Genomic DNA, 576,716 nt, shown 5'->3' on the forward strand with positions numbered 1-576,716 from the left:
GTGTCTCTTTTTTTCCACAGCAATGGCTATCCTGCCTGGTTAGCAAATTAAGATGCGTCTTGAGACAAAAAAAAAAAATAATAATAAATAAATAAAATGTATGATTTGGAAAGACTATTATCATTAAAGAAAACTTCTTTAATGGTAAATTATTTTATTATTTCAGCAGAGGAAAGCTTATTTCTTACCACAATAGCCAAACACATTGCAATTTGTTTTATATTCAAGCTTCCTGGCTCTAAATCTAAAAGTGAACTCAAGTCAACCAGGGTGCAAATTTTCCGTGTGTGGCCTGCCTTCTCTCTTCCCCTAATTTTGTAGTTGGAAACACCTTAAAAGGGAAAATAACCCCCCTTTGGGCAAAGTGAAACAAAAATGTAAACCACATCTTATGCTATCTTGAAGAAATGTGTGTTTCCCATCATTACATTTCGTGGTCAGGAGTAGGCTCTTGAGAGAAAATGGGGGAAAGAAATAGAAAAAATATCAAAGCACATGCATAAAATCATAAAAATAGAAGAGACGGCTGTGTGAGAGCTTACTTTCAAAAACAGTAAACTGATTATTTAATGCTCATGCCAGCTGAATTTTTAGCATCTCTATGAATAGGTTGGTAAGAATAAAAGATGGGCTTTCTCCATCAAGCTTCCCAGTCTCTGCTGAATTCAGGTTGCTATTTACTCTCCATCTTTTTTGGACAATTGGTTCAACCCCTAATCTGGTCCTCCTATCTAGAGAATTTACTCCTTCAGCAAAAATTCCCTTTACTCACCACTGTATGATCCCCACTCAGCGCCCACCCCTCCCCCCACCCCTGAATCAAAGGAGATCTTCTGTCCCCACCCCCAACCCCATCTATCCCATTGCCTAGTCAATACTCTGGAAATTCCTGCAGAAGTGCCCATACATAGAAACTATGAACTTTAGAAGAGGTATAATTATGAATCAATGTGGGGTTACTAGTAGGCTTAGGAAGGAGCAGTAAGGAAGAATATTTCTGTGCAAATTATTAATGGGGACAAAGAGCTGTTTTTATGCTGTCTTCTGGAAAATGTCTCAGTTATGCCTTATTCTCAATTGCAGAGGGGAGTTTGGGGGTGAAGAAGTGAAAGAAAGCGTCTTTCTTAAGTAAGATTATACAATATGCATTTCATTGTCTCTCAAACAACTGGTCCTATAAGTTTATTGTTCAAGTTTTGTATTTTACAGCCATAATCTGTGACGTTACAACCTTTGAGCTATAGGCAAAGGCATAAGAACACATTATGGAAAGATACAAACCTCCCTCTTCCTGCTTTCAAAGACATCTGCAAAGAGGCAGGCAGCACAAAGAAAGACGTTGTTAAACAATGAAAGTCTAAGGGGCACGTAGTAAATTTTTCCGCAGAGCAAATAGTGCACGATCAGAAAATAGGGTAATGAATAAGATTGAAACTGGGCAAACCAATGCTGAAATCAAGAGCAGGAAGGAAAAAAGAGGTTGGCGGAAAGTTAGCAGGCATCGAATTCTTTATAAGCTGTGGGAATTTGGGGGAAAGTGTCAAACTATTATTGAGCCAGAGAGAAATTTGGCTATGCCTAAGAATGGTAATGACTGGAAGGTGGAACTGATAAGAAGGATGAGGCATGTAAGTTGAAGTTCAGATTCTTTTCTCTTTTTAAAAAAATTTTTTTAACGTTTTTTATTTATTTTTGAGACAGAGAGAGACAGAGCATGAACGGGGGAGGGGCAGAGAGAGGGAGACACAGAATCCGAAGCAGGCTCCAAGCCATCAGCCCAGAGCCTGACGCGGGGCTCGAACCCACGGACTGCGAGATTGTGACCTGAGTTGAAGTCGGACGCTTAACCGACTGAGCCACCCAGGCGCCCCTCTCCTTTTTTTTTTTTTTGAACAGCTTTATTGAGATATAATTTACATGCCAGAAAGTTCACTTGCTTAACGTGTATAATTTGATGGTTAATGTGCAATCATCACCATAATCTAATTTTAGAACATTTTTATCATCCTCCAAAGAAACCCCAGTATCCATTAGCAGTCACTTCTGTTCTCTCTTCCCCCCAGCCTCTGTCTCCATGGATTTTCCTATTCTAGAATTTCATATGAATGGAATCATACAATATATGGTCTTTTGTGACTGGCTTCTTTCACTAGGCTTCACATTTACAAAGTTTATTCATGCTGTAACATATGTAAATTCTTCATTTCTTTCATGGAGAAATAATATTCCATTGTATGGACGGACATACCACATCTTGTTTATAATGTTATTAGTTGATGCACATTTGGGTTTCCACTTTTTGCCTAGTAGGAATAATGCTGCTATGAGCAATCATGTACAAGTTTTTGTGTATACATATTTCTTCATTTCTTCAGGGTAGATACCCAGGAATGAAACTGCCAGGTCATTGGTATCTCTAGGTTTAACATTTTGGCGAACTGCCAAACTATTTTCCAAAGTGAGTGCTCTATTTTACATCTCCACCAGCATTGCGTGAAAGTTTCAATTCCTCCACATCTTTGTCATCACTTGTTATTGTCTGTCTTTTGATGTTAGTCATCTCAGTGCGTATGAAGTGGTACCTTATTGTGGTTACGATTGGCATTTCTATGACTAATGAAACTGAGCACTTTTTAGTGCATCATAAGCCATTCTTCCTGTCTCCCTTGCTACTACATGTTCATTTATTATCCCTCAATCTCCCGTCCTGTCCTTTCTCCGGAGATACGGCAAAAAACCTGGATACGCAGGACCTGTATTTTCTGTGCTGAAGCTATCTTTCAAGGAAACTCCAGGACAAGTTCATTACTATTGATTCTGGACAATTAAAATTACTAAATTTGGTTTACTTGAAGCCAGTAGACTTTTATTAAGTGCTTTGGTGGTATTTATGTTCAAACTACTGAATATTATGCGCTTAGTGACTATAACTCTTGAAAGTTTCTAGAACTGTAAGTCCATCAGTAAGTATAAAATAAGGAAGAATTAAGTAAATTCATAAGAAAACTACCAAAGTGTGCTATCTATGACTGAAATGAAAACCTTCCAATATACTTACCCTTGACTCAACCATCCACTACTAGAAATCTATCCCAGGGAAATGATTGTTATACTTCCACGAATGTTTGGGTATAGTGATGTTTGCCTGAGTGTTATTTCTAATTGTACAAAATCCAGTAGTTTGATAGGTAGGTAAATAGATTATGACATATCCACCCAGTAATTATGCATTTATTTAAAATGATTGGGGGGCCTGGGTGGCGCAGTCGGTTAAGCGTCTGACTTCAGCCAGGTCACGATCTCGCGGTCCGTGAGTTCGAGCCCCGCGTCGGGCTCTGGGCTGATGGCTCAGAGCCTGGAGCCTGTTTCCGATTCTGTGTCTCCCTCTCTCTCTGCCCCTTCCCCGTTCATGCTCTGTCTCTCTCTGTCCCAAAAATAAATAAACGTTGAAAAAAAAATTAAAAAAAAAATGATTTACAAATATGTTTGTTATATACCATGCAGAATGTATGGGAAGTCTCCAGGGACCGGAAAAAAAAAAAAAGGCAGAAAGGAAAACCAGAGCAGTAAAGAGGAAAGCTGGTCCTGCAGCAGACTTGGGGAGAAGGGGCTGGGGAGGGGCTATTAGATTTAGGTTCCTAGGGATTTGGGTTTTGATATTCACACGGGGACGGGAGGCAAGAGGTAGGGTACCTGACTGTGCAGCATAAGGCCAGACTCCTTGAAGGACTACAACCAGAGAAGGGGGGCGATTTGGGGAAACTCTCCTCTGCCGTAGAAGTCACATGGGATTCTGTCTGTCTTGGCTAGTCTCTGGGTAGAAAAAATAAATATATTTTGAAATTTTGTAATCATGAACCCGTAACTCATGTAGGATTGGGACCCAAATTTTACTGCCTAAGTTCAAGAGGATCCCAAGGTAGGAAATTTAAAAAAAAAAAATGTCTTCTATGCAGAGGCCCTAGGGTACCTGTCAGAAGACAAGAGAAATACACATGTCAGCAATGCAGATTGCACAGGTCACCAGCAGATCAAGTTCAAGGAAGAAAAAGCACATAACCCACAATTCAAGGTCAGTTTCTTCTACTTCACAGATTTTTTTTCCCCCTACAAGATTCCTCATTTTTCAAAAGTCTGAAAAGAAGATCCACACTAATTCCTATCACTCTCATCTTTAAATGTTCCTTCTCGTTTCTTTCCAGCAGCCTGGAAATTCTGCCTTGGTTAAAATGTAAAATCGTGACAAGCTAATGTCAGTGAGGATGATTTCTGAGTGGAACTGAATGGGATCTTTTAATTTGCTGAATAATTGCCTGCCAAAATTATCCATCAGATCAGAAAACAGTTTTCTGTTTTGCTTTTTAAATGTCCTCGCTTATGCTTTCTTCGTGGTTGGCATTTTGTGATTATGCCATTGTTTGCAATTGTAGGTATGGTATGCATATTTTGTATCAGCTTCTTTGAACTGTTGTCATCTACTTGATTCATTGCACTGCAGTTTGGTTTTGTATTGTAAATGCTCACCAGTGTATCTGCGATACTTTGCAACATTCACTCAACTTTGTCCCAGTTCCCTCTCTGCTCTCAGTTTCTCCTTGGTATTTACAACTGGTGCACGTTCTTCAGGTATCAGTGAACATCCTGCTTCAACTATCAGTATTCTTTTATTTTTATTTATTTATTTTTAATGTTTATTTTTGAGACAGAAAGAGACAGAGCATGGGGGGGGGGGATGCAGAGAGAGAGGGAGACACAGAATCTGAAGCAGAGCTGAGGCAGACACAGAATCTGAGCTGTCAGCACAGAGCCTGACGTGGGGCTCAAACTCACGAAATGTGAGATCATGACCTTAGTCGAAGCTGGACGCTTAACCGACTGAGCCACCCAGGCAACCCTACCATCAGTATTCTTTTAAAGGAGTTAGTGCTATTTACTTTCTGACTTGTAAAAGGTATTATTATTATTGTTACAACAATCCCACCACTACTCTGGAACATTCCACTCTAGGTTTCTGCTGACTCGTACTTCCTCAGTGACGGTGTAACATATTTGAACAGAAACTTTTTTTTTTTTTCTTGAAGACATGTTCATTGCTTTAGAAACGCATCTGGCTGGATATTCTTGTTTTTGCTCTTTCAGATGATTTTAAGTTTTAGTTTAAGCTTGCAGGCGGCGTCCTCATGCAAGTGGCCCTGTAGATTATAATGAGGACTGGGAGAAGCAGGGAAATGTCTTGTGAGGAGCTGCTTAAGCTTACAGAGATAATTCACCTAAACACAGAACACCCAGGAAAGTCATAAAACGGTCCCCAGATATTGGGATAATGGGGTCGAGGGAGGAATAATTCAGGAGGGAGCTGTAGTTTCACTATGCAGAGGAAAATGTTAACCAGAACTGGGCAACAACTAGATAGATGACATTGCAGATGAGTGGTTTTTGTTAGTGGGGTTTGAAGGATCAGGCATAAGCTTCAAGCCCGGACCCAGGGCTTCACTCCCTTTTAGGCTTACACAATACACATTCCATAGTAGGAAGAAAAAAATAATTGTGTGAATTATATACACAGTTCTCTTAAAATTTAATTGATTTAATTATGAGATGAAGCTTGGAAATGGGGTGTCATTATATTTTATACCCTTTTTTGTCTCTTACCTTCAGGGGAAGAGAATTTTGTGATGTCTCTAATATTCTTTTTATGATTTAAATGTCCTTCCCCTTGGGGCATTGTGTAGAAAAATAAGACAGCACTTTGGACAAGTAGCTTTTATTTTCTCTTTACTCTTTGGAATAGTCATTAAAGTATACAAGTTAAGAAATATGAAGGGTATTTTGTTCCTAAGAAATATAAAGTCACCTAGGGGCGCCTGGGTGGCTCAGTCGGTTGAGCATCTGACTTAGGCTCAGGTCATGATCTCGCGGTCTGTGAGTTCAAGCCCCGCGTCAGGCTCTGTGCTGACAGCTCAGAGCCTGGAGCCTGATTCGGATTCTGTGTCTCCCTCTCTCTCTGACCCTCCCCCGCACATGCTCTCGCTCTCTCTCTCTCTCTCTCTCTCGCTCTCGCTCTCTCTCGCTCTCTCTCAAAAATAAAATAGGGGCACCTGGGTGGCTCAGTCGGTTGAGCATCAGACTTCAGCTCAGGTCATGTACTCACGGTTTATGACTTTGAGCCCTGCATCAGGCTCTGTGCTGATGCCTCAGAGCCTGGAGCCTGCTTCGGATTCTGTGTCTTCCTCTCTCTCTGCCCCTCACCCACTCATGCTTTGTCTCTCTCTCTCTCTGTCAAAAATAAATAAACATTTAAACAAATTAAAAAGAAATACAAAGTCACCTAAACTACATATATTAATGTACTCATGGATATGATTGGCTCTTTGCTTTTTTCAACTCCTAAGGAAATTTAGTTATAGGTTCTAAACTAGAGAAAGTTCCTCTTTTAAAGAGAAATCCTTGTAAGAAAACAAAGCAGAAAGAAAAATGGCAAAACCCTGAGAAGTCAATTGTCCCATTGTTCCACAACGGGGCACTCTTGAGTTTTGCAAGTTGCCCTTTTAATGGACAGAAAGGGAACCGTGATACAAATGATCACTTACAAGGTAATGCTTTGGTTTCCTATGATGAGTTGTGTAATGTGTATTTTTCTTAAGTGAGGATTACAAGTCCTTACCAAAGAACTGAGTATATATTTGTATAATTTTCCTTGAAAAGTGCCACCATCTCCTGTTGAGTGGTATCATTTGGGTCTGAATTCTTTGAGGATGTGAACAAGTGTACGGATATTTTTAAATTTGCAAGTGATGTGCTAGATTGAACTTTTTCTTCTAGACTTTGCATTTGTGAGTAGGGAAAAAGTTATTTCAGTCATTAGACTATTTTTAGGTATTCCAAAGGCCCTAAATCCCCATTAACTTTTGGTCTTTTCAAAAATAAACCTTAATATTAGGTTGAGGTGGTGTGATATATAAATAACCTGTGAGTTTAATTCCTCGGTAGGTAAATCACTGAAATGACAGTCTGGTTATTTGGCATTGTATACATAGACCAAATAATTAATGTATTGGTTCTATTTTCGTTTAAAATTTTTCTTTTGTCATCATGAATGAATATAAGTAGGTATGTGTTTTTCTTACTAATGTTTTTGTTTCATTTTGGATAAAATGGCTTTTGTATAAAAGAACAATTTTGAAAAGAAAGGGAGGGGGGCGCCTGGGTGGCTCAGTCGGTTGAGCGTCTGACTTTGGCTCAGGTCATGATCTCGCGGTCTGTGAGTTCGAGCCCCGCGTCGGGCTCTGTGCTGACAGCTCAGAGCCTGGAGCCTGTTTCAGATTCTGTGTCTCCCTCTCACTCTGCCCCTCCCCTGCTCATGCTCTGTCTCTCTCTCTCTGTCAAAAATAAATAAACGTAAAAAAAAAAAAATGAAAAGGGGGAAAATGAATCTGTATATAAACCAAGTTTCATATCTCTGTATTACTTAGAGAGGAGAGACATGTACTCTGGTGGCATCTTGCTCTACTTACCTAAGCCTGTTGCTACAATTATTGGCTCAGTCCTGAACTCTTTGGAGAAATACATGGTACATTGAGGTAGGAGTAGAAAATTGATGGAAATCTGTTCTGAGAGATAGTATGTCTCACTTCCTCTCAGATGTCTCTTCTGACCCTCCCAGTCCTTGCTGCTCTTATAGAGGGGTGGTCAGGGGGATGGTATTTAAAGACGGGAGAAGTTTCAGAAGATACTCAATCCACACTTGCATCCAATGGGGTCTTAAGTATCCCAGAAAGAAAGACATTTGGCTTTTGCGTACTTACCTACATCCTGGGAAAGACAGCACTCTGCCTGCCAGGGCAATCTCTTCAAATGGTGAATTTGTAAAGGTCTTGTTCCTGTGGCTTTGAAAGGTTGTGTCATTGTTAAGTTATTTCAGATTTGCTGGCCTCTGAGTGCCCTCATAGTTGCAATAGTGCATACCATCTGTCTCTTTTCTGTTATGTGACCTCCTGTAAGAGAGGACAGCGCTGTAGTCATTGTCCTGTCCTTATCACAATGCCTGCAGAATTATAGCCATTGAAGAAATGTTGATTGCTGCATTAGTATTTCTGGGGCCTGGAATGGCTTATGACTCCAGCCTCTCCACCATTGTGTTATTAATCTTCTCACCTGAGCATCATGGAACTGGTCCTTAACACCTATCACGTGCATGTAACAACTAGAGCTAATTTAGTGGGTAGAAAGAGAGCCAGAAATCTTATGTTTGCTACTTCATTTTTTTTTTCTGATCACAAAAGTAAAGTTGGTTCATTGACAAATGTTTGTAAAATACAGAAGAGTACAGAGAACAAAAGAAACGATCTGTATTTGCATCCCTCAAAGGATTCCATTTTGCTTGTATGTATGCCTGTGTGGAAGTGTCTGTAAAGTGTGTGTGTGTGCGCGTGTGTGTGTAAATCCCGAGAACATGCCTTGCACCTCTTCTGGGATATGTGGACCTTTGTCTTTCTTTGGGGGACATAGAATGTGAGGCAACATAAAAAAGTCCCACTTAATGTTCTGTTTTCATATAAATATGTTATGATCTATACTTAATATAATGGAATGATAATTTGAAGCAATAATTGATTTATTTTTTCTCCCTGTACTTCCTGCTTCCCTTGTTACCTTTCCTCAGATGGGTCAGGTGACAGGAAGCCTCCTTTCAAGGGAAGCTGTGATGGTGGAACCAGATAACAAAGGCTATAATTTCTTTATTTTTAGTTTTGAAAACCATAATCCAGCTGTGAGACCAATGGATCAGGAAAAAATATGTGATCAACTGAACTCTCCTCGATACGTTTCCCCCCACTACAAATATGAGGAACTAAGACAAAGTTATGTTAGGAAGTATAAAAAAGGAAAGATGTTAATCCAGCTGTAAACAACAAAAAAAAATTGTAAAAAAAAATTAGCTTCAAAAGAAATGTACAGGACTAACATACAGAAAATTAATATAAAAATAGCTCTACTGAGGGGTACCTTGGTGGCTCAGTCGGTTGAGTGCCCAACTCTTGGTTTCAGCTCAGTTCATGTTCCTAGGGTCACGGGATCATGCCCCATATCAGGCTCTGTGCTGAGTGTAGAGCCTGCTTGGGATTCTCTCTCTCCCTCTCTTTCTGCCCCTCCTCCACTCATGCGCATGCGCTCTCTCTCTCTCTCTCAAATAAAAAAAAAAAGATAACTCTTCTGAAGGTCAGGAAAGAAAATAAGAGTAAATGTAGAGACATGTTTTGTTTTTGATGGACACACTTAATATTACAAAAATGTTAATTTTCCCAAAATTACTTTATAGATTCATACATTCCCAGTCAAAATCCCACCAGGATTATTTGTGGAATTGACAATATGATCCCAAAGATCAAATGGAAGAACAAACATGCAAGAATATTTGGGAAGTTCTGAGTTGGGAGGGATGAGAAAACGTTCTCCACCACAAATTAAAACGTATCATGGAGCGGTTAGAAATGTTTTAATTGTGCTCCTGATGGGGGAATAAAAAGTCAGATCAGTGGAGCAGAATGGAGATCTGAAATAGAGTCCAAAGTGTATGGGAGTTTTGTTTCCCCGAGTGTATTACAGTCATTTCCCAATTTTCCTTATTGCGGTCTTCCTACTTCTTTTATTAGCCTCTTTCTATCCTTTCTCCTCAGAACATCCAGAGTCACTACCTAAGAGCATAACCAAGTTATGTAAGCCCTGACTTAAAAGCTTTCAGTGGGTTTCCACGCAGTTGGAATCGAATCCGTATTCCTACCCTGAATCTCTTGATCCAACAGACCTGCTAACCTCATCTCGCAGCACACCTCTCCATGCTCAGCATGTCTCAGCCACACTGGCTGCTTTCTTACCTTTAAAGAGCCAAGATCTTTTTCCATGGAGCCCATGCACCCGCTGCTCCTTCCATAGGAGTCAGGGGTGCTTGTCCCCTGGCAATTTTCGGGGCTGACTTGATCTCATGCTTTGAGCTCTGGCTTGAATTCAACGGAACTTCCTTCAAGCAGTCTTTAAGAGGAAGGTGCCCTCAGCTCCACCCCATCATTCTCTCTCTGTACTGTGTTCGCTTCCTTCTCAGCACTTTGCAAGTTGTACTTACTCGTTGGCCTGCTTTTTATGGTCTCCTCCACCATACTGTATGCTGCAAAATATGGCGGTACATGGCAGGGACTGTGCTTTGCTTATCACCCTGCTTCCAGCATCTAGCACGGTAGACTTTCAATTGATATTTGCTGAGTGAGAAAAGGAATACATGCATAAATGAACAAAATCATTGGGCTATTGAAGAAAGGAAGTTTGGGCAACAGGATAGCCTTTTAGAACAACAACAACAGAAATAGCATGAACTCTTTATTTTCTTACATAAACATAAATTTAAGGTTGATCAAAGTTTTAAATTTAAATTGTAAAACCATAACATTTTATAAATAAAACATAACAATGTTTTCATGTATTTTGAGTTAATACGTAAGTATGATTCTTGGTGACTACATGAATGTGAGATATCCTGGTGATGTTTAAGAAATTGCTTTTGGGGTGCCTGGGTGGCTCAGTTGGTTAAGTGCCAGACTTCGTCTCAGGTCATGATCTCGGTCCGTGAGTTCAAGCTCTGCATCGAGCTCTGTGCTGACAGCTCAGAGCCTGGAGCCTGCCTCAGATTCTGTGTCTCCCTCTCTCTATTCCCCTCCCTTACTCGCATTCTGTCTCTCTTTCTCTTTCAAAAATAAATAAACATAAAAAAAAAGAAAAAAGAAATGCTTTTATCTTACATTAAAATTTTAACATTATTCTATCTTATGTTAAAGTATATTTTGCATTCATGTATCTAAACCTAGAAGCAACATCATTGTCCCTTGTCTTTCAGTGTAAGTTGTTGTAACAGAGACCCACCCCAAAGGCAATGGCTTAATCAAGATAGCAGCTTATTTTGCCCTTAAAGAAGTTACCGAGATAAGCAGTTCAAGGTTGGTGGGGTGACTCGATAGTCTCGACCTGCACCCCCATCTCCCAGCCAAAGGGAAGAAGGAAGGGTAAAAGGAAATACAGGTTATTTTATTCTATGGTCAACCTAGAAGTTAGTTACATGGACATGGGATGCATCTTTGGGTTCACATTCCACTTACTGGAACCTGGCCATGCATAGCTACCATGGAGACTGGAAAATGCAGTCTTTAGGTGGACAGCCTTCTTCCAAGCTCCGATTCAGAAGTTTCATTACTGAAAGACAGGGAGAATGATAATTGATGGATACCTAGGCGTTCTTGCCACAAGGAGGCACTTGACCTACAATACCACGAAACTGACTTTTTCCTTCTCGTGTTTTGCCTTATATTTGTTTTTACAGTTAGTTTTATCTGGATTTTCCCCTTTCTTAAACTCCAGCTTCTAAGTTTACAGACAGGGTTATGCTCTTCTGGCCATTGTCATTTCCCCCAGTCACTGCAAATTTTTCCACTCCATCTTATGTTAAGAACCCCATTGTCCTTGAAATATGGACTGATTCAGCAAGCCAAACTAGATATTTCAGCACATCTATGTTCAGCTATTTGTTTTCAAGATCCTTTTCCCTCTCCCCAAATCATGTCCATTAACCTGATTTTGAGGATCCAGAGTCAGCAAACATTTCCTGTAAAGGACCAGATAACAAATGTTTTAGGCTGTGTGGGTGACAAATACAGTCTCTGTGCATAAATTTTTGTTTGTTTTATAACTGTTTGAAATGTACAATTATTCTTAGCTTTCAGACTGTACAAAAACAGACGGTTGGGCTGCTTTTGGTACACATGCCATAGTTTGCTGACCCCTCTTGTACAACAGTGAATGACAATGGGTGTCTGTATGTCTCCCTTAAACAGTGAGGGAGTGGCAGTTAGTGTTCCTGCACTAGATGATATATATCAAGGAACTACAAGGAATATCTTGCTATGTCGGCAATGACTATAACTCTGACATAGGTATGTCTTCTGCTAAATAAACACTGGCCAAAAATTATGATATAGTCAGTATCATAAAGCTTTATGCTCTATTTATGTCATCACAAGGATGAAAGTCACAGTTTGTCATATATATCTCAGTGTCTTTTTAAATGTTACAAATGTCAACCCATCTATACATATCTTTGATAGAAAGATGCCGATGAGACCCTAATAGCTGACAATATATAGCTTAGAAACGATGTTCTAATTCCTAACTTAAAATGCTTACAGATTGCATTCTCTCTGAATGTACATTAAGCCATTCATAATACGATTAATCAACAAGTATTTCTCGAACCGCTATCATATAGTAGGCGCTGTACTAGACTCTGGGAATGCAACAGTGAACAGATAAAGTCCCTACTCTCCAGCAGGGGGAGCTCACATTCTAGAGACAGGCAACAAACAAATAAGCACATTCATTAAACATGCAGGATGCTGACAAGTGCTATGAAGAAATATAAAGTATGGAGGTAAGGATATAGATAATGTTTGAAGGAGCTATCTTAGAGTGGTCGGGAATCGCCAAAATGAGATGAGAGTTGAACTAAGTCAAGAATGCAGTTGGGAGCAAGTTATACAGGTTCCAAGGGACCAAGTGCAAAAGTGCTCATGAGTGCTCAGGACCAGGAAGGGGCCAGCTGTCTGGGGAGAGTGGAAGGCAGGGTGTTATATAGAAGGTCAGAGGGCTAATGAAGTCAGATAGCACAGGATGTCGTCCTGTGGGTTTTATTTTGAGTGAGATGGGAAGCCTTGGGAGGGTTTTGAGCAAAGAAGGGTTTTGATCAGACTTAGGTTTTAAAAGGACCACTCCAGCTGCTGTGTAGAGAACAGACAGAGGGCAAGAGTGGGAGCAGGGACACCAGGTGCGAGGTTATTGTGACTGTGCAGGTGAGAGAGGACAGTGGTTGGACAGGCTGAAGGTAGGAAATGTAACTGTTTTCATGTGGCTCAGCACACATGAAGTAGGTTTGCTTTAATTGTATTTCTAATCCTGGAGGAATCCAGTACCACCTAATTGTCTATCCCAGGATGGGCGTTGGTAGTCAAGGTCTCTTTCAATGGAAAATAGGCTAATTAAACGAGGATTTATTATGGTTTACTTATATCTCAAAATCTAGACAGTGCTATATTATGATCACTAATAAAGAGTCCTGGCTATAAATTAGGATGAGTTCATGAGGCAGTGCTTCCTTTAATATCGGAAGAGATGATGGAACGCTATTTAGAGCTAAGTTATGTAGAACACTAATCTTTCAGCGATGGCTTGATTTTCAGACCTCTATTTACATCATTGCTGCACTAAGGAATGAACACAAACAAATGTAACTCTACGCCTAACAATGCAAGGCACCAACTGCATATAAACAAAGCTAAGCTCACAGTGGATCCCCAGTTAATTGTTGTGAATGACAACTGAGTGATGCATTTTAGCATTTAAAAATTAGCACACTATGATGTGCTGAGGACATTATAATAAATGAGAGGACTATAAATGCCTTCCAAGTCAACATTTTTTTCTCATTTACTGCCAGGAAGTAGGTGCAGAGTAAATGAAGCCTTCCATTCTCTGCCATATTTTGAAGACGACTTCAGTGCTGAGTTCGGAATTTTTTTTTTTCTGTCCAGCACTCCCCAAACTCACTTAACTAGTTGATTTTGGGGTGGTAGCTTCTCTCAAAAGACAAAGAGAGAGTATGTTTTCAGTGCAAACAGGTCCTTTTGTTAAGACTGATCGATATTTTACTTTTTGGATAGTTGTGGCTTCTATAAAGGAAAGTGTACAGACTGAAATATACTATACAGCTTAACTGATTTTCACATATATGTATACACTCATGTAACTACTGCCCGGATCTACATGTAACATATTTACAGCATTTCAGATAACCTTTGCATTTCCTACCAGTCAATACTCCACCAATGGAAATCATATTCTAACCTCTGGGTCCATAGTTTTGCCTTTTTTTTTTTTGAACTTTGTACAAATGATATTATATAGTATGTATTCTTTTGTATCTGGTTTCTTTTACTCAATACTGCATGATATTCATCCAAGTTGTCACCTGTAGCAGAAGTTCAATTTTTTTTCATTGCTGTTTAGTATTCCATTGTGTAAATACACCACAATTTATCCATTGTACTGTTAATGGACTTTGGTAGTCTCAAGCTTTGGGTCAACATGAATGAAGTGCTATGAATACTCTCATACATGTCTGATAATGAACATACATACTTGTATATGTTGTCTCTATGCCTAGAATGCTGTGGCAGAGGGTCTATGCAATACTGACTTGCATCAAACAGTGTTTTATTTTTTGGACAAGAAAACAAATTAGTGCCAGAGAGACAACAGTGTTTGATTGTTGTATGAAAAGAATTTGATAGAGTGTTTAATTGGATTACTTGGAATTATTTGCTTGGTTATTTTTCTTTTCATAAAGATAAAAAGTGAGGAGTCACATTGATATATCACCCCACAACCATTAGGATGGTCACTATAAAAAACCCAATAGATACTACTGCAGGCAACTTTTCATTCACCTTTTTCTGCATAGAGGACAGAAATTGGGATGTGTGATTAAAATCATAATAAAATTTATTTCCAGTTATTTAAAAAAACAGTAAATAACAAGTGTTGGCAAGGATACGGGGAAATTGGAACCCTTGCACGCTGTTGGTGGAAATGTAAAACGGTGCAACCACCATGAAAAACAATATGGAGGTTCATCAGAAAATTAAAAATAGAATTATTGTGTGATCTAGCAATCCCCTTCTGGTTGTAGTCCCCAAAGAATTGAAAACAGGCTTTCAAAGAGATATTTACACACCATGTTCATTACAGCAGCATTCACAGTAGCCAAGAGGTGGAAACAATTAAAATGCCCATTGAAAGATACACGGATAAAGAAAATGTGGCATACATGGGGGCGCCTGAGTGGCTCAGTCGGTTGAGCATCCGACTTCGGCTCAGGTCATGATGTCATTGTCTGTGAGTTCCAGCCCCGCATCAGGCTCTGTGCTGACAGCTCAGAGCCTAGAGCCTGATTCAGATTCTGCGTCTCCCTCTCTCTCTGCCCCTCTCCCACTTGCCCTCTGTCTCTCTCTCAAAAAATAAATAATAAAGATTAAGAAAAAAAGAAAGAAAATGTGGCATACACACACACACACGCACGCACACACTGGATTATTACTCAGTCTTTAAAAAGAAAGAATCCGGGGCGCCTGGGTGGCGCAGTCGGTTAAGCGTCCGACTTCAGCCAGGTCACGATCTCGCGGTCCGTGAGTTCGAGCCCCGCGTCGGGCTCTGGGCTGATGGCTCAGAGCCTGGAGCCTGTTTCCGATTCTGTGTCTCCCTCTCTCTCTGCCCCTCCCCCGTTCATGCTCTGTCTCTCTCTCTGTCCCAAAAATAAATAAACGTTGAAAAAAAAAATAAATAAAAAGAAAGAATCCTACAACATGATTAAATCTTGAGGATATTATGCTAAGTGAAATAAGATGGTTACAGAAACACAAATAAAGCATGATTCCACTGATATGAGGTAGTTATGAATAGTCAAAATTACAGACACAGAAAGTAGAACACTAGTTACTGGCAGCTGAGGAGAGGAGGGCAAATGAGCTGTTGTTCAGTGCATATAGGGTCTCAGTTTTATGAGGTGAAAAAGTTCTAGAGACCTGATGAACAGTGAGCATATAGTTCACATGAGTGCCCTGGACATTTAACAACGTTTCAGGTGGGGAACAAAAAAGATGGGTATTATAAAGACCTTATAGCTTTGGCCGAAAAATATCCCTCTCTGCTTTCAAGCAAACATGTCATCGAGAAATGAGATGTTTGTAAGATGTTGTAGAACATAACTATATTTGTTCACATAGGCTTCTCTGCTCCCCTGTTGCCACATGGATAGTTTGGGAGGAAACAAGGTCCTTGATACTGAATAAAATTATAAAAGTAATTTTTTGCAAAGCAGTGAGGAGTTATTGCTGATTTACAGAGATTAATAATTTACAAGTACAAGATGGTTATTTTCTAGTTCTCTCTGATTAAATGAATCTATTTTTGTACTCGCGATCTTTGCATGAAACAAAAAACTCTGGAGTTACAGTGACTCATAAATAACCTTAGTGAAGCATTCAGTCCATTATCTAGCCAGTTGCAGGTTGTCGATAGACGTGATGGAGTATAAAGGCCTCTGGACAACAGCTGTGCTGGAGCTCAACGCCTACCCAGGCAGGACAGACAGACGCTGCCTCCTGGTGGGCACCAGGGTTTTAGAGCAAAGCTGAGGCTTTCACAAGACATCATAGCTTTCCCAAAAGGGTCATGAATTTAGGTAAGCCAGAGAGTATGGTAGGCACAAACTTGTTGATGAGGGCAGGCTTTCCAGTCAGTCAAGGATATTATTGTCCTAAACTCAGCTTTCTGAGTTGACCTTACTTGAAAATCAAATGGGCTATTCAGTTGCTCAGAAAAAATAACCATTTATTTTTATGGAATTTGTGAATATGTTTTTATCTCTATCGGGGCATGAGCCTTTGGCCATGGGGCCTTGGGCCTTGGGCCACATGCTGCCTGCCTTACCCTTGCCATAGGGCCCAGGATCTAATTTCAAAGTAAAAGATTGGAATGCTGCCTCCATGTTACTATTTCCTGAATAGACCCAGAAAATAACATTGTAATGGCTAAAATAAGCAGCATTATTTTTCTCACCAGGTACTGTAACTTTCCATATGGCAGATCATCTAAATTGTAGAACTATAATATTATACATTTTTCCCATGGGACTAAATAAAATTATTTTCATTTAGAATTTTTTAAGTATGGTAAGCATTTTACATTTTTCCCCCTGAATTTATTTTTCTCCTTTCCCCTTCCTTCCTTCCTCTCTGTCTCTGTCTCTATGTCTCTGTCTTTCCCTCTCATCGTTGTTTAGATACCAGTTGAGTCAGTTTGGAATAGAATTTGAGCCCCAGAATTCCAACAGGGATTTTCCTAGCAGCGTAAATCTTACCCCTCAAGCTATCTGTTTCCCCTCTTATAACATAAAGATAATAATAGTATATCCTTTAGGGTTACTCAGATGATCACATGAGACATTTTTGCCTGGCTTGGTAAATGTTAACTACTATATATTATTAATATATACTATATACTGTGTATACTACATAACTACTATATAATGTCAATCTGACCATATAGTATACGCAAAATCAAGAACACTGATCTGGAGTAACAAAACAAAAAGGAAAATCTCCTAAGAGCAGTCCAAAAGCTAAACTGATGGCAAAACTGATGAAGGAGATCTTGAAACTCTGCAAATTAGATACACAGAAACAAGAGAGAATTAGGAAAAATATATGCTTTTAGTCAATGAAATAGCAACAATAAGATTGTTGCATTAAATGAACAAAAATTAGTTCAGGCCATCAGCTAAGCAAGAAGTTTTTTTTTAATGTTTATTTTTGAGAGACAGAGAGGGAGAGACAGCAAGTGGGGGAGGGGCAGAGAGAGAGGGAGACACAGAATCCGAAGCAGGCTCCAGGCTCTGAGCTGTCAGCACAGAGCCCCACGTGGGGCTCGAACTCACAAGCTGTGAGATCATGACTTGAGCCAAAGTCAGACGCTTAATCGACTGAGCCACCCAGGCTCCCTGAGAATTTTCTTAATCATGATCAGCATTTATATTGATAAAACTGTTTTAGGGGGTGATATTTCTTTGAATTATAGTGGAGATGAAAATAACTTTGAGCTTACAGATCTCTCGGTCCAACTTGGTGATTTCATAGGGGAAGAGACCGGGGGTTCCAAGAGATTCAGCCCCTTGCCAAAGGTTACACATCTCCTCATGGCAGAGCCAGACCAGAACATGGGTCGGTCCCCTGATTGGAGTCCAGGGGGATATCCGACTGGAGCACACATCTTTTGAATTGTGACAAGATAAAAACAAACAAACAAACAAACAAAGTTCATGCTGGAGTGAGAACAACTTTACCTTCATATCAGGGATCATTTTTTGCACATGGAATTCAAAGCATTTTGAAGAGATCTCATTATACCTGTTTCTAAATGGAAAAATAGAAACAGAGATAGGCTCTTGGTTGACTGGCTTTGTAGCCCCGCCTCAGGCACCATAAATATATCCCTCATGCCCATGAATGCTGGTATGTTAACCTGCTATAGGTACCTGCCCCTGATGCTGGGACACCTTACACCTTGCTTTCTATTGCCTACTTTTATAGTCCTTTGTTGTAATCTCCTTTCTGCCAAATGTAAGCCTCCCAAAAGAGTATTTTTTCCATTGTTCGTAGATAAATCTCCAACTTCCTGAACAGTGCCCAGCATACATTTGACCATCAGTGAGAGTCATGACGTTTCTTGAATGAATGAACAAAGAATTGACAGTCTTGGTTTCTCTATCTAGACACTTGAATTGGCAGATGAATTTTGGGCCATATGTGTAGGCTCTTATTTTGCAACCTCTCCTATATTGCCCAGTTCCATACCCTGCAACCATGGGTCAAAGGAGCCTGCCCTTGGATCATACCCTAGATTCCGGGACACAGCATACTGAGCACATTCTGTGCTCCACTCAAGACGGACAGGAAACAAGACAAAAACAGGTATCCTCCAGAAGACTGGACTTCTATGTTTCGGAGGTATAAAAGGGAATCCTCCAAAACTTGTGCATGGTGACAACTTGAAGCCAGTGAAGCCACCCCTCTGGGAAAAAGGAATAAAACCAAACGCCATGTACGTAAGCCCAGTGAAGCCAAGCAAGGCCTCCCTCCAGTGGAATCAGCCAACCACCATTATGAAAGTTAACTCACCCTTCAGACTGGGTGTACAAGGTTTCCTTTAGCTTCGAGTTGTACTTGACTTTCATTTGAAGCATGCCTCACCAGCATAACCAGACTGCTTAATCACTGCTGTCAAAGACTTGGGCAGCAAAACAGCGTTAGGCTTTTGCTTTGTTTCTTTAAGCAAAGCAGCTTCAGTCTCTGTGGTGAAAGAGTCCTCTATCAATGACTTCCAGTGTAAACAGGAAAACCTCCACATACACTGCCTTTTTGCAGAACTGCTACATCTCCTGGCCACCAGATGTTGTCTACAGGGTCTTATAAAATCCCCCAAGGGGTCTGTTCTGGAGAAAAGGATAGGCGAGCCATCCAGTGGATCTTCAAGATGGGCAAGCACTTCTCAGCCTTGGGGTGTTTTCAATGTCCTCTGCGTCAGCCTTCTTTCCTCCAATTTTTATGCTGTCATGTGATTAACAATCAGATACAAGGTTTAGCAGGAAAGATGCTATTAAGTAAGTTGAAAAGAGAAAAAAACAGCATCCACAACACAACCACTCCATGCACATACCTGACCAGCTCTCCTGACAGACTCTGTTGCTGCACAGGTCACTGGGAACACCTAATTGGCAGACCCATCAACATACCTTGCCAGATCCTTGGAGGGGGAAAGGCCTTAATTTATGACCCCAAGACAAGATAATCATAAGGTTGGGAGAACCCTTCTCTTGTAAACTATCCTGGACCCTATGCAGCTCTAAAGACAGCTGGAATATGTGTGGACCACACTGAATTACAATAATACCTATTGATTGAAGAAAACTGTTTTGTGGCCTTAGAGTATTGGGACAATATTTGTGAGGGACGTGGTCATTATCAAAAAAGGAAGTTTTAAAACTCAAGGAAGCAGGAGTGACTTTTGTGGCTTTGGTGAGGTTCCATTTCATTCTGTACCTGTTTCCCTGGTGAATCATTCCAGTATGCACTGGTTCCTACACTTGCTGGGAAGCCACGGTCAGTGGGCCACCAATGAGTCTCTAAAGAGAAGACCAATATGACTCTCCCTTCTCTGCCTGGCCTCCCCTAACATGGCAAAAATTCAGATTATTCTACAGGTCATCAGGCCGTGTAGGCTTAAGCCAGGAAGTCTCAAGAATTGTTTTTGCAAATAGCTTATTATCAGAGGAAATGTCAGCTGAGCCAGGAGCATTATTCTTCCAACGGACCTGGGTGTTGAGGGATTTAATTGGGGTGAATAGTTGAGCAAGACAAAGATGGCTTTTCCTTGGGGACCTGTGTACTCTATAAAAGGGCTAAAATAGAAATGCTTACGCAATGACTTTCTTCCTAAAAATTCAGAACACTTCAGAAATGCCCATTAATTGTATTCTCGGCTCAACTCTGAAGGTTAGCCGAGATGATAAAATAGATGTTCTGGGAAGTTACATATATGCCCGTAACTCCTTGTTTTTTTCTTTTTTAATGTTTATTTATTTTTGAGAGAGAGAGAGCAGAGGAGAGCCAGAGAGAGAGAGAGAGGGAGACAGAGGGTATGAAGTGGGATCTGTGTTGACAGAAGACAGCCCAATGTGGGGCTGGAACTCACAAACCACAAGATCATGCCCTGAGCCGAAGTCGGACGCTCAAACAACTGAGCCACCCAGGCAGCTCTCCTTGTATGGCATTGTACACTCATCAGAAAAACGGACGATTGATTGAGCACCATCACGAAATATCATCAAGGAGTGCAAATTCCAACCGTGTGTGGAGAGAGGAGAGTTTGGAGGCATTTGGAGGGCTTACAGAATGATCAGCCCACCAAGTCTCCCTACAACTTATATTATTCAATTTCAATGCTTAAACCCTGGCTATTTTCACTTGTTTTATCTTGTGTGGAGAAATTTGATTCCAAAGTCTATTACAGGGGACTTGCGTCTTCCCATCATTTCTGCTTTGGGAGGGTACATGCTATGTTATTTGGTGCGTAGATGTTCATGATGACCACACCTTCACTGTGATTTGGAGTCTTTAACATAATAAAGCAGCAGGAGCCAGAAGAGTATTCAGTGATGTCCACTCGCTTTCTGTGGTATCCAATAGAACTTTTGTGACAATGGACGCGGTCTCTGCACTATTTAAATTGATTAGCTGAATAAAATTAAAAAAAATTCAGGTCTTCAGTCACATTACCCACATTTCAGATGTTCAGTAGCTATTGTTGCTAGCTGCAGCAGGATGGGCCAGCACAGTTATATAGTATCTTCTTTGTCTCGCTTACTACTTTTTAGCTTGAATTCCATCTTGCCTGTTATCAAAGCCTTGACCCCTGTTTTCTTTTTGTTTGCCTTTGACGGGCACAATTGGGCTAACATTTTCTTTTTAACCTTTCTGGATCACTTGGTTTTAGGCAAGTGTCTTGTACAGAGCACAGAGCTGGATTCTGCTTTTTAGCTTAGGTTAAGCCCATTTGCACTTATTGATATGACCTCTGTGTTTGATCTCCTGTCTTTCATTTTTTTGTACGTATTGTAAATGCTAGTAATGCCATCTCTTTTTAGTTCATGTGTCCTGGCTGCATGCTCTGAGCAAACTAAAATTAGCTCGCATCCTCCTCTTTCTTCTCTCATCTCTCGTCTGCTTTCCAATTTTAGTCAATAATATCTTCCTTAGTGTTTACCTTTGTAGTCCTAGGCTTCTACAATTCAGCTTGTCAGCATTAAATGATCTCCTGTCACTTCCTCCAACTGCTCATGATGCAATTAATATTCTACTTACCACATTCTCTCCCCTCCTTTTTCCTCCAATATTTTATTATGAAAATTTCCAAACCTACAGCAAAGCTGAAAGAATTTTCCCTTTGAGTACCCATACACCCACCGGCTAGATGCCATCATTAACATTTTACTATATTTGCTTTATCACTATGTGTCCATCCTTCCATCCATCTGTCCATCTCATTTCTTTTCAAAGAAAATTGAAATTCACTCCAAAGTAAATTGCAGACATTAGTACATTTACCCTTAAATACCTCGGCCTGCATATCACTAACTGGCGTTTAAATATTTTTTTTAAGGTGTTTTCCTTTAGTGTAAAATGTACATGTTGTAAAGCACCTCAATCTTACGTACACCTTTGCTAGTTTTGAAAATTGCATACATCTGTGTAACCTGACCCCCCGTAACAAGATATTGAACATTACCATTGCCCCCAGAACGTTCCCTGGCCTCGTTTCATGTTAATCCCCACACAACAACCAGAGGCAAACTTCTGATTCTTTGCCACCATAAATTCGTTTTACCTGTTTTAGAACTTCACAGAAATAGAATCAGGCAGTATGTGCTCTTTCGGGTAAGGTTTCTTTCACTCAGCATCATGCCTTTGAGGTTTGTTCAGGTGATTTAGTCCTATTTATAGCTCAGTGCTATTTTACTGTAAGAACATATGGCGTTTTATCATATATTCTCTTATTAATGCTTTGTTTCCATTTGGGGGCTACTATGAGTAAAGCTTCTATGAGCATTTTTGTACAAGTGTTTTTTATTAGCTTTTCCGATTTCTCTTTGGTTAATACCTACATGTAGAATTCCTGGGTATGACACAGGTGTAGGCTTAGTTCATGAGAAACTTTGAGACAGTTTCCCAGCCAGTTTGCATTCACGCCAACAGTGTGTGAGAGGGCTGTTTTCCCCACCTCCACACCAATATTTGCTGTTGTTAATCTTTTTAAATTTCAGCCATTCTGGCAGATGTGTACTGGTATCTTTTTGTGGTTTTAATTTGCATTTCCCTGATGACTAATGATGTCGAGCACTCTTCATTTGCTTACAGGCCACTTACGTATTTTCAAGGGCGTATTAAAATATTCTGCCCATCTTACAGTTGGGTTGTTTGTCTCTTTGTTATTGAGTTGTAGATTTATTTGTTTCAGTATGCTGGAATCCAGTTATTTGTCAGATGTATATTTTGTGAATATTTTCTTCTAGTCTGTGGCTTATTCATTTACATAACAGTATCTTTTGATAAGGACACATCTTTTAGTTTGACACACTTAACTTTTTATTTCAAAAATGTTATAGTTATTGCTTCCAGCATCCTGTCTAAGAAGCTTTTGTCTACTTCTCCTTCAGACTGCAATCTGGGTTCACTGGGGGTGGGATCTGCTTTAAGCTCACCTCATGGTTGTTGGCAGGAGTCAGTTCCTTGTAAGCTGTGGATCTGGTTCCTCAGTTCCTCAGAGGCTGCCCTCAGTTCTGTGACACGGGGGCCTCTTTGTAGGCCGGTGTGTTTCATCAAAGCAAGAAGAGAGTCTGCGACGAGATGGAAGTCACTTGCCTTTTATAACTGAATCATGGAAGCGACACCCCATCACCCTTGTTGTGTTCCATTGGTTAGAAGTGAGTCTCTAAGTCCGGCCCATACTCAAGGGAGGGAATTACAGAGGCCTGAACACTAGGACACGCCTTTGGGGGCCACCTCAGAAACTGCCTGATATCTCATAAATCCTCTGTAGGCTCTCCCCAAAGACAAAGTAAAAGGACAGGTGGATAACCAAGATGAGAAAGGGGTGTTTTCTAGACAGCACGAATCCGCTGTTTTCAGTTAGGATTTCAAAACTGGCAAGAGTGTGTAGGAGAGCTAAGGAATTCAAATCCTGCAAGACAAATGGCCAAAATTAACACAATGGACGATGCCAAGTGTTGGTGAGGCATGGAGTCACTGGAACTCTCATTCGTTGTGAATGAGGGGGTGCATTGGTACGAGAGCCTCAGAAATCTGCTTGGCTGTATCTGCGGAAGCTGAACCCAGGCCTCGCCTACCACCCACAATCTCCACTCAGGGCGTTTACGCGACGGAATGAGATGCACTGGGACAGTACACAAATGCTTCTTAGTACTGGGATGTTTTCTTACGCTATCTTCTAAATGCTTTATCGGTTTAGCTTAAAATTTTTTTTCTGATGTTTGTTTTTGAGAGAGAGAGGGAGACAAAGCACGAGCAGGGGAGGGGCAGAGAGAGGGAGACACAGAGTCGGAAGCAGGCTCCAGGCTCTGAGCTGTCAGCACAGAGCCCAATGCGGGGCTCGAACCCACAAACCGTGAGATCATGATCTGAGCTGAAGTCAGATGCTTAACTGACTGACCCACCCAGGCGCCCCTAATTTAGTCCTATTTCTAATGACTTTTATGCCCCCCACCCCCGCCATCCTGTTCCTTTCCTAGTTTTCCCCCAGTCACCCTGTGGTGGGTAAAGCTTGTCCTATAGTAAGTTTCTAAAGAAGGGTGCCTGGATCCAACAATCTCTGATTCTTAGACTCCATACACAAGGGACAGTCAGGATTGGTAAAACATCTTTGGTTCATACTTTCTTGCTTTGGTTAGTATTTTAAATATTAGTTGTTTTCCATTATTTATTATTTTCTATAGGCACAGGACGAGAAATCCACTTATTTTAGACTGTTTTCTTAAGATCTACATATAACCAATTTCACATCGACATTGTCTTCAGGGCCGTGTAGAGGGCTGCCTTGTGAATTTCTTTGTTACTGATGGTCAGTATGGATGTCTCCTTTGTAACGTGGGTTTTTGTGAGTTTTGAATTTGTGTGTACCTGGGAAAGTATATAGTAAATGTAAGGTACTAAGCAAATATATGCAACAATAATAATGCCACTCTTTCCTATTTTTGTAGCAAGGGGTTTATATCTAAGAAGGTAGAGGTTTTTCTGTTTTAGGACTAGAATTTTCAGCCTAGAAATACTGAAAATAATTTATGAGGTTGGTAACCCAAAGTTTAGATGATTTAGTTTCTTGTATAAACTTGGGACTCCAATGTCCATTCTATCCTAATTACTGACTCTTAGGAAAACTTTTGAGTTGGGTAACAAAGCTGAATTAATGAGGCGTATATTTTTTCCTCATTAAATCTTTCCATATTTGATCCTTCCTTACTTAGCAAGTCCATATAGGAGTATATGAGGAATAAGGAACCCATTATCTCAAAATACAAGAAAGGTTTTAAAAAATCTCTCGGGAAAATGCAAGCACAAGATACTAGCATCTGATCTAAGTGGGTCAAAGTGAGATAATCCATGAAATTCAATATCCTTCTCTATTTATGTAATATGAATATCACAATATGGTTTCCAAACACACATTACTCTGTTTTTATAAAAACAAGATTATGTAATAAGACAGAAGATGGTAAAAAATGAATATGTAATTTATAATATGCTGGAATTCTTAAACGTTTACTTGTGTAAAAAAGGTTCAATTCATACAGTGCCATGTTGGCAACTGATGAGTCAAGAAAGAATAAGGGATTTTTGTACCTTTCACATGAGGACAAGGCTTTTCACAAAGACAGTAAGTCCCTGCTCACGGGGACAAAAAATACTATAATCAAATCTTTGCCCTCCGTGGAAATTTAATTTCAAAATGAAAGTATTTTTTCTTATAAAAGAAATGCCTGCTTCTAAAATGTAAAAAATACAATTGCATATAAAATAGAAAGTGATGGGGGTCCCGGGTGGCTCAGCTGGTTAAGCGTCGGACTTTAGTTCAGGTCATGATCTTGTGCTTCCTGAGTTCGAGCCCTGCATTGGGCTCTCTGCTGTCGGCCTGGAGCCCGCTTCGAATCCTCTGTCCACTTCTCTTCCTGCCTCTTCCCTACTTGCATGTGCTCGCTCTCTCTCTCTCTGTCTCAAAATAAATAAACATTAAAAAAAAAAATAGAATGGTGAAAGCATTTTAACTACTTCCACGACTGTCCCTGTTAGTGATCTCATGCTACAGAGACATCATTAATATTGATAACTTAGCATTTCAGACATTATAATATATACTATATATTAAAATTTATAAATTGTATACTTTATAAATATACGTTTTTGCCTGAGTGTAATCTGTAATTTTATATTTTTTCATTCAATACCATATCTTGGATATGTTCCATATTAGTTCATATAGATCTACCTTATTTTATTTTTTATTTTATTTTATTTTTGTTATTTTATTTATTTATTTTTTGTTTATTTATTTTTGAGACAGAGAGAGACAGAGCATGAATGGGGGAGGGTCAGAGAGAGAGGGAGACACAGAATCGGAAGCAGGGTCCAGGCTCTGAGCTGTCAGCACAGAGCCCGACACGGGGCTCGAAGGCACGAGCTGCGAGATCATGACCTGAGCCGAAGTCGGACGCTTAACCGACTGAACCACCCAGGCACCCCATTTATTTTACTTTTTAAAGTTTTTTCATTTATTCTGAGAGAGAGAGAGAGAGAGAGAGAGAGAATCCCAGCAGGCTCCACGTTGTCAGCACAGAGCTGGATGCAAGGTTTGATCTCATGAACAGCATAGTTAGGTCATGATCTGAGCTGAAACTAAGAGTCGGACGCATAACCTACTGAGCCACACAGGCACCCCTGCCTTCTCCTTTTAAATGGATTTATCACAAATATATTGTATGAATGTGCCTTAACTGAGTTAATGAATTTTCCTGCTGTTGGATAAATAGTCAAGTTGTCCCCAGTTTTTTAATACGATAAACTGCACTGTGGTAAACATTCTTATACGTACGCTTAGCTATTAGGAGAATTTATTATATTTTTTAGAAGTGAAATTTTGAGATGAAAAGGAATGGTCATTTTCAATTTCGATATATAATACTAGATTATACTTTTGGTTTTTTATAGACCTCAGGACTTTGCTTGGCTTGTTAGATGACCAATAATAGAATAATAGAAATTTAAGATATAGAGGCCACATTAAAATTAATATCTATTATTTTTGTTATGAAATAGACAAGAGGATTGATGAGAGGATTCAAGATATTGACCAGTGGTTGTACAACATGCAGGGGTAATGCAGTGGAAGGGATACTCTTACTTTTTTATAAAATGGCAATAAAAGTACTTACCTCATAGGGCTAATGTAATGATTCAAGGAGATAATGGCTCTAAATCTCCTAGACTAATACTGTTACAAAGTAGGTGTTCAGTAAAAAATTACTGGTATTTTTATAAAGAGAAGTTCTCATAAAAGAGCCTTTTAGCTTTCATGATCACATTTTAAATAATTCCTGTTGGCTTCTGTTTTCATCAAGTATGAGACATTAGTAAATACTTAATATCCTATTTAGTATGAACAGGAAAAAATTGTGGAGTCTTTAAAAATGAGTGATCGAATTTTATACTACAAGATATGGGGTGTTGGGGCACCTGGGTGTCTCAGTCAGTTAAGCACCTGACTCTTGATCTCAGCTCAAGTCATGATCTCACGGTTTGTGAGTTTGAGCCCCGTGTCAGGCTCTGTGCCGACAGTGTGGAGTCTGCTTGGGGTTCTGTCTCTCACCCTCTCTGCCCCTTCCCTGTTTACTCACTCTATCTGCCCCTTCCCTGTTTACTCATTCTCTGTCTCTCTCTCTCAAAATAAATAAACTTAAAAAAAAAGTTATGGGATGTTAGGGGTTACTAGTCAAGGCAACACCTTGGGGCCAGGAATAGCCACCATATGCCCAGGGTCAGTGCCTGCAGGGTGAAAGGTAGCAATGTAAGCTCAGATGTCAGGAAGTGAAAGCAGGCCAAGAGTCAAAAAGCAAGATGATTCACAGGTAATAGGACACCCAAATGTTGGGAGTCATGAGAAGCTGGGGACCTGGCTCTATAACCACAGGAAGGCTCAAGCTCATAGCAGACTCAGGCCAATGCACAATCTGAAGTTTTAAAGTTCAAGGTAGCCAGCCAGGGGCCCAAGGGGACCAAGGCATACCTCCTTGCCAAGGAGACTTGGCTGATAGCTGTTTCTAGGTTCTTACAGACTTGTGTGGGTCGGAAGTCAACCACAGAAGACCTTGTCTAAGTTTTCTAGGACAAGTCCGTGAATCGGGCAGCAGAGAGTTAGATTACATATAGGAAGAAAGAGGCAATAAATAAATAGAAGCATTAGAAAAGCTACCCATGCTTGCATTAGCAAGCCACACATCTGCTATCATCCCTTGGGAAATGGAATGTTGCTATGTTCTTTCCTTTGTGTTTCTAAAACAATTAAATACGTAAAATTCTTACAGCTCTGCTAAGATTGAAGCAATTATGGCACTAAGCCCTCCATTATGTTCCGTCTGTGTGCTATCCTCACCTGTGTCTTCCTGGAAGAGGTCTGGGGTGATGTTGGAGGGAGACATTGCTATGTGCTAAGAAGTAGGTGGGGACGGGAGTAAGCCCACTATTTTAGAAGCCGCACTCCTATACTCAAACCATGCTGTACTGGGAACACTTTATTGGGAAGTGCAGTCCCATGAAGCAGGAGGCAGGCAAAGAAGGAAGGGGAGCAAATACCAAAGAGCAGGTTATGAAGCTGGCCACAGCTTGATTATAAGTGCTGTCGATTGCCTGTTCTCACATGATGTCTTCAGAGAGATGGTAGGAAGCTATTACATCTCTGTTCTGGGGAGTGTAAGGGAGAAGAATTATCCTCTGATTTCCATTTCCAACTGATCACAGTTTGCTCTCTGGGGCGTTACCGCCCCACACTTCCAGGTTGCACCACTTGGTCCCTCCATCAACAGCTGGGGAGGCTCAATCCAAGGGAGCAACTGTGGCATCTGCAGGATAAACCCCTTTCCTCAGGACAAGCCGTAGTGTAGGCAAGAGTCACTGGCATTTCCCACACCCCTGTCTGTAACACTCAGCCCCACAGGTTCAGCTGGATGGGTGCTCAGTGGGATCCGAAGCATCATTTAACTCAAAGCCCAAGGGCGAGAGGGAAGTCCAGGTAAGGCACTGGCTGGTCATGCCCACAAGTGATGCCCCAGCCACAAGAATGACACAGGCCACTGCTTCAGACTACCTTGACCAGAATGCAAAGCATGTGTCCAGATCTGGGGTGACTCATCAACTGAGTTCAGTAGTATTTCCATGTTTCTGGTCACACAATAACTAACACTATTGAGCACTTACTGCCCAAAGCACTTAATATATAATCGAATGTATGAGTCTCATTAATATACATTGTTTTATAATCTATTTTTTCCGTTTAATTTTCTGTAGTGAAGATTTCCTCATCTCATTCAATATTCTTCAAAGGCATTTTTTCGCTGGCAACAGCATATTTCATAATATGGCTATATAGCATTTTATTTCACTTTCCCATGTTATTGAACACATCAGTTGTTTGTAATTCTCTGCTTTCGTAAGTCATTCAATGTGTGCAAGCCAGATTTGTCTAGTCTATGTTGTTAAAACAAACAACTCTTAAATCTTGGTGGCTTAAAATACCAGAGGTTTATTTTTCACCCACGTCGGGGGTTAGCAAGGGATCTCTGCACATCATAGTCACGTACACACCAAGTCTAACAGAGAAGCATCATCTCGAATGTCATTGGTTACTGTGCCAGAAGGAAAAGAAAACTCTGGAGAGATTCATGTTGGCAATTAAATGCATCCTGAAAATGACACATGTCACTTCTGAACTCATAGGTCAAATCTGTTTGCAAGGCCCCACCCAATCACAGAGGGGCCAGAGGGGAAAAAGAACAAGATGAGGCAAGTATTACTCAGTGTGACACTATTACGAATGTACTTGTGCCTAAATTTTTTGTGTGTTTTGCTACTCATTGTTGCTACTTATAGTGTTTTGCTGCAAATTGTTGTAAGAGACAGAGTAAACATTTTTATGTTATCGATGCAGGCTCTGGAATTTTATGTTTTGACCTGTTCTTTTATATTCTCCTCTGCACCGGGGCCTAGGAGCCTGCAAACTACATTTCCCAGGTTCCTTTGCCAGCTGGGTAGAAGCCATTTTTTTTTGTTATTGTTGCTTCTGGCTCCATCAGCAGTCATGGAAGCCAACTGCAAGTGATTACAATCTCTAGCAGCAGCAAGTCCAGAAACAGCAATGGAATGTTGGCTTTCTGCTCAGGGTTGGTGGTGGTGCTTGTGGACTCTGGGTGGCACCCACCTTCTCCCTTTTGCTTCTTCAGATCATGAGTTAGCATTAGCTTCCTGCAATTCATTATTACCTGTAGGTACCATCATCTTCCCCCTTTGGTTCTTCCAACTGTGCTAACAATGTTCTAATCAACGCCTGTATTAGATATCCCCTGCCTAAAATGCCTAATGGGATACCTACTGATATAGTATATGTGCCAAATCGTCCCTAGAGATTTTGTGCCAATTTATACCTAGTCCCAAAGGGATACCTCTTCCCTTTAACCTTCACCATAAAAAAATGTTTTATATTTTCATTTAGAAATTACCTTTGGATTGTATAGGCACTGAATATTTTGTTGTTTTAATTTGTATTTCCTTGTTTGCTGTCGAGACTGAACTTTGTAATTTGTTACTTTCTTTCACAAATTGATCACTCATAATCTTTACCTATTTTAGGGACATGTCTACTTTTCATTGATTTGCAAAAGACCTTTATATGTTAAGGACTTTCATCTTTTCTCTCTCATGTTTCAGATACAATCCCAATTTGTCATTTGCTTTTTAGTTCTGTTTATGGTGTTTTATAACATGGAGAAATTAATTTAAAAGATTGAATCAGTTCTAATTGTTTCCTGTGTGGTTGTTGCCACAGGACTGGGTTTTAAAGACCTACTTGAGGTTTTAAAATTTCCTTTCTACAATGTAGTTTTAACCTCTTATCTATTAGGGTTTAACAGATAATAAAATCAGAGGTGTGTGGCTTCTTAAGATGGTTTTATTATTTCTCCTTCTACCTATCTCTTCTTATCCAGACAAAGAAAGGACTGCACGAAGGGCAGAGGGGATGCTTCAGAGCCACTGCAATGAAGTGAGATTCTCTCCACAGAGATTGTGGCAGCTCTGATCTCACTGGCCAATGAGCCCTGCCCACAATTCCAGTGTAAAGTGGTCTGTGAAACAGCTCTTCTGTGGATACAATTGTGACATGAGAAGTAATGGCCCGAAGCTCAGACCTCCAGTCCCAGCTGTCTGATCCTCCTCTTTTATCAGGACAACAACTTCTGTTATCTCTATGTTCCAGTTGCCTGTCTTGAAGAGTGGTTTTTGATTAGTGTGCAGAGATTTCTCGGGGCACTACTTTATACCCCAAATCATGCTCAACATTTTTAGCTAATACCCTCTCTGTTGGTCTTACAGGTGGTTTAAGGAGATGAAATTATGTGTTGGGTAGATATGTATCAATAATTTACGACAATTTCTATTCAATATTTCACTGAAGGATGTAATTTTTCCCCTCTGTTGGTTCCTGTCTTTGCTTTCATGCTTAGAAAACATTTTTACATCTCAAGATCAGAAAACCATTGATCTTTCTTTTCTGTTTATTTGGAGATAGTAGAGTACTTTACCCTGAACAGTAAATAGTGGTTGCGCCCTAGAAATATTTTACAGCAAAGAGCAGTAGCTGGTATGCAAAAAATAAAAATAAAAAAAAATAATAACATATTTGCTTTTTCTTTCTTTTCTAAAGATTTTTTTTTTTCATTATGAAAAGCATAATTTTCTAACAGTCTCTTTCACTTCATTTCTTTCCCAGGGACTGGTCTATGGGCTCAGGAAGAAAAGGGAGCATTGGAGATGATGCTCATGACTTCACACTTCTCTAGCAAATTCTGCCCCTTCCTCATAGCCTCACAGCCCTATCCCTCTAGTCCAGGAGTGGGCATACTTTACCTGGAAAAGGCAAATAGTGTATCTTTCAGGCTTTGCCAGTCTGTGGAAACGACTCCATTCTGCTCTTGTGGTGGGAAGCAGTCATTCACAATGTGTGAACTAATGAGCATGTTCTAGTTAAACCTCACAGAAACTGCAAAAGCTGTCAACGCCTAGCCTCCATGCTGTGGAAGAGGGTAACCGGGTAGGTGTGATTAACGAACCCTTCAATTTTTGCTACTTTGTGTTTGTCAGGAATGTCAACCAATTTGAATCTCACAAGTTTGTTTAGTTTGGATGTTGTTAATGCCATTAGATGAGACCGCTGTGACCGGTGTCATCTGGGCCTCCTTCCTCTTCCTTCTACAGAGTCAAGTTCACTGTCTTTCAGCTGCGTGGGTGGTTTCTGTGACCGTGAATTAACCACAGTACCATTTTGTCTTAGAGGAGATGTGGGGAGCAATCATGAGGCAGGTCAAAGGCCTAGCCTGAGAAGTGGCTGATTGCTTCAGCCCACACGAGTCTGTTCATTATCACGGGTGGAGGCTGTCAGACTTATACCATAATAAATGTGTCTGTGCCTCCTGATGTCCCTGTTCTTTGGGAAGGTACCGGCGATATCCTGACAGGCTACAGGAGCCAGCCCCCTGCCCCTCTTTTAAGTACTGTACCTTAGTATTCTACACTCACTATGTCATTTTTCACAAAAGCAATTGCTTAATTTTGCCCTGTGTGTCCATCCTTCAAAGCTCCTTCTGTGTTATTGACCATCTTTACTCTTCACATTTTTAATACACATTTACTCGGGAAGAGGAATACATGTAAGAATGCCAAGTTAAAAAAAATCATTTTAAAGCAACAGAATTGGAGTCAGAATCAGATAAATTAAGCTTAAATCTTATCACCTATTTATGGGTTTGGATATAGGCTAGCAGTATCTGTTACAGATACCTTCCTTGCTTGGCTTTAATAAAATCTCCCTGCAAGACACATGTGCATACTGAAGGATAACCCAGTCACTTGAGGTTTTAACTAAAGCTCTAGAAATTGTATATTCATGCACATTTAAGTACTTGCAAATACTGGTAGATGTCAGGCCATACCTGTCTCGCTCAACCCACCTCATCGGCAGAGGCCACGTGATTAAGGGCTGATTGAGATTTTGTGTACTCTGAAGCGTATATATAACTTGGTGGGCTCTGTATTTAAAAAAAAAAAAAAAAGACAAAATTAGCTATCAAAGCAAATATTTCTTTAAAAAAATTAAAAAAAAATTTTTAATTTTTTTTAAATTTATTTTTGAGACAGAGAGAGACAGAGCATAAGCAGGGGAGGGGTAGAGAGAGAGGGAGGCACAGAATCCGAAGCAGGCTCCAGGTTCTGAGCTGTCAGCAGAGCCCGACGTGGGGCTCAAACTCACAGAGTGTGAGATCATGACCTGAGCTGAAGTCGGACGCTCAACTGACTGAGCCACCCAGGCGCCCCTAAAAATTTTTTAATGTTTGTTTTTGAGAGACAGAGAGACAGAGCATGAATGGGGGAGGGGAGGAGAAAGGGAGACACAGATTCCAAAGCAGGCTCCATGCTCCGAGCTGTCTGCCAGCACAGAGCCGGACTCGAACTCACAGGCGGCGAAATCATGACCTGAGCTGAAGCTGGACGCTTAACCAATTGAGCCACCCAGGCGCCCCGCATATTTTTCTTTAGGATGAAAAAATTTTATAACAAATAATATATTTTCTAAAAAGGTGACAAATAGCACAAACATCATAAAACCCAGAAAAATAACACTTTAAAGAAATTAACTTTCTTTTTAATTTTTTTTTAAATGTTTATTTATTTTTGAGAGAGAGAGACAGAATGCAAGTGGGTTAGGGACAGAGAGAGGGAGACACAGAAGCAGAAGCAGGCTTCAGGCTCTGAGCTGTCAGCACAGAGCCCGACACGGGGCTCGAAGGCACGAGCTGCGAGATCATGACCTGAGCCGAAGTCGGACACTCAACCGACTGAGCCACCCAGGCGCCCCAGAGTAATTAACTTTCCAACACATCTCTATAATACCTTTCCCTTACATTTTGGCTGTTGCTCTTGAATTGCCTCCATCAGACTGCAATTTTGTAACACAATCATTTTTCATAAACGACAGAAAGAAGATTCAGTCTTTCCTCTGACATAGTCAAAATCTTCTTCATTATTGGTAGTTTAAAAAAGTTTCAGGTTCATGACTTGTAAGTAATACTGTCAGGTAAATGTGTTAGAGTATAGTCAAATTTAGAAAAGCTTTTCTCAAATTTCCTAAATGACTAAGATTTCAGGGCAATGCAAGTGTTTTGTGCAGCGATTAATCTTTAATATTGCATGAACTGGCAGCACTCGTTGCTTCTCCCAGGGTCTCGGGAGAGTCTTGTGCAGGTGAGGGTCCCTGAAGCTTAAGCTTCCTTGGCTTCATGGTAAATTCATTCTTGCACCAGATCTTACAGGAAGGTTCAGTATTTCCTCATTTTTTTAGACCAGTCATGACCCGGAGAGGCTGGCTAGTTGCCAGAAGACGACCCTAAACCTCATCCTATTTTTTTGCCTGGATGAGTCTCTAGGTATTGCCTGTTCCTGGATCCCTCATCGTTGTGCTTTGTTCAGTTGTGAGGTTAGAGGGCCCGCTGAACCTGATATAAGTTGCTATAGAATCCGTGTTCACTGTTTTGTGAACATTTTGCCCTGCCACTAATTTGAATGTAGCCTCAAGATCGGCTGTAGGGCCTGTCCCCCACCCCTGCCCAGGCTAATCCAGTTCCAGTGGCAGACTTAGCTGCATATGGGCCACCCTCCCAGTGTGTCCTTCCTGATAGTGTCCATGATCACTGGATATGACCATGAGACAATGGTAGGGGGGATCATAGGTGGCTTATTCATCCTTTAGGAGCAGGCTTGGGTTGGCCAGAAAAGACTACGTGGATGGGAGTTATAGATGTCTTTCTGAATGACCAGGAAAATATCGGAGTAGCTGGAGAAAATATTCATGTGTTCTAAACATATACATGGCTTGAGTCCAAGTCCCATGCAAAAGATGTGCAGCGTAGAGAAAGTTGATGGGAGAAAGTGAAGAGAATGAAAGAATGGAGGAATAAATGGTAAACTAGAAAGTGATTAAAATAATGGTAGATAAGGAAGGCTACAAATGGAATGGGAAAATTTGAAGGAATGGGGATAAAATAAGGTATGTCTGCAGGGACTTTGAGTAAGGAATGATATTTGAAAGCAGTAGCTGAGCCGAATGAATGAATACAAAGATTTAAAACTCATGTAACAGCATCTGGTGGCATACAGTACCTACCATTTATTTTATTTTTTTCAACGTTTATTTATTTTTGGGACAGAGAGAGACAGAGCATGAACGGGGGAGGGGCAGAGAGAGAGGGAGACACAGAATCAGAAACAGGCTCCAGGCTCTGAGCCATCAGCCCAGAGCCCGACGAGGGGCTCAAACTCACGGACCGCGAGATCGTGACCTGGCTGAAGTCGGACGCTTAACCGACTGCGCCACCCAGGCGCCCCACCTACCATTTATTTTAAAACCAGCTATTTTCAAATTCTCAGAATGAGCAATGTAACACAATTATCAAGCACGAGAAAGAACTTTCTGGCTTCAGAGAACTTCAAAGCCTAGTTAGAAGCTCTGAGGATATAAATGAAAATACTATTACTCAATGAAACCAATTACAAGTAAATTTTATTTTTCAAAAATAATTTGATGCATGTATAACCGTCATTATTTGCAAATAAAATATGTAGAAGAAGTTAGTAATTTGGTAATCCTTCTTTACTCTTCTGACACTTTTGGAAGATGGAAGTGCTATATTTCCTTATAATAGATCTTCCATTAAAGAGTTTAATTTCAAAGAACTAAGTATTGTTTATTTTATTAGACACTGGAAATGAATCTCTGCTCCAGGGTCATTTAAACATTTATTATTAAACACAGATAAGATCAATGCTTTCTTCAGGGAGTATTAAAAGCAAAGTCTAGCTTGTGTCACCCTTTGCCTATGGGCAACTATTTTAATGCCACTTTTATATATGGAACAAACTTAGAAACAAATCAGTCTTCAAAACAATTCATAGAACTTCCACTTTATAAATTATTCATAGGTAGGACACTGCCTATAATAGTAGAGGCTTATCGGTCTCTCCTTTGTTCTATGAAATCAATGCTATTTCTTGTCTATGCATTTTACTAGGAGAATGGGAGAGATATTTTCAGTTCTCTGTAAACTAAAATATTTCTTGGGTGCTAATGACAGAGGAAATGGTCTCTGTTGTCTCTTAAATTTTGGCTGTTTTTATTCCGTGAGGGAAAGATTACTGAATAAGGAAATGTAATCCTTTCAGGAGTCAGAGGCTTCAGGATCTTCTGACCTATTATTCCCACCCTCCTCCCCCCCCCCCCCACTTTTTTCCCCAGTATTTTCCATGGGTGTGTACAGAGGCATCCCTGTGTGGAGTGCTGGGAAGTTGAGGCTTGTGACAAAGCAAACTTGAATAATAAAAGTGAGAAAATGAATAATGTTTAAAAATTGGACCAATAAAAGTGAGGCTGTATTAACATTAAGCCAGCTATTTAGCAAAGGAGAAAGGGCACTTATGGGTCAAACACCAAAGCCCTAAATTTGTTTCTTAAATTTTTATTTAAATTCTAGTTAGTTAACAGCCAGTGCAATATTGGTTTCAGGAGTAGAATTCAGTGATTCAACACTTACATACAACACCCAGTGCTCATTACAAGTACCCTCCTTATTACCCATCACCCATCCAGCCCGTCCCCTGCCCAGCTCTCTCCATCAATCCTCAGTTTGTTCTCTATTGTTAAGAGTCTCTTACCCAAAGCCTAAGTTTTGGCATAGAATGATGTGCTGAACCATATCAAAGCATCTCACAGCAAAAGGTAACATTGTCTCTTTCACCTGAACTGCACTTTCAAATTTCCTTTATTCCATACAGCCAGTGTCTTTGATCCCCTGTGATTTCAAGTAGTGAACATCCTCCATCTATCACTCTTTTTATGATCTTTTATGGACCAGAGATTTGGTGGGTTTTCCCCTTGATCTGTGACCTACTGAAGCAACTGCATTTCATCTTTATGCAGACTTCACTTTTGGACGACTATTCATTAGAGGGTCCTCATCTATACTTTCATCATCTAGTACCTATTTCTACCTGGTATTGTCTTTATTTGGTGGTTTAAATGTAGATTAATTACTGCTATAAAGGCGACAGGTGATCTCAGTCAAGGTTGAGTCTGACTGCATTGGGGTAGCAAACTCCTTAAGCATTTCTATTTGCATGAGTTGATATCTACTGGGACATTGTTGTTAAAAGAAAATGAAGGGGCTTTGTGCATGGGCAAGGAGCGGGAACCAGCCAAGAGAGATGAGAACAGAGGGCTGGCATGGTGTCTATTTAAGGTGGTTACAGCTAACGTTGTTGAGTCAATGTATTGAATGGGTTGAATTCGATTATGTACAACAAGAAAAATATTTCCTTTCCCCTGATCTCAGCCTGTAAACATGCTCTGTCCAGTGTGTCCTCACCACTTCTGGCTAGCATGTTGGCCAGATTCCACAGCTTTTTAGTCACTTTGACAAATCAGAGCAGTCTGATTTTCAGGTATAAAAAGTCTGACTCCATGTAAATAACAATTTCCATTTTATACTCAGGTCCGAACTCTCCCCTCCACCCCTCATCAGCCTCCCTGCATAGGCCAACCTGGAAGCCAGCAGGGGAGTGGCTTTGGCTTGCTCTTTCGCTGCCTCCATCAAACCCCCTTCTTGCTCTGTATCCTCTCCTCTTCCTAGGCTGAGGTAGTTTCCTTCTGGGCTCATCAAACCCCCTCACGTTTTTTTATGGGACCCTTTCAAGTTGACTTGAGTCTAGCTACCTTCTGGCATGAACACTTGGTCCCCAGGGTAAAGTCATAACCCTTGCCCAAGAAATGGTGAGCTGCCCCTCTGCTGCCTTCTCTCTTGGCCCCAACAAGACAGGCAGCTCCTCTGTCCTCCTGGCTTCAGAATTCTCTAGGTAATAGGAAGCCCTACTTCTTAAGTTCACATATGCCCCTGAACTCAAAGGAACATACATTGGGTTCTTCTAAGAACTGCTCATAGTGGCCCATCCTGTGGCCATGAGGGTACTGGGGTCAAAGTCTTGCATCTCAGTATTCTATCTTGCTGGAGACAAAGACACTGGTCACCCTTCGTGCAAGCTCTGGCCACTCAAGCCCTCTCTCTTGGCTTGAGTCAGGGCACCCCAGCCCCTCTCTATCTGGCTGGCAGCTCTGTGTCTCAGTGATTCTAATCCCTCTTTATCATTTCTAGTCTCGTCTTTTGTAGATGGGTAATAGGGTACAGGGAAAGTTCTGGCTTTGTTCTTTATTAGTAAGTCACCCATTTAACATCTAATTACTGTTATTTCTAGGAAGGACCAATAGTCAAGGATGACAAGGAAGCCACAAGAAGGAACAGGATCATTATCTGTCCTGAGCTCAAGTGAGGTGCCCTGTGGGGACTCTCAGAAACCACTGGGATGACTTTGGGAGGTATGTTGGTTGTTGAGGGCTGCCATAACAAAATGCCATAGGCTGGGGGACTTACAACAGCAGAATTTTATTTCCTCACGGTTCTGGAGGCTAGAAGTCAAAGATCAAATTGTCAGCAGGTTTGGTTCCTTTTGAGGCTTCTCCCCTTGGCTTGCAGATGGCTGCCCACTTGCTGTGGGCATGGTCTTCTTGATATATGGATGTGCCCCAGGGGTCTCCTCCTCTTTTTATAAGGATCCATCAGGTTGGATCAGGGCCTCACCCTAATGGCGTCATTTTAACTTAATCACCTCTTTAAAGACCTTATCTCTAACTACAGTCAGATTCTGCAGTACTGGGAGTTAGAATGTCAACATAAGAATGTTGGGGGAGCCCTATTCAGCCCGTACTAGGAAGAGAAGGCTGAAGCTGCGATTTTCTGGCCCCGTGGGTAGATGGGTGCAACCTTGAGGGTGCTGGCCTTCCCCAGCACACACTCACCCAATGAGCTTCCAGGTGGCAGTGCCTGGAGTCCTGCAGGCTGACCAGAGGGGATGACCAAGCTCATTACATTTAGGCTAATTCAGTGCATTGGAACTCCCAGTTTGGTGAGACTTGAGGACTTTGAAGGTTTGTACACCTATCCAATCTTCCAAAGGGCAAATCTGACCTTAAGAGTTACAGTTACTTTCTACAACATTTAATTAAGTTAACCTTTCTTCTTTAAAAAGTAACAAGGAATTCCCAAGACAACTAGTCCTAACCATCTAATATCAGATTAGAAACACGCTTACTTCTGTGTCTACCCTAGTGAAGTCAAGTAGAAAATTGAGCAATTATGTGTGTGTTTGCTTAAATTATAGAAACAATTATCTTAACAGGCCACATTGTTTTGTCTTTGTAGATCCAACAAGTGGCTTATTTATTTAGATGCATAGCAGTTAGAATTTTTTTTTTTTCAACATTTATTTATTTTTGGGACAGAGAGAGACAGAGCATGAACGGGGGAGGGGCAGAGAGAGAGGGAGACACAGAATTGGAAACAGGCTCCAGGCTCTGAGCCATCAGCCCAGAGCCCGACGCGGGGCTCGAACTCACGGACCACGAGATCGTGACCTGGCTGAAGTCGGACGCTTAACCAACTGCACCACCCAGGAGCCCCTAGAATTTTTTTAATTAAGTTTTTCATTTTAATTCCAGTACAGTTACATACAGCATTATATTAGTTTCAACAATGAGCCAGTTCTAATATTTCAGTGCTCATCATGTTAAGTGTACTCTTCAATACTCATTACCTATTTAAACCATCCTCCCACCAACTTCCCCTCTGGTGACCACCAGTTTGTTCTCTATAGTTGAGTCTATTTCTTGGTTTGTCACTCTTTTTTCCTTTGTTCATCTGTTTTGTTCCTCAAATTACACATATAAGTGAAATCATATGGTATTTGTCTTTCTCTGACTGGATTATTTCACTTAGCATTATACTCTCAAGCTCCATCCATCTTGTTGCAAATGGGAAGATTTCATTATTTTTTTTATGGCTGAATAATATTCCTTTGTGTATATAGGCCACATTTTCTTTATCCATTCATCCATCGATGGACATTTGGGCTCTTTCCATACTTTGGCTATTGTTGATAGTGTTGCTATAAACATGGGGGTGCATATGTCCCTTTGTAACAGCACACCTGTATCCCTTGGATAAATACCTAGTAGTGCAATTGCTGGGTCATAGGGTAGTTTTATTTTTCATTTTTTGAGGAACCTCCATACTGTTTTCCAGAGTGGCTGCACCAGTTTGCATGAGGTGCATACCCACCAACAGTGCATGAGGGTTCATTTTTCTCCACATCCTTGCCAACAACTGTAGTTTCTTGTGTTTTTGACTTTAGCCATTCTGATAGGTGTGAGGTGATATTAGATACATAATATTTTGATGACAGTATTTAGATGCAGCAATATTGGCATAACTCTTTTGATGACAACATTTTGAGCACCCTTAAAAAAAACCCTGTTAAACTTACAGCTTTAAAAATTATAACATTGGGGTGCCTGGGTGGTTCAGTCGGTTAAACATCCAACTTTGGCTCAGGTCATGATTTCACAGTTCGTTGGTTTGAGCCACCCATCAGGCTCTGTGCTGACAGTTCAGAGCCTGGAGCCTGATTCAGATTCTGTGTCTCCCTCTCTCTCTGCCCCTCCCCTGCTCATGCTCTGTCTCAAAAATAAATAAAATAAACACTAAAAAAAATTAAAAAAAATAAAAATTATAATATCATGTGTAGAACAGACATTTAGTCTCACCCATCACAACCCCACTCACAATAAGATTTTCCTTCTCCAAAGAGAGCAAAAGAAATTTTAACACCTCTGGAAAGAAAACCATAGAGGGAGAAGAATGAAAAACAAGAACCTGAGAAAATACGACTCTAAAGAAGTAGGGTATTTCAATTTTAGCACTCATTCTTGTAACACCCTCATCTTTGGAAATTTTGGGGGATTCCTCTGGTTGATTTTGTGGAATATTGCTGGATGTTATGGTTCCCTTGTCCTAGCACTCTTGAGTCTATGGACAATTTGGGACAAATACCCCTAGAAGAAATTTGTATTAATAAGTATACTGGAAAATAGACTGTAATGCATATGGGCAACATTAAATGTGTAACCTGGAACAGGCAAAAAATAAAATCATTTACAGAACCAGTTTATCTCATCCAAATGTGACCCAAGCTTCCTGGGTTCGTTCTCTCTCTCTCTCTCTCTCTCTCTCTCTCTCTCCCTTTTTTAACTTTCCTGAATTGTTTATGTCTGTTTCTTTCTACAAACTGGTGGAGTCTCTTGAGGCCACCTGGTCTCCTGAATGCACCCTGTCAGTCTTCCATAGAGTCACCTTCTGACCATGTGTCATTGTGCTCAACAGAACTTTCTTAGTGTTATTATTATTATTATTATTATTATTATTATTATTTACTAATTTTTCTCCCAATTCATTAGGAAGTGGACTTTGTGTTGTGGAAGGTTGGCATCTTTTTCTCTTTTCTTCATCTTTTTTCCTGCATAGGCCAGAGAGATTTTCTGCCTCCACTGAATTTCTTCTCCTCCGAATGAGGCCCTCAGATTTACATCTTCAAATAACAGTCTATTTTATTAATCTTGCATTACTTGCTAGTGAATTTATATAATTATAGTATAAAATATAGCTTCCATCAAACAGTAAAGTAAAAGAGATAATCAACAAGTTAGCAATTTATCAATAATTACTATATACAGTGAATGAACTAGTTTTAAATGTCTGATTTGGATCCACTTTTAAGCAGATCAGATGTTAAGTAAACAAGGCACATCTGTATAGGGCAGTTCTAACAAGGAATTTAATAGAGCCACACCTTTTTAGAAAAAAAATCGTGGTTAAATATATATAACATGAACATTACCATTTTAAGAAATTTAAAATGTGCTGTGGCATTAAGTACATTCATGTGTGACTATCACTACCATCCATCTCCAGAATTTTTTATCATCCCCAAAGGAAACTCTGTACCCATGAAACACTAACTCCCCATTTCTCTCCCTACCCCCAGCCCCTGGCAACTCCATGCTACTTTCTGTCTCTATGATTTTGACTACTTAGGTACCTCATACAAGAGGAATCATACAGCATTTGTCTTTTTGTGTGTGACTTCACTTAGCATAATGTCTATAAGGTTCGCAACCCTTGGTTTGCAACCCTCTTTGGAGCTTCCCAGGTGTACTCTGAAATCAGCCTCCTAGGTGGAGGGCAGGGAAAGACCAAAGAAAGCAGCAGGCCACTCCAGGATGGTAGGTGACAGTTTTAATAAGCAAAAGGAACTTACATAGGAGGCTTGCCTTTGGTGACAGCAAGACAAATAGATCCCCACACCCACCTGCCAAATCTTCAAAAGTTTATTAAGAGGCCTAACTGGGTTCAGTCATGGTACACCCTGAAGGTGTTCTCAACACCACATACTATCTGAAGGCTCTGTCCTTGGAGTGCTTCTGGGAGCAGGAAAGGCAAGTGGAACCCACATTCCAAGGACAGGGGAGGGTGTGAGACTTCCAGTGCCTGGGTCCAACTCACGGGTCAAGTGGCGGTCATGTCTTTTCAATTACCTTCCCCAATACTGTTCCAAGTGCTTTTCAAATATTAATTCACATAATTATTCATCTTTGTATGTTCCCCAGGGTCTAGAAAGTGCTTTGCGTGTGTTAGACATGAAATATTTGTGGAATGAATTTTGGTAGGGCTTAAGCATTTCCAAGTGACTCTGCCTGCTCTTCTGGTTGGAAAGTTAACAAAAGGAGCTGGTTTCTCCTGGGTCATAATCTGACACTAGGTCACAAGTTTAAAGAAGCCCTTTATTTTAGCCACCACATTTAGGCTAGTTTCCCACTAGGGAAAGGTTAAGAGGGAAGTCATTCCTGAGTGATAGAAACTGTAGGAAGAGACTCAACGTTAATTAAAGGTTTCCTTTCTACGGGGACAGCGATCACCTCGGGGAAGCCTCAGGAAAAGGGAAGACCCCGAGGCCAGTTGGCTCTGACAGGTACCCCGGTGGCGGGACGGAGGAGGCGGGGCCCGAGGGGGGGCGGGACCTGCTGTGTGGGGCGGGGCCTCGGGCGGGGCCTGTGGGGCGAGGCCTGTGGGGCGGGGCGCGCGACTGCGCCGGGCGGCGATGGCGGCGGACGGGGACTGGCAGGATTTCTATGAGTTCCAGGAGCCGGCCCGGAGCCTCCAGGACCAAGAGAACTGTAACGCGAGCCCCGAAGCCGGGGCAGGGCCGGGCGGGGGAGGTGACGGCTTCCCGGCGCTGGCCTGCAGCTTGGAGGAGAAGCTGAGCCTGTGTTTCCGCCCCTCGGGTCCCGGCGCCGAGCCCCCGAGGGCGGCCGTGCGGCCCATCACAGAACGCAGCCTCCTGCAGGGGGACGAGTGAGTGCGGGCCCGGCCGGGAGCGGGCGGGAGCCCCCCCTGCCCCTCGAGCTGCCTTCGTCCAGCTCTCGTCTAGCCCTCGTCCTGCCCTCCGGCCCTCGGTCCGCAGCCTCGGCGGGACTCCGGCCACAGGCTCCTCCCCGCGCCCTCTTTCCGCCTCCACAGACTGGCGAGTCCCCGCCCTCCCAGCTCCCCCCGCTGGGCTCCCTGGGGCTTTTGGCCTCCGGGCGCTCAGCTATTTAAATCCCCGCTCCTCGGCCCTCCACGCTACTCTCTCTCCGCTACTGCCCTCCTGCTGCCTAGAAACCGACCCGGGTCTGTTTGGTTCAGAGAGGAACCTGCTTGCCCGGAGCCGGTAGTTAGAGACAGCACCTCTTCGGGCACGTGTGTAGCCACTCATTCATTCAACTAGCATTAATTTAAGCTCTCAGTGCCAGAGGCTGCTTCGCCCTGGGGATACCAAGGTGACTGAACATACCCCTGTCACATAGGGCACAATTTAGGCCGGGGGGTGGACTTGCAGACAAATATTTGTATGGGTGTGACATATTCTCCTGGACGTTAAGTGCAAAGTATAGAAGATTTTTTATATAGGACATGTGGGAGAGGCAGGAAAGGCTTCACGGGGAAAGAAATGTGAAAACTGGATCCTGATTGGGTGAGTGGGAGTTTGCCTGGCAGATGAAGAAAGGTCTAGCAATACAGCTCGCCGATATGGCACGTGCAAAAGTACCAGCGTTAAAGCAGCATTTATGCCACAGAATTTATTGGCTCCATCTGAGAGCCCAGGTGGAGTGCACATCACCACAGAGGCAAAAACGAAAGGAACGCAGTGGTTACTAACGGCAGGGATCTCTTAGTCTGGTGGGTAAACACGTACATTAACAGGTCATTAGGATAGAACCGTCTAAGAGCCATGATAGGAAATTCATAGGGATTTGTGAGAGCTGGTTAAGGGGGAGGCAGAGTTCCTGGGGGGCACTTCATTTAACTACTAGCCTAGCCTTAACTAGCCACTTAAAATTTGGCTAAGGGTTGTCGTTAGGTACCAGGGTTTCACCCCAAAAGACAGTAAAAGGGGTGGTGAGGGTGAGGGAGCTGAGCATATGGTATAGGTAGCTGGGGAGGAGCCCTGGAGAGGCTGAGGGTTCAAGTAGTGCAATAAACAGTGTGGACATGGGTGGGGTGGGTTTTTAGAGCCCTGATGGAGTGGAGAGATTAGAGGTTAGGGAAGGATTCTTGAGAGATGGAGAAGGATCCACAGGCACTGAAAGGGCCTTCCAGCCTGATTCCTCTGTGAATAAGGTAGGAAGCTTGAGAAGGATTTAGGAATGGGGGCCTTTAAACACTGCCTTGGCAGTGGTTTGGGCCCGGCTATGCTGGGGCCACATCATTTCATTGACCTGCCCGGTGCGGAGGGAAGAGTTTATGACGAATTTATACACGCACGTACATAGCTAGTAGCAAAAGATGACATTTTTGAAAGTCTGTTCCCAGAGAAGATAGTTTTATATATGTGTAGATTTATATATTCTGAATCACAAGGACTCAGAACATATTCTGGATTAAAAAAGTGATATTTTGGGTTTTGGGTTTGTCAAGAGTGACTTCTCAAAACAGATGAGTGGTTTGTACACACGTAGTTAAGGCTTCCTATTTTTGCTTCACCTGTACTGTCTAGAAAGTAGTTTATTTTAGGGGCACCTGCATGGCTCAGTCGGTTAAGCGTCCCACTCTTGATTTCGGCTCAGGTCGTGATTTCATGAACTGAGTTTGAGCCCTGCATTGGGCTTTGCACTGACAGCCTGGAGCCTGTTTGGGATTCTCTGCCTGCCTCTCTCTCTGCCCCTCCCTGGCTCATGCTCCATCTCTCTCTCTCTCTCAAAACAAACAAACTTAAAAAAAAAAACACTAGGGGCGCCTGGGTAGCTCAGTCGGTTAAGCCTCCGACTTTGGCTCAGGTCACGATCTCATGGTCCGTGAGTTCGAGCCCTGCGTCGGACTCTGGGCTGACGGCTCAGAGCCTGGAACCTGCTTCCGATTCTGTGTCTCCCTCTCTCTCTGCCCCTCCCCCGTTCATGCTCTGTCTCTCTCTGTCTCAAAAATAAATAAATGTTAAAAAAAATAAAAAAAAAACCAACACGAAAGTAGTTTATTTTAGTCTTTGCTTAAATCTTAGGTTGATGTAAAACTTAAAATAATTTTGTTACTCTCGATGATGGTTTTTAGTAGATGATATGTTGGTAGTAATGCATGATGCTTGATTTGGGAATGCAACAAACCTCTTTCTCTCTTTTCAGGGGCTGGGGCTGGTCATCACTCACCCCTTTCTATTGCATAAATTTCTCCATTTATGGAATCCAAAATGTCCATCCCTGCTCCTCAAACTAGAGAGAGTGGAGAATTCTTTCACTTAGATATTGCCTTGGCTTAGGGCACTCATTTAGCTTCTCTGAGCCCTACCTTTATTTTTGGCTACATATGGATTGTACTTACCTGCTAAGATTTTACTTTAGAAAGGGTATCATGTAGGATTCGATGTCACAGGATTTTGACCTCCTTTGACTTTGTCCTGCTGGTTGTTTATGACAGGTTGTAATACTTTATGATAAGGATTAATGCAATTCATGTCTTGACTGGAGAATTCTAGAAATCTTCCACTTAAGTCAGCCCTGTGTCCTTCCAACTACAACTGTTGTGACCTTGGTGGAGAGAGAGTACTGTTAATTGTCCTTCACTTTCTTGGAAGATCAAATTCACCCACAGTCTCTCCTAGTGGGTGAAGTATTGCACTCCACTTGCCCTCTTACTCCAGCCTCATTTAAAAAGAAGCAAACAAGGGGCGCCTGGGTGGCTCAGTCGGTTAAGTGGCCGACTTCAGCTCAGGTCACGATCTTGCGGTTCGTGAGTTCGAGCCCCGCGTTGGGCTCTGGGCTGATGGCTCAGAGCCTGGAGCCTGCTTCCAATTCTGTGTCTCCCTCTCTCTCTGCCCCTCCCCCGTTCATGCTCTGTCTCTCTCTGTCTCAAAAATAAATAAAACGTTAAAAAAAAAAATAAAAAGAAGCAAACAAGCAGTCCCCAAAACTCTGGACTGTCTTCACCTACGAGAATATCCTACTTGAGTTCCTAACCAGCGTTAGGTATATAGTCAGTTATTTGGTATCTGAAGTGCTTTTACCTAGGAAGGTGTGGGTCAAAAACTCAGCACGTTTAACAGTCCGCAACTGTTGCCTCTGATTTGAGCACTTTGGCATTGGAGAAGGTTATGATTCGAACAGAGAGGAGAATAGGAATGAACTATGCATTTGGGAGATGTGCAGGGTAAACGAGCCAGTTTCCTAGAGCTTTTTGGGTTCACGTTTTCATTGAAGCTGATGTGCATTCCAAAGCCAGACATCATTTTGGGATTTTATGTTTTTTTGGCATTTACCATCCCATTGCTTCTTCTGTTTAGCACCAAATCCCAAATTCATTAAATCAAGTATGTTCCTTCTTTATTTTTAAGCTTGCATTCTTATTTTCATGCCTCCAGTGGTCTTGTTTTTGTCTCTTTAGTGGCTTACACATTTGGAAAAAAAAACCCACTCAATTGTTTAATGGCTTATTCATGATTAGATATCTGCCATATATTTTAGTTTTTTTTCCCTTATGACATCTGTGTATCTCTGCCCACTAAGTCACTTATATATGTAATGTTTAACTTACCCAATTAAATTTCATCTCATTTATATCTCTAAAGTCATTCATATTTTTCATACAATGTCATGTTTGATTATGCTGATATTACTTTGGTACTGAAATCTGAATTTTGATCATGAAATTGGAGTTTGCTGTCCTTGTCTGGTGTGGCTTGGGACTTTCCTCAGCATGACTCATGTGAAATAATGCTTGGAGTAATAGAACTGGAAGGAATATCTGGTATTCTTGTCCAAGCTTCTCATTTTATAGAAGGGTTGCTCATACCTAGAGAGGTTAAGGGGCATAGCCAAAGACTCATTGTTTGAGAAAGAATGGAAACAAGAGTCTATGTTTTCTGAATTTTAGTCAAGCACCCTTTCATTTCACTCTGTTGCTTCCCCAAAATGCTGTCTGACAATAAGGAAGGGTAATTGCATTGGATATAACCTTTGTGCATTTTATTGTGAATTCCTGTTTCTTTCCCCCTTCATTTATCTTAGTCCTTAGCCTGTTATATTACAAAATAGATATTAAACCCTAGCCTCACACTGAGACTGAATCCTTTCTCTAAAAAGGATAAAAAATTTTGGTTAGAGAAAGATGACTCACCCTATGAAATGACCAGTATATTAGGAAGTTATTGAAGAAAAATAAATGTAAAACATAGTGTGTGTACTACTTGTGTGGCTCTGTAAACATTACATAAGCTGCCTGTGTTTTAGTTTCCTCATCTGCAAAATGGGGATAATTATGATTCTTCATAATATAGTTTGTGAGGATTAGATGAGTTCATATATGTAAATTGCTTAGGACTGTGCCTGGCACCTAGAACAGTGGGAATGTTAGCTGTCAACTTTGAAAGAGTTTTTAATCACTTGATCTTGTCAGCCTGATTAGCTGATTTTCATTTAGTGTTATTTAGGAGGCCCTTCTTTTTGGTGTTTTTCTGGAAAACAGGCCTTCTGCTGTTTTGCTTTGTTATTTTTTGTTGCATCTTTCACTATAGTATTGCATGTTTATTTAATAAAAGACATGTAGGATGTTAACCTTCATTGATTGTGGTTTTCTTCTTTTTAAGGATTTGGAATGCCCTGACCGATAATTACGGGAACGTCATGCCTGTAGACTGGAAGTCATCCCATACTAGGACCTTGCATTTGCTTACACTGAACCTCTCAGAAAAAGGGGTAAGTTAAGAATTGAGCTGATAGTTTCTGACTAACTGATCCTGAGGATGGAACTAAAAAGTAGCCTTTCTATTTCACGCATGTTCATTGGGTTGCCTCTTATTTCCAAGTTTCTAGCATTTGGAGTGGCCCACTGTTGCCATCTTGGCTCCACTACTGTCAGCTTGCTAGCACTTTCCTCCAGTTCTTCCCCTGCACACACTCACTTTTGTATGTTTAGCCAAATCTTCATTACCTGTGTATGAACACCAGTGATGAGCATTTTTCTCCTGAGCTTTAACTAGCATAACTTTAGTATGCTGAGAAAACTCAGTTATACATTGAGGGTACTGGAATATCAACATAGAGTTAACTTTCTGATGAATTTAAGGACTTGTTGGACATGACATGTTTTCGGAAGACTCTGTTTCTGTGAGTGTTGGGGAACCTAAAAGACATTACAGTTCAGGGCGCCTGGGTGGCTCAGTCAGTTAAGTGTCTGACTTCGGCTGTGGTCATAATCTCGCGGTTCCTGGGTTTGAGCCCCATGTCGGGCTCTGTGCTGACAGCTCAGAGCCTGGAGCCTGCTTCAGATTCTGTGTGTGTGTGTGTGTGTGTGTGTCTCTCTCTCTCTGCTGCACCCTGCTCACACTTTGTCTCAAAAAATAAATATACATTAAAAAAAAAGACATTACTGTTCTTGGCTAACTGAGGCTGCTTAGGATTCCTTGGTATTGTAATGTGAAGATGTCTTAAGTGTGATCACAATTGATAGGACATCTGGGGTGGGAGTGTAGAAAAGGGAAGATAATTTAATGTTTATTTATTTATTTTTGAGAGAGAGAGAGAGAATACGCAAGTGGGGAGGGGCAGAGAGAGGGAGACACAGAATCCGAAGCAGGCTTCAGGCTCTGAGCTGTCAGCACAGAGCCCGATGCGGGGCTCGAATTCACCAACCACGAGATCATGACCTGAGCCGAAGTTGGAAGCTTAACTGATTGAGCCACCCATGTGCCCCTAATTTTTTTTTTAATGCAGAGATTTTATTTTCTCTTTCCCTTCCCTTCCCTTCCCTTCCCTTCCCTTCCCTTCCCTTCCCTTCCCTTCCCTTCCCTCTTCTCTTCTCTTCTCTTCTCTTCTCTTCTCTTCTCTTCTCTTCTCTTTTCTCTTCTCTTTTCTCTTCTCTTTTCTTTTTAAGTTTATTTATTTTGAGAGAGAGAGTGCAAGCAGGAGAGAGTAGCAGAGGAAGACAGAGAATCTCAAGCAGGCTCCATGCTCGGCGTGGAGCCCATTGTGGGGCTCTGTTTCACGAACTGTGAGATCATGACCTAAGTTGAAATCAAGAATCAGATACTCAACTGACTGAGCCACCCAGGCGCCCCAGGAAGATAGTTGTTTTAAGTGGAAAATCACATTGTTGGTTTATCTAAAGGTGATGAGAAATGTAGCCAAATTATGTTAAGTTTCCGGGCCTGTTTGAAGTTCCTTATCATGTAACAGTGTAAACTCATGCCAGATTTTTTGGCACGCTCTGTATTTCATTAAGTATAGTTGTGTAATTGAGAGTATAGTGCAGTGGGGCTGTCAGTATTTTAAATAGTATTGCTAATGTTTTATGAAAACCGTTTTCTTAAATATATGATTCAGGAAAGCCTGCTGCTATTATTTTCTAGTAAAATACAGAATTTTGCTTCTATTTCCTAGTATTCTAGTAGATACAGAAATCTTACTGTATGTTCCAGTTATTAACCCCACAAAGCTATTTTGTTGACCAACCTGGCATATGTTTAGTGAAAAGGAATAAAACAGCATACCTTATGCTCTATCTTCTGTTTATTTAGACCCTAGCTATCATTTTGGGCTTAGTTCAAGTTTCCCTTCCTCTCTGAAGCTTCCTATTACTGTTTTAGCCTTTGCTGATCTCATGGAATTATACAATTTTAGAGTTGGAAGCGACTTTAAAGGACACTTAATCCACCCTCTCACTTGGGGGGAATCCCCATCTACAGCATCTCTGACAGATGGTCATTTAGCCATGGCCTAAATCCCTGTGTGGGAGGAAAATGCACCTCTCTCTGTGGGAATCGGTTACACTGGTGGGGTTGTGAAAATCTTCAAGGACTTATCTGTCCCACAGAGGTTAGCCCCGTTGTCTCCTGGGTACTAATCCTGACAGCACATTGTTCATGTTTCTAACCATTACTTTGTTCTCTTATTAATCATATGTTTCAGGGTCTGTCATTAGATTGTGACTTGCTGGCAGGTGTCTTTGTAATTGTGTTTTTAGTAGCTATCACTGTGCCTGGCACATAGTGAGTACTAGGACAAGTTATGTTGAGTGAACGAATGTATGATCTTGTCAATGAGACCATAAGGTCAGAGACCATGATGGAAAGTTCTTTTTTAAAAAGTAGCTATTTTTATATTATTTAACATAGTGCTAAATCCATGATAGCCAATTAATGAGTAATTTTTTGTTTGACATAATAAAATATAGCGTAGAAGAGAGCCTTTCATAGTTTCAAATGGAAGTACATTGCAGGATGAATGGGACACTCTAATTTAGTTTCATTGAATAAAATGTATGTCTTGTATAGTTCTTAGATTGCACTTTAGGAAGTCACTCCCTTTTTCTGCCTTTTGGTTGTTGTTTTTAATTCCAGAATAATGGTATGGCTGAGGGTAGTTGATTAGTAACCACTTGGAGTTTAGTACTAGTAACTAATCTTAATTATAAAAACCTTATCTGGAAACCTCATCAGATTAAAGTGGACAAGTGATCATCCATCTGTCATCTATCTGTCTGATGAATAGAACTGAAATTAGAAATTAGAACTCTGTTTCTCAGGAAGGAGTGGCACACATTAAGTTCCTTAAGAACAAGTGGGCAACGCGGAATTGTATAAGAAGCAACCATCTCATTCCATTAGATAGCATATCATTACATCTTTTTTAGCCTGAGTTATCTTGTTTAGCATTGCCACCTGTGCTCGATCCTTCCCGTAACTGAATCGTGTTAAATTGCCTTTTGGAAGCATTCCTTAGATTATTCCAATTGTAAAACAAGATCTATAGGAATTTTTTTTTTTTTCCTTGACGAAGGGAGAAGACATTTCTTTTGCATTAGGCTGAGGAAAACCTTTAGGAAAACCACCATTTGCCAGATTTCAGCTTTTGATTTTTCTTTCATTGAGGTTTAAGATGTTTAAGACGGCATACTTCTAAATTGGATGAGTCTTTTCTGGAGTAAGGCAACTAGTACGTTCCAAATTCTTACATGGGCACATTTTTTCCATCCGAAGCAGCTTCAGTTTCATACAGGGCAGTAGAACCACCGGCTGTGTGTCTAACCTGGCACAGGAAGGAGTGATGGGAACGCTTGGCAGAGAGAAGACACACTGATGCCGAATGGGAGAGTGAATAATGACACCCATGACAGCCAAGGTTAGCTTTCAAAGCCCGAAAGGGGTTCCAGCCCTTAACATATGCCATCTCTGTGGGGAATGGACTTGGCTCAGTCCCGGGAAAGATGATCTGGGATCATTATTTCTGTTGTTATGGAAATCTATTCTAATGGGTTACTGGTATCACTTGTGTATCTTGGCAATAGCTATGAAAACGATTCTAAATCCAGTGCCGGTTTTGAACATGCTTAGATGATAGAAGGCTTCGGAATCACATTGCTTTAGGAACCTCTCCTGTGCCATCTTCCTCCTCCTGCCATGAGCATTTTTTCAGGGACAGGGAACGTTGTTGTATGCACCTTTTCATCTTCAAGAGTAGAAGCAGGAAGAAGATGATCCTATCTTCCTTAGGGGTCACTTCAAAATTAACACTTTGTGAGGGGAAAAATAAATCTGTGGTCCTCAGATTATAATGAAGATTGATTTTGGGAAGTGTTAAAATTTAAGGACCTGTGGAGATAATTGTTAGGTCTCCTCTCCATCATCCGTACATCCTTACGACTACCGAGGCACATGTCATCCCCACTTCTATAATTTTGAAGTCAAACATTCTCCCATTTTAGTTGCTTTTTTTTTCTTTCCAACTTTAGACTTTATCCATTTACTTTACATCCAGAGGATGAGGGTTTAGGTCTTTCTCAGTCCTCTCTCCAACCCCCATCACCAAAACTTTTCCTTCCCTTGTCTTTCCAATATAGTTATATTAAGATATTTGATTAAGTTAATTTTAATCATTTACATTGACTGTTTAAATGTTCACAGTTGACCCATTTCCGTATATCATGAGAAATTTCCTCTTGTAATTTTTTTTCTTAGGGTAATAATAATTGCCTTGTGTTTTATTTAAGTTACCATTAGCTCACAGATTCAGCTTCAGCAGAACCCTGAAACTCACTTTAGTGACATACACCAGATAATCTGTTAGTGTCTGTCTCTCTTCCTCTTTGTGCTTTTCTTAACGTCCTGTGCAATAACCATTCTCATCTGACCTGGTCACTCTCTCGTTGAGCGTCACAGCCAACATTCTGGGATCTTTACTTCACTTTCATTACGAGAATGCCCTCACCTCTTTCTTGTATTAGATCCCTTGTCTGCTTCCTTTCTGGCTTTCCTCCTGGTTTTAATGCAGCATATTTTGCAGTAGCTGTCTGAGAAAGGGTGTATGAGGTCAAATACTTTGGGAACTTGAATACTTGAAAATGTCTTTATTCCAAGCCCCCATCTAATTGTTTGTTTAGCTGGAGATAGGATTCTAGGGTGGAATGTATTGAAACATGGAAATAACAGTAATTGTTTTCTGGCTTCTTTGGTTGCTGTTGAGAGTTCAAATGACATTTTTGATTCTTGATCCTTTTAATGTGTTTTTTTTTTTTACCTCTCTCTGGAAGCTTTTAGATTCTTTTTTTCATACACAGTCTGAAATTTCACAATGGTACGCTGAAGGCCACGTGCAGGCCTTTCCTAGGCCGATGGTCCGGGAAGAATAGAATGGGAGCCATGTCATCACCGTGGTGCAGCATGGAATTGCAATGTGTGGGGGGAGAGACCCTGGAGCACTGGCGTTGCTCCTCTCCCTGCCTGATGTTCTGAAAGGCAGCCCACCAGCGGTTCCTTGCACTTCTCACTGCGGGTTTCCTACTGGGTGGGTTGGATTCACCCTTACACTTCAGATGCTTCTGTATGAGGAACTAGGGAGGCAGTAGGGACTGCCCTGAAGTCAAGGGTGTGCTTTGATATAGGCCATAAACTTCAGCCTCCTGAGGCCCAGAGCAGAGAGGAAAATGGCAGTGAAGCAAACAGAAACTTCCAGCACAGTTAGGTTGAAAGATCTTCTTGGAACCTAGAGAGATTTTATTTTTGGAAGGAGAGATGTTCCACTGTAAGGCAAAGTATGACCCCCGTGGACAGTGCCAGGGAGTGATTCTTGATCTTTTACCCCAAATATTAGAAGTTAGTTTGCAAGTAATTAACTTTATGTCATCTGTGTAATTTTAACATCTACTACTCTTACTATTAGATTGTTAACTAAATAACATTCGCTGTTAAACCCGCCTGTTGCCTCCTTTGGGTGTCTCTATCATTCCCTACAACTTCCTAACAAATACTGTGTAAAACATTCTTCTCCATGGAAAAAGCAGCTACATGTGTGTCTGTATTGGGCAGTAGGGGTGCAGGCAGCATTCATGCAGGCAATTTCATGTTTCCTTTCCATTCCCCTCATTTGTGTTTGAGGTGAATACGTAAAGCACTTCGTACACTGCCTAGTGCACAGTGATTGGAGTCATTTCTCCCTTTCGAGGGAAGACTCTTTACCCAGACGCTGTGACTTTGTTGTGATCAGAATGTCCTGCTTTTAACAGTGGGTTATTTTGCTTTTAGATAAGTGACAGTTTGCTCTTTGATACATCAGACGATGAGGAGCTGAGAGAACAGCTGGATATGCATTCAATCATCGTCTCCTGCGTTAATGAAGAGCCCCTCTTCACTGCAGACCAGGTATTGTGGAGAAATTCATCGAGGAAAGGAAAAGAGAACCTCGAGCTGAAGGACAATTTCTAACTGTGGCAATAAGTGACGGGTTGTTGGAATCTACTGATTTTTCCCGCATTTTCTGTTTATGTAGGCTTATCAGTTAACTCCTCCACTGAGAAAAGAAGAAAGTATATGTAATCCGAAGCAGATGGGATTATGCTAGTTGGGAAGATTCTTCAAGATAGGCAGTTTTCCAGTATAGACCTTGTTAAATCAGTGCAGCGAGTTATTACTAAGGGAGGGTTATTGCTTAACCTGAAATGACAAAAAATATTGTGAGTTTGGTACTTTTTTTAGGGTTGGCAAGACATGGCCAACTCTGATGTATCTGTGTAGAAATTACCCAGTTCCTCTAAAAGCCTGTGTAAAAATCATTAGTACTTATTAGAAGTGTGTACTGTGAACCCGGAAAGAAGTGAGCTTTATTCCTGTGGCATGCTCTCATAATGTCAACGCTGTGTTCATGTAAACCGCTTGAATCAGCTTTCTCATTGTCTGAATACTCTTCCCACTGCTGTTGTGTTGTCAAAATGTGGTGTAAGAACTCCTTCCTGAAATAACATGCTCGTGGCTGCTCTGACTGTGAATGCTGCCACATTACATTTTTAGGCTGGAAAGATGAGGTCGGGAAAGAGATATGTTATGGCAAGGATGGGAGGAGTCCATTAAAATGTGCCATTTTGATGCTCCTTAGTCATATTTGTGGTTAGATTATTGTAGGCCTGGGAAGAGTGTGGTGCTTAAAATGCCAGATAATAGGTTAGAGGGCTGTGGGAGGTTGATCATGATATCTCAGGGAAATACGTGACCCTGTGAGTTCACGGTCTCCTCAGTAGTCTGCCTGAATGCCGTAAACTGTTCCTGCTTCTGAGACTTGGAGAAATAGATTCTGCAGCCTCCTCTGGCATTTCATTGTACTGTTTTGTAATGCCTATTTGAGAAAATCTTCTTACTAATTACCATAATCCCCACCTCCTTCAGATTTACTTTTCTTTGCCCTTAAGCTTACTGATTCATCCTGAATGTTTTCTTAATAGTTTCTTTTTTCCTTTTTTTTTTTTTTTTAACTCTTAGACCTATTTTTTCTAACTGTTGAGTAATTTTTGTGGTTTTACATTCTCACTGACTTCTGTATCCTTCTCAACTTTTAAAAAGTGGAGCAGGACAAGGTACTGTTGGAAGATTCGAGCAGCGTTGCACATGACAGTAGATCATTGTCTGAAAGATGGTTCTGAAATTTTTGTGTTTTTGTGCAGCTTCTTTTTTTCCCTTTAAGCTTCTACATGTCATGTAATTTTTGAATATCTCTTAATCTTTCATGGAATTAATATATGAAATTCCTTTTCTGCCATTAAAGGAAAATTTTACTGCTATAGAGGTAATTTCTTGCTTTATTTTTTATAAAATAAAAAATATATTTCAAAAATTTTATGTCAGTTTGATTAAATGGCTTTCAATTGATTACTTGCATGTGTCATATGGTGAATTTTCTGTCATTTGCTTTCTTTTGACTGTAACGATGTCTGGTTCTAGCATGTGTAAGGTAAATTGTACCTGTGTTTTGCACCATTTCTCAGACCTTCAAGATCTGATAGATCTACTGAATCATGATGGGCATATTAAATATTATTCTGTTTAATTTTGTGTTCAGCATATTGTAAATTTTATTTCCTTGATAAACCATGTTCACTCTTAACAGTCAAAATTGTGATTATTCAGAACACCAACTCCTGCACAGTGTTGGTTAGTGGATATTTCAGTGCCCTTTTCGGTTGCCTCATGAGCGCCATGTTGCAGAGAGATTGTTTTTCCCAAGTATATCTGATTAACAGTGGTGTGTGTATTTTGGAAGGTTATTGAAGAAATTGAAGAAATGATGCAGGAATCTCCAGACCCAGAAGATGACGAGACACCCACGCAGTCAGATCGGCTGTCGATGCTGTCCCAGGAAATCCAGACTCTTAAGAGGTCCAGTACTAGCAGTTATGAAGAGAGTAAGACACCCTCCTTCAATCCATGCTCTTTAGACTTCCTGTGCATCTCAAACCATCTCCAGAAAGCTTTCACCCCAAAGGCTAAGTTATGCACCCTTCTTCAGCCCTCTAGTAATACTCGGGCATATATCTTTATTATTGCTTAGGGACTTTGTCACATTCACCTTTGAATCCTGTACTAGTCAGCTTGGGCTGTGTAACGAAGTACCACATGCTGGGGGCTTAAACAACGGGAATTTATCCTCTCAGAGGTCTGGAGGCTAGAGGTTCAAGATGAAGGTGTTGGCAGGTTTGGTTTCTTCTGGGTCTCTCTCCTTGGCTTGTAGATGTCTCCTCTCTGTCCTCCCGTGGTCTTCTCTTTGCATGTATCTCTGTCCTAATCTTGTCATTTTATAAGGACACCACTCACACTGAATTAGAGCCCACCCTAACAACCTCATTTTAACTTAATTATCTTTGTAAAGACCCCATCTCCAAATACAGTCACACTCTGAGGTCCTGGGTGTTGGGACTTTAGTGACATCATAGCCTCACATGAGGAGAAGTGCTGAGAAAAATTTGAAGTGGGCTTTAGGGAGTAGGCCTTCCTTCTTTCTTCCCAATCTTCAAAAAAATTCACACATTGGGCCATATGTGATTAAATATGTATTTAGTTTAATTGTTTCAAATCGACTTCTGTCTTTTGAAGTGTGCTAGAACCCTGCTAAGTTGCTTGCAGTTTCTTGTCAGCAGGTAGTTTGGGTACTCTCCCTCAGCTTTTGTGTTTGTTCTGTTTCTTGTTCAAGCTTTTTTTAGTCTTGACTGGAGTGCTGTTGGTGGGATGATTGAGTTAGACAAGTAAAGAATGTTGTTACACTTCTCAGCCTCTTGAGAAGTAACTTTGCTGCCTACCTCTGCTCAGTCCTGCCCACCAGAAGTTTGAGGATTATGAGAAGATTGTGAACAGTTTCATTGCTTAGAGTATGGTGTCTGCTCTTTTGGCATGAAACCCCCTGTTGCGCTCGTCTCCCGAAACATTTTTGTCTTAGTATCTGCTGTGCTTTGCTTCTGGCCGCAGGAGTAAAAAGGCTCTCGGTATCTGAATTAAATGAGCTACTGGAAGAAATTGAGACTGCCATCAAGGAATACTCCGAGGAGCTGGTGCAGCAGCTGGCCCTGCGAGATGAACTGGAGTTCGAAAAGGAAGTGAAAAACAGCTTCATTTCTGTTCTCATTGAAGTGCAGAACAAACAGAAAGAGCACAAAGAAACAGCCAAAAAGAAAAAGAAACTCAAGAACGGCAGCTCTCAGAATGGGAAGAACGAGAGAAGTCATATGCCCGGCACAGTAAGTGGTGTTTTGCAGGAGTCCTTGAGCACTTGGAAGCTGCTTCCGTGGTGGTCCCAGCGCTCCAGGCCCCAGGCAGGCAGGCGGCGCCTACGCATGCGAGTGCTTCTCACCGCGGCGCCCACAGGTTCTGGTGGAGAATGCCACTGTGCTCAGCAGTTTCAGAAAGGGGTTCTCTGGGTGAGGACACAGTGGTTTTCTGGGTATGGTTAGGGGAGAAGTAAGTGGAAGGAAGGGGAGGAAGAAAGAAAGAGGGTGTCTTAAAGGTATCAAAGCATTAACGGTGATTATTTATGTTTGGCTGGTGGGCGTATGAATGGTATTATTTTCTTATTTTTGCTCATCTTGCAGGAGTCGTATAATAAACAATTAAAAGGGGGTGCCTCTAAGGGTTGCTGAACTGTGCTGAGCCTGAAAGCACAGACTGATTCGCAGTCAGATTCCTCCTGATTTATCAGCGAAGTTGGAACATGAAGGCATTGGAGGCAGTTATGTGACATCAGCCATTTGCCTGAGTGTTTGGCAGATTAGAATATTTCTGACCGGGGACAAGAAAGTTGAGAATATGTGCATCTTTGACTCTTCATGTAAAATTTCTTGTTTTCTGCTTTTTCAGTTTTCTTAAGTGGTCCTCTTAATTTCACGTGATTAAAATCCATCATAAACATTAATTTTATGAGATGCGTTTCTTTATTGGTCTTAGGGCCATTTCATTTTTTTTTTTGATCATTTGAGGCCTTATATGTTGCCACCTTCGTATTATTTGTGTGTGAAGAAATGTCAGTTTTGTTTTTTGGACTATAATGGTTGTCCAGAGAGATCCATTTTTCTAAGAGGAATGTCCCTTTTTCATTCTTGATACTGATAACCTGGTAATACGAATTATCACAAACTAGCTATTATGGTTTGTAATAATGTAAGTTCTGCCTTTAAGTCTTGATTTGTTTTTTTTCTAAAGAATACTTATATCAGAGAAGTAGTTCTCACTAACCAGCCTCTCATGGAATCCAGGAAAGAGAATGCAGTTCTGGGTTGCTGGGTCACCAATGAGCAGTTGATACAAACAAAGAGATCTCGCCGTTTAGCCCATTCATTGTCTGCTTGGGCCTGTGAGTAAATACATGGTCTTAGTGTGATGTCCACTTGTGTATAGAAAGGACATAGCTTCAAAACATTTGTTTGAATATACAGTTCTGGAAAGTGTGCTTTAAATTTCTGGAGCAAAATTTGGATGTCATATTTTTAAAAACATTGCACCTTTAACTTGCCCTATTATACAAGTGTGATTAAATGAAATGCTTAGTCAAAAAGTCATAGCGTGGTTGGTAATTTCTGTCTATCTGCTTTTAGGAATTACATGTAAACCCTCCATTTATTGGTGTTAACACTTGGCTGAGGAAAATAAATTTGTCCCTAGAGGGGTTTAAAGGCTTCTTTTTGTAACTCCTATATAAAAAAGGGTTAGAGTGGATTCACTGTGTAATTGTACATGGCATTTATATTGAGAAATGGATTTGGCAAGGCAAGATTTAGCTCTTACTTAAACCTTTATGAGTCATGAAATAGATTCATAGTAAAAGTCCATTTTTTCACAGTATTTGGACCTGCGAAGTTGCTTCTCGAGTCCTGATCTATTTGTAACAAAACCTTTAATCAGGTTACTGATGGCCTTGCTGAGCTCGTGGTACTGGTTCCCTCTAAGCTGGAGAAAGACCATCCCATCTGTGACTCAAGGAGCCTGAAACCTATGATTCTGAAAATAGGGGTGGGTGGCTCAAAAGAACCTTAAAGTGAAGTGGCCAATTGGATAAACAGATTGCAAAGGATAGTACCTTGTTAGACACTTTATAGAACACGTGGTTTGGGCAGAGCCTGATCTCTAAGAGTTAGTTATCAGTGACACAAATTTCTAAAAATTGGTGACCTTCTTACAGATACCATGTATTACCTGCTTTCTAACAACATTGGTCACGTTTTTCTTTTTGCCTTAGATATTTTTGTTTTATTAGCAGGACGTGGTTTTCTTTCCTTAAGCATGGGGTAGCCTTCCTTCCATTTTTCCTTAAACATGTTTCACTGAAACAAAACATCAGTTTGTAGTTGGTATAACCCTCTATCCATGTTTGCTAGCTGTTTGTTTTGGTCCAAAGATACTGTAATGAAATATCTGGGTGGGAATAGAGCAGAGTTAAACTATTTAGGTGTTAATTTTGGAGACATTTTGTTTCAAACATTTTCTGTAGGGAAAAAAAATTGGGGGCTGAGGGATGCTATTTAGATTGAGCACTAGACAGTTTTGGGGAGACAATTGGGGAGGGGCGTAGAAATACTATTAAATATAAAGTATTGAGTATCTTATACAAGTGAAATCTTATCTTGCTTTGTTTTAATTTTTAAAATCTGCATGTTGGATAAGACAAAGAAATATCCATTCATTCAGCAAATGAATGACTAGGAGTGTAAGAAAGAAAGACTAGACAGTGTAATTTCTGGTAGTAATAAATGCCACCAAGACAATAAAAGGCTGGGTAAGGCGGTCGGTAGCAAAGCTGCCGGAGAGCTGTTTTCTGTAGGGTGGTCACTATGTCACTGCTCCTCCTGATGGGCAAGGTCGGTTGTCCTGTCCTTTTCCAGGTCTCTGTTTGGAGAGGAGGTTAGAGGATGGTTCTTCTCTTTAGGAAATGAGACTTAAGAGAGCAGAAAACTGTATCTCCTATGTCCTGTTGTTCAGCATCAGGAGAAAGAGAGCGGTGGGAGTGGAGATTGGAATGGTTGATGGGTGCTGTCTGTTAATCACTATGATGACCTGTGTGCATTTCTTTGAACTGACTGTGCTCTTTGGGCCTTGGTGCTTTTATACGTGCCCTTTCCTTTTCTGGAGAGCCCCGCTTTTCCTGTTTCCCCCAGTCCACTTGGAGGACTTTTTTTTTTTTTTTTTTAAGTCGACCTTCAAGCATTGTCTTCCTTTCTTAGAGCCTTCCTTGGTGACTCTTCCTCCAATGCAGAATTGACTAGTCTCTCCTTTTGGGGTTAGTATTATTCCTTGTGACTGTTTCTTTTGTCACGGTCACACAGGACTGCAGGTTTTTTTGTTTTCATGTCTGTCTCTGTCAGGTTCCCTAAGGATAGGCAATGTAACTTTATCTTCTTTTATATCCTTAAGTGTAACATTAAGTACTCGTTTTTCTGCTGAATAAAATGTGTGAAAGAAAGATAAACTTGCAAATCTGTATTTCTACCTTGGAATTTTCTGTCAGGCGTCAAACCCATGGAGGCTGAGTAGCCTATTGATTAAGAACTTTGGGGGAAGAGCTGTGTTTGAATCCTGCTCCTGTCACTGAGTACATCTATCTCCCTTTGAGTTTTGGGAGGACTAAATGAAATAATGTGTGTTAAGACTAGCATATATCCTGAGTAAATGCTAGTTATTATATGTCCAACTGCCTACTAGCTAGTTGTCTCTGGAATTTATCAAACTAAAGTTAAACCATTTTCCTAAAGTTGAATGTAGTTCTTATATATTTTTCTTTTGGTTAGTGGAACAGTCTCCTCATTCACTGATATCCGTGGAATTTCTGAGTCAAAGGATATACAGTTTTGGAGCGTTTTCCACAACCAGTTTTTCAAATTGTTCTACAGAAATGAACCTAGTAATAGTGTGAGTGAGCGACCATTTCCCCACAGTTCCAGCCAAAAACGGATATTATTAGCCTTTCGATCTTTTGTTGATCTGAGAGGCAAATAATGGTTTGATCCGTTGACTTCTGTATTCTCTTGTGAGTTGCCTATTAAGTCACATAAGAGATGTTTTTCATATTTATGAGGTACACATACTTTTAATCTCATAGTATCATAATTTATCATCATCAGCCTTCCCAAAGGCTCATTCACATTGTTTCATTGTTCAGCATCTCACCTAATTTTTGCTACTTTGCACATCACGTAATGCCTGTTTGTTGAATTGAAATTTCACTATAAAGGAGATACAATCCCAGAGGATTTGGAGTTGTCATATTTGAATTATTGTTCTATCAGGTGGTCTTTTAAATTTTATTTTTTTTGCCAATCTTCTGTTTGTATTGAATAGAGTCACAGATTATTGAATTTCAGTGGCAGTTCCCATGAGTACAAGAACAAGTCCAAGTATACCAGTTACGTTTTATTTTTTAAATTTTATTTTTAAAAAGTATTTATTTATTTTGAGAGAAAGACTGAGTGGGAGAGAGAGACTGAGAGAGAGGGGGAGCGAGCGAACCCCAAGCCGGCTCCACACTGTCAGTGCAGAGCCCGATGTGGGGCTTGAGCTCATGAACTGTGAGATCATGACCGAGCTGAAATCAAGAGTCAGACACTCAACTGGCTGAGCCACCTAGGCGTCCCACTAGGTATGTTTTATTTTAGCAGTGGTTGTCACCTAGAGTTACCTGAAGTTGTAAAGATATTAATGGGTACTCGCTTGGCATCATACCTCGGCGTATGGATGAAATGGCCATATTTCCTCCTTTAGAATCCAGTAATGTTTTTAAATTAAAAGTCACATGTAAGGTTATGTATTCTAAGTCTAGGGTTGTGAAGATAGGAGTGAATAGTTTTCTGTTTGCCATAATCACATTGAACTTTCAAGAGCGAATTCTCATGTGTTGGACTTAGCACCAGCAAAAATGTATAATTGCTCCAGTATAACCCGAAGAAGTTTATTTTGAAAACTCGTGGGGTATTAGGAATCAGTAACTCTGTTGTGAAAAGAATCATATTGCCCTGGTCTATTGCTTTTGGGGGTCGGGCAGATAACTGCTTCAAGATGGGGGACGGCTACGGCTTGGATGATAGATACTCTTTCTTATATCTTTCTTTCACAGATGCATTGCTCTGTATTTATGACTCATTTAGCTCAGATTATGATGAATAGTCAAATCTATTTTGTTTCTCTTTTGCATGCAAAAATGCACCAGTAATAGTTTTCATTTAATCTTCACCAAAGCTGACTTTAAGGTAAGAGAAATTTATTTTCATTTAGATAGCTCCTATTAGATTGTTCTGAAGTTATTCCAAATTGTGCTAGCTCTTAGCTTAGGAGGATCTGTTCTGATACACCTACTTGAATTTGGGGCTTTTGTTTATCATAGGTACAACTAGTTTTTTTTTCTTCCCTTTTTCCTTCTTTCTAATTTGGAATTTTTAAATTTCACATTTGCTATGATGATACAGACTGAGCATTGACAAGGCAAACTACTGCCGGAAGGCCAAATTGGCCCTCTACCTGTTTTATAAATAAAGTTTTATTGGAATACAGCCATGTCCATTCATTTCCATATGGTCTATGGCTGCTTTGGTGTTATAAGGACAGAACAGGATAGTTGTGACAGAGACTGTGTGGACTGTAAACTTAAAATATTAACTCTCTGGCCCTTTATAGGAAAAGTTGGCCAACTCCTGATTTAGACTAAAATTGAGTAAAATTAAAAATTTGAAGAAAAAAAGATGCAAACTCCATTTAAGTGAGTTTGTATAAAAAGATCACTATACTATGACTAAAATTTATTATAAAATGTAATCTTATTTTATCTGTGTGTGTTGAGTTACTCCTTTCCTCAGAGCCCCATCCAACAGCCTGACTTGTGCCTACATGTGGTGATGCCTTGACCAGTCCATCTCCAAGCCACATGCCTAAGGCAACCTGCCTAGCAATAGACCTTTGTGTCAGATTCCCAGTAGCTAAGTGAAGAGAGCCAGCGGGTAGACCAGTTGTCCTCTAGATTTGGGGCCAAATGAAAAACTTAAAAATGTTGGCAGTCCTCTGGGTACATTGTATTTATAGACAGCAATAAATAGTAGTTTAAAGAAGATAGAAGAGAAATGGAAAAAGGACTGATTCCCTTCCCCCACTTTTTCTAAGTAGTGGTACTTGAGAAGATAAAGTCTACCCTATATATGTGAATGTAAATATTAATATATTTTTGGCAGTAATTTGTTGGTTATATTTGATAGCATTTCTCTGCAAATTTCTTGTTTCTTTTTTAAAGTGTAGTTGACACAAGGTTACATTAGTGGCAGGTGTATAGCATAGTGATTTGGCAACTCTATACATTATGCTATGCTCATCACAAGTGTAGCTCCCATCTGTCACCATACAATGCTATTACAAGAACACTGATTATATTCCCTATGATGTACCTTTCATCCCCGTAACTTATTCATTCCATAACTGGAGACCTGTACCTCCCACTCACCTTCACCCATTTGCACCCCCATTCCCCTGGCAACTACCAATTTGTTCTCTGTATTTATGGGTCTGTTTCTGGTGTTTGTTTATTGTTCATTTATTTTTTAGATTCCATATAGAAGTGAAATAATATGGTATTTGTGGGACTTACTCATGTAGCATAATACACTCTAGGGCCATCCATGCTGTTGCAAAGGGTAAGAACTCATTTTTTTTTTATGACTGAGTAATATTCCATCACGTGTGTATTGATGGACATATCTTGACTATTGTAAATAATTCTGCAGTAAATGTAGGTGGTGCATATATCTTTATGAATTGGTGTTTTTGTTTTCCTTGGGATCCAGTCAGTAGTGGATCATATGGTATTACTATTTTTAATTTTTTAAGGAGTCTCCATATTTTTTTTCATGGTGGTTGCACCAATTTACATTCCCATTAACAGTGCATGAGGGTTGTCTTTCCTCCACATTCTCGCCAACACTTGTTATTTCTTGACTTTTTTGATACCAGCCATTCTGACAGGCATGAGGTGATATTTCATTATGGTTTTGATTTGTGTTGTCTTGATGGTTAGTGATGTTTGAGCATCTTTTCATGTTTCTGTTGGCCTTCTATATGTCTTCTTTGGAAAAGTGTCTACTTAGGTCCTCTGCCCATTAAAATTTTTTTTTGTGTGTGTATGTTTGAGACAGAGAGCGTGAGCAGGGGAGGGGCAGAGAGAGAGGGAGACACAGAATCCAAAGTGGGCTCCAGGCTCTGAGCTGTCAGCACAGAGCCCGACACAGGGCTTGAACTCACAAACCCACAAGATCATGACCTGAGCTGAAGTCAGATGCTTAACTGACTGAGCCACCCAGGTGCCCCTAATTCTGGGCTTTCTAACTAGTTCTGTTGATCTGTATAACCATTTTTGTGCCAGTACCATACTATTTGATTATTAGTTTTGTAGTATATCTTGATATCTGGGATTGTGATACCTCCAGCTTTGTTCTTTTTCAAGATGGCTTTGACTATTCAGGTCTTTTGTGGTTCCATACACATTTTAGGATTATTTGTTCTAGTTCTGTAAAAAAATATTACTGGTATTTGGATAGGGATTGTGCTGAATCTGTGGATTGCTTTGTAGATTGTGGACATTTTAACAGTATTGATTCATCCAGTCCATGAGCATCTTTCTCATGGTATATCTTTCCATTTGTTTGTGTTGTCTTTAATTTCTTTCGTCAGTGTTTTATATACGTTCTCAGAGTACAGGTCTTTCATCTTCTTGGTTATGTTTATTCCTAGGTAATCTATTCTTTTTGATGCAGTTGAAAATTGGATTGTTTTATTTCTCTTCTGCTACTTTGTATTAGTGTATAAAAACACAACAGATTTCTGTGTATTAATTTTATATCCTGAAACTTTACCGAACCCATTTATTCTAGTATTCTGGTAGTCTTAAGAGTTTTGTAGATACACTAACATGCATTTGCAAATAGAGTTTAACTTCTTCCTTACCTATTTGGATACCTTTTATGTCTTGTCTGATTGCTGTGGCTAGCGTTTCCAGTATTGTGTTGAATAAAAGTGGCAAAAGAGGACCTTGTCATGTTCCTAAAGCTTTTCCTTAAGAGTATTGTGTTAGCTGTGGGTTTGTCATCTATGGCCTTTATTAGGTTGAGGTACATTCCTTCTTAAACCCACTCTATTGAGAGTTTTTATCATAAACACCTGTTGAGTTTTGTCAGATGCTTTTTCCTGCATCTGTTGAGATGATCATATGGTTTTTATCTTTCATGTTGTTAATGTGATACATCACTTTGATTGATTTGTGAATATTGAACCATCCTTGCATCCCTGCAATGAATCCCACTTAATCCCACTTAATTAAGGTGAGTGATTCTTTTAATGTATTGTGGAATTTGGTTTGCTAATATTGTGTTGGGGATTTTTGCATAAATGCTCATTAGGAATATTGGCTTGTAGTTTTCTTTTTTTTGGAGTGTCTTTGATTTTGGGGTAATGCTGGCCTCATAGAATGAATTTGGAAGCTTTCCCTCCTCTTTTTTTTTTTTTTTTTTTTAATAGTTTGAAGAGGATAGGTATCAACTCTAAATGTTTGGTAAGATTCACCTGTGAATCCATCTGGTTCTGGACTTTTTGTTTGTTGAGAGTTGCTGATTACTGATTAAGTTTTGTTATTAGTAATCAGCCTGTTCACACTTTCTATTCTTTCCTGATTTAGTTTTGGAAGATTGTATGTTTTTAGGGATTTATCCATCTCTTCTAAGTTGTCCAGTTTGTTAGCATATAATTTTTGATAGTTTCTTATAGTCTTTTGTATTTTTCCTTATTATAATAAGTATTCCTAAAAAATTAGCATTAGGGCCATAAAATGGAAGGTCAGTGTAGGATGGAGAGAAACTTGGATGTGTATTATTTATTGTTTTAATACTGCACACCTATGAATTATTAATTAGTTTAGATGTAGAACACATTTATTTTATGAGAAATAGTTCTGCCTAGACAAATGTATGTCACTACCAGTTTTTGTTAATCATTATCTACTATTGATTTTTTGCAACTGTCTTTTGGTGACTGGTAATAGTGAGCTTTCATGACACAGCAGTTAACTTAGTAAAAATCAGGAGTCTATTCTTGACTCCTTATGCCTTGGAGAGGTTTGCTAATTGTTAATATAACAGAAATTCACATAAAGCCTTGATATGGCAGGAAATTGTATTCTTTCTTTTTTCTTCCAAGATTTTGTTTAATTCCAGTTAGTTAACATATAGTGTAGTATTAGCTTCAGGAGAATTTAGTGATTCATCACTTACATATAACACCCAATGCTCATCACAAGTGCCTTCCTTAATGCCCATCACCCATTTAGTCCATTCCCCTACCAACCTCCTGTCCACCAACTGTCAGTTTGTTCTCTATAGTTAAGAGTCTCTTGGGGATCCTGGGTGACTCAGTCGGTTAAGCATCCAGCTCTTGATTTAGGCTCAGGTCATGATCTGACCGTTTGTGAGACTGAGCCGTGCATCGGTCTCTGTGCTGACAGTGCAGAGCCTGCTTGGGATTCTCTCTCTCTGTCTCTCTCTGACCCTCCTGCCTGTGGTCATGCCCTCTCTCAGTCTCTCTCTCTCTCTCTCTCTCAAAATAAATAAACTTAAAAAAAAGTATCTTATGGTTTGCCTTCCCTCTCTGTTTTTATCTTATTTTACTTTTCCTTCCCTTCCCCTATGTTTATCTGTTTTGTTTCTGAAATTCCACATGAGTGAAATCATATGGTATTTGTCTTTCTCTGATTGACTTATCTTGCTTAGCATAATACACTCTATTCTGTCTATGTCATTGCAAATGGCAAGATTTCATTCTTTTTGATCGCTGAGTAATATTCCATTGTGTATGTATATATACACACCACATTTTCTTTATTCATTCATCAGTCAGTGGACATTTGGCCTCTTTCCATGAATTGGCTATTGTTGACAGTGCTGCTATAAACATTGGGGTGCATGTGCGCCTTCGAATCAGTATTTTTATATCCTTTGGGTAAATACCTAGTAGTGCAGTTAATTCGACACCCAAAAAATTAATATTCCAGTTAAGAAATGGGCAGAATATATGAACAGATATTTCCCCCAAGAAGACATACAAATGGCTGACAGACACATGAAAAAATGCTCAGCATCACTCATCATCAGGGAGATACAAATCAAAACCACAATGAGATACCTGTCAGAATGGCTAACATTAACAACGCAGGAAACAATAGATGTTGATGTGGATTCAGAGAAAGGGGAACCCTCCCACACTGTTGGTAGGAGTGCAAACTGATGCAGCCACTCTGAAAACAGTGTGGAGGTTTCTCAGAAAGTTAAAGATAGAACTACCCTATGACCGCGCAATTGCACTACTAGTTATTTACCTTATTATATACTTAGGGTATTCGTAAGTATCAGGAAATAATGTGTAAAATTAGCAGGGTTAATTATTTTACCCTAGTTTCAGTAGCTTTGAAAATTTTTGCCAGCACTTAATTACCATATTAATATTAAATTACTTAAAAATTTAAAAAGATCTTCAAATAGAAAAAATTAAATTGATACTGTTCATTTAACTCCTAACTTAGAAAATCTTCATACCATACCTTTCTGTTCTGAGAGTGAAATTCCAAAATAATAGTGTAATATTTAAGACATTTTCAAATATTTATCTGCTTTGGTTTAGTTCATATTTTCTAATTTACTTGGATCTGCTTTTTCTCTACAGAAAGTTTTTCAGTATAATTTGCATTTATAACTTCTTTGTGATTCACATGAAAACTATTTGATTTGAGGGGCACCTGGGTGGCTCAGTCAGTTGAGTCTACAACTCTTGATTTCTGCTCAGGTCATTATCCTGGGGTTGTGGCATTGAGCCCTGTGTCAGGCTCTGCGCTGGGCATGGAGTCTGCTTGGGATTCTCTCTCTCCCTCTGCCCCTCTCCCCTGCTTGCACGCTTACTCTCTCTCAAAAAAAAAATTAAAGAAAATATTTGATTTGAAGAAGTGTGAACACAAGCAGACTAAATTTTTACACCTTAGGTAATACCTTAATTATTTGAATATCTGTGCTAATTTTTTTTGCATGTAACTACTGCTTTCAATTCTGTTTTTCTTTTTTTTTTTTTTCAAACTTTATTTTTTATTTTTTTAAATTTACATCCAAATTAGTTAGCATCTAGTGCAACAATGATTTCAGGAGTAGATTCCTTAGTGCCCGTTACCCCTTTAGCCCATCCCCCCTCCCACAACCCCTTCTGTAACCCTCAGTTTGTTCTCCATATTTATGAGTCTCTTCTGTTTTGTCCCCCTCCCTGTTTTTATATTATTTTTGTTTCCCTTCCCTTATGTTCATCTGTTTTGTCTCTTAAAGTCCTCATATGAATGAAGTCATATGATTTTTGTCTTTCTCTGACTAATTTCACTTAGCATAATACCCTCCAGTTCCAGCATGTAGTTGCAAATGGCAAGATTTCATTCTTTTTAATTGCCGAATAATACTCCATTGTGTGTGTGTGTGTGTGTGTGTGTGTGTGTGTGTGTGTGTATACACATACACATATATATACCACATCTTCTTTGTCCATTCATCCATCGATAGACATTTGGGCTCTTTCCATACTTTGGCTATTGTTGATAGTTCTGCTATAAACATGGGGGTGCATGTGTCCCTTCGAAACAGCACACCTGTATCCTTTGGATGAATGCCTAATAGCGCAATTGCTGGGTCATAGGGTAGTTCTGTTTTTAGTTTTTTGAGGAACCTCCATACTGTTTTCCAGAGTGGCTGTACCAGCTTGCATTCCCATCAATTCTGTTTTTCTTATGTTTTGTGTTTTGATTATTTTAAGAATGTGAAATTAAAACTATTGTTCTAGAAGTTAATATTTGAAAATTTTGTCATTTAAACTATTGCAAATGATATGATTTATAAGGAACAATAATTATGTTTGAATTTCACTTCCTTTTGAACCTCCTGAGTATTAAGAATATTAATGAAGTCAGAGTATAAGTTAGGATATGAGTCCGAAATAGATGAAAAGCATTTCTTAATTGCTTTTTCTAACCTTTTTTTCTGACACTGAGCTTTGAATTTGGGATTTTTAAAGATTTCCTGCTAGTTAGAGATCTGTGCCAGTGGGTGTCAGATGAGGCTTAGAGAAAAGTCTGATAGCAGGAATTAGTTTGAATTTCCTGGCCTCCTGGTTAGTTTCGCTCTTCCCTGTCTTGGATCCTGCTTTCTGTGAAATTAGTTAAACTGGTGAATGTGTGAAGAGAATGATTTGATATATTTAGGACTCCAGAGAAGGATTAACAGACCACATCGCTGTATCCGATTCTTGTTGCTTGTTGGTTTCCATAGTGTTTTCTAGCTCTTTACGTTTTTATTGTTCAGAAAGATCTTGAGTTACCCGCGAGTGTAACTTGCTTTCTGTTTAAGCTTTTTGGATGATATGTATATTTAGTCATAGACAGTAGTGTGTTTTCTTTGTGTTGTCTTAAGTCGTTTAAGCTAGAGACTATAATCAGGAGTGTTTTATTTCACAGTGGCCATTTTATTTATATGAGGAGAACTTAGACTGCTCATTACTTGTTCTGGAGAAAAGTAGAAAGGTGTGGTTACTTCTTTTTGGGAGCTGTGTCCCAAATGTTATTCTAGCCTTTTTAGAGGAATGTTTTGAATATTTGTTTGGATATCTGTATTTGCTGAACGCTTTGCTAAGTGATTCCCATGGACTCCTCACAACGACCCTATAGATTTTGTTCATATTTCTTTTGCTCATAGAACCCGTGTGCCCTGGCGTGATGATGTGCAAGTTATGCAGAGATGCGTGCAAGGGACCGTTGGCCCTGTGTTGCTGCTTCTGAGCTGTGCAGACATGCTGTCTGCGGGCTTGGGAATCTTGGCTCCTTTCTTCTTTCAGATTTTTATAATTTTTGTTTTTAATCTCCTATATCTTGTTTATACTTTGTTGCTCCTGGTGTTGTATGGGAAAAGATTCCAGAGAATGACTGATTTTGAGACTTAATACATACTCATGCCAGGGAAGGAAATGGTCATGAGGCAGTTGTGAGTGTTCTCATTGTAAATCATGTGAGTGGAGCCCCGTATTGAGTAAACTTCTTCCCCCGTCCTTACCAGGTTACTTTGGCACTTTGTCAGCAGTGAGGGAAACAATAAAGTAAATACTGTAATGCTTAATCATTTTCCTGCTTATAAATGGGCTCATATAAAAAATTCCATTCTGAGAAGCGCATTTTACAGAGCTATTAACTCCTTTGTAAAAAATACGGTGGAAACAGATGGATAGATTGCAAAATAACTTGAGATTCCCAGCATCTTCCCTAGCTCTTCACTTTGAATTTGAACATTTGGATCCTTCAAATTTGGAAATGGTAGATTAAGTGGAAATAGGATTGAGCTTTCTGACATAACTTAATATTGCAGTTGTTTATTTCAATTAAACAAAAGTAAGAAGTCTTTAATGTCCTTTATGTCCTTGAGCATTCCTAACCTTGAGGCTTCAGAAAGTGCTTTGACATGTCGGTAGTACTTTTGCCATGAGAAATGTTCAACAAAGAAATGCTTCTCTCCTTCTCTTCTTCCTCCCCCCACCCCCAATAAAATTTCAGCGTCAACAAAATCTTCCCTCTGGCGCAGTTTAGTACCAGAAGCACCTAATCACACCATGTCTGCTCTCAAGGTCATACATGTAGTGCTTCTAAATGAGGTGATGTTTACTAAAAAAGTAAATTTAATCTGTCTCTGAGGTTTTATCTTTTTAAAATTCATTTTGCCTTCCAGAAGAGTGTATTGTTTGGAATTTATAGGGCAATTGTAAAACCATCTATCGTGTGCTCTGTGGAGCTCGTTTCCTGTTTCTTCCTTGTCTCCTTGCCTGCTCTTTCTGTTCCTTGATCCTTCTAGTTCACTGATCTTCTCCTGGCTGCTCTTTTGTTATCCTAGGGGCTTTGTATTTCTTAGTCATCCCATTGTTTTACAAACCTTGTCAACAAGATTATTTATCTTACTTTATTAATTTCACTTTGACTTCCTAGACCAGGTTCTTCAGTGGACTTTTTCAGGGCTCCGTTGTTGACTTCTTTGGCAGAAAACTTTCTATCTTGTCACGTCATCTTTCTTCTGTTCACCTTCAGATTATTTTTGCCTCTTAGCTCTTTAAAAAATTTTTTTTTCCTCCTGCAAAAAGTCAAGAGAAAAAATTTGTCTCCTCATGATGTGGTTGTCACAGGCTCTAAGCTTCTTGGGCTGTGGTCTTAGAAGTGTTAAACTCTGGCGTAGCACACATCTATAAATGCCACTGCAGTAGATAACTCTGAATGTATCATCTGGGTGTGCAGTTCTGCCATTCTAGAGCACTTACAGCCTTATGTGACCTGTCAGTCCTGTGCTGTTGTGTGTGTATGTGTGTTTTTGATTTTTGTGTGCCCTCTTAAAGAAACCATAAAGAAACCATGTGGCAACTTGGTTGAGATAATTCATAGATTCATACAATTTACGGATAAGAGTGCTTTAAAATGATATCATTTCATCACCTATTTTACTGGTGAGGAAACAGACCTCAGTGAGTTCAGGGACCGCCCTCACGTCAGACGTTAGTGGGAAGCCTGGGAGAGAATACCCATCTCTGCTTTCTAGTCCAGCATTTTTCAATCCAAGTTGACTCTTGAAAAATTTTCTCATTTCAAATACTTTTGATTAAGGTGTGATTCCTAGTTTCATCCCCATGTCTGGAAGTACGTCACTGGCATAGGTAATCATTGCTAAAGAATTCTGTAATTTATGCCAGTGACTATCGATCAAGTGCCTCCTGCATGATGAGGATGCGTTTGTGCTTTGTTGGCATACAAAAGAAGTATCTGAGGTTGTTTCTGCCCTCGACAATTTTGAGAAGTTAGTTGAATTTATTAAAAATTAACCCAAACTTTCTTTTTTCTTTTTCTGCTGTTTCTTTATATCTTGTGCTTCACCCCCACCTTAAAACATATCTTGAATATCTACTCTTTTACTACAGTGAGACAAACATACATTGATCTCTAATTGTGTGTCAGGCATGAGTGTTTAGGATGCAGAGTCAATCCCAGCGTCCAGGAGCATGCTGCCTGTGGGCTGGGGATCCAGCTCACAAACCATGCAGTGCGCTTTATGCAGTGATTCTCAACCAGGCCAATTTTGCCTCCCTGTAAGGCATTAGGCAGTGTCCGAAAACATTTGTCCTTGTCACACTGGATGGGGTGGGGGCAGTGCTACTAGCGTTCTGAGTAGAGGCCAGTGATGCTGTTCAACATCCCACAGTGCATCAGACTGCCCCCCCCGCCCCCCGCCCAACCAACAACTACCTGACTCCAAATGTCAGTACTGTCAAGGTTGAGAAACCTAGGTATAGAGTGATCATTGCTATATCCAAAACAGCTATCATGTTCTTGATGTGTTTAGTGCCTGGCACTGTCTCATGATACAGGTGTGGATACATTACTAGTGCCCCTGGGTTGGTTTGGGTGTCTGGGAAGGCTGAGTTGAATCTGGAGGACAAGAAGAAAGGACAGGAAAGGTAAGCAGAGGGAGTGGTGTGGGCAGCCATCTAGAGGTGACAGGGCCATCTGGGGCCCTGTAGGTTGTTCATTATGGCTAGACGTTGAGAGAGAATGCTGAAAGCGAGAGAGAGAGAGAGAGAGGGAAGAGAGAGGGAGAGAGAGAGGGAAGAGAGAGGGAGAGAGAGAGGGGGGGGAGAGGGAGGGAGAGAGAGAGGGAACGAACCTCAAGAAGAGGGTGAGGAGGTAGCAAAGGAGAGCCTGGAAGTGGTAGCCTTGTATGTCATGCTAAGGCATTTGGGTCTTTATGTAAAGGCTGTAGGAAACCAAAAAGAGGTTTTAAGTGGATCATCACATGTTCAGATTTGTCTTTTGGAAGGGCAACTTCAGTGTTTCAAGGAGAACTAATTGGAAGGGAGCAACTAGCGATAAGAAATTGACTCAGAGGCTGTTGCACTCATTCAGGTAGGAAATGAGCCTAGAAGTTACAGTGGGGGTGGGAAAATGGTTGAATTTCAGAGATACAAGAGAGGTTGAATCTATTGATTGGGTACCAGGGAAGAGAGGATCAAGCGCCGGGTCACTGATCCCTGACTTGGGCAAGCGTAGCTGGAACACATGTACCCCTTCCCCAAAGGGAGATGTACAGGTCTGTCAACAGCAACCGCATCGGGCTTCAAGCCTGGCATCTTTGGGGAACGCCTGCCCTTCCTGTTGGCGCTGGATGTAACCCCTGTGATGCAGAGGTGAACCTGCTGTGTTAGCACATCCACCCACAAAGATGGAGTGAGAACAGGGCCGCTGCGATAAAAACTTATGCGAAGGTGGGGAGAGAAATGCTCAGTAGCTACTATTTCACATTCTGTTGGAGAAGCATAACAGGACCCCTGCGCACTGGCTACAGAGCCAACTCTTTGGTCGGCCAGTTGGGCTGCTTTTGGTTTTGTTCTCAGAGAGGAACTCTTTTGTCCATTGCCCTTTGTGGCTCATCTGGGAGGGTGTATAATTCATGTTTCAGCTCAGATGTCACCTCCTCAGCTTTTATTTGACTTCCCGATATAAAATAGGCAGCCAGTTTTTAATTGCCGCGTTGTAGCTATCAGCTGGACACACATTATCAGCAATGATCTAGTTCATTTACTTGTTTTACTTTTTGTGCCCCTTTTCTACTGGAATATCAGGTCTTGAACGGAGGAGGGGATTTGGTGGATGTGTTCATTTTGAGTCATTAATACCTGCAGTGCCTGGCTCACCATGTTTTTTTGAAAGGATGGACAAATGAATGAGAAAGATACAGAATGCCGAAAAAGGAACAGGACTTAAAGAGTGGTGTGTGTGTGTGTGTGTGTGTGTGTGTGTGTGTGTATGTTTTGTTTTTTTGTTTTTTTTTTTGTTTTTTTTTTTACTTTTGGTGGGAGAGAGGAAGAGGAGTTCAGTTTGGATGTAATGGATTTTAGCAGTATTCAGGTAGAGATGTCCAGGAGGCCGCTGAACACACAAGTGACGCTCAGGAAGGAAGTTGTAGTATAAAACTGGCTAATGTTTACTGAACCCCTTCCTCAGTGCCAGGCGCTGTTCTCAGCCCTTTCCTGATCTTAGGAAAGTGGAGCTGTGTGTACATTTGTGGAAGCAGAAGTCTAAAACGGTGGAATGGAAACATTTGGAGAGTGTGCATGAGAAAAACAATAGGGACAGAATCCCAGGGGACACGGGGCATATGAGAGCCGAGCAGAGAAAGAGGCACCTCTCCGAAGGAGCCACCAGAGGGGCAGGGGGAGCTCAGGGAGAGGATGGCATGTAGGAATCCAGGGGAGGGGGTGCAGGGTGGAGAGCTTCCCGTCTGTCTCACAGGGATCTGAAAAGTGTCCGTGGACCTCAGGATCAGAGAAGTAACCTGGGGAGAGCTGTTTGAGGAAACCCTGGGGAAAGCAAATAGGTTGAGGGAGAATTTAGTACATGTGCCGCTGAAGCGAGCCCAAGGGTTGGAGAACTTAAAAGTTGCCCCCGAGAATAAGCTGGTAGGAGGAAGAGTTTGAAAATGCAGCATGGGGAGGAGATGGCGACTCTGTGATTCTGAGGGTTCGGTGGAGGGGTGAGAATTGATGGCAGCCAGAGCAGTGGTGGAGGAACGTTCTCAGATATATCTGTTAGCTGGTTTCTTTGTATTTCCTGTGAAACTTTTGATTTTCCTGTTCTGTCATTTTCCCAGCAGAGCGGGAGGCAGTAGAAGCTTACCAGTTGCCACACTGCTTCCCTGTTTAGGGTGCGGTGGCAACTGGCCACAGCTTCCATCAGCCCAGGAGCACGGGTTCTAGGGAGAGTCCCTGTATTTCTTTTGCTGGGATCAGCCGTTAGTTTTGTGGTTTTCCTGGTTACTGTGGCTTCACATGATTACGCTTCCACTTATTTCTACCAGGCCTGAATTCTGGTTGCATGAAAGCTATCTTTCAGAAGCCGTCAGGCTACCAGTAGTTAAAATGGCTCAGCAAAGTCCACAGCGGCACACTTAGTAAGGAAACCTGAATTACATATGTAACTTGGGAATTTAAGAATGTACATCAATCTTTTTTTTTTTTTAAATTTTTGCAGTGACAGCCATTAGGTTTCCAACTGAGGAAGTAAAGCTAGTGTTTTTAGAATATGCTGTTCAAATATAAAATATACCTTAGTTTCTTGATGCATGGATGCTAAAACTATTCACCTTGCTTGATAATTTCTGAATCTATATTGAGATATAGATAATGGAGTCAGGGTATATAGAAAATTATTTTCTAAAATAGTATTTTAGAATAAATACTATTTATTTAAATTTAAAAATTTAATTTAGAATAGAAAAGTATTTTCCTCTTTGTTGCCTTTGAGAGAAAATACATTTGATAGAATTAAAACAAAAATGGCTCCGGACTCTGGAGCCTAAGAAGTTTGTCTCTTTTGAGAATCTGCTTAAAAATGTGAACAAATCACATGAGAGCATGTGAAAAATCTACAAATACAAAAATCTACAAAGTAGTTCTTTGTAGGTTTTCTTTTAAAACTAGCCTGCTCCATCAAGGGTAATAGTTATGCTGTCAGCAGAGTGAACTGTGTTCCATCAGGGTGTCTGGACCAGATGTTTGATTCTTGCCAGAACAAAATGGCCTCCGATCTGGGAAGGACCGGGTGGGGAAGGACCATTCAGGAGGAGAGGGCAGTTGTGCATGTTCTTCAGAGATGGTAAAATTTGGTACTCAGTTTTCAGTAGTACCATTGAGTACATGATGGATAAAGAGGCACTTCACTCCCTCAAAGAATAAACCTCTTGGTGTTACTCAGGTTTTTGTTGTTAGGGCTTCTTTATATTCTTAAAATTCTTTGAAGACCTCAAAGAGCTTTTTGTTTATATAGGCTATATTGATTGATATTTACTAGATTAGATAGTAGATTGATGTAGATTTTGATATTACATTGATATTTACTACATTGGTAAATGCACAAAATTTACCAATTCGTTTAAAAATACCAATAAGAAATTCATTAATGCTTACACAACTAGCATGTTTTTATGAAAAATAACTATAGTTTTAAAAATTTAGTGAGAAAGAATGGCATTGCTGTGCATTTTTGTCAGTCTTGTTATAATATCTCACTTAACCGAAGAGAGATTCTTAAATCTGCTTCTGCATTCAGCCTATCATTTGGGATATTTCACTATAAGTCATGAAAGAATGAACGTGAAGAAGGCAAATCATGTCTTAGTATTTCTGAGAAAGTAATGTTCAGCTCATGGACCCTAGAAGTGTTTCATGGACCCCCTGGGGGATCCCTGGGCCATGCTTTGAGAACCACTCGGCTAAACCATATGTTCTTGAAAGCAAAGACCATTGCCTTGGTTTCCTCTTCTATTCCTCGGGGTCTGGTAAATATTCGTTATATTGACTCCTCAAATGTGTTTACTGTTTCCACTTTCCTCTGTAAAAATCCAGAGGAAGGACCCAGCTGGTGAATCAGGATGCCTTCCTCCTTAATTAGTCACAGCGTAAGAATCCATCTCAGGCCTTTGACTCAGCAGCCAGAGAGGTGCCACTGGACTCTTTTCCCTGTGTCTGATGACATTGCAGACTGGTTACAAATCAAGATAAGTAGTTTAGGGAAAAAATATTCTCTTTATAGTACAGTGGGTTTTAGGAAGTCTTGGAGGTTGCTGGGGGAAAGAAGCTAGAATTGTTTCCTAGGAACAGTGGGAAAGTCTCTGCGGAAGTGTTAGGGGCCTGCTGGCGCATGGGATCCACTCTGCTGTCCAGAAAGCATATGTATGTACTCTTCCAGTTTGTAATTTCTGCACCAAGGCAGTGGCAGGTGGCCTGAAGAGCGAGTGGGAAGCAGTAATCAGCTCTCCAAGTAACAGCATTCTCATTTGCCAAATGTTATGTTAATGTTTCTCCAAACTTGTGGTAGAAATATGCAAACTTAGACTGAAAATATGCATACTGTTAGTATTAAGTTTTCAGACTTTTGATAAAATGTAGGTAAACAATATCAAAAGGTATCTTAAAAATTATGTAGTAAATTTTGCATAAAACAAATATGTGTACCACTTAGGATATTTACATTGGAGCCAATTTATTTATCAGCTACGTGAGGGAAAATCTTTATGAATACGGTAGCATAAAAGCAGTAGTTTTTGCATTTGACTTGCAAGAGATGGAAGCAGAAACATTTTAAAAACAGCATGATTTTGTTTGCTTTATGTGAATGAGTAGTGGCATTTTCTAACTGCTTGCCTCTTGGGCACATAAATCATCGTGGTGCGTTCTTACTAATAGTCTTTGAACTTCTTTCTCTGTCCTTTTCCTCTGGGCCGTATATTGCTGCCTTTAGCGCTTCAGCATGGAGGGGATCTCAAATGTCATTCAGAATGGCCTCCGCCACACCTTTGGAAATTCAGGTGGAGAGAAACAGGTGCTCGGTTATCCTTATTTTCCTCATTCTCTGCTTTTTCATTCCCTGTGTAAGTGAAGGTCCTGAAAGCTGGCACTTGTACTAATTTACTAAGACTGTTGCTTAAAAGGGAGAAGTGAAAGTTCATCATATCTCTAGTCCTGATGATACATAGGATTTCCCTTTAGGAAACAGCACTTTCAAATTGGGCAACAGACTCAATGCATTCTTAGTACATGTTTTAGAGCTCCATTTTCCACTGCCATTAAAGAAATTGCATTGATCTCATGAGCTGCATGTCTAGAATATATAACTAAACCAGAATATGCTACTGTAATTCTAAAAGTCTGAGAAACAAGATGTCATTTTAGGGGGAAGAAAGCTGATCTCGGTATCTTTCTGATTGGAGTTCTAGGTCAAACAGGTTGATAAGAGTATATCCTACCTCCTTTTCAATGAAATTCAGGTGCTTCTAAGGTGTATTGTGTAGTCAGCCAACTCAGTTGTCCACCGAGTGAGGCACGAGACGTGATTTATACAGAATTCTACATGGCTGTAAATACACCCGCAGTCAGATGTGTGGCTGTTTTGTATAATGACTTAGGGAGGATCATGAACACAGGAAACACATCTACATTAATGAGTGTGCTTAAAATTACTTTTCACAATTTGAAATTTTCACTTCAAAAAGGAAACCTCTCACATTAGCTCAAGCATTTGAGCCTAGGATTTTTACTAAAAGATAGTTTGTGTATTGCTCAAGAAGGGAAACAGTCGATATCAAATAATCCTTCACACTGACATTTACAGCTCCAGTGAGGGATGGTCGAAGTTTCGTTTTTCTTCTGGCCCCTCTCACCTGTCTCACATGCCCAGGATGGCAAAGTAACTTCCAAAGTGACCCACACGTGGGAAGCCTGAGAGCGTGGTCAGAGTGTGCTCGAGGGGGCGCAGCTCCCTGATGCTGTCAGAGTCCCGCTTCCCTGACACGCGCTGTTCGTGGAGCCCCATGGGGGCTGGCTTCCTGCTTTCTGTGTATTCACGAGGAAACATTCAGTTCCACAACGGGGTATCAGCTTGGAGAAGTCTACACCGAAAAGTTGGTGGGAATTGTTTCCTAAACACGGAATAATTCACTTTCCTACTTCCCTGTACGTAGGGAGCCAGTTCTTACTAAACCATTTTACCTTGTTTTTTGATTATAAGATCACTCAGGGGTGAAATCACTCAAGGAGGGTTAGGACTAGAGCTGAGATTTAGGACAAGAACTAAATAATGGGTGGGTCTGAAAAGATTCTAAGTGAGAACAGTGGCTCTCCAGATGAGCACAGGCAGACCACACTGAGGTAGATAGTTTTGGTAGAGTGGCCAGAATAGGGACATCTGGACAGTAAATTTTAGATTGTGCTTCCATGGGATGTAGCTACAGGCCATAACTGGTACTTGTGAGCCTTCACGGGAGTGAATGAGGCACTTTGTCTATGTATCAGACGTGAATTTGCATTATTCACCAGGCCATTCTCTCCTTTCACTTTTCTCTTTTCCTTTAACGCCTTTAAACTTTGAAACTACTTACAAGTAATTTGAAATAATAATAATAATAATACACCTCTAAAATTATTTGGGTACGTGTGTCTATGTCAGCTTCTGGAAGAAGCTGGTGTGTGTTTTTAAGTTGTCAAGTTATCCACGTGACCATTTTGTTCAACCAGAAAAAAATGGTCTGAAACAGAATTATTTGGCTGTTGGGAATTATTTGGTCATGCAGAACTGTTGCAACTATGTCTTCAGTTTTAAATTACTCTTTTCCAAGTATGTTGGAAATAATGCAAGGAGATTGTTAGATAAGGCTTTACTTTAAAGATGAACAAATTGTAAAGATCACCCTCAGGCCTACTTTTGTGAAATTTTCAATACTTGAAAGGTGAAAATATGTTTATGTTAATGTTGGGTTTGTGTGAAGCAGATGGAGGTAGGCAAAAAATACAGAGACAGCCGAGATAGTAAGATACCTGTGTTCCATACTAAAGAAGCTCATGTTTCATGTTACGAAATAGACCTGTAGTAACTGTATCGAAGTTTTACAGATAAGGTCATTCTGATTTAAGTGACATTTTTTTTTTTTTTTAACTTGGCAGTACTTGACGACAGTCATTCCTTACGAGAAAAAAAATGGACCACCATCTGTTGAAGATCTTCAGATATTAACAAAAAGTGAGCAGAGCCAAAATGAAACTGTTACTTTATTTACTTTTGCTGATTCTGAATACTGATTTTGGTTGGTTGATTGTTGCTATGTTTTGTTTTGTCAATTGGGGATAGTAAATGACAGATGTCATCATTTATTGAGAATGAGACCATAAATGCCTGTACCATCGAATGTGACACTGAATTCCGAGTTGATTTGTACTTTTTCTTACCTTTTGAAATACTTACAAGCTGAACTTTTGAGGAAAAAAGTGTAACTTGATTCTCCATCATCCCTTGTATGTTTAAGAACATATCATTTATCAATAGATAAGGTGCTTCATGGATCTTATGTAAATACAACTGTCAGTAAGTCAATAGGAAAGATTTAGAAAGTGGCCGAAAATATTCTCCTTTCTTAGGAACGTAGAACCCAAAGTAATAGTCATAAGCAGAATATAAATTGATAGTAATATTTTAAGAATATTCATTCAGCAAATATTAAAAAAGGCCTATTCTGTGCCAGGCTGTGTTCTGGGCATTGAGATACTTTAGTGAACAAAGCAGACAAAAATACTCCACCTTCAAGAGGCTCGCATTTTAAAATAATTTGTGAGACCTAAATATACATTCTACTGATTCTGTCTTACGATAGCCATAAATGAGCAATGAATTCTGGTTCTATCCCTGTTATTTACAATAACGTCCTTGGATGTTACTTATCCCTCTCTTGGTCACAATGAAAAACAAAGGTAAACATATTTGCTATGTTTCCCTCATAGTAAATAAATTAACATGTGTGTGATTTGGGGTAAGTCAATTACTGAGCTTTGTTTTCCTTGAAGGGACTGGATTTGCTGCTATGTTAACTGTTGATTAAAGAAGGAACCAAATAAGAGGGAATCACAGGAATGCCTCTTGTGATGATACCTATTTTGGAATTTAGGGATATGGAGGCGTGGTTGTCGTGAGCACAAGCTGCCTGCCTGTCTCCTTCTACCTGAAGTTGTTACTCTTCCCTTTGGTGAACGATACTTTCAAAACATTTTATACTAAGATCAGGTAAATCAAGTGATGCCAGCCAGTCTGAAATAGAAAATGAAGAAATTAACTGGGTGGCCTGCCCTCTGATTTTCCAGACCAACCCATGAAGTTATGAGTGTCCAAGATCACACAGGGGAATGCTTAATTACAGGGCTGGGTCTTTTAATTCCCAGTCCACTGTACTTTTTAAGAATGTTAGCCTATGGCACGTGATTTTATATAGAACTGAAAACGAATCTAAAACACGATGGGAAGCAGGAATACTGAACACAGTTGCCCTCTGAGAAAGGAACATAAATATTGCCTGGACGCCAGGAATTACTGAAAGACCTTGGATTCTCAGAGCATGGACAGACTTGGCCAAGCGAAAGACATCATAATTCCCACATCAGAATGTCTTCAGGCTGATCCTTAGATGATACCTTTGTAGATGGCACAATTTGGAATCTCTGAGTAGACATGTAGGGGGTGTGAAGGAATGCCCAAGTTAGTGTGCGTTTCCCTTCGAAGTAAAAGCAGTTAGCTCCTCAAAACTTGGGGGAGAACCGGAGCCTCTACCACTGCCGCCCGTCGATGTTCACGGCGGAAGCCCGGGGAGACGGTTGCAGCGTTTATGGTTGTTCAGCCTTCCTCATGAAAGCTCCTGGAAGTACAGTAGCAACAGTAATAAGAATCAGAATACCGTTAGTTGTGTTAATAATAATGGCTAATGCTTACACAGCATATATTCTGTGTTGGGCACTATTCTCAGTCCTTCACGTCTGCATTAGTAACTTGATAATCACAACCAGCCTTGGGGACTGGTCTGATGACTATGCTCATGTTACAGATGAGGAACTTGGTGCACCGACTGGTTAGGTAACTTGCTCAGAGCACCCACTGCAGGGAAGTGGTAGAGCCAGGGTTTAAGCCCAAGCAGACGCCATGTTGTTCCGTCGTATGTCTGGGGAAGCAGGGCAGCCTTCTCCCCCGGGTGCTCCGGGGACAGTTTGAGGTGGCAGCCGCTCTGAAAGTGTAGCATTTGCTCATGTGTTTCTGTACCTGCGTGGTCGAGATTTTTAAGCCCCCCAGCAGCTGATCTTGCTATTTGGCTTTGCTTGGAGATAAAATTGTCCAAGATGCCCCTTGAGGATGAGGTCGATTCACTGGGCTTCCTCTGTAGTACAGGGGCAGGCAGCGCAGCTGGGTGCTGCTTCAGTGAGGTGTGCTCTTTATTTTGGCCTTTGAAAGTTTCCAAGAAGGCTGACAGACATGCTCCTTGGAGAAGGTGGCTCACTAGTCATTTGAGAGTTTCTCCCGCTTGTGAGATGTCCAGAGTGAGGGTCTCCTGCTCCCCAGAGCTCACAGAAGTGCTCATGGTGGTACCTCGCTTTCCAGTATTTATTATACTTGAGGCTCTGGGTAAATAGCCCAATTCTTCTTTGCTGGTTCCACTGTCTGGATGTTTTATACCTGGGAGAAGTCTCCGGTAACAGGAATGTTCTCACTTGGATAAGGGCTTACTCAACGACAGTACATTCTTGAGCATTTGCAGTTGTTTAGTGTGCAGAAAGTAATCACTAATTTGTATGAATTGATTATGCCTGATAATTAATGAAGGCTACAGTGTAAATGAGATTTGCTCTCTGAGTTTGAAATTGTTGCCTTGTCTTTCTCTCCTTCATTTTGCAGTTCTTCGTGCCATGAAAGAGGACAGTGACAAGGTTCCGAGCTTGTTAACTGATTATATACTGAAAGGTGAGTTTTATAATGGTGTATGTGTGATGGTTGGGAAGTTCTGATTAGTCGATAAATGCATCATCGTCTTGTTAATAGATAAGAAAGTAACTTCCAAATGCACTTTTATCATTCTCATTTGTGCCGAGTGAGGATAGATGCCTGGCTTACTTATGCTACTCACATTATGAATTATAGTTATATAGAATGCAACTTTTATTTGGGATCTTAAGCTGGAAGTAATTTCCACAGCTCAGCTTTAGTAATCACGGAGACAGGCAATGGAGGAAGTATGGAGACGTTCCCACAATTATGTGTCTCAGGTATTGACTGACACAGGGTGGGGTTCAGGAGGGTGGTGTCTGCCATCGTGGGGACAGTAGAGAAGGACAGATCATGAGGATGGATGAAAGAGTGGACAGTGAAGTCAGAGAACAGTCCCTCAGGGATTTGTTGTAAGGGAAAGGAACGGGAGGGAGAGAAAGAATGGATTTTCATCAACTAGGACAGTGAAAAATGAACCGTAAATTTTAGTGAGATCAAGATCACAGGTTGGGAACAGTGATGAGGCAAAGGAAGGTCATTCGAGAAGTTAATGAGGTTACTAACTTTGCTGAGGAAGGAGCAAAATTTGGATAATAAAGAGGGAACTGATGAACTTATTTAATTACAGGCAAAACTAACACTTTTCAGTGAAATTATTTTTTATAAAGCAGCAGGTATTCAGGTGACATTTTCTAAGCATCATGAAATACATCCTATAGTATATGATCCAATATTGAGAGCAGTCCTCTTCTGGGAACATTTTTCTTTGGGTTCTCTCCGTCAGTGTTTCTGGCTGAACATAGGAAGGTTGGGATTTCTGAGATGTTAGGTAACTCAGATGGCACATTTCTTCAACCACAGCTTCATAAAGAGGGAACCTCAGTAGAATATACTGGGAGCTCAGAGTGAGTGACACATTAAGTGTCACCTGTGATTGAAGTGGAGCCAGTCATTAGTAGGTTAGGGGTGTGGAGGAGGGGGTTGAAAGAAGAGATTGAAATGTTTTAATAAGCCATGTTCTTCTGATGGAGGGCTTTTACTTCCTATTACATTCCAGTTTCTTTCTTTTTCTTTTTCTTTTTAATACCTGACATCTTTGTTTGCTTTTATGTTGTGCTAGCACTGGTATGAAAGCTGGATTGTTCTGAGGTTTGTTCTTGTAGATGTGACACAGGAATGAGATGAACATAAAGAACATGTCTCAGGTTTTAATTATAGCGGGTCCCTGGGGCACTACCGTGGGTGCCAAAGATAGAACGAGCTTCGGAAGCATTCTCTGGCTATTTTATCATTTGACCGGCATGGAAGAATTTTATGACCCAGAGAACAGAGTCGTCTGGGGGCAAATGATGTTTAAGTGCTTCCTCTGAAAACCCAGGCCTGTAACTGTGAACCTATACCGCGTGTCTTAGGGAAGCAGCACTTACCTAATTCTGTTCCTCAGGCTCAGGCCACAGGTTCCAGCCTGTGAGCCCAGCCCGTCTAGACTGTACCTGTTCTCCGGAGCTGCTTGTGTGCATGTGTTGTGGCTTTGCCTCGGCTCTACGAGGACTGGGTGGAAAAGAAGCGAGGGTGCAGACCACAGTGGTGACTCCGCACCCCGGACAAGTGAATGGGTGTGTGTAAGCTCAGAGGTGTTCAGTCGCGTGGGAAGGTGTGGATGGGGGGTGACGGAAAATGCTCTCTTCCACCCATCCTGGAAGTTCACAGCCGGTTAGCAATTGCCCTACCCCGAGGGCCACTAGAACACTGGCCTGGCAGTGGTTTCTGCTCAAGGGAGAACTTTCCTTCTGCTTCCTTGGTGGGACTTCCTCATAGTTGTTTTTACACTGAAGACTGTGGCTTGGCTGCTGAATATACCAGCTTAACTTAAACGCAAAGGTCTGAAACGAAAGAAGGTGCAAAAGTGGCCTCATTTGGCCTAAGAAGGATGGGAGGGATGCTGTGTGGGCTCCCGAGGCTTTTCCTCACTTGTGCTTCTTTACCCTGCCCTCCAGGCTCTGCCTGAGGCTGCAGTGTGGGCGTGGTTGCTGTTGTGCGCATGCGGAGACTTGAGCCCTTCTTTCACTTACGGGGAGCCTCTGCTGTGGTACAAGCCGGACGGTATAGGGCGAATGTTATGGGCTCTTCGCTCTACGTGATATCCTGAGAGACATGGCCTTTTGGTATCTCATTTCTGGGCAATTTTAATACATGTGTTGTGAGAGAACTCTTCTCTGTTGGGTGTAGCCTTCTAAAAAAAAAGTTGCTACTGTAGATCCTTGCATTAATATTGACTTCTCATTATTTGTGTATTTTTATATACATATAAGATGTATATAAAACATGTATGCATCTTGTGTAAATGTATGCAAAACCTGCATTTCTGTTTACAAGTTCTTCTTCTTCCTCTAGTTCTGTGTCCTACATAAGGCATCAGGCCAGGAGCGGCTTTCCCTTTCGTGGACCACAGGCTAGATTTCCTATGGCATTGTTCCGAAAGCTGGCTACCCTCCCCTTCCTGCTGTTGGAGACTCCACACACGCGAACTTGGGTTTGTGACTCAGTGTTACTTACTAGATAACGCTTTCACTAATTCTTTATATCACGAACCAAGAGAAGTATGGCACGGTTTTGAATTCTAAGGGTGTTTTTTTTTTTTTGTTAAATGCTAACGGTTAGGAGCTCTTCTCTCCTCCGACTTTGTAGAGGAAGGGGGAGCGGTATCTGCGCAGGTGCAGTCATATTTTTCCTGAGCTGACTGTAGGCCCAGCTGAGTTTTGCGGCTTTCTAGATCTGAACTGCACCGAAGAACTTGTTGAAAGCATGGAGAGAGTCCTACTGTGGCCGTTCTTCAGTGATGGCAAGAACCCACACTGATCTTTCTGAGGGAACTGTGAGGATCAATCTTACCTACCAGTATTGTCCAGGGAGACGGACGCTGAAGCGTGGGCTGTTCTGGGAAGATGCTGTGGCGAGCGTTGCCGGGCCCTGCTGGGGAGGACGGAGGCTGCTGCGCTTCACCACTGTCCCAGCTGTAACCATTAAGTGGCCATTCGCTTTCAGAATCTTGTGTTAAAGATACAAGACGCGTAAATGTTTTGCTTCACGTGTCTGTGAAGAAGTGTCCTTTCAAAGGAGGTTGTGTCCTTTACGGTGCTTACCTGTGTGCTGCAGCCTCGCCCCGCTCCCACTCCAGTTGTGTTTCACTCACGCCTGCTTGTCTTCCTGAAGTCCCAGTTCTGGAAGCAGCGCCTCACCCGTACATCACTGGTCACGAAACACTTTGGCCAGTTCCCACCAAGTCATTGCCATTTAATAAATGTTGGGAAAAAGGGTGATACGTGCTTGAGAGACTGAGTTTTTGTTGTATTTCTTACAAGTTTTCTTCCCTTGCAGGGCTAGATTCTTCCCTTTACCGTTCTACATATTGTCACTACAGTGTGTGAGCTGGCCAGACCCTGATTAGCTTCATGATGGTGAGGAGGGTTGAGGGCGACTTTTCCAGATTGTCCTGGGCTGCTGTGGAAGGACAGAAGTTCTGCTCATTCCCTGGGTCTGTGAGGCATTCCCAGCAGCTTCCTTCCTTAGACAGGTAGCTAAGGTAGCTTCCTTCCTTAGACAACATGAGTGTAGGAAGAGTTAGAGAGGCCCTGTCAGGGGTCTTTAGAATTCCACTTACACGTCTGTGAGCATATGGGCCCATCCATATTCCTCAGTCAACCCGGTAACTGGGACACCAGAGCTGCAAAGGCAGTAGCTCAGTTAGGACTTGGATGCCAACTCGGCATCTCAGCTGTTACCTAGGAATGTGCAGAACTCGACCTGGTTCCTTTTTTTTTTTTAAGGTTTTAAGTAATCTCTACGACCAACGTGGGGCTCGAACCTGGAAATTGAGTCACATGCTCTACTGACTGAGCCAGCCAGGTGCCCCGAAACGGTCTCTTGTTTTATTAATGCTTTATTTGATTATGTGAGACTTACTAGCTCCTTGCCCTTGAATTGAATTGCATACTTATAACCTAAATTGATCCAAATTTGTAAAAACTTTACCTGTACTAAGGAAATACCACTTTAGAGGGCATACTACAGAGTCAGAAGTCCTTGAGGATGTGTTTTTTGGGAAGAGATTCAACAATTGTCTTTTTATAGTTCATTCTTAAGCTGATCCTTCTGAAGTGTATGAAAAGATATTTTTTCAGCTCACAGTCCCCTTGTAAGAAGATTTCTCTGATTTTGCTTGATAAACTCTTTCTTCTTCAGTGGTAGACTCCCAGTGTTTCCCACCTCGACCCTTCTCACACCCATGATGAGATGATACCAGTGAGGAGATGAGCACATTTCTGATTTGTGACTGGCAACAGGTAGGTTTCTAAGTCTCCCTCAGAGCAAGTGTCATGGGCCATAAACCCCAAGGTGGGATTTCTTACAAAGATTCCCAGGGCAAGGCCGCCCTCTGAGGGCAGGCCGGCGGCTGCTTGGGACGCTGGAGAGTCAGCCGACTGACCACCTTACCACAAAAGGACGATTTGTCCTTTGGGTGATTTAGATTCAGAGTGTTTATCTGTTGCCAAGAACCAAGTCGCAAATAATTCCCTCACAGCTTTGGTTTTTGAAGAAAAAACAAACTGTAGAACCACAGTGCACTCCAAGTGCCATAGATCTATTTTATTTTTCAGGAAATTAGATTTGTTTTTCTTTTACAAGAGCACAACAGGAACCAAAGTAAAAGAGTAATAGATACAGCACTCAGGATAAATCATATCTTTAAAATAATAAAAAAATTTACACCTTGTCCTATATCCTGTTAGTATTTTCATAATATGGCCATGATTGAAAAAACAAAAAGCAAGCATTTACAATTTTTTTTGATAGAGATTTTTATGCCAGGAATGGATTAAAACTTTATACTAATCAGGCTGACGTAAATCTATTTTGGTAACATCGTATCATTAACAAATTTATTTTGGAAATAGATAAAAATATTGCCCCTTGATAATAAATCTTTTTTTTTCCTTTGATGCAAACAGCTAGAACACCTTTTTCTTTTCCTTTTGATATTCTAAGACAAAAAAAAAATGGTTAATCTTCAGATTAATAAATTAGGTCATTATAATAATAAATTAATTTTTTTTTAAAGTTCAGCAACCTCTGTCCAAGTATTTACAACAATACTTGAAAGTTCCTTTACAAAACAGAACACATTTTCTTTTCACATTAAGCATACTGGGTATCTGTGTCTTTCTCAACAAGCATTTTAAAAAGAAAAATCAATGCACAAATGGGTAATTAGTATAAAAGTGCTGAGAGCTGTTTGAAAAGTTAACACTATAGGATACAGTCAGTTATATTTGAGGCAAACTACAACAGACTTCCAGCTTATTATGGACAATATTCCAGTAGTTTCAAACAGTTGTTTGAAGAAAAAAAAAAAAAAATCCAGGAGCTGATTAGTGATGCAGATAACCTGCCGTCGATGTTTCTGGCCAGTGAGCAAATTGAAAACCAACAGAAAGCAGATCCAAATGAGGAAGAAGATTTTAATAAAGGAATACCTTCTCCATCGCAGGTGTGATGCTGACTGCACAAGGCATGTGCACACTCACACTCACACACACTCAACACACACATCTTTCTTCCCAGTTAAACTGCAGGTAGAATAAAATTTTGTGTTATTAAAAATTTGTAAGTGATCAAAAGCATTGATATGGAATGCCTGTTTGTCTTTGTTCTGGTTAAAATCTCATAAAAATACATTCAACAGGAAAACATAAATTGTATGTGTATAAATATATATGCATATATATATTATATACACACGCACACAAATACTTTCGTTTTTTTTTGAAGCATAAGATAGTTACATAAATATTCCTATAATTGCTAAAGTTTAAGGAGGCATATTTTTTTTCTGAGCTTCAACAAAGGTGCTTGAATAATATACAATTAAAATGAAGTAGTTTCTATTTTGTAGAATCAGTATAATAATAAGGAAAAAAAAAATCCCCAAACAGTCCTTTTTAAAAGTTTCTTCTTAAGCTAGAGCTTCAACAAAAACTATGAACAACCAACAACAGAACAAAGCAACAACAGACAGTGAAGTACAGCCCCTGCTGGAAAGACCTGGCGCCTTCGCCCTCACCCTCCTTCCCGCCGCGCCGTGGTGAGGGGCTCCGGTGCTCACGTCAAGAAACCGCTTCCGTCGTGTTCACTCGCTGACTCTGCTAGGAACTGGCTGATTGGCTTGGAAGAAAACAAAAGCAGCAAAAAGTCTAACTGTATCTATCCTTAATAACCCGCGTCAGAGAAATGCCACGACACATTTCTCTCGCCTCCTCCCCGCCTACTGTGGCTGTGACTGTATAGAAAAGAAACTCGTGGCTTTAGACCAGGGATGGCTATCAAAAGGTTCTGGTGTGCTGTCTGGCAGTCCTAAGGTGGCTACGGCAGCTGGATCACAAGGCCTTTGTCTCCCGCTCATTCGGGCCTGGGCTTTGCCGCAACCCGTGGCAGTCTTCGGAGCGAGACTTCGGAGCAAGCATCCTCTGGGCCGCTCAGCTGCTTTTATTACACTGGGTTTCTCCCCGAGCCAAGCTGACCAATTTGCCTTCCCAACACCACCCTCCCATCTCCCCAACCAAACTCGCTGTCCCCCACCCCCAAACACCTCTACAGCTAGATTACAAGCAAATACATCTTAGCAACTTGAAAAACTTTGGTTCTAAGAAAACACTTGGTCAGTGATCTTGAGGAGAGTGGGAATGTTTGTTTTGCACACTGCTGAAGACAGAGCCCGTCCCGGTAAGTTCTTAGCGCTGTATGTCAAGTCACAATCCAAAATGATCCACTAAGCAAGTGCACAAATTCTAGTTTACTTTTCAAAGCAGATTTAGTCGTCGTCTGTCTTTCAAAACCTCATCCGCATTGCCTTTCTTCACACTGTCTGGTAGAAATTATCTGCCTGGAGGTGGTTCTGTTTCTGCATGCTGTAGAAGCCACTGAACCTTGCATCTGGTTCGGCAATCCTTAGCATTCTCTGGGAACTGTCCGCTGGGACTCTGCTTCCTTTCTTGCAGTCCACAGACACCAGCTGATTATTTAAGGAAGAAGGCTAGTTGATGAGAGGAGGGGGAAAAAAAAAACCCACAAAGAATTAGCTATTTCACAGATCTTCCATTAACAAATTTCGTACCCGATTCAAGGGAGGTAACAGCTTCGCGGGACACTGACGGGCCCGCTGGCTGTGGGGTTTACGTCCTGTTCTAGTACCAATGGTAGTTTCGTGAGGGATACTGACAAACTGTGTTTAAAAGTGGAATAGTCAATAAATTACGTCAGGCCAGCGTCACAGGAACTGAGAGTCTGGTGAAGCGACGTAACTATTTTCAAATCTGTAAAGCGCAGACTCATGCTTAAAAGGGTTGAAGAAGTCGTCACTGGCCAGGCAGATTTTAAGATAAACACATGATTTTAAATCACTTGCTGGGTAGAAGCGTCATTACAGGCTGGGCCAGCCCCATTCTGCATCCAGCTGCTCTACACACATTATGAGCTAGTCTCTCTTCCCAGCTTTGTACATTGGGGACCGTATCCTGACCCCGCGTGTGCCCAGCAAAGGCTGCGCCCAACATGTACATGTTGAAAGAAAGGGGCAGAAGCATCTGATGGGAATTTCACATGGACGAGTTCTCTAGATGATCAACTGGATTAAAATAATTATTCAAGCTGTTTTTTCAATTCGTAAGGGTGTAGGAATTTTTTTTTCTTTTCTTTGGAAAAAAACTGAATGCAAAAAGTAGACTTAGGGTTGGAAAGAGTCCTTATTCTTCCTTTAATGAAAATGAATTTTCTCAGTCTTTGAGATAGGCTAATTTGACAAATATTCTTTCTCCCTCAATATGAAATGTGTCTCTCTCTGCCTGGTCTAGTTAGTAGTAGTTACAGTCTCTTCAGGATCTTCTGCTACCTTTCCCCTATGCGCTTGCCCTGGACATGTCTCCCTGTCCTTTGGAGTTCTGTATGCACTCATGACACTCTAGTTCCCCTGTCGCCCATGCCTGAGAGCTGTCATCCTCTCACCAGGACTTCTTTCCCAATTCTAAGTGGATAGACCACTGAGAAGAAACTCAAATTTTAATTTCTAATACAACAATAACTTAGGAATCAACCTAGAAGTATTTCTTTTTTAAAACACTTTAAATCCAGGAAATTGGATGTGTGGAAGGTCAGGATCCATTAACCAGTGGTTGATGGGTAATTCATCCAGTGACTGCTCCAGCCCGAGGCAAGTACTATGGCTACGGCTTACTGTGTGTTTGAGGCTACGAAGACCAGAGCAAAACTTTCGCTGGCTAATACAAAAGACATCAAGCAATTTAAGCAAATGTGAGCATGCAAGCTTTCCCAGTTCGGTCACTTAAGACAGACTTTTTCAGGACAGTACCTTAGTTGGTGTTCGATACCAGCAAAGCAGTGGTATCCACTGTTTCTTCTGGTTGAAGAAAAGGAATGCTATTATAATAGAGAGGCCAATTACTATGGGAACCACAACTGAGGCGATGGAGTCCAGTGAAGAATCTTCGCCTGGATGCGGCCTGTTGTTATCTCTGTAATCTACCTGAAGGTGACCCATGTCTAGAAGGGGGAAAAAAAAGTTACAAGCATTTATTACCTAAACCAGAATTTTTAAGTATTCTAATAGTTCCACTGCAAACAGAGCAACAACTTGGTTTCATTGCTTCCCAGTACTTTCAGGCTAAAACATGACTCAAGTCTAATGATCCGAAGAGCTCTGATGAGAGAGCAGAGCTCTCAGGGATGATGTGAGACAGGAAATATTAGGGTGAAGAGGTTAACAACTGGGCAGGAGGAAGCTGGTTCTAGCTAGCCAAGAAAACAAAATTATTATGTAGACGTTACAAAAGTGATTAAAACTAGATTACTAAAAATATTTTGATTAACCTGTATGGTCTAAGATTTTGAAGCAGAAACATTAGTTTAGCTCCCTGTTTACCAGCAAATAGGAGACTAGGACAAAGTATTTTTGACTCACTAGAGTAACAGTTAAGACTAATTGCTAGTGGAATAGTAAAAACTAAAGCCAGAATCAAGAGTTTGGTCTTTTGGTTTACTGAGCTCTAAGCAAAAATGCCTCCCTCGTCATAAACTTGTTGAAAACTCACTAGGCCTACTAGATCATTTTCCTGCCTTAGTTTTAATATACTGTATAGGAGACATTTAACTTCGTTTGAATGAAGGTCTTTCTATTCCTTTAAATCATCATGCTTGCCATGAATATTGCAGAGATAACAAGGTTAGTCACTATATACCAATCAGGAGAACTCCTTCGAAGTTTCTTTACTTTTATTTTCTTTCAAATAAACCACTGTGGGGGCGCTTGGGTGGCTCAGTCGGTTAAGCGTCCGACTTCAGCTCAGGGCTCGATCTCGCGGTTCGTGAGTTCGAGCCCCGTGTCGGGCTCTGTGTTGACAGCTTAGAGCCTGGAGCCTGTTTCGGATTCTGTGTCTCCCTCTCTCTCTGACCCTCCCCTGTTCATGCTCTGTCTCTCTCTGTCTCAAAAATAAGTAAACGTTAAAAAAAAACAAACCACTGTGGTCGGCCTGTCCAAATGCATCAACGACCAGGCTAGTGAAAGATGCAGGGGTTACATATTCAAAAGGAGCTGCTCTTAAATGATTCTGGAAACCTGTCTCATAGCAGCACAGTTCTGTGATATTAAGACAGTCTATGGTTTAAAAGATCAGATTTTTGTTAATATGCTGCTGCTTTTGTGTGTGGGAAGAAGAGAACCTTCCTAGTCATTCTATCCAGTGTACATAATACTTTATAGGAAGGTGGAAAAAATCCTACATTTATCAGCATCAACAAAAATGCCAAAGGTAAAAATAACATCTTACTGATGAATTCAGGTTTTAATGAATGAAGGAATGGATTTTTGCCTTACCATATTCCAAATGATATGGCAGATGGTTTTAGGAATATATGTCATACAAGGAAACTGAGAAGTTAATTAAGGAAAATCTTAATGAAAGGAAAATAACGCTTCAGTTGAGATCTGTTTATAAAATTCAGTCCTTAAGTTCCGTTTTGATGCAAAAATCAGGCCACAAAGTTTAGCTTTGGGCTTCTTAGCAGCCAAAGCAAAAATGGAAACAGGTATCATCAATAAGATTCACCATGTCTTCAAGATTAAAAATAATCAATTGCTTAGGAGAAGTGTAAATTTTCCTGCTATTGACACAGGAAATTTCTCCTCAGGTACTTTGTAACAGAGATACTGTGTAATGCATAGGTCTTCAATATACTACAGCAAGTAAGGCTGTCGTTATGGCCAAAGTCCACCATCTAGAACAGTGCGTGGCACAGAGTAGGCACCAGTATTTATTGATCGAATGCAAATGTAATGATAAAGCACAATTCAGTCACAGCAATTACACAAGGAGCCAAAACACTGGAGCCAGGAATTTGGCTCTCTGGTCAACCGGCTTGATCTAAATAAGCATAACACTCAGAATATCTAGGGTAACAACAGACCATTAATCTCTCAAGCAATGAATATTGCTTCCCCCAAAAGAAATAATATAAAAATTGTATAGCAGTGATTTTGAGAATGTCCTTGGAGTAGACGGGAGACAGTCCTGAGTCATGGCTAAGCACAGGTTTATACTCTTAATCAAGACATCTACTTTTATAGAGAAGGCAATACTGACAGGAACTCTGCCCGGCTTTATCTCTTAACTACTGAGAGAGGGAATAACAGGTCTATTATACACAACTGGAAGGACAGAGCTAGGGGAAAAACAAAACGAAACAAAAAACATGGAATATACCCGATGAGTGGAAAAATCAGCACATGTAATAAATTGAACTCTCATGGAGTGAAAACAGCCTGGAAGCAGAGGGTAACCTAATGCATAAATGCTTAGTCCAGAATCCACAGGGACTGAATAATTTATTATTATTCCACTTACATATGTACAAATATGAGTCCTGGCTTAGAAATTGCAGATACCAAGCTATTAGGACAAGGAACATATTTCTTTCCATCATCATGAAGTCTCTGAGCACATGGGGCCAGAAGGAGGCATGTTATCCAGTTACCTGCAGACTTATTTTTATCATTCTGGTTTAAATATGTTATAGCCAACAGGTCTCCCCTGGAGTAGTTATTTGAACTTACTTACCTGCCATTTAAAAAGGTACTCGAAGTTAAAATTTAAAAAAAAAATTAAAAAAATTTTAAAAAGGCAAACCATATACGTGAAGTCTACAGAGATCTCAGTCAACTTCGCACTTACCTCTGGGGAGATGGATAATGTCATTTTCACTGGGTGTGGGCCACAAGGGAACCTCCAGGTCAATCTCTCCACGATGGTTTGTTTTCTCAATGGGTATATTGGTTGGTTCTGGCACATACATTTCTAAAAGAAAGGGATATTTCTCATAAGAGATGATGGAGGGGCTGTTTACTGCTGACTTTGGTCTCTTCAACCCCAATGGATGGTGCGTTCAATTCGGTACAATACTGTCCTGGGGCACGAAAGGTCCAGTTTCTGCAACTGCATCATTACTACTAGAAAGTCACTGGCTTTGCAAGGGTGGGAGGCGTGTCATATAACCATATTCCCCCTCAACCCCCCCCCCCCCATGTAAAAGTAGTGGGGGAGAGTTTTCTCCACCAGGGTCAGAGGCTCTGCTTTTTCATGTCAGATGGTGTTGGCCCTGTAGTTCTGTGCAAACTGACAGGGACTGGCTGAAATGGAAGGATTTCTTTTATTTTCCATCAGCTGAATACTATATACCTTAATAAGCTGCTTCTCTTCAACCCATGAATGTTGAATCACTTCTATAAAATAGGTCCTAGGAAGTGAAAAAGTTAAAGCATCTTTCACTCTTATTTCTTTGTCAATTCCCCTAAATGGGAATAGACTGTAAGCAGACCTCCTGAGGTCCGGCCTGGCTTAAGCATCACATGTCTGTTTTATCACCAGTGGAACCATGTGGATTGGTAGATGATTTTCAGTAAATATGTTTCCATGATCTAACTTGATCATTTGGGCACTTGGATCAGTAAGATACTATAAATGAAACAAAACTAAGAAGAATAATATTCTTTATCCCAAATTTCTTTTTCTTTTTTAATATTTCTTTTTTGTTTTTAGAGAGAATGAGAGAGAGAGAGAGAGAGAGGAAACACAAGTGGGGGAGGGGCAGAGAGAGGGAGACAGAATCCGAAGCAGGCTCCAGGCTCTGAGCTGTCAGCACAGAGCCCAACGTGGGGCCTGAACTCACGAACCATGAGATCATGACCTGAGCCAAAGTCGAACGCTTAATCGACTGAGCCACCCAGGTGCCCCTTTTTTTCCCCGTTTTAAAGCTAAATTCTACAAGGGACCCGTGAAAACAGTTGAAAGTTTTTCTTGGCTACTACAAATATATTTATATATCCTTTCTTCATCTGGCTAACAACCAGCCCAACGTTTTTTTTTTTAAGTTACTATTCTTTATTTCAATAAGATTCCGTATAAAAGGTACAATCAAACGTTTCTATGTCACTTTATAACTGCTGGAAATGCTATACTTTTGAACTTTCCTGGGTTGTATATATAGACAGCTGAAAGCTCTAAGTCAGTATGTATCAGACAAACACACTGGACTATATACCCAGACACCTTTTAAATAGATGAGGCAACAGTAAGGATGTCTCAACATGCTCTAAAGAAGTAATTCTTGAGAACCCGTATTCTCAAAAGGCAACACAAAAATCTGCATCAACCATATATCTCCTTTTGGCCAGATCCTGCCGTATTATTAACCAATTTTTATAAGGTTACTCAACATTGGTCATACTAAATATTCACTAATAGCCTAATTTAGTCCAAAATAAGATACATAAAATGCAAGGTATAGAAGTTAAAATAGAACTAATATCCTCCCTGCTTACAGTGATTGGTGTCTACCCCATAGTCCCCTGGCTTTCAAGAAGAAAGCCTGGCTTTCAAGATGAATTATAGAGAGGAGAAAAGTGACAGGGAAGAGAGTATTTGCTCTGCTCATAACACCGTGTATTAACGGAGTACCCGGCAGGGAGGTAAAGTCAGGTTAAGTCAGCTACCCAAGATGACGCATCCAGGAACTGGCAGAGCTGGGATTCAAATCTGTTCTGTGATGCCATGGCCCAGGTCTTCCTGGTTGGTGCCCCCCAAGAATAAAGTTATTTTGGCTTTTTGTCCCTCAGTCTTGTGCTTTCTTACTTAAATACAGGTGACCTTTGAACAACAGGGGTTTGAACTGTGCAGGTCTACTTATACATGGATTTTTATCAGTACAGTGCTGGAACTGTATTTTCCTTATGGTTTTCTTAATATTCTCTTTTTTCTAGCTTCCTCTGTTGTAAGAATATAGCATGTAATATGTATAAAATACAAATACATGTTAATTGACTGTTTATGTTATCCGTAAGGCTTCTGGTTGACAGCAGGCTATTAGTAGTTAGGTTTTTGGGGAGTCCAAAGTTGTAGGGGGATCTTCGAGTGCACGGGGACTGGTACCTCAGACATGACCAGAGCTAGACATGTGAATACCTGAAAACTCTTGAATTAAAAAGAGAATTTACTGAAAATACTACTGAATTAAAAGGAGAATTTACTGAAAATACTATTTACAGAAGCAGGGGCCTGAGTACAACCAATGACTCAAACTTTTCTGTCCTATCTGAATCACCTGAAGAGCTTATAAAATGTGCTGCATCTCAGGGGTCCTGATTCGGCAGGTCCGCAGTGGGTGATTCTGGGATGGGTGTGTCAGACATGGGGTCTCATTCGCCCACTGACAAACCCTGATTGTGTGATATCAATTTCCTGGAGGAGTTTGAAAAGAAAAGTGACCTTGACACTTATGTGACATCTTTCTATGCCACAGCATGTCTGAGGGCCTCCCCTGTGGGTCTAGCACACAGCACTGAACCTTCCCATCATGCAGGGGCCACTCTACCGCTGGCACCTGAGACCTCAGTAGAGAAGGCCACTGTGGGCTCTATTCCCCCAAACCTGGGAATGTCAACAGCTAAGTAGCCAAACCGCCCCCCCCCACCCCCACCAGAGGTCCCCAGAGAGGGGATCGGTTCAGTTTCACATCAGGGTTTTCTGGGGGAGAGCACCAGGAAACAGTTTTGAAATCCTGTGCCTTCTAGCTGCATATGCGTAGATTTCAAGTGAAACCCCCACCACCACCAGACAGTTCAAACCCTCCTCCCACAGATGCTTCGAAAGGCTCTACTTGGCATCAGCGGGAAAGGGAGAAGGGTGTACCCTGGATGAGGGAGAATGTCTTACAGAGTGATTAATTCTATTACCACTGTCCACAAATACTTCCTGAGCACTTCAGTGGTCAAAGTTCTGGGAGACAGCCATGAGCAAGACCAGTCCTGCCCTCATGGGCGTCTCATGACAATGGGTGTTTCTCACTGCTGGGCAGCTCGCAGCCCGCCCTCGGTATGGGTTTGCTCCCTGAAACTCAGTACGGCTAGGATGAAAATCTACCTACACCTCCTTCCATCGTCACCAAATACTCAGCGCTCTAGTTCAGAGCCCTCATGTCCACGGGGAGAGGGTCATTTCCCTTTAACGTGAACTTACAAGGGAAGCAGTCTCTGAGCAGTTTTGCCAAAAAGGATAAATCTTTCAGCAAAAACCTACTTGGACAAACAAAAAGAAGTGTGGGAATTACTGCATTTCCATGCCTAGACCCAGGCCTTCCATGGCCAAGACCTGTGACTGACCCCAATTCTCACATACAGCCCTTCTGGCATTTACTAGAAGAGCCCTTGACAGCTGCTTGTACTGCAGACACAGAACTACATCAGGCTAGGCCATGTGGATCACAGGCACGTGGTCACAGTTAAGAATTACTCCCGTGGTCATATCTGATCTGAACTTCAGAGGAACCCAAGACCACTTACTATGGATATATTTTACTTTCAGAGGCACCTGGCCAGTTGTAAGACCCACGGTTCCATAAAATGTCCTTTTCTGGAGTATGGGGACAGGATGCCAGAGGCTCACAAGCTGATGTACCTTTTTTTTTTTTTTTTTTTTTTGGGAGATGGAACCTACAAGTCAATTGGGATCAGAACTCCCAGGTCAGCCAACTAGGTGCAGGACTGTGGATAATTCACTTAAGTTTCCTGAGCCTCAGTTTCTTCTGTAAAATGGGACAAGTACTAAGCAGCTACCCATCCCACGGGTTTTGTACTCATAAGATGGCAGAGGGGGACCATGCTTTGTAAAGGGTGAGGCTATCCAGAATGGGAGTCGGTATGGGCAGAGGGCAAAGCATGGTATCAGGAGTTATCTAGATGATAAATGGAAGCCTGGAACTTTAGTGAGGATTCCTGACCAAGATCACACAGTGAGCCAATGAGCGAACAGGACAGGAATCCAGCCTTAATCAAATGTAAAGTGGCAAAGCTCGGCTGATTGCCGTTTGCTTAGAAGATGGAGAAATGATTCATCAATAATACATCAGACGCAGAAAGAAGAGTTACAGAAATTAAATTTCCATCCAACAGTAAATCCTGAGAAGTCACTGGAGAAATCTTTCATAATGAACAAGGATGTTATTGGCAATATATGCACTCTCTCCTTTCTTAAACTCACAAGCCAAGGAGAGTACCTCTTTTTACTCTGTTCCTACCACCATCACCTGGATTTGGGGCCTTGCTGTCACCACCCGGGACATCTGCAATGTGAGTTACAGCTGTCCTGGCCTCTGGTCTCCCCTCGTTTTAGTCCCTACTGCACCCCACCCTGTTAATCCTCCCAAAGCACCTATGTGACCATGTCATTCACCTGCTCAAAAATGAGGCTCCCATTCCCTACAAAGGATGGTATCTACACTCTAAATTTGACAAGCGAGGCCCTGAATATCTGGGCCAAAGCTATCTTTTTTGTCCTTACCTCCTGCTACTAGAACTCTCTATTCTGGGGACACTGGGCCTTGACCTTTCCATCTCAGGGTCTTTGGTGAGATTACCCTCTTCCCTCCAATAGAGAGGGCCCACCTGTCCTGCAAGGCCACTCTACCTCACAGCAGAGTCTCACTTGTGGACCCTGTAGCAGGGCTGATAACCAGTATCGCCAGTCACCCTCCCCTTCTCTTTTGAGCCCCCCTCTAATTAGACTTAGCCTCCACCGCTGTACCAAAATGGCTGTGGTCAAGATGATTAGAATCATGCTAAACGCACAAGGATTAGTTTCCCCGTCTCTTCTGACTCCACCTAACGGCACACCTGCCCCTTCTCCATTTGTCTTCTGGGTCATGGCTCTTGGTTTCCTCCCGTGTGGCTGTGGCTCCTCCTCTGTTTCCTTTGCCAGTCCCCCTTGCCCTGCCCAGTCTCCAGAAGTTGGAGGGTCTCTGGGCTCAGTCCTGGCGCCTCTTCTCCATCATGCCCACTCCCTGGGGGATCTCCTCCAGTCCCAAGGCTTAAAAAGAGACTCTTAAAAACTGAGAATAAACTGAGGGTTGATTGGGGGGGGGGGTGGGAGGGCAGGGAGAGTGGGTGATGGGCATTGAGGAGGGCACCTGTTGGGATGAGCACTGGGTGTTGTATGGAAACCAATTTGACAATAAGTTTCATATTAAAACAAACAAAAAAGTGAAAACAAAACAAAACAAAAAACCACCTTGGTTTTTAAGCCGACAACTTTCAAATGTACAGACCCATTTCCGGTCTCTCCTGAACTGCAGATTACATGCTCACTGTTCACTCGCTCCACTTGGACGAACAGTGAAGATTTCAAAGAAAAACTGCCGCCAACCAAACTGCCTTTACCCCGTGGCTGCAAATTCGTGTTGTCATCTAAACACATGAGAGTCACTCACGGCTTCTCTTCCTCTCTTCTCACAAGCACTGTCTTCAAATCCTACCGATTCTCCCTCACAAAGAATCCTAGCCCGACCCCCTCTCCTGCCTCCAGAGCCACTGCCCCAGGCCAGGCCACCCCTGGGCTCTGGCCTGCATTGTTGGGAAAGCCTCCAGACTGTCTCTACTTCCACTCATCCTCTCCACATCCCCCAGTCTACGCCTCAACTCGGCACCAGGGACGTGTTGTGAAAGGGAAGGTCACCCAGCTTCCCTCCTTTGCTTAAGACCCTCTGAAGCCTCTTCCCCGCCCAACGAAGCCCTGCAACGATGCGGAGATTGCAGCTTCCGGCTCACGACAGCCTCTGTGCTCGCCTCAGCCTCCTGCTCACCGGGCCCATCCACCAAGGCCTCCTGGCTGTCCTTGAACATGCACAGCGTGTTTCCACCGCAGGGTTGTGCCCTGCCTGTACCCAGAGCGTCCCCCCACCCCCGAGTCCTCAATTCTTCTGGATCTCATTATAAATGTCACCTCATCAAAGTGACAGATCATCCTGCGTGAAACAACCCAGCCTGTCCCTTCTTCCCCTTTGCCCCCTGTCTGGCTTTGCTCTTCTCCACAGTCCTCAGCCTCACCCTGGGTGTGGTCTCTTTATCGCTTACTTGTTTCCTGCCTGTCCCTCCCACCGAAAATGTAAGCTCCCCAAGGACTGGGGGTGGGGGTGGGGCTTTGTTTGATTCACTGCTGTCCCCCAAGGGCCTAGAAACAGCGCAGGTGCATGGCAGGCACTGAGTGAGTCTCTGTTGAAGGAAGAAGGTCAAGTCTCACCATTTTGACCTCAGGAGCGTGTTACTGGGGAGATGGATGTGGAGCTCGTGAGGCACAGGTGGTGTGGAGCAGACAGACTGCCTCCCGGGGGAAACCCGCGGCTCCCCTTGTTCTCTGCATGGCCCTCAAGGACTTCATGTCCCCCGTGTGCAGATGGTGATAAGACGGCAGAGGGAACCTCTCACTCCCCATGTGCACCTCACACAAGGCCCGTGCGGCTAAGCTGGGAAGGGTATCCAACGGTAGGCTCTGAATAGGGTTCAGCCTCCTGACCTGGCGGGACGTCCCATCCATCACGTGGGATGAATGGACAGTTGTAGAAGTGCTCAATCGGGGCTCCGCTGCTGAACAGCCAAACAGACAATGAAACTGTTTGGGGGCCGACCATCCATCTCACGACCACACAGTACAGACGCACGGCTGGCAGGACTCCCAGCTCACCGTACTGCACGGCCAAGGTTCTCTGACATAACGCAGCAAGGAGACACGAGAGTCAAGGTGAAGGTGGAAAGGATCCTGACTCCTCCCCAGAGTGCGTGTTCTCTGCGGTATAGACTGAGGGGTCTGTTTAGGGCTGGAGGTCCGGAATGCTCCCCGGAGGCTGTTCTGCCGGGGGCTCAGGCCCTGCATTTCTGGGACGAGGGACAGAGGACGAGGGCACAAGACACAGACGTGGAAAGTAGGAGGCGGCCTGGGGGAGGATCTGGGCAGCTGTGGGGGACGGAGGCTTGCGACTCGGAGGTGGGTTTCCGAGCTGACACGGAGGGTGGGTGGGGGGAGAGGCGTGGGCGTGGGGCGCCACGGCAGCCAGCTGGGGCCTCCGTGGGAAGACACCAAGTTGGGCACACGGCTTGGGAGCAAGCCGCAGGGACAGCACGGGTGCTGTTGGGACTCGGGAACCAAACACAGACTGAAATGCATTCTTTAACCACAACTCCTCCATTCCGGTTCTGATATATATTCACGTCGCAATGGCTGTGAAGCGATCCCCTAGCGGGTCCCCTGGGCCCTCCTCACCAGGCCGGTCCAACGCCACACCAACACTGCGCGACCCGGCCAGGGCACGCGGCACTAAGAGCCTGTTCCGCCCGTCAGGCCGTGCCGCCACGAACACTTAGAGCACGCAGATGAGAAGAACCAGAGCGAGTCTAGCATGGGACCCAAATCAGGCCCTCACCCTGATGGCACTCTCTCCGGCCTCCCCCCACCCCCAGCCCCATCTTTGCGGCGGATGACCTGGGCTGGGCCCACGGCCTGCCCGGGCCCCGTGCACCAGCGGCCCGTTTCCCCCGCAATCACTGTGACGGCTCGGGAACCCTGGCTCAGATACCTGGACACATCGGGCAGCAACTTCCTTCCACGTTGATGGGCTCCACGCAGGGCAGCGGGGGGCAGCTGACGGTGGAGCAGAGGGTCTGGCCCTGCAGGCAGTAGCAGTGCGTGCAGCTGTCGATGTCCCAGCGCTCCTCGTCCGCGTAGGCCTTCCCACTGAAGTGGCACACCGCCTTCTTCGGAATTGCGTCCTCTAGCGAAAAGAACAGCACAGGGTGGGGTCGCTGGATGTGACAAAGCACCGCATCTTAAGACAACGGACACGTAAAAGGGCAACAGCCCTGTACGGTCACCACGTCCTTCCCACGCGGTGACTTTCCAGCATGTGGCGAAGCTTCCGCCTCCCCAGTTCCCTGCTGCCATTTTCCCTGGCACAGGAGAAGCTTCAGAGCACTTGTCTTGTGGCCTGAACCTGACCAAGGGCCACGGAGGCCAACACAGGGCAGTAACTACTACGGCCAGGTAGGAATGACACCCGCTGGGTAAGTGTCCCTGGGTCGTCACTGAAGAAAATACAGATTTAAGCACATTGGGTGGCTATTAAACGTACTACAGGAAAAAAAAAAAAAACACCCAAATTCAGATACAAATAGGTAGGGATGCATTCAGAGGTTTTATGTGGGAAGAGATAAAGTCCAGCTGAATACATTTATAGAGCCATTCACGAAACTCCTAATTTCAGTTAATCCTGCTGTAAGTGACGCAGGGGAGGGGTCAGGAAGGATGGCGGTGCGTCCTGGGGAACCCACAGCTCTCCTGTGCAGGCATCCGTGCTGACAGAACCACTTTCCTCATTCTTTGGCGATACTGCGGGGGGGGGGGGGGGGGCTTCCCTGTCATCAACAAAGGCATTCCTGCTTTCAAACCCACCTCATTTCATTTCAATCCATTTTTTCCCAGCAAAACTATGGTTTTTGATAATCATGTATTTTTAAGAGTTATTTTACGTGTAAGAATTTACAGCTGTTCTTCTCTTTCCTCCAGTCTCCCCTGCCATCCTCATTTCCTTCCTCCCCCAACTTTTTCCTAGAAAGTCCCTTTCTCTTGGGACTCATCGCCTCCTCCTGGTTCACCTGAACTCATTTACAAGTGGGCACATTTCAAAGCCAGTCTGTCTCCTGAGAGCTCAAGAACGGTGGCTCAGAGTGAGGTCCCAGTGACCAGCAGAGACAGGGCAGGTCAATGGGGACACGGGGGGGGGGGCAGCACTTCCTTGTCACTGGACAGGCCAATAACTGGGTGACTCCTACTAAGCTGGGGAGATCTTATGCTCAGATTCTAAAGGTGCCTCCACTTACCACTGGTCACCGATAACTGAAAAACTATAAAGGAATCTGGTAGGAAAGCAGTGATGTCAGGGGCTCAGGGTTCTTCCTGGAAGACATCTGGGAAGCTCCAACAGAGGCCCCGACACAGAGGATGGAACCCAGAATGCCCGAGGGAGCGATGAGAAATGTGTAGGCAACAGCAGCCATATTCCTTGAGCAACTCCCAAGGCAGCTTCTAGCTGCTCTCTGTGTAGACCCAGCACAATGCTTCCTGTCGGGCTTCTCTGGAGGAGGCTCACGCAACCGGTGTCCACATTCTCTTCTTGCCTAGACTAGGACGTGTTGTATGTCCATAGCTAGATCTCAGGCCATGGCAGAGGTTTACAAGAAAGCACAGGAAGGAGTCTGTGTCAGGTGCCAGAATGCACAATCTCCGTTTCTCAACATGTGTTCACAGCTTCTCTCACTATTTCTGCCTAAGGCTCAACAAGGGATGCAGAGGAATCACGGGAAACTTAGTTGTAAACAGAAATGTTTTCTCACTCTCTAATAAAATGCATTTCATTGTATTTGTGAACGTTCCATACAAAGTTTTCTGGTGTGCTGACTGTTAAGCTTAAAACCTTGTCTGGAGGCTTTCAAACCAAACCCACAGCAGAAGTTCGTGCTAGTCTGGAATCCTTAGGGGAGGCGACTTTATTAAGACATCTCAAATGCACATGTCAAATGGCTGAGTGGAATCATTTAATGAACCTGATTCGAGTTATATTCTGACCTCCAGCCAACTTTTCATTGAGGACATTAGATTTGCCATCAAATCTAGAGTCTATTATGCAGAGAACTCTTTATGAAAGGAAGCATCTCTTCATGAAGCAATACTGCTGATTCTATTTTACACAGACCTTGTAACAGCTCATCGGATGGACCAGTATCACTGCATAAAATGTGAATAATGAGTTATTGTGCTAGGAGCTTCGGAAAGAGAAGGTCAAGCTCCTTGCCCACCTCATCTAGCACATTCTCTGTGCTTTACCTCCTAAAGGCATCTTTGCCAGTTCCTCTCAGAGAAAAGGAGGGAATGAACTCAGGAAGGACTTGGTAAAAAAGAGATTCGAATCAAAGCCAAGCACAGGTTTGTTATTTTCTCAAGATCTAAGCAAAGGCACTTTTTAAGATATTTAATTAATTAATGCTACAAAGCTAAAATGGTCTGTTAAAAAATTACATTGAGGATGCCTGGGTGGCTTAGTTGGTTAAGCATCTGACTTTGGCTCAGGTCATGATCTCGTGGTTCGTGAGTTCGATCCCTGCATTGGGCTCTGTGCTGACAGCTCGGAGGGCACTTTCTGTCCCCCTTTCTGCCCTCCCTGGCTCATGCTATCTCTCTCTCTCTCTCTCTCTCTCTCTCAAAAAATAAACATCTAAAAAATAATAAAATAAAAATTACATTGACGTTAAAAAACATTACATAGTAAACATTATAAAGACTCACTGATTCTACACACTTTTCTCATGTGTGGGAACGAAGGCATGACCACGATGACCCTGACCCGGAGGACAGTAGAGAAGTAGTCGGACAGGCCTGGGGATGGGACTCCTCCCCACAGCACTGCAGCTGCTGCCTCCATGAATTTAACACGGAGCTGCACACCATGGAGGGCGAAGCGACCACCTGCCGGGGAACCGGGGAAGGCATCGCTCGGGACTTGCGGTTCGTGTTTTACTTGGAGGGAACAGCAGAAGGTGAAGAAGGTGAAGGAAGGGCACTGCGAGTGGCGGATGGCGTGTCCCAACAGTGAGAGTGTCAGGCTGCACAGAGTGTGCGTGTGCGTGTGTATTGGGGGGGCAGGGTGGAGAGTGTGCATGGGTGCCCGCACCGTGGCCGGAGATGAAGGTGGGCTCACACGGTAAGGGGTCTCGAGTAACAAGAGACCCACTGAGATTCCTTCCCGGAGAGGAGAGGAGGGGAGGGGCCGTACCAGCTGTGCTGGGAGGACGACTCTGGAAAAGGGCCGTACGGAGGGCTGGATGGGGAACGGAAGAGGAGGACACTGCTCACAGAAATGTGACGTGGGCCAGGTTAAGGCGGCACGGATGGACGCGGACAGACAGGCGAGGCTAGACTGGAGGTTTCTGAGAAACTGTCAAGATTTGGATGCTGGGGAGGAGGAGGGATGAAGGGCTGCCCAGCCTGCAAGGGGGGGAGGGGGCACGGAGAGGTAACTGCAGTAGGGGAATCATTTCCCTGCTGTAAGAAACAAACAGCTGGGGAGTTGGTCAGGGACCCGGTCAGGCCTCATCAGATCGCCCAGATACTCCAGGGGGCCAGTCAAGGCTGCAGGGATCGCTCCTCAAACGCTTAAGCCTCTCTGCGTGATCATGACCATGAAGCTGCTGCCAGGACAGAGCCAATCTGGGGCGCAACAAGGTAAAAGAGGACAAATTTCGGTCACTGGGAGCTTCAGGTAGGAAAACACCCTCTGCAGCGTGTGGGGTAACAGGCAAAACAGGCAGTACCCTTCATAGGACTTTACAGAGTTTATACCCCTTTGAGCCAATAATTCTTCCAAGTAATCCATCCCAAGGAAATAAGCAGAAAAGGCCTAAAGTAAGTGTTTTCTGGTGGATGTTCATCACAGTATTATTTATAACAGCAAGAAGTCAGGGGAAAAACCTGTGTCTGATGATAAGAGAATGTTTAAATGATTCATGATGCAATCGTGAGAGACAATACCGTGCAGCTATCAAAATGCACCATTTGGGTTTAAGCTCAATCTGTAAGGAGGAAAATTAAAAACTGTCTAGAAAGAAATGAAAATGTTAATAGTAATTGGTACAATCGGGTGAATTTTTTTCTTCACTTTTTTTTTTTTTTTACAATGAACATCAGTTACTTTTGATAAAGAGGCAGCAATATATGAAATGGAAATCTCAAACACACAGACACATAAGCATGCGTTATGCACGTGACCCCCTCCCCAAGACACACCCGAGAATACTGAGGGGGAAGAGCTGAATCTGAGCCTGGTTCTAAAGAACCTGGCCACGCGGTATGGTGCTTCCTGGATGCTACTGGCCCACTCTGGAGAATTTCAGCAGACTGTAAGAAAACCAAGCCATGGAGGAAATGCCAAAGATCAAATCCTGAGCTACAATATCAGGCAGGACAATGAAGGAGATCATTGTCCAAAAGAAAATTTATAAAACGGTATGAGAGCAGCTACTCTGAACGCCTTGGAGGTGATGGGTTGAACCAAGAACTCTGACTACATATTGGGTGAAACTGAAGTTCTTTGATTTTGTAACAACAATGTATCTTTTCCTAAATTCAATGAAGATTTAGAACTCAAAGTAGCAGTGTGATGACAGGGCAGGCAGTGAAATGCATCACACCTTCTGGCTCAGAGAAGGGTTCAGATGGGTCCAGCGTCTCGGGGCTTCAGAGGTCACAGCAAAGTGGTTCCCTTCAGGGAGGGGGCTGACTGCCATGGACTGAATTTTCAGGTATTTTCACCATTTTCCCTCTATTCCACTTAAGCTCTCCTCGTCACAGATTACCTCAGAAGTATCTCGTTTTTGAGGTCATTTTCAACTAAGTTAATTCCAATTTGAGATTACGAAGCTATTTTACTAAGTCTACAGGGCACCTGGGTGGTTCAGTCGGTTAAGCGTCAGATTTTGGCTCAGGTCATGATCTCCCGGTTCCTGAGTTTGAGCCCCACGTCCGGCTCTGTGCTGACAGCTTGGAGCCTGGAGCCTGCTTCGGATTCTGTGTCTCCCTCTCTCTGCCCCTCCCCCACTCATGCTCTTTCTCTCTCTCAGAAATAAATAAACGTTAAAATAATTTTAAAAGTAAGCTATCTTGGTAGGTTTAAAAAACTGGGGGTGCCATGTTCATGGCAGCATTATTTACAATAGCTAAGACATGGAAACAACCCATTCATTGATGGATGAATGGACAAAGAAGTTGTGTTTTATACACACATACACACACACAATGGAATATTATGCAGCCATAAAAAGTGAAAAAATCCTTCCACTTGTGACAACATGGATGGACCCTGAAGGTCTTATGCTAAGTGAAATAGACAAACACTACATGAACTCACTGAACTGTGAAATCTAAACTAACAAATGAAACACAAATTCACAGAAGAAGAGATCAGACTTGTGGTTACCAGAGGTGGGGGGTGGGGGCAGGGGGAAGTGGAGAAAGTGGTCAAAAGATACAAACTTCCTGTTGTAAGATGAATATGTGCCAGGGTTGTGACGGACGACACGACGACTACAGCTAACTAGACTGCTGTGTGGGAGACAGCAAAGTTGTTAAGAAATAAATTCTAAGAGTTCTCATCATGAGGAGAAAAAAATTTTTTTAACAGCATCCATGAGATGTTAACTAAATCTGTAGTGGTAATCATTTCGCAAGATACGTAACTCAAGCCATCATGCTGTATGCCTTAAACTTACACAGTGATCTACGCCAATTCTTTCTCAATAAAACTGGGAAAAAACCTGGGGGGGGGTGGTGGGTAGGATGGAGAGATAGATGCCAGTCGACTGGTAGCTGGTAGCCCCACCTCAAAGAAGGAGTCTCTCCTTGGGGGTGGCAGAGAGTTAAAAGGGGCCCAGTGCCTCAAAAAAGACCCTGAAAGGGACTTGGCCGCAGGACTGAGGGACCTCAAAGTCTGCTCAGAAGTCCAAGAGATCTAAGAACCGAGCGACCAGCACTCTCAGAGCTGACCTTCTTAAAGACTGAAGGTCAGAAGAGGCAGATGGCAGAGATAAGAGAAACACCGGATGGTTCTGAAAGAAGGATCTAGAAGCCAAATACCGAAGGACCCAAGAGCACCTGCCGAGCATCCATGGTGCTGAAGGGCTTCACGCCATCTGGGCTCGCGGAAACCCCGAGAGGTAGGGCAGTCTAGTCTACTCTTGGGGAAACGCAGATTTAGAGGGCGGAAGGGACCTGATGTAACCAAACCAGTAAGTGGTGGAGCCCACATACACCCTGACTCCATCCGACTGCAAGGCTCGAGTTCTTTACAACGAGGTCTACTTAATGGCTGGATCCTTTCCTTCTATTCCAGGAACACACAGAACCTTCTTCATGTGGTCTCCAATGTGCCCGGTCCTCTCTGGAAAGAAGACAATGCCTTCAGGGAAAGGCCATGCTGGTTCCAACGTGCTGCCTCGGGGTAAGCCACGGTTAGCTGTGCGTGCATCTTGCCAGGAGTGGCAAGCTTGAGGACAGGCACTTCAAGCCACGATTAGAGACCCATTTCAGAGACAGGAACGGGGAGACACTTCCCCTCCACTGCTTGCAAGGAGTGGGTTTCTATGGTATCTCCACATCTGACCAGTTTGAACCACAAAATCGATACATTTCGTCTGTTTCTTCAAACACATTTTAAAACGAAGTCACCTTTAAGACTACTGAATTTTCGGGTGAAATAAATGAAGGATTCTTGGTTTAGGAGGGCCCTGATTAATCGTTTCCAGGGTGGCTGCTATGTGGCCCAGATTAATCAACTAGAGTTTGGTTAATGAGGCTTTATACAAATATTTCTGCTTTTGACTACATGTCACCTGAAAGGCAAAGATCTAAACAGAGGCCTGAGAGCATGGAGTCATTTGTGCTGGCTGACGGATTCTGGAGCCTCCTGTTTCTTACAGGCCCTTTCTTTTCTGGGTTACTGGTTGTAACACCTCCTTCCACGGCACATCTGGGTGAATCTGAGAACGGTCAGAGAGTTTTAGAAACGAGTTGGTTTACAGGAAGACGTGGTGGCCGTTCTATGTAATTTGAGGTTCTAACTCATAAAGTCGCCATAGTCTTTTAGGGGAAAGAGCACAGTCTAGTTGGAAGTACACACAAAAGCATTTTAAGCACTTTGGCTGAAGAAGGATGTAGAAATGGAGACATGGGAACGTTCAACTAAAAGTGGTCTACACAGTTTATATTTGGCTATTGAGTGGGCCATGCCATTTGACTGTTCTATTTATCACTCCCACTGGTTTGTTTACACTGACAATGACATGATTTTTATTCTTTGATATCCAATAATAGTAATCCATTTGCTGAATGCCTACTATGTATGGGCCACTGTGCTGATTTATATGAGCCAGTTCCATTTTGATCTCCACAGCCCAAGGGGACAGGATATTACCCCCATTTCTCAGAGAAGTGAGGCAAGGGGAAGTTACATGACTTGCCCAAGACACATGGCAAGGAGGTGGCAAGGCCAGGACGGGAACATTGTAGGTGCAGCTGCATAGTCCCCACACCTTCTGCCCACCATGTACCCAGTAGGATAACCTCAGGGAGGGCTACCTCCTTGTGTCAGACACATGAACGTGGTTATTACTTACTACCTAGCAAATGGGCACTTTTCCTACCCCTTACATTTGTTGGGGCTTAAGGTTTTTGTCTCCAAAGGTAATTTACCTTTTAACTGACTGCCTCACGTATCTGGCACAGTCCTACGAAGGAACAGAGATAACGAAGTGGTTACTGAGGACCCATGGCCTTTCTCAGGCACATCTCTATTTAACATCTCTCTCGGAAGAAGAGGATTAGAGGAGAACGTTCCAAGAAAAACATGAGATATGACACTAATATAATCAGGTTATTTTTAGGACAAACACATCAGGAGTTATATATCCAAACAAATGTGCTCCTCTTCTAAGCAGTCACTGCAGAGGGCTATAAACGTATCCCAGCAATACTGCCCTTGCCTCACACAGCTCTGGAATTTTCCTTTGGCAGAGACGTCCACAGCCAAGTTTTGACCCATGCAATGAAGACAGTTACTATTTTATGGCCACTCCTTGGTTTAGAGCAGCTCTGGTATTTTGTTTCCTCGGCTCTGGCCTCTCTCATCCGTGAGACCAGGCTTGGAAGGACTTTGGGCCTCCTTCAGAAACAAAGTCTCTACTGTAGGAAGGAGACCTGGTGCTGGAGTCCTCACCAACGCCGTGTCAGGCACCCGGAGAACTCGTGTACGGCGGCTCCTTCTGTGGGGTCGTGTGACTCAGCGCACAGACACGGGTCTTGTCTCTTTTGGATTCAAATATAAGTAACATTATATTGCATCACGGACGACTACGATAAACGAATGCCATGTCTTTCCGTGGGGGCAGTTTGGAGAACTCCGCATTTTTGTTTTTCTTTCCAGTTTCCCTGATTCTGGTTCCTACAAAAGGGGAGGAAGAAGCAGCAAAGGCCTTGAAATGTTAACTCCTTTCAAGCTGACTTCTCCCACTGTTTAAACTTCGCCATCTCACTTCTTTTAAAGATAAGAAGTCTTAACAGGCTGTTAAAGTTGGGACTTTGCTTTTGCTCTCGAGCTATCTTCCCATTACACCATAAAGCTAATTAACAGGTGGGGAAACCCCAGAATGCACAGCTGTGTTGTTTGCTTCCCCTATAAAGGTCCATTCAGTGTTTCAGAAGCCCCCGATATGGGAGCTCAGGCCTTGCTCTGCCTCTGACCCTGACCATGATGAGGGATATACACTGGCCTCTGAAAAGGAAGCATCTCCTGGTTGTTTCCCCCACTTGCCTCTGGATGGATCTGAAAAGTAAGATGCCCTTGAAACTACGCTCTACTTGACTCTTCAACTGCTGCCAGGAGACAACTTTCCTGTGTAGACACTCGAGGTTCTAAATGCGGGTGTGGCAGTCATGAAGGCAGAGTGTCAGTGTGGGAGTCACTTCCTGGGAGGAAAGCAGGTGGCTTTACCAAAGGCATCAGCTCTCTCCAATCTCCAGGGTACTGTTTAGAGTCCTGAAAAGTAATTTGCTCTGGGATCCCAGGCCAAGAAACTAAATGCAGTTCTGACTCTCGGATTAAGTCCTACTGCAAAGTAATCCCTGGCAGTAGAGGAGAGGGGTGCTTTGTCCTTTTGCCACACTGCTGTGCACAGCACGGTGCTGAACGCTGGCATGCTGGAGACGCAGCGGTGCACAAGGCAGATGAGGTCTCCACCCTTGACGAGAGGCTCCTGGATCTGGTGGATCTCATCAGCTTCCCAGGTTCCCAGGTCCAGACCCACAGGCCAACTGCAGGCCATGCTAACAATGTTATACTTCTATCTGGTATCCTAAGTTTGCCGCCCAGGGACTTACAGAGAGCGTTAGTGTGATCATTTCGGCAGGTGTGAGAAGCCACGGGGCACCCTACAGGGAACAGGGGATTCAGACAAGGGAGTGGAAGAGGCGGTCAAGAACCACCAGGGACACAGCTGACCTGAGGAAGTGCCCGGGAAGTACTTTCAAACATTTTAGCTTATAAATTTAACACGGCACTGCAGCGACCTTTCTCTAACTGCCGTAGAGGAATAGAACGCTACTACTATATTTTATCTTCTTTTAGCCGGTAAAATACCCAAATCCCCGGCTTGTGATATCCCCTTCGTTTCCATATCCCAAAGGTGGGCACATGCTGGGCATGAACTCTCCCTTTGGAGAAGAGATCGATTGTGTGTGCCTCCTGTTTGAGAAACCAGCTTTACTTTTGTTTACGTAAAGAGGAAACAAACAAACTACAACGCTGAAGGAATCTGAGCAAATAATTCACAGGTCACTAAGCGACTCACGGAGGCTGGTGGGCACAGATGAGGGCGGAGTTTGAACGTGCTGGCCCGCTGGGCCTTACCTGACTGGAAAAAGAATGGAAAAGCAGAATGCAACTGATGTCTTGCTAAAATCAGATGCAGGTGGTCTAGATAATTTCAGAGAGGCAGAGATCTAATACATTGTAATCCTATCAGCACATGATTAAATGTTTTTGGATAAAAAATGCAAAAAATATTTATTGATTTGACTCAAAACCTAAGTACCTTATAACGTTTGGCTTCTAGTAAATAAAACATCTGCTCTTAACTCATTTTTGTAAAAAAAACAAAGACCAAAAAACCAAAACAAACAGAAACCAAAACCAGAGACAAATATTGCCATGTAGGCGAACACCTACCTCTCTGTATGTCTTAAAATACTTTGAAAGCAGACCTGACAACCATTTTAAGACCCTTCTTGGAAGTCCATTTGTGTTTTATTTTATTCTGTTTCTTGGGGTGGGAGTCTAGGTGCATTTATAAAACCCAAAGGGGCCTTTCAGGTTTCTTCAACATACTAGAGAAAACAGGAAATAAAGTTACTGGAAAAATTATAAACTTTCCTGAGTTCCACGAACAGAAACCTCCCCAAACTGGTAAACATGAGGACTTGTGGCTGATTCCCACAGCATGCAGAGGACAGAATTTTTCAGTAATGGGACTTAATCCATGCATTAAGTGCCTGCTATGGGTCGATTAAGCACTTCATGGATGGAAGTTCAAGGAAATATTCCATTTTCAACTTGAACTGAGGTCCCATCTCTTACAAGGCCTACAATCCTTCATGGAGACTATAAACAGAAACCATTTTGAAAACACATAATGTAGTCTAAAAGGCAGAAACAATGAAAGATGAAGATAAGGAAAACATAATACTTGCTTTATGACCTAAGGGAAGCTTTCCATGTAAAAGAGTACAGAATTCTCTTACGCAAACCTTGAGGAGGAAGCCACTGGACTTCCCAGAGCGGGTCCTGCCGTCACAGCCTAATGTCCAAACACCCCGCCAGCAGCCTCCAGAGGGTCTGCTGAGTGACTTCAGGTCTGAATACATTTCCTTATCAGAAATAACCTTCCATATCGGGGGAAAGGGGGGGGGGGTCTTTCCCCCAACCACTTGAGAGTCCAAAATCAGGGTTGGTCTCCTGGACAGAAACAAGAGGCGAAGACACCAGTGCCAGGCTCCTTTCTGTGCAACAGACCTCTTGAAAATAAGACTGTGCTGGTGCCCAGATAAGGACAATGCCACTCGGAGGTTTACCCAGCTGGAACCACTGGAATTTCTGTTTACACAGCTAAGGCCTAGGACACTGAGGTGCAAAGAGAAAGCTGCATATGGCATGAGCAGGATGAGGTGCTTCCCAGGGTGCAGGGTAGACCAACTGAAACCAGTCACTCTTTACTTCTGCTGTGGCAACTTGAGACCCCTTCCAAAGTCAGTACAGCACGTGACAACCAGAACGTCTGCAGCCGTTCACCCTCTAAACAGCATGCAGAAAAGCATCCGGCTCCCCTTCCCTTCTGTTTAATCACATCGGCACCTTCTGGGACCACCTGGGTTGCCATGTTGGGACCTCAGGAGCCCAGGGCTCTGAAGGATGTGCGGGAAGCAGACGGGGCTCTTCCTGACGGTGATATGCCCTGATGACAAATGCCATGGGCTCTGTTTCTGGACTCGCGGTGGATCGTGCACCGCAAGTTCACGGACTCCTCAAATGGGCCTGGCCTCTCAAAGTAAACAAAAACCAAAAGAGCTGCATTTTCTCTCCCCTGGCGCCATCCGGAAGCATGAAAGGGACTGGGAAGCTCTGAGGTGTGTGGGTGGCACACTGCCCCAAACAGCTGTGCTACGGGGCCTTAGAAAGCATGCTGTCTCTCCACACAGACCACAAATGGTGATGAGGCAGTGGTGGGCAATTAAGGTAAGAGTGCAGGACGAGGTACACCACCTCTTGCAGAAAGGCAGGTGCCATCTTTCAAGGGAGCGATCAGAATCGATTTGGCATGTGGCCCAGATCAGCTGCACTCTGTTAGAAGAGCTGTAACTGTACTGACCCAAGTGAGCGCTCACGCCGTGTCGCCTTAAGTACCCTCACCGGTGTGTGTGTGTGTGTGTGTGTGTGTGTGTGTGTGTGTGTGTGTATGTCTTAGAGATGAGGAATTAAGTATTTGCTATGTTTGATTCCTGGGCAGAGTTAAATACACAACGATCAACAGATGTTCCAAAGAGATACTATTGATATTTGTAATCTCTAAGGAGAGATAGCTAAACAAGTTAACATTATCATAAACAGAAAACTAAACAAAAATGAATGCTGTATAATAGACTGACTTGATAGAAACTATAGATAGCGCCTCTACTAAGGAGAAATATTATTCATCATCTTCTAATTGAAGATCACAATAGAGAGGAAATAGAATGATAACCATCGCAACCAGTGGAGTGTGCCAAGCCACCTTGATTCCACATAAAAGCTCTACCTCAAATATTTATATATAATAAATATAAAAATAGCTCATCTCTAATCAGTCTGCAGGAAAATCATTTTCACAGACTCTTAACGATACGGGATACTTAGCAACACTTAAAAGATACTAGACTTAAAGATATATAATCGGGGTATCTTAACTTTGTTCCCATCACACGTACACATTTTATAACTTGTATGTACACTTTCATAACATACAAATACACAATCTCATACCTCTCGTATATAAATACACACACAAATACACGCAAGCGACTAACCTTTGACAAAAACTGCTCAAGTGAAAAAGATGCACGGACTCACAGATTTCCAGCCAGCAAACAGGACTTTAAATATCTGACCTCAAATATTTTCTAAAGTAACACATGGTTACAAAGAAATAAATACATAGCTGCCAAATCCTAAGTTTCGAAACGATATTGTATGCACTAAGTAATAACAGGACTGGGCCAACACAGGGGCTGCCTACCCGAGAATGGTCCCGTTCATACTGGCTCGATCGAGGGGCACACCTGTGCATCTGAATGTCCAAAGTCAAGAGCAGGCGTGATGCTGCAACAATATAGGCTTGGAGACCCCACAAGCTGAATTAAGAAAAATCTTCATGATGAATGTAGCGCTCTTTATAGTATTTGCCCGGGAATGACTAAACCCCTGCACGTGGTTGAGGGTCCACTGGAATGCTGACGGTGCCCCGCACAGAACCTGTCTGGCCCTCAGCAAAAGCATCACCAACACGAACATCAGAGCAGAGCGAGGGGGATGCGGTCAGGGCATCACCCTCAGGGCAGGCATCTCCACAGGCACTGACTGTCATGGAGGAGGGATGGACTAAAGACCTCACTGGAATCCGTTTTGTTCTAGGAAGGGTCTGGAATGGCATGTAGGATACAGTCAGTGATAAGGCCACGTGTGTGTGGTGAAGTGTGTCACAGTGAGGGCATCTGCTGTTTATGAGAAACCACATATCAAATCTGCGATCACACATTACAATTCCCACCACACCTTTTATCTTCACCTGATTTATGCGCTCAGCTCATCTTTTGATTCTTGCTCCCCCCATCCTGTAAGCCATCGTAACAGTCAAAAAGCCTCTGAAAATAAAATCTAAATTCGTGTGTATTTGCGTAGGAAACTGGAATATAAAAAAATTAGGGAATCAGAAAATATTTCACTAAAATGATTGGGTAATTACTACTTAGTTTCTTTCTAGTATGAGGATGAATTCCCAAATGATGGGTATTATCAGTAATGAGACAAAGCTGTTCACTTCTCAAAATTAATCATCAATCCTATTAATTATGTCTGTATTACACATTCTATTAAATTAGCACACATAATATGAGGCCTTCACACACCAAAAGAGAAGCATTATCATTGCACATTAGTGACTTGATAATTTAGCTGAAAAGAACACAAATATTCATAATTATGCTACTTTCCGCAGGATCACCACTTTTCAATTCTCTTACGGTAAAAGAAAAGGATGCTTTGCAAGGTGAAGGAAGCATGCTTTTGGTTAGCGGTTTTATCACTACAAAAAAAGGTCAGATTAAAAGCAGGTTTGAGGTTATTGGAAATCTGTATTTGAGAGATCTAATTAGTTCACTCAGGGACCCACGGCCATGGTGAGGTCTGCACTGCAGGCTGGGTGGGGTGAGGCACACGTGGCCCCGGGAACAGATTATCTACGTTAAGAAGAGCTGGTTTCAAACCGAAAGAGAGCCCAAAGCAGGAGACTGTGCAAGCACTGGTCCTCTGTGCCTCCTGGACAAATAATGTGGTGCTTTAGGACATGCAAAATGATGGCCTGTCTTTTTCTTTGCTAGTGATCTCTGGATGGTGATGACAGCTTTGTCACTGAGGCACAGCCGGTAACTGCCTGCAGGGTGCTAGTGCTGCCGGGCTTGGAGCCCTTACAAGGGACCAGGCTGACGGGAAGCTGGTAAGAGAACAAGCCTGAAGAGGCCAAGGGAGCTAACTGGAGAGTCAGATAGGGAATCTCCATATCATAGTCAGGGACTGAACTTGACTTTGTATGCTTGGACGTAAGGGGGAGAAAGGATGAAGGCTAATCCAATAAGGCTACTTGCAAAATATGTATGATGTATACAGAAGGGGCTCAGTGACTATTTTAATAATAGAACAACATGTATGAAGCATTAAGATGAATGAATAAAAGTATACAGTATTACCCATCAAATCTTCAGTCTCCCCAATATGTTCTCCTGAAGATAAGCCTTAGATTTATATATAATACAATTACGCCTGCCACTGAAACACAATTTCACTTTATTATTATGAGCTTGTACGAACAAAAATGTAGTGAAAGTGCTTGCAAACTAACTTAAAATCAAAGTAAAAAATGTGGACCAAAGTGGCATTTAACTGTCCACACTAAAGAAGAATGTACAGTTTAAATCATGCAAGAATTGGAAGAGGAAATATGAAGGCCAAAGAAACAACCAAACAAACCAAACAAATCAAAAACAAAAGCAAACCCCAAAGCCCCACAAGTAACAAAAAAACAAAAAACAAAAAACAAAACCAAGAAAGACACAGACTACTCTTGCTTCTAGGTTTCTTTCCATGAGTTTAAATTTGTCACATTGGCTTTGAAAGAGAAGTGATTTCCTATTTATTATATGCAAACAAATGTACTAGTTCAGTAATTTACTAATTACAAATTTACCGGTTAAGCAGCAAAACACAAGAACTTTTTTTATCTGAACAAAATAATCTGAGAAGTTTCAACACACAAGAGACTCACTGTCAGATCTTTCCTCTGAAGGTAACATGGAATTCTCAGCCTCCTGGGCCCTGGTTTCTTTTCTAGGTATGATCCAAGTGCCCCTGGTGGATTCATAAAACCCCTGTACTGGAGTTTTGATATTTAAATATGGTAGTGGCAGTTGTAGTGGTTGTACATTTCTCCTTTCTGCTAATCCCCTAGCCTGAAATGGTGGCCTAGTTACGCCTTTTATTTATATCTCACCAAAGGCAGTGCCATTTTTTTGGTCTAAATTCCGGTCAGCTCTTTGAAAAAACAAGCAGCACCAAGTTGGATGTATGACTTGACACATTGTTTTTGGCTCCACTTGGGAGCTAGGAAGCTTATGGGTATTACAGAAGAACCCAACGTGTTGGTCACTAAAAGGTAGGGCAACCGTAGGTCCTGATCTGCTTCAGATACTCCTGGTCTAGAGCTGTTGTCCCATCATAATTAACAGCCCCTGTTTCTCTCTCAAAAGCATCATGGTTTGAAGAATAAATTACATAAGTGGTCACTCCATTAAAAAAAGGGAATCCAGCTTTCAAACATACATTTTAATACTCTATGGCCATTATACTGAGAAAAATCTAGCTGTAAAATTCCTGAGGGAAGAAATTGTGTTTTTAGAATCTCTGCATCTCTTATATACCAACACACAAAATAAGACTCAGAGGAAGTGGCCTCCTGTCTTGTGGCCAGAGGTCACACAGTCAAGGAGGGAGCTGTGGCTTGAGTTGTGGCCAACAGGTACCTGAGTGCCATTCATCGGTTCTCCTTTGGAAACTGCTACAAAGCGCTGTGGCCAGAAGATCTCCTATTCCTCAAGTATCATCCCAAATATACAGAATTACTTGTATCTAGAAAGCATGCAAGAATCTCCAACAGTAAATGCACAATACATGCAATTAATACGGCTTGCCTAATTTTTCACCTGCTACTCTGATTACATGTTCATTACTGGCTTGAGAGGCGTACATTGTCTTTCACTTGACTTCATGAGCTCTACTCAATACAAAAGCAATGAAAGAGAGTGAGAGCCTTGGGAGTGGGGACTGTGCTTTTATTAGAGTTGCCAGCTGTCTGAGCCTTGCCTTCTGGACTCCAGAACAGCATCTGGCTTATATCCATAGGACCGATTTCAGTATAGACGTCAGGGGCAAACATACATATGTCTCCTGCTGAAAAGCTGTATCCCCATGGGTCATAAGGAGAGGATTCTGTCAGTTTCTCAGGCCTCACTTTGTGTCCCGAAGGCCCTCAACATGGACAACTGCTTGGTTTAAATGGAATCAACTAAGTGTCAGCAGACAAAGAAATACTGGGGACACTAAATCAGTATTTGGTATTCAGTTGATCTCAAGGCAGCAGCAAGCTCTATGTGCTAAGTGTACCTTAATATGGGACATGGTGTTTGTCTGTGAACAGAAAGACCGCTGTAAATAACAGGGTGGAGAAAGGGAGCTGAATATTGAAAATCCTGGAACAGCAAAGGAGCCCAATAGAACATGACAGTGCTATAACATCATGGCATTCTGAGACAGCATTTCTTTATTCTTAATATGTTTTACCTTGCGAACACGTCTTCCCCATCACCCTCCTGAAACTAGCGCTTTGGCTCTGTGTGACATGTCAGAAACATTAACTGATCTAGGCAAATGGCTGTCAATGTAGATTTAGTGGCCAATGGTAGAAACCCAAGATTTTTTTTCGTGGTCTTACCTATGCAGTAGGGACAACACTGGCCTTTCCTCAAAACAGGTCTTTCACAGGATACTGAAGGGCAAGACTCAGAGTAACAGCTAATTACGCTATCCATGCATACACAGCTGGTACAAACGTCAGGCTTCCAGGACTCAGCTGCCAGGAATATATCCCCTTCATCATTTTTGCAGTAACTAGGCACGCTCTCATTATGGGATGAGGAAGGCTGAAGAGGTTCATCTGGAAAAACGAACATAAGGTCAGCAGAGAAAAGGAGATGCTATAGGCCACCTGTGCAACATAGCGAATTTCACCGTGTCTCATAAAAAGCACACTCAGTCACTGTGGTTCGGTGTGCCTCCTATAAAAGTGACTCAGGAATGAAATGGCAAGTCTGACTTGGGCAGGGTCTTGAATTTGGAACGCAAGACAATAAGGACCACAAAAGACCTGTTACCAAGATTCTGTTAGTTGTCTGTACAACATCCTCTCTACTCTTCCTCTGTAGCTTACCCAAATCCTGGTTTTGGGGGGTGGGGTGGGTGGTGGAGGGTTTGGATCACAACAGGTGTAAGTCAAACAAGACGATCCTGCTCCCTGCTTTTCCAGTCTCCCCTGCAACTAAGGGTGGCCCTGTCACCTGGTTGTGACTAATGGGACTTAATGGCTAATGGAGGGATTTCTGGGAAAGCTTCCGCTTTCCTAATAAAGCGCAGATGTGGTGCAACTCTCACGTTCCTCCCGCCTGGAATATGAGTGTGTTGTCTGTAGCTGTAATATCCTTATCGTACCTGTAGGAGACGGACCTCTACGTATCTAAGACAATGATCAATGCCGATAAACACCTGCCTCCGCACTTCTTGTAATGTATGTAAAAGAAACTTCTGTCTAAAAAATGTAGCTGGGTTTCTCCTCTTACGTGCAGCTATGTGCAGTCTTAACCAATCGATATCCAAACAGACTTTCACTGCACCTTCAAAACACCCATTTGTAACATCCCAATGTTCAGGCATTCACATTAATGGCTAAGAGATAATGGGAAATCTAAATTACTCAATAAGGAGGCACCCACATCATCTGCAAGTCATCTGTGCCTTTGTTAAAGACTTTGACCAGAGGGTTCTCAGGTCAAACTTGAAACAGAAAAGAATGTTACCAGAAAACCCAGTTATCTCTTTGGGTCTTGGCATCCATTGAAATCACAAGAAAAGCTGTAACCTCAAGCAGAAACCTGACTGGGGTAGAACAAAGAAAAACAGGATAGTGAGGTTCCTAGTTCAGAAATGTGACAATGCTGCTAAGAGAAAGCACTTGCAACCACCTTCACCAGTCAAGAGCTTGGAAAAAGCCATGATGTCCTACCCAGCAAACCTCTACATTTTCTCAGTGGCCACATGGTCAAAAGAACGATCATATCCTCCTCTTGGAATCAGTCTCACGAAGTCTGCTATTTTCAGTCACAAAACAGAACTAACTAAGATAAGCAGTTATCACAGTGATGTAGAAGCTCTAAATGTCACATTCTCCTACCATCCATCTCAAGAATACGTCCTACAGCCAACACATTCTCCTTCCATCCACCTCACGAATACGTCCTACAGTCAACAAGTTTGATTTGACAAGAGCCTCTCTGAGGAGCAAGGCAGTTGCTTTGTTTTGGGCAACAAAACAAAACAAAACAAAACAAAAAATGGAATGGGTGCCATGCCCTCTCCTGGAAGTGATGGAACCATATCTCCTACTGCCAGTCCCAAAGGTATTCCCAAGTGAAAAAGAGACATTGGTTCCACTGCTCCAAATGTGCTCTCGGTCCAACTTTAGGGCTGGTTCCATAGATGAATTCCATATGGGTTAAAAATGGGGGGTTTGAGGGGCGCCTGGGTGGCGCAGTCGGTTGGGCGTCCGACTTCAGCCAGGTCACGATCTCGCGGTCCGTGAGTTCGAGCCCCGCGTCGGGCTCTGGGCTGATGGCTCAGAGCCTGGAGCCTGTTTCCGATTCTGTGTCTCCCTCTCTCTCTGCCCCTCCCCCGTTCATGCTCTGTCTCTCTCTGTCCCAAAAATAAATAAACGTTAAAAAAAAAAAAAAAAAATAAAAAAATAAATAAATAAATAAAAAAAAAAAAAATGGGGGGTTTGGGATTCCCTTCTCAGTGACCTTTTCAGGGTTATCCATTTCCAGGGATAATTTTGCCCTGAGGGTCCTCTGGGTTATGACAGCTTAGCTCTTGCAAGCAGTATCCACCCTCATGTCTGAAAATTTAGAAGAGGACAGGGACAGCAGTGATGGAGCTAAGAAGTACCAAGTGAAATGAATACTCTAGAGTCTGGAGGCCTCTTGTTGAGGCCTAGAGAAGACCCTGGGGGACACTGGTAGCTGCTGTCAGTGCTGGAACAGGAGCCAGGGCGGAGATGCAGATTCTGGGGGCTCCTTCCCCCGGGCAGGAGACCCCTAACCAAACCCTAGCTGACCAGGTCATCTGGGAATCTTGCCCATGGTATCTTCCTTCTTTGGGCCTCTCTTCCTATTTTCCTCCCACTCCAGAGACCCCATCTTTATACTTCTGATTCCAAATACTGACTCCTAAACTTCGTTTTTACCAATTCCTTGGTTGGCGCTCATCCATTCCTTTTATTTCTATTCTACCTCCCTCTCTCTTCTGTGCTATGCTTCTTTCAAACTCTAAACAGTAAAGGATGAAAGAGAATTTAATAAACCTTTAAAAGGAAAGAAATGTTGTTCCATTCTCTTTCTTACTTTGGCGAAGAATCGCCACCTGCAAGGATGCTCAATCTTGGTGAACCCATTTCTGTTTCCAGACCTTGCTCTAAACCCAGGCTAGAGGAGGGGGAAAGTGGAAGGACAGAAGGCATAACAGGGCACCCTAGGGGAAACAATCATCAGGAGGGACACAACGCTTCTAATTGTACATATGTCTCCTTTCTGGACTACGTTAGGAGGCAAACATCCTAAGATTAGAGATGGTCTTTTTCCAGGTGTGAAATACACCCTTTATCAACACTACTGTTAAAATTCACTGTGAAGAAAATGATGTTTTGCATTTTAAGAGTCTTTAAAATTGCTGCAACATAACAATGAATGGAAAGTTCAGGAAGATCAATTATGGGTCAGGTGACTTATTTTAAAATAATAGCATTCCAGAAATGCTCTTATTCAAATATAAGAGGAATGTTTGGAATACTGATATATAAAGCAATAGATCCTAATGTTTAAGAGGTTGTATGTTAAGAAAAGACAAGCCACCCAGGTGTAAGTTAATAAATGCAAAGCCAGTGCACAGGGGTGTCTATTCCCCTTAGGAGCTGAACCGAAAAACATTATAAGAGTTTGAACGTGAATAAAATAGTGATTAAAAAACAAAAAAGTAATGAGGGGCGCCTGAGTGGCTCAGTCGGGTAAGCGTCCGACTTTGGCTCAAGTCATGGTCTCATGGTTTGTGAGTTCGAGTCCCACATCAGCCTCTGTGCTGGCAGCTCGGAGCCTGGAGCCTGCTTGGGATTCTGTGTCTCCCTCTCTCTCTGCCCCTCCCCCGCTTGTGCATGCGTGCTCTCTTTCTAAAATGAATAGACATTAAAAAAAAATGAAAAAAAAAAAGTAATGAAACACATGGGTTTATGTTTTACTGAGTAAAACTACTCTTAAGAATATACATTTAGAAGGCAAATGGTTATTGATTTAAATGGAAGAGACCAAAAGCTAAGCAACAACAAAATAAAAGTAGCTGTGCTGTCCACTTGGCGATGTTATATATACAAATTACCTTCTGGGAAAAAGGAATATACTCCGGTGTTAACTACGAGTGCTACTTTAGTCATAAAACCAGTAACTTACGTTTAAAATCTTGACAAAATTTCATCACGTTTGTATCTTTGAATCATGACCATGAATTTACAAGCAAAGGCAGGTTACCTGAGCAGTAAAAACACTACTCTCTGTGCACGTGCAGTGCTAGTCAAGTTAATACTTTTGGATCGTAATTTATTTGTCACTGCAGATTTGAGGGGGTGAACATGATGCATATTTTATCAATTCTCTGTTTAACATTCCACAAGTATCTCCACCACCCTTCCGTACAAAGAATTTTATTTACGTTATTTATCAATAACTGCTCTTCACATTTGTTAAGGACAAAGATGACTTTCCACATTAGCAAAATCAGCTGGAATAATTTGCTGCAGCAGGGCTGTCTCCCGAGTCTGAGATGTAGGGTTAAGAGACAAGAATGGCAGAAAGGAACAGTCTCTTTTCCCCCTCAAAGTCACCTCAAATGCAAGGCATATTAATTACATAAATATACGTGGCTGATAGAGGGGAATGAATTTAGGAAGCAGGCTGCCAGCTGCTCCGGCCTGGGTGATTGGCTCCCGGGCTTGGCATGCTGCCACGTGGGGCTCAGCCCGGCCTGCTGGCTCTGCGGAGTGACAGAGCCCAAGCCGCAGGCTTCCCCAGCGAGCACGTCCCAAGGCACGGCGCAGTTACCTGTGCACTGCGGGCAGCAGGAGTCCTGGGTGCGCGAGGGGTTCTGGCAGAGCAGCGGTGGGCACACCTCGGTCTCACACAGCACCCGCCCGCTGTGGCAGGTGCACTGCGTACAGGAGTCGATGTTCCAGGTTTCTCCTTCCACAAAGTACTCTCCTCCGGGGGCGTGGCAAATGGAGGGGGTGCTGAGCTCTGGCTTTTGCACCACAAAGTCATCTGGGAAATGACAAAAAAAAAATCAAGACACAAGAATTTACTCGACTGCGGTCTTGCCAACCCTTGGAGAAGCTGGTGTTATCTGCTCGAAGGGACAGAGAAATGGCGGTAGAGTATCTCACTCTGTTCTCAGCGAGACGACGGTGAAGAAATATTCCATGCACAGGAACAGAAGGGGACGGTGAAAGAGCTGGTTTCCAGAAGAGAGGTTCAAGTGGTTCCAGTGTGTCAACGGTAATGACAGAATTCAGTAAGGGAATTAAATTACCTCAAGAGGGACTCTTCCTGTCAAGAAGAGAACAGGGCCTCTTAAGGGATCTCTGAATGTATAGGAAGTGTCTAGAATAACAATCTCTCATTTACTGAAAGCTTACTGTGGCCCAATTTCCATGCTGTTTTATGTGTGTTGGTTCATTTATTCCTCCCACCAACCTTGTGAAGTAGGTACTGGGATCCTACGTTACATATGAGGAGCAGAGGACTCAAGGTATTCAGGGCAGACAGGGAATTTGCACCCCAACTATGTTTGTTTGGATCATGGATATGCCTCCAGATTAAACACAACTTCCAACCCGGTCTGTGCCCCATCCACTTCATTATCTCTATGATCCTGCGTACGTTTATGCTTGGAAATACATCCTGCTGTCGAGCAGGCCACACCCCTAGACCAGCTGGCAGCAAACGGAGCAGGAATGCTCTTTCAGAATCAACAGTCTGGAAACCCTCACCTGAGACTAAACATTTGCTTGGCAATGTCATCATCAAGAGAGGTAAATGCCCAGAAACTGATGATAACTATGATTTCTTGCCCCAGAAGAGAGGCGATTTTGGTGTCTTGGTGAGATGATAATGACAGAGAGGGAACTCAATGTTGAAAAGGTCTGCAGCGGTACTGGGAGTTGCCCTGAAGTTGTGCTGAGGGAGACGAGAAGTATGAGGACATTAACCAAACTTGTGTCATCCAAATACAACAAGGGTTTCAAGAAGGTGTTGACAGTGGTGAACCCTGCCGAGAAGCAGTCTGGAGACACCACGGCTAGCTCATGCTTGGAGCTCAGTGGAAACTGGGCCCCAGGACAGCTCCCCTGTCTGTGCAGAGATGCTCAGAGCTGGAATCTCTGAAGAGCTCCCATGCTGTTACTTTCAAAGTGATGGTCAGCGTGAGAGTCCACAACTCTGATGAGATACAGTGCTGTGGGCGGATTCCCAGCTAAGATGGTAACTACGAACACAGCTTTGTCTCAGGGGCACTAGGAAAGACTGGAGCTTTGCCCGAGTGGACCGATTAGGGAGAAATGACACACTAGCCAATGCTTACATTCATAAGCCACCAAACTCTCCAGTGATGAGACAAGTGGAGAGCATAGTAACTAGAACGCAAGTGAGGGGGGATGAGATGGTTTCCAGAGGAGACAAAAACTTTTCCAAAGAGTGGCAATAAGCTAATGCTGGAAAAGCATGACTGCCTTTCCCTTACTGCCTTTTCCTTTCCAAAATGACTTAGAGAGGCTGCATCAACGCTGATGCAGAAGGAAGTGGTTGGAAGAAAGCAAGGCACGTTTGCAGATGTCTTGCCAGCTTCTCTGCCATACTCCGTGCCTCAAGGAGAACATGTGAGTGGTGGCAGAGATGGGGACAAGAGACAAACGGAGAGGCAGAGGGAGAGAAGGAGAAAAAAACCCGAGAAACAGTATCGTCTGGTGAATCTTCTAGCAGGACAGTTTAGGAGCTACCCCCGAAAGGAAAACAGCTGATCCTTGAATGGGAGAAAATATTTAAAATAGGGGTTCCCGAATGCAATGCTTCTGGGGTCTCTCATCAGCAGAGTCCAGAAGTGGTAGCCCACTTAAGATATTTGGAGAAAAATATACCTACATACCCACATACACGCATGTTTTTATGCATGTATATCTAGACATTTGCAACCCACAATGATACGTCAATTACTCTGTGTGTGTTTATAGAAGAGTTTTCGCTATCTCTGTAACAGAGAAAACTCATTTTAGTCCCACTGACTTTCAGTTCTTAAATCAATGGTCTATTCTTACTAATGTCTTCGCATTTGAAGCCCTCTGGCTCACTTCTTCACGGAGTACAAGTGGGGCAAAGACGCAGGTGTGTGGTCCATATTCCATACACTGATGCCTAAAATTAAGGCACGGCGGGGGTGGGGGGGATGTGGGGAGCCTGGGTGGCTCAGTCTGTTAAGCGTCCGACTTTGGCTCCGGTCTGATCTCACTGTTAGTGAGTTCGAGCCCCGTATTGGGCTCTGTGCTGACAGCTCAGAGCCTGGAGCCCGCTTCAGATTCTGTGTCTCTCTCTCTCTCTGACCCACTCACACTCTGTGTATGTCTCTCTCAAAAATAAATAAACATTAAAAAAATAAATAAATAAAATCAAGGCACTGGGTCTTCATTGGAACAAATGATTTTTTTCTTCCCCAAAGGGTCAACAGAGTTGTCTCATTACACTGCACATTGACCTTCTGTTTGAGTGGATACTGGTGGTTTTTCATATTTAACTAGCAAAACACATGAAAAAGGAAACTTTCGATATAGAACACCTAAGACTCATATGAGGACAAGACAATCTGGTTCTCTACAGGGGTGTGGAGCTGCCTGTCACTCTGATACCTTAGTTACTGAGGGGCCTAGAAGCTCAGAGCTAATAGGGACTCCCCTGCCATGGCAGCGAAGCTGCCACCCCTCCCCCTGCCCCCGCCCCCCACCTCAGGCTGTGCCTGTCCTGCTGGAGAAAGACAGGTCTCCGGTTCCTGACTCCTGACTGCATCCACGGCATAGGTGGGTCCATCCACAGGGAGGGATGGGATGGACCGGACGAGAAGGTATCCCAACTCTGAAATCTGACAGGACACACATTCCAACATTAAATGAAATCAGATGCAAGAATCGGGAGACTTCATTTCTCCGTGGCCTTCTGACACTCTATTTTACTTCGGGTAAGAGAGTTGGTATTTCTGCGTCTGTTTTTCAAATGAAAAACTGCCTGAGTGCATTTTCCCCTAACTCAAAGTGGCCTGTACTGAGAAAGAAATAATAAATATAAAACTACGTTGAGCTCTTTGGATGAAAGGCACTAGATACGCTATTATGGTAATAATTACCGTTATTGACAGCCATAATTCAGACGCCCATGAGTTATATAATCTGGTCTGTTCTTCTAGCAACTTCTCTTGATTACCAGCATTATGATTTTAAATGTTTTGGATGTGTGGTCACTCTAAATATCTCCATTTGGCAAGAATACCACATAGCCATTAATTTAGAAAAGGGCAATAGCCACAGACTTTGCTAATCCTCTCCCTCTCAAATAGTCCTTTATAAATAATATGCTTTAATGGAATGAAGTTAACATCAATCCCCTCCAATTAACTAAAGCACTCAGCCTCAATACACTATCCATAAAATGGAGAGCTGGACTTTAAAGGACATCAGGTCTGCAAACCTTTTAAAAAAAAATACAGTTCAAAGACCAATGTAATTGAGTAAACCATTAAAAAAGGAGGACAGTAGTTTTAGGGCTTTTGCTTTTTCTCTGGTCTCTGGCTAATCATTGCTAACACCTGGCTGATTTTGTGGCTGTTGTTGACAAAAGCCACAGAGAGCTGAAAAGTGCTCTGGGGGGTCATCCCTGGCAAGACCCCCCACACTCAAAGATGCGATGAGGCCCTGCAAGGCAGAAGTCATTTTGCTGAGGGAGCGCACAAGATGGCAGCCAGCGTTTACCTGAACATGACGGGCAGCACTGTCCCGGATGAATGGTGGGGTTGCCACAGGCAGGCACCGGGCAGGTGATCAGAGCACACATTTCCCGTCCATTGTGACAGTAGCATTCCCGGCACCCATCATGCCAGCTTTCCTCATTTTTATGATGATGGCCATCCATGGACAGACATGTGCCTGACAGGACAGGTGGCCCGGCTGAAGCAGGGACCTCTGGACAGACAGAAGGCAGCCTGGTCAAGCAGCAGCTACGGCACAGGAGAAACAGCCTGCAGTGTCCTCCCAGGTAATGCTACCCAGCCACCAAAAGTCACGTGTACAAAGGACAGCTCACGACACAGGAAAGGCTCACGAAAAGAATGTAAGTCAATATGCTCTCAATTTGGAAAAAAAAGAAAAACAGGAAAAAAACTGGCAAATATGTTTCTCTATTGGCAGGATTACAGTTATTTTTACTCCTTTCATTCCTACTTGCTCATGTTTTATGCAGTAAACGAGCACTGATTTCAAAGAAAATGGTATGTTATGTTCCATACATGCCGAATAGCCTCTCTAGAAGTCACCCAATGGGGAAATCCTGGGCCTCTTGAAACTAACAGATTTTTGTTCAATGGAACAATTGAAGCAGTGACTAGATTTCTGTTTACTCTGAACCCTTAAGAACACTGTTAAGGTGGTAACTGTCTAACTTTGAAAAAAAAAACACACAACAAACTTAGGGATCTTTTACTGCTGAGTGTGTGGATCACGCAGACAACTAAAACATACCGGAGTGGGTGCTGGGCTATGGGCAAAAGTGGCGGTCAGCGTGCATGTTCACGTGGCTTCAGGGACATCCCGGGAATGGGAAGTCTCAGGCAAAAGGTATGCCCAGGCTTCATGCTTATCTAGAGGTGTAGGCTGGCATGTGCTTATTCAGCACGAGTTTAAACTGTCATCGCAAACCGTGTTACCAGAAAATACACAAGCCGGCTGCTTAGCCACACCCACCCGCATGGGCTCTGAAAAGGGCTCTTTGCTGCATCAATTCTATCAAGCCACTGCTGGACAGAGGCAGCCTCTATGGAGGTCAAGACAAAGGTGCTTTAGGCTAACGTTCCTAAGATGAGTGAAACTGAAGAGCTGAGAAGTCACTAATTTGGTGCAATATGCTTGGCTATTAGATGTTTATTTTAAATTCTATTCTGAGCTCTTATTCCAATGAGACATGAGGAAAAGGGATGGTCCCATGGACAAGTGACATTTGTATCTGAGTAGACCATCATCACTGAAACTGTTCCATTTACATCATGTCCTCCTGTTCTTTGTTTCTGAGTCCTATCTGCTCTGGGGCGGGGGGGGGGGGGAGGGCGGGGGGGAAGGAGGGTCATGCGATCGCACTTACCTCTGCACTTGCAGATAAGACAGCCATGACTGTCCTGCTGGAAACCCAAGGGGCAGATTTTACTGCATGGGAGCTCTGGGCATTTCTTACAGCGACAGATGTCACAGCCGTGCTTATTCTTCCTGGGTAATTAAAATTTTGTCAGAGGTCAGAAAATCCAAAAGTCTCAAATGATGCCCAAATGCTCCGATCAAGGGTCACTGAAGTGATACTGCTATGAAGCAGAATGACTTGACTTACGCTCTCCAAAACTCGTGGAGTGATGTGTAATTGGCTCTCTGTGGCCGTGACCGCCACCCACCCATGGCCAAGGTTTAGAATTGCCCAAGTACTAATGTGCTTCTGGGATGTGACCATCAGAACCCCAATGACATGACTGTTGTTTTAATTAGGAAAAGGAGTACCATGATATGAAAAAGACGGATGCATAATGCCATGAACAGGATGGTGAAGGATATATTGTTGGGCACTGCTAGAGGCCAGCACTGGGGCAAGAGTCCTTCGTTTGTCAGACTAGGCCTTTCTCACAGACCACAATCTCTGAGAGATCTGACACCAGTAAAAATAGTAATGAGCGCTTCACTGAACTTAGAGAAGTCAGAAGGAGAACGTTAAGGCTCCACAGACCTGCGGATGCTATAGCCAAGAGTGAGAAAGGATCAAAGCTTTGAGAAACCCTGCCATCACTGTCCGCTCATTGTTTCACTCATTAGAAAATAATACCGACTCAACAGTGCTCCGTACATGGGGTAGGACGGAAGCATGCAAGGTAAAGGAAAAAGACTGCATCAATGATCTTTTTTCCTTTAATAAACTAGAGTGCCTGAATTCTGTGATCAGAAAGATGATGTGAAATAAATAAATATGTGTTTATGAAATACATCACAGCAGTTTAAGTGGAGGTTTTTTGAAAAGAAAAATTCTTAACAACCATTCCTTATTTTCTCTGAGAGGAGAATGTCACTGTCTATTACAGAGGAGCTCACTTTGTGTCCAACCAGCCACAGAAGTGAGTCTTCTCCTAGGCTCCACATCTCCTCTGCAGGCTCTGCCCTACTTGACTTAATGCGCCTCAGACAAGGAGGAGTTACTCTGTTTACCCTCAGGTTTCATCCCCATTAGCCCTAAGTGGCAACAGTGGTGTCCAACTAAAAACAGAAAAAAGAGAAAAAAAATTCCTGTCTTCATCTTGGATAAATCAAGGAACTCCAAAAGAAGACAGCTCCATGGGAAACCCTCAGTATACCACTGCCCACGTGACAATTAAATTACAATCTGCTAAGTGAAATGAGAACCGAACACTAGGATCTTATTTATGCCACCATAATGAGACCAATGAATTAAATGAATTATTCATACTCATGTCAGACAGCATGTCACTTTTTAAGTTCTATTGAGGCTTTATCTGATTTGTTTGTTCACTCCTTTATGTATTATTATCTGTCCATCTACCCACCCAATCCTTCCGTAAGCCCTGGCTGCACACAGAGAGTAACAATCAACTCAGCAGGTATGTATAAGGGGCACTGATGGCCGCCTTCTTCCTAACGCTCCCACATGGTGTCTGGCCAACGTTCCTCCTTCGGAGGGTGTCCTTGAAACACATGTTCTAGCTGAGGCAGTACTCATTTGTCTCTGCTGGTCCACCTGGTCCGCACTGAATGCTCTCACTGATAGGAACATGAAGTGGACCTCACAATCCTCTAAGAGATTTCTCTTCAAGAGGAAGGCTGGACTTGAATGCAGCCTTGGTTCTGAGCTGTCATAATACTGCAGCAGGTTGGCTGTAGTTACTATTACGATAATAACACTTTATTCTACATTAGCAGTGAAGCTAAGAAATAATTATACTTGTGCTGGTATCACAGTCACATTTTAGGATTAAGAACAATGACGATTTACTTGAGGACTTCCTAAGAATAGTGAGCACTCCTAATTTAACTATCTGATTAAAATTAGATTTAAAATCCTCCTAACCCTGCTAAACCAGAATTTCTAAGAGAAAGAATAAAAATGGTAACTAAAATGCCAGGCAAGAGATGATGGGTCTAAGTCCCTTATAATTACTAGCAATACACAAATATACCAAATTGGAAAGGCAGAAAGACAGGGAAGGGAACCAAGGGAAAAAAATGATAAAGCAAGATTATGACAGGTAAGTTTTTAGGGAACCAACAAAGCTATAAGGGCAGAAAGAGACACTAATATAGACACTAAACAAATGTGAAGTGTCTTTATCTCCTGGGATAATCTAGATTTCCACGGGGTTTGACTCAACAAAGAATACTTGAAAATACAAATCATGGTTCTTATCTCTAACGAAATTCATAAAATGTACTGGTCCTTAAAGAAAAAGTATGAACTACAGACCAGAACCAAGATAAAATACTGAGGCGTGGCCAATAAGCATGCTCCATATTGCCAATGAGCAGCTGTCCACTCAACTTAAAATGCACATTAAATACATTATCACAAAATAGTCACTGGGGCAGTTATGAAAAGTTGTGGCACGTGTAATACTAGGACCTCATGACAATTCCCCACTGGCAGCGTCCAAAGGCCCTTGCTATGAGGCAGTCTCAGAAAAGAGGCCCAAAGGATAGTGGCCAGAAAGGCTCTGGTCCCTCTGCATAAAAAAGCAACATTTGAGTGTTTATACCCCCTTTTTACTGTTCTCCGATTCACATAACAAAGCAAGCACAGATATTCTGGACTCGCAGCATCACTGATCCACACACACACACACACACACACACACACACACACACACACACACACGAAACAGCTAACAAAATAAGTGTGGACGTTTCATTAAGTTACAGATAGTTAAGACTAGATCCTCTGAATTAAATACTTACAGGTATCCAAATGGACAATACTTGTCACAGATGATGGGTCTGCACTTCTTGGGGCGTGGGCGGCACTGACAGATCTCACAGCTGTGGGCATCAGTCAGGAAGCCGAAGGGGCAGTCCAGAGTACACCCTCGCTTGAGCCCCGAGCACCGCTCTTCCCCTGTGAAGAAGCACAGAGGCCGTGAGGTGTTGCGGGACACACGGACACTTCCATACCTTCCCTAATCTTCCAGTCTCGCTCCGCAGGTGTAAATGTCTCATGTCTCCCGCAGCATGAGGAAGTGGTTAAAGGTTACAGACCTGCTATTTCATGGTTCTCCCAACAGAACTCCGTGCAATACACAAAATGAAGCCCAACTTTGAACAACAGATTTCTGAAGCGCATTCCGATCTGGTGCTGAAGGGCAGGCTGGTAACTACAGCCTGAGGTGCAGGTGAAATGGAGTGTGACTTTTTTCACGAAATTTGTTCTTATATTATGAATTACCTCAAACTACTGTTTACCGTGTATTGTTAAAAGGTGAGAAGTAGAAACTTACACCCCAAATTTCATTATATATTTTTCTCCTAGTAAATGCTCACAATAACACATGTTCTTAAATGTTCATAGAGTGTTTTCTTGACGCATAGAGCGTTAAGAAATGTTTTCTCTTATGAGTTTTAGATATTATCCCATGATACTGCATATTACATGTAGCCTAAAGGATTTCGTACCCTTTCTTTAAAAAAAAGCCAGTCTTACCACATGATATAAAGTGAAACAGTCAGTGTTTCATTTAGATATTTTTTCCCTACCATTGACAAATATCCAGGTATTAGGATAAACTTAATTGGACACTAAAAAGTGTATGTGGCAAAAATGTCTACATTAATGTTTATCCACTATTTGAAATGTTCAAACTCTCCTCTGTTAGCAGAATTTGGAGTGATGTTTAACTGTCCCCAGTTAATTATAAGATTATTTTGGAGGGTAAGATACTATGGAGATTGGCCAAAGAAGCTAGTGGAGATATTAGCTTTGTAGAAGTCTTCTAAAAAGATTTCAAAAGGTGTGAGATAGGACTTCATATAGGGAATGAAAATGTTCTGGTAAGAAAAGCATGCCTGGGGGAACACTAAGACAACCTGACGCCTCTTTGTATTGAATGTAGTCTGAAAGTCAACCAAATTTAAAGAGGCTGAGACAGTGATGGCAAAAGTACAGCAACCTTGGGGGCGCCTGGGTGGTGCAGTCACTTGAGCGTCCAACTCTTGACTTCAGCTCAGGTCATGATCTCGTGGTACGTGAGTTTGAGCCCCATGTGGGGCTCTGCACTGACAGTGTGGAGCCTGCTTGGGATTCTCTATCTTTCTCTCTCTCTCTCTGTCCCTCCCCCCCTCCCCCCCCCCAGATAAATAAATAAACATTTAAAAAAAAGTACAGCAATGTTTGATTCCTGCTCTGCATGGACTGGCAAGATGGGAAGCAGAAACTATTTCTGTCGGAATAAATGAATCTGTATTTTATATGGACACCTTTTAAGCATAAATATTGTAAATAATGCATAGGTTACTAAGAAAAACAGAACATGTGACCCTCTGCAAACAAATCTTGTAATCTAAAATTAAACCTTGAACTACAATTAATAGGTGAGATGGGTTCATGTTTTACACAAATATTTTAAGATAGAATCTTTTGTGAATCTTAGCTGGCAAAACGCGAATATTTAATTTGCTATCTTTTATGGAGAAAAATGTGATTTATGGTATAATTTTCTACTTTGTCCTGATCATAAACCTTTCATTACACATATTTAATATAACCCTGTGGGTCTGTATCATACTGCGAAGCAAATGATTACTAATTTGCATCCTTAAAAGTGAAATTCTAAATGGCTCATTTAAAAATTTGTAATTATAGGATTTGAAAGGTCATCAGTTTTCATCTGTTTCCATCGTTAAGGGATGATGAAGGAGAGAGAAGACTTCAGAGCCACATTTCTTTCTCTGACAATGAAATAGAAGTTGTGAGCCCATTTTTCTATCACATGAAATTTTAAGTCATGACACCAAGCAGATTAGGTTGGTATGAAATAGAGGAACTAAAAACGCTCTGAGAACGTCCCAGAGTCAGCATCCCTGGGGATTCAGTTCCTTTGAACTTTGGATTCAGTGCACCTTTGTGCCTTAATATTTTTCTGCTCCTATAAAAAAGTCGTTTTTCCATAGACTTCAATCTAGACTGGTTGTCACTTTTTTTTATTTTTTAAAAATGTTTGTATTTACTTTTGAGAGAGAGACAGAGTGCAAGCAGGGGAGGGGCAGTGAGAGAGGAGAGTGAAACACAGAATCTGAAGCAGGTTCCAGGCTCTGAGCTGTCAGCACAGAGCCCAATGCGGGGCTCAAACCCACGAACTATGAGCTCATGACCTGAGCTGAAGTTGGATGCTTAACCAACTGAGGCATCCGGGCGCCCTAGACTAGCTTTCACTCTGAAAGAAAGTTGTTCACCAAGCTGAAACTAACTGATAAAAGCTACATCAGTCTGGAACTACCTCTGCTCTGCAATGGAAGAGCATTTCAAACAAAGGCTGCTATGTTTACACAAACACACAGAGAACTCACAGACAGGAGATGGGCTACGCCACCTAGGGCAGGATGCTCTAATGTCGCCCTGGCTTGGGACTGCTCACTGGCCTGTCCTAGACTGGGCCTGTCTCGCTTCTGTTCCCCTAACAGAAGAAGGCTCTAGGGTGGGGCCCTATTTTCTTACTTTTACAGCCTGGGTGCTACGATGGCGTTTAGAATGGAGTGAATGAACATGAATCGATCGATGTTCTTGCTATTTATCCCTCCACTCTCATCAAGGCTGCCATATTAAGAGAAAAATAAACAGGTCGAAAAAACTTACTCTGCTAGTATTTAAAGTCACCTAAAATACCGGCACCTGGTAACCATCTCAAAATACCATCTTCTATTATTTCTTCTTCTCAGAAAGAAAGAATATTAAAGACGGTAAGGTAGCCATGTATCAATTATGGACTTTTCTTACTAGAAAGGTACCATCAAAGCAAACTTTTACATAAAGAGCAGAACAGTCAAAGTACAAATATCTCATTTATAAAATGGGTGGGGGGGAGGGTTCAGTTTGCTTGAAAAGCTTTAGTACATCACTTGAGGCAACATGAAAGAAAGAATGGCGGCTTTATGTTCATAATTTTTCAGCATTATGGCTTTATTATGATCTAAAAATGCTTTCTAATCCATAGGGGAAGATTCCTGAAGAGAAAGTGATAAATGATGGCCAAGTACAGAGCCTGTGCATTACGGCTGGTCGATAACAGCCACGTAGGAAACTCTGTTTACTCTGGAGAAAAAGCGCTGTTTGTTCCCAGGACCGAAACGTGACACCACTGAATCGCTTCTTTTTCACAAGTGAAAACCACGTAACTGCATGTAGCGCGCCACATGACCATGACCCTGGGGCTGTGCTGCACTTCTCTGCGGCGGCTCTTCACACTCTACCGCCAACTCCCACTAACCTACCAGTTAAGGGCACCGCGAAGCCCCTGAGACTATTAAATAAAGAAATGCAACACGACAAATAGTTGTGCCGATCTTGACTTTGGTCTTTAGTTATTACTTTGGTTCTGAGTTACAATGAAAACATGGAGACTGCTTCCCTGTATTTTAATGCTACAACCTTTAGATATTTGATTCGGATATATATTTTGTGAAAAATATGAAGCCTTTTTCTTCTTGCTAATATTCTATGCCTGCATCACTTTCTGAATAAAAGCATTATTAACTCCTAGAATTACAGAATGTTAAAACTGGAAGAGAAATTAAAAATAATCCAGTGAAAACCACTTGATGTAAAGACGTAGAAAATAAGATGCCAAAAGATGGATGGCATTTAATTCATTTGCTACATATAGTTCATATAGTGAGCTTAAGTGTACTGTGTCTATGTGACAGCAACAGACATTTTTGGTTAAAAAATAATGTTATTAACAGCTTATACCAATAAGTGTTAGGTTACTAACAGCACATCTAAATGATTTCGGTTTTAACTTCTGTTGCGATAGTACTTAAACATTTTCTACCATATTTCTTGTCCTTATTCTGAATAGGAGAAGATGAGTCGGGGATCATTTAAATTCTCTGTGTGCCTTTGATGCATGACTTTGTTGAGCAGTGTTGTAAGAATGTTATCTGTTACAGGTTAATATAGCAAAGCTGTAGTGTGTTCAAACAACACAGTATTTGGTCCTATACCTTCCATGAACTTTTTGGAAGACTCGTTACCACCGGGTTTTGATTTCAATGGAAAAGTGGTTATGTATATAATATGCTTGGTTATGTTGCACTATCGTTACGGCATATTGGCATATTACTAACATTAGTTGAGGCTAAGGCCCATTTTTATCTTTTCATATCCCTTGGCATATGATGGGCCATCAACAAATGCTAGATGAAAAAAGAATGAATGAACAACAAAGCAATGAACAGGGGAAAATATTGATTTGGCACTGGTCTTGTTTTAAGAAATCCTGATGCCAGGGGTCTATATAAACAAGGTCTAATCCCTAACAGAACACTTAGGTATGAATGGTTGGGGCTACTGCATGTGAAATGGGCTTTAGCGGGATGCAAAAATAAATAAATAAAAATAAATAAAAATAAATAAATAAATAATAATAATGTAAGGGAGAAATGTAAACAAAATCAATACTTATCAAGTAGCTGTAATGGAAAAAAAAACACACTTATGCCATCTTTTACTACAAGGAAGATTCCTTTTCCTAAAACCAGGTGAAAGAGAATGAAAATATTCAACTGCTAAAATTAAAAGGTAGAAGAAAAGCTGTTTGTGTGAGTGTCCTCAGAGGGCAGGAAGAACCAGAGCCAGGTCTGTGTTGGAACAAAGGAGGGGAAGCTGGGGGCTTTCCACTTCAGCTGGCTTGGGCTGACTCAGAAATGGATCTGTTATAAAACAGCTACCATTTTCTGTAAACAGAGTAACAATGCCCATATGCCAGCGAGTAAAGCTAGCTTTGCATTCACTGATTGATCTGGTCCTCAAAACAACCCATTAGTTAGGTATTATTATCTGCCTTCTACAGATGAGGACACAGAGCCTCAGAGAAGTAAAGCAACTTGACCTGACCAGCTAGATGCAGGTCAACCTGATGCAAGAGCCTGGGAGGACAGCTGGGCATGTACGGTCACAGGAGTCTGACAACTAAGGGTCTGACAGCTGGTTTACTGTGACTCACATCTAAAAGGTGTGGCTCCCTAAGGTGTCAGGATTGCTAACGGGAGGGGAGTGAGAACAGAATGTTCACTCTAAGACTAGACTTCTGTATGATATAGACAAACTGACAAATTCTACTAGGTGTCTGATTATGGTCTTAGGTATATGGTGGCAGCAAGTGAGATAGCAGAAGAGTGACCTGGGTCAAGAATCTTGGTGTGACAAAAGGGATACGTGGTCAGAACAGCAAGATCTCAGAAAGGGATCTCAAACAAGAATGATGCCCAAAGGCATCCCCAATTCTGATGGCTCCTGGCTCGTTCACTCAAACACCCTCTGCTGAGTGTCCAGTGTGGTCCTGGGAGATGGGTCAGTTATTTCCCTCCTCTGGTGTGGGCATGTGCCTGGGCTCTTCTATAGGACCAAAGCTTCCTCTTCATCGGACTTACTTTTTTAAGTTAAAGAATTTGACTTGCAATGGTGGTATTTCATTAGTGTATTGGTTGTAGGTGGTTTCTTCTTAGGGGTGATCTTGCATTTTACTCATGTTTGTGGCATTAACACCTAAAACTGTACCTAGAACTCAGCAGGTGCTCTATCATATGAGGCAAAGGAAGAAAGGAGGGAGAAGGGAAGGAAGAAAGACCAGAGATCCCTGCAAGCAAACAAAATTTGCAAATAATGAACAGCTGATCAAGATTTCTACGTAAAAAAATCATTGACACAAAATGGAACACTCTCCTGTACATATTTCTTCCTCCACGTTAATGTGATGGAGGCTCCCAGCACGTAGTATGCACGCATGTCCCTGTTACAAAGCCAGAAGATGGCACTAACATGAAGACAGGCAGAAGAGAATTTTCCTAACAGTCTCACTTTGCAAAATGCCAGTGATCCATTTTTAACTTGCTTCAATGACAAATGAAGGAAAATGGTTTCCTTGGGCTTAACTACAAAGGGTTCCTTGTGAAGGGCTGGGGGTCTTATATAAGCATAACCATGTTCCAAACAGCAAAGCCCAGATGAAGGCGGTAGGTGGGGAGATCAGGCACAATGAAATCTGTATTTTTAGACTTCAAAAAGTTCAGAAAAAAATTTAGGTATGCTCCCTTGATCACAAAGGTGTGCAGCTCAAGAGAGCTGAGAAGTATTAAAATATGAACTCTTCACAATACAATACCAATGATCTCGATGTTAGAAAATCTACGTTGGCCAGTGAAGCAAACACATGTGAATGTCAAGGCAGCTCCCTAATGAACTCAGGTTTCCAAAGGGAGGTGATGAAGGCAGGACAGCCCCAATGAGTGGAGGCTTCTAGGACATTTAAAGGTGGTAACAACCACAATCACAACAATGGTTCTGTAAACTGCATTTTAGCACCAATTCCATCAGGCAGGCACAGTGATGGTAACACTGACAACTGAAAAAAACTGAATTACTCAACTGTGATTTTCTGTCTTCCTCATCAGAAGTATTCTTATAGAAGAAGGAGTTGAACAATTAAGGTTAAGAAGACATAAAGCCCAAGATAACTGATAAATCAGAAAGTGAGCATCTATATACGTTACATAATTCCAAGTCTCTGAGCTCAGGATAATTACACCCAAAGGCTCACGGAGACCCTGCTTATTATAGAAGTATGGTCTATGTTTGAGAGATCAGAGAGAATGGAAAGAGATTTCAGAAAACTAAAGGAGGTCACCAAATGTTAATTCCAAAGGGACAGAGGAGGGGTGCCTGGATAGCTCAGTCGGTTGAGCATCCAACTCTTGATTTCGGCTCAGGTCATGATCTCAGTGTCGTGGGATCGAGCCCTAAGTGGGGCTTTGTGCTGAGGGTGGAGCCGGCTTGGGATTCTCTCTCTCTCTCCTTCTGCTCCTCTCCCCTGTTCATGTTCGCTCTCTCTCAAATAAAAAAAAAATAAAAGGGACAAAGGATTCTAAAACTACAGAAACCAAGCTTGACATTCATGACTGAAAATTCTGTGGAAAGAACTGTTAAACATATGATTTGTCATATTTAGAAAAGAAAGCAATGACCACCGGTAGCCAGCATAGGTTCATGAAGAACAAGCCAGGCCCCATGCACTTCATTTTGTGTTTCAAACAGAATTTCCAGCAAAAGGGTGCTGCAAATATAATGCGTTTTGATTTCAGGTAAGATACAGACAGACTGTTTCACGAGATGATCGGACATGTTGTTAGCTGAGTAACTTCACTGAAAGAGTGAGGATTAGGGTTCAATGCCATTCTGCAGGAAGGTCTTTAGTGCTGTGTGGCTCTGTCCTTGGTTCTGTACAGTTTATTCCAGTTTGACAGTTTGCGTGAGGACACGTAAGTTATGCTTATCACATTATCAAGATTCAAAAATATTCCAAACAGTTGGAAAATGGTTTAAAACTTTCAGGATAATTTCTTATTTAATTTGGCCCTATATTTGTATCCTTTTTTTTTTTTTTTTCAACGTTTATTTATTTTTGGGACAGAGAGAGAGACAGAGCATGAACGGGGGAGGGGCAGAGAGAGAGGGAGACACAGAATCGGAAACGGGCTCCAGGCTCTGAGCTGTCAGCACAGAGCCCGATGCGGGGCTCGAACTCCCGGACCGCGAGATCGTGACCTGGCCGAAGTCGGACGCTTAACCGACTGCGCCACCCAGGCGCCCCTATATTTGTATCCTTTAAAAAAAATCAAATATTCAAATGTGGAACGCATGGAGAACCACCTACCAGCAGCCAATGTAAAGGACACCGAGTGGTGCTAGCTAGCTATACGTGTAAACTCAGTACTACCCAACAATGTGCAATTCAAAGAGCTAATGCAAACTCAGGCCACACAATAGCACTGCATGGATAAGACCACATTCTAAAGTGTTCTATCTGTTTCTGGGCCACACACATTTACATAAGGAAAATGACATATTATGTCAAAAGATGGAAAGGACCAAGAAAGTTCAAAAACACGTGTCACATGTGGAATGGCTGAGAAGACTGAAAAGGCTTATTCCACTAGAAGAATCAGGAAGATTAAAAATCACTTTAAACAAGAAGGGCAATTATTCCCCCCTCTGGAAGCAATGCAATATCCTTACTCCCTAAAGTTTTGGAGGTCACGCACGACCTGGAGGCGTGACTGGAATCTACATATGAGCGAGCTGGGATCAAAAGTGTGAAGCACATTCTAAGAATTGTGGTTGCCACACACGGACTGTGTCACCCTCTGTGTGGGTGACCGCCTTGTCATCACATGAGCCCAGCAAAGGTGTTACAGAGACAGCCGATAGGTGGTCGGAAAGAGGAAAGCCGTACCCCAAAGGCCTAAGGGCTGCACCCATGATGCAGCGGAACATGCGGAGTATCTGAACACAATGAAATGGGGGTGAAAACCAAGAGAAAGGAGACCCTCTTTTTCCCCAAATGACTGTGCATCTGTTTAAGTACAAATTTTTCTTTTCTTCTTTCAGGTTGCTAAGGGAATGCCTCAACAGGAATGGAAGAGATATTCAATCACCTAATATGCTTTGACAATATCACATGAGGCTCAGAAAAAGTAAAAAGTGCCGTCTACTTACTGTTTTTACACTGACAGGTTCGACAACCATTGTGATCAAGTTTGAAACCGTAAACACAGTCCTTCTCCGTCAGCGTGCAGTTTGGTAACTCCCCACATGCAGGTGGATCAATTGTGATGTAGGTTGGTTCTAATAATAATAATAATAATAATAATAATAATAATGATAATAATAATAGAAAAAAATCAATGAAACATATGATTACCTCTTAGATGCTATTCAACCTTTGAAACCACACACTACTGCAGTTGCAAAAAGAAAAATCAATAATTTTCATCAAACCCTAAGCTTTCACACTTTCATAATGTTCGTAAGCCCTGAAACAGAAAGATTTTTATTTAGATTTTTGAAAATTCCCAAACTTTTTTTTTTTACATTTGAACAATTTATGTATTTTTTGGTACCCTTACATAATACTTCCCCCGTGGTCACCACTACAGAAAGCAGAGGGGAGATGTTAAATCAATTCCGTGTAAATTGTCAACTTTTCTTTTATTTCTTCCTGATGTTTTCTGAGCGATCTATAAAAAATCAGGACATAGCTTCCAACGGTCCATCAGCTCTTCATTTTGCAACACTTCTGAAATCTGGATTTCCTATCATTTATGTGACACGTCTTCAACTATTACAGATGATATGATGGATAGATAACAGGGACTGAGAACTTATCCTCGGGGCCCAGGGCTTATGGGAGTGGCAGAGTTAGACACAAGCAGTCAGCAGGAAGAGCGAGCAGCCCTTCTGGGAAGAGGTGCACAGAAGGAACCAAGGCCAAGGGTGAAGCTTTACCTTCCCTGCCATGTTAATAATGAAGAACTGTCCTGGGTCATAAAAGTAATTATACACTTATGTAAAGTGCATAACGGGTCTGTACAATGTTTGCAATGAATGCTGTTCATAAACGCCTTCAAGCCTCATCCCACTCCAGGGAGAGGAGCGCTATTGTTTTCCCCACTTTATGGGTGTGGAAATCTAGGATGCTCACATGTCCCAGATCACAGAGTAAGTGATGGGCCCAAGACTCGAACCCAGGCATTCTGGCTCCAAGGTCACAATCTTGGCTTCTGTGCAATACAAGGCCCACTGTAACGGTTCTTGTTTTGCAGTGCGGGTAAGGGGCAATTTATATAACGTAAGATTTTGGGAAGGGTGCTGACAAAGGGAACAGGGCCACAGACATAGTTCTGTATCCTCTTTTTAATCAAAAGATACTATGAACTTCTTCAGAGTAAGCGGGTTCTCACAATCTTTGTGAAGAGCTAAGTACGGAATGTCTGTACCTATGTTTCCACAAATGGAAAATATGAGGTGCAGAGAGGGTGACTGGCTTATCTAAGTTTACATAGCAACCCAGTAGCAGGCTGGGAATAGAACAGAGGTTCCTGACCTCCTGCCCAACACTCTATCCATTAGTTCACACTGTCTTCTCAAGTTTCATCTCCAGTTACCATGGAAGAGAGACTAAAATAAGGGTTTTAGCTGCCACTGCTAAGATCAAGAGTTCTAAATTTTTATCCATCTGCTAAAAGAGGCCGATGATTCAGCGCTTCACAGGTAGCGGGCAACTCTGACTTACGCAAGGGATGCTTTGATCGGCATTCTCCCAGTACAAATACGTATGAAGAGGGTATAGCACATTCTCTATTTTTACTGCAACATGGTTTGAAGCACATCTCCCTCAAATTTTTATATAAACTTTCCACTGCCGTAAAACTTCTGGCTTCCTTCCATCACTAAAGTATCCTTTCTCACAGGTAACTGTAAACATCAAAAAGTAGTTCTAAGTTGAGGCAAGTTTTAAGATACAGTGAATTAATTACAGCTGTGCTGCCTTCTTACATTCTTTTAAAATTTACTGTAAACATCTCTGGTTTTCAAAACTATATAGTTTTTTTTTAATCACTACTGTTATTAGTCACCCCAAATAAGGATTCCATTTCAGCTTTCAGCCACAAGACATCCAATGTTTTGTCAACATCATCCTGACCACAAACCTAAGACAGAACAGAGGAACTGTATCACCTTTAAGCAACCATGCTGTCGATTATCCCACAGAAAAAGGGGTTAGGTCTATGTTCTAGGGTGATGAGAGCAAAAATCAGGGCTGGATTCTGAACTCTCTGTCCAATGCTTTAGGGAATGGCTGATGGGTATGAAACGTTTTGAGCATGTCTACACGGGCCAAACAAAAGCTTGTATTCTTTACTGACACTTAAGTTTGTGAAAAACTTTTGCTTTAGAGAACGTATTATGGAAAAGCATATATTCAGGCAGATTACACTGAGGCTGGAAATGCATCATGGAATTTTACTTTCAGTGAATTTTAGGGATTTATTAAGAGAATTAATAGTGAGGTACATGCTATTTTTGATACTTATCATGATTAATGGATGAGATCAGAATTGTGATCTGTGGCTAGAAAGGAAAAGGAAAAAGTAACAGAGTTGTTGGGGATCAGAACAGCAACACTGACCTGAACAGTCCCACACCTTATCCAAATAGCTGCATCAGCTAGGGTGTGTGTGTGTGTGTGTGTGTAGTCATGGATGTACATCAAGCACAAATTTCTCCAGGAGAGGAAATACAACATTTTCCCTACGTGTTTCCCTACAACATTCAGGATAATAGCTTTTGCTCAATTTAATAAGTTAAAGGAAAATGCATAGAAGGGCTGTTTAGTAGGTGCTGGTCCTGAAATGCTGCATTGTAAATATTTCAGATAAAACAAGTCCTACTGGATGTCTTCCAGGACTCAGATAATATGGTAGAATGCAAGAAGCAAAAAATTTTCTGCCTTTAACATTGTATTTCCCCTTCATTTATGATGCATTAGGTGGAAGAAATTGGGAAGTATATACATTTCAAATTATGTCTCCCTCAATATTTAATATTAAAACACAGAAAAACTCAACAAAACCATTTACTCATGAAAATTGTCAATTTACTTGAGAGCTATTCAATTTCCACTCAATAGGCTAGGCTGAATACAACAACACTCACTGTGATATATTCAATACAGACAGAAGTCTAACTGTTTTTAGAAAGCATTTTAACATTTGTCATCTCGTTTCAGGACATTTAACAAGTAAGTAGTGTTTTCCTGTTCAAGTACAAACTGGAACAAATTTTAAAAGCCTTTTGAGGGTGGCGATGCACGATTCTGGGGGGGTACTTACTGCTGGTGTCCTAGGTCACTGGAGGAAATGGTGATCTGTAAGAGACACATGCGTAGACAACTAGCTGTCTAACATTTCATCTGAAGTCATGCATTACTGTTCTATTACCTTAAATCATTCTCTCAACATTTTAGTGCCTAGTGTCCTACCCTGTGGGCCCTCTCTATACTAGAGTTCTGTAAGAACAATGTCACAACAGGAATATGCAACTACAAGTTAACTAGCAAAAAGTCTGCTATCACCATAAACGGATCCGAGAGTTTTCTCTCAGTCAGTCCAATACACTCACATGTAATCTCTGAAGTGGTCCTATTACTAACACCAGAGCAGTGTTTTGAGAAAGAAAGACTACTGCAATTCAATTTCTTATTCCAAATAATGAACCCAAAGTGAGACCCATGGGATACCATCCTGAATTAGAGCGTTTAAAATCAACGTTACATTTACAGTCCTTACAGGGCAAGATTGTTTGCAAAGTTCCTATCCAAGGAAGTTCTTGGGGTGGGAAGAGGGAATTTTAAAGAATCTAGAATTGTGGTATCATAGCATGATTGTTTCTAATCCATATACATCAAGAAGCTCGAGGAGGTGTTAGTGAGGTTTGGGAAACGTGCATGCGGCTTGTTAGAGCATCTTTAACTATGTGTATCAGGAACTGCTATTACTTCCCAGTTTCTCTGAGCAACAGTGTTCTCAATATGGAGGATATCCTGATGAGTCTTGGCCCCAAGACCAGAAGATTCTCATGTAAATCCTGCGTGTCTATGCTCTTATATGACATGGGATACAGTATTGAAGTGATAGGCCAGAACGTACGTGCCTTTCTACAAGGATGATGGCAATGCTGTACCCTCGGCAGGTTTGGGGATTATCTGTTGAACAGAGTCTTGCTAAGACTTTTGGAGACACTGATGCATCATGGTAAATGATGCCTGTCACGTGGAGCAAAGAAAACTGTCCCCCTTCAAACCCGTTGGGCGGAGATGTGTTAGTGGGCCCCTTTCACAGGAGAGCAATGGTCTTGGGTCTCCTCACTGAGGAGAATGAGAAAACACTTGCACAAACGTGGGTATCTGGCAAGGGGAAGTTCAGTGAAGTACTGCTTACAGGATCAGCCTGAAATTCCATCTCATCTTGTATTGAATCAGCTGAGGAATTAAAGAAATACCTTAATGTCCTCCAAAGGAAGAAGGCTTGAAACAGCAGGAATTCATTGTCTTTGGCTACAACTATTTCTAAAGGGAACCCTGGAACAGCTTCTTTGTGGAGAAGAATTCTAGAAATATTTTCTGAGCCTAGAAGCAATAAAGAACAAAAATGGGTGTTTGTTACATCTACATCCAGTTTGCTTGCTGTTTCCGACCCCGCATCTGAGTGGGGGTCGCTGCTCTCTCCTCAGCCTGTTTTCCTCAATGATTTTCAGAGTACCTCACACTGTCCGGAAGAGCTATTTTTACAAGAACCCTTGGGGTTGTGTCAGGAGTCCAGATGTTCAGTCACCAATTCTTATCCTAAGTCTTAGAGAACAAAATTCTGGAAGGAAACCTATAATATGCAGTAACATAAACACATACTGCTTTTTAATTTTACATTTATTTAAAATTTAGGAATAGCTATTTTTCATATCTCAGGAAGCCCAACAAAAAAGTCCTTTACTAGTAAAAATATTTCCAGGAAAACATTCATATTTTTTGAGATTCCGAGAGCCTCACAAACTAGGTTTCTGAAGAACACCACCAATATTTTACATCGATGTTCAAGTATTTCTTAGGAGCAATTTTATCTACTCAGTGGACATGGTAAGGCACTGTGGTCATAGTTAATCCGATCAAGAGTACAAAGTTAAAATAAAATCATTATTTTAACTCCTAGGCCATAGTACTAGACTGTAAAATAATTATATTTGATTATTTAGGAGATACAAATGTGTGAAGCAAATCTAAACTCTCTACTTTTTTGCTTTTTGTTATTTTATTTTACAGAAAATTCTCCACAAAGGAAGAAGATGAAACCAATTTAACCTTATAAGATGTTGATATAAAGTTTTAATATCAGTCCTTTCGTCCTGTCAGATAGTTTAACATATTCGGGACAACAACAACAAAAGAATATATTTTGGCCTTCCGTTATTTTAAAACGTGTAATAATCATGTGAATTTGCTCCTGAAATAATTTATATAATCGCTAGTTTGTTCTGTTTCAAGCAGCTATAGGTTAAATGAAAATGTTAATAGATGCTTTTAACTTGGTGTCTAATTTGGATTACTCCACTGAACTTCTGGTTTTGAAATAATGCATACAAGGCTCTTCTCATTACCTTGATTACTACGAGCTGTTTATCTCCCGCAAATAATACTAATTATCTCCATTGAGAAAGGTGTGAAGCACTCTTTCTGATTAGCAACCCTGGGAAGGCTGACAGCCAATTAGTAGCTCTTGAGTCTGGGCGGGTGACCGGAGAAGGACACTTGTGGAAGACAAGCAGAGCCATCCCTTCTGGGTCTGTCGGAAGCACCGCCTTGGACACGGGGTCATTAGCTCTAGCTGCAGATTTCAATCTTCTCTAGGAGTCCTGCCCCACCCTGCTGCAGTCCGGGTGCGAGGCAGGTCTGGGGGCGCCTGGCTGCAGGCAGCAGCTGTCTGCCAGCACCCTTGATTGCTGCGAACACATGAATGCATATATGTGGGTGTGCGCACATGCTAAGAGAAGTCTTTCTGGAAAAACGTCAATATGGGCAAATTTCTAGAAAAAGTAGGTTTTTTTTTTTTTTTTTTAAGGTAGATTCATTCTAACATTTCTTTTGTAAGCTAAAATTTTCAAGTAGAAGCAACAAAACAAATGAGGTTTATTCCTGTCTCTTATTTACCTTTCCTTTTGGACTTTAATAATGGCTTGCATAATGTTACATGGCTCTTGTCTATAAATTCACAAGCCTGCTTATTCAGTTGTGAGGCAAAGATGAACAATTAAGTTATCTTTGCAGACCTACTTCAGGTATTCTCTTCCTTAAGATTTTTTCAAATTAATTTAATTATTTACTTATTTGGGGCTGGACTTGGTTAAGCCATGTGAATATCTAATGAATGTGGGAAAATTCCAAAGCTTCGCTCACTTTCTAAGGCTAAATATGTCAGGTCTCCTATAGCCTACCAGTTGCTGTTGGCCTGGCCAGGGCCATAAAACTGGAGATAAAGTTGGACAAGACAGAACCAAAGGAGATAGCTTATCTGTTTTGCTGTGTCTTCATATGTCATTCTGTTAACCACAGTCGCTTTTCAAAGGTGACCACAGTCAGAATACCAGTCCAATAAATCACCAAATTGTCAACATAATTACTGCCTGGGAAGAGAAGTACAGTAAAGATGAAATTTTCCCAAATGAAGCTGCAGGGGAAACTATTAATGTAGACAAGAAGAAGAAAAAGATTGAGGATACAAAAATTCCCTCATCTGGAAGGTGGGGATTTCCATGGGGTATGAATGTGTATTTAGGAAAATCTCATTAAGTCATGGAAAAAAATCTACAACTGAAGTTTTCAAATTCTTTCAGCCACTACATAGTGATCCTTTTTTCTTTTGTATATATTTCTCATAACAACACCTACATCCTTGTAATTTTTAAAGTACTTATCACAAAGCAGTTTCTTTATTTTAAAATGAATGGTGTGAAAATGTTCCCAAGATTCATATTATTTTAAGGTCAGATAGAGAAGGGACCATATATTTACTTTAGACTTATTTATTAACTTTGTATGCTTTTTCTCAGTGTCTCAGCACTGAGAACAGAGCCAGGAGCTGTTGGAGATATTTTTCTTCCTTTATCAATCTCATGTTTAATAGGAAAAAACAGTAGTATGATTCTGAGGTTATTATTAAAAGACCACAAAAGACAAATCAAAAAAAAAATTTAAACAGAGCGGGCTATCTTTTTCCAGGAATTCAACTTGAGACAGCTCGTAAAATGATTGGATTCCAAGAATAATTTGGATCTTTTATACTAGTCTTATATTTTATTATTATATTACTTTTATTGTTCATTTTCCTAGAGAACGTATCTTGGTAATCTTTAACCAGAAATAACATGTGACATTTGTAAATACACTTGTATATGTGTGTGTATACACACACTTTAAGAGCTATATTGAACTTGAGTGTGTCAGGCGGTCAGAATTTTGGTATCTTAACCCAACCCTCTGGGAAGTGGCCGAGGACCAGAGAGGAAAGGTCCCTGAATTAGGAGCAACGGTTTATTCATGGCTTATAACCTTAGCACCAAGCACAGAACTTGGCCTACAGTCGTGCTAAATGAATGAATAAAAAGAAAAAAAGACATCTGGGCACTGAAAGTCAGAGCACATTTTTTGAGGAAGAAGGGCTCCCACTCAAGATTGTCCTTAACAAGCTGAATCTCTAATTTCCTCCTACCTTTTGGAGGACTGGACAGGAAGTTCCTTAGGATCCTCATGGCTGTGCTGGTCCCTTACACAGGTACTCAATAAATGAGCTTCTCTCAAGCAGCAAGCTAGACCAGAATGCTGCTGTGAACCAGACACTCTAATAATAGTGAAACCAGAGTGAAAATCCCCAAACCCAAGCAGTCTGAGAAACCCAGTGATGATACTCCATTGCCTAAAATAGGCTAAATTATGACCTGTACCTTTGGCTTGAGAAGGCACACAGGTATACAAAGCATTGTAGGTCTCCCTTCAAAATTCTTAACATAAAATCTGACACCCCAAATTTCGCTTTGCTGGAGAATTCACGTCTGTGACTACCTCAATTCACTGATGGTGCCAAATGAATGAAGTGCTACTAAAATAGTCCTGAAAAGAGCTGGGCACGCACTCAATTCAGCAACACAACTAGCAGGGGACGAAGGGCTCAGCAAGTCAGAGGGAGAAAAGAGACAAGTCCAAAGCTGAACGCACAAGGGCACTGATGATGTCATCCCAGTGCCTGGCACCTGGAGGGGGCTGAGGAGCCTATTTATTTTACCCCGTGGGGACGTCAGTGCCACTGGTCAGGGCCCAGTGCCTGGACAGGAACGAGGCTGGGCAGGCCTGGGTACAGAGACAGCTGGGGAGTGGCTCGCATGCCCTCTGGGGTGGGGGGGAGGGTGCATATCCCTGGGCAGCGGCAACAGGCTTTCCTGGAGGTCATAGAGCAACGTCAAAATTCCTGAACCAGACAGAGGCTCAGGAAAAGAAACAGGGTCAAAGGCCAGGCCACAACAGGTCAGAATCATAGTCATTGGGTCTCAGCACTGAGAACAGAGCCAGGAGCAAGAATGGCTTCTGAGTCTGAGCCATCATGGTCGAGTCCTTTCATATTCACCATCTTACTTTCCTCACCCTCTCCCTTCTCACGATGGGGTCTAAGGAGAAGCAATGCCAAGGGCGTGGACTTGGAGTCAGGAGATTTAGCATGAGTCCCTATGCTCTTATTACCTTACATGCGATGCTGAACCTCTCTGGGCTTCTATAAAATGGGAATATCCATTAATTATTCCGACCTCACGATATCACTGCGAGGCTCAAATAAGATCACAAGGAGGGGACAACAAACTCTAAGGGATACATGGTTATTACATGTTGCTATAATTACTGTTGTTAATGACTATCCTGCCTGCTTGGAGCTAGAACTGGTCTCAGATGATGGCTGAGTAAATGCATTATGTGCCCTTTTGCAGGCCTTAAATGTTTGGCTGATAAATGGTGCGACAACTGGTTTGGCATTCTGAACCCTGACCATTGTAACTTAAGCATCATTTTCTATCTCCAGCGATAACATGAAAAGCATCTGGGATGTGGGTCGGTCCATGACATCCTTTCATATGGTCTGGTAAGCTTTGGAGCGTGTTAGTGACCGGCCACTGGCGCCTTTCACGTTTGCTGAGTAGCAGTCTGATATCATTGTTCTGCATTTTCTCTGTGTCCATGGTGTCTCGAAGAGAACAGAAATCTCTTCATAATCAGCTTATCCAGTGTGAGTTGAGACAATGGTTCTGTGCGCCTGGCTGACCCCGTTCTTCCTCTCTCATGACGGGGGCCTTGCTAGATCCTTGGGGAGGAGGGCAAATTCATTACACTACAATATGGAGTATCTGCATAGCTTTGCCAGTGGTTTTGCCATTTTTAAGTTGCAAGAGGATACAGAAGACCCATCTCTAAAAGCTGCTTTGATGAGCAAATCTTCGTTTGATCAATCTCAGTGTGATCTAAGACATATGTCAACAGTAAGAGACAGTTCAACCAGTACTTTCTTAACAATGACACTGGGGGCGTTTCACTCAAATAGTAACATGCTCACTGTCTCTCTTACAGGACTGTAGAGCAGCCCTACTGAATTAATCTGGCCTAAAATCTCCATGGAATCTTTCTAAAACTTGGTTCCCAGAAAGCATGAAAGAGTCATGATCTTAAAAAGAGCTGAATTTGCTGATCCTTCTCAATCTGCAAGGCTTAGAGCCGCCCCAAACTGTTTATTATTATCTCTAAGCATTTTTTTCGGTAAAATTTTTAATGGAAGAGAGATTCCCTGAATTGGTTTAGAAAGGGAACGGACATGCAGGGCAAGAGCTTTCCAATTGAGATGAAAAAGAACACCATCTCTTGTCTTCCCACTGACGTCCAAACCAATGGCTCCAGGGCCACAGGGCAAGACAGAGGCGCAGGCAAATGGCAGGCACCGCATACCTAAACGCGCATTCAATACACCTAGCCGATCCCAAAGCAGATCCAAAGCGGCCTCAAGTTATATCAAGCATGTATATGTTTTTAAAGTGAGGAATGGAGGGCCAAGGTAAATTTTACGTAGAAAAGAATTTCCTGCAGCCAGGGATGAGGTCAGCACCCAGAGAGCATGCTGCGAGGTCCGGCCTGGTTGAAGAGTCACGTGGCTCACAGACTCGGCTCTCAGTGTGCCCTAGCAGCCAAGGCGAAAAGTCAAACCCAGGGACCAAGTACTTGTTGGTGTGAGAAGTTTCGTGGGGATTCTTGGTTGTGTTTCACAGTGGTGATGCAAAATAAGAGCTGGAGCTTTGTACTGACTCTTATTTTCGACTGGTGGCCAGCTAAGTGCTGGGGTCTCTGGTGGTCTGCACGTGCGTGAACTGGCTTCCGTTTCAAAAAGACATGATGAATCCAGCTAGGCTCTCAGGCGTGAAGGTAAAATTGTACTGTGTAAATTTTATGTGTAAATAGGTATTCATTCTGCAGCTAGAAACGGTAGGTAAAAATTTGGTCTAACTGCTAATAATTCAACTCAAATTAAAAAAAAACAAACTGTGTGACATGACAAGGCATCACCATCCCCTGTTTCTGCCAAATTTCAAAAAAGTACTCCACGTTCACTATGGCTTATCGCCAATGGAATTTAGATCCAACTGACGGTAGGACCCCTGGACCGAAATGTGGCAGTGCTGGGTCCCCTGGTAACAGATTTCCCAGTCTGCACGCTGACGGATATGGGGAGTACCTGGGGGGTGAAATGAGAACGTGTGGGTGTGGTCTGGACCCCTGCCCTCTCAGCAGCCACCTCTCCTGGAAGATCCACAAATGGCCAGAGGACATTCTTTAATTTTTTAGTAGACATTTTCACTCCTGCAGGGTTTTTTTTTTTTTTTTTTTTACAATAATATTGCAGCATTTTATACACTTGAGTGACATTTTATCTTCAACAATCAGACACAGCACAGCGAATACTTCTAAATAGGGCCTCTAGAACAATTAATTCACCGAGTAACTCACGATCTCTACAGCTAACCCTCATGTATTAAACAATGTGAAATCGTTTTGTTCTTGTAAGATAAACTTGAGACCATACAGTGACACAGTTTAAAATGGTCCATTCAGAAGTGGAGTTAGAAAGTTAGCATATTAAATCGTGTAGGGATCACTACCTCTTTTAAAAGAGTTATTTCTATAGGGAAACTATTTTAGTCTAATTTATTTGAAAATATGTTTGAATGGAGCACCTGTAACTTCAGAAAAATGTAATATACGGCCATTTAAATAAATGCTTCTAGCCCCTAGAAGTCATAAAAATACTATGTAGTAAGTGAATTGATTTTTTTTTTTAATAAACACACCAGGAGTTATACTTACAAATAAGTGTTATTGCTAAAAGCCCTCACTTTCAGAGGCTATATGCTTGTGCTGAAATGCTATTCATGTTAAAATTCTATTTGAAACTTTTCTTCGTAGTTGCTTTCAGAGCAAATTACTATGTCATAGAAGACAAAGTGCCTTTATTTTACTGTCACTTTTTGCTTCCTCTGAATGATTTTACCCAGGTAGATCATCCACTTTTTCTCACCAGACTTAGACGTGAATGACTCTGACTATTTCCTACAGTCTGATAAACCTTTGAAGTCAGGGGTCTGTGAAGCTAAAGACGTTCAAAAGCCTGTGCTGCAAGCCCCAATGCCAGTTTCAACAGAGGAGTACCAAAAATATTCTGAGCGACTATATTTCTGCAGGAACTGTACAGTTTTCCCACAGAACTATTCTGAAAGGAAAAACACTTCACTTGGATGTGTACATTTTGCTACATTGAAAAAGAAGCTCACTACTCTATCCTTGGACCTTGTATTGGTCTTAACAAACAAGCTTTCACATGAAAAGTGCTGTCAGGTGCTTTAAAACAGGTGTGTGGAGGGGGCGTCTGGGTGGCACAGTTAAGCGTCCAACTTCAGCTCAGGTCATGATCTCACTGTTTGTAGGTTCGAGCCCCACATCGGGCTCTGTGTTGACAACTCGGAGCCCGGAGCCTGCTTCGGATTCTGTGTTCCCCCTCCCTTTGCCTCTCCCCCACTCACGCTCTGTCTCTGTCTCTCAAAAATGAATAAACGTTAAAAAACAAACAAACAAACCAGGTGTGTTGAGACCAATCCATTCCCTAGAAAGGAGGTAAACAGTTAAGTGCAGCAGAAAATCTCCAAAAAGCTAGACAATGTGATTATTACTTAACATGGTGAATTCTATCAACTGATAAAAAGCTAAAAGAAAACCAATTCTGCTACATCAGGGTCAATGGCTGTGTACCATAAAGAAAACGGGATCTTTCTTTTTAAAGTCCATGAGGCTTTTCTGAAGGGCATGTTTCTTAATAACCTTCATTAACTTCTGTTTGGTTGCCTAAGAGTTGTCTCTTATCCAAAAAAAGTTTAACACAGTCTCAGTAGAGATTGTGTTTATTTAAGCTTGTTGGAAAAACATTCCTATCATTTCAAGAATGACTAAATATTTTTCATTCACATAGTTAGCATTCCAGACTATGTTTTCCTGCCTCTGTTGATTAGATGAAAATTAGCAGGCCCAAGTCTGAACTATTAGATTCAATTATTATCTACGCAGGAAAAGGATGAGACACCCAGCAATAATGCCCTTTTAGGTATGGGAAGCGGAGAGCAGAAGACGTGAAGAACAGCCCCTGGCAGGGAGCTTCAACAGGAAAACGCTTCATAGCTACGACTGCTGAAAAAGCTGTAGAATCAGAGGCAGAGGTTTTTCTAATCACGCATTTCACAATCAGCTCCGAACAATAACATTCTAATGTTATTTGAAATACCTAAAGCTATTTTAAATTACCAGAGAAAAAATCACAACACTATGAAATTCATCCAGGAAAAATTTCTGATGCTTTAGGTTAAATACCTACCTAGGTCAACACACAGTCATGTTCCCTGCGTCTGTTACCCAACATACGACCTTATTTGGTCAATAAAAAAAAAAACCACAAAAAAAAACACACACACACAAAAAAACCCAACAACCCAGACTGTGCTATGTTTTAATTTCCATTTATGGAACTAGTTTCCAGGACACTTAAGAGTTAAAGGATGGAAGAGCATGCCTAACGGTCTTTGAGATATTATGAGTATCTTATTATTCTTGGCCTACTAATAATAGCATCGTATATGGCACTGAAGCAATACCACCCATAAACTGAGTTTTGATCCTTGTTTGATGTATCAGAATGTTAACATCATGTGACCCTGTGGCATCTTTGACTTCGCTGCCTCTTGGGTCAGCCAAACTATGTTTGATTCCGTGCCACAGAAGCAGTAGCTTAATCATCTGAGATACTATTCAGTGAGGAAGTATTATGGGCAGGGCTGGAAACATTTTTTCTCGTTTTAAGGAATTCCCACCCAGATACGTGCCTGGTACAGACTTTTCTGGCAGCCCAGTAGAAATTTCATTTGAGGGTGGCTTGATTCAAAAGACACCATCAGCATTTATGGGAAAGAATACAGTGCTCCTATACAATTAGGATTGACGAGGAGGCCGTTATGTCTGCTAGCTCACTGACCTCCAGCCCTTTAGAGAGGAACACAGCAGGCATTCTGGTGGGTGAGCTGACGTTACAGTGGCTTACTCCATCCACACAGGTCAAGAGAAGCCTAATGCTCTTCAACACTGTCTCAAGTAGGATCAGGATTGCCCAAGTTAGAGATCTAAGAAAGCCAGGTACCAGGGAGAAAGATAGTTGACTGTTTGGCTCAATCACATGTTATCCCAAGTTCAGAGAATTAGGAAGAATCAATGCAAAGGAATCTCTTATTCTTCCACTAGAAGAGCTGGCTTACTCCAGGTAAGCAGAATTATTAGGCCTGGCTGAAACTCAGCTCAGTTTCACATAATAACTCTGCAAACAGCACTCATTTTAAGTTTTTATTATGGAAAATATTTTTTTCTGTTAGTCCTGAAGTAGACAGAGTAACAGGACAGACCCTTATGTACCCATTATCTAGCTTTGATAAGCTACAAATAACTCTTTGATATCCTGAGAGGGGAAACAGATTTGCTCTTGTTTCAGAGAAACAGAAACAGTAGAAAGAAACCAGCCATTTGCCCAACCACAAGGACGAAATGTATTTACTGGCAACCTAAGCCATAATGTTGAATATTACCTTATGAAATATTACCTATGCTGTTCCTGATTTTTGATAAGTGATACTCTGGGTGTTGGCTCTGAAATCCCCCAGGTCATCAAAGCCAACAAATCCTCACAGCAGGAGACTGTGTACATGGGGCCTGAAGGACACTCAGGTCACAGAGGCCACCTGGGTGGGGTCCAGCCATAGCCCAAGATGAGACAGCAGACTGGGCCCCACATCAAGACTTCGAAGTAACAATGAAATTCTTATCTCTTGTATCAGGTGGGGCAGTCAGGCTGGCCTCATTCATACCTGTTCACATTTCTTGCATTTTTCTTATTGGGTCATCAAGTGCATGTCATATATACCTTGTAGCCAAAATTTCCCTCCTCAACACCTATCTTACCTTTAAATATAAAACAGATTTTTTTTTTTTTTTAAACGGAAAATGGTACTGTGTCCTTAGGGTCCCTCTGACATTAAGAATTAGCATAGGCACAACTTATATCTGATATTACTGGGAAAAAGTTGAAGTATTTTCAATATTGAATTGCGACGTTAAAAAAAAACGTGAAATAACAAGGCAGGTCTTAAAAGCAGTACATTCAACTTGCCAGTGAGCATTAGCCTTGTGGGACTCTGGACACAGGCGCTAAACTGAAGAGGGAATAAACCACAGTTTACAAACCAGTGACGAAAGAGCCCTGTGGCTGCCCTGGGAGGGAGTCGAGAGCTCCGTGCTCATCAGGAGGACGCGTGGTCAACTTGAAGCTAATGGGTCCAGCTCGCCTGTAGACATCTGGGCCCATTGTGTGCCAAACACACTCCATCTAACACTCTTGCTTCCTACTCTCAAAGTGTATTTTCAAACATAGGCATTCGTTTTTTTTTAAGTTTATTTATTTTGAGAGACAGGTAGAGAGCACGCGGGGGAGGGGCAGAGAGCGAGAGGGAGAGGGAGACAAAATCCCAAGCGGGCTCTGTGCTGTCAGTGCAGAGCCGGATTCAGGGCTTGATCTCATGAACCGTGAGATCACCACCTGCGCCGGAGCCAAGAGTCGGACGCTTAACTGAGCCCCCCAGGTGCCCCTCAAATATAAGCATTCTAACGTTGCTCTTTCTTCATCTGCTCAGGGTCAGCATGTGAGGCTCTGGTTACAGAAACCTCTACCACAGAGTCTGCCCACAGAGTCTTCCTCCTTCCTCAGCTCAGGAGGAGGTCTGTAAGAGGAGTTTGCTTGATTTCCTACTCCAGGCTCTTGCTCCCTCCCTGCCTCACTCGCTCATCATTTATTCATTAACAATTTCTGAGCACCTACTTACGTGTCAGGTGCTGTCTTTTGGATTTACAAAATACGATAAATTCCCGGGTCGTCAGGGAGTAGCCTCTTTCAGGCTACTCGTGGACCTGGAGCACCATGTGCTGTCTCAGAGGCAGCACTCCTGAGCGGTCCAGAGCCAGGGCTCTGGGAACACACTGGCCGGCCAGTTTCAAGCTCTGCGACCTTGGGCGGGTCACGTGACCTCTAACTATGGGTTCTGTGATGATACATTAGGATGGGGCTAGCAGAGGGAAGTCGTGAGACTCAAAGGAGCTGATGCCCTTAAAACAGGCTGTCTTTGTCGGTGTGCAAGAAATGTTAGCCACTGTCATTAAGAGCTATAAATGAGAGGACACAAATGGTGCCAGATGCCGAGGAAGCCCTCACTATGCCACCTTTTCTGTTTTCAGTTTTTAAAGAGATAAGGACACATCTTCCATCTGTACGCTTAAATTGCATTGCAAACTTCGTACGCTATTCCATTCTCTTCTATCCTAGCTCTTTAACAAGGGCGAGAAAACTAAAATCATGTGATTGATGAATAAGAGGAAAGGAGGAGAAAAGCCAGCAGAGCAAAACCTGAGAATACAGTCAGTTACAGACTCACACAATGGGATGGCTTATCTGTATACCTGAATTGGGTGTTGACAATAACTTGGTAAGACTCAATCACGAGAGTACTTAAGTGCCAATTTAAAAAGCACTTAGGTACTTGTGAATTGAGTTAGCTATCAAGTAACAGCCTAGTCTTGAAGGGCCCTAGTTCCCCTGTCCTCCAGGAGTTAACCAAGCACATGGCATTGTCACTTGGAACGTACGGATCTCCAGTAACAACAATGGTCACAACAATGTTTGTCCCAGCTGTAGGTCCTAATACACCATATGTGGTAGTCCAGTAATCTATTTAGAAAGAATCTCAAACCACAATCTCTGTGTGGGCTCTTTCATCTAATTTCAGGCTCTGAGTACCCTGGGACTGTAGCTAATAGGGTGAGGGCCAACATTTGTTATGCAATTGTGCACAGAGGAATTTACTGTGTACAAACTGCATAAATACCAGTGTTCCTGGTTTCTCCAAGTAATCGCGGCTGATTATTACACATTAACACCTTCCCTTTTTCTTATTTCATCTAATCTTTTCGCTATTCTGAGATCACTTGAAATTCTGTTTAAATATGCTGCTGAAAAAAATTGTTTTCAAATAGTTCCAGAGACTTTCTCAGATCCTATAAACTAAGCAATAAGTTTCATTTGCCTTGTATTATTTTATAAGTTTATTATTATTAATATGTAACCTTCTGGTATTCAGTCTTAAAGTTGCATGCTCTTTTTTGATCCCATAACAAAAAGAATCTGTCTGTCTTCCTACTACACCTTAAAAGGAAAGTTACTGGACAGCAAGCATAATCTTATATGAAACTCACTACTTAAGTTAAAAACAAGAAACTCAGCATAATCAATTGAGTTTTCTGAGGACTAGAAAATGGAGCATGGTGAAGGCTGGATGAAGAGAGAAAAGTGCTGTAAGGAGAAACCAAGGAATTGAGGGCAGCAGAGCTTAGAGCTTGAAATCAAGGTGCCGAGTTCTGGGAAGGAGACTGTCTGGACATGAGACCTGGGAAGGAAATCTGTTGTAACTGTCAAAGGCATCCTTCTCCTGCCCCCCATCCCTGCCCGAGCTCCTCAAAACAGGGCAGGGGAGGGGGGCAGGTGGGAAAGGGTGGGGTAGGAGGGGGGGGTAGGTGGGTAGGTCCAGAAACACCCGGAGTAGATTTCAAACCACAAATGACCTCCTCCTCTGTCACCCCACTACCCCTGACATCGGGCCAAGAGCCAGAGATGAAGAGAGATGAATAAGAAAAGTGGCAATAGGGGCGTGAGTAAACAGATGACATCTGGGGGCGTGGGAAAAATGATGGAACGTAGCCGAATCTGACAGGACTTCTGTGTATCCCATCACTGCTACATAATGGCAACTGACCTTGGAGGGAATTACCGAAATCTCACTCAACCTTAATTTCTTCGTCTTTAAAACACGATGATGTGGCCTTCAGCACAGTGTTGTGTGTGCATTAGACGACATCAGGTACTTACCGCACAGTACCTAAATACGGGCATGCCTTTTCTCCTGGTTTTGTATAAAACAGCCTAAAATATTTTCTTTGACCTTAACGAGGAGTTGTCTCTCATTTATCTTTGTGTCCAGTGCCGCATTTGGACAATCAGAAGTTCTTAGTAAATTTTTTGGAATTAACAGCTGACCAAAACTATCACTCTTTTCTCAAACAGTGGAAGGTTAGATCACACCTCCACAGAGATGTGAAACCAAACTCTAACATTCATTCCCTCTCCAAACATCTACATGCTGTACAAATAAATCAGTCCTTTTCACACACACAGATATTCCCAGTCACTAACAGTTTCCCTTCTCTGTCACTATGGTAGGGATGCTAATGAATGCAAAAGGGTCTGTCTTCCCTTCATTTCCTTTTAGACGAAAGACCCTATTTTTTTTTTTTTGTTTGTTTGTTTGTTTAAGAAGCTTTTTAGTCTTATTTTCAATTTATAATTCAGGACTCATGAAGTTAAAGGATTAGTGTTTGTTAATATATTTAGGCTTTAAATTTCTCTCAATGCTACAATGCACATATATGTACTTAAGGATTTCAAGTCAACAGCGGACTGTCCCAAATTCTCAGGGAAAGGTCTTCCCACCTCTGTTTCAGCCAGGTGCCTTTTCTCACAAAGCCAAACCATATACCATCACACGTATTTCCGTCCACTCCTTTTTCCGGTGCTGAAACACCGCCTTCAGGGGATGGGAGGAGTGTATGTGTGAGGGGTGGGTGATTTCCACAAAACTGGTCATCTGGAAGCTATAAACTTTTGGAGTGTGGCGGCTGCATTCTGAGCAGAATAATGGTGAGGGAACTGGTGATGTCAATAGACCCAGAGTCCTCCCCTTAAATGTTTGTATGATTTTTAAGTTCTTTATAATTCTAAGCCCTCAGAGGTTAATAAAGCTGGTCAGGCAAACTCTGAAGTCTGAGTTTCTTACAATCTGGGTAGAAGCAAAAGACTTCTTGATACAGGACTTAGTCAACTTAACTGAATTTCTGAAAAGACCTGTCAGTTCCTTAATAGATGTTTTAAAAAATTCCAGAAGGATCCATCTTCAACATGATCCACTTTAGTTCATTTTTCTATGCAAATGTGCTTCTTAATGATGGATTCTCTCTATTGGATCTGTCAGTATAAATATTCGCTCTCTTGTCTGTACTAACAGACACAGACAGAGGATTAAAGCTACCTTAAGGGTGCAGAGAACCTTCCCAGGACGGGGGAAATGGACTGGAATAGGGTTTGGGGAAAGACCATCCCAGAATGCCTCGGGCTCCTCTCCATTAAACAGGAAGAGTGAATACAGGCAGCCAAGACCGAAGTCAAAGCCTCAGGATACTAGAAGCAGAATGGATGCTCAGAAGGAAGGCAGTGAGGAATCCAAGTTGCCTTTGATGGTTCCAGGCTTTCCTTCTAGCCATCAGGACTCTTGGGCTCATGGAAGCATCATAACTCAAACACACTACGTTTGAGTCACGGGTCTTATCTCCCATTCTGTTTTACTGCGTTGACCTTTGGATGGCTAATTAGGCTTGAAGTGAACTGAACTGAAATGTATATATTCTTATATTGTAAAGAATCGAGATAAGCATATTTGCAGCAGTAAAAAAAGAGACACCAGGCCATCCTCATTGCAAGTTTGCAACACTCGCCCCCAAATGATTAGTTTGGGCCCGTAGGGGGAAACAAAAAATTCATCTGCAACTGGTAACAGCATGAAGTAGACATTACGCCCGAGGAAATAAAAAACAAACAAGAACATACTGGCAGAAGCTGACCCAACTGGAGGCATCTGCCAGGGACTCAGCAGAATCAACAAGGCTTACCTTCGCACACAGGGCAACACTCGCCGGGCACTTTGACGGGGTTCATGCAGCTCTGCCCGCAGGCTGTCGCCACGCAGTGGGGCTCCCCATTGATGCACTGGCAGAATGTGCAGTCGTCTTCCCGCCACCGGTCTCCGTGAGCGCGGATCTGACCGCTGGCGTAGCAGCCGGCAGGATTATTAAAAGGATACACTGGATCTAAATCAAAATGTGAGCTCAGAGTGAGATGGAGGGCATTCTAAATCTTATCCCTGCCTGCACCTGGAGACATTTTTCCCAGGTGCTAGTCATCAGCAGTTCTTTTCCAGCTGTGATCAGCAGAAGCTCGGGCTGCATAAGGGGTCTCCAGGGGGGACATGCAAAAGCAGCTGTCATACCGAGTTCATGTCCACCCATCCTGACACTGCAGACAGGGCAGGGGATCTGTGGTGGAAAAACCAACGTGCAGGTGCTACCACTACATAAAGTTCCAAAACTCGGTGGGCAGAGCTGGGGGTTGGTGACTGCAAAACATAGGTCCATTTTAGGCTCTGACAAGGTCTTCTGAGTTGTCAGCTTTAATGTTTAATCATACTTCAATTTCACCACCTGTAGAGTGGGGGAAATAATGCCCCCGTCCAACTCAGAGCGATGCCGTGACTTCTAGGATGGACTGAAGTCTATCTCGGGGTGCCTGGAGGTCCACGTGGACAACAGTGAGGAGGACAGCAGGAATTTGCTGTGGCCTTGTGTTTGAGACGAGGCTGGTTTAGACATACGGTGGATGGCTGTTTGTGCCCTGGAGGAAAGGCTATGAACTTAGGCTATTTTTCTCCCTGTGAGCTGGGTGGCCAAGCAGCAGCCGAGGATGGGGAACAAAAGTAGCCAAGGCTACTGTTAAAAACTAAAAAATGTTTTCTGAGGTTACTGACCAGGACATAAACACTGCACACAAAATCCCCACCTACTATCATAACGAGAGCAACCAGATAAACCACTCAATTTTCTTTTTCAGAAACATGTAAAACCTGGCTTCAAAAAGTAAGGGCTGCTGAGTGGGGAGGAAAGACCAGGCACTCATGAGTTTGGTCCTCTTTAGTCTAAAGAGGTAACAGGGCGTTATAAGAAAGTCAGAACGCCAAAAGTTAAAATCATGCAGTCACAGCTTTAGAAAGTCAGCCTGCCAGAAAGGGAAGCAGCCAAGAGACCTGAGCTAGATAAGACTTTATAAATTTCTTCATAAAAAATATTACACTGCATACTTCATTTCTACTCTGAGCCTGGATCTGAATTCCAGGAAGTGAGACATAACCGGATCTGTGCCCAGACCTCTCATTATGATTATTACACAGAGGTTCCTATCTGTGTTTTTACACCACCAACTGCTACGTAGTTTGAGAAACTATTACAAACTGGGGCCAGCTAGGGAACAAATCATTTGGGAAGGTTAAAAGTTTGATGTGACTTTTTAAAAAAATTAATCCACAACGACACTTCTAAAATGTGAACCACCTTTCTCTTATGTCAGCTAAAATAATTGCTAAGACGGGAAAGAATTTCCCTGGTATAAACAATTGTTCAATGTTAGGAATGTAGTTTGTATACTTTAAACATTTTCAGATCTCCAATATTATGTGGTAAATATAGCTCAGACAGTGAACAGGACCGTAGGAAGACAGAAAAAGGTACAGAATGTGGCGTGGCATTCTGTCCTCTGTTTCCTGTGCACAGATAAAGGCAGGGTGGACTTTAAGTTGTTTTTTTTTTAACGTTTATTTTTTATTTTTGAGAGAGAGAGATAGGGTGCACAGTGGGGGAGGGGCGGGAGAGAGGGAGACACAGAATCTGAAGCAGGCTCCAGGCTCTGAGCTGCCAGCACAGAGCTTGACGTGGGGCTCGAACTCACGAACCATGAGATCATGGCCCGAACTGAAGTCAGACACTCAGCCGACTGAGCCACCCAGGCACCCCAAAGGCAGGGTGGACTTCAGACGCAAGACGGAAACGTCTGATTCCAGACTGAGGGTCTGTGACCCTGTCAGTCCAGACGAGAAGGCCCACGTCACCTTGGGCCTGAGTGATGTATTCACACCAGAGACACAATCAGGTGTGGGGGTATCATAAACTTAGACAAATGACTCTACCTTTTGAACTTCAGTTTCCTAAACCTTAAAATGTGCGGGCCATAGTGAATGGATATTCAGAATCATTATTCTGAAATGTTCACTATTTACAAATAGCAGAGGTGGGAGAGTAAAGCCTGTTGGAGAAACATGAAACTGTTACTTCTTAGAGGGATGAAGGGATACAGAGAAAGCAGACCCTGAGAGCCTTCTGCCCAGGGCCATACCTGACACTTGGCTGGGCTTCAGCTGGTGTCACCACCATGCCACACAACCCTTCTCTCACCAAATACACATTTTCAAGGAGTAGAGTCCTGACCCGACCTGCAGGGGTGTGGGTGTGGAAAGGAGACAGGGCAAGCTCCCCTCTGAGCTGACTGGCTGAGATGGTCAATGATCAGGGCTGGCTTGTTACAGCTGAACAATCTGAGGAAAGCAGGGGGTGAATTCTGACGTCCCCAGATCTTGCTGAGGAACTTCTGGAATCAAGGGAGGGGGGGAATGGATAGCGCTTCTGGGAAATCTCATGTCGACCTGTGTAGAGAGGTGGCCCACTTTCTACACCCAGGGCATAACTTCCCTTGGGGAGGCATCTCACGCACTCCTCCTGATATGATCAAAGTCCTGAAAGATGGGCCGCGATGTCACAAAAAGGGAACTTCTTCAATTTTCTTCTATTTTTGGGTGAGACTGAATTGTGTTGATTTTGGTATTAAAAGTCTGAGCCATGTATATGCTTATTAACCTTAATGAGCACCTTCTCTTCTTACCCTCACACACTGGGCAGCACTCTCCTTCGGGCACATAGTACCTCTCGCAGTTCAGCTCACCACACTGGGCAGTGAAGCAGATGGAAACACCCCCTTGGCATCGACAGAACCGACAGTTGTCCATTCGAAACATATCTCCGTCGTTATATTCCACGTTATTGAAGACACAGGCTGGCTTTGTTTCTGAAAGGAGTTAAAGCAAACAAGGCATATTCAAAGTCATTTCTGGGTGGTGCCTTTTGTTCTTCAACCAGCCTCTAGAAAATTCTGACAGAACGTTAGAATTTGATAGAAATTTACCAAATTGATACAATTTGTACAATGAAAACAGTAAGGCAATGCAAAATACAATTAAACAAAGTCAGTTATCTTCTTGCTCCAAGGAACTGAAATTCTCCTGAACAAAAATCTACACCGACTTACCCCTACTCCAAACAAACAAAGGTAACCATTTGAGCATGAAACTCACATATCTGATATGTGCTTTAAAGACATTATGTGTGTTTTGCTAAAGAATTCTCTGCGTCAAATAAACGATCTTGCCTCCACATTAGGCTCTGCTCTGCCTCAAAAACAATTTACTTAAGGTCTTTTGGAGGTGATGTTCTTGTGTTCTTTCAGTGTTTGCTCCTAAATTATTTCTTCTATCTGGGTTAATAATCCATAGTTTTAATAGTGCCTGGACTTTAACAAAACACCATTCCTTTTCTTGGAAACAACCTAAATGTCTATGAACTGATGTTATGAGAAAACAAAATGTGGTATATCCATACAATGAAATACTTCTTGGCCATAAAATGTATGAAGTTTTGATACATGCTATAATATTAATGAACCTTGAAAAAATTACACTAATTAAAGGAAGCCATTAAAAAAAAACCCCACATATTATATGATTCTATTTATATGAAATACCCATAATAGGGACATCTATGGAGACAAAAATTGGATTAGTTGTTGCCTAGGTGTGGGGGTGTTGGGGGCAAATGGGGAGTGACTAATGAGCTGGGAAGTTTGGCGGGGTCGGGGGGGAGACTAATGAGTATAGTAAAATTGATCGTGGTGATTCCACAACTCTGTGAATATTCTAAAAACCACTGAACTGTGTAACTTGGTAAACTGCATGATATGTGTCTCAATGAAGCTGGCAACATAAAAATATTCCCAAATTGAACAAAGCTCTCCTAGGCTGAAGTACCCTGTTTAATAAGGTGGGGAAAGCTAGATTATGATACAAGCATCGTTCACGGGCTCCTCTGAGTCAACATCATTTGATATGTCACCTTGCATGTTTGAAACTTTTAAAGAGACTTTCACCGCATTTTAATTTGAATGTATTTGCACCTGGTTTATACCTAAGGACAATGACTTTCTCATTCAAGTTTATAATAGTGCAGTGGAGAAGACAGAGCAAGTGTTAATATCCATTTCTTTGATTAGGAAAATGAAACTTAAAGAGATTAGATGACCTGCCTAAAGTCACTTGACTGGTGTGAGGCCGGCTGTGCATCTGTGTTTACACAGGCAGCAAAAGTGCAGGTCTGAACTGAGTCCCTACTGCTGGCTGTATATATGATTTCTTTTTCCAGAAAACTAATATTGTGTTACAAAGTATCATCTCATTATAGCTCAGAATTCTTCTATATGCTTTCAGCCAACATACTAATCTGAGCAGGGAATAGAAGGAACTGGGCAGTGAGACCACAAGTTCCAAAGTGTAGAAAATGGGAGCACTCTTGCAAATCAAACTTGCATGCTGTGCAGTGAGGTAAAATACTGTAACAAAATGCTGAGCACCCATTCAAAATGAAGGGAAAAAAGTATAAACCCATCAATATGAATTACTTGGTTACATTAATCAGCCAAATCCACCATCTGCGTGAAGCTACAAATCTTGGTGCAAGATTTGAAGAAAGTGAGGAGGGAAGAGTCTGGTTATGAATAATGCCGCTCCAGATGAACCAGTATTTTTGGTAGGGTGTGCAGAAGCTTAAGCGGGCGGGGATGGGGTTGATGAAGGATTTGGCAGTTAGGGTTCACTAGCTAATGCACAGAGAACAAGGGGGGGTGGGATCTAGAGAGACGGGGAGTCCCCCAAAACACAGCCTAGAAAACATAATGAGTTCTCTAGGATAAACACCCCACCCCCAGCCCCCCCGGCCGCACGTGCGCGCACGCACACACACACACGTCCCATAATGAAATCCCTATTTGATGCTGAGAGAAATTTATAGACGCTCTTCAGAAAAAATACAAGTAAGAAGGATGGCAGTGATCTTTGAAGAGCAGTGACCAATTACTTCCTCACCTGTAGGGGATATAAATGTGACCCTAGGAAGCGTGTGGAGATTACCACTACCTCTCTAAGGAACAATTTAAGTGGTTGTGGAAATGAAAAATAGTACAAAGAAATAGTTTACTATGGAATTTATACTTCTCAATGCAGAGATGCATAACAGTGTCTTGTCAGTGATTTTGTGTGTGTGTGTTGTTTCATGGCTGCCCAATTAAATTTTATATTTCTTAGTTCTGGAATCTTCTCTTTTCTCTTTAATATAGTCCAGAACTCCTGAAAAAAAAAAAAAAACCAACAAAACCTTATAGTTGGTTAATAACCTTTACTGCCTGCCAAATTACAGTGATTGGCAGATGGTGATAGGTATATAATTTTAGTGAAAGAGAAGACTAAAATGTAGAACTTTTATATCAAATGTGAAAGTGGAAGAAAAGTCCAAATAGATACACTTCTGTTGCTTTTTCCCTTCAATCTCTCAGTAGGAAAAGGCTAATATCTTGCCTCTGGTCTCATTTCCCTGGCGGTGAGCTGTGTAGGAAGGCCAGTGGGTGGACCACAGAAGCCAAAAGAGAGACAACCACACGTCAGGAAACATCTGAAAATCTCTCCATATGTCAACAGCAAACTGATGGCCCACAAAGACAGGGTACATGGGGTTCTACAATACTGAAGGGAGAAAACGCTTTTCCATTGGGGGAAGACGTGTGTGTGCCAGAGCAGGATAAGAAAAAGGGAACCACCCTCATAAGGGAGTGCAAAAGGTGGGATCATCACTCTTAAGGAAGAGCAGCTTGAGAAGGCCCCAGGAACACAATGGGTGCTCAATAAGTGCCGAGTAAGTGAAATACTTATTCTCTGAATTACGGTAGAAGTAGATATTATACCTCTAGAAACATTACTGAGCATTACTGCTATACAGACAGTGGGTTCTCAATAGATGTTGTGTATTCATTTTCAACTAAAAGACTGCAGGTCTGAGTTTTTTAGACCCAAATTTTACACAAAAAGCAAGCCAACTCTGGGTATGGCTCTCCCACGACTGGTCAATTTTACGGTTTACTGTCTGATGCTGGCAGAGGCAGTTACCAGCTATGACACTCAAACCAAGATACTCTATTTTATTCAGATATGCACATACGACTGATCATATATCTGAGCAACCTTCCACATTCTATGCTTGAGATTTCAAACCCAACTCCTCTAAGCATGAGGTGGGGAGGGGGAGGGCGCTCGTGTAAGACGATAGAGTGCATTACAGCAAAATGGAGAACATGCACTCATCAATAAGAAGCAGAGGCCACCGCTCAGTTCCAGCTGACTGAAGATAAAACTTCTGTCTGTGGGCCCGAGCAGGCACAGAGCTGCTTCTTGAAGGAGACTTGAGATTACTCCAGGCCTGGCTGTGGGTCATAGTTCCAGGTGATGAACTTGATGACTTCTAAGTTTCCATCAAAGGAGCTCAATCATACCACCTGTTCCTTTGGTTTCTAAACAGGGCTCTTGTTCACCTAACACCTCATAAGTCTTACTTTTGGCTCTCATCAGAGAAGGCGTCACAAACTGTCTCGATCTGGTTTGCAACTCTCTAGTCCCACCACCGAAACCGAACCAAATCAAAGAGAACGTTTGTGAAGAATGTTCTCTCCATCTATTCATCCGGGCTGATGTTTTCAAAACTTAGGAGTTTGCAAATTCTCTGTGAATATTTTCCATCTTGTGTTTTCACTTTGATACTTAATCTTAAAACACACACACACACACACACACACGGATTACCTAGATGGCAGCTTAGGAACTGAGTGGTGACATGCTGTCTCCATTTCCATACGTGGGGTTAGGTAACATTCAACCCACTGTCCCCTCAACTGGGGTTTCTAGAACTATTCCTACATTGTGGGGTGGGGGGTGGGGGTTCTCAAAATCTGGGAGGCAATGCTCCAGACATCTAGATTCCAGCTGTGTGCCGAACTCATCTCTGAGAACTGCTTTCGCTGAGTTGCATTTGAATACGTGGCTTTTGCTCTGTGTTGAGAAGAGCTGTCGCAGGAAACCCGTGTCAGTATTGGTGGTATGAACGGGACTGAGGACGTGACCTACTGCATCAGCCAGTGCCTTTCAAATTTCCAGGTGAGAAGAGAGTTGCCCCCTCCAGTAGGTTCTTTCCTCTAAAAATAAGACCTGCGTATCTAACTCTATCTCCTTTTTTTCCACTTTGACGGCCAGGAAGTTGGGAGCCTTGCTAATGTTTAACCCTGGCAATTATGCAGACAGACACTTAACAGCCTGCACACCTGCGGGCGCTTTCTTCTTTTCGGTTTTCACTTTCAGCATTTGCATACAACTCTATGGTTCTCTCTTTTCTCATTAGTATTTTCGCATTATGGCTTTTGTTCTTGCTATGAAGGTGCCTGAAATCCTTTGTGGATAAGCAAAGCTTTATATAAATATAAATAGACCTCTGCTGTTCTAAGTGGTGACAAGGAGTGTTTGATATGTGATATCCTCTAATGATGGCCTTATGACAACAGTAATATTTTCCCAGGGTGCTGGGGGTGGGGCCAAACACACACACACATGCATGTATCTGCGTGTGTGCATGTATGTATGTACACCTTAAAAGAGGTAAAATACAGACTTTTAAATGTTACTGTGTAAGCTTATGAATCTTCCCAGCATTAAGGTTTCTAGCCTCATCTACAACTGAACGACAGTAATAGAGACGCCATAACAGGACAATGAACAAAAAAGCAGAGATCACCCAGGTTTGTGGTGGCAGGCAAGCGTCACCCCCGGAAACACTGAGCGTGTTTTGTCATCTCTGCATTGTCTCGTGGCAGATGGCAAGTCCTATTCCTGGAATGACAGCTCTACAAACAGCGAGGCTATAAACGAGAGCGTGCCCCAAAGATCCATCCGCGGCCGCTGAGGTGGGGGGCAGCCATTAGCCGTCTGGTCACAGCACACTGGGTAAGATGGAAGCTTAATGTCCTGATAAGAAAGACACGACGCTGGATTTCTACAACTGAGATGCAAGGAAAGAAGAAAGGCACTCCTCTTCCTCGCCCAGAGGACACGACAGCAAATGGTACTTCCAGGGGACAAGTGACTTAAGATTAACGTCCAGGGAGGGCAGTGAAAGATGGAGGGTCCCCACAAAGGAACCCCTCTCTGGGCTGGTATGACCTGAATCTGCTCGCTCACTCCCCCAAGACAACCCGAACGCTAACACCCACAGACACAAGGACAGACTCTCTGCAGGTTCAGGCTGGAGAATGAGAGACGGACAGGAGAGGACTGGCCGAGTGAGGAGTCCTAGAAGGAAGCACATCTGAGATGCTAGGAGCCCAGGGTGAGGAGTATTTGTGCCAAATGGCAGAGGAGTTAAATACTCGCAAAATGTCCCCTACGATACGTAGCGGTACCAGAGAAGAGGCTTTGCGGTTTGCTGGTGTTTAACACACACGACTAGAAGTGAGGAGAAGCACTGAGAAGAGGCTGCTTTCTCCACATGGAGCTTTTTCTACACCTGTGCTTGGATTCGTGAGGTCTGTGAGCCAGGAAGCTCACCTCGCCTTCTCTATCCCCTTGGAACGTCCAGACCCAGGTCTGTGGGTGTGAACGGGAGGTAACACGCAAAATAAAGACGATTTATTGCAAGTGCTTCACAAGGGGAACCTCATTTAAGTGACTGTTATTCACTCCACTTGACAGATGTGGAAACTGAGGCCCAGGGAGACCAAGCGATGCCCAAAGTTACACAGCCGGTAACTGGGGGAACCAATTCTCAAACCAAGGTCGTATGGCTCCAGTCCACGTTCTGTCAACCACGAAGCCTGACGCCAAGTGTCTACTCAAAGCAAAACAAACAAAACAACAGGCGGCCACTGGACTGAAAACCAAAGGACGCAAGGACTCAATTTTAATACAACCTTTTCATATGGGGAAGGGCAGGCTTGAGGGAGGGCAGACATTCTTCTGAACTCTGATTTCTTAGAGGCAGCAGTTAATAGGGGGGTTTCTGCAAGTGTGATTTTGTTGTTTTTGTCCACATGCACCTTCATTTTCCTCGTGTCTAGGCACTGACTGAATAGTGCTAGAACGACTGGCATTTCACTTGCTTGACTTTTATTCTTTGTTTTCCTTCTAAAAATTCTGAGGGAAGGGCGTGTCTTAGGTTCTCCTCCCTTTCTAGCATCTAAATTCAATAAACACCATGTCACCAAACACCAAGCCTTGTCATGAAAGGTGAAAAGGAGAAGTGGATTCTATCTGAAGGAATCTTGTGACTGCAGAATCCTCTTTCAGGGCCATAAGGCTCGAATCAAAAGCGGCCAATAAGAATGACCTAGCACCGGTCAAAGACGTGCTCTCTACGTAGGAAAATACTCGACTAGAGGAACGATGCCTTTTCTGTGTCAAGTTGTGGTGGCTTCAGTGTGGCGTCGGTTACACAGACTAGCTCCTGACAGCAGTGGTAGTGTGGTCACAGCTTCTGCGATCCTTTTCCTGAACTCCTCACGTTTCTGCACTACCGAAATACAGCCGAATGTGACAGCTACAGACAATCTGTACTTCCACTTTCAAAATTCTCTTTCTGATGGACGGAATGAGGATCCCCTTCTCCTGACGCCCTGTGCCGCTCTGAGAGATCTCAAGCCTACCTTCCTCCTGAGTGAGTGGCATTGAGTCCCTGAATGTATGCCCCGCCTTCCACAGGGCGGAAGCGGCCAATGGAACCCTCCCTCCTCCTGCACCCCCACGTACCATTAACACATTCAAAGACATCACAGCACTTTCCGGGTGTCCCATCTCCACGAGAGACTATGCGAGGGGTGGATCCCACCTCACACACGGGGAAACCACATAAGCCAGAGAGACACTCGCATCTGAAACCAAAGAAAAAGGGAAGGAAAACCCCATGAATAAACAACAACATAGAAGTCGGGAGACCACAAACAAAGTGGCAGTGGCTGTGGCAAACGACACTGTCTTGCTTATCTGGGGTCACTGGGGGATGGGGACCGGGTGCTAACATAATTTGCATTCCAAATAACTGAGGCTCTTCTCCTTAAAATACACCCATGTTTTTAACTGTAACCATTTTGACAGAAATATTCCTAAAATGCATTACGTCATTTCTTACTTAACCAGACCAGCATAACAAGCATTTCCTTGATGACGCAGGGCCGTGTTTATGTGTGTACATTATGGTGTTATTCCATAAACCAGTGATGCTCGCATGGGCCAACACAGAAGGGGGCTCCCGTGTTAAATGGCCTTGTGTTCCTGCTTTGTTGCTGTTGACCTTTGGGTGTTTTTCAGAGATCTTTCTGACTCTTCTTTCTATTAAGTTAGTAGCTCTTGAGTCTCTTTTTGTCAGTGTGACTGGGTCTCGGGGTACCCTCATCTTTAGCCACATTCATTTGTAATTATGCATAACACGAGAAACGGATGCTGATGGAAGACTGAGGAGCTCTTTACAACGGGCATGAGCTTTAGTAGGGGGACCTGTGACAGTTACTTGAAAGCTGAAAGCCTCATTTTGGGGGATCTTCTAAGCCACTACATGCCCATTTATCTCAACATGCATGAATGAGGTGTTCAGTGAACTGCAAGCCCACTCTGCTGGCTCTCACCTTACTTAAGTTCAACTCTGCTGTGAAACCAGTCTAAACGTAGTAGAAAAGTAAGAGGTGGGTATACGTATGAGGTGAGCATAAGAGGAGAAAAAAAGTCTACTGCTTGGTGAAGCCTGTTACAAAGAACTAGGCAGGGAATGAGCAGCCTAGGGCCTTACAATACAAATGGAATAAAAGGAAGGAACAGCTAGCCTCCGGCTCCCCCCACCAAGCCCCCCACCCCCCAGGGCTCCTCTGGGGATGAAAGGAGGTGTCAGAGGGCAGAGAGGATGACCAAGGAAGTTCCCAGGTTGAGAGGAATAAAAGGAAGGCATCCTAAAAAGAGACATCCTCACAGGAAGTATGTGGGTACTTATGTACAGTGTAGGGTCAGGATCAGGGGAGGGGGACGCTCCCAGCAGGGAAGAGCGATTAACACACTTGTTAATTTCAGTTTTTGTTTCCCCCCCCACCTTCTTGCTTAAGCCATTGTTTTGTTCTCCTATTGTTCTTTGGACCTGTAACGAATTCCAGTATGCTCATAGTTCACAAGTACCTCAATAATCAGGCCCAGAGGTTTAGTTACATTTATAATCAACTGCAGAACTAAAAGGGAAACAAATATAAATTAAAATTTGCACCAAAGACCATTGAAGCCACTGGAAAGGTGTGAACAACCCCTCTGGAGGTGGGCCCTTTCAGGCGTCTTCCATATGGGGTGACGGTTATATCAGGGGACCTGGGAGAAGAGGGGGTTAGGTAATTAAGGTTTTGCTGCAACGGAATCTCTCTTTTATGGTTTCAGATAAACATCTGCCTCTTCGGTGTGGGCAGATCTGTATTCCTATAGGGCAATAAACTTCCAGGGCTGAACTGCAAAGGTTATTCCACAGTCTTTCATTTCTGTGTGCCTTGTTACTACAGTTGTAAGCAGATAATCATATCCCTGTGATACTACAGTGATGACGTATTATTTCCATTTATTCTGGATCCTCTGTACAACTTCAACCCTTCAGCCTCTATGGATTAATGGGGCCAGGGCCTCATGAGGCCACACCCTGGTTCTGGTATCTGCATGTGATTACAATGGAAACATATCCTACACGAATAACTGACTAACCTTTTCTTCCACATCTTCTGGGATCCACATTCTTGCCTACTGATGTGTTCCGGGGAATCATTCTAATTCAAACACCAGAGAGCATACGATGAACTGGAAAATACCTCTTAGGATATCCTTCAGGGACCTTTACTGAACACGTATGTGCACTTAGGTGCCAAGCTCTCTGCGAGGCTCTCAGAAATCCCACCAAGCTGAAAACCATAGTGGAGTCTGCCCTACGGCTTCTTGTGTCCCCTTTTACATCTGACCTGTTTCTCAACATTTAGATCTCTCTCGCGCTTTTGTAGTGATTCACAGAGGTTGTCTGTAGTAGGTTACAGAAGGTCTAAAACTGCACACAACTGCCTAGTAACCCACTTACCAAAGAAAACCCCTGATGCTGGATTCTTGCTCCTATACCCAGAATGACTATATGTTCAAGTTCCAAGGATTCAGGTGCCCTGGTTTGGGCTGGCTGGCCTGCTCCCAGCTCCTTTCCCCTTCTGGACCAGCCTCTTGGCAAGCCCTCCCCACCTCTTGCTGTCTTTTGATTTCACATGGCTTCCTTTGAACCTAAAATTAGCAGGTGTTAAAGACCATTAGCTCCTTAGTAAAGAAGGAACTTCCTGAGAAACCAGAAAAGGTGAAAACCTGGGCCCACATCAGATATCTATCCAGCAACTATTAGGTTGAAACTTTAGGACAACTGTCATTTTTTTGTACGTCAAAAATAGTCAAATGGCAATCTCATACAGTTCAACACGATACAACTCACATGGGTTATCTTTTGACAGATGTGTTTACGCTCCCTCTCTCATGTAATAAATGGGTGACTCGTCAGGACCCTTGTCTGCCAAGGAAATTTATTAGGTCTACAAATTACGTAAGTCTTACATAATTTTAAGTCTAACTTTTTAACTTTAAGTATAAGTTTTTAAAAGTTCTTTAATATGATAGAGACCCTCTGGTTTACCTACAGTAGAGGCAGGTATTCTTCCCTTTTACAGATGGGAATAGTGAGGCACACAGCCTAAACCAATGACCTGAGATTATATAAGGCTTCCTGCCCTGCACTGGCCACGAGAGACTAGGTGTCCTTCCGGTGAAAAGGAAACGCTGAATTACAAAACAACTAAAGGATGCAAATTGTTATTTTGTCCTTACCCCCTTTTCTCTCCATTTTTGTTCTTTTTCTGTCCCTTCTCCCATGTCTTCCTTCTACTCTTTACCCCACTGCCTGGATAAAGAGCAAGCAAGAAAATGGAGAAAACGTGTGGAATAGTGGTAGAGGAAATAGACATGGAAGAGATTCTCATGGCACCAAGGTCAGCACTTACCCTCACTTTTAAAACCCCCTCCCTCCCAATTTCCAGGTTCTCACCTGGCCTCCTTCAACTGACTCTCTCCTCCCAACCCACACCACAGCCCAGTTACTGCACTTCCAGCGTCCAAAGTCGTCAGCTGCCCCTCACTTAACCGATCGGCTTCTCAGCCTAGCATACGACCATGTCAAGTCCACGGGCCTTTCCCCCAAGTCTCCCCTGTGGTCTTTCTCTTCATTTTCCTTTGCTCTGGTCACTCCTCTGTTCTCCACACCAGCTCTCATGCTGCTGCCTCTGCACTGTTCACCCCTGCTCTCTCCGGAATATTCCTCATCCAGCTGTCTGTGCACATACTATCTGTCCTCTTGGGCCGACCTCAAATGACAGCTTCTCTCGGAGCCGCCAGATACCATATGTCGCTTAAGGCTCCTCTCATTCTATTTTGTGGTGACTTGAGTGCAAATCTTACCACCAGCTCTCCTTGCATCCACTGTGTGTAGTCACTAACAAATACTTCTTAAGTGCAACAGAACCGGAAATGAACGAAAGAGGAATAATAGTAACTAAAAACAAAAGTACAAAAGAGAAAGTGAGAAGCACAACACGGAGATTTCTACACCATGAATTCAAAATGGCTGCTTCAGGTAGAGCTGTTGGCAGGACACCTATAGCAGAAATGCTAAGGGCTTTTTTTTTTTTTTTCATAAGTAAATAACGGCTTTATTGAGATATGATTAGCATACCATAAATTTCACCCCCTTTAAAGTGCAATTCAGTGGTTTTATATTCACAGGGTTGTGCAACCACTACCACTACCTAATTTTAGAACATTTTCATCACCTCAAAAAGAAACCCTGTACTTGCATTTCCTCCCCCAGCCCCCTGCAACCACTCATCTGTGCTCTGTCTCTATGGATCTGCCTGTTGTGGACAGTTCACATAAATAGAATCATACAGTATATGGGCTAAGGGCCTTTTAACTTCAAACAAGAAGCAACCTGTATGTGCAATTTGCCGCAAAAATCAAGCCTCTACTGTTATCCTCAGTATTAAGATAATGATCAATCAAGACACCACATTAATAAATTTCTGCATAATGTAATCACAGCTGCAGCCAGGTGGGTTGTTTAGGCTGTCTTTTTTCTCCTGAGTAGGTAATGGATTCAGCTTAGTGGGCATCTGAGCGCCTGAGCACAGTGATGAACAGCACTCAGAAATCATCTAAACCCCTAGAGGGCACTCCCCTCCTTAGGAGGCCCAGGCGGGCCTGTTGTGTTGGCTGAAGGGCAATGTGTACTGATGCTTTCTTTCCCTTCTTGTCCTTTGCTTCCTGGACCACACAGTCCCAGGCAGGCCAGAGGCCGGCGTCCTGGCACAGCTCACAAAGTACCTGCCAGTCTAGCCTCTACTTCTCTTTTCTCTAGCTTCCATGTTCTACTGGTTCCTCCACATGCTGCACCTGGGCAACAAGGGCGACTCCCCATTCACCGATCCACCCACCCAACCCTTCTCACTCAGGGCCACAGCTCAGGTGTGCACTCTGCCTCAGCTCTTTGGCTGCTGGTAAATTCCACACAACCTTAAGACCACCCACCCTACAAGGCCTTCCCTGATCAAACAGCAACCAGGATTACAATACGTGTTTAACTACTAGAATTTAAAGAAAAACCTGAAACTTTTTTTTTTTTTTTAAGGAACCAAGATTAATTTTCTCTCCTCTGACCTTCCATAGTACACATGGGTGCTGAATTCTTGGGACTGTACATGCTCATCCTATGAAATCAAAATCTTACTGCCTTTCCTGTGAATTCCCGTGGTGCAGGGGGCATGTCTTATTTGTCTTGTAAATGAAAAAAATGAAGGACAAAGCCATCAAAGCAATAATCTGGAATGAACATTTTATTCATGGCTAATAAATCAGAGGTTAAACTATGCATTGTTTCTATAGTTTTTATGTGTATAAATGTTGGACTGAGAGCTAATAGGTACAGCACTTTTCAAAATTAACGTGTGGAAGGAAACACTATGGAGTTTGTCTAGAATACAGATTCTAGGGTGCCATCCTCCAGGATTATTGTTTCTGCAAGTCTGGGGCAGGCCTCAGAATCTGCCCGCATCGAAAGCTCTCCAAGAGACTGCACTGGATGCAACCTGGGACCTACTTTCTGAGAAACTCGCTCCGACAGGTGCAGGCCCTCAGCTGCTATGGGTTAATCTGCACTTTTAATTTGGAAAAAGCCAAGTACAACTAGTCCTATCATTTCAGTGAGAATGACAATTTGCAGCACTTGCTGTCAATCATTTACAAAACCTCTTTCCTGCCTGAATATGGTGGCTGAGGAAAGACACACAGGGTGAAGACAGGATCAGTACGGACAACGCAGCACCACCGCCACCAGAAATCACGTGACCACAGCAAGCCACTCTGGGATGTGGCGTTCTCGTCCACCGAAGGAGACAGCTGGTTCGTAATGAGCTTTCTTCTAACTATAAAATGCTTCTATTTGAGTTCGAGCCCCGCGTCGGGCTCTGGGCTGATGGCTCAGAGCCTGGAGCCTGTTTCCGATTCTGTGTCTCCCTCTCTCTCTGCCCCTCCCCCGTTCATGCTCTGTCTCTCTCTGTCCCAAAAATAAATAAACGTTGAAAAAAAAAAAAATGCTTCTATTATTGCCATTCCCATCACTGCAACAGTCTGATCTGGGTTCATCCTTCCTACTGCTTCTCCTGGCCTCCACCCTGTCCTTGGAGCACATCACAGCCTTGCATGCCCACACTCCCTGCTTCTCTCCCTCCTGCTCCCCACCCCCTCTCCTTGCCAGCACTCAACCTTCAGGCCCAGCTCAAGATGCGCCTTCTCTCCAAATCTTTCTTGGGTGATCTTTTTTTTTTTTTTTCTTTTTGGACAAGGAGTATACTTCTACGACTCTCTCTTTTTTCCCCACTAAGATGACTAAGCATCACGGGAGAAGACACGACATGCCTGACGCTGGTCCTCACAACTTAACTTACGGCTTCATAACTTAGTTGAACAATCAACAGTTCGCTTCACCAGAATGACTGGAGACACTGTAAAGGACACCAAACTACAGGGGGTCAGAAGAGGCCTCAGGAGGAGTCCTCCTGTCTCTCCCACAGCCGCGCAGCAAAGCATAGGCGTGCCCTGCGGTGGGCGCCACGCAGAGGGGAGGCCAAATGTTATTCTAACATTCCCCTACAATAAACTCCCGCAGAGGAGGAAATGTGGAAGCAGCAGACCATCCAACTGCTCATGTTCCCCAAGCAGAGGAAAACAACTCCGTGAGGCCCTCTGAAAACAGCACCTCCCCAAACTGGATTTACTCCACACCTCGCTGAGCGCTGGGGCCCTTCAAAGGGGGGAGAATCATGGTCTATAAATAAAAAACAACTAGTATTTATAGGTGGGAGGGAGCTCTCCCTTTAGTTAGGAAACGAGAAGAAATGTAGAACTAAAAGGGCAAAAACCTTGCTTGTACTACTAGGATTCCACTCAGTGCATTAATGAAAGAAGTGTCAGGTAATGGAAATTCTAATGACACATAAAACACAGCTCTATTCTACAAAACGTAGCTGCAGGTTTAATGAAATCTGATGCACTATCTTTGTAGCGATTATATTTCTTACCTCTTTCCAGAAATGCAGAAGTTTAATAAAAAAAAGAGAGATACTACAAAGAAAATATCCAAAATAAACGAGTTTCCCTCCCGAGGGCCCAACTACCCTTATGGAGAACTGTACTCGTTCCTAGGGAAATTTCCTAGGGTCACAATGCTTCTCGTGTCTCACCAGAAGAGATTTACTCTTCACTCGGTGACGGATCCTTAGTCACCCTCTCTGACACTGTTCCTACATGATCTCCTTGCAGTGCCAACCCTGGGCAGTTAGACCCACACGTTAGCAGCGAGCCCCGGGCCCAGCTCTGAGGATGCTTCCTTCCAGCAGTGGGTCCAGGGGCCACTCCTTTCCACAACCAGAAACTGTACATCGTTCCCCACTTTCCCTTCAGAGACAACAGTAAAATCACTCTGCATTGTTTCTGTTTGTTTTGCTTTTTTTTTCTGTGGGGAGCAAAGGATATGCTCCAATACAGAGAAGATGTAAATTGAGAGCAATGAGGTAAAATATTCCTTTGCATTTCTAATATTGGTAATAATAACAAAGTCCACCATAAGACCTTAATAAAGTAGTCACTGTAGCCCTTCTCTTCTTGGCGTTCTCAAGGGGCAAATGATTACGGCTCCCTCCTCCAAGGCTGGCATGTGGCTCAGGAAACTTATCTTATGGCACTAAGTTGAAAGAAAAGTGGTATAAATTATAGGAAGATGGTATTTACAAGCCCGCATGGCTCCTGTAAGATTGATAAAGTTATGTTCTAGAAGCATGCTCCACAGTAAGCAGGCGGGGTGAGGAGGCAATGGCACTTCATACACATCACCACCTCAACGTGACGGCTAAAGAAGAGAGTCGGGGAAGTTCCAGAGGGACTCAGTCCTGGCAGGAGAGGAACCAGAGCACAGACACAGCTGGAAAGAATCCCCGGGGCCTGGGCCCCTAGTGAAACATGAGAGCTGCGATCTGGCAGGCATCCTGAACCACACTCAGGTTAGCTCAACAGTCTGAAAACGACCAAGTCCCAGGAACGGAAGGCTCTTTGCCTTCACCTCCCTAGGTCTGGGGGAAAGACGATGGCATTTGATTTCATGGAGGGCAGGATGGCCTCAGAGAGCCAAAGGGCAGGAGTGAGATGTGCACGGAGAAGCAGTGAGCAAGAGTGAGAGGGGAAACTGGCATAGTGCACTCTGGGAAGGAGGAGGACTGGCTTTGGATGTGGAGAGTAACATAAGGTATTCCCATTTCAGAGCTGGAATCACCGACTGCATTAGAAATGGATGCTGTGGAACACGGAATCAGCCTACATGTGAACATACAATTACTTCGTAACTATTTGCTGAGTGAGTGCAAGCAGGAGGTACTCAGCTGGGTGGGCATGGGGATACACAGGATTCTGGCTCTTAGCTTAGGGGTTTAGTTTAGGAAGGATTGGGACATATAATCACAAATGAGAACACAGTGGGACGTGAACCATTCTATTTCCTCTGTGGAGCACACGAAGAACATCAAAGATGTCAGGACTGACCTATTTGAAAACCTGAGCGGCCTGGGCTCCGATCGTTCCTTCAGGCCCCCAGAGCCACCTGGGGCTGGAGCGGGTGCTGACACAGCATGCGTCTTTAAGTACGCGTCTGCCTGGACCCCTGTGGGCTGTCAATTCCCAGACCTCTCATCCTTGTCATCAGTGCAAAGTGCACGATCCTCTGGTCGCCTGTCTTCTGGGGAAAGTGCATCCTCACAGAGTAGTGTTCTGCTTCCCCAGGGACTCCTTCTTCCGTACCCATCTCTCTGCCTTCCCCAACCTCCCCCTTGCAGACAAACTCTCTCGGCATCTGCATGTGACCACAAACCGTACCACTCAAATCTGTTCCGGCACTTACCCGGCTGGCCCCCAAATGCTATTTCCTTACAACTGCCTTTAGTGAGATGGCGAATTCCCCACACTCACCTATTCACCTGGGTTGGAAGGGAGGTCTGCATCCTCCACATTGTCCCTTTCCTCCCTCATGCAAGCCCTCCCTCTCTGTGGCCCTGTCTCCTATCCATTTCCTAAGAGGGGTTAGAGAATGCACTTGGACATTAGGACAGTCTTAGGTTTGAGTTCAGGCCACTTAGGAGCTATATGACCTTGGGCAAGTGACATCGTTTCTCTTAGCCTCACCTGAGCCATATGTAAGAAGGGGAGGATTCAAGTTCCTTGTATCTCCCAGGACTGCTCTGTGAATTAAATGAACAGCTGTATGAAAAGCAACCTAGGATAGTATCTGGAGCGCAGAAGTACCCACCCACTGTATGCTAGGTAATAATTTGGAAGGCCTCCATGTCTATGTGGATGAAAACATCACGCTGAGCTCACCTGATTGTTTGGAATCTAAGGATCCTTGCTGCCCCTTTGCATTTCAGGCACTTGCTCCCGAGGCCACAGCTTCCTAAAATCTCTGAAGCCAAACACCTTACTCACTGATCCCAACGGTTCACCCGCCCAGTTCTCCCACCACCTGACTCCTGCAGCCTCCCTGAGATAGCTGCGCCCCAGAGAGCTGTCGCTCTCCTCTCTAGCCTGGGCCTTGTCCTGACTGTGCCTCCCTAACAATACAGCCCCAGACCCATGTTCTTTCACTCGAACCCTCATCTTGATGATGCCTTTAAACTTCTTGCCCTTTTAACCTCCATCCACATCTGGTCCCCTGACACCAACCCCAAGTTAGCTAAACCCAGAAAGGCCAAAGCCAAATGTCTTCAGGAGTCAGGCAAGAATCCTGAAAGAGCAGAGGGCTATTGTAGATGACTCAAGACGGTCTGCTCACTATTCACTCCATGATAGAACGTACAGTCAATGTCACTACGCCTTCCAATTGCTCAAAAGAAGCTGCATTTTTACATGAAGCATCCCAGTTTTAAAATGTTAATGGTTAATTTAAAGAGGAGGGAAAAAAAAGCGACGCAAAGAAAATATGTCTTGGGGTCAAATTCAGCCCCAAGGCTGCCAAATGCAAACTGTAATGTCAACCAACTACCTCCCTGCTCTGTGCCGATACCCCACCCGTTGATGGCTGCTGGAGAAAAGCACACTCCTGGCAGTAGCTGTTCGACATTTTCAACACTGATGTCCCTCCTGTGCCTGACAGTCAGTCCTCCATTCACTCCAAGAATCCCTTCGTCCACGATGCCTTCTCTGATGGGCGGTGCAAAGAAAAACAGCCGATGCTGTGCGTATGCATCTGTGAAGGCAGGCTGTGAGTGGGCACAGATTGTTAAGTGTCTATCGGGCATGGGGACATGGGGGTGGAGGTAAGGACATTCCGGGAAGAGGGAAGAACTTACTCAAACGTGCAGAGGCAAGAAAGAATATGGTATATTTAAGGCTACAGCAAATGGTTCAACCCATCAGAAGCACATTATGCACTGGGATGGGGTGTGGGGGATATCCTGTAGGGGTACCTGCAGGGGATGTGACTAGTGAGGAAGCCCAGGGCTGGGTAAGAAGGGGCCCTGCGTGCCACACTAAGAAGCACCTTTAACTGAAAGCAATAGGAAAGTAATAAAATATCTGAAACAAGTGATGTAGTCTTGAAAAGGGGTGGTTATATGAGGGAGGGAAAAATCAATATTGTCATGAATTCCATTTTTCTCTAATCATAAAGATAGATGGGATGAGTGATAATGTTTCAAGCTGTAAGACACATTAAAAGTTTAAAAATCAATGACCACAACAGCCTAGAATGCCCTTTCCTCTTTCTCCAGCTGCTGAACTCTGACTCATTCTTAAAGACTCAGCTCAAAAGTCAAATCCAACATTTTTCCAAATCAGAACTGGTAGCCCTTTGCTCTGCGAGTGGCTTTTTTGCACGCTCCAACTTCTAAAGCACACAGAACTTTAAACTGTAATGATTTATAGGTGTTTGCCTTTAGACTGTAAGCTCCTGAACATCATAGTCCATGTTTTATTCCCACCAAGTAGCCCGGCATCCAGCACTTGGTAAACATTCAAATGTTCGTTCCCTAAACAGATCAAAAAAACATAAGGGGTTTTAATGCTAGGACTTGCCACAGATCGACTATCTCTAAACTTAATTAAAAGCAATTATTGAGTATTTATTTACCTGTACTTGGCACTAATGACAGAGAGGGACATGTTAAGGTGTATCCTTGCCCACAAAAGTACACCATCTAATGTCTCAAGAAGTGTCATTAAGAGTCTTCAGGAATCCATGACCGAGCCATGGTAATCAAAGCGCTTGATCATATGCCCACAAGAGCCACAACATAACAACTTCCCTCCCTTTCAAAAAAAAAAGGCACAGTCAGGAAACGGTAACTTCAGATGCACCTGTCTGTGTGACACATTCACAGATTAACTGAGCGTCAAGTTCAAGAGACACAAGTTGTCCTCACCTTCATCTTAACTGCAGTTAAGCAGCTAAACTGTCTACTGGACAAATATAACCCTGAACTCTCTGCAAACTGTCGTCTACACAACAATGAGGAGCCCTATCACTTACACCCAACTTACAGGTGCAAATGAACAATAAGAAATAGTGCCTGAGATTTGCGGTTGCTGTAGGCATTTCCAGAAGAAGAAGGATTTTAACATTTTAGATTTGCTTATTAGTTATGTGAATAGCTTCAGGAAACATTTTCCCAAAACTGGAGCTATTCTCTTTGCCTGTGTCATGAGGAGGATACTATGAAATGTGGCTGGGTGGGGACAGTCCTCTGAGGTTCAATATCATCCATGCAGTGGAGCCTGCTTTCCAACTGTACTGAAAGTCTTAGGGAATTCACTTGAGTTCCTTTCTTTCGGTGAGAGTCAGAAGGCCAAGGATTCAGGGTCTGGTGATGGCCACTCCGACCAAACTCTAAGCCACTCAACAAGAGCCTTGAACTTGGTTTCAGGACTTAAACAAATGTGAAATAAGACTAGATACACTTTCATGGAGACACTCAAAAGCCGTAAAGCACTAGTATAGGAAGAGCAGGGCTTACACATCTGAAGCGAATTATTGACAAATTAAACTCTCTACTAGGGAGATAGTTCATCTCCATGGACAAGGGCTTTACTTCTAGGAAAGCATATTTGCTTCAATCTGGGGATAAGTCCAAAAATAACATGGAATTCCTAAAATTATTTTGTTTTAAAAACATCAGAGTTTAATATAGACTCTGGCTTTTTTAGTTATGAGTTGACTCGCTCTTTTGGGCCAAAAATTACTGTGGCAGAGGGCAACAGAAGAGCTGTTCTTTTCTTAGTTGAGAAAGAAGGACTTCAAATATATTTCCAAATTTTTTTCGGGATGTGTTTAAAAACACAGAGAATGCTACCATGATAGCATGTCAGGAGTCAGGAATGTTTTAAATCTGCACTATGCTAATGCATATTTTACATACTGTATAATTTAATTTTATTTACTCTCAAAAAGCAGCTGGATAAATTATCCAAATTAAAGAGAACATCCAAAAAGTGAACCGAATTAGAGAAATCTGTCCTAACAGATGACTCCTACCCCCCAAAAATGTTATTAAGTATCATCTTCTTTGAGACAATGTTTTGGGAACAGATGGATATGATAATTAATTACAATGCTCTTAATTTGATGAAGTCCTTTTGAAAATGCCTATGTGGGGGCAATTTCCACTGGCTAGCTTGAGTAGGTGTGATACAAGCAATTTAATTACCTAACACCATGTTAAAAGCACATGCAGCTGCAATAAATACTATTTGATCATCTAAAGAACTTAACGTGGCCTCAGAGAAGAAATAAGGAGGGCTCCCTGAGCCTTGAGAAGGAATCGGTCAGTTCCAGGCCACCCTCAGGAAGTTTCTGGCCTTGACATAGGTGTCTGGCTGGGCTAACGTGTCCTGTGTTGAGAGTCTTGCCCTCTGTGCTCCTGGCCTTGTCTAATCCTCCCGCCCCTCATCCCCCACCCCGCCCCTCAAGACTTCGACCAGCAGAACGAGAGACTGAGGCTCTGGAATTGGCTGAAGAGCTCTAGAGGGTTCAACAGCCCAAGGGTAAGTACTGGAGCAGAAGACTCCTGATACTCCAAACCTATTACTAAAAAGTGGAAAGAGGAATACGAAAATCCACTGAGTTCCCAGGGAGAGGGGAGCTGTATGATCGCAAGACTTAAAACTGCAGGCAAATGTGGAGAGCTATGAACAATCACAATCAGTTTTTCTGTATGTGTGTGCTTTTTGAAGTCCCTGACTTCTGAGTTCGGATTTAAAGCTGGCAAATTATGTTACAGCTTTTTCTTAAATTCAGTTTCTATTATTTGGTAGAAAGACAGTCTATTAGTCGATTCTTTTACATATATATATATATATATATATATATATTTTTTTTATGTTTATTTGAGAGGGAGAGAGAGTGCAAGTGGAGCAAAGGCAGAGAGAGGGAGACAGAGAATCCCAAGCAGGCTCTGTGCTCAGCAACAAGCCCAACATGGGGCTTGAACTCACAAACTGTGAGATCATGACCTGAGCCGAAAGCAAGAGTCAGACACTTAAACAACTGAGCCACCCAGCCACCCTTGATTCTTTTCTTTTTTTTTTTTTTTTTTTCAACGTTTATTTATTTTTGGAACAGAGAGAGACAGAGCATGAACGGGGGAGGGGCAGAGAGAGAGGGAGACACAGAATCGAAACAGGCTCCAGGCTCTGAGCCATCAGCCCAGAGCCCGACGCAGGGCTCGAACTCATGGACGGCGAGATCGTGACCTGGCTGAAGTCGGACGCTTAACCGACTGCGCCACCCAGGCGCCCCCCTTGAATCTTTTCTTGAAGGCAGATCACTCTCTATGTGTTCCCTTCTGATTACCTTCCCAAAGTCTGGAACATTCTCGAAACTGCCAGAGCTGATATTTGTAAGGTGTTGAGTTCCTTCACCTGGGCCATATCTTATTCATCACCGTGCCCCACACCAAACCAAGCCCAGTGCCCTCCAACTTCCATGAGGCCCTCAATGGGTCTTTGACATCTCACTGACATTTTCAAAGCGGCACCTTTTTACTCACTGCGTCTTTGTGGTTAAATTAATTTTTATTTAACTCAAGTGCTTCTGAAGCGAAGGGACAACCTGCCAAAATTCCATTCTGATGGACTCATCTGGTGGACTCAGTATCAGAAAAAGAAAGCTCCTTCTCTCAAGATCTACGTCTCTTCAGAAGAAACAGCGAAAGAGCAGTCGGCTATGATTCTCCTACCATAATACAAGGTAGCACTGGCAAGACGGACTTTCTTGAGAACACAAAAAAACCAGGATTGAGGAAGGGGGACTAAGCAGCCCAGATTCTCCACCTGAAGCAGCTGAATACAAACACCCAGATGCTGCGGTGAAAAGTAAAGAAAAAATTCATGAATTTTGTTCTGGTCACGGGCTGTATATCTGACGTATCCTTCAGATGCAGTGGGGTTGGCATCCTTCCTTTTATCTTACTTCCCCTCCCGGAACTGCAGTGTTTCAAGCTGTTATGATATGACAGAGCATGTGTGGGAAATTGTCTTCTGAGGTCAAGGTCTCATAAGAGAGAAATAAAACTGAGGATCAAACAAAGAAAAGGGAACTTAATTCAGTAGATCGTTTCCTATTTAAAGAGTCGTGAAGAGAAATGGTCCGCTCATAAAGTCGGGGATAGAGAACACAGTGCTTCCACCAATACAATGCTGGGTGTGTATGTGTCTGCATGCATATCCAAGTTAGAGTAAAATACAGAAAAGCCCAGGGAAAAGACGCAGGAGCTGAATAAAGAGTGGCAAGGAGGACAAAGACAACACCTCAGGGGAAGTGAGGCAGCAATAGCTGGGGAGAAACAAGTGAAAATCGTGGGTCCAGGAGCCAGGGAGCAGCCGGAGACGGTGTGGCTCACGCCGCTGGGTGTGCGACACAAACCACACATCCTCCCCCACAACCCCAAACCCAACAAGGCAGGCTGACAGGCAGAGATGTCCACATGCTGCTAGAAAGTGACTTAAGAGACTAAACTCCTTCCTTAAGATTCAGCTTTGGCCAGATATTCTCCAATCTGCTAAATGAGGGACTATTTACGGTTGTTAAAAAAACAAAAAATATAACTAGCAATATTCCATTAGCCACAGACCAACAGGTAATCTACTTTACCGGAATATCACCCAGCTTTCACAATTCAACAAGTCTGATACCCAGATTTAAATCATTAGTCTTATAAGTTTCTTTATGTTGCCTTTCCTAAGTTTTTAAAAACATTTTTTAGTATTTATTATTTTTGAGAGAGAGAGAGAGAGAGAGAGAGAGAGAGTGCACGAGAGCGCACACGAGTGGAGGGGGGGGCAGAGAGAGAGGGAGACACAGAATCTGAAGCAGGCTCCAGGCTCCGAGCTGTCAGCATAGAGCCCGACGTGGGGCTGAAACCCACGAGCTATGAGATCATGACCTGAGCTGAAGTAGGACGCTGAAACGACTGAGCCCCCCAAGCACTCCAGTTTTTTGTTTTGTTTTAAAGAAAATGAAAAAAAATAAACAATTCATTTATAACTTTGTTTGGACTCCCCCCACCATCACCATATATCTCTATCCTATTATCTTCTAAGTGCTGGAATTTTCTAAAATGTTCCTTCTTTCTCTCCTAGGAGTCTATCACCAACAGCTTGGGTTCTTCCCCCCTCTAAAAGGTTTGGGAAAATCAAAAACTTTAAAGGTAGAAGTTACTGCTGAGATCATCAAATCCCTCTTCCCCTTCTTCTCTCTCAGAAAAGAAAACAGACCCAGAGGATGTGACAGCCTTGTCCGAATTCCTGCTGAAGTGGGCCAGCATTCTAGCACTCGATCTTTGGCTGTGTGCTGTCTCTGCATGACACCAGGTCACGCGTGGAGGAGTATTCCTCAGCTGCTGGACAGAGTTTACTCATGTGCACACATTTGCTCACCGACTATTAACAAGTTATTATCATTATTATTATTAACAAATTGACTATAACAAAGGGAAGCGTAGGACATGGTGTGTTAGGTCTCCTGAGTGGTGGAACCAGGGAAGGCCGGGTGGGGAGTGAGCTCAGGGCCACAGGGGACAGTAAGCCTAGTGGTCTGTGCTCACACAATCTGGCTCTGACACCCACCAAGCAAGACCCTCCCCGGCTCCCCACGTCCCTCCATCTCCAAACCAGGGGGGCCGTACAACCTGCTGCCTGAACAGGAGCACCAGGATTCCTGTTTGTCTACGTTTCCAGTGGAACTGTGCTTAGAAGGTAATGTGCTCCGGAGAGTCTATGAAACTTCTTGGTGAAAAACAAAGTCACATATTAGTCAACACTGGAGCTAACAGACCATCTAAAAATTTTAAATTATTTTGGATTAAGGAAAAAAAAAGTGAAAAGTGCTTCTAAATCTGGATTTAAAAATAAAACAGGTTTTTCAGGGTCTCGGAAAGCAAGAGATATAAATGTTCTGGATATAGGTTCTGGCAGAGAATCAGACCCGTTAGTCAGAGAGAGGCTGGAGCCAGGAGGGAGCTTGGGAACCTGGCTGGCTGTACTGTGTACAACCTAGGAAAAACCCTATTTTAAGCCTGAACATCATAAACAATGACTTCATTGATTTCCACCTCAAAATACCCAGATTGGATTCTTCTCAATAACTTCTAAGGAATGCATATTTATAGACAGTATGGCTTCAGGACAAAAAGTTTGGGACAAATCTCATTAAAATAAATTTTGAATGGGTGACTGTCAATAACATATTACATTCATTCATCTTCTTAATAAAACTATGGAAGCAGTTAAGCAACAAGTCAAAAGGCATAAGGGCAATGAAAAACTCATTTGACTTACAATGAAAGAAAATAAGGTGGAGGATATTGTGATCTAGATTTTTAACTAGTTAATGACTGTCCTAAAGCCTGCATCTAAAAAGATATGAAAAAATATAGAGGCAAAGGGAAGTCTCTGTAAAATTAGGCACATTCGCTGGATATAGCAGAGTGGAGTGTAGAGAAAAAAAAAAAAACTTGTGATCCAGGAGCCACCTTCGTGAGAAATAGCACAACCACATGGAAGTCTGGACTGGCGGACACAGGACAACACGGGACGCACAGACCTACATCCCAGGCTGGATCGCCCCTTTAGCTACAGCTGGTGGGTCCATGTCTCTCAGCCAACCATTCTATAATCAACCGTTACAGAGAAGAATTTCTGTGCAACATCTCTGAAAGGTTTTCTTTGTGTTTGTTTTTAAAATTGACCTGGTTTTCACCAGGCAGATCTCGTGGCATCCAAAAATGGCATTCTCTGCTAAACCAAGTTTTAACCAGGTAGTCACAACTTTAAGGAGGGAAGTTCAAAATAATGGTCAGCTAAATGAGACCCACGCCAAGGTGGTGCCCAGCGGCTCCTACATCATGGGTCTCCTCCTGGGTCAACTGCCCACTGACAGGAGGAGGAGGAGAGAGCAGCAGAAAGGTAGCAGACTGTGGGAGAACCACCTTGTTAACACACGGAGGCATGAGGAATAACAGATCTCTGTTGTTTTAAGCTACTACTATTGGGGGTGGCTTGTTGTGCGACAACGAGTAATGAAACATATGCACATTGTGTGAATATGTACAATGCTGAAATATGTACATACGTTGGTGAAATATAAATTCATAATCACTGATATTATTTCCTGGACTTTAAAAACAACAGCAAAACACAGTTATCAAAAAACTGCAGTGGAGAGGACAAGGCTTTGGGATGAGAGAAGCTGGGTTGAAGACTCGCTTGCACCTGCTCTCATCCTTGTACCAAAGAACACATGACTCTGCACAGCTCACTTGTTCTCTCTGCCCGTTTTCTTATCTATAAATTCCTCATGGAATCAGAATGATAAAATGAGAACAACAGAAATGTAAACGCTTTGTAAACAGTAAGGCACATTACACAGTTAAGCTGTCCTTGGAATCGCCACCTTCATGCTACTTCAATACTTAGTCCTTCTCCATAAAGGTATCATCCGGATCAATATATCAGACGTAACCTCCTCTGCTACAAGACTCCTTCTGTGGGCAGGCATTTGCACGCACACATGCACACGCAGGGCCTTCCAAGAACCACAGGTGTCATAAGCCCTGTGGACAGGGCTGTTTTTCCTTTCTGCCAGCATCCAGTGTTTAGGCCCGTGGCCACTAACCCTCCTTCCTTTCACCATCTCCTGAAAGGTGTGATGAGCTCACATCACATTCCAGGGCCAAGAGAAGAGAAAAGGTGAGAAAAAAAATTGGCAGGGTGCTTGGAAACCTAAAACCTAGCCAAGGAAAGAAGAATTAAAAATGGTTAAGAGTTCACTGTATTGCAAGCAAGAATGACGTCAGAATGGGATGAAGTTCAGGAAAAGACAGCCAAAGAGGGTGGAAACGAAGGATGGGCCATTAAGAAAAAGCAAAGATGCAGCAAGCAAAGAAGGAAGGACCTGTCTGTAGAAAGGGCAGGGGTAAGGTGGGAAAACCAGCACTCATCGGGAACAGAAAAGAGATATCCACACATGAAGAGACTATCTAGAGGGTAGAGTCTGTCACTTGTAAGAGCTCAAGTTATGCTTGACAAACAGATGAATAGCTGAAAAAAATAAAACAAAAAGTCACAAATTGCACAAGGACTCACACCGAAATAGGGCGGTGAGGGGCTGGAATGGGTGAGAGTCTCACTGGGAATGGGAGTTCCATTTGCATGAGAACAAGGGAGAGAGGAATTTGCTCTTTAAGGCAAGGGGGACAAAGTCCACAAGCTCCTCTCCTCATTGCTGAAAGTCCAAGACATCTTTACAAAAGAGGGGTCATTCAGGTAAATCTCTACTGCCAACATTTCTGATACCTTCACCCTAATTGTAAAGGGCTTTCCCCCTGAAATCTCCACATCCCTGGTTTTGATCCAAAATGGCTCTAAGTTCTTAATAATGCTCTTTATAAATAAGCAGTAAAGACCAAATAGTTACAACCTAATTTTATGTATTCTAAAATGGTCTTCTGTGTATCTCAACATCATACTCTTAAAAACATAAATCACACAAAAGAATACAGTCATGTAGTTTTTTTCTCTTGAAATACTCCTGCTATGACGCATGGTAAGCTCTCTTCTTTTTATTTCCATTTTCACATGATTGTTTGGCTTTTTATTCTCTTGCCAAAGTAGGACCCATCATCCTCTTTAGTAAGCGGGAACCCACTTAATGTGCTAAACTAGGTTTTAACCACGGTCTGAGCGCATTCTGCATTTACCGATTCATTCAGTATGAATGCATATACAGAGAAAAAGAAAGAAGACACAATTCCTGACCTCTAGAAATGTCCTTTAGTTGGTGAGACAAGACTATGCGTGTAGCAGTGAAATAACAATGCAGGGAAATATGCGATTAGTTGGCAACACAGAAAAGAACACGTTAGGAGCTCCCAGGGCGTAGGATGGGTGTTGGTTGAAGCATGAAGACCTTTTGGATAAAGTGCAATTTAATTGGAGTCCTGCAGTGTGAACAATATTAGAAAAGGTGGAAGGGAGAGATAAAGGCTTTGAGAGGTGACCTTGGTGCTTGGAATGCAGAATTCCTGCAGTATGGAGAAGTGGGCCATAAAGAAGGGGCTTGGGGAAAAGTGCAAGGTTTTTAAAGTGAGCTGGGGAGTAGTATTTACCACCCAACAGTGGGAGGGTAACAGGAAACTAAAAATACTCATACTTTCTTCTTCAAGAAAGAAATCAACATGGCTTAGCGTGGGCCTGCTCATTCATACGTTCATTCATTCATCCATCAACAAACGTAGGTTGACACATTACAATTCCTATTCTAGTACTAGAGGCTATAAAATATTCCCTTGAGAATCACACAGAGAAAGGAATACTGACCAAAAGAAAAAAAAAATCAATGATATCAATGTATCATAAAAAGTGCTTCAAGAGACACATGGGAATTAAATTACAAGTGAGCAGAGGAGGGCACCTCAGTCATCCTCAGGGCTGAAGACTTCAAACACTTCAAAGAGAAGGAAATGCAGTCCCGAAAGGGGAGCAGAAACTGTAGGAGGGGAAGGTGCTCGGGGAAGCCAGCTGTCGGCACTGGCATGAGCATCAGCTGGGCATGGGCAAGTGAGGAGAGGGGTCTCATCCAGGCGGGAACACAGGATGTACAGGGACAAGGGGCAGGGAGTACCATGGGTCAACGACCATCTCAAATACAGAAACTAAAGGGCTGTGAGAACTTATCCCTCCCCTGCAAATAATTTACAGTGGTATTTTGAATGACTTCCGTCTCTGTTTTCAATTTCTTTGTTAGAGGCACCTTTAACTGACTGACCATTCTTGAGCCCTGGATGCCAAAGTCAAATTTACATCAACACAATAATAAGCATCCTAAGGTTTATGTTTGTAAGACTCACAGAAGCTTGGAGATAAAACAGAAGACATCTAGCTGAACCTCCTTTCCAGTGTAACATTTCTTCTAAGCATTCCTGGCAGGTGGCCATCCAGACGGAAAGAAATCTTCAGCTCTGGGGAGCTGAGGAAGCAGCCCAATTCATCACTGTACGTCATTAGTTGTGAGAAAATTTTTTCCTTAAACTGAGATTAAGTATGTCTTTTACCCACTTCGACCCCCTGGAGGGGCTGAAAATTCGCCTACTGTGCCTCCTACATGCATATGGTGCCATGTTACGTTTATAACAGTGACTTGAGAATTGTCCCTCTTCTTCACTGAAGGACTTGTTAATTAACAACTGGCTTAGTTTTGATTAATTAGGTTCTCTAATATAATGTGCCACCTTCCTTTTCGTGAAGACCTTGAAGGGACATCTGTTACCGTTAATGACGCTCCCTGTTCCTCCATTACGGATTGCTAATACCTCATGTTTGCACAACGTTTTACCCCTTTCCAAGTATCTTCACATACATTATCACACTGTAATGTCCTTAGAGGGGGCTACACACTGTGAGTACGTGAATTGTTGTTATCTGCTTTATGATACCGTACAATGGATACAATGAGGGGTGTAACATGTGTCTGAGAGGTTCCTAGAGCTTCTGATAGGGCAAAGGTTAGGGAAAAACTAATGTCATTTTAAGAGAAGAAAAGAAATTATCAGAACACACTCTGGATGTCTACTCCAATTATGGACTACAAATCACTGGCACTTACCTACAGACCATATATATTATGTTGACAGGGCCATTTGGAAAATCAAAATGACTCCTCAACAGACACACATGGGAAGTGCTGGCACTGGACAGGGCAGACGGACAGTTTAGAAAGGGAGCTAAGGAAGGCCCCGTTTCAACTGTGGATATTAAATGCAGAGCACAGGAGAAAGAAACGAGTTAACTTGGTCAAAATGATGCCTTAGTGGCCTGGGAAAGATGGAGGAGAGGTCATGGCAGGGAAGAGGGGAGGGCGTCTCAGCAGGGGAAACGGAACAGAAACCCCACGTTTCCGAGCACGGTCTCCCCCAAAGTCAGGTACGAAGGGCCGGCTCCACGGTGGTTCTCTGAAGACTGTCTAGGACCCGACCTGGAGACCCTCAAGTTCTGGAGTGAGCCTGGTCCTGGAGGGCTAAGTGGATGTCCTGCTACTATGACTAAAATGACAGGAATTTTTTTCCCCATCAAGGCAAAGAGGGCTGGCTTGTTCCTCCAGAAAAGCATCAGCAGAATTTAGACTCCTCTCTGCCTCAGCAATTAGCAGGTCCGGGTTGATGCGTGATGGCAAACGTAAAGGATTCCGTGGGAGCAGCTCCACGAGGCCTGCTGTGTTTCATCCCATTGGACACAACGGTTAAGAACCAGGAAGACTCACTGCGGAGGGTCAAGTGACGTGCCCGCTCTGATCAACACCCCGCTGCCTCCCTGGCTGCGTGCTAAGGGACCCATATGCCCATGCAGTTCCCAACCTGCCAAAGTGCACAGGCACCCGGAAGGGAAGAACCTGTAAGGGTTAGTGACTTGACCTGATGACATCTGGCTTTGACCCAAGGAATGAGACGTGTAAATACCAAGTCACAGGAATAGTCAGGATTTCTCCTCAGAAACAGGAGCGTGTTAGGTTTCCCTGATAACCTGGGGAGAGCAGAGTGCGTGCCTGAAACTGTGCCTTCAGTGATGCTAGCACACGAGACAGCGGAGAAGAGCTGACAAACTGATGACGGACCAACCTTGTCGGCAGGGTGCAGCAACCGTCCGCCGTGAGTCTGACTTGAGTTTCGTAGCTGTCCAGAGGGCACACGGCCTGCTGCACGGAGGGGCACTCCACGGTGCTGCAGTCCACGCTGAAAACTGGAAGGGGCAAACAGAGGCACCATTTACTGTTACGTTTACTTGCACTGGGAGTCCCCGAAATGAAACACTGGCTCTTCACAAACGTGTGCGGTTTCCTTGTTCCCCAGAACCCTCTCGTCGCACTGACATTTTCATTTCAGTCCACGTTAGAGAGTGGCAGTAGGGCCCGTATCTGTGCCAGGAAAGCAGGGGATAAGACCTCTAAGAGTTAGGATGAAGACACAGAGAGAGAGGGAAGCCAGCGCTGGTTATGTGGACGGTGAGGGTCAGCCAGACGCGTTCCTGGCACAACACTGCAAGAGAGGGACAAGGGATTGTTTTGCTTGAGGCTTTTATCCAGCAGTTAAGACCAAAAAAAAAAAAAAAAAAAAAAAAAAAAAAAAAAAAAAAAAAAGTCTGACCAATGGTTAGAGACTTGCAAAGAAGAAATCACTATAGTTTAGACCTGTTCACAGAGTGTATTAGAAATGCACAAGAACAAGGATGTTAGAAATACTGCGAAGCAATAAGTAGCTGGGACAGGACAACAAATCAAATGCAGCAAAGAAGGTGAGCAAACAGTCTGAGACCTAGCACATGCTCTAAAGCCAGCAGACGGATGGCAGGGAACCGGCAAGGAGAAAGACTAGGGCTGAGATTTTCGTTCTAACGCATCTGGTGGTTGGATGCATATTTACATATGCATCTTTCTGTTTACATATGATGGCTGTTTTTAAAGGTGATAAAGCGATAGGTCTACCAAGGAAGGCTCTGACCTTCTTCTCTGGGGGAACGGAGCACAGAGCTACAGCATCATAAATTCTCACCCCACTTCCCGCGTCAAGCAGACTTTGAAGGAAAAGACAGAGAAGAAAAAAGATGGTCCCTGTCGGCAGGTGCGTGTGCACCAGCGAGTTGTCACCCTGCCCCTCTGACTAGGAGGTCAGCAGTGAGAGTGGCAGGCGTGCAGGGTGCCGGCAACAAAGCCCATCTTCCCCGGGAGGCCGGCAGCGGTGGCAGCAGAGGGGCCTGCGACCCTGGGCTGCAGAGAAGCGAGGCCGCCGATGCGACGCCCGCGCGTACCTGGTTTGCACTCATACAGGTCACAACACTCTCCCGGCTTCCCTGAGGCCTTGGACACTAGTATGTTCAGGTATCCCGGCTGGCAGACTTTGCGCAGACAGCCCGCAGGGTCGCACACGCAGCGGCTGGGTAAGGGGCAGCACTCCCCGGGGGGAGCATAGCCCTCGATCAGAACGGAATCTTCAGGACAACGTGGAGAGAACTGGACTTCACAGCGGGCCTTGGAGCAATCTGGCTTCTCTTCTAAATGGGAGAGAAAGAATTTAGCACGTGCCCGGGGGGCAGTGTGGGGCGCTGTTGTCAGACTCAGGGGCAGTCCTGAGGATCTATTCATGCACCGAAGAGGAGGGGAGAGAAAGAAACCAGTGAAACTGTCACACTCCGCTCAGCCGGCCATGAAAATCTCCCCTGAGATCTGCTCATGACACGGCGGGGGGAGCACGGTGGCCTTCTCCACCTCCCCGCTCACTTGTGCTGAAAAATCCACGTTCCATGTGCCAACCAAAATCAAGAGTGGCACGGGAAGGTGCTTACGTGGGGTGTACGATCTGGGAAGAGGACTTCGTCACTGACTGACCGAAAGACCTTTGAACTTAAAAGGAGTTTTAAGGCCTGCTCTTGGAAAACAGCATATGTTTAAAACCCCGAAATAGACCCACAAACAAATCCTGGCTACTTCAGGGACTGGACACAAAGGTATGTGATTATCAACACGAAAGAACTCTCTCTCTGAGCCCTGAATTTTGAAGAGATGAACTTATTTAAGACCATAGGATTCTCTGACATGGAAGCTTCACAAGATGGAGAAGGAGCTAAATTGCCATGTAATTTCCCTAAACACCATCCGGCGTGTCTATCTCTAGCAGAGATCAAATGCCCCTCTCTCCTTCCTCAGGCATTATGTACTGACCACTGCTGTGCCTCCATTTTAAAAGAATAGAAAACTAAATCGAACAAAGCCCTAGCTTCTGGAGCCCCAGTCCACAGCTGAGTCTCTGGGTTTACACTTTTAAGAAACCTACACCAACATTATGTCCTTCAGGAAAAGGCTGAAACAAACCCAAGGCACGTCATCATAGCCCTGTGATCTCCTGGGCGAGGGGGGGAAGGGGGGGATGGAGGGGGGACGGAATTCAGAAAATGTTGGGTGAAAATGATGCCATGTGGTATTGGGGTACATTATCATTAGCTCCGTGTTTTCTACAGGAAAACCCATCCAGAATCACAAAGCACGGTCCGATCCAGGTCACCTAGTTTAGTCTTCTCAACGAAAAATTAAGTTCCACTGATGCGCGTGCGGTCAGCGGTAAAAGTAAAACAAGAATCCAGGTGTCCTCACTTCCAGATCGTTCATCTCTTGGTGTTACACAAGTAGCTCTATTTCCAAAACCAAGTGCTCCTCAGGTCACTCCTACCTTGATGGCTGTATCTTTCATTTCACTGACCATCTTCCTTGTCTACTTCCTGTTTAATCAAAACGCCCGATGAAAGAGCCTTCCTACTCACAGGTGTAGTAACTTCATTAAAAAATATTTACAGAGCACCTGCTGTTCTAGCAGCTTGACCTGTGCTGTAAGGAGAACAGGCATAGATTCCTGCCCTCATATAGTTTACAGCACAGCGGAGGGTGACAAAAAATAAACACTAAACATCATAAATAAGCAAAGTGTGTCGCAGTGGAGGGTGCTAAGTGCTATGGAGAAAAAAATGGAACAGAGCAAGGGGGAATCAGAGTGATTGGGGGGGGGGGGCGGTGGTTATAATCTGGTCAGAACAGGCATCACTGAGAAACCAATGTTTGAACCAAGACTTAAAGGAGGGAGAGAGCGGGCCATGGAGATATCTAGGAGAAGAGCATTCCAGTGGCAGGAACAGCTAATACCATCCTGCATGTCCCACGAGGGGTGGGGAGGCCAGCGTGGCTGCAGTAGGCTGATGGAGAATGCATATATCCTATTTTCCTATGGTAACCCCAAGCAACTGCCCGGAGAAGAGAACACAAGAGGAACTCCAGTCTTGGATACCCATCAGTGTGGACAAAACAAATCATTAAGCTGGGGAGGAGAAAGTGAATCTTGACAGCATGGGGATTGATGGAGATGGAGTTGGTTAAGTACGTCCCGTGGATGACTTCTCAGGCAAACACAAACACACTGTATCCAATCATACCACGAGCTCTGTGACTTTAACTGCAATAACACTTCATTCCTCCTCTTGTTAATGTGCTGCGATGAACTTATTCTGTGTCACATTCTATTCCATTCTTCTCCTGAGAAATACTTGTTATGTACAATCAGACTTTCCAAATATATGCTTCAATAAAACACGCTTTCATTATAACCCAACATATTAGATCTTCCTGGTTATTCTGCTCTTTATGCTTCACAGTCTCAATGTTGTCACCTACTTATGTGCTTTGCAGTTCAAGCCTTGAGAGATTTATTTACTTCTTAGAAACTGCCTTTGTGGGGCACCTGGGTGGCTCAGTCGTCCAACTTTTGACTTTGGTTCAGATCATGATCTCACAGTTTGTGGGTTTGAGCTCAACGTCAGGTTCTGCATTGACAGTGCAGAGCCTGCTTGGGATTCTCTCTCTCTCTCTCTCTCTCTCTCTCTCTCTCTCTCTCTCCTTTCTCTCTGCCCCTCCCCTGCTCTCTCTCAAAATAAATAAACTTAAAAAAAAAAAAAAAAAAAAGAACTGCCCTTGTAATACAAATGCCTTTGTAATACAAAATGTAGGTTATCACAGACACTGTTTGAACCACTATCCAAAGGGATTTAGGAATGTTAAAAATGAGGGTTTTTAAATCTTATTAAGTACTTTTTCAACTTTTCTCAAGATGACCATATTGGCTTTCCCTATAATTTATTATATAATCAGCAGATTTAAATCATCATTGTTTTCTTAGATTAACTGTATTGTTTCATTCTCTTGCCAGAGAATGTGGGCTGTACTACTTCGGTACTATTTTCTACTTCTGTTCATTTCTTGAAAGACAGAGAGAGAGAGAGAGAGAGAGAGAGAGAGAGAGAGGGGGAGGGAGGGAGGGTGAGTGTTGGCAAATATGTGTATAAATATGACCTAAGGTCATCTTTACAATACATGGCTATTTGAAAAAAACATGTATTTTCCCTTTACTAGATGCAAACTTGCAAATCTATCCAATCAGGCTTAATTGTGACATTCAGACCACTTCTACCTCACATTTTTTAACTAATTTCCAAGAAGGATCTATTAAAATCATCCACTATGAACCAGCAACTTCTTGTATTGCTATCAGTTTTTTACTTTAATTTTTTAAGCTTGTGTTCTTAACTCCATGACTAGTAGGCATAAGATTCAAGCCTATGATACTGACTTGGCAAGTTGTAAAATGATGCTTTTAAAGAATCTAGATTTCTAAGATTTGTATCTTTCTTTTCATCTTGTAATTGCTAACATTCTTAGCTTTTCTCTTCTTTTAACCCTCTATTCAGGTCTTGATGGATTATCCAGTACCCTTACTCACTAGCACCTTCCTCCAATCAGTCATCACCTGGGTACCCAACCATGGTTACCATGGCATCAGGAAGTGTCTGATACTTTCTTTTCTGGCCCATTTCTAAATTAATTCTTCTAGGAGATTTCATTTATTCATCTACGTCTCCATTCCATCTCTCTTCCATGAAAAAAATAAGGAGAAAACTATAGCCACAACTGTATTTCCCATTCATTTAGAAGGTTTTTCTGATATGACCTCTGAATTTTAAATTTCATCCATTTGAAAAGAAGCCTCTTCTGACTCTTTCCCTACAGTGTCTAACAAATCTATATATAATAGTTAAGTTAATTAACAAGGTTTCAGTCTGGTTGCCTTGGCAACACTTTGCAACTGGCATCTTAAAAAAAAAAAAAAAAAAGAACAAAAACTGCCCCAGATACAGAAAGATTAAAGTGACAGAATCACTTGTAACAGAGGAGGTTATGGAGAGAAAATAAGCTTCTTTCATCATATTAATTACCTTCTTGTAAGAGGTTAGCCCTTAAAATATTGACAGGGTCACCCAGTATTAGAACGATTTTACAATAATAATGAAAAGTGCGTCTCAATGTAAGTCACTTTAACCCGTGTGACCACATGTTGGCCAGTTGTAGATCTTCTCCAGGTTCCTATATCAGCAGGGAAAGTGCAATCATGATCTACAAGTAGCAATCGCACTTGAGAGTATTCTACTTAAACACAGATTTAAATAAAACCAAAGCCGAAATGAAAACTACTAGATGGGAAGGGAAAAAAGAGAAGAGAAAATGATATTGCCAGATTCTCACTATATCTGATTTTCTGCAGAGTGCCACACATCTGACACGAAAACTTTCTTCCTCTTTCAAAATCTCTGGAGATGGTCACTTAAAATGCTGCACACTTGTTAATGGAAAACAGGCAGCATGAAATGGACTACTGAAATTTAGACCAGTAACTAACTACAAAATCAAGGCTGCTGGGTGCTCGGTCATTTTCCTGAAATCTATCCTGATTCTCACACACAACACAAATGCACACAGGCAGCACACGGTCATGAGACACAATCCTTGGGAGTTCCAACCACAGAGACGTTTCAAGAGACCCCCAGGTGTGGACTGGACTTGATATCACAGAATTTAGCAGGTAGAGCAGGGCGCAAAGAGGGGAAGATTCTGGGACTTCCACCTCACTCTGGTAGTCCCCCCTCCCTTATAATCTCAAGTCCTAGAGTAGCTGTGGCATCACTGAAGCCATCACAGGGGCCACCTGGCCGTCCTGGCAGGCAAATCTCCTCATGAGAGGAGATTTGGTTTTGGAGGCTATGCCACTTGAGGTGGTATAGGTGAGGTGAAGTCGGAGAAATCTTCTCTAATCCTTCTCTGATTCATCCCACAAACATTTACTGAGTGACTTCCATGTGCCGGGGGTTCTGGGCACAGAATTTAGAGCATAAAAGGAATAAAACAAAGTCCTTGCCCTCCTGGATTCAGAATTCTGGAGTGAGACAATAAACAAAGAGCTACACACCATGGTGCCTGGGGGCGATAAATGCCCTGAAGTAGAATCAGCAACGTGGCTGTACCCGCTGGGTGAGGGCACCTGCACAGAGACCTGAATGAACGATAGAAGGCACGCAAACAGCAGGGCAGGATGTCTCAGATGGAGGGACCAGCAAGGATGAAGGTGCTAAGGCAAGAGCAAGCCTACCCTCCAAAAAGAAAAGTATACCTCACAGTTATGAAGAAGAAATCTAAACTAGTGTAACTCCCAGCTAGAAAATACCAATAAAGACTTACAAGAAAAATATTTTGACATATAATGTTTCTCATTAAGGATTCAGTTCTCAGGACTGTGCTAGGGAAATGAAGGCAATCTTTATCAGTGGGGTACCTTCTATGCATAACGCACCATGCCTCTCCTTTTCTCCTCCATTGGGAAAAGAGGACATTTTCCTTTCTACTTGGTAGATGAGGAACTAGGCACAGAGAGGTTAAGAAACTTGACTAAGGTCACAAAGCAAGTGGCACAGCTTCCAAAGCCGACGATCTTCTCACTGGTCCACAATACCAAAAGCAAAAGGAACTTGAACTTTCCTCATTGGCTTTCCTGGTATTTGTATATTTCGTCAACGGCTACGGTTTCACTCACACACAGAATGCAAAATTAATTGGCAAAGATAAAGAAAGAGGTGCAGGGTCGTTGGTACTGTCCTCAACACTTTCTGGCTGGCCAGCCTCCCCAACTCATTTGCTCCTACAGATATCACATGATAAAAGGTAGAGGTTTTGTTTTGGTTTGTTTTTTTATCCAGTATTATTTTGTTCTGAAAACTTCTATTACAAACGTAAGCCACGTCATCCCTATATTTTTAAATTTAGAGACTGACTCCTTTAAAGTTACACTGTGAATTCTCTTCATTCACATTCCACAATTTTATCATAACCTTTTTTGGCAAGCTTCGCGGTGAAGACTCGTTCCACACAATCATAACCCTGAGGGGAAAAAATTAGGCTTGTTGATACAGTCCCAGAAATATTTCATATTTCAGCTTGTTCGGAAACACCAGCTGTACTTTCCCAGCACTTTCTTTTACTCCGAATTTAGGATTTAACAGTGAGGGAATCTACATATGCCCTTCTCTTGGCAGTTCGTTGAAAGTGCCATACTACATTGTTTTCATTACCTAATAAAGTTAGTTTGCATCCCAGAATATAAATTAGCCAGATATAAAGAAAAAAAATGAAACGATCTGCAAAGCTGCAACATAAGATACTTTAGTGCTTCCCATGCTGGCTGTCCCTTACAATCACTTATCAAGCTTTTAAGACTACCACTGTCTAGAGAGGGAGGGAGGCAAACCATAAGAGACTCTTAAACACAGAAAACAATCTGAGGGTTGATGATGGGGGTGAGGGAGAAGGGAAAATGGGTGATGGGCATTGAGAAGGGCACTTGTTGGAACGAGGGCTGGGTGTTGTATGTAAGCAATGAACCACGGAAATCTACCCCAAAACCAAGAGCACACTTTACACACTGTATATTAGCCGACTTGACAATAAATTCTATTAAAAAAAAAAAAAAATATATATATATATATATATATATATATATATCTCAAAGAAAAATCCTATAAAAAATAAGCAAATAAAAATCACCCAGGTGATAAGGCCTCTGGAGTTCCTGCATACTTTATCACATCATACATATGCATGGAAACATTCAGTGCTTTAATTTCTAAGGAAATAAAATGAACTTCAATCTCCTAAGAAAAAAAATAAAGAATGAAAAAATTTTTTCTGCACCAAAATACCCTTCCAACTGATGCCTGAAATTCCCTAAATAAAGATTAATTTATTGGCATTTAGTGAAAATTTTCCAGAAATGCAAATGTCTCTTTGTAGATAATAAAATCTGTACTTCGGATGAAAAAAAAAAAAAAAAAAAAAGAATACCACTGTCTAGATGCCACCTTAAATCAATTAAATCAGAATTTCTGGGGGAGAAGCCTGGGAATTAATATTTATTTTAATAGCTCCCTGGGTGATTCTATTGTGTGATTAGAGCTGAGAATTACCGTGTTACTCCTCCAAGCAAACCAGGAATCTTTACAATGAAGTTCCTTACTGACAACAGAGCTTTGCAAAGGGTGTATTCAAACATCCTGTCAAACGGCAGCTGGCCAGATGCCAAAGAAGCACTGAGCCCTCCAGATCTCTGCCTGCCCCAAATGGTCCAAACCAGATGCTGAGCCCCATGGTACCTCTAGGACTCTCCCGGCCCACACATCTTTTCAATGTAGGATATTACTGAATTGGGTTGAAAATTCGCTTTACATTAGAGCTCTGCTACTCAAAGGGTGGCCTCCCTGGACCACCAGCATCGGCATCGGCATCACTTGGGAGCTTGTTAGGGCTGTACCGTCTCAGACACCTGAGCCAGACCTACTGAATCTGCACTTCAGCAAGATCTCCAGGTGATTCTGTGGTCTTGAGTATGGTTCTTTCTCAAACAGTGGACCATGGACAAGCACTTCATCTCCTGGGAATATGCTAGAAATGCAAATTCTAAGGCCCCATATCAGGCCTACAGAATTAGAAACTGGGAGTGCGGCCCAGCAATCTCGCTGAACAAACCCTCCATGGAATTCTCATGCATGCGGTGGTATGAGAACCACAGGGCTGGAATAACGATTCTCAACCCTGGCTGCACACGAGAACTGCTGGGGAGCTTGAACAATCTAGAAGCTCAAGAATACACCCGCTTTAATTCTCAGGAACTCTGAATCAACGAGTTCTCCAGAGTCTTCTTGGAAGAGGTCAGAGCTCCCTGGGAGGCATGAAAATAACTGAGAGAGGGGTAGAGGGTAGGGAGTGAGAGAGTCAGATCCCAAATGTGGCCTACATACATCCTACTGAATGTTAAATCACAGTTTACCAAAGTTTATTAGAATTTTGAGTCCAGGGACGTTTTATTTCATCATCCGTTAGTTCACACCACGAACACGTATTCAATCTACTCCCAGAGGGATTTGCCATTCATATAATTAAATTTAGATATTTGTACACAGTAACAAACTTGCAAAATGTAACAAGGATTTTATTTTTAAAAACCTGGCAATAAAATAAAGCCTCAGAGGATGGTTTGGATAAGTGTACAAAGAAAATGGAAGATTTCTTTCAAAAAGAAAGAAATTTCTTTCAAATTTTGCCTAACAAACTTCTCTGAGTACCTGGTTCCCTTTTTTGCCGTCAACACAAGCCCCCAGAAAAGGAAGGAAAATTACTAGAGAATGGGAAAATGACTAATGAGGAGAACTTAAATTAACTAGATTTGTGCAGCCAGTTCAACAACATCTTAAGAGGAATCTTCATAACAGTTTGAAAACGTCACAGAGGCATAAACCTTAGAAATGAAGAACTCCCCAGGGTGGTGTTGAAGCGGAAGGCAACGTCCATTACAGAAAACAAAGCCTCTATTTTGCTGAGTGATCCACATTGGATGGGTTGCTTTCTGCACTTCAAGTTTTCCTCCACTGAGGAAGGGGATGCTGTAAAACCAGGCTCTCTTTTTGTGAAATCAGGATCCGGACTTGAAAGGTGCGGCGCATCTGGAAATGGGGGGCTGGCCGTGTGGGTGTCTCTGTGGACATCCTGCAGCCAGGCCTTCTGTGAGCCCGTCCTCTGCAAGCAGGGCCTCCGGGAGGACCAGCAGTAACTGCTGAATTAGAGGAGGAGCCAGTCCTCCTTTTAAAACCCCAGTATTTGTTAACCACGTAGAGTTTTAGAAGTACAGTGGAAGAAATGAGATCTTACGAGACTTGAAGAAGGAACAGTAAACCAAGGGCATTGTCAGCAATTCTGTCAATAAAATCCTGAGTCCAGAGGTGGTATATGGATTTCAAAAGTCTTGAGGACTCCAAAGAATACTATGTGCTGATCCGAGGTCTTCAGAAGTTCCTGAAAGCGATTGTACTTATGTGATTAAAATGATAGATCAAGAATAAGGAGGGCGCAGACCAGCATGGAAAAAGGACGGGCGGAAGGCACCGCAGGACGCTGCTGTTGTTCAGTCTTTGCTGACAACAGCAGCCGCAAAGGAACAACAGTGGGCTATTTAGCTGTTCAACTGGTAGTTCTCATGAGGGTTTGCACATTCTGGCGGGGGCGGGGGGTTGGGGGACACAAAAACCGTGTGGCTAAAAATATGGAAGTAGGGGGCGCCTGGGTGGCGCAGTCGGTTAAGCGTCCGACTTCAGCCAGGTCACGATCTCGCGTCCCCGCGTCAGGCTCTGGGCTGATGGCTCAGAGCCTGGAGCCTGTTTCGGATTCTGTGTCTCCCTCTCTCTCTGCCCCTCCCCCGTTCATGCTCTGTCTCTCTCTGTCCCCAAAATAAATAAACGTTGAAAAAAAAAAAATGGAAGTAGATTTTTGAAAAAATTATCTGGCTATTTATTTCTTCTTTCTCTTCCTCCTTTCTTTTTTTTATTTCTGTTTTACTTAAGACAAAATACTTGTTTGTACCAGTGGCTCATCATTTAACAGAGGCTTCTTTTTAGCTACTTTTCTCTCTCTTGCATACATGGGAGTCAGTATACCTACTGGCTTACTACCAAGATTTGAGAGCCAGAAAAAAGTACATTCAAATCTTGGCTCCTCTGAAACTATCTGTGTGATCTTGGACACGTTTCCTGACACTTCTCTGTGTCCAAGTTTCCTCGGGGTTGTTGTAAGAGTTAAGCGAGGTAATATATATTGCAAGCAGCCCTTTACCTGGCGCATCCAAGTGCTTACCCTACAAAGACTGTTTTGGAGATGAAAACAAAATGTATGCATTCGCTCCTATTGTATAAAGACATAATGTTTATAAAAGCTATATAAATATAAAAGAATATTTCATATTAAACATATATGTGCACACGTACATCAACACATACATATACACACGCAGAACATTATCCTAGGCGCTAATATTAGCTCACTCCTCCTCTCTGTTTTAAACCTAATGCCCAACACAACGCCTAGGACACCGATGTGATCATTAAATGTCTGCTATTATTGACAAAGGTGAAGCTGATTATGAAACATATACACACACCATATCCCCACATACACACATCTCTTAGCGTGCCCCCTACAGAGTCATCTTAGCATGCTAGAAGCTTGACTCAAGTCAAGTGCTGCTTCTCTGTCAACTTCCACTACTTTCTTTATTGATTTCTTTAAAAAAAAAAAAAAAAAAAAAAAAAAGGCCACTTTTTTGAGAGAACAGTCTCTGCTCTGTCTGGAGAGCAGGAAGGAAGCTGCCTTATAGAGGTAGTTTTCCCTGGAGATTCTTCCCTAGCTATTTCTGCATTCAAGATGTGCTGATGGGACTGGCTCACAAAGTTAGCAAATTGACAAGATGGAATATAATGTTAAAGACTGCCTCCCCAAAACAGACACACAGAGGCCTCCTGACATTTATACCTACACCATTAAAGGCCCTCCCCAGTAAGAAAGTGCTTCCTCCTTGCAGACCACCTCCGGCGGTCAGCGACTCTCAGAACAGCCTCATTCCCTTCCTACAACTCTTCCTCTGAAGGCCTCTCCACCCTCCTGACCATTCCTTCCTAATCAGCCTTGTGCTGGGCCAAGCCCCTGAAAGGGCCCCACGTTTCTATGCCGTCTTTGTATTCTTTGTGTACCCGCGGCGTAAACCCTCATCTACCACGACCGCCAAGAGGGCACCCAGAGACTACAAATATGTGAGCTGCAGCTGAGCAAAGGGACGTGTTTACTTTCCATCCGGAACGACAACTTGACCTGCAGCAAAAACAAAAATACTGCGATGTGTATTTTTTCCCAGAAATGATAATTATAGTACTCCAAACATTTTTCAAACTTCAACTACCAAAATGGAAAAGGCATTCAAAAAATAATTTATTAAATAGCTTATATTCTTGGTAGCCCTTACATGGAAATTCTACTTCCCCCCTCCCCCCTTCATAGCAATTAAAGCGTTTGGCTCCTGGCTCAAAACCCTCCTCCAGAGCAAGGTGAGGTTCAACCTGCCGACCTGCCAGGTAGGTGGTTGAGGCGTTATCCTTATTCATCATAGTGTGGGTTTATAGCACCTTTTCCACCCCAAAATACCAACGATTTAAGAATTGCAGTGACACAAAGGCAATTCTGCACATCTGGCTGATGAAACGCCTGAACCAAGAAGCAGAGGCCAGAGGGGCTCCAGGTACCAAACACAGGAGTATAGTATTTAGACCCTTCTCAGGAGCATGATGTGAACCCCGGCTTACTCTCACGCCTCTCTCTGAAGAATGTGCTTCTTCAATTCATTCCCCACCTGGTCGTTTTCCTCTAGCCAAAGTTCTTCTAGACTCCTTATTCCCATTGGGAAATGGTCCTTGTAACTACCGCTCTCAGGCTTTCCAACATTCTTTTGAAGTGGTTCTCACTTGAGTGTGTTAGACGGCTTTTTAAAGCATGGACTGTGAACCTCGCTTCCAGAGTTGCTGATTTAGTTGGTCTGGGTTGAAGCCTCAGAACATGCATTGCTAACAGATTCACAGGTTACTGATGCTGCTGTCCAGACACCATGATTTAAGAACTGCTGCTTTAAACCATGTCTATTTGAAAATTTTTAACTCTCGTAAGCTCTATCATCATCTCTCCTCCTCCCAGGCAAAGCTGCTTCTCTCTCTCTGTAGATATGTACTAGAGCTGGCGTTCGATGTAAAAGGACAGTACCGTGCTTGACGACCTGACAGGCCTAAACTCATCCTCTTCTACACTAAATAGCAGCCCACAGGGAGCTACCATCTCAGACCTGAGATAAAACTCAGAGAGGAGCTCATGGAGAGAACAGGCACACATTCAGACCACTATATTAGATTTGCATGGAGAGGTCAGGGCTGTTGCCAGTGAACAGCTGGGGCTGCTCCCACATTTCAGGGGTATAGCATACTTCCAAATATTTTCAAATGCAGCAAAGGACATAATGACACCATAAATCAGTCTAACCAGAATGAATTAAAGGGGGCAAAGTAGTTAGTATATGATGAACCAACTCTCACAAATTCACCCTCTAATAATTGGGAATTTGTGATAATTTGGAACCAGAGTGTTATGAAATTTAACTTTAACTTAATGTGTGATGGGGACTAGACTCTACACAAAGTCACTAGGGACCTAAATTCCTTTCATTTATTTGCTCCTCAATACATACTGCGCAGCCCTCGTCCATCTAGTCTTTCAACCAGTGGGAAGAGAAGAAAGTGGAAGGGGGAGGGCACAGCTCTAAGTGGCATACTGTGAGAAGCTGCATTATCCCTTCAGCTCCCTTCACCTGGCTCGGACTTAGTCACACAGCCACACCTACCTGCAAGGAAGTCTGGGAAATGCAGTCTTTATTCTGGGTGGCCATATCGGTAGCCAAAACTTTACGGAAGAGCAGAATGGACACGTGGAAGCAAGGACTAGGAACCTCTACGATAATTTTTCTAAGGAAATAAACTGTGTTAATATGGAAGTATACTGCCCATTTTTTTTTATTTGTTAAAGTTTATTTATTTAAGAGAGAGAGTGCACGTGCATGTGCATACATGAGCAGAGAAGGGGCAGAACGAGAGGGAGACTGAGAATCCCAAGCAGACTCCAAGCTCACTGTGGAGCCCAACATGGGGGCTTGATCCAATGACTATGAGATCATGCCCTGAACCGAAATCAAGAGCTGGACGCTTAACAGACTGAGTCACTCAAATGTTTCATGTACTGCCCTTTAAAGAATAAAATTAAGTAAAACATTCTGAAGAATCACTTGACAAACACTCAAAGAAAGCAATACAGGTAGGTGTTTCTTACCAAAGATCTATGTTTAGGTGTTCAACAGGCCTGGAAGATTATTATTTATTTATCAACTCCAAAAATATGTAATCATCAACTGCCATGTAAGAGACATGGTAACAAGTTGTATGTTTTTAAAAAAGCAAGCATGTATATACCCTAGTCATCAGTGAGCCTAGATTTTCCATGCATACAAACTTTAAGCAGAAAGCTAGGTTTCTTTTGGAATGTTCTAATTTCAACAAATCAATCTAATCCTTCCTGTAATTAAGGTATGAAAAAAAGGTAGACTGAAGATTTGAAGTTTTAATTATAAGAAAGTAGAGGAAATAAAATGCTTGACCTTGCATAGAAATATGGGAATGGTTCTATCTATGTACAGGACATCTCTGTCAAAGGAGAAGAAAATTTTTCTTAGCCAGAAATTCTTACATGTAAGTGGATAAAATGGTGGCCTAGCAAAGCCAAATGACTTGCCCAAGGGTCATCTGACTAGTGAATGGTGAGGCAGGGCCAGAAGCCAGGTCTCCTGGGGAATTCTACATTGCTTCCACCAAGAAACACAGTTATCATACTAACATTCTCGCCCTTTGGTCCATAGTGTGCATCTTTCCCTGACAGTTACTCATCTTTTCTGCAATACTTAAAATTGCTTAGAATCTAGCTTAAAATTTTGATTACAAAGCTCCTTTATTATGAAATCAGTTAAGTATACAAACCAAGCCAAAAGTAACCCTTTATAAGTGGAGTGGCTAAGAAGGGTCAGAAGAGCAACCTCTGGTCATAAGGTGGCTGTGGTGCTGTCCACCACTTAGGTGCTGATAAGCTACTCATCCACACAGGCAGAGTCTTGTTCTCTGAGACATGGATAACAAATATGCTGGGGGCAGGAGGGTGGCATGACTGCCAAGATGGGATCTACGTGCACACCAAGGGACTTGGGACTGGGGACCTGGAAGGAGACAGCTCCCATGTGGCACACCACAGGGCTCCTCTGGGACAACCCAATCTCCAGGAAGTTTAGACCTCTTGGCAATTTCCCCCAGTCCATTCAGAAAACGAAGCCCAGCCACAGAAACGTAGAAATTCTAAGACAAGAGGAACTGGCAATAATAAATACCACACACATCTCTCAGCATTAAAGACAGGAAAAAGCCTGATGTGGAAGCTGAAAATCTGCTTTCATGATCTCAGCTTGGCATAGTGTCTGTAACACAGAAATTAAGTTCTGAAAAGCCCTTCTGTCTGCAAAATCCCTCCGTGCTGCCACAGTTTCCTCACATTTTAAGCATGTGTTTCTTTGCTCTTCTCCCTGGTTTTGTGGTAGACTTGACTTATCTGGATACCTGCAGCTGGTGATGGCTGAAATCCTACGGATATGTGTGACCTCTGATATTCAGACTCTGTCCCGAGACGAGTGTAGGCTTCTGCTGGCCCTGTCTTTTCAAGGCATTGTGGATCCCTTGCCCAGCAAATGAGAAAGCCAGCCTTCCCTATTCCTTGTCCCATCTTCTCTCCCTCTTCTTACTATTTTCCTGCTGTGAAATCATAGCTATCCTTATGCTCAGAAAAGCCACTTTTTACAATTTAGGGTTTATGTTAATACTATCCTTTGTACATGTTATAACTGAGAATATAAAAACTTGCCTCAGAAGGGAGAAAGGGAACTTCCTAGGAGATCAGGTATAAACTAGAGGAAGCAGTAAACCCCAGGTTTTCTCTAGTGATTCAGGAGCTTATCAGTTGGCTGTATGTGAATTTCTATTCTTAGGCGTTTTGTGTTGTTGTTGTTAAGAAACAAAATGAACAAAAAAAACCAGACTCTTAGAGAACTGTTGGTTGCCAGACGGGCAGTGGATGGAAGGGGGATGGGTGAAACAGATAAAGAAGATTAAGAGTACACTTATTCTAAGTATTTTTTAATAGAGTGTTTCTTTGAACCTGACAATGATTTTTTAAAATATTTATCTATTTTGAGAGAGAGAGAGAATTCCAAGCAGGCTCTGAATTGTCAGCACAGAGTCTGACATGGGGCTCAATCTCACAAACCGTAAAATTATGACTTGAGCCGAAATCAAGAGTCATGCACTTAACTGACTGAACCACCCAGACACCCCTCTAAGTATTTTGTAGCACCAGATTAAGAAGCCACCCTAACTCCCTGACATATTGCCTAGTCTCAGAACTCTCGGTTCTAGGGTGACTATTGTCCCAATTTCTAGTTATCCTTGGAGATACCACTTTTTCATTATCTTCCCTATTCAAGAGGATTTCCTCCTAGGAGGCTAACAGAATCTGATCAGCCAAATACTTTTTTAAAAAACAGTGTTTGATACAAGTGGCTACTGATATATGCTAGTTTTACCCGATCTAAAAGGCTTAAACAACAGGAGATCGGAAACATCTCAACACCTGCAAGATTAATGGTGTAATCTAAGAAGGCTATTCAGTCAACATATCATTACCGGGCCTCCCATTAAAAAAAGGTGGGGATTGAGGAATGGAAATATAGTAGACTCAGGCTTTCCACAAGAGCTAATTCCTGAGGTCTTTGTACACACTAATTGGTGCATGATGCCACAGATTACAGTTGCCCCGGAAAGTGCAACATTACACTGATCAGTACACTTGCTGAGGCATTTCTAGGAACTGCTCTTCCTTGTTTTTGTACCAAGCATTTCAGGGATTCACTCTACTGCCAAATACAGCACACCAGCTTTCTAATTTGTCCCAGATTTCTGTTTTCTGGTAAGGAACCATTACTTTCTAGGACTTCACTTTACTCTTCTTCCTCCTGGCTTTCTTTTAGAAACAGAAAAAGTTCTGCCCAGTGCATGACTTCTTACATATGTGATAATGAGCTAAAAACAACTGGGCAGTAGGCTTATTACCAGCTAAACAACTTGCTCCTGCACAGGTACTTCAGAGCACACCTGATTCAAATGACAAATTAGTACACATCACGGATCTTCTGGGTCACTGTTTCATGAATAACTGAATATGTGAAGGTTAAATCAATGAATCACAAGGGTCTACTGTATTGGTTTCTGTGTAATGAATCTTGCCTAAGTCATGGCTGTTCCTGTTTAGCAATAACCTCATACCTAACTCTTCTACCCACTCCCCACTTAAGAATGCATTCAGAAGGCTCCACCTCCTCTGAAGCCCCAATGAGGATGTTGGGGACAACGGGCTTTGTGGCCGGTAAGCCTCCTTTTGAGTCAGAGGAAGATTTCTCATGTAGCAATGACAAGGGCACTGTGGAATCTAATCTTCGTCCTTAATTATGTCACTGTGAAGCAAAAATTATTAAATTAAGAAAATGATTTTTTTATATTGGAAAACAGACTAATTTCTAATCAGAACTTAGAAATAAACAATCTAAACTGTCAGAAATATATCAAGCTGGCTGAGTTGTTCAAGTGAGCTTTAAGAAAGGAATCTAACAGCCATCTTTAACAACATTCCTGGTGAAATTAACATGAAAACTGTCCTCTAGTTGCTCTTCTGGTACTCTTTCTGAAGAAACACATCTAACGGTTGAGGCCTTACTCTGTTTAATCGTCTACATACTATTTTATAAGTTGGGAACCACATTATCTTTACTGTTGTCAGAGAGCCAAAGTGGTATTCTATCCATTCTTTCATCTACAAATGTTTCATACTAAGTGTAACACTCGGTTCCTCACCTCCACAAACTTACTACCGAGTTTAGGAGAAAGCGGAGCACCAATCAACATGGATCAGGCTCTGGGGTAGACTCAGTCTAACTGCTTGTGTGAACCATACAATTCTTTAACCCTTTGAACTTCCAATTCCTCTTTATCAAAGGGAAGGTTAGCAGAGGATTTCTGAGGGTCTTTCCAAAATAAGAAATCGGAGACCAATACAGAGAAAGGAGAGGGTACCTGCAAGGCAGTTGCTGGGAAAGCTTCATGGAGGAGTGTTGTCCTTATCAAGGTCTTGAAATGTGGGTAGGACTTAAAGCAGGTGTAGTGAGGAGATGGGGAGCAGGGACTACTCCTGGCAGGGGATATGGGTCCAAGTGAAAGGAGAGTGATGTGTGATGCAGCATGGCAGTCATACTCCCAACAAGCCACTTTTCAATGACACGCCCACAGTGCTACCTCTGAAGAGCACACTGCGCCCCTACTTGTCTCCACGCTTTCAATGGGGAGGGGTAGAGATGGGGAGGGAGAAGCATTTCCTCCAATACTCTTTTGCCACATATGCCTAGCTGGCCACACTACCACCATCTATCTGCCCAACATTTCCTGAGCACTCATTACCTCCTGACACTTTCCTAGGAATCCGGGAACGCAAAGTTCGAAACGTATGGTCTTTGTCCTCTAAGAGCGTTCTGGCTGTGTTCAACGTCACCTCCCTCGGCTAAATACCCTTTCCCCTCGGTCTCCGCCACCAGTCTGACTCCTTCCTTTAGTCTACTGTTACAGACTTCATGCATACATCTTTTTTTTTTTATCTAAAAAATATATTTTTAAGTTTATTTATTTATTTTGAGAGAGACAAAGACAGCGTGAGCAGAGGAGGGGCAGAGACAGAGGGAGAGAATCCCAAGCAGGCTCTGTGCTGCCAGTGCACAGCCCCGACACGGGGCTTGAACTCATGAGACCGTGAGATCGTGACCTGAGCGGAGACCAAGAATTCTTCGCAAGTTTAACCAAATGAGCCACCCAGGTGCCCCAATGTATCAATTTTATAAAAATGTTCACACTGCATCACTAATTACTTACATTTTGGCATTCCATGACCAACTGTGCCTTCCATGAAGGTTGGGCTAGAGTCTGGTGCTTCTTTGTTTCTCTAATACCTAGCATGATGCCTACAACACAGTTGGAAGCCAGTGAACTATTACATCTCTCAGTAATAATATTCCCTTACTACTCTTAATGTTTCTACCTTTTCCTGTCTGCCTATCTATCCACTTACCTACCCACTTACCTATCTAAGTTCTACCACTCACTCTAGTGTATGTCCCTGGTAACCTCTCCTAGATCAGTTTCCTCATCTGTAAAATGAGGATCATAAAAGTCTCCACCTCACTAGCTTGTTGAGAGGTTGAGGTAATATATGTCACACTAATACCTGGCACATAAGTAAGCCGGTCTTGTTAGCTCTCAGTTCCCATTCGCTGCTAACTTCAGAAGAGTTACAAGAGGTTCTGAGATCTTTTCACAAGTCACAGAAACCAAATTTACAATGTCAAGTCAAAGAATCCAATGATATAAAGGCAACAGACTGAATAATGAAGAGCGACTGTCAGGTAGCCCCAACCCAAAGTATGCAAAAATGTACCAAATTCCCAGAGCCTATCTTAACTACACAACAGCAAAAGGTCCTGAACTTTTTTTTTTTAATATTTATTTATTTTTGAGAGAAAGAGTGCGTGCACATGCACGCAAACGGGGGAGGGGCAGAGAGCAAGGGAGACACAGAATCCAAAGCAGACTCACGGCTCTGAGCTGTCTGCATTGAGCCCAATGCGGGACTCGAACCCAGGAACCAACGAGATCATGACCTGGGCAAAAGTTGGACGCTCAACCGACTGAGCCACCTAGGCGCCCCAAAAGGTCCTGAACTTTTTAATAACCACGTAATTATCACTATTATCTTACTTTAGAAATGCCTACACACAATGAACTGTGTATTACTATAATACTGCATTGCAATCACACTGATACATCCTGTAAAGCTGATACAGTGCTTAAGCAGCTGGGCAGAGGGTGTATCTCATGGTGTAATTAACTTTATGGACTTTTCAAAGGTCTCCAGAACAGCAAGGTAATTATTTTAAAGAATTAAAAATATGCTCTACCAAAAGCCTTAAGTGGGCATGTGGTTCAAGAAGTCTTGACTGACTGGCTCAGGACTCCAGTATGATACCAGACCTTATACAGTACAATGAAACTCTCAAAATCAGTTCTGAAAAAAAAGTACCTAAATTTATTTGTAATTTTTAAAGGGCTATAGTGTATTGAGATGAATTCTAAAGTGTGCAAGAATCTCTGATTAGACAATTAAGAAATCCCATCATCAAAGTTGTAAAATACTCTAGCATGGAATTAATTCCTTTCTTACCCAGTGCTCTAAATATTGTTTCCATAATATATGTTATTTATAGGCTCAAATGCTCTTTTGCAAGAAAATTTTTAAAAAAAGCTTATATTGGATAATGTATTACAGGATTGTTCTTGTTTTATATTTTAGAGAGAGTGAGAGAGAGAGAGTCTGTGTGTGCAAGTGGGGAGAGGGGCAGACAAAGAGCAAAGCCCAATGCAGGGCTTGAACCCATGACCATGAGATCATGACCTGAGCTGAAATCAAGAGCTGGGCACTCAATGGACTGAGCCACCCAGGCGCCCTGCATTGCAGTATTTCTGCAGCCAGTCCTTGGGGAGGACATATTGAAGGCAGCTGAGAAAATATGACAAAGAAAGACATAATGGACAAGCATCAAGGGACCAAATCTTTGTCTGAGCCCCATCACTGACTCACAGCAGTAACAGGCAGATCCTGGCAAGAACAACCATTTTCAAAGTATCAAAAAGAACATCTCGGGAAATGCAGGGAGAAAATCACAGGAATAAAAATGGCATCCTTAATTTTGGGGGGAGGAACCAAGAGAGAAGCAGTAGATAATTTAATTCATGAAGCTGACTTATACTAATTCATTTAAAATATTTTGTCTTGGGTATCATATCGTAGGTAATGTCACTAACAAACCAAACCTTTGGTATTATATAGCCTCAGGAACTGAGCTTACCCCTTTCCACATGAGTAAACTGCTACTTAAGGGTGAATCAGAAGAGAGGTAAGTAGCGAACAGAGTAAACTCTGGCAGTTCCTGAGAGCAAAGCTTCTCAGACCGTACAGTTACCAGAATCCAACAGCCTTTTAGATATTCAGAATTTCAAAGGGCACTTAAAACCATTCACTTATGCATGGAAAAAAGTTTACCCTGCCACCTTCTATTTACTGGAAACTTTGTTAATTCCTATACCTCCACGTATACAGTAACATATGAACTAATGTTTGAATTGAAAACTGAGAGCTATTCATGTATCCTACAGTTCTTCATGAATTAAAAAATATGAACTATATTTAGTGTATAAAACACGACAGCGAAATAAAGGGACAAAGCCCCCAAGAAACAAAATAACAGAACTTATTACATTCAAATCATGTTGTTTTGTGAAGTCACCTTAGGAAGTTATATAGTTATTCCAATTCTGCCATTTCTCAACATGTTTCTATAACGTGCCTTTTGACGTTTTCTTTTAAAGCAGTTCATGAGATACACATTAAAATCAGCCTCACTGCCTAAGAGTTCTAGCTTATACTTTAGCAAAAACAGAATCCCCCAAAGTGCTCACCTATTTTATTAATCAGCTAGGACTCCATATGCCTTTTGGCTATTTTCCAAAAGAAAACCCTGCTTCAAAAAATCAGAGTTTGCCATTACCATTGGCATTCAAAAAAAAAAAAATGCTACACACACTGAAAGCAATTAAAAACAAATGAACAAACAAAACCCCAAAAAAGGACAGGGGAGGGGAGGGGAGAGGAGGGGAGGGGAGGGGAGGGAAGGAGGGAGGCAGGGACAGAAGAAGAAAGGAACGTGAAAAACATCCATCCTTCGTATTCAGGCAGCCTCACTGGGACAAGACAGACTGCCAGAGTAATGGTGGAAAGGAGAACATCTAGATTTTAACATTCATTTGATTTTGTTTTAAATAGTCCCCACCTAAGAATCTCAATCTCAGGTCTACTCTATTTCATTCTACGATTTTTGCCAGTTTGGTAATTCCCTTTCTGTGAATAGGCTAGGGCAATAGATTATGCAACCTGACTGAAATACTCCTAAGTTACTAATTATTTTTCTGACTGAAAGTAGGAAAGAATGGGCTTAACATCAAAAAAATAATTGGGTCCGTATCTAGTCATCTTGTTAACACTAGAAAAATGACTCATAAAAATTTTTTGAAGAAAAAATGCCATCGAGAAAGATGCTGCTTGCTTTTGAAGGTTAATTTTAAACAGTAATTAACAGAAGTAAATAAACATTTTAAACAACACTGATCACAGCTCTTCAACAATATCCAAATGCTTCTTCAGAGCATCACTTAAATGTGCAATTTCTCAAAAAAAAAAAAAAAAAGTAAGTTTAATTAGGAGAAACAAACCAGAATTGCATAAAAGCCATACATTTAATCTTACATAAAAACTTCTTTGGAAACATCTCTGTATTAATCTTACAAGTTAATAATGTAAGTACTGACATTAAGTTTCTGTTTATAGCTTTAGCTTTAATTTCATAGTAGTTATGCAGGACCAAGGATCAAAAGATTGTTAGGAAAACACTAGCCTTTACAACGCCACAGCAATAAACTGCCCTCTAAGCTGATCTGAGCTACTGATGCTAAGCACCATGGAGCTCCCAGCATCTCCAGTGGCTTCCACGTAATGAGGCAACACCGCAGGAGAGATTCAAGGAGGAAAACATGGTACGGTTACACCAGCTTCCTAACGACTGAAGACGAGAATCCAAACTCTTTACCATGGCACTTGAACCTCCTGGCATCTGGGTATCACCAATGCCATGCCTCATCGCCACCCCGTGACCCCCGTTCTCCACCATTCTAGGACCCATGCTTGCTCCAGTCACAGTGAGATTCACTGCTCCCTCATCCGTCCCATGCTCTCCTCTCTCATGTTTTGATGCTTTCTCTTTTCTCCTTTTAACTCATTCAAACGTCAGCTTCACAAAGGTGAAGACTTCCTTGACTTTGGGAAAGATGCACTGTCATACGTAGGTATAACGGAAGTACCCACACAGGCCTCCCAAATTACACTTGGGGTCCAGTACTGCAAGAGGAAGGGGTCTTTGCTACAGTTTTAGTGTCCGTGTGTCTAGCAAGATGTTGTGACCTCACTGGTGATCATTAAACCTTGATGGGCTCAACAGCTGAGGAAATAAAGTAACAAGAGTTGGCTGAGAATATGGGATGCAGAATGAGACCGTGTGGGTTCCAATCTTGGCTCTACCTGGCTGTGTGACCCTGGGCAAGTTACTTCACCCCCTTAATTTACTTCATGAGCTTCTTAGGAGTATTAAATAAAACAATCCATATAAAGTGCCTGGGGTGACATCTGGTACATGGTAAGCATGCTCTAAATGTTAGTTACTATTACATCATATTTTCCCATAGAATCCCAGTTTTCAGGAATAAGAGATCTGTTTTTAAGCAAATGAATCAAACTACTATAGTTTGCAGATGGGCAAGAGAACATTTTAACCAGGGAGGATCTGAAAGACAAGAGAGGAGAAGAAGAAAGAGGGCAGGAAGTTGGAGAGAGTAAGACTGCATGTGAATTAAGGCTCAAGCAAACGCAAAGGTAGGAAATAATAAGACTAAGAGGAAATAAGAGCTGGAAGTTGAGTGAAGCTTTGAAAATAAGCAGAGAACCAAACAGGATTTTAAAGTGGTAGGTCAGGAGAACAAAGAAATCCATCACCTCACTGGGCTCTAAGGCCATCACACCGGTATCAGTTACAATTACGTAGGAGCCACCATGGTTCCTCCAACTCACCACCGACCAGGACCGCTGTACGTGACTGCAGGTACTTTAGATGTGCTGCACAGAGCACTACCACAGGGTATCTCCACAAGTCCTTCTTCTATTTATTTACTCGTGCGTTTCTCATCTTTCAAAAATTGGCTCCAAAGAAAAGAAAAATGGAACTGGATGCTCAGATTCTAACTTAAGCTTCAGGTATATGGAAAGCATTGTTAAAAAAGCTGATTCCTCTGGCATAAGACCTCCTCAAAGTCAGTGCATTCTGTCTCTTCAAAGCGATAAATAAGGTATGTGCACCAAGCACTTGGCACATTACAAGGAATGTGGAATGTGAATGGCCTGGTACAGCCTTAACCAGAATCAAAACTACCTATTCTGGGATGCCAGTGAATCCACTTCAAGTGGCAATAAAACATACGCTTATTAATAATGCAGATAGGAAACTACAATATTAACATACATACTTCAAGGAGCTTGTTATTTTTACTGAACCATGTGCTCGTCCCGACGGCAATCTTAACTTTTCCAAGAGGGACCAAATGTGAATCAAAAGGACACTTTTTGATGAACCCGACAAAAGTATGTATACCTCTTAATGTTGCAACGTTAAGTCCTCCCTCGACAAAATTACCATGACATCCAAATGGTTAACAACTGTATGGATGACCAGAACCTTCGTTTTCAACTTTGGGATACCTTCATTTTGGACATGAAGCCTTAGCTTTTTGCTGAACCATAAGAAAATTTCTTTAAATATGTTAGTGTTGAATTAGCAACATCCACTTATGTTTATGACAGGGACAGCCTCAGGATGAATCAAGTTAAGAATTACAGCAGGAGAGAGGAAGGGAAGTGTGGGGAGCAGAGGTGACAGAAGGGACGGAGACTGGATGTGAATCCAACTTCAAATGGTACAGCACAGCGGCCAAGGACACAGTCCAGGGTCACCACCTTGTTTCAACAGATGAGGCAAAGAAGGCTCCAAGAGGTTACATGACTGACTCAAGGTCACAAGAGAAATGGAAACCCAACACCCAAGGTCACAACGGACATGGAAACCCAACAGAAAACAAAACTTTCCATCAAGACAGACCTCGGTTCTCTTAATTCTACCAACACAGTTGCAGTGTCCGAGATGTGATTTCCTATTGAGTGAAGGCAATTCTACCTCATTTCTGGGGCTGATTCCTTGCCTCAGCGGCTTTCCCACTCTGCACTGCGCAGTAAAGGGAGGCCAGACATGGCAGAACAAGAGCCGCCACACACTCGTGTGCAACATGCACGCTGCTCCAAGCTGTGCTGGAATCGGTGCACCCCTCCCCCTGCACATGGCGCTTCTCCACCCCCACCACCGCCTCCTTTGTCCTTCTTCTTCTCCACCTGCTGAAATCCTGTCCATCCTTCAAGGTTAAAATAAACCTGTCACCTTCTCTGGGAAGGAAAATTATCCCTGATTTTTCCGGTCAGAATATCACTTCTTTCTCAGTGCTCTCAGAGACTTCTTGTACCTCTGAATTATTGAAAGTACTTATTTCATTCTAGTTCCTATTCCTATTGTAGTAAACTGTGTTCATGTCTGTCTCCCCCAGAAAACTGGAAATATCTTGAGCTAGGACTAGACATTATTCATTATAATATATGTGAATGTTTACCACATTAAAATTTTAGCTAAGAGTTGAACTGTTACAAATTTTTTTCTGCATTTTCCTATTATTGTTTTTAAGGTACTGTAGATACAGTGGAGATAGCTCTTTACCTCTGAAAACCTACAAGGATCCTAAACTCTTACTCACATAATAGGCCCCTGAAATGAAACAGAGTCTAGAATAAGGAAAATAAGAAAGAAAAGTAAGTTAAATATGTGGTCTGCTACAACAGGATTTTGTTATTTCAGGCTACGACACTGTCATAAAGTGCACCTGAGTTTGTTCAGTGGGTAAATATATTAGGTTGGTTTAAAAAAGTGAGGTGTGGGGCACCTGGGTGGCTCAGTAGGTTGAGCGTCCGACTGTGGCTCAGGTCATGATCTCGTGGTCCGTGAGTTCGAGCCCCACATCGGGCTCTGTGCTGACAGCTCAGAGCCTGGAGCCTGTTTCAGATTCTGTGTCTCCTTCTCTCTCTGATCCTCCCCCATTCATGCTCTGTCTCTGTCTCTGTCTCAAAAATAAATAAACGTTAAAAACAGATTTTTTTAAAAAGTGAGGTGCATTTATATTGCTGGAAACAGGCCAACACACAAGGCTATTCCAGTGGAAAGGGGGGAAATGCGGTGTTGGGACGACAGAAGGCAAACAGAAATCAGAAGAGGTGTACAGGAAGAGATGATAGGAGAGAGAGAGGAGGGGTGAAGAAAAGAATGTCAGGAAAAGTTCCAGAGCAAATTAATCACTACAGACACAGGAGCTAAGGGGCCTGGACAGAAATCAAGAACGAAAGAATGAAGGAAAAACTGCAACATCTACCCAGGCGAACAGCATACTCCTGAAGGGGACATGGTGTCCAACGTGAGTGAGCAAAGGGCTTCTGACTGGAGGGTGTGCTGTCTCTGCTCTCAATCGAAACATCTGAATGCATCTGGACGCTCTCCCCACCTCTTTGCTTTCTGACCACCGCATCTGACTTGCTGAGGGTGGAATCAGAAACAGAGCCCTGGCAGTGGCTTCAGCTGTGCAGCTGGCCATGTTCTGAAGCCAGGACAGACTGGGCTCAGGAAAGAGGCTTTGCAACTACAGAACAGATTCTCCCATTAATCAGCAATGGTCATGGGAGGAAGAATCTGAGCCAGTCAGCTACTGGTCTGGATATTGCTAATAATGTCTCTCTTTGGTTTCTGGAGGACCTGCGCCAGCGTTTCTTCCAACTGCACACAGCAAGTACGATTTTTGCCTTTGTTTTTGAAAAACGGGCAGCAATAACACCGAAATGAAATATGACCACAGCCAAAAGGATACACCTGGACGAAATTAGGCACAAGTAAAATCAAAGACAGGTCAAGAAATCCTAAACCCAGTGTGCCTCTGCCTTGCAGAGGATGAATAGCTCTCTATTCAGTATGAGTTTTGTATCATCTAGAAATCTCCAATAATTACATACTTCTCTCCTTACCAGGTCAATGAAAATTAATATTCATAATCACAACCCTCAAGTATTTCCAAATTCTGAACGTGTTTCATACTCACGGATGCTTTCCGAGGAGGAATCTGTGTAGAGGAATCTGTGTAGAGTATCCCCTTATTACATCCTATTCTGAACCCTGCTGCTTACAAGCCTGTAGGGGATTCACAAGGACTACAAATTAAAGTCCAATTTTTCTTAGTATATCATGAGTGACTTCATTGAATTTACTCTCAACAATCATGAGACATTAACTACCCGTAAGGTGCCAGGCCCTGTCCCTGCCTTCGGGGGATACAGGCAGGCACACAGCAGAGTAAAATACAGTGTTAAGTACACAGCCACGGAGGTCTCCCTGACAGTCAAACAGAAGTCTGTGGTTAGGAGGTGGGAGAATGACTCAACAGAATAGGGCTTCCTTGTAAGCTCAGGAGTGTGCAGAAGTGACCCAGGACTTGCCACTCCCTCAGGTGGCTTGGGATTGTAGGGTATGAGTAATCATGCCTGAGGAAGACATGTTGTCATAAACTTGTAAAAAGAAATCTGTGAACAATTTTAAAAGGAAACTAAGCAAATCAGGGTATGGCTTTTGTTGACATCCCTGGGGAAGAAGAAACAGAAGCATTCACCAAAAGTCAGAGAGAGAAACACAGCCTCAAACAGAAGAAGTGAAGGATTAAACCAGTCAGAAGACCAAGCTGAATAACCACAACCAAGAGCCACCAAGTTGGAATCTCTGGAATTTTACTCATGTGTTCCAGACAGTGTAATACTTTGGACTAATATATTAATGACTTAATTTCCAAACGTCATCACCATATAAAGAGAAGGACTCAAAATCCTCTCTACCCTCGTATACTTGGATGCATTTCGAAGGCTAATTTGGATTCCGGCCAGTTTTTGCTCAGGCTTCCCCGTCTCAGGAAATGGAGGCCCAGGGTCAATGTGAAGTTCGCCTCCTAATTTGACCCCCAAATTCAAGCAACTTGAGACTTGATAACTATACCTCTAGATGGCACACAGAACCCCTCCCTTCTCTCCAACTCCTCTGTCAACCTCTGGTCCAGCCGCACATCACTCCCCTGGCTCTCCCCTTCAGGGCCCAAGCCAGCCCCCTGGCTTTGCTCCAGCCTCCTCCTAGAAGACTTTTTACACAGAGCAGCCCAAGCTGATCTTAAAAAGGGCATCCTATCATCTCCATCGGAAGCCTAAAACCATCTAATGGCTTCTGATTACACTTAGAATAAAATCCAAACTCGGGCCTTAGAGTCTATTTGATTTAGTCCTTCCTTACCTCTCCAGCTTCCCCTCGGGTTCCTCCCCCACCCTCACTCACTACATACAGCGCCGCCCCCGCCCCTACTCACAGAGCTCCACACCAGGTTGTCTAATCTGTGGTTTACTCTGCCCAGAATGTTCTTCCCCAGGCTCTTACACAGCCTGCTCCTTCCTAGCTCTCAGTCCAACCTAAACATCATCTCTTCGGAGACTTTCTCAAGCCATCCTCTCTTGGTCTTGGCATTCTGTTACCCAACTGCACTTACACACTCTCATTTATGACTTTTATTTATTTTTTTCCCATCGGACTAGAAGCTTTGGGGGACTGGGACCCTGTCTGTCCCATGCACTCTGTATTGAGCACAGTGTCTGACAAAGAGTGGTGCTCAATAAATACTTGTTAAATGAAAGAATGCATGAATTAGGGGAGATTACATAGGCATTTGCTAGGGGCAGATGACCATTCCCTTCAACAGGAGTTTATAGGATAAATACATTCACTCTATAAACCTCAGACAAAACCAGCTTTTGTGACTCAGACGGTTTTTGAGAGCGACTCTGAAGGCTAATTCTAAATCTGTTAACATCTGTGCATATTAGTATTGCTTCCTAACTTTTTCGCGTCAGAACCCCTCAAAAAGCACACAAACAAACAACAGCGATGCCAAAGCCTGAGGGTCTGCGGTGCCAAGTGGCTAAGGTCAACCCCTGTCAGGAGGGGCATATGCTACCAAACTCAACTCCTACGGGAAAGAACACCTAGGGGATGTTGCTTCCTGTTATTCAAAATCTCAAGAAAAGCTGACACACAGACACACAGACACACACACACACACACACACACACACACACACACACACACACAATTATTGGATGTAAAGCTGAGGGAATGTGTAAATGGGAAAATGTCTCCAGCTTACTGTTTTGATAGGAGTATTTAATGGGATGTCAGAGGTCATTACTCCACTCCCTAAAGTTTTCAGTGACCTCTCACTAGTGATCAATGACAAATATGGCTGAAATACTTACAGAGCCAAAATACATAGGCTTTACAGGGACTTCAATTAGACTAGCTTCCTGTCTCAGCTACAGAAGAAACTCTCGAAGAAATATCTTCAAGCAGCCGAAAAACCAAATGAGGATCCCCAAACCACATCCTCATGAAGTAACAGGAATACAGTAATGAAGACACGAGAAGTTCAAAATACTAGGGCATTGAGGTGCATTGAATTCTGAGTATACAGAAGTATGTTTCTGTGCGCATGTGCAGGTATCTAACTTCACAGAACATCTGTACTTGTGTGGGGCTCTGTCGGCTCTTTGGTTCTAGGCTCCCTGTGAAACAACAAGCCATTCAATTAGGCCCTGCCTTGGAGCACAGGGCAGAAACCTACTGCTCTTGGCCTCACGACTGTCCTTCCCAGCTTGTGTGAAAAGACCATGTTGACTGTACTGGGGGAAAAAAAAATTAAAGGAAAGAAAGCCCTACTGTTGTAACTGTGCCAAAGAAGTATAAAGAAACAAACCCAGATGCTAGAATTTAAGGCATTTCCTCTGTTTCGTGACTATGTCCTTTAACTGAAGGTCAAAAGAACATTAAAGGGTTTAAATATTTTAAAGCCCAGGATGGATATTTTTGTGGCCCTCTCAGTTTATGTGCACCAGGGACATAGATCTAGCTGACACTTAACAAGCAGGGTCTATCCAGCAGCATTCAAAGAAAACCCTGGTATCACTCGCAAACAGGATTGATTTGAATTTCTGGTACTTTACATTAATACAGATCGGTTCATTTCCCTGACAGCCTGAGCCCTTCCGCAATGCCAGTAAGAAAATCAAGTCATTCGTAAGCTCACTGCGCCTTAATCCCTCCGCATGTCTGTGTTCTCATTTTATAACTCTTTTTTCCCCCTGGGGACATTCATTTATTTTTGATGCTACACATAACAGTAAATAATGTGAGATGTAATCATCTTATTTCTCTTCTCTTTAAGGAGGCACTTAAGATTTATAAAGACCTCAAATGTGTTTTCTGGTCATAGAAAACAGTATCTCAGCCCATGAGACATACAGCAAGATCAATCATGCTACATTATGTTCAGAAAACGTCCATCAAATGGGCTACCCCATGTGGTGATAGGACTCCTATCCCAAAGGAATTCTTTTAAGAGAGGACAAAAATCTCGATGGAAAGGTTAACAGGACTCAAGAACGGATGACATGAAACCATGGAGCATCAAGTTAGTATGTGACTTAATTAAAAATCCCTCTGAGTTGGGGCGCCTGGGTGGCTCAGTTGGTTGAGCGTCCGACTTCGGCTCAGGTCATGATCTCACGGTTCATGGGTTCGAACCCCCGCATCGGGTTCTGTGCTGACAGCTCAGAGCCTGGAGCCTGTTTTGGATTCTGTGTCTCCCTCTCTCTCTGCTCCTCCCTCGCTCGCACGCTGTGTCTCAAAAATAAACAAATGTTAAAAAAAAAATTGCTCTGAGTTGATGAGTGATACAACTAAAAGATACTAGAAAGATCTCATATCAACCAAGAGAGCAATAAAATAGAGCAAGGAACTCCCACGGCAGAGTTCTGAAGGGCTATATATGGAGACTCCTAAAAAAACACCATTTCACTGAGGCTGGTCCAAAATAGCTTAATCTCAGAAATCTGGGCACCTTTATCCTATGTTGACTCTAACGTTCTTCCCCAGTATTCTCCTTGCCATATATAGAAAATTGAAACACACTTTGTAAGTTAACCACCACTCCTTTTTTGTTTACCAGAATTCTGGGTTATTTACTGGAATGTTTTAAATAATTCTGCTGGGAGTCATCGTGGTTACTAAAGGACATACCATCTAATCATGACCCGTAGCAGCTCTTGTCTACCCAAAGGAACAAAAGCCTTCTGACTTGTTGCTCTAGAAATGTCAACAAAAGGAAAGCAGTTTTCAACTTTATCTCTCATACTTCCCTTGCTACTCAATAGGGTCAGCTTCACTAGCATGTAGGAAGCAGATAGACAACACGGTTTAATAGCAAAGTTGGGTGTGGTTGCTATGGCGATAAGGGAAATGAAAGTGGAAGAAGTTGGAATAATATTTATTTGAAGAGTCTTGCCTTCTCTTCCGTAAGCTAGTCACAAAGTGCATAATGTTACGCCAATTCTTATAAAGAAACGCTGGAATGTATAGCTGCAGGTTAGATTCTAGGACTAATTTCTACCATCAAAGAAGAGCAAAATTTTCAGGAAACTCTTAAGCAAAAAATGTAAACACTATTATCAGCACTGTCACATTTAATAACATATAGGGAAATACAGACATACACGCGTCAAGATAAAAATTATACAGTTGTACTTATTTCCACGTATTAACTGTTAGGTCACCTGGCATGTACGTGTGCTTGTATGTATCTAGCTATAGAGTCACACATGTACATGGAACGTGTGTGATACAATGTGCTTTTGGTACAGAAAATACACACATGCACATGTGACACGATTTTTTTTTTTCCAGAAAAAACATGTTTCCTAACACACATGGGCACAAACTATTAGAGAGAGACGACATGAGGTATACTCTCCAGATTAAAGATGTTTGCTTACTTATTGAAATATCTGAAGGACCCCCAAGGACTCCCTTATTATAAGCCTTGAATTTAAGCAGACACGAAGCCAGGCCAGGAGGCATGAGAAAACACACAGGTAACATTTTTGGGAGTTCTGTGTTGCACTGAGGTGTGACCCCACGGCCTAATTTCCTTTGAAAAATTCCTGACAGAACAGAAACAAATTGGCTCTCAATCAGAAAGCATTCAGAAGGTTCCACTGTGATTAGCCATCAGAATGCCAAAAGGCACTGAGAACACATAAATGCAGTAATATCGTATCTTCTTTTTACCACCACAGAGATAAATATCACTTTCAATGTTACCGGCCAAGTAGTTAGAAAGTATGAAAACCTCACTAATTGCCCGGATCTGGGTCAGGCACAACTGAGACTATTAGATTTTGTCTCATGCCTTAGAGAGTAAGCAAGCACAGTCCCCCGAGGCCACAGTAGGACCACCATGGAACAGGTCACCAGTGCCCCTGCTCAACCTAGTTTCAAGGATATTTGCAGAAGCCTCTTTATATGCACGTCTGTCATGAACTCAAACTACACCAAAACACTGAAACAAGCATCCTTTCATGTTGCAAAAACACACCCCTGATATTTATAAAAGTTTGTGAGGCAGATTTTTTTTTTTTTTGCCAAAGCAGCAGGAATGGTAAATAATAATCTTTTCTATAATACAAATACATAAACGAGATCAGAAGGTATGCCACATGCCTTTAACATGTCCTTCTGTTAAGGGGACCACCAGTGGTCTTACCCATCTTTCTTATTTCCAGGACTTTTACTCTCAATGACAGAACATGGGAACAGATTTTGAAGAGGAAAAAAAATGATTTCATTTTTCAAACTGAGTAAAAGCGGGGGGGAAAAAAAACCCTACGAAGAACATGATAAAATATGAGTTCATTTTACTGACACATAGCTTTTCTTTATGTCTATAAAACTTAGGTTTTATCTACAGACAAATATATGGATATATTAAGAAGAAGTATCAATTTTTTAACAGTATTAAATTCTTGTATTGTTCTTTTGTTACTGGAACAGGAAAAGAAACGTTACTGATAAGGAGAAAGCACTTTACTTGCTTTTCGGGAAATTAAAAAAAAAATTCCAGCGACCAAGAAAAGAATAATGAAGTGTAGGAAAACTAGGAAGTTGTCAGCCAGAAACAAAAAACACATCCACGATTTAAAGGAACATTCCAGTCTCTTACAAATTCACACAAATATTAATTCATCACATGTTAATTCCTTCCCTCTTCCAACTTTACAGGCACTACTTGTAGCTGTTACTTCCTCCCAAGGCAAAAAACACTTAGCAACAGAGACTGTAAATCAAACGCAGGAAGGTCATAGAAAGAATATATCCCCAGCTTTAGATCTACCAACAACCAATGTGAATAGAGAGCCTGAACCATTAAAAGAATGGTCTCATAGGTTTCAAAACTATTCAAATGCGCAGTACAGCACACTTTGTGGTCAGTATGAAGTAGGGAATGAGTCACATTTTATGTTCATTAGAATATTTCTTTTAAAAGCCCCAAATATTGAATTTTAGTGGTCTTAAACACCTTTCTTGAGAGAGTTATATATTCCACAAAGAAGATACAGGCATCAGTTCTAGGAATAAACACAATATGTCTATGAATCATAAAATAGCTTTTAAACTGGTTAAAATGAGCTTTGATTTATTTTTTCTTAGTATCTTCTAGAAGGCCTACCATACACAACCCTTTTCAGGGTGGGAAAGGCCACTGAGTCCTTACTACAGCCGCATTCTTGGGGCAGGATTCTTCCTGTATCACCACAAAAACAGCAGTGCAGCTGGGCCGGCCCTGGGCCCACGCTCCCCAGGTGTGGGGACACACTCAGGATGGGGCAGGACAAACTTCCAGGATCCTTGCTTCATACTAAAGAGCTTTCCTCCTTCTGGGCTGAGTTCCTTTCAGAGGAATTTCACAATTAGAAAGGATCAAAATGGAAATACTGGCTGAGGTAACACTCCAGTGTAATCAATCAATAAGGGTAAATAATTTAACATTCTGCCTAGATTATAGGAGCCGGTAGTAAAGAGAGAGAGAGGAGGTTGGGCTTCTCAGGTGGGAAGAAAACTGAAAGAACAGAACGGGGCCACTGAAGAAAAGAGACAAATTGGCAATCTTCGCTATTTTCACCTAAGCTTGGCTCCACTAACTTCCACTAAGAAGTGGGAGAAACCGTAGCTTTGACTCGGAGTTTACCTTTATGTGTGATGGCATGCATTCGGCCCTGTCTCCTTCCATTAATAGATTTCCTTGCTGGCTTAAAAATTAAAACGCTCTTTTTTCCAAAAACTTTTTTTTTTTTCCTGGAAGACCTCTTAATCAAGGTAGTATTAACTACGTAATACTGGCAAGCCTGGAAAAAGGTTAAAAACACATCGCCTCCCAGAGAATCCTTACCTATATTGATAGAATTAACGGACATTTGACATGATCACTTTTTGATGGACTGCAAATTAAAACCATCAAGCTTGCCTGCCTCGTCCAGGATCCCAGATTATGGTTTTGGAGCACTAATGACACTAAGTAATGAGGTTTTTCACGGCCTGAGTTTGGGAGTGACCACTCCTGGTGGCCCACATCCTCCAGGCGGTTGACGGAGACAGCCAGCCAGGGACAGGAGGACACAGAAGGTGCAGCTCCCACCCTTCTCAGAGGAAGGGGGCCGTGCTGCGGGGAGTGGTCAGGCTCCCTTTGCAGCAGCCCAGAAGGCCAGGATTCCAGATCCTTTGCTCGTGTCAGGGAAAACCCTTGTGGGGGCCAGGTTAGCAGGACACAGCTGGGCAGAGCAACGACTCAGCAGCTCTTCATGACAGAGCACCCGCCAAGCCCTGGGAATAACTGAAAGGTCACCTACAGCCAAGTCAGAAACCACAAATATGCAAGGGCCTGCTCAGGGTTACCCAGAAGTGGAGACGTTCACCTGCTAAAGGCCAAGATGGAAATGGAAACGTTCTAAGCTTGGCCCCCAAAGAACACCATTTATCTGTCTGAAAGCACCAGGGTTTTTTTTTGTCCTTTAATAGTAAGTGGGTTTTCAAAAATATATACTAACAACACAGTATTTAAACTTGAAACAAGCATCCGCTTGTAGCAAAAACTGTTCACCTACAACTCCCAGTACTCCCATCCTAACCCAGGAGCAGGAACAAGGAGAGGACAGACGGACGTCTGGGCTGTACACAGCTTGGAATCACACAGAATGAGTTAAAGCAAAGGAGGGGTGGGGGAAACATGGTAAGTGGTACAGAGCATTATTGCCTATTTACTTGTAACTGCACAGAAAGCATCATTCCAAGGGTCAGATTGAAGATTTGGTTTTTTATACCACTTAAAAAAATTTTTTTTAATGTTTATTTATTTTTGAAGGAGAGGGAGACAGAGCACGAGCAGGGGAGGGGCAGAGAGAGAGGGAGACACAGAATCCGAAGCAGGCTCCAGGCTCTGAGCTGTCAGCACAGAGCCCGACACAGGGCTCGAACTCACAAACGGTGAGATCATGACCTGAGCCGAAGTCAGATGCTTACTCAACTGAGCCACCCAGGGGCCCCTATACCATTTATTGTAACACCACTGGGACTGAATAAAATGCTCCTCTACACAGACACAGACACGCACACTCCTCTCTTAAGCACTAGGATATAAAATATTTAATCAGGACTTTTTTTTTTTTTTTTTTTTGCCGGGCACAAGAAATCACAACAACCAGAAGGTCACTGTATGACTTCCAACAGTTAAAATGCAGGTATAATTATTCAAACAACTGCTCCTCTCCAACTGGTCTCATGCCAAGTTCCTTGAGTTTCCTGTTTTGATTTCGCAGACATTTGAAACTGGTTTCCGCCTTTTGGTAGTCCTTTTTCTCCCCCTTGTACCAGTTATCAAGACATCAAAACAACAATTTGTACCTATAACATAAAATTCTAAAATACTGATTTAGTTGTCAACCTAAATAGTCTACTACTTATGAAAATAAATAACGGTGTCTATGCTTTCTTTCCCTGTGGCATTGATGGAATTCAAAATCAAACACATATATTTAGATTTCAAAGTGACTTTATATACGTGCTCCAAAGAAGAAAAGATGTATCACATTATCAATTTTTGATTGTTTTTACAAAGAGAGGGGGACAGCAATACAGATTTAAAGCTGCATAAAAGCCTTACTGTCTAAATGAAAGACGCATCTTTAACGGCACTTGGACAGCTAAGGGAAAAATCAAAATCGTGGTAATGAGGACCCTCGTCCACCTGGAGGGGAAGGTTAAATGGCTTTTTCTACGTGGACAAGGGAAGGGCTAGTGTTTCCATATGTGATTAAGCACTGGTAACTGAATTCCTCGAAAATAATTTTTTAAACTATTTATAGGAGCTAAAGCAATCCATTCACAAGCATAACACTGGTTTCAGATAGAACTGCCCTAAGAAAAACAATCTGCAATGAGTAACTTTAATGAAGTGCGTGACTAACTTGAAAATTATGAATTGGTGGAAGTTGTGAAGTAGGGGAGACACCGTTCCTGCCATGCAGCGGGCTCGGCTTCCACAGAAGGACGAACCAGAGTCTGAGAGAATCCTTTTTTTTTTTTTTTTTTTTTTAAAAGTAGTTAAGCTCCTATACTCTATTAGTGAGGATTATATAACAGATTTGAAAGGCCAAGTACTTCCCAAAGGTTTTTTCCCTAAAATGTTCTATAACTAACCCCATGTCTATCCTTCTTTCAACCAAATACTTACAGTACTGACAAATTATAAGGACTTCATAAATTTAACTCTGCTAGATCACAATCTCACAGTGTACAGCAGTTATATTTGGGGGGAACATAAAATCTGACTTTCAGTACTGCTGAGCCTGTGAATTAATGATTTTACTGGATCATTTTTACTATAGTTAATACTATAGTAGAAAAGATTTGGGGATAATGACATTTAATACCATGAAGATTAATATAATTTATTTATATTTTTATTTATTTTTCAGAGAGAGAGAGAGAGAGATAAGAGTGTGAGCAGGGGAGGGGCAGAGAGAGAGGGAGGCACAGAATCCGAAGCAGGCTCCAGGCTCCAGCTGCCAGCACAGAGCCCGACATGGGGCTTGAACTCACAAACCGCGAGATCATGACCTGAGCCAAAGTCGGACGCTTAACCGACTGAGCCACCCAGATGCCCAGACTGATATAATTTTTTAAAGAAATACATACACCTAAGGTCTAAAATATATTTCTAATATACAGGTAAAGTTAGAGAAACAATAATTTTTATTAAAAACAACTTCCCCAGTGGTGCCTAGGTGGCTCAGTTGGGTAAGTGCCTGGCTCGTGGTTTTTGGCTCAGGTCATGATCTCATGGGTCATGGGACTGAGCCCCACATCAGGCTCTGTGCTGACAGTGCAGAGCCTGCTTGGGGTTCTCTCTTCCTCTCTCTCTGCCCCCCCCCCAACCCCCCTGCTGGAGCTCACGCACGTGCTTTCTCTCTCATTCTTTCTCAAAATAAATAAAGTTAAAAAATTTTTAAAAACAAAATGCAATTTCCTCAGCATCCAAGTCTTGGGATTCGTTTAGTTCCTCGTCACGTGATCCTATGTGCACACTAGGAAATGCCTCAGTTGGGTTTTAATTTCTTTTAATATTTACTTTGGAGAAAAGTTTTAATTTTCGTAATTATATAATAAGGCCATTACTGTGTATCCGTATTTGAAGTCAGGCTTTATAACATATGCTTTGTATTTAAACACATGCTCTGTGTTTAAAAGCAATGAAAGTAGTAGAAATCGCCAGTAAGCACAATGACGTTCTCTCAGATATGCCTCCCTCACAGGGAGGCAGATTCACACAAACCCTCTGGGACTCTGCTACTCAGAGTGTGGCAGCACGGCTCCTCCTGGGGGCTCACTGGGAAGTTCTTCCCAGCCCTAGTCCAGCCCCTGCAAGTCAAAATCACAGTGTGTCCATTAAGCTCTCTCAGGTCTAAGGCTCAGGAGATTCCTGCGCACGGGACGCCCATGCCTTGCCGTGGACCTCCAGCCCTTGTGGGAACATGGGTCAGGGCAGAGCTGGGTGCCTCTGTCGTCCTTACATTTTTATTATGGGATGGCAGCACATGCCCTGCTGCAGCTAACGTGTCTCCATCCAGCATGGCTCCAGCGGCCAGGGGGTCAAGAGGGAATTTGGTTGCACTACCTCAAAGATGGAACAAGTGTTAAACGACGCGCCCATCTCCGTTTGATCACGTTTCCTTGAGTGTTTTGGGGGGAGCATCATCCCCACTCCAGACACAAAAAGTCTGAGAATAAAGTTTTATGAATAAAAGTAGACAGTATCCAATTTCCTTCTAAATACTAATTAGCAAATATTACAGATGGCATCACAAGGTAGACTATCTGATGAGGCCTCACATAGCACTGGCTGTACTACAGGCTACAGACTGAGAAAAAGATAAGCACTTATTTCTTAAAATAAGTGTAAATGTAGCACTTACACTGGTGTGAAAAAAAAATAAGTGCAATGTAAAACACTAAAAATGGAATAATAAGCTCACATAATATTAACATTTCCTTAGGGAGGATTGAAACAGTAAACCTGGAGCACAGAATAATTTATAAAAATTAAGGCGCTGAAGCAACTGTTATCTAGGTTTTTAAAACCTGAAAGGAAAAAGTCCGTAAAACAGAAGTCATTTGTCTCTATGTAAAAATTAGTTAGCTTCAGGGGCGCCTGGGTGGTTCACAGGGGGTTAAGCATCTGACTCTCGATTGTGGCTCAGGTCATGATCTCACTATCCGTGAGATCAAGCCCTATGTTGGGCTCTGTGTGGACAGCGTGGAGCCTGCTTGGGATTCTCTCTCTCTCCCTCTCTCTCTGCCTCTCTCCAGCTTGCACATGTACTCGTGCACACATGCACTCTCTCTTTCAAAATAAATAAACTTAAAAAATAAATACATAAAAAGAAAAAAAAAACTACAGGTATCTAACTATATATACAAATCCTCTCATCTTCTTATCTTTAATTTCTGCCCAAGCACATGTATTTCATGCAATGTAAGTTTACAAAACAGGTAAATGCTTAAAAATATCATTGAAGACTTTTTTATTTATTTATTTTTTTTAAATTTTTTTTCAACGTTTATTTATTTTTGGGACAGAGAGAGACAGAGCATGAACGGGGGAGGGGCAGAGAGAGAGGGAGACACAGAAGCGGAAACAGGCTCCAGGCTCTGAGCCATCAGCCCAGAGCCCGACGCGGGGCTCGAACTCACGGACCGCGAGATCGTGACCTGGCTGAAGTCGGACGCTTAACCGACTGCGCCACCCAGGCGCCCCTGAAGACATTTTTAAAAGAAAAAAATAAAAAAAAAAAATCAAAAGTAAGCTCCTATAGGGTGTCTAAAACGTGATTTAATTTATGCATCTGCACCTTCAGGGTCATTTAGAAAATGGCCCATCAGATGCAAAACAAAGTCAAGCTGGGAATCTGAGGTGTAGTGATACAGCATGTGCTTAAGATACTTTGAGTTAATACATGAATGAAGAAAGAGAGCAGCTCTAAAATGAAAACAGCAGACGCAAAAGGTACTTGTAGACAATGAGGAGAGTGTTCTTCCAGACTGAAAGAGCCCGTGACTATCCACAGTGCTGCTTCTTTATTTTCCCATCCAATTGTCTACTCATCCTAGGGTCCTACCCTGGATGGCTCTAATCTCAAGGATGCACCTGACCAGCTTCTGCACTCCCAAACACTTTTAAAGCCTTTTTTGAACAAGAAAGTACAAATCCGTCAATCCATCAATTGTTAATAGTTAAAATGATATGTTCCCTTTTAACCTCCCACTATCATGGACACCAACAGTTGTGTTTAAGGTTAGCCGCCAGCAACGGTCCACAGGCTCCCTCTCCCTGTGATGGTGTTACACTTCCCGCACCACTATCGCTACAGAGGCCCTTTCATCTCCCTCTTGGTGTGCGAACATGGCCAGCCACTTTCGTCCTCCATCACACACATTATTGTCACATCAACCTCCGATCCTCACATCACTTCCATACTCAAGTCATTAACAGCACCGCGCTCTACAGGGGACGATGACACAATCCTTATCTCCAGGCTTCTGAGTTCTAGGCTCCTAAGTCCTATCTTCCCCTTGATCTCCAAAGACACCTCAAAGACAATAAAACAAACTCAATATCCACTGCATCCAACCTCCCCTACAGCTGCTCTGCCTGTAATCCATTCTAGTGGATATCACCACTCAACAGACCAACCCGCATGCCCCGTAAGCATCATATTCTGGCCATGACACCCCTGAAACATCTATCCTGACAATCACTCCTGCCTCCCCATCGGGCAGTCTTCCATTTCCTCATGCTCCAAAGTCAACCAGCCACTAAAGCCCACTGCCTTGACCACTCTAATTCCTCCCATCTGGACCCTTCTGCCCATCCTCCCCTTTCCATCTCCAAGGCTGCTCTTATATTCTCCCTTCCCTTCTGCTGAGCCACCCAACACATTTCTCCGAGTTGGACTCAGTCACCAATTACTCCACACAGTCCTCCTTGATTCATCCATTTTATGACTATCGAACAGTTCTTATTTATTTACTCAATACAATGGTGTCAAGTATCGCATGCCAATTTTTTACTCTCTTTTCTCTAAAATAACTTGTAGAAGAAAATAGTAAATACACCCACAAATTATAAACCGTTTAACATTGCCTCCAAGTGCTTTTAGCTAAACTAAAGGAGAAATTTCTTGAAACCCAAGTGTCTTCTCCCTTTTGTAAAATGTTCATTATGTGGCTCCAAATAGGAATAAATTTCACATAATCTATACTATTCCAGTAATCCACATGATGTGTGATACAACGATACCCAAAAAGTATATTTAAGAACACACTTATGCATCCCACACAGATATCACTTCAACTAGTCTCTGGCTGATGATAAATCCGCATGGACTGGGTTGATTTTAGTTTTCTCTAGAATCTCCCAACAAGGTTATACCTCCGTGTGAAAAGGACTGACTTCTCAGGGATGTAGATCTTTGCAGTCCTCCGTATACTTAGCATGGAACTACTTAATGAGGTAATTACATAAAAAATTTCTTAAGTGACAAATAGCTCTACTTGGGTAGAGCTTTGGGTTTTGTCCAAAACAAAACTCTGGAGTCTTCCTTAAATCTCCTGCTCCTAGTAAAGAGCACCACACCCTGCTTAAAAACCCAAATCTAAGGGTACTTTCTTGATTCCTCTTTCCCTCACGCCCTAGGCGTAACCCATCCACAAATCTAGTTCGAAATTGTATCTCAAATCCACCCATCCCTTTATCTCCGGCTCTGAAGTCTGAGCCACCATTACTTCTTCCCTGAATTACTAAAAGAACGCCCCCTACCTGTGACTGTTTCCACTCTTGTATCTTGCCACCTCCTTCCTACACGTCTCCACCAGATTCATTTTTTAAGCCACACAAATCAAGTTAGGTTACATCCAGTTCACGACCCTCTAACATAGCTTCCCTATGTCCTCATCACAAAAGCCACTCACCTGACCATCACTTACATCGTGTGATGTGGCCTCCACCCTCTGCCCCTCCCCCATGACATTCCAGTCTCACTGACCTTGCTGTTTCTTGTTACTCTTTCAACACGCCAAGCTGGCTCAGAACTTTCACACTCGCAGTTCCTTCTGAAGGGAAGGCTCTCCTGTCAGACCATCCATCCTAAATTTGATGCTCTCTTACATTCAGATTTCACTGCGAATGCTCTCCCTTCATGGGAAACTTCCCTGACCCCCATATCTGAAAGCAATTTTCTCAGTAATCCTAGTGATTCTCGAATCATCCTAATTATTGCTTTTCATAGCTCCTCTCACATTGTACGACATTCTCCATTCATTTTTGCATTTTCACGTCACCTCTCCCCTTCTGAACGTAAGCTCCATGACAGCTGTACCCCTGGCCACTAGAACTGTGCCCAGTACATAGTTGGCACTCAAATATTTGCTGGACGAATGAATATTCGAATGTTTTCCAGGGTGGTTTACATCCTTCTCTGAACTTGTTTTCATACTTCTGATTACTTTTCGATTTCATGACCACCCTAAATTATATTAATTTTTTAGAAAATAAAAGCCACTGACCCCAACGTGGAGACATATACAAACTTAAAGGCCCACCTTCTTCACTGTATCATGGAAATCTTTGGTATCCACTCTGACTGTAATTATTAAGCTCAGAGCGGCCCCTCCAGAAAACCCTTGCAGTACTGCTCTCACTAGTTTTGTCCCCTCCTCTGATGGTACAACAATTGAACTTTTGTGAAGCTCAGTACAGCGCAGACCAAACCAAGGATGAACAGTGAAGCATAGAATTATTATGCTTTATTATCAAGGTGATATGACCTGCAGGTCATTCCATTTATTAGACTTCCTTCTCCTTGAAGAAATACACAGGATTCTGGCAAACCATTCTGCACGGAGCCATGGATGGTTGTATCCTGTTGCCTCTAAATTCGTGACAAACTGATTTTATGGTGACTTGTTCATGTATTTTAGGAAAGGAAACATTTGGTAAAATCCAGGACCAACTCCTTCCCTTCAAATTTTTTTTTAAATTAAAAAAAATGTTTTATATTGTTTACTAATTTTTGAGAGAGAGAGAGAGACAGAGAGAGAGAGAGAGTGTGAGCGAGCATGAGATGGGGACAGGCAGAGGGGGGGACAGAGGATCTGGAGTGGCTCTGTGCTGACAGCCCCATGTGGGGCTCGAACTCACTAACTGTAAGAGCATGACCTGAGCTGAAGCCGGATGCTTAACCAACTGAGCCACCCAGGCGCCCCTCTTTCCCTTTTAAATGAATTAAGCAAAACATAGTAACTTTTTAATACCGAGAAATTGCCAGTATTCTTCATAAACCTATAAATATGATATTGAAATGCCCTGCAAGGACACCCACGCATTTTTTAAAGTGTTGATGTCATTATGTTTGGAACTCATGCTCAGAATTTACTCCCAAAGCATGGAAATGGAAGACCCGTGTTTTCTCATTACGTTCTGGCCAGAATACTATTCTTTCTTCCCCACCCCCAACACTGCACATGTAAGCTCTACAAAGTGCCCAGAAGAATGGGCCTAAAAAGAAGGCTTTAACCAGAACTAACTATTCATCTTCCCACAAGAGAACACCAAGAACCAAGTCTAAACTACCAGGTCACCCATCATTACTGGATTCTTATCTTCACTGGGCTCTGCAAAATTCATCCACGCCCTGCACAACCCTCCCTCCCAAATCCTTCTACCATGCCTTCTAGAACTCATGGGTCTGTCATCACCAGAGTCCCCTCTGCCATCATTGTCCCCTCACCTTTGTGTCTTAACTGAAACCTGGTACTCCCTGGCTACTCTGTCCCTTGACGTCCTCTCAAGTAGAGATGGCTTCATCTCCCACACTCCACAAACCTGAGGGTGGGGCCGGTGTCCCTTGTGTTCTCGCTGCCACTTTCGATCACTCTTCCTTTTCCCCTTTAAAAAATAAAACCTCGTGGGCATGAAGCACACGCGACGAGACTGCACGCCTGCTGCACAGAGTTGTGTCTTCCCCATTCGCCGCTCTGTCCTTCCCGACACAGGGGGCCCGTCTATCACAGCGACACTCTCCTGCGTGACCCTCCGGCTCTGGGCCCCTCTCTTCCTATCAAATGTACCGGGAAACTCCCACCCCTGGTCAAACCCAGCTCCCTCCACCCCCACTGCACCTGCACCGCGGCTGGAGGGGGCACACGACTGTTGGCGGGCTGCCCTGCAAATTTATAACCGCTAGCCTCAAGTAAGCTGTGGGCACTAGTGGGGACCCTAATCCGCTTCCCTGGTTAATGCACCTGCCCCTCTCTGAGATGAATTTACATTCTCCCTCTCCCCCTCCTCAGTATTTCACACCTCTTTTTCCCCTCAGAGTCAGAGGACGACCTTGCTGTCTGTACCGTCTCTGAGAAGACAAAACAATCATGCTCCTCTCTCCTCACTTTGCTCCTGCAAATCACGCGTTTTCTTACATTAACTGCTTTCTCACTTCTTACTAGATCGTTGTCATTAAACGTGCTGTCGTATCTGTCATAGATTTAAAGCCCCTCTGGACTCTACGTCTCCCTACAACAAACGCCCCATTCTCCAGTTCCACGTCGTCACAAACGTCTCAGAAGTCTCCCCACCTCCATAACCTGTACTATCATTCTTGTGGCATTGCAGGTTGGAAGCCTAGAATCATCTTCGTGCATTTTCATCCTTCCCCTGTCAGCAGATACTGTAGGTTCTTTCAGCAAAACGGTGCGTACCACCTCTTCCTTGCCGTTTCCCCACTAGCCCCCAGTCCAGTCTCTCGGCCCTGCGTCTCAGTAACTGAACCAGTTCTCCGGCGAGCCTCCGGACTGCAGTATCTCCCCTGCTAACCCCACCACCCCAGTCTGCCCATCACTGACTTCGCCAGGCTCTGCTCATAAAACTGCAGTGGTTTCTGATAGTTCCTATTACCAGGCTTAAGCTCCTTGTTTGAAGCTGCCGGTCCCAGGCCGCCTGGTTCCAGGCCACCTCCCCATCTTTATTTCCTATAACCTGTCAATATAAAACCTCGTTCTCTTAGACCAGCGTCCCACATGCCTTACATGAGGCATGCGGCCTCATTTCTAGGTTGCGTTCTTTTGTCCACATTGTTCTCCTTCCTAGAATCCATCACCATGCATGTTCTAAATCGTTCCGCCTCTACCTCCTCCACACCCTTCCCTGCAACTCCGGGCCACACTTCTCTGGCCCTAAACTGCTAGAAGTATTCCAAGTCTCCATTGCTATTAACGACTTAATTGGATACAGCAGTATTCCATCACTAATTCTTTCATATGCAATATAAACTTGAATATAGGTTGAGCTTTTTCCTTCAAACTTGTTTCTCAGAAAAGGGAAATCCCCTAATACTGACTTCTTATAAGATCTTGAATACTACAAGTGCTTTATTTTGAAAAACACAAAAGTAGAAGATACATTAACCTTAAATGACCTCAACCAATTCTTTTTTTTTTTTCCAACGTTTTTTTTTATTTTTTATTTTTGGGACAGAGAGAGACAAAGCATGAACGGGGGAGGGGCAGAGAGAGAGGGAGACACAGAATCAGAAACAGGCTCCAGGCTCTGAGCCATCAGCCCAGAGCCTGACGCGGGGCTCGAACTCCCGGACCGCGAGATCGTGACCTGGCTGAAGTCGGACGCTTAACCGACTGCGCCACCCAGGCGCCCCTCAACCAATTCTACTTTTGGATTACATAGAGGCCATCTGACAGAATCTGTTAACAACAACAACAACAACAAAAGGTAAAGAAATTTAATCAGCTACAGTAATTATTCCTGAGGGAATGCTCTCAAAATTGGAAAGTGCTAGATCTTGTAAACAGCCTATTTAGAATCACTTTAAAAATCAATGCCATTAATCTCCACACCGTAAAGATCATAAAATAATTATGATTTATGATTATAAAATAATTAAAAATGCAACTGTCCCAGTTTTATGTCAAAAGACACAGAGTTTTGAACAAAACTTCTTGTGCTAACTTAAATTCAAAATCTGCTACATCTCAAACAGTTTAGACAGCAGGGAAGAGAGTGTGCTGAAGAACAGGGTGTTATAGGACTTGGAAGGTAGCCCGAAAGAGGACAATGACAGTGACAGTGATGCATTTAAAACATTTGAGGAAACAAAACAAAACAAACAAAAAACAAAAAACCCAGCTTTGTGAAATGAAGAGTGGCAAGAATAATCTAAATTGCTGTATTACTTAATATAATGCGATTTTAAGTATGTCTAACTAGATATTTGACCACTAACTACGTCTATCTCCCTGAAAGTTTACGTACACTAAGATAGGCTAAATACTTTTTTTCCTGGAAGGCAGTGAGGTAGGGACAGGGGTGAGGGCAGAGCCACAAGACAATGAAAACAACTTAGGGAACATGCTGTCTAACGTGATGATGTAGATGAGAACACGTGACATGGTTACTCCTAGGCTTCTTACTGACCAACTGCGTGGAGCTCAGTTCTCCAATTCTCAAATTTAAGGGCCAGACTAAATGGTATCTACCTAAGACTCTCTGCAGTTCTAAAATTTTATTTCTATTGTTTCCTACTATAATCTCTTCTAATGATTCAGCAGTATTGGTAATTACAAAGAGAAATTTGTACTTCTGCTATTTTAGAGGCTATTGTAAATTTCTTATCCTCTATTATCATTTAATAGGAGTTGGAAACTTAACACAATTCAAAAACGTCAGTCCTGCTGTACTGCCCTCATGAGACCTCACAAATCCTTGGTATTCCAAACCACATTACCAATCTCTCCATCTTAGAATGACATCATGTTCATTCAGCTCTTTTCTTTCTTTTTCTCATTCAGCTCGTTTTTCCCCCCTCTAGAGGAACCTGGAGCTAGAAGAAAGTTCCATGCTGGTCTGGGGCAGGGCTGACACCCAAGCCCAGGCTTTACCCTTTGTTAATCCTGGTTGCAAGCCATGGCACCAAACTCTCTGGGCATGCCACCCATGATTACTGTAGTTAGGAATCATACTTCCAACTCTCCAACCCTTCGTCTAGGTTTTATGCAGCAATGTGCAAAAGTTATGGACTGTATTAGTATAGTTTTCTTGTTTGTTTTTTAATTTTTTTAATGTTTATTTATTTTTGAGAGAGAAAGAGAGAGAGAGCAAGCGAGAGAGAGAGAGAGAGAGAGAGAGCACGCGCACAAGTGGAGGAGGGGCAGAAAGAGAGGGGGAGACACAGATTCCGATGCAGGTTCCAGGCTCTGAGCTGTCAGCACAGAGCCGGACACGGGGCTCCAACTCAGGAGCCTTGAGATCACGACCTGAGCTGCAGTCAGATGCTCAACCAACTGAGCCATCCAGGCGCCCCTAATTTTCTTGTTATTTTAGTGTAATTTCTGACTTCATTTCACAGGTGAAGCACCCAATGACCCATCCACACCGATGTTCAACGTAAGTGTTCAACCATCACCGTGCAATCCTCCCGTCTCTGCTAAAGAGATACACATTCTTGCCAGATGAGCTGCGTTTCTAATTAGCACCCTCCTCATGGAACATCACGCTATGGTAAATCAAGCCGAATGGACCTGGTGACGACAGATGCCAATCTCAAGCACACCACTCGTGAAATCATCCATTACGCAGAGGTGACCCAGGCAAGCTGGCACGGACCGCCCTGCTCATGCGACGACAGCACTACCCCATTCCACGGCATCCAGGAACACAAATGCACGTGTGCACACAACACACACATCATCACATCAGCACCCAGTCAACTTTCTGCATTCTGTTTGCGGTTCTAAAAGCTACCAACCTCTGCAAGTGTGTCTCTGCCTCTTCAAGCTCAAACACCACCACCACTCGGAGTCACACGGTGCTAGGCCTCACAGTTGTAAAAAATCAGTACTTACCTTCAATCCTCTTCAAAGCTGAAAGGCACATATCCTTCCTCAGAAACTCAAAGGGATTGTTGCAGGTTCGAATGGTGTCACATTCGCATTTCCCATTGATTATATTGCAGCCAGACACGAGGTTTTCGTTGCAGGGTTCAAAACCAAGCAGTTGGTCATCGTCCCAGTTCTCATCTGTAAAACAACGAACAGCCACATAATATTTGCTTGCAGCTTCATTCAAAGGCCTGTTTGAGAGCAATAATGTGCAAAGATGTCAAGATTAACACCTGATATTGACACCTCAATTTATGAAAAGCGATTTGGCTGCAATTTGACAAACGAATGAAACCCAATATCCTAGTAAGCGAGAAAAAGGAAATACAGCCACACGTGTAGACATTAAATAGCCAGTGTTTTGGGATCAAAAACTGCCACCTCTCTTATGTGTTATTTTAAACAAAGATTCCTGGATTTTCCTACTTTCAACAAAATCACAGGAGTCACATTTGTCAATCTACAAAATGAATAAATCTACACACAATTTTTTTTTACTCCATCTGGTAGAGACTAGCTATAGGTTTAAAACAGCTCTGCAACTTAACACATCAAGACAGCTAATAACCATAAAAACGAAGACCACCAAAAGAATCGAGAACGGATACCACGGTGGATATTTCTCCAACGCATTTCAGTTCGGATGCTCATGTCCACCAATGCCCAAAACCAAAGCCAGGGCCACAGTTTAGTGAAAGGCTAGGCTAAGATCAAATCAGTATCCTGGTCATGGAATGGAGTCAAGTATAAGAAACAAAGGAGATCTCGGACCTACTTTCATGGGATTCAGCTCAGACAAATGAAACAAGCATGACAGAATCACAGGCTGACTCAATCTTTAATGCTACTCTTCATAGTTCAAACACCTCTTCTAGGAAACCAGACTCTATGAATCTCTGGGACATTTTATCAGTTTCCCCCCCTTAACATTATCTTCAATAGATGCTTTATCGTGCCTTGACCGGGTACTAACTGTTAAAGAGTAAACATGTTTCTGATAACCATATCTGGAGTGAATTTTTAAAAGTGTTTGAATTTAAGATACCTTAAATATGTTGCAAACTACGGCAGGTATAAAGCCATCTTCCGAAAGTGTTTTCCTAGAAGACAGTGTAAACAAATGGCTATAAGTTTTTTACAGCTAAATTTTACTTCTGGTGACATCATTAACTCATTGCATAAGTTAGGCAAAAGGCAGTTCTCCCTCACTGAAATAATCTTCCTGTCAATGAGTCTTTAGAAAGGCATCATTTACAACATAAAGAGCTTCATGGCAATTCTTTGAAAACAGAAAATAGAAAACCTCCTCTCTTCTGATTTCAGATCAGGCTCACTTATTTGATCCACGTCTCAACTCTTAGTAAAAACGATTTTAGAAGTTTCAACAAAAACACCACTTATCTGTTTTAAAATCTGTTTTCCTGTTTAGCCTGTATTTGCATTTAGAAATAACGTGTAAACACACAAAGGTGCATTCCTATCTTCGAGACAACAGTAAAATTACTAAATTGCCCTGAAAGGAAAATCAGAAAAGAACACAATGAGACAACACGGAAACGTAGGTGATAATTTAGTCTTCGGCTACAGTCTAGAATACGTGGCAGCTGAACATGCTATTAGTACCACTCCCCTAATCTAGTTCAGTGACATTTGTCATGAAGACATTTTGGGGACTTTATATTCACATTTGTAACTCCAAGTTAGTTCAACCCTAGGAACTTAAAAACTTATAAGAAATCAAGTAACATCTGACCCACTAGAAAACTACCTCTTCTCTTCTATCTCTCCTTTATTTCTATTTCTCTTTTCCCCCATCATATTCTAAAAAGACATTTTTATTCCTTTTTTTATAAATATGTACACAGTTTATCTATCACCAAATTGAGTGGATTCCAATTTTCCCCCACAGTAAACCCCCCTTTCCTCCATTAGAACTAGAATTCCCTGAAGACATCATTGTCCTAAAAGGACTGCAACATCCTCTCTCACCTGTCTCCCAGCCACCATCCTCTTGTCCCTCCATGGCCCCATTCCTCACACCATCACCCCAGTCATCGCCCTCAAAATACAAACCTGCCCCGTGGTTCTCTCTTGCCAACAAGGAAAAGCCCAAACTTCTTATTGCAGAATAAAAGGTTCTTCATCGTACGGCTTCTACTTCTACAGACTTCTCTTTCACCAAGCCCTCACATACTCCAATGCCCTAGGCACACTGCAGTTCTCACTACAAACCCTTCATCACTGCTTCCACACCTTTGCTCATGGAGTATCATCTGCCTAGAACCCTTCCTTTCCCTTCCGCCCATAACTCCTATTCATCCTTGAACACCCAGTTCAAACATCATCTTTTTGGAGAAGTCTTCTCCATGCTTCCTCAGGCATGTGCGCCGACCTCTGGTCCCCTATGACGATGGCTTTATGTAAGTCAAACTTCCCCACTAGGTAAGAGTCCTTGTGTGTAGAAGTCAGATCTCATCCAACTTTGAATCCCCTTGGCCCCAGAACTTAATACAGTGTTCAATAACTGTATATATAGTACTGTAACGTATATGTGTGTGCATGCGCACGCGCGCGCACACACACACACACACACTATACTATACTATAAATCCAGTCACGTATTTCATGTCATTGGTCTGGTCAATGTTATGCTCCATGTGTTTTCGAGGAAGACCATTTTCCCTGAATGTGGAATCACAATTAAAAAACGGCCGTTGACACTCTTCCTGGCTCCTTACAGATTCCTGCTTTGTTCCCAGGAGAAGCCTGTCGGCAGCAGCAAGAGCCTGCTCGTGAGTGTGCAGAGGGAAACCTGACCATCTCCTCAAAAATGTTAGGCCACCATGTCCAGTTAGGAAGCACTGGACTCTGAACCCCAAGATGTCTTATATACCGTTATTTTCTTTTCTGAGGAAAGTTTTTCAATTCTATGCCCCCGCTCTAATCAATACTTTTTCTTTCTTCTTGGCAAATAGTTCCCTTAGCAACCACTGCTTTATAGGATCAAGTACAACATGCTTTGGAGACAAAGACTTTTATGTTTTTCTATTACGGGACATCATACTTTAAAATAATTTAAAGGCCAATCAACAGGGATTCAAAGCAAAGATTTAGTGAGGTTTGATTATAGAAATCAAATCTGGGCCCAAGAGCTCTTCTGACAGTGCCTGGCAAATTTGATGTTTTTAAATCTCTCTTATGTACATCCACATATATGACCCAAGGATCAAGGCTCTAATTCTCTGATTCCTGATTTCTCCTTGGACCGGTCAGCAGGTGAAAAAAAGAAGTTAAAAACAGGAGTACTGCCCTTTAAATATTTATTTCAAGTAGTTTTTTTTTTTTTTCTTTTTTCTGGGTACTCTCCAGGTGACAAGATAGCCTCCTAGCCTGAAAAGATCACTGAGATACCTCTGCAAATGTATCTTTTAGTTTGTAACTCCTGCAAATTACCAAATCAGGATGTTGAATTATTTTTCTAAATAGGAGAGAAATCTAATGATTTTACGTATGAATTAAAATTCATGCATGTTCAAATATGTCCAAATACATTAAGTACTGCAGCGAAGAGACAGGTACATATAACTGCTAATGGGACATCTCCACTTGGATGCTTAAAGACATCTCAAAATATGATGCTTTACTTCGAGACAACCACTGTATTTCAGGTATTTCTGAAACAGAATTACTTCACGCACTTGTCCCATTTCACCCCCTAGAACAGTAACATGATACGTAAGAAGACGTGTAATGAGTGGCAGGGACATACGTACATGGTGTCACGTTAAGATGTCAGCAGCCTGATTTGCCTTTGCAAATGCTGTCACACAAAATAAAGGCAATATTTTTATACTGCTATGAAAACAGTTTGGACCTCATGTATTACCTGAAAAGGTCTTGGGATCGCCCAGGGGTTGCTGTCTAAAGAGCATGTCTTGCTGATAACACCTGGGCCAAGACAGCATAGGCTCCAAGTCTGAGAGAGAACAAAGGACGTCGGGTACCTCTTCTCCTGACGGTTACGCTAAACCATAAACAGACATACCCCTTTAGTGGGATTTAGCCATTATGTAATTGGGAAAAAGGAAAACGAAGTCAATAAAATGCAAAAGTTGCATGGACTCATACCTGATTGTTTTCAGCACATAAATGCTATGAAAAGACCAAGAGCAAGTTTTCTCACAACGAAAGGAAAAGTCTTAGCAATAATGAACACCTTAAGAAAAGGCTGATGATCTTGTTTAAATTTCTTTTTTTGGTACAAGAAATGACTGCTCTAGTGGCTGAACTTTCCATGACATTAAACTACGCAGGCAGGTTACAAATGCAAATGAAAAAACTAGAGACATTTCCCCTGTATTTAAATATCATGATGAAGAAACTACCCTTGGATCTTAGGTTTAATTCTGATCAACCTGGTCTCTATTGGAAGTGACTGTCTGCAAGGTCCCAGGCCCTGAAGGAAGCAGGAGGAGCCTGGGAGTATGTAGGGCTGCAAGCAAAGGGTGGGCTGTCCGGGCTCCAGGTACAAATGCTATGGGGGGCTTACCTGTGTCAGTATTTTTACTTGGACTCTCATTGTCTGTATTTATCTTCTCTGTACACAGTTCCATAGGTTTTGACTGACCCGCCCTTAACCCGATCTTTCCGAACATCCCTCTCGTTTTTAGTGTAGTAAATGATTTTGCAGAATGTGTTTTTTAAGAGTGCACACATGGTGCCAAAGCAAAAACACCTGTCCTTCCAACAGCCACATTCAGTCTTGTCTTGGATTGGTTCTTTCTATTCCACAAATCATCTTCTAGGATTCTTGATGATGCTTGAAATTCCCTCCTTCCACATTTGACGTAAAACATTTTGGGGCGCCTGAGTGGCTCAGTTGGTTAAGCATCCGACTTCGGCTCCGGCCATGATCTCATAGTTCGTGGGTTTGAGCTCCGCATCAGGCTCTGTGCTCACAGCTCAGAGCCTAGAGCCTGGAGCCTGCTTTGGATTCTGTGATTCTGTGTCTCCCTCTCTCTCTGCCCCTCTCCCACTCATGCTTGCACTCTCTCTCTCCCTCTCAAAAATAAACATTAAAAAATAAATTAAAAAAAAAAAGATTTTTAAATGCAAGGGCTAGTTAGGAGTTTCAATCCTGAGGGTAGGAAAGAGGGCATTGGGGAAGAGGATGTGGAAAACATCCAGAGTATGGAGACATCCAACTTCACATCTGGGAAACAGCAGGTCCAGGAGCTCTAGGAACCAGCCATGGCAACCCTGGCCTGACTAATCCTGGATCCCACCTCTCTGCCCTTCAAAATATCTTTCCATCTGCGTGCTGGTGTCTGAAATTCCACTAATACGGAATAAAATGCTTCAGGTGTGACTGCATTTACTGGACACAGTACTGTGTGTTCACCTAAAATCTCTGACTTCCTGAAGGCAGAGGCATTTGTATATTCAAAGCCTTACCTTTTCTACCTTGTATCAGCTTAGGTTAATGGAGTTTACTCCAAACCAAGATATAGCTGCACCCCATTATGTGGCAATCCACTTACCAGAAATATGCTATACCAGATATTAAAAGGCGAGAAACAAACTCACAGTACACACTCAGAAGCTCACAGTAATGGAATTCTGTTGGCAGAGGAGAAGCTTCTGGGAATATATATCAAATTAATTCTCCAGCTGTTCACATATCCCTGTGGCTACAGTAAGATGCAAATAGCTAATACTGGCATCTCTTTCCATGCCAGCCTAGAAACTCCAGTGTACTGTAAAATTGCTGCTCTTAACTCCCCCAGCTCTGGGCTGGCTGTTATCAGGCATTCAGTTCTGCTCAAGGAGGAATCTAATGCAGTGAGTTTTCATTCTCTCTGCTTCAAGCTTAAGGCGGATGTCCCAAAAGTCAGTGCTTCCCTCTCCCTCTCTTCCTGGTGCTGTAATCAGCACAAAGCAGGAAGGGCAAAATTATGGTTATCGGTAGAAATGATTCATGTCGCAAAAATCTGTTTTACAGGCATTTCCACAAAGTGAAACCATGTTAGGCACATGTAACTGTATACCAGAGTGGACAAACCCGAGATCTAAAACAATGGAAATACTAAATTACGCTCACAAACATTTTTGGAAGACTAGCTTCTTAAACTGATGCAAATCTCTAAATATAGAGCAAACAAACATGACCACTGATTCATATTATGTCCAAGTGAGGAATTCTCTGAAAAACGAACAGGATCCAATTTACAAAGTTAATTTATGATAAGTGTATGTTCCACTGCTGTAATTTTTGTCAGACACCTTACAATAACAAAAGAGGACCAGAGATGAACTACAGAATGCAAATTCATCCATCTATCCATCCATCCATCCATCCATCCACCAATTATTCGTTCCTCAAACAGATAATGGCATCTATTACACACCAAGAACTAGGCAAGGGGCTATGGATCCAAGATGCTAGGAAGCAGGAGTTTACAGTACAATTTTCTACCATTTCAACCAAAATCATACTAAGCGTATGAATAAAATAATAATTTCCTTTTTGATAGCAGGAAGCTACTAGGAAGAGAGAGAAGCTTAAGAGAAGAAGTGTCTCTAGAAGCAAAGAATTCGTGCAACAAGAAGGCAGCAGAGCCTAGGACTACAGAATGCAGTTCCCCTATTTCACAATTCTGCCTAAATTAGGAACTGTCTGAAATTGCATATAGAAAAACAGACAGCCCAGACATCTGTTCTCCTCATGGAGACTGCCTGACCCAGGAGACCACAGCCCTAGCTCTGTTGTTAGTTTGCAAAGAAACCCTGAACAAGGCATTTAGCCCTCAAGGCTTCAGTGTTTTTCATTACAAAAAAGGGGGTGGAATGGACAATTCATGAAGTCCCTTTAGAGTTCATGCTCATGTTTCCTCGATTCTGCCATCTTGGATGAAATTGTACAATGCTAACAATTTATTGGGAATGCTGTCAGAATCACATGCTTTGAGTAGTCACAATTCAAATTTAAAATAGTTTCTCACTGGGGCGCCTGGGTGGCTCAGTCAGGTAAGTGTCTGACTTGGGCTCAGGTCATGATCTCACGGTTCTTGGGTTCGAGCCCCACGTCGGGTTCTGCGCTGACAGCTCAGAGCCCGGAGCCTGCTTCAGATTCTGTGTGTCCCTCTCCCTCTGCCCCTCCCCTGCTCGCAATCTGTCTCTGTCTTTCAAAAATAAATAAATGTTAAAAAAAAAAATTTTTTTTAATGAAATAAAAAATAAATAAAATAGTTTCTCACTTATCAGACCAGTCTGAGGTTTGGAGAACAGTCACTATGCATAGGAAGTCAAGCCAGGGGCACTTCTACTACAACAAAGATCACTTTGCAGGACCTTTCGAACACCTCAATCCTAGAGGATGTACTAGCTGGGGTGTCAACACACTAAAACAGGATTGGCCGTGAATTTATAACTGTGGAAGTTCTGTGGGTTTATACAATTGTTTCTACTTCTGAATAGATTTGGAAATTTCTATGATAAAAAGTTGGGTGGTTTTTTTTTTTTTTTTTTAATGGAAGGAGATTACAGGTAAATTAAATAAATACTTCAAATGAAGAACAATAGAAATACTCTGTCAACATTGCTGGGAAATAGCTAAGGCAGTGTTTAAAGGGAAATTTCACAGGAAATAAAGTTAAAAAAAAAAAAAAAAAAAAAAAAACATGAGCAGAGCATTCAACTGAAGATATTAGAAAAAGAGCAACAGGGCAAGTCCAAAGAAACAAGAAAGATGGGCCTAATAAATATATGAGGGAAATCAATGTAACAGAGATAAAAGCAAGTTAAAAACTGGCTCTTCCAAAAAGATTAAGACATCTCAGAAATATGGGTTATGAGTAACAGTCCCATATAGCATGTCAACTCAAGTACTGTGACATATGAATATATTTTTTAAGTCAGTTTCTCTTTGATGGTTTTACCAGGAAGTTACTCAAAGTCAGACATTAAATGGTTACATTTTGGAAATTTTTTAAATAATGAAGGTATTTGATTGCTCACGGAAACATTTCCTGAGCTACAATTACTTTGTACCCTATGGTGGAAAACTCCACCCCCTTATATTTCCCCTGCTTTGAGCCTAGATCCCAATATTTTTTAAGGAAAGTCTCAGGCCTTATCACCAAGCCTATGTTTGTGCACAGCTGAACTGACTTTCTATTCAGTCAGATGTTATTATTAAGCAACACAGTCTTCTCTGGGCTTGAATATCTATTAAAACATGTAACTCCATGTTTCACCAGCTTCAAAGAATATTGGTTTTCAGTTACCAAATGTGCTCCTGCTTAAAAATGAATACATCTTGGTGGAGGGAAAAAATATCTTGCAGAGGTGCTCAACAGCGTCACCTTTCCTTTCTTCATCTAGATACTCTAAAAGCCATCGATGGATTAAGCCAGGTAATCAGCCATCTCTTATGCAGAACATAAGAATAGAACTTCACAGAGTTCCATTCGCCTACAGGGGTGTGTTCATATAGGGATGTTACAGAAATAGCCCCATCAAACTTAAGGATATGGAGTTGGGAAGCAAGGTCTCCAAAATAAAGTCCACCAACTTGCCAGCCAACTCTTGGGCATGGAAGACAAAGTCTGTGTAGATTTGGTCCTAACCCACTTCAACCTCAGCTGTTCCACTCCTCCCCACTTCCTCCAACAATGCCTACTGATTACGTGCTCCCTGAACGACCCAGGTTGTTCCCTGACACCATGGCTGTCTACAAACTATTCTCTCTGCCTAGAAAAGCTGCTTCTCTTTACTTGCTTTGGAAGTTTCTATTCAGTAATTAATCCTTTCTCCAGGCATCATCCACTCCATAGGGACCGAACTGTTTGTTCCCCTGAAATACTTTCTATTATACACCTATTAAAATTACTTCACTTACGGCAGTATAATGAAATTGCTCATCTAATCTCCTCCACTAGAAAGTGGGTTCTTTGAAGCTAAAGAAAGATCTAGTTTTACTCTTCTTTTCTTTTTATCATTGGGTGACTATAGGACTTAGCATAGAGTAGCTTAACAAAATAAGTATCTGCAGAGGGAATGAACAGGAATAGGCTAGAAGGCAAGAGCAATTGCAATCTTTCAGTGCCATAGTTTTTTTGGAAAATGAGTTCGGTGGTAGGGGAAGAAAGTCAATTACTCAGAAACATCTTTGGATGCCAATCCTCCTACTTGTAAAATAATAATTCTAACTCAAATTTTCTTTTAACCTCAACATTCTGTTAACCAGAACTCCCACAGATCAATACAGATTTATGACATGTTGAGTGAATGAATATACCTCAACTATGGTTAGGTAAATACATAATAACTTAAATAATAAACTGTATTATCCCCCTCTACTTTCATCTATCATGACCATAATGAGATAATGTGACACAAATTAATGCTCCTTGCCAGAAAGGTACTTGTGGATATGAATAATGCACAGTCCCGTTTTATAAATATTGATATATGCTCTAACCTAAAATCTGTTAGTAAAATGACCGAGAGCAAAACAGAAGACTAGATACGGGAATGCCTTTTTTCTTGATTGTACTCATCCAAAAGTGTGAACCACCAGAGTGAAAAGAAGAAATGTGACCAGAATCTCAAACAAGAACAACAAAATGAACATAGCGCTTTGAAAATAAGCACTTTGAAGAATATAAATTTTTCATTATATTAGCTGAACAGTCAGCAAAGATAATGAAGCATATTTCACACCCCTCAAGATGAATCTTCTGATAACTAATATTTATGGAGCCACATTTTTATGTGTCAGAGACTAGGCTGGGTGCTTACCACAAGACGAACACATTAAGCTGAGGACAGAGGCTGAGCAACCTAGGCCTGAACTCTAAGTAGGCTACCATCAAGCAGGTGAGAGGAGGAATGGAAGGAGTAAGGAAGTGAGCTGGTCAAAGGGTTGGGCAAAATTTCAAGTTTGAGTGAGTTCAGAGGACCTGAACATCAGGGAAAAGGAAGGAGGGAACACTTCTATTTTTCCCATCTCATTCTGGGTGAAGCCCAGAGGCCCACTGCTGACATCACTACCCCAGGGGCAGGAAGAGATGACATCGTTGTTTTTTTTTTTTTTTTAACATTTATTTATTTTGAGAGAGATTGAGGAAGACAGAGTGCATGAGCAGGGCAGAGGCAGACAGCGAGAGGGAGAGAGAGAGAGAGGGAGAGAGGGAGAGAGGGAGAGAGAATCCCAAGCAGGCTCTGCACTGTCAGCACAGAGCCCGATGCAGGGCTTGAACTCATGAACCATGAGATCATGACCTGAGCTGATGCTTTACCAATTGAGCCGCCCAGGCGCCCCTCACAATGACACCTTCTAAACCAACAGAAACGGAGTTGCAAGAGCACTTCTGGAAACATCACAAGGATAGAAAATCTAACAATATAAACACTGTCATCCGGAAACAAGGGTTTCTTTGCTAAGGCAACAATGCCTTCACATACAGCAATATTCCTGAGGTGCAAATGATGATCTTTAAAAGGTGTAATGATCTGTAAGTAGCATTAAGGAATCTTTTCAGGATAATAATTTTGTGAAATCAGTTAGCAATCACTTTGTAAAGGAATGTTTTTACAAATCAACTCGAGCACTGCTGTGAACTTTACCTTAATAATTTACCCGAATTCTTGAAAGTAAACCAAGTGAAAGATGATAGGAAGCAGGACAATGGTCAAGATTAATTCCAACGATTGTATTTCTGACCCTTACCACTAACTCTAGTACCGTCAGAAGAAATATCATCCCTAAATAATGTGGCTAAAACCCCAAACCTTTAAGCTCTTTCTTTAGGCAAGTTTATCTCTGTACTTGATCTCATTTATCCCTAACACATGCCATGAATCTCCTGCTACCTGGTCCTAGCAACAAAGCACAATTTGCCAGCAACAGTCAGTGAACACCATTTTGTGTGCATGGTTTACAATTTCCTACTGTTAGCTAGTCTCATCATAAGTGAATGTTTGATGTGTATGTGTCTAAATCTTTTTTTTTTTAATTTTTTTTTAAGTTTATTTTGAGAGAGACAGAGACAGCACAAGTGCGGGAGAGGCAGTGAAAGAGGGAGACAGAGAATCCCAAGCGGGCTCCGTGTTGCCAGCACAGAGCCTGATGCGGGGGATGAACTCACGAAACCAGGAGATCATGACCTGAGCCGAAGAGTCAGACGCTTAACCAACTGAGCCACCCAGGCGCCCCTGAATCTTTTTTTTCTTAAAACATCATAAGAATCCATACTGCTACAAGATGTGTACATGGGAAGTAATGCTATAAACGAGAAATGAAAAATGAGAGAGACACCTGTGGACTCTAAGAAACCTCATGCAACATGGGGCTTGTCTGATACACTGATTTCTGAAGGCACCAAGTCCTTAAAATTCATCCTAGAACTCTCTACCTAAAAGCAAACGTAGATAAGGAGACAATGAAAAGCAGGACTTTTGCCTTAGGGTAGGTCAGGAACTGAACATCGATATTTTACAGAGCAATCATTTAATCCCTAAGATTCGTGTGAAATAGACCATATGAAGTCAATATAACAAGACCACAGAAAGATGAAGAAACTTTAAAAATATGTTTGAAAACATACTTCACTTCTCATAAAACTGGAGTTTGCTTGGTGTAGTAAATTGAACCTCTATGCCTAACTGAGTCACTGGGTACTTGGGTTTGGGAATCGCGGTGACAACAGTACTGATTATCAACACTACCCCAAAATTTTCACACGTTCCCACCTGCCCATAGCCTCAAGTCCAAACACTCAACACTGATAAACCAGGCCTGTGCCCAGCCCCTGCTAACCTCCAGGTTACTTCTCTCTGTGCAGACAGCACCCCTTCCTTCCCAGGCCAAGGAAGCTTTGGGGCCTAGGCACTAGTACCTGGGACACCCTCTCCCTGCTATGTGCATGGCTCACTCCCCTGTCCTTCGGGTCTGTGATCACACCCAATTGCTTGGCAAGACTTTCCACGAGCACTCTGTTTAAAAGTGCAAACCAAACACTGTCGCGCAGTCTCCGTTCACAGCACAGCACTTACCTTCTCGTGGCATGGTGTATATTTTATTACTAATTTTACTCATGTTGTCTCCCTATATCAGAAAGCTCCAGGCTGGTGAGTATTTATCTATCTTGTTCACATTAGTATCTTCTGCACCCGGAACTGGGCTTAGCACACGGTAGGCCCTCCACAAATATTTCCTGAATCAGTCAATTCTCTCTGTACACTTTGGACGTTCACTTCAGTAGGACTCTGAGGATTGTATGTCCTCTGAGGTGGCACCACCTTTCCTTTTCCCCCGTCACCTGGAAATCTGCTGTTCTTACTATGCCCAACTAATGTCTTCTCCTCAAAGGAGTTTACTTAATTTTCTCCCACCTACAACCCTTCACTCATCCCAAGACATTGTAGCTGTTTGCTTACAGCTAGATTCTGAGCTTCTTGGGGGCAGGAACTGTGCCTCCCACATTTCTACAGCCACTCTCTGTTGAGATGAATGGACAGCACCCAGCAGAACCCAATCTCCACTTGCTGAATGGAGAAATGAATGGGAAATTGGAGTAGGTGACCACTATGAGGAGACATTCTCTATTCACGGTATCACGTGAAAAAAGAGCAGCTTTGAAGACACTCTGTGGGCATTTAAGATTTAGGCTTAAGTGTGTCAATACTCATGCATGTAGGTTAACGTTTATATTTCATATCTTTCTGGAATACCTGAGGTACTGAAAAAAAATAAGCCATACAATAATAATTCATGCCTACCGGGGACTTAGGAAAGCCAGGTACCTTTTGGGTATTTTAAAACATTTCAGTGTCAAAGAAAAAAGTTGATATATTTCTAAATTTTAAAGCAAAACATATGTACACATAAACACACACAGAGGATTATTTGCTTCCAAAAGGAAACACAAACCCATGTGAATCACCCAGTGCTTTTTCCACATGCTACAGCAGTATGTATTCCCATCTGCAGTAAGGGAGGTGGATCATGGTTCTGCAATGTCATTCTACTTAAAGTCTTTACAGTGTTAAGTCATGAAGAGCTGCTCAAATGAGCAGTCTGTGGAAATACGTCTACCTTAACTCCTCCCTGAAAGGTTAAAAATTATTGCCTATCAACTTCAATAGAGGTTTCAAACACTAACGGTTTGGGGGATATAAAAGGAAAAATGCCAAGGGCAGGCAATTCCCAAAGGATGCTCTGATGAAATCCATATCCTACTTAACAATAAGGATCGCCGATTTTCAAAGGATTAGAATATACAGAGGTAAGTAGCTTCAAACTTACACATAAGCAGCGCTTTAAACGTCCCAGCTTATAGGAAAGCAGCAGGGGCTCAGTGCCGACCACAAGACGACGCCTCCAGTAGTGAAATGCTGACCCACCTCCCTGCTGTTTTGCCTACAGCATCCCGCTGGACCTCACCTGGTGGCTTTTGGTATTATCTGGGTGGAGGAAGGGGTGTCACATACCCTGGTTTGCAGGCCCGATGAATGAGCCCAATAGCCTAGACATTACTACGTAGCACAGAGCCACTACTCCTAGGGCTCCGTACCATGTCGTGTGAGAAAGGAGGAAAGGAGATTAGTACCCTCACTTCAGACAGGATGTGGCATGACTAACGAACACTGGTTAATGTTCAAGACAACCCTGAGCACAGAAAGAGTCAACCGACTCAGCAAAGAGAGATTCCAGAAGCAAAGGAAACCCGATCCCTTCACGTATGGCAGCAGTTGTGATTTCTCTCCTCTTACAAAGGTGTTTCAGAAACACTCTGCCACCTATAGTTCCTATTCCTTCCCCACAAGCACAGACGTTAATTTTAAACACCCTCAACCGAAAGCTGGCCCGTCATTCTGACAAAACTCACGTGCAGTGTGGCAATGGTGTAGTCTGCTTATGGCTCCACAAGGGCTTCGTGAGGTGGCCCAATCCCTTGCTCTGCACCCTACGTATGCAGCAGGCTTTAAATGGGAAGAAGTTGAGGAAGCAAGGTTCCCTTATTCCGGAAAGGGGCAAAGAGCTGGTGGAGACATCACCTGAGGCTGAACCTCAGGGTTTCTAAAAGTCTCTTCAAGGGAGGTAACTGGCCTGAATGTGGTCAAGGGCACACTGACAGAAAACAGAAAGGGACAGTGAGTGTCATCTGGCCTGCACACCTGAATGTGCAGCTACCCTCTCTCCTAAACCTGCCTTGCCAAAGGGTAAGCATGTTAAAGAGCCTGAAGTCTCCAAGTGGGGCGGAATTTTCTATAGGAGAGTCTTCCCCATCTCCTAACATTTGGTTTCAAAAGTGAGAAATGCATCCAATCTGGACAGTGCCTGGGCATTCCTTCTTTCCATCCTTCACCTTTATCACCTCTCGTGACAAGGGTTTCCTCTGTATTCTGGTCCGTTCCTCCCTACTTCCCCTCCACTCCTTTCCTCTGCACCCGGGTTCCCCTGGCAGCTCACCTCTTGGGGCCCAGCACCCCTGCCTGCGGGGTCTCCCATGCTGTGAGAGTCAGGCAGGACCTACCTGGGGAGGTCATGCTTCCCTGCACCTCCTTGCCCTCTGTCCCACCCCAAGGCCCTGAGGCACCCCTCCCCCTTGCCTGAGTCTTTCCTGTTTCCCAAGCCAGGTCCATCCAGGACATTCAATGCCAGGGGTCAGGGTGCTACATTCCAGTGGCTTCACAGGCAAGGAGGGTTCTGGATTCCTTCATGGGGGGTGGAGGTGAGGAAAGGAGGCAGGGAGGAAGGGAGGGAAAAGTTCAGCAGAGGATGATTCGGCCTGCTGTGCCCACTACTCAGAGACCGAGGTCATGGGGCAGTGAGGGCAACAGGGGCCCCAAGAGGCCCATCCAGAGTGGGCAAAGAAGCAGCCATTCAGCCTCCTTGGGTTCTGAAGTAGACGCTGTCACTGCAGGTGCTACAGAAACTGTAAAAAGCATAAGAGAACACAACGGACTTTCATGGGCTTCAGTTCCTTAGTCTGTGAGATGAGGGTGCTGGCCTAGAGAGGCTTTTCTGAGGACCCTTCCAACTCCATAATGCTCTGATTCCTGGTGTAGCAATACCTCCCTGACCCCAGTCATTCTCAAGGTCTGAGGTAATTTTGACTAGCAAATAGAATGCCACTTTCACTCAGAAGGCAACTAAGCTTCTTTAACCTCCCAAAGCAAAATTCTCCTCTTGCAAAATCAGATTCCTTTGCCTCTGACTCAGGATCCCCGAGACTCTCTTGGTGCTTTTCTTGTGATTTCCCTGTCCTTCGGGTTTTACCTTTGTAGAGGGCTGGGCTCAAACCCTCAGGCTCTGGCCTTTCATGTGCCTCTCGACTTGCCCTGCTTACAGGGCCCCAAGGCTCACGAAATCAGGCTCCAGGCTATGTTTCCCTTCACGGTCACCCTCTGGAGATAACAACTGCAGCACGACAGGACTTAACACCTGGACCTACGGTGGGCGGCTGGGAGCACCACGACGCAGTACCCAGTGTGGAACTCCTCAAACACAGAAATTCCAGTTCACTGGAACCCAAAGAGGGGAGGCTGGGCAGGAATGAGGAGTTGGGAGCTCAACTGGTCACTGGGTAATACAGGTAAATATGCCAACTTCAACCTGGGCTCAGAGCCGCCTACTCCCCTCAGAGACAGTCAAGAGGACTCCTCTCCCGGAGGATGGGGACTGAGGGATCATGGCTGGACTGACATCCTGCCATACTCAGGACAGGGGGTTGGCCTGTTCATCAGCCACCTGACGACGGGAGTAGAATTTGGGAGGAGGGAAGGAAAAAAGAAATGGTGCTGGGGAGAGGGGATGAATGAAGAGGAACCCACTTAGGGCTACCATTTATGTGTTAGATGAAGTCATAAAAAACATCTGTTAGCCAGATAAGACACTCCATGGAGAAAACAACACCCCCTGAGAGGTCAAAATCCACCCACTATACTCCAACTAAATGTCTAGCTTTCCTTTTTATTTTAAAGCCAACAATTGTTTGTAATAAGTCCTTGTGAGTCAAGTCTGACAATAGCAAAGATTAATTCTGCATAAAAGATGAAAATGATCCTACAAGAAGGTATCCTGGTGTAGAGCCATCTCATCCTAAGTGATCCCCTCTATTGAAAAAAGAAAATTCCTGATCAATGATTACCTCCTCCCTGTCAAACCAGGATTCAACACAGAATACTCCTTTTATTTACTAAGACCCAAACACTAGTGAGAGGACATACCTTCTGTGTGGTGAATCATCTGGAACTAACTGCAATTTGGACTTCACCCCCCAAGGTAGATACTACCCTTCATAAGAAAACGTTCCATGTTCTGTTCAGTAAAAGGTGCATGTTTCCGCCTTGTGCTGCTCCCCAGGACTGTCAACAGACCCACTCCTTGTCGGGGCTGACTCGTGCCAGTGAGCGTGGAGTGGAAACTACGGCAGAAGCAGGCAGATGTGCGTCAAGAGCGCCCTACGACACGTGAAGATCAGGTTTTCAATGGGCCGCCTCACAATATGGGTGAGAGAGCTGTGAGGAGAAGGAAAGGCAGTCCTACCCTCTTCTGTTGTTTTTATAAAATGATGAATCCTTCAAACCACCTGTGAAATATACAGCACTCTGGGCGCCTGGGTGGCTCAGTCCGTTGAACTTCTGACTTCGGCTCAGGTCATGATCTCACGGTTTGTGAGTTTGAGCCCCGCGTTGGGCTCTGTGCTGACAGCTCAGAGCCTGGAGCCTGTTTTGGATTCTGTGTCTCCCTCTCTCAAAAATAAACAAACATTAAAAAAAAAAATTTTTTTTTTAAAGAAACACACAGCACTCATTTGGGTTGAAATAAATTTACTTTTTAAAAATTGAGTAATGAGGGAGAACCTTAATAGTTAAAAGAAAAGAATTCTGGAATACACTAAGACCTAAAAAAAAAAAAAAAACTATTAAAATGACAATAGCCCACAAAAATGGCACTTAAGAAGGTAGGGCCAAGCTGTTTCCTTTGAATGAGCATGTATGTGTGTTAAGTTTAAAGTTCTCCCAATTTCTCCATAAAGAAAAATGATTCTAACTATTGCTACAATCCTACATATCATTTTTTTGAATAAATAACTATTTTTTAGAGGTGTTTTGTTTGTGTTCTAAGGGGGCTCCACACTGGGCATGGAGGCTTGAACTCACAACTCTGAAATCAATACCTGAGCCAAGATCAAGAGTCAGACGCTTAAGCAACTGAGACACCCAAGTGCCCTGGATATAATCACTTTTTTAAAACCATCTTTTCCCGGGGCACATGGGTGGCTCAGTCGGTTAAGCATCCAACCCTAGATTTCGGCTCAGGTCGTGATCTCACAGTTGTGGGACTGAGCCCTGCCTCGGCTCCATGCTGACAGAATGGAGCAGCTCTTGCTCTCAAAATAAATACAATATTAAAGAAACGAAAAACAAACAAACAAAAAAACCCACATCTTTTCCAAATTGTAATCTCCAGGTCCTGGGTCAAAAATTCTTACCCTTATGATCACAGTCCCTACCAAGAGAATACACAGATATATATTGTTCAGTCCATGCCACATGGAATATTATCCGCACAAACTTTTAAACTTTCATAACTTAAGAAACAATGACTTACCTCTTCCCGCTAGAGCTGTGATCTTCATCCTGAGTATGGCTCAGATACCACAAAGATGTGTGGTGGTGCCCCTGCCTGCACTATCTCACCTGGACCCCTCGGGACCATCTGTTCCTCTTACAGATGAGGAGCAACTCTACGAGCAGCCCTCAAATTCAATACTCTATCACCCAACAGCAAGAGACAGTCATATCAGGGCACCGCCTGAGGGAAAATCATAAATAAGACCTCCTCACAGGTACCTTCGAGCCATCACTGTGATGCAATGTGAAGAAAAATGTACCATCAATTTACTCATTAACTTATTATTTACTGAGCAGCTACTTCTTTCATGGCACCATGATAGGCACTGAGTGGGCTACAAAGAAGCAAGAACCTATTCAATTAAAGAGCGTCTTTCTACCCATCTTCCACTTTACAAGCAAACATAAATTAGAACAGAGTGAACCTATAAAGGGCAAAGCCTGTTTTAATACAGACATCAAATATGCTAGAATCTGAAATGTTCCAATAGCAATGCTTACTGGAAACAAATCACTATTAAGCTGTTCTGTCCCTTTAAAATGATCTGGGGAGCCAGTAAACATTAGTCAAACTTGTGACAGATCGAGTATGTTAGGTCTGTCACAAATCATGGCACACTGCTATTGATGTTTAAATCGGAACATCCTACCACCCAGCTCCCAACTGGGGGTAGGTGTCTTCATGCCTACATTTTTTATTGCAACCAAATGTTACTTTTATTCTGTGGTAGGGGACAGGGAAATCATTTTCTTTCTATCTTCAGAATATTACATTTAATCAACATTTAATGAACACCTGTTATGTACAGGCCATAGTGTTCAATGCCGAGGCACAAAAAGATACTATTCCAATGCCATATACAAGTGAGTTAACTTAGTTATGCCTCATAACAACCTAAATGAAGTAGATGCTATTATTATCCCCATTTTACAGATGGAAACTATGCACAGAAGTCAAGCAGCTTGGCCACGGTAAGGCACCAGGCAAGTCACTAGGATGAATTATGGACTGACCACAGAGCCTGAACTCCTGCTAGCATGCAATGTTGCCTCTCACTGATAGATGTGCTTTCTCCTTAAGAAACAACATCTCCATTTCTCCTGAGGAAGGCATTTCCTCAGGTTTTCCTGAGACCGCCAGGTTTTCCTGAGACCCCTCCCTGGCAACTGGAGGGAACACGAGCTAGCCAAACAGGCAGGTAAAATGCCCCAACATGATGGTGACTCCTGGTCTGGGGAGCAAGCAACAGGGCAGAGGAGGCAGGGCCAGTGCTTGGAGTGAGGCCAGAGGCACGGGCGAAGGCACCAAGTGCCCTGGGTGAGGGGAGCTGTGGTCGGGCTGGCTGGACAGGGTCCCCAAGTTGCTAACTGCAGAGAGCACCTGCGTGCAGAGCTGGGGGTTGAGTGAGGACAGTGGCTGGAAGTGGGACTTCCTCAACCAGGGTGGGTATAAGAGAAAAGAATTCAAAACCTGCACAGGGGAAATCAGTGACCAACCTGTAAAGAGACAAAAGACTTAGGGGGCTTAGGGGCCCCAGTATGGGGTATCTCTTCCTCTCTTCCTCTCAATGTACTCGAGATGGTGATGCACACACAGAGTCACAAACCCATCTCCCGAAACTCCCACCTCAAATGCTATACATATTTAGTATTTACATAACTGCCTTTCTTCAAGACGCATGGTGTTTTGTTTTTAAAAATCAAGTCTTGGGGCAGGTCAGGAGGTTAGCTACTTGACTACAAGTTCAGAAAGAAAAAGAACAGAGTGCCTGTGGTTGGACTAGGGCTTGGAGAGGCTTCCGAGATACCCACCAAACTAGATCTAGACACTGAGAGTCGCCCTTTGGAAGCACCAACTCCAAGAGGTAAGAGTGTGAAACAGCTATAAACAAATCCATCCAGCATTTACCCCTGGCGTGAACCTCTCAGTCTGCGACCTCCCTCAAACTGTATTTATGCCTTCTCCCACTGTCTCCCCTCTGAACAGCCAGAAATAAACCCAGGGCTCTCAAACTCGAAAATTTCCTCCTCCCCCTCATCCAAGCTGGCCGAGTTCCAGGGATCTGTAAGCAAAAAACACACAGCTCAGCGACACTGTACAAGCACTCACCAACTGCTCAAATGAGGAGCTCCAAAAGCCAGAGGCTTCACTCTCCACCATATGACAAGGAACATACAGATCGATTTCATTAGGCATTGATTTAGACATTTATAATCACATTGTTGAGAAACATGTGAAATGTAAACACAAGTGGTTTTGGTTGATAATAAAGATCAGCTGATTAATGATTAACTGTTCAGCACTGGAGGTAATCTATGATGAAAAGATTTCAATTTTTATAAATTTGCTACAACGGGAGCTACAGGCCTTATGTTGGACCAAACCTTAGGAGAGTCCCACCGCCCGTCCACCTTGACAAACCTTTTCCCTAAAAGAGGTCAGCTTCCCCACACCTTTTTATGTGCCCTGAGACACAATGTCAGCACACATATTTTGGTGATGGTGGTGGGTGTCAAGTTTTTGCTTATTACTGTTGAATGTAAATATTAAGCTTTGTGCTTTGATTTTGTAAAAAATTTTACATACTTGACTTTAATGATGGCTACTGTCCCATAACAGAACTAAAATTCCACAAATATCCAGGGTTAAACCATTAGGTTTAATGTGATTTCACCTTCAAATTACTTTTTTAGTACAAAGTGTGCTTATTTTAAATAAATATGTTGATCCAAAAAGTGTCTGTTAAAATCCAGCTGTGCACACGCACTTTTTAAACATCATATGCTGGGGTTTAGTGCAGTCTACACGGGTCCTCTCTCCAACCAAGAAGCAGCCAGGTCCATCCATGCCCAGTGTTTTCTGGATTGGGCACGTTGATTGGTATCAATCAGGCACAAATTATGAATTTTGAAAGATTTAGAATTCAGAAACCATATTCAAAAAGCACTTCTAGGGCACCTGGGTGGCTCAGTCGGTTGAGCAGCTGACTTCGGCTCGGGTCATGATCTCGTGGTTCATGAGTTCGAGCTCCATGTCAGGCTCCGTGCTGACAGCTCAGAGCCTGGAGCCTGCTTCAGATTCTGTGTCTCCCTCTCTCTCTCTGCCCCTCCCCAACCCGTGCTCTGCCTCTGTCTCTCAAAAATAAGTAAGTGTAAAAAAAAAATTACTTTTAAAAAGCACTTCAAATTTATATAAAATATATATGAAGCCTTGTGATTTGATTTTGCATACTATTTGCCAATTGATTTTGTGAAATTTTTAAACAAAGAATACAGAAATGAATCTGAAATGAAATGCAATCTATTATAACAGATGCTATCTATACCTTTTGAATGTGAAACTAGTTATGAGTTGTAAAGGCTATTTATTAATGTATCAGGCAATAATACAAGGGGAAAAAAAAGTCTGCTGCCCTGATAGAGTTTCAACAGACTTAATTCCAAAAATGACCCAAGTTTTTCCCAGTTTTATACATGTGCCTTATGGGATAACTTCTGGGCCTCCAGTTTTCATTTATAAATTGGTGGAAGTGGAAAACGGAAAACGGTTTTAAATTCCCAGAGAAAATCATTGGCAACAAGAGCCTATGTCTAATGCGTGAAAAGCACAAAGATTGCAAATTCATCTTGAAGTCAGTATCTAGTCCCTATTTAGGATGTAGTTAGTTAATTATATCCGTCTTTCATCCTAAATAAATATTTGCAATCCAATAATGCACTACAAAAAAAGCAACAGAATAAAAATGTCCCTACCCAGTGGGCTGGCTATTTGCACAAAGCCAACAAATCATTACTTAACAGAGGAAAAGGTTAAAAAAAGCTTCAGTGTCCTCAGAGTCAACATAATCCTGGTGGTAGCAAGAATATAAGACAAGCAACTAAAGGCCACCGTCCTCAGGCCACAACCCCAGACACAAAGGACCACAGGCATAGGTAGCAAGTGGTCAAATCCTTTGGGAGGGGACAGGAGACATAGTAACTATCATGTGCTTGGGGAGCTTAGGCACTCATGGGTACAAGTTAAGACTACATAACATTTTCCCTTCAATTCACCTGAAATTCAGACTGGTTTTTGTTTTTGTTTTCCTTTTTGCCTTTTCTAGATAGTCCGGAAATGAAAGAGGGTAAAGAAGATGAGGTAGAAAGGTACAGTCAGCACATCTTGATTAATCAGCTTATAGTAATGGAGACTACAGAGCAACACAAGAAAATTTATTTGATCTAATTTTAACGGAAAGAATATACAAGACGTAGGATTTAAAAAAGGTACGTACACAGAGGAAGACTAGACGGGATATATACACATACAAAAACACAAAACTAGTTAAGTTCAGAATAAAAGTGTTTTGGATCAGTTTCTCTTCTCTATTTCCCAAACTGTCTAGTAAAGTTATGTTGCCTTTATAATTGTTTTCTTTTTTTTTTTTTTTAATTTTTTTCAACGTTTATTTATTTTTGGGACAGAGAGAGACAGAGTATGAACGGGGGAGGGGCAGAGAGAGAGGGAGACACAGAATCGGAAACAGGCTCCAGGCTCTGAGCCATCAGCCCAGAGCCTGACGCGGGGCTCAAACTCACGGACCGCAAGATCGTGACCTGGCTGAAGTCGGACGCTTAACCGACTGCGCCACCCAGGCGCCCCTATAATTGTTTTCTTAAGCAGGCAGTGGACCCAACATTTGGCCCCAGCACACATGGCTAGTTGTGGGAAATAAGATGTTCAGGAAATAAACTACAAAAAAAGAAATTTAGGTAACCCCTTCCTAAATAACCATTCAAGAGACCCAGGCTCTTTTTGTTTTGTTTTGTTTTTTTGAACAAGGCAAGGCCCTTTACCACATGCAACTAATCTCCAAGAATCTTTGAGCATAAAAAGTTCTAAGGAATTTCGGTATGAATCTTTTTTGATGGTCTACCTTTCTGGTCATAAACCTGATGAAGTATCTTACTAACTGCAGAAGAAACAACACAGGAATGAGATGCCCACAGCTTTAAGTAAGCCTCTTAGGAGACAATCTACACATATTTACTTATATAAACTAATTAAAGATGGCCAGAAACAGAAAATTTTTTAATTCTGTTGGAATTAACAGAGTCCAACAACTCCAATTAGAAGAAAATGCCACCATGGCAGAAATGGACACAGAGAGACTATCAGGACCAGAACGTGACCCTGTGAGGAATTCTTCTCACATGTGTGCACGCTGCATATATGGATGTGTAGAAGTATATGCACATATCATATAATTTGCAATGTGTGTGCAGCTGTCCACCATAATGACACAGTTTTCCACTGTAACGAAAGACAGAAAGAAAATGTCTATGTTTCCATTAACTCCAAAATCAGGCACAGACTCAGGGATGCCTTCCCACCACATCCCGCCAGTCCACCGGCTGCCCTGCCAGGCCTTCCGTAGGTTCCCTAGGTCAGCCGCATCTGTTTACTTTCTCCAGCAGAGCCATGGCCTTTCCTCCCCACGCACTGTCCCTGGGTCCAGCTGTCGGTATAACGGACCAACAGAAGACCAGCAGTTGAGGAAACTGATTTCCCCTGAATACTTCTGAGAGGCTGTTTCTTGGGAGTCAGGGCAACTTGGCTATCTCTATAGCTGAAAATGGTACTTGCTGGTTGTACTTAATGCCTACTTCTCCGGTTCTCACCTTCCTGGAAGTCTACTTTTCGGTTACAAAACTGTTTACCTTGGCTTAGGACAAGAGGGGCCCTCCCTCCTTCAAGTGTGTTTCCCAGTCCTCTGCCTCCATTCATTTATTTTATTAAAGACCGAGAGTAAATACGCTATCCCAGCCGCAAGAACAGCTCGGGCTCCTTCACCGTCTACCTCAAATTAACAAAAAAGGGCCGAGGGTTTTGTGATACACCCATTTCTGATTTGGGCAGGATCCACCATCGAGTTAAATCCTCTTACTGCTGATAAAGTCTCAGAGTAGGCAACACTTCCAGAACAAACCTGCCCCAAAGTCTGGAAGCTGACTTTTAAACTTTTAACAGTAATGAAGCCACATAAAAATAAAAAAAAAAACAAAAAACAAAAAAAAAAAAAAAACTTTTAAAGAGTTATAGGAAAATCATCAGTGGACACTCAGACAAATGGCCCTGCTTAAAATCTTCCACCTTTCGTTGCCAACGAAGCATCATGGAAAACTAGAACTCCACTACCATAAGCTTACTTTGGTATCGGTTCCAGCTTGCCCTCCTCCCCCTTCCCAAAGCTTTGATAACAACTGGTGCTCTAAAGTGGCTTCTTGCAAAGCCCCCAGCCATGACACTAACGCTATAAACAATCACAATCACGTGTGACAAGGGCATCTTAAACATGGGAAAGTCGAAGGCACGTGCTGCACCACTGACATCAAAATTAAAGCCACACTCAGGAAACGGGGCTCTCCAGATCCACTCACTAAAATGACAGAAGGTACTAGGTGCCTGACATTTATCAGGATAATTCTGTATATGTGTCTATGACCCTGTATACTTTATCTTGGCCAAATCTCTCTTTTTTAGCAGTTGAAAAGTTTAACACCAGATAGATCACCCAAGGGTTGTAATTCACTATTGTATTAAGGGTCCAATGTCTTAGTGTCTTAATTTGTAAACCACTTTCAGACTTTCAGAAAGTAAACAAACAAACAAAGACTTCATGACTAGTGCTAAAGGAAAAACAACTCCACAGGGCTTAATAACAAGTTGGGACTCCAGCCAGGAGTCATCAAGAATTCCTCAGTCCCTGAAGTCATAGGGTTTGGAGTAAATCCAAATGGGATTTTACTTTTTCGAATTCCTTATATTGCATTCCTACGGACTTCCTGTTCAAACCATTGTGAGGCATTTTTATTATTCACAGTCACACACTTCTACCATCATGCTGTTGGCTAGGATCTCCTTCTCCAAAGAAGGTGTACGGTTAAATTCCTGAGGAAGTTTGGAGATCACCTGCAGCAGTAAAGAGGTTATGTCATTTGCTGGCGTTAACACTCACAGACTCCAAGTTCTAGACGTGTTTGTTAAATTAAATTCCCTCCTGATTAGTCAACACACGTTTGAGACACAACCCTGGATTTGCTGAAAACAGAGGTTTACTATCACCAATTACTCATATGGTCGCTTATCTGAAGTATCTATACAGTAACTCATGATTTTATGTGTATCAGTTATTATTTACAAACAACTGATCACTGTAGCGTTTCAAGGGCTCCGTGCACCATATCGCTGGTGGTAAAGAGGTTATAAGCTGCCGCCCACAAGGAAAATTCTTACAAGCTGACGAAAGGTTGGTGAATGAAAGGTGACACTTTTATGGCAAACTGGCAAAAAGGAAAAGTCCTCACAAATGAAAACTACCTTTAAATATCTGCCAAAATAAATACAGCTGAAACTAACCTATCACAGCAAAATTTAAAAACTCAGTTCTAAGAATGACGGGCTGGGGGGAGGTGTACGACAGGTGAGAGGCCATGATTAACCAGTTCTAAGCTTCCTTCTGCAAGGATGAGACTCCTCACTGGAATTCTCTCAACAGGCTTCGTTTGTTTCCGTTTGCACAATGCAAACCACACAGCTCAGATGGAAAAGTTTTTGTATAATATCTTGGATGACCTTGAGTCTAGATTTAGTCAACAAATGCTCATTGAGTTCTTCCTGAGTGCCAAGCGCTAGGATAACACACAATCCTGGCGCTCGAATGGATCACAATGAGGCAGGGAGGCAGAAATGTGAACTCTAACACAGTGTGAAAAGTGTTCTAACAAGGGAAGGAGAAAGTGCTATTTATGGGCACTGGGGGTGGGGGGATAGCAATGCTTTTTCCTGGGCAGGGCAGGAAGTCCTCACAAAGGAAGCAGCACAAAATGGTAGGGTTTGAGGGATGAGAACACATTCTGAAGGATGTAAAGATAATTGGGGGGAGTCTGAAAGCGGACACCATGCCCATTCTCCGGTTGCTGGCTTTGCCCCCAAACTTCTGGTTGCGACAGATATTAGGAAGCATGTGTCGAACAGATCTCATCTTCTGCATTCTCAAAGGGTCTCTGTCCAACATAAACTCGAAACAAAGTCGGAAAACCTACACCTTGAGGAGAATAGTCAGGTACTGAATGTAGGAGTCTAATTTTCCCTTACCTGTGGGCTTTTAGTAATAACATGCAAATTACCAAGGCTCTTTGGGAAGTTAAATGCTTATACTAAGATTAAAAAAAAAAAGTAAAGTAGGAATTATGTACATGAGATATATCCCCTCTAAAGAAAAAACAATTCACTGTTCCTTCTTTACTACTAATAATCCTTATGTTTTCTCGCTGCTTGTAGCTCCTTAATACCGTCTACTTTTCCAGTCTCTCCAGAAATGGTATCAGCCAAGCATTTCTGACTCCAGGGCACATGCTTACATATTCACACACAGTTTAAAAAATATAATACATGACTATTTTCAGTGCCAAATGCAGCTGTAACTATATATTTTTTTTGGACATGTTTTATGTTATAAAGCATGTAAATACTTTATCTCCCTCAAGTTTTCCAGAACTCTATTGGCAGAGTCTTTTTCCTTTCTCTTTCCAAAGCACTGAATACAATTTCCTGAATAGATAGTCAATAAACTTGGTGGCTGAGAGCTCACTCACCTTTTCCCAACATAGTCTTTGGAAATAATTTCATCTCCTTCCAACCAAAAACACCTCTGGCTTCTTTCATTTGCTTATTTCCCTGTAGAGGTATTCCATTTCTCACCCTAAATTTCTGCTTTTCCTTTCTGCTATCACATCTAAAATTCTTGTGTAAGGCCAAAAACTATGTTTACTGATAGCCTACCATAAATCATCCCACACTGCCCTACAGATAATAAATCTTCTGTCCCAATCAGCAAGAAATGAAAGAAGTCTAATTTTCCTGAGCTCCACTTGCCCACGTATAGATATCCCAATTAACTAGGTAGTTTAAAAGCCAAAGCCCTTTAATTAGAACTGTGTTTTCCAAGTGTAATAAAACAATGCACAATCTTTGTTAAGAAGTCATTTTCAGCTTGCTGATCTACAGAGTAGATAGTATACTTAATTTGCTCCAACTATGCAAGTTGTTTTCAGCACATACATAACACAATGCAAAGTATTCTTTGTACTGTGCCCTCAGCAACTGTGCACGCGCATGCGCGCGCGCACGCTCTCTCTCTCTCTCTCTCTCTCCCCAAAGGTATGAAGTTAACTATATCTTGAAAGGAGAAATTATTAACAGCTTCCTCTCGATGTCACATCTGGAACTGTATGCCCAGCTGCTGATGCTACAGATACATTTTACCATCCTGGATGCATCTTTTTAGGCCAGCAAGTCCACCACAACCTTGTAAAGAATCTTGTTTTATGAACTTTTATCACCTGCTGATCCATATTACATATTCCACAGAGTCAAATGAATTTTATGTACTGGCAAACACTTCCCCTCCAAACACTTCTACAGAACTCATCTCTGCCATCCTGTTAGTGCAGACACCATTACTGGAAGGGGTCCTCACAGAAGATTTGATGCTTGGCACCAACTTCTCTTACTAGGTGGGTTACCAGTAGCTGGAGAGTTGCATACAACCATGCTGGGAAGAATGTGGAGGCGAATTCTGGAAAGCATGCCTTTCAGGGCACCTGAGATACGGCTCACACTGGGTCATGGCAGGGATGCCACGAGGAAGGAGGGCCAAAGGACAGCACAAAGACATGGGCAGGAGAGGTATCAAATGGACCTTCTAGCACAGACTCTGATGGCAGCAAACACACACTGAACACTCTGGCCACTTCTAAGAGACAAGGTTCTCGAGAGAAGGCCCTAGGCATTCAGACTCTCATTACTGACCCCAAAGTTTAAAAGTTCTTAAGTTCTTAATCTAACAGGCACCAACCAAGCAGGAAGAAAACCAAATAAAGACCTATTCATATAAAGAAGAGCAAAGTAGAACCTAGCTTTTCGGCAAAAGCTCAGGTTGGTAAATGAATACCACCCACCCCTCAATGGCTACTTCAGACACCACCATTATTAGCTATCCAGAAATCTACCCTGGAAGGGAGAGGATTAGATCCAGAACAGGATTTGACTTCCGATATCATGAAAGAAGAAAAGAAAAGAAAAGAAAAGAAAGAAAGAAAGAAAGAAAGAAAGAAATGAAAGACAAGGCAAGCCACAGTACTCCACGACCCAGAAACATTTCCTGTTAAACAATATAAAATGTCTATCTAGTATTAGCAGTCTCAGAGCAGTTTTACAAATGGCAGCCAAAAAAAAAAAAAAAAAAAAATCTTGGGGAGCAAAAAAGCAAACTATCACAGAAAACTAAAAATTAAATAAGTTCACACTGCTAGGGATTGGTGGCTTAGGTAATTGAACTGAAAGTGAGAATCACAGAAGAGATCTACATAATAATTAGCTGCTGAGTTTTCTTGTGTTGCATACTCCCAAATGGAGTATTTAGCATTCAGCAGACTTATTAACGAATAAATGCCCGACTGGAATTAACTAGCACCTCATTCTGGAAGGCTGCTCTTGGCAAAAATGTAATATCCACAGGGCGAAGCCAGTTGATGGCTGGTATACACTGCAGGCTGGGCTGAGTGTTGCATTCTTTAGAATAATTCATGTTACGTCAAGTTTCAGAGCCACAGGTCCACACCACCTGGACAATATGCAAAGGAAGGATGATGTTTCTAGACCCCAAGAGACAACTTCCCAAACTTCCCGGCTGGTCCCGTGCCTGAAATACAGCCAGTGGAGACTTGCTGTCCCACAGACAGAGCTTCCCTGCTCCGGGGGCTCCCGACACACAGAGGTAAGGAAGCTGGCGTGGCCTGCAGCACTGTCCCTCTGCAGAGACTAGGCGTTTCATCCTCCCCGTGGGAGGCGCCCAGCGGCCTCCCTGGGCCAGTACCCCTTCCTCACGTGCAACAACTGCTCTGTTTCTTTAAATCCAGCCTGCTCCTTAAGGAAACTCCCTGGCAAGTGAAAACAGCAGCAAAGGTAAAAGAATGCCGGGAATTTGGCTGCCGCCTGCAGTATTAGGGAGAACAGCAATTACTCAACTCTCTCCTAGTGTCAGAGGCAGAAATGAGCATGTGAATTTGGGCAAGTTTTGGCCTGTCTTTGCTCAAGCTTCTCCCCTTGTGGTATCTGTCACCTACCTACTCACAGTCATCATAATTAATGAAGTAAAGGAGAAAATGGAGAGAGAGTGAAGGCAGCAGGCCAGCGCGTCCACAGAAGAGAGGTGTAAATTCTACCCGCACTCCAGGCCGGGCCACAGTTACCATGGCTTCAAGATTGCCAGCATTTCAAGACGTCAATAACTTCCCAATAACTGTTTTTGCCCTCTCCACCGCCTCTCAATAAACAGAACTATGTAAAAACCCTTGATCTTTTCCTCCAGGCCCTTCCCGTCGACAGCACTTGGCAAAGAGTCATGTAGACATGACCACTCTTCCCTTCCTTGGCTCTGCAGACACAAGGTAATATTTGACTCCTGTGTACATGTCTCACACATAAACACATAGACCTTACAACCAGAAGGGCCTGGAGATATCATCACTTCAGTTCCTCTGCCTTCAAGTAGGCAACTATTTAACTCCCTTTCCACAAATTAAGGTAAAGTCAAGGGGAGCTGAGGAGGTTTTATTTAAGTTATGGAGCTACTAAGGGATGACAGGAGATCCAGAAGCATGGCTTGTCTCCCGTGTCATGGTATATTCTCACACACAAGAATGTTGTGCTGTTTGTCTTTCTGAACAGCCTCAAATCCTTCCTGAAACAAACTGGAATATATATGAACCCATTCATTCTTTTGATTAAAACATGGAAATTTATTTGGCCTTTCACTTTTATGTCACAGACAGTGGTAATAAATTTTCCTAAACTCTGAAATAGAAGAACTCCGTGGTTCTAAAAAACACACAGTGTACTCAATCTTTCTCAAACCATTTAAGAATCTTTCTATTTTGGTTTTCAGACCCAGAACAATCTACAATTTATCCCCTTTTCCTCTTGCCAGATGTAAATACCCATACCTTCAAAAAAAAAAAGCAATGCTCCCAACTATGGAAGGTGAGGAAAAGAGGAAACCATGTGAAGGTTTTCCAGGTCTGCATTTGACAAGATGATGGAACATTCGGTCTCTGCAGTATTATAAACACACACTGAGGGGACTGAGCACATATGTCCTGTATGTAAGGTTCTTCCCACGTCATGGGTCTGAAGTGGCCCAATGGATTCCTAACATGAAAAGTCTAGTTCAGGTCAAACATCCTTAAGGTAGCTTTACCCTATTCTGGCAGGTCTTTTGGAATCTTAAAAAAGAAGGATCACAACTCTCCAATGTTGAGATGCCTTTTGTTTCATCACAGCCATGAACCGGTTTGCTTGTGGCCTTTGGATTCGAAGCTAAATAAGTTACCTCTCGTAGACCCAGGACTTTGCAGGCTCAGGTTTCATTCTGCCCTGCCAGAAATTCCTTTCTGTTTTGAATCTGAGATGTTTGTTTATGGTTTTTGTTTTGAAATGCTAAATAAGACAGGCACAGTGTCTAGTTACAGCCTATATCTTTTTTTTTTTTTTTTTTCCCCACCTTGCTATAGCCAGAGCTGCTGGTTGTTAAGGACTAAGGACTTTGCTAAAAATTCCAAAGAGCAGACTCTTCAAATTATCTTCCCAGGAACCTGAAATGTAAAATAACACCTTAAAATATAATTAACACTTAATTTGCTTTCTTAAATGTTCATAAGACAAATGTTCCCAGGCTATTTCAAATTAGGGTGTTATTTTTGGATTTGACAAACACATACTTAGACGAAACCCTGAAATTTGAAAGTTGATCTTGCCTTGCTTGTAGGTTACATGTTTGAATACCAGCACTCCTGATGAAAGACAGAAGTACTACAATGCTAGGTGCTAAAAGAGTTTCTGAAAGAAAATTCAACTTCTACGACGTGATAATAAGGTTTGGTTGCCAAAAGAAAATAGAAAAGAGTTGTAAACTATTGATTCCAAAGACTGTACCTTCATCAAGTTCTTTCTCCTTGTTCCGTAAGAGCCAGTAAAAAGCATTTGCCTTGTGAGTCCTCAGACCATATTTACTGGATAAAAATGATACTCATTTGCAGGCATGAAAGAAGGGTGGCAGTTCTAAAGGGACAGGAACTCAGCTATTTTAACTCTAGGGTGTTCTTTCCTAGCCTCCCACTGTAGCACAAAGATGCTGAAGAGAGACCACAAGCCAAGACCACAGGAAAGCGGAAGTATTAGTCCAGAGGACGGACGGATGGAACAGACGGGATCAAGAAAAGCAATGCAGATGTCCTCCGGCCGGACACTACCCCCGGCTCATTCCTAACCTGCCCTTGTCTTTGAGCTGGCTGTGAGTACCACTGCTTCCTTCCTTCCTGCTTCCTTCCTTCCCTAACTGCAGTGACCCCAGCCTTGCTTGCTGACGCTCCTGAGGTCTCCCATGGCTCCAGCGATGGCCAGAAACCCACAGAAAACTTCTAACAATAAAAGGAAATTTAATTTCCTTCCATTATACCATATGCCATCAATATTAAGAGATGTCACCTTTTTAAAAATATTAGTTGGAAGCAGTTCTCTGGCACTATGGATTCCAACCACAAAATCACACAAATGCCCACATTCTGCTGAAACAGGGGCTAGGAATTACATCAGTACTGGATGTCAATGTGAAGGAGGTGTGTGTCACGAAGTGGATTTTTTTTTTAACTTACAGATAAAAAGCTAACAAAGAAGAAAAGGAAAACAGAATGAAAATCAGAATTAACATCATCTTTGAAAAATCTATTTGGTACCAGGAATTATACTAGCCATTATACACACACACCAACACATGTTATCTGTGCAATTTTATATATACATACATACATACACTCTCCAATCCTCTCTATAATATCTACTTCAAAGAAAGCTAGGAGTATTCCACTTTTACAGATGAGGAAACTAAAGGCCAAAACAACCAAGCAAGCTGGTTGTTCAGTTAAAAAATAAGAGCTGAGATCTGAACACAGGTTTGTTGTGTCAAAAAGACCTAATTTCTTTTTCCTAAGACATCATGCACAGAGGCGTGGGAAGCAGGAAGGAGGGGAGCACACCCTCAGATCCCACTTGGTGCTGCACCCCCCACTAAATCCTTCCTGGTAGTCAGAGTTAGTGCCCCTCTTACTTGCTCCTGAGATGCTCAGCACTTCCTTATCTTGGAACTGCACAGCTGTAAGTAACTGTCTTGGATAGAATTGTCTCAGCTACCTGCCATTGGACCATGGCCCCTGAAAGCAGGGTCCCTATCATATTTACTATGGCTGAAAAATAACTACAACAGCAGGGAACATTATCAGGTCTCATACACCGCACTCTGTTCTACATGCTTCATAAGGACTAGCCTTTTGCTACTTAAAAGTGTGGTCCCAGGATCAGCAGCATCTGAGTCACCAGGGGGTTTATCAGAAATGCAGAATTTCAGGCCCCACCCAGACCTCCTGAATTAGAACCACCATGCTGAATGAGATCCCCAGGTGATTCGTGTGCACATTAGAATTTCAGAAGCACAGTTTTATCTCATTTAATCTGCACAGCCAACACACATGTTACCTATTACTGTTTTAGACAGGGAAACTGAGGCTTAGGGAAGCGGCATTCCTGCAGTGTAGCACAAAGACCAGACCCATAGCAGCAAGTACTTGTGGGCGGAAGGATGGCTGGGAAACCGGTAGGAAGGAAAGGTCTGATTACACGTCTGACCTCCGGTTGTGCCTAGTCTGTACCAACTGCAGCGGCAGGTGGGACCAGGGCCCCGACACAGGTGGGCTGCAGCAACACAGGCTGCTTCCTCAGCTCTGGTCAGGCCAAATCCTGCGGTGAGACCAGCAGTGTGGACACTCCAGGGGCCAGAGGCGAACTCTTTTCCCAGAATGTTGGGGAAATGCACAGTCCTGATGATAGTGAGGACAGATGCCCTCCTCTTCCCCAAATGGCGTATCAGCCCACAGGTAAATGGATACCTTCATAGCTCCCACGACTTAATGCAAGAAATTTCAGATTCCTCCCTATTGTTACTCCAAATACACAAACTGTTTAGACAAAGTTAACAAACGGGCATTAGAAAGAAAGGCAGCTAATAGTTTTAGAGGCCCTTAGTTTTTTAACTCAATGCACTTACAGGGCTGGGGAGGAGGGGACCTGAACTCAATAATTTGCTCCCTTTCGAAGAGCCCAAACTCCGTAACTACCGATGATCCATGACTCAGGTAGATGAGGACTAAGCAGAACAGAAGATGCCCATATCAGGTTGTTTCACTTATACTGGTTAGTAGCTTTGTTGTTCTTAAGTATTTACCACCTGCCAGTAATTTTTCTAAGTCCTTCACAGGAATCCATTTGCTGAGTCCCTATAGCAACCCTATTAACCCCACTGCACAGACAGAAAACGGAGATGCACAGAAGTACAGATTTGACTTTGGACACCAAGTTTCTAACAATGATATCTTTTCATCAAAGTATAAATATTTTGCATGAGGAATTAATTGAGGCTGGGGAAGGGAGGTAAAGAACTGAAATCTGTTCAGGAAAAAAGGACCTTTTTAACATTTTTTTTTCATGTGGGCCCAAAATGAACACTCACTAGTGTTTACCTTGAGAGCATTCTTAAATCTAAGTATATTCAACTACTCCTCTGACCACAAGACCGAGGAGGTGTCATTGAAGCACGGAGGTTTCTCATTATTTGACCAGGCTACTGGCCAGGACAAGCAGCAGAGAGTGGGTGAGATTGGAAGGTGCTAGATAAAGGGATGCCTCTCAGCTCACTGCCCACGCTCATCTGCCTAGTGGAACAAGCTAGAACAAGGAGAAAATCACTCTGAAAATGAAACTTGCCGTTTTGAACCACAGCTAGTAAAGCATTAAGAATGTAGCCTCATTCTTAGATGTTGGGAAACACTCTGATAGGTGTTGCACAGGCCCTAAGAAGAATGGGTAGAATCCCGTTCCCCACCCCCACCCCCAAAAAGAGCTCCTATTCTTACTTTTTTTTTTTTTAATTTTTTTTTTCAACGTTTATTTATTTTTGGGACAGAGAGAGACAGAGCATGAACGGGGGAGGGGCAGAGAGAGAGGGAGACACAGAATCGGAAACAGGCTCCAGGCTCTGAGCCATCAGCCCAGAGCCCGACGCGGGGCTCGAACTCACGGACCGCGAGATCGCGACCTGACTGAAGTCGGACGCTTAACCGACTGCGCCACCCAGGCGCCCCTCCTATTCTTACTTTTAAACCTAGTTCAAATTCAAATTCTCCTTTTCAGCTTTGCCACCAGAGCCTGAAAAGATCTTCTCAGATCCTGTGATTCCCAGAACAAATTAGCTACCTATTTCACTCACCACGTAATCATGGATACAGACTTGGGAAATCACTACTACTTGGCTTGAACTTATGTCATCGTGTAGACTTTCTAATGTCTGGCTCCCTATCCTTTATTGAGATTAGAAGGGTAAAAAGGGTAGGGAACACGTTTGAGGGCCTCAAGCTCCCCAGCTGCCCCCTGCCTCAGCAGAAGGCATTGTACAGACCAGAAGGTGGATGAATGAGTGACGGATTTCTATGCCAAGACAAATCAGATCTTTGAAAACTCAGCTTCGGAGAATTCAGCCTCTGAGAAGCCAGGCTTTCAGTTTGTCACTCATGCATGCTTGGCCAGCCCAGTTTCCTCCACAAATAATTGAGCTTTACTCGGGCGTCTCCGAAATCCTGATGCTGCATGGGCCACATATGGAACCCAGCGGTACAGGAACCTGCTTCACCGAACATATTTTACCTTCCAGTCCTCTCATCATTGTCCATAGGATGGCGTTTACATGCTAAATAAAGTGGCACTGCCATCTGCATGTTAGTACTGTCAACTGAAAGCTGTTAAACACGCCCACATTTTCTCAGGAATTCCACAATTAATGTCTGGAATGCGTTTTGGATTATTCTTCAAAGGATGGCACAGTTGCCCTAAGATGAATTCATTATTTTTCCCTTCTTCCATTAGTCATTCTTCGGTCTTCCCACTCTGTTATCCTTGGAGGGTCATCTACTTGTTTCCCCCAACTGAAAACGCCTGTCCCCAGCATCCCCAAGCTGGCCCCCTTTTTTGTCCAAGTAACTACATCTAATCAAGCCCCCAGAACACAGAAACCTGCCCCATCTCACCACATACGGCCTATCATCGGAGGCAATGCCCACAGCTTCAGGATTCTTTGGGCAGTTTTCTTCTTAAATTGACCTGTTCCTAACTGCATTGCCATCATAACTGTTTGTGGATTCTCCTGGTCACTGTTAAGCACGAATTAATGGCAGCAAATATCTCTAGATTTGAGGCTTGCTATTTTTGCCCTTCTGGTACTATGCAATTCGTTTGCCCTTTGCCAAGTGTTTTATGTGACTGGACTCCTGAATAACAGTGAGGATTCTGTAAGCTTGAGAGTCAAAGACAAGGTCACCAAGTCCTGTCATTTGTATATGTGAAGTGAATAGTCTCTCCATATTTCATCAATATTTACTCTGGGGAGGAACTAATTATTTCCTTGTTTACTTGCGCTGGTTTCTCTTCCCATACCCCAGTAAGGTAATTTTATAGGCCCTCTGCTGGCTTCTTTCTCTCTCTGGCATCTAAGAGCTCACTCCACCTGAATGAAGACTTTTGAAATGGAAAGCAAAACACACTCTTCAAAAACAAGGAGTGCCGGGTGTTTCAAGTTTTCTAACACCAATACAGGAGTATTAACTCTGCCCCTCCTGTGTTCTTTTTAATTAGTAAAATTAAAACCCATGGATTCTGGCTTTTTATTTTTTTAATGTTTATTTTTGAGAGAGAGAGAGAGAGAGAGAGAGAGAGAGAGAGAGAGATAGTATGAGCAGGGGAGGGGCTGAGAGAGAGACACAGAACCTGAAGCAGGCTCCAGGCTCTGAGCTGTCAGCACAGAATCTGACGTGGGGCTTGAACCCACAAACTGCGAGATCATGACCTGAGCCAAAGTCCGACGCTTGACTGACTGAGCCACCCAAGGTGCCCCATGGACTCTTGACTTCAAGTCCTACATAACACAGCAAGGAGAGGAGACCCTTGTGGCTTGTGCATAAACAAATGGTTTGGTACATTTTATGGCCTCCTGTGGCCTGACCTCAGATGCTCCACACACTCTCTTCCAAGGAGCCATCATCTCCATCCCTGCCTTCCAGGGTTTAGAAAAAAGAAAAAAACTTTCTAAAGGCCAACCGTTTCAGAAAACAACATTGTTCTTTGCTATAAGCAGCCACGACATAACCACAGGCTGGTTCTCCTCCTCACTGCCCCCATGAAAACCGGGTGGAAGGAAAAGTTAAAAAACCTGTGAGAAATACAAGAACCGTGTTTTGAAGAGACAGTTTGGTAGACGCCGTGGTAAAAACACGGAAAGTTAAGTTCCACAACGATGAAGCTACTGAGTAAGTATGCACTGGGGGAAAAAGTTGGTGCTTACTTATAATAGCGATCACCTGGCTCTTCTACAACAAAGTTCTCAGGGCAAAGCCACTCAGTAATGTCCACCAGGTTCCAAATCACTCTATCCTCACAAACTGTCAAACTCAAGCCATCATCTGCCCTTTCATTACACAGAGAAGGCTGCTCACACTGCCCCCACCTCGCCCTCACCCCTTACAACAGAAGCATAACGTACTATTCTACGTAAGAGGGAAAATGGTCCTTAGACCCCATCTCAAAATAGAATCCCCACCGTACAATCAAAACATTCTTCCTAGAAAATCCCACTTCGGTAATTTTTCAAAACCCTGTCTTTGATCTTCCATACAGTCTTCTTCCTCAGGAGTTCAGAATCCAAACTTGTTTCTCTGGCTTCTAGATGATTTACCCAGAGGCAGGCAGCCCAGCCAAGGAACAAGCCACTTAGGATGTCAGAAAGTGCAACAGGAGACTCACCTAATGAATGGAAACAGTAAAGAGACTTGTGCCCTCCTAGGGGCCAGAAAGCACTTTTTAGACTGAGAGAGAGCAGAGCAAACTTGAGGTACTTGGCTCTATGATCAAGTTTTAAAATGCACTTATGCCAAATAAAAAAATGTTTTAAAGGAATGATTTTTTTCAAAAATTGTTAACGTATATTTTTGAGAGAGAAAGAGAGAGAGCGTGCACACAAGCGGGGGAGGGACAGAGAGAGAGGGAGACACTGAATCCTAAGCAGGCTCCAGGCTCTGAGCTGTCAGCACAGAACCCGACGTGGGGCTCGAACTCACAAACCATGAGATCATGACCTGAGTCGAAGTCGGACGTTTAACCAACTGAGCCACCCAGGTGCCCCTAAGGTAATGATTTAGTTGATAACAACCTAAACAACGCTGAAAAGACCAAGTGTACAGGTCACATGTTTCACAGGACATAACTCTTCACGGTATTTACTCTTCCAGAAATTTTTTTTTCCTTCGCTACTCTCTCTATGGAGAAGATGGTTCATCCATTTGCTCCATGCACATTTAGTGAGAGCCTACTATGGGCTGGTGTGCCTTAAAAACTTATGACAGTGAGCCACAGGTTGTCAGGGGTCCATCGTTACCCCTAGCTTCTCTAATTCACTATGTGAACCACAATTAAAGACATGGTATTTTTTCCCCCGACAAAGCCAGAATGGAGAATAACACAAAAAACTACTACAAGTTGGCAAACGGAACAATGTAACTGGTATTTAATTTATGTCCTCGAAAGCAGGTAGATTAGTCATGATAATGTTTCCATAACATGCAATATGACTTCTCAGTGTAGCCAATTAAATAAGTTTTCAAAACAGTTTTCATTAACAGATACAACCAGTAGGGGTCATTTTAGTGCAAAAATTGCAGCAAAAGAGACTTCGACAAGAATAAAATATATCAATTCCTATTCATGTCAGTTATAATAAACATGCTTCAATGTGTGAATTTCTAAATAAAAATGGAAACTGAGGGAAAGACTAGCCATTGAGAAATTTCTCACAAACAACAAGAAGGCAGAAGGTCAGTACCAAGATAATTACTGACACGTAGAGACTCCTCTAATTCATTAAAAAAAAAAAAAAAAAAGATTAATCCTGTTTCCTGTAAATCTTGTAGTAAAATGAAAATCCTTGAAATTTTAGACACACGACTGACAATATCTGTGTATGTGTCCACTATATTATGCCAGGTAATACTGTTCTTCTCACTTGAGTTTCATGAATTTAGAATACAACTTGACCACTGCTTTTAGAAATCTAAAAATAAAATAATAAATGCCAGACGCCCAATTTGGGCAGCTGAAAACAGTCTTGCTAAATAAGAAGTGTTGCTGGAGAAATGCTAACTGAGATACAGTCATGGGAACAAATACTTCCAAGGATCTTCAAGGCTAATACCAAGTGCACAGGGTGTCACCAAAAAAAAAAAAAAAGAAGCTAAGAGATCCCATCATTTCAGAGGAAGGAAAAGCTCACCGACAAACTGCCAAAATAATTCTATACTGTGATACCGGAAGATTGGTACCAAAACATTTGATTGCCGTGAATGTTCCTGGAGCTTCACATTTCCTTCACCAGAAATGCATCACGAAGAAACAAAACGAGGGTTAGAATCGTTAAAACCTCCAAAAGTCCTTCGCAGGGCATAGCAGTTTCCACTGCATTTAACCTTGTTTCATGTTGCTTGTTCTTTTTAGATTTATGGGAGGCTGGCGTAAGTAAATTATACACTCCAAGTAGCAGGGTTCAAGGATGAATCGTTTAGTCCAACTCATTCAGAATTCTCAAAATCAAACACATAAAATTGTATCAGAAGCTAATCTCCTGGCCATTTTTTCCTGATGTGAGAAATAAAAACACATGTTTTAACGTGGGGCTTAACCCCGGTTGGGAGGCTTTTGTATTTCAGGGCAAAGAAACTCTTCTAACCCAGTCCTAAGGGAGCAGCGCTCCATGGCCCTTCCCTGTAAGAGTTCCCTTCACTCATTACTGCCCACTAGCTTCCAAACCAGGAAAGCCTTTTTGATTTTCCAGAACTGTCCAAACTCTCAAAACCACAGGTATAAATACATGTGTATGTATTTAAAGAAAATCACAGAATTCAAGTCTTTGAATAGACCCATTTTATCCTTAGGATTGCCACCTTCTTTTTCAACACCTCAGCACGATAAACACATGCACCCAGAAAGACGCCTCAGAAGAAACCCTTCCCTGCCTGGTCTCCTGGGTGCTGGCGGTTAGTAAGGCAGGGACCAGGTCAGAGGGCGCCTGTCCCTCCTCCTCGCCGCACCTCCAGAAGTGAGCCAGCTGTGCTCTGCACCAGGATGCCCCGGAACAGCATCATCACCCCAACGTCAGGGATCCCGCTTTTCACTGGTGCTCACCCAGTCCTGCCCGTTAGCCAAATAAAAAAAAAAAAACCTCACTGCCTCTCTCCAGTCCCCAAACCGGACCAAGCACCTGGAGGCCGAGGCAGGCACGCAGGGCTCAGGGCCCACGCCCACCCACAGGGGTCCACCCAACCAGGGGGTGGCTCACTACTCTAACCGCTTTCTCCCTCCGTCAGTCTCCACACCGAGGTGCACAATGCTTCGTGGAGAAAACAGCAGAACGACGCTCGCTGTCAAACAAACAAAAAGAAGGAACCGGCAACACGACACGCAACACGCGGATATCTGGTCTTAAAAGGCAGCCACGAAGAGTCAGCAACAACTTTTCACTCCTAGGTGCGACACCCCCCCCCCGCACCCCCCACCCTCCGCCCCCATTCAGAAGAGAAAGCCTTTGACTGTTTTCAATAGGCAAATAAATGAGTAACCACCGTATGTAACTAACTTCCCCTGGGCTGACATATTCCGGAGCTGAAACTGATTTACATGCGAAAGAGGAGGAAGGGGGTGAAGGAAGAGCGCAAGAAAAAATAATAAAAGAGTCACACAGGGAGTGTGAGCTGAAGACACGTCTCCTGGCCAACAGAAAAGGGACTTCCGAGAACGGTGCGCAGCACTCCGTAGCACACTGCGCTAGTGCGGGGAGGGCGGCAAGGGCTGGACTCCCCGAGGGGCTCGCGACAGCCTCCGCAGTGCCCCCTGCCCGCGGCGCCCCCACCTCGGGGCGCGGGGCCCGCCCCCCCCCCCCCCCCCTTCCCGCAGCCCTAGCCCGAACAGCCACACGTGTGCGGGTCTCTGCGCAGCCACCCCCACTCGCCCGCTCCCACCCACGAGATCCACCCTCGCCCGCGGCCGGCCCAGCGTCCGGGGGAGCGGCGAGCTGGAACCGGGGGACGCGGGGGCCCTCTCCCGGGGGAGGCGGCCCCCTCCTCCCGCGGAGCCCTCTCTCCCCGGGAAAGTCTCGGCCAAACTTTGTTCGGCGCGGCCAGGTGGGAGGGGGCCCGCGGCAGGCGGCCGTACCTTCGCAGACGCCCACTTCGTACTCGGTGATGGAGTCGCCATTGAGCGGGGGGCGGATGACACAGCGCAGCCCCCGGTCGCAGGCTCCGTGGAGCCCGTAGGCGCCGCCGCAGCTCTCGTTCCTCTGGCGGGCGCACATGTAGCAGCAGCCGCAGACGCCCTGCACGATGCTCCCCGGGCAGCTCCTGGGCTCTTCGCACTTGGACTCGTCGCAGGGCAGGCAGACCAGCGCCCGGGTGCCGGAGCGCGCCAGCAGCAGCAGCAGCCCCAGCAGCGAGACCAGGAGGTGCCCGCAGCCGGCCAGCCCCCTGCCCCCCGCCACCAAGTACATCCTCCTGCGCCGCCGCCGCCTCCTCCTCGCAGCCGGGCCGGGAGCGGGGCGGGCGCCCTCCCCTGCGCGGGGCACACGCGCCGCCGCCGCCGCACCCGCAGCCCGCGGTCCTCGCCGCCCCCCTCGGGGCCCCCGGGGCGCGCCTCCCCTCGCGGGGCGAGGCCCCCGCCCCCCCTGCGGGCCGCGCCGACCCCGAGCCCACTAGCGTTGGCGCCAGCGGTGGCTTCCCCTCCTCCTCCTCCTCCCGGGAGGGAGGGGGAAAAAAGAAAAAAAGTTTCCTCCCGGCAGCTCCGGTTCAACCCAAACTTCTGGCGGCGGCGGCGGCTGCGCTGGGCTCCAGCCCCGGCTGGCGGCGCCTCCTCCCTCTCCTCCTGCGCGTCGGCCGGCCCCGCGGCGGTAGTGGCGGCGGCGCAGCCTCCGGGCCGGTCCCCGCCTCCGGAGCCGCCGAGTGGGCGCGGTGGCGCAGCAGAAGGTCCGCGGCGTCCGCTCCGCGCGCCCCGCTCGCCTCACTCCTGCGCGGCTCCTCCGGGCGCTTGTTTATGGCTCGAGCCTCCGCCGCTCGGGCTGCGCCCTCCCCCATCCTACCTCATCCCCCAGACCTCGCCCCCCCCGCGCCGCGCGCCGCTCATTGGCTGCCCCCCCACCCCTCCCGGCCCGGCCGGCCCCCTCCCCTCCCCCGCCCTCCCTCGCGGGCGGCCGGGCCCTTCCTCCCTCACACGCCGCCTCCTCCTCCTCCTCCTCCTCCTCCTCCTTCTCCTTCTCCTTCTCTACCTCCTCCTCCTCCCCCTCCGGCTCCTCTGGCTGGAGCCCGGCGCGCCAAGCCGGCCCTGCGGCCGAGCCTTCGCGCTCCTTCCTGGCGCGGGCTTCGCCGGCGCGCTGCGGCTCCGGCTCCGGCTCGGGGCGCACACGGCGGGCAGGGAGAGGCGCGGCGTCCCAAGCGCCTGTCGGCACCGCGGCCACCGTGGCTGGCCTGGGCGCCTCGAGGGCGAGCTGGCTGCCCCTCCAGAGCCAGTTGTGAGTTCGGAGAGTGGCGGGGACCGCCGAAGCTCGGGGCCGAGGGGGTTGCAGCAGCCTTGCTGGGGCACCCGCGGGATCGGAAAGGGAAGCAAATGCACGGAAACCCCCGCAAACTAGATGAGAATCCATCTTCCACTCGAGCTGGGGTTAGACTTTGTAAAAGATATTATGTAATGGAGTCTCGGGAAGCTCGAGACGCCTCCAGCGAAGCTGCTAGTGAATTAATTAGAGTGCTTTAAATGGTCTAGGTAAATATTTCGCGGGGGGGGGGGGGGCGGGGGAGGCACGCCTGGGGGCTGCTGTAGCTCGGGTTGAATTTTAACTGTCCACATCCTGTGCGTTTGGTGGCTCTGCTGTCTGTGCCGAGGTGCTGTGTGATGGGAGGGGGTGAACGGAAAGTAGCAGAGCTGAATTTCTCTCCCTTGAGTAAGGCCAAATACTGGATTACTACGAGTCTTGACATGATTGGACCCGTGTATCTCGTGCATCATTAATGTCATCTGATATTGTCCTTTTCTCTCCCAAGCTCATGGACAGAAGTGGTGGGTTTTCATGTATTTATCGCAAATGTATTAATAAAGAAGACGTGTGGTAAATATTCTTTGTGATAAACCAGGTAAAGCAGCAACTGAAGTGATGCAAAATGCATTGTGTAAGGGCCTGTTTCTCTTCTGGGGCTGTCAGAGAGCGTTCTCGAAACGACAGACTCTGTCATGACCCACCATTTACAGGATATGTACCAAGGTCAATAAAATTAGTGAATTAACAAAAAGCGACTTGGATCGGTGTGGGGGGAAAAAAAATCCGGTCCTGTGGCAGGTGTGAGGTGGGAATGGCCAGCAGACCTTCTGATCCAAAATAGTCTGGCTGCAGAAAGGTGGCAGCCAAGTGGATCCTGAAAATCGTGACTAATGAACCAAAAGTTAATAACACAGCAGCTTAAGGAGAAAGGAAACAAAGATGCCTTTGAAATCCTCTGTTTGCGGGACAAATTTATACTTATTACAAATATTTTGGATTTAATCACTTGAATTCTGAACCAAAAAGCCAGGGTTACCAGTGGAATATTCTCCAGTCGCTGGCATCCGGAAGCTAAATGTTTCTCCAATCATATTTCTTTGTCCTGAGAAGGGGAAGAGACTCAGTAACTATTAGTGATTATCAGTGAGTGATAGAGAAGATGTTCGACAGGAAAGAGTGGGGATGAACATCCCATTTTCTCAAAGGGTTTAAAGAGTTGTCTGGGATGACACCAGAGATAGTATAGAGACAATTCCTGCAGTTTTGTAGGAGGTCAGGTTAGATGCTCTCTGAAAGACTTCATACACCGAGGTTCTATAGTTATAAGTACTGGGGCGCCTGGGTGGTGCAGTCGGTTAAGTGTCCGACTTCAGCCAGGTCACGATCTCGCGGTCTGTGAGTTTGAGCCCCGAGTCAGGCTCTGGGCTGATGGCTCAGAGCCTGGAGCCTGTTTCCGATTCTGTGTCTCCCTCTCTCTCTGCCCCTCCCCCGTTCATGATCTGTCTCTCTCTGTCCCAAAAATAAATAAACGTTGAGAAAAAAAAAATAAGTATTAAGTGGTGAAGCGATTTAAAATATGCTCAATTTTTCTATTAGCAGAATTCAAGAAAGATAAAGCACACAACACTGTTAAACATGATTGTTTCTTGTACCCCAACAAGGCACCAGCACTACACCGTGGGATTTGCCAACAAACTGTCATCATTGCACTGTGTTAAAAGGCCTTTGCCACTCTTGCAGAGAGGTTATCTATATTTCTGTTCAAATGCAAGTATAAAGACATTATTAAAATGTAGCAGATAACATTGTAGAGCTCAACAGGAAAAACCAAGGTCAGATGATGGGAAAAAAATGCAGGAGTGAGAAAGCCACTGTCATTTGAAAGAAGAATAATCATTATCAAGGGCTTGCTTTCGTATGTGTGTTTTTAAATATTTTTTAAGGCAATATATTAGGGGTTAGGGAAAGCTAGAGATTGAACACAGGCAAGGGACAATGTGGAGGTCACCGTCCATCGTTCCTGGGATTTCAGAGTGAGGTAGATAAACACAAGGCTATAAAGGGAATTCAAGTTAAGCTTCGAAAGGACTGGAGAGATTCTTAAAACTAAGAGGGATGTATCAGCTTAGAAAATTGAAGTCACAAGTGGTTCTTGTGCCATAGACTTCATGGAGAAGCAAAGGAGAAAACAGGAAGAATTACATGAAGCCTGTAACTAGTGGTAATAAGAAACCAGCAAGGGCCTGGCGGCTTATCAGAAACCAGTATGTGAACTAGGAGCTCAGTTATGAAATAGCTGTTTCTTCCCTGGGATCCAGGAGGGACTCTTAGGTGGCCAGAAGCCAAGGCTGAGATTGAGGCTCAAACACAAAAGGATTCCCTCATCTTTAGAGACCAAACTAAAGATACAGAAGAAAGGATAGGTGGGCCCAACATGGTGACAATTGGGGGTCAAGGGAGAGAGTAGACAGAGAGGGATTACAAAGACCCTGAAAGGCATGAAAGTTAGAGTCACACATGGCATATGGTTTAATGCCTCCTCCTCTGGGAAGTGCCCTGGGCTTATTCTCTGATCTACAGCATTTTGTAAATACCTTTGCTTGTAGCATTTATCATGTTATATTATAAAACTTTCTCTAAATAGGTCTGCACCCCATTAAATTGTCAGCTCATTGGAGGGGGCATGACATACTAGAATGTATGCATGCATTAGTGAGTTGAGAAAGAGGCAGAGGGAAGAATTATAGGCAAAAAGATATTTGAACATTCTTGTCTGCAGCCTTTCTCTCTTGCTTTTAGTAAATGCCTCTAAAATAAGCCCTTGGAAGGGTGGTTGGGCAGGAGGGAATCTTCCAAATTGGAAGGAGGCTGGGGGAAGGTGGGGGGAGGGCTTCAAACAAAATCCCACAGATCTAAAAGGAAAGGGAATTAGAATAGTCTGATGGAGGTCTGGAAGCAGAGGCAGTCCGCCCTCTATTGGCCGTTGGGGGTGTTGAATGGGAGGGGTTTGCTAAATTGTTGAAGATGAGTAAAAATCAAATGCCCATTTGAGGACCAAGCAGAAAGTGGAAATGAGAGGGCGATAGACAGACTACTAGTATTAGAGGCCCCCTCCATGGTTCAGTGTCTAGTTCAGCCTCTCTAGCCACACCCCTGGATGTTTGCGTTTTCCTGAAATGAAAAGAAAAATATAGGAGTTGCCTTTGGAGTCTGAAAAACACTTAGAACTGAATTGCATTAGAGAAAGTCTCACTGTTTTCTAAAGATGTTGCATACATAGTAGAAAGATCTATGAAGAAACCGGGACAAGAAGCCTGCTCCTTTCATCTCTTTACCCCCATCGTGCTGGTCCCCCTAAACTGGGATTGCCTTAGTCTTGGGCCATCAGCTTGGGCAGGGAGACCCCTAGTTTGGGGGCTCAGCCATCTGATCTTAGGCTCTGAATCTGGTACTTGGGCTATGTTATCATCACCTAGTATCTAATTTTACTAAGGGAGTTCCTGTCTTATCCCCCCTGCCTGTGTATGGCACTGCTCTGGAGCTATTAGAAGAATAGTAAGGCATATGCACAACACGAGTTCTTCTTAAGGTTTGCCCTAATATCTTGACATTCTCTCTTCCTCTTTCCCTGCCCCCCTCTTTCTTTCATGCTATTTACATAGGTTTGAACAAAGTAGTTATCCTTTCTGAATCAGTTTCTCCTTTGTAAAATGGAGACAAATTTGCATACCAAACCACACAGGGTATCATGTGGATGAAAATCGATGTTCTCCTTTTATATTGTTAGAGTCCTTCTAATGGAGTGTCTCCTCAAGTTTTGTGCCGGAGCTGGAACCCCTGCTCTAGGATATCTCAGCACCTATAGCCTTGCAACATCTGCCGGACCAGATATTTGCCTTTGCTCCCTCTTCTTATGATCCTTCTGTTGGTCCCACTTTGGCAGTCTGTCTAGCCTTGGGGTGGTAGCCTTTGTGATATTTTCTTGGACCTATTCCAGTCTAAGACTTATTTTAAAGGCTAGTTCATTAATAATATTTCAAAGGGTATATCATTAATAATGATGATGATAATAATAGTAATAGCTAACCTTTATAGAGTGACTGCTAATAAGCTCTTCACAAGGGTTGTTTTAATTAATGTACAGAATAGTCCTATAAGGCCAATGCCTGATATTATCTCCAAGGCCTTATGTTGTCTCCACTTTATAGTTGAGGAATCTGAGGCATAGGAGGCCATGTGACTTGCAAGGTCTCAGAGCTCTGTGGATGGATACTGAATTTGGAACCCAGTCATATTCTACCTTAAGGGCCTGTGTATTTAACTGCCTCAGGCAGTGATTTGAGACTGGTGACTTACTTTTCTTTTCTTTTTTTTTTTTTTTTGTGGACCCAACTAAAAATTAGCATCTATGACAAGATCTTGCCTTCTTTGATAACTTGCATATGAAAACTTAAAATAGTGACTAGTGCTTTTCTCAGAATGGAAATAGCTTCATTGTTTTCCTAATTACTGAATAAGAAATATTTATGAAGTGTTTACCATGTGTATATTTACTGAATTATCTGACTATATTACCATGACTAATCTTCACTATAACCTGATGAAATAGAAACATAATTCCCTGCATTTTACAGGTGGGAAACGAGAGGCACCGAAAGGTTAAATAATATGCCCAATGTTACACCTATTTAAAAAGAAAGATTGGGGGGGGCGCCTGGGTGGCTCAGTCGGTTAGGCGCCCGACTTGGGCCCAGGTCATGATCTCACGCCTCGTGGGTTCGAGCCCCGCATCGGGCTCTGTGCTGACAGTGCAGAGCCTGGAGCCTGCTTCACATTCTGTGTCTCCCTCTCTCTCTCTGCCCCTCCCCGGCTCACGCTCTGTCTCTCTCTCTCAAAAATAAAATAAAAATTAAAATAAAATTTCAAAAAGGAAAAATCGGGATTCACACATAGCAGTATGGCTCCAGAATCCACGTTATACACTACTGTTCCTAATATATATTCTTTACAATTACATGCTCATGGGGGTGGTGGGGGAATGACAAATAGAAGTAAGTTTAAAAAAAAGAAATGAAACATCACCCATAATTCCATCATTAAAATATTAACCATTAATAACATTTCTTGTACATCCTTGAAGGCTTATGTTCCCCTTTAAAGAATAAAAATAAAATGGGATATGCTTCCTAGGTTACAAATGTTTTTTCATTTATACACATATATTGATCTTTGGGATAAACACTGCATCCTTTTTATTACTACTGAATATTATTACATTGCGTGGGTATACCGTATTACATTTAGTAACGCCATATTAATATGCCTTTAGGGGTTTTTTCTTTGTTTTACATTTTTACCGTTGTAAACAAAGCTACAGCATATTCTCATTTAGCCAAATTTTCAAACACTTGTCCATGCCGTCCTATAGTAAATTCCTAAAGTGGAATTGTTCATCGTGGGTCAAAAGGTATGTCTTTTTATATTTCAGATTGCCTTCCAGGAACTGTTATCTGCCCACTCCCTCAAATACTTAGTGAAAGTGCTCAACTCATTCTTATAATGTTTATTTTGGAATTGCTTTGTGTAGTCTGATGGGAAAATAAGCTTCATTGTTTAACAGTCGTATATGACTCAACATATTATAACTCAAGTAGATGACCTTCCTCATTCACCAGAGTTGGCTCTAACTTGATTTTTATAATCTCTATCAAATTCATCCTTAAAGGATGGATATTTGTTGGGAATATTTAGAAGAACTGACACATGTTCCAGCGAAAATATGTTTTAAAAAGTTTAAATAATGGTGATCATTTCACATTGTATACAAATATATACATTTTGTATATACAAATATACATTTGTATATACAAATATATATAAATATAGAATCATTATGTAACACCTCTGAAACTAATAAATGTTATATGTCAGTTATATCTCAATAAAAACAAATGGTAGGAATTGGTGGTTTCCATGGAACCAGCATTCAGCTTTTCCAAGTAACTGCTGACAAGGAGACCTCATTTATTTCAATTGTAAATTCTGCTATGATAATGCTCATCAGAATACTGGTATTTTTATATGCACATCCTATATATCATACAGATGTTTGTCACGGAAATGAGAGTTTATTACTTATGTTCTGGGGTAAATGGTAGTGCTCACCAATTTCTACGTTCCTTCTTTTCATTCTGGACATACAACTAGACCATACTTACCATCTTCCTTGAAGTTAGATGGGGCCATTGAATGTGGATGGAAATGTGAATGGATGGAATAGGCTGGCCTCTAAAACCTCTCCACAATCCTGCATCGTTTTTTATTCTGCTAGCTGGCTGCAAAGCATACCACAGAGGACCCGAGGTTCTAGAGGATTTGGAACCACTACAGGGAGAGATCCTGGATCCTTCAATGACTGACAAAAGCTGACTTCCTATGTATGGACATATTCACATACATATATACCTCACTGAAATCTCAGTGGATGGTTGCCGTTAGTGAGAAATGAATCTTTACTATGATAACTCACTGAGACTTGTGGCTTGTTTGTTATAGCAGTTAGTTTATCCTAACATCTTATTTTAGCCTAAACAGAAATAATATTAATTGTTTATTCAGGCCCTAGCTATTATTATATGTTCTCAGACAAAATGCCATTTTGACATGGACTTATAATCAATGTGCATTTGTTTGTTTGACTACAAAATGATGTAAAATGATCATGTTACCAATTCTGGCATTTACATGTCTTTTATTATTATAATGTTCTAAGAAGATCTTAGCATTTTGTTGGCACTGATTAGTGGCAATTAAAATAAGTAGCATTTGGGGCGCCTGGGTGGTGCAGTCGGTTAAGCGTCCGACTTCAGCCAGGTCACGATCTCGCGGTCCGTGAGTTTGAGCCCCGCGTCAGGCTCTGGGCTGATGGCTCAGAGCCTGGAGCCTGTTTCTGATTCTGTGTCTCCCTCTCTCTCTGCCCCTCCCCCATTCATGCTCTGTCTCTCTCTGTCCCAAAAATAAATAAACATTGAAAAAAAAATTTTTTTTTGGAAAAAAAAAAAAAATAAGTAGCATTTAAACTTTCCACTTATTCAAATGAGAGGGTGGCCATCTCCATTCTGCAACCCAGTGAGTTTTACTTCCTGATCTTCCCCCACTCTCATACTACCCCTGTCCTCAACTTTATTGTGGCTTACCAAGGTCCTATGCGCTCAAAAGACAATAAAGCTCTTAACCCTCATTTTTCTCCCTTTTTCCACATCTGTCAGAATATATTACTTCCTCTTCAAGCCTTTGCAACATTGCCCACGTTTGCTGCCCTTTCAAGCCTTCCCCCACGAATGTCACCCTCGTGGCATCAACATCAATATGTTTATTATTGCCAGCACTTCCTTCCGTTTATCATTTTAACTCAAAGAAATTCTAATATTTTGATACTGGCTTCTAGGGTTATCCTATTCATCTCCTTTTCACTTAATTAGCTGATTGCTTGATGTGTCTGAATCATCTTATTGGCTACATTGATCGTTTTTCACAAACTTTTTCACGTTCAAACGGAAGTTCATGCGGCGAATCAAGTTCGTTGACCAAATGCAGTTGCCATCAAGCTGTGACCGTGTGAATGACTACCTGCCTAAGATTAGCAAGAAAACTGGAAGATTGAGCTCCTGGGGCATGACTAGGAAAGATTCCAAGTGTGTCTCCATCATCAGCTGATTATTGCCAAAGACCATGTCATGTTTTTTGTTTGGATTTGCCGAGGAGAAGAGCTAACCAGCAATGCCAATCACAGGTGTTTAAAGAAGAGGACCGTCCAGTTTTTTCCTTGACAATTTATTGACGAAATCGGGAATGTCCTCAATGATGATGAGGTATGGTGCCGTAAAGCGTTCTAATGGAAAGAACACGATCTTGGGAAACAAATTGACCTGGGATGAAATTCTGACTGTGTTTATTACTGTCTGTGTGACTTTGAAAAGTTATTTAATGAGTTTCATTTTTCTCATCAGTCACTTGGGAAATGAGCACCTATAGGGTTCTGTGCATATAATAGATACTTAATAAGTCTCCTAGCATTTTTAATGATGGGTTTTTTTTAAACCTATAACAGATTCAGATATTCACAAATTCTTTGCTACTTTCAGAGCTTTTGAAACGCAGTCTAGTCTGTGGTTCTAGAATATAGTAGTACTTCTGGCTTGTGTGAAGATCAAACCCAAGTTCTTTACCTCACAGCAATTATACTCCTTACAGTCTGTACTTCTCCCCAAAGTCTGTACTTTTCACATCTGTCTCATGACTTAGGGTGTATGCTTCCCTGTAATGCAGGATAGGGCTTTTGAAGCCAGGAAGCTGGAATCACTACTCTAATTACAAAAATAAATGTCTTTCCTTGTGCTTGAGGGGCCCTGGTATGGGCAACTGGTATGCCAATACTTTCAACATAGTGTAAGTTTACAAAATTAAGCCTATGTGAGAAAATGGGATAAAGTTTTACAAACATTTTCATGAATGAGAAGAGTTGGGTTGAATCTTTTTTTTTTTTTTTAATTTTTTTTTTCAACGTTTTTTTTTTTTTTTTTTTATTTTTGGGACAGAGAGAGACAGAGCATGAACGGGGGAGGGGCAGAGAGAGAGGGAGACACAGAATCGGAAACAGGCTCCAGGCTCTGAGCCATCAGCCCAGAGCCCGACGTGGGGCTCGAACTCACGGACCGCGAGATTGTGACCTGGCTGAAGTCGGACGCTTAACCAACTGCGCCACCCAGGCGCCCCAAGTTGGGTTGAATCTTAAAGGACAAACAGACACCAGGTTTCAGAGTTAAGGGAGGGAGGGGAAGTGATTCCAAGCAAAGAAAACAGTGGCATGCCTACAATAGAGCTTGGTACGGGGGCCCCTGGGTGGCTCAGTCGGTTAAGCATCCAAATTTGGCTCAGGTCATGATCTAACAGTTTCTGAGCTCGAGCCCCGCTTTGGGTGAGATCGAGCCCTTCCAGTGAGCTTGTGCCCCACATTGGGCTCCACGTCTATGGTGTGGAGCCTGCATGGGATTCTCTCTCTCCCCCTCTCTCTGCCCCTCCTCACTCACGCCCTCTCTCTCTCTCAAAAGAAAAAAAAAAATATATATATATATATATATATATATATATATATATATATAAATCTTGGTACATAGTAGGTGTTTAATAAATGTTGTTGAAAGAAGGAAGAGAACGTGTGCTTTTGCAGTGAGAAAAACAGATGAAGTTTAGGTGACTGGATGCCTGGCGGCAAATGTTAGGACACAAAGCTAGTTAAGGTTGGGCTGGATGATAAAGACCCAAAATCTGTAGCCAAGAGTTTAGACTTCATCCTGTAGGGGAATGTTTGGAGCTTTCAGAGGAAAATAACCTCATCAGATTCATATAAAGATAACATATTGTATTGACTCTGAGACACATTTTTGAAATATTTTAACAACTCTGAATGTGGGATGCATCCTACAATTGATGGAGTGGCATAGCTTAATCGGCACTTGTTTTATTTTCTTTCTCGGTGGTATATAAAATGATGTTGCTTACGAGTTATGGCATGTGATATTTAATAAAAAGTTGAAATTACGGCAGCAGAGTAACAGAGGGACAAAGAGTGGAAGCCAGAAAGCTAGTTGGGAGACTGAGCAAATGACACAGCTAGGAGACGAGAAGCTGCCATATAAAGCCAAAGATGCCACAGTACATTTTGCAAATCCAAAATAGATGAAGAGTTCCTGAGTATAATGGGTTAAACTTACCTTTTGTATTTCCATTTTGTTCTTTGCCACATGGTTAGAACCTGAAAAAAGCTTTTAGCTTTTCATTAAAGCTGTGTTTTCTCAGATGACCAACTTAAGGATAAAGAGTATTATTTACTATCTATTAGGCATCAGGATTTGGTGAGGAAAGTACAATCCACCCAAACTGGAGGCCCCTACCCAGGGGTGGCTACTTTGTGCCCAGAGATTTCTTATAGACAAAGAAATATTTTTTAAGTGTTGGAAGAGGCTTCAGATATCTTCAGGTTCAACTCCTGCATATTATAGATGAGGAAAGTGAGGTCCTGTGGTGCCAATTACCTTACGTTTGCTGGCTCTTAGCAGTTTGCTACATGGTGGGTATAGTATGGACCCCTCCTCCACCTTCCTCAGTCTGAGCAAGTTAGTTGTTTATCTAGGTCTGGATTAGTTCTGACCCCAGGTCCGCTACTGAGCGGGTGGTACAAAAGGATCTTTTGCCTTCAATTGCCAGAATTCAGCATCAATACATTTGTTATTAGTTTTTCTTGCTTCTTTCTGACTCAGTCTACAGCTGGGATCTCATTCCTTTTGCCTGGACACCTGGCTGTCTGCATCCTAACCTCGACTGGTGAGGAGTGATGTTGTCTGGGATTGCGCTCTGTTGTCTGGACAATTGCTGCTTGGGTTCTGATGGGCGCCACCTGTCTTTCTGTGCACCAGGCACTACCGTGGCACCCTGAGGCACTTCACCTGGCCCCCAGAGTAGAGTCTCTAGAAAACTGACTGCCCCACATTACTGTGTTTTCTCTCCATCTGACTCTAGACTGTTTATATGTCATGCTAGGTGGAGTTCTGTTGAATATTCACTCCTTTCTCCCAGCCCCAAACTCTGAAACATTTATTGACTGTGAAAATCCCTTTCTTATCTCTCAAAAACAGTACACGCCAGTAGGATGTGTGGGGCTGCATACCTTCTTATCGGTTGAGCCAACTTTTGTATTCATTGGGATTCCTTCTAATTGGCTGCACCGGTTAGGCATTTGTTCTAATTAACCAGTGACCGTGCAGTTTAGTTCTTAAATATTTTTAATGTCTCCTCTGCTTCCTAGTAACCATTGGCTGAGCACATGGAGCCACGTATATGCTGAATGCTTTGCATATGTTAACTCTTTTAATCTTCATAGCACTCTCATCATATGGTATGATCAGACATATTTTTTATAGAAGAGGAAGTGAGTCTCAGAGGAATTATATAAATATCTCAAGGGCATAGGCCATGTGCGTGAGTCAGGATTCAGATCCGGGTCTTGATAACTTCATGCCTCGATATGACATTGGAGTATCCTCTATCTGGTAGAGTCTGGTCTGCTTATCTTACTCCAGGATTAGAATATCTTGCTAGGCTGTTTAGTGCTTCTGTGTCCTTCCACATAGATTAGGGCAGTAACCATTTACCTATTAAGAACGAGTTTACCCACACCTTTCTTTTTTTTTGTTAATTTTTTTGAATGTTTTTATTTATTTTTGAGACAGAGAGAGACAGAGCATGAGCAGGGGAGGGGAGAGAGAGAGGGAGACACAGAATCCGAAGCAGGCTCCAGACTCTGAGCTGTCAGCACAGAGCCCGACGCGGTGCTCGAACTCACGGACTGTGAGATCATAACCTGAGCTGAGGTGGAACGCTCAACCAACTGAGCCACCCAGGCGCCCCTACCCAAACCTTTCTGACCAGCCCAGCTTCCAGGTCTTTCCCACCCTCTCAGCATCCAACTCTCCTGCTCCACAAATATCTAAATCCTACTTGGGTGACACATAAATTGTACATCATCGTCAGACCTGTGCAAGGATTCCAACATCTTTCTCTATCCTCCTGTTGTTATATTCTAAAAGCCACCAAAGGACTAAGGAGAGAGTTCCCTTTGTTTCCTGATTTGTTTCTCACTCTAGAGCTCTCTAATTTTATTTTTTAGTTCTTCAAATGAAATGGGAGGAGTCTAAGAATATCATCAGGCCAGCTTATCTACGGAAAGAGTAATTAAACATACATTTAAAAATTGCCTCTTAGAAAGTCTGGCGGTTTAGGTTTGAGCAGGTCATGAAACTATAAAATACTGTACTTAGAATAGCTAACTTTCATTGAGCACTTAAAACGTTCTCACTTCTGTTCTAAATATGTTATAGGCACCCTCTCATTGAGTTCCCCACAACTCTATGCAGTGAGGACTATTATTTTTTTTGTGATTTATAAAAAAAAAATGTTTATTTATTTTTGAGAGAGAGAGAGACAGAGAGCGAGCAGGGGAGGGGCAGAGAGAAAGGGAGACAGAATCCCCAGCAGGCTCCGTGCTGTCAGCGCAGAGCCCGATGCGGGGCTCAAAATCACAAACTGTGAGATCATGATCTGAGCTGAAACCGAGAGTTGGATGCTTGGCTGAACCCCGCAGGCGCCCCAGTGAGGCCTATTATTATCTTCACTTTAGAGATGAGGAAGCTAAGGCACAGCACAGTGGAGTGACGTGTCCAGGTCACCCAAGTCCTAAGAAAGAATCAGTATTCCAAGACAGGCATGCTGATGGCAGAGTCCAGGCTCTTAATCAAGCCTAAGGACTACAACACTTTATTTAAACAAACATATGAAAATCAGATACACAGATGAGTATTGCTTTTCAAAGCACTAACATTATCACCTTGGGAAAATGACCCCATTTTCTAAGTGCTGCCATTTTTCAAAATATTTTTGGAATCGACCTCTGATCCAATTACAAATTTATAAGGCAGTTAGACTTGTTAGGCTCACACCGTGGTTTTGATTAAAAACGGCATTACCGGGGCGCCTGGGTGGCTCAGTCGGTTAAGGTCGGACTTCGGCTCAGGTCATGATCTGGCGGTCTGTGAGTTCGAGCCCTGCGTCGGGCTCTGTGCTGACAGCTCACAGCTTGGAGCCTGTTTCAGATTCTGTGTCTCCCTCTCTCTCTGACCCTCCCCCGTTCATGCTCTGTCTCTCTCTGTCTCAAAAATAAATAAGCGTTAAAAAAACAAACAAAAAAACGGTATTACCATGGTATAAACATAGTTCTATAAATCAATAAAATTGATGAGCCTTGCTTCCTTCAAATGAAAATACATAGGAAAGGTAACTCCCAAAAGAAGAAATGTAAATGACCAGTAAACACATGAAAAGATGCTCAACCAAATCTAGTCAAAGACATACATATTAAAATAATGAGAGAACATTTTTACCCACCAGGTTGACAAACATTTTTAATGATTGGCAATATCCAGGCTTATCAAGGATGGGGGGCATGAATACACTCATGAATTACTGGTGATAGTATAACTTGGTATAATTTTTCTGAAAGGCAGCTAACAATGCACATTAAGATATTAGCTGGGTATAGCCCCAATCCAGATATCACAATTTTAGGAATTTACTCTAAGAAAATAATTCTTATCTTAGGAACATTTCTTACTCTAAGAACTATTTTCCTAAGAAGAGAGTAAGGTCAAGTGTACAAATACCTAGCAATCAGGATGTCCATTATAGTCCTGTTCATAGTTAAGAAAATTGAAAATAAGCTAAATGTACATTAATAGAGTGCTGATTAAATAAATCTATGTAATGCAAAGTTATAGTTACTGAAATGATGATGTGTGTTAGGTCTCAACAATATGGTGTTGATTTTTTATTCTTTATTTTTTGCTTTTTTATAGTGTTGATTTTTTAAAGGGAGGTAATATAATAATATTACAATTATAATTAGTATAATAATACAATAGTATACAATTATGGTAGAATCTCATCCTATTTTTTTTTTATATCTATATCTCTCCACCTACAAATCTACAAATACAGAAAAGATATTCTGGAAAAGCTATTCACTAATATATTAAGAGTGACTATTTTTGTGTGTTAGGACTTCATGTAAATCTTTTTAATTTTATTTTTATACCGTTATCATTTCATGCAATGTATTCGCATATTGTTAAGTTTTAAGTTTACAATGTTCTCTTTATAATTAGGCAAAATTAAATCTATTTATGTTAAAAAAGTTCACTAATACCTAGCTGTATCATTCACTATCTTTACCAGACATGGTTTGCAACAATTTTGGACAGTATTTAAAATAAAAACTACACTCCCAAATGAAGTGAAGTGAGCTTGCCATTATTAAAGACATTCTTTTTTTAGGTAAAACACACACCACTCTCAAAAGTGAACTTACAAAATTGTTTCATTGAAAGAAGTGTCTCCAAATGGTGACAACATATAAGTGCCGAACATTTATTTGAAGATATAATTCTGGACTGTTTGTTGGCAAAATCATCTCGCCACTTTCAGTGTTGTGCCTCATCTACTCTGTTTGTTTACGTGAGTTTTCATAAAAAATCCGAGATAGCTGAGCCCTAAAGAAATCCCTCAGTCGGTGGAGGAACAAGCCATAATTTCTCGAGCTTTCGCATGCATCGGTAAAAGAATGCATATTTTTATTTGCTTGACCAAGCTCAGGAATCGGCAAGTCTGCTAACATTGCATTATGTGGATGGTGCCCTGAATAATACCATGTGCCCTGTCGCACAAGCTGGAGATGCGCCTGTGGAATTTATTTTATTCCTATTTATGAGGACTGCTGCACACAAATAGATTATTGTAGTGTCTGTGATTAATGGGACACCGCACGGCTGCGTGGACTTCATAAATCATTCGATGTAACGTCTGAGTGAATTTTACTTGCAAAATCAGTTTCTATCAGCTTGGTTCAAAAACTGGGTAAAAGCAGAAGGATGTGTCCGGTAGTGGGAGATTTGGGGGATCGTGTAGCAGCCAGTACTGGTCCAGTTTTATGTCCCTGTTACCAGTGATGTGGAAGAACGAGTACGTAGCACGTTAATTAAATCTGCAGATGGAATTGGAAATGTCACAAAGGCTGAGAAGGCCAGGGAAATGATACAAATTGGCCTAAATTTAGTGATAAGTGGGGGTTGAAATAAAGGACCAAAATACCACAGATCTGAGCATGTGTGCACACCTACGCACAAATCGATAAGTGATGAAAGAAATCAGTTGATTGTATAACTCTCTTAAGATCCCAAGTATCGTATGAAAACAGTTTGGGAGTAATGAGTATGAAAAAAGAACGCCTGCCTGGTTTTATTCGAAGATCAGTATTTAGCATTTTTTTGTTTTTTTAATTTTTTTTTAATGTTTATTTATTTTTGAGACAGAGAGAGACAGAGCATGAACGGGGGAGGGTCAGAGAGAGGGAGACACAGAATCTGAAACAGGCTCCAGGCTCTGAGCTGTCAGCACAGAGCCCGACGCGGGGCTCGAACACACGGGCTACGAGATCATGACCTGAGCTGAAGTCTGCCGCTCAACCGACTGAGCCACACAGGCACCCCGCATTTGTTTTGTTTTTAAAGTAATGGGTTTATTGCTTTTTTGATACGTGAGTAGTACGTATTCATCATAAAAGAATCAGGAGCTACAGATCAGGAACAATAAAAAATATTCCTTTAATCTCATCATTCAGTGGGATATATAATCTGATCTGATTCTCATATATATATATATATATATGAGAAAATGAGATCATATTGTATATTCAATTTGGTATTCAATTTTATTTGTGTAAGAATACCTCTTTTTTTCAAAGGTTGGTTTCATTTTTTTTTTTTTTTTTTTTGGTAAATGTTTATTTATTTATTTTGAGAGGGAGAGAGAGGGAGTCCATGACAGTGGGGGAGGGGCAGAGTCAGAGGGAGAGAGAGAATCCCAAGCAGGCTTCGGCAGTGTCAGCGCAGAGCCCAACGTGGGGCTCAATCCACGCCCCTGAGATCATGACCTGAGCCCAAATCAAGAGTCAGAGGCTCAACCAACTGAGCCACCCAGACACCCTTAAAAGGGTAGGTTCTTGAGAACTCTGGTCTATATCTACATTTCTCAGGCTCATTGAATTTATTCCCTTCAATCTCAGTAATTAGAAGCTCTGAGAAAAATGACACAAGGCTTATGTTTGTAAAGGCTAAAGCTGGAGAGAAAAAAAAGAAAGGAAAGAAAGAAAGAATTTTTTCTTTGAATACTCTGCCTGCTCCTCGGAAATCCCTTACACCAACAGCTCTCCATCAGTTTCTCTTCTCTCTCAGGGGTTAGCCTTTCACCAAGAGCACAGTCATGGAATCCCCACCCCACCCCCACATTTCCTGGCTTTATGGCCACACTGGCCCACTGATCCTGGGAATTACCGGCACTTCAGCAGAATCACTATCATGAACTGAGGAACACTCCTATTTCCAGAAACAATTAAGAAGGAGGAGGTGATTCCCACGCGGAAGATTATTCACAAGGGTGGAGGAAAGGAGTAATCTGAGACCAATGTCCTTGGTGGTGGAGGGGGGGGATGGCAGGAGGGAAGGAGGAAAAGACGAGACAGGGAGAGGGGGCCGAAAGAAGAAAGGAAAAATAATGAAGAAAAGTTCTGCTTTTTTGGCCGTGAAATATAGCTCTGAGCTTAAGACAATGGAATAAATGAAATAAAAGCCTAATTCAAGCACACACAGGCAGAATCTGAATCTTATTTCAGGTAAATGAAACCTGAAAGTGTAGGGAGATTGTCAAATCATGGGAGAACAAAGTCATTCCTGGAGTTAACTTAGGAGCCTTGACTTTGGCATCAGGTTGACTTAGGAGGCCAGCGTCCCCTTTCCCACCTCTGGGTTGTTGGTGAGGAGGGTCACACGGGCTGGCGTGGGCTCTCCGGTCCTCGCAGTGACCACACAAGAGGGAAAGGGCCGTGGTGGGAGTTCCTGAGACACCAGTTTCCATTTTTCCCACCAACCACCTGGCTGTCATTAAGCACTTGCTGTCACCTCTTTGGGTGTCAGTGTTCTTAGCTAAGAAATGAAAAGCTAGCTTTGGATCACCTCTAACATCCTCTTTAATAGATGTGTGCTCCACAGCACATTAAAACTACCTTAGAGCTTTCAACCCCTCCCCCGCCCCCCATGCCTCCCTCCAGACCATTTATATCAGTATCTCTGGAGTGGGACAGGTATCAGTATTTTTATGCTCCTCAGGTAATTCCAATGTGCCTCCAAGGCTGGAAATCTCTGAACTGTACTAGATGAGTTTTGATACCTAAAACATTAAGAAAAATAATAGCTAACATTTATTGGGTGCTCACTATATGCCAGAAGCACTTTACATATTATGCTTCATTTAACCCTCACAAGGACCTCAGGAATTAAAACTTGCCATTTCTCCAATCCTACAGATGCAGAAATTGAGACTTAGGGTGGTTAGGTAATTTGTCTGAGGTTACCCAGCCAGTGAGTAGTGAACCAGAATTCTAACGTAGGCAATTTGATCCTGGCACTCAGGATCCTGCCCACTAATCCATACTGAAACATGGAAATCTGAACAGCCTCTTGTAAGTGAAGTTAGGCTTTGGAAATTTTGCAGAATTACCATTTTTTTTCCATATATTGGAACGGGGCAAGAACATTTCATTCTGGTTCTATTTCCTGTCTACACTTCGAATTTTGTAATTTAACTGTAATTTTCACTCAAAGTAGGGACAATGGGGGCTGCGTTATGAAGCGTTTGTACAAGTACTGCTGTGTAATTGCCTTGGAATTGCCATTACAGACTGCTTACTATAGGCTAGCCACTATCCTAAGTGTTTTTGTGTTTGCATATACACCTGACCCTTGAACAACATGGGTTTTGATTGTGCGGGTCCCCTTATACATGGATTTTTAAATATACATATATAAATACAATACTTATATATAATATATATATAAGTACAGTACAGTATAAATAGATACATTTTCTCTTTTTTGTGGTTTTCTTAATAGCATTTTCTTTTCTGCAGCTTGCTTTATTGTAAGAATACAGTATAAAATTTGTATAATATATATAATATATATTTTAGTTGACTATGTTATTGCTAAGCCTTTTGGTCAGCAGCATGCTACCAGCAGTTAAGTTTTGGGGGAATCAAAGTTCTATGCAGATTTTAGACTGGGGTCAGGATTGATGCCCCAACCCCCACACTGTTCAAGGGCCAACTGTAATTTTCAAAGATGACCACGATATTTTGAAGTTCCTCTCCTAAAGAAGTAAAGTCCATTTCTTTACCTCTTGATTCTGCACTTGGCCATCTAACTTACTTTGGTCAATGAGACATCCGCAAAGGTGACACAAGAAAAGGCTTAAAAAGTGCTTGGGTACTTGTGTGTGACCCCTCATTTCTAGCCCTGAGAGCCCAGCCACCACACAGAGAAGTCCAGGCGACACTGCTAAATGTGGGGGATACATGGCTCTGTCGCCCAAGCCAAGTATAAGACATGTGAGTGAGGCCACCTGGGACCAACCAGCCCCAGCTGACTGCCACCTGACTTCCAGAACATGAATGTTCCTGGTGAGGCCAGCATGAGAATTACTTAGCTGAGCCCGTCGCAAATTGTCAACCCAAATTAATCTAACTATTGTTCTTTTAAACTATTAAGTTTTGGAGTTTTTTTACACGTCGAAAGCTGACTGATATGCATATATTCACTCCTTTATTTCTCATAAGACACTCTGAGGTAGATTTTGTTATTATCTCTGTGTTATAGATGAAGAAACTGAGGTACACGAAGGCTAGGTATTTTGTCCAAAGTCACAGAGCCAGGAAGCGGTTGTATCAGTGGGTGAAACCAGATAAGCTGGAATCTGTGGCTCTAGAATCCGAGCTCCTAACTTCTGTGCTATACTATACATATCTTTTAATTTTTTTAATGTTTATTTTTGAAGAGGGTGGAGGGGCAGAGAGAGAGAGGGAGACACAGAATCCGAAGCAGGCTCCAGGCTCTGAGCTGTCAGCCCAGAGCCCGACGAGGGGCTCGAACTCATGGACCGCGAGATCGTGACCTGAGCCGAAGTCAGGCACTTAACTGACTGAGCCACCCAGGCGCCCCTATGCTATACTATCTTCAGAACTCTCAGTAAAGTTCTGAATTTAAGAAAGAACAATCTTCTGGGGGTGCCTAGGTGGCTCAGTCAGTTAAGGGTCTGACTCTTGATTTTGGCTCAGGTCATGATCTCACACTGGACTGTGTGCTGATACTGCTTGGGGTTCTCTCTCTCCCCTTCTCTCCCTGCCCCTTCCCCACTTGCATTCTGTTTACCTCTTTCAAAATAAATAAATACACTTAAAAAAATTAAAAAAAAAAAAAAAAGAAAGAACAATCTTCTGTTAGTTGCATTCCTGAAAAACTCAGGATTTATTACAACGGCAAAAATACTTTTATATATTTACATATATTTACATATGTTTATATGTAAAGCAGAATTAGGTTTCAGGATGAGGTAATTATAAACAATTCTTTTTAGCAACATGAAAAAACCAAGAAGATATTTAAAAATTTTGCATGATACAAGACAATTCTTTAAGGAATTGGCCCATAAAGTGTGGGAAGCATATCGTTCTTGGGCCCTGTCTACCAAATGCCAGGAGCACCACACTTCTATGATCATTATAACCACAAAAAATTCCCCCATAAATTTTGAAAAAATGGATACTTGATCCCACTCTTAGAGAGTATGTTTAATTGGTCTAATGTGCAGCCAGTGTTAAATCTCTGGTATAAGGGAAGCCCAATTAAAAAAGCTAATAGAGATCTATGATGAAGGACAGACCCTCTCTTTCACAACCAGACCATCAAGAACGGTCGTGTAGGTTGTGCACTATACAGTCCTAACAGGCACGTAGTCACAAAGACAGTGAACCACTCCTCATCTGTCAGACAGGAACCACACACTTGCTGGCTGGCCCTAGTGAAATCACGTGTGAAAATATTATATACATATTTTAGGTGACATGGAATTTTTCCTTGAACAGCTTTCCTTAGTTGAGTAGTATTTTAAATTATTTAGACTGTATCTCTCTTCATAAAAGCCTACAATATTTGATTGCATATATTAAAAATTAAGCTTTATAAAGAATTTTTTAATTAAAAATCACACATACCCACAAGTCACAACCTGCATATCATCTCTTGTCTTTTTCTAAGACCTCCTATTATATCAGAGATAGTAATAAAACAAATCCCGAGGTACTCAAATTTTGGCAAGGAACTTCCTGAATTCGAAAGACAGTAGAATTGCAAATATTCTTGGAAAAATAATAGGCATATTACTATATTAGGGTAAATGTATATATGAAAATACTACACGGAGAAATTGGGAGTTGATTATTTTACATTACAAAGTGTTGTAGATGAACGGTTCTGTGTCTCCCCACTATCCCATTCATATGTTGAAGCCCTACCCCCCAAAACAATAACATTTAGAGATGCGGCCTTTGGGAGGTAATTAGGTGAGGTCATGAGGGTGGTGCACTTCCTTAGAAGAGGAAGGGAGACTAGAAGTTTCTTTCTGCCATGTGAGGACACACTGAGAAGGCAGCTGTCTGCAAGCCAGGAGGAGAACCCTCACCAAAACCAAAATCTGCTGGCAACTTGAGCTTGGATTCCTAGCCTCCAGAAACTGTGACATAAAAAAGTCTGTTGTTTAAGTCACTCAATCTATGTTATTTTGTTACAGTAGTCCAAATTGAGACACAAAGCAATTCTTTAGAAAATGTATCTCTGACTTATAAAGGATTTACTTCATGAAACTTTGTAAAGCAAGCTTCCTTATTACAGTGATAAAGTGACTTGATCTCCAGCAATATTCTTTGGGGGCACATGTCTTAAGAATCTGAATATTCATCTGACAGTATTTTGACGGTATTTAATGAGTTACTACAATGTGCCCATTACTATACTAAGCTCTGGGTATTTCGCTTAAGATGAGAGACATTATTTCTGCCCACAAACAGCTTCCAGTTTGCAAAGAAGATGTATAAACTGGCAAGTCAGACACAACATCATGAACAAAGTGTCCTGTGGAGAGTGCAGGTAAGTCAACCTGACAGAGGGGGACAGGCCCTTATTAAAAGAGATGGCAATTGAATTATAAAAGACTAGTTAACATTTGCCTGCTGGAGAAGCAGGGAGAGAAGCCATACAAACAAAGGAAGTAGCAGGTGCAAAGGCACTGAGGCAGACAAGTGAATTGTCAGAGACATAGCCCGGGGCTGAGAGGAGCCAACGTGATGAACTTGAGGATGAACATTAGTTACAGGCTGTGGAGGGCTTTGGATGTCATGTTGAGGAGTCTGGATTCCATCCTGCCCAAAACTGGGTCTGCAGGAATTTTAAGGCAGAAAATACTATCAATGTTGCCCTTTAGGAAAACAACGGCAGCTTTGTGAAAGAAAGGCTATGACGGGGAAAGACACATGGCACAGAGAACAGTGTGGAGACCTGTGCTAATGGGCACCACGCCTGGAGGCTTTCTTGTATGGATTCCGTCCTCTTCAGTAAGGTCAGGAGTCGCTGTAGGTGTAAAGGCAGGTTGGAAAGGAAGCGTGAAGGAAGCTATCATAAGTAAACAGGTTAGAGATCGAGCCCACCAATCTTTCCTAGAGAGAAAGTGAATGAACACAGGGAAGCAGTATGTAGGTATGAAGTCTGGTCCAGAGAGGGCAATGGAGGCTGGAATCAGGAACCTAACCTCAGGGAAAAAAGTGTCAGAGACAAGAAACAATGGAGCAGGAATCCAGGCCAGAGGGTCCATGAAAGTGGTGACCAAGTTTTAGGCGAGAGTATTAAGAATGCCACAGGATAGTGGCACCTGGGTGGCTCAGTGGGTTAAGCTTCCCATTCTTGGTTTCGGCTCAGGTCATGATTTCCAGGTTGGTGAGTTCAAGCCCCACCTTGGGCTCTGCATTGAGAGGGAGGAGCCTGCTTGGGATTCTTTCTCTCCCTCTCTCTTTGACCCACTCCTGCTCGCTCTCTCTATCTCTCTCTCAAAATAAATAGACTTAAAAAAAAAAAAAAAAGAATGGCACAGAATAACCTGCCAGAGCCTCTGAATATTCAGTGTGCATCAGAATTAGGGCTTGTTACAAGGCCGACTTCTAGGTCCCTCCCCCAGAGATTCTGACTCCATATAGGTCTGGAGCAGGGTCTAATAATCCGCAAGGACCCACCTGCTGTGGACGCTACTGGCCCACGGACTACATTTGGAGTAACAAGGCTCCCAGCTGTAGGACTTCCAGCTGTAAAATGACCGGAAATGATTTCAGGATTTGAAACCGGTTGGACCTTCAGGTGTAGACATTTCATGACCAGACTGGAGAGGGGTCTGAGTGGTGGAAGAAGGCCCGTTGTGACACCAAACACATAATCTGAGGGGCACCGGAGCGGAGTAGGCAGCTGTACATGAACACCAAACGAGACTTGATTAAAGAAGAAGAAGAAGAAAAAAAAAGTTGGTTTCTCTTCTCTGCAGGCAGCTGCTACAAAATGGGACTAATGGTTGTTTAAGGAAAAGTGAGAGAAGGAGGCAGGTCTGAGCAAGCAACGAGACACCGTCTCGTTGAAAACTGGATCGGTCAGCTGGGAGCTGGGGTTCTGCTAAGCCCTCTCTGCACCAGCAACCCCACACTGGGAGCTTCTGGGCAGCTCCAGGCTGATTGAACAGAACTCCATTGTGACACCTTCCAGTTTTTCAGGGCCCCTCTTCAGGTGGCAATGCAGGATTTTGTTGCACTATTAAAAAGAAAAAAAAAAAAATAGGCGAAGATCATCAAACCCTTGAATTGATTAAATTATAGTGCATCTTTTAATAGGACAGACTGAAGAGGCTTCTAGAAACTAGGCCAAATTTTCTGGAGAGCTGCCAGTAATCATACGGTATGAATACGGATATAAACAAGATGTTAATGCTCAACAATTTTTTTTTTTCTTTTCTGACTTACGCTGTGAAGGTAACAGTTAACATTGAAGCCATAGCCGGCACAACCCAAGCAACAGATGGCAATTTGCTTAAATTGCAAGATGGATTTGAAATTGGAATTGATTAAAATACTAGTGCCTATAGTAGATGAAAAGGAGTTGATTCATTTTCCAAGATCCTTCAAATATGGAAATTATTAATCAGTGAGTCGGCTAGTTTATCGCTAGGTATCAGCACATACAAACACAAATTCTAATGTTCTTACCCATGCGACATAAATTCCTTCAGCTGCGTGGGCCAACACACACTCCATTCCCACATCATTGAATAAACATAAAATGTAATCAGAGCAAAGGCAACTAGAACAGTGGAGGGTATGTATTTATGGAACAAATGAGCGAATGAATGAATGAGTGTCAAAGCAGAGGGGTGGAGATAACCGGCCGCCTGCCATCAGCCTGGAACCAGAAGATGGAGAAAGTGTTCACCGTTTGGCTACAGAAGCTCCACGTGTAGAAGGCAGGAGATGCAGACGGACAGGAGAAGGGGAAGAGGAACAGGAAAGCCTGGATTATCGGTAGTAGGGTCCTGGGAGACCTGGAAGATGAGCACAACAGAGACATCAATGACTAAACTCCGGCTGAAAAACATTCTAGCAAAGTAGCTCTTCAAAGAATGGAATAAAATCAACATTGACACAAACAAGCTCTTGATCCTAATTATTTGCCAAGCAACTGCTACAAATCTCGAAGGGGAGTGGAAGAGGCTGGATCGATAGTTTTGGAGTCCGCTTCAGCTATCTTGAAGGCTCTTCGGGACATATAAGTGTTGGGATGCTTGAAGTGTTGGGGTCACCAATTTATTTAACAAGAGTTTATTGATCTCCTACTATCTACAAGTATTTTGCTTGGTGCAAAAGTGAATAATACGGAATTCCTGTCCTCAAGCATCCTACAGTCTATATGGGGTGAACATATGCATTTAGACATAATTATATAATAGGACAAACTTCAACAATTGCCCAGAAGTAGAATAATTTGGAATATTCATTTATTCACTCATTTATTGCTTAGGAAGTGTGCGATTCAGCAGATTTTAGGATATTCATAAAATGGTGCAACCGTCACAGCTATATAATTACAGAGTACTTTCATTACGTAAAAAGAAACTCAGTAACCATTAGCAGCCACTCTTCATTTCCTGCTCTCTCTAGCCTTTGACAACTGCTAATCTAGTTTCTGTCTATGGTTGTCCCTATTCTCAACTGATTCCCCCAAATTAACCTAAGTTACACATAAGGTTTATTTCTGGAATCTGAAATCTATTCCAATGATGTTTATGACTACACTGTCTTGCTGACTGTAGCTTTGTAGTAAGTTTTGAAACTGGGAAATTTGATTCAAATTCTTTAGTTTTATTCTTTTCAAATCGTTTTGGCTATTTTGGATCTCTTGCATTTCCATATAAATTTTGAAATCAGCTTGTCAATTTTTGCAAAAAGTCTGCTGGGATTTTGGTAGGGATTTCATTTAACCTGTAGATCGATTTGGGCTATATTGGCATCTTAACAATATTAAGCTTTCCATTCATGATCATGGGGTTTCTTTCCATTTATTCAGATGTTCTTTAATTTCTTTCAATAATATTTTGTAGTTTTTAGAGTATACATTTTGTACTTATTTCACTGAATTCAGTCCTAGGAATTTTATTTGTTTTGATACTATCATAAGTGGAATTGTTTTTGTTTTTAATTTAATTTATTTTTAATTTTAATTCCGGTGTGGTAAGCTAGAACTTCCAGTAGAATGTTGAGTGGAAAGTGTAGAAAACCGAAATCTTCGTCTTAGTCTTGACAAAAGAGGGAAAACTTTCAGTCTTTTTTAAAAAATTAAGTATACTATTAACTGGGGGTTTGTCATAGATGCTCTCTATTGAGGTAAGGAAGATCCCTCCTATCCCTAACTTGTTGAGGATTTTTATTCATGAAATGGTGATACATTTTGTTCAAATGCTTTTTCTATGTCTGTTGAGATGAGTTTTAGCCTATATTCTATTAATATGGTAGATTACATGGTTGATTGTTACATATCGAACCAACCTCACTTTTCTGGGGTAAATCTCACTTGGTCATGGTGTACTTTTTATATGTTGCTAGATTCAATTTCCTAGTATTTTGTTGAGGACTATTGCATTTATATTTATAAGAGATATTGGTCTGTGGCTTTCCTGTCATTTGATGTCTACCTGTTTTGGAGTCAGTAATATTGACTTCATAGAATAAGTTAGAAAATAGTCCCTCCTCTTCCACTTTGCAGATGAATTTGTGAAGGATCGGTATTCATTCTTCTTTAAACATTCAGTAGAGTTCACCGGTGAAGCCATATCATCCTGAGATTTCTTCCTGAGAAGGTCTTTTTTATAATTTCTTTAAAAAAAGGTATTACTTATTCAATACTTACAGTTCTTTTCAGATATTCTAGTTCCTGAGTCAGTTTTGGTAATTCGTGTCTTTCTAGGAATTTATCCATTTCATCTAGGTTATCGAATGTACTAGGTTTCCTGTACTACCTTATAATCCTTTTTATTTCTGTAAGATTGATAGTAATGTTTCCTTTTTTATTTTTTATTTTAGTAATTTGAGTCTTCTTTCTTTTTTCTTGGGCCAGGCTAGCTAAACATTTGTCAACTGTGTTGATCTCTTCAAGGAACCAAATTGAATGTTATTGATTTTTTTCTTTGTTTTTCTGTTAATTATTTTATTTATTTCCACTTCAGTCTTTATTCTTTCCTTCCTTCTGCTTTAGTTTGCTCTTATTTCCTAATTTCTTAAGATGGAAGGTTGAGTTACTGTTTGAGATTTTTCTTCTCTTTAAATATAAACATTTACAGATGGAAATATCCTTCTCAGCACTACTCCCACAGCTTCTCATAATTTTAGTATGTTGTATTTTCATTTTCATTCATCTCAGTATATTTTCTAATTTTTCTTGTGGTTTCCTCTTTGGCCCCTTGGTTATTTAGTAGTGTGTTGTTTCACTTCCACATACTTGTTAATTTCCTAAATTTCCTTCTATTACGGATTTCTAATGTCATTCCATTGTGGTTGAAGACTGTATTTTGTAGCATTTCTCTCCTTTTGAATTTATTGAGGTTTATATTATAGCCTAACTTGTGGTCTATCTTGGAGAATGTTCCATGTGAACTTGAGAAGGAAGTATTCTGCTGTTGTTGGGTTCAGTGTTATAAAGATGTCTACTGGGTCTAGTTGTTTATAACATCAAGTGCTCTATTTCCTTGTTGATCTTTTCTCTTGTTTTTATTTCCATCATTAGAAGTGAGGTATTGAAGTCTCCAACTATTCTTACTAAATTGTCTTCATTTTCTGTTCAATTCTGCCAGGGTTTGTTCATGTATTTTGGGGCCCTGTGATTTGGGAATTTTTAAGAGGCAGAGAACATCAGGAAATGTGTGCTCCCCAGACACATATACATACACAGATCATGTGCATGTGCACTCACACCCCCCCACCCCTGACATGTTCCTTCAAACAGCCTGTTTTTCTGCTTTCTGTGTCTCCTCAAGAAACATTTAGGAAACTGTTAGGCAACAGTTAAACAAGTTGCCAGATAAACACCAAGCAATTCTCTGTTTGAATTAGACAGGTTGGAGCAAAGAATTAGGGCGGGTGGAGTGGAGTGGAAGGCAGAATGACACGCTCTGGTACATGGAAAACGGTACTGTAGCATCTGTGGATAAAAGAGGGAAGTATTACCTCAATGGTCCAAAAAGCTACGATACTGTTTGAACTTGTATGTTTTCAAAGTAATCTTAGAACTTTGAGTGTAATACTCCTGAAGAGGCTAGTGCATGTCACTAGAGGAAGTAAGAACACGTGTCCTGCAGGCTCTGATATCTTCCAGGCACACAAGGATTCTATTGTCAATCGCAGATGATTACATATGTTTTCATGGCTGTCTCCTCACACGTATGTTTATCTTTCATCATTTTACTGCAAAATATTAGATATGTATTCCGGAATTTTCTGGTAAAAATTCTAAGAATATATATTGGAAACTTTTCTTGTATTGATTTATATTTTTAATTAATGCTTCTCAGGAAGTTGAATTTTCTAAATGTGTTCAGTTTCATTTTTCCTAACTTACCTTCTTTATTCAAGAAGTGGCCCATAAGTTTACTGGAGATTTTCTGGTAATATTGCTGTCCTCAACTCAACTATTGGTAAGTATTGAGTGACTTTGGGTTTAAATTATTCATCTTTAATCTGAAAAGCACCATGCAGGAGTTTAGGTACATAATAAAAGGAAGTCGGGTATTCTTCCTCTCAGCAGAGCTGGGCATAGGGTTTCTACCCTCTGAAGAAAGTTGGAGAATCTGAGAAAGAGATATATGCCTGGAATAAAAGAGCATTCCTTCCCTGGTATTGTCCCTGGAACCCTGCACATAAAGGTAAGGAGAGACAAAACCCTTGGGCTGGTAACTCTCTTAAGAAGTAGGTTTGGGTTTATTCCATTTCACTGAAAAAGGCTATTAAAGACCCTAAAACTTCAGTCCCTAATTATGGCCCCAGTACTATCAGTCTAGAAATATTTTATAACCAAATGCCCACATGGCACATAAAGTAATTCAGTAGAACACCAACAGTTTGCATTACCTCAGGCAATCTAAGAATTACCTACAAAACATACACCTAAGATGTCCAATGTATTACATTGTTCTACGGGTTTTTAACCTGAAGTCAATGAGTGTTGGTGCTATGGATTTCTCTGAAAAAATGATTGCCAGGGCTTCTGTTCGACTCTATGGGTTTGAAGTAGAAAGTAGGGCCAACCGTCTATTAAGACCACTAAATGCCTGACAATAAAATGAAACCATCTATATATATGCAAATACTTATCTTTATTATTTTATTCTATTTACACATACTGTTTTGAGAATCAGAGTGAAGGAGTGCAAGTACCTTATGAAAACAGTGATTAAAAATAAGGAATATTAGGTATGTCCTTTTTTTTATCTCATTTGTGACTATTAGGATTTTGCTAACAACCATATCCCTAACCACATGGTAAGATGTAGGTTCTGTATGCATTTAAAAATGGGGAATCTTGGGGCGCCTGGGTGGCGCAGTCGGTTAAGCGTCCGACTTCAGCCAGGTCACGATCTCGTGGTCCGTGAGTTCGAGCCCCGCGTCAGGCTCTGGGCTGATGGCTCAGAGCCTGGAGCCTGTTTCCGATTCTGTGTCTCCCTCTCTCTCTGCCCCTCCCCCGTTCATGCTCTGTCTCTCTCTGTCCCAAAAATAAATAAACGTTGAAAAAAAAAATTTTAAATAAAAAAAAAAATAAAAAAAAAATAAAAATGGGGAATCTTTATTGAGCTCATGCAGTATAGCCCATAACTGGTCTTACAGTCAAAAGTACTCTTTGTTGTTTTTATGACGAAGAATATAAAACTGTAGTTAGTAGAGAAAGAAGTGTGCCTACAGCTTGCTTGCCCTTTTGGATGGGACAGTTTTGAAGCTCATCATGTAGGAAATTAATGTATCTTGGGTTGAATAAATTATAAGTAGTAGGCTGGGAGAGATGATATTTTAAATCCAGTTAGGTGGATTCATGCCTGCAGACGTGACAAAGAGAAACACATTTGCAAATCACCGGGATCTACCATTCAATTCTGTGACAGGAAATATTCTCTGCATCCACTTTGGCATAAGCTCTTAAAACTCAACTATAAAGTATAATGAAATATGACTTGGTCCCAAGTAAAAATGACTTGGGATCTTCAAAGTTTAGGGCCGGTTTATTAACCTTTAGTTGATAAAGTTGGGAAAACCAATGATCTCTGGTCTTACTAGCATCCGAGCTACTTAAAATTCTCCCACCAAATTCTTTCCTTCGGTTATTATTTTTCAGGATCTTCTCTCATTGTCTGTTTGGTGGCCAAATTCAGTCCTGCTTATTATATCTGACAATTTTTTAATCCTTAAAATCAAATTGATAAGGTTTAAATGTGACAAATTCTAGACGGCTTCCTCCAATTTCATTTTGCGTGATACCTAAGAAGAAGTCCTTGTCAGCTCCAGCCATAGGAGGCCAAATCCAAAATTTTTTGGAGCTCACTTCAGCAATAATCTATTGATAAGAGGGAGAAGTAGAAACCCATTTCTTGGCACGGGGAGGAGGTGTAAATGGTTCTTGGATTGCAACAGATCACAAGGATAAGGTGAAATTTCCTCATTCTGTTACAAACTTCTCAGCCCCCAATTTCTCCAGCGTACTCAGGAATATACGTGGTCAGCTGGACAGGCCAACTCAGGTGAGGTTTTAAAGGCAGAGTGGGAAGCATGAACCCAGGGACAAAAGACTTTGGTCTTTTGAGATCTATTGGGTTGGTTACTGTGCTTCTCTGCTGCCTTCCAGATTCTAGATTTGGACAAATCATTTTTCTCACGCATCAGAATCACTTGGTGACTTTTATCCACTGCCGGAATATTAAGTATTAATTTTCTCTGTGATTTAACAAGAAGTGGATATGTGGCCAGAAATTTGTAGTACTGGACTAAAAATTAATTACCAAGTCAGTTTGTTCCCAGCTTATGAATATGTAGGAAGAAAAAGGGTCCTTTACAAGTGCTCAAACACACACACATGCACACACGCACGCGTGCACACATATGCTTCATTACTCTTGCTACTACGGGCGTTTTGGAGACCACTAGGTGTCACTGTGCACAGATACCTACATGTGTAGATGCAAAGGCAAGAAAACTTGATTCCCTCGTAAAGCTGTTCTCCTTTTCTTTAAGAGGTAGAGATGAGATTCAATACACAATGAGTTTAATTCCTCCTTCCCTCCGCCTTAAAGACTGAAGGATAGTCTTTAACTTATCTTTTATTTAGATCGGGAAGAAAACTTTCTTGAGTTCCTCCTTTCCTGTTAATCTCCCTTTCTCTTGAGTTTAAAGTGAAAGAAACGCTGGGTTTTTTTGATGAAGAAACACATGTTGGAGGCTAAAGCATCACATGGTTTATCAGCATTGTGGAGGTCTTCCTTTGGGGGCCACAGAGTCAGATCTAGCATCTCCTCAGATGCTTGAACCCTTCTGGGTAGAGTAAGCTTTAAGAGAGTGGGCCACCTACATGGTCTGATTTGAAGCTATGACTGCAAGCATTTCCCCTGCCTCCACTGTCCACTTCACTTCGCCTGGAGTGTATGTCGCGCCAGTGAAATCTTGCCCCTGGGTGTGGCATACCGTGTAAGCAAAAACACAGTGTGTGTTTTTTGGATGTATAAGTTATATGGTGCCCTTCATGAGCACATTAACAGTAAATTATGTAAGTATATTAAATTACAGTTATTTTAGCTGTATGTCCTTTTGAAAGATACAGAATATAAATTTGAGGGTGTATGTTTCAAATAATAAAGAAAAAGGACAGAGGGACAGGTCTGGATCAAGATAATCAAATTGGGCAGGATTAGGGCTAGGAAATGTAGAGAGGACAGGGAGCAAAGAGGACATTCTTACTCCTTCTTTCAAAGTTCCCTGTCTCTCTGGCACCTTCCTGTGAACACCTGTTTTCTCTCATCTAATTTGGAAGATATGGAAAGGTCTGGAGGGATGTATTTAATGGAACAGTTGATGGAGTACACAAGAAAGGAAGGGTAATATGTGAAGTGTCTCTCATGCTCTAGGCACTATATTCTGTGCAGTGTGAATGTGAATTCACCTATTTAGGTGAATATATCCTTCTGTTATAAAGTAGGAAAATGAAACACACAGTCTTAACTAAACTTCCCACGGTCTCACAGCTAGAAAGAAGCAGAGCCAAGGCTAGAACAGATTAGACCTTTTATTTGACCTTAAGAAGATAAACTGTTTGAAGCAGCCTGCATGTGAACTCGGTGATACATGTATGAGAGCATTTATTGCAGCACTGCTAAATGGGGAAAACTAGAACCAACTTCCATGTCCATGAGTAGGATAATGGTTGAATACATTGTGTACTTGTTACAAAGCACCAAATTCTGTAAGTACTTGCAAGGAAAAATTTCCAAGCTAGGTTATAAGATGAGATGGCAAGATGTAATAGGTTTTGTATCAGCCTATTTGTTTTAAAAAGAGGAAAGATATGTTTATATATGTTTTAATAATATGTAATTTATATCAATAATCTACAGATAGTTAATAATTTATATATAAAACACACTAGATTGTACTTCCTGTGAAGGCAGACTTCTGTTTTCTTTTTTGCTCAAGGATGTATTCTCATTGTCTAGCACATTTGCTCGTGAGGTAACAGACCCTCAGGTGACCCCCTAATTATTTACAACTGCTGGCGCTCACATCTTTGTGTAATCTCTCCCCCTTGAGTGTGGATGGTGCCTGTGACTTGCTTCTAATCAATAGAATATGGCAAAAGTGATGGGATGTCATCCTCTCACTTAGATTTGATTAGGTTACATTCTACAAGGCTCTCTTAGCAGACTGGAGCTGGAGATTCCTTGTGCAGTCTTGATGAAGTAGGCGGCCATGTTAGGGAGGCCAACATGGTGAAGTTGGTCATATAAATTCACGTTGCTGTGTATGAGTTCAGGTCCTTTCTGCTGATTAGTATTCTATGACATGAAACTGCTATACTTTACACAAACTTTCACCAGTGTTGAACACCCACGGTGCCTCTGATGCCCTGCTATCACAATGTCTTGGTGAATATCTTTGCAACCATCATGCTATGGAATCTAAGCATCTACCCCACACATGGGGAGTGGCATTGCTGGGCCATGTATAATAGGGTCCTTAATTTCACTTGGTACTTCCAGGTTCTTTCTGGAATGGCTGCACCACGAGCACACCCACGGCAGTGCTGGATGTTTCTTGTTTTCTCGTATCTTCCCCAAGTGTATCTGTCTCCAAAGTTCATGTTCTTATTACACTTAAGTGATATCCTAGTCATCCAAGTTTTGAAAGCATTCCAAGACAGCCTTTCAAAAATGAAAAATGCTCGAACGTTCCAGACATCATTGTATTCTAAGTTAAAAGACAGGTCATTATCTGAACACGTTTTGGTTCCTTAGTGTTTGTCGTTCTCCACTGACTTCCTCTTTTTTTTTTGATGATGATGAGAGAAAAAATATGGGTGTGAGAAGAGAGAAGTATGGAATATTGCGCTGAGGTGCTGGGGAAACAGGCACATGCACTTCCAAATGGGCATGTGCTCACACACACACACACACACACACACACAGGGTATGGGAGGGAAGGAAGAGAGGCTAAGCGATGAAGATAAAGGAAATGAGTGATATGCAATAAGAAAGGAAGATGTTTTCTCTTTAAAGCGTTGATTGGAAGTGAAGGTGATGAGGGTGGAAGATGATGGGGGACTGAGCATGAGCTTGTGTGTACGTGCAGAGTAAAGCGGGAGGCGTTGGGACCATGGACCATCTTCTGCTTCCCCCTGTCGCTAAAGCCATCTCCACAGGTAGAACTGAGCATTGGAGATTTAACACATCTAAACAGCAATAATTAGTGCTGTTGTTGTTGTTGTTGTTGTGTGTGTGTGTGTGTGTGTGTGTTTGGGGAGATAAAGAAAAGGTAGAATACAATGACTGAATTAAGCACTAAGATCATGTCAGCATGACCAATTTCTTCTTTGCTTTTCTCCTTTAGAACTAAATTGCCCAGGTGTTGGAAAAGAAACTTGAAACCAGAATCTCCTCATCACCAAATATTATGTTTTAATTGCTAGGCATGCCAGGTTTAAATAGATAGCACCAAATCTGCATATCTGAAGAACATAAAATGTAGGCTTTTAAAAGAAATTAAGATCTACATAGGTTTTTCCTGACACATTTTGTTTGAAAAAAATGTATTGACAAGTAGCAATTTCTTTTACCAATCCTATGACTGATCTAAGTGTAACTATTATACAAATCAGCAGCAGAGACTATGCATTATAGCTAAATGCTAATCCATGCTAATGGAAGGGACTGAGACTTACGGAGCTGAGAAACCAATGTTTAAAAAAAAGTGGACGTGTTTGTGAGAAGCAGCACCTAAATACATACTCATGCCTTGCAAACACCAGCCTGACTCTTTCAGGATTGTGGTCTCCTCTCTGTCATGTGGGACCTGAAAATAAGACCCAGCTCCACCCTCCACTGTATTGGTGTTGCTGATGGGGCAATAGGTATACTGGGGAGAAGGTTCTAGAAGGACTTTGAAGATCATCCAGTTTCCAGCCTCTGTCTGATGCTTGATTCTCCTCAACTTTGTATGATGTGGCTGTCCAGATTGTTTCAATATTTCCGGGGATTAAAAGTTTACTTCATCCTAAAATACCTTATTCTATGTGTAGGCAGTAAACAGAAAGATCTAACTTTTGCTCTATTTAAGTAGATATCTAAATCTGGAATTCTCCTGTTAGTCCTGTTTCTGACCTTTTGGATGACACAGGAAAAAATTATTGTCTGGGTGCCATGGCAGTGTGGGCCCCTGCCTGGCAGCTGATTCTGGACTGGTTGCCTTATCCATGGCAAATAAAAGGAGGGCGATTAATTAAACGGCCCCTCCACAGTTCCCTTTGTTGGCGGGAGCTCCTGCCAATTCAGCGTCCTCTGCATTTGGAATGACAGAAGACCTTAAGATAGACATCGACAAAATCCACAATTCAACTTAAAACTTTATGTTTCTGGAAATAGCTTTGCTATTTTAATGCCCGTAGCATTAAACCTCCCTCTGAAGCCTGAAGCCGGTTTAATACAGAAGGGCACAGCTCAGGAGCGGCCCAATGGAAGAGACGCATAGGGCAAGGTCTAGAGGTGGGGCAGGGCTTACCACCCTCCCTACAACCTTCACATGTTTACCAACCTGAAGTTCTGAGATTTTGTTTTAAAGGGAAAGTAATATAGGGCAGAATTAGAAGCGTAAGTTCCTAAAAAAAAAAAAAAAACTAATAAACAATGCACATTGAAACTATCTATAGGAAATGGGAATGCAGTCATTCACAAGGTCAAGAACTTTTTGAAATCTATGGTTGTTCGGAGGACCAGAAGCAAGCTGGGAAGAACTCAAGAAGCCCACGACTCTGTGCCCGTTATCTCCTGAGCGGATCCCTGAGTGCTTCCTTGCTTTCATACTGGTGCCTCTTCCTCCGCTTTGCACACGACGACCAGAGTGACCTTTTCATTCCTTCACTTAAATTCCTTCAGTGGCTTCCCGTTTTTCTTGGGCCAATGACCAATGTTCTTACTAGCTCCTACATGGTCGGGCTCATCCTTCCAGCTTCACACTGCATCACTTGCCTGTGCCCTCTGCAGCCGCAATGACCCTCATTCAGTTATTAGAACACACCAAGGTACCCTTAACCCCTATGCTCTTTCTTCTGCTCCCTTTCCATCTAATTAACTGCCGCTTGTCATAGAAAATTAAGCTTAGATGTTCCTTCCTCGGGGAACCTTTCCTGATCCCCCATTTTAGGTCAGGTCTGTTTCTTAAGTGTTCTCAAAGTCTCTTTCCTTCAGGGTACCTGTCTCAGTTTGCAATTGTATATTGGCATGATTGTTAAGTTTATGTCCGTGTGACTTCGTAACTGTGTAAGTTTATGTCATGGTTCCAGCTTGAGAAAAAAAGTCTCGCTAAGACTGGCCATGAGTCTGCTTCCCTTCCACACCTCAATTTCTCTCTGTGTTTCCAGGATTTCACTTTGCATCTGATGTGTGTGGACAAGAAAAGGGTTGTCCTTACAAGGTGGTTGGAAGGGGACGGATCAAAGTTTTTAGATGATCACAGGTACTGTGCTGCCAGTGCAACGGGAGGACTCCTGTCTCATTTGGCTCACTAGTGCTGTCACCAGATGGTGCTTTGCTTGCAAGGGAGATGGGTGGCATTTGGATGGTGGCCCCTCCCTCTTGGTCTGACCCCTTGGCCCTATGCCCTTGACTTAATCTCGTCATGATCCCTCCCCCTCTTTCTTCCCTTCCTCCACACTCCTTCCTGGTCCTATAACTGTCTCTCATTTGATGGAATTGGTAGGGGAGAGAATGCTAGAATACAGTACTTCTTCCCATCCATCAATTGGCTAATTAAAAAAATCTGGGGCGCCTGGGTGGCTCAGTCAGTTAAGCATCTGACTTCGGCTCAGTTCATGATCTTGCGGTTTGTGAGTTCAAGCCCCACGTCGGTCTCTGTGCTGACGGCTCAGAGCCTGAAGCCTGCCTCAGATTCTATCTCTCCCTCTCTCTCTGTTCCTCCCCTACTCATGCTCTGTTTCTCTCTCTCAAAAATAAATTAATATTGAAAAATTAAAAAAAAATCTTGTACCTCCATTTTAGCTTTTAAAACCGAAGTAAAAATTTGGCTATTTTAAGCTCCAATTCCTCTGTGATAATATTTCCCTGAGGCAGTAGATGTCTTGTGTCTAACTGCCCAAATGAAGAAGAGTCATAGAGAAAAAGAAGAGAGTCGGCAATAAACACATTGGCTATTACACAAAATGGTTACCCAATCACATGTCTCCTCCTATCAAACTGTGGAAATAGAGATCACGTCTGTTCTCACCCAACGTTGTATCATCAGTATCTAGTGTAGTATCTGGCATTGGGCACCCGGTACTTATTTGTTGAATGAATGAACCAATGAATAATTGAACAAGGAGGTAAGGGAAGAACAAGGAGGCAAGAGCCCACATGACTGATTTTGAAATGAAGAGCTTGGAAAGGTGGAGCTGGTAGCCAAAGACAGAGCCCCGCAGTCCAGAGGAGACAAGACAGATAAAATCAGAAAGACCAACTATCTGGTGGATTAAGAAAGAGGAATTAACTCAAAAAACAAATGGTCTGTGAAGATAGGAAAATAGGTTACTGTAGAGTCAGAGCAAAGGCCATGGGAATTTTCTAGTCAAAGAGGTTGCTGAAAACTTAAGTTAGCTTTGAAAAGAAGGCAAAAGTTTAGTCTACAGCCTCCAAATTAATATTAAGAGGTGTTAAGAGTGTTTTATAATGAAGGATTTCTGAACGCCAGACATGACTGTACAAAACACTTCAATCTCGTCATCACATTTTGTACTCATAATAAACTGCGAGGCAGTGTTTTTTAACCAGTTTTACAGACAAAGAAACTGAGGCTCAAAGAGCATGATAACTTGCCCAACGTGACTCAGTAATAAGTGGAAGAACTGAGAATTAAATTCAGGTCAGAGAGAACCCAGAGTCACAGTTTTAACCCGGTGTTCATTGATATTCATAAAATGCTTTGTAATTTTCAAAATGCTTTTGACATATATTTGTAGACACTATCCTAACAATACCAAGAGTAGGCAGGGCAGACGGCTTCATCCCCACCTTACAAGTGTGCCCCCGGAAGCCTGAAGAGGCAGTGAGGCTTATCCAAGGTCACAACTCACACGCAGGTCTGGTCTTACCACTGTATAGGTTTTCCTTCCAGAGAAGTAGGCCTAACAAGGTGACTTAGCAGCATAAGTTGTTCTGGAAAGAATAAAGACAAATGGTGCCTGTCTTACAACTTATTGAGGGTTTACAACCTGAGCTGCCATTGGTCAGGGAGATGGGGTGATAGTTAAAGATAATAAAATCTACATAACTTGACTTGAGTGACTCTGATATTACCTAATTGCTTATACTCTGGACCCTCAGGTATATGACCTGTGTAAGTTACTTTCTGCACAGGTATGCCTGCTTCCTTCTGTAATCATGATGACCCATGAGAGCTGCCCATCCATCTACAGGGGCCAGTCTGGCTCCCATGTTTACAGCTTGTGAAGTTTGCCTATCCCCTTCTCACCAGGGTTGACGAGAACAGGGTGCAGACCCGACCAGGAGAAGCTGGTTAATTTCTACGTGTGGCCAGAATTGGGGGGGGGGTCCATGAAAAGTGAGCACTGGTTGGGGATGGAGAGGTGGAAGAGGTGGGAGGGGGTTGCTGACTGTGAATTGAAAAACAGAGATAGCAGATCATGGAGAATAAGGACTGAATGAGTCAGGCGAGAAGAGAGAAGCAGAGACGAGAAACAAAAACGATGCTTCTTCTGGATTCCTAAAGTACTTCCAGCTTCCGGTTCCATTTCTATGAGGAGACCTGACCACTTTCCTGACAAACTAACTGGAGTTAGGTTTGGTTATCCCAAAGTATCCTGAGTGAGGTTCCCCTTGCTGACTGGTGTCGGAGGACTGAAGAGTGGAAAGAAAGACCTATGCTGAGGCTGTTACAGGCCCAGAAAACATGTGCAGAGGCCACAACAGAAGTCATTGCCTTGGAGTGATGGCCACTGGATATGTCGTATGAAGCAATGACTTGGGACCACTAGGGATATAAAGACTTGGTAAAGCACCACAGGACTCATGTAGGTGGCAAAGGGCAGGAGGCTTGCCCTCAGGTGTGTGTTGTGTTCCTTTCCTGTTTTTCCTCCGTTGGCTGCTATGGCTGTGGGACCAGGCTTTATGTAGCTTCTCCGTGGACACTTTTCTGTACATTACATGTTTTTTAACGTTTATTTTTGAGAGAGAGAGCGAGCCAGTGGAGGAGGGGTAGAGATAGAGGGGGACAGGGAATCAGAACACAGAGCCCAAGGGGGGGCCTGAACTCATGAACCATGAGATCATGACCTGAGATGACGTTGGGTGTTTAATCGACTGAGCCACCCAGGTGCCCCTGTATATTACAGTTTTGATGAATCCAGATAAGAACGAGGTAGCAAGATGGGGGCTGATGCTGTGACTAACATCTGTCTAGTGCCTATAGCTTACAAAGGGCTTTGGCATCCATTTTAGTGCTGTAATTGCTGGGGCACCCATTTACCAGCTGTCCCAACACGGCTTAGTGTATCATAGACCTGAATCCCACAACCTCACCCAGAGGGAGACATTCTCATCCTCAATTTACAGATCAAAAACCAGGAATCACGGAGCTGAAGTGACCTGCTTGTGAATCAGGTGCCAGGGTTCGAACCATGCTTTTGGGCTGCTTTGGGGATTGCACTCTTTTTTGCCATATGATACTTGCCCCTTTTCTTCATCTCACTCCATTCATCCATGCAGATGAGAGGGAATTCATAAAAAAAAAAAAATACATGGTTAGGTCAAAGTAATGGCAAGGGAAATATTTAAAAATTAGTGAGAATTATAAAATAGAAGTACAGCACAACTCAGTGAAGTCAGGAGCGAAAGGATCCGATCAATTCCACTCAATTCTCTCTGGCAGAGGTGAGAAATGAGGCTCTCATCAATTTTAATTTAATTTAGTTATTTAACAAATTCCACAAATACTTATTGAATTCTTGTCTACTCCATGCCAAGTATTGTATTAGACACTGCAGATAGAAGTTAAAAATACATGGATACAATTTATAGTCCTAATGGGCTCTTGAGCCAGTGGGGAGACAGATTTATAACACAGTCTCTATAGGGGCACTGAGGGAAGTGGGGTATTTACAGGGTGCAACAGGAACTCAAGTAAAGTGCGAATACATGTTTGTGTTTGCCGGGGGGGGGGGGGGGGGTGATCTGGGGATGCTGGAGTCATCACAGAAGACGGGATTGGGCTGGGATGTTAAGGATGAGAGGGAATTTGTTAGGTGGGCATGGAGGTATTATTAGCAGGGAAAAGATCACTACCTATGGTGTTCGTTTCAAGCATCCAGGTGCAGAGGAAGTACGAAAGTTTACAAGTTGGTTCTGCTACTTCTACTAGCATGTGAATCCATCTTTTTTTTCCTGGGATGAATCCTAGAAGCAGGGGCTGAGGAGCAACAGAAAGTGCTTGTTCTGGGGCGCCTGGGTGGCGCAGTCGGTTGAGCGTCCGACTTCAGCTCAGGTCACGATCTCGCGGTCCGTGAGTTCGAGCCCCGCGTCAGGCTCTGGGCTGATGGCTCAGAGCCTGAAGCCTGTTTCCGATTCTGTGTCTCCCTCTCTCTCTGCCCCTCCCCCGTTCATGCTCTGTCTCTCTCTGTCTCAAAAATAAATAAACGTTAAAAAAAAATAAAAAAAAAAAAGAAAGTGTTTGTTCTAACTCCCCTGCTATAGAATGTGCTGCCTTGAACTATCGGTCGCTGTTCTCCATGCAGGGGTGAGTGTGCATGGACTCTTCTTCTTTGGCTTTTCTTCCATCTGCTAGTGGAAGAGTGAACACAGCAGCCATTGTGACAATATACAATCTGATAAGGCACCAGTTATATTCCTTATTTTCTTGCCACTATTAATTTCATTAGTAATTATCACACTCTGTGCATTACTTAGGTCGATCTTTGTGTACATGTTTAACTTTCATGCCAGCTGTGTGTTCCATGAAAATGCACTCTTTATTTTTTCGTGCAACTGTTGTTAAACAGTTGTGGTTTCCAGATGGAAACATATACCATCAACATCAACACGCTTTATTAGAAATTTTAATTTGATTGTGGAGTTTGCTAATCAGTAAACAAATGGTCAATTAATATTTAACAATTGAAAAATAATTGCATAATTGCATTGAAATGCTCAGTGATGCTTTTTTGCATAATCTGCACATTGCTTGAAAGAACACTTATTTAAACAAGACATTTTGGGGTGATATAAAATGCCTAGAACAGAAGCACAAATTTTGTGAATTCTTAAAACACTTGGGTTTTCCAGATTAGTGAGAGCATCCAATGCAATACTGATTTAATGTAATATATTTTCATAAATGCATTAACAATTGGTGGCCAGAGAGCATGTGACTTGATTTGTCCATTTGCCCAGCACATTCCAAGGCAGGCTATGACTGCATACAGATCATGCATTGAGAAAGACAGGGTGCTTTCTAAATGTGGCCAATACACTCCCAGTGGGAGCCATTCTCTGAAATGTTTATGGAAGTCGTTGGGATGTGTTATTAGTTTTTAAAGTAACTGACTTGCATAAATCCTCAAGAAAATATTGAATGCCTCGTGCAAAAGCCACAGCGATGTTCAAGGGGAACGGGTGTCCCCTACGTTTCGAAAGCTCACCTATGCCACTTTGCTTTTACGGAAGGCCCTACATTAGTACCTGTTTTTGTTAACTGAAAAAAAACCCCGAGAACGATTTGTGCTTTTACTGAAAAGGCTAAGAGCAAAAATAGCTTGCAGCGCTTGTTTTGCATGGAGCCCTTACAGAGGCAGTGCGCGCCCCCAGCAGAGAGACTGAAGCCACCCAGCTCCTTCCCCTGGAACGGCACTTGGGCATCTCAGCCTCAAGCTGCCACAGCTGTGTCTGTGAGCACCTGTGCTTTATCTTGATTTATTTTGTGCATCTCTTAGCATGATGTCTCCTTAGTTATCAGAAAGACCTAAGAAAGCTGCTCTTGGGATCCTCAAAAATGTTTTCCCTATAAATTAATTGCTATTTGGGAATTGGGAATTGCTTCTTTGCTTTCTGCCATTTCCGCTTACGAAAGGTTTCATGTGAGCGCTCTACTTTCAGATGGTGGTGGTGCAGGGATCTAAACAGTCTCTGGTAACTCAATTCACGCCGAGTTTGACACAAAAAAAGGCACCAGTAAAACGACATGCCCGTAAGGTGGGATCCTAAATGAGTCAAACACTTCAATTGGCCAATGTAGTTAAGACCCAAGGATACTTCACGGTCATCCCGGTCATTCTGTGAAGAGCTGATCATGTTAGAAGGCTTCAGCCTCCTTTGGGGAGTGTGTCCAGGGAGAAAGCAATGCAGACAGCGTGTTTGGGTCTCGATGGGTTCTATTTCAATCCTTATGGCATTAACATCAACTAGAAGTGGTTGTTATAGCAATACTGACTGAATATCTATCCACCTGCATTGACACTGTAAGTGGGTGACACTCATTTCCTTCATAACACTTTGTCTTAATTAGTAATTATAAATTTGTTGGTTCAATTATTTTATAAGCACTGGAACTATGTCTTTTTTTTTTTTTAATCTAAAGTATCAGTTTAGGGGCACCTGGGAGGCTCAGTCTGTTGAGTGTTCGATTCAGCTCAGGTCATGATCTCACGGCTTGTGAGCCCCATGTTGGGCTCTGTGCTGACAGCTCAGAGCCTGGAGCCTGCTTCAGATTCTGTGTCTCCCTCTCTCTCTCTGCCCCTCCCCTGCTCACGCTCTGTCTCTGTCTCTCTCTCTCAAAGGTGGATAAACATTTAAAAAAATTTTTTTAAATATTATCAGTTTGTTCCTAGTATCTAACACTTAGTATGTGTTCTGTCTTCTTTGAGGAATAATTGAACCAAATTTATATTTACTGCTTGTTCCACGGAAGTCCAGAATTCATTTGCATCAAGGGCTCCAGTCTGAACCTGATCTATGACAGCCACTGGGTTCAGATGCAACTGAGTTCATCCCTTTGGATATTGGGAGGCATGCAGAAGTCTGCATCTATTTCATTAAATTAATGTATATGGGAGGAAGAGGAGTGAAAACGTGGCCCCAAAGCTTCTTGTGTGGAGTACCATGACAAAAGGGGGGCCGGAGCTGAAGGATTTGTTTCCATGAGGGCTCTGTGAGATATGATGTTTATATAAGCGGGTAAGAGACAGTCACCCATTGTTCCCAGGTCCATTCTGGTACCTTAGGGGTTGGTATCTTTGGGAGGGTACAAGTGTCACAGAGACAAATACTCTTAAGAGAGGAGCGGTACCAGTGATAGAGGAGACACATTCAATGAAGTGGACATCTGGAAGGTGGAGGAAAAGGAGAATGTGGCAGAATGGATATTTCACAGACTGGTTTCTGATCCCAAGAGACACCTTTGGTCATTTCCATATACAAACAGGGAAGGATTGGACCCTTTTTAAGTATATGGGGGTGAGGGCTGATGAGATGTGCATTATTTATGATTCTATGATGCCATCTTTACCCATAATTCAAGAAGCCTGAGGCAGCTTAGAGTCAGTTCTGCCAGGAAATTTTTTAATACTTTGCTAGTTTATTGGTTGACAACCTCTAGTTAATATGGCCAACCAACATATTTAACTGTATCTAATTGTCTTTCAAGCTTCCGGTCCAACAAAAATTCTGGGTTGGAGATTCCATGAATCACAGCAAACCGATTACCTATTCATTATGTGGATGTTCTGATAGGACAGTCAAATTCAAGGAGACTGTATATTCTGGGTGTGGACTCCTAGCCTCACTGCGAAGCTCCAGGAGGGCAAGTTTCCTATCTTAAACACTTCTGTGTCCTCATGACCTAGCCCCATGTCTGGCCCAGAGGAGATACTCAGAAAATATTTGTTGAACAATGTTTTATTTAACTTTGTAACCCTGACAAGGCAGAGTACACGGAGTTGACTCTTCAAAGAAAATCATTATTTTCATGGAAAAAGGGAAAGGCAAGGCAAGGGAGGGTCTCAACAGTTTCTTCAAAACAAGGGTCTGAATCCTTTTTTATTTTCTCTTTAAATCATTTTCCTGCCTTTCTGCTCTCTCTACTCTAACAGCTGCTGCTCTGACCTGCTCCCAAATGTGGCCTTGAAGAAACTATGCTACCTGTCAGCTGGGTTCATGGGGGCAGATACTATAGCCAGGGCAGGGAATACTCAGAAATATGCCCTGTGTCTTTTTCCTCTAAGTGCCATTCCTTGTACTAAGAAGTTGAATTGTGTGGGATAAGTTCACTGAGATTTGTAGGCTGAAATCTCTGGCTAGGAGACAGGGATGACGTCTAATCACTGCGCCCTGCCTATCCTCACACAACATCACCTCCCTCCCTTAACATCAGCCTAGCCTACGCTTCTTCTAAGTCGATTCTTCTTTGAGAAACACCAAGTATTTGGAACACCACAGATGGCCTGATTCTAATGGATGCTGTCATGGCCTTCTGTAATCAAGACAGTAATTGCTGGACAGAGTAAGGACTGAAATAATGATGCAAAACTCTTTAGGTTTCATTGGCCTAGTTAAGCTTCTAGTACCAGAACAAGAAATGTGACTATCTCCTGCCAAGATTGTAGTGGCATCATGCTACCAACATGGTGAGTTAATGGGAAGGACTACATGGGCTGTATGCTCCATAGAAGTGGAGTACACATGGGCAATCCTTCCAGAAGGAACACACCATCAAGGGTTGACTGGGACTCAGTGAGTCAATTTTATTCCCTTCTCAGTGACGTTAGTACGCAGGTAGTGGTGCCATCCCAAGGTACGGGTGTGACACTCCACTCTGAGCAGAGGCTTGGACAGAGATTGACTTTTTCCTTCTCAGTGTCACGATGTTTTGGTTTAATTAAATGGAGCGTTCCCTGCTCCACTTTAAGTTCTATGTATATAAGACATTTCAAGTAAGAATACCATCATGTGATACTTTCCTTGATCAAAATATGTCAATTAATCCAAGTAATTCACTTCTCCAGTCAGTGTATATTTACTGAGGGCCTACTATGTGCCAGACCCTCTTCTAGGCCCTGGGAATATGCCAGTGAACAAATCTTCAAGTAGTCCAGTCCTATTCTAATGAAATTGAGTCTCTACTGCTTTAGAGGCCTGTAGGCTCTCAGATAGCTAGTGATGTTTTAATGGGGTTTGGGCTTTGTTTTCTTATTGTTCACTGTTCCTGTAGAATCACTGACTCAACTGCGCCTCTGATTTTTCCCTTCCTTTCCTTGCCTTGACGTTCTTTCATTTCTTCCCTCCCTCCCCCTGCCCCTCTTCCTCCTTTCTTTTTTTCCTTTTCTTCCCGGCCATGTTAGTCTGTCACAAGCACATAAAAGACAGTGACTGACAATTTAATAACAGCGAATGCAGGCCTTGAGATGTCAGTAGGAAGTAGAAAAATAGGAAGCGAAAGGCACCAATGCACCGCCATCTAAAACACAGAGCTCTGCCCACACTTTTTATTTGTTTGTTGTTTGATTATTTATTTATTTATTTATTTGGCAGTCTGGTGACCTGTACATTCGGAAGGAATTAGGGATACACTTACTGTACCAGCCAAGTGATAAATGGTGTTAGTGAGGCGGCGGCTGGTAAGTGAAGGACCACCTGATTCGTCCTTTCCGACATTCTCCTGCCTGGAGGCGGTCGGTCAATTAGCATCTACAGACCCATGCACCGTCCTTGACAGACAGTGTGTTCTATGGGGAAACGACTGACAGCAATCAGGCCTGACTTAATTGTAGGGGGTGTTGCTTTGGCGCATGCCTCTCCTGAGGTCGGTGGGAGGGGAGGGGCACTGTCACAGTTGGCAGCAGAGATGGCTTCTGAGAAACCCGCAAGCCATCTACCACAGGTGGTTTACAAAAGAAGCTCTGTCTTGGGGGGAGGGGTGGTGGGAAATGAGGCCAGAGGAAAGCATCTGAGGGTAAGGGATTTGGCTGCTCTGGAGGCCCGGAGGGTGCAGTGGGTCTGCCTCCTTCTCTACCTGCAAGGCCAGTGACAGAGCCCACGTTTCTGTGCTGGTTCTGCTGCTGGCCTGAGTCTCTCAACCTCTGGAGTGGCCGCTGGCGTGGCTGAAATGACCTAGGTTTTGCGTGCATAGTGATTCTTGGTTAAGTTTATATTTCTTTATTTTTTATTTTTAATTTGTTAAATATTCATTTTTGAGAGAGAGAGAGAGAGAGAGAGAGAGAGCAGGGGAGGGGCAGAGAGAGAGGGAGACATAGAATCTGAAGCAGGCTCCAGGCTCTGAACTGTCAGCACAGCCCCTGATGCGGGGCTCGAACCCACGAACCATGAAATCAAGACCTGAGGCAAAGTTGGACACTTAACCGAATGAGCCACCCACGTGCCCCAAGTTTATATTCCCTTATGATCATGTTCCTTTTGCTACTGTCTTTCTGTCCCCATTTAGTTTGAATGCTCCTTGAGGTTGGGACTGTCTTAATGTTTTCACATTTCAACAAATATGGACTAAGCAGTTTCCAGTGTGCGTCACAAGAAAGAGAATAAATCAGTTCCTGCCTTTTTTTTTTCTCATTTATTTACTTGTTCATTTGTCTTTCATTCAGTCAACAGATGAGTATTGAACATCTAGTTTATGCCATCCATTGTTGTAGGCTTGGGGATATATAGACAGTGTTTCTTGTTGTAATATTCTAGAAGGGGCAGATAAGCAATAAACAAATAAGCATGTATGTATGGTATGGTATGTCATATGGTGATAAGTGCTATGCAGAAAAATCCTGCAGGAAGGGAAGGTGATTTTTTTTTTTTTTTTTCAACATTTATTTTTGAGACAGAGAGAGACAGAGCATGAACGGGGGAGGGGCAGAGAGAGAGGGAGACACAGAAGCGGAAACAGGCTCCAGGCTCTGAGCCATCAGCCCAGAGCCTGACGCGGGGCTCGAACTCATGGACCGCGAGATCGTGACCTGGCTGAAGTCGGACGCTTAACCGACTGCGCCACCCAGGCGCCCCCGGGAAGGTGATTTTTAAGCTCAAAAACTGAATACCTATTTTCCATTCTGCCTGGAAAGTGTTGCACCCGATCTCCATGGCAATTCATACTCTACCTGCCCTATAAAGTCCAGCCCTGGGGCGCCTGGGTGATTCAATCGGTTGAGTGTCTGACTCTTGATTTTGGCCCAGGTCATGATCCCAGGGTTGTGGGATCGAGCCCTGCCTTGGGCTCCACAGTGAGCGTGGAGCCTGCTTGGGATTTTCTCTCTCTCTCTTTCTTTCTCTCTCCCCCTCTGTCCCTCCCTCACTTGTGTGCTCTCTCTCTCTCTCTCTGTCTCTGCTTCTGTCTCTGTCTCTCTCTCTCTCTCTATATATATATATACATAAAACCCCTAACAGTTGTCATATTTATACTTATGCTAAAGAAAGCATGTATTCGTTTTCTGAAATTCAAATTTAACTGGGTGTCCTGTGTTTTATCTAACTACCTTAGCACCCCATGCTTCCCTCAGGTGGGAAATAATCCATCTCTCTTATTTATTTATTTATTTATTTATTTTGTTAACGTTTATTTATTTCTGAGAGACAGAGAGACAGAGCTCGAGGCAGGGAGGGGCAGAGAGAAAAGGAAACACAGAATCTGAAGCAGGCTCTGGGTTTTGAGCTATCACCACAGAGCCTGATGCGGGGCTGGAACCCACGAACCGTGAGATCAGGACCTGAGCCGAAGTCAGTTGCTTAACCAACTGAGTCACCCAGTGGCCCCTTCCATCTCTCCTATGAACTGCCATGCCACTCTCTTCTCCTCTTAAAGCACTTCTGGGCCCTTCAGTGTCATGCTTCTGTGGAGACGATTTTATCACCTCTCCTCTCCTGCAAGCACATTGACAGTCAAACCTTCCCTGATTTGTCTCTGTATCTCTGCAACATGGAGCCAGGAACTGGCTTTTGTAGATGTATGCATGCTTCTTGAATGGATGCACTGGGTGTTGGTAGGGACTCTGAGATGAGAACATTTCCCAAATAGGCAAGTTCCTTAGGGCCACAGCCTTGTACTGAAGTCGGAATTCCCCACCACCTATAGCTATGTTTCCTGGAACACTCAGTGGGTCCCTAAGTCTCTCAGTCTCCTGCTCCAACTCTCTCTTCTGTTGAGTATGGGCTATGCTTGCTTGGTACAGAGAGTTAAGCTTGTTCTTGCCCAAAGTGCACACTGACGTAGGTGCTCGCTGACGGATACACATCCATTTGGGAAGACTCCCAAGGCTGTATATAAGTAGATACCCTGGGGCTCTGGTGATTAATCTGACTCCCCAGGGTAGGATCTCTGAGGACTTTGATTTGGCTGGAATTAGAGGGTTAAGGGTCACTTAGTCCAAACGTTTCCTGATTCCCGTCCTGCCATCTTCACTCAGTTGTTTGTCAGCCAGCAGGCACCACGTATTTCTACTCTGCACCACTTTTTTTTAAATTACATTTTTAAAAAATGTTTTATTTATTTTGGAGAGAGAGAGAGAGAGAGAGAGAGAGAGAGAGTACAAAAGGGGGAGGGGCAGAGAGAAAGGGAGACACAGAATCCGAAGCAGGCTCCGGGCTCTGGGCTGTCAGCACAGAGCCTGATGTGGGGCTCGAACTCACAAACCACGAGATCATGACCTGAGCCGAAGTTGGATGCTTAACCGACTGAGCCACCGAGGCGCCCCTACCAGGAACCATTTTTGACTTTTCTGCGACTCCTTTTAACGTTCAGCCCCTTCCCTCACACCCTCCCATGCTTGTCTTCCCAGAGCACTGAGCCATTTGAAGGCTGTCCTGGGTGGGTCGGGTCAGGCTTCCATTCTTGCCTCTTTTGCGACTGTTCCTGAGGCAGCTTCCTCCACTCTGTGCTGTCAGTCAGTACTACATTCCTTTTCTGTCTCACAGAAATTTCAAGGCTCACATCCTCTGATGGCTTTTATCCCCTTCTTTCTGGCTGTAGGCTTATACTTGAAAAAATCTTTTAGGGGAGTCTGAGTGGCTCAGCCGGTTAAGCGTCTGACTACAGCTCGGGTCACGATTTTGCTGTTTGTGAGTTCAAGCCCAACGTCGGGCTCTGTGCTGACAGCTCAGAGCCCGGAGTCTGTTCCAGATTCTGTGTCTCCCTCTCTCTCTGACCTTCCCCTGCTTACGCTCTGTCTCTCTCTCTCTCAAAAATAAATAAAAAACATTAAAAATGATTTTTTTCAAGGATCCCCTGGTGAGTAAGGAATTAAGCATGCAAGTTTATTTTCCAACTTGCAGAACTCCTCAATGCAATTGGAAGGATTTTGTGAGACACACCTTTGTCCTAAAATATATACATTTTTTAAATGTTTATTTATTTTTTTTTTGAGAGACAGAGGGGTGGAGGTGCAGAAGGACAGGGGGGAAAAGAATCCCAAGCAGGCTCTGTGCTATCAGGGTGGAGCCCGATGCGGGGCTTCATCTCACAATGGTGAGACCACGACCTGAGTTAATATCAAGAGGCAGACACCTAACGACTAAGCCACCCAGACACCCCTGCCCTAACAAGTTTCTTAAATCAACCCAACCCAGTTGTGCTATCCTCATTCCCTGGGAGTAATGACATTTTTAGAAACTGTTGTGAATCATGTAACATACACGGGTCTGCTGGAGCTCACTCAGCTGATTCTGCGATTCTGTGTGTCTTCACAACTCTGCCATACCAGTGGCTTGAAACTGGTCAGGATGGGAGTATTTGCACCATACGAAATGACAAATGCTGCAAACCTGGGCTCTCTCTCCGCATCCCCTAACTGGGGAGCTAGTCTCCCAGCAGGCATCTGAATATGTTCTGTGGGAAGAGGGTTCGTGTGGCACGAAACCCTTTTCCAGCAGCACTTGGGCACTCGTTATTTATTTATTTTTTTAACATTTATTTATTACTGAGAGACAGAGGCAGACAGAGCATGAGCAGGGGAGGGGCAGAGAGAGGGGGAGACACAGAATCGGAAGCAGGCTCCAGGCTCTGAGCTGTCAGCACAGAGCCCAACGCGGGGCTCGAACTCACAGAGTGAGATCATGAACTGAGCGGAAGTCCGATGCTTTACTGACTGAGCCACCCGGGCGCCCCACTGGGGCACTCATCATACCTCAGCAGAGTTACTTCATCAACCTAGCTGAGCATCCCCTGGTAAGTCAGGGAGTCTGAGCAAACACGAACACGGTAGGATTCAAGAGTCAAGAGGTTTCGACTGCGAAGAGTCAGGTCTTAAAGGCGCGGAGCGCAGCGAATTCCAAGGGCGGTATTTGGAGAGTGCGCACACGAGGAGGTATGGCGAAATGGGAGCTGCAGAGAGCGCCTAGGCCAACTTCAAAATTCGCTGTGGGTCTTCGAGGAAGAACGACGATAGTAGATGCAGATGCAGAAAGTTTGCTTTTTTCTTTCTTTAAGGAGCTGACCTTGCTAGAGCTAGGGTGAATCATTTATTTCACCCCCTTTCTTCCCCCGACGGAGACCTGATACATATGCTCCACTACCAGGAACGCGGCAAGTGCAAACACCTGCTGTCACTGCTAATTACCAGATGCCCCCCAGGACGAGGGTATTGCTTTAACACCTGGGCAGAGGGAGCTGACTCGGTTAGAACCAGAGAGTGTTGGCATCGCACTTACCGCAGATACCTGGATCATTAATCAGAGAAATAGCGCTTTGTACCTGGGAGGCAGGGCCGGAGAGAGTCTTTTACTTCCGCTTAGCGGGTGTTTGTTACAAAAAGAGCATAAACAGATTCCCTTGACTTTCCTGCAGTTGACGTCTTGGAGGAGCCTGATGTGAACTCACAATTTGTTGTACAATTTGTTGCCTGAGACATTAAGGAAAGGTGTCCTCACCAGGCTGCCTCCTCTGTAAATGACCTTAGTATTTCTGTGCGATCAGATTGTGCATCTATTTATTTTAAGCCCAGGCACTTTAACAGTGCGGGCATCAGGGTAGTGACAGCTAAAAGGCTCTGGAGAACACCGTTTAACAATTTCCCTTTCCTTTTTATCGCGCCCTGCAGCCTTTCCAGTGTTGGTAATTTTTTGTTAGAGGAACGATAATGGCAAAATTTCTTAGTGTTTTCTAGGTGCCATTGTGCCAGGCACTGCGTGATGGTCTGCATAACAATAATCTCATCTAATTCTTATGACAACTCCACGAGCAAAGAAAGTCCTCTGACCTCCCCAACCCCAGTTTGCAGATGAGGAAAGCTGAGACTCAGAAAGCTTAAGAGATTTGACTAAATGCTTGCCTCTTCCCGTCTGTCTGTCCTGCCTGCCTGTTGTGGTGCTTTTGAAGTCATGCAGGGGCGTCACACAGGCGGGAGCTATCTCTTGGAGCTTACCTCAGGGTGGGGATGTTTTGACATTCTTCCAATTTTGACTGTTATACCTCAGGTTCGTTAGTTTTTCAGCTGATTTGTGACCAGGACCCCCTCTGTCTTCCTGGGGTTGTGGGTCAGACATGTGGCCTGTACTTTCAAGGAAGCGAACTCACGTTCAATGCTCTGCAGCATGTACACAAAATTATATCAAGATCAGATTTGAATTTTGATGTTAAACGAAGTCACTGTTTTCCTGGTTCCATGCATACATTTCTTTATGATATTATTGTATACTTGTTATGTTCTATACTTGATATTATTGTATACATGTTAGGGATTTTCTATCTGTGTGCACTCCACATACTTAAAGGATTTTTGTAACTATTTTAGAATAGAGGGAACTGAGAAAGTCTGTGTCTCCCATTCATGAACCTGAATATAATTTCCACCTTTAAGATAATGTGAAAGGAAGTATATTTCATCCGGGCAGCCTGGCTCGGAAACAAAAAGCAACACGACAGTCCTTTTGAAACAATAAATCTTCTTCAGAGTAGTGTCTCTAGTGAAGACATAATCTAAAAGGAACCTTGGTTATTTATCTGCTGCCATTTGGGGTGATAACTAGAGCTAAGATTTCCTTGGAGCAAATGATAACCACACGACTTTCACTGCGACATTTAAAAATCAACAGAAAACTATCATTTTAGGAAAAATTTGGGACTTCTTTAAGCCTCTTTATATGCACTGGGGTGAAGAGATTAAAAATCAAGATGACGAAGCACAGGGGATTTTTTTGGGCGGTGAAAATATTCTGTGTGATGCTATGATGCTGGGTACATGTCCTTATACATTTGTCCAGACCCACAGAATGTACAACACCAAGGGGGAACCCGAGCGTAAACCACAGCCTCTGGGTGATTACGGTGTGTCTGTGAAAGTTTACCAATTGTGACAAATGTGCCGCTCTGGTGGGGGATGTTGATAATGGGGGGCGGGGCGGGGCTGTGCACGTGCAGGGATGGGGCTATGTGGAAGCTCTCTGTACCTTCCTCTCAATTTTGCTGTGAACTTAATTAAAACCACTCTAAAAAAATAAAGTCTTGAAAAAAATCGAGGGGAGACAAAATGTTGTGAGTAGTGTTTCCCCAAAGGTGGGCTAAGAATACTTACATTAGAATCACAGGGGCTGCCTCTTAACCGTGTAGGTTTCTAGAACCCCACTAGGCTTATGGAATGAGAATCTCTGTTCTTTGGACCCAGGAAGCTGAAGATGACTGCCCCCCACCCCGCCCCCTGCTGCTTGGGAGCTACTGGAGTAGAGACAAAAGGCCTGAGCTCTAGTGCCCAACAGACTTGAATCTTGACTTTGTCATTTTGTAGTAGTGGGACCTTGGGCAAGTGCTTAACTCTTTGGTGTTCCAGTGTTCTCACCTATAAAATGACAATAATACTATTTTTCCTGGAAAGGATGGATGTCATGACTAACCACGGCGTGGTATAGCACCTGGTGTATTGTGAACACTTAACCTATAACAGCTGCTATTGTTACTCATGCGTCACCATGATGAAATAGCCTCTCCTGATGCCAATAGAGCTGAGAGCCTTGGAATAAATCATTTAACATTTTCCATCAATTAACTTTTCAGGCAGTTACTTGAAGGAGAAGGAAGCAAGTATTTGTATAGAAGCACGAGTCTCTCTCAGAAAGGTCTTCCTTGAAGCAGTGGGCACCTGTGGCTTTAGGGATGCTGCCTGCCAGAACAGTGGTACCTAAACTCCAGAAACTGCCAGAAACTCCTGGGATGCCTATTCTACATGCGCATTCTGGGGCTCCCCCTTCACAGTGGCCAAATCAGACCTTTGGGGTTGGAGAGCCAGAATCTGTAGATTCGGAGCCACAAGCTCTGACGTTGGTTTTTAGGAAGCCTCCAATCATAAACTAACCTGGGGAAAGTACAGCCCAGAATACACAGTGTTTTATCTTCCTGATGTTTTATCTTTCTTTCCTTCTTCCGGTCTGAACACCGAGCCCAGGGAGGGTGATTTCTAGAGGTAGTGATACTAGTCCTAGTAATAATAATAATTATAGCTAACATTTCTTGAGCATTGCCTATAAGCATGGACTCTTCAATCCTATAGCGATACTCAAAGATAGGTATTGTAATTATCTACATTAAATTTTTTTAATGTTTATTTATTTTTGACAGACAGAGAGAGAGAGAGAGAGAGGAAGGGGCAGAGAGAGAGGGAGACACAGAATCCGAAGCAGGCTCCAGGCCCTGAGCTGGTAGCACAGAGCCCGACTCGGGTCTCGAACTCACAGACCGCGAGATCATGACCTGAGCTGAAGTCAGACGCTCAACCGACTGAGCCACCCAGGCGCCCCAATTATCTACATTTTATAGGGAGGAAGACTTAGGCCCAGATGCTATGTGCAGGGCAGATTCCGGGAGCCTGCGCTCTTTACTCATTAGGCTACCCTGCATTTCTCTGCTTCATCAAAGACAAGAGGAGCTTGAGAGTGGGTTAAGATACAAGCAGCCCCCTTGTCCTGCAGATCCGAAGTGAGGGGGCTTTACCTCTTCAGTACCGATGCTCCTCTGGGATGATGGGGGAGGGGGAGGGGAAGCCTAGCAAACAGCCTGTGCATCTTGGAGCAGGTGTCATCAGGTAGTATGGACCAGATGGTGCTGAGAGACCCTCGCCCAGCTACTGCAGCGGGCTGACCCTTTGCGGGAATCATGGGGAGAGCACCCGGGCTGCGCCGTGTTGAGTCCATAAGCATGGCCGGGAGCTGAAGGAAGTATCTTTCAGAATCAGCACCGCGCTCCTGCAGGAAACCCAAAGATCGTCCTGCTTGGAACGCCCCATGCCTCAGTTTTCAGAAGTTGGAGCCCAAGGCTTTATTTATCTTCTGTTCTATGACTCTCTCTTCAAAACTGGCGAGTACTTCTGCCTGCAGTGCCCCTGAAGATAGGCACACATACTCTTCATCATAACTGTTTTTATTAGTAATTGCTAAAGTGAACTAGGAAATGGCAGAAACCGAACCTAATGAACACAGTCACCTTGCAAGAGGGTTGGCAATCTCAGGGTTTTTAATACAGCTGATGTATCTGGGATCCCTTTCTTATGGACTCCTCAGCTCAAGTTCTCCTCTTTTATTCATGACCTCACCAAGCCTCCACAGTCCCTCAGCCTTCAGGGGCTCTGGGAAATGGTTCTCCACCAAGAGTGTGCTGCAGAATCTCCCGGAGGGCTTGGTATAATTGCTGGGCCCCAGGCATGGGTTAGGTCTGCGGTGGGAAGAGAATTTGCATTTCTAACCACTTCCCAGGTGCTGCTGATGCAACTATCCTTTGAGAACTGCTGTTCTGGAAGACACAGGCCTACAGATATAATTCAGGCAGAAACGTCAGTCATTTAAAGGGGGCAGGGGTCACGAGATGAAATACAAAATGCTCAGTTGAATTTGAATTTCAGATAAACAAATAAATTTGAAATGTACACATGTCCCAAATATTGCATGGGACGGACTTTAAAAAATTACTCATTCCTGATCTGAAATTCAAATTTATTGGAGTGCCTGCGTATCCTGCATTTTTATTTGCTAAGTCTGGCAACTCTATTTCGAGAGCATAGTATTTGCAAGCTTCCTGATAGCATAATAGCTATCCGGTGACTCAGGCTATTTTCTTTAGATATTTTCCTTCTACTATCAGGCTCTCAGGCTCCTGAAATGGATTTCCCAACTCTGAGATGGGTCTGTCCCATCCTAACCTTCCACGGAGACACCCCTCTAGGACCTACCTTTTTACTTAGCACCTTCTAGGGTTTTTCTGTACCGTAATCCCTTGGAGCTTCCTATTGCCACATCTTCCTAGTGGAACATTCCTTTTCTGTATCTCAGTCTTTCAGTATGTTTTATTAGTGGGGATTTCAGGCCAAGGCAGGAGAGAAGGTGGAGCACACAAGCACACAGCTCCCTACTTTGCTGATGCCAAGACTGCCCCAGCTGAGAAGACTCCTAAACAAGGTCAGAGAGGGGCAGTGTGTCTATCCATGCAAGCGAGCCTGATGACCTTGCTACGCGGAATAAATGTTAATAGCGTATCGTGTGGAAGTGCTATTCCAAGGCTAGTTAAGGATGGCAATTTATGTTTAATTTTAAAATCCCATTATTGCACCTGTGCAGGCATTTCTGAAGTTCGACAAACTTACTTGCTAGGATGTGTCAGCTTCAGCATATTGTTCCTAAAAGCACAGAAGATCTCTTTGGCATTGACTATAATAAGGATGATAATGACAAGACAGATAAGGAAATTATTGAATGGACCTCAATCTCATGGGCCGTTAGCGTAGCTAGAGTTTAATGCCCGAGAGTTTGTCTGCCACTCCTGATCATTTCCAGAAGGAGCAACTGTATTCGAACCCAGCCCAGCATCCTTGTGAAGACTGCGGAGTTTGGGTCTGACAACTTTCTGCGGATTTCTGGTGGATATTTAGAAGGACGACATAGTTCTCTTCTTTCAAGTACTAATAATTCTGATTCAAAGGGTAACTCGAAGCGTTTTTCCAGGAATCCAGACATTCTAATAAAGCTAATCAGAACCTTGAGGCTTTATTTTTGTTTTTCCCTGAGGAATGGATTCCTGTTAAGTATTTGCATTGTAGGTCTGAAACCTACCATTGTTTGAGAAACAGATGTCAGAAGAGAATGCAATCAAAAGCAAGAAGAAATGATTGTAGCTGAGAACAAATATTTACTTTCACATGTTATGGCTGTGTATCCAGTGGCTTCCCATAATAAGTCACCAGTGAACAAAAAAATCAAGTAAGAAATGTGTCTGTTGTTTGCGTACAAAAATGTTGTTACTCACCGACCGTTAGAAGTGGCATGCATTTTGAGTGTATTCCCATGACTTCTGATGTACTCGGGCAGTGTCACTCAGAGGCTTTTGCCTCATCATGCTATTAATCAGTAGCAGTCATCTGCAAAAGAGATAGCCAAGATTTTCTGGTGTTTTCTGTGGTCAAGGAAAAGGGCCTGATTTTTGCTCCCAAGGAGAAGCGAGCCCATTTTCTCAGCCCCACTGGCATTGTGCTTTGGCCTTCTGCAATAGGCAGGGAGAGCAGAGATTTGGAGGGTTTAATAAACGTCAGAGAGGAAAGGTATCGTCAATTTTCTTGCCCAGAAAGCCAATCTACTCTATTCCTGCTAGACACTCCGGGAGCTGATAAAATGCCAAATATAGCAGCAGGCAAAAACAGTACTCGGTTAATAAGTTCTTTACTTACATTCCATACCAACAAGCTATTTTGTTTGTTTGCTGGACTTAGCAGACTGTGCCTTAATTACAAACCATTAGCCAGTCATTAATACATAGAACAGTTTGGATTTCATAAATATATATATATATTTTTTAAGTTTATTTATTTTGAGAGAGACAGAGACAATGTGGGGGGGGGCAGGGGAAGAGAGAGAGAGAGGGAGAGAGAGAATCCCAAGCAGACTCTGTACTGTGAACCCAGAGCCCTGTGTGGGGCTTGAACTCACGAACTGTGAGATCGTGACCTGGGCGGAAACCGAGAGTCGTGTGCCTAACCAACTGAGCTACCCAGGTGCCCCATAAATAGTTTTGAATACTATTCAACTCATTTAACATTTTAATAAACAGAAATAATATCTGGTTTAGGTGAAATACTTGAGTTAACTGACTTCATGTCGCTTGTGATAGCTCAGCCCTTCTGACTCAAGTCAGCTGAGCAGTGAGGGTTAGGGTAGGGGTGGGGGGGAGGGTCCTCCGGAGCCAGACTGCCTTTATTCCAGTCCTGACTGCCACTTAATCGTGCATGACCTTGGGCAAGCTATCTAAGTTCTCTGATTCTCAGTTTCCTCGTTAGCCAGACGAAGGCAGTTTTATTACCAACATCCTAGAAATATTTTCAGCATTAAGTGATACGATCCACGTGAAGTGCCTAGCACAGAATGAACACTCAATAAATATTAGATAAAAATAGAATAAAATCAAACAAAATGTTAACTGCGTCTCCACTATATTTGATGGATCTCTTATTATATTTTGCAGTTATTGAATAAAGTGGAGAGTATGTTGGCTACCTCATAAGATTTAACCAATGAATATATGAATTTTGGAATAAATGTATCTTATATGCTGATTAGGGACTCATTGGGTACCAATAGTAAAAGTGTTAAGGCCATATTTAATAAAATTAAAGATCCCTTATATTTTGCCATTCTAGGATAAACTTTTGCTTGTTGTCTAAAGCCATAAAGGGAACGGTACAAAACAAATGTAGTTTCACTTGGCTTCCTTAAAAAATGGTGTTTCTAATCTTATTATTTTCACATTTATTAACAGGCTTCAGTGTTTAAAGAAATTCTCAAGGTCTGTGATTTTTGGACTCGCGCGATAGCACCATTAAGCCTTTGGAAAACCAGTGAATGGAAACAGTGCACTCTTCAAGGATGTGGTTTCTGTGGTCTGGCTGTCTCTGTTTGTAGCAGTCATGGCTTGGTGGGGAGGGAAAGTGGGCATGGAAGGAAGTTGGGCAAGGTAGTGAGGTGGTGTCAGTGGTAATCTGAGTGGTTAGACCACTCAAACTGAAAATTTAGTGTTGGTGTTTCCTGGCTTCAACAGTGTTCTTTGATGTAGTCTCCAGTCTCTACGCCCGGAGAGGTCCAAGAAGGAACAGATAGGGGTGGTGGGTAGCAAGGAGATAAGCTAATGGAACACACGGAACTGTCCATCTTCTCTGTGCCTTATTTGCTTTCCCACTGAGCAACTTGAGGACCTTGTGAAATTTTTTTTTTTTTTTTTAACTTATTGGAATGGGCACTCACTGCTGCGTCAGTCTTCCCCTCTGGTGGGGGGAGGGGGGACAGATGAAGATCCTATCTTGCTAATTCTTGCTTCCGCGAGGGACTCTATGTGAGTTAACAAATGTTCTCAAAAATAATTTCTGCAAACGTAAAACGTAGCACTGGGTGTTATGTGTAAATGAATCACTAAATTTTATTTCTGAAGTCATTATTACGCTATATGTTAACTAACTTGAATTGAAATAAAAAAAAAAGTAAAATGCACAGTTGCTGGCTGACTTATTCTGCGAATTGATTTGGTAAAATTGATTCCCACTTCGTATCTTAAATGTTTTGCACAACCTAATAAAAGAAGCAGCTGAAAAGCTTCTAATACATCTAATATACAGGTCCGGGCTTTCTCCCATGTCACAAAAGCACATGTTTATTGGGTCCGGTACTCATTCACCTCGTTTCCTTTTGTTCAATTAAGTGCTGATGTCATCGCTTTTGGCTATTTCTGAAAGGGTAGCTAGGCTTGCTTTGTTTACTGTTTTATATGCTAGCGCTTATCAAATCATAGTCAACAGAACTACTATTGTCAAGGACTTACTATATATGCTCTGTATGCTGATCTCTTTTCAGGAAATCTTATATATATTACTTCATTTAAGTCTTGTTGCAAGGCTGCAAGATAGACATTCCTTCCATTCACAGGGATTCTGCAACTCAGAACGTTTAAACACTGTGCTCAGGTTTCAACATGCAGTGAGTGGTATTCAGAACTAATTTAGTTCAAATCCAAAGTCCATGCTGCTTCTTTAGGCTATGGAGACTAAGAACTTTGTCTTTTTAGAACTGGATTACTCATAGAGAACCTAACATTGTTTTTTATAGCATTTTGCTGTCTTTCCAGACAATGCTACCTTTTTTACACTCTCAGATAATTTCAACAGTGTTCAGCCTCTGCACAAATCAAGGTTCTTCCCTCTACATTTCAACTGTAGAGAACTGACCATACTACTTGCAGCACAGTTCAAGGCACTGTAGGGTATACAAAAAAAGTGAGTCGTGGCCTATAACCTTAGGAAGTTGTATTTTAATGGGGGAAAAAGTGAGCATGATAAGGCCTGCTTACAAGTATCTTCAATATGAGGTAGAATGAAAGTACCATTATTGACATCTAATCCATGACAGGAATTTACAGAAAGAAGGCAACCACAGAAACCTCTCCCCTGTGGATCCTGGTTGAGGTTTGACTTCTTTGCTGGGTATTTATGCGGAGGGAGGACCAGAGAGAAAGTTGGTTGGTCACACATCAGTGGTTCATTGTCACTGCCTTATCTCTGCTCACATGCAGGTCTCATAGCGGGGTAGGAGTTCCTTATGACTAGCTGACAGAGAAGGAGAAAACCCAAGCTGGTTTCTTGAACGGGTTGGCTTGGCATGTTTGTGACTGTCAGCACTGAACTGCTCTGCACGACAAGCCCATTTTGAGGGGACCCTGAAAGGCAGTGGAGTGGAGAATTCTTGGTGGACACATCTTTGGGCCTTGTACTTGATAGTCCACTTCATGTGGAGAGAGGAAACGTCTGAGGTAAGGATAAATGTGGTCTTCTGAACAGTGGCAAAATGACTTAGCCAATTGATTATGTTCTGGAAGGAACAAGACTAGCAGATTAGTACTAAGTAGGTCTGGGCAAGGGGACCTATGGGATTAGCCGCAGAGTGTAAAGATATTTGCATCCCACATTAACATGTACCAGAGAGTTTCTGCTGCGGAAGAGGCGTTACACAAGCAAAAGAATGACTCAGCGAGTTTACATCAGCCAGAGACATACTGAAGTTGGAAGCAAACGAATTTCCTGATGGACTCATGGAGTGTGAGAGAAGACTCAAGGATGAGTCCAAGATTTCGGCCTGAGCAACTGGAAAAATGGAGTTGCCATTAACTGACATTGGATGAAGAAGATTTTTGCATAAAGATTAGGAATTCAGTTTGGGACATGTTGGTTTGAGATATTTATTAGACACACAAATAGAGATGCTAGTAGGCATTATAGATATGTGGATCTGAAGTTGGGGGGTGAAGAGGTGAACCCAGAGTACAGGAGTCATGACATTTTGGAAAAAAAATCACAGGAATGAACAAAGAAGTCTTGACCGCTGGATTGAGGGACCCAAGACAAAGGCCTTCCCTTATCTGCATTGCTCATGTGTAAACTGAGAGGCCAGAATGTGTGCATGGTAAGTTTTTGTCAACCTCGTAATTTAGATTCTGGGCAAATTTTGAAGAATAGAAAAAATGGAGAGCTTGGGCATTTTTTAAGTAGAATCAGTATATAGAAACTTCTAGTGATCACTCAGTGCCAATCCACCTTTTTTTGGGGGAGGACATGGGAGAATTACACTTCGCTTCATCCCATACAGGTGAGTTAGGCTTATAGGAGCAGTTCTAGCTTTGGGGTTGTGAGATGGTTGTCACCGCTATGCTGAAGCATTTCATTGCTGGCACAGAACACGCGAGTGCTCTTTTCCCCTGCTGTAGTGAGGGGGGGCTCCATTGGTTAAGTGTCCAACTTTGGCTCAGGTCATGATCTCGCATTTCATGAGTTCAAGCCCCGCATTGGGCTCTGTGCTGACAGCTCAGAGCCTGGAGCCTGCTTTGGATTCTGTGTCTCCCCCTTTCTCTCTCCCCCTCCCCTGCTTGTGCTCTCTATCTCTCAAAAAATGAATAAATGTTAAAAAAATTTTTTTTTAAAATTAAAAAAAAGAATCATGAGGTGAAGCAGGTGCCACAAGATCAAAGTAGTCAGATCACTGAACTGTCACTGAGTCTGCCCAGATGGGCAGCAGACTTTGGTGTGTGTTAAGTTACTGAGATCTTGGTGTGGCTTTGTTATCACGGCACAGGCTACCCTGACTGATACGGTCTGTTGGTGGCACACCTGTGGTGGGAAGTCATGGAAATAAGGATCAGGTCTTTGGAGAAGGCAGAAACGAAATTTTACAAGTGTCACAATTTTCCTCGGGGCTCTGAAGAACAAAGATACTCTCTCTCCCATAATTGTGCTATTATTTTCAGTTTTTATTTTGGCTTATACATTGTTTTTCAGTAATGTCTCCCCTTTTTTTTCTTTTCCTTTGTGTTGCTGTTGAGAACCAGAAGACTTATTCTGGTGACAAAAAAATCTATAAATATTTACAACTAGACTTCTCCAGTTTTAATGAACCAAGTGATTAGTGGAGACCCCTACGTTGCTTGAAGATGCCACTCAGAGTGAAAGTTCGCCTACTGAACAATTAAACAATTAATTCACCGATGGTTAATGGAGTTTCCAGTGTACCTAACCAAAATTTATTAATGATAATGATGACTTTATGTTTTTAATGCTTGTCAGTTAGACTTCAAATATACTACACACATCCCTGTCTTCGTCTTTTTTGCCCTTGGGGGGGTCAGGCCTGAGGATAAAAATTTATATGAATTTGGAGGAAGGAATAATTTTATGATGCATGGTTTTAATGGTGTGATGGGTACTCACTCATCATTTGTCTCCCTGTAGTGCTGCAGAGGGAATATACTTTTCGGATTAAATAAGTCAGATATACAACATTTTGTGGAGTTTGTAGTTGATGCTTAGCAAATATTGGTCTGAGTCTGATCTATATAAAAAACTCAGCAAAACCACTAAAATAAATAACAGCAACAGCAACAAAATACAGAAACAAACAGACAAACAAATCTACCCGATGCATTTTTAATGGAAAAATAATTTTGGCACAAAGTTAAACAATGAAACTCAGTGTCTTATGGGTTTGCTAGCCTTTCAATACCAACAGCTACATTTTATGTGAAATCTATGAAATTGGCCAATTGATAAAAGCAGAAAGCTCATTACCAAGCAAATACAAAAAAGCTATTCACCTTTGAAAGATTGCGTTTTCATTACAGAAACAGCAGAAAAGGACCTAGAAAACTAATGAAAAAAACATAAAAATGCAAATTACCGAAGCTAATTGGTTGTGTCTTCAAACATATTCTGAATTATTAATTTATAAAAGAGTAAATATCTTCCTTGGAATATAAGGAAATGGTATCCTTCCCTCACCATTGGCGTTAAAATTATAGTGTTCCATTCTTCTTTAGAAGTGTAATTGTATTAAAATTTTGTTGAGGGGGCAAAGAGGAAGAACAAAAGAATTCCAATTGTCTTTCTAAAGTTCTAAACTCTTCTGTCGAATAGCTAGTTACATGTTAAATTCTTAGTCTCTCTATACAGTTAATAAAGAACCAAACTGAAGGCACATGTATTAGTAAGTTCCAAGACGGTCGGTATTATACTTCCGTTTGGTTCACTGTTGCATACGAAGCATTTTTCACTGTTTGGCACAGGGCCGTTAGAACAGCTCTCATCAAGGTAATCAACATTTCCAGCTTGACAAATCAATAATAAGACCTCATCCCACTCGATATTTGACACAGGTAACCATTCTCTTCTTTTTGAAATGCCTTCTCCTTTTGGCTTCTGTGATACTGCTTGTTTTCTTCCTCCTTCAAAGGATATTTCTTCTCCATCTACCGGCTCCGGCTCCTTTAACTCTTTCCAACATTTGGAGGATGCAAGGTCTCAGTCCCTCATTCTTCCCTTTGATGATAGGATTTAATCCCATGGTTTTAAATACCATCTGGATGTTGAGACTCCAGAATCTTTCTGGGAGCTGCAGACTTGTACATCTAATTGCTGAGTCAACGTTGCTTGTTATATACCAAATGGGATTCCAAATCAATCTGCAACAACGTGGATGAATCTCAAAAGCATTGCGCTAAGTGGAGAGAGCCAGAAATAAAAGACTGCATACTGTATACTGTATAATTCCATTTACAGGACAAAATTATGGTGATTCCCAGTGGCTTGTGATGAGGGACAAGATTGACTGCAGAAGGGCATGAGGTAACTTTTTGTAGTGATGGAAATATTCTGTTTCTTAATTGTGGTGGTAGGGTGATGGTTACGTGATTGTATACATTTGACAAAACTCATTGACTACACACTTAAATTGGGTGATTTTTTGGTGCAAATTATTTGTACTAATTATTCTGCAATAAGCTTGATTTTAAAAAATGCTCAGATGTCTTCTCACTGCAATTGGGATAAAATTGAAATACTTAACTATTCTTAAGCCTTGTTTATTTTTCCACAAACTACTAAAGTCCTTTCCATTTCCATGCCTATACCCTAACTCTTCTTTTTGCCTGGAAATGTCTTTTTCTGGATATTTGAAATGGCTAACTACATTTGTTTCAGACTGTTCCTGTCTCTGGTGTCTAAAATAGGTCTTCCCTCCCCTCCAAGTCAAACTCTATCTCATTATCCTATCTTAAGCACTTAGCACTACTTGAACAGTCTTGCTTGTATATTTACTTGTTTGTTTGTTTATTTATTTTCTTTCTTCCTCACTGGTCTATTCGTTTCTGGTAGAGGGGCACCTGAGTGGCTCAGTTGGTTAAGCGTCCAACTCCAGCTCAGGTCATGATCTAACGGTTTGTGAGTTCGAGCCCCGCATCCGGCTCTGTGCTGGCAGCTCAGAGCCTGGAGCCTGCTTCAGATTCTGTGTCTCCCTCTCTTTATGCCCCTCCCCCACTCATGCGCACACGCATGTGCACGCTCTCTCTCTCTCAAAAATAAATAAAGCATTAAAAAAATTTCTGACAGAAATGGCAACTGTCATCTGGAGTCACTGCTGAATTTCCCAAGCTAAGGCCAGGATCGAGCATACTGTAGGCATTAAATAAATACGTGTTGAATGAAAGAATAAAATGAATAGCAGGAACTTAATAAATGTTTGTTGACTGGCTGACTAACTGAATTCTAAACTATTGTAAAACACTGGAAATTCATATTTAATTGAGGCATATGGTGCGAAGTATGGGTCAGTGATGGTAATGAAGCATGTACTGAAAACATGCACATCCATCAACGGGCATTTATTAAGGTCTATCTGTATGAGTGTCACTGAGCTACGTGTGGCAATCACTTATTTTGAAGGAAATATTCTGTCAATCATTTCCACCCATTTGTTCAAACTTTCTCAAATGAATAATTTTCATGGAAAAGCTTCTCAGTTCAAACTTCTACAAGAAAACTGTGGAAAGTGTGGAAATAAGTCATTTTAGTCATTTATGTGTGTGTGTGTGTGTGTGAATAATTTTGTTCTTAAACTAGTTGTTAGGAGTGTTTTATGGATATCTTTGCTAGATTTGAGACATTCTGAAGGTAAGTATTATTTTCTCTAATAAATCACCCTTGGCACAGTAAAAATACACGTAGTTTTTGTAAGCAGGTATAGTTTAAAAATAATTATGGGACTAACTCTATTTTGAGAACCTAAAGAGTGGCCGATCCTTGGATACCTGAAAGTATGAAGAACTGGGCAGTAGTGATCATTCCACTGGCACCTACCCTGATGAACATTTTGGGAATGCTTATTAAAATATACTACAGGTTAAATCTGCACACATGTGTTTTTATGTGTAAACAAATTTGAACCACCTGATGTTAATATAACTGAAGGACTAGTACTTAAAAATGGAGCTGTTAAATCACCAACAAGAAACATGCACACACACACACATACACACATGCACACACACCATGGAAAGCAGAGCTCTTCTTTATGATAGTTATGGTCTAATGTTGGTTCTAGGACCTCTCTTACTTTTGTTTGGTTTGATTTGGTTTTGATGGACACATAAGGCCAAACAAATCAGAAGGCAAAAGCGTCTTCCTGGAGTTCAGGGTTGTGCTACACTGAGCCCGAATGATCCGTTGCTGCAGGAACACTCTTCTGGAAGGAGAGGTAGAGGTGGAAGCAGGTGACAGCAGAGTGTAGGTGGGAGAGGAGTTCAGTGATGCTGACTGCCTGTCATCTCTGCTCTGGATCCTCCAACTCTCCTTCTCCTCCAAAGTGAATAATTTATATTTAGTGATACAGATCATCAAAAGTTCTTGGTAATTATGTCTTCCAAAGTAGCACCAGGTCATGGAAAGTAACAGTAATTCAGCAACTTCATGTATCAAATGGCGGTATATCATGAGGGCTCTGAAGTGTTAAATCCTAACTGTAAATGTTTTGCTGTAATTCGTATCCGATTGTTTGCTGTAGAGTCTGGAATTTAGCTTCCTTTAGTATCATCCGAAGAGAAACAAGTGGTTTTATTTAGTAATTAACATGTGATTAGGTGAAATTGATTAACCTATGTCATTTTCTTTTCCTTCCCCTTTGAAGACAAAATAGCATATGCTGACTATGTACTTTATGCCGAGCCCTTTATAAGTGACATTTAAAAAATTCGGATGCCCAATGTTCTCGGGTCTAAAACTTGTGGTAATAGCGTCATGCCTTTGCTACCCACTGAAGCAGGCATCTCTTGCCTCCTGAACTCACAGTTTTCAGGGTTTTTTTCAAGCTCAAAAACATAGTAAAAGCCCCAGCCATTATTTGCTATGCCACCTCAAAATAGACACTGGTCCATTAGGACACCTTTCTGGAGTAGGCATTGTTTACTCATTTTGCTTCCCAGCCTTGGCTGAAGCAGTTTCTTTAACTCTGGATTTATGAGGAAAACATAGCATTATTTGAAAGCAATTGAAGTGACACTGCAGAATGAGAACCATGAACAGTGTCCTGTTCATTTGTCTTAAAAAAAAGACTTACTAGAGAAATAAGAGAAAGAACATAATAAAAATAGGTACTACTTGCTGTCTGTTTGCAATCTGTCAGGTGCCAGAGCAGAAGCTTTCAAATAACCGCATGTCATTTACAACCACGTTTACAACAACATGTAAAGTAAGTGCTCCAGAGGCTCGGATGGTTGGTTTCCTGTTCTGAGGATCAAAGAGTGATGAAATGCCAGAGCCAGGGTCCGAGGCAAGTCTGTCTACTCAGTTTACTATAGTATCTCCACTTCAGGATACTTATCTATGATGTACAGTGATATTCTTATAATCGTATCTTCATCTCTTTTCTGCGTGAGTTCAGATCTTGTGTCTTCGTTTTAGCTGACCTTGGTCTAGGATTGTCTTCGGTGTATCTCAAGCCATTCTTGTGCTGTGCTGTATTTTAAGGAACTGTGCCCTTCCTTACATCAGGGCCCATATTACTAATTATAAAAAATGATCAGTCTATTGTCTACCATAGCTCAAAATTCAGATTGTAAACATACTGCTCACTAACCTGTTAAAGGACACTGTCTCCTGTGCTTTCTTTTCTTTTCTTTTTTCTTTCTTTCTTTCTTTCTTTCTTTCTTTCTTTCTTTCTTTCTTTCTTTCTCCCTCTCTCTCTCTTTCTTTTTTCTTTCTTTCTTCTGTTTTCTCCTGGCTTCCAGTTCTTCCTACCCCAGGGTTTTGGGTTTCAAGGTCCAGAAGCTCTCTCTCTGGTTCTAAGCATACTGCTTGCTGTCTTTGGGTTCCCCGTGGTCAGCATTCTGCCCAACTAGGGGTGCTGGAGAGATTTTGAAGACAGGGGCACTCTTGGTTGGCTCAAAGCCGAAGATGGATGTTTGCCATCACACTTCTTGCAGAATGCAGTTAAAATTCTTGTCTGGGTATAGCAGCTTTGGGTTCTATGTTTTCATCATTTTGTGTCCACTAACTGTGTGAGCTACACAATGAATGTTGATTTTTAAAAAAATGCATACTGTCCAGACTGGGTTGTCTACAATTTTGCAACTAAAAGTGTCCCTGTTACTAAATATTCCTGCATTTTCCATGACACTGATAAAAATTAAAACCTGAAAAGCCTTGAGGGGTGCCTGGGTGGCTCAATCAGTTAAGTGTCTGACTTTGGCTTGGGTCATGATCTCGCGGTTCGTGGGTTCGAGCTCCACAAGGGGCTCTGTGCTGACAGCTCAGAGCCTGGAGCCTGCTTCGGATTCTGTGTCTCCTTCTCTCTCTGCCCTCCCCGCCCCCTGCTCGCATTCTGTCTTTCAAAAATGAATAAACATTTAAAAAAAACATTAAAAAAACCTGAAAGTCTTGAACCTTATATCACGATAAAAATAAATGTTTAAGGCATTATCTGAAAAATTAAGATTTGATTCAAGCTGCTACAATGTATGTATTTGACTTTTCTGAAAGCCACTTGTAATAAATTTCGTCAGATATTTTGCTAATCCTAATTCAATTAAATGAATATTTTTAGCCTGTCTGCTATCCATTTGGTTCTGAGCTTGAAATTGGCATATGTAAAGTAAGCATAAAGCAGTTTCTCCACTCAAGGAATTTTTAGTCTATTTAGATAGTGTATAGATAGATGTATGTGGGTGTCTGAAACAATCATCTAAAACTCACGATATTATATATTTATTTTTTGAGTAAGGTATCTGGACAATTAGCGCAGTAGAAAGTCACAATATTGAGAGCATTTAGAATGACATCTTCAGTGTGTTAACCCTTCTAATCCTTTTCCTCAGCTTCACAGCTGAGGAATCAGTTTGGAAAAAAATAATACCCTCAACAAAACAATTTTAAACCTGTGGCTTTTTGGTATCTACCATTATTGCTTTTTCTCTCCATGTAATAAAGGGGCAATGTGTTCCTTTATCCTTTTCTTGCTCTGGAGTCACTGAGCCACTTTTTACTGTCTTTCCTGACTTCCTGCCAGTTACATCTCATTTCTTATTTGGGTTTTCCTGACTGCATTCCAAAAGGCTGACCTAAAGTCAAGTTATTTAGTTTCCTGGGAAAAATAGTTTCTTTCCTATTCTTTTCATCTTGTTGTCCAGTTTTCGGTTGAATGTTTAATTCACTAATAATTGGTATATTTCCATTATGTCCCCACTCTAGAATAGCATAAGGTACCCTATACCTCTTTTCTTAAAAAAACATTCTACAGTTTTAGAATTGTAAGTTGTCAACATGTGCGTGGAACACATTTCTAAAAAACACATGAGGACGTTTGTCACACATCTACTAATAGGATATTCAGAATTTGTACTGTGATAAAAAGGTGAAGCTGCATTGTTAGCTGAAAACTTACTTTTTCTGATGAAGTCACAAAACTTCATCTCATGCTATATTTAATGCTTTTGTAAGGAGTAAACTTTCTAGAAATAATCTGAAAATGTGTCTAGCCAGAATAATGGAAAAGGAGTGTGGTACATCATGAATCACTATAAATTTATTTTTGAGGAAAGCAAAATGGCCAGCATGGACAATGAAAATGTTTCAAGCACTATAAAATGGATGGAATCCCAGAAACCAGACAATTTTGTATAAAATGCCCTTTGGATTTGTTTTCCTCACGATGATAAACAGTGGGGAAAATGTACTAAAAATATGGAATAACTATATTCTGAGAAGCATATTAAATCAGAGACACGATAGTGTCATAATTGATTCTATAAAGAGACTCTCAGAAAAGTCAACTTCTACAATTAGCGTGAAGCTTAAAATGGTGAATCCAGCTCTCAGTGGTCAGTGAGAAACAATAGAAAAATCACATGAAAAAGTGTGGGAAAAAATCTCAATAAAACTTAAAGCAGGGGTGCCTGGGTGGTTCAGTTGGTTAACCATCCGGGTCTTGGTTTCAGCTCAGGTTATGATCTGGAGGTTTGTGGGTTCAAGCCCTGCATAAGACTCCACACTAATAGTGTGGAGCCTGCTTGGGATTCTCTCTCTTTCTGTGTTCCTTCCCCTATGCAAGCTCTCTCTCTCTCTCTCTCTCTCTCTCTCTCTGTCTCTCTCTCTCTGTCTCTCAAAATAAATAAACTTAGGCATGCCTGGGTGGCTCAGTAGGTTGTGTCTGCCTCTTGATTTCAGCTCAGGTCATGATCTCACAGTTTGTGAGTTTGAATCCCACATTGGGCTTTGTGCTGACAGCACGGAGCCTGCTTGGGATTCTTTCTCTCTCCCTCTCTCTGTGCCTCTCTCTCTCTCAAAATAAATAATTAAGTAAATAAACATTTAAAAAATAAGTAAACTTAAAAAAAAACCTAAACACAAATGCCCAAATCACACTGGCATATGTGGTTAAGAAGAGGTTTCTTCACTCTTCACCAGGGAAATGCAAATCAAAACCACAATGAGATATTACCTCATACCTGCTCAAACACAAGAAACAACAGGTGTTGGCAAGGATGTGGAGAAAATGGAACTCTCGTGCACTTCTGGTGGGAATGCAAACTGGTGCAGCCACTCTGGAAAACAGAATGGAGGTTCCTTAAAAATTAAAAATAGAATTACCATATGATCCAATAATTCCACTACTGGGTATTTATCCAAAGAAGATGAAAACACTAATTTAGAAAGATATATATGTATCCCCATTTTTATTGCAAAATTATTTACAATAGCCAATATATGCAAGCAACCCAAGTGTCCATGGATAGATGAATGGATAAAGAAGTTCTGTCCCTTTATCCCTCTGTCTCCGTCTCTGTCTCTCTCTCTCTCTATATGAACATGTAGAAATATATATAAAATGGAATATTAATCAGCCACAAAAAAGAATGAAATCTTGACATTCGCAACAACATGGATGGATCTAGAGTGTATGATGCTAAATGAAATCAGTCATTCTCAGAAAGACAAATACCATATGATTTCATTCATACATGGAATTTAAGAAACAAAACAGGTGAACAAAGAAAAAGAGAGACAAACCAAGAAACAGACTCATAACTATAGAGAAGAAACTGATGGTTACCAGAGGGGAGGTGGATGGAGGAAGGGTGAAACAGGTGAAGGGGGTTAAGAGGACACTTACGATGAGCACTGAGTAATGCATAGAATTGTCGAATCACTATATCGTACACCTGAAACAAACATAACATTGTATGTTAACTGCACTGAATTAAAGTAAAAAAAAAGATGAGGTTGTGCACTCGTTTATTCTGATAATGTGTCTGCTTATGGGCTATGTGTGTTCCATGTCTCTGCTCAAAGTAACCCCTCCAAGAAGCCTGTAAGTTTTTACCATTCTCTTGAGGTTTGGCCTTTTACTCTCATTTAGAATTTCTTGGTCTTGACATTTTTTATTGATATGTTATTATTATTGATTTTATTTACTGGAAGCCATTTCACATCTTTGTATGAATAAATTTACCATACTTAACATTTGCATTTGATCACCTGAAGATGATGCTGTATGGATTATAGCGTTTTAATCTGATCAGAGATCTCTCTGATGTCATTCAAGCTTTTGCTTATGTAGAAAAATAACAGAATTGATAATGATGAATATAAAAACAATTAATAATTATACCTAAACTATTCTTTCAGAATATGATTTGAAATATATAAACAGACTCACAGATTATTATCAATCAATCTAAAAATTCAAGGTAATGCTTCATGCCCAGCATGAAGCCCAATGTCGGGCTTGAACTCACAACCCTGAGATCAAGGCCTGAGCTGAGATCAAAAGTCAGATGCTTGGGGTGCCTGGGTGGCTCAGTAGGATGGGCAGCCGACTTTGGCCCAGGTCACGATCTCACAGCTCGTGAGTTCGAGCCCCGTGTCGGGCTCTGTGCTGATAGCTCAGAGCCTGGAGCCTGCTTCAGATTCTGTGTCTCCCTCTCTCTACCCCTCCTCTGCTCGCACTCTGTCTCTCTCTGTCTCAGAGGTAAATAAACATTAAAAAAAAAAAAAAAAGTCAGATGCTTAACTGAATGAGCCACCCAGGTACCCCGAGGCCATACTTTTGAGGATAGGATAAATGATTTTTCTGGAATCTTTTGCCTCTGAGAGGCGGCTTCTCTAAATATTAGTTTTGTGATGTCAGGCAATTTATTAATCTATGCATCATATTTTCCTACCTCAAAGTGGGGAAATTAGTGGTGCCTACCTCACAGGATTGTTTTGAGAATTAAATGAGTTAATAATTTTAAAGTGTTCAGACCAATACACAAGTATTTAAACATGATCTAAGTGTTTGTGTGTTATTATCCACCCCTCTCAACGCAATGACAATCTCTCCAGCTACGTGAAATATGGTATTATATCCACCCATCAAGTTTTAGATTTCATTTATTGAATTTTTGTTTATTGATGTTTTATTTATTTTAAATCTTGTTTTTTTTGTTTTTTTTTTTTTTGCTTGTTGCTCATATTTTCAGAACAAAAAAAAATCCTTAGACATATTGAACACAATTATTTTATATTCTGGGTTCACAAAAACCCTCAATTCTGTGATACTTGAATTTAAATCCTTGACTTAAGGGTTTTTGGATTATCCAGGAAGAAGAGATTTATCCTGGGGACCCCTGCAAGAGTTGATTTTTGGTTGAGAATTTTAAACGATGTTTTTCTTTCTGTTCTTCATCTAGTGCCACGGTTCATTCAGGATAGGAGATTTAACTTGCTGTCATGTGGAACTGGCAGTGGGTATAGACTTATCTTTACCTCACTCTTTCTCTGAGGTCAGAGGTTATAGGTCATCATATAGGGGTTTTGTAATACTGGGATTCCCCCTTCTTTGGAGGACTTCTCTCTCCTCAGCTCTGGAAGGCTTGGCGGTGGGGGTGGGAAACCAAAGCTCAAGTGTTCGTGGAGTCAGCAAATGCCCTTGGAGCTTCAGTTGACAATTTTATTGTATTTTTTCCATCCCAATTCTTAAACTTATTCTTAAATTTCTTTTTTTTTTTAAATTGGCGTAAGAACACAACATGAAATCTATCCTCTTGACATATTTTTAAGTTTGCAATACACTGGTGTTGACTATAGGCACTATGTTTTACAACAGATCTCTAGAAGTTATTCATTTTTCATAACTGAAACTTTATACCCATTGAACAACTACTCCCTGTTTCTCCCTCCCCCCAGCCCCTGGCAAATGACCATCTGCTCTCGGCTTCTATGAATTGACCATTTTAGATGTCTCATATAAGTGGAATCATACAGTATTTGTCCTTTTGTGACTAGCTTATTTCACTTAGCATAATGTCCTCCAAGTAGGTCCATGTTGTTCCATATGGCAGGATTTCCTTCTTTTTTAAGGCTGAATAATGAATATTATACAATGGAATCATTGTGTGAATATACCACATTTTCTTTCTCTATTCAGCCTTTGATGGACATTTAGGATGTTTCCATATCTTGGCTCTTGTGAATAAATGCTTTAATAAATATGGGAGTGCAGATATCTCTTTGAGATCCTGATTTCAATTCTTTTGATTATATACCTAGAAGTGAGATTTCTGGCTATTATTAATTTCTTGAGTAACCTCCATACTCTTTTCTATAGTGGTACCATTTTACATTCTCACCAACAGTGTGCAAGAGTTTCAATTTCTCCACATTCTTGTCAACCTCTTTTGTCTTTTTTTTTTTTTTTTTTTTTTTGGATAATGTCCATTCTAAGAAGTGTGCGATGAAAACTTACTGTGGTTTTGACTCGTATTTCATGATGATTAGTGGTATTGAACATCTTTTCGTATGTAGATCTATTCAGGCCTAATGTTCATTTTTAAAAATTGGGTTATTACTATTATTTTATATCAAGTTGTATGAATCCCTTATATATTTTGGATAGTAACCTCTTGTCAGGTATACTGAATAAATGTTTCTTTATTTGTTGTATTCTTTTAGACCATTTCCAGAGACTTTAAATGGTTGTTCTTTTTACATAAATTTCTACCAATCTCTCTGGGAGTGGGGGAAAGTTGAGTCAATGGAGCTCCCCATGACATACTGCCAGAAATGGAACCCACGTATTCATTTTTAAATATGATAACCACATGTGATATAAATGATACAAATACATGTGAATAGAACATTAATACTCATTCAGATCTTTCTATATGCTCTTTATTGACACTAGTCCCCTGCTTGCCTCTTCTCAAAGTGATCAAATTTTGAAATTTTATAGTTTCCTTTACCTTAAAAATTCATTTTATCAAATAATGATGCAGGCCTAAAATATATAATATTTTATATTGATTATTGTTGAAATTACACAAAGACTATTGCCTAAATGTAGCCTTCTGAGACTCAGGTTTTGACTCACATTACATTATTAAGATTTCTCCCAATTGCAACATGTAGTTGTTATTTGTTGTTTTATTTCTACATAACGTTCCATAGGCTGAAGTTATTTATAAACCCTCTCTTTTTGATGGATAGTGGGTCGTTTCCAGTTTTTGTTTTTACTTAGTGTTTGGCTCACTCTGCTATGATTTCCAAGCTCATTAATTATTTTTGTAATACGCAACCCACAGACACTTATCAGTCCTCATCCTGTAACACCACACCCTGCCATTCCACTGAGCCTGCTTATTGTTCTCTTGGATTCTATGTTTCTGTGTGATTTGTCTCTGCTTCTCTGATCCCCTCTTCAAATTCTCCTCTGTCCTTTCCATTTTCTTTCCATGGTCTCTAAATGATATTCCTATGGTCTGATGCCGGGAACTCTTCCCTCACTCAGCTCTCTCTCCTTCAATGTAGAAAAGTATCACCCGAGGTCCTTATTAAAATGCAGGTTTGGGGGGGGGGTTCCCAAAGAGATTCTGTTTTAGGAAGTATAGGGTGAGACACCAGAGTTTGCATCGTTAAGAAGCCCCCTTCTCTGAGTGGATTAGGTAGTTGTCAGAATTTATTCTACTCTCTCTTATTCTGCAAAAAATTCTTTGCTTTGCTCAACTTGTGATGTCTTCTGGAGATTGTGAATATATTTTTAAATATATTTTTATATATTTTATATATTAAATTTTATATATTAAATTTTATATATTAAATATATTATATATATAAATATATATAAAAACATATTTTTAAAGAAGTTTCTGGCACTAATAACACTTTTAAAAACCTTGCATTTAGAATTGCCTTTAAACAGAACACAGGAGCCGTCAAACAGAGTTATGTAATATTTTCTGTGCTTTGGAAGATGGTGCCAATAGAAGAGCTAGCCGTGTGGTAGAGCCATTGGCGACCAGGACTGATGGATGGAGCGCCTTTTATAGTCAGTGGTGCTCCTCAGGCTGAACAATTATTTGAAGCAAAGGGAACTAGAAAAGCTTGAAAACCATAGCCATCTCAGGCGAAAAACCTGATTGATTGAAAGGCTTTTCCAGATATCTGGAGATTTGGGCAGTGCAGTGTTGATGTACAAGATGATGCTCATTGGTAGGCAGGAGTCAAAAAATTAGCATTTTGTAGGCCATATTAAGGACTTTTGTCTTTACCTCAATCGGAATAAGATAGCATTGGAGAGTTTTAGGTACAGCAGTACCTCTTATCTGCAGTTTTGCTTTCCATGGTTTCAGTTATCTGTATTCTGCAGCCTGGAAGCAGTGGATCCTTCTGATGATAAGTCAGAAGGTTCGTAGTAGCCCTAACACTATGTCACAATGCCTGTGTCATTCACTTCATTTCTTCTGATCACGTGGGCATTTTATCACCTCATATTATCACCAGAAGAGGAAGGGTGAGTACAGTACAGTAAGATATTTTGAAAGAGAGAGAGAGAGAGTTCCCATTCACATACTTTTTATTACAATATATTGTTAAAATTATTCTACTTTCAGTTATTGTTAATCTCTTCCTGTATCTAATTTGTAAATTAAACTTTATAATAGTTTTGTGTGTAAAGGAAAAAAAACAGAGTATGTATAGGGTTTGGTACTATCTGTGGTTTCAGGCATCCATTTGGGGCCTTGGCATGTATCCCCCACAGATAAAGGGACTCTACTGTATAGTGATCATTTCAGACTATCACTTTGATAATTTCAGATACATATTTTGAAAAGATACACTCAGGCTATGCATGGTGAATAAAATGAGTGTAGGGTTCAATTGTGCTTATGGGTTGAAGTCAAGGAGAGAGAATTTAGCTTGAACCAGTATTAGCAATAGGGATGAGATTTGATTGCACGGATAATTATGATTTATAATAGACTAGGCTTCTTATTGGAGTGGATATGGGAAAGGAAGGAAAAAGTGGTTTGAAGAACTTCCACATTTCTGAATATACTACTGGATGAATGAAGGTGCCATTGACTGAGGAATGGACTGATGCTAGAAGGCTACTTTTGGGTCTTTGATTACATAAGCATTGGTGTCTTTATATCTGAAAGATGGTTACCTACAGGGACAAGTCATGGCTTGTGGTTTTCCCATTTGAGTGGATGGACAACTCAGGAAGTTGCATTTGTATATTTCATGTGTATTAATCTCTCATCTTTGACAGTTATTCCCACATAGATGAAAACATGATGCTGACAATTTTTAGCCTCTAAAGAGAGAGTGCCTTGACTCTCTGGTTCCAAGTCCAAACATCCAAGGGAAATTCACTCATTGGCCCAACTTGCTCAGCTGTGTATCCTTGGGCTAATCAATAGTGCCCTGATAGGTGGAGCACTAAGAGAATAGCAGCCCCTGTGGGAACCACATGAATGAAATGGGGTGGGAAGAATTAGGGGATTGTGGCATACTCTACTGTAGGTGCCCATGATATACTTGTTGAGAAAAGCAGAAAAAAAAAAAAAAAAAACCCAATTCACCCCCTAAAGGACAATGCTGGCTTTATAATGTTTACCTGATCTTGTTTTGGGTGAAACATATGCACCCATGGTACTCTCCTTAGTAATATAAGGTACTATGAAGTACTTGTCTAAGTGCTGTAAAGTACTATAAAGTACATATCCACTTGAGTACTGAAGTGTGGGATGAACTGTGCTTTCTGGGTTAAGGCACATGAAACATTTTATTTCCCTACATTATGATTTTCCTTCCATAGGTCCTTTCCATCCCTATAACACTAGCCAAAATTAAAAAAAAAAAAAAAAAGAAAGAAAAGGAAAAAGCAACTTGGATATAGTAAATGTGGTGTCATGCCATCTTGCCACACCAAGAAATTGTCAGTTTATTCTATAAGAATATGGATTTTACTTACTTCCTATCGTGTGTATGAGGAACCCCCAGTGCTCCAGCCCCTCATTTCTGCATTTGTCTTTTCCCTCACCCCATCGCCTATAATCGTTCTCATTTTACTTTAGGAAATGTTAAATGATTTCTCTGATCCAAAACTGATTCACTTGGGTAATCATTCCATCATTTCACTGAGGTTAAAGGAGTATAAAAATTATGATGATATTTAAGAAGGAAAATGGAAAGATAAATTGGTTATGATTAAGACAGAAAAAATTGAAACACAATTGCTTGAGTATAGATGACTTAGGCAAAGGGGAAAGCTAATTATCCTACGTTGAAAGATTATAGGCAATAATTGTAAAAGCTTTTATATTTGCATAATCATTTTGCATCAGAGTAGGATTGATTGTTTATCTCTCTTTCCATGCCCATATTGATAAATTGTAAATTATACTTACTACAATATTGACACAGTAAGATATCCTTTTCTCTTCAAGTAAACACACTATTTTATGACTTTTTAAAAGGTAAGGAGATTACTTGTATCATTTTGTACTTTCATTTTGAGTTATGTTTGTTGCTCACGTGTCTGTTGTATTGTTTTCTTTGGGAAAATCAAGGTTGTGTTGGTATACAGGAATACCAAATTAAAGAATGTTGGAGGAGATCATGGAGAGGATGTGATCATCGGTTGACTACTGATCTGGCTCTAGGCAATCAGAGGCTCCTCACCCTCTCTCTTGTCCTTGGAATATAACTTCTGCCCACCCTTTCCACAGTGGGAGCCATTTTCAAGGACTCAGCCTTGAGAGAGCAATGTGTTGTTGAGGCATCTTGATGGTACATGTGACTGAACACCTTTGAGGCCTCAATTTAACTTCTAAGATTCTGCTGGGCAGGTATGGAGATCTAATTGTCTTACAGCACAACTCTCCAATGTAAACTCTCTTGCTTATTTAATGTGCCACTGGTCATTCTGGTGTGGTCTGCCTCTTTCTTCTGTGTCTCCATGACCTCTGTGTATGGAGGCCAGTTTCAGATTTTACTGGGAAGCTCTGAGGTTGGTGAACCTACAAAAAGATGAAAAAAAAATGTCTTTTGGTTTTGAAAAATAGAGCAGTAGAAGGCTTACATTTTTATGTGTTTTTAGCCCTGTGAGGTTTTTTTTTGTAAATTATAACAAGTCCTAATTAGACATGTACGATATATTGTAATAACAGCTGAATAATATAAAAAGAGAACCAGTAACTCGGATTTCTTTGACTTATCATGAAGTACACCTAAATCTTTCAAATGCCCAATTTAAATAAGAGAAGTCATATTTCATATGTTTCTATCACTCTTCTATTTTTCATTCACTGTAGTTGTAGAGACATGTTTAGGCAATCTCCTAATTTTTTTTTTTATCCCTTGAGTTAGAAGCAATGTTGAGAATAAGGAGAAACTTACAGACTCTCCTATAATGTGCCTTTCATAGGTGAGGGGAGAGAAGGATCAATACATAGTTTTCTCACTCTTCATGCCTTGATTCTATCATCTGTTCATTTGTTCATTCATTAACATTTGTTGAATGTACCTTATGTTTCAAGGAATGAGGAAATAGCGAAGAAATGCAATCATAGTCCTTGTGGAATGTGAAAGAAAGATAGGTAGACCAGTTATTACAATTCAGAGTGATTAATTCCAGGGGTGTGGGGCATAAGCACAGAGAAGCAATGGATGAGCATTCTGGGGGTTGAGGAGACGAGGCAGGGGAATATCTTCTGGCAAGTGTCATTTGAATTTAACATTAAGGGGTGAATTGCTATCAGAGTGGAATGAAGAGAATGGGTATTATAGTTAGGAGTCACATGTGCCCAGCATGCAAAAGGTAAGCTCATTGTGGGTGGTGTGCATGGCTTTCCTTGGCTAACCCTTTGGTTGCTTGACAGGAGCGGTGAGTGAAATGAGAGGAGTGCCTGGTGGGGGGATTTTCTTTGGGAAGGTGATGAGAAACAGTCTTTGTTTCCTACTCATGAAATGCCACTATTAATCATTTCTTAACTGTGAAAGCTTTCCCAAAGCCATTGTCTACCCGGAAAGTCCTCATAGGCCAGAGTTATACAGCTTTGAATTTTCCCAATTAACGATCAGTTCTCCATTTCACTTCGTAATGTGTAGGCTCTGCCCAAGTTTCGTAACTATTTCTTTACGTTGATAAGCCAAATACAATTCCTTTTCTTCAGTCTTAAATACCAGTGAGTGCTATTGTGAATTGATGAACCCCTGTTATTTGCAAAATTACCTCTATTGTTGCAGCCTGACAAATTACTAACAGATACACATCACAAAAATGCCAGGCACTTCAGCTCATTTAACTGCTTTAGTTGGCATTTTATTCCTTCCCCCCCATGATTACTGTCATTTTTTTTTAGCTCTGTGTTAAATCACCGTCTAATTATGCATCATCACAGCGACCCATAACCGTTAAGCACGTCTCACTCCTAAATTCTAAAAGCAACTCTGTTGAGTCAGGCTCATGGAGAGTGTTGCCACTTTTCTTGACCTTGCTTTACCCCCTGGGTGTTTGGGATTTTTCAGCTCTTGGTGGTGGGAATCTGCTCAGAGAGAGTGGAGTGCTTTGGAAAAGTTCATTGGTCGCTTGGGTAAGGTGAGGAACAAGAAGCAAAGCAGGAAACCGTCCCCCAGTTGTCTCACTGCCAAATGTAGATGACCCGATTTGTTTTTTCCTCTCTAACACCCCTTTCTAATAAAAAGGCATTGACTGATGGGAAGGTGGAGGTTGAATCTTGACTTTTGGGCCAAATATGATCTTGTAATCACAAATCAATTAATCTCCATTTCCTCATCTGTCAAATGAACATAATCCCATTTTCTTACCTCATTGAGATGTGTGAGAATAAAATGTCCTAAATTATTGCTTGGCCCCACTTGTTAAAGGTAGGCTGTTTGCCATGACTTTCAGGGAATGTTGCCTTTTTAAAATATCTAGTTATGACTGGAATTTGAGTCTCAGAAATCGCTTTATTGCTTTTGACTGGGAAAATTTCAGGTGGTAGATTTAGGGAATCCTGCAGAAAGAGTATCAGTTTTGATTCTGGTGAAATCTCATTTAGAATATGGAATCCAAGTTGAGTGGGGTGTGGGAGTGAACCATTCATTGTGTGGGAGTGAGCCATTCATTGGTGGTCCTGGTATATTCCCGGGGCTCCATGACCCCTATTTTCACTTCTCACATATTTTTATTTTGATGCCTCGATAAAAATATCAAAGAATTTCAATAGGTTCATTTACAATCATAATCTCATCTGGGATCATCACCTGTTCCCATTTATCAGCATTGGCAAGGAAAAGTGGTACATTTTTATTTTTATTTAATGAAGAACCAGCTGCTTTAACAGATGTTTCACAAATTTAGAAGATGCCCTGCACTTTTTCATCAGGGAGAGAACACCTAAATGTTCTCTGCATATGCAGCAACTCATATAAGTATTTTGCTTTCTTGACCCTTACATTTCTTGGAATAAATCAGTCATAAATTATTCAACTCCCCTTATCAATAGCCAATACATACTGGCAGATTATACAGGCCTATCTATCTTCTCCTTTGTGTTTTATTTTGAAGACCATTATTCAAAAAGGGATGATTATAATGTGTGGTAGTTGGTGCTTCTATAGACTAGCTGAATCTACAAGCCGGCAATGAAAGTTTTATTACCTCTATTGAAAGGTGAAGAACCAGAGACACAGAGATGCTAAGGTCATTCAGCTAGAAATGGCAGAGTCAATATTCAAACCCAGGTCTCTCTGACTTCAAAACACATTTTCTTTTCACGCTTACATGTCTTACCAGCTAGGTATAGTTCCATAAATGTTTTTCTAGTGAACGCATAAGCAATATTCTTTCATAATTCTCTGAAGAGATATATCGTTCAAGGAGCTCAAGAAAATCCTTCTTTTTTTTTTTTTTTTAAATTTTTTTTTTTCAACGTTTATTTATTTTTGGGACAGAGAGAGACAGAGCATGAACGGGGGAGGGGCAGAGAGAGAGGGAGACACAGAATCGGAAACAGGCTCCAGGCTCCGAGCCATCAGCCCAGAGCCTGACGCGGGGCTCGAACCCACGGACCGCGAGATCGTGACCTGGCTGAAGTCGGAAGCTTAACCGACTGCGCCACCCAGGCGCCCCAAGAAAATCCTTCTTAATAACCTTGGAATTTTGACATTGATTAGAAAAATTTTAGAATCAGGGTTCTTCCAGAGACAATGGACACAGGATTTTTTTATTGTCATGTAACCTTAGGAAGGTCGTATGCAGTCAGAACACCCTGGGCAGTGTGCCAGATCATCTATGAAAGAGAAGGAATCTGAGATGAGGTCGTGGGGAATGTGAGGGTTGTGCTGTGTTCTAGAGAGGCTTATGGACTTGGAACAGTGTCCCTGGTGTCTATCAGAGTTCACTGTGCTAAAGGTTAGACGTTACTTTTCACGCCCAAATCTTCCAAGTTACTCTGAGTCTCTGAAGCAATGACTATGCCAGGAGGTGGGAGGTGAGAACATCGTGTATAATTTAATTTAAAAAGCTTCACCTTCTTATTCCCAGTCGGCTTCACACAGAAACTTGTTTCATTCAGGCAGTCATGACTGTTTTGTTTTGTGGGAAGGGAAGTTTTGTTGATACTCCCTACCTTCTAATCATTTTATTCTCTTGAAATTAATTAGAAGAGAAACAAACCAGGATTTCCAATTGTTTTCCTTGAGGTTTTTTGTTTTCTGCTTTTTTCTTCTATAAAAGCTGAATTACTTTCCTGTTGTGGCCTTGATCATTCCATAAAATCAGGCAACCTTGTTTTCCCCTTTGCTCCTCTCATATATTTAGCATCTCTACTCAGTAAACATTCATCCATTTGTCTGTCCTCTATGAGAATATTAATCTGTAGTTCCGAAGAGAGGGCTGGGCTACAGATTTAGATTTAAATCTGGGAGTCATTGGCATGTGGTGGGTATTTAAAGCCAAGAGGCCAGATGAGATCATGAAACATTGGTGTCCCAATGTTGTGAGGATGGGTAGGTGAGGTGGAGTCAGCAAAGAACTTGAGGAATGACTAGTTAAGTAAAAAGAAAACAAGAGGAGGGGTGCCTGGGTGGCTCAGTCGGCCAACTTCGGCTCAGATCATGATCTCACGGTTCGTGGGTTTGAGCCCGTGGGTTGGAGCCTTATGTCGGGCTCTGTGCTCACAGCTCAGAGCCTAGGGCCTGCTTCAGATTCTGTGTCTCCCTCTCTCTCTCCCCCTTCCCTGCTCACGCTCTCTCTCTCTCTCTCAAAAATAAATAATAAACATTAAAAAATATTAAAAATAAAAGAAGAAAACAAAGGGAGTATATCTTGGAAATCCTAGTGAAGAAAGGGTTTCAAGGAGGAGGAAGAGAACAACTCTGCCAAATATTGGTGATAAGTCAAATAGCTAAAGACTGAGAGACAGATCATAGGGTCATTGATAATCTTTAAAAGAGTAAATACTATAATCTTAATAATGGTTATGAAAGGATTTTTGTTTTAAGGTCAAAATAGAGAAAATCTTGATTAAGGCAAATACTAAGGAGAGTGTATTAGCAGGATACTTTAGGAAAAGGCATCAGAACCATTTTGAGTCAATGAAAGTTTAAAACATTTAAATAATAATATAAAGCAGAATAGGGGCACCTCAGTGGCTCAGTTGGTTAAGTGTCCGACTATGGCTCAGGTCATGATCTTGCAGTTTGTGGGTTTGAACCCTGCATGGGGTCTCTTCTGTCAGCACAGAGCCCTCTTCAGATCCTCTGTCTCCCTCTCTCTCTGCCCCTCCCCTGCTCACACTTTCTCTCAAAAATAAAATAAACACTAAAAAAAAGTTGAAGCACAAAAAAAAGCAGAATTATGTCAAAATTCCCCTGTATTGTTTCCAATTTTTTACATAAAAGGAACCATTCCATGATTCATATTAAAAAAACATCCTCAAAGGTATACTTTGTGATGTCACTCTAGTTCTGTCTCTGTTAGCCCTTCACCATACCCCTCAATATTTTTTGCATATACTTTCTGTATTTCTTATTGTAGATATTAGCAAATTCCCATCTTCCATAATTCCTTATTTACAGGGTAGCATACTATGAACACTTTTTCACTTTTTCTTTACTAAACAATATAACTTAGAGGTATTTCTGCATCAGTAGAAGGAGAGCTCCCTCATTCTTTCTTTATGGTTGGATAGTGTTTGATCCTAGTTTATTTAAATAGCTTGTTTTTGATGGGAACTTGGATTTTATCCCTAATTTTCAAAAATTAGATAATGCTATGACTTTATACATTTCACATGTGTTCAAGTATGTGTATAGGATAAACTCCCAGAAGTGAGATTGCCTGATCATTTTTTTTGTAAATTTTATATGCACTATCAAATTTCCCTCCCTAGGTATTATAATATTTTGCACTCCCACTGGTCAAGGTATGTAAGTGCCTGTTATCCTAAAGCTTTATCAGCAGAATGTGTTGTCGAATTTTTGGATTTTTGCCAATGTGGTAGATGAAAAGTGGTATCTCTTATGGTTGAGGCTGAGCACATTTATATATGTTTAAGAACCATTTATATTTTTTCCCCTGTGAGTTTTATGATCATATTCTTCACCCATTTTTCTATTGGATTTTTGATGCCTTTTTTCTAGGTTTTTAGGAGCTTTAATATATTAGTGAGTTGAACTCTTGCTTGTGATATGAGTTGTAAATATATATCTTCTGTTATTTATCTTCTAGCTTGGATTACTTTTGTCATGTAGGAGTTTTTTTTTTTAATGCAACTATGCATTTGAATTTATAATTTATTTTATAGCTTGTAAATTTTAAGTCAGTTAAAATGTTTCTCCCATTCCAAGATCATAAAAGGATTTGATATGTGTTCTTCTAGTACATTTTTGATCCATACCCAGTTTGGCTTGGTATGTGGTGTGAACACAATTTGATCTTTTTCCAGATGGCTACCCAGAGGTCCCAACTCCATTTTTTAAGGAGTCCATCTTACTTTCATTGATTTGAGATTCTGCCTTTATCACTATCAAATTCTCATATGTGTTTGGGTCTATACTTAGATTTTCTATTCTCTTCTATTGGTCTATCCACATGACCCTCTGCTTTAATTATTATAGCTTTAGAGTATTTTATTTAAAAAATTTTTTTTTTCAACGTTTATTTATTTTTGGGACAGAGAGAGACAGAGCATGAACGGGGGAGGGGCAGAGAGAGAGGGAGACACAGAATCGGAAACAGGCTCCAGGCTCTGAGCCATCAGCCCAGAGCCCGACGCGGGGCTCGAACTCCCGGACCGCGAGATCTTGACCTGGCTGAAGTCGGACGCTTAACCGACTGCGCCACCCAGGCGCCCCAGCTTTAGAGTATTTTAATATAATAAGTTCTATCCTCATTCTTTTCTCTCCTAGAGTTTTCATAACTATCTACCATAATTTAAATCATTGTAGAATCATGTGGTGCACTTGTATTTATGACATTAAAGAAAATAAGCTTTAAGAATTGTTTTTAGTTTATAGTTACTTAAATCCTTTCAATCCACCATTTATTCCATCAATATTCCTTAAGCACCTGTTATATGCTTGGCACTTACTACATACTTGAGGACGTGAGTGAACAAAACAAACTTCCACTCTTTTGTAGCTTTGTAGCCCCCTATGTCAGTCTTGAGTCTTTCAAGGGAAAGTTCTATTTAATTATTTTTCACATCATCTGAACTGAAGTAAAGTGGAATGTCAACTTGGCCATCTCAATATTTTATGAAGAAAAAATATTCAAAATCTTGTGCAACATCTATAATAAATCATCTTTGATTCAGAATGGTAAAGGATATAAAGAGTATGAAGAAAAGAAGAAAGTGCTAGAGAAAAATGAGATACTCAAGAGATTATCTTGTTCTTCAACTTACCTCAGTTGAAATTAAGTGTCTATTTAGAGCCATACATTTGCAGTACCGTGACCATATGAACATTTTAGCAGTTGACAAGGCTAAGAAATGATCATTTATGCACTATCTTAAGTGTTTACAATTTGACTACTAAACTTAGGAGTAATAATAATTTATTTTTGTTAAATTCAAGATGTATTCTCAAATCTCAAGAGCTATGAGAAGATATTTGACATCAGCCTTGGCTTTGGCTGAATATTGCTTTTAGCACTTGACCACTTAGTATGACATAAAAATGTATATTCTGAAGTTCTTTACCATCAATTATGTTTCCCAACAATGGAAACCAAAAGATGGGAACTGCAGGTATATGCCTGCCGTGTCAGTGGCATATCAAACTCACGACAATCTTTTCATCAGTGGGAAGTATTCTTAGCTCCAGATAAACTGTCCAGTGAGCAAAACTTACACGGAGGCAATTTACCTGGACTTTGCCCTTTTGCCAAATAGGATCTTCCCTTAATCCTGCAGCCACTGTCACATACCTAAGAAATACTGTCAACCAACTTATTCAATTTATTCAAGGACATAAAAAAATAAAAAAACACCTCATTTAAGCAGTGTATTTAAAACTGATATGCAAAATAATTTTCTTTTTTTTTTTTTTGAGAGTGGGGGAGGGGCAGAGAGAAAGGGAGAGAGAGAATCCCAAGCAGGCTCCCCACCCAGCGAGGACCCCAGAGCGGGACTCAATCCCACAGATTGTGAGATCATGAGCTGAGCAGAAATCAAAAGTCAGATGCGTAACTGAATGAGCCACCCAGGCACCCAAAATGATTTTCTATGGGTCTGCTTTTGCCTTGGAATGTCCTTCCACATCTCACCTGCTTTAGTTTTCAAATTTCAACAATTGCCTCCACAATTGCATTCTTTCTGAACTATCCCCCGGGTGTGAAGAATAGCACATCATTAGTTATTCACAGTATCACAGTATAGTGATTGCCTCATAGCAGTAGGAATAGTGCAGTGGTACTCAAATTTGGCATTCCTTAGAATCACCTGGAGGGATTGTTAAACCACAGATTGGTGGGTTCTACCATCAGATTGCTGACTAAGTAGGTCTGGGATAGGGTCCAAGAATTTACATTTCTGACAAGTTCCTATACAATGAAATGCTGATGGTCTGGGACCACACTTTGAGGACCACTGATACATTATTATAATAATGGTTTAACTTTTTGTTTCTCCACTTGTCTATGAGTTTACTGAAAGCAGGTCAAATTTAGCTTCATGTCAATTTCTAGAACCTAAAAAAGTATCTGTCACATAGTAGATGCTTTATGAACAGCTGTTGACTAAATGCATAGAAAGCTTTGTTGAATAGTACTCTTCTGGATATATAAAATTTCACAATTTTGTACTTGTGAGCTATTTTTTTTTCTTGGTAGCCACTAGCTATTTTCTAGGAAACTAACATTTCAAAGGTAGTTGATAGCTTTAATGTAAAATATGAAATAGTTTATCCAGGAAATTTTTTATTATTTACCTTATTAATCACTAGCTAATATCAAAGATAATTTTAAACTAATGTTTTATTTCTAAAAAGTGGAAATAGGTTCTCATTAGTGTATTTAGATGATGTGTACTCTCAAAAAAAAAAAACCTCAGTAGAGATTTCAGATAATAATAATGAATTTTACCATCGCCTTAAAGTGAAGTTACATAGAATACATGTGTAATAATACTCCTGATGCCAACTCTAAAGAACTATCGCATTAGCTTTATGGGGCAGTAATCTAGGAATTCCTCAAGTAGAAATATTAAATGGCAAACATGTAGATACTTGAGTAGAAAAAGAGTACCGGTTTTCAAATCACCACCAACAACCACATCCTCCAAAAGGTAAATCAGGTGAATCAAAATTAAAAAATCCCTAGGATATTTTCTACAAAATTGAGAATGGTGAGGGATGAAGAAGGAGGGAAATACCCAATGGAAAGGTGAAATGAGCACATGTCACAGAATACAACTTTATTTCCTCCAGAAGCAGCACTCTACTCTGGTGTTGGTTTGCAGAATCATCAGGTCCTCCCGCCCCCCCCCCCCCCCCCCCCCCCGCCATTGAAGCGTTTTCTCTCTCTCCATCAACACCCACCCACTCTCGCAAGGCAACCTGCAAAGCGACCACAAGCTTTGCTGGGTGGGCCTTCCTTCACCGGGCAGGGTACTCCAAATGTACCTCTGGCCACGAGCAAGCAAAGAAGCTGCAAATCAGGCTGGACAAACATTTGGTCCATTGACCACTGAGTCAAAATACAGCTTGAGACACACACTGTATATTTTGAAACAAATTATTTTGAAATATTTTATTTTTGAGAGAGTCTGTGTGTGCAAAGAAGGAGAGGAGAAAGCGAATCTTAAGCAGGTTCCATGCCCAGCGTGGAGCTCCATGCAAGCTTGACCTCATGATGGTGAGATCACCACCTGAGCCAAAATCAAGAGTCGGATGCTTAACAGACTGAGCCATCTAGGCGTCCCTGAAATATTTTTGAAAAATACAAAGCAAATATTTGAAATAAATCTTAAAGTGAAGGTTAAACATGTTGACAACAGCATGTACCTTTAGCTTTCTTCCCATTTCTAGGTCTTGCTTCAAAGATTTTCTTATTCTCTGCCGGAGTATTTGTTGACTTGGGAACTGACTGAAAGGACAGATGAAAAAAGTTTAGTCTGTGACCTTACTTTTTGGCTTATGTTCATTAAAATGACAAAACTGAATGAGGTAATTTTCATTCTGCTGTTTTCTCTTCTTATTCTTTTTTTCTCAGTCTCCATTCCACTTTTAGATTACTCTTTCTCTTTCCCTAGATGCATCTTCCATTGTTAGTGCTACCCATAGTTCAAATGTCTTTTCAGATGTAAAATTCTCCTGCATTCATTGTTTGGCATTTAATTTTTAATGGGTTTCTTTTCTCCCCCACACCTACTACTTGTATTTTCCTTTCCTATGGATTTGATCTCCTTGGCAGCTGGCATTGTCTTCATTATTTCATCCTGATCACATAAATATTGTCAAAGCACTCACCTCTGTTTTACCTCAGAAGAGAAACTAGTGGATAAAGAATACGCTACACCTTTTCTTTCTTTCAAAGAGCAGATCTTTCGTGTAAAATGTCTCCCTTGTAAATTTCCTTTTATCTCCCTGTAATAATTAATCTAGTCTTTGTTATTTAAAAAGCAGTGTCATCCTCTTCTATAGTTTTGTTCTATGTTGGAATCTTGTGAATTCTTATCACCCACCCATAGAAAAGGAAAATATTATAAAGAGTGGAGAAAGATCAAAAGTGAGGATTTCACCTATTATATTTCTTTTTTTTCCTTCAGAACAATTGTGTAAAATTTCAAATTTTATGTAAATGCCTTAATTCTATATTGAAATGCCTCCTAGCCTCCATGAAACTTAAGATAATAGGTAATAAATATTAGACTCTATCTCCTAAAATTTCAAAATATGTATTTTAACATTTACCAAAATGGGATTATCTCTAGGAAATATGTCCTCAATGTGTTATCTGCAAATTCTGGTCAGTAAAAAATTTTAACTACTTAGCTTTTATTTCTGGCATGAAGAGATTATCTTGTTGACTCTGCCTTCCTTAGATCCAGTCAAAGGATCTTTACATTAATTTTGTGAGACTTTTCTAGCAGGCAAGAAAGGGTAACATTACTGCTTGAAAGATTTTGGCCTTGTTGATACAGTTTGTGGACTGGAACAAAAAGGGAATTTCTTTATTTAGTGTACTTGGTGTCAACTAACCCTGTGCTTCAGAACCATCTGGAGAGTGTTTTTTTTTTTTTAAACTATAGATGTCGGAGATGAACAGAGATTTGATTTCAATAGGCTTGTGGGGAAGGTGGGGAGGTGGGCAAAAAGTGAGTACTTTTAAAACCTTTGAGTTGATTCTAATGTGCAGTTGGCATTGTGAACCATTGATTTAGCATCAGATTGATGAACTGAGGATGTGCATACAGGTGCAAGAGCATCTTTATGGAATTAGGCAAACCATGGCTTCTCAACATGGGTCCTTTACTTGGTATCCTTTTGAGTCCTAAAAGATGGCTTGAATGCTGACCCCACTATGGTTAAGTTTGCCTCTGCTTTTTCTTTTGCATGGCTATCGCATACCATTCCTTTGAGAATAAATGTAAATGTCTAGATTATTGATGAAACTCAGGGTGAGGGATTGAGGAGTGCAAAAGGCAGAGAGCATCTGTTACAAGGTGGAACAATGAAAGAGAAAGCCCGTGCTTTTGTTCTGAATCTGGCGAAGCGTGCCACTAATCTAGTTGTATCCATCTTGTCAACCTTGCCTACAAACTTATTGTTGTGTGTCTATAGAGATGTGACATTAAGTAGCCCATATACTGTGTTATTTATTTGTTTATAGGTTAATTGTTCAGAATATTGATCTCCTGGGCTCATTTTCCCATTCTTTCTCAAATACCCTTTCAAATCAACAAACATAAACTAGGACAGATTTTTCCACACGGGGGACTCTTAAAACGGTACAGAGTCTTTCTACTTGGTGTCTTTAAAAAAAATCACTCTTGTAAGAAAGCACAACCCAGTATAAGTATCACCACCGCTCCAGAAGTTACTGTAATGTTTTTGGTCCTCACTTTTGGAGCGATGCAAGCCACTAATTGGGAGGCACCAAATTTTTGACCACTTGCCCTTTCGATTAATTTAGCAGTGAATATATAGAGGGAGGCCTCTAAGTTACCATAAAATTCTATAAGTTTTTCCAAGAAATTGCTTGAAGATATATTACCCAGCTATGTGATAGCTTCTGTGGGACCCTAAATCTGTCTTTAAAATTGCAATACAAAATAAAAGCTTAATTCTGAGCAGTGGGGATACAGACTGTCACCTGCCCCCACATTCCACCACCCATTGTTGTAATTGTACAGTAACCTCTGCCTTAATTTTGTAATGCATTTCTTTTTTAATTAGCAGAAAGTAAATTCAAAGCCTCCCACTTGACCAGTGGGTAGGTATGTGCAGAGAAGTTGGTTCAGGCACTAGGGGATTTTAATTCCCTTGGTGGGGTTGTGTATGAATTGAATTGAGAGACTCAGAGGCTAACAGGCCCCGTGGAGAGGCAGCATCTGAAATGGAACCTGATTTTGGCCGAGATCAAAATCTAGAAGCTCAAGAAATCAATACAGATTCTGAGGGAACCTCTGAGAATGAGGTCAGAGAAACTATTACGAGTTAACAATAGGAGTATGAAGAGAAGGAAGATTCCACAACTGATGCTTCAGTAGCAAAGAGGGGTCAAGAGCAGGAGACATGTGCCTTGGTGGCTCAGTTGGTGAAGTCTCCAACTCTTGGTTTCAGCTCAGGTCACCATCTCACAGTTCATGAGTTCAAGCCCCGCATTGGGCTTTGCACTGATGGTGCAGAACCTGCTTGGGGTTCTCTCTCTCCCTCTCCCTCTGCCCTTCCTGTCTCTGTCTCTGTCTGTGTGTCTCTCTCTCTTTCAAAAAAAAAAAAAAAAAAAAAAAGAGCAGGAGACAGAAGTGTAGTCGCAGAAAGGAATTCCAGGAGCAAAGTAGCTAGAATAGGGATGAGATTGCAGAGGCGTCAGAAGTGAAACGAGATAAGGGGAGACGGGCCAGAGCAGTCAGACAATAACAGATTGCTTTAGTTGTCTCAATTCTGCTTTTGATTTTATACTAGTTTTTTAAAGCATATTTTCTGTTTTTCCTTTGGTATTATTTGGTATTATGATTAAGAAATTTATCTTATTCTTGCAGGACCTAATGACACTTGACATTGGACAAGAAAATTCTACAGCTGGATAATCTGTTTTTTGAAGGCATTGGTGCAGCCTCTGTCAGATGAGGGTTTTTTGGGCCATTTTTCTCTTGAATATCACATCTGGCTTTTTTTTTCTCATAGTAAGAATCTAGATATCACTGGGATCATATCTGCCCTCACGTGCTCTTGTTGAGTGAAATGTGTTTTCTTATCCATTAATGGGGCACAGGTAGAATGGTAGAAGGTGGGTATTTGTGGAACTTCAGAGTTCTTAGCCAATGCTGAAACCTAGTGATATTGTAATCAGTTAGCAGTGTGTTCCACTGTAAGTATCAGAGATCCTCCAGATGCTGGCTTAAACACACAGAGACTTATCTGCCTCTGAGGCCAAGAAATCCAGAGGTGGACAGTAGATATGGTCACCAGTGATACTGTTGGGGTGCTGGTTCTTTCTCTTCTCCTATACCCCTTCCATGTGTAGGTTTTATTCTCATGCCTATGGATGGACATATGGTCTCTAACTGGCTCTCACTTCAGTGTTCTAGGTGAGAAGAAGAGGGAACAGTGTCATGTGGCAAGAGTTAAGCATCTTTTCTTCCCTCTGACAGAAATCCTCTGTTTGAACGTCAGTCACCCTAACCATGTCAGGTGGCCACCAGAGCTGTAGGGGTGTATAGAGAAGTGATGTCACCCTTAAAGAAAATGGAAGTTTTCTTGGAGGACAGAGAGTATGTTGGGTGGATAGCTACCGGCGTCGCACAAAAGCTTGATGGGTAAGTGCAGGAGTAGATGCATTTTTAACACCTGAGAATTGGACCAGCATCAGGACCAATGTTTAAATTAAGAGTGAGGCTAGTTAGATAATCTCTGCATCAGCCATAGTCAGTGGATAGGGTCTGAGGCAATTTTTTTTCATAGAGGTGCCAATGTTTTTGTAAGTTCAACAATAAAGATCTTTAAAAAATGTTTATTTATTTATTTTTGAGAGACAGAGAGAGAGAGAGAGAGAGAGAGAGAGAGAGAGAATGAGAAGGGGTAGGGGCAGAGAGAGAGGGAGAGAGAGAATCCCAAGCAGGCGCCATGCTGTCAGCACAGAGCCTGATACAGGGTTTGATCCTACGAACTGTGAGATCATGACCTGAGCCAAAATCAAGAGTCAGACACTTAACCAACTGAGCCACCCGGACACCCCTCAAAGATAAGTATCTTAAAGTAAGGAGAGTTTTGTTTGTATTAGATTTATGAGTAGGAGCAAAATATAGCTCTTCTTTTTGTCTACTTATAATCCTTAGCTCCTATCCATTCCACTCATTTTATGTCAGAACGAGAATGCTGGCTCTTTGGTAATATGGAATTTTGACCTGTAGCTCCACGTGTTCACCTTCAAAAGGCATTGTGTTTATTTCAAAAATAGTACCAAACCTCACACTTATGTAGAATGAATCTAAAATTACACAATTGGATTTCTGTATATCATTATTATTTTGCGATAATAAGATACCTTCTTAGTTCACTATTTCCTCTACTTTCTTACACAAAGGGTAGCATACTATATGTACTTTTGAAACTTCAATTGTTTTTATTTACTACTTCTTGGGAAAAAGTCGTCAGTTAATAGACTTCTTCCTCATCCATTTTCATGGCTCCCGAGTACTTCATCGTGGGGATGGACAGGAGCATGTCCAAACAGTATTCTACACATGGGCATTTACCTTATTTCCCATACTTTAAATTTTTGGGAAGTAGATTGTACATATGTGTTTGATATTGCTGGAGGTCTTTCTTCAGTGACAACTTCTAGAAGAGAGATTGCTGTATCAAAAAGTAAACATGGGTAGTGTGGGTAGACATTGCCAAGTCCTCACCCTCCCCTGCACTAAGACTGATAACAGTTTGTGTCAGTCAGTCTGGATGACTATAACAGATGATCATACACTGGGTAGCTTAAACAACATTTATTTCTCACAGTTCTGGTGGTGGTAATTCCACGATTAAACACTAGCAGACCTGGCATCTAGTGAGGGCCCTCTTCTGGATTTTACACTGTCGACGGCCTGTCGTATTCTCACAGAAGGAGGAAGAACAAGAACATTCTGGGGTTCGTCTTATGAGAACACTAATTTCATTTTTGAGGACTCCACCCTCATGACCTAATCATCTTCCAAATACCATCCCACCAAGGGGATAGGATTTCCACATATGAATCTGGTGGACACAAATATTCAGTCTACTGCTGTTTGCATCCCAATTAGTGAGGTATGTGAGTGTCTGCATTCCTCCACTGCCTCACCAACAGAATGCATTGTTACACTTTTTAGTTTTTGCCCATCTGACAGGTAAGAAATGGCATCTCAGTGTGGTTTCCACAGGTGTTTCTTTTGTCATGAGTGATGAAGAACATCTTTTCATATGGTAAACAGCCATTTGTACATCTTTTTGTGAATTGTCTGTTCGTGTTGTTTGCCATTTTTTTCTGTTGTTTTACTGAAACCCTGGTATCCTAGCCTTCCTGTAAATAGACCAGCGACCTGAGAAAGAGAACAGAAGTATACGTGCAAACAGAAGCTTCCAAATGCTTATTGTGGGTTTGGTCCCAGGCGAGTTGCTTAATAAAGAACTAGGTAATACAGATCAACACTATTATCTTCAAGTTTCTGATTCACAAGGACTGGCATGGGTCCCAGAATTCTATATTTTAAACGCCTGCCCTTGGTTGTTTTGCTGCCCAGCCATGTGTGGGAACTATTGAGAAGACTCTCCCTGGAACAGCAAGACCAGCTTCAGGACACTTCACTGTGAAGAGAATGGGCTGGATGGGTGGCTGGTGAAGGTTGCCTCAGACCAGAGGAATACAAGGACATTTTCACTTACCTACACATTTTACCAGGTCAACTTTGTCCTCCTTGAGGGGAAGGGAGGTATTGGTTATGCCATTTCTGGTCCTCAAAATGCAATTGGATCATCTGGGCATCTTGCCTCTGAGAGCAACTCAAAACCCAGCATTGTATGAGATCCTTAGTGTTTTTGCTGATTGCTCACCTGATTTGCTGTTTTCATTTTGCTGGCTGTTGTGTTCACAGATTCATACTCTCATTTTTCAGGACTATCTTATCGTCTCCTTTTTCGGTTGACCTTTTTTTTCTAGACTACTGACTTTGGTTCACCCTGTTCCTTTTGCTTTATTATGGTCTCCTGGTTTCGACTGCTTCTTTGGCTCTGGGACAAGAAATTCTCAGCCCTTGGGACAGAGAACACAAGTACTCCATGATTTCTATGTGGGTAGAGCTTAGGGGCAATAGCAATCTGGTTTGAATGTGAGCTTGGGATACCTCTCCTCAAGATGTGTTTTCATAGTAAGGGTCTGGTTTTGCTTAGATTTGCTTAGATTTGCTGATTTTGCTTAGATTTGGATGGAGGTCATGGGGATTAATAAGTAAAGTGCCTCCAATTTGCTTCCTGGAGTAGCCGCTGACATGTATGTGCTAGCCTCTGTGCATAAATGCATAGTATCCTTAGGTTACAATACAATATATGATAACCTGATAACAAACTAAGTTTCTGATCCCCATATTTTCCTACCTACAATTGTTCCTGAATAAAAAATAGGCAGGTTTAAAAAATGTAGAGAAATGTTTAATTTTTTTTGAAATGGGGAGAGCTATATATAATGATATCTTTCTTTTTAGTCAGAAAACGAGATCTTATTCTTATTTTTATAAGTGACTATTTAATCCAAACAAGATTGAGAGGGCATACTGGTCAAAAGAGGAGAAGCAAGAGTAGTTGGAGGTGATAGTAGGGAATTGGCAAAAGAGGAGAGGTGGTTGACTCAGGGAAAGAAGGTCTTCATATTGTGTCCATCTGGCTTTTCTTGTCACTGACTTTCTGAAACTCTGGCCTAATTCTCATATTTTTAGAACTTTACCTTTAGGTTCAGAATCACTGCATAAGGGGTGACATTAATATAAGACCAGAAATAACTCAAAAAAGAAGAGCAAACGCCCATGTTTGACCAAAGTCTGAGATATGGCCAATGTCATAGAAAGTGGAAAACTTAAACTTGCAAGGAAACATCTTAGAAGTGCTCTCTGGTATATGGTCTGAATATTCTTGGGAATTCTGCAATATCCCCAGGGAAAACAAGGATCTTAGATAATTTTCTTTAAAAAGATTTACTTTAGTAATTCAAAGTAGTGTATCTCTCTTTCTTATAAGTGTAAAAAATGCAGGATCTTTTTTCTTATCTTTTATCGACTTCTTAGGGTTGGTCAGCCCTTTGGGTATATTTCATTTACCTATTAATCAAAATCATGTCAGGGTCCTACACTGAGGTTATTGGTTTCTATTCCCTTTCTAGAACTTACTTTTTAGCTCTCTGATGTGGCCCTCCCCCAACAATCTCTTCTTTTTTTGAAGACCATTCCTCATCTGTAGAGAAATTCTAGACTATTGTTACTGGTCATTCTCACTGTCTGTTGTTATGGAGTCTCATTGTTGCAAACAGACTGCAAGTAGATTGTCTTAAATAATCCCAAAACATATTCACTCTGTGTGTCAGTTGGTAAATACCATTATGGAATAGACGTGGCATTGTTAATTAAATATAATTGGTAGTTTGGTCATTTTCTCCTCAAAAGTTGGAAGAAATAAAAATACATTCTTATTATTTTGATTGGTCTGTTATAATTAGGTTAATCACAAGGAAGCAAGATACTTACATTGGTAGAAGCCACTAATTCTTGCCTTCCTGTTATTCAGTTATTTCATGAGGTAAAGTCAACAGTGCTATATGAAACAGGTGTTGCACCCAAAAGCCAAAGACCATTTGGATTTGTCTCACAGGGCTCCCGTCACTCATCATGAGCACTTTTAAAAGGAAAAAGAATTGCGCTCCAGGAGGATCTCTGAATTTTGAGTCAGATTCAGCAATGTTCAGCGAAAGGTTTAACTGAGTACATCCTCAATAAGTGATAGCTTGTGTAAGAAAGAGGATGTTGTTTTTTTCCTCCCTCATTCAAGAAAGATCATTTTTCATCTCCACTGACTGAAGAAGGAGGGTATGTGGTTAGGTTAGATGACAGAAAGAGTTTCCTTCTGGCTAGGATTTCTTCTGTGGTTATGAGCTGTCTTTTCCAAGAGGAAAGTGGTTTTCAGAGTGTGGACACAACTGCACTATTTCTTCAGGTGACCTAAATGCTGTTCTATCTAGAATATAAAAATGTCTGCATTTTGGGATCTCTTATGTGTAAATAATTTACTTGTAACTTTTCAATTTTAAAGCCCTAGGAAGATCTTGGGGAATAGCAAGTGAGAACAGATGGGGGTAGGGCCTGTGAGATCTTTGATGAGAATGACATCATGGTCCAAAACAATGAAAGAAATCTTTCCTTAAAGGACTTCAATTTCTGCCTCAAAGTGATGTTATAAGATGGATTTTTATCTATCTATCTATCTATTTATTTATTTAAAAATGTTTATGTATTTTTGAGAGAGATGGAGAGTGCACATGTGAGCGGGGTGGGGGGCAGAGAGAGGGGGAGACAGAGGATCTGAAGCAGGCTCTGTGCTGACAGTAGACAGATGGGTGCAGGGCTCCAACTTATGAACTGTGAGATCATGACCTAGGCCAAAGTCTGATGCCCAACCGACTGAGCCACCCAGGTGCCCCTGTAAGATGGATTTTATTTTATTTTATGTTTTCTTGGGAAAAATTTTATTATTTATCAAATATTTACTTACATTATTTTGATGTCAGGATCTTTTGTAGGAATAAGAGACAAAAAGTATAACAAAAATATTTTGTGTTCTCAATGGTTTTTTATAACATTACACATTCAATTTTATACTTCAGATTATTACAAAGACTTTTTTAATTTTTTTATTTTTAAAAATTTTATTTATTTATTTGTTTACCTCCAAGTTAGTTAGCATATAGTGGAATAATGATTTCAGGAGTAGATTCCAGGGATTCATCCCCTATGAATAACACCCAGGGCTCATCCCAACAAGTGTCTTCTTTAATGCCCCTTACTCATTTAGCCCATCCCCCCAACCCCAACCCCTCCAGCAACCCTCAGTATGTTCTCTATATTTAAGAGTCTCTTATGTTTTGTTCCCTTCCTTGTTTTTATATTATTTTTGCTTCCCTTCCCTTATGTTCATCTGTTTTGTATCTTAAATTCCTCATATGAGTGAAGTCATATGATACTTGTCTTTCTCTGACTGACTAATTTCACTTAGCATAATACCCTCTAGTTCTATCCACATAGTTGCAAATGGAAAGATTTCATTCTTTTTGATTGATGATCAATGCTCCATTGTATATATATACCACATCTTCTTTATCCATTCATCCGTTTATGGATATTTGGGCTCTTTCCATATTTTGGCTATTATTGATAGTGCTGCTATAAACATTGGGGTGCATGTGCCCCTTTGAAACAGCACACCTGTATCCCTTGGATAAATACCTAGTAGTGCAATTGCTGGGTTGTAGGGTAGTTCTATTTTTAATTTTTTGAGGAACCTCCATACTGTTTTCCAGAATGGCTGCACCAGTTTGCATTCCCACCAGCAGTGCAAAAGAGATCCTCTTTCTCCACATCCTCGCCAACATCTGTCGTTACCTGAGTTGTTAATTTTAGCCATTCTGTATGAGGTGGTAAGCTGGCTTTTGAAAAGGTAATTCATTTGCAAGAAAATTCAGTAAACAATGAAACTATGCATAATCTACATAAGGGTTAGTCAAATTTCTTTGTCATAGATATCACCCGATTCTCCATGGAGAATGGTGGTACCCAAGACTATAGTTCACTGGGAACTCAGTTTCTTCCATCACTTATGTGTCCCACCTTGCTGGAAAACATGGAGTAGATGAAGACCTAAGAGTAGTCCATCTCTGCTTTGGTAAATACCATGTTGTTTGGAACAAAAACATGAACCGTACAATTCTCTCACTTGTTTATTTAAACTAAGAAGCATGAAGGGAAGTTGCTAGTTAGTGGTGGAATCTGAGGTTAAAGAGGCAACATACTGAGAATTGTAGCAACCTTATGAACTAGTATAAAGCATGGAAGCTTAAGATTGTCTTCAGTGAAGAGCTGTGAAGGGAACAAGCATCAGAGAGGAATTGAGATGCCCCAAGGGAGAGATTTTAGGCCTTCTCTGCTTCTAGCTTCTTGAAGCCTCTTGGAAGTATATCACAGTCCTGGGACTTCAGATTTTCAGATACTTATTATATTCTTAAAATACATTTACTTTTACTTGCAATTTTATTTGTTTTCTTTGCAGCCAAACTAGCCATACTAGAATAATCAGTTTTATCTAAACACAAATAATTTTTGCAAGGATGTGTTCAAGTGGCAATATTTTTCACATTCTTTATTCCTTTGTTTCACTTTACTTATACAGCAAATACATTTTTCCTGAGAAACAGTATTTGTTATTAATGTGAATAATTTTAATTAATATGTTAGCGATATAATTTAGCCCAGAAAACTGAAAATAAAATACATTTTGGTATTTGGATCCAAACCTTTTTACTGAAATCGATTTTTATTTAAAAATTTTTTTAATGTTTATTTATTTTTGAGACAGAGAGAGACAGAGCATGAACAGGGGAGGGGCAGAGAGAGAGGGAGACACAGAATCTGAAACAGGCTCCAGGCTCTGAGCGGTCAGCACAGAGCCCGACGCGGGGCTCGAACTCACGGACCGTGAGATCATGACCTGAGCCGAAGTCGGACGCTTAACCGACCAAGCCACCCAGGTGCCCCTCAATTTTTATTTTTAGTGAATCCAATAAATGCTATGTGCTTTATTCTGAGTTATATGCTGTATTCAATGGTTAACACAGGGATGATGACAAACAATTTAATGGAAGGGGAAAATGCCAGTTATCTAAATACTTGGAGGTAACAGCATTTGATGCAATTTTTGAGTTTCTGTGTGTATAGATATCACCTCATTGACCTATACAAGAAATTGTTTTATTTTATTGAGTAATATCCCCAAATGAAGACTGAAACATGTTTACTTTAAATCTTTACTTTTACTCTTGATCAAATCTCCTCTTCTCCCTAGCTGTGGCCATGACAGCTGGAAGTTGAGGAGGTACAGGCTGAGTCCTCCCTCTCCCCAGTTCTTTCTCTCTGGTGTTGTGGACAAGATGGAAGCATATGGGGAAGCAGACATCGTTTTATGTGACAGCCCATGTGTCAGTGGTTGATCTGTGTCTTTTCTTAAGCTCAGTCTGGTTCTACCTGCCGCTTGTGGTATCTGTTGACATGAGAGTTCCAACTGAGATGGTGTGCTTGGTTTTCTTCAGTGGTATTTACCTTTACCCCAGCTCTCATTGCCACAGAGGCATCCCCTAGGAGAATCAGACATGTCTCCCTTTATTTCACCAGAAGTACCTACTTCAACTCCTTTCTTGGATTGGACATCTCATCAATTGGTCCAACAACTGCCTGGGCATTCTCAGCCCATCTATGTCCATTTTTCTGTGGAGATGGGATGTTTTTCTTCATGCTCTGAAGGGCTGTGGAGAGCTGCAACAGGTGTCTAGGAACACTAAACCCTTTAAACTCCCTTGCCACTGCTCCAATGGTTTCCTTCCTTCATGAATCTCTAAGCTAGAAAGAGGCATCGATTTTTGTGTTCAAGAATGACTTCTAAACTTTAAAGGAAACCTGGGAAGCACCCACTTACTCCATCCCATGGTGGAGTAAACAGTCTCAAAAATGCTAATGTGATATACCTGGAGTTCTGGTTCTGGAGTTCCAGAATCCCTTAGCATGCTTGTCTCCAGGGTATCGCCTGCAAGGGCCTGCGCCTCAGCCTGTGGCTGAGCAAGTTCCCAGGCAGACAACTAGATGTTATTAACTTTTTCCTTCTGGAATCTCCAGTCTTCACAAATGATTATGTTGGCTTTTTGGAGGGAAACATTTCTGATTCCACCCTCTTTTCTTCACAAGCACTATAGTACCCATCTCTTATGGCTCCTTGGTCTTCTTTTTGGATGTGGGGATTAGTGGGGGATCAGCCACTTGGTGGAAAGTCTGCACTGTGTCTCTCAACAAGTCCTGCAGGGAGGTGCTGGCTCCAGCTTCAGCTGAGGACAGCTCCTTGTCAATAGAAGATAACTTTTGCCTTTTGTCCAGAACAACACCGAAAATCCCACTTTACCTATAAATCAGAGACTCTGTTTGTCCCCAACTCTCAATATTTTATTCTGTGCTTTTTAAATAATTGGAACCCAATAAACGTTTGTTAAAAATAAAGACAGGAACAGTTTGGACAAGTTCAAATTTAATTTCAAGAAAAAAATTTAAGAAGCTTCCAAGAGAGATGGAAAATGTCTGATAGAATGAAAGGCTATATAGAGGTTAGAAGGGATTTATGAGAAGAAATCAGGTCCAAGTAATCTGACATAATTCCCTGCTGACATTCTCTGATGAAAATTAATGATTGGAAGATGATGTATTAAGATATTGTATGCAGTTTAACTCAGGCGAAGTTGTGCATTTTATAAAATAGTAGAGAAAAGGGACTTGGGAATCAGTATTAAACCAAACAGCCAGAAAATAGAAATAAATATTGAGTTTTAGGCTATGCCTATATAGGATGAAGATATCAACCATTTCAATTTAAGTGTGTGTGTGTGTGTGTGTGTGTGTGTGTGTGTGTGTGTTTTACTCTTAACTCTTAACTTTTTTTTGACTGACTTGACCAAACTGACTTGCTGTTTTGAAGCCATGGAAACACTATTGCAAGAGACAAAATAAATACAGATGGGCTTGGGTGTTTATGCAATCTTTTATGTTTTATATGGCTATTTATGGGTTTGACTTGTGTAATACAATTACTAGTTCACGTTTCCTTTAAAGTTTCCCCAATATATTTTTTTTTTCAAATGGAGAATTACATTTGGAGTAGGGCAGATTTTCACAAAATTTGGAAAGAAGGAGTTATCAGTTTCTGCTTTCTATAGATGCCAAGCCCTCCAAAATTCAGGAAGACCCTCATTCCATTTCATAAGTGTTCCCTATTGAAATTGAAGTACATTGGCTCTTCATGGTATCTCCTACTGTACACAGTAAGCTACTTGAAAAGTACTCCTTTTTATCTTTATATTACCAGCAACTATCACAGAGATGTGAGCATAGTAGGCACATGGTAATGGCTTAAGCAATGAATGAATAATTATTAGGAGTCCCAATACCAGCCTTACAACCTAGCCCTGGGATTTCATATGCCTGGAGTGAGATCCCAGTTACTCAAGAGCTCCTGAAATTGCTGGAGTCTCCTTAACCTCTGATGCAATAACTCAGTTCATGATTGATGGACAGGTATAATAATAGGGATTAGGATTTTCTGTCGAAATGCATCTTGGCTGCTAGGACACTACTAATTTCCAAGGTCTTGCTAGCTGACTAGTCAGCGTAAACCTCCTCCACTAGCCCTCAACTGCAGACCCATTTCAAACTGAAATGAACCACTGCAAAACCTTCTGTGTGACCATGACCATTGTCTGAGGGAGGCTCCTGCTTCTGTATTTGTGACTGGAGTCTCAATCAGCTCAGAATCTTTGAACATCGGTATCAGTCAAAAATTAGATCCATCTTTCCTGTTGCTTTGGATAATGGAATTTTTACTGCCGGGATCAATTTCAGCTCATAGGAGGCTAGTCCTTAGTTTGAGTTAGTCCTGTGCCTCCAGAACAATTTGTCCCTAGGTTCCTCCCTTGGCCCGTAAGCAGACAGGCAGATGAGATAACGTTCAAGCTGCTCCAAGCTAAGGTCATCCTGGATAGAGTAGCCTTTTGCAGCCCCTGCTCTCATTTCAGCCACCCCTTCTGTCCACCAAGAACTTACCACCCACACTGCTCCAGTTGGCTGAAAGGCTTCCAATACACACTAGCATTATAGCCCTATTGGCTAGAGCTTTCTCCTTGGACTGGTCACCTCCCCTTATTATATCGCCTCAGGACATGGTCTCTACTTCTTAGATTGATCAGGAAAATTGGACAGTAAATGTTTAATACATTCTGTAAATTTTATAGGTCTCATATATTACATAGAATCATCCCTGGAATTGACATATGCATTCCAACAAATTATTGAAATATGTGGGGATTCTTGTGAATAAGATACACAGGAATAAGAACAAATGAAAAAAAATTGGGCTTTGTAAACACTGTTATATCTATTGACTCATCTGAGTAACATGGCTGATGACTTGTGATGAGACATAAAATTTATTGTGGGAAATATTTCAAGGAATGAAAACTAGCCTTTTTATTTGAGAAGGAGAAGATAATATTTAAGGGATTTAGGTAACTTTTAAAAAGTTGTATTCAGTCCCCACTGAAGACTTCTGGTCACCTCTTGATAATTTGAGCTCTCGTAAGTTAAGAGAGACAATACAAGTCTAAAGAAACTAACATTTATTGCACCCAAACTCTCTTATCCCTGTTCATTCATCTATGTTGTGCCCACCTCAGGGATTTGGTGGCCACCAAAAAAACCCACCCCGTGATCATTCTTTTCTGATTATGTTTCCAATGCCAATTATCCCAAACTTGCCCTATTTCTCTCCCTTTCTCAAACACAGTTCACTTCCCTTTCCCTTAAAAAATATCATTAAATGTTATGTTACTGAAATGATTACAACCATCTGGTAAACAATTCAATATTTTTCACATTTTTTCCAGATTTTTCTGTTTCCCTAAGATTTTGTAGGAAGAAACATCTCCTCTTGAGAAGACTAATCCTATACTCTTGCACAGAATTTCATGTCTCAGCCTCCAATAAGACCCTGCTACAGTCAGGTGCCATGTCATTGCATGTATTATCAGATCTTGTATAAAAAGAATCTAGGGATGCCTGGGTGGCTCAGTCAGTTAAGCGTCGGATTTCAGCTCAGGTCATAATCTCACAGTCCGTGGGTTCGAGCCCCATGTTAGGCTCTGTGAAGACAGCTCAGGGCCTGGAGTCTGCTTCAGATTCTGTGTCTCCCTCTCTCTCTGCCCCTCCCCTGCTTGCTCCTGCTCTTTCTCTCTCAAAAATAAATCTTAAAAAAAAACTTAAAAAGAATCTACTCTCTCTGTTTATCACTTAATATTTTAGTCTTATGTTTCCTCCCTTTCATTGCAAAACTCAGTAGAAGAGCTTTTGAGTGCTGCCTGCTATGTTTTACAACTTCAACCTAGTCCTTAATGAGTTTCCATTAGCCTTGGACATTCATCATTCTGAAAAACATTTTTTTTAGGATTAACAATAATCAATAATTAGCCCTGTACATTATCCTTAGACTTCATCTTCCTCAACCTCCCTGCAATATATGGTATAATTAATCCCTTCTCTCTTCTTGAATAGCTCCCTTTGCTTTCATAACATCACATTCTCCAAATTCTCTTTCTGCATTTAACAAGATATCAGCTTTATTGAGATATAATTCACATAATGTATAAATGATTTTTAGCCAATGGAATGTGAGTGGAATGCATGCCGTTCCAAGATTCCTCCATAGACACTTGCAATGCTATTTTTCATGCTATTTTTCATGCTATTTCCATCTTCGGCTTGATTTTTGAACCTATAATAGCCTCTCTGTTGAAGATGGCAGAGGCACCAAACAGAAGAAAAAAGGAAGGAGCCCGAGTTTCCAAACCACTGCTTAGAGAGAGGGTTTCTGCTACTCAGGGGCACTTCTGGAGACAGAATGGGGGCAAAGGGTACATGCATTTATGTTTAAGCCATTGTCCACCTTCAGGTTTGCTGTAATCAATGCTCCATCAGCATATGAAAGTCAGCTGAGCCAACATTCCGTATTTTTATTTGCCAATTTTATTATTGAAAAAAAATCTTGGTTTAATTTTCATTATTGGAAGTAAATATTTTTAGAAATTAATTTATCACTTGTATTTATGTTTTTGCAAGTTGCCCAGTTATTTCTTTGTTAATGTTTCTCTGAAATTATTTGCTTTTTCCTTATGGATTCTTTGCATTTTAAGGACATAACATTTTGTCTGTCAGATGGATTGCCAATACTTTTTCACAATTTTGAACTTTGTCATATTTTTTATTTTTTCTTTTTCTATGCTTAGACACTAATAATTTAAAATTTATGTTTATTTCTTTATTTGGAGAGAGAGAAAGAGAGCAAGAGAGAGCATGGGGGAGGGAAAAGGAAACAGAGAATCCCAAGCAGGCTCCACACTGTCAGTGCAGAGCCCTCGGCAGGGCTCAATCTCATGAAGCGTGAGATCATGACCTGAGCCAAAATGAAGAGTTGGAGGCTCAACCAAATGAGCATCCCCAACATTAATAATTTTATGTAGAAAATTCCTTTATGATATTTGTTTAGGGTTTTCCTTTATTGTTTTTACCTTTGGTGTCATTTCCAAAAAGTCCTTTCTCATTCTGGAATTATATTCTACAAGTTTCATAAAATTTTTAAAACATCTAAATCTTTAAGCAATCTGGAGTTAAATATAGCAGAAAATTCTTTTTGTCTTTAGTATTTGGTCCAAAATCTTATTCATAGGAGGTACTTAATGAATATCTGTTAAATTTGATAGTCTCCTTTTAAAAATTTCGGGTTGGGTTAGATCTGTGGTTCTTACACTGTAATCCTTAGATCAGTTTCATCAACATCACCTGGGAGCTTGTTAGAAATGCAAACCCTTGAGCTCCATCCCAGACTTATTGCAGGGCCCAGCAATTTGCGTTTTAACAGGCCATCCAGGCGATTCTAATGCAGGTTAAAGTTGATAGTCCCTGGAACAGAAAATCTGTAGGGCCATATTTCTGGTCAAAATATCTGAGAGATGTTTTTTCATGTTAACAAAACCTACTGCTGTGGAAACATGATTCTCTCAGTGTTAGCAGAGTAGGAAATAGAGAAGAATATGTTCAATGCTAGTCCTTCTGGGACAAAGTCATGATTGGAAGGAGGGTCATAGTCCCTGGGATTCTTAACATTCATTCTTTGTGCCCATACACACAGGGTGCCTCCGGTTGCCTCACAGGCCCTCATTTCTTAGGAAGCTTTCTCTAGAATATCTCAGCAAATCTTTTCTTCCCATGTAGTGCATTGCCACAGATGCTTTAAGCCCTTCAGTGTCAAAACTCCCTGCCCTCCATGCCCTGCTCCAATCTGCAGCCTTGGGGGAGAGTGCTGATGCCCCAGGGCTCTTGGTGCAGATGTGTGAAGGGCTCAGCCACAGTAAGACCTTACAAGTCTGCATGGCTAGCCAGATGTTGGGTCTGTCCCCGGGAGGTCACTTGGTGCTCCTTGATACCCTGGCGCCCCTGGAGCTGGCACTGATTGCAAACCTCTGCTTCTGATGATGGTCCAGGCATATTCTAGAGCTCAGGGTCTAAGCAAACATTCTTCAGGTATTGTTCTCCAATGCTGTCTACGCCTACCCACCACCTTGAAAAGAGCATTCTTTCCTTCTGCCCAGTGTAGTCTTGGAAGGCTCGTCAGGAAGAGTTTCTAGACAGTAGACTGGGAGTCATGTTTTAACAGCATATTTATTTTTCTCCAACAGAATGTTAAGCTGGATCAATCTTTAGAAAGAACTCCTAGTCTCTACCTTCTGCAGAGTGGTGGGGGAGATGTTTCAGTTCTGATCTGGGGAGTGGAATGTGGGAGTGAGTGTTGGTCATATTCTTTCTAGGATGGGCTAAAGAGCTTCTTATCGTGCAGCCAAACAAACAAACAAGTCACCAAAAACAAGAGTTCAAGCTCTTTCAACATATGTCACACTGACCCCAGACACTTATTTCTCTGATATCAAAACTGATCTTAACCACATCAAGGACTTGATGATGAGATTGAGTGTATTTGTGTGGAGGGGAATGGTGAGGTTTAGGTAATAGGTGTAAGGATTCAAGCAAGAGGAATAAGAGAATGCCACTTAGGCCATAAACAAGGCCTCGTTGTCACTTTTCAGTGTGTGTGTGTGTGTGTGTGTGTGTGCACGCGCACGTACACCTGCCATCGAGCGTGCACGTATTCATGCTTGGAAAAGTTCCAGGACGAGCTTTTGCTTTATTGGAAAACCAGAAATGTCAGTCCTACTTCTGGAGGATAAGATCCGGCCGCGGGGCTGCTGGCCTGGGAGAATATTCTGGTCTGGAAGACAGCAGGGCAGTGCTTAGGGGTCCGCTTTCACACCCAGACTCACGTTCAGAAAGTGATGTTCTACCTGACACCCCGCTCACTGCAGCAATTTCCAGCAGTGTTAATACTAAGGAGCTCGGGTTTGGGGCTGGGGTGGAGAGGGAGGCAGATAATTGGCAGGCTGCCTCTGCTGATCTTTTCACGGGCTCCTCTCTGGCTCCGGCTCTGCTCTGCGGCTGGGCTGGGCTTGCGCCGCGTCTCCTCCGACCCACCGAGCTGATCAGGGCTGTCTGCAGCGCGTGTCAAAGCCGCCAGGCACAGGCAGCCGCGCTCCCTGACTTGACATCCCATCTCTCATCCTTCCTCAGATCTCGTCAACCTACACCGTCTGCTCCGCCAACAGCTAATAGCGAAATGACTGCGAGGAAGGCAATGACAGCGATAGCTGTCGGCATTTATTTTACCTTTGGTTTTTGCTGCACAGAAAATTCCAGCGCTGATGAGGTCAGAGCTGCAGGGGGGGAGAGAGACATGGAGGAGGGCGCGCTGGGTTTGAGGAAGGTGGCGCTCTCAGAAACCTGCCCTTTCTCCTCCAGTACCATGACATTCGGGCTGAGTGGTCTCCAGCAATGATTTAATGCCTCTTTTGTTTGGACGTTTGTCCGCTAAGATAGCAGGTTTGACAGTATGCATGCAGGGTTGTATACTGACACCGAGGATCCAGGACTAAATATTTGTTTCCCGCCTAACATTTGTCAGACCTTTTATAAATTCAGGCGCAAAACACGGAGTTCGTCTTCTACTGTCTTTTGCATTCTTGCTTCTTCATTGTTCTTACCAAAACGACACGCCATAGCACCTGCTTACCCAGCTCAGTGCTGTACAAAGTAGGAACAGATGCCACCCTACCCTCCAGGGCGATCCAAGACGTACCCAGATAGAGACAGATGTCATTTTTGCATCCCTTTATCTGTTACCTAGCACACAGTTTGTCATAGTGCATGGGGCGCACAGACTTTATAGTCAGACCTACATCACAGTCACGTCTTGGTCATTTACTAGCTGTGTGACCTTGGGCAATACTTTCAACTCCTGAGTCCCAATTTCCTCATCTGTAAAGTGGGCACAACAATGAAGCCTCTGTTTTAGGGTTGTTGCAAAATTAAACTTAGTGTTTCTATACCAAGCTGGCCTACAAGTGAGTGTTTGATGCCGGTAGTGGTTTTGACATTTTGGAAAATGTTATCTTATGATACGTGTGTGGAGGCCATGTTTCTTGTGATGTGTATGCATTACTTTCTATTAATAGTCCTTTCTTCCACTGCATCATTGCTATTTCTTCTGCCATTGAATCAAGTTACAGAGCTAGCATGGAATGCTTCCCCACATAGATATGAAGTTATCTGGATATATATATATATATATATATGTCCATCTATATGATAGATTCATAACATACATTGGCCGCAAAGGTTAGCTTGAATATAACATTTCAATTAATCAATTTCTGCTCCTGGGTGATTTATAAGATATTGGTCTTTTGATTGATTACCTTCAACTAGGGTGAGTAATGCTTACACTTATTGTATTGATGTAGCTAATGGAGAGGGTTCCATATGGGTATCTTTTTCTATTAACAAATATCGTGCTTTTAAATATCATGTTCTTTGGTGCATTTATGTAGGTAATAATATAAGTCGGTAATTTGTTCATGTATGCTAGGATCATCCATTATAATGAAATTGAGGAACACTGTTACAGATTAAATGATAATTATGTTTGAGTCTTTTCTTAACTAGTTAGTATTGGCTACGCTTATACTGGACCCAGCTGGAGTAGAATGATTGCTACATAAGATTAATTCTTTTTATATCAATATTTCATTAATCTCATAACTCCATGGGCCAATTTTCCATTACAGTCTCAGATAGGTGCTCCTATGATTTTTTTTTCCTGAGGAGGAAAATGAGCCTTTTGATGTCCTCATGGGCCTGCCGTTAGCTAGTTATCTAACAGTTTCTTATACTTGTAGCAATGTGTACTCTTTAAAGTCCTTTCACTTGAACACTATGATACTGACCCCATTTCCAGTTTCTACCTCCTTGCCTCCATATATGAAGAAAAATGCCAAGTACCCAATGATGTGAGGGAAAAGTGGGAATAATTCCTTGGAATGTGAAACATTTTTCTTAGAGAATTTGAAGGTCCACTGTACTGTGAAGGCATAGGGCCATTTTTGGAAGAAGAGAGGGAAGATGGAATTCACGGTTGGGCATTCCTTCACATTCTGGAGGCTGGAGCCTGTGTGTGTGTGTGTGTGTGTGTGTGCGTGTGTGTGTGTATTTAGGAGGACTTCTTGCTTATATCGTTATAAACCTCCTTTGTTGTTTGCTGATTGAAGTATGAGCTACTGAAAGAAGATTATGAGTAACTTGAAGTCAAAGAATCTTTTTTAGAAATTTATTTGCCTCAAAATGATTAGCATGGTGTAGGGAAGTTTTAAGCACTCAGGGGGCTCTTGCTAAGTGAAATTGAGAGATACTTTTGCTTCTTACTGCCTACCTAACATCAGATTGCATAAAATTGGCTCATGGGGACCTGTTCGTTATGTCTGCTCCAGGGATAGTAAGGAAAATGCTTACTGGAAGGAGGGTCAATGAGATACAGACAAATTCAGGTTGTGATAAATGGCCCATGCCCTTTTTTGATACCTAATGACTCTAAATTACATTTAGTAATAGATGCCCATTGACTTTTTCATAAAGCGACAATGTGAAATCTGTTCCGAAATATGAGAATTGCTTAAAAATAATGTCTCCTAGATGTCAAACTGAAAACAAGAAAAATTCTTGAGACAGAGCTGATGTCTGTTGCATGGTAGCATGGGACCAGTTGGAAGCTGTTTCAAGAATAGAGACTCTCCTAACCAGAGCTGAGGTCAGAGATAAGTAGAACTGGCAGTTAACCGTGTATATGCCCAAGAAACACACTGTGATGCTGAAGTTCAAGAATATTTGCTGCACCCTACCATTGTTATGTTAGTGTTAATCACTTATGGCTAAAGGGCACTGATAAGGAAGGGACTGTGGGAAAAGAGGTAGTCCAAGTATTTAAAAATGAACACAATATTATATTACTAAATATAGTGTGTCCCCACTTATTGGATCAAATTATCCTTGCTGAGCCAGGGATGATCGTGGGAATTGTAATTTCTCTTGTCTGGGTGATTTATTCATTTTGTGTTTCTTCAGTTTCTCTAGGGTGGTCTGGCATAAGCTTGATCACCCAGTAGAATTCTCTTGAAGCATTTGTTGTCTTAATGGTGGAGTGAATGAGGGACATGCTGATTTGTTGCCTCTTCTGGTGGGCTTGGTGGAAGATGGCAATATCGTTGACATCTGATCCTTGGTTTCACCTCTCCTGATGCTTTGTTTATGACTGTAGCTTGAGGTACTTGTCTTCCTGACACCATTTACCACCACCTAATTGCAGTGGACTCTGCAATATGCAGAGATATTCCCATGAAAGGCTAGGCATAGAAATTCTACCCTTCTATGAAAAAAGAGGGTGGTTATGGTGATTTGTGTGAAATGTTGAAATGTGACATGTTTATGACTAAAACTACATGCTGGCAATATCATCTCCAGAGTGGGAAAGTTTTATTTGGTAATTTCCATAACTCAAAGGACTTGGTGGTTTTTACTTTAAATTTTAATTTATTGATGTTCTACACCTGCTTGTAAAATGTTGACCCTATGGGAAGTGTACTTTGATGCCTAAGGACACCTAAAAACCAGAATTCATAATTTTCTAACTAAAGTCTTAAAAACCCTACATAGCATAGCAACCTTATGAAGGAACAATGTACTGAGGTAACCAAGAACTTTGCGACTTCATTAAAGAAGAATATAAATGACAATTTAGGAACTCTATAAAATCAGGCCCTTTTGTTGGGGCCCTTTAGTTTACTGGTATATCTTTTGTACTTTTTAGGCGTTTGGCAAAATTGGGCTCTTTAGCTTAAATATTATTTCAACATATATTTTTAAAAAATTGTGTACTCCTGACTTTGGAACCTGACTATAAGTTCCAGATTTGACTATAAAACAGAATTCACTAAAAAAAAAAAATAATGTTTTTAAAATGATTCAATTTAAAATGTTTTTCCTACTATTTTATGGATTTTTCTAAAAATTAAAAGCCAACCTAAAATCCTGTTTAGAAGATCCCAGATCTGTTATCATACTATTTATTTTACTGAGATGACTTTCTACTAGTTCTTGTTTGAAATTTATTTTGAGTGCCAGATTCCATCAGATCTTCCCCATTTCATGTAAGCCTCCCTCACACAGAAATGATGAACTGATTCATAAATGTTAATAATACATTTGGCCTCAATAATGTCATGTTTGTGCAAGGGCTTTATGGTTAATAGAGGTTAACCCAGTCAAAAGTATTGGAAGAGCCCTCCCCCCACCCAGACATGGGAGCAGTAGATCCTTGAGACCCTCAGACACCCCTTATTTTGGTTGGTTTGATTCTCCAACTGTATCTTCTACTTTCCAAGGCCACACCTGGGTTTTTCCCTTCACTCCTTGACTTTACTCCTGAACTTTTGACTTAGGCTTGGTGACCTGACTCAGACTTCCAAGGTTCCTATACTCATCTATGAGCCACTGTGCCTGTTACTCCTCCAGATTCCCAAGGCCAGATTGCCTAAGTCAATAGGTGACTGGACCTGAATTCTTTTTCGCCATTGCCTGACTTGACTAAGCTTGGAGTTTGGCTCTGTCCTAATTTTGCTAAGCTCCATGAGAGTGGGAGCAGATTCCTTTATAGCAGCCATCTAGCACTTTCATAACAGAGCTATGGAAGGCAGAAGATGGAAATTCCAAAGGAATCCTAAAATGAAAATTTTAGTAGAGTCCATGACACCCATACCTTTTCTTAGTCTTTAGCTTAAATGTTTCCTACCGGCTTTACTTGAAGTGAGTTGCGGCTTCTTTCCTCATTTTCTTCCTGGCTTTAATTTGCAGAATGAAATGACATTCTTGCTCTTTACATTTTGGGGCAGGAGTGGAATAAAATGGTTGAATTAAGAAACAGAATAGGAATCATTGTGAGGCAACCCAGCGATTTGAAGTTATGTGGTTTTGATTGGAGCCTGGTTTGAAAGAGGGTGACTAAGTACTACAGGCAAATCAGTTGAGTGGGCATTTTATTAATTTGGCTCATAAAAAAGAGTCAATCAGTATCACACCTCAGGGAATATTCACATAAAATCAGATTCAAATATGACTAATTAAAAGGAATTTCCAAGAGTAACTCAGCATAATGCCAAATTAAAGAGCAAATGCACCCGAGGAGCTGGAAGCAATAAGGGAAGCTGAGAGGTTTCTCAGGAAGAATCTGTGGTTAGCACCAGTAAGAGCCTTGGGGAATGAGACTCAAGGTCAGGGACTAGAATCAAGAAAAGTTGGATGAATTTCAGTAGTCCCCAAAGGAAATGCTCAAAGAAGACAGAGTCAAAAATCAAAAAGAATATTAAAAAATGCATTAGAGTGTGCTAAGGATCTGGGTCCTGTTTGCATTGATGACCCAGTGGGAGCTACTTAGGATGGCGTATGGGAGAGAAGTTGCTGGAAGCCACAGAGGCCAGGAGATAGAGAGAGAGGTAAAAAACTGTAGCCAGGAGAGGAATCTAGATTGAAAGCAGAGAGGAATTGGATTAAATAACAAGCTGGCAGGACCAGGAAAAGAAAGAAGCACTGGTTGGACATCAATGCTAGTTGTTAAAAGGGTTGAAAAATGTAGGCTGAGGTTTGGGTGAACTCTGGGGTGATTCTTGAAGGAAACGTATAGAACAGATTCCAAGCGTGAACACTGAGAGTGAAGAGTGAATTTACTAGTTTGTCCACGGATCTGTCTTGAGCACCTACTATGCAGCTCACACTGTAATTAATATTCTGGAGGAATATGGAGGTAAATGGAACACATCTCTTGCCCCTAAATTGCTCAGCACGGTTAAGGTATAGCCTGGCATGTAGCAGACACCCAATAAGTACTTTTTGACTGTCTTCTTTTTTGTTTTGGTCACAGCAGAGTGACAGAAGTAGCTCATATGAAGCATCTCTTCCCAACTCTGTGTCCAGTGACATCATGTTGGAAGCTTGAAATTGGCCATGATGGAAGTACTTCCATTATAAGAATCGGTAAACACTACAAATCAGGGCTACTTCTGTTCCCCCTCTCTGCAACCCAGGCATTGGACTTTTAGCAGCACACTGGTGCACACTGATGATCAACTTCATCAGTTTAATTGAACAACTACTAATTGAGTACTTCATACATGTAAATCTCTGTGCTGGACACTTGTCATCCTCCTTTCAAAAGATTTTCTCCATTTCCCCATAACTTGATTACTTAGGTGGTTTGAAGCCTCCCTTATTTATCCAGTATTCTATTTTAGAGTGACGGTTTGCCTCAAATTTCTTGTGAAATGGGAATGCAAAATTCAAGTTGTGAATTTTCTCCTTGGATTTAGAGTATTTGCAGTATGTCCCTTGGATGCACACGGGAAGACCCTTCTACTTCCCACTAGAAATTCAGCTCCAGATAGGTACATACTTACCTGTAAAAAGCTGATCTTTGATTGGCTATTCTGATAATGGTTCAAAGTGGAAATTTGGGATCAGCGATTATCTAGGTGATATGGATTGTTCTTTTGTTATTTTTTTCCTATGAAAAGTGGAAGCATTACGTTTCTATCCCTATAAAAGATTCCCTTCGTAAGTGTATGCAAACTGGGTCCTGGACCTACCACCTCTTAGGTTAGACACTCAGGGTCATTTTATATTTGCAATTTCAGATACACTAATTCACTCACATTGAGATTAGAGTGGGAATCACCTCAGTGCTCTGTTAATGCCAATTACCTCTGAAACAGCCAGACTGGAGACAGATAAGAGTCCCTGATGACTGATTAAAATATGGTATCCTGAAAATTAAGTGTCTAGTTTGAGTGCAGATGTAGCACAAAGATTTGTTATCTGAATTGACTCAGATTGAATGCTAATATTGGGAAAACTCACCAGGAATAATATAACTGTTATACTTCTCCAGTAGGAATAAAAAAGAAAGAACTTCATGCTTCTGGGCCATGTTAAAGTCAGGAAAATTGGGATTGAAAAATATTTTATGATGAACTTTTAAGTCATAAAGCCTACTAATGAGAGGGCAGAAGTAAAACTAGAACTAAGTATGGCATTAAAATTTCTATAATGTTGCCCCTTGATCTACTTTTACCATTTGATTTATGCTTTTCAAATAGCGTTATATATAACTCAAAATTCTCATAAGGGAGAAAAAAATTTTGTTTTTGTCATGGGTTCATTTCCTTTTGGTCAACAAATGCTATTGTCTCCAGGTACTATCCAGAATTTGGATAATGACCTCCTTTTAAGCATAACTTTGGAAGAGATTTCAAGAGATTAGAAAATAATTCATCAAATAGAACTAATATTAGACTTGGAAGCAGGCTTTAAAAGAGCCAGGTTTTATTTTAACTAATGAAAAATCAACATATGGATAATGTTGAGGAATGAAATTTAAAAAAAAAATCAAGAAAAGCATTTTTGAATTGTTTGTTTAAGCTATATCATAGACGCTACAATGTAGGAAATGTCTGTATTCCCAGAAGAGTATGATGATATAAAATGCATTTATTTATTTATTTATTTATTTATTTATTTATTGAATTGTATTTTTCTTTTTTTTAATTTATAAAGGTAAAGGAAGAAAACAAAAAATGGACAGGACCTTTATTCTCAGAAAATTTCTATATATTAAAAAATGGTTATATACATGTATATATATATCGATGGGTACCCATAAACACATCCATTGCACAGGTATATATATACATGTCTATATACACACATATATCTATCTATATAGACATTGTCTATATATGTATATATGAATGTATGTGTATGTATGTATCTGTCATATATCATTGTTTATCTATCTATCTATCTATCCATTAATCATCTACCTATCTATCTCTCTTATTTGTTAGAAAATTCAAAAGGTTTTTCTGGTTTCTGTAAGATTGAGGGCTAAAATAATTCAAAATTAAATGTTGACCTGAACTTACAGGAATAAAAAATGGAGTCCTTGTTCACCAGAAACACATAGAGAACGCTGAAAAACAGAACTCCAAGAACATGATCTGAGGCCCCATCATGAACTCAACATCTTCTACTCCTCCCATGAGTCCCACTCACGACCATGAGTGACCCAGTTTCTCTGTATCTATACCATCATTTGGCGTTTTCACTATTTTTTTATTTTGGCCGTTCTGAAAGGGGCAGTGTGATATCATTGTGGTCTTAATTTGCATTTCCCTAATGGCTAACAACGTTGAAAATCTTTCTTCTCCTTCTGGTATTCCCATTATGTGCATGTGAATACCTTTTGTAGTAGTCTTACAGCCCTTGGGTACTGCCCATCCTCTGTGGCAAAGTGGAATGTGGACTTACATAGCCTCGTTGTGGTGGATGGCAGGGCACAAGTTCAGCTCGCTCCCAGCCCCGCCCACACTTTCGGGGGGGTGGGGGGGAAAGCTGTCTGTTGCTTTCCGGATGCTGCTGTTGAACAGAGCCTAAGGTCAGCACCTTATTGATCCTCACTGACTCCCAGGTAGGAGGGAGTGGAGGACGGACTGGCACCACTTTGTACGTTTGTTAAGCCTTTTTGATGCCCTGGGGTGGTGGAGGCTCAGTTCCAGCTGGGATCGCTGAAAGGGAGCAAAGACTGGGAGGAAGAAGGGTTTTCCTTCTTTTTCTTCCTTTAAAATTTTTTGAGCTAAAAATACACCTACTTTGTCCTCACTCTTAATTGGTAGGCTTGCTCTATACAGAATTTTTGATTCAGCCATTTTTGTTTAGCACTTTGGAGATTCTCCTCTGTGGTCTCGTGTCGCTGAGAATTCTGCGATCTGAGTCCCATCTGGCTCATCTGTAAGAATGTCTCTTAACTCTTTTTTTTTTTAGGTCGGATTTTTTTAAGTTTATTTATTTATTTTGAGGTGGGGTGGTGAGGGGCAGAGAGAGAAGGAGAGAGAGAATCCCAAGCAGGCTTCTTGCTGTCGGCACAGAAGCCCTCTCTAGGCTCAAACCCAGGGACCTGACCATGAGGTCGTGAGGAGCTAAATAAGAGTTGGCTACTTAACCAACTGAGCCACCCAGGTACCCCCTTTTAAGTCTGGTTGTAGTTAAGTTGTTTCCTCCTGTTACACTGTTTCTCAAAGATGTTTTATTCATTTGAATTATTCTGGCTAGGCAGTTAGTGAACTTTTAATCCTCAATTTGGAAAAATTCTCCACCATTCTCTTCAAATACTCCCTCTCCACACACATTTCCTCAGTTTGCTTTTTTTTTGGGGGGGGGGAGGGAGATTTTGTATTTGTCTGTAATATTTTTTATTCCATCATTTCTCTGTGTTGCATGCTTTTTGACCTTTCCAGTATACTTTGCTACCTCACCAATTCTCTCATCTAGTCTAGAGTTTATGCCAAGTAGTGAATTTTTAAAAATATTTCAGGGACTATATTTTTTATTTCTGTGTTTCTCATGAGTTTTTTTCCCTCTTGCCTCTGATCGTGTTTTGTTTCAACTTTTTTGGTTTTGTAGTTTCTTATTTTTTAAAAATAAATGCTTCATATCTTGAGGACCCTAAAGCATACTTATTTTAAAGTGATTTTTAGATGGTATTGTTATTTTTATCTGATGTAGAATGAATTCTTTTCCCAGTTGTTGATTTTGTTGTCTATTTTTCTTTCCTTTTTAAAGTTTTATTTATTTATTTTTAATGTTTATTTATTTTTGAGGGAAAGAGCACGAGCTGGGGAGGGGCAGAGAGGGAGACAGAGGATCTGAAGCAGGCTCTGCATTGACAGTGCAGACGACAGATGCGAGGCTCAAACTCACCAACCATGAGATCATGACTTGAGCTGAAGTTGGAGGCTTAACTGACTGAGTCACCCAGGTGCCCCTTGTTGTCTATTTCTTAGTCTCAGTGTTCCTCATGTGATTTTAAATTGTGGTTTGTAGATTCAACTTGATTGTGGGTTTCTTTGCTTTCTCTCCCTCTTCTCATTCCTTCCTATCTAGTGATTACCTTCTTTTTGCTCCCAAGATCCTATGTGGGGGCTTTGGGGCTTATGTTCTGCTCTGATAATTGCAATATTGCAGATCCAGTCAAAAGATTTGAGTATAAAATCAATAACATGAGAGACAACAGGTGTTGGTGAGGATGTGGAAGAAAAGGAACCCTCATGCACCGTTGGTGGGAATGCAAAGTGGTACAGTCACTGCGGAAAATAGTATAGAGTTTCCTCAGAAAGTTAAAAATAGAGCTACCCTATGATCTAGCAATTGCACTATTAGGTATTTACCCAAAGAATACAAGAACACTCATTCAAAGGGATACATGAACCCTCTTGTTTATATCAGCATTATATACAATACTCAAGTTATGGAACAGCCCCAGTGTCTATTGACTGATGAATGGATAAAGAAGATGTGGTATATATATATATATATATATATATATATATACACACACACACACACACAATGGAATATCACTCAGCCATAAAAAGAATGAAATCTCGCCATTTGCAATGACGTAGATGGAGTTAGAGAGTATTATTATGCTAAGTGAAATAAGTCAGTCAGGGAAAGACAAATACCATATTGATTTCACTTACATATGGAATTTAAGAGAAAAAGAAATGAGCAAAGGGAAAAAAAGAGAAGCAAATCAAGAGACAGACTCTTAACTGTAAAGAACAAAGAGAGGGCTACCAGAGGGGAGGTGGGTGGGGGGATGGGTGAAACAGGAGATGGGGATTAAGGAGGGCACTTGTGATGAGCCCTGGGTGTTGTATGGAAGTGTTGAATCACTATATTGTACACCTGAAATTAATATTACACTGTATGTTAACTAACTGGAATTTAAATAGAAACGTTTGTGTAGTGTGCTTCTGTTCTTGACCTTAAGGTCAAGTCTGACTCCTTTGGATCGTAGTTTACTTGAGTTGAAACCCCAGGCAGTTTTCTCCCACAGGTTTTTCCAGGCTCCCTTCCCAGATGATTGGAGTCTACTACTCTGGAGGCACTTCTTGTCCTTTTATTCCTTTTATTTAGGATCTAAGGCAACTGGCTACTTCTGCTAACTTCTCTCAAAACTCTGTAGACCCAGAGATTCTTTCATATATTATGTATATTAATATGCATATAATATGCATAAATATTATATGTTATATGAAATAATCTTATATTCACATATATATTCATAGTATATATAAACCCCTAGCAGTTAGCTCTTAGCAGAGTGCATGACATCAAGTAGCTACATATTAAATATTTATAAGATTGAGGTTGCTTGTCTATGTTATGACCTTGATTGCTAATTTAACATAGCGAAATTTTTACAGCATTATAATATTTTTCCAAATGAGTTTTTTCTTTGTTAAGCACTGTAATGCTGTGTTTACCTAAAATTACACAGAAGCAAATTTAATTTTTGGAAATAAATTTACTTTTATGTTGGTAGGCCAGACTCTTTCTTTTGGCTTCAAATGAATTAAAATGCTTATGCTAGATTGTAAAGATTTTAAACAGGGGAAAAATCAACAAAGAGACTAAACATCATACCTACAGTATAAAATTTTCTTTTGGGAAAAAATAAAATAATTTTTTTTAGGAAGTTACTCTGATAAATTTATACTAATGTGTTCATAGCTGGTGATCAGACTTCTGGAAAACTTCTGGAATCTTCAAAAATGTGGCAAATCATATAAGGATGCCTGGGTGGCTCAGTCAGTTAAGAGACCAACTCTTGGTTTCGGCTCAGGTCATCATCTTATGGTTCATGGGTTCGAGGCCCACATCAGGCTCTGTGCTGACATCCACAGCCTGCTTGGGATTCTCTGTCTCTCCGTCTCTTCCTGCCCCACCCCCACTTGCACTGTCTCTATCTCTCTCAAAATGAATAAATAAACTTCAAAAAATGTGGTAAGCAATATAGAATCTAACTGAATGTTATAAGAGATGATGTCAGGAAAGGGAAACAATGCTTGTGCACTTTGTGCAGCTGGAGTTGCCCTTACTGGTCTAATATTAATTTCAAACAAATTTAATTTTAAAGTATATGGACTTTTATTTAATAAATTAAAAAAAAAATAGATAAGAAAAACTGAGGAAGGGAAGACAGTGGGGGTAGTAGGGAAGATCATGATACACTTGACTGTCAAAAATCATCTGTGGTTCCGGAGTTTATGTTGAATGGATGGATCAGTGAAAACGACATATTTATTAGTGATACTGTCAGAAAGAGAGCAAGTGTAGTTAGTTGATCCTCGAACAGCGTGGGTGTTAGGGGTTCCCACCGCCTGCGCAGTCGAAAATCTATGTATAGCTTGTGACTTCCCCCCCAAACTTAACTACAAATAGCCTACTGTTGCCCGGAAGACGTACCCATAGCATAAACAGTGGATTAATGCATATCTTGTATGCTATCCATATTACATACTCCATTCTTGAGATAAAGTAAGCTAGAGAAAAGAAAATGTTATTGTGAAAACCATATGGAAGAGAAAATGTGCTTACAGTCCTGTGCTGTAAAAAAACATCTGCATACAAGTGGACCCGTGCAGCTCAAACCCGTGTTGTTCAAGGGTCAGTTCTACTTCCAGTTCAATCACAGGCACAGAGTAGTCTGGAGTCAAATACGAACCCCATTTCCTACAAGTCAGGAGGATATCAGGGTATTAAAACCAAGTATACTATTGTATCAGTTTCTTTTGCCATAACAAATTAGCACAATCTTGGGGACTTTAAAGAAAGTTTTTTTCTCTCAGTTCTGAAGGCCACAAGTTGGCAAGAGCCACACTCGTTCCCAGGCCTCTCGGAGAGATTTCGTTCCTCGCGTCTGCCAGTTTCTAGTGGCTGTCCACGTCCCTTGGCTGGTGGCTGAATCATCTTCTGCTCTGTGTCTGCTTCTAAACTCCAGTGGCCTCTCTCCCAAGAATACTTGTGATGGCATTTAGGTCCTACCCAGATAATCTAGGATAAGCTCTTTTTTTTTTCTTCAAGATCCTTAATCACATCTCTTGCCATATAAAGTAATATTCATTCTTTTGCCATGTAAGGTACTATTCACAGGTTCCAGAGGTTAGGGCATCATATTCATTGGCTAGGGCTGCCAGAACAAAATATCACAAACTGGGGGGCTTTAAAAATAGAAATTTATTGTCTCACCATCCTGGAGGCTAGAAGCTCAAGGTAAAGGTATTGATAGGTTTGGTTTCTGCTAAGGCCTCTCCCCTTGGCTCGTAGACAGCTGCCTTCTCCTTGTGTCCTTACAAGTTCTTTCCTCTATGTACACCTGCCCATGGTGTCTCTTCGTGTGTCCAAATTTTCTCTTCTTATAAGGGTGCTAGTCAGATTGGCTCACCATTCAGTCCTCATTTTAACATAATTTCCTCCTTAAAGACCTTATCTCCAAATATAGTCACCTTCTGATGTACTGGGGTTAGGGCTTCAACTTATGAATTCTGGGGCAGGACAGAATTCAGTCCATACCAGACATGAGCATATCTTTTGGGGGGGGGGGACACCATTCAGCCCACTACACATGTGTAACTTACAGTTGAAATGAGAAAAAAAAAGTTAAATATAATCTAGTATGCTCTATTCACCAATGCAGGCAAGTGTAATACATTTTAAGAGGGTAGTCTCATCAAAATGGTTAAAATTTCAGAGAAAAAGAACTCTATCAGGACTTGTTGACAATTAAGTAGAAAAATCACTTAAGTGGAATAGTCCTTTCTCAACAAGGCAAGATTAAATGTAATGCTAGCATATTGAAAAATCTCACGCTGATATTTATTTGGGAATATTTTTTAAAACTCTCCCTTTCATTTCTGGATTTATAGACAGACTTGTGAAGATCACAATAGAAAAGAATTCTCCCTTGGTTAAAGGAAAACATGTAATTTAAGTGGAGGCGTAATTTATACTATAGACTGCAATTGCCTGACTTTAATGAGAAAATAAAGTAAATTCCAATATACTTTCCTGGGAATCATTCCAGCTTTCAATAATCATCTGCAGTGGGATGCCAGGAAGTGGCTGTTCATAAGGAGATGGCCCAAAGTCCATATCTATAAACATAAATAGGTTGCTTTCTTGGTAACATCATCTTTGATTACAAGGAAAGTGAACTAATATTAATATATGTATTTTCAGAGATATATCATACACATGCCATGTACATTGTACCAGGGCATCTAAGGACATAAAAATTACAAATATAAAAAATCACACCAATATTATAGAATGTCCCTTGTCTTGTACTTTGCTTCAGAAAAATCTAAACTCCCTTGTTCCTTATTCCTGCTCCAGACCTCAAGCTCTTCTGCATTGCCTGCCCATGTAGAGTCCTTCCATTTCTAATCTGTATGGTTCTTCCACTTCCTTTCAGGTCTATGGACATAAGCTTGGGCTTCATGTATAACACAAACTTCTCCAGCATATAGTGTTACAGAATTGACAATAATTTTTGAACATGTGCTCAGGTGAATGGCGTTCCCCTTCTCCCCTTCAAGAAAAAATGTCTACCTGGAACTTCAGCCTTTGCAGATATAATTAGTTGAATTAAGATGCAGCCATGTTGGAATAGGGTGAGTTAAAATCCATTGAGTTATGGCTTTATAGAGCCAGAGATGTAGGTGCATAGGAGAGAAGGCCATGTGAAGATGTGGCTGGAGTGATGGGTCTACAAGTCCAGGAATGCCAAGGTTGTCAGCAGCCTGAATCTTCAGGAACTGGAAGATTCAGGAAGCATCCTTCCCTAGAGCCTTTGGAGAGAGCATGGCCTTGCTGATGCCTTGATTTCAGACTTCCCGCCTCTGGAACTGTGAGACAATACATTTTTGTTTTAAGCCACTCAGTTAGTGGTAGTTTCTTAAGGAAGCCCTAGAAAACAAATGCAGAACATGATAATGATCATTTGAATCTAGGCTGGAAGTTTATTCCAGATGAAATGTATTTGAGAAAGGAGCCTAAACATTATCTAGTTAAAATTATACCAAAGTATAAGCACTCTTTTAGCTGCGTGGTTACCCAGCACCACCCAGAGATGGGGAGTTGATTACCCTGTAAGGAAGAGCACTGAATTTGGAGCAAACTCTGTTAGAATTTCTGTTAGTGCCCTAACGTCTGCCTCCAAATACTTACTGGTTCTAGTTGTGTCCTCTAGTTAAAACTTTTCACCCCTTTTGTGATGTTGCTTAAAATATTTGCAAAGTCTTCAATTACCCCTTGGTTGTTCTCTGCATCAGTCAGATGTTTTTTCTCCCCTGTGTACACCTCATTTTGGCAGATATACTTCTAAGGATCAAGTACACTTTTTTCTGAGGAAGTTTGACTAGACCAGTGAAGCATGGAACTAATTTTTTTCTATAATTTGGGCATAAAATTTTTAACTTGAAGCCTAATGTGAAATTTGAGGTTTTTTACATGCACATTATATACTTGGTCAATTAATCTTTTATTACACAAGTAAGAGATGAAGAAATTTTTTCCTGTAAAAGTTTCACACCGTAGATAAGTATGTACAATAAAATACGAGAGAACTTCTTTTTCTCACCCCTCCCTCCTAAAATCTCATCCCTAGAGATAAGCATTCAGTAATTTAGTATTTGTTTTTCTGCCTTATTTTATGTATTTAAATACATATTTATTAATTTTTTCATGCTTTATTTATTGAGAGGGAAAGAGAGAGAGAGAGAGACAGAAAGAGACAGAGAGTGCAAGAAGGGGAGGGGCAGAGAGAGATGGAGACACAGAATCCCAAGCAGGCTCTAGGCTCTGAGCAGTCAGTACAGAGCCCCACATGAGGCTTGAACTCATGAACTGTGAGATCATGACCTGAGGTGAAGTCAGACACTTAACCAACTGAGCCACCCAGGCACCCTGTACTTAAATACATAGATACACACATACGTATGCATACATGTGTGTATCTCTCTCTATATATATACATCTATTGTCTTATAAAAGAGCACTGCTTTGTTTGCTTTCTACATTCCAACTAGTTTCCAACTAGCAAAGGAAACTTATCCTTTGCTTCTTTAGATGGTTTGCCTTGAGCATTCTAAAGTTTTTATTTATTTATTTTGGGAGACAGCAGGAGCGAGGAAGGAGGGAGAAGGAGAGACAGATGGAGAGGGAGAGAGAGAATCCTAAGCAGGCTGACAACACAGAGGGCTCGATCCTACCAACAGTGAGATCATGACCTGAGCCACACACACACAAAAAAAAAAAACAAAAAAAAAAAAAGCCAACAACAACAACAACAAAAACCAAGAGTCGGACAGACAGTCACCAACTGAGCCACCTGGGCGCCCCTGCCTTCAGCTTTTTAAAATCCCATATACTGCCATTGGAGGTTTGGTACTAAGTTCATGATTTTGATACTGAATTGAAGACCTTTAAAATGTCATCTTTTTGTGTTTTTATTTTGTGTTAATCAAACACAAGTTAAATTTTAATTTGTACATCTACCATATTGGCTATCTCTTTCAGTTTTGTGCCTGTTCGAAATTGAAAAGCACACTTCTTACATTATTGTCAAGGCCACCGAAAAAAATCAGTCAGAATTAGACCAAAGGAAGTTATGCTATTAGAGACTTTAGGTAGCCATCAGTGTTACTAATGTACAATTATTCAAAAACAGAAGCAAATCCAGGTACCATGAAGTTAGTTGTATCAACCGAAATTTTTGAGATAATGTGATTTTTTTTGGTTTTGTTTTGTTTTGTTTCTGGGCTCTTGTCTCTGGGGTGGTGCAGAAAGAGAGGTGTTTATGTTATTCCTTCTCAAAATGGGAATGGACAATATGGACAAAAAACCCAATCACTCAAATACCACAACAAATTGTGAAACATCTAGTCAGTTTCACAAATCTTAACTGTAACTTGCTACAGTTAAATTAGGAAGAAGGCAAGTGCAAATGTATTAAAATTTTAGTTTATAGGGAATGGTTAAAAATTTGAAAAGCCATGCATGTCTCAATAACATAAAGAATATGGAAAATCTTTCTTAGTAGTAATGTCTAAAAATTTGCATCCTGAACCATTGGAGAAGGCAATTTTATACTTATCTGTTGGAGTGGCTTTTTTTTTTTTTTGAAGTGAGGTAAATGATATATTTATATGTTTGTTACCTGATCAATGAGCAGTTTCTCCACCCTAAGTTTTGCTGCCAAATTGATTTATTTGGTGATGGATAAGCTTTCTGTATCACTTGGGGTTCCTAGTTGGAAGCAGCAGAATCGATCCTGACAGGGAGATTTGCTGGGAGGTTATTAGTGGTGAGGGGAATGCTCATGAGAAGGGAGGCAGGTTGTAGGTAGGGGTGCTATCTAAAGAGTCAGAAGGCAGAGCGCGCTGTCCACAACCAGAACGACTTGGGGAGATAGCCCCTGATATCACCACTACAGCAGCCAGGAATGACCTCCCACTGTGCTCTTTTGATCGCCTTCCGGATGGGCTGCAGTGTGTGGATAGTTGGCTTCTGATTGGCTGAACTCATCTCACAAGCTTTGTCCCAGCTATACCTGGAAGAAGGATCTGTTCCTCTCCTCCTTCACAGTGGGAAGCAACCTGGCCATATTAATTTTCCAGCGTGGCAGTAACAAAGTACCACAGACTGGGTGGCCTGAATAACAGAAATGTATTTGCTCGCAGTTCTGGAGGCTAGAAGGCCTACACCAGTGTGCCAACCAGGTTGGTTCCTTCTGGGGGCTGTGAGAGAAGCATCTCTGGCTTGTAGCTGACCGTATTCTCCCTGTATCTTCACATCACCTTCCCTTTGTACATGTCAGGGTCTAAACTTTCTCTTCCTACAAAGACACCAATCACATAGGGTTAGGGACCACCCTAGTGCTCTCATTTTAATTTACATCTTTAAAGACTATCTCCAAATATGATTACATTCTGAAGAACGAGGGGTTAGCACTTCATCATATGAATTTTGATGGCGGTGGTGGCCCATACTCCTGGTATTTCTTTTCCGTTGACCCAGTACAATGTGCAGGAGAGGAGACTCCCCTGGAATAAAGATTGGGATGCTCTTACAAAGAGGAGTTGATTCTGGGCAGGTAATTACGAAGTTAAGCAATTTTTTTTAATGATAAGAAAATGCTATGTACAGAAAACTTGAAAATCTAAAAAACCCAACCACATTAAATGTTGGCAAAGGTAGAAGAAAATGAACATGTTCTCTGTGCTGGTGGAAATGCAGGCTTTTATCCACCTTCCCATCATTCTACTTTTATATACTGCAAAAATGGAGCTGTGCCACTTAAAAGCTCTCTTCCAGAAGGAATTTGCCATTCATCCCCAAGGGGAGTGCATTTAGACCATTTCCTGCTGTTACGCCTTCAGGATTCAGCTCTGCTTTGGAGCACCTTTTGGGCAGCCCCAATAACTGAGCATGGCAGGGGTACTAGGGCCTGGCCATTTCTGGCCAACACGGGCCTCCTGGAACAGGTAATCTTTGCTCTGGGAGCAGCTGTTCAGTTTGTCTGAGACTTGGTCAAATTCACATGGTGGTCTGAGCTCTGCCCACCCTCCCAGCCCTGCCTCCTCTTCCTGTCATCTCTCACAGACCTCATCCTGCCCCAAGCTTTCTGCACCCCTAATTTCATCTCTGTCTGCATCCCAGATGGTCCACTTCACATGCATATTTAGCAATAGTTTTGTTTTCTTGCTGTTCTTCTATGTCTTTGTTATTCCAGCCATGGGTTTGCAAACTGTTTTTTTTTCTCCATGCTGAAAACCCCATGGTTTTATTTTTATTTTGGGAGAGAAGGAGGGAGAGGAAGAGAAAAAGGGAGAGGGAGAGAAAAAGGGAGAGGGAGAGGGAGAGAAAGTGACTAGAAGAGAGGGGCAGAGAGAGAGCAAGCAAGAGAATCTTAAGGAGGCTCCATGCTCTGGACAGAGCCCCATGAGTTGGGGCTCAATCCCACAACCCTGGGATCATGACCTGAGCCAAAATCATGAGTCAGACACTCAACTGACTGAGCCACCCAGGCACCCTGAAAACCCTGTGGTTTGAATGTAATATCATTTGTTTTCTCTTTTACCATCTTACCCTTAGCAACAGCATGAAAATTTTATTTCATGTTTTTCTGAAATCAGTTGAAATATATTGTTGGTAATTTACTTACTTCAAGCCTAATTTTGAACTACTTAGTTCAGTGAGTCATTTAAGGTCTAGACAGAAACTAAGGGAGAGAGACAGAAACAGACAGACTGGGAGACAGAGAGATGTCTCCCTCTGGGTTTTTGTACATTACAGCATACAACCGAGTGACTATTGGTGGCCATGGTCTGTGCTTTGAACTTAAGCGCTGAGGCAGGTCTGCAGTTAGAAAGAAGAATTGAGCAGATAAATCGAGAAAAACAGACTGGAATAGAGAAGACTTTTTCTGGTTTGCTATGAAATGGCCTGAGTCAGAAGGAAACCCTGGTCCCAGGTCTATTCCCTCTGGGTTTGGTGCAATTCCTTGGAGGCTTTCTAATGAATTCCCTTGATTTTGCATGTATTATATGTTTAAGTTGGGTTGCCATCATTTGCAACTCAGAAAAAGTTTTCACCATCACAGCACATAAGCACTTTGCATGACATAGTAGGCATTCAGAAGTTTTAACAAAATCTGCATCTTGTTATATTTTTTAAGTGAAGTTTTTTGTTTGTTTGTTCTGTTTTACTGTTTGTTCCCAGTGATCACGAAACCTCTTTTATTGTTTGAATTTATAGTCTTAAGCTGTATATAGATGGTATTGCTAAGCCCAGTCTTCTGCAACCTGTTGTCACTTCTAATATATTACTTAGAAAAAATAATAGCAGGGAGAGAGGGAGGGAGAGAGAAAGAGTGGGCAACCTTACTATGGACTAAAGGAAAGACTTTCCTTTTCATTAAAGAATCAGATTTTAGGGGCTGCCTGGGTGGCTTAGTTGGTTAAGTGTCCCACTCTTGATCTCAGCTCAAGTTTTGATCTTAAGGTCGTGATTTCAAGCCTCATGTTGGGCTCCATGCTGGGTGTGGCGCCTACTTAAAAAAAATCAGATTTTAGATAAAGGATTTTTGTTTATATGAGGAGTCCAATTCCCAATTCCTGTAGTGGGGCAAGGTTTTAGGCTTACAGTGGGCAGGGGAACTAGACAGAAACGCCTTCCTTGACTGAACACTAAATCTGAACATACACTAGCAGAGAAATCGTCACCGGAGTTTGAATCACCTGAAGAGGAGGATGGGATCTTTTATTTAGATGAGATTCTTTAGATCACCCAGGAACATGGGTTTCCTCCATAGGTATCCCAAAATGGGCCATAATATTTCACAAAGAGTGCTGGAGTCAAAAATTCAAATGCCTTAGAATTGATAGACATGGATGAGTCCCTTCTTACAATGATCTAATTATCCAAATCTACTGAGTAAACCTAGTCCCCTAAGGATGGAAGTGCTTAGTTTGACTTCAGACACCATAAGAGCAACTTCCGTGCTAGGCAGGAATCCAGAGTGTTCTTCCTTCCCTAGCCCATATAATACTGGATTTTCTCCTCACTGAGAGACAAGATTTGGTTTTTGCCCTACTTTTTCCAGGTGTCTCTTACTCCTATGCTAACCTAGAGCCTTCACGTTGGTCCCCCAAGGGCAGGCCTCAGCCTGCATCTGGACTAAAGGATTGACTGGAAATCCATGCTCTGACCATATGTCTTGGAGTCACCTTCCAAGTTCTCTGGGATGATTCCTCTTCTTGGCAGCAATGTCTTATCTCTTTTAATCTTGTCACTCTCTGGAACAGGGCACTGGGGTCCTGACACTTGTTCTCCTGATCATGTTGCTGCCATTTGGAAATGAGTGAGCTCTGCTTTTCTGTCTTTTTCAGCTGTTGGTATTAATGATTCCAGACATCTTCTCTGATCCTGGAATCTGTGGCTGGAAAATGTAAAACTACAGAGACTACAAGCCAGTGGTGTTTTCCAAATGTGTGTGCAGACTATATTTCATCTATTAATTCATGATGATGGTGCCCACAAGGGCCAGAAGGATCATCACATTATCTCCAAACCCTTTTAACAGCTGACAAAAACCAGATTCTACAAGTAACAGAAAGGGTAGAGTTTTTCATATATAGCCTATGCAGCTCATACTCAAGGGCCCATGAGATTTCTGATGGTGTTATCTCTCAGCTATTATACTGAAGCTACATGGTTAATCCTGTCACTTGGGCATCAATAGAAAAACGTACCCTGGACTCTTAAGTGTAATGTCTAAGACAAGATAGTTATAAGCAAATCTTACTAATTCTTGATTACCTGTTAATGGAAGAAAACGAGTACATAGGCTTATTTTGAAAAAAAAAAAAAAAAAAAAAAAAAAGTGAATAATGCATCATCCTGCACTGCCAATAGCTCACACAAACAATGGGAAACACTGGGCTTTGGTCTTTCCCCCCGGCTTTCAGTTCTAGTTCTGACCCTGATTGCTTCACTTACCTCCACTAAACCGGCAATAGTCATACCGATTTCATAAGGTTTTTTTCTGGAATTCAATGTGATAATACCTATAATTTTAACATACTTATGTTTATAGATTACGTTATAAATCCAAATATCTATAAAGCATAATGTTTGGTGCCTCCTACAGGCTAATTTATTCATACAAACTTTTGGGCACCTTCTATAAATAGGTGTTAAGTGCTGGGGATAAGAGGACAGATAAGTCAAAGTTCTTACCTTCAAGAAGGATGCAGTCCCATTGAACTGACAGGTCTATAAACAGACATTTTGAATGCAGTGTGATAAGGACAATTACACAGAGAAGCATACAGAAGTATAGAAACAGAGGAGAGACAAGTAATAAGCTGGAGCTGGAGGTGGGATAAGGGAAGGCTCTGGGAATAGATGCCTGAGCTAATAATGAACCAGAAAACAATGAATAAAGACATGTAATGCATACATTTTCAAGATAACGTGACATTCAATATACGTGAGTTTTCTTTGCTTTTTCTTTTCTTTAATTCACATTGCATTACCAACATTTTTCATATTTTTGGTCAGTTATTGGTAATTCCAGGACTCAGTCTGTTGGTATTAGGGAAGGAGGAACCAAATTTATGGACCATCGTGGGTTTATAATTGCAAACTAAAATTCCGCAGGTTGGTCTTTAAAAGATTGACCACTAAAAGACTAAGAAGAAAAAATAAGACTAGAAAGACATTAAAAGTGGGAAATATCAGGTGTTATAAAATCAGATGCTAAGAAGTATAAACTGGAGGGAAAATTAAGGCAGTAAATATTACTGGTGTGTCCACATGTTTTAAATCTTGCTTTCCTGAGGTGGGAGCTGCCTAGCAACAGAGCCTCCCTGAGGCCCCACTCGCCACAGCTGGTCAGCCTCCAGGGTCTGGAGTTGCTGAGATCAGGGGTTATAGCTTAGGAAGGCCCCAGTTACAGGAGTTTAGGGGTCAGGATACTAAGCCTCTGAAAGTCCTGGGACAGCAGGACCCAGAGGACTCAAGGCAGAGCTCTGGGATTTAGTTAATAACATTCAGCTTTGTTGCCAGTTAAATAGATTTTTGTGAACTGGCTTTGGAGATTTACCATCCTTTATATACTTTTACTCTTGGGTCAATTTATGTGAACTGCCAATGAGGCACACAGAATGCAATCCAACCATAAGATAAACTTAACCACATCTTCTTCAGGTCATGAATTGAATCTGTGGAAATGTGGCGTCTGTACCTAAAATGCATGAGTGCCTCTTAACGATTGTTTATTCACTTTTGTGCCTTGTTGCTAGACATTTCCCGAGTACAGCATCTTTCAAATCCTTTCAATGCCTTTTCAATTAACAATTTGGTTATATAACAAATCAAGAAGCTTTTCTATCTCGGGTACTTTGCAGAAGAGGTTTATCAAGTGAAGTTCTGAATTTCAAGACGCTCACGCTGTAATCTCTTTCCAAGAACAAACCAACACTTGGGCCAGGCCTTCAGGAAATCCAAACATCTGGATTAAAAAAAAAATGGCAGAACAGTCAATCATCCCATTTTGTCAATGTGATGCCAAAGACCTAGATTATTGGAAAGGTTTCCAGCCAGATGTTATACAGTCTGTGGACGTATCTAGAATCAGGACTATAAACACAGACCAAAGAATAAAATGCATCAACAGTTTTGCATTTCAGTCCTCTGTATGCATATTTGTTTCTTTAGTTGGTACAAGGAGAAAAGAAGTTCAGACTTTGTGGAGATGGTGGAGGTTTTCTCCTGTAAGATAATCATTAGAGAATTAGAAAGGAATATTTAGATAGTGTGTTGGGAATACACTAGGTGCTAGCAGAAAGTTACACAGAATTTTGTCTGACTCTGCAGTATAGACTACTTATTTGGGATGGTGCAAACTGCGAAACAGTCGTTTTGGGTAAAACAAATGGAATTTTTTGTATTATTCCCCTTATAAGAGCTCTTTTTTGAGTTTTAAAATAAACTTGTGTTAGTTTATAGTAAAGAAAAATAATTTTAAGTGCTTCTATTTATTGATCACTTTCTGAGTGGCTTGCTCTAGTCTAAAAAATTTTCCTGTACTAAATCCAATAAAGTAGGTGCTGTTGCTATCCTTCTTTTGAAGATTAGAAAATAAGCTTTGAGAAGGTCCACAATTGACTCAAGCCTTCCCAACCTGTAAGCAGCAGAGTTGGGTTTGAGGTCAAGCAGTTCGTCTCCAGAACCTGCCACCTGCCACCTGCCTTATTCCCTCAGCTGGGCTCTGTGTGGCAGCCCTACCCTGGGGACCTGCAGCAAATCCAAACAGGTCAACAAGGTCTTCAATAAAACAACACTGGTGGGGCGCCTGAGTGGCTCAGTAGGTTAAGTGCCCGACTTCAGTTCAGGTCATGATCTCACAGTCCGTGAGTTTGAGCCCCGAGTCAGGCTCTGTACTGACAGCTCAGAGCCTGGAGCCTACTTCCGATTCCGTGTCTCCCTCTCTCTTTGCCCCTTCCCTGCTCATGCTCTGTCTCTCTCTGTCTCAAAAATAAATAAAAACATCAAGAAAATTAAGAAAAAAACACCGGTGACAGTAATAGCCACAATAATAATGATTAACAAATACTGAGGACCTAATATGTTGTCGTGATTTTATTTTTATCTCTACTTTTCAAAACTCTTGTTATGTTTATACATCAGGCGGATAAGGAGCCTTCAATGTGGAGAGATTGGGCAATGGCCAAGATCACCAGGCTCTTAAGTGGTGGAGCCAGCAGTGACCAGGTGGGTAAAACAAAGGGAAACAAATATGCTTTTCATTGTGTCAGACTGAAAATCACTAAAGTAATATTTCTCCTTCTAAAATTAAATAGAATATTCTATATTAACTTATCAAATTGCAAGACTACTTTATGCAGTTTGAATAAAAGTGAAGTGTCTCATTGGTGAGGAAAAATGGAATGTTCCAATGGGAAAAACACTGGATAAAGAATATATACAAAGGATGTATGAAAAGTAATAAGGAGGGATAGTCAATTATGGCAAATATTTCATTCCAATATAATATAGTAAAATTGATTCAAAGGAAATTGATAAGAATAAAATAAATTTAAATTTGAGACGTTAATCTTTAAACACTGTGGTTTTCAAAGTAATGCCAACTAAATCATTTGCTACTAATGTCAGAAAACTCAGGTATTTGGGGAAAATGTCATTTAAAAATTATGCTGCTACCACATACTGGTTATGAATTATTCAATACATGTGTGGGGGTGATATTGTTTACAGCACATTTCCTGCCAACTTCTGTTTTTCACTAAATTTTTTGTTAAACTTGAGGCAGCTTCGTAATGTAATTGGTAATAGAAACAGATGGCACTTTTTCTGACCCTTTATTTTAGCTTCTAGGCATTTGCAATCAGTTATATGTAAGATATAGGGACAGACAACATGCATTGAAATTAGCCCCATCTTTTTTAGCTGCCAAAGAGTAGATTTGGTCATAAAATTTGGGAGTGAAGAACCTCAATCATCTAGTCTGAGTCTCAGATTTTATAGGTAAGAAAATGCTTGAGGTAAGATGACCAGCTCAAGGTCACATAGGAAGTAAAAGGAATCAGATCTCAGCCACTTGACTTAGTGTCAGAGATTCCTTGCCCCCACTCTCTACGTTTTCCATTTGGAGAGATTAGAATATTTATATATTATGTACAGTTAGGAAACATTTTAAACATCCTGAAAATAAACAAGATTAATATAACTCTGGAGTACTTTCTTACCCAGTTTATCAAAACTTAAAACATTGCCATCACCTTAGCCATGGATTCATTTGTAACTCTTTGACTTTTTAATTTTTTTAATGTTTATTTATTTTTGAGACAGAGAGAGACAGAGCACGAGCAGGGGAGGGGCAGAGAGAGAGGGAGACACAGAATCTGAAGCAGGCTCCGGGCTCTGAGCTGTCAGCATAGAGCCCAACTAGGGGCGTGAACCCACAAACCACGAGATCATGACCTGAGCCGAAGTTAGACACTTAACCAACTGAGCCACCCAGGCGTCCCCTCATAGTTACACGAATACTCTCAATATCCTGAATATAATAATAATAATATAATTAATAATAATAATAATGATAATAGTATTATCAATAAGAATAATAAGTTCCATCATTGTTCTGCTTACAGAACAGGTATTTATTTGTGTGCATCGTATTATTTTATATAAAATTGCATTTTGTTACTGCGCTAGAGTTCAACTCATTTTCTTCTAGACAAAATTATTTCTCTTTTGTTATTATTCTTTTCAACTGAAATAGGAGTGCATCATAGAGGCCTATTTTTTCCTGTTGGGCCACAAGGCCTCTGATAGCCTAAATAGTTTCTTTGTATGGAAAAAGCCAGATACTTTGTTTTGGGGGAGGACATGGCCTCCTGTCAGCCCCACAACTTCAAGAACAGAACTAGCACCGGATTTCAGTCCTTACTTGTTTCTTTAATTGGGAATTCTTGTTTAGGGCCAACCATTGATTTACTGTGGCTGTTCTGATGGCCAGAAAGAGAGGACTCCCAAATCTTGGGAGTGAATCAGATCAAGACATGGCCAATCTAAAATGAGGAATATTGTGAGAACATTTGAATTTGGTTTTGGATGGGTTTATTGAACTTATGCTCAAATATCGGTTACACCCAATGATGTTCTGAAAATTCACATCAAAGAGAATAAGGAAATCATGCTGTGAATGAAGGCTGGGCTGAGGAGAAGCTGGGAGCTCTTCCAGGTTTTTCTCCCAGAAATCAAACCTTCCTTGGAACAGATCCTAAATTGAAATGATTGGATTTCAAAGCACATTCCTCTTGAGAATGAGATGGACTGAAAGCTAAAGCAACCAGGTGGAAGGAGTGTGATAGGAAGTATAACACAAAAGCCTTACCTGCCTCCAATTATTTCTACATCGTCTCCCTCCCTGATCTGAATTTCTCCCACAGAGTAAAATAAAGATGGCGACTCTGTCATCCTCACTTACTGTATCCCCAGCTTTATGTTTCACCCATGTGTGCTTCTCACCCTCCCCAAAACAGAGATCTTTCACATTTCAGGTTCTTTGTTCATGCCACTTATTTCCTGGCCCGGAATTCCCTTGTCTTCCTCTACCTAGAAAGCTTCAACTACAGCCCAGTTTCAGGAAACACAACTCAGGAATAAGGTCGTTACAAATAAGTGCAAATCTGAAGAGATGAACAAAACTACCTATTTAGACTATTCAGATTTGGACAGGAGCTCAAAACTCTAAACTCAAAAAAGGTCTGGTACATCGTGTGTTCTCAAGAAATATTAGTGGAATGAGTGAAGTAGATAGATAATGTGCACGTGTAAGAGTCTTGATAATTTTTGTTGGACTATAATGTCTTCTTCGGCAAGCTTCGATCTGCAGTCAGGTCCTATTATATAACTCCACCCAGAAGCTTTTGAGATGCTGTGTGCAGCACTTTACCTGAAGCAAGACACATTGACCAGTGGAATCACAGATTATATATGTCACCAGGGGACTGGTGTGCCTGAGATGAGCCCTAGGCACTTATATACTTGACATATATTTCCTTACTCCTGTTGTGCTCCTTACTCCAGGGTCTTGCCCTCAGTCTTCTTTCTTGCTTTGGCATTCTAGCTCCTGACCGGAATTTGGAGCCTGCCTTGAGCCCTAGTACACTTAGCTAGAGCCTGGACCTACTTGGTTGTGTCTTGCTCTGGTCGGGTGCAGATCATGGTCCTCTTCTATCTATCAATTAGCTAAAGTTTCTGCTTCCACAGACTAGCACTGGGAATTGAGATGCTCCTGCTCTCTGACAGGGAACATTTCTGTCCCGAACCACAGGTCACTAGTCAAGGGCACAGACCCTGGAATCAGACGGACCTGCATGGGATTCTAGCTCCATTATATTTAAGTTTTGTCAAGGTTTTCAACATCTCATTTGTAAATTGGAGCTAACAATAAGTCTTCAAATTGTAAGGGTTAAATAATGTAGAAAACACTCAATATGGTGTACACAGAAGTGATTAATATCTCCTTGACTTCTGAGGTTAAGAACACTGGGCCAAAGTCAGCTGAACATTGGCTACTGGGATGGATATTGGCCTACTTGGATTCTGGTTATTGACCTTTAGAAGTCAGACCTACTGTGAAGTAAGCAATTCTCCTTGCAGTCTATCTTCTTTTTTTGTTTCTCTGTTACCTAGCCAGATTCTAACAAGGAAGGGATGGGAGGAGCACAGAAGCATCTATTTGTCTCATAATTTGCCTTGGCCTTGGTAAGACAAAAAAGATTGATGATTTTAGAACACAGTAATTAAGTAGGCAGAATACAACCTGCCAATAATATCAACAAAACAATTCATTAAGCATAGTTGGTGCTATTGGTTAATAAACTGACTTTAAACAAAAGTTTGCCATGGGCAAGCCAACATTTTGCATAATTCATCTAAAGATGAGGGGGAGGTGACTTTATTTTTTAAGAGTTTCTAGATATTACTCATTAATGAGCATGGAATAAATATTTTAGGAAATGAATCAGGATATTTCTCTAGAAACAGTTACCTTTAAAAATGATACTCAAATTCTGAGGAAATTGTACTTGTGTTCAACACATTTCATTGTCTTATTTCAGTGATGTGGTAAAACAACCACAGCTTTTGGAGTCAGAAAGATATGGTTTTCAATTCTTCTCCAATATAAACTAAATATCACTGAACCTTAGTTTTCTCTTAGGTGAAATAGCTTTAGTTTTCTCCATTTTTCAAGATGCCTGTACAGATTGAATATGATAATGTGTTCTAGTGATTTGTGTCACGCCAGGTCCAGTTTCTACCCTTATCTTTGCCTTCCAAACCCATATGGAAGGCATATTTATATTAAATACACTTAGTGAAATCACATACCTCCTTATGTGAAAGCTATTCTGCATTTATCCCCTCATCCAAGAAACATTCATGTGCTGCAATATTCTAGGATAGGACTTGCTGACTCTCTGATCCTTTTTACTTTGGGGCAGTGCAATTCAAGTTTGGGACGGTGAGCCAGGGGAGGATAAAGGGAGTAAAGTGATCGAATTCATTGACTTGAATAAATGGGAGGAGGGTCACTGAGCATGTATTATTATAAGTGAAGTTGGTACCATTCCACAAATAATTATTGGGTGACTAGTACAAGTAAGCCACTGTTCTAAGTGCTGAGGATACCACAGTGAACAAAACAGGTCAAGTCCCTGGTCTCAAGGAGCTTATGTGCTAGCGAGGGGATACAGAAAATAGGTAACTCAATAAAATGTACAGTGCTATTGACAATGGTCCTGATGTTAAGAAAAATAAGGCAGGGGCGCCTGGGTGGCTCAGTCGGTTGAGCGTCCGATTTCGGCTCAGGTCATGATCTCACGGTCCGTGAGTTTGAGCCCTGTGTCGGGCTCTGTGCGGACAGCTCAGAGCCTGGAGCCTGTTTCAGATTCTGTGTCTCCCTTCTCTCTGACCCTCCCCCGCTCATGCTCTGTCTCTCTCTGTCTCAAAAATAAACGTTAAACAAAAAATTTAAAAAAAAAGAAAAATAAGGCAGAATAAGAGGGACATGAAAGGCTGCAGTGGGTGTGGGGTTTCTATAGTATGTAGGGTGGCCAGAGAAGGACTCTGATGAGAAGATGTTTGGGCAGGAATGTGGAGGGAGTGAAAAAGAGTTTGGAGATACGTAGCCTAAGAGTGTCCCATGCAGAGAAATAATAAGTTGCAAAGTCTCTTGAGAAAGGAGGGAAGAAGGACTAGTTAAGGAATATCAAGAAGGTGGATGTGATAGGAGCAAGAATAAGCCCTTAAAAGGAGATCAGAGCAAGGAGGCATGAGTAAGCTGTTGTTCCCAGCAGGGCAGTTTGTAAATGTGTGGGCATATTTTCAATTGTCAGAATGAATGGGATGTGGTACTGTTATAGAATGGGCAGAGATCAGAGATGATAGGTGTATTGCAATTGGTGGGATGGTCCTACACAGTGAAGAGTTGTCCTACGTCTTGTCCAACTTGCAAATATCTGAATGGGTGTTTCTATACTATAGGGCTGATGCATATCATTGTGCAGCTCGTGGACTGTGGGGTTTTTGGAAGAACCACTGACTTAGATTGGTTGGGTGTGGCACAGTCCCACAGGACTGTGTTGTGCAAGGTCTGTACAGCTGTAAGTGGCAGGCTTGCACACAGGTAAACAATTGTTTACAGTCTTCTGAGTCTGCCCCTAACTCCTTTTTACATACAAACAAAAAGTTTATATTTTGCATCCTTATATAATTCCTGAATTTTTTAGGAATGCAACTATGATGAAGGTAAAAGAAACTTTTTCTTTTTTTCCAAAAAAAAAAAAAAAAAACCTTTACCAAGGGTTGTTCACTATTGTATCAGTCAGGTTTCAATCAGGAGAGTGAAATCATATGGTAATTTAAACAGGACAAAATTAACATAAAGTATTATTAACTATAACATGGAATTAGAATGAGGGTTTGGTTAGTAAGAGCAGAATTCTAAGAAGTATATGAATATAATTATCAACACTACCCCTAATTCAGAGAGAACATACAAGGAAGAACCACCCACTCTGGGGTGGGAGAATGCTAAGAGTCAGTAATTGCTGGAACAACACAATCGTGGCTCGTTGGATGGTAAGAAGTTGCTGTGGTTTTGCACTGGCAGAACTTGCTGGAAATCCCAACTTTGGAACTTGATAAGAAAATCAGGTGCTGGGGAAAGCCTTTCAATAGGAATGTCTCTCTTAGACATTCTGCTATGAAGCTGAATAAGAGGTATGCCGGAGGAACTGTTCTCTGCTGGATGCTGCTGACTGCTGTTCATTGCAGGAGCGAGCAGAAGCCCTGGGGGAGGAAATCTATCATAGCATCCTTCAGAATCACTTTGTCTAAGAAGGGAGAATATGTAACCCAATCTCTTCTCCTCCCACCCTCCTATCTGCTGCAAGTGTCTCCTATTGACCAAACCCAGTTGGAAACCAGGTGGCTAGTGAGTTTGGGTCATTCTGACCATAGGAGTCAGCTTCTGAGATGGAGTCCAGAGCAAAGAAAGACCTATCATGGATTTGAATGGGAAGCAAATGAACAATATAGAATTGGGTCAATTAATTCTTTAAAAAAACGACAATTGCTTCAAAGCCCTCTGTTTGTTTTGTTATTGCATTTGAGATAATCCAACAATGAGGCTGATTTATTCTAGAAGACATTTTTGAGAGGTAGTCTCTCTGATCCCAAGAAGTCATAAAGAGGACACAATGGGCTGCCAGGTCAAAGGAACTCTGCCATGCTTCTTTCCTGGGCTGCCTCACACTTTCTAGCTCCCAGAGGCTGCGCTGTCTGCCTCTCCCCTCATTACCCTGGAACTTGCATTGGGGTACCTTTAACCGGGACTTTTAATATCAGGGAACTCTCCAGGTTTTAACATTCTTCCATCTACTTCATCAGAACTTTGTATTGTTCTCATGTGGAAATGCACTGATTTGAAGAAGACTCCCAACAAACCACTCATGTCTATGGGAAATGATCTTTCTTTCCTAAATGTCACAAATGTCTTTAAGTGTTTCAAGACTTATCACTTAAAAGTGGGATTAGAACTATTCTATATTCCAGCCAACTCCAGGGATGGAAGGGGACCAATGAGTGGTAACCATGCAGAGAATCACCTGTGCTTATACCAATCTGAAGCTCTCCAGGTGTGCAAAGATGGAAAAGGCTATCTTGAGAGACAGTGAGGTTCCCCCTCACCAGGAGTGTCTGGTCATCAACTTTGGAGGGAGACTGTAGAGCAGATTTAAGTTTGGGGAGTGTGGTTGGCCCTATTATCTTTTTTCAGATCCCCACCAATGCCTGTCCTCCTGGGTCAATGGGACCGAGAGCTGACAGTGGAATTCGCACTCATCACGGACCAACACTGCAGCTTTGCCACAGTGCCTCCCGCCATCTAACCCTGCCCATTCCCAACACCGTCATCTTCTGTCATATTCTCTGGGGTGTTGTATCAGTTTCCCATTGCTATGAGAACAAATTACCACAAACTTAGTGGCTTGAAACAACACAATTTTGTTATGGAGCTCAGAAGTCTGAAATGCTCTGATTGTATTAAAATCAAGGCTCTGTTCTTTCTGGAGGCTCAGCTAGAGACTATTTCCTTATCTTTTCCAGCTCCTAGAGGCCACCTGCATTCCTTGGCTGGTAGCCCCTCCCTGAATCTTCAAAGCCAAATTCTCTTTTTTCTCTGACTCACACTCCTATCTCCCTCTTATAAGGGCCCTTGTGATAAAACATTGGGTCTACCTGGATAAATCATGATAGTTTCCCCATCCCAAGATCCTTACCTTAATCATCTCTGCAAAGTTCCTTTCGCCACATGAGAGAGCATATTCTTAGAGTATTGTGATTAGGACATGGACATCTTTGGGGGATCATTGACTTGCCTACCACAGAAATTAACACTTGAAATTCATACCCAGGTCAAGGAGAGGAATGGGGGTGGGCGTGGGAACATTGAGATGTAGCCACATGTCCACCGAACAGTGAACTGTTCAGACACGCTATCATTTCAGACCACCCCCGACCCATAGCCATGATACATCCTAACGAAGTGAACATGTTGGTAGTCACGAGTGCTGCTCATGAAATAACTTTTAGTCCTCCTTTGGGGTTGTATCTCTCTGCCCCCTTAGATTTTGATGTGACCACATGACTTGCTATGACCAATGAAATGATAATGGAATGACGAATGTCATTTTCAGGCCAAAGTTTAAAGGCTGGTGTGTGATTTGCCACATCCTCATTTCTCTGCCAGAGCAAACATGGCTGCATGCAGATGAAATCTTCCTCGGTCTGGGTTCCCGACAGTGAGTTAATAAGAGTAGAGCCCTCCAGCTGATCCCCTAATGGACATACAGCCTGAGTGAGAAATGAACTTTTGAGCTACTCAGATTTGGGGGTGATTTTTACTGCAGCATAACCTAGCTTGCCCTGACATAGGTATTCTTCATAACAAACCAAGTTAGGGCTTACTCCCTGTCCTGAGTCTCCTAACCAGGGTGCTGGAGGACCCTGAGGACCTGAGGACCTGAGGACCCTGAGGACCTCCCTGTTCATCAAGGAAATCTGCTGCATGCTAAGACAGCCTAGTAACTTAAATCCCAGATTTAACCACAGACAATCTGGATTCCCTTCACCTTCCCAAAATGTATATACTGATGGCCAGAGTGCTCATATCAGCCTAGATTGAGAGAAATACACTCATAATTGTGCCTTAAAAATTTTTTTTTACATTTATTTATTTTTGAGAGACAGAGACAGAGCACAAGTGGGAGAGGGGAAGAGAGAGAAGGAGACACAGAATCTGAAGCAGGCTCCAGGCTCAGAGGTGTCAGCACAGAGCCCGACGTGGGGCTTGAACTCACGAACCGTGAGATCATGACCTGAGCGGAAGTCGGACTCCCAACCGACTGAGCCACCCAGGCGCCCCTAATTGTACCTTTTAAAGACTGCGTGTTGGTCCACTCAGGAGCCGCTGTGGATTTCACATACAAAAGAAATTTCATTGCTTTTCTCTGGCTGGAATATCCCTTCTACTTCTTTCTGTACCTCCCGGTACCACCGTTACTCTGGCGGTTGGTAGAATTTCAGCTCACTCTAAAGACCGCTGTGATCCCTTTCTCCTGACCTATGGATATCTCATACCCAGGCTGAGCATGGATGGGATGTACCTGTGGCAGGTGACTCTATATCGGCCTTCTTCATGTATGTCCACACTGTGGTTTGCCAGGTCTGGCCTCTCTGTTGAAATTCCACCAAGCTCACCAGAACTCAATAACTACAGCCAGTTTCCCTGAGACAGCCTGAGTATGTTTGAAAGAGTGCCTTTGTCCCATTCACGCATCAGCGGGAAAGGGTAGAACCGCAGACTATCCACGAGAACGCATCCCTGCCTTGCGAGTGCACCAGCCCAGGCAAACTCAGACCCAGCCCTGCAAGGGGAGGGCTTCTCATATGGCAAGGTCAGCTCCATCCATAGACCTTTAAATAAATTCAGCCTGTCCATGCAATATACTGCTGAGGATGTATAAAAACCCTTCTAGGCAATTTCCCCAAACACCCTCCTGCTTACCTCACTCTTCTTTCCAGGCCCCATTTCCTGCCTCAAGACCTCCTTATCTTGGAGACCTGTTTACATGCAGCTCTCCTATTTTAACCTGAGCTGTTTGCTTTAGGATAGAGCTTGTACTACTCCTCTGGCTCACATGCCTGCAGCAGCTTTAGGTGAGAGGGGCTTCTGCCTCCAACCCTCACCCTGAAGACCCATCCCTGCAGAGATCAGCTTGCGTGACCTCTCTGCCAGCATGTGGGCACCAAGCTAGTGCCAGTCCCTGAACTCAAACACTCTCCTCTGTAGTGTCAGAGTTGATTAGTGCTCACAATAGGATGGGATTGGATTTCCCAAATTTTTAGGGTGGCTTGATATGAAGTCCAGAGGTCAAACATGTGCTAAGGCTTATACTCAAAACTGTTAGCTCTTAGATGCACTCTCTCGAAGGAAAAGAAGTCAGAAGGGCCCCGAATGGGGATTGGGAGACTAATACCTTCGGAGAACATGTAGGTCATGATGTTCATGTTATAAATCATACCGGGGCAGTCGGTATTCTTACAAACTAGTGGCTAAGAAATTGCCCTGCTTTTCAGTGACTTTCCGGTGCCTTCCTGCAGGCAAGCACTGGAGGCAATCACAAGCAGGTGTGATCCACCAAGCACAACTACATGTTCCTTGTTTATTGTAAAGCTTTGGTGCAAAGAGAGGAGGACAAGAAAGCAGGGGTAAAGAGGGCAGCTTTCATATCGTCCAGCTGCCACCACCAACTGGACATAATGACAATTAGGACACTCAGGAAATTGAACCAGGAAAGTTCATCCTCTGATGGTGAATTTTAAGGTGATTTCCAGTCATCTAACAGGATAAAAGGAAGTCAATTTGAAACTATGGTCAGGTAGGAATATTGGCAGGAGGTTTTCTAGAGCAACTTATTTAACTGGGAGATTGCCTGAGAACCTTTTAAGAAATACCAGGATGTCTTGAAGAATTATTTCATTTCCCCCAATGTGTGTTTTCTGTGAAACTTAGTCTGCCGAACCTTCGAAACAGAAATCAAAAGAATGAGAAATTTATTTTTTCTTCACTTTCAGTATTTACTGTGACATAAAAAATTCAGATTTAATAAATTGCCGCCCCTCCTCCCCCAGTACACTTACTCCTATTTTATCTTGGGATTGGCGTGGACTCTGATAAGCTGCTTCTCTCCCTGAATTTTGTATGTGTTGGTCCAGAAAAATTTTTTTGATTATTGTTAGATTGACTGAAGGCATATGAAACGTTTCCATTTTAAACACGAGAGAGATTGGTGGCTCAGTCGGTTGAGCCTCGAACTTCAACTCAGGTCATGATCTCGTGGTTCATGGGTTCGAGACCCGTGCCAGGCTCTGTGCTGACAGCTCAGAACCTGGAGCCTGTTTCAGATCCTGTGTCTCCCTCTCTCTCTGCCCCTCCCCTGCTCACACTCTGTCTCTCTCACTCTCAAAAATAAATAAAAATTAAACAAAAACGAAACACGAGAGAGAAAAAGGTTGTGAGTCGATAGCAGAAAGCACTCTTCCTGACAGCACGAGTGGTGGTGTATTCTGTTTTAATTTAAAATAAAAAATTGAAAATGCTTTAATTCCAGTTTATGTGTCTTGTCTTTACCATGTGGTGTGTAACAGTACAAATAGCGATGAAATGCTTTGTTCTTTATGAAATGGCTGGCTAAATTAAACTCTTTATATTTGTAAGTAACTCATTTGTGTGTATGTGTTTACAGAATTCAGTGACTTTGTATCATGTGACCACAATGACATCGTCTCCCCTTCCTCCCACCACATTACTCAACAGGATGGATTTTCTATAGATAACAGCTTCAGTTTTTGTTTTTGTTTTTTTTTAATTCGAGAGAGAGAGAGAGCTAGTGAGCAAGTCGGTGAGAGGGGGCAGAGGAAGGGAGAGAGAGAATGCCAAGAAGGCTTCCTGCTCAGCACAGATCCCAACGTGGGACTCAACCGACTGAGCCACCCAGGCGCCCTGACAACAGCCTCAGTTCTAATGGAAAGAAGTTATTTATTGGACAAACTACGGCATGGTAGAATTGCTAAATCAGTAACAAGGATTTGTAAAGAGCCCTAACAAACTCAAAATCAGGAATTCAGGTTCTAGACCCAGCTCTGACATTAACTGCTGGTAACCCTTTACCAGTCACTGAGACCTTTGAGCTTCAGTTTCTTGTCTGTGACGTGGATGCGAGGGCATTTCTCAAATCTACTTTGTCCTGCCTGAGTTTTCTGGGCGTGCTCTTCCATTCACATAGAATGGCCTTGCTGCCTTCCAGCCTACTTCTGCCCAGCAAGCATATTTGCAGCATCAAGTCCCCTGCGAAGCAGCCCTTCTCGCCTCCAGCCGCCCAAGTAAAGCTGAGTGTGCCTTCCTCAGAGACACTAAGGGACTTTGCATATTCTCTGACAGGGGAGGTCTCCGGACATCCTGGGATTTCTTTGCATGGGAGTCTCCTTGTCTTAGCTTCAGGCTCCTGGAGGTTGTGCACTGACTCCTTTCTCTCGGAAATGCCCCGCAAGGTGCGCTTGACAAATGTGTGGGGGTTGAATTGGTGTGCACACCCTGCCTGTCCGAGGGCTGCTGTTGGTTGTTTTGAAAACCACAAGAAGAGGGAGAGTTAGATATTAACAGAAATAATAGTGATCCTTTGAAAATATCTTTGTTGCTTCTGGATTTCTTTCTGCTTGCACAGCTGTATGGATGGGTCATGGCAAATCTCACCATCTCTAAGTTTTAGATATAAGAATCTGGTAGAGTCATGTAGCTTTTTCTTTCAGGTTAAATAAGCCCCAATTCCTGTAGTCATGATTTATCGGCCCCATTTTCCAACTCTTTAATCATTTTCATTGCTTTTCTCTGGAACTACTCCAAGTTCTCCAAATACTCATGTTTCAGGCTCCAAAGTAGACATAGTATTGAGATACTGAGTGAAAGAATTATCTGTGTGTTCCGACATTTAATATTCTTGTTTATACATAGATTTTTTTTCCCCACCCCAATCAGTCTACAAATATTAACTAGGCATTTATGCTACACCTGGCACCGTGCTTCAGAGTTTTTGGCAATTTCAAACAAGGTGATTCCTCTCTGTGAGACAGGCTTTCCTTGGTGGTAATACATGAAAACATTATATTAATAAGCATCTGTATGGTAGTAATTTATGTAAAAGTAGAGTGGCTTTCCATGTCAATAAACATACTCTCTCTTATCTGGTTTGTTTACATGAAATTAATTAAATAGCTCATCTGCTCCATGAATATAACAAGTTCACTTCTCATCCCACATTACACTGTAAATTAAAGAAGCAGAAAATGATCTAATGTGTTTTTTTTTTTGCATTATATACTTTTATTCTGTTCAAATTTTATTCTAACTTGTAGATTTTATTCTAGTTCAGCTGACCATTAAGGTTTTCTATCTATTGTCATTAGAGATTTCAGTTAATACTAAAATATTAAATATTCAACTACTTAAACACAGTAAAATTATATCACTACTGTATACTGCTTTATCTTTGAAGGCGTTTTTTCACGTCTCTTATTTTGCCCTATTAAGAACCTTATTAATAAAAGTAGAAACTATGACCATCATTGTCCATTTGGTTACTATGACACATCAGAGTCAAGCAAGGTTTGGCCAACATCATACAAGTTAGTGGAGAGATAAGGGTTCTGACTTATATATAGGTTTTCCATCAGTTTCTCAAAACTTGAAAAATTGAACCATTACTATTACATGAGACCCTTTTCTAGGAAAGCCAAGATAAGGTTATAGAAGTTGTAATATATAATAAATTCTATGTTAATGAAAATAGAAAATTTGTGATGCACAATTAGCCCTATGTAATATGATATAATTATGCTATCAATAATATAATTAAAGTGTTAACAACAATATTTAGTCATAGACTATTGTAAGGATGGTGGTCTGGTAAAACAACACAAAATTAAAGATAATTTAGTATTGATATTAGTTAAGACTATCTACCAATCAACCTATCTATCCTCTATGATTTAGTATATGGAATTGACTCACGTGATTATGCAGGCTGAGAAATCCCAAGATCTGCAGTTGGCAAGATGGAGACCCAAGAGAACCAATGGTATAATTCCAGTCCAAGTCCAAAGGCCTCAGAACCTGGGGAGCTGATGATGGTGTACGTTTCGGTCCAAAAGCCAGCAAACTTGAGACCTAAGAAGAGCCAGTGTTTCAATCAGAGTCCAAAGGCTGGAAAAGGCCAATGTCCCAGCTCAAGGGATGAGACAGGAGGAGTTCCCTCTAATCCAGCCTTTTTGTTCTATTTAGATATTCAGTTGGCTGGATGAAGCTCACTCACATTAGGGAGGATGATCTGCTTTCTCAGTCTACCCATTCAAACATTAATCTCATTCAGAAACACCTTCACAGACACACTCACAATAATGTTTGGCCAAATGCTGGGAACCCCATGGCCCAGTCAAGTTAACATGTAAAATTAACCATCACAAGATACATGATAAACATTTTTAAATCTTAAAAGTATGCCTGTGTACCTCTGTGACTATGCTATAGACTCATTTAGAAGTATGTAAAAATTCAAAATTTGAGGCTAAGAACATTAATCATGGGCCAAATGTCCTTTCTGATATTGTGCTCTGAAAGCCCTGCCTTTCACTAACCTATCTGGTACCAACTGATTCACTTCTCAAGATAGAGATATAAGGAAGCTACCAGATGGTTGATAGAAACCAAGCATTATTGTTAACCTGCTATTTGCTGATGCCATTGTGGAACTAATGTTCTTCGAGTTGTTTAACTCCTTTCATGCTTTGCATCAAGTATGCTTAAAAATGTAAGAAGTAAAAACCAAAGGTTTATTTTTGCAGTCAGTTTGCAAACAATTGAGCCAAATGTACATTCCTTTCTCTAGACCTCTGCAAAATTACTGAAAATTTTGTTCATTTCTGTGAAGCAAGTATTTTCAAGTTTTATAAAAATATATTCCTAGGTTGTTTAAAACTTTTTAATAATTTTATTTTAGAACAATGGGGGTTTAAAAAACAGCTTTATTGTGATATAATTAACATACTATAAAATTCACCAAAGTGTACAATTTTCCTTGTGGGAGAAATCGTGGGCTGAGGGGTCTCCCTTGGCACTGAGTGATGCCACCTTGGGAGAGAGGTGACACAGGTAAAGTGAACCTTTTATTCTGCACTCTGCAATGAGTCTGTTTTGTTCTCTTGCTTAAAGGAGGTGCTGTAATCTTTCCATTAGACTCCTAGGTTTCCACAAAGGTATCCCTGTCCATGGATAGTTGTCAAGATTGACATTTCTATGGAAGTATGAGGGCTGGAATGTCCTATCCTGTCATCCTGCTGACATCCTGCATCTGTATTTCCCCACAGCAAATTTGATGTGCCTCTCCCCTCCAATACAGTCGAGAATTGCTGGCCTAATCAAAAGCCTATTAGTTCTTTCCATATTCATCTGGGTGGCAAATCTGTGGCCTTTTTTTTAAAATGCTTTTTGTTAGAAGTGTGGCTCTAGTGAGACCAGGATTCTCTGGAGAATCTAGAGAGGAAAGAAGCCCCTTCCTCTGCAATGATACAAGGCCTAGATTTTTTCTGGACTTGAAAGGGATGGTGTAAACTTGCAGAGATGGCTAGGAAAACTTTCTGTGATGACAGAAATATTCTATACCTGCAGCATATGCTATTGCAGCCACTAGCCACGTGGTGTTGAGCTCTTGAAATATAGCTAATATGAGTGCAGTTCTGAATTTCCTACTCAAATTATGTTTGATTGACAATTGAATAGTTACATTTGAATAGTGGCCCCTGTAGTGGACAGTGCTGATCTAGAGAATCTTTTTCTTTGTGTGTATGTTGTAAGGTGGGTGGGGGCAGTTAAATTGTTGAGTAAATCTAGATAAAATTTTCTCTTAGGCAGCTCAGCCCCAGGTGGATTATAAAAAGTTCTGGTGGATGATGTGAAAAACAACAACAACAACAAAAACAACAGAAGAGTGTTTTAAGACATGTTCAAAAGAATTTCAGAAGTACAGATCCTTTATAAATCTGTGATCTAATTTATGCATCTTAATCATCAATCTTTGAAATAAGTGAGCACACAATTAAATTTATTCAATTTAAATCACCTTGAGTTTCAGGTGTGTTAACTTTGAAAGAAGAAGGAAAACCGGACATTTTGTCCTTTTTTCTAACAGAGGAGACAGTATTTAATACCACTCTCCTCCTTTTGTTTTGAGGAATCTGTGTGTATGTGTGTATAGCTTATTTTCAGTATTAGTTAATACTCTTTCAACACATTTTAGTTTTGGGGGATTTTGGAAAAAGATCCTTTTGAATAGGCTCTTAGGGAGAATGACCATTGCGAGCTGATTTTTTCCCATTTCTGAATCCCCATGAGCATTTAAGGAGAAGCCCTGTGTGAGAAATGCCTCCCTCTGCAGACATTCTGTAGTCATTAGCCAATGCGAAGAGTTAAATGTCTACCTGGCTTTGGCAGCACAAGGCTGAAGTCTTGTCTGAATTCTGCTGTTCTTTGATTTCATCAAAAGGCATATTTGCATAGGGACTGATAAGGCACCTTGGCACTAGGATCCTGGATTCTGTACAGGCACAGAACTGGCACAGGACTGATGAAAACTCAATTATGATTTATGTCTATGCAACAGAGTTTCCTATTGATTACCTGCCAGAACCATGATAAAGCAATGTTAGGCCTGAAGCCAATTCTTCCCAACCATAATCTTTCCTTAGGTTTTGTTTTCCACGTCCTTGCTCCAGTTTTCTGAACACTTGTGAGCAATAATGGTTCACAAAAATGATCCTTGGATATGCAAATTTGTCTGTAATAAAGGATCTTCTTCTTAGTGTCTATTTACTTTGTATTTGCCTTCTAACCATTTGGGGTTTATCCAACACTTGCTTATGTGCATTATATTGTTCTAAGTTTTATAGGATGTAGAAGAAATGGATAACCTGGCTCCTGTTTTGAGGAACTTGCCTATTGTAATCTGGAAGAGGTAAGTTGTCCAGAGATGAAGACCTGAGTCCAAGAAGCAATTGCCTTCTGATATTGATGTTGGTGAAATTAAGGAACTCGAGGCAATGATCAGAGTGAACCAAAACTAGACCATGAAACTTCTTGGTTATTATTGTTAAGGAGCAATAATAAATGTAAAAGGAATCACAAGCAGGTAGAGGGGATATGGGATGAGGGTCATTAAGGGGATTCTTGGGGGAAAATCTAGCTTCTTTGATGGTCAGTCTTCTGCTCAGATAGTGAACATTTTACTCTTCATACTTAGAAATATCTTTATTTGAAATATCTAACTTTAAAATAGTTTAAAATATTTGACATTAACATGGCATTCCTGTGGGTTGGGCCCTGTTCTAAGTAGCTCTACACATAATGACTCATTTAAATCTCAAAACATCCCTGTGAGAAAGTTCTATTATTATCTCCATTTTACAGACCAGTTAACTGCAGACCAGAAACAATAAGAGACTTGTTTTAAAGCCCCATAGCTAATGGGAAGTGAGTGCTGGAATTTGAACCCAGGTAGTGTGGCTCCAAATTCTGTGAAATCAATAACCACCGGATAATGGTCTTTCATCTGTGGAGAAGAACAGAGGGCCATATGCCATGGTTTATGTCTTGGCTCCTCAGGGATTAACAGAGTTATTCCTTTCTCATGGTGGGGACAGAAAGGTCACTGTTCCTTAGTCTCAGGATGACCTAGGGTTGGATGGGCAAGCCACCCTCCTACTGCTTAAAGCAGCCAGTTCTGAAGAGTCTTTCTCAATTCCGCAGAATAAGTGCAGTTAGTGTTGTCTTATGGGTTGATCATATCCCCCGTGCCCCCCAGAAAGACATGTTGAATTCATAACCTTTAGTATCTCAGAATATGACCTTATTTGTAGGTAGGGTCTTTATAGAGGTAATAAAGTTATTTTGTTATGGCAGCCCTAGGAAACTCATACAGGTTGAAAGTGGTTTTCAAGTATGTGAGACGGCCTCCCATCAGCTGAAGACTGCTTAAACTCTCAAGAGAGGATCTCATTTCCACATATCAGAGAGTGGAACAACTTAAGACCTCCACAGTGAGGTTAATGAGGTATCACAGGAAACAAAACTCTCACTTGATCACTTAGATCAATTAGAACTTATTTCATGGTTATCAGTACCTCAAAAACACTTATCTAAATACACTATTTGTGTCAAAATCTGAATTAGACTCCTATTATTAAGTATTGTAGTTAGACCCTAGAGAAGTTTTTTCCCCCCAAAGCTTTGGAAGAATCCCCTTTCGCCAACTTTCCCAACATTATTTTTTCTACAGGGACAGCCTCACTGGATTAAATGAATAGTATCAATTATTCCATATCCTAAGAGGATGATACTCCCTATCCAAAATGGTAACCTTCCTTTATTGGACAATAGCCCTAAACTATATGCTATTCTCTCCTAGAGAAATACATTAGATTAAAGGTGGAAAATTGTTGTTGCACTTATTGAAAAGACCTTGATCTTTATTAAAAGTTTATTTGTTTGTTTATTTATTTATTTATTGAGAGAGAGAGAGAACAGAAGCAAGGGGGGGGGGGCAGAGAAAGGAAGAGAGAGGGAATCCCAAGCAGGCTCCACACTGTCAGCATGGAGCCTGATGAGGGTCTCAAACTCATGAACTATGAGATCATGACCTGAGTGGAAATCAAGGGTCTGGTGCTTTACTGACTGAGCCACCCAGGCATCCCATTGATCTTTATTCTTATGTACCAGCTGCTAGAAGGGCATGTACTCAATTTAGACATAGCCCCAGATACAGATACTTTTACAACTCCGGCCCTATTATTTGATTCTGCTCAGATCAGAGCCAATAGGAACAGTCTTTCAACACAGAAGACCATAGCCTTTGGATTATGTTTAGATTTTCTTTCTTTAAAACTTGGCTCTTAATGATCTGGTTGAGCTCACTTCAAGCCCTCCCACTCCTGGCTGTAGAGAAAAGTAGCACATTCTTTCTTACATGAGTGTTAGGGCTCTATTATTTTAAGCAAGGAGTGGCCTGAATAGGCTTCTGACCCCACTGGCCAATTATTGCCCAAAAGAAAGGCCAGCGATAAGCTTTTTAACCTTTTTCTTATTATTTTTTTCTTTTTCCAAACAAGTTATGTCTTTGCTAGATATTCTCATTTTTTAGTTGGTTTATAAGTAAATAACAGTCCCACACAACTTGTTACTATTTCCTCAAAGTGCATTTCATAATGGTTTCTCTGGGAACACACAATAGAAAGAAAGTATTCTTCTCAAAGCTAAAGATGCTTTCAGTGTTATGTTGATGTTTTATTTTGCCCAAGGTGTGTGTCTGGTTAGCTTTGGCTAATTCAAGCTAATAACTAAATGGAGTAGAATTTTGAGGCCTCACTGCTTTTATCTGGGTTTCCAGTGGGTTCAAAATAATTTTCTCAAAGTCATCCTGGATTTCTTGACAGAACTCCCTAATTATACCTTACAGAAGGGTGGCCTGGATGTCATTGGACATGTGCCTTGATGGGGGTCCCCAGCTTCTGCAAAAAGACATGGACTCTAGCTCCAGCTCTCGAGTCTGCTTAGGCACTGAAGGATGAATTCAATGGTCCAAGGAATAGCCATTCTCAATATATTTGTCATCACTACCCAATATCGATCAAAAGCTAGGTGGAACAATATTTAGAGAAGATTGCCAAGTTTTTCCAATGCCAATTATTCTGAATTAAATCCCTGGATTCAAGCTGATAAGCAGAGGCTGGAACACTGCTTTTTATTATGCCAATCATCCCTGTCTTCTCTTTCCCCCTTTCCAGAAGAACTCCTTTTCTCTGTATCATGTCTGTGTATGTGCCACTAGCCTACATCGAGTTATTTTAATAAGCAGCTTCATGTATCTTGTTGTATGAATTTTAAAGAAGCTGTGATGATTGATCATTATATTATCTATTTGTGAGGATCCCAGGGAAAGTTCCTGTCTGGTCTGAGTACCAAGAACAATTAGACTTCCCCAGGAAATTTGGATTGTTAGTATCTCATGGACACGTGAATTGTATAACTGATAAAGTTTCTCTTTTCATGTTGGCAGCCAGATTTATGGCCCAGGTATTACACATGTGTGGGTTATTATGATATGCATTTTTAGACTCATTCCTGGCTCTGCTTCATCTCTACTCTTGTTTTACTTTCTTCTCTTGCCCTACTTTTAATGGATGCCATTGGGTCATCTTTGATGTGTCTTGTTAGAGGCTGCTTCAAATATTTTCAGGAATAGAGCAAAATATGAAAATAAACACACATACATAAATAAAATAATCTCAAATAGAGTTTTGAAGAGAGTGTTGCAGATTGGTTGGTGAAGAGAAAATAGAGGTTTCCAGACGCAGGAAGCAACATGAACAAACATAAAATCTTCCTTATTACAGTTAAAGTCATGTAGCAAAGCTATTCAACTGAGATCTCTAAAATAGCACGTGGAAAAAGATGCATGGTATAAAATAAAATTGCTTTTAAAATCTCTCAGCCTGAAATATTTTATTTCAGGAATAAATTTGGTAAAATATTTTAGTTACTCTACACTGGAATGAAACTTAGAAGTTCTCTGAAAAAATAAAGGGAATTGCGATAAGAAAATCATACTGGTATCTTTAGATTAATATATCTTCCTATGTTATTTAAATACTTCAAAAAGAATTAGGTGAAAATATTCTTTCAACTTTATTCATGCCTTCCAAAGGTCATGTCTACATTTATGTGAAAAACAAACATGGGAAAACACTGAATATTTTATAGTGAGATTAGGTCTAAATTGGAAACTCATACGAATAATGATGAATGGCAATAATTCCAAGATAAGAAACATTATGTGTACTTAATTTACCTGGAGGTTTTATAATCTCAAAGCTCCATTTTCATTGGTTAGTTCCATGAGATTAAGGGCTTTCTGTCTAGTTTATTATTGCTATATCCCAAGCATACAGCCCATTGCCCAGAACATCGTAGATAACCAGTATATATTTGTTGAATGAATGAGTGAATGAATGAATGAATGAATGAAATTGTAAGTTTAGGCTGTATTTGTACAGTCAGGAAGAAATTGATTTGACCTGGGAGAAGCAGTGATAGGGACTTTAGTTTTGTCCAATTTGGAGAATATAGGCTAAGGTAAAATTCCTTTTACAGTTAATATCCTAGACAGCTATTTAAATGTTACCATTTCTGTGATTATTTTAAGACCTCTCTCCTTCCACAGTGTGGAGTCTACCCCAAGATGGTTGTTTTGTGACATAAGTATCCTGTTGCTGTTAAAATAATGAATGCAAATGTTGTAAGGAACTTTAAGACCATCAGCTCCTCCCCGTGGAGGGGAGAGGCTAGTGACTGGGAGGTGATACTTGTGGCCCAAATCACTTGGCTCCATTTTCATGGAGGCTGTGTGGCACAGCAGTTATGCACACTCACTCTGGAGACAGACACATCACCGCTAGAGTCTGTCTCATCTGTAAGTTAAGAATAATAGTTCCTACTTCATAGGATTGTTCAGAGAATATGATGAAATAATGAATGTAAAATATTTAGAAGAGTGCTTGGTATTACTGAAAGCACGAGTTCCGGGGTATGGCCAAGTTGTATTACCTTTAGAAAGTAAAGTGTAATTATCCTGAGAGTTCAAAGTCATCTTCCCATATGGTATTTTCCCTGATGCCCAAGTAGAATGTGTTGCCTCCTTTTCTAAAACACCTATATGGTGTTTTACATGTATGTCGTTCCCCACCTCTCAAATACTGAGCTTTATAAAGTCAGGGTATGCCTGCATGGTGGGAAATTTAAAATTGTCTGTTAATTTTACTTGAGTAATTATCAGTATTATCCTTAAATGAAATTAATGCAGTGGTTTGAGACCAAGGCATTGTACCCACAGATGACTTAAATGATTAGTTTGATTATTCAAACTATGAATCTTTTATTCTTACTCAACTATTTCAGAGAGGAATAATTTAGTCATGCTGGTTATTTGTCTAGATAAGGGTTTTTTCAGACTTGGCACTATGGACGTTTTGGTCTGGATAATTCTGTGTCCTGTGCAATGTAGGAGGGTTAGCAATATGTCTGGCCTGTACCCACTACCCATCAGCAACACTTGCCTCCCCCAACATTTGTGACAATAACACATGCCTCCAGACATTGCTACATGTGTCCCAGAGAGCAATATTATCCCCAGTTGAGGGCCACTAAAATAGATGACATTATATAGTTGCTTCTCTTTGTTAAATTTATAATATATCTCTGGAATATGGTTTGAAATAAGATAGTGGAGTCTTCTTTCCAAGACTACCTAGAAACAAAGAATGATAATTCTCAGTTCTGGAAGGTATGGAGAGTTGGATCAAATGACCTTTTCAGGTAGCTCTCTCTCAATTCTCTGGATTGAAGATCAGAAGTCCCACAGTCTTCCTTGGGTTGGTGGGGGCAGCCCTGAATGTTTGCCCTATTATGATGTATTATGTAAGGACTCCAGCCAAAATTACTGGAAAGTAATTACAAATCTTGCTTCCTTTAAAACATCTTGCCTTGTTTATCAGTCTTCCAATTTGTCATATTTGCCCTGTCCTTCCCCACTGCACAGAGCATTCTGAGTCATTTTCTAGGTCTATTGAGTACAGTAGGACAGGAGATTTGCGGTGGCTGTGGCTGTACACACATCTCAGAGCCTCTCTGCACATCCAGTGGCTAACACACCTGGTGCTTAGAACATATCTTAGCATGGCTGCTATAGCCAACTTCTAGCACCCACTCCAGCTCTCACTGGCTGCTCCACCCCACAGACAATCAAAGCATTGTACAGAACAATCCCAGAGTTGTTCCGAGAGCATAGCCCAGGGCCCAGGGGGGTTGCTGTTAATTTGTGGCACTAGATCAAGAATGATATGGCAGTAGCTTTATGAATGTGCTTAGGAAAGACTTGTATCAACAGCACCTGAGGATCTGGCCCTTTCAGCCTTCTACTCTCCCTGAAAACAATGCTGTATGTATTTGAGGAGTTGGACATGTTCTGCGAAAACATGCATTAGGAATGCACCCAAGCCCACAGTGGCCTCTGAGTCTGTTGGCACATCCCTTGGTATTCCTCTGCCCCAGGTACACGTCATTACACAGGCAAAGGAAAGTAAGATTGTGCGTGCTTTGTTAAATGTCTATTTGGCTTCTTGGTCAGGGTGGGAACACGGAGTCACAGGAGGCTATGAGGAAGCTAAGATGGCCGCCAATACTTCCTGTTTCCAGAAAGCATCCCCCAGCTCCATCCAAAACACATTTGAATGAAGACTTTTCCCAAACTCTGGTCACCCTTCAATGATACATGTGATCAAGTTAAAATAAATCACACTTAACGGGTGAGGTATAAAAGAAGCCAACTTCAGAACATCCACAACATAGTAAAGGCAGAAAAATACTAGTGACAAGGAAGATTAGCTAACGGAAGAGGCAACAATAAATGAACCCATAACCTTTTTCCAGATGTATGGTTCTGACTTAAACACAGATAAAGTGGAATTGTGAACAACATTTAGAATGAACTCACAGAGGATTCCCACTTATTTAAGAATTTTTTTTAGCACTAAGTTTATATGAAGCATGGAAGAATATTTATTTTGAACATTAGTGACTTGTGTTGGCACAACGTTTTTATTGACTATTATTCCAAGCTATGGCTTTTATATTTTCCTGTTCTCTTTGACTGATATTTAATGAGTATATTTTAAAGAACACTTTTGCTATTTTATGGCCAGGGTGCCAGCTCCAGCAACTGGAAATTTGTAAAACTGTATAATATAGCCCTTCCAACATGGTTCCATCAGTTATACACCAATAAATAATGGTGATTTCAAGGATGATTAATCATAATCATTATAAAGCACTTTGGCCAAGCCAACATCTGTTTCCATGGATACAGCTGCTGGCCATCCAGGTTTTGTAATTTATATGTTTTAGTTATTGTTCCCAGATGACTGTGAGCACCATTCTACACAATATGACCTTTTAACTTTAGGCCCCAATGGACTCTGTGGTTTACATGCAGCCTGTAGTTCTTTTGAGAAGTTTTTATTGGGAATTTGTAGGGCTCTGAGGAAATGAAGCAGGAAGATCTTCCCATCCTAGCTTCCTTGAAGAGACAGAGTGAAGAAAAGCACAGTGGTAACGATGTCAGTAACAGCCAACTAACTGGCGACATTGTCAGTGCATCAGAGATCTGAAGACCCACAAGGTACTGGGGACACTGAGAAGGAGGTTGGGATGGCTTGCTCTATCTCACACTGAAACTGAGCGGAAAGCTGGTTCACAGCCAGATTCCCCCACTCTCAGCCTAGGGCTCATCTTTTCCTCAATTATTTTAGACAAACAGGTTTTATTCAGTTCTTCACTGAATGAATGTTTACTAAACCACACTATATGCCAAGCTCTAGGCTCCATGCTGGCAAGTTAATGGCAAGTCAATGAGAGGAGTCATAGCTTGTCTTGGTTTTTACTGTGTGGCTCAGAATGAGTCTAGTGGGGGAAGGCTTGCATTAAGCAAATAGTGACACAGGTGAATGGACAGTTAAGCTGTGACAGGTGTTGAGTCCGTGAGAGCTATCATATCCTGAGGGCCTATCATTGGGCATTAGGTCTAGTTACAGAGGTAAGGACAGGTTTCCCTGGAGGCAATGCCACCTGAGCTGAGATCTGAAGAAGGCATTAACTTTGTGAAAATGAAAGAAAGAGCATGTCAGGGACCAGCAAGTGCAAATGCCCATGGCAAAAGGAAGCCAGGTGAGTACTGGCACTAAAAGAAGGTATGACAGGAGTTTAGAAAAATGGTACAAATGATCAGGGGCCTGATTATATAGGACTTGTATGGCCCATAATGAAATATTCTGTCTCTGTTCTAGTTATAGAAAGAACTCACCTGCAATAGACTAGCTTGACCAGGTTGTATCAGTATCAGGAGGAGCAGCTGGGGACTAGTGGCTGGAGCCTCTCTAGCTGGGAGGGTGGAGCCATGCTTGGGTCTTTTGCACCTTTAAACACCCTATTGTGATTTTTTTTCTACATTTTTTTTTTTCCTGTGAAGTCCAAATATTGAGAATGGCAAGAAAGCCCTGAAGTCTTGTCTGTGATTGGATAGTCCTTTTCACATGATGCAGGTGTCCAGGGTTCTGGTCTCCTCTCAGCAGAGGAGGGAGACTATGCGGTAGACTGTTGTCACAGGGCTGAAAGAATAGGCTTTTCTCTTTCTATGCATAGGAATCAAAGCATAATGTAATCAGAGAGTGAAATCCCATCACCATAACCAATTATGCTGGTTAGAATAAAGTCACAGATACTGCCCACACTCATAGAGCCTGGATTATAGAAGGGCGTGAACACCAAGAAATAGGGATCATGGAACCAGTCTATCTACCACACTATCCATGTCCCAACCTCAAAGACACATACACAGGAACTGTCTGTATAAAACCTAGGTGAGTTTTGTGCTCTTTCTGACTGTTTGAATCAGACACACTTCTGGACATGGTATGGTTCCCACCTAAGAGGATTATGGGAGACTCAATAGCAAGTCAAGATTCCCTGGCGGGAAGGCAATCCTCTAGCCTAATTCTTTGCAGGATGAATGACAAAAGGAACATCAACTGTTGTGGGTGATGAGGGAAATAGGAGGGTCTCTGGGGATTTTCACCCTGCTTTCCTTAGAAGGGAATCAGCAAGGAACGAATAGGGAGCTTGGTTGTAAAGGCAGGAGAAGGCAGGTTTGGGGCAGGACAGGAGCTGGCTGCTCTGGATGCAGTTCTGGTTCTGTTGCCTCTGGTGGGTCATCTCTCCTCCAACGGGATGTGCTAGTAAACAAGCAACTTGGAATAGGTGATCTCTCAGTCGCTCTCTCTCTTTGTGTGTGACTGTATGTGAGAGAAGACAGGGAGACAGAGAGAGAGACAGACAGACAGACAGACAGACAGAGAGACAGAGAGACAGAGAGATAGAATGAAGGAACAGACAGGGCCAAATCCTAAGCTTAGCTAGATGGTGAGGAAGGGAAAGCTAGAGCATGAGAGGCTACAAATCCTAGATTATAGCCTTTGGCATTAATTTATCATCTTGCAAGAAAGGTAAGACTCAGTAGAAAATTGATTTGCCCAAAGTGTTGCATTAGTTCGTTTACCAGCAGTATCCGGCCCAGGGTTGACATCTGATTTCCAATTTGTGCTTCATTACTTTCCCATGAGTCGCTAGGCTAAGAAGAGAGTTTTCTGGAAGCTTTCAGGGGGGTAGGAACAAAGGGAAAGGGGAGACCACTCAGAGGAGAATGACAAGACCCCTAATTATAAACAAGGCCCATTTCTGACATGTACTTGTGTATGATGGAGCTTTACTGCTTTGAACAGAACATTTCTATTCTGTAAAATATGACTCTTGTATAGACATTCTTCATCACGCAGGCTGGTCTTCCCTGTGCCACTGCACATAGGAGGCTGGGAGCTTTTTGCTTCGAATTATAATCCATCACCGGAAGGCTTGGTAGGCACGGTCCTCTGTGCAGGCCTTTGGGGGCTGATGATCTCACTCTGGCACATTTTTGAGCCTTGTGAGTGGTAGTATGCAACCCGATGGTAGCACAAGTCCCTGCCAGGACAGGGCTGCTGACAGCGCTGTCACCTCTTTGAAGCCAAGGCCAGCCCCCAGTGTATCACAGAAGAGAGAATTTCACTAAGCCTGCCTTGCTCATAATCTTGGGGATGTGAGTGAAAACAACAATTAGTAGCAATTTTCACCCATCAGATTAGCAAAAATGAAAAAGATAAATAGCTGGTAGGATACAAATGGTATTGTCACTTTGGCGAACAATTTGGAAGTTTCCAAAAGAACTAGAAGTGCACACACATTTCATTTATAAATCTATACCCCAAAGAGGAAACTCATCTAACTGCATAAGCAGACCCGCGCAAAGCTGTTTCTCACTCAGCATTGTTTGTGAGAGCAAACATTTGAAGCAACCTAGATGAAAAAAACATAATGAAATATACCAACAGAATAAATATAATGGGGTTTGCTCATACAATGGAACATAATCCAGAGATAAAAAAATGAATATGGTCTTTCTACATAAACATGGATAGATCTCACAAACATAATATTAAGTGGAAATACTGCAGAACAATATGATTTTATGATGTAATTTATTTAAATGTGAAAAATCAAGACAAAAATAAAAGTATGCATTATCTATGAATATATAAATATATATCCAATATATACGTATATACAATAAATATACATATTTAATAGATAAAATATATAAAAACATGTATATAAATATAATATATATACATATATATGTGTATATATATATGTATATATATATATATATATCTCCAAGTATCACAATGGATTGGAAGGTTGAATAGCAAAGTGCTGGTAGGAGTTGCTTCTGAGAAAAAGGGTGGAAAAAATACAAGACTAAGGAGACTTTAATTTGATTTTTAATGTATTATTTACTTAAAAAAATTTTTAAATATCAATGTATGATCATTTATGTGTATGTGTGTGCGTGTGTGAAAGAGAGAGAGATACACAGGAACAGATTTTTAATTTCAACTTTTGAGATTTTAAAAAATATCTCAAAAATCTAATTAATGAAGAAGATCACTATTTCTTACCAATGGGGGGAATGTGAAACTTTGCCAATCTACTCTTTTAACTAGAGTGAGAGGGGCGCCCTGAGCTGCAAAGTTTCAGGGGGAGAGCTTCAGCAGAACTGGGTTAAGGACATGTGCCAGTATACAACATGAAACTATGGATGGGTAACTAAGTCCAGAAATGACCCCTTGACAAACACATTCAGGTGCATTTGGAAGCACAAAACCTTTCAAAAATAATGTGATCAGAGAAGACTTTAAGTAAACAAACACTTGCTGAATTGGATATGCATGATGATCGCAGCTAACTGTATTTTTAATAGAATTATTCTTTGGTGTCTAGGAAAAGGAAGTTGAAAAGCAGGAAATAAATTATTTTGTACATTAAGTCTAAATTTCAGACTGGTTCCGATTGTGCCGGAAATCGCTTTGTTGAAGGTTTTTCTGCTGTTCAGATGGGTGGCCATGGAACAAAAGCACTTAGTGAATTAGAGGGGAACCAATACGCTTATAATTTTGAAGGCAAAGGCAGGGATTTGCAGAAATAAACATTTCCATTCAATAATGTTCAGGAAACCAGACCCCTTGCTGCTTGGATTGCTAGAGTAAAAGAAAAAAAGAAAAAAAAGAAAAATCCCCCAAAGACACTGCTGGAAATCCTCTGATTTCTTTTAAACTGGAATGATCGAGATAGTTTAAGGAAGATGTAATCCGATTTATTTATCTCAGAGACCTGTTTTTGCTGCCTATCATTAAAGCTCTGTTTCAGGAGCAAATGATTCCAAGGATTATTAGTAGTGATTCTGTGTGTGATTGTATATGCAGGGCACACAATCGGTGTAGAGTCAACACTTGCCCTTCAGCGAGGAGGTGGTAAACAACAGAATGGCTTTGTTTCTTGTCTTGGAACTGCCTCTTGCTCCCCAGCTCATCCTCATTTTGGTTCCAGATGAAACCTCTCAAGGAATCTCAGATGCCATCGCTCCCTTTCTTGGAAATGTTCAAGAAACCTCACTTTCCACTGAATTAAGATCAAACTTAAGGGCCTATGCCGGTGCTCTTTCCTACTGTTATTCCCCACTGTTCTATAGCATGCCAGGCCAAGTGGTTTGTTTTATTCCAGTTTTATTGAGGCAGTCTAAGTGGGTTAGCTGGGGATGTTTTCTGAGTGTTTCTCACCTTTTGCTCATTTTTTTTGTCCTTTACCTGTCTTCCTTCTCTTGTTCATTTTATCTGTTCTAGACATTACAAGAATTGTCTTAAAATTCATAGCCTCCGTGAAACCTTTCTTAATTCCATCCAATGGAGACACTATACTTCTTTCATGGCATCTGAACAATGGGTTATCTGTATAGTTGTGGGTTTTTGAGTATTAACCAAGCTGTTCTCACTCAATCTCAAGCTTCTCCAGCATTGAGTTTATGACTTACTCATATTTATGTCCCTTACAGCAGGTAGCACCGTGCCTTACAAATACCAAGTGCTTAGTTAATATTTAATTATTACCTGATTGGGTAAGCAGTTGTATGGGAAAGTTGGCCCTAGTCAGCTATTAACTGACCTGAATTCAAATATCAACTTTCCAATTGTCTTAACAAACTGAAGACCAAGCAAGTGACTTTATTATCTGGGACCTATGCTCTATGTGGCAATTTTCCTGGAACAGGCCAGGCACAGAAGTCTGCTTGTTTTCCTGCTGTGTTTTGTGGAGATTGCTTCGGTGACATGGTGAAGCCAGAGCTCAGTGACCTCCAGGAGTTCTCATCATGTGGGATTTTGCCAATTTACTTGGAAGGCAAAAGATTTTCTTTCAGGTCAATGTTTCTAACTCCATGGTGTCAAGGATATTGTACAGGGTATTTGTTGTACATGATCTGATTTGCTGTGGTTTAGGAAGACTCTATGGCATCAATATTGGCATATTTGGATAGGCAGGTGTGGTGTAGGGTGAAATGACCTTAGGACTCAGGTCCTCAGAATCCTTCAGGATGTCTGTTCTTTGCCTGAATTATCTATAATGTGGACTTTTGTTTATTTAATTAATTTAATTTACTGATTTATTCTTTGTCCTCCATAACCAATTTTAAGTTGTTTGTGGCCAACGCATATATCAAAACAGTGAAATATAAATAGGAGAGACAAATGTTAAGACTAGAGCAAATTAAGTTTGCATCAGAGGAAAGTTAAGATGGGCGGGAAGATGAGAGGAAGAGGAAGAAACCTGTGTTCATACTATATGGATCTTTATAGTTGTGAGAGATGAACAAGAAATTGGGCTCATGTTGGCAACCTGGATGAAAACGAAAGTTGCCTGGGACATAGTCTCAATGTTTAAGAGCATGATATCAACCTTGGTGAGAAACCAATAGTTTACCAGATGAAAATCTAAACTAAAATGACCATGGAGGGTTTCTGGGTGGTTCAGTGGGTTAAGTCTCTGAATTGATTTTGGTTCAGGTCATGATCTCACGGTCATGAGATCAAACCCCATGGGCTCTGTGCTGGGTGTGGACTGGCTTAAGATTTTCTCCTTCTTTTTCTCTCTCTTTACCCCTCTCTCAATCCCTCCCCTGCTCACCTGTTCATGTGCTCACTCTCTCTCTCTCTTTTTCAAGGAAAATTGCTCACAGAAGTTCCCCCAAGGACAGTGGATGACATCCTCAACAGTACTGCACAAAGCTATGTGACATTAGTATCATTTCTCAGTAAATTACAGCAACACAATTCAGTAAAAGGGCCACTATATCTCAGGGAAAGTGTGCCCCTTCCTGAGGGAATGGCTTGATTTGAGGGCAAAACCTGAAATGCCAGGAAGAATGGAAAGACTATCAAAAAGTCCTTCATAAATATCTCCTTCTTCAAGCAGGCTTTGTATGGGAGGTGAAAGGCATAGAGTTCATGATTGCATTTTTTATAAGCTCACGAGGGATTCTTCATTATTAATTGAGGGTGCATTATTAATTATTAATTGGCCCTTAGTCACATTGTATGCCAAATTATCCTCATTATCACCACCTCCACCAAGCTCACCTTCATCCTCAGAAAGTATCTATTTGGCTCCCACAGTGATACGCACATAGTTGGTGATTAACGAACATGAATTGAATTAACTGCGCTAGGAGCCAGTTGAAAGTAAACCCCAAGTTTATTTGTCTTTAGAAACTGACCATTAAATAAGCATTAGGGATGTATGAGGGGTAAACAGAGTTTTCCATAATCAAATGCATCATCATGAAATACCTAGTTTGCAAGACAAAAGGAAAATGGTTCTAAGAATTATATCCATGAAGTGAGATTTCAGAAAGTTTTAAAATGACAACGAAGTGGTGGTCAGAAAATGTATTCTAGACAAAGAACAGTGTTTCGGAGAAGACTCAGCAGGGAGAGCATTCCTAATTTCATTTCAAGAAATCCAAGTCCACAAAAGTGATGAAAATGGACATTTCTACAAAGACACTTTCATTTTACCCTAAAGCTGTCGCACCTAGTAGAGATTAGTATCTAGTGAATCCTCGAAAGAGACCCAGGGTGGCTACTGGAAGACCTCAAAGTCACAGCACCAGGACTAAGAGTGTTTTCGGATTTCAAATCCAAAGCTTTGAAAGTCAGTTTCCTGCCTCTCAAGTCTGCTAAAGATATATTTAATAAATATTATACAGGGAAGAACAGCCCCTCCACTGGCTGACTCTCTTCCTCCTTACCACCTTGCCCAACTATGCCTCTTTTATTTTTCAATTCTGTCTCATCTTGTTTTCCCTTCGTGGCAATTCGTAAAGGTAGAACACAGCAACATTTAACGGATGTTGGTACTTATGGATTGATTCTTCAATTTGGAGAATGAGGTGAACAAAAAAAGAAGAAAAGAAAAAAAAAAACCCTGTTCTCTGAAGAATGTTGCAACAGTTCCTGACAAAGCAGGAGCAACATAATATATATTTGACATTATCAGTTATGACTTGAGTTCAACCGTGAGTAACAGATACCAGAAATAATTGTAGCTTAAGTAAGACAGATGATGTGCAGTGGATATCTAGGGGTGACCAAAATGCTAGGAGAGCAGACCTGTGGTGTCATCACGTCCTAGGATTCTTCCTACTTTGCCTGTCTTATCGCTGGCTGCTGGTCACTATGTCAACCCATGAACTGAGTTGCTTTGTGGGGCTCTAGGCATTACATCCACCGAAGGTTGGAAGCAGAGGGAACGGGAAGAAGATGAAAGGCTACACGTCCCTTTTAAAAGAGTGGTCTTCCCCATAAATACAGAGAGCAAACTGATGATCGCCAGAATGAAGAGAGGTGGGGGAATGAGAAAAATGGGTGATGGGGAGTGGGAGATACAGCTTCTAGTTACAAAATGAATAAGCCATGGAGATGAGAGGTACAGCATAGGGAATGTAGTCAGTGGTCCTTTAACAGCCTTGTATAATGACAGATGGTAGCTACACATGTGGTGAGCACAGAATAACGTGTAGACTTGTCATATTACTATGTTGTGCATTTGAAACTAATGTCACATTGTGCCTCAACTATACTTCAGTAAAAATAAATGAAGAAGAAATGGTCTTAAAGAGGTCCTGTTGGGTCATATAAGGCTTTGATTTACATCACATTGCTCAGAGCTTGGCCGCAGGCTGCAGAAGAGCTGGGAAATGAAAACTGGTCTTGGAGGCGCTGTGCCCCACTAAAAATGGGGATTCCACTACCGAGGAAGAAAGGGAGGAAGCCACACAAGATTTGGACTCAATTATTATAATAAGGATTTCTAGTTTCTGATGATTATAGACTTCAGATCTTTTTTTTCCAATGTAAATAGTTTTCTCATTTAGGTTACTGTTTCTGGGTTGCCTTAAACTCTTGACTTCATTCAGATAGATATAAATCTCATTTCACATGTTCTTACAAAAAAAAAGTAAAAGAAAATGAATGGATTGACATCTCATTTCTTTGTTCACTCTCAAACAAAGTTGATTAAAAACTCTCAAAATGTTTGTGATAAATGTTACTTTTAAATATCCTGATATTTATTTATTTCCTAATATTGTTCCCATTTTTTTTTTGCGTTTATAGTCTTCACCATTTACTTGTATTTTGAAAACCGAGGACTCTTTCTGACCCCATGTGAATTTATATCATTGTTTTCTTTCTTTTTGGCAAGAATTTTTGTGTGAGATTAAAACTACTTACCTTCAAATACTTCATGTCAAATTTAATTATGCCTGAATTCAGAACCACTTTTAATAAAAGATGATAAAGAAAGACAGATACTGTCATTTTCAGTTTCTAAATTTTACTCCATGGCATAGGGTTTCTGATCTTCTTTAAGTTAGACATAGATGAAAATTGCATCCTACAAATCACAAAGTAGATTAGGAAACATCTGAAGCCCCTTTCCTCTTCATTCTTTCTTGTTATAAATGGGACCCTGCCTTCAGAATTCCTTCCATGCTTTTTCTCCTCTTAAAAGATGGCTTATTCATCAGGTATGAAAAGCCCTTATGGATGCATCTACTTCTAGAATTTTCCACCACCCATCAGACTCATTTAGCTCCATTTGCTTGTTATTCTCTTAAAGTTGTTACTGAAAAAAACTTTCCTTTTGAACATAGGCAAAATGAAACAAGTAGTATCCGTCAACATAACAGCTTCCTATTTGCCTATTTTCTAAATAATACCACATTTCACTGAATTTAAAATATATTATTATCTTATGTACCTCTAAAAAAGAAAAAGTGCTCTTAGTTAAATATAAGACAGTATCAATTGTTTAGAAAGAGAGAGAGGACACACGAGTGGGGAAGAGTGGCGGGGGCGGGGGGCGGCAGACGGAGAGAACCTTAAGCATATTTCATGCTCAGCACAAAGCCCAACATGGGTTTGTTCCCACAACCCTGGGATCATGACCTGAGCTGAAATCAAGAGCCAGACTCTGAGCTGACTGAGCCACCCAGGTGCCCCAAGACGCCTTGTTAAGTTGCATCCTGACTTCACACTGTTGACATGTCTTTTATTTTTTTTTTACTTTTATTTTTTTAATGTTTTTATTTATTTTTGAGAGAGAGAGAGAGAGAGAGACAGAATCCAAAGCAGGTTCCAGGCTCCAAGCTTCCAGTACAGAGCCCTACGTGGGGCTCGAACTCACAAACTGAGAGATCATGACCTGAGCCGAAGTCAGACGCTTAACTGACTGAGCCACCCAGGCGCCCCGACACGTCTTTTAGAATTGAAAAAATGCAGTATTTGTCTACATAAATACATATTTTTACAGTTACAATCATAGAATACGGACCTCTCTTTTTTCTTTTTTCCCCACTCAAACTATAAACCATAAACATTTTCTATATTTCTACATTTACTTTATAATTACAATTTTAATAACTACATAATTTTCCATCAAGTTGATACACTGTAATTTACTAAACCACTTTGCTATTGTGCATTTAGGGTGTTTCTAAGTTTTTGACAATAAATATACTATGCATGGAGGTATTTTTATACTGTTGAGTAATTTACTTGTCTCACTTCCTGGATGGATCAAAAGATTCATGAAAATTTGTATAGTTCTTGCTATTTTTCCATGGCTTTCCAGAAATGTACCAATTGCCATTGCCTCCAGCAGTAAATGAGTACCCCAGTTCTTCAGGAACTACTCCAAATGTTGAGAGCTATTAAAAACCCCAGCTTTTTTCCTAGTCTAAATGCTTCATAAGTGTTTCCTTAATTTACATTTATTTGAACTAAGAAGGGCAAACATTTTTCCTCACTCTTGTTTATCAAATTCTTTCTTATTGAAGCTTGTTTACTAACCACTTATAGTTTTGGTTTCCATTCCTTACTTCCATTTGACACTAGGGCAGTTTTAAAAATAGTCGTGCTGTTGGTGTGATAGAAAAAAAATCTAGTCTTTATTTTAAATAAAATCAAAATTGTGGTGGTGGCCGAAGGGGGTGATGTGGAAAAAGAGGTGTGGTGACTCTGTTTTAGCAGAACGACTGGGAATCTCCTGAACCTGCATTTCCAGCATCTAGAGAAAGATATAGGGTGATGCCTGTAGAAAGGAGACTTTGGCATTAGGCTTACTGAGTTTTAATTCTAATTTTGACTCTTAGTAGCTGTATGGCATTGGGTAAATTACTTAGTCTCATCTAAATAAACTGGGATATCAATCCTCACCTAGCAGGCTGTGGAGAACATACAGTTAATTAACATATGTATGAAAAACACCTAATGTGAGGCCTGGTTTGCAAAAACCCACTTAACTCTCCTGCTACTGTCTACGCTAGAACAGGGTCATTCACAGCATGAGGGCACAGTATTTAAGGGGATGCCATTTGTATAATAGTCTTTGCGGATTTATAGATTTATTGCAATATAATAGACATTGTAGGCTTTTATGTACTACTGTCTTGTTCTAAACAAATCAATATAGTATGATAACATTTCATCAGATGGAAATAAATTTTCTTGACAGAAGGGTACTTTTCTAATTTGCTGAGCAAAACAATGTTACTGGTTGGATGAAAGTGTTATCAATGACTAGTTTATGATTACCTATGTGGGTTTTTTTTTAAATAAAATAATTCACACTTGTAATAGGCAGAATAATGCTTCCTCCACCCCTCAAAGATGTCCACATTCCCAGACTTGGGAATGTGTTACCTTACGTGGTAAAGAAGTAAGGTTGCTAATTAAGTGACCTTGAAAGGGGGAGATTATCTTGGATTATCTCACTGGGCCCAATGTAATCACAAACATCCTGAAAAGTGGAAGAGGGAAGCAGAACAAGAGGGCAGAGTAATGCCATGTGAGAAGAACCTGACCCATTGTTGTTGACTTTGAAGATGGAGGAAGCTGGTAAGAGCCAAGGAATATGGGCAGCTTTAGAAGCTGGAAGGGGCAAAAAATGGATTCTATCTCTACCCTAGAGTCTCCAGAAGGGAACACAGCCCTTCTGACCTCTTGATTTTGGCTAGTAAGTCTCATCTTGTACTTGTAAAGTACAGAACTGTAAGATAATAAATTTGTGTTGCTCTAAGGCACTTTATTGTAGTAATCTGTTATGGTAACAATAGGAAATTAATACAACATTATTAACAGGAAGTTTAGAAACTATAGACAACAAAAAAGGAGAAAATGAAAGTCACTCATACAACTTCATAGCTCTGTCTTCGGAGAGGGCCTAGAAGCATGGCGTCCCAATACCAGCAAGTACCTCATCCCCAGATTTTGCTATGGAAAGGAACATGTAGTAGCTTTGCAGTGGAGATACCTGGCAGACCCCCCACTTTAACCAAGTGGTCAAGATCAACATCACCAGCGGTAAGTCATGCTGTCGTCATATACCCCCCAATTTGATGTAATGAGAAAGCTACTTTATATTTGTGGTATTCTTCTCAAAAACCTCTAACTTCAGCATAAGCATGAGAACAGAACAGGAAAAATCCAAACTGAGGCACAGTTTATAAAAGACCTGGCCAGTACTCCTTAACACTGCCAAAGGTTATGATAGAAAAAGATAGACTAAGAAACTGTCATAGACCAGAGAGACTAAGGAGACATGATGGCTAAAAGCAAAGTACAATCCTGGAAAAGAAAAAGGGCATCATTTGGAAAAACTGGCAAAATCTAAATAAAGCCTGGAATTTGGTTAATAGCGAGGTAGCAATACCAATATCCCAGTTTTAGCAAATGTACCATAGTTATGGAAGATGTTGACATTGGGAGAAAGTAAGTGAAAGGTCTACAAGAGCTCTTTCTACTATCTTTCCAACTTTTCTGTAAACTTAAAATTATCCCAACATAAAAAAAATGCCTTTCACATACCATCACTCAAAAATTGCTATTAATATTTTATAAAATTGAGATTAAACTCTGTAATTTTAGTAACCAGATTTTTTTTTTATTAACTTGTCAGCATGTTAAGACTTTATCCAACTGATAGAGCCACGAGAGACATCTCCCTTTTTGTAGCCATTATAGTTCTCTGATGTCCTGAAGGGAGATAGTGACTGGCATGTAGAATCATAGATTGTGTGATCATAGGATATCCACTCTATAATGAAAGGTAGGCTCTGTCTGGCATTGGTTTGGTCCAAACCTCTCTCCACTTGTAGAAGAGAGAGCTTTCACAAAGATTTCATAAGCTTTAACATACATTCCACCTTAACATGTTGTCGACACAATTGTTGACACAGTTGTGCCCCTCCTAACACTTACAGAACAAGAAAGACAAGAGGAGAGGTCCTGTTGCTTTAACACAAGAGCATTGTCTTCCTCTATAATCCATAATGTATGATGCCACCAGGAGATCTGACCTTGTACTTCGAAGAAAAAAAACCCAGATGACTATTTACTACTTGCCAGTCACTAAATGTTTTATGCTCATCGTTTAATCCTCAAAGCAATCTTCTGAGGTAGGAAATATTCTCATCCCCATTTCATACATTTATAGAGGGAGCTTAAGTAACTTGCCCAAGGACACACACTTAAGTGGCAGAGCTAAGTTGCAACCCAGGCAGCCTGGCTCTAACCAGAATATTTGATCGTTGTACAATGTGTCTCCTGAAGGAACAGTTACCTAAATTGGGAGTTAGCAGAGAAGTCACAGAACTTATTCTACGGTGATTATTGTAGACCAAAAACAATAACAGCAACAGCAGCAACAAAACCCTCCTGCAATTGTCTTGTATTATCGAGCCATTCCGCTTGGAGGGGATAATGTTAGAGCAGCCAGCAGGAAAATGTGAGAAAGTACACGAGAAAGTTCTCTACCACTCCTACTGTAGTTAATACTAAACCTTTGTATGATAGACATTATTTTCGATATCTGTCATAAATATTTTCCTGCAACATCATTTTTGATGATATCATAATGCATCACATCGGTGCATAGGACTCTAAAACTTTTGCAAGTTCAGGAAAGGGAGTGTGGTAATTTTCTTTGAAATGCTTTCTGTAAAATGCTATGTGACTCTTAAGCATCCTATTATATTTTATTTTATTTAAAAAATTTTTTTTAATGTTTATTTATTTTTGACACATAGAGCATGAGCAGGAGAGGGGCAGAGAGAGAGGGAGACACAGAATCTGAAGCAGGCTCCAGACTCTGAGCTGTCAGCACAGAGCCCAACGCAGGGCTCGAACTCACAGACCGCGAGACCGTGACCTGAGCCGAAGTCGGATGCTCAACTGACTGAGCCACCCAGGTACTCCTATTATAATATAGTTTAAAAATTAAAGTTCTTTTCCCACAAAGATTCATATGTATCCATCTAGTTAGTTGATGCTGAAATGAAACAAAACTTAGATGTAATTTTCTCTTATCTTTGTTTCTGTCTTGCACATTTCTTTGTGAGTGGAATTAAATGACAACCAATAATAGAAATGCATTTGTTAGCACCAGGTACCATTGTTCTGAAAGAAAGATATTTTCTCCATGATGGCAAACCTTCCTCACACTGAGTAATATACAATTGAATTTGCATGTTAAAAAAATGTGTGCACTGCTTTTTTATAATTAAAGATAAGATTAACCTGTGTGTCAAATTTTTCTCCAACAACAACTTGAAAGATTTTCATGTTAATTTCACTGAAAACAGTGTGAGAATAATGGGTAATTATTTTCTGCTGACATTCTCTCCCATTAGATGGAATGTGCATTTTGGAACTGAACTGTCAATTTTGATTTCAGCTTAGTTTTCACCTGGAAACTAAGTTGGTGCGTTGAGATTATTTTCCCATTATTGTTTAATATGTACTTTCTTATGGAAGTGGAAGTAATTTGGGGCCATCCTGTCAATCATCTCCTCATAGTTTGGACACATATATGAGAAATACAGAAGGAAAGTCTAGAGCCATTTATTTCGGACAGTCTAACTTATCTACATACATAAAAGCCCCGATTTTGTACCCTTTGTTAGAACTGACCATGGCTTAAGTTGAATAATTTAAGGAAAATCTATATAGTGCTGATGTCATGGACAAAAAGTCATTTTGTGTGTTTGTACAAATGAATCCATTCATTCATTTTTAATGCCATGCTTATATGTATGTTGTATCGAGTGAATGGTATTCATCTAGGTAGCTCAGGATATAATGTCAGCTGATCTCATCTTTTTTTAGCCTTCCTAAGAATTAGAGGATCACATGAAGAAGTTCTGATTCATGTGATTATTAATTTGTAAGGGGAACTTTATTTTCATTTTATACACTGGAAGGTTTAATAATAATTTTTAAGTGTATTATTCATTATTTAAACACTTATTATGTGCCTACTATATATAATTACCCTGTTAGGTGGAAAGAGGGATCTTAAGATATATATGACAAGATCTCTGAGCTCTAGGCGCCAACAATTCAACAGACTATAAAGGTGTGTTTGGGTTTTATTTGATCAATTTGGGGGAACTAATGAATGTTTTTGACCAAGGGCCTTAACATGGTGCTTTAGAGAATTGAAGCGGCTGTGGTTTATGGGCTCTACACCTTAGGAGATCATAGACCAGGCTACCTGGTGTGACAGTATTATGGCAGTATGGGGGGCAACTGAGGGTGGTGGCATTTAGACCAAGGAACGGGTCTGGAGGAGGAAAGTCTAAACGTACTCACAGCTGACTGGCTGACTGAAGGTTAGCATCTGACCGAAAGGATGAATCATTGTAGAAATACGCTCAAGTCCAGGAGAGACTCTGGGTCGGAGTGAAGGTGGTAGTTGTTTTGAACTACTTGAACATAGAGGCTGGTGAGGTACTCAGTAGGCAGGTGAGCATAGAGGCTGAGTCATGGAGAGATGATAGGGAGATAGTTTCTGGAATCCATTTCCTATAAAAAGAATTTGGAATTCGGTAGCTGTCAGAGTCGATAGGATTCATGAGGGCAGTTGCTTTCAAACACTGTCGACTATGACCCATAGTGTATCTTATTACATGAATGTGTTTGAATATGAATATTTATATATGATATATACCCACATAAATTTATATATAATCTTCATAAAAACTTATGCCCAAATTTTGCCCTCATTACATTTAATGCACTCTGGTGATTTTAAAAATCTTCTTTTATCAAAAAAAAGTCATATGAGGACTTTAAGAGACAAAACAGATGAACATAAGGGAAGGGAAGCAAAAATAATATAAAAACAGGGAGGGGGACAAAACAGAAGAGAGTTATAAATATGGAGAACAAACTGAGGGTTACTGGAGGGGTTGTGGGAGGGGGGATGGGCTAAATGGGTAAGGGGCACTAAGGAATCTAGTCCTAAAATCATTGTTGCACTATATGCTAACTAATTTGGATGTAAATTAAAAAAAAAAAGTACTGGTCAAAAGTGCTGACCCACTTAACAGATTTCATAATCTATGACTCAATCACAGCCTGTAGTTGACAACACCTGTGGAAAACACAGCCTGTGCTGTGGATCCAGCTCCTGTGTGTGTTTCTTTGTCATCACACCCCTGCACTGGCTGGGAAGGGGGGCTCAGCTTGGATTTCGAGCAGGCCGGTGTTGGGAGCTCTACTTCTGCTGCCCCTGGATACCCCTCCCACCTGAAACCGAACTGAGAAGCAGCAAAGCCCTTGAGTGAGGGTAAATCTTCTGATTCTTAGGGATCCAGGATGTGTAGAGTGTTTCTATTTTATACACAATAAAAAGAGAGGCAAGGAGAAAAAAGAAATGGTACAGGATAAGCGGATAAGAAAGGGATGAAGGAAAATTTACTTTGAAGTCACATCTCCAACTTTCTTCGTATATGTATGAAGTCAGATTATTGGCAATCAAATACTTGCAAAGTCATCAGATGAGCCAGAGCTCTTAAATCTATTTAAAAATTTTTTAATGTTTATTATTTATTTTTAAAAGAGAGAGAGAGAGTGGGGCGCCTGGGTGGCTCGGTCGGTTAAGCGTCCGACTTCGGCTCAGGTCATGATCTCACGGTCCGTGAGTTCGAACGCTGCGTCGGGCTCTGTGCTGACAGCTCAGAGCCTGGAGCCTGTTTCAGATTCTGTGTCTCCCTCTCTGTCTGTCCCTCCCCTGTTCATGCTCTCTCTCTGTCTCAAAAATAAATAAACGTTAAAAAAATTAAAAAAAAAAAAAGAGAGAGAGAGAGAGAGCAAACAGTGAAGGGGCAGAGAGAGAAGACACAGAATCCAAAGCGGGCTCCATCCAGGCTCTAAGCTGTCAGCACAGAGCCCGACATGGGCCTTGAACTCGTGAACCACGAGATCATGACCTGAGCCAAAGTCAGATGCTTAACCAACTGAACCACCCAGGCACCCCTTAAATCTGTTTTTATACTGAGTAGGAAGGTTGGAGGGTAGGATGTGCATTTGTGGTTGTGTATACATGTGTGTTTGTACACTTCTATGTTTTGTGTGTGTGCACACTTGTGTGTTTATGTATATGTGTGTGCATACTATGTGTCATTTTATTACTTTATTTTATTCAGTTTCATGACTCCAACCTTCAGTATAGACAGGCTGTCTGATATGCCTGCTTTAGACTCTGCCAGCTGCTACTCTTGTACCTCCATGTGGGAATCAACTATTCCCCTCCCAGGCACCCTCCCTGATTCATTAAAGATGTAAGTACTTGGTGTATCTTCTTTCTTCCTCCCACTAATTCTGTCATCATGTTTGGTAGCATCACATGATAGCCACATAGACAGTGCACTCCCATGCCCTACCCTCCATCCAAGATCTTCCTTCAAGAATCTCACTTCTCTCCTAGGTTGGTCAGTTAGTACCATAGCCATACTTACTCTCTCTTATCCAATCTCCACACTCCTTGACTCATTTTCAGTCTTAGCTTGATCTTAGATCATCGTCTAAGATGACCTTGCATCTTATTTCAGTTGTAGAAATAGAAGCTATCGGTAGAGAGCTTCAACATACTTCCTCACTTCATTTTCCAGCCCATTCACATTTTTGCTTCCTTATGCTGTCTTCCTCCTGCCACAATGGAGGACTGCCATTATCACTCCACCTGGTGCAGTAGATTCATATTATCTCATCTACTAAGGAGTATTGGTCCTGTGGTTCTATCTTTCGTCAACATAAAACTTTTCCCTCTGCTAGATTATTTACATCAGCTTACAAATATGTTGAAGTATCTCCCATCTTTTAAAAAAGTTCCCTTTCCTTCATAGAGTGGTCAATACTTGCTATCTTCACATTTTTTAATTAAAGTTTTTATTTATTTATTTTGAGAGAGAGAGAGAGAGGCAGAAAGAGAGAGAGAGAATATCCCAAATAGGCTCCATGCTGTCAGAGTAGAGCCTGACACGGGGCTCAAACTCACCAACTGTGAGATCGTGACCTGAGCCAAAATCAAGAATCGAATGCTCAACCTATTGAGCCACCCAGACGCCCTTTGCTGTCTTCACTTCTTATTCTTGTATTCTCTCTTTAATTGATTTCATTCAGGCTTTCTCCCCTACTCCTGCACTGAAACTGTTGTTCGAAATCAGTTGACCCTTGAGCAACATGGGTTTGAACTGTGCAGGGCCACTTTGTATGTGGATTGTTTTAGATAAATATAGCACTATAAATGCATTTTCTCTTCCGTATGATTTTCATAATAACATTTTATTTTCTTTAACTTACTTTATTTGAGAATATGGTATATATTATACATATACCATATAAAATGTGTTAATCAACTGCTTATATAATTGATAAGCCTTCCACTTAACAGTAGGCTATCAGTAGTTAAATTTGGGGGGAGTCAAAAAGTATATGTGGATTTTTGACTGTGCAGGGGGGCGGGGTGGTGCCCCTAACTTCCATGTTGTGCAAGGATCAACCGTATTACCAGTGACCTCCATCTATGAAAGTCCATTGGTCAGTTCCTTTCAGTCCTGGTCAGTTTATGCCCAGAGCATCTCATTATATCTATATCAACCACAGGGCAGTCTTAGAGTCAAGTCCATGTGTGGACATTTGGGAAAAAATCTTGGTTAAAAAAATTTTTGCATTGCGTTTTTTTCAAGCGGATAGAAAGATGAACTTCTGCAAATAGGTAGGGATTCCTCCTTTGTTATTGAGTTCTGCCCCTGAGTAGCCTGCCCCTGAGTAGCTGGAGACTACACAGGTTCTACTGGAAGGGGTAGCAGAAATAAAAGAGGACAGGAGTCAAGGAGTAGTTTCTTTTTTGTTTTCTAATGTTTTTTAATGTTTATTCATTTTTGAGAGAGAGAGAGAGAGAGCATGCAGGGGAGGGGCAGACAGAGAAGGAGAACAGAATCTGAAGCAAGCTCCAGATTCTCAGCTGTCTGCACAGAGCCTGATGTGGGGCTTGAACCCATGAACTGTGAGGTCATGATCTGAACTGAAGTCAGACGCTTAATGGACGGAGCCACCCAGGCATCCCAAGGAGAGATAGTTTCTAATTGCACCACTATTAGAAACTGGCAGTAGGGACGTGGGCAGATCATCTAATGTCATAATCCTTGGTGCTCAATTTCTCTTTCAGAATCAGGGATGGCACCAGAGGCTGGATGGTATCTCTGGCCCCTCTCTGCTCCAATGTCACACAGTTCTTCTGTCAAATTCAGACCTTCCACGATGAATCTTAGCCATAGTCATCAGGTTGTTGTTGTTTTTATCCCCAGCTACTTCATGTATAAGGCAAATATGGACAAATTTAATCCCTGTGAACAATTTAGCTTCTTCTAGAGAAGAGCGATCTGTGTCATGCTGAACAATCCCACGCTGTGGGTACCAAGAGCTGTCGGATAAATGTAGTGGTGAGGGCCACTAGTGTGTATCTCTTTCCAGCTTATTGTTCAGTCATGTCATACTGTGTTGGTAGACTGATATTGGCCATGGATGTAGTATTTACACCATGGAAGTGCTACACATCGGGAGCTTTCCTCCCCTGACCCCACTCCTTGCCTAGAAATCGATTGTTAAACATTTATCAGCACAATACCAGATAAATGTTAATGGGTGTCACCATCATTAGATAAATAGATCAAAGGATGTCTTTGATTCACAGTGGTACATGGAACCACTATGGTATATGGAAAATCCACATGTATAGCCATCACCACCACCATCCTTTTTGTTTCAATGTTTAGTTTTGAAAATAATAAGAAAGAGAAAAAGAGAGAGAGCACACAGGGGAGGGGCAGAGAGAGAGGGGGGAGACAGAAAATGTGAAGTGGGGGGCGTTCGAACTCCCAAACTGTGAGATTAATGACCTGAGCTGAAGTCCGACACTCAACCGACTGAGCCACCCAGTTACCCCAGTCACTACCATCCTTTTTTTTTTTTTTTTTTTTTAATTTTTTTTTTCAACGTTTATTTATTTTTGGGACAGAGAGAGACACAGCATGAACGGGGGAGGGGCAGAGAGAGAGGGAGACACAGAATCGGAAACAGGCTCCAGGCTCTGAGCCATCAGCCCAGAGCCTGATGCGGGGCTCGAACTCACGGACCGCAAGATCGTGACCTGGCTGAAGTCTGACACTCAACCGACTGAGCCACCCAGTTACCCCAGTCACTACCATCCTTTTAACAACCTCTATTGAGAAGTTATTTATTGAGCCACAAATTAAGAAATTTATATGACTTATTTAATACTGACAACAGCTCATGAAATGCTTATTGTTACTGTCCTTTTCATAGACAAGGAAGCAAAAATGGTGAGAGGTTATGTAACCTACCCAAGATCAGACAACTGGTAAGTGACAGAACCTGAGGTTGTGCTCGTGTTTCTCTGATTCCAACTGTGAAGCTACACTGCCTCGCTGACACATAATAGACACACGGAGACATTCTTCTCCATACATACATTTATGGGTTTAAAAATACTTCTTTTCCCTCCACTGTGGTAATTGTTTATCTCTTTCTTCACAAGTGCAAAAATGTCATGAACACGAATATCACACCAGAGACTTGTTTGCTCTCTGAAACATTTAAAACATTCCCTAGGGACTATTTCAGAAATGAGACTGAGGATCTGATCCGAGTCAAAATCATCAGAAAGGCACAGTGATATGGAAGATGCACACACTTTTGTTCTTAGAAAGTTTTATCTCCTCTTGCTAGCAAAATAGCTGAATAGAAAACTACTTAACCTAAGACAGGGCACTTTGCCCTCAAAATAAATTGCTTCTTAAAAAAAAAAACGTGGTTGCATAATCTTTGAATTAAAATTCCAAATCCACAGAGAAAAACATTACCAGCACTGGGTTAGCTTGAAAGGAAAGTGGCCATATGCTCACAGAATAGGCGAAGGAGCTAATCTTGGGGCGGAAGATGGTCGTAGGACTAAGGGCTATGCCTTTGATCCACTGCCCAGAGAGCATTCTCGACAGGATTATGTAAATGACCTTTAAAAAGTATTTTGGATCATGCAGACCTGAACATATTTTTTTTTTTTAATTTTTTTTTCAACGTTTATTTATTTTTGGGACAGAGAGAGACAGAGCATGAACGGGGGAGGGGCAGAGAGAGAGGGAGACACAGAATCGGAAACAGGCTCCAGGCTCTGAGCCATCAGCCCAGAGCCCGACACGGGGCTCGAACTCACGGACCGCGAGATCGTGACCTGGCTGAAGTCGGACGCTTAACCGACTGCGCCACCCAGGCGCCCCAGACCTGAACATATTTATGGATTTCCAAATTTAAGTGTCTGATCAGATGAGATGGGGAATTAAGCTTCTCTCTATTTGCTTCAACTGGAAGCTCCCTCTTCTAATTTTTCCTTGTGTACAAACCTTTAAAGATGACAGTAGCAAAGGTGGCTAGAAATGCCTCCAAGAGGTAAGGAAGGGAAAGGGAAGAGCTGCCTATGACCTGCCAGTTTCAGCATATCGATCACCTCCCCCTCCCAGAAGATTAGGTTGAAGTGGGTGGCAAGGGGGGTGGGAAATTAGGTGGAGGTTTCCACCAGGCAGTTGCACTTGAACTAACTGTAACATGTGTATAAGTGTTTGTAAGATATTAAATATGCTAATGCATCGGGTTATTGTTCTGTGGAAAATATTCCTCATCTGTCTCCATCTCTATGTAAAATGGAAGAGTATTTTTGGTATGACCTTGAATTGTGCATGAAGATTGATGCTGTTGGTCCAGACAGCAAACTTTGGAGAAACACTGGGGCAATGATTTTCAACTCTAACTTCACTTAAGAATCACTGAGGTAAAAAAAAAAAAAAAAAAAAAAAAAAAAAAAAAAAAAAAGGTAGCAAAGCCTGGAACCTATCTCAGACCAAAATTTCTGGGATGGACCTGGAACATCAATGCTTTTTATATGTCTCCCACCCTACCTGGTTCTCATGTATAGTCTGGATTGAAAACCACAGATCTAGATTTACCTCTTCATTTTCCAGGTGAAGAAATTCAGTTTTAGAGATGTGAATAACACAAGGTTAGACTTAATTTAGTTCAATTCAGCAAATGTTTATTCAAGCCCAGCTATGCATTGGGCTCTGGCTATGAACTCAGGGGGACAGAGGTGGGGGCATTGCTTATGTAGAAAGGAGTCTCTCTGTGCTTCCCCAGTGTGGCATTTCCTGAGCTCCTTGGAGACCTCACCGACTCTGTGGAGTATTTTCATTCTTTCAAAACTCCTGTAGGAGACTCCATGTTTACCAGTGATAAATCTGTACAGACTAACCACATAGTCTAATGTATTTGCTATTAGAATTTTATTAGCTAGGCGTATGGTAATTCTGGTGTTCTTATGCCAACTGGGAGCTCTGATTCTGGGAGCAAATATCCTCTAGTGGTTATAAACACTGATTTCTAGAATCAAAGTGTCGGGTCAAGTCCTGGGTCTTCGGCTGACTCGTGATTTCACTCTGGCCAAATAATTTTACCTCTCTATGCCTCAGTTTCCTCAAATGGGGTGATGATAGCTTCTTAGGCATAGTGTTGTTTTGAAAATATCTATAAAGTGCTTGTGTTTCAGGAAAATAACACCCTTTAAATGTCAGCTCTTGTTACGGCTGTGTATTTTTCCTTCCTTCTTCCTTCTCTGAGCCTTTACCAAGTTCTGTGCGGGCTCTAACACTGGGGAATGCATCAGATTGCCAATCACTATTCATCTCTAACTTTCAACTCCGATCACTATCAAGCTGCACTAGAAAAAATATGAGCCATGACTTGCATTTTTGTTGTTGTTGTTGAGAGCAGCTGACTAATAGAGCAGCAGGGACTTTGCTATGCTGAGGTGGGGCTGTACGGTGGGACGGGTGCTTCGGAGAAAGAAGCAGTGGCTAAGGCATTGGAGTCAGCAACACTGAAAGCGAATGATCTTCCCTTACTTTTAAAGAAACCTCTGGTAATAGACAACACTAACAACACACAATTAGCATAAATGAAATTCGGCACAATAAATTGTTACTTTTATTGTTGTCCCCACACTACAGGGTGAAATTTTAAAAACATATTTTGTTAATTGGATATTGCAATTAGAAGGGAAACCTGGTAAGAAAGGTTTATATGAATTGGACCATTTGGGGCAGAATTGGTTTGTTTGATGATCCTCTTTCACATTGACGTTAAAAACACACAATATGCAGCCTATTCTCGTGTCAAATATTCTTTATCAATAATTAGTGATTAGTCATTATTCATACCTTCAGAATAAAACAATATAGTCCCTGATGAGAAAATCTTTTATGTGCTGTGTGTGTGTGTGTGTGTGTGTGTGTGAAACTGAATTCCCTCTCTCTCATAAAATGCACAGAGAACCTTTTCACAGAATCTTTTCTTCGCCTGATGTCTTTGATAATCGTGAAGCAATCGGCCTTATTCTCAGGAAAATGTTCCTAGGTGTATACGCATGATTTTGCATGCATTTATAAATCATTTCAGGGTAAAACAAACTGAGGTTTTCCCTGTCAAAGTTTATGGTTCCCAAACTTGGATCTATGACAAAAAGAAAGGGGTGGATATTTACTATATGGGAACCCTGCATACATAACATCAGGACCCCCAGCTTTTCTGAAGGTTGATGCAGCTGGTGTACAGGCACTGCTTCGTTTAGTTACCATAACAGCCACCAGATGCTGGTTTGGAGCCCCCTTTCCCATCGTCCCCCAATAATTTGTTAAAATTTTGTTAAATCTGAAGATACAGTCAATACTTAGTCATGTGCAGAAAACTGTGGGCATGAAGTCCCTAGACATCTACCTTCTTTCAGTTTTGAATAACTTGGTGATCTGACAGGAGCTACTGACACCAAACTTGGAGATGCCGTAGGCAGCACTGGCTACATGATTTGTGGGCACCAGTGCAAAATGAAAATGCCGGGCCTCTTGTCCCAGAGGCATGCAGAATTTCAAGATGGTGACAGCAGAGCATTAAGTCATGTGGGGACCCTTTTAAGGGGTCTGTGCAACTACACTGGATGGTCACCCATACAGCTGGCCCTGGCCACAAGAGACATGGAGATGTTGATGGGTCACTGTAACTAATACAACATTGAAACTTGCTTAAAGAGAAAGAGAGGACTGATCTTGTTTTTGGTGGGAGAGTAGAGTCCGGAAACAAAGAAGGACGGATGGGAGAGAACTTTATAACACTGTCGCTTTCTTTCCCTCACATTTTTCTGGGTGGGCCTGAAAGTGGAAGTTCAATGTGGGGTCACAGCAGTTTACCAGGCCTTCTCACATGGCCCAGGTGAATAGGAGCTTTTCTGCTGGGGGAAACGGTGATCTTCTAGGGAAGAGCCAATTGCAAGGGGTACAAGTGGAAAAGCTAGACTCTGTATGTGTCCCCCATTCCTTCCATCTCCTCTTGCTCTAGGCAGTTATCACAAGGGGTGGTTGCCCCATTACTGCTGAGAGCAGTGCCCAGGGCAAAGGTTCTGTAAGATTAGGGGCAGGCAGAGAAATTGGGTGGGGGAATGGAAGCGGTGAGTCTAGAATGGTAGCACTAGAAGCTTTCTGCCTCTAGGTACCTCCCCACCATTCCCATTGCAGGAACCCAGCGGGGGCCAAAGCCACTGCCCCAGAGGAGTAAAACATGTGCTCCTCTCCCCCACAGAAAGAGTCAATATTTGAGGAACATAAACTCCAAATAGGAAAGAGAACTGAAATTAAAAGCCTTTCTGGAGGCAGCAGGGCTAATGAAATTGGATATGAATTTAAAGTGGTCTTAATAAATGCCCTCACAGAGAGATAAGGAAGCTTTTGAGATTACAGAGCAGGAAAAGGAACTAATTTAAAATTGGGGGTATGAAAATATAACTGTTGCAATTAGAATTAAAAAAAAAAAAGAAAAATAAACCACTAAAGAGCCAGTTGGAATCACAGAATGGGTACAACTGAAGTACAAACTAGTGAGCCAAAAAAGGTTGTGTCACAAAACTTTCCTGGAAGACATCAGGAAGGGAAAACATCCGGAAGAGATGGAACCCATGAAAAATGTTGAGTCAAGAAACAGAAATAAAAGTGTCAAAATCTATAAAATAGAATTCCCAGGCAGTGAGAAAGGAGCAAAACAGAGGAAAAAATATGAACAAGAATTTCCCAGGATTAAAGAAAGATATAAAAGCTCAGGATAAAAAGGCTAATAGAGTGCTGAACAGGACAGATAAGAAAACTACAATCAATATCCAGACAGATTATAGTTAAACTTAAGAGCATAAAGACAGAGAAAATTTAAAAGCTTGCAGAGAGAAAGAAAAGACCCAAACAAGTACCAGATTTATGGCAGACTTCTCAACAGCAACACTGGATTGTGTATCTTCAAAGTTTAGAAGGAAAAGAACTTTGAACTTAGAATTTTATATCCAGATAAACTACCATTTTAGTAAAGAAATTCTCAGAATTATAAAATTTAAAGAAAGTTTGCCATTCAAAAATCCTCTTTGAAGTGCTTCTATAAGAAGTTCTCTCCCAAAAAGAAAGATCAATATAAAGGGATAAATGATTATGGAAAATAAAAGTATGTAAAGAAGTTGATTGACTTTAGGAATGTCTAAAGTAGCAACAATTTTATAGAAAGCTTTATGATTTTTTTAAAAATATATTATACATTTTTTATTTTATATTTGAGAGAGAGAAAGAGAAAGAGAGGAGAGACAGAGCACAAGCAGGGGAGGGTCAGAGAGACAGAGACAGAATCTGAAGCAGGCTCCAGGCTCTGAACTGTCAGCACAGAGCCCGATGCGGGGTGTCTAACTCATGAGCCGTGAGGTCATGACCTGAGCTGAAGTCGGATGTCCAACCAACTGAGCCACCTAGGGGCCCCCAAAAGCTTTATGATTTTAACAGTGAAAAATGAATACTCTAGATGATACCACCAAGACAAGAACAGAGAGGACTTAATGAAAAGCGTGTTCCAGGTTTTGACTCGTTTGGGAGGCATGGATATTGATAAATTTAAACATTGAGAGGGAAAACTAAGCATAACAATGAGTTTCGATAAATTTGGATAAAAAGCAAAACATGGAAAGCTCAAATGGCAGAAGAAAATTTTACTTAAGCAAGGATTTGCTCAATGTCATGGAATTAAAACACAGCCTTGTAGATAACAATACTTCTGTTCAAACACTAATTGTGCCACTAATCATTGTGTGACAACAGGCAAATAACCTCTGTAAATCTTGGTTTGTGTCTGTAAAACTTGAACAACAATGTCTATCAGGAAGGATTTAAGTGACATTGAAATAAGATGCTATTAGTATTGGACTTAGTGCAAAGACAGAGAATAATAAATGCTCAATAAGTGGCAGTGAGTCCATCGTTGGACTCATCGTTGAGTTCCAACGATGAGTTCCGGGGCTGACTTAGTCCTTTCCTGACTTTGGGACCAAGGGTACTGAGATGACTGCAGAGCACACACAATAGCATATGAGGATTCTCATCGATTGTTTACTTGGGTGAAATAGCTTTGTGTATACGGTAGTCTTCCTTACCTGTTGTCTCACTTACTGCAGTCACTTACCTGTGGTCAACCACCATCCAGAAGCAGATGAGCCTCCTGACTTATTGTCAGAAGGTCAACACTAGCCTAATGCTATGTCCCAATGCCTATGTCATTCACCTCGCTTCAGCTCATCACATGGGCTTTTATCATCTCACATTATCATAAGACGAAGGTGAGTACAGTACAGTGAGATTTTTTTGAGAGAGAAAGAGATCACATTTGCATAAATTTTATTACAGAATGTAGTTACGATTGTTCTATTTTATTATGAGTTGTTGTTAATCTCTTACTTTGCCTAATTTATAAATTAAACTTTATCGTAGGTACAGATGTATGTAGAGGAAAAAACAGAGTATATAGAGGGTTCAGTACTATCTACGGTTTCAGGCATCCATTGCGGGTCTTGGAACATATCCCCCGTGGATGAGGGGGGGTGACTGTATTTACATGCGGCTCTCCATGGATTAAAAATCTTCCTATTGACTCCTCGTAAATAAACATGTGCTTTGTGGAGTCTTCACAGGCAAAGTTAATCCACACTTCCCCTCAACAAGACAAAAGGTGTAACCTAGTGGTTAATATGGGTGTTAGATCCAGCGTGACCTGGTTTTATGTTCCAGTTCACTGACATTGACAAAGTCATTTAACTTTAATACACCTCTGTTTCATCGTACTGTGGCCTGTGCTATGTATGACACTACTGACAGAACATATCTCACAGTACTATTTTGAGTATTAAATGAGACTAGGCATGCACAATGCCAGAAGCAGAATAAATGTTCAGTGATTGTTAGTGTTGATGACAATTAGGATGGTGATATCATGGTTACAGGGGCAGGATGTGATCTGATGCTATAAGAACATTCTCCCTCTATTCTGTCATCTATTCCCGCAAAGTTAAGAATAAAATATTGAAATTAAGCCTAACTATCTTAATCAGTGAATGTAAATAAACCGAATGCTTATGAGCACAATATCGTATGTTTGTTTCTTTTCTTCCTCTAATAGTGATGGTTCATACAAATAATTTTAATTTCACAGTTGCTAATACCTGCTGAGAGATTAGGGCATCTTCCCCGCCCCCCCCCACCCCCGCCCTCTCCCTGATCTCAGATGGGGTAAGAGGCCTTATCTAAGGACACAATACACAGTGAGTATGAAGGTCATGTTCCTTATGAGACCTGGAAAACCCCTTTTTCCCCATGATTTCTTTGACAAAAGGTGGCTGCATGCCAGTTTTCATGCAAGATTTATTAAATTGTCACAGAAAGTCATGCATATTCTAGCAGAAGATACTAATGATGATTCTAAAGATGCATTCTTTTGTAACCTTCAGGCAGTAACAGACTAAAACCAATGCCTGACGTGAAACTCCCAAGAAGATATGGAGACAGAGTGATGTGTCACAAAATGTGAAGTTAGATTCATTTTGGCGTGCTCTTTAACACTCAATTGTATGGAAGTGGCTTTGAATGGCGAAAGGGTACTCAAGTGCATTTGGCTGGAGGCAATCTTCTGACAATACTGAAAATAAAAAGGAACTGGCCTACGAAGAATAATGCGGAAACAAAAATGCCTAGGCAATCACCGCAGTGTAAAATAACCAGTCACATCAGCACAGAGTATTAGAAAGATGTGCCACATAAAAAGCAGGATGGCAGTGTGTTAACAGGTAGGCAAGGCTGGAAGGCGGAGCTCATGGTGATATGTTCTCACGAAGGAAGAGGGTTATCACTAAAACAGTCAAGGGACAGTTGGGCGTTTATGATGTCAGAGACCATCTGACAGTCATTTTATAACGATTAACTCATGTGATTCTACAGACCTTTATGAGTCATGGTCAGATGTTATCATCATTTCATAGATGAGGAAACAGAGACACAGAAGGTTAAGGGATTTTCCCAAGCTACATCTTTCAACATTTATTTATTTTTGGGACAGAGAGAGACAGAGCATGAACGAGGGAGGGGCAGAGAGAGAGGGAGACACAGAATCGGAAACAGGCTCTAGGCTCTGAGCCGTCAGCCCAGAGCCCCACGCGGGGCTTGAACTCACGGACCGCGAGATCGTGACCTGGCTGACCCAAGCTACATCTTTCAGAAAAGAAAGCTCTGGAATTGGAGTACAGCAGATCTGAGTCTATAGCTGGGATACTGCTAGGTGTCATTCAAAGGCGAGGAGCACAGGGTCGTGGGGCCGGGGAGCCAGTGCCCTTGTGCTCAGACACTACGCTACCCTGTTTCCAGCTGATGTAATGTCAACAGGCCTATTCTGTGAGTCCCTGAGAGAAATGAATGTCCTGGGGGAGATTTTATAATATCTGAGACCCAGGGGCACACAGCTCTGTTTTGAATTCCCAATAGTGTTATCACATGTGCTGGTTCGTCCCAGACAGCCCTGCTTTATGCTTGCTGTCAAGGTGTAATCAATAATAGTGCTCTAAAAAGTGTCCCAATTTGGAAGATAAAGTATATAGTCATCCTATGTAGACAGTCAAATGGTTAATCCCTGGTCAAGACTAAATCCACTTGAGATCTGAGGTGCTGTGCTGATGATTTCTTACATACACAAGAGATGGATGGACTTGAGGAGAATTTGTTCTATAATGGGAATACTAAGAAAGTAACCACCCTCACACCCAGGGAAGAAATCAACAGCAGAAAAAGCAAACAAAAAATAGCAGGAGACTCAAACAAGGCAGCATAATTATATTTAGTCAAAACTACTCCGAAGAGGGCATTACATTGAGCTGCCAAAGGCTTCGCTAAGATAAAAGGCTGATTTCCTTGGAGAATATCCAAAGTGAATTCCAATCATATCTGGGTTGTTTTACTATCTATCTAGGTATTAGAACCCACCCTTAAGTATCAGGAATTAGGGGACATGAGGTGGAGTTAATTTATTAGTTCGTTCACAGCCTGCTATAGTGAGCCTGAATCCTTTCTGCCAACGTCAATATTGGGTCTTGCCTTTTCATACTTGCACAACTACAAATACATGTATGAAGATACTGACTCCTCTTCAACATCAATGAGCCCTTATGAGGGGTAAAGCTGAACCTTTCTTAGCCAATCCCCCCGGGGCCAAACCAGAGAGGGCAGGAAGCCACTGACTTCCTCATATAATTTGCAGCAGTGATTTCCCTGCAACATTTCCCCATAAGCCCACGAAAAACTGCTTATTCCGTGTTTATAAGATGTGGAGCTTCCCAAATGAGAGAACTCCAGTCAGAAAGTCCAGATGTTTCTGGAAAATCCATTCTTTTTGCCAAGGAAGTTGATGACAAGTTCTTAAGGTCAGAACAGGAAGCTTGTGTCTTTGGGAGATCTTTGAGAAGACGGGGAGAGGAAAGCAGGAATGAACCTTTGTGTTGTCTGCACATAAAACTTCACACAAATAGATTTTCCATAAATAAGTCTCCCTATACACTGAAAGTATGGAAAAGAATATACTCAATGAGATATAAAATGTTGAGGTTTGATCATAAAAATTGAGTTCCTATTGTTACTATAGCAGAATGGGTTTTTTTTTTTTATGGGATATATTGCAGTGGAAATGCACTGACTGTTGATAAGTGATAGACCTGTTAGAATTCATTCCTTTGTGATTGCCAGGTAGGCAATTTCTTAGAAAACTATAGAAACCTGGTCAAGTACCTCTATTTATTTTTCACTAAGTTTGATTATGCTTTACTTCCCATCTAACTTTCTATTGGTAAGTTGGTGCTGAGATAAAAGGATTTTGTGCTATTAATGCACACTGTGGTCTAGTTTCAAGAATATTTGAAATAATTGCTTCTGGATGGGCTCAAAATTGTAAACCAGAAGGCTCTGGGGAACTTTCACTTGATCTGGGCTGTTTTCAAGCCTATTGTTTCTGCTAGCATTTCCACTAGAATTTTATCATCCGTTCACCTCTTTCTTTTCCTCCACTGCAACCCCTAACTCCAGCCCCTGCCAGCAGACAAGAGGAAAGGCCCCATGCAGGGCAAACACAGAAGGTTTTAGAGGCCAGGTCTGAAATTTATGGTCTCCTATAACCACAATGGGCTGGAAACTGGTCTCCCTGTATATCAGGGAGGAAAAATAGAAAAACAAAACAGGGTTTTGTGATCACATAGCTGTCTTCCCGATATTCCATACAATCAGACACATAACCTTACCTTAAACCACATGGTACTCTAGAGCATTACTTTAAAAAAAAACAATTTTTTTTAATGCTTATTTATTTTGGGGAGAGAGAAAGACAGAGCATGAGTGGGGGAAGAGAGAGAGGGAGACACAGAATCCAAAGCAGGCTCCAGGCTCTGAGCTGTCAGCACAAAGCCCAATGTGGGGCTTGAACCCACAAACTGTGAGATCATGACCTGAGTCAAAGTCAGAGGCTTAACTGACTAAGCCACACAGGTGCCCCTCTTTTTTTGTTTTTTGAATAGAGATTATTCCATTTGTAATGTTGATGCTGAGATAAAAGGATATTCATGCTCTTAATATATGCCAATGTCTGGGCACCTGGGTGGCTCAGTCGGTTAAGCATCTGACTTTGGCTCAGGTCATTATCTCACGGTTTGTGGGTTCAAGCCCCACGTCAGGCTCTGTGCTGACAGCTCAGATCCTGGAGACTGCTTCGGATTCTGTGTCTCCCTCTCTCTCTCTCTTTCAAAAATAAATAAACATTAAAAAAAAAAATATATATATATATATATATATATATATATATATATATATATGCGCCAAGGTCCACTTTCAAGACTTCTCAACATAGTTGCTTCAGTATTCTTACTGGTAGTCATATGGCATATCTGGGATTTTGTGAGGTACCAAGATTATTTACAGATTCGGTGACTGAAGTGAAACATTTACTCTGCTGCAGATGATGATTAAGGAACCCAGGGTAATGTACTTGGATATTGCTTCTAGGCATTTGGAGGGTTTTTTCTTCCTGTCTGAAAGCTTCATCCAAATGGCTTAAAATTAGGTGATTATAAATTCTTTGATACAACTTTATGGAGCTTTATTCCCCTCAACCAGACTGTGGGCTGGGATTAGTGACTTGTTTTTAGGGAACAAAATATTTAAAGGAAAAAATAGTACATTTTTAGTGGAGAAACCTGGCAGATGCCACTTTACGCAAGTGATCAAGGTGTTAACATTATTAGTAATGTCATGTTGATATCATGTACCCCTGATATGATGTGATGAAAGGCCATTTCACCTTTGTAGTATTCTTTCCCCAAACCCATTACCCTAGTCTAATCATGAGGAAACATCAGACAAATCCCAACCTGGAGACATTCTGCAAAATACCTGACCAATACTCAAAAGTATCCAAGCTGTCAAACAGGAAGAAAGACAGAAACTGTCACAGATTGAAGGAGATCAAAGAGACAAGACAACTAAATGTAATGTGGGATCCTGGATTACAGCCTAGAATAGAAAAATGACACTACTGAATAAACTGGAGAACTCTGGATACAATCCATAGTTTAGTTACTACTATGGTGCCGATGTGAATTTCTTAGTTTTGATAAATGTGCTGTGGCTATATAAAATGTTAACATTAGCATATGGAAATTCTGTACTATTTTTGGATGTTTTCTGTAAATCTATGATTATTTCAGTATCAATAGCTAAAAACGAAACTAAAAATGAAATTGAAAAATTAGATGATTAACTTGAGAAGAGAAACACGGTTAACAATGACAAAGAGAATTTCAAGAGTAGAAAAAGACATTTTATTTTATTTTTATGTATATGTGTCCGTATTTTAAAAGTTTATTTTGAGAGAGAGACCATATGGGGGAGGGGCAGAGAGAGGGGGAGAGGGAGAATCCCAAGCAGGCTCCACGCTATCAGTGCTGGGTTGGACGTGGGGCTTGAGCTCATGAACCATTAGATCATGACCTGAGCCAAAATCGAGAGTTTGATGCTCAACTGACTGAGTCACCCAGGCACCCCAGAAAAGACATTTTAGATAACAGCAATTTATCAATTCATTTGGAAGAAGAAAATAAGGCTGAGAGAAGCAAATCAGATAGCTAAATGTTTCAGAGGAGAGAAATAGTACCTACCTTAACATAAAAGGTTTATTACTCTTAACCTAATACTCTTGTCTCAGGTTATTCCTGAGATGCTTGTTTGTGGGGAGAGGGGAGAATCATGGCATAGATGTAGAAATCACACAGTAAAAAAATTATGCATCACATAATAGGACTATTCATTTTATTTTTTTTCTGGTTAATTCCTAATCTATAGGATTTATGGTTCAACCCCCCACCCATACACTCACATGCAAACACGCACACACACACATACACACACACATCCCCCTTTTCCCACAGCATGTTACCTGCAGTCCTACAAGATAAATTTTAGTATTCCTCATTTGTAGAAGAGTATCATGAGGCTCATAAAAAGCGAGTGACCTGCCAAGCTTTCACAGCCAAATAATTACCAAACTCTGGATTGAAACCTCTGTCTAGAACTGAAGCTCAAGCTCTTTCCATTATACCCTGGTGCTTCCTTTCCTGAAAAGAGGCATGGAGAAGCCCCTGGAAAAGATGAGAGAGGAATATCTAGGAGCAGTCAGCTGGATGAGTTGTAAGGGTTTATCATGAATCATTACTTCTCAGCATTCCAGAACTGAAACTTATGTCCCTAAATTTCTGAAAAGGTCTTAAGTGAGTGAATGAGTCTGGGGCAAAAATAGGCAGTTATCTGTAGTTTCAGGGGCTGTCTGTCAGGTAAAGGATTCAAATAGTTTATTTTCTTCCTTTGAGTAACTTTCTGTATGATCAAAATATTTAGTTAAATGGTATGTTAATCTGGCGAGACAATGGTATTGTGTCTTGCTTCAACCCTGAAAGTATATAATAATAACATTGACTATCGACTGCATCTTTCCTCTGTGCCTCATACTGTAATATATTGCATTTGTTATTTCTATTTCACACCTCAAAATAGGAAAGGAATGGTTATCTTTGTTTTACGAAAGGGGAGATTGAGGACCTTTTACCAGTGCTGCCCCTCACCGACCATGCCAAATATAAAACTAATACCACTTGTGTGAAGGAATTAGTATAAAAACACATTTAGATGAAACAATGCTGCCAAAGGCAGATGTGTCTCTTCTAATAGATTTCTGTCACCAGTCCACTTCATACATGTGTGCAGCCATTTCCAGGTATTGTATAACAAAACATCTCTTAAGTCAGAGACCTTTTCAACAACATGTTTAATTGCTGGAAACTTAGAAGAAATGTAAGGAAGGAAATGAACCACCATTCAGCTAGTGGGTATTCTTCACTTTTCCATTCATTATTAAGTCTCCTTGAGGTTGAGACTGTGGCTTCTTGATTCTCCTAGTATCTCTGTGAGATCACCCTGAATCAACTGGATGACTCTTGGGGGTATAAAGAGGCCTCACACAATGACACTGAGGTAACACCTTTTTCACTTCTTGGTGAAGGCCTTAGTAGTACTTGACTGGGCTCAGGTCTTTGGCCTGTTAGCAATGAATATGGCCCTGAGATATTCACCTTTTCTTCACCAACCAGAACTCCCTCAGTTATCAGTGGAGCTAAATAAAGATCGCAGCTGATCTCCAAACTCTCCTTACCAGGCCTATGTTAAAAAGGAGCTCTGGACCCAGAAATCCTGTTAATTCAAGTGTATGTACAAATGCTTCTCTCCTAGACAGTGTATTAGTTGACAGGATTTCTGATACGATTATTTTTTATTATTATTTTGTATGGTGTTTTTTATGCTTACACAGATATCATGGTTCTCTACCACAGGGAAGTGATGGAGGAAACCTCTCCCGGTCAAGTGCCAAAGAGAAATGAAACAATCTATTCTAACAAAATGCAGGCATGTACTTTCTTTGGCCTCCCCATTGAGTGTTCAGCCTGAGTTAATTTCTTGCTGACAACAACTAATGTAGTGTCTTGAGTATTTCATTGGCAAAACTGCAAAAGGAAGCAAACAAAATGAGAGAAATTAAACAAGGCATAACCAAATTGACCATTTCAGTTGCATTAATGAAAATATGTTATTTATGTAAGTTGGAATCAAGCTCTGAAAAGAAGTGAGACACATATATTATATTTCTTGTTTTTTTAATGATTGTTTATTTATTGAGAGAAAGAAAGAGGCAGAGAAATAAGGAGAAAAAGAATCCCAAGCAGGCTCAGAGCTGTCAGTGTAGAGCCCAACGTAGGACTCGATCTCATGAACTGTGAGATCATGACCTGAGTGGAATCCAAGGTTCAGATGCTTTAACCCACTGAGCCACCCAGGTGTCCCTATTCTATTTCTTTAGAGTTATTTACTAAAAAAAATCTATGGTGTTGGAAAAGGTAATGGTTTCCCCTATTTGGTGACCAATATTTTCACCATTCTCTGCTGTGTGGCTCATGCTTACAAATATTAAAAACATGGTATAATTGATTATAATCAACCAATACTTATCATCATGCTAAGAGTTAGGGAAGTGATTCAGACACAGTCCCTGCCATCTTTAGGAGCCAGAAAGAGTTAAACAGGGAAGTTACACATCAATGAAAGTTCATATAAACTATAGAGAAGGGAGTAATTAGCCAGAAAGACTGGAATTTGAAGACTGGATAGGATTTCACCTAGAAGAACAATTTCAGGACATTAGATTTGTTCAAAGTACAGCATTTGTGGGGGCATAATGGTGGACTAACAAGATATGTTCAGGGAACTCTGAAGAGCTTCTCCTAAATGCCAGAGGGACAAGGACCTGGGGTGAGGGTGGAGATGTGGTCGCAAACATTGCCAAAGAGATAAGCAGAGACTAGATTGTTGAGGCCAGTCAGAATTCATTAAATACTTAGCACTAGGTAAGGTATTATGTGGGCTACAAAAAACTACTTGGATCCTTTGCTGCTTTTTAAGGATCTATGATCAAACTGAGAAGAGAAACCAACATACATGAGGCAATTAAAACATAATTAAGAAGTCAATGATGCATTATTGACTCTGCGGTTGGAATTCAAAGACGGTACAGAAATCAATATAGTCTCTAATAATCAAAGAATTAAAAAGTTGGATTTGTACTTCCCCTTGACAAATGGGATGGCTTACTTGAAGAGTTCTTAACCGACCAGTACTACCCCCTAGCGGACATTTGGAAATGTGTAGGTTTATTTTTAAATGGGGAAGTGGGGAGGAGGGTGGGTCACTTTAGTCATTCATTGGGCCAGAGAGGCTAAGTGCCTCATTCAATGAAGAATTGTCTCTCTCAAAACTGCCCCCATTCAGAAGCGCTAATCAGATAGAGGGCAGAAAGTAGATTCCAGATGTTGAGAACAAAATATAAGAATTATAGGTACATATCACTTTTGGTCATTAACAAAATTTAATTGGATAATTCAGAAAAAGATTCTATTCTATTTTTAAAATACACTAACTTTCTCAGTTTATTTCAGAAAATTCATGATTACATAGGCCCTTTGGCAGGATTGCAATCTCAAGTGCTATTAGGGGTTAGACAAAAGCCATAGATATGTAAATTGGTGATTTAACCAGAACCACCTCACCTCCTCCCCTAATGCTGCAAGGTTATTTGGGACATATGGCAGCTCAGTACTGTGGCTGTATGTGCTCATTCTCCTTCATCCACCATGGGTTGAATACGAGTGTCCCGGTTTCAAATGCTTGTGTCACTTTTCTTCTTACATTATGGTTTCTGTCCACCCTTGGCTTTAGTTTACTATTCTCTTTCAGTTTCTTCCCCCTGTAACTGAAGAGTGTTTACATATCACTTTCAAACCTCCCCAAATTGGGTATCTGATCAGTTTACCCCATGGCTCCTTCCCTGATGGACAAAGCCTTAGTCCACCATGTGGGTCATTGGCTGACTTGCAGGTTACTTTTCTTATAGCCTTGAGTGAAGTCATCCCCCCATCAGTTAGCTGTGGGCAGAATGGTGTGGTCCTAAGCATGGCTCATGGGGACTCATTCAAAAAGAACTGGGCCATAGCCCCAACAACAAATACAGTGGCTTTTCAATAATGACTGGTTAGACAAAAGGAAGGAGCTTTAATTGAAGTGGAACACTGCAGGATCCCGTACTCACTTCCTTCTGCAATCAAAAGGAAAAAAAAATCAAAGCCAATTTTGATGAGCGCGCAGTGTAGATGGAATAAACTGCTCACAATTTAGAAGTCTTCTGTTACATTTATGCATACAGACCGTGGTCACTTTCAAATTCAGGTGGCACTATTTTCAGATATAAAGGTCATGGGCTTACTGTCACTTCAAAGTCAACAAGTACAAAATTTAACTCATTTCTATCAGCACCAAATCACCCTCCAAGCTTCTCTATTTCCAACCATAGTATTAGAGATTTTATAGGGAGTAGTGAACTAATTGTTAAGGGGAATAAATCATGGCTGTGAATTGCAAATATCCTAGGCTCCACTTGTTAGAATGCCCCAGGGTCAAGATTGATGGAGAGAAATAACCATATAGCCACATAAAATAAAATTTATAACCTGATGGCCTCCTAGCCAAATTGGGCCAGGAAGCGTTTTTCATTTTGATGAGTACTATATATTGTAAGCATTTGAATTAGAGTACAAATACAAATCAAGGCATGTGAAGTAGAGATGTCAACAGTCTTCACCAATCCAGAAGGGGCTAGCTAAAGAAGCCGTAGGTGAGTACCCGCTCACAGGAGATGAATTGCAAGAGGTGACACCAAAGTAGTGCAGGGTGATGAGGTCAGGTGGGAAACATTTTGTTTGGCTTCTACTCCTTCACTTCTTAAAGTGGTCATGCTCTCCAGCTACTGTATGACACCTAGAGTCCCACGGCTGTTTCTTTCACCTGAACGTGGGACTGGTCCAGGGGGAAAAACAAATGTACATTTAGAAGTCTAATTAGAACACACACTGTCAGCAACACTGTACTGAAGGCCCCATTAAACATCTTGTGAATGCCCAAGAGTGCCCCTGCCCATGTTTGGAGTGACACATTTTGGCACGACTGGTGACAATTAGGATCAGACCCAGGACACTGGAGAATTTGCACGGCATCCCATATGGCCTAGTGTGTAGGTAGATTGTTCCCAGGTGCTTGAAACTCAATGAAAAAGCTCTGGGTAGGAATTAGATGAAAATGCTGGAGAATGCAAATTAGTACACTATAGATGGATCTGTATCATGTATGGTCACATTATGGATTGGATTCAACTGTCAGATGGTTATGTATTATTCATGATCAAATTCAGGGTAAAGATACCAGATGGCAAAGGCATATTCATGGTCAGATCATAGTTGTTAGATTAATTATAAATCTACATAAGAATTGGATAATAATCACTCAGACTGCTCTCAAAAGGATACTCTGTAGATCACCTAATCAAAAGTATTTTTAAAATAAGGTGTGTAGGTTATTAGGTGACATTAAACATTTTATGTTGCCATAAGTTATTTTCCAAAAAGACTCTCTAGTAACATAAAAAATTTTTTCAGATTTCACTAACCTGTGGCTTTGGTCTTAATGTTGGATAGAGCTCAGGGTAACAATGCCGTTTCTTTAAAGGAGTTTACATGATTTACACTAAGTAGAATGTTAAGGGACTGGTGAGACTCTATTAGACAATAACAATGTTTTTGTCTGCATGGCTACAACTCATCATGTACAACTCATCAGGTGTCACTAAACCTAATGTCATCAGTATCCCTGTGGGATAGACATCTTCTGATTGCCCACACCACTCCCCCCACGCCCAAATCCTCTTTCTGTCCTTTCCCACCCTGAATTGTGCTCAGTGAGCATGCTCTGTAAAGGTCATATCAACAAATTCTTTTGTCTTCTATATTCCAGCTGGTTCACTACTGAGGAGCATTAGTGGGAGATGGGGCTTAGAAAGAGCGAATATTCTCTTGGGTCTCTCCCTGTAGGATCTCTTCAGGCTGGCCTGTCTCCACCACAAAGTTCCACAGCTCCTGTTAGGTGGTCCTCCCCAGCACACCGTTTTCTATCTGAAAAGTTTTCTTTCTGAAAACTTCACTGATGATTGCGGTTTTCTGCTGTTACTAGCCCCGGGGTTGTTATCTTTTGTGGTTGCCTTATACCCTGACCACACCTTTGTAAATAGTCTTCTAATTAAGTTCTCCTTAAATATTTGAGTGTGCCATCTGGTTTCTGCTAGGATCCAGACTGAAATATACCCTAAGTACAGAATCATAAGGTCAAAGAATAGTTTGTCTACAATGGAATATAGATTGACATGATCTAGTCAATCTTTCTCATTTTACTGATGAGGACATTGAGGTGCAGAGATATCAAGGGATTTAACCAAAGTCACCAGCTACTACATGAAAACCTGGAGACTAGAACCCAACTACTCCGAATCTCCTCAGTGCATTTTCCACAACAAACTCCTGTGCAGAAGGTTTTGGGCACCCCATGTGTCCCCTGAAGGTGTCTGTCAAGGAAAGTTAGCTCCAAGCGGTTGGTCAGTAGAGAGATTTTTCTACATATAGCAGCTTATGGTCAGGTTGTTATCCACAGTTCCAGGAAGAGACTCATTAAGAAGACTGGTGTTACTGAAAATCCAGAGATCCGTATAATAACTTCAAGAGTAGTTTCCAAAAATTCCAGCTAAACTTGGCTCCCAGAACGTTACAGTACTCAGGAGGGAGAGGATAAAGGGGGAAATATATGAAGTGGGGCCTTTATCTCTCATTGCTCAGATGTTATCCTTAGACAGGTGGAGGGGTTGGGCAGGGGGATGGTTGCAATCAGGCAAGACAGGTGTCACTAAACTGCATGAGAGCAGAGAGACAGGGGTAAGATAATTACCATAAAGTGAGTATCTTTGTGCCAGGAACTGCACTGTTCTACATTCATTATTTTATATAATCCCAACCATAACCCTCATTTCACAGATGAGAACAGAAAAATTCAAGCAAAAGGAAGTTATACCCATAGGGAGTGGGAAATAAGCCCAAGAGGAAACCTAGAGTTCCATACAATTGGGAGCAGTGACAGCAGCAACAAAGATGATAAAATGTTTCTTATTGCCTGTCACTGGCTAGGATGTTAGGGATGGAGGAGAAACAAAGATCAGGAAAGAAGCACATGAACTAGAAAGACCTAGTTGCTGCCATCGTGTCCTATGGGCTATGGGGCCATGGGAGTGGGAAAGTACACAGATGACTAGAATACAGTTTGAAAAGTTTTATTATCTGGAAGGACAGGTATGTTGGGGGTACAGAGAAGGGGCAAGTAACACAGACAAGGGAGGGCATGGGGCAGTGAAAATTTTACAGAGGAAGTGACAGCTGAGTGAACTGAAGGATGAAGAGAAGTTGACAGATGATGTGGAAGGGAAGTGTGTTTCAGGTAGAGGAAACAACATGTGTAAAGGCCTGCTGTTAAGAGAACTCCTGGCAAATAAGTTCATTGGAGCTGATCATATAGGATAGTGGGAAGTGAAGGGGGCAAGGCTGCAAAACTAAGTCAAGGACATCGTATAGGCTGAGCCTGTAGGTCATGTTAAGGAATTTGGATCTTTCTTTTCCCTCTGAGCATTAGAAAGACACTGAGGGTTTTACATAAGGAGATGATATGACCAGATGTCCTGAGGTCACTGATCCTTGGACAGAGATTGTCCTCTGCTCTGGTTTTGTTTGGGGAATGACAAGGCAGCACTCTATTTAGGGTAGGGCTATAAGGCAGCCAGCATGCAGTTGGGCTCAGAGGGCCCATAGGTGTTAATTATCCTTGACTGAAAGCCAGGCCTCTCCAGGGATCCCCAGTAGTTCTGTGTCACTGACAGTGCTTTGCTGTGTTTGCCAGTCTATGTGGCACTCTCTGCCTAGCTGCAAGGAATTAGAATTTACTCTGCTTCCTTGAGCATTTTGTCCTGTTTTAAAGGAGAACCTAAGATATTGTTCAACAGAGGTTACATTGTTTTCATGGTATCATATAATAAGTACAGATCATTCATTACTTATGATGGGGTTGTATCCCATAAACCCATCATCATAAGTCAAAAATACCATAAGTTTGAAAACACATTTAATACACACAACCTACTGAACATGGTAGTTTAGTCTAGACTACCTTACATGTGCTCAGAAAACTTACATTAGCCTATAGTTGGGCAAATCCACCTAACATGAAGCCTATTTTATAATAAAGTGTTGACTATCTCATGTAATTTATTGAATGCTGTACTGAAAGTGAAAAACAGAATGGCTGTATGGGTTCAGAATGGTTGTCAGTGTATTGGTTGTTTACACTTAGTGATCATGGGGCTGACTGGGAGCTGTAGCTTGAGGCAGCTGCCCAACAACACAAGAGAGTATCATACATACTGCCTATTGCCAGGCCAGAAAAAGATCAAAATTCAAAATCTGAAGTATGGTTTCTAGTGAATGTGTATCACTTTTGCACCATGGTAAAGCTGAGAGATCATAAGTTGAATCATCAGAAGTTGGGGACCACCTGCAGTTGCGATGTCTTTTTAATTAACATTTGTGTTTTGTTTGCTTTTCCTTTTCCAGTCAGTAGAGTCTAGCACTGAGTTGTAAGAGTGGCTCAGGATATTTATCTGCCTTGGATGGACTCGGAAAACTTGACCTTGAGTTTGTATCTGGCCATGTGATACAATCAGAACTTGCTCAACTTTGGGAGCCACAGCATTTATAGGAAAAGTATTTCCAGGCAGGAAAAGGGCAGAAAGGGTATTCCTTTGTAAAATGTGAATGGATATGAGACTGAGACCTTGGCTGTATCTGTATGTGCATTAAACTGTCCAGAGAAGTTACCTAAAAGATGCTTACTGAATAAAAGAGAGAAGTGCTTGGCTATTCTTTATAACTGAAGCAAAATGTTCCTGAAATATTATCTACCCTTCCATGTTCATTTTCCCCATTCCTCTCCTCTCCTTTTCTCTTCTATTCCATTTTATTTTAAAGGAAAATTCTAGTTACAAACCAATAAATTGATTTTAGAACTCACTAATGATTGGATTATAGCCTGGACTTTGAGAAATGCTGCTATAGACGATTTAACCAAAATATATTTTTCCTATAATTCTGTTATGGCAAAGAAATGAATTCTGCTTGAACTATGGAATTAATAAGTCCTACCTAACTGCTTGAAGTATCTGAGGATTGGTGAAGATTTCCACAGAGACTGTTACCTCATTGGAAGGGTAGCAACACCATTTCTTAAAGGAAGGATACCTTTATATGGCTATGAGATGGTAAACTCTTGAACCCCACTATATTTGGGAGGTTGGTTAGTAGTATTAGATAGCAATGTAATGGTTTCTTCCCATGAGAAATCTATTTTCAGTTCAAACTCTAATCATAGAGGTATTCCTCTTCCTGAAACAAATGATATGGTGGACATACTGCTGATCACTAACTCAGAAAAAGCTGATTAGAATTCAGAATGCTGAGATCAGAGAGAGAAAAAAAGCCGAATTAGGCACATAGGAAAAGGTGCCATTCCTATGTTCTAAAGGAACTGGAAGCCTGAATTTTTCAGATCCTGTTGAAGGTAGTAGTTCCACTTCTCATTAATATTAATTCCTAGTCCTGAAAATAAATGAATGAGTAGAGACTTGAGAATTTCTCAAGTGCCATGATGAAGGATGGAAAACTTTTCGATCCCAGTTGGTGCGGAATAAAACCATGGAAATGATGAGCCCCAGGGAAGAGGATCAGAACAGTGAACATAAGAAGATAAACCAGATGGATAAACCAGAACAAAGACATCTTAACTTAGTCTTCTGGGTTAAAAGGTTTCCCCCAATCCCACAGTGAGAATTAGAAGAATTAGAAAGTGATATCAGAACCTCAATGTGGGTGTTTATTATTTGCAAACATACTTTATTTATTTATTTATTTATTTTTTCAATGTTTTATTTATTTTTGGGAGGAGAGACACAGCATGAACGGGGGAGGGGCAGAGAGAGAGGGAGACACAGAATCGGAAACAGGCTCCAGGCTCTGAGCCATCAGCCCAGAGCCTGACGTGGGGCTCGAACTCACGGACCGCGAGATCGTGACCTGGCTGAAGTCGGACGCTTAACCGACTGCGCCACCCAGGCGCCCCAAACATACTTTATTTTTTAAAATTATTTATTTGAATTCAAGTTAGTTAACATACAGCATAGTGTTGGCTTTGGGAGTAGAACCCAGTGATCATCACTCCCCATAAACAGCCAGTGCTCAACCCAACAAGTGCCCTTCTCAATGCCCATCACCCATTTACCCCATACCCTCACTCACCTCCCCTTCAGCAACCCTCAGTTTGTTCTCTATATTTAAGAGTATTTTATGGTTTGCTTCTTCTGTTTTTATCATTTTTCCTTCCCTTCCCCTTTGTTCATCTGTTGTGATTCTTAAATTCCACATATGAGTGAAATCATGTGATCTTTGTCTTTCTCTGACTGACTTATTTTGCTTAGCATAATATACTCTAGTTCCACTCATGTTGTTGCAAATGGCAAGATTTCATTCTTTTTGATCACTGAGTAGTAGTCCACTGTGTGTGTGTGTGTGTGTGTGTGTGTGTGTGTGTGTATACCACATCTTCATCCATTCATCAGTTGATGAACATTTTCTATAAACATTGGTGTGCACATGCCCCTTTGGACCAGTATTTTTGTATCCTTTGTATAAATATTTAGTAGTGCAATTCCTGGGTCATAGGGCAGCTCTATTTTTAATTTTTTGAGGAACGTCTATACTGTTTTCCAGAGTGGCTGTACCAGTTTGCATTCCTACCAACAGTGCAGAAGTGTTTTCCTTTGTTTCTCCGCATCCTTGCCAACATCTGTGTTTCCTGAGTTGTTAATTTTAGCCATTCTGACAGGTGTGAGATGGTATCTCATTGTGGTTTTTATTTGTATTTCTCTGATGATGAGTGATGGTGAGCACCTTTTCATGTGTCTGTTAGCCATCTGACTGTCTTCATTGGGAAAGTGTCTATTCATGTCTTCTCCCCATTCCTTCACTGGAATGTATTTTGGGTGTTGAGTTTGATATTTTCTTTATAGATTTTGGATACTAACCCTTTATCTTATATGCCATTTTCAAATATCTTCTCTCATTCTGTTGGTTGCATTTTAGTTTTGTTGATTGTTTCCTCTGCTGTGCAGAAGCTTTTTATCTTGATGAGGTCCCAGTAGTTCATTTTTGCTATTATTTCCCTTGCCTCTGGAGACATGTCTAGTAAGAAGTTGTTGTGACCAAGGTCAAAGGGATTGATGCTTGTTTTCTCCTCTAGGATTTTGATGGTTTCTTGTCTCACATTTAGGTCTTTCATCCATGTTGTTCAACATAATACTGGAAGTCCTAGCCTCAGTGGTCAGACAACAAAAAGAAGTGAGAGGCATACAAATTGGCAAAGAAGCCAAAATTTCACTTTTCACAGATGACATGATACTCTACATGGAAAATCCAAAAGACTCCACCAAAAAGCTGCTAGAATTAATTCATGAATGAATTCAGCAAAGTTGCAGGATATAAAACTAACGTACAGAAATCGGTTGCATTTCTATACACTGATAAGAAAGCAGCAGAAAGAGAAATCAAGGAATCAATCCCATTTACAATTGCAATAAAAACCAGAACATACCTAGGAATAAACCTAACCAAAGAGGTAAAAGATCTGTACACTAAAAACTATAGAAAGTTTGTGAAAGAAATTGAGGAAGATACAAAGAAATGGAAAAACATTCTATGCTCATGGATTGGAAGAGCCAAGTATTGCATTAAAATGTCGATACTACCCAAAGCAATCTACACATTCAATGCAATACCTGTCAAAATAACACTGGCAGTCTTCACAGAACTAGGACAAACAATCCTAAAATTTGTATGGAACCAGTAAAGAACCCGAATGGCTAAAGTAATGTTGAAAAAGAAAACCAAAGCTGGAGGCATCACAATTCAGGATTTTAAGCTGTATTACAAAGCTGTAATCATCAAGACAGTATGGTTGGTACTGGCATAAAAACAGACACACAGATCAATGGAACAGAACAGAGAACCCAGAAATGGATCCATAAATGTATGGCCAACTAATCTTTGACAAAACAGAAAAGAGTATTCAATGGAAAAAAAGGCAGTCTCTTCAGCAAATGGTTCTGGGAAAACTGGAAAGCGACATGCAGAAGAATGAAGCAAACATACTTTAAATAAATGAACAGCCAACATTACATGGCTCTCCTTCTGCACCATGAACTCAGTAATTCTCACAAACCATTCATGTGGCCCTTATAAATTGTAAGTCTATGACTGAAATCAAACAGGACAAACCTACCTCCATTGGTCCTACCCTGTTTTACACGTCACAAATGAGCATAGTTTTGGCTTTGCATCAGGCAAACATAACTTTAAAATAATGTTTTCCTTTCTGCTATAATCTGAATGTTTAGGTCCTCTCTCTAATTCATATGTGGAAATTCTAACTCCCACAGGATATGTTTGGGCCTTTGGGAAGTGCTTAAATATGAGAGTGGAACCCTCATGAGGGACTGGTACCTTATTTGAGAAACCCCAAGGAGATAAATTCCTAGCCTGTTCTGCCAGGTGAGGATACAACAAGAAGATGTGACCTGGAAGACAGCTCTCACCTGACCATGCTGGCTGGCAATTATCAGCAATACATTTCTGTTGTTTATAAGTTCCCCAGTCTGTGGTGTTTTGTTGGAGTAGCCCAAACAGATTAACATACTTTCCTTAGAAGTTGAGTTATTAAAGATTTTCAGCAACACTTTTCAGGAGGGGAACTCACAAATTCATGCTCTCCATGCTTGTTATCTGCAACCCTGTGGAATGGACTGTGTTTGCTTGCCACATTGCCTTGCTCTCTTTCTATAGGGATCTCTCCCCTTTCAATTTTGCTTCCTTGGGAACCCAGTTATTGAGGAGGTACTTTCCCTCTTTGCTGGTCATGGCTTCTCTTTTCCTCCAGTAGCATACCTATATGTATCTCAGAGCTAGAGTTAATGCCTGAAGGATTTTCACTAAAATCCTAATGAATTAAGGAGGATAGGTCTTCTGGAAAACATTTTCACTTTATCTGAGTTCTTCTATGTCTTAACCCAGGGGTTTGTCATAATTAGACCAATACTTTCATTCTTTAATCTAGATGAAGAATGTAAGGCTCAAAAAAGTTGTCTTAATTCCTCCTCAAAAGGAATATTCTACCAACCAGATTTTTAAGCTTCTTTGTCTATCATTGAGATACTGTGTTTCTCTAGAAGGAAAAAGGGCAAGGTTCTTTTCTGAGCTTTATGGTTTTTTATAGAGATTGTTGGTGAATTTATCTTGGTGTGTATTAAAGCACTAAAGTTGGTTTGTAACATATTGTGAGAATAAAAAGGAAACAAGACTGGAACTTCACTTGAATATATTCAATTTTGCTGGTGTTCCACGTCCATTGGTCTTCTAGAGATCCTGTGATACTCAGTTTAAATACAAAGCAGAAAACAGGAGGAGAAATGCACTCATATGTCTTGAAGGCTCAGCCATGTTAAGGGATTATACACACAACCTCCTTAATTCTCACAGCCAACATTTCAGCCAAGTATTCTTATCTACATTTTGTAGAAAAGGAAACTGAGGCCCATGTACTATTTTGTTCATGGCCACCTAGATCATAGAGGCAGGAGTTGAGCTTAGTTTCTTTTTGTTTATAAAGTTCACACTCTTTCCACTAGCCCATGAAAACTCCCAACTTTCACAAAGCTTACCCTTTACATGGGGAGCATTTCAGACATCAAAAATAGAGAACATATATTATGAAGTCCAAAAAATGAGTGGCCAATTGTGTTGAGATAAATTGGATAAGTAAACCAGGGCTGACTTCACAAATAAAACTTTTCTAAGTTCCCAGAGATGTAGAGCTAGAAATAGCATCTCTAACACCCTTATAATGAAAAAAAAAAAAAATAGACAAATTGCAAGCTCATGACTTTTTTTTGAACTGTCAGAGAACTTTTCACAGGGTAATTACCTGGCTCAAAATCTAAGATGAGAGAGGCATCTGCAGGTAAAGACCACATACGAACACTGATATACCTGGAGGAGACACATGTAGACATCGGTAAGAAGAATCCCAATGGAAAATGAGAGAGTTGATGCCAAGTGTGCATAGGCAAGAGAATTAAAGCACCTAGGGGCCACAGGAATTGGTGAATCTTCAATCTTTTCAGGCTTTTCCTCCATAAACCCTACTGAGATCTTGCAGAAAAGTTTGGAGAGAGTCCTAAGAAAGTGTCCTAATATGGGGAAGGAAAGTGCAGCTGCTGAAGGATGGTCACAGAATTCCACCTGGACCCTTCCCACTGATTTTCCCCATTGAATGAAAGTGTTAATCTGTAGGGCGAAGGGCAGCAAATGTAGTCGTTTATGGTACTAGTGGAAAGCCACTGTAACTGGAGAAAGGGAACAAGGGGAAAATGCTATTTCTTTGGGGAAGAGGCAGGGATAAGTAACACGTTGGGCCCATAATCATAGCCAGGTGAGGAGCAGAAGCACTGAGATGGCCATATCCATAGTAGGCTTTGTCTGCTGAGAGTGCCCAGAAACAATGACATTCTAGTAGCAATAACCACACCTAATGCCAATGCTCAGATACTGGTTTTTAAATATAAGAAATCGGGATTCCTCAGAGAAGTGGTCTGTTCCAAGGCTGAGGCAGGGAAAATACAGGATGACCCTGGACTATTTGAAGGTATCAGAAAACACAGTAGTGAAAAAAAGGCTAGTTTCATGTTATGATGTGAGCAACAAAATAAGTAATGATAGTACTGGTCTTTATAACCCAAAGAATAAAGTAAATATCCATGAGTCTATACTGATGTAAACAAATAAGTGAATAAATATAGAAATGGAGCAGAGGTAAACTGTCCTTACAGGAGAACTCCAAATAATAAATGTTGAAGGAATGAGGGAAGGAAAACAATTACCATTAGAACATAGCAAAAATTGCTACAATCATGATCCACAGAGGAGTGCTAAAAATCTTTGGATTAAAGTTTGAGAGGAGTAAGAATATTTGTCTCAAAGTGTGTTTCTCCAAATATTTATCATTTACAAAGGGAAAAATAGTAACTTTACATTGGAGAAATCTGGACAAACCACCTTAACCAAGTGATATCCGGTAAAATGTCTCAACATCATGAAATCCCTGATATGTTTCACTGCAGAGAGCACACCTCCTTTGTGGTATCCTTATAAATGGAGCATAACCTCAATCTAAGCATAATGCACTCTTAACACCTCTAACTACATAAAATGTATATCTCAGCATATTACAAGCTATTTGAAGATAAGGGTGTCAAGTGTGTTTCTTTTTCTTCATTTTTAGTCCGTCAAAAAAAGGAGATAAGGTGGAATACAATCAAAGCCTTGAAAAGAGAGAATAAAATGCCAGCTGTAAGTGCTAATATAATACAGTTACTGAATATTGTATGTGGCTCTGAGCTTCCTTTCTCCCAAGGTAAGAAGAGAATCACAAAGAATAAACACCAAATTTTGTGAGAGCTGAAGTTTTCCATACCAACATATGATTTTGCACCATTCTAAACACAGTGTTTTGAAAGAGAGGAAAGACACCTGTAATTCTACTCCTAATGTACAGTTTACCTTTGAATGTTCATTGTTATCTTGTTTGAATACATGTTTTGTATATCTGCAATCCCACTGTAGATGTCATTTTGTATTGTTTTATTGAATTACGTCACTTATTTCCCATCTCTATTCAAAGTTTATCATTTTAGTGTTTATACACAAATATTAACACTCTGTTATATGAAAATGCTGTAGTTTACCTCTTGTTGGAAAGTTAGGTACTAAATGTTTCTTGGCACTAAATTCTGGAAGAGGTGTTCTGTGTGCGATCCCCAAAAGGGGACATGGAGCCATGAAACAGACAGTGCCATTGGCAGCACTGGTACAAAATGCAGAAAAGAATTTCATGTGGATATTTCTGATGAGGGGATGGTCCAAAAATGTACACCAGTGAAGTAGATTTACCGACAGCTCAGCTACTGAAGGACTGATTTGTTGGTGTCATATATCTTTGTATATCTTTTTGTGTTTAACATTGAACCTTTCACATAACTGAAGCTTAGCAAATGCATGTCAATGTAGACATACTTTCATCTTCCTCATTATTGCATCTCTGTACCTTCCTTCACTTTGGAGGAAAATCCATGTCACAACCAGACTATTTCTAAGCTTTAATGTCAGACCCATCTGGCAAGGAGTTGAGTACAGCTGACTCTTGAACAACTCAGGGGTTAGGGGCGCCAATGCCCCCTGCCTGCACCCCATGCATTTGACAATCCACATATAGGTTTTGACTCCCCAAAACCTTAACAACTAATAGCCTAGTGTTGACCAGAAGCCTTACCAATAGCATAAAGAGTTGATTAACACATATTTTGTATGTTATATGTATTACATATGGTATTCTAACAATAAAGTAAGCTAGAGAAAAGAAAATGTTATTCAGAAAACCCACAAGGAAGAGAAAATACAGCTACGGCTACTGTATTTATCAAAACACAATCCACGTATAGTAGCATAAGTGGCCCTGTGCAGTTCAAACCCATGCTGTTTAAGGGTCAACTATACTTACATGCAGCAAAGGAAATACAAAAATACCCTTGGTGTTAGGAAAAATAAAGGAAAACAGAAGCAACTCTCAATGCTACAAACCACGAAGAATAACAATACATTTAGTAACAGAGTAAGTACTATCCTCCAAGAATTCATGCTTTCCCATTACTCACCTCAAAACTAAATGAAAACTCAGCAAGCTTTTCAATGCTTTCAAGTAGATTATGTAAATAATTAGAAATTATTTTACTGTTGGGCTATGAGAAACACACTCAGATCTAACAACAACAAAATCTTTGTAAAGAAATCAAGCTTTCTAAAGGGCCAGGTGTCTGCCCACTTATATAAAACTACATTTCTGAATATGCTATTTTAATCTGAGTTCATCATCTTCACTGATATGTCTTCCTTTTAAATATCTTAGTCTTGGGGGATTCCAGGAAGATGGCGGCGTAGGAGGACGCTGGGCTCACCGCGCGTCCTGCTGATCAATTAGATTCCACCTACACCTGCCTAAATAACCCAGAAAACCGCCAGAGGATTAGCAGAACGGAGTCGCCGGAGCCAAGTGCAGACGAGAGGCCCACGGAAGAGGGTAGGAAGGGCGGCGAGGCGGTGCGCGCTCCACGGACTGGCGGGAGGGAGCCGGGGCGGAGGGGCGGCTCGCCGGCCAAGCAGAGCCCCGGAATCTGGCCTGCAAAAGCGGAGGGGCCTGACGGACTGTGTTCCGACAGCAAGCGCGACTTAGCGTCTGGGAGGTCATAAGTTAACAGCTCTGCTCAGAAAGCGGGAAGGCTGGAGGACAAAGGGAGGGAGAGCTGCTGAGCCCCCAGACGACAGAGCTCAGTTTGGTGGGGAACAAAGGCGCTCGCCAGCGCCATCTCCCCCGCCCATCCCCCAGCCAAAATCCCAAAGAGAACCAGTTCCTGCCAGGGAACTTCCTCGCTCCGCGCAAACACCCAACTCTGTGCTTCTGCGGAGCCAAACCTCCGGCAGCGGATCTGACTCCCTCCCGCTGCCACAGGGCCCCTCCTGAAGTGGATCACCTAAGGAGAAGCGACCTAAGCCTGCCCCTCCTGCCCCTGTGCACCTTGCCTACCCACCCCAGCTAATACGCCAGATCCCCAGCATCACAAGCCTGGCAGTGTGCAAGTAGCCCAAACGGGCCACGCCACCCCACAGTGAATCCCGCCCCTAGGAGAGGGGAAGAGAAGGCACACACCAGTCGGACTGTGGCCCCAGCGGTGGGCCGGGGGCAGACATCAGGTCGGAGTGCGGCCCCGCCCACCAACTCCAGTTATACACCACAGCACAGGGGAAGTGCCCTGCAGGTCCTCACCACGCCAGGGACTATCCAAAATGACCAAGCGGAAGAATTCCCCTCAGAAGAATCTCCAGGAAATAACAACAGCTAATGAGCTGATCAAAAAGGATTTAAATAATATAACAGAAAGTGAATTTAGAATAATAGTCATAAAATTAATCGCCGGGCTTGAAAACAGTATACAGGACAGCAGAGAATCCCTTGCTACAGAGATCAAGGGACTAAGGAACAGTCATGAGGAGCTGAAAAACGCTTTAAATGAAATGCAAAACAAAATGGAGACCACCACAGCTCGGATTGAAGAGGCAGAGGAGAGAATAGGTGAACTAGAAGATAAAGTTATGGAAAAAGAGGAAGCTGAGAGAAAGAGAGATAAAAAAATCCAGGAGTATGAGGGGAAAATTAGAGAACTAAGTGATACACTAAAAAGAAATAATATACGCATAATTGGTATCCCAGAGGAGGAAGAGAGAGGGAAAGGTGCTGAAGGGGTACTTGAAGAAATAATAGCTGAGAACTTCCCTGAACTGGGGAAGGAAAAAGCCATTGAAATCCAAGAGGCACAGAGAACTCCCTTCAGACGGAACCTGAATCGATCTTCTGCACGACATATCATAGTGAAACTGGCAAAATACAAGGATAAAGAGAAAATTCTGAAAGCAGCAAGGGGTAAACGTGCCCTCACATATAAAGGGAGACCTATAAGACTCGTGACTGATCTCTCTTTTGAAACTTGGCAGGCCAGAAAGAATTGGCACGAGATTTTCAGTGTGCTAGACAGAAAAAATATGCAGCCGAGAATCCTTTATCCAGCAAGTCTGTCATTTAGAATAGAAGGAGAGATAAAGGTCTTCCCAAACAAACAAAAACTGAAGGAATTTGTCACCACTAAACCAGCCCTACAAGAGATCCTAAGGGGGACCCTGTGAGACAAAATACCAGAGACATCACTACAAGCATAAAACATACAGACATCACAATGACTCTAAACCCATATCTTTCTATAATAACACTGAATGTAAATGGATTAAATGCGCCAACCAAAAGACATAGGGTATCAGAATGGATAAAAAAACAAGACCCATCTATTTGCTGTCTACAAGAGACTCATTTTAGACCTGAGGACACCTTTAGATTGAGAGTGAGGGGATGGAGAACTATTTATCATGCTACTGGAAGCCAAAAGAAAGCTGGAGTAGCCATACTTATATCAGACAAACTAGACTTTAAATTAAAGGCTGTAACAAGAGATGAAGAAGGACATTATATAATAGTTACAGGGTCTATCCATCAGGAAGAGCTAACAATTATAAATGTCTATGCGCCGAATACCGGAGCCCCCAAATATATAAAACAACTACTCATAAACATAAGCAACCTTATTGATAAGAATGTGGTAATTGCAGGGGACTTTAACACCCCACTTACAGAAATGGATAGATCATCTAGACACACGGTCAATAAAGAAACAAGGGCCCTGAATGAGACATTGGATCAGATGGACTTGACAGATATATTTAGAACTCTGCATCCCAAAGCAACAGAATATACTTTCTTCTCGAGTGCACATGGAACATTCTCCAAGATAGATCATATACTGGGTCACAAAACAGCCCTCCATAAGTTTACCAGAATTGAAATTATACCATGCATACTTTCAGACCACAATGCTATGAAGCTTGAAATCAACCACAGAAAAAAGTCTGGAAAACCTCCAAAAGCATGGAGGTTAAAGAACACCCTACTAACGAATGAGTGGGTCAACCAGGCAATTAGAGAAGAAATAAAAAAATATATGGAAACAAACGAAAATGAAAATACAACAATCCAAACGCTTTGGGACGCAGCGAAGGCAGTCCTGAGAGGAAAATACATTGCAATCCAGGCCTATCTCAAGAAACAAGAAAAATCCCAAATACAAAATCTAACAGCACACCTAAAGGAAATGGAAGCAGAACAGCAAAGGCAGCCTAAACCCAGCAGAAGAAGAGAAATAATAAAGATCAGAGCAGAAATAAACAATATAGAGTCTAAAAGAACTGTAGAGCAGATCAACGAAACCAAGAGTTGGTTTTTTGAAAAAATAAACAAAATTGACAAACCTCTAGCCAGGCTTCTCAAAAAGAAAAGGGAGATGACCCAAATAGATAAAATCATGAATGAAAATGGAATTATTACAACCAATCCCTCAGAGATACAAACAATTATCAGGGAATACTATGAAAAATTATATGCCAACAAATTGGACAACCTGGAAGAAATGGACAAATTCCTGAACACCCACACTCTTCCAAAACTCAACCAGGAGGAAATAGAAAGCTTGAACAGACCCATAACCAGCGAAGAAATTGAATCGGTTATCAAAAATCTCCCAACAAATAAGAGTCCAGGACCAGATGGCTTCCCAGGGGAGTTCTACCAGACGTTTAAAGCAGAGATAATACCTATCCTTCTCAAGCTATTCCAAGAAATAGAAAGGGAAGGAAAACTTCCAGACTCATTCTATGAAGCCAGTATTACTTTGATTCCTAAACCAGATAGAGACCCAGTAAAAAAAGAGAACTACCGGCCAATATCCCTGATGAATACGGATGCAAAAATTCTCAATAAGATACTAGCAAATCGAATTCAACAGCATATAAAAAGAATTATTCACCATGATCAAGTGGGATTCATTCCTGGGATGCAGGGCTGGTTCAACATTCGCAAATCAATCAACGTGATACATCACATTAACAAAAAAAAAGAGAAGAACCATATGATCCTGTCAATCGATGCAGAAAAGGCCTTTGACAAAATCCAGCACCCTTTCTTAATAAAAACCCTAGAGAAAGTCGGGATAGAAGGAACATACTTAAAGATCATAAAAGCCATTTATGAAAAGCCCACAGCTAACATCATCCTCAACGGGGAAAAACTGAGAGCTTTTTCCCTGAGATCAGGAACACGACAGGGATGCCCACTCTCACCGCTGTTGTTTAACATAGTGCTGGAAGTTCTAGCATCAGCAATCAGACAACAAAAGGAAATCAAAGGCATCAAAATTGGCAAAGATGAAGTCAAGCTTTCGCTCTTTGCAGATGACATGATATTATACATGGAAAATCCGATAGACTCCACCAAAAGTCTGCTAGAATTGATACATGAATTCAGCAAAGTTTCAGGATACAAAATCAATGTACAGAAATCAGTTGCATTCTTATACACTAACAATGAAGCAACAGAAAAACAAATAAAGAAACTGATCCCATTCACAATTGCACCAAGAAGCATAAAATATCTAGGAATAAATCTAACCAAAGATGTAAAGGATCTGTATGCTGAAAACTATAGAAAGCTTACGAAGGAAATTGAAGAAGATTTAAAGAAATGGAAAGACATTCCCTGCTCATGGATTGGAAAAATAAATATTGTCAAAATGTCAATACTACCCAAAGCTATCTACACATTCAATGCAATCCCAATCAAAATTGCACCAGCATTCTTCTCGAAACTAGAACAAGCAATCCTAAAATTCATATGGAACCACAAAAGGCCCCGAATAGCCAAAGGAATTTTGAAGAAGAAGACCAAAGCAGGAGGCATCACAATCCCAGACTTTAGCCTCTACTACAAAGCTGTCATCATCAAGACAGCATGGTATTGGCACAAAAACAGACACATAGACCAATGGAATAGAATAGAAACCCCAGAACTAGACCCACAAACGTATGGTCAACTCATCTTTGACAAAGCAGGAAAGAACATCCAATGGAAAAAAGACAGCCTCTTTAACAAATGGTGCTGGGAGAACTGGACAGCAACATGCAGAAGGTTGAAACTAGACCACTTTCTCACACCATTCACAAAAATAAACTCAAAATGGATAAAGGACCTGAATGTGAGACAGGAAACCATCAAAACCTTAGAGGAGAAAGCAGGAAAAGACCTCTCTGACCTCAGCCGTAGCAATCTCTTACTCGACACATCCCCAAAGGCAAGGGAATTAAAAGCAAAAGTGAATTACTGGGACCTTATGAAGATAAAAAGCTTCTGCACAGCAAAGGAAACAACCAACAAAACTAAAAGGCAACCAACGGAATGGGAAAAGATATTTGCAAATGACGTATCGGACAAAGGGCTAGTATCCAGAATCTATAAAGAGCTCACCAAACTCCACACCCGAAAAACAAATAACCCAGTGAAGAAATGGGCAGAAAACATGAATAGACACTTCTATAAAGAAGACATCCGGATGGCCAACAGGCACATGAAAAGATGTTCAGCGTCGCTCCTTATCAGGGAAATACAAATCAAAACCACACTCAGGTATCACCTCACGCCAGTCAGAGTGGCCAAAATGAACAAATCAGGAGACTATAGATGCTGGCGAGGATGTGGAGAAACGGGAACCCTCTTGCACTGTTGGTGGGAATGCAAATTGGTGCAGCCGCTCTGGAAAACAGTGTGGAGGTTCCTCAGAAAATTAAAAATAGACCTACCCTATGACCCAGCAATAGCACTGCTGGGAATTTATCCAAGGGATACAGGAGTACTGATGCATAGGGGCACTTGTACCCCAATGTTCATAGCAGCACTCTCAACAATAGCCAAATTATGGAAAGAGCCTAAATGTCCATCAACTGATGAATGGATAAAGAAATTGTGGTTTATATACACAATGGAATACTACGTGGCAATGAGAAAAAATGAAATATGGCCTTTTGTAGCAACGTGGATGGAACTGGAGAGTGTGATGCTAAGTGAAATAAGCCATACAGAGAAAGACAGATACCATATGGTTTCACTCTTATGTGGATCCTGAGAAACAACAGAAACCCATGGGGGAGGGGAAGGAAAAAAAAAAAAAAGAGGTTAGAGTGGGAGAGAGCCAAAGCATAAGAGACTGTTAAAAACTGAGAACAAACTGAGGGTTGATGGGGGGTGGGAGGGAGGAGAGGGTGGGTGATGGGTATTGAGGAGGGCACCTTTTGGGATGAGCACTGGGTGTTTTATGGAAACCAATTTGGACAATAAATTTCATATATTATAAAAAATAAAAAAAAAATAAATAAATATCTTAGTCTTTTCAATTTTGTTCATTATTAGAGTGATGATTTAAAAAACCATTTTTAACAGTCTTCCTTTTTTGTAAATATTTTTACTTTTAGGTTTTCTAGCCATGAAAATATATTTCCCTTCTTTGAAAGTTTTGTTTTTCTAAGTCCTAGAACTCACCTGTGACTCAACTCAAAATTTGCATTTCTTTACTATGATAAATTTCAAGATTATATGATAACGTCTTGGGTATTCTGTAGTATCAACGTTATATACATCTGGTATAAAATTGTGACGTTTTCCACTTGGCCTTTTTGTGAGTTGTTCTATCAAAATTGATGTTTTTCATCAACTCTGAAAAATTATCAGCTATTATCTCTTCAACATTGCTTATTATTATTTATATGGTCTCCTTCTGGAACTCTGACTAAACAGAGGACAGTTTCATCTGCTCTTTATGTGTTTTAATTCCTCTCTCACATTCCCATCTCTTTGTGAATAATTTCTTTAAGTTTATTTATTAATTTTGAGAGAAAGAGAGAGAGAGAGCATGGGAGGGGCAGCGAGAGAGAGGGAGAGAGAGAATTGCAAGCAGGCTCCATGCTGTCAGAGCAGAGCCCAATGTGCAGCTCGAACCCTCGAACCGTGAGATCATGACATGAGCTAAAATCAAGAGTTCGACACTTACTTGACTGAGCCACCCAGGTGCTCCTGTGGATAATTTCTTAATATGTACCTTTTAGCCAACTGATTCTTTTCTCAGCTGTGTCTAATGTGCTAATCTGTCCACATAATTTTGATTATTATATTTTATTCTTCATTTATATGTCATTTATAATTTACATTTCATCTTGTTCTGTCATTTGCCTAAACTGATTAATTTATTCAAAACTTCTGTGTATGTGGATTAAGATATGTTACTATTCATTGCCTGCTGTTAAGAACCTGGCTTTGTAAGTAAGTGTATAAAATTAAAAAAATATATATTTTAAGGAAAGGACAACAAATAAGCGTTTAGTATTGTCCCTTGCAATATTTGGGATATACTTCTACAAAAAGGCATTTGCTGCTTATCTGAAATGCAAATTAAACTGGGTATCTTGTATTTTTGCTAAATCTGGCAATCGTAGGAAACGTTGAGGCACTGGGTAATGTGACATTCTTTACTCATTAGCAATAAAATAAAAGGCACACTTTGCCAGTCTGCAGTAATCATGTATGGTAGCATCTAGACATTTTGTCAATAGTTTTGTCCAAATTCTTTGTGAGTCCCCTGATTCATGAGCATGGAAGCGTTTGCCCAGGGTCTGGTTTTCTCCCAAATCATATATGTATCACAAATCACGGGTAACCTGGATGTATTCTCACACTTCTAAAGCGCTCACTTAACAGGTAAATGACTTGCTCCCAACAGTTTCGCAATGCAAGATTCAAATGAATACCTTAGGAACATGACAAATTATTACTTGTCACAGACCTTCCCAGCGGGCTGCAAACTGTCACAATCATAAATGTGAAAAGGATGTGATCATCATGGCAATGACTTTCATACCGTGTTTCGTTGAGTTCTAAGATTCCTCGAGGTATCGCTAAGGCCACCTCGAGGGCAAAGTTCTCAGTTCCTGATTGAATCCAGGTCTCTCATTTTTTATCTGTTACACGTATTTGGTCAGAACAAAACATTTCACTTGAATAAAATCTTCTGCCGTTAAAAAATATTTGCAGGCTAATCTGGAAACATATACACTTTGGTGTAAGAAAAACTTGGGTCTGACCCTGGTTTGGGCACTTATCTTTTTTGTAAATTCAGGCTGCTTACTTGGCCTCTCCAAACCTTTTCCCCAAGTGAGAAAAAGAGATAATATTAGAACTTTCCTCATAGCTCTTTTTCTTATTTTCCTCTTTTTATTTTGATATTTTGTAAAAATACTTAAGATGAGATCTATCCTCTTGACAAATTTTTAAGTGTACGATCCATCATTGGTAACTCTAGGCACGATGCAGACCTCTAGAACTTATTCATCTTGCATACCTGAAATGTTAAACACATTGAGGAGCTACTCCTTTCTCTCTTCCCCCAGCCTCTGGCAACTACTAATCTACTCTCTGTTTCTATGAGTCTGACTACTTTAGATACCTCATACGAGTGCCGCCACGTTTGTCTTTTATGGCTTAATTCGCTTAACATAAGGTCTTCCAGATTCATCCGTGTTGTTACAAGTGGCAGGATTTCCTTCTTTTTAAAGGTGAAATAATATCCTGATATAGATATATTAATTATATGTATCCATATACGGATAGATAGATAGATAGATAGATAGCTAAATAAAATGTGATATATGTCCATTGATGGACATTTAAGTTGTTTCTGTATGTTGGCTATTGTGAAGAGTATTGTAACGAACATAGGAGTGCAGATATCTCTTTGAGATCCTGCTTTCAATTTCTTTAGATATATACCCAGAAATGAGATTGCTGGATTATATGGTAAGGAAAACTGAGACAATTAACATAAAATGTTTAGTACAACAGCTGGTATATAGTACGTAATAAACCTTAGCTGTTATTATCATTTTTATGTTGAAAGTAATCTTCGATTCAGTTAATAATTATTGCTTCTATTCTGATCTAGAAATGTATGTAGTTTTTTTTCATGTAATCTTCACCCTAAAATGTGGAGGTCATTGCATTCTTGTCCCACAGGGGAGGAAGTAGGCTTGGGGAGCTTGGTAAGCAGCACTGTTCATTCAGCCGTAAGTAGCCGACTGGAGTTTTGAACTTGAGTGTCCTGATTCCAAGTATGATTTTCTTCCTAGTACCAAACCATCTCCTCTGGAGTCAACAGGAGCATGTTGCTCCTGATTTATAATAGCATTTAAAACTTTAGATTTGTGAATTTTGGAGTTTTGCAGAAAAGTTGCATTATTAAATAATTACCAATGTTTTCTTTCCAACAATCAATATTAATATGATTGATATAAGTGATCAGAAGAATTTTTGAGGGCCATTGTTTCAGGTGCTTTCTGATTACTTACTTCCTGGACTCCAGAGGACTGTGGTTCGCTGCATTAATGGATGTAGCCTGTAGGAGTGGAGGAAAGCCCCTGTCACCTCACCCTTTGAAGAATCTTGCATTACTTTCCTATAATTATTTCTGTAGGTTAATGACATCAAAGAGCATTCTGCAGCAGATAAAGTGAACTTCTTCTGATAAATATACCATTATAGAAAATCATACCAAGCACAGCTACTTTTGTATGCTGCCAAAACACACAAATGCCTTATTTTGTTCAAGTGTTAAAAATTTTCATAATTAGCACACCAGGTGATTCCAGTCATTGGAGATGGTGACACAGAATTATTTCCCCAGAGCTTTTTTGTCTGCTTGTTGAACTGGCATCAATCTGAAATATTCTTTCTTCGCCTGAATTTCCATTTTTATATTTCTCAATAAAATATCAATGGAGCATTTGTCTCCTCTCTTTTTAGTTCCTCTTATATTGTTGCACTTTACAATATTATTTCACTTAACCTTTATTACAACCCAGCAAGGTAGGTCCCGGCAAGACAAGGGAGTTAAAACTGCCCACCTAAAGTTTCCTGTCTGCAAATGAAGATGCTAGAATTGGTTGCCAGGTTTTGTTAACACTGAAGGTGAAGGTCCTTCTGGATATAAGTTCAAATCTCAAACAATTCCATAAATATGTACATGATTATAGGCATATAGGAAGGCACCACTTAGGGTGCAGTGGAAATCAATGTAACAAATATGGTAATAGCTAACATTTACTGAGAGCTCATTATGTGCTAGGCATTGTGTAGCACTTTGCAAGTGTTAACCAACTTAATACTCATAAAAACCCTTTAGTATGTATGTTTGTAAGTATATTTTTATACCCAAATTATAGAGGAGGAAACCAAAGTGTAGGTAATTATTACTCTCACAAACTTCCACATCTAGTACGGGGGGTGGGGGGGGCTTGGGTTTTGACCTGATTCTGTGTGGGTAAAGGCCTCCTCTTTACTCCTAGATGAGGCGGTGACTTTTGTTCCTTTAGTATATTGCTGGGTTCTGAATCTGTGCCACATTTTGGGTGCTGGCAAAAATTGTATGATGATTTAGTCCAGGGGGTTGATATGATTTCTTCTTCAGAGTTTCCTTGTACTTTCTAGAAATGAGGGAGAACGTCTTCATACTAATTCTTTGTTAATCTAGTCGATTTGCTGCATGGGTTTGTAAATAATGCTTAGTTTAAGTTTTAAAAATGTATTTTTCTATCATTTAAAACAAATTCCTTCATTTTCTTTTTAGAAATAAATATTATTTACCAAAGTACTTTCCATTTTACTTATAGATATATAATTTACATATTTGTTAAACCTCTCTGTGGGAAAGCTTCTTTTATATTTTATACATTACTTACTTTTCCAATACACTAACATTTATTAAATTTGATATTAGTTCTTGATTTTTAAATTGAGGTATAATTCACATATAGCACTATATTAGTTTCAGATGTAGAACATAATGATTCAATCTTGTATATATTGCAAAATGATCACCACAGAAGTCTAGTTAACATTGTCGCTATACAGAGTTCCAAAAAGTTTTTCTCATGATAAGAACGTTTAAGATCTATTCTCTTAGCAACTTTCAATTATTCAATAGAGTATTATTAACTATAGTCAGGATGCTGTGCATTATATCCCCATCACTTATTTACATTTTAAAACCTGTTTACATTTAAAAATTTTTGTCATGGGGCACCTGGGTGGCTCAGTCAGTTCTGACTTCAGCTCAGGTAATGATCTCATGGTTCATGAGTTCGAGACCCGTGTCAGACACTGTGCTGACAGCTCGTAGCCTGGACCCTGCTTCAGATTCTGTGTGTCCCTCTCTCTCTGCCCCTCCCCTGCTCATGCAAAATAATTTCAAAAATAAATTTAAAAAGAATTTTAAAATTTTTGTCATAATTTCTTAAAAACACAAACCATTAAATCCTTATCCTCTTGCAACCTTATTTTTAATTACTTTTAAAGTTTCTCTTTTGTTTTGACCATTTAAACATTTTAAATATCTGTTTATTTAATCATTAAATACTATGCCCGGTGTTTTTTTTTTTTTTTTTTTAATTTTTTTTTCAACGTTTTTTTTAATTTATTTTTGGGACAGAGAGAGACAGAGCATGAACGGGGGAGGGGCAGAGAGAGAGGGAGACACAGAATCGGAAACAGGCTCCAGGCTCTGAGCCATCAACCCAGAGCCCGACGCGGGGCTCGAACTCCCGGACCGCGAGATCGTGACCTGGCTGAAGTCGGACGCCCAACCGACTGCGCCACCCAGGCGCCCCTGCCCGGTGTTTTTTAAATGAGCTTTTAACAACATGATCTGCACCTGACGTCTCCACTGTACTTGTGCCTGTGGAGATCGAAAAGACATCAAAAGAAAACAGATCATAGAATAACCAACTCATAAAGTCACTTCTGTTGCTAAGCCAGCCACTCTCTCCCTTATCCCTCCCCCTTGGCATAAGTTCCATTTAGAGCAAATGTGACACTGAAACGAGTCATATGTACCCTGAAGCGATGCATGATGTCCATATACTAGAAGGAGGTCATAGTGTTTCTGTGTTGGTATAATGAGTCTTGGGAGGCCCCTGCAAAGAAGGGACCAGGGTCCCTTGCTGCAGCACCAGAGTGGTGATCATATCTATAAAACATGTGGAGGCTCTGGAGGTTCCCTCTGCTCATGGTGGTTACTGAGGTAACTTTGAGATAAACACTATTGAGTCACTACTGAGATCAAAAGGAGGTGCTACTCGTAACCACGGCCCTATAGCAGGTTTAGACTGGATTCCTTTGGAACCTTTTCCCAAAATGATCTTGTTCACTCTGCTGTCCACTTTCCTGAAATTCCTTATTTTATTGAATTTTTTTAACGTTTATTCATTTTTGAGAGACAGAGAGAAACAGAGCATGAGTGGGGAAGGGGCAGAGAGAGGGAGACACAGAATCCGAAACAGGCTCCAGGCTCTGAGCTGTCAGCACAGTGCCCGACGCAGGGCTTGGACTCACGAACTGCAAAGATCATGATCTGAGCCAAAGTCGGACACTCAACCAACTGAGCCACCCAGGTGCCCCATGAAATTCCTTATTTTTTGGATGACTCTATTGCCAATAATCAATAGAGTTTGTCAGGACAAGGTTCTTGTTTAGATGAAAATATCACAAAAATAATAACTCTTACTTATATAGTATTTTTGTAAGTTGGGCAGGTACTATTTTGAGCAATTTACACATATTGACTCATTAAATCTTTAGTACAACATATGACAGATGGGCAAATACAGGTCCAGGAATGGTAGTGGCTGCCCAAAGCACACAGTGAATAAGGGGAGATGCTGGGATTTGAGACAAGTCAGCCTGTTTGCAACCATTACACCATATAGCACCACATATTTATCTACTAACACTAATTGAATGCATTAAAATCAGTTCATGATGTTTCCAGATTGTAAAAGGATAAACCTAATATGGTCTAGTTTATTATTATAGCACCAATAATTCAATGATCCACTTAGCAAATATTTATTGAACTCCTGCTGTATGTTTGTCACCATGTGAGACATAAATGGCATAAAATAGACAGGATTATTTACAATAAAATAAAATAAAATAAAATAAAATAAAATAAAATAAAATAAAATAAAATAAAATAAAATAACAGGATTCCTCATTTCATGGAACATCCAGCCTGTCTAGGAACAGAGATTTTTAAACAAGTGATTATAAGAAAGCGAGCATGGAGCCTGTTTAAGATTCTCTCCCTCTCTCCCACTCTCTCACTCTCTCTCCCCCCTCCCCTGCTCGTGTTCTCGCTCTCTCTCAAAATAAAATACATTTTTTTTCTTAAAAAAAGGTAAAATCAGTAGGACGTAGTAATTGATTGGATGCGAGGATAAGGAGTTGTCAGCTGTTTCTGGCTCTGGCAAAGGAGAAGATGATTATGCCCTTTATTGAGTTGGAAACCTTGGATACATGCATAGGCCATGGAGGAAAGGTGATGATAATGGCATTAGTTGAATGTGCTGAGTTTTAGGTGCCTCTGAGACATCTAAATGAAGTTAAGAACCTACAACAGTGCACATAGTACATAGGAGGTGCTCAAAAACTACTGCTGAGTTGAATGAACACATAGTAGACAGCGGGGTGTATGTGTTTGGAGCTCAAAGTCAGGCTTACAGAGATAGAGACAAATATCTCTAAAATATTAGCATATAGATGGCAACTGGAGCAAAGAAGTGCTGAAACATGGGAGCATGAAGAGTGAGAAAAGCAGAAGGCCGGGATGGAGCCTTGGGCAGTGCCAGCGTTCAAGCAGTAGGTGGAAGAAGTGGAGGCTGTAAAGGGCAAGTAGCCAGCAAGGTGGGAGGAATATCATAGGAGTGCTGTGTCATGGAAGCAAAGGGAATGAGCTATGTTCAGTTGTCAAACTATCAAATGCCTCAAACAGATCAAGCGGCATAAGGACTAAAAAATATCTCTTGGGTTTAGAAATGAAGAAGACATTGGTGACCTAGTGACACCAGAGAGTGCTGAAGGATGAAGCCAGATGGGAGTTCTGAGTGCTGAACCAGTGGGTTGAGGAATGACTAATGACTAAAGAGTAGAAAATGGGGACAGCAAATATGAACAACTTGTCAGAGAGCATTAGCAGTAATGGAAGCAAAATAACAAAGAAAAGGCCAATGAAAAGAACATCATGCCTCTTTTCCTTTTCCTTCTCCTTTGCTGAATAATTCAGTCCTAAAATCATGAGGTGGGGCAAAGCAAGAGAGCTGTGCACACAGATGGGTGGCTGGTGCAGGGCACAAGAGCCCAAGCAAGAGTGTGTCCATGTGGGGGAAAGACCAGTGAGATGTCACATATTTGATCAGCCTCCCTGTGTGCAAACCAGCCATTACTATGGACACCTTGTCCTCTCCCTTAGTGCTTTCTTTACAACCCCTGTTGTTCTGTGTTCCTGTACCTCATGCTGAGCCTTCCTGAGTGTGCACACTCTGCTCATCCTGCTTGGCCTCTGATATCCCTCATCAAGCAACATCTCTGCATGGACAGCATGCTCACCTTGCCATGCCGTGGTACCTATGCCAGATCGCTTCCATTCATGGATGCCATTCCCAACTCATATAGGTTCCAATAACTCCCACTGGGCCTTCCTTTGTATGGACACATTTATCACTCCACTTAGATTCTGAAATTCCAGCCAGGATATCCTCATGTATGGGCACTGTGATGGTTAAGTATAATCTTGACTGGCTCGTGAGGTGCCCAAATATTTGGATAAATATTATTTTGGGGTGTGTCTGTGAGAGTGGTTCTAGAAGAGATTGACATTTGAATTTGCAGACTGAATAAAGCAGATTGCCTTCTCTATTGTGTGCGGGCTTCATCCAACTCATTGAAGGCCTGGATAGAATAAGAGTAAGAAAGAATTCTTATGCTCTGCTTAACTGTTCTTTGAGCTGGGACATTGGTCTTCTCTTGGCTGAGACTGGCCAAGACATGGTCTCAGACAGACTACAATTTATACCATCAGCTCTCTTAGGTCTCCAGCTTGCTGACTGCTGATCCTAGACTTCTCAGCTTCAATAATCATATAGTGAATCTCTCTCTCTCTCTCTCTCTTTCTCTCCCCTATTCACCCTGTTTCTCTGAAAAATCTAGACTAATATGGCCCCCTTCCCCTTGCTTGGGCTCCAACAGCCCATGCCAGACCACTCCTTTGCACAGTTTTCCTGTTCACTCTCTTCTCCCCCACCCTCCACCTTCTGCCTTGGGCTTAGGAATCTCAAACTGGGCCTTTCATCTGTGTGGATACACTCCTCACCCTACTTGGGCTCCTCCACGCCAGCCAAGCTTCCCTGTGGACAGCTCTCTGGTTTTGCCTTACCAATGGTTTTAGGACTGAATTATTCAGGAAGAGAAAAGGGGGGAGCGGAGGAAGGAAAAACTTATATTACTTCTATTGATGTTATTTTTTGTTATCTCTTCTTCTTTTCGGTGCTAATTTTCTCTTACAAGCTGTTCATATTTGATGTAAATGTGTGTGTGTATGTGTGCATGCATGCACATGTGTGTATGTACATAGATACATATGCTCACTCTCCTCTCCAGTGAAAAGGTCTTGGAATAGCTATATCAAGGAGTATACCCAAAGCCCACATCCTGACCTCCAAATACCATTCTCCACTGAAAGGTCTAAAAGGAACCAGATCTCCATGAAGAAATGGCTGATTCCAGAGCTGTGACAAGGTAAATACACGAGCCTGGAATACCTTTTGTATTGTAAAAATTGCTAAAAGGTGAGAGGGCACATCAAAATGACATATTTTGGCTCTTTCCAGCCAAATCTTGAACTACTTGAGGCTCAAAATATATAATGAATCCTTGAATACAATAAGAAGTCATGAGGGGCGCCTGGGTGGCGCAGTCGGTTAAGCGTCCGACTTCAGCCAGGTCACGATCTCGCGGTCCGTGAGTTCGAGCCCCGCATCAGGCTCTGGGCTGATGGCTCGGAGCCTGGAGACTGTTTCTGATTCTGTGTATCCCACTCTCTCTGGCCCTCCCCCATTCATGCTCTGTCTCTCTCTGTCCCCCCGAAAATAAATAAACGTTGAAAAAAAATTTAAAAAAAAAAAAAAAAAAAAAGAAGTCATGAGTCCATACTGATACATGTAAACAAATGAATACTTTGAAACTTGGATGAGAAAAAGATACTTACATAATTTCAAAATACCTGTTCCACATAGTCCTTTCCCCACAAGATACGTATTAGTAAGGGAACAAAGTAAGTTCGGTGGTGGAAAAACATGGCATCCTAATCAAGAGATCAAGGTTAACATCCTCAGTGGAACAAAAACCACACACCACCTAAAAGGCTGTTAGAAAGAATGCACCATCACTTCTGTGATACTTCAGCCAAAGTTTCCTAACCAGAATCTAATCATGAGAAATAACAGACAAACTGAAACTGATGGACACGTCACCAAATAACTGTCCTTTAATCTTCAAATGTGTCAATGTCATACAAGTCGAAAAAAAGCTTAGGAACTCTCCTAGAGTGAAGGAGATTAAAGACACAATGACTAAATGTGATGTGTGATTCTGAACTGGATCATTTTGCTATCTGGAAATCCTTGAAAGGTTGAGGAGTAGGTGGTAGTAATGCATCAATGTCAAATTCCGGATATTGTTGTGTTGGAGAATGTCTTTGTTTACAGGAAATAGACACTAACGTATTAGGGGGAGATTGGGCATAAATCTGAATTAAATATTCCAGGGAAAAATATTCTTTGTATTGTCCTTGGAGCTCTTCTCTAAGTTTGAGATTATTTCAAAAGCACCCACTCCCCCCACACTAATACAACAACTACACCAACATGTGAATGACTCTTCAGAGTTTTCATTGTAGCTCTCTCTATATGTATTAATCCTCATAAAAATACATTAGGTATGAAGATGGGTATTATTAATTTTATATTGTAAATGTAATTTTATATTGTAAATGTATATTGTAAATGGTGAAGAGAAGTTAAGTGCCAAAGATAATGCAAGTAGTAAGTAGCCAACCATGGACTGGGTGGAAAGAGAGGAGAGACAAAGTCTTGGGGCACAGGTTAATTTTTAGGGAAAACAGGTGCAGATGAGAGTGTTATGATAGGAATGAGGTGGGGGCTCATAGACAGGATAGAAGGAAGGTATATACACTTCAGAGAGGAATAGATCAGCAACCCAGAGAAGTTAAATAACTTGCTGAAGATCCTGTAGCTAGAAAGAGTGAGCCGGGCTCAAGGGATTTTCTTTGACTTCACATTTCACAACCTTCAGTGTGTCATTAGAGTGGCCTTGGTGATTCTGAAAAGGCAGGTTTAGTAGAAAGATGATGGGAGCCTGATGAGAGGGTTAACAGAAAATTGATGTGTGGGAGGATAGAGGATTGGAGTGTTGTTTTCTTTTGGTCGCAGAGTGTGAAAAGGAGAGGTGAGGCAGGACCTGGAGAAGTAGCAGGATTAATGGAAGATCTTTTTCTTAAAATGGTGGAATCCTGAGTAGATATGCACACAGGAAGCAAAGACCATTGAAAGGGAAAGCCTGAAGATATAAGAGAGATACAAGGTGGGGTTACATTAAGAAGGGCTCTGAATGCTTTCAGGGGAAGCCTGGTTTTAAGTCTGTGAATGACTGGCAGCCACCTGAAACCAATGGAGGCCATATTTAGGTCATGGAGTGGAGTGGTTCGGAGTTTAGGCTATGAAGTCAGACCGCCTGGATCTGTACTCTGGTTCTGACATGCTTAGGGCATGGTATTGGGCAAGCAACTTAAGGTCTCTGCCTTGACTTCTTCTTATTATAATATGAAGGATTGTAAAAACACTTACCAAGAATTACATGAATTAGTACACACTGGGAAGTGCTTGACACATAGTAATACTCAAAAAAATGTTAACTATTATTTTTGGTGGGATAATCTGTGGAGGTCTGAAAATCTTTTTCAATAGTTGATGTGAAAGATAATAAGCACTTGAACCAAGGTTGTGTTAGAAGGCTTTCACAAAGGGGCTAAATTTGAGATGTATGAGTAGCTAAACAATGCAAGACTTGGTACCTGATTGAAGGCTTGGAGTAAGAGAAAGGATTTGCAGAATTGGATGGATGATGTTGCCACGGTAACATGGTAAATTAAAGATAGCAAATTCAGTTTGCAATGCATTAAGATTGAGGTGCTGTGTACATTTCAGTGGAGATACCCCACAAACAGTTGAGTATATGAACCTGAATTGCTGGAGAGAAGTGATTAGCTATAACCTGTACTTGAACCATGATACTGGATGAGGAAGTCAGGTAGAAAGCAGTGTTGAAAAGTTGAGGGATTTAAGACAGGTTTGGCACAGATTGTCAAAAACTCAGAAATAAACGAAAAAAAAAAAAACAACTCAGAAATAAACGAAGGAGAGCCAAAGAGGGGTGAGTTGTAGGTTAGGATAAGGTAGACCTCCAATGCAGGTCAAGGGAAAGACATGGTGTCCCACTGTGGATGGTAAGGTGGCCCTAAGAGTGATGAGGAAGTTCTTCAGGACATCATGGGCGTTTTAGGAAAGTCAGGTACAACTTCCATCAGGTTGTCCCAAACACTAAGCCTTTATAATTGATTATATCCACACATGATGGCCATAACGTTTTCTATTGAAACATTTTGCCCGGAGTTAAACAGAAAGTCAGACTGGGCAGAACTGTTATTGCAAGCAGCATGGTTTATGTCTGATGCTATCTTCAGTTGATTGTTTTGCCTCAAAAGTCCCGGCAAGCCACCTCTATGTGGCACTGTGCCTCCCTAGCAGATGGGAATGAGTGTAATTATTCAATGATTTGGTATGTGCATCAATTTTAATGATCAAAATAGGATTTTATGTGCAGAGTGTCTAGGCATGAGGTTAAAAGGATAAAATGCCATTATATTTCCAGTGCAGAAATGGATTAGTCCTGAAAAGTTAACAATTGCTTATGCAAGTTAAAAGTTTGTGAAATTTCACTCTGGATTTGTGTTCATCTGGGAACTTATGAAAATGAAGCCTTTCAGTCCCAGTTCGGGTCTCTAGAGGAAGAACACACACAAATTCATTTAATAACTCAGACTGACTTTGACATCTGAACAGATGAATCAGGTGCAAAAAAGTGGAAGGTAGAAGTGGAAGGTGTGATGTGTCTGCCTCACATCACATTGCCTTTGCAGAAGACAGTACAATTTTGGAGTTACAAGTGCATCTCATAATTAAGTTCTGGCAATGAAATGTACAGCATGGTGACTATACTTAGTAATACGGTCTTGTATACTCGCAATTTGCTCAGAGTAGATCTCAAGTAATCTTACCAGACACACACAAAAATGGTGTACGTGAGATGATGGGTGTGTTAACTAACTTGATTGTGATAATAATTTCACAGTGCATGCATATATCAAAACATCACATTGTATCCCTTAAGTGTATATAATTTTTATTTGCCAAGTACACCACAGTATATTTGGAAAAATGAGATAAAGGTAAGATGAAATGCAAAATTAAAGGCAAATTATCAACAACTTCAGTATATAAAATATTTTAAAGCTTAAAATACATAAATAATAAAAATTTGGCCCCCGAGTCAGAATTGTATGGTCATGTTTACACATTCATGATGAAAATGAGCATTCAAGGAAATTAGAAGACAATTATAGGAAAAAAATGTTTTCCTCAATTACACTGCTTTTTGGTTCAAATTATTTTCTGCATAAGGGTTTCAATTTCTTATTTTGCTTTCAGTATATATATATATCGTATGTAATTATAATTACGGGTAATAGTATATTTCAAGTTTTCTGTTATGCTGTAACAAACTACTCCAAAACTTAGGGCTTGACATAATTATTTATTTTGTTCATGACTTTGGGGCCAGGAATTGAAGGAGGACTCTGCTGGGTAGTTTATCTCTGCCACATGTGGTATCCACTGGGGTGGCTGGGGCTGGAAGATCCACATCCAAGGTGCCATCTTTACTCATATGTGGTGCCTTAGTGTTCCTTAGCACTTTTTTCCTGTCTCTCAATTGCCCTTTCTCACTCTCTTTCACCACATGGTGTCTGATCTTTCAGAGCCTTTCTATGATGCTTGGGCTTTTCACAGCATGGTGGTTCCAGGGTAGTCTCTTGGTTTAAAGAGGCAGGAAGCAAATGATTCCAGGCTACATAAAGATTATGCCTGCACCTTGCACATCTTCAGTTCTTATGTATTTTATTGGTCAAAGCAGACACAAAGCGTACTAGATTCAAGAGGGTAGATAAATAAATTCTACTTCTTGATGGGAATATGGCAAGAAAAAAGCATGTGTGGGTGACATTGTTGCCATCAGCATTAAAATGTACAATAGGCCACATAACAGAACCAAGGAGACACTGTGAGGATTCTAGTGTTTTCTAAAGTGTGGTCTGCAGAATGCCTGCATTGGAATCACCCGGAAGGGGGTGGTTTTTACTTTGTAGAATGCTCATTCTCAATTTCTGGATAAGAATCAGAATCTCTGTGGAACTCTGCTGCTTTAATAAGACCCATGTGATTGTCAAGTGCACTAAAACTAGAGAAGAGTATTTCTGAGCATGGTTTTGGAGACATGAAGACCTGGATGGAAATTTGACTGCCACCAACTAGCTATGTGGCCTTGGGGTTGACTCCATTCTCTCAGCAATGGTTTCCTCACTTGTAAATTGCACCCAATGATAGTCTCTGATTCATTGGGTTCTTTCTGTGATAAAAAATACACTCCACGTATGAACTTGATAGCACGGTGTCTGGAACACTGTCAATACTTTAATAATAAAGATTTGGCGAGTTAGTGAGTTTCATTCCCCAAATAGATGAGGACTCTTGAGTGTGTAGAGAGGCTGTACACACATAATGGCCTGTACCTGAATTGTGGCCACAGTTAAATTCACCAGTGAGCCAACATGCCAGTGATACACGTATATTCACTCATTAGAATCCATCAGATGAACAAGTGTGAACCTTCCTGTGTGTTTAGGTAGTCAAGTGGACTCATGTATAATAAAGACCTGACTAAACAGAAGGCAGAAAACTAGCTGAAAGTAACGTTGAATTGTTTAAAAAATGGTTCAGTGGAATGGTGGGTACCATTTGGAGAATAAGACACTCTTGGCATTCCATGATTGGGTGAATTTCAAATATGTGTTGACATGGCCCCTGTGAACTTAACTACATGGTAGTGGGAATGAGGAATTTGGTAGGAGAAAATGGAGGCCTGATCTGGCAAGTGGCTAAATAAAGAAATAAAGGCTCAATGTTGCACATTTATTAACAATTTTGTTATACTAGAACTATAATCAAAAACATTAAACACAGACAATTAGAAATAAGATGTGAGAAAGCTAAGTTGTTTATGAAAAGTTTCAGGCTTATAATGTCAACAAAACCTGCAGAAAAGACTCTTAAAGTATTTGAGTCTGTTCTAGATGTCAGCTGTAATCGGTAAAAGACTGTAGCATCTGAAAAATGGGCACCATATGTTTGTGACAGTGAAAGAAGGCGAGAGTATTCAGAAGAAGATGAAAAGCACCCAGGTTCTGTTTCTTGTCCCTGAAGAGCTACCAAAGCGAGATTCTTTTTTAAAAGTCAACATACTTGAAATCCTGTACTTAAATGTGTTTTATAAAGCTCAGAATGAAATGAGAAACAGGTCCTGGGAGAGGTCCATTTAGAATGATAGACTGAATTTTTAGACTCCCTGTGAATTTTCTGTGTGTTGTCTGTCCCTTTAGAAAAAAACAAAAAACAAACAAACAAAAAAACCCCAACTCTTATTTATGCAACATATGTTCTTCTAAAGCACTCAGGGCTTTATGGCTGACACTGATCTACATTTACTTATCGAATCAAGTTCCAAAGCATTCCTAATTATCTAATTTCTATTTATTTACATTCCCTTACTTGTATTTTATTCCTCTTTTTCCTTTTTTATTAACTTTCTAAAACCTTTCATTACATTTATTTATCTTCTCTATCCTTTTTGTTGTGATGTCCGCCCACCCAAATGATCCAATATTTACCCTTGGTAATGACGACAATCCAGTGACTATAACAATAACAACACAACCAATTAATCTTTGTTGAGCATTTGCTGTGTATCAGATGCTGCTACTTCCTTTCTTCCTCTTCTCTCACCTGAGCCTCTCCCCAAGTATGGGCACTTTTGTCTCATATTTTGAACAGTGGCTATAAATTTGTCTGTTGTTGTGATATATCATAACCTCATCAGAGCTATGAACACAAATCATGAGCATACTCTATCATTCTGTTCCAAGATTCAGGATGTGGGAAGAAGAAACCATCTTGGAGCAAAGGATAAGTACACTCACTGTGCACACACTTAATCTCAGGCCTCACAACCTAATAGATTCTACTAATTTATTCTTTTATTCCATTGTTAATGTCTTGTGACCGAGAGAGGGAGAACAGTTTTTCCTTGGCTTTCCTCCTGCCTAATCAGGGGATCAGAATACTTACCTAGATAACACAAGGCACCTTTTCCAAATTCATTTGAGGCTGAGATAAGCTCGCTTCATGTCAGTAAAAGTGTAGGTCCAAGCAGTTACAGGGTGAAGTGGCCTCAATGAACACTTGAGCAAAGACTGCCTGTCTGCCATCTCCTGGGCCCCCCCACGGGTTGAGAATTTGTGGAGCAGCTGGACAGGGAGATACCCTTCTTTTGTGCCATGTGCATGAGTGTAGTTGTTTCATTTACTAAATCCAGCCATAATACCTAGTGTTTGAGTAGTAGGAGTAGCAGTAGTATTACACTGCTGAAACGAGAAGAACTTTGTTTCTCTCTGAGAGAGTCCATCCTTGATATTTCTTTTATGCCTGGTCCTTTTATGAAATCATTGTAGAGCTCAACAGTCAAAGCATATCCTCAGGAAATACATTAGATCTCTTCTGTGCAAGGAAGAATTATGGGACTAACGAGATTTTTGTTTTATCAAATTTCTAAAAACTGATACAGAGGAGGGAATATTTTCAACAATTTTTTTGAGAGTGGTAAAATTAAGCTGATTTAAAGACTTGTATTTTCTGTGCTATTGCCTGAGCACAACCCACTTCTCCATGAAACTTTTATCTTAGCTGTCAGGACAGAGACATAAGCACGACTCTAGCAATTTGTATTCCAGACAGACACATACATTCATCACTAAAGAGTCAGAAAATGGAAGGAAGCTGCAATGAAGCTGCATTGAATGAAATGAACAAGAAACTGCATGGGATGCCTCATAACATAGCCTTGCTCAGGACTAAACCACTGCCATAATTGATCCCTTTGGAGGCTGAAAGAACCTTGACCTCAGAGGGAAAAAAGGAGGAAGGGAGATACAAATGAACATGAATTATGTCAAGTGTTTTCCACCTGTTACCTTTACTTTAGTTAATGAAACCAATAGTCTTATCCAAAATTTACCATTGAAGTCACATTACTACTAAGTGGTAAGCAGAAGGATTTGAATGTGCATCCGTCTTTTAAGCTTGCATTTATTCTGGCTCTTGCTGCTTCACTGAGAAACTACATGCTTAGAATTTCTTTCTTAAATGATTGGAGTTACTAACAATATTGAGGTGGGTCATCTCTTTTTAGCTCCAATGTGAGCCTAGAGAACTCCTCACCCATTTTTTTCTGTATGTGTGCAACCCAACGTACCAAGCTTACACATTATTAGGTAAGCATTTAAACTGTGCTATACTTTGTCTCATTTGCTAATCCATATAAATAGGAACTTTCTACCTTTCTTCATTTCTAGACCTAATGATTATTCTCCTACCCAACTTTCTTATGTTTTAAAGGCATGACTGGAGGGAGTAGTTTAAATGTAGTTATTGTTTTAGGTGTTTTATTTGTTTCATCAGAAATTCCCATCTAGACCTTGAGGGTGTGATGCTAACTGAAATAAGTCCGATTGAGAAAAGAAATACCATAGGATTTCACTCATGTGTGGAATCTAAAGAAACAAATGAATAAACACATTCAATGTAGCATCAGACTTATAAATACAAACTGATGGTTGCCAGAGGGAAGGGGGCCAGGGGAATGGGCAAAATGGGTGAAGGAGGGTGGGAGATATAGGCTTACTCTTATGGAATGAATAAGTCATGGGTATAAAAGACACAGCACAGGGCATATAGTCAATGACATTGTAATAGTGTTGTACGGTGACAGATGGTGGCTGTACTTGTGGTGAGCACAGCATAACCCATAAGAAAGTTGAATGGCTATGCTGTACACCTGACACTAATGTAACACTGCATGTCAACTCTATGCAAATACAAAAAATGAAAAAAAGAAAAGACATCCCCGTCTATTGGCAACTTGACTGTCTTATTGAATCCTGCAGAAACTGCCAGCTTGCTGGAACAGCCTCTGTTCTCACGTCAGCATGGAGATTCTACTCTTAAAACAGGGCTCTTCTTCATTTTGGTCCTCTCTGATTCATGATGTAACAGCAAAGAAAGAAGTGTGGCTGTCTCGCTGGAATCTCTGCCAGCCCCTATCCACATCATGTGGTTACTCTGTAATGATGCCCTGTCACTTAAAATGGGATTTTGCATGAATGCATCATATAACTGAATTACCCTGTTGCAAGCAAATAGCTTATTTTCTCCGGATCCATAGTCCAGAAAAATGACACAAGAAATGACATATCAGATGCCTTCATACTTTGACTTCATTTTTGGCTTTGCCACAGCTTACATATGATTACAGATGGTAGAAAACTAAAGTGCCCAGGCTTCAATTTTTTTGACGACTACCATCTTACTTGTGCAGAAAGGGGCTTACCAAGAAACCAGTACTGGCTATTCCTTCTCCTCTCCTCTGCATGTCATGAGAATGAATCCAGGGCCTGGGAATTCATCTTCAAGGCTGAGAAAACTGGGGCAGCCTAACCTGCTTACCACTTCCATGGACTTTGAACTCTTTGCAGCACCTGAGTCTGGAGCTGTGGATGAGTTAATATTAAAAACATCATGTGATTTGTCAGCCTATGTTGTGATAAACTGCCATTGGAGGAAGTGACAAGCGCTGTGAAAGCTTCTTTTCTGAATAAATTCCAGTGACACTCCTCTATTTTAGCAACTCAACATTCGGCATTTGGACTTAACTACACACTTAACCCTCGCTCCTTATATTTTCCTCCTTTGGTGTACTGATGTTGTTTCTATTAGGAAATCACCATCACCAAATTTTTCTGTCTAGAGGAGACTTTCTTTTTGCTTCACCATTTCAAACTCACAAATGGCAGATTCAGAGTCAAGGGAATGATGTGCGATGCTTACTTTCTCTCTTGGCCTTAGAAGTGAGCTCTCTGTGGTTTGCATCTACTGCTTTGCCATAGGTGGTAACAGACACACAACATGAGCAATGCTAGTAAGTGTTTGTTTTCAGAAAGATTCCTTATAAGTCAGTTTCTTACAATATCCACAGGACATCACTCTCTAGCTTCTAGCAATCAACACGCTGCTTTGCAAAAACATTTTACAATCTGACCTCTAGTCTCCCCCTTTAGCTCTTCTTCCCCAACTTCCCAGTACCCTAGTTAAATATTTGCCTGATCATTGCCATAGCTCTGTATATACCTCAGTCCTGTTTCAATACTAGTCCATCTTTTCTTTATAACCAGGTTACTTTCTGAGAGACAAATCTGATCACATTAGCCCCCTGCCTGAAATACTCAAGTAGGATCTCCTCTACCTATAAGATATATTGTAAACTTCATAGCCTGACACTTGTCTTCTGACTACAACCTGTCTTTCTCTGATTGTTTTATTTTTTATGCCATTATATTTTGGTGGCTCTTAGAAATGCATACAATCTAATAAGCTAAAAATGAAAGACGAAAGGAATCAAATCAAAGGGATTGATGATATCTAATTTTCCCTTTTGCTTTGCCAATTTGATGAAATTGTCCTGTCAAAGTGGTATGAAAATCATTGCTGTATTGATGGAGGCAGCCAAAGGAAATTTTACACAAGTGCTCTGTAATTAAGTAGATATGAGAATTTACTTGCCCATTTCCCCTTCTCAAATCCTGTGTTTTGTCTTGGAATCAGATGATAGTATAGCATAGTTTATATGCAAATGTTTACATTTTTATTAGGATAATGTCAGCATTCTTGTGTAGGCATTGCTTTTCTAGTAAATGAGGAAAGATACTTCAAAAGTTGAGAAGTTTAAAAACAATTTAGGCAGTCTATTTTCTCCCCAATCTGGGTAAGGGCAGAACCAGAAATTAGATTAGAGTAGTTGGGTCTGAAATAGAAGCAGGAGAAAGTAAGACTTAGCATTTAATGGATGGCATAATCCATATGGAGCAGAGAATTTTAAGTAGTGGGAGCAGCATAAGCAAATGCATGAAAATTGAAAAACACATTATATGTTTAAATTATGGTGAATAAAAATGTTTGGGTAAAAATGAATTACGTCTGGAAATAGAAAGCATTATGGGCAGAAATGGTCCTTAGAACAGAGGACAGAAGATCTGAAATGCTGGACTAAGAGGTCTTACCATGTGACTCAATGAGCAGTAGGGAGCTTCTGGAAGAGTTTCTACAAATTGAGTTTGAGCTGTTCCATGTAGATGCAAGCGGAGTTGTTGGCTAAGATGCTGGGTGTATGGGTTTGTTCTGAACTCAGTCTTTTCCAGGTTACATTGAAAACCTTCCATTTTTCATCTTGGGGACCTCCACTTTGGAAAGAAATGGAATCTGCAAGTTTAGACTCCTGAATGAACAAGCTTGGTAACTAAATGATACAAGTTCAAATTCCACCTGCAAGGATACACCTGTGTGACTTTGCCAGGGATCTCATCTATGTTTCCACTCATAAAATTAATGAGTAGGAATGATGTGCATGGGATGTGCGAGCAGATCCCAGTATCACAACTGAGGGGCTGTGCACCGTCTGAGAAGCAGTGTCAGAGGCTTCTCAAGAGCTTTCTTAGGTAAGCAGAAAATGGAGCCTTTAAAAGCAGGAATATTCTAGAGGAGGAGGTCAGCAGTGGAAGGCTTGGCAGCACCCGTGTTTAGTACCTTGAGAGCTTTTATACTCTTATGTGCTTATTACTTGATCGTAACAATAACCACTGTGCTGAAAATTTGGAAATTGCAGAATAAGTATTAAAAAAGTTTGCAACCCAATCATCCAGTGATAATCACTATTAATATTGTGGTGTAAATACAGACAAGCTTTTTTCCTCCATGCATTACGTATTCTAATCCTGTACATACATGTAACCCGCCTTCTTCTTAAAAATGTATGAGAGTACTCTTTGCAGGTCTAAGCACTTTTTTCCTCTCAGAAATAAGTGAAAGACAATCTGAGGTCAGCTTACTTCCAGCATAAGCAACAAAGAGTAAAATGGCATATGATTGCCATTTTGAGTATTTAGTGAAAATTTTACCTTATTATAAAACCACGGGCTGGGGCATGCCAAGTGTGCTGATAGAAATCATGCTGTGATAAACACAAATTCTTTCATATATTTATTTTCTTCCTAAGGATGAAATCACAGTAGCTGAATTTCTAGGTCAAAAAGTTGTGAATACTTTTAAAGATGTTAATGAATATTTCCAAATTGTCCCCCAGGAGTTTTTTAAAAAATAATTTATATTCCCCTGTTTTCCATGTACAGGTCAGTTTTGAAATTTAGGGGATAATGATTTAATGAATTGTTTGATTAATGAGTTCTTTGTGCAATGGCAGTGGAATGTATTAAGCATCAGGCCGGGTTGTTTGCTATAGTTTCATGTACATTGTCACTCCCCTTGATATTTTAGAAATATTTAAGCAGGTACTTAATAGATGATAAATAGCTTGCATCATATCCTTTGATTAAACATAAAACATTTATTATAACTCCCGAAGGTATTGGAAAAATCAGCAAAGCATATGAAAACACTTAATCTGGCTAGTTAGACATTTATAATGTAAGAGATACTTTTTGCGTGTTTATTAAAGTGGAATCAGATTTCAGAATTCTCAATAATTTAAATAAAATGTTCCCATGGAAGACACCATATGCTACCATCTCAATTTTGTGTGTTTTATTAATTCAGGGGGGAACCTATCTTAAGAGCTACAGGCGAAGCATAGTAAAATTTAACCAAAGCATTTATTCTGTTGAGTCATTCAAGGGATATATCCTTATGGGTGCAAAATAAATATTATTGAATTAGGACTTTAAATCCGCAAAGGATCCAAAAGGGCAAGACCCACTTTCAAAATAGGAAAGGAACACAAGCAGAACTCCCTCTGTTTAACAAAAAACGATTCTGTAGGGATGTGATAAACTCGTAGAAGTTTTTTTTCTTTACGTGGTAGTAGCTACAGACTGGTCCATCTGCTAAGAGTAGCTCCTGACCCGACTGATGAGTTCGTTCAGACAACAGGTTGTACCACTCAAGTATCACCATCACACAGGAAATCCTACAGTATCTGAGGGAGCAAAGAAATACTTCTCTTCTTTCTATTGACAACATTTGGCAACAGAGTTTCTGAGGGTTGTGGTTTAATGTAAGGAGTCTCATTTCGCTAATTACTGAATTTTAAACATCCATCACATGCCTAACCATTGTGTTAACTGGTAGACTGAATTTTAGTAAATGTTCTTTACTAGATTTTAAGGGACTTAAGAATATATATCTCATTTGGCAACCAGATTCTTATCGTTAGTTTATAATAAAAGTGGAGTAGTTATAGGCACATATAGCTTCTAGTGCTACCCCAGTGTATTGCAAACTGTCAATAAATTTTAGTTGTTTTTATTTAAAAGTTAATATTAGTTAATGTTGCTATGGCTATTTTATCATTATTACTGTTATTTTTAATGTTTTTTTTTTAATTTACTTTTGAGAGAGAGAGAGAGAGAGAGAGAGAGAGAGAACAAGTAGGGGAGGGGCAGAGGGAGAGAGAGAGACACACACACACACAGAAACGGAAGCAGACTCCAGGCTCTGAGTTGTCAGCACAGACCCCAATGCGGGGCTCGAACTCATGAACCCTGAGATCATGATCTGATGGCTTAACCCACTGAGCCACCCAGGTGCCCCTCCCATTTTTTAAATTATATAAAATAAGGAAATTCTTAGCCTTTAGCGCACATCTGTTGGGGTTCTTCTTCTTTAAAGGGTAAAAGTCATTTGTCATGTGGCACTAGCACTGAGCAGCTTTTCTGTTTTTTTTTTTTTTTTAAGGCAATTATTACTTCTATAATTTAGACAGCAAAATGCATTTCAACTTAAATTTGAAACCCATGGGCAAGAGACTGATGTTTGTACATATCTAAAATAAGTCTGCTGGAGATGTTGTGATTATTTTGGGTTTGGAATGCTTTAACATTACGAACATTAATTATATATTTTTCATAGTTAGTTCTAAGGCATCGGTGCTCCACCTCTGCTTTGCTAATATAATCATTATGCAGGAAAGGGTCAGGAATTCCGTTAGAGATTCATTTGAGATGTGTCTATTTTTTGGCTCATTATCTGAATAATAGGCTCCCTAATTCTCTTATAAATAAATCAGGCACCATGGTCAAATGGTTAGATTTGTCAAATGGAGGGCTAGGTCTAACGTGAGGTAAGTGGGCTGGAGGCTAAAAAATAAAAGGAGATACTCTCAGGGTTCTGCAAGTTGCCTGTGTCTCCTCACCTCATCCTGGCTATGTTGAAATGTCACAAGCTAGATTAGGAGATGTTCATGTGGACCAGGTGAGAAAATGAGACCGCATATGTACCAACTATGCAATTGAGAATATGTGCCAAAATTACATAGTATATGTACCAACTGTGGGATTAAGAAAAAGCCAGAACAACAACAACAAAAAGAACTGATTGTTTAGCAGATCTGCCAGATTCACCTTCTTTCTTTCCTTACTGCATCCAGAAAGGTATCACCTGCATCTTTCAGCACAGGTCTATCCAGGAGGCATCCTAGAACATTAAGCAGAGCACCTAGGACTCAAGGTCATGTCCTTGAGTGGGTTACTCTTGATTGCAGAAAATCAACATATCATCATCCCCAAGTTCCTTTTCTGCTAGGTGGTCCTGGGTCTAAGCCATTTCCTCACTGGTGGTTACTCAGTAGGTTCTTGATTACTTTCAGCAGGTGACTGCCAGGGCAACTATGACAAGAGTGAGGTTTATTTTCAGCCACCCTATCCTATTTTGTTCCCCTTTTTCACATTGATGGTTTCTTTTTTCAGTTCTTTCAAGCTCCAATTGCCCTCATGGGCTCCCTGATTCCATTACTCATAGGGTGGGATCTGAATGCTGTTTATGCCAGCATGGAAATGACAAATGAACGTTTGAAATAGTATTCCTCTACAGGGAATGTGCAAGTAGGCAGGCACAGGTAAGACTTGGGTTGTGAGCGAATGGGCGGAAAGGTGGGCAGATTGGACATGGATTTAGAACAGGTGAGCAAGAACAGGTAAGCTTCAAGTTCAGCTCAAAAGGGTGACAACCTTTGATCCAAGGACAAAGACTGGATCTCCTCTGACCCTATCCCAAGAGTTCGCAAAAGGGCTGATAATGAGAGTGGCAAGGTTTACCTCAAATCTTCACAAGGACTTGTAGCAACTGATTGGGCTAGAGCCACTAAGATTACCCCTCATTGCATATTTTGGAAATATACTATTCAACTTTAGCTCTGTTCTGTGCATTTAAAACTTGTTTCCTCTAAGATTATAAGTGAATTGAGGTCATGTATCTCCCATTTCACCTGGCACAATGCTAGGAAGGTAGCAGGTGGTCAATATTTATTCACTTTAATTGAATTTTATCACATACAGGGTCTATTTGTCTCACATACATATGTGGCCTTTATACTATTAATATTGTTCCTGCTTATAAAGATCATATTATTTCAACACTTGGTTTCTTTGAAGGAAATTATGTCTGAATATCTCCCTCCTGTTTCTGCAATAATTATATTACGATAACTCTCCCAGCTCTTAAATCCTATGTGGTTTAACTGAATTATCAAGAAACTTCACTCTCCATCCTGAGATAATCCAATGTATCTTTTCCAACCCATTCTACTGAATTAGTTCATAGAGGGTTATCTGTTTAAACAGCAATCTGAGTTCTTTAGAACTCTGCTTGGGCCAGACTTCAGACATCACTACCAACTGGCAGTTCAGTTATCAGCAGGGTGATTCTTAGTAGCTCCTTCAGCTACACTGCTCCCTTGACAAAGCAAACAGACAAAAAGAACACCAACAAAAGCATCTTGCAACCCAGGGCTTTGGTTACTCTTAAAGTACCATGTGCAGGTAATATAACCACATGACCAAATGTTCCTTCCAGTAAAGTGCTTGCAGCAGAATGGAGTTCGGCGTGTTTGTTTCAACCATGCAGTGCATATGCCATCTGGCACATTTCGCATAAAAATGAAACTGCTTTCATGGCTGAGTAGATGCCAAAATGGAATTGTATAACAGTGATAAGGCCTTGTCTGGTTCATGAATATACCTTAGGTGCTGTTTCAAGCATGAAACTATAGATGATGTGAAAATAGTCACTTTTTTTTCTCTTCAGAGGTGAAGGATATACTAAGAGTGAAGTCACTCACTTCTGTGAGCTTAGATCCCCGCTATGATTTTTAATGTGGAGAAAAATAGTTGCAAATTCTTTGTCTATGATTTTTGAAACATAATTCAAGGCTTTAATTTAACTCTGGGTTTATGTCTCTGTGGAATAGCTAGGTGGTGGGGGAATATAAAACATACAGACTAGAGATTGGATGAAAAAAATGTCTAGAGTTTTAGGGTTTCTAGAATATATCAAATATGTAGATGATTGACAGAATTTCCTCCTTCTTTTCCATTACTTTCATGTCATGTTGTCAAATCCCAGGCCAGATCCCCTTTTCCACCTTCCCTGAGCCCTCTATACACCTTAAGAAAATGAATCTCAATCCATCTAACCTCCAGGGTGCTGGTGTAGGTTTAAGGAATTTTAGAAGACTGTACCAATTCTAGTGGGACATATCACATTGGTGACAAGGTGCCAGAGATTCATGGTTAAAGGTATTTGTAGAAAATTTGTGCATCTCTACTATGTTGTGCAACCTAATAGTATATTCTCCTCTGTCTATAATAACTTATTTTCTGGCAAACTTGGGACTCAACATTTCTCATGGTTGATATTCAGATTTACACAAAAGTGTTCTCTTAATGCACCTTCATGCATCTCATACATATTTGTATTTCTTTCCTTCATAATTTTAGGCCCAGTAGAGTGTCATAACAAACCTTTCCCTATGTTATCAGGACCAATATCTGTAGCATCTAAGCAATTTTCAAATCCTTCAAGTCATTTACCTCCAGAACTTACTTCAGTACAAGCATAAGTGTGATCAGAAATTGGGCATGCATCTATTTTTCTGGTCAACTTAACTCCAATGTACACTCGCCTTGGCACGCAGCTATGAAGTCATTAATATCTCAAACAGTATGTTCTCATAACATATGATGGACCTTATGTCATACAGCTATAAGAGATGCTTAGACATTTATGCCTGCAAACTAGGTTTCTTACTTGCTTTGTAATGTAACACCAGGAACCTTGTTAAGCTATTGCCCCACAATGATTATTTGTCTCTTTCAGGAGGGGTATTTCACCCCATGCCTGCAGGCATTTTCTGATATTTGTTGCTCAAGAAACTTCCACATGTTGATTCTCTCCAGTACTTGTCTACACAAGGTTTAGGACTATAATTGTTGTTAAAAATGTCTCTGAACCAGACACCAGTGTACTGAGGCTTCCCTTCACTTGCAATCAAATTTCAAATGATATGAAACTGTAGATCTGTGAGGGAGTGGAATTTAGTCAATGTTCTGCAGGAATTGATTTCAATCTCAGAGGTCTTTGGAGAACTATCATTTGAACTTTAGAATACCCTCTCTTTCTTCTAAAACTTTCTGTGTTGGAAACAGTTTACTTCTACCTGCACTGCCTAGAAAAGAGTGAAACATTATATAGGCTTCTTGCATAGGCCCTTATAGCTGGGGATGAAAGCTTATAGCAATATTAATCTCTTAGTAATTTAGTTACAAGCTTGTCATTCACATGTAACTTGTGGTTATTACTCTGAGTTTTATAGTTCAATTAGGCTTTCAGGGTATAAAGATTATAGCAGATTGGCAGAGCCTAGTCATTACCCTGCTTTGCTAAGCCTCCATCCATTTTAGAAAATCTATTCCATCCCTACGAACAAAAACGACTCTGCTTTGGAAAAGCAGCATTGAGATCCCAGTGAGCATATGCACAGAGGCGCCATTTTGTCCCTGTTCAGGACTTGTAGATGACCTTGTAGATGAAGTGCCCAGTTTGAAGCTGATCTTGAAGGAATGGCCTCATATATGTAGATTTGTAGATTGTCTTGGAGATGAAATGGTTAGGTTTCCAGTTGATTTGGTATTGATGGATTCACATCTAGCTGAGAGCCAGAAAAAGTGTCGTTGTGGCCAGAGGAGAATACACTTGTGATCTGCAACGTGGCACAGATTGGAAGAGATTTAGCAGTGAAAATTATTTGCTTATGTTTTTCACCTGTAACTTGCTCAACTGATATGCTGTATTAAAGATAAGTGTAAAATAATCTGCAAGAATTGATAAAGAGGTTTGAAATCCTGAAGACTACATCAGTTCCCCCTTTGGCTGGCATTTAGAAGTTTTAATTTCAGTATCTCAAAATGTACAGGGGTGCAGGGAGTGTGGAACAAAGACTGCTGGAGTATTGGTCAGGTTTTGTCAACATGACCAAATAAGAGGATAAGAGAGACTGTTATAACCCCCCAATAATGTACAGAAACCCCAATCTCTCTTTAGATGGTAACAAATGCACACTTGGCATTGGCACAAAAGTATTTTCTGATGGTGTGGAAATTTTCAGTTTTTTCCTCTGTGTATTTTATTTATTTTTTAAAGTTTATTTATTTCTGAGAGATAGAGAGCACGCAAGTGGGAGAGGAGCAGAGAGAGAGAGAGAGAGAGAGAGAGAGAGAGAGAGAGGCATAGAATCTGAAGCAGGCTCCAGACTCTGAGCTGTCAGCACAGAGCCTGATGTGGGGCTTGAATCCATGGATTGCGAGATCATGACCTGAGCCAAAGTCAGACGCCTAACTGATTGAGCCAGTGAGGTGCCCCTCCTCTGTATATTTCAGAAATGTGTAGTCCAAGAGTTAGACTGAAATCTCCAAATAACATTGCAGGATTTCTATCAACTACTACTAAATACACTATCATTCTTTCATTCTTTCATTCATTCAACAGATGTGTATTGAGCACTGACTAACAGCTATTTCAAACACTGCTGGTCCACTGGTGAATAAGTTACACCGGGCCCTTCTCCGTGGAGCTCACATTCCTCTCTGCATAGGGGGAGGAGGCAGGGAAAATTTCTGCCCTGAGATGGCGCTCGATATGCACACCTCTCTCTTCTTTAACATCCCATTGTCAGTAATCAGGGAAGCCAGCTTTGTATTCACAAATATACCAACACTTAACTTTATTAAGTACTTTGTACTAGTCCAACAAGTGTTTTTCCAATTGTGCCTCATCTGCTGTTTAATCCACTGGTTGACTTTCTAATGTCATTTTTAAAAATTATTTTAATTTTTTTTCTATAAGCTCTATTTAATTCTTTCCTGAGTATGTCTCATTATTTTCATAGGCTCCTCTTTGTTATCCTTTAAATAGATAATTTTATTTCTGTAACTGTATTAAGCATAATTTTTTAGAACATGTATTTGATAATTCTAATATTTGCAGTCTTCCTGGGTCTGTTTCTGCTTTTTTTGAAATTGTAAGTATATGTTTTATGGAATATAATTTGTGGGAATTTTTTTGTTTGAGGACCAGCTTTAAGATGGTTTCCATTTGTCTATGGTAAGTAAATTCTCATTCTAAACTAATTTTTAAGCTCCATATCCCCCCTTCCACATGTGAACATTATAATTCTGGCTGTAACCCATGTGAATCAGCTCATAAGTATAAATTCTCAGGGAATTTATCTGTCCCTTCTCTCCACCCAGAGCCAAGATGAGACACCATGTGTCCTTCAATGTCTCCTTCAACAGAAAAATTTCCCCTAGCTTATCTCCTTTCATGGTTGGTATTGCATTCTGGGAGCCCTGGCTTTATGTGAGATCATCCTCTGAAGATACAGCATCCTTTCAGGTCTTTGCTGGTTTTAGGATCTTTATACCTCAGCTCAGATCTTGCCTCTTCAAGGAATCCTTTCTAGGGTGCCTGGATGGCTTAGAAGGTTGAGTGTTGGACTCTTGATTTCAGCTCAGGTCACAATCCCAGTGTTGTGGGATTGAGCCCCATGTCAGGCTCTGCGCTGAGAGTGGGGCCTTCTTAAGATTCTTTCTCTCCCCTCTATCCCTCTTCCTCACTCACATTCTCTCTAAAACAAAACAAAATCAACCCCCCCCCCTTTCCTGACTGTCTGAAGTAGACTTTCTGGTCATATCATCCTATTATTGTCTTCATACCCTTACTAATACCTGAAACTGTCTAGTTAACTAGTTTGTGAATTATTTCTATTAAAAATCAGCTTTCCCAATCAAGACTACAAACTGCACAAGTGTGAGAACTTTCCCTTTTATTCACTGTACCATTCTCAGTGCCTGAGATGGTACGTGGCCCAAAGGAGGTCCTCAGAGAATTTACATTGAATTAGAAATTGATGGAATGAGCTAATAGGTTAACATTATGTTTCACCATGCCTCTCAATACATGGAAGTTAACTTCTTTCTAATCTTCATACCCATGTTGTTTTAAAAAAAAGTCCAAGGGGGGCGCCTGGGTGGCGCAGTCGGTTAAGCGTCCGACTTCAGCCAGGTCACGATCTCACGGTCCGTGAGTTCGAGCCCCGCGTCGGGCTCTGGGCTGATGGCTCAGAGCCTGGAGCCTGTTTCCGATTCTGTGTCTCCCTCTCTCTCTGCCCCTCCCCCATTCATGCTCTGTCTCTCTCTGTCCCAAAAATAAATAAACGTTGAAAAAAAAAATTAAAAAAAGAAAAAGTCCAAGGGCTTCTATGGTCAAAACAACTGCTGTGCTTTCTAATTGTTTACCCGGGTTCCTCTGCCCTTTGCCCTCTTCCTTCTACTTTGGTCTGGAGGTTTCCTGACACCTCAGTTGGGTTGAGTGGAAAGGTAGGCTGAGTGGGGACTACGAACAGTCAAGCTTTCCACTGCATAATGTGTGAGTAGGATGAGATTCAAGTGTGACTGTACTATGGCTTGAATCCCTTAGTATTTGTAGCAAGACCCTGCCGACAGATGTGTGTACTTGAGTTGGTGATGGCAGGATATAGTGCTAACTCTCCATATTTGATGGAGCTGACTCTCATTGACTATGAAATGGTGCACTGTCATCCTTCTCAGGTGGTAGGGGCTGCTTCCTGCCTGTCCCAGATGGTTCTAGGCCAAGAAAAATGGAGCTTAAAGCAGTGGTTTTACCCTAGATATGCTGAGAATGAAGTATTAGAAGTCATGTAACATGTGGCCAAAGATGTAGTGCAACTAAATGAAAACGTAACCTAATTCACTGCCATCAAGAATAAGTATGCAAGTATAAAACTCCTGAATATCAGCATGATTTCTCAGCTGAACACAAAAGACATCCAAGACTTTGCCTCATTTCTGATGAGATGATCCTAGGCTGCCATGACCCCTGAGGAAGAGTAGTTCTGTGCACTGTATTGCTGACTAAGCATCCCTTTGCCCATAAGTCTTGGCTGGTAGCTTAGTTCTCTCCAAAGAGGCAGAGAGTATGGAGACTATATTAGTTATATGAGATAACCCATGATATGCCAGTGTATTGCCCCTTTCTTTCTTTTCTTTTCTTCTTTCTTTCTTTCTTCTTTTCTTTTTGGCTGTAAATCTGGGCTTCTGTCCCTCTTTCCATTTCTAGATGGACTAATCCCAGTTTGTAACTTTGACTGTATAACAATAAAACTGCAGCCATACCTGGTTGATTTCAGACCTCTTTATGGCAGCTTCCATGTCTCATCCCAGGTCCCCAACTCAATTGCCTGTTTCCTGTTTCTTTTATCACTGCTACAATTTGCCTTGGTCCTCTCTTATTTGACAGTAAAAGATAAATTGAGGAGGAAAACAAAACCAAAACAGGTCCTCTGGTTAAATATTTTAAAATACCAGCATACTATTGAAAAAGCATATCCTCATAAAGTAAATGTTGAAAACAAATAGAAAAATGGAAGGAAAACAATCACTTATAATGTAGCCACCTAGTCACAGTAATGGCATTAATTTCTTTTGGTTCTTTTATAATTCTTAATTTTATTTTCCTCCATAGTATATATAATTATACTAATTATACTGTATATACAAGTTTGAATCCTGATTTTTTTCAGTTATATCTTTATAAACACTTGAATATAGTGTGCAATTGGTTGCGTAGTATTCCAGTTAATGGGTATACTTTAATTTCTTCAGGCTTTTACTATGAACATTTGCATTGTTTAACAGGACATATGTCAATGTAAATGTTTATAGACCTATTATATAATGCATATCATGTATTATATCAGATGCCACTCCTGGGAAATCAATCAATTCAGCAAAACCTGTCATTAATTGAGGTGAGAGTTGGTGGTAAGGTGCTCTTAGAAAGTGTGCTTTGTAATGGATCACAGCCTGAGAAGCAGACTGAGGACGGAGAAGCTCACATACACTGGACTGGGTGTGTACAGACATAGGCATGTGCACTGAGCCTGGAAGGGATCCATCTGGGGGATGTAACATAAGGAGCATGGTAGGGATTCATTCTTTGGTACGAGGGAAACACATATCTATGCTTTTCTAAGCAAAATTTTGAAGTTCAAGGAAATCCCCAAATTTAAGTTTACTGGGATATTCACATAGAAATAAAAATAAAAACAATTGTAAATGCCTTTTGTGTTTCTAATAAGATCCAAAGTGTCATGTTCATTCAAATTTGCAAATTTATGAAGGAAAGCGACATTTTAAAGTGAAATTGCTTCTATGTCAGGGATGTCATTGTTGCTTGGATGATCATAAAAAAAGAAAGATTTATGATTCTTAAAAAGTGTGAGATCAGGTTTGGCAGTGATTCCCCTTTATATGATACATGTACTTCAGAGATTTAATATAAATTCAGAATTAAATAGCTTCATGAGATACACAATGTGAAAGTAAGATTATCTTGATTTTTAGAAAGTTCTTAAGAGTATCCTAAGTAATTTTTTTGAAAGCAAATCATTTTAGTATTTCTCTGTAAAACTTAAGCTAAAAAATAGAAAAAGTAAGTCTGTAGGGGACAATAATCTGGTCCTGATGGAAAAAAGAAATACAGCTAGGCTTTATGAAATATCTTTGTTATACTGACATGGAAGTGACATCATGTTTTAAAATATCCTTCCGGAGTAGCATAAATGAAAACATATTTTTCTCTGACTTCCTTCCTTCTAACTGCTCTTCACCCTGTCTTTGGTCTTTCTGTTCTTATCTGCCATTTCTTTTGTCCCTTCTTCGCCCCTCAGCCCTATCACTTTGATCTGCATTTCCTTATAATTTCCACTCCATTCTTCTTTAATTTGAAACTTCCTTCTTTACTTTTCAAGCATCTTTTCTCTCCTGTACTGAATCTTTCTTTTAAATGAAATAGTCACATTGATTGTGAAAGATGAAAACGGTGTCAGATGTTGCCCTCTGCCCATAAATAACAAACAAAACAAAACAAAAACACAGATGCAAGTATTAAAATGTTTTTCCCATTTTAAGAAAAGAATTTTGCTGGATGTCTTCGATCTGTGTGGCTTTACCACAGGCTATCTACTTTCAATTCTTATAGCACTTATCCTTTGAAAAATGCTACTTGCACTTATCATTGATATTTTTACTCAAATAACTCCTCACTGACTGAGTAAACTTACAGAACTGACCAGTCCATCAAATTAAGGGTATAGACTGGTTAGGTTCAATCAATCAAGGCTTCATGGAGGAAGGAGAGGACACTCAAAATGGTTAAATAATACCACCCCGTATCAGGGATGTAATTTATATGTCCCACTCCTTTACTTGACTCTCATCACAGACATCACTAATCAACCATAGTACTCTTTCCTGCTCAACATGGATATGGTTCCACACTCCTAAGCATTACATCTATCATGGTAACTTAACTAGATGTGTTACTTAATTTGAAATCAATTTGTCCTCTTTGCTTTAGACCAGGTCATTATATATCCCAAATGACCTATCTCATAGATGCTCCAATACATATGACTTATAAGGTAGGTATTATATTAAGGGTTTTGCAGGAGGAAATTTTGCAACTGAGAAGAATTTAGGTAACTCACTAATGTCACACAACTACTGATAGGAATACTTCAGTTCTTTTTATGGCAAGATCAGTATTCTTTTTTCTATAGTTGCTTAAAGAGCTATTTGTGGACATTTGCCTGAGAACTCCTAAAGAGAAAGCTAGCAAATGGTAAAAGAAAATTCTAATTGTGTTGGGAAAATTTTTGTTCCAGGGTTATAGCAGTGTCATTGAGGGTTGCTGCTGAGTGTAAGTGAAATATGTGACATCTATTTGCAGTGAATAGTAAATACCAAAAATGGAGCCTAATATTTCCCTGAAACTCTATCCTCTCATCATTGAGTCCATGCAGACCCATCTCATCTCCAGTGCTTGGAATCTCAGTGATATTTCTTTAGATTTGGGGAGTCCCTGTTTTTTAAAGCTAGTCACCATTGATGAACCAAGAAAGCAATTCATTTTGTAGCACTTAATGGAAAAAGGTACATGTGATCATTTATTTTTACATTGGAAGTCTCCAACAGTACTTAAAGGAATGGAAGAATCAGAGAAATAATATTGTTTTAAAGCTTGTTGGAGTTTACTCTGGAGGACAGGCTTAGATGTGGGTGATTCCAAAAAGGCCACTGAATGCATCTAGAAGAAACATGAACTTTTCAATTTTAAAGGAGACTGGCCCTTCAGCAACCCAGGGAAGATAAGCTCTCCCTGCCCCTGATCCTTTCTCTTCCAGGACTCAATCTCCCTGTGCCCTTTTCACATAGTGACAGAAGGACACTACTTTTTCCAAACAATATGGGCAGAGATCTTCCCCTTCCCGCCCACCCCTCCACCCCCAGCATTTAGAAGATTAGATATACACCCTTTAAAATATTTTAACCAAGTCTTCCATAGTTTTGCATATTTGCATAATGATAAAGTTCACTCCTTAGTTATTTTCCTTAACAAGCTGAAAAATACCATGCAAACATAAAGTGGAATCGGCGAGGGGCTCACTCATATTGCCAATGTGATCTTTTCTATACTTCATCAAGTTACTTCATCTGAATCCTACTCCAAGTTACTTTTCTTCTCCATTGTCACAAATCAAAAAAAAAAAAACACACCTTAGAATAAATATGACATTTCAAGAGGCATCCTATTGTTTTTCATACTAGACCATGGTTCCTTACTCATGCTATTTTCTTAATACGAACTCTGGCTAGGAAGGAAGCACCTCATGCTCTGATAGCAGCAACCATGATCTATAGCCCTCTGAAAAAAGCTCTGGGTATATGTTTACTGGATCAAGTAGCTATTTGACTTTACAATTTTGTAAACAACTTACAGTTTAAAATTTTTAAAAACATATTTATCTATTTTCAGAGAGAAAGAGGGAGAGAAAGGGGAACAGGAAGAGAGAGAGAGAAAGAGAGAGAGAGAGAGAGAGAGAGGGCACACACAACCGACTGAGCCACCCAGGTGCCCCCCAAATTTTGAAGAGAATAATGCTTGTATAAGAGTGTAAAATGTTTCTTATGCCATATTTTTATGCTGTCTGTCAGTATTATTTCCATATAATTTTAGTGAATATTTTCTCAAAGAATTATTTGTAGCAGTGGGTTGTTTAAAAATCATTTATGTGAAAATTAAGATCCTCTCTGCATTTCATTCTGTTGAAAATCAACAAATTTGAGAATTAATGTCTATATTGTTCATAATCTTCTCTTAAAGAGACGGAACAGAATTTAATTTTGGAAGATGAGATTTGCTAATTGATCTCTCTAGAGTGAACTACCGAGGAAATGAGAATATAAATAAGAAAAAGGACTTATGTCGTAATACACATTTATAAAAAATGCATATTATCCATGACTCTATTATGTATTCTAAGAACTTCTATTATTTACTCCTGTGGCTTATAAGCCCTCTTTCAAGGTAAAAATCCTATTTGTTCATGTCAACATTGTTTACTATTTGTTTATTTCTTATTTGTTATGTGAACACTGGAATTAAATATTCTTTTGAAAATAAATAATTGCCAATTTTTCCCAGATCCAGAAATCCTAATACAAGGCAATAAAATTCAAGGCTTTGTATGCTCATGAGTGCATATAAGTCTTTAATTTCTGAGAGACTGAATAATAGCGAGTGATAAGCTGTAAGCAAGCAAATGGTTAGTGTGTTCTCTCAGGGTCCCTCCCTGGGGAGTTGGCATATATTCATCAGAATTGAAAACAGCTTCCTCTTTCCCTTAGAGGGGCTTCCGGTTCTTAAAGAACAGATGGGATAGAAGTAAACACACAACATTCGCAGGTAACTAGAGAACTACAAAAATATGTTTGGGGCAACATGTAAATCAGTACACGTTTCTTTGGCCAAAAAACAGATTAGCTTTCATAGTTACTTTCTAGATCCACTGGAAAAGAAAAAAACACACAACAACTAAAAACCACAAACAGCCACCCATACCAAACTATAGCTGCTTGGGTCTTATCATCTTTTTGATCAAACTGAGAGTGTGTATCCTTCCTTTCAAGATTCTAGCTTTCTATTCCTATGTGCCACTCTGAGGATCTGTAAAGCAGATGTTCTTCTGGTATAAATCCATGTGCCTTGAATTATTTTAGCCCCTCTCAGTAAATCATCCCTCTCCAATCCCTTTCCAGGAAGCATTCTTTTGGTAAATGTGAACACAGTTGACTAGTATGTCAACTGGGTTGGGGGCAGCCAACAGTAGGGCATTGTCCTCCAATCTCCAGTGTCCCCACCGGCACCAAACCATCTCTGATTTTGAAATGAACTAATCAAAATATATTCTTTCACACTGGGGCGGGGGGGGGGGGAGGGGGGAAGACAAGAGGCTGTTAGACTCTAAAGGACTTATCCGAGTTACTTTAGGACAGAGTCCACAATTGGTCTCTTTTGATGTAGAGGCTGCTATGACCTGTCTGTCCCCTTTTTCCCTCCAAGGCACTTCCAGTAGAAGGGACGTGTGCTAATAGCTGCCACCACTGCCCCTTACCTACGGGGACTGATGGAGAAAGAATGTCTTGCCTATAACTTGTCTTGTACTACAAGCAGATGTGTGCTATCTCCTCACACTCACATCCCAGTCCAATATAACCCCAATTTTTAGGGAATTTCCCTTCAGGGAATAAAACGGAGATTGTATGCTAAGAAAATCTTAGAACTTGTGGGAACAAAGGTACTCTTTAGGTTGGCCAGATATACTTCTCACTTGCTAGAAAATGATCTGACTCTTAATGTCACTTTCACAGTGTGACTATTGCCACTGTCTGCGGGTGCTCTGGAAAACCTAATTAGACACAGGGGTGAACATTTTACTTTCAGTCAAGGGAATATTCCTCCTGGAAAAATCACTGTGGGACCCTAAAAAATAATGGTGTTTGACTGGCTTGCTTTTAAAAGAACTGAATGAGCCCTCAGATTGTTTGGCTTTATTTGATACTTTAACACAGGACACAATCTGTAAGATGTATGGTTGGGAAATCTCTTACTTTCTTAAGGGCAATTCTTATTTGAAACAAGCATTCTCTACAACAAGCCTCTGTTTGACCAAAATTAGAGTACACCTATGTACCCTGTTCTAATTTTCTGTAGTTCTTTTTATATGATGAGAGAAATCAATTTTCTCTCTTCTTTCCTTGTAACACTGAATGTTTTGAAGATGATACTTTGCTTTAGCAAAAGAGACTCAGGATAGTTATTTGGAAAGCTGACTTGTATCTTTATTTGCCTGGATCTTGCTTATTCTTACTTAGTCTTATTCATTTTATGTAGGTCTCTTCCCTATGAGTGGGTACTTAGGTAGAGTTATAGTTGTGAGGTGGCCGCAGAAACTCTCCAGTCTAACTCTTTGTGTCTGCTTGGGATTCACCCTTCCTTGGTGTGGCTAATGACCCTGTTTGCCAGGCCCTGGCCTTTCAGGCCTTGCCCAACCATGGACAGAGACAGCTCCTTTGCTTAGGCTCGGCCCTACTCAGCATCTATTCTGGTGCTGAGCAGATCAAAGAACACATGGGGAGTCTCTTCTCCAGCAATGAGTGAGGTCCAAGTTAGACATATTTATGAAATCTGACGTACAGTGTGACCGAAGTAAGCTCACAGATGCATCTTTACAGGGTTTCAGCCTTCCTCTAAGCACTGCCTTATTGGTCTGGTCTCAGGCTCTGATTTACTATTTCAGTTCTCTTGCAGGGATTGGAAATTGAACTCCAGCTTGCTTGGATGGAGCTCTTCCCTTCTCTGGTCCTTGCTGATGGCCTCCAGGAGGAGCCTAGACTCTGTCCTCAGCATCACTTAGTCCAGATTTCAATGAATTTACCTCTACTTCCTATATATCCTGCACTTAATGACAATGTTTTCATCCCAACTGCCTTCAAAACTTGCTTGGAACTCATGTTATGCCTTCAAGTTTTGTGCATCAAATTGAATTGATTTAGATTTTGATGCCAAACTGTATCAAGTCCCAGATCACCCATTCTCAGACAAGTGTGTTGGGCCGGTGGATAATGTGCATAACACTCTTCTCACCTCTTCAGGCTGATCATACGTAGTCTGCTCTTTCTCTTCCCAAACTCGGACATTGTAGAGTGCTTACACTTAAAGGGTAGGGAGATAATGATTTACTTCCTTGTAGATAAAGGTAAGTAGGTCAGAATTTGGAATTGGAATTCTTTCACAGTAAAGAGTTATGTGTTCTCCCCCTTTATTTATTTATTCATTCAATCATTTATTTAAATAATATGGATTTATGGGTGTTCTCCACTTTGTATAATAGTCCAGTATATTTTAGTCACAAGTAGATCAGATGCTTCTAGGGAATTAGAACTGATTCCTGCTTCTATAGGTCCCTCTGCCGGACACAGAACAGATGCAAAAAGACACTTCTTAGTTAATAGAACTAAAATAAGAATTAAGCTCACAATATCTGTAATGATTTGTCAAAGCAGCCCAACTGGTCTTCTGACATTTACTACATTTTACTGCCTTTCTGATAAAGATGTCAGAAATGGGACGCTCTAATCCAACCCCTTCATTTACACATGATGAAATTTAGGACTGGAGAAGTATATGGAGCCATATGTGGAATGAAAGCCCACTTTTCCTAACTTCCAATGTGATACTCTTTAGACATAATGCATGTAGTAGCACCAACTACAGTGCCTAATGCATCCATGCACTCGACCCAGGTTGGTTGATTTTATATCTGTAGGCAAAAGAGAGCCATCACAGAAATTTTCTCTGTTCTGTTTGTTTTGCAAAGTGAATTTTCACTTTCCACTGATCTCTAAGGCAGAAATGAGCGTGGATGTGTGTAAGAATGACACTGGGGTGATCAGATGAAAGCAGACTAAGTGACAGCCACTAAAGGCTGTGCCAAGCTGGTGGCAGTGAAAAAGAAGAGCAGATATACTGAGAGGTATTTTAGAAGCAGAATTGGCATAATCTGTTACCAGTTAATGAGGAGGGTAAGGAAGTAGGAGATGTTTAAGGTGACTCTGAGATCCCTGGCTTGGGCAGCTCGATGGAAGAAGAAGTCACTAATCAAGACATAGCAGGTTTGGAGAGGAAGATGAACTTGTTAGGTATGAGATAGTTGTTAGACTCTTTGTACTTCCAGGAGGCAGCATATGTGTGGAGCTTAGAAGAGAAATTTAAATCCAAGGTATAGATCGAAGAGTTAATGTCAATTGACTGATGAAGTCTTCAGAGGTGGTGGTATCACCTGAGAAAGGCAGAGTAAAGACAAAGGACCCTGCCCAAGTTCATGAGGGAGAGAAGACAGAGGAGGCAACAGGAAGTAAGGAGATACTATCACAGAACCAAATATGCAGTAGTGGGAGGAAGTGAGGTGAGGAGGGATGGTGAGCTGGTTAAGTAGTCTGCCCTTCTTTGTCTCATTCTGCAATGAGATCAAATTAGATGAGGCTTTAAAGAGGCTGTGGGGATGATGGTACTCAGGTCATGGAAAACTTTGCTAGAGTCCTTCCAGTGTAACGGTGCAGGGCTCAATATAAAAGAATCAGACACTGCAGAAATAGAGACCTAGATCAATACACACCTTTTCATTATGATTCTCCCTCACTCACACTCCTTTCATTTCCAAAGATTACAGACAATTACATAAGAAAGAATTTAAGTTAAATAAGAATGTCTTAATAGTTTTTATGAGACAGGAATAGATTAGTGGGGTTTTTGAATCTCTCATTTGTGAGTGTTTCAAGAGTAAAGGTGTGGAGAGGTGTGTGGGTGGCTCAGTCAGTTAAGCATCTAACTCTTTTAAAAAAAATAAATTTTTTACTGTTTATTTTTGTGTGAGAGAGAGGCAGAATGTGAGTGGGGGAGGGGCAGAGAGAGAGAGGGAGACACAGAATCTGAAGCATGCTCCAGGCTCTGAACTGTCAGCACAGAGCCTCAGGTGGGTCTCGAACTCAAGACTGTGAGATCATGACCTGAGCTGAAGTTGGACACTTAACCGACTAAACCACCCAGATGCCCAAGCATCTGACTCTTGATTTCATTTCAGGTCATGATCTCACGGTTGGAGCCCCGTGTAGGACTCTACGCCAACAGGTGACAGTGCAGAGCCTGCTTGGGGTTTTTCTCTCTCTCTCTACCTCTCTCCTGCTGGCACATGCTATCACTCTCTAAATAAGTAAATAAATGAACATTTTAAGAAAGAGTAAAGACATGGATATTTTATTTTTTAAACATTTTAAAAATGTTTATTTTGAGAAAGAGAGAAAAAGCAAGTGTGCATGTGGGGGACGGACAAAGAGAGAGAGAGACAACATCCCAAGCAGGTTTCCTAATGCAGAGCCCAATGTAGGGCTTGATCTCATGTCTGTGAGATCATGACCTGAGCTGAAATCAAGAGTTTGATGCTTAACCCACTGAGCCACCTAGGTGCCCCAAGATGTGGATATTTTAAACTGGAGTGAAATTATTTTGAAGAATGCCTCTGAATTCCCCTTGAAGTTTTTGGCTCTTATTCCAGAAGGGTGAACATATAAGGTTACAAGGAGGGCATTTTTATTTTTGCTGTGTACTTATGGGATAAATTCTCCCTGTCTGAAAATACTGAATTTGCTAACTAGTTGATCTATTCAGAGGTCTCTGATTATTTCACTGTGCAATCAATTGTACTTTTAATAAACCATAAACCATGTTTACTGCCTTATTTATTGAATTGAATCAAAGTGACTTGATGGTTAACTAGTACAGTGCTCTTGACAGGCCCCAGAAACAGGGTCTGCGTACTGGAGGAAATAATACAGCAAGGTGATGGGATGATCTTATTCTTGAAAAATGCAACAAAGCAGAGCAAAAGTAAAAGATTTCTTGTTTGTTTGTTTGTTTGTTTGAGGGCAGAGTTTTTCTGGAAGATAGAAGGCCAACCCTGTGAAAACCTTCCTGTGGCTCTTCCTGTCTTTCAAGCAGGTGCAAGCGACACAAGATTCCTATTAAAGAATAGCCTTCACAGCTCCTCACAGCCTCACTGCTGTGTTTGCCCAGAGGTGTAAATAGATTCAAAGGTCATCCGCTTCCTAATATCCCATTTCTTTTCTTTTGGAGTAGTTTCAGTTAGAGTGTGAAGCATTGAGATGAGGCAGCTCCCCAGTCAATCTGAGAGAATCAAAAGAGCCCTTATACCCCCTACAGAGCCTTTTGCAATCTTCTGGGTCTTAACACTCCAAATGATTTGATTATGTTTGGTTATAATTGCAATATTGATTGAAGTTAGAGGTGGCCAGGAAGGGTCGAACTATGCTTTATGTCTCCTTGTAGTCACATAGATCAGAGCCTGTTACTTTCACATTACCTGCAGGAAGGAATCACCATCATCTCTCTAAAAACAAAATGCACTGCAAAAGAAATTTCATAGGCCTAAAGAGAGCTTTGAAAAAACTAGTTGGCACAGTAATAATTTGATTTTCGTGAAGCAGTTTCCTTTACTGAATAAATAGCACTGTGTTTACACACAGAATGAAGATCACTGAAAATCTCTTTATCTGGTTTTGACAAGTTCATTGAAAAATTGACAAGAGAAACATCTATTTTAGACAGTGCCGGCCAATCCAGTAAAGAGCTTACTGAACAAAATTTTTAGATTTTTAAAAAAAATACAAATACACATACAGACTGGGGAGAGGCAGTTGTTTTCAGTATTTTTTTTTTATGTTTACACATCAAACACTCATAGAGGAATTGCCTTCTAAAATATATAAACCTTGGGTAGAAGCTTCTAACATGAAGGATTGATTTGGCATTTTGAGGGTTCTACCTTTTGCACCTGCCTCAAGTCCATCAACAGCAGGGGAAATCTACCCTACTGAACAGCTCTCTTCTACTCCCATGTTGCAAACATTCAACACAGTGTTCTAGAAAGACATTCAATGAAAAGAAGCCGTGTAATACAGTGTGAGGATTAAGTGACCCACAGCTTTTCCATATCTAGGGACTTCATAATGTGTAACATCTTCAAGATCACTCAGTATCTCTGGAGAGGGAGCAGAAGACATGCATGGCCCTGAACCTTGAGGATTCCTGCCAAAGTGTCTATGACTGGATTACCTCTGATTCCAGCCAGGGTCTCAGTGGCTGTCTTTGGCATGTATCTGTGCTTGTGTATGGGGAAGGGAGACACAGAAAAATTAAGGAGTTAAAAAAAAATCCATACTTTCTTAGGGAAAATAGGAAAATAAAATGAGTTTTATATCATTTTATTTTGAAAATGCATTTTATTAATATTTACTAACTTCCATAATAATACAGTAACTTTGACATGACCGTTATACTGTAAAGAGGCAAATATGACTTAACTAAAATAGTATTGTACTAGCTTTGAACAAAGCAAATGATTGACAAGAGACAGAAGAAAGATAAAACACTCCTGTTGCCTCATATAAATCATAGCACATTGGAAATGGAAAATGTCTTTAGTGAGAGAGTAATGAATTAATAGATGAATAAAAAATCCCCATTAAACTGCTGGATATTTTAGGAATACAAGTATTCTGAGGATGGGAACTTTGTCTAAGCTCTCACTTTCTACAAGGTCTAGCTTTGGTGTGTATTCAATCAATACTTTTGAATGAAAAAACTGCATTCCAAAGTCTTAATGACCCTTTACTTGTTTAGAGGGACTTTTTCAAAACAAATTCCTTTCACATACCAAAAAGGAGATTGGAAAGCAGATTACAGGGTGAAATGGAACTGAGGTCAAACAAGGAGAGAAGGGCAAGAGCAGGGCATGCACAGGAAGCTAGGCATTCTTGTTTATTTGGTGAGGTGGCACAGGTCCAAGAACCTCATGTCTATGAAACTAGATGACCCTTGGGGACTTGATGCCAGAACCCCAGCAGCTCCAGTGCATAGACGGTCCTTTGGCCCCATTTCATCCTGACGAGCCCTCTCCAAGCTCTGAGCTTTCTGATGATGAAGACTCATTCTGGGATCCTGCCTAATCCAAAACAATCGAACTTCAGCACTGGCTTGGGAAAAGTAAGATTTCAGGGTCAAGGGGGAATTTTCCAATATCATCCCCAAACCCATATACAATTTTTAAAAAACCTTTTTTGGAATTTAAATTTTATTCTACGGAACCTCATGGAAGTTAAATGTCTGGCAAAAATGAACTTGCATGGGTGGAGTGAAGGCTGTGTTGTTTCATTGTGGCCATGTGAACTCATGTTGTTTATGAGATGCTTTGCAGGTTTTGTAAGGGAAAGTGTAGAAGAACCTGGGGAGCCTGGCATTACTAGAAACATAATGGAAGAACTTTGAGGGTTGAGCAAATCTGAAGCCTTCAAAATTTTGTCTAGATCTTACCATAAGCACCAAGGGTGATAACAAGACAAATGATGAGGCGGCATTTATGTCTAGTAGAGGCAACTAACTTCCATGCTAGGCCATGCTAATGTGCTCCAGATGTCTTAACATCTCAGCTGATCTAATCAAGATATGCAAGTTTGGTTTATTCTCCAGGTGGGTGCTTGTAAAAGAGAGAAAACCCTCTCCATGTCTGTCTTCTAGCTACAACTCTTCCTTTGCTTTTCTTCCCTCCTTCTCTCCCTGCTTCATTTCCTGCCTTCATCCATCCATTGCTAAACATTTTCCAAGACTACTGGTGTAGATGTCAGATGAGATGATGTATGTAGGACATGACTCTTGTCTTCATGGAAATAAAGATGCAAATAAATATTCAAAATATGCCTGAATATGTTATTCCATTCCCAGCATACTTGTTAGACGGGGTGGTTCCCTAACCCTAACCCGGAAAAGGGGCTCTAACCTGAAGGATGGGTACATGGACAGTGTGAACAATGGAGCAGCTAAACATCTGTGTGCACAAAGAAACAAAAAAACACTAAGTTCATGATTCTGGAATCCTATATAAAATATGTAAGCTTATGTTGAATATGTTTCAAGGAAATAAAATCAACAAAGGAGGGGAAGCTAACATTGTCAGGAGATTATACAATTTTCACCTTCGTTATTTCAATTAGGTCTCACAATAACCTTAAGAGGCATGTGTTTTCCTTATTTCTTTTCAGGCTCAGAGAGAGATTCACTCATTATCTAAGTTAAACTATGACTATAAAACACAAGTCTGTCTGATTCTTACATTTCTTTGGGATTAGGGATGTTAGACAAAATGATAAGGGAATCTGAAAAAAATATATAAAGAGGATTAGACATGGATCTCTTTTGGGTATTTTCTCACAATGTTAGGAATATGATAGATAGAGTTTCTTGTTTTTCTAGTGTTCTGTTGAACACAACAAATCCCATAAAATTAGATGTTTCTTTAATATCTTTAGAGTAGCCAAAGAGTTAATTTTCCAGGATATCCTGAAACTTATCTAAATTCCAGCCACCCCAGAGCAGATTCAGATATAACTAGATACCCTCACATTGAAAATAGATCATCACCAGTCTAAGAAACAGTTATGAATCCAATCTAAATCACATTTCATATATGGCCTTTGCCAATAAATAAGGTCAATCATTTACTACTTTCCCAAATAGTTAATTGAATATTTTAGAAGAATTTCTAATTGCAATGTCATTGTCTTGCCATTCCTTAGTGCTTAGCCCTCTAATTTGAGATCTACTGGAGGGCAACATTTGCAAATTAGAAACATAATTGAAATCTACTGCTGAATAAATTGATGTTTACCGCTACATAAAATTAGTGCAATGGTTTTAAATGGTACGGAATCTATTTCTTTTCACCTCACTGGCTTCTTGCTTTCCTTTGATGGAATTATATTTGGAGATGACCCTCGGAAGCAAGCAAGCTTTCTCCTTTGATATAGTCCCAAATTAGCAGTAGGAGGCAAGAAACAGTGACATTGCTGAGGACCCACAGGTTGCTGTGATTTTCCACAATGGCGGGCTCTCCCTAGTTCCCTGATTTTTTGAAGCAATCTGAGTTAAGGATATTGTCAGGAAACTAATTCCATCTGAACAGACTTTCAAAACTTGAATAATTGAAAGATTCAAACAAAAAGTAAATTTACATCTAGACCAGGACATAAGCAAGACTGAATTTTGTCAGTGTTGAATTTTTAATTAAGTCAAAGTGTTAAAAACAAGTGAACTCTGCAGAAAATACTGTTAAGAGAATGAGTAGACAAGTCATAGACTGAGAGAAAATATTTGCAAATCACATATCTGATAAATATCCAGAACATGCAGACATACACATGGAGAATGTTAAAGAAACCCAAAACCTTTTTAAAACTAAACAAAAAGAAAACAAATTACCCAATGAAAAATGGGCAAAGGTTTGAATAGGCACTTCACCAAAGATATGCAGATAAAAAATAAGCATATGAGAAGATACCCAATATCAACTGTCATTAAGGAATTGTAAATTACAACAAGGAGATACCACTGAGTAACCTATTAGAATAGCTACAATCCTAGAACCTGACAATAACAATTGCTGATGAAGATGTGGATCAATAATAATCTCATTCATTGCTGGTGGGAATGCAAAATAGTACAGCCACTTTGGAAGGCAGTTTGTCAGTTTCTGACAAAGCGAAGCATAGTTTTACCATCTGTGTTTCTAGATATTTTCCCAGCTGACTTAAAAAGTTACGTTCATACAAAAACCTGTACAATAATGATTATATCAGCATTATTTCATAATCACCAAAAACTGGAAGCAACTAAAATGCTCTTTAATAGGTGAATGGATGAACTGGGGTAAACCCATAAAAGGGAATATTACTTAGTGATAAAAATAAATGAGCTATCAAGCCACAAAAGACATGGATGTACCTTAAATGCATATTAAGTGAAAAAAAAACCCCTCCAGTTGAAGAGCCTACATGATCTATGATTGTTTTTTATAATATTCTGGAAAAGGCAAAACTATAGAGACATTAGATCATTTAGTGGTTGTCAGGTGTTCGGGGAGGGAGTAGAGTTGAACAGATGAAGCCTAGGGGACTTTTTAAAAAGGGTTATACAGTTATCTTTATGATACTGTAATGGCAGATACATGACACGGTACATTTATCAAAATCCATACAACTTTGGAACACAAAGAGTGAACCTTATGTATGCAAATATAAAGATCAATTAGGAGGTTTAGGGATCCCAGGCTGGAAAGCAGATTGTTATGAAGGAATCTAAACAGATCACTGGAAATGTGTGACATAACCTCACCAAAGGGGGAAAAGGGGGAGGAATCATTGTTTAATGGGTACAGAGTTTTTGTTGGAGATGATGAAAAGGTTTTCAGTACAGACAGTGGTGATGGTCACACAACATTGTGAATGTATTTGATGCCAATGAATTATACAATCACAAATGCTTAAAATGATGAATTTTATATGTTTTGCCACAATTTAAAATGCATGGGAAGAGGGGCGCCTGGGTGGCTCAGTCGGTTAAGTGTCCGACTTTGGCTCAGGTCATGATCTCATGGTTTGTGGGTTCAAGCCTTGCGTACGGCTCTGTGCTGACAGCTCAGAGCCTGTGGCCTGCCTCAGATTCTGTGTCTCCCTCTCTCTGTGCCCCTCCCCCAGTTATGCTCTGTTTCTCTCTGCCTCAAAGATTAACATAAAAAAATAAAATAAAATGTATGAGAAGAAATTATACACTTAAATGATTAGAATGATAAAACATATTATGTATATTTTACCACAGTTTAAAAACAATTATAAGAAAAGGCAAAACAATGAAAGTAGGGACAATAAAAAGATCAGCGGCTTACAGGAGCACAGTAGACCTTTTTAGAAGCAGTGGAACTATTCTATATGATACTGTAATGGTGGACATGATATACATTTGTTAAAGCCTAAAAACTGTATAACATAAGCAGCAAACCCTCATGAAAACTGTGGACACTATATGTGATAATAACATAACATTTGTTCATCAAACATTGTGTCACACTAATGGAAATGTTAACAACTGAGAAATAATAGGGAAACTGTGTAAAGGGATACAGGGAAGAGGTACCTGGGGGTTTTCTACTTTTTGCTCACTTTTTCTATAAACCTAGAACTGCAATAAAAATCAATTAAAAAATTAAAAAACAGGTGCTGACCTAATAACTATGGGCATGAGTGGAGACGTTAAGACTAAAGACAAAAGGAACTGTACATAAGTACCACAGTCTTGTTAACAAACTTGTGTCTCATAGGGGAACAGCCTAACAATTCTGAAATTGCTCTGCATGTATTCTAGGATTGAAAAGCATGTAAATAAATGCCTGGATGGTGGGAACTACTGATGGAAGAGAAGGTTACAGATACATAAAAGGAGGAAGGCTAGCAAAAATCATTCAGTACTGGATTATGGTGAGATACATTGATATGAACTCATGTTTAGTTTTCTACAGATACAGATAGCTAAATATAGAAACAATTACAGATATGTGTTTATGCATGGGTTAGTATACAGACATATACTTCCAACTTCTGTTTGCTGAGAAGGCCTACAAGCAATGAGCACACCCAAGATCCATATCTTGGTTTCTAATATCATTCTCCAATAAAAGGAACCAGAAGCAGGAGCAGGGAATACACAAGATGAGTTTGGACCATACTGTAGTACTAAAATATAAGAAAGTGATGAAGAAAAAATAGCCAACGGAGCATTCCAAAGGGATATAAGAACCAACCGAAAGAGCTCCCAAAAGCTAAAGTTGGAACAATTGAGCGACAAAATAAATAACATAGTATTGGATTAGAATCCAAGGTACAAAATAAATATTCGAAAGTCCATTCTAACATAAATATTTGATTGAATAAGTTAATTAATGAGGGGGAATAGACAAATCTCCTGTATGGAATTCCAAACAATTCATGTAGATATTTTTCTTCACTCTCAAGAAGGTGGAACGTAACTCTGATCCCTCCCCTATTCCTTAAGTGCGGGCTAAATAGTGATTTCCTTCTAAAGAGTTCAATATGTAAAGGAGGGAAGATGGAGATGAGTAACTTTATAGTATGGAAACCTGAGAAACAGTACCTCAGTCATGTGATCAAGCTTAACATCAATAGTGGGTAGCATGAGCCCTTTTGATATGATGTGATAAATATGACATCATATTTACTTCTGTGGTCTTCCTCCCTGAAACTCATATACTGTCTAACCATAAGAAAAATATCAGACAAACCTATGAATAGGTAAAGAAGATGTGATACACACACACACACACACACACACACACACACACACACACACACAATGGAGTACTACTTGGCAACCAAAAGGAATGAAAGCTTGCCATTTGCAACTATGTGGATGGAACTGGAGGGTATTACCCTAAGTGAAATTAGTCCATCAGAGAAAGACAAGTATCATATGACTTCACACTTATGTGGATGTTAAGAGACAGAACAGATGAACATAAGGGAAGGGAAACAAAAATAATATATAAACAGGGAGGGGGACAAAACATAAGAGACTCTTAAATACAGAGAAAAAACAGAGGGTTGCTGGAGGGGTTGTGGGAGGAGGGATGGGCTAAATGGGTAAGGGGAATTAAGGAATCTACTCCTGAAATCATTGCTGAACTGTATGTTAACTTGGATGTAAATTAAAAGCAAAAATAATTAAAAAAATAAAATTAAATTAAAATTAAAAAAAAGAAAAAATATCAGACAAACCTAAATTGAGGGACATTCAACACAATACCTGACCACTACTCCTCAAACACATAAAAAATAAGGAAAGTCTGAGAAACTGTCACAGGGGTAGGGGAGCCTGAGGAGAGGTGGCACTCTGGATGACATTCTGGAACAGGAAAATGATACTAGGTAAAAAATAAATCTGAAAAAAGTATGGACTTTAGTTAGTAATAATGTATCAGTATTAGTTGTGACATTCATTGTGACAAAAGTACCATAGTAATATAAAATCTTAACAACAGAGGAAACTGGGTTCTGGGTACATGGGAACTTTTTGTACTATCTTTACAACTTTTTTGCAAATCTAAAACTATTCTAAAATAAAGAGATTTTAAAAACAAACAAAGAAGGGTATGAATGTAAGTACAACCTGAATTTAGCCCATAAAATATTTCAGAAGTGATTGTGATAGTAACATCACAAAGGCAAATAAAGACAGAAAAACATCAGGATAGAAGTATCTACAGAATTGTGGAATAAATATGAACACTGGTATTATAACCGCTTGGGGACATATTACAAGTTTGGGAATTACCTTTCATACATGTGAAAATAAAGCTTCCTCTCTTGACTTTTACCACCATTGCCCTATTTCTAGTCTTTTATTTTTTTTTACTTTATATATTCCAAAATTACCTTTCCCTTCTCATCTCCCACTCATTTAAACAAATCTGTCTTCCAGGCAAACTGATGTACTTACCACTTGATAAATACCACAAGGGTCATATGCTCAAAGTTGTTCCCCTCACATAAATGCACTTTCCTCTTGCAGGTCTAACTATCCATCCCCAAATTCTAACCATCACAACAAGAGTTCTTTGGTTCTCCTTGATTTCCCTAGATGAAAGAGATCCCATTCTCTCCTAATCCACAAAGTTGCTCTGTACTTCTCATGTCAATCATATACTACTTTGTATTATGGTATTTTATATACAGCTTCCCTAATGGTTATTAAATACTTTGAGAGTGGGGCCTTGATTTGTGCATCTTTGCATTTTCCATGGCTCTCTCCATAGATATTTACAGAAGGTTGAGCTAATGAATTTTATCAATGTGGGACAGTCATTTTCAATTAAGGGAAAAACTTGAAACCAAGATCAATTGGATTAAATTAAAAATAAAATTTTAATTATTCACAACAAAAGTCATTTGATGGAAAGGGACTGCTACATTTTCCCTACATCTGTTATTTTTGTGGTTTCTCCATTTGTAGTCGATAATGCACTGAGTCAATGCATGTCGGGTAATACCTCTTGTGTGTGAGCGATTATTACAATAATTAATAACAATGGCAGCTCAGTTGATAGGAACTTGGCAATGTGTGTATCCTTATCTTCAAAGTTCCAAATGGTTTGGAATTTGGCTTTTTGTAAAACCATTTAATAGGAAAGTATGTGTTTAGAATCTGTTCCTAGCTGAAAGACTGACCCTTATCTCTAAAGTCCTTAATGAGAAAGCACCTGACAAATTGACTGGCACACTCCACTCCTCCAAGTAATTTCCCTTCCTGCCAAATGAATCTCTTGCAGTCCCCACTTTTAACTTAGAAAGTGTTGAATGATGAACAGTCTGAAGCCAATGTCTGAAGCTACGGAAAGCTCTCTTCAAAAGGTTATTTCACAAAGTAAAATTAACTTATTGAAAAGGTAGAAAATCAATCCATCTTTTTACCCCCATTGTGTCAACTAACTACTTGACGAGTTTTACTTGGCTAAATTGACTGATGGGGTTAGTACTCCATAGCTGCCCCAAAAGGAACCTTCACGATTGTCCCAGACTTCTTTTATTTAATGGGGTTCAGTCCCACAGAGCAGCACTGCAAATAAACAAAAATATATTATCAATCTTTACAAATATTACTTGAGTCTACTCATAAATTTTCCTAACTAGAATTTTCTTACTAATTTGTTTAGTAAACATTCCATAAATACCTAAAGACAGTAGGATTTACATTGTGACCAAAATGCAAAAGAAAATATCTGGCCTTATTTCATTGAAAGTAAACTTGAAAGTAAAAGCAAAAATTTTTAAGTGAAAAGAATTAATCAAAATGAGGCTAGAAAGACTATAGTCACTGACTTCACTATTCTTATCGAGAAATAATTACTAGTTTATTACACTACAAAAACATTTCTGTTGTGTGAGATTGCAATCTTAATGTGGAAATTTGGAAGGTATTACACAGCCTTTAGATTATGTGTTCAAGAATAACAGTTATGGAAAATGCTAAAAATATGAGTTAAGAATTCAGTTGGAAATCAACAATGGATATTGTAAGATGGCACTGCTCTTCCCAAAAGCATGGCTGAAAAGAATATGAGATCATGAAGACAGTATAAATGAGATCACAGAGTAAAATGAACTTAACAAAAAAAAAAAAAAAAAAGAAAAAAGAAGATGTGTAGGGTCAGCATGATTATTTTAATAAGCTGAGGAATAAGGCCAGGAGTGAAGAAGAGACTGAGTATCAGGAGTGAGAAGTAATTGACCAGAGTGGAAGGTATCAAGAGAAACATATACAAGTTGTCCTGGAATAAAATGATGATTCTTCAGCCTTGAGACTGGAAGGAAGAGGAAAATAGGTGTGGATACATAGATACTCTTAGACCTTAAGTGCTTAATGGGAGGCTGAAGATTTGCAAAAGGGGTCAGCAAAAGGAGAGGGGCAGATAACAAAGATCAAAAAAATACGTTGTTGAGCAGTACTGGAGGACCTACTCATTGTAGGGGCATTAATATGGATGGCGGTTTTAGGATACTCTTTTGCTGTGCTCAGTAGTTTGGGTGTGATAATGGTAATGGTAACTTACTGTGATAAGTACTTTACTTAGATTAGCTCATTTGGTCTTCACAGGTAGCCTCTGAACGAAGTACGGTTATTATTTCAGTAAGAAAATAAAGGATTTGAGGCTAAGAAATTTGCCCATATCCATTTATCACTATTTATTTCAACCCAGGCAGTCTGACTCAGAGACTGAGCTTCGGGACAGCTGTTTAGGTTTGGAAGTACATTGTTTTAAATAAGGGACTTGGGCTGTTAAAGACCAAACATGATGAGAAGTTTTAATAATGCATGGAGACTAAACTGTTCAGGGACACGGTCATGCAGCCCAGGCCAAATCAGGAAGTAATGCCAGGAAGAAGACCACTGGCTACCTGTGGAAGACCAAAGAACTGAAGGTCCCTGAGTCTGGGGAGAAGTTGTAAAGGAGATGGAATAAGGATAACTCTATAGAAAAAGATTATAGACAGAAAACAGGATGCTGGAGGTTTCTGAGGTGGTACATTTCTGACTGATGCAGAAATGTAGTTCTGCAGTTCAAGTTGTGGCCATTGGTATGAAGAGCTGGAGGCGAAGCTATAAAGAGAAGATGAAGGATTCAAAAGGATATGAAGTGTTAAAGAAATTATGGTGGATTCCTATTTATATAGAAGTGTGTTAAGGGATATTTATTTCTAAATGATAGTTTTCACTGAGGAGACATTCATGTCCCTGCTATAAGACAAAGAGAGCTCCAGGCTTTCAGGATGGGGTAGCAGGAAAAACAGAAGAAGCTGCTTCCCTCATGGAGTTTACATTCTGGTGTTCATATACCGGGTAGTGATAGATACCTAAGAAAAAAAAAATAAGCAGGTAAGGAGAATAGATATTGTCAGGGCAAGGGGTATGGCTGCCTTAAAGGGTGATTAGGAACCAGGGAAGGGCCACTATGGCCAAAAGGATTGAATAGTTATTTTCAGAGATGGGGAGGAGTGTGTGTGGGAGGTGTACAGTTTTGTTGGGTCTGAGAATTAGGAGTTTATTTTTGACCAACTAATTTGGAGATATTCATCAGATATACAAGAGAACTATTGAGTATCAGGTAAGTATTGGATATCAAATTGTGGATTTCATAGGGACATTCAGAAATCTGGGCTAGGGATATAAATTGGGGAGTTGTATAGATGGTACACAGAGCTACAAAAATGAAGGTGATCATTAAGGAAGAGAGGATAGAGACATGAAATACTCAGATGACTATAGGCAGGGGCATTACTAAAAGGTGGGGATATGCAAAGAATCCAGCAGAGACAGAGGAAAAGAGACCAGAGAAAAAAAGAAAGCCAGAAGTATGATATCATGGAAGCCATGTGAAGAATGTGCTTCAAGATGGAGGGACAGTCACTTGAATCAAATATTGCTGAGAAGAAAAAAAAAAATAAAAAATGAAGATTGAGAGTTGACCACTGGATGGGGAGGCAATTAGTGGCCATGACAGAGCTGCCTAGTTGGCGATGGTTGAATAGAAGGAGGAAAGGAAAAAGAGAAGGTGAGCATCAACACGTTTTCCTAGTGTTTCTATTGAGTAGAGCAGAGGAATATTGTGATAGTTGGGGAAAGAGGTAGGATCAGAGGAATTTTTTAATGTTTAAGATGGAAAAAGCTGTAGTGTGTTTGTAGGCTGATGAAAGCTGCAGCATTGCTGAGGCATAAATGAGAGGCTATGAGACCCCGGCACAGGTGGAGGGTTGCTCATGAGAGCACAAACAATCCATCCATAGTTACAACTATAAAGTTGTTAAGAGGCTGGGAGGCCAGCTGACTGGTGGCAGAGACAGTATTTATTCTGGATCTGCGTATATGAGTACTGCTAAGCACAGGGTAAATTCCAGTGAGTGATGGTTAATGACATTGAACATGGAGGCTATCCAGAGAATTACCCTTCTGCTATCAAGGAGAACATGACTGAATCACTGAAATGAGCAATGTTAATAAACTGTGACAATTAAAAATCTGTGTGGTAACCTAGGAAATGGATATTTAGTGTGACTTTCACTTTCAGAAGTGAGAGTCTTTTTATTGAAAACTATAGTCTGTGTAATGGGAGTTATTACCTACTCCTGATCCCCCATCTTTTCCAACCAAAGAAAAAAACCTGCTTTTCACCTATATTGGTGTTCTAATAATGTTTCATGGTTGTTTAAAGCTTCTCCCTTATAGCTTACCTCTGTAATTTTTTTCAAACAGAGGCAAACTGTATATTCTTTTACCTTTTTATTTTCAGAAAATAAGGGATGTTAGAATGGAAAGAAATCTGAAGTGGGAATCAGGACGCTGTGTTTCTTGCCCTGGTTCTGCCACTAACTCACTGAGAATTGGTTTCTTTTCTGGAAAATAAAGTAGTTGGTGTGGAGGATCCATAAAGTCCCTTTTGAATCCAAGTAATGAAATCATAATAACAATCTAAATAATTCAGAAATTCACAGCTAATGCCCTTTATTTTTATATGCCCATAATATTCTATGTCAAGATAAGTAACATTTACATTGTTGAGAGGTTAACAATCACCCATGCATTAATATCTTACAGGGTTATTGTGAAGATTAAAAGAGAAAATGTGCAAGAAATTCACCAACTGTAAAGTGAAATACTGTCAGTCATTAATTACACATAGACAGTGAAATATTACATCCAGATTCTACTTTTACTATGTGGCTTTTTGGGACATCAAATAAAGTCAGTATGCCTGGAATGTAAATTGGAAAGAAGGAGATTTTACTTGAAGAAGGTGTGCAATTGCTTTTTTAACTTTTTTGTTGTTATTGAAAAATGACCATACGCTATTATGGGAATAACAAGACTTTAAGACCTAGGGCAAGGCATTGAGATAAGCACAAGGGATGGATGTATTGGTATTAATTTACCATCAAACAATATGTCTGCATCAGAGTGGCATGGAAAGAAATATAGTCAGGTTTCATAAAATGCTCAGCTTTATTTTAAAAACAAGGCAAAAACTAAATTGAAAATTATAATTAACCAATGTGACAGTTTTCAGTTTCAAGGTTAAGTCAACAATCTAAAAATTCTAATCTGTTATAATTATATATTTACTTCATTCCAAAATTATTCCTTTTTGCATAATTCTCATTTTTTTCTTTTGTATACATTCCTCCATTCATAGGAAGAAATTTAATAACAAGCATATTATCTGGCAATTTGCATTTTTCTTCATATAACAATAACTGTGCCTTCTTTGCTGGAGAAATTGTTGAATGGATATGCTACAACACCAATAGTAACACTGAGAATACATTTCAGATTTGCATAGCATTTAATTTATTTTAGGGCAGCAATGATCTCACTTTATTCCAGCAATGCTACTTAGTCAGATGAGCAGGTAAGCCATTCAAAACCTCCCTGTACCACAGCCTCCTTATCGGTAAAATGGGGGTTATACAAAGATTCAATGAGTTAATTTATGTAAAACATTTGGTAATCACATTGCCCTAGTAAACATATTGCCATTTAGCATAATTACTGTTCTCATTGGTTTGGAGATTACAAGTGTATCAGGTCCTAGAGCCATTTTGCAGTAGTCCCAAGGATTCATCAGGTGTTACAAACTCAAATGTCTAAAGGTGTCAACAAATGAATACAACATGCTGGGGGCAATTGTGGCACACTGAATAACCCACACTTCTAAAACCAGCAAATCCTACTCAGCCCCAGGCAATGTTGCCATACAGGAATACAGTCCTGGTATTGTCACACTGTCTAACTTCTTAAGAAGGTAGAGATTTAGATTTTTATTTAATTCCCTGACTGAAAAAAAAAGGGTTGGTAAATTATTTGATTTTTGGTAAAACACAATATGCACCAAACACACACAAGTTTGTGGATGGGCGTGGACCATGGTCAGCAGCTTCCTCATGGGCTCTCATTACCGTAGTGTGCATTGATATAATCTTGATATATTCCTAAGGGACTATACAATTAGGGAATCCCGGTTAATTCAAGGATTGAAGCACTATCAAAAACAGATATGTCAGCTTCTCGATGGGTGTTAGTAATGAATGGATTGGAAGATCTAACATAATAGATGAAGATCAAAGAGGCACTGTATACCATGGACATGATCCCTACAGGGTACCTGGATCTACAAAGATGCGGACTGTAGCATCCTTGGTCTTTGGAGAGAAAGAATGAATGGCAGGAAGGTAAGCAGGAAGATAGGCAGTGCAGCAGGGGTGGGGGGGAGGGTGGAGAAAACCCTAAACAAAACCAAAAAAAACCCACAGGTCTTTCAGACATCAAAGTCCATGCTTTACCATGGTATCAGGCTGCTTCCAAATTAAATTAACAATTGTACAGCTCTTTCCAATCTACAGAACATTCGGTGAGCCCTGCTTGGGGATTCCATTATAGTATTTATTGGCACTTCAAATTCAGGTGGTGATTACTGATATCCTGCCTGTGTTTAGAGAGGTAGATGTTGAAGGTACCATTTTAGAGCCAGATAAGCGTGGTTCTTTGACCTTATTGACAGAGGGCAAAAAGCTTGTTTTACAATGCAGACAAGTAACTTACCTCCGATGTGATTCAACTTGGTATCATCTACTGTTCTTTATGACTTTTTAAAAAACATTTTAAATCACTTAAGTCCCAGTTCTTTGATGATTCCTTTATCACAGAGGGAGATTCTTAGATAATTGAAAAGGGATGAGTCATAATGAGTTTTCACTGATGCATGTTGCCTCTCATTACTAATTCCACTGATACCCTATAGGGAACATAAAGAGCCTCTCATCTCACTGAATGGTGGCATGAAAAGGCCTACATCTGACACATAGAGCTTGACTCTGTCCTTTCTGAACTGGATGGGCTTGCCAAGGGACAGAAAGGAGAAGGCCTTTGTTCTTTGACCCTCCCTCCCACAAGGGCTCTAATCCAGTCAATTTTATTCCTGGTGGATTGGAGAATACGCCATGCTCCATTAGTATCCTTCCAGACGTTTGTTCCACATTTGCACCTGCTCTCAGTTGCTTTCCCCCTGGGACAGTTAGAAGATTTAGATAAACATGGTGTAATTTCACATTTACTGCAAAAGGCAGTCTCTTTGTTATTGAAATATTAGCTATTCTATCATCAGTTCACCTGATATTTAATCATAAGACAGTGTTATATTTCAGTCCCACAGGCAATTGAAAAATGAGTGTTTAAAAATATTGCAAACAACATAGGGATCTTTTTTCCCCTCATTTTTGCATCCTCACAGCCTACAGCTCCTGATGACTGTAAAGTGCTCAATAAATGTTTACTGAACTAAATCAAAATCTTAAGCAGTTGTCATTCCAGGAATTTTGTATATAGTTACGGGTTTTACAGACATGTTTAATATTTAGATAACTTCATGAATTTGGGGTCTGATTAGGACGTTATTGAATTAATATAGCATCCCATTGATAGAGAATAGAGCATTCTGGTGACTATAACCATTTGGAAGCACAACCAGAGTTCCACATGTAATTGAACTAAGGATTCTAAACGATAGGAAGGGAAAGAAATGGTCACAAAGCCTACATACAGGAGAGCTTTGTCATTAGCTTGTCTCTCCATCTTTAATTCTCCTTGGTTCTATTATGAAATAAATGGTACTAGTGAGGGTGTAGTGAGAACAGCACTATGCTGGGCCCTGTCGGAGCCCGAGATGAAAGGAAAAACCAGTAATACTGATCTTGAAATTTAAAATACTTTGATAACTTTTGTTCATCATGAATTTTATTACTTTTGAGTTTTAAAAAGATATCTTTTTTAGTATTTTAATAAATATTTTAATAATTACTGATTGCTGAGCTTTTTGAATCCCTTTAAAATTTTACACCCTGGGTAAGTACCTCACATGACTTACCCTAGTCCCAGCCCAGGATATAACAATAGAAATGTCATTTTCTGGCCAGCAGCATGTAGAAAAGAACCTAACTTTACATCTTAGTATGATGCTGAGTCATTAAGGGACAGATGTAAAATAATCCAATCTCTTATTTTTAGTAAGGGAGGAAAATGTGATATTTTAGAAAGATTTCTATCAAATAGAAGTAAAATTATAAAAAGACTCTTAGTTAGAAATGCTTTCACCTGTAAATAATGGCATATTCTACTCACAGAGGCTTAACATTTTCAATCTGTCTTTTGTTTTTGTTTTTTCATATTAACAAGTGGTTTGGAGGCAGACAAATGGGGAATTCATTCTCTTAGTCTTCTAATGCTTGTTGCCTTGTGGGTTATAAAATATCTCCAATTCTGGCAATTGCATGCTTCTACATGCTATAAAAAGGGGAAAGAATCTCACTGTAAGTATATATTCCCTTTACCAGGGTGCCTTTGCTCATGCTCCCTTTCAGAATGATGAGTCACCCTGTCTTCCACCTACAGAGGCTAGGAAAGCCAAACCCACATGGATCTAGTCACATGTCTGCCTTCAACAAAGGGGTTTTAAGCAAGAAGGAAACAAATACTGACTTACAAGCTAACAGTACCGATGATAGTTAGCTTCTATAGGATTTGTGTAAAATAATGTTTTAATGACCTGATGGTAAACAAAAGCTGTTGTGTTTATAAAAACTCATCTTCAAGAATGAGATTCTTGGGGCCCTCGGGTGGCCCAGTAGGGTGAGCGTTGACTCTTGATTTCAGCTCAGGTCACGATCTCATGGTTTGTGAGTTTAAGCCCCACATCAGGCTCTGCACTGACCGTGTGAAAGCTGTTTGGGATTCTCTCTCTCCCTCTCTCTCTGCCCCTCCTGTGCTCATGCTCACTTGTTCTCTAAATAAATAAATAAATAAATGAATGAATAAATAAATAAATAAGTAAATAAATAAATAAATAAATAAACTTTTTAAAAGAAGAAGGACATTCTTGAAATTGTTCTTAAGAGACTGTGGTTTTTATTACTTTTTACTTAGAAGTAAGCTCCCAAGGCTGACTCCCTAACATTCTATTGATAAATCTTAAAATGTAAATAACAAATATGTCTGTGTACAGATATGCCAGAAAAAATAGATGGATGGGATGTGTTAATAACTGCGTTTAAATATTGATTTCTGTGAGTTTGATTTCATTTTGTTAGATCTAGTTGTGCCTTAGGCAGCAAGCTCTCATTAGCCATTAGCATTTGGGGTTAAGATATCATTGACCTTCCTTTTCAACTAAACTGAAACATATATATTAGGCTGGCCTCTTTGGGCCCTTACATGATAGTGTTTTTAAGCAAACTATTTGCAACTAGAAAATAATAGAGTTACAATAGATTTAGCTACTCTTTGTAAGTTATACTTTTTATAGTTTGTTATTTAGTTCATAGAAGCTTTTTACCTTTTAAATTGTAACTGCCTCCAAATGCTTAACAATTTAATTATATGGTATTCAGCCATTGAATGACGTGAATCAACTTCCCCAAAGTTCATTGAATAGGATAATATTTCTTTCCTCTTTTCTAGTATCTGAGTCATAGAGGTGTGATCACCAAAGTTCAGTGCTGACTAGCTGGGCTTCCTTCAGGAAGGTCTGACAGGTTTAGGGAGTGAAGGGATCAAGTTCAGGGAGCATAGGCAATTGTTATTATAAGCTTGACAAGGTAAAGTTCAGAGATCTTCCTGACAAAAACTATAGCGTATTAAAATAGGCACAAATCACGGTAATTGACAGAATGGATTTTTGTTTCCTTTGTTGGTTTCTTTATTTTATTGTTGTACCCTGAGAGAACATTATGATTGAGTGATCTGTGTTACAGTAAAAGCATGAGCTGGGGATTCAAAAGACATGGTTTAGCCAAATGACAATATTAATATTTATGTACGATGACTTTGGGTTAGTCACCCATCCTTTGGGACTTGGTTTACTTATTTGCAAAATTGTTTTGTTTGTTTTTTTTAATTATGCCTTTCTTCAAATTTGGTCTCACAGAGAAACCTCATCTATTTGGACAGATGAAAGCAGAGCTACTCTGCTTGAAGTTAGGTAGTGAGTCATCCTTGAACCCTGCCCACTGAATCTTTCTCTTAGATCCTGTCTTAGTCTTTGAGATTTGGCCACAAAATCGTTGGGCTTCAGGAAGTGCCCTTAACCACTGGTGAGGGAGAGGAAAGAAGGGAAGCTGTGAATAAGATCTTAAGGGATATATCAGAACTCCTTTTTGTGTTTACTTTCCTGCTTTTGCTTCTTTGTAATTTGGTGGGTTCCTTAGAAGTCCTAGGAAATTGCTTTCATGCCCCACCTTATAATTGCTTTAATGAACCTGTTTGTGAATACATCATTATCTTTATTCTAATTATTTTGTTTCTGCACAGTGACATCCAGTTACTTTCATTGACATGTAGATGCAACATTTGCATCAGCAATGTTCCTATTTTAATGTTTAACCTTCTTATTGTGCAGAGAGCAAACACAAACAGTGATTGTGTCACAAAGCAGCCATCCATGGGACCACCAGAGTCCGAGAATGGAACACTGCCAAAATTGCAGACATGATTGCAGACCTCCCCCACTGAATTCCATCATCATTGGCTCCTTTTGTTATTCTGGCCCAGCAATGGTAACGGGGCCTCGCTTTTTTTTTTTTTTTTTTTTTTTTTATATCTGATGCTCTACCATTCCTTTTCAATTAGGCTGCTTGCGTGTACTCCGTTTCCTGTCAGGAATCTGAATGACACAAACCCCTGTAGAATTTCAATACAAGTGGTATGAGCAGTCTAGGTGGAAAAGCTTCTTAACATTTCATGATTAAATATGATCCTTGCTGAAGGTGTTTGTTTTTTTTTTAATAGATGTGATTTATCAGATTTAGGATGTTCCTTTCTATACCTAATTTGCCATATACAAATGGATGGTGAATTTTATCAAACCATTTTTCGGCAACTATTGAGACAATCTTGCAATTTATTTTCCTGATTCTGTTGATGCTTGAATTACATTAATTGCATGTTGAATGTTGAGTTCTGTTGAGTTCCTAAAATAAAGCAGTTTGGTCTGGTGTGTTATTTCCTTTCCAAAATATTACTAAATTTGGTTTGTATATAGCTTGTTTAGGATCTTTCCATCTGGATCTTGAGAGAAATTTATTCATAATTTTTAGTTTATTTCATGTATGCAGTTAAAACTCTCAATTATTACTCTGGTAACTGTTAGTTGTTTTACACAGGTTTTGATGTATAGTGTATTTGTGTTTATCATTCAGTTCAAAACATTTTACTCATCTTTTTTTTTTAATGTTTATTTTTGAGACAGAGAGAGACAGAGCGTGAGTGCAGAAAGGGCAGAGAGAGAGGGAGACACAGAATCTGAAGCAGACTCCAGGCTCTAAGCAGTCAGCACAGAGCCCGACGTGGAACTCGAACCCACAACCTGTGAGATCATGACCTGAGCCCAAGTTGGATGCTCAACCAACTGAGGCACCCAGGTGCCCCGATTTTACTCATCTTAACAGTGGTAATTTTTATTGACCCATCGATTATTTGAAACTGTATTTCTTAATTTCAAAATACGATGATTTAGCAGTTATCCTTGTTATTAATTTTTAGCTAAATGTCCTTATTGTCAGAGACCATACATGATTTTAAGATTTTAACTTTTTGAAATATGTTGATACTTGTTTATTACCAGACTATGATTAGTTTTTATAAATGTTCTGTGTATTTTTAACAAAATGTTTATTCTGCAGCTGTTGGGTAAATTGTTCTATATATATTCAATAGGTAAAATCGATCAATTGTGTTATTCAAATATTCTACATCCTTACTAAATTTTTGTCTGCTTGTTCTATGAAGTACTGAGAGAGATGTGTTCAAAATCTTCCAATATGATTGTGGAATTACTTTTTTTTTTTTTTTTTTTACCCCTGTGAAGATTTTGCTTTAAAGATTTAAAACTATTTTATTTGGTGCAAAAAATTTTAGTAGTTTTTTATTTTCCTGGTAAATTAAATGTTTTATCTGTGATGTGTGCTTCCTTCTCCCAAGTATGCTTTTTTCCTTAAAACTGATTGATATTAATGTAGTGACCCCAGCCTTTTTTAGGCTAGTGTCTTCATGACCCTTCTTCTATTTTTTGCTTCTTAAGATTACTGTACCCTTTTTGCTTTATGAACTACATATAAGGTTATTTTAAAATGCCATCTGACAATGTATATCTTTGAATTGGAACATTCAGTTTGTTTGCTTTAATGTAATTACTGATATATTTTGGTTTAAATTGCAATCTTAGTGTTCTAGGTTTCTTTTTCTCTCCTTTTTTCAATTTGTATATTCTTTTATTTTTCTTCTAGGTGCTCAGAGGGTGTACATCCTCTCAGTGGTTACCTGGAGTTTAGAGCATTCATTCTTAATTTGTCAGTAGCTAATATTAATTGGCACTTTTACCCAGACAATGAGGTAATCTTCCAACTCACATGCTATTGTTGTCTTATATTTTATTTCATTGTATATTTTAATTTCAAGGCATTATTAATATTGATTTATTCAGTCAACATCACCTTTTATTTTCCTGGAGACTTGTTTTTTCAATGCTTCTTTTTCCTGTCTCCATCTCCAATCTCCCATCTGGGATCATTCTCTTTCTGCCTATAAAATACCTTTAGTATTTATTTGAGTGTGAGTCTGATGGCAATACATTCTCTCATCTTTGTTTGTCTGAAAATCTATATATGTTTATCTAATTATGTGAGTGGTGTTTTCACTTGGAATAGAAGTTTTATTACCTGAGTGTTTTCCCTAGCATTTCGAAAGTATTCCATGTCTTCTGAATTGTATAGTTCTTGTGACGTCAATCAGTGGTTATTCTAATTGTTGCTCCTTAAAAGATAATCTCCCTCTCCCTCTCTCTCTTCCCCTCCCTCCCTCCCTCTCTCTCTTCCCCTCCCTCCCTCCCTCTCTCTCTTCCCCTCCCTCCCTCCCTCTCTCTCTTCCCCTCCCTCCCTCCCTCCCTCTCTTCCCCTCCCTCCCTCCCTCCCTCTCTTCCCCTCCCTCCCTCTCTCTCTCCCTCCCTCTCTCCCTCCCTCTCTCTTCCCCTCCCCTCTCTTTTTTTTTTTTTTTTTTCTTCAACGTTTATTTATTTTTGGGACAGAGAGAGACAGAGCATGAACGGGGGAGGGGCAGAGAGAGAGGGAGACACAGAATCCGAAACAGGCTCCAGGCTCTGAGCCATCAGCCCAGAGCCTGACGCGGGGCTCGAACTCACGGACCGCGAGATCGTGACCTGGCTGAAGTCGGACGCTTAACCGACTGCGCCACCCAGGCGCCCCTCCCCCTCTCTCTTTCAAGCTGTTTTAACAATTTGTTTTCTTGGTGTGCAGTATTTTCATATGATGAGCCTATGGGTACTTTTATTTTATTTTGTTATTTTATTCTATTTATCTTTCTTGAAGCTCTCCAAGCTTTCTTGACTCTTTGGCTTGATGTTTCTCATTCATTTTGAAAAACTGTCAGCTACTATCATCTCTTCACTGTTTCTTCTGTCCCATAAGGTCTTCTCTGTTTTTCCCCATATATACCTATTAGACCCAATGACGGTATAGTGCATGGCTACTTCTTTCTCTTGTTTTTTAAGCACTCTGTTCTCGGTTGTTCCTTGGAAGTATTTTATTTTTCTGATTTATCTTCTAGTTTGCCAATGATCTCTTCAGCTATGTCTGACCTGCCATTAAACCCATCCATCAATTTCTTATTTTTGGTTATTTTTCAGTTCCAGAATTTATATTTGGTGCTCTTTCAATAGTTGTTAATGTCAGGTTAAAATCTTTTAATCTAGTCTCTTCTTATTTCTTAAGCACAGTAAGCATGGTTTTTTTATTTTTTATTTTTATTTATTTATTTATTTATTTTTTCAACGTTTATTTATTTTTGGGACAGAGAGAGACAGAGCATGAACGGGGGAGGGGCAGAGAGAGAGGGAGACACAGAATCGGAAACAGGCTCCAGGCTCTGAGCCATCAGCCCAGAGCCCGACGCGGGGCTCGAACTCACGGACGGCGAGATTGTGACCTGAGCTGAAGTCGGATGCTTAACCGACCGCGCCACCCAGGTGCCCCAAACATGGTTTTTTTAAAAGCATGTATGAGGATTTGAGGTATTGGGCCCTTATGAGCCTCTTCTGTTGTCTACTGTTTCTGTTGTTTTCGTTCATGTTGTCCTGTCTCCTTTTTCTCACATGCCAGTTGTTCACGATTCTATGCCAGACATTATATTTGCAAAACTGTTTCCAGAAAAAGTGTGTGACCTCAGATGATGCCATCTACTTCCAGAGAAGGATGCACAGTTGGTTCTGCCAGGTACCTGCAGGTACTGATGATTTAGAAACACTTTGATCCAACTTTATAGATGAAAATGATTTGAAACTGAGCTATAGTCCCTGTGAATATATGACTACTTCCTCCTTACAGTTCAATCTTACTTTTAGTTGTCACCCTTTTGTGATTCCAAACTAAAGGAAGGAGGAGTAATTGGGGCCTCCTTTAGTGTGTTATGGCTTTCAGTCTTTATCCCTTTAGTCCCACAAGGTGGCCCACAGTACTTCTCCCCTTCCTAGCCATCCTCTCTGAAACCAATAAATGTTTCTAAAGAAAAGTTTAGGCTTCTTGAAATCAGCATTCACCCACGTCAAGCTCTCATAGTTCACTATCTCATTAGCTCTCTGATGTCTACTCTTCCCAATTATTCCAAGAGGGAATGTTGGTTTGAACTACCTAGTCTGCCATTACCAGATGTTGCTGTCTCAATGAGTACGTATATGTACTTTTTTTCCTCAGGTAATTTATTTTATGGGTTATTCCTAGAGCATCATAGTTTCATTATTACTTCTAGGAAGATGTGGAATACTAGGCATACACTTATTACCAAGAATTATACTGAAAAGTTTTATTCACATAGAAAAAAAAACTTAGCTGTGGACATAAGTTGTACAGGCCACATCTAGATACTTAGAAGATCCTGGAAATCTGGTTTTATGCCAACTCTACTTAACTTTACCTTGAAATGATTATGTAAATCCTCCTGAACTGGTATGTCAAACTAGGAGGTGGCAACTTGTCTCTGTTTCCAGGCTGCCTGCCTTCCCAAATTTCCAAAAAACCCCCTTATGCACCAACTTCTGCTCCCATTGGAAGTCAAACTGAATATATTTTCAGAGCACAACTATTGCAGGGTTAGTTCATATGTAAGCCTCAGCCTAGGAAGATCCACTGAAATCTACTATAGCTAACTTCTTGCCTTTCTTTCTACTCTCACTGGCTCTGACCTCCTACCGGCTTAGAGAACTCTCAAGTCACATTTTTTCATCCCATTCCAAGTGTCCAGAGGTAACACAGTAGTCAATGCACACTCATCCTGGTTTTGAATAAATTATCATTATTCTATTTAATCTTATCAGCTGTGTCTTTTACTAATCTTTGCTCCCTTGTTCCTCTCTCCTCTGTGAATTTTTCTTTACCGGAGAAACATGTTTCTGGTCCCCAGTATCATCTCTTTCTCTTTCTCAGTCAGTTACTTCACAAAGATGCTTGCTTCCCAAATTTCTCCAACACCCACTTTTTACAAAATCAAGCAAAACCAAAACAAACAAAACTAATACAGAATGCAGCCAATTCTCCTTTATTTCTTTTCTTGTCCATTTATTTTTAGTAACCAAGGCCAAACCATGGTCAGTATAGTTTTTCCTGGAAGATTCCATCAATGCTTTTAATGTAAATTATCACTATTGCAGATGATTAACATTTATATTTCCAGCTTACACCTCTCCTCTGAACTCCAGAGCTGTATATTCAACTACTCCTTGACCTATCTCAAGGTACTTTACGTATCCCAAAAGTACTTTATTATTTTTTTAATGTTTATTATTTTGAGAGAGACACAGAGTGTGAGTGGGGGAGGGGCAGAGAGAGGGAGACACAGAATCTGAAGCAGGCTCCAGGCTCCAAGCTGTCAGCTCAGAGCCCAACGTGGGGCTCAAACCCACAAGCTGTGAGATCATGACCTGAGCTGAAGTCAGCTGCTTAACCGACTGAGCCATCCAGATGCACCCCAAAGGTACTTTAAACTCCAGATATCTGAAACCAAAATAATGTTCTTTTCCCAAACCTCTTCTCCAGTCATTCATATTTAAACAAATATCACTACTATCCATTTCCTAAACTATGTATTTGGAGTTAAAAAAAATTTTTTTTAATATTTATTCATTTTTGAAAGGCAGAGAGAGACAGCACGAATGGGGAAGGGGCAGAGAGAGAGAGGGAGACACAGAAGCAGAAGCAGGCTCCAGGCTCTGAGCTGTCAGCACGGAGCTCAATGTGGGGCTCGAATTCACGGACCGTGAGATCATGACCTGAGCCAAGGTTGGACACTTAACCAACTGAGCCACCCAGGCACCCCTGGAGTTTTTTTTTTTAAGTCGATAGACTTAATTTCATAGAACAGTCTTTGATTTAAAGAATAATTGAATAGGGGTGCCTGGGTGGCTTGGTCGGTTGAGCGTCAGACTTTAGCTCAGGTCGTAATCTCGCAGTTTGTGAGTTTGAGCCCTGCATCAGGCTCTGTGCTGATAGTTCAGAGCCTGGAGCGTGCTTCCCATTCTACGTCTCCCCCTCTCTCTGCCCCTTCCCTGCTCATGCTCAGTGTCTCTTGGTCTCTCAATAATAAATAAATGTTAAAAAAAAATTTAAAAAAAGAATCGACTAGACACTACAGAAAGTTCCCATATTCTTCCTCTCTTCCTGCCCTCAGTTTATCCTATTGTTACTATTTTGCATTGATGTGGTATATTTGCTATAATTGAGGAAATAATATTAATATATTAATAACTAAATTACACTGGTTACATTAAGGTTCATGCTTTGTACTGCATAGTTCCATGGGTTCTGCCACATGCATGACAGAATGTGTGCACTTACAGTCTCATACAGGATACTTTCACGGCTCTGAAAACACCCATTGCTTCACCTACTATCCTCACATTACACTTCCCCCCACTCTCCTGCAACTACTGATCTGATCTTTTCACTGTCTCCATAGCTTTGCCTTTTCCAGAATGTCATATACTTGGAATCAGACAGCATGTTAGTTTCTTTCACTTAGCAAAATGCAGTTAAGTTTCCTCCATGTTTTTTTTCAAACCTGACAGATCATTTCTTTTTATTGTTAAGTAATATTCCAGTAAATAGACGCACCTTAATTTGAATTAGTCATTCATTTGTTGAAGGACGTCTGATTGCCTCTGATGTTTGGCAGATGTGAAAAAGCTGCTATTAACATCAGTGTGCAGGTTTCTGTGTGGACATAATTCTTCAACTCATTTGGATAAATACCTATGAACACGATTATGGATGTGTTAGACCACATTTAGCTGTGTAAGAAACTGCTGAGGTGAGTTCCAAAGTGGCTATATCGTCTTCCATTCGCACCAGCAATGAATGAGAGGTCCTGTTGTTCCATATTCTTTCCAGCATTTGGAGTTGTCAGTGTTTTCGACCTCAGCCATTTTAACAGGGACGTAGTGGTATCTCACAGTTGACAGCCATCTTCTTTTACGAAGCAGAATCTTCAGCCTTCTTTGACACCTTTCTCTTCCTTAGTGTCTATCGCCAGTCTTTTCTGCAATTTTTCCTTTTACATGGCTTTCCACTTTATCTACTCTTCATCTTCATGGCTGCTACCCTAGTCCAATCTATCATTACTTCTAAATTACCTCCAGGCTCTCTTGCCTCTTTTCAAAAACATTTTTTTAATGTTTATTTTTGAGAGAAAGAGAGAGACCATGGAGGAGGGGCAGAGAGGGGGACAGAGGGTCTGAAGCAGGCTCTGTGCTGACAGCAGAAAGCCCTATGAGGGGCTTGAACCCAGGAATTATGAGATCATGACCTGAGCTGAAGTCAGCTGCTTAACTGATTGAGCCACACATGCACCCCAGCCTCTCAACCTCCTAAATGATGAAACCACAGCAGTCTTTTCAAAAAAAATCTAATCATGTAACATCTCCAAAACTTCCCTAAAACTTCCCAATAGGTTTGCATTGTGCTTAAGATAGGACCAAATTTTTTGTTATGGCCAAAGTGTTCCATGCGGCTGTTCTCTTACTTCTTCAGTTGCATCTGGAACCATGCCCCTACACTCTCTGCACTAACCGCACTAGTCCTACTAAGAGCCGTGAAAGCACTGGCGGTGATGTTCCATTTTGCTAAGTATTCTATTCATCCCTACCACCATCCATTTTCCCCAACTCCCTTTGCCTGGTTTATTCTTACTCATCCCATCTACTCTAAGAACGGTTGTCACATCTCAGGGAATGTTCCCCTGAGCTGGCCACAGAGATGAGTTCTATTATCCTTGCAAAATACCATATATCTCATGTGAAAGTTCTAACATTACATATGTTTTTATGATTATTCGATTGATGTCTGTCTCTCACGCTCGATTCTGAATTAGAGGAGGGGTTTGCACTTTTGCTTATTTATTTAGTTATTTATTTTAAATCAGTACATCCTTAGCAACTAACACATGGTGTTGCATTAAGTAGATGCCTGGTAAAAATGTGTTAAACAAATGCTTCGTGCTAGCCGATAATGAGATTTATCAGTCAGGAAGTGAAACTTAGGGGCCTAGGAGCTATATAGTCGGAAAAATCTAGTTGGCAATTGGATGTAAGGCAAGAGAAAAAGAGGGAAGGAAAAGAAAACTATCATTTCTGATGCACAGTGCGTTCTTTTTCTTCTCACACTTAAGGAGCATTTAGGGAGGTAAAGGCTACCTAGGGGAAATTTTGGGGATCTGAAAAATCATGGTAGTTTTTCAAATTTAATTAATATCTTCATTAAAAAAATCAAACGACTGCTCTCATTTCCCCTATAAGTCCAGGAGGTTTTGTTTTTTTCCCTTAGTTTTTCTATTTGGATGAAATATAGAATGTATGGTTTTTAATCAGCCTGTTCATGTGCAATTCTCCCTTAATCATGATGCCTCTCTCCTTGTATTACCCCCAAGATAAAGAACACAAGTGTATGTATGCTACGGCCCAACAGGTTACAAGGAACTAATAAAAAACAGCCGGTTGCCATTCTTTCAAGTCCATTCCCAGATGTCTCTTCCACACACTAAGGTTATTTGCATGTGCTGAGAAATGGCTAAACCTCTAACCACATTGTGCCTTTAGAGTATTTCTCTCACTCTAAGTAAAGGATCTGCCATTTCCTCAGAGAGCTGTAAAGTAGCCTGTGCGGTCTCTGCCCCTTGAGGAAGCTGGTGAATTATTAATTAAGGCAATGAGAAACAAGTGTGCCTGGGATTTTTTTTTTTTTTTTTTTTTTTTTTTTTGTCCCCCAGGACTCATCATAAAGTTTTTGGACATGCATCCTTAACTCTGATAGAGGTAGAGTCTCAATGAAGTCCTGTGCTCAGGCTGGCTTAGGCTGAGCACTCACATTCATAGCTTAATTCCAGGCTGGAAGTGGGTGGGGATAAACTACAGTACAGAGAATTATTGACAAAGACTTTTTAATTTTTTTTTAATTTATTTTTGAGAGAGACAGTATGAGCTGGGGAGGGATAAAGGGAGAGAGGCCAGAAGATCTGAAGCAGGTTCTGTACTGAAAACAATGAGCCCGACATGGGGCTCAAATTCACAAACCTTGAGATCATGACTGGAGCTGAAGTCAGATACTCAACCAACTAAGCCATCCAGGCGCTGCAACAAAGACTTTGGAGAGACACTGTTTATTTCAGTGGAGGCTGGCCTTCATTCAGCTATCCATTTGCCTGTTCACTTCAAAATTTCTAAAATAATTTTGGGTGCCAGCTATGTGCAAACCATGGAACTAGCCACATGGACATAAAAACAATTTCTTTGGCTTACAAATTATGAAGGCCCTGCACGAGCAGTGGGCTAGCGCCCTGTGTTAAGGGAGCCTCAATGAAGAGTATGCACTGGGGGCAGGTAACACAGCGCTCCATGATTTGGGCCCCATCCTGCTTATTTCTTATTTCCTGTTCACCTGGCTGGTGGTTTTCCAAATTAGAGGAGATGCAGAGAAGGAAATGGGAAGGGGCAGGCATACCTCAGCAGGCAGGCCTCCAGTCTTTCACTCCTGACCTTTGAGTAAAGTGCTTTTGTTTTACATATTGTACTCCTTCATCTGATCTGGTTGAAAGGAGTCAGTGACTAATACATTTGAAAATGATGATTCTAGCACAGACCATCTTTTCTCGTCAGACTGCTCATCATATTGTCTGCCTCCCTCAATAGTATACACGTTACAACTGTTTGCATGTCTTTGCTTATTGTTTCTCTTTCCTTCTTCCACCTTGGAAAGCTCTTTCCATTTTCTCTATTTACCTACCATGTATCAGCCCAGGGGAGAGCCCCCTTCCAAGGCTCAGTTCCACGGAAGCTTTCTTAGTAACTCTCACCCGAGTCTGCAGTTGTTTTCTTTCAATCATCAAAATGTTGAGCAAAGCGCTAAGCTCCTATTGTGCCCTTGGTAGATATGTGTGGGCTGAATGAGGATGTAAAAGGACAAAACAGAAAAGAGGCTGTGATGTTATCTGAAGGACAACCCCTTGGAGTTCAGCTGTAGGACACACACCGACTTTCATGTTTTAATCTGACTTTTGGAAAGTTTGTACAATTTCATTTTTCACTTAGAAGATTAAGAGTGGGAGAGGAGTAGAGGAAAAACTAAATAGGTTTCTTCAACAGAAAGCAATTCTAAAATCTAAGAGCTATGCCATACTCAGGGCTCTGGAGTGTCTGTTTAGCTTTAAAGAAGGACTTTAATTCCCTGTCCTGGCCAGTCTGGCAAATACTAGAGCTCTTCTGAGAATTTTACAATTTCTAAGGAAAGGTTGCCTTTGGTTATAATCTAGTTTCTTCTATTTCAACAACACAGCAAATGTTTACTGTGTATCTACTTACTCTGAGGAGTAGGAGGGAAATGAAATTGAATGAGACATGGTTTTGCATCTGGAAACTCACAATTTAGTGGAGACACCACCACAAAGAAACACCACAGCCCATGGCAAGGATTAGAGTGGAAGTAGAAAGTGCAATAATAAATAGAGGAGGGAGAGATTAGTTTTGTCTGAAGGGAATCCCTAGCAGACCTGATAGAAGAAGCATTGCCTAAAGACAGTGGAGAAATTCCATAGGGGGAAATGAGGTCAGAGTATTGAAGGCTTGGGGGACAGCATGGGAAAGGCAGAGTCAGGAAACTGTAGGAAATGTTTGTGATGCAGCGAATCACACGTGTGACCACAGCACCAGTTACAAGGGGAGTGGCATAGGAGATGTAACATGGAAAGTTGGCTACAGCCAGTTCACACAGGATAATTGATTTTATTTTATGCTCAGTCGAGGGCCATTAAATGTTTTCAGAAGGGAGATGATTGATACTATCAGCTTCGGGTTTGGAGCTAACTTTTGGTGACAAGACAGAAGAAGAGAGTATTCAGGAAACCACTGGAACGCTACTGACAAACCTATGACTACTAGACCCAGGGCAATGGCAAGGAGACCAGATTGAAGGACTGGGGGGTGAGAGATACCCCAGGAGCCAATGGACAGGATTTGATAACACTTGCATGGGAGTGTATCTTTAATACAAAGGTAAAGTTCTTGAAGATGTCTCCAAAGTTTTGAGCTTGACATACTGGGGGATGGTGATTCTATTTATTGAGATACAGAATGTAACAGAGGAAATATGGGGTAGAGAGGAGTAGAATAACTAGTGGAAGAAGATGGTGTGTTTGGTGGTACACATATTAAAATTTCAAACACCTATAAGTCATCTATGAAATGATGTCCCATGGGTAATTAAAGATGCCTCAGGAGTGAGGAGCATGTTTGGGAATCATTACTACAGTGGCAATTAAGTCATGGGGAAGGAAAGGCAAAGAAAGAGACTAGAACCTTTACAGATACTTATAGAGAGTCTGGCTGGGAGAAAAAGACTAAGTCCAATGATGACACTAGGAGAATGCTCTACCAAGGAGGTCGAGAGAGTTATGAACAGCAGACAGAATGAGTAGAAAAAGAATGTGAAGACTTGAAATTGCAAATCAGGCAGATACGAATGATCTAGAAAAATAATTTCCCTAGAGGACATAGGGGGTGGAACTCAGATTGCATGAGGCCAAGGAGTTAACGAAAGGGAGAAAATGGGACAGGAGCTTGAGGAGGAAGAAGGAAGGGGCCGATTCTTGGAATACATTTTGTCTGTATTCTTCTTTTCTGTTTTGTCATTTTACTCATTCAGCCCACACATATCTACCAAGGGCACAATAGGAGCTTAGCGCTTTGCTCAACATTTTGATGAAAGAAAACAACTGCAGACTCACTTGTAGGTGAAGGAGAAGGAATGAAAGAATCATCACAGAGAATGAACTACACATTAAATTAATAATAATCATGCTGTAGAAAGAAGCCAATATAAGCCAATAAAACTAGACCTCTGGCAAAAAACAGACCCAAAGGATAAGAATGGCGGAAAACAGATAGGCTGATTTAACATCAACGGGCATCAGAGAGCTCTGCCGGAAAAGGATATTAGGCTCCTTAAGTAGTTTTGATCACAGCAGTTTGGGTCACATATGGTGTGCACACACTTGGAGGGAAACCAACTAGCAACAGGGTTATCTTCAAGGCAAGACCAAGGAGGGGCTCAACAAGTGAGCCTGGGCACTAGCCACTCCCCATACTATGATGACATGATAATGACAGGAAGTGTAGCCTGATATAGTTCCAGCAGGAGCCTGGAGAGAGTAAAGAAAGAGAACAAAGGAGGGAGATGTTTGGAGTTCAGCAAAAGCACATGACTCCAAGCTGGTGTTCTGACATTATCCAGGTATTACAGTCTTGTCACCTCATTCTGATTTTGGTCAAAATCCATACTAAATTAGAAATCATGGCATTGTGAAACCAGGTGGCTCACTAATTTACTAGTCAACGTGACTGAACGGAGTCAGCCTTGAACGAGAGAATGGGGATATGTGACTCTCCTGGAAGCCTGGAAGAGGGGATTTGCCTCACAGAAGCCAGAAATGCCTACTGCTTAACTCTCCCTGCTCTAACTCAGAGTCCAGGAGTTACTAAAACTTCTCTATCTGAAGAGGTGGGGAAAGGTAATCAGCAGATGGGCAGAGAGGAAGGTATGAGAGGCTGAGGTGACGTAGGTTGGGGAAAGAGATTCAGTCCCAAATATGAGTAAAGAGAGCCACTGGATTGGAATGAGGCAGAACAAACAGGGAGAAGAGGCAGAAAGGGATGACTCAGAAAATCTTTGAGGCTGAAAGGGAGCTGAGAGATCCATTGACCTTAAATTTCTCTAAAACTGTTGATGTGGGTAAAAGTTTAAGAAGCTGGAAAGAACTAAAAAGGTTTCAACTGTTCCTGTGGGGCATTCAATTAAGTGGGTGGATTACTGGGTGGGTTACTGGGACTCATGAGCAAGAATTTAGGGGTGGAAAATGCTAGTCAGGAGAGCTGAAGGAATGGATGGTGGCCAGGAAGGGCCAAAAAATGGGAGAAGGTAAAGGGCTGGATGTCTGAAGGATGGGCTCAGTTACAGTCAGAATGGGACAGCAAGGAAAAGATGGAAGGACTGCATTCCACAATTCAAATCAACATTAGAAATCTATGTTGTACTTCTTCAGCTGGGTCAAGAGCTCCTTGAGTTATCTCAGTGATTGCTGCCATCAAGAGGAAGTGCAAAAAAGGTGGAAGCAGAAATTCAAATGTTGAAACAGTTGTCCAATAGAAATATAAGGTGGATCTATCTTGTAAGTACTTAAAATTTTTTTAATATCCATAATAAAAAAGAAAGAAGACTTAATAGGTTTTATTTAGCCCAAGGTATCTAAAACATTATCAATTCAGCTCTTAATCATTATAAAAGTTATGAATGAGATAATTCACATTATTTTTCCTACAAAGTCTTTCGGATCTTCTGTGTATCAATCACTGTCATCACATCTCAACTTGGATGCTAAATTTTTATCAGAAATATTTGACCTCTACGGAGATTTCATTTAATTCACTGCTGAGAAAGTAGATTCACGTACCCAGGTTGTTTCAAACCCAATTACATTTTGGAGAGTTTTAAAGTTTAAATTTATGTTAACTAAAATGCAATAAACAATTCAGGCTCTGAATCACAAAGCCGTATTCAAGTGCTCAGCAGCCACATGTGGCCAGTGGCTGTGGTATTGGACAGTGCCTGCATATTTGCCAACTGCTAATATCATTAAGCAGCTATTGATCGCTCCTGGGGTTTATGTACTGTTTTATGGAGATTAAGAGGTGAGAACTGGACACTGCCCTTTGGAAGATAAAACCACGAAGGCATGAGAGTATGGGCATCTGATTCTCCTAGTCTGGGAAAGTGCCAGGAGACACAGACCGGCATTGTCATAACCAGCCATGAAGAGAGTTACCATGTTTTCTCTCACATACAGAGGATTTATAAAGCTCACCTCTCTTCTAAAAGTATATCCCTGCCTTAAGCATAAAATGCAAATGAGGATAACTGTATTGTCAAATGGTTCACTCTATTTTCCAAGTCCTTTTGCTAGACCAGGCCATTGATGAGAGGCTTCTTAGAATTACCTTCCATTTTCCTTCCTTGAAAAAATATTTGGGTCTTGTTCTTGCACCAATTAGTAAGCTTGGATAAAAGGAATTGGTGTAAAGGAGAGAGATCTGCGTTGTTGTTAGTGTGATTTATGCTACCTGCTCTGTATCACCTGTATATAGCTCATAATCAATTTGCACATAAAGTTGATTGAGCTCTATGGGAATATTTAGATGAAAGAAACTCTGTAAATGCCAGGTATTTATTATGTTCATTATGGTCATATAATGTGGTAATAACAGAAATGTTACAATTGATTTAATGGCGCTCTGTACTTTGAAGCACATCTTTAGAATTATTATTGTAAACTTACTTCTTGAATTTTTATATTATTTCATGCCTGCTGTTTCGTCTATGAGCTTTCTTGTATAGTGACCAGATGCTGAGTAGATTTAGTTGCTTTCAGAGGTATATCACGGTGTCCTACACACACGATTTGCAAAGAACAACTGCATATATTGTCTGATAATAGTTTGTACAGTAGAAAGGACTGCGTGATCAGTCCTATTTTAGAGACAAGAAAAGTGAGGTGCAGAGATACGTAGTTTAAGATTACATAATTAGTAAATGGCTGTGTGAAGACCAGTACTCATCCCTACCCTCACCTTTTTCAGTGTTTTTGTTTTGTTGTTTTCCATTTTTATGGAGGAATACCAACATACATCACTATGTAAGTTGAAGGCCTATAGCACAGGGGTTCAATTTACATCTATTCTGAAATAATCACTATGATAGGTTCAACCAGCATTCATCTTCTCATACAGATAAAACAAGAAGGAAAGAAAAAAGAAAAAAATATCTCCTTGGGATGGAGACTCAGGAGTCGATCTCTTAACAACTGTCCTATCACATGGCAGAGCTAACTGTAGTCATCATGTCGTACATCACATCCCTAGTACTCAGTCATCTTACAACTTAAGTTTAGTATTTATCCTTTTTTCCACAAATTCGCAATATCTAAGTTATGTGTTAATGAGTAACGTTCCAGAAAAGCAGTATAAAAGAATAGCTAACACACAGGCTTGGAGTTGTCATGGCCCCTGTTCAGATCCCACTCTGCCACACACTACTACCTACTGGTACTGCCAGAGCCCTGGTTTCTTCACTCATGAAAGGGGAAATAGTAAAAATTAAATGAGATTTTTGTTTAACATTGAGAGTATTGCCCAATCTTGATTTTAGGTCAAGAATATGAATCTTTACAATGGCTTATTACATAAATACCGTGGAGATATTAATATTAGGTAGAATACCACAGTGACCTCAATGGCTATGCCACCTGAACACTTCTCTCTATCAACCACATCCCAAGCCATTGGGCCACTTACCCCCTACCTCCCGACCCCATTAGTCTCTTTTCAAAGCTTTGAACCTACTAAGCGTTTTCCCCTCCACAGAGCCTTTCCAGACACTGGTCCTTCTGCCCAGGATATTGTTGAATAGGCTCCTTTCTGGGTCCTTCCTTCCTTCCTTCCTTCCTTCCTTCCTTCCTTCCTTCCTTCCTTCCTTCCTTCCTTCCCTTCCAGTCTCAGGTTCAAAATCACCACCTCACAGAGTCCTTTCATGACTGCCCTATCTAAGGAGACTACCTTCATCCCCAGCTATCTCCTATTGCTGGTCTCTCTGCTCCTTCACAGCTAATCTTGCACTTTGTCATTAAATTTTATTATTTATTGAATGCCACTCGCTTGTCCACATAAGATTTGCCCAGAAATATTCTGAGAACTGTATGTAGTATGCATCTGTGTTTGAATATATGTATCCATTTAGAATTTTGCTTTAATAAGCTACCACTTTACTGTGGACATTTTTCAGGTCATTAAAAATGTGGTTATGACCTAGCTTTTAATGTTTGTATATTATTTGGTCACATGGATCATTTATTTAACTACTTATTTAACTCTTACTATGTATCTTCATGTTTTAAAACCTATTTTAAGAAGCATTGCTATGAATATGTTTGTACAGATGTCTCAATTTACATCTTTGATTATTTTTTTAGGATGCACTATGGGAAGGTGGATTTACAGGATTAAAGACTGGCTACCTATTGCCAAATTTCTTTCTGGAGAAATTATAATAACTTATATTCTTGTGACAGTGTTTGAAAATACCTCTTACATACAGTGAAGAATGAACTTTATTCTTCATCAATAATGCCATTTTATAGGCAACAAATAACATTTCTTAAAATTTTTTTTAACGTTTATTTTTGAGAGAGAGAGACACAGAGTGTGAGCCAGGGAGGGGCAGAGAGAGATACAGAATCTGAAGCAGGCTCCAGGCTCTAAGCTGTGAGCACAGAGTCCTACACAGGGCTCGAACTCACAAACTGTGAGATCATGACCTGAGCTGATGTCAGACGCTTAACCAACTGAACTACCCAGGCACCCCTGCAACAAATAACATTTCTTATTTAACTTGCATTAACTTGCTTAATCAGAAGTAATCATATTTGTATGTTTATTAGATATTTGTATTTCTTCTATCAGTGGGCTTTTGCTCACTTTCTTATTTTGGTTTTATGTTTATAAAGTCAATTTTATATTAATATTAGCCAGTTGTCCACAACATTATTGCAGATATTTTTCCAATTGCTTGATTTTTACATGTCTATATTTTATTTTTTTTTTTTTTATTTTTTAATTTTTTTTTTCAACGTTTATTTATTTTTGGGACAGAGAGAGACAGAGCATGAACGGGGGAGGGGCAGAGAGAGAGGGAGACACAGAATCGGAAACAGGCTCCAGGCTCCGAGCCATCAGCCCAGAGCCCGACGCGGGGCTCGAACTCACGGACCGCGAGATCGTGACCTGGCTGAAGTCGGACGCTTAACCGACTGCGCCACCCAGGCGCCCTACATGTCTATATTTTAATAAGTTTTTCTTTTGAGAGACAGAGAGAGAAAGAGAGACAGAAGAGAGTCAGCGAGAGAGAAGAGCGAGAGCGACAGCGAGAGAGAAGAGTGAGAGCGAGAGCGGAGAGCGAGACAGAGACACAGAATTAGTGAGGGAGGGGCAGAGAGAGAGAGAGAGAGAGAGAGAGAGAGAGAGAGAATCCCAAGAAGTCTCTGAACTGTCAGTGCAGACCCTGATGTGGAGTTTGAACTCACAAACTGTGAGATCATGACCTGAGCCCAAATCAAGAGTCAGATGCTTAACCTACTAAACCACCCAGGCATCCCTAAATTTGTTTATATTTTTGGTGGATAGGCCTTTGGAATTTCTGTACGGTCAAACTGACTGGACTTTTTATGGTCTTTTCACTTCCTATGTATTTAGAAGGTCTTTACAAATGACTGAATCAGTTAAATATCATTTTTCTTGGACATGGTTTACTTTTTTGCCACTTGTGATTAAACTCTTTAGGTCTTCTAAACTATATCCTGAGGTATGGTATCATAGGATATATTCTAATTTGTCTTTTTTTAAAAATAGAAAATAACTCTGTATTTTCCAAAAAAAATCTATTTCCTCCTCGTTGGTTTATGATGTTTTACCACACATCCTGTTCTCATCATGTATACAGGATGGCCAGGTGGAAACTTAACACTGGTGCCTTTTTTTCTATAACTACTTTAGGTTTCAATCATTCTTAAATATCTAGTAGGACGACTTTCCCCTCTCAACTTTCCTTTCTCAAAAAATTTTCACCTGTTATTACTTGTTCATACTTGCAGATAAAGAGCCATCTTGTCCACTCTGGTTAGCTGGATAACGTCCCTCAAAGATATCCAGGCCCTAATCCTTGTAATCAGTGAATGCTACCTTATACAGAAAAATGGTCTTTGCAGATATAATTAAATCAAGGGCCTGGAGAAGGGTCCTTCTGGATTATCTAGGCAAGCTCTGGAGGTCGTCGCAAGAGCTTAACTGGGAGGCAGAGGGAGATTTGACTATAGAGAAGAAAGCCATGTGATGCTGGAGCAGAGAAAAATTTGAAGATTTCTGCTCCTGGCTTTGAAGATAAAGCAAGGGGCCATGAGCCATGGAACGCAAGGAACGCGGCTCTGGAAGCTGGAAACAGCAACTCTTCCCTAGATCCTCTCAAGGGACAAGGTCTTGCCAACACCTTGAGTTCAGCCCAGTGAAACGGATTTTGGACTTCTACCTCTCCAACTGTGTAAGAATCAATATATGTTCTTTTAAACCAACAAGTTTGTGGTAATTAATTACAGCAGCCATAGGGAACTAATATACCAATTTAATAAAAAAATGTTCATGAGATATTTTTGAATTTTATTAATGCCATTCATTAATATGTGAAGAATTGACATATTTAAATATTCAATGTTTCCTTCCAAGAAAGTGTCTATTTTACTTTTGATTAAAATTGTGTAGCTTTTTGAGAAATTTCTTGCACTAGTATTTTCCAATGAAAGATTTTTCATTTTTCAGAGAATCAGGAGCATGGTTTTTATAAAGCGACTGTACAGAGCACTCCTCTGTAAACATAAGCACAGAGGGAATAGGAGTGTCATTAAGATTGGCAGGAGTTGGGCATAACAGGTCAACTTCAATAATATTATATAAGGAGAAACAATTTGGTTCTTTAAAAGAGGTTAGCATAAAGGGATAAATTTACAATTTCCCCCAAGTTATTTTATTCTTTTGAAAGTCTCTTCTGTGAGCAAATTTTGTTCATTATATGATTACAGATGATGAATAAATGGAAATATAAAGCTGCATTATCTCTCTAAAGTACAATTTCTACAACACTGCATTAGAGTATACCCTAAATAGTTCTTAAAGACTGAAATCATGTTCTTCACAAAAGACTTCATAATTCTGAAGTTTCTGGAATTTTATTCACAGGCATTTTCTTTGATAAGCATTTGATATTTTACTGTCCTTATTTTGATAACCAAGTAACTATTATGTTAAAAAGTTTTTCATATTTCAGAAATATTTATGGGAGGAAATTCTGATATGTCAGAGTGGAGTTAATTACTCACATGTTTTTAACATGACTTACTGAAACATTTTGCTCAGGTAACTTTTTATAGTAGGTGGTTCCAGTAGGTGAACATCAGAATCCTATAAGAAATTAAAAAAAAAAATGCAGATGCCTTGGTCTTCCCCTAAATGTCCAGAAGGGAGTAAAAGCATTTGTCATTTTATTTATTTATTACTTATTTATCATAGGTTTCTTAATTTCTTGAGAGAGAGAGAGAGAGAGAGAGAGAGAGGGAGGGAGGGAGAGAGAAGTGAGGGGAGGGGGCAGAGAGAGAGAGGGAGAGACACAGAATTCAAAGCAGGCTTCAGGCTTGGAGTTGTCAGCACAGAGCCCGATGTGGGGGTCAAACTCAAGAACCATGAGATCATGGCCTGAGCTGAAGGCAGATGCTTAACCCACTAAGCCCCCCAGGTGCCCCTGCATTTCTTTTTAAAAAGCTCTAAAGATGATTCAGGTGTGCCCAGAAGTCTCCTCACTTGGGGTTATTCAGTAAACTCTGAGGACTTAGAGATTTCCTGAATTCTCAAGCACTCCCAAAGGTCAGCTGAGATGTCACTGAGGTCACTGTGTGAATGGTCTCATTCTCTTTGAGCTAAGGATCTAGTCCCTCTTCTACACCCAGCAGTATCTCCCAGAGTTTTCTTCTCTATATAGTAAATCTCATTAAGAGTCAGAAAGGGCAACTTAAAATAATCAATTTTACTTTATTTTATGGGGAAATTCTTAGGATAGTGCAGCATTTGTGAATCAAGGATTGAAAGTCCTCCAGTATATCTTTTTCAAATGTCAAGGGTATATCGATTCAGGTTTGTGTTAATATTGTGAATATACATTTATGGGAAAATGAAAGATATTCTAAAATTTTTGAGGGAAGGAAGTAGGTCATCCTTTATGACTTTCTAATCCTGAATAGTCAAGGAACTGTTTGAACACAGCTTTCTTCTTACAGACTTTTAAATACTCAATTTTACCCAATGGTGACCTTTCTTGTTTCCAGTTGTGAGACATTTGCAATCATTTTGGTACCTGAATATTACAGTTTTTATTGTGCTTCAAATATTGCATTAATTTTTGTTTTTTTCCTCCCTTAACAGGTACGAGGCTGTTAAGGGCTGGGAACTTTAGTACCTTCTGCAGTGCTAAAAATATGGTCAAGTATGTTTTAAGTCTATGAAATTCATATATTACATCGAATGAAATAAAAACATTTTTCTTGGGGCACCTGGGTGGTTCAGTTGGTTAAGTGTCTGACTCTTGATTTCAGCTCAGGTCATGATCTCACACTTTCTGGGATCCAGACCCACACTGGGCTCTACACTGGCAGTGCGGAGCCTGCTTGGGATTCTCTCTCCCTGTTCTCTGCCCCTCCCCCGGCTTGTGCTCGCTCTCAAAATAAGTAAATGAACTTTAGAAAGCAACAACAAAGATACAGATTTTATCAGTGTCAACTAGCCAAACCTCACTTACCTAGCTTTTTCCCTTAATAGTTAGAAATTTTAAGCAGACTAAACAAGGTGACCACTTTCTTGATAGTCAGTGCTCACAATAGGATTGCCAGTTGGGTAGTTTAAATACGTGCCTTCTTAACGAGAATTCATTTCAAAAGCTACCGGATTCCTCTGTAAACAGCAAAATCAAACTTTTTAGCTATAGTGTGCTTTGGTGTGTATGTTTATATTCTTACGCCTGTGTTTTGTTTACATGTGTGTGGGGATATGAGGGGAGAAACTTTCTATACTGTAATTATCAAAGCAATAATTAGCTGGGAAATATGCAACAGGTATGTGATTCAAGATAATTCAAATCCATTATTAGCCAAGACAATTAAAATGTCTTAACTTTGATTAACACAACAGTAATGCATCACCTGTGTGAATGATTTCTTGGCAACACTGGCTGAATTTAATATTTATCATAAATACAGTGTTTGTTAAAGAAATGGCATCGTAAATGCTTTCTTCCACCCTTATGAAAGTGAAATTAAAATGCCTTTACAGGGTACAGCATCCTTCTCATTAAACCTCACAGAAGGGCTCAGTGAAAATAGGATTTCAACACAAGTTTCTTCCCCCTTATCTTTCTTTCCAGCTGTTCTGATTCTCCTAAAAATCAACTTCTGTTGGTGGTTTCTGTTAATAGGTAATAAGACCGGTGATTTAAATCACTGATTATTCTCTTTCGGCTTTCAAACTGTTCTAGCATGCTTCTAGTTAGAATAATGATGGCAGTGATAAGTCCATGTGAGAGGATGGTAATTTTATACATTAATGCTCACTGAGCTTCTTAGGTTTACATTAGCTTTTGCAATAATAAAGAAGTTCTAATGGTAGAAGAAATACTTATGAATATCTGAAATATAGATGTGCCCTCTAGCAAAATTAGAGATCTACACATGCCTTGTTGGGATTCGTTTTGCTGCAACAAAACACCTATTTCCAGCACTGGTAATTGGCTAACTGAGATTACTCTGGTGTATGTGTATTCAGTTCTCAAAATGTTGTATTTTGATCAGTTCCACGAGCTGTGTCTTAAGAGAACTTCAAGGGAAATTCACTTCTATTTATAAGACAAATTTGAAATAATTTCCTTCCACGGCTGCACAAGTGCACACAGACGTGCTTATATTTACTACGTGTGTCCGCAGAGTCTCCGTGACCTGGTGACATGTCTGGTAACAACTCTGACACAGAAGAAGATGGATACTTTTTAATTGGGAGTAGCTACACTTTCAAATTCGTTAGCAAACCATTACTTAGCATAAAGTCACTTTGGAATCAATTAAATATGAACCTTTGTCACATCGGTATTTGTTGAAAAGCACTTAGGTGATTAAAGACCCTTGGCCCCTAAATATTTGACGATGTACCAGCACCAGCCATTTAAAAAACCTTATTAGCTCTTTACACTTCCGGGGATGGCAGCGTGAAAAAGTACAACAAAATGAGAGGAAACATAATTGCCTCCAAATGAATGTGCCCTCAGTATGGCCATGGCTGGAACTATTCTGAGCTGCTACTATTCTCACCAGCTCCCTACGTCTCTCACTAACTTCTGAGACTTCTGAACTCTCTGCTTCTGTTGTGCAATAATTTTTTCCATAACAATGCAAAATTAAAAAAGTGAATGAACTTTTAAATTTGCATTATCCAAGTGAGACTGGGTTAAAATATACATTTAGCAAATGTAGCAAATTTCAGCATGTTTAATATTTCAAAAAATGCCTTTAAATTTTTTTAATGTTTATTTACTAAAGATTTCAAGATTTGAGACACACACACACACACACCCAGTGTGTGAGCGGAGGCGGGGCAGAGAGGGAGACAAAGAATCCAAAGCAGGCTCTAGGCTGTGAGTTGTCAGCACGGAGCCTGAAGGAACGTGGGGTTAGAACTCACAAGCCCTGAGGGCACGACCTGAGCTGAAGCTGTTGGACTGACTGAGCCACCCAGGAGTCCCTCAGGAAATGCTTTTAAATTTAAACAAACTTGTGGAGCAAATATAAACCGGGTATATGCAGATGACAGCTCTTTAATAATTTATTATACTAATCTTAGTAACTACCATTTATTGTGAAGGAATTCTATGCTAAACTGTATGGTTTACATGTGCTCATTTAATCCCATCAGCAAAGCTATGAAGTGGATATTCCCATTGCTGTGTATGGATGGGAAACTTGAGGCTTGGGGAAGTAACTTAAGTACTTTGTATAACCTATAGAAAGTTATAAAGTGCGCAATTGGTCTGGTTGAAATTAGAATCCAGGTTTGCCTAACTTCGAAGCTCGGTTTCTTGACCACTAAGTCCAAATGACTCCTCATACAGGTTCCCTAAGCATTTGCAAAAAAGATTTCTTTAGGAACTGTTCAAGACATGAATGAATGACTTTGTGTAGGTAGTCATTGAATGAACCTAAAACTTTTATAAAGAATACCCTTTGCTCTGTTTATAACTCATACTTTAACCTGTTCAAAAGGAACTTTCCAGTCATTAAATACCTAGTACTGCAGTGAAATCCAGTCCTTTGATAGGTAAAGATTGTCGTAGTCTGTACGCTTAAAAATACATACAATCTTTCAATGTCTGATTAAAATTTGCAAAATGTTTACCTATACCTTATTTGGATAACCAATATTGTTTAAAAATATTCTACATCATAAATGTCCTAATTCGGGGCGCCTGGGTGGCTCAGTCGGTTAAGCATCCGACTTCAGCCAGGTCACGATCTCGCGGTCCGTGAGTTTGAGCCCCGCGTCAGGCTCTGGGCTGACGGCTCAGAGCCTGGAGCCTGTTTCCGATTCTGTCTCCCCCTCTCTCTCTGCCCCTCCCCTGTTCATGCTCTGTCTCTCTCTGTCCCAAAAATAAATAAACGTTGAAAAAAAAATGCCCTAATTTAAAAGTAAAGATACTCTTTAATAAGTTGAAACAATTATAAAAGGAGATATTTTTTCTCTAACAGGATAATAATGATTAACAGTCATTAGTGAGTGGCTAATGGCAAAAAGAATATGAAACAATTATGATCATACCACAAAACTGATTTATAATAGAAAGGAATAATGCACATTGGCAAAAATAAAAGAGGTGTTTTGATGTCCTTGAAAAGAACGAATACAATTTCTTCAAGTTTATGATTCCCTGTTTCTCCTTCTATCTAGTGCCTTTAACTACAACAATCTTATTGTTTCTTTAATCCTATAACAATTTTAATCTTCAATATAAAATCTATATGTTTATTAATCTGACTCAGGCTTGAGAATGAAGGCTGGGGTTTTTCTGCACTTTGTGAGATCCCCCTATTTTCTCCATCTTGTAAAGTTACTGCTAAGATCACATAACACTGTCAGGAATGTTAAGAAGTAATAGACATTGAGAGAGCAATGATTGAATTTTCACTCAAAATATTGTTCTGTAACTTTGTCAGTCTGCAGTATCACGAAGCTCAGTATTTTCGTTGTTGTATTATTAATATATTGCACATTTACCCCCCTTCTCCTTTCAATGCACGCTTTCCTTCTATTTCATAATTCGGAGGTCAGGCACACATGTTAAACTTTCATTTGGTGTAATCCCGTGGGTACCAAATGTATTCTTATTTGGGCACTCACATGACATCTGACCATTTCCTGGAGTCCAGGTGGAGAAGAGAAATAGCTTTGTGTGAGATGAAATGCTAGGAGAAAGGAGAAGAACGTTTTAGGTCAGAGGTTGCAGTAGGTAAGGAAGATTCTGCTCAAATACTTCCATTTTCTCAGTGGAGCACACAGCAATATTAGGATTTATAGTGAAGAGCTGGGAAAGCAAGCTTAAAAGGGATCATAACATCTTAGAGCAGCTGCCATGGGAAATGTGTAGGAGGATGACGAGGACAAGGTAAACAATAATGAGCAATTGTCAAGTTCCTAGACCCATGTAGCCAGTGCAGATTTGCTAGATGGCCGGGATGCAATTTTAGAATGAATGTCGACGAAGCCACCTCTGGACTGCCAACACTTAAATCTACCCAGATATTAATTTGGGGAGGAGAGTGGGGCTAAAAAAGACCAACTCTCTCACTTAGGTTACGCTATTAAGTTAAATATATGCAGTGAGGCTATTTCCCTCCTAAGACAATAAGAAAAACTCTGTTAATTTTGAATTTTAAAATAATGTCCAATAAGCCATGGCATATAAATGCAATTGAACACTACACATATTAAAAGGACTAAGACAGTACTATATATGCTTGCACAAGGGAATTTCAGAGATAGTAAATCAAATGCAACATTGTATGTATAATATGATCTCCACGTTGTAAATAAGCTGTGGTTAGAACATACCCCTGGAATGTTACCAGTTTGTAGGCATCAGACAGAAGTTTTCAGGGTGCAACTTTGGAAATTGAACATGGCTTTATAACAGCATGTTCCTTTGTTTCTGCAGCTGAATGCTTAACCTTTGTTGAAGGATATATAAGGTGGGAGGCTGCCCACTTTAATCATATCATGTATCAGCAGGACTCTGGATGGAGCTATTTGACAAAGTATATAGGTGGAGCTTGGAGACTTAGGTCTGGCTAGAGCAGGTCAGAGCCTTACTGGAAAAAATCATACTTTGCCAGGAAACAGAGGAGCCCCCAAATTCTGTTAGTGAAACATTGTAGGAGGAGGAGAGAGGGAAGTTTTATTGATTACTCTGGGCATCAAAACTGTGTTCTATGCTAGTTCTTTGAAGCTTCAGTGCTCACTTGAGGTGCTGGAAGCAGTCCAGAGGCAATCATCCTTTGGAGATTGTCGCATAGGCTAGGTCCTAGGAGGTACTTCCCCTCAATGAAAAGGGCTTAATAGCCAGAACATGGCCTTGGGGTGGGGCCCACAAACTTACATTGCTTCCAGGATGGTTGTTTAGGTAAAATATAGATCACCTGAGTAGCAACTAAACCCTTCATTATCTTGTGGACCACGGTAGAGGACAGATTCAGAAAGAGACATGGGGACTTTTGTTTTCAGATATGGTAGGCAATTTATGTCAATGGTCACTGAACTCAGCTAGACCACAGATACTACATATTTTGGAGATTTTCTTTAAAGGTACTGAAAAACAAACATACAAACTAATGTGAATTACTGAACGAGAATCCTAAGGAGGGCAGAGCCATAGGGAAGAAAATCTGGCGTTCAGAGATGTTTTAGGTTATGGAGTAATGTGCTGATTATTGAGAAGGCAGGCGGGTCAGGAGGCTGACTAGCCCTTTTTATTTTATTTTTTTTTAACGTTATTTTTTTGAGACAGAGAGAGATAGAGCATGAACAGGGGAGGGTCAGAGAGAGGGAGACACAGAATCTGAAACAGGCTCCAGGCTCTGAGCTGTCAGCACAGAGCCCGACGCGGGGCTCAAACTCATGGACCGCGAGATCGTGACCTGAGCCGAAGTCGGCTGCTTAACCGACTGAGCCACCCAGGGGCCCCAGACTAGCCCTTTTGAAAGGGATTGAGGTAGAGATGCCAGATCAAGTACCGGACATGCAGGTGAACTTGAATTTCAGATAAACGATGAACAAATTTTCAGTATAAGTATGTCCCATGTGATGTTTAAAGTGAGTGGAGGAAAAGCTAATATCCATGGGATATTAGCCAGCACATCTGGGTGTTCAACAACAAAATGTTGATACACTTTATTGCTATGTAAGGTTTTAATTTGTGGTAGACCAATACTTTGATAGCAATAATTTGTTATGACAATGGCTAGTTTTGTTCTTCTTTCCTAGTGTGAAAATAAAGACATATTTGCAAAGCTTGGCTGAATTTGGCAGGAAAAGGAGGAAGAATTACGATAAAATGAAGTAAGTGGTTGCTTTTTTCTGCCTTCCAACACCCCCTCTCCCCTACCCCCACAATATACACAATGGAAGGAAAGAAAGAAAATCAGGTTTTCCCTTGTTGCTTGAGAAGACTTAAAGATCTAAGATTAATAAAATCTGTCTAATTCTTTGGCTGGTAAGTTAGTTGAAGTACCCCAGACCAAAAGATATGAAAAGAGAAGAAATGGATAGATGGCTTGTGGAGATAAAAGTAAGAGACAGGAGAACACTTCCTCTGGCTTCCAAAAGGAATCTAGTCAAAGGTGTCGCAGACCATGAGTCTGGAATTCTCTCTTGTCCAGCAAGAGGGCAGACACGGAACCGGATACGAGAAAGCCTAAGATTCGGAAAGAGTCAAGAGCTCGTACTGGCGCTTCGTCGTCGTATTTATTGAGCTCACAAGATATTACCCACGTGGTGAACACGAAGAAAACAACATCTTCTACCCGTGGATGTGGAGAAAACAATCAGACAGTAATCGTTAACTTGTGTGTGTAAGAAGCAAAGGGGGGCAAATGGAATTCGTGATATTGGTGTCAGATGGAAAGTAATTTCCTGCAGGTGATATAACAAGTTACTTGTGAGCCCATTACAATATCTCGCTAGCTAACCTCGGGCGTTTTCGCCCCGTGGTGGCGGCTTTCCGCCCTAAGCTTTTTTCTAACCCATTTGTATAAGTAGAACCTACTACCCCACAAAAGGGAATGGAGAAGTAGCGGAGGGGCAGGGCCAAGAGACCTACGTATATTTGAAGAAATGTAAGGTGAGGGGAAATTTACAACCTCATAGTAGTGGGGAGGACAGGACATCCCAGGTCATAGATGGTCAGCACAGGTGGTGGAAAGCTCCATGAAGCCATACTCTGGGAATAGCCGTGGGCTGAAAGCTTGGGGAAGCTCTAGCAAGTGTGGGCACAGATTGGAGGAGCACATCTACAGAGTGCTAACGATGACCCAAGTTTCAAAATGATCTCTTTTTTCTTATTGGGATGGTTAATTTTTTGTGTCAACTTGACGGGGCTACAGGATGCCCAAAAAGCTGGTAAAACATTATTTCTGAGTGTGTCTGTGAAGGTGTTTCTGGACGAGAGTAATGTTTCAGTTACTGAACTGAGTAAAGCAGATGGTCCTCCCCAGTGCGGGTGGTAATCATCCAGTGTGTTGAGGGCCCGAATAAAACAGAAAGATGAACGAAAGGCAAACTTACTTTCCTTGCTGGAGGTGATACATCCATTTTCTCCTGCCCATAGACACCAGCCCTCCTGCTTCTTGGGCTTTTGGATGCAGACTAGGGCTTCCACCATCAGACTCCCAATTCTTAGGCCTTCTGACTTGGACTGAATTACACTACCATTTTTTCAGGTTCTCTAGTTTTCACAGATCATGTACCTTCTCCGCCTCCATAACTGCATGAGCCAATTTGTATAATAAATATCCTCCTCTCTCTCTCTTTCTCTCTCTCTCTCTCTCTCTCTCTCTCTCTCTCTCTTCAGTTGGTTCTGTTTTGCTGGAGAACCCTGACTAATACACTTACTAACCCTATTGGGCAGGAGGCCATAGACAAGTCAGAGAATAGGCAGATGTAGAGAAAATTCTGGAAATTAATATGAAGCTAGGATGTAGCTGATTCATAAACCTGAACCATCAATAAATCACTGTATTGGATTGTGAGAAATCCTGAAATTGATCTGAGTAATATGTTCACATTAGGTAAACTGAGATTTCAGAGCCAGGAATGAATGGATTATTAAAATGAAGAAAATTTGCTTAACATTTTGACTATCAATTGTATACTTACCATACTAGTGTATACACAGAGAACCTGAAGAAAAATCATACCCAATTGCTCATGGTGATTTGGGGCTGGGGTGGAGTGGAATGGAATGGGATATGAGATTATAGCAATTTTCTCTTAGTGCATTGTTTTCTCAAATGTTTGAATTTTGTACAGAGAATAATTTCCTTTGTAGCCAGAAAGAAACCCTTCCCCAAACAAGAAAGATTAACATCAACATGGGGAAATGTCCTGAGCATATATCACCACGACTTCCCTTCTGTTGGGGCACTGAATTACTAAGCTAAGCCTAGCCCAGAACTGGAAAAGACAGAAGAGATCCCAAATGTGACATCTGAGGCTTAGATTCACTAATGAGAAGATGCAAGTTCAGGGCACCCATGTTGTCAATGCTGAGATGACCAAGGACCTAGTCATTTCAGTGTGACTCTACATCCGTGGCAAAGCCCATAGTGAGATTCTCTGCCTCACAGCTGACCTAGGTGGAGCACTTGAACTAACACAAAACGGACCTATCTTCCTACCCCATGCATTCTCCAGAAGAAATACTTTTCCTGCTGATACTACTTGTCTGAGAAAAATGTCCAGATAGGGTAGAATTTCTCCTTTTCCATATAGCTGAGAGGTGATGGTTCTCTCCACTAGAAGAGCCTCCTGCCTCCGCCCCAGTGGAGAGGACTTGATTTAGCCCTGTCACCTCCTGTCTTCTGGTGGAGAAAAATCTCACCATATCTTTCATTGCCTGACAACCCACTACTGCTGAAGAGGTAGGGTGGAAGCTCATGATGAAGAGACTCTCACCTTCTAACAGGAGTCCGCAAACAAAGCTCGGGACGAGGCAAAGCTGAAAAGTGGAAGCAGGTGGCTCTGACTGGGGAGATTGCATCCTTAAAAGTGGAAAACAGAGTCAATACTGCTGAAACCCGAGTTTGTGATCAGAAGGTTAAATGGAGGAAGTGTATTTCAACACAAAAGAGGAATACTAAGAAATGTAAATCACGACTGAAAATATAAGTGATATGGATGACACTCCTAGCAGAAGTAATATGCAAATGATCAGCATTCCAGGAAAAAAAAGGAGCAGATGGAAATGGAATCAATAATCAAAGCAATAATCTTCAACTCCCTGATCTGAAGATCAAAAGAGTTTACTAAATGTCAGGCAGAAGTGATGAAAAAAAACACAAAACTCCACACACATCTAGACATATCTTTGTGAAATTTCTGGCCTCTTGTGGAAAGAGAAAAAATAGACATTTTCAGACAGGTAAAACAAGTTTGAATATAATGGAAAAAGAATGTTTGCCTTTGACTTCTTACATGCCACACTAGACGCCGGTGGAATAATGTTTATCAACTTTTGAGAGCAAGCACTGTTGTCTAAAATCCTACCTCAGAAAAGTTATCATTCATATGACAAAAGAGGGACTTCTTTGGATATGTAGGAACTCAAAGTATTCTACTCATATTCTTATTCAAAATTACTCAAGGATGTACTGCAGCATAAATGATAGTAAATTTGAATAGAGATCTAAAGCAAGTGGAAAATAAAGAATACAAGAATGAGCAGTGAGCAATGAATCCAGTAAACTATGTGGATGAGAATAAAGTGATTGCAAATTGTCTTGGCACTGTCGAATAAGTATACTGAGAAAAGGCCTACTCGAAGGAAAAAGTGAAAAATAACATGGAATTACATTTCTGGAGTAGTTCAGAAAATCTAGGATGTGAAAATGGTGTGAATGAATGAGAGTAAAATATTCTTAAGGTCCCATCATTATGGGGAATGGTAAAAGTACTATTAATTTTAATAAAATCACAGAGAAATACCGGTTTTAATGACTGTTTAAAGTACATGCTAGTGAACTAGCAGATAGAGAAATGCTATAATGTTATTTCCAAATATTATAATTTATCAATAATTATAAGTAATTATTTATTTATAAAATAAATAAATTATTATTTATTAAGAAATAAATATTTATAAATATAAATAATTTCCAAATTATTGTTAGGGGCAACTGGAATAAAAAACAAAATAAACATGGCATCCACATACAACTTGTTCAATTCAGCAGAAGTAGAAAAACATAAGAATGAGTATAAAAAAAAGAAATTAACATAACATTAGATGGGAATGAGAACAAATCACCTTTCACAGTAAATGTAAATAGGTTGAATTCTCCAATTAAAAAACAAAGTGCAGCTGTCTGCTTTTAATAAGATATGTAAATGAAATTAAAAAAAAAAACACGCCCAAGGGTTGTAAATAAAAGGAGTCAAAGACATAAACAGTAAGTGCAAAGAAAAAGGCATGGTCAAAATGATATCAAAAAATAAGGAATGCCACATAAAAATAAAGCAGCAAATGTATCAGAGAGACACGTATAAATGAATGTTTAAAAAGCTACAAAACTCCCTGGTATATGTATCAGAAAGGGTTCAATCAGGAGATAATAATCACATTGCAATTTGAACAGGGAAAATTTAATATAAAGAATGTTTTGCTAGTAATAGGAGATTAGCTTCTAAGAAGTAAAGTGAGCTCTAAACAATGCAAGAAGAACAGATAAAGGGAACAGACACCACCCCTAGGGCTGAGACTGAGCACCTAAGGAAGGAACAAGTTTGGGAGAGCTACCTCCCTCACCTCACCCTCTACCCCAGCCTAAGATTTAGAGATCATTAGAATGGATGTGATTAAAGCCCTTGGATGGTGAAGTTCATCAGGATATACAGATTACAGCTGGCAAGCAGGCACTGCCTGTTGGAATAGCAACATACGTTGCTAGGAGGTGGCCTATGAGGTACAGTTGAGCTGCTTAGAAGCTATCTAGGGTGCCTGTGAAACTTAAATGGAACCCAGTAGTGCTGGCCAGTGGGGGCAGGGATGAGGGTTGGGGAATGTTGAGGGATTGGGGATAAGGGGTTGGGGGGTGTGAGAAGGCCCTGCATGAGGTAGAAAGGGAAGCTGACTGGAACTAGAAAGAGATGTTCCTTACTCCTGCGGTGTCCCTCCACCACCCTCTACTGACAAAGGCTAATTAACACTGTGTGAGGTGTCAAAGGAGAAATGTTCATAGCGTCCAGCTAAAGTTTTACAAGTAGGCCAACAAAGGGTACATTTGGAACTGAGAGACAAGAAC

General features: G+C 41.1%; 2 protein-coding genes and 1 pseudogene across 9 annotated transcripts; 2 read left to right on the forward strand and 1 right to left on the reverse strand.

The window, feature by feature from the left end:
• Positions 1–42,641: 42,641 nt before the first annotated feature.
• FEZ2 (fasciculation and elongation protein zeta 2) lies at positions 42,642–85,646 on the forward strand. 2 transcript variants are annotated; one of them, XM_045447167.1, is made up of 9 exons: positions 42,642–42,943; positions 47,700–47,808; positions 53,631–53,747; positions 55,636–55,777; positions 56,835–57,103; positions 77,275–77,355; positions 79,473–79,548; positions 82,237–82,302; positions 84,721–85,646. In XM_045447167.1, the coding sequence occupies exons 1-9, from the start codon at positions 42,690–42,692 to the stop codon at positions 84,735–84,737; spliced, it is 1,131 nt and encodes a 376-aa protein (XP_045303123.1). In that variant the 5' UTR covers positions 42,642–42,689; the 3' UTR covers positions 84,738–85,646. The 2 variants fall into 2 exon arrangements, with proteins under 2 accessions (XP_045303123.1, XP_045303124.1); XM_045447168.1 differs by lacking the exon at positions 77,275–77,355.
• Positions 85,647–86,947: 1,301 nt separating this feature from the next.
• CRIM1 (cysteine rich transmembrane BMP regulator 1) lies at positions 86,948–278,693 on the reverse strand. Of its 7 annotated transcripts, XM_045447159.1 has the most exons (17): positions 278,286–278,693; positions 238,148–238,321; positions 192,192–192,434; positions 191,006–191,126; positions 168,960–169,081; positions 161,900–162,082; positions 159,028–159,225; positions 139,701–139,829; positions 130,898–131,054; positions 128,040–128,161; positions 126,659–126,868; positions 122,697–122,912; positions 118,217–118,438; positions 101,347–101,541; positions 93,624–93,746; positions 90,749–90,939; positions 86,948–89,416 (listed from the first exon to the last, which is right to left on the reverse strand). In XM_045447159.1, exons 1-17 carry the CDS (start codon positions 278,614–278,616, stop codon positions 89,240–89,242), a joined length of 3,114 nt encoding a protein of 1,037 aa, XP_045303115.1. In that variant the 5' UTR covers positions 278,617–278,693; the 3' UTR covers positions 86,948–89,239. The 7 variants fall into 7 exon arrangements, with proteins under 7 accessions (XP_045303115.1, XP_045303120.1, XP_045303116.1 ...); XM_045447164.1 differs by lacking the exon at positions 192,192–192,434; XM_045447160.1 differs by lacking the exon at positions 139,701–139,829.
• A 294,779-nt stretch (positions 278,694–573,472) lies between these two features.
• The window catches only part of LOC123581428, a 13,017-nt pseudogene continuing 9,773 nt past the window's right edge, over positions 573,473–576,716 (forward strand).

The sequence above is a fragment of the Leopardus geoffroyi genome, chromosome A3 (genome assembly GCF_018350155.1).
Source record: "Leopardus geoffroyi isolate Oge1 chromosome A3, O.geoffroyi_Oge1_pat1.0, whole genome shotgun sequence".
Lineage (NCBI taxonomy): Eukaryota > Metazoa > Chordata > Mammalia > Carnivora > Felidae > Leopardus > Leopardus geoffroyi.

Coding starts and splice junctions, on each gene's coding strand:
- CRIM1 (XM_045447159.1), bottom strand. CDS start 278,616: ATGTACTTGGTGGCGGGGGGCAGGGGGCTGGCCGGCTGCGGGCACCTC. Junction 192,435..238,147: donor AGCTTTGAAGAGGATTGAAG/GTAAGTACTGAT, acceptor TCTCCCATTTAG/AAGAGAAGCCAGATTGCTCC. Junction 101,542..118,216: donor GTGTTGTCCCTACTGCATAG/GTAAGACCACGA, acceptor TCTTTTCGCTAG/AGGACGCAATTCCGAAGAAG.
- FEZ2 (XM_045447167.1), top strand. CDS start 42,690: ATGGCGGCGGACGGGGACTGGCAGGATTTCTATGAGTTCCAGGAGCCG. Junction 55,778..56,834: donor TACTAGCAGTTATGAAGAGA/GTAAGACACCCT, acceptor TTCTGGCCGCAG/GAGTAAAAAGGCTCTCGGTA. Junction 79,549..82,236: donor TCTTCAGATATTAACAAAAA/GTGAGCAGAGCC, acceptor TTCATTTTGCAG/TTCTTCGTGCCATGAAAGAG.